At 40.7% G+C, this 436,552-nt stretch overlaps 3 protein-coding genes across 5 annotated transcripts; 1 reads left to right on the forward strand and 2 right to left on the reverse strand.

Annotated features, from left to right (window-relative positions):
- Positions 1 to 31,433: 31,433 nt before the first annotated feature.
- Positions 31,434 to 73,359, reverse strand: LOC127647045 (phosphoinositide 3-kinase regulatory subunit 5-like). Of its 2 annotated transcripts, XM_052131111.1 has the most exons (18): positions 73,139 to 73,359; positions 63,606 to 63,716; positions 54,895 to 54,995; positions 54,534 to 54,602; positions 53,909 to 54,047; positions 53,500 to 53,569; positions 44,685 to 44,859; positions 43,912 to 44,080; positions 43,272 to 43,340; positions 42,193 to 43,058; positions 41,129 to 41,254; positions 40,668 to 40,799; positions 40,128 to 40,221; positions 38,805 to 38,881; positions 38,604 to 38,697; positions 38,333 to 38,415; positions 36,817 to 36,932; positions 31,434 to 33,174 (listed from the first exon to the last, which is right to left on the reverse strand). In XM_052131111.1, exons 2-18 carry the CDS (start codon positions 63,703 to 63,705, stop codon positions 33,027 to 33,029), a joined length of 2,628 nt encoding a protein of 875 aa, XP_051987071.1. In that variant the 5' UTR covers positions 63,706 to 63,716; positions 73,139 to 73,359; the 3' UTR covers positions 31,434 to 33,026. The 2 variants fall into 2 exon arrangements, with proteins under 2 accessions (XP_051987071.1, XP_051987072.1); XM_052131112.1 differs by lacking the exons at positions 54,534 to 54,602; positions 54,895 to 54,995; positions 63,606 to 63,716; positions 73,139 to 73,359 and having other exon boundaries at positions 44,685 to 44,854; positions 53,909 to 53,939.
- A 53,115-nt stretch (positions 73,360 to 126,474) lies between these two features.
- Positions 126,475 to 311,346, forward strand: LOC127646088 (netrin-1-like). Of its 2 annotated transcripts, XM_052129546.1 has the most exons (6): positions 126,475 to 127,918; positions 256,270 to 256,458; positions 284,050 to 284,199; positions 286,553 to 286,606; positions 299,847 to 299,921; positions 307,606 to 311,345. In XM_052129546.1, exons 1-6 carry the CDS (start codon positions 126,898 to 126,900, stop codon positions 307,932 to 307,934), a joined length of 1,818 nt encoding a protein of 605 aa, XP_051985506.1. In that variant the 5' UTR covers positions 126,475 to 126,897; the 3' UTR covers positions 307,935 to 311,345. The 2 variants fall into 2 exon arrangements, with proteins under 2 accessions (XP_051985506.1, XP_051985507.1); XM_052129547.1 differs by lacking the exon at positions 284,050 to 284,199 and having other exon boundaries at positions 307,606 to 311,346.
- Positions 311,347 to 410,394, reverse strand: LOC127646090 (syntaxin-8-like). Its single transcript, XM_052129550.1, has 8 exons — positions 410,241 to 410,394; positions 409,289 to 409,388; positions 409,106 to 409,200; positions 408,413 to 408,523; positions 396,285 to 396,412; positions 394,872 to 394,964; positions 320,198 to 320,299; positions 311,347 to 312,193 (listed from the first exon to the last, which is right to left on the reverse strand). Exons 1-8 carry the CDS (start codon positions 410,255 to 410,257, stop codon positions 312,126 to 312,128), a joined length of 714 nt encoding a protein of 237 aa, XP_051985510.1. The 5' UTR covers positions 410,258 to 410,394; the 3' UTR covers positions 311,347 to 312,125.
- Between the last annotated feature and the right edge of the window lie 26,158 nt (positions 410,395 to 436,552).

Below are 436,552 nucleotides of genomic sequence, written 5' to 3' on the forward strand. Positions count from 1 at the left end.
TATGACTTCAGTGTAACCTATTTAATTTGTTATTGTGTCTAGATATCACTGGAGGCAGAAAGTGCCAACCTGAAAGCGTTCACCTGCAGTTGTGCGGCTGGTAAAGGATTCTGCAATCACATAGTTGCCAAATTTAACTGTGGAAAGAATTTGGCGTGATGACTCATTCATAGCGGAAATGAAAGAGAAATTAGATGTATATTATTATGGCACATACATGAATGCATACCTTGAATTCCAGTAATCTTGTCTTCACCAATCAGTTTTGCCTTCTGTCTTACTGTTGATGAACTGTAATGTTTTTTTTTTTTATTGTAAATGTTTGTGTTATTTATTGAATAAGTTGTTATTAATCAGTTGATGTTACACATACATACCAAAAAATTAAAGGATGCATCATTTTGACCAAAATTGTTTTAATCGTTCATCTAATGTTTTAGTGAAATCAGTCACATTTCAACTGAACAATATTAAACAATATTAATATAACAATTATATTTGTGGGAACACTAAATTATTTACATACTATTTACACATTATACATTATTTACATACAAAACATTACTTCAATCTTCAAAACAAAAAGGTCCTTGATAATTTGCTAAAACACAACAGTTAAGCCAGATCTGATTCACACTGCCAATCAGTGTGAGCGGCACAGGAGAGTCCCAGATGTGAAAGGACTTTACCCTACCGATCACTCTTCTCCACTATAATTCTGAGGCAGGCAATGGCTTGGGTTTGTTCCGTTTCCACTTTGCTGAATTGAGCTGAACGCTTAAAAGGTGGAATGATGAGCTTAGCTCCAATGTCAGCAAGGAGATCTTGAATGAGGAACCCTTTGTCCGCCATGATGTCGTCTCCTGGCTCCAGCAAGGGAAGGACTCCACTGATCCTGGTGATCTCCTTATCTGAGATGCACCCAGTGTACAGGGGTGAGACGAATGTCACCAAACCACTGGGAGCAACTCCAATCAGGCCTTTCAATGTCGTCCTGTTTTTGTAGCTCGAAAATGTTTCTGACTGTAAGGTCAGGGATGAGGCTGTCTCCAGGGCAATTTCTGTGCAGTCCAGTATCACTCTGACATTAGGACAGTACCTCTGGAATTTAAGGGGCATAGTGGACTTAACCTTTTCCCTGCTTATCCAGATGGGAAGTGAGCTCAGCATCATAAAAAGATAATTGGCCCAGGTGATTGTAACCCTGCTGACCCTGGCAATGCTCACATTGAACATGTCAGCAATGAGCTGCTCCTTCATGCCAACAGCAACCCGCATGGAGTACATCAAGAACTCATCTATTAATGGCATGATGCGTGGTGGGCTGGGATCTTGGCAGCCTTCCTCACCTGCCCTCTTTGCTTTGGTCCAGTACACCAGTCTAAGGGCAGATGGTGCAATCGACTAATAAAAAATAGTAAAAACCCTCTCGGATGGAAATTTGGTGTAGAAACGAATTTGGTCATCCGATGAACAGTATCGGCTGAAGAGAGTAGGGGGTGGTAGGTCAGTGTTTTGCAACATGGCTTCTAAGTCATGGATGTAATCCAAAGCCTCATCCAGAGCACCTGTAAAGATAAAGAAATTAAAAACCAGTCTTAACATATTTATGCTACCTTTCAACACAACACAGAACAGTAATCATTTCAACTCTTAAATGACATCACTGCAAAAAGAATGTCATTCAGAGCCCCCTACAGCTAGACAGCATGAGACTATGTTACAGATGTAGGCTAACGTTAGTTAAATAAAAATATGTGTGTGTGTGTGTGCGCATGTGTGTTTGTAATGTTGAGAGAGAAACTCAACAGCAAATAACAAATCCAATCACTGTGTGCACCAGTGGAGTTTTGCTGGCATCCAATGGGGAAAATCTGTTATTTAGATTTATGGCTTTGATTTTCTAGACGTTTTAGAGTTCAACTTGGTTTTATAAAATATATATTTTATATAAAATAATGTTCATAAACTTAAACCTATAAAACTTTTTTTGGATTTACTTATTCATTTTAAGCAATAATCTGCCAAGGGTCTTCTTTAAAATAAGACCAAACTTAAGTCTGTGCTTAAAAAAACCTTATGACTGTTTTTTGATACGGACATTTTTGTCCTCTATGTACCTGTGTAACTTTTTTAATTGATGCACAAGGGTTAAGTTATTCAGTTAGAAATGCATTTATCCATTAACGGTACACATAGTTGACTAGCGTTAACTTACTAAACACATTATGAGCAATCTTACCTGCAGGTGGGTGTGTCACGTAGTCGTGATCCATCCTTACTGCCTTAGCCACCATGGTGCTATCTTCACAGCATAGCTGGATACTAGACTGACGTTTGATGGTTCTGTCATATACTGACTCCCTTCTCAAAGGAGCAGTAAAATTGTTCCAAGGCAATAAGCTCGGAACAACACCACTCTTCAGGCGACGAACGACACAGCCACCAACGTAATCCTCCGGAGCGAAGTGCCGGCTGCAGACATAGGTGCTACCTCTTTTTATCTCAAAACTGTTCCCTTCGTCTCTTCGGATCGCCTGTATCCATTTGGGTTTCAGGTTTGGATCGATAGGAAAAGAATGAAACGAAAGGTAGGGCTGTTTTTGGGTGGAAGACGAACAGCCTGGAACACAACAGAAACTGCGACTCTTCGACTCTGCCATTTTTCGTATCTGCCGCTACGATAACAGGAAGTTCTAATACACTTCATTGACGTATTTCCGGTCGAAAAATGTGGAAGTGCGTAAAAGGTCTATTCGTCATTCAATAAAATTATTATTAATATTAATAACAATAATAAAAAAAAAAATCATGAATCTGTTAGTCTTGACTGGCAAGGCTACGATTCGACTTTACGCCTCAGACAAACGGTTAAACAGAAAATGCGAGCAGCACTCGATGATGGAGAGAAAACGGCCAGGTGGAGCAGAGAGGGAAAGGACAAAAAAAGACGGTAACGGTAGCTGCCAAGAAGAAGCAGCAAAATGTTACAAAATTTCTGACCTGTTCAGGGCTTCAAGTGCAGGTCAGTTTCATCTGTAAATACTGTACTTTTTTCTTCGTTAACTTAGTATTGAACTGCTAGCAAATGTAAGCGGTAGCGCCCGTCTAACATTACATTCGTGGAGAAATCAAAACAAATGAGTGCACACAGAAAACTCACAGAAGAAATGTACTGAGGTAAAAATTCTAATTGTTGTTTTTTTTATTTATAACATATGATTTAGTTTAACATAACACAACTAAGGGAGCTGTTTTGCTGAATATTATCACGATTGAAAATGTTACATTGAATTTATTGTTCAATAAACAAGTAGCGTAGTTAATATTTGTTATTAAGTTACTTACATTTTAGACACAAACCATATTAACTGTTTTTGTTCTATTTCACCGACTAAAATAGTTCCAAAGGAAAGCTACAACAGCTCGGTGTTTTGTTACTGAATGATTCAGCGTTTTGAACGAATCTTTCGTATGGATGACTCACTAATTAAGACGGTCACTTGCCACCACCTATTGGCGGTTTAGTTTAATGTTTAAGTATTGCATTTTTTTTATATTCAAACATTTATTTAAAACATCAATCTCATAACATTATTTATTGCAGTTGTAATTGCAGTGCACAGGACGTTATGTGCAGACCCATTTGATATTAGGACTGCTTTAATTCTAGGTTGGTTATGTTTTTATGTTATGGTCATACTGTGAAATAAATGTAATTTAGGGGGGGGGAAACAAGGTTGTCCGTGTTTCTAAATTTTATTTGGGTGCATAGGATGGCTTGGATGGGTGTAGGCTTTCCCGGCCTGAAATTGTGTCCCAGTCTGGCCCTGGTGCCAACTGTTTGTTCTTTTGCCTAAGTGCAGTGCAACAGTAGGCCAATGTGTTTGATAATATGTATTTGTAAAAAATTTGATTATTTGTAAAACATAGTACTAAATTGGGTTTACAAAATGCATGGCTTTTGGTGTTCAGGAAATTTACATTGACAATATGCATGCAAGAAATTGACGGTGAAACTGTGGCAGAAATTGTTAGTATTGGACAAAATGCCAATAAATAAACTGCACACAAATAATATATTTTCAGTTGGTATTGTAGAATTTAACTAAATCACAATTGCAGCAAATTATGCATGCAATAATCATTACAAATGATTACAATTCAATTTCATAAATCATAAAATATAAATAACAAAATATTTTTAGTTGACTAAAGTCTGACTACTGTACATGTTGTCAAATAAATTGTTATTAATGTTTACCGGTTTGTGATTTTTTTTCTTTTTTCTTTTTTTATCTTGTTGGATTAAGAGAGTGTCCTGATGTTCAAGATCAAAAGTTAAAGGATCAAAGTTGAAGAAATACAAAATAAAGTTCAAGAATTGCTTATAACCTAAATATTTATCTTTATGAACAGACATAACTTCAGGTCATACAGGCGCCTCGTTAAGGGGGCCCTGGACTGAGTGATCCTGTCTACAACATCAGGCCAGTTGCCAGATTTGGAGGTTCCAGAGGTCTGGTCGTGGGTGCCAGATGGTGCCCCGTCCTTGAGAAAGAAGGTCCTTCCTCAGGGGAATTTGCCAGGGAGGGGCTGTTGCGAGGAGCATGAGGTCCGAGAACGAAGTTCAGGTTGGCCAATAAGGGGCCACTAGGATGACCTGCTCCTTGTCCTCCCTGACCTTGCACAAAGTCTGTGCAAGTAGGTTCACTGGGGGGAATGCATATTTGCATAGCCCTAGGGGCGAGATGTGTGCCAACGCATCTATGCTGACGGGAGCATCAGTCAGGGCATACCAGAGCGGGCAGTGGGAGGATTCCTTTGAAACGAACAGGTTTACCTGTGCTTGATTGAATCAACTCCAGATCAGCTGGACCACCTGAGGGTGGATTCTCCACTCTCCAATGAATACCACCTACTGCGAAAGTGCGTCCACTGTGCTGTTGAGGTGGCCCGGGATGTGAGTGGCAGTTGATGTAAGTGATCATCGCTGTGTTGTCCATCCTGACCAACACATGCTTGCCCCGGAACAATGGCAAAAGTCTCTGCAGGGCAAGTAACACTGCCAGCAACTCGAGGCAGATAATGTGCCAACGCAGGCGCGGGCCATTCCATGGACATGGTGCCCTGGCCGCACTTGTATACTGACAAGCCGAAGGGGAGGACCTTGTACTGATACGCCTGACCGTCGAACGCGAACCGTAGGAAGGGTCTGTGTCGATGAAAAATCGAGACGTGAAAGTATGCGTCCTTCAGGTCTACCGGCGCAAACCAATCTTGATGCTGGACACTCGCTAAAATACACAATACAAAGCCCGGTTCAGAACTCGCAGGTCCAAGATTGGCCGCAACCTGCCGCCTTTTTTGGGCAACATGAAATAGGGGCTGTAAAAGCCTTTCTTCATCTTGGCTGGAGGTACAGGCTCTATCGCGTCCAGTCTGTAGAAGGGTGACGATCTCCCCACCCAAGGCAGCAGCGTTCTTGCGCTTCACCGCTGTGAAACGAACGTTGTTGAACCTGGGCAGGTGCCTGGCAAACTGAATCACATTGCCGAGTCAGACAGTCCTGATCAACCATCGGGACGGGTTGGAGAGCGCAAGCTATGCCTCCAAGCTCCACGCCAAGGGAATGATTGTGTCGGACATACTGGCGGGTGGGGCCTCATGGCGGGGCGGAGCCTGAGGGGCCACTTGTGACTGTGCGGAGTACAGGTACATCAAAGCACTTACCTGGCTCCTTGTGAACACTCCCAGAACAGCCTGGGACAGGAAAGGAAGGTTTTCGTCCTCGTACCCCATGGAGGCAACTACATCGCGGATGGATTTGTGCCACAGCTGGGCACGTGGGGACAGTGGACCCGCGCTCAAACGCCAAACCTGCCAAAAATAAATGGTGCCCGGTGGTCGTGAAAACGACGGCAGTGCCTACCAAGTGTGGGGCCCAGAAAGTGCGGAAACTGCTCTTTTGTTGAGAAACAGAAAAGGGAAATAAAGGCCCTGAGGTCGTGAGTGCCACTCTTTAAATATTCTCTTTTAGGAGAATAAGAAGGAAAATCAGCTCTTTTACTGTTGAAGCACCCAGGGGTGATTCTCTACACAACACCAGTGTGAGGAGGGGAGAACCGTTGTAATGTGACGTAGAATCCAACCAGTAGTTTCAGCTCTGTGTAATACAACTGCTAAGCTTCGAAGAAGAAATATGAATGAGTGGCTGCATTTTCCCTCCATTTATACCCGTATGTCCGGGGGAGTGGCATGCAAATTCCACTCGCCAATTTTCATTGGCCTTTTCTCAAAAGATCAGAAATGAATGACGCTCCCAAGAGCGACCCCTAGTGTCACTTCATTGACACAATGTCGAGTGAGTGACAGAAGGGGAACACAACATTCTCTTGAATAGGCTTGAGAATTATGTTGGCATTTGTGGACTTGCATTACCATGGTTTAGATCCTATTTAGCAGACTGCTACCACTTTGTCTGTGTAAACGAGGAATTGTCAAATCAAACAAAAGTTAAGTATGACATACCACAGGGATCAGTTTTAGGGCCTCTGCATTTCTCCTTATATACAGTATGCTTCCCCTGGGAGATATTATCAGGAATCGTGGAATAATTTTACACTATTATGCCGTTGATACCAACTTTATATTTTTTAGAAACCTGATGAAATTTCTACATTTTCCAAATTAACAGTGTATCAATAAAATCAAAGATTGGAATTTCCTTCTACTCAATTCTGACAAAACAGACGTACTAATTTTGGACCAAAAACCTCTAAAAATAAGCCGCTAAAATATCACTTGACTCTTGAATTTAGGTGTTATATTTGATACCAGTATTAATTTTTAAATTAATAAAATTTAATAAATTCTTATCAGGCTAATTAAGCCTCCGAGAGGGATGAAGGCGCGAATGGTGGTGCGATGGAGAGATATATTTTATGGGCAGCTGACCGTCATGTGTGTCTTTTGTTTAAGTTTTTCATTAAACTATTTTTTATATTATCAAGCCGGTTCTCGCCTCCTCCTTGCCCGTCTAATTCACTTTACAGTGTCTCTGAGTGATGATGACTAAAATAAAACCAGTGCTAGGCAGACATCACTTCAGTCTATTACAATGGACTTCAGAGGATGAACTGATGCCAACTCCAACCATAAGACATGGGATACATCATATGCCACTGCCTGAACCTTGGATTTAGGAGAGACCTCGCCGAAATGTTCTGCCATTTGAACTGCGATGCACCTCACTGATCTCTGCCAGCATCACCTTGGTCTAATGATGGACTACACTCTTAAAATCGAATACATAGACTATCAATTAATTGCCAACAAAAAGCTTAATCTGCCAAAAAAAAGGATAGTGCATCTATGTGAACTTCTGCATTTAATCCAGGATGAACTTCAAAGACAGTCATTTATCTTACAGTTCAAACAAAATCTTTGTTTTAAGAGCCCTTAAAACTTACTTAGTTTACTGCAACCATGACTTGCACTGCACATACAATTAAATATATACATAGACTATCAATTAATTGCCAACAAAAAGCTTAATCTGCCAAAAAAAAGGATAGTGCATCTATGTGAACTTCTGCATTTAATCCAGGATGAACTTCAATGACAGTCATTTATCTTACAGTTCAAACTAAATCTTTGTTTTAAGAGCCCTTAAAACTTACTTAGTTTACTGCAACCATGACTTGCACTGCACATACAATTAAATATATATATATATATATATATATATATATATATATATATATATATATATATATATATATAAACTAATATTGGCATTATATTCATGCTGTTTAGCTAGAGGGAAACTGGCCCCCATACTGGTGTCTCCCAAGGCAGGTTTTCTCCATTAACCAACATCTTATGGAGTTTTGTGTTCCTTGCCACAGTGCCTTCTGCTTGCTCACTGAGGTTCTAAATACAGTTATTATTTATTTTTATACACAATTTACAATCATATTTAATCACACTACACAATGATGACTCTAAGACATTATAGATATTACAGTTTCATTTTCTGTTAATGCATAATTTTCTGTAAAGCTCTTTTGAAATGATGTGTGTTGTGAAAAGTGCTAAACAAATAAAATGACTTGACTTGAATGGTGTTAAATCAAAATTAATTGTTTAAATAAACTGAGCAGCCTGCAAAAAACTTTTTATTATTTTAGTGTGTGTGTGTGTGTGTGTGTGTGTGTGTGTGTGTGTGTGTGTGTGTGTGTGTGTGTGTGTGTGTTTGTGTTAGAAAAAGAATGGATGGATGCAAGATTATAAACATTCTCTGCAACTGTTAGTGTTTGCGTCATTGCACACTGGATCAAGCTTTAGTGCAACAGAGTGTAGTGCAGACTTTTCAGTCTCAGTGTCTCAGGGAATGCCAACCCTCAGAATCTTAGATCAGATCATTGCTGTGCCTGAATATCCTTGGCAAGTGGCTACTAACACCCAACTTCAGAAGCTACAGACAGTCCTGTTAGAAGCCCATCTTTTATCAGACAAGATTGACTGAGTTCTAAATAACAGGAACAACAAACTTCCTCTGCATGCAATTTAGACTTGGTGTACCCAGCCATGCATTTCTAGATTAAGCAGTGGATTGCTAATTTATTGACCTATGGGTCATACAAGTTCTACATTTTATATAATGGAAGTGGAAAAAAGTAGAAATGTTGGTAAAACTTTACAATGAGTTTGTATTTGTTAACATTAGTTAATACAATGGTTAACATGAAATATAGTAACAATGAACAATACTTGTACAGCATTTAATAATCTTGGTAAATCAAAATTTAAATTAATTCTACATATACAGTACTAATGCATGTTTTACATTAAAAGTTGAACATTAAAATGTACATAAGTTAATGTATTATGATCTGACATAAATTAACAATAAACAATAGGCATACTATGTTTATAAATTAACATTAACCAAGATTAATAAATGCTGTAAAAATAATTATTCGTTGATAGCGCATTATAGCTAAAATATTAAATACTGTTAATGAATAGAACCTTACTGTAAGGTGTTACCAAAACTTTATATGAAAGCATACTGTATATATAGCAAATAACACATCGTATAGCAAATTTGTTTCAAAATACTGTCTATTATAAAAATTGCAGGATTTGGAGTAAAGATGTAGCTAAAGATAATCAAATTGTATTATTTTATCTGTGAAGGTAAACATTTCAAAGGTATATCCAATTGGGTCTGAGCAAATCAAGATCTGATAGAAGCCAGATGAACTAGTGGTGCACACGCTTAAACTTCCTCTGAGACATGCATTACCTGACTGTACTATCTCAACTGTATATTTAAAGTTTTTTCCATTTAATAGTATATGTGTTACGTATGCAGACGAGGAGTGGGGATCTAACTGCGGGTTCTTTATTGAAAACAAAGTGAAGGCAAACAAACAGGAACAAAAAAACATCCACGAGGGGAAATAATGAAACAAAAACACGAAAAACATCTAAGAAGAACACAGGCTGGGGAAACATCCATGAAAGGCAAAGATAACATACATCAACATTCACATTCAATGAAACATACAATGATCAACAAGGAGTGGAGAAACAGCAGGGTTTAAATACACGGGAGACATGATAATAACAAACGACAATCAGGTGAGAACAATGACACAGGGCTGGCAATGATGAGGGCGATTGTGGGAAGTGTAGTTTTTTTACAAAGACTAGTGAAACACAACAAGGGAATCGTGACAATATGGAATAATATGATCAATTACAGTGAAGTATAAGTGAAGTGTAGACAGCAGTGTAGGTGTAGGACATTTCATAATTAACATAAATTGTAAAGTAATGACATGCACACATATACTTGGAAGAGAGGAGTCCTGTTCTGTTTTATATCCCTTCAACACAAGTGTCTCAGAAAACAGGATATCTCTCCTTAATATATTGTAAGGAAGAAAGCCTGTAGAGCTGTGGAAATCCCCACATTAGGACAGTGGCAGCACCTCCCATAGTACAGTACATAATTCACCATCACAGAGGGGAAGAACACTTCAAATCCACACGCACCCCATTGGAGTAATGATCATTCTATCAGATAAGCAGGAACTGAGCCTAAAGCTTTTTAATATATTACAAATTGAATACATATATTTTTGCAGAATGTATTATTGGGCAGAGAAAAAAGAACAACTGAGGGAAACTTTTTGCAACTACCCACTATAAAAAAACATAATATGATATAGTAACCAAAAGAAGCAATTATTATTATTCCCATTTTAATAGCATAGAATAGAATGCCAAACAAAGTAAAAAAATTAAATACATACAAATTTGTGTTAAAACTAACAGGCCCCCAAACAAAGCTGTTTTATAGATATGGGGTGTTAATGACTTAGATATCCTGTATTTACTGCTAGACAATCTAAGGAAGCAGTGGTCGGTGCAGTGCCTACTCTAAACATCAGTTGTCTAACTGGCTGGAGTTGAGAAATGTGTTTGTTTGTTGATGGTGGTTGGGGTGGGGGTCTTCCCATATCAGTCATATATTTTATGAGATCATCTATGTACACTTCTGAATATTTCTCATTTAATTTTTTCATCAGAAATAAACTAAATACCAATCCATACATATACAAATATGTGATCAAAATTGTGTTCTATCCTACAATAATGATTTTATATTCTGAGATGATGGGTTTGATTTGGTGGGAAATTTCAGGCTTCTGATGTTTGTCCTTGCTTGTTTACGTCATGTCTGGAAAAAAAGGCCCTATTTACACCTAAGATGTTTCTCAGGTGCTCTGATTACATTTGGTAAGGTGAGACACATTGCAGTGTCTCCAGTTGCATGTCCTGTGACCACTTGTGGTCAGATTTCGAGGTGTGTGTGTGTGTGGGGGGGTTCTCTAATTTCATGATGACATTCAGTACATCTATCACCACGTCAGTGTATATTGGATGATAATAAACATCAAAAAAGTAATTAAAGAAAATGTGTGAGGAAAAATGCTGTACTTTTATTCCCAGATACATTTGAAATTTATTCTAAGAAGAAATTAATACATTTTGAGCAGTATTCTATTTTAGTGGAGTACCTATATTAACTGAGCTTCAGATGTGGTTCTAACACTGCATGTTTACACTCACCTAAAGGATTATTAGGAACACCATACTAATACTGTGTTTGACCCCCTTTCGCCTTCAGAACTGTCTTAATTCTACGTGGCATTGATTCAACAAAGTGCTGAAAGCATTCTTTAGAAATGTTGGCCCATATTGATAGGATAGCATCTTGCAGTTGATGGAGATTTGTGGGATGCACATCCAGGGCACGAAGCTCCCGTTCCACCACATCCCAAATATGCTCTATTGGGTTGAGATCTGGTGACTGTGGGGGCCATTTTAGTACAGTGAACTCATTGTCATGTTCAAGAAACCAATTTGAAATGATTCGAGCATTGTGACATGGTGCATTATCCTGCTGGAAGTAGCCATCAGAGGATGGGTACATGGTGGCCATAAAGGGATGGACATGGTCAGAAACAATGCTCAGGTAGGCCGTGGCATTTAAACGATGCCCAATTGGCACTAAGGGGCCTAAAGTGTGCCAAGAAAACATCCCCCACGCCATTACACCACCACCACCAGCTTGCACAGTGGTAACAAGGCATGATGGATCCATGTTCTCATTCTGTTTACGCCAAATTCTGACTCTACCATCTGAATGTCTCAACAGAAATCGAGACTCATCAGACCAGGCAACATTTTTCCAGTCTTCAACTGTCCAAGTTTGGTGAGCTCTTGCAAATTGTAGCCTCTTTTTCCTATTTGTAGTGGAGATGAGTGGTACCCGGTGGGGTCTTCTGCTGTTGTAGCCCATCCGCCTCAAGGTTGTGCGTGTTGTGGCTTCACAAATGCTTTGCTGCATACCTCGGTTGTAACGAGTGGTTATTTCAGGCAAAGTTGCTCTTCTATCAGCTTGAATCAGTCGGCCCATTCTCCTCTGACCTCTAGCATCAACAAGGCATTTCGCCCACAGGACTGCCGCACACTGGATGTTTTTCCCTTTTCACACCATTCTTTGTAAACCCTAAAAATGGTTGTGCGTGAAAATCCCAGTAACTGAGCAGATTTTGAAATACTCAGACCGGCCCGTCTGGCACCAACAACCATGCCACGCTCAAAATTGCTTAAATCACCTTTCTTTCCCATTCTGACATTCAGTTTGGAGTTCAGGAGATTGTCTTGACCAGGACCACACCCCTAAATGCATTGAAGCAACTGCCATGTGATTGGTTGATTAGATAATTGCATTAATGAGAAATTGAACAGGTGTTCCTAATAATCCTTTAGGTGAGTATATATCAGATGCACTGAAAAGGTTTAGTGAAGGTTTTGTGCATGTATACAGTTTGTTCAGAATGCACCTTTTTTTACTGCCAAAGTTTTAGGGCATTTTCACACCTAGCTAGCACTCCAAATGGTCTCAGAGCAATTTAACATGTATATGTGAACAACCCAAAAGATCTCAGATCCCTCTAAAAGGTCCCAAAAACAAACCGGTTCATTTTTGAGTCCTTTTGTGGTTTGATTGATTCGTGTGATGCTTAGGCAAAGAGGTACCAGTCTGCTTTGCATTTCTTTATGACACAAGTAGCTACTTCGGGGCTTGCCATACAAAAATTACATAATCGCCTGCTTGTTATTTATCTAACCACAAACTGAATATTAAGCAAATATAGAAATTACATGACCACGACTGCATTGTGTCTCATTTTCCTTTCATGTATTATCGGAGCACTCCAAATAAACCAAGGATCAGCCGGACTCAAGCAGCATATGAACAGCGCATGAAGAACTGTGGAGGTTCGCGCCAAACTCCCGCGAAAATACAAGCAAATATTTAGATCCATCTGACTTTATTTTAATGTTCATGTAATGGCACATATTTTAGGGTTCATTCATGCACGTAGTGTTAATGACATGCAGAAAGAGACGCCTACTTACTTTATTCATGTGGAGGAACACATTTTCAAATACTCATGAAATCTCAAATGCTCTCCTTTGAAGTGAGAATCACCCTGGCACCAATTGAAATGAAGTGGGCCTCACACAAAATACCAAAGTATTTGGTGATTTTCTTAAGGTGTATGTGTGTGTTATTATTAATATCAGACATGATTTTTATTTACCTATTCATTTAATTAAACATATTAGTTCCATTTTGCAGTTTTTGTTAGTTATTCTTGTTTATCTTTTTATAAATAAAACTCATTTTATTACAGCTGTGTGTTCCTTGTGTTGATGATACAGAAAAGCTCTAAAAGTTTAGGATGAATTTTACGAATCTTTCAGATTAATCAGATGACCAACTCCCTCCAGTTGACATATTTCTAATTTATTGAATGGTCCATTTGGATAATTTATTTTACTGTTAATGTGAAACTCTTTAGCTCCTTACACACAGCTGTAATAAAATGAGTTTTATTTACAAAAATATAAACATAGAATAACTAACAAAATCTATAAAATGGAACTAATATGCTAAAAGCTAAAATAAATTAATAGGTAAATACAAATCAATGGTAAATTGCAATGGATGTAGCAATGGTAAAATATTACTATTATCTTATGGAAAGATAAATTGCTGTTTCTCTGTTTATTAATAAGGTAAAACCCTTATTTCCATTTAAGCAAATAACTCAAAGATTAGTTGCAAGACATCTGATATACAGGTTATGCAATCTAAAGAACATTAGAAGATCATAAACCGATAGTATACACTAATGCCTAGGTCCCTAGAAAGAGCTGAGGAATGCTGATCTCCTGGAAGCACCGAGAGAATTTCTACAACAAATTTCTACAACAATTCCCTGCTTTTTATCATTCAGATTACTCAATCACAATAAGAAACAATAAGACAAATTTTAAGTCATATCATCACACTTACACTCTTCATCTCTGATTTTCGCATAATGATCACTCTCTTAAACATTTGTGAAATAACATTTGGAAAAAGTAAAAAAGCTTAGGCTGTTTTTTTTTTGTTTTGTGGGGATAATCCCTTAAGTATTAGCAAGCAAGTAAAGACTTTATCTGAAGCCGGGCTAAATGAGTAAACACTGTTACTGCACTTCCGACATAAAATCAGACCCTCAGTCACCTCAGTATAAACAAGAAATAGTGTACAGATTAAGTAGGAAACACATATCAATTTAACATTTTGGTTATGTCACATCTCTTGGTTATATCAGAAGGCTATAAAAATACAAAGAATAAAAGTAGTATAAAATCCCTCTTTTCAAACCCTCTCCTTGTACGTCATCTCGTAACAGATGACCGCTGCTTATAACCCTCTTTACATATCAAAACATTCTCAGAAAGAAAGGACATACCTCATTTTAACACATTTCACAGTAGCTCTCGCTACTAGTATCATCATATTTGTGTTCATCATCCTCTGGATAGACTGTCATTTTTTATAAACCAAGTAAACCATGTACTCTCAACATGTTCTGGCTCCTGTATGCCTTTTCTCATGTGTTCAATTACATTCGTGATATTGTCGCTGTAATCTGGAATATTGAAACAACAAGACATTTCCAACATTTTGCAAACTCCCCCTTTCTCTGCAGTTAACATATCAAGAACCAACCTGTTTTGAATGACCGCATCTCTTAACTGTTTCATTTCATCATTTATCATTGTCAAAGCATTTTCTGTGCTATTAGCTATTGCTAATACTGTCCATGCTAGCCCATTTATCTTATTAATTGTTACCGTTGTACCACCCCTAAGAACAATGACCACCCCACATTTGCTGCATAGTGCTTTGGTAAAACCCCAGGCAAAATTTCAACATTTCTTTTTTCCCTTCCCACCCCAGGTGCCTTGTTTGGTAAATACACAGATGTACCCACATTCATCAAAGCTGGATAACAACACCCTGACCATTTCTTTGGCATCCGATGAAATGCCCTGTTGGTGAAGCAGGTGAAGTTTCATGTGGCTTGCTGAATGGGCATGTGAAATTGACTTCTTTGTCGTTGATGACGGCTGTATAGTTGTCCGCTGTTCTGTCCTTCACGTTGATTCTGACCCTGCAGTCAGACCATCCTGCTTTAAACCGTCTCGCATTTTTCTTGAATTCTTTTCAGTTCGTACCTTTTCACGATGATTACTGCTTGTGACCACACGATGGGGTTCACTCTGCACACAGGACGTGTTATTCTCTGTGGTTGGCCTTGCTCTTCCACTGATAGTGGTACTCGGTGTTCAAACTTGACCTCTGCATTTATTGACATTCACTCCTGTTGCTGATTCTCCTGCGATGTGGGCGGAACTTTCCTGCAGTGGTTGGCATGAACCCATGTAGCTCTCTCTGTGACCTTCACCGCCATGTGAGTCGTCAGTAGCACTTGGAATGGTCCCAGCCACCTTTTCGCCTTCCAGCTCTTTCTCCTCCGGTCACGAATCCCAACGATATCGCCAGTCCTGATCTTATGCAGGAAGGTTTCAGCAACCTTTCTCTGAGCAGCTTTCACTTGAACACAAACATTGGACAACAGAGAAGACATTTCTTTGCAATAATTCAACATGTCATTCTCACACAGATCTGATGATGGCAGCCTTTGTTCCCCCCCTCTATTCCCATGAATGGTGGTCTACCAAAGAGTATTTCAAATGGACTTAAATTTGTTTTGACTCTTTTTCTCATTCTGCATACATCAACACAATTGGGAGTGGTTTAACCCATGTGAGCCCAGTTTCCTCACAGCACTTAGCCAATTTGTTCTTGATCGTTTGATTCTCCCTTTCAATAGCGCCTCCACTGGCGGCGTGGTAACTGCAGTGTGTTCTCATGTCAATTCCCAAAAACCGACCCACCTGCTTTATTGCTTCATTGACAAAGTGTGTCCCATTGTCCGAGCTGATTTTCCTTGGAATTCCCCATCTTGGAACAATCTCGGTTAAAAGAGCTTTCGCTACAGTTGCCGAGTCTTGTTTCGAGGTTGGGAAGGCCTCAACCCATTTGGACCACATGTCAACCATCACCAGGCAGTATTTCTGTTTCCCACAAGGGGTTAACTCGATGAAATCCATCATCAGATACTCAAAAGCCCCCCCTGATGGTGGTTGAGATACTATAGGGGTTTTTATCCCTCTTGCCACATTATGTGTATTACAAATGACACATCTTTTGCAAAAATGTTCAGCAAATATCGTGAAACCCTTTGTAAACCACAATTCTTTCATTTGTGCAACCATCCCCGCTTTTGATACATGGTCTAACCGTGTATCAACTTTCCATAATGAGGAAAGAAGTGTTTGGGTAAACAAGGCATGCCATCACAGCTCATCCACACATTCTCCTTAAAACTACAGCCAGCCGCCTTCCACTTGTTTTTATCCTCGCCTGTGGAAAAAGTTTGCATGCTCTGTAAACAAGAAGAAATGTCGAGGTGATTGTCAGATATCAAAGCACACAGTCTCTTTTGTCTCCATCGCTGCCTCTGGGGCACAAGGGGCAAACAGGCAGTCCAAGGGGGCACAGAGGGCAAGCAGGCAGTCCACGGGGGCACAAGGGGCAGACAGGCAGTCCAAGGGGGCACAGAGGGCAAGCAGGCAGTCCACGGGGGCTCAAGGGGCAGACAGGCAGTCCAAGAAGGCCACAAGATGGGGACTGGGTCAGGTGGCCTGGAAGGCGGCCACAGGACAGGGACATGTTCAGGAGGCCTGGGAGCTGGCCACAGGGCAAGGACAGGTTCAGGAGGCCTGGGAGCTGGCCACAGGCCAAGGACAGGTTCAGGAGGCCTGGCAGCCGGCCGCAGGGTAGGGTCTGGAGGCCTGGGAGTTGGCCACAGGACAGGTTCGGGAGGTCTGGGAGTCAGCCTCAGGGCCACAGCCATGGAAGTTTCTGGTGGCGGAGCCATGGAGGGCGGGAGGCGGCGCCGTAGAAGGCTCTGGAGGCGAAGCCGTGGTAGGCGGCGCCGTAGAGGGCTCAGGAGGCTGCGCCGTAGAAGGCTCTGGGGTTGAAGCCGTGGAAGGCTCGAGGGGCGGAGCCGTGGAAGGCTCGAGAGGCGGAGCCCTGGAAGGCTCTGGAGGCGGAGCCCTGGAAGGCTATGGAGGTGGAGCCGTGGAAGACTCGAGAGGTGGAGCCCTGGGTGGTTCGAGAGGCGGAGCCGTAGCAGGCTCTGGAGGCGGAGCCCTGGAAGGCTCTGGATGCGGAGCCCTGTAAGGCTCGTGGGGCGGAGCCCTGGGAGGCTCGAGAGGCGGAGCCCTGGGTGGCTCGAGAGGCGGAGCCGTACAAGGCTCTGGAGGCGGAGCCCTGGAAGGCTCGGGGGGCGGAGCTCTGGGAGGCTCGAGAGGCGGAGCTACAGGTACTGGCTCACAGACGTTCGAGGCTACAGGCACTGGCTCACTGACGTTCGAAGCTACAGGTACTGGCTCACTGGCGGTCTAGGCTACCGGCGCTGGCTCACTGACGGTTGAGGCTGCAGGCACTGGTTCACTGAGCGTGGCAGGCATGGGCTCTGGCTTGCTGACCGTGGCAGGCGTGGACTGGGGAGCGGAAGCCTTTCATCTCCTCCTCCTCCTCCTCCGGGCGGACGAAGCTGGCAGCGCTAGCTCGTTGGCCAAGGCAGGCGTGGGCTTTGGCTCACTGGCCATGGCAGGCGCGGAGAGCCCAGAGGCGGGAGCCGGGATTGAGAGAGGTGGTTCCCCGGCAGTGAGTTCCTTCACGACGAGACTCGCATACTCCTGCTAGGTGTAGTCTCCGGCAAATCCCACCATCGGTGTTTGGGTATACCGAACCAATACGCTTCCTTCAGGGACTTGTCATCCCAGCCGGTGTAACTGGCCACGCTGGAGAAGAAGTGGGTGAACTCACAAACTGATAAGTCCGCCTGAGTTAGCTCCTTGAAGAACACCGCTAGATCCATTTTCGGTCGATCGTTCTGTTACGAAAGCAGGAGGAGGCAGATGAGGGGTGAGGATCTAAGTGCGGGCTTTATTGACAACGGTGAAAACAAACAAGACTGGAACAAATGAAATGTCCACGATGGGAAAACCAAAACTAAAACACGAAACACAACCAAGAGTACACGGGCTGGAGAAACATCCACGGTGGGCAAAGGTAACATAGACAAACTGGGCAAACACATGAAAACATCTACATCCAGACATCCACATTCAACGATCAACATTCACTGGAGAACAAACAGGGTTTAAATACACAAACACAATAACGACTAAATGACATGCAGGTGAGAACGATGAAGTGCATGGGCAGTGATGAGGGCAGGGAATTATGGGAATTGTAGTTTGTGACAATTGACTAGTGAAACACAGGGCAGACAACAAGGGATCGTGACAGTTAGGGATGACTTGTTTTTTATACCTCTTTTCCCCAAGGTCTCCAAAAGCAGATCCTCCCCCTCTGCATTCCTCAGACACAGGGGCATTTCCTTGCAATGACTATTACTGATCAATGAGTATTAAACAACACCTCTCTCTCTCTGTGAAGCGGAGACTTAGCACATTGGATGGTTTGTATTCTGTTACATCTCCTACCACTCAGGCCAGAGATTCAGAATGTTGATTATTATTCTGTTATTGCTCCTGAACTAGAACAGCCGGGAACTCAGAACGTTGGTTATTATTATGTTATTGCCTCTCTCTCATAGAGTGAGACCAGAGCAAAGGTGTTTTAGAAGTGAATCCTGTTAATGACCTTCTGGACAGGGACTCAGGACAAAGGTGTGGTCATCTGGAGGATAGTTTTATACCTTCCTGATGAGGAGGAAAATCAGTCATGAACCAATGAGAAGTCTCTTTCCATGTGTAGGTTCTTACTTCCTTGTGAGGGGTGTCAAAGGGGTAGCAAAACACAAAATGTTTATCTAATCAGAATTTATTCCTCGATGCTTACAAGCAAAGTGTGTCAGCTGTTTCACAAATCGCATGCCCAAAGCCATGCTCCTAAGCTGAAGCAGTGCTTGAGTCTGAGCTCCACCCAGTCAGGCCTTCAGAATTTCCACAGAATTCCTCAACACTGCAGTAAATAGGCATCTAAAGTCAGATTGTCAGATTCATCAGCTAATTAGATTGATTTATTTGCTCTTGGTGGGTGTGGTCTTTAGGATATATCCCAGTCTAGGCCTTCTAGCTGACCTTGAATGATGCAGTCTCTCTTTAAGTGATGTACGTAATTTGAAAGCGCAGAGCGTGAGATCTTGCTGACAAATCGGCTGTCATCACTGCTGTTATTGCCGTTGAGAAAGATCCATGTGGATTTAAAAACCTGAGATGTTCTGCATGATTGTGCGACTGAATAATTAAACAGGAAAGTAGGTCTGATTTTCACTTCAAGCTAATTGGTAAGTGCATTTTACATTGGTATATCAACATCAGGAGTTTTCCAAGAGTAAATTAGGCTGCTTAAGTATTCAGTGTCAGATCAAGTTTTGAAAAGTAACCTTGTACCCTGACGAATTAAAATTTATTGCAAGCAACATTTAAATCGCAAATATTAGAGAGCTTTTTCTTCATTTTAGACATTCTTGGTTCTGGCTTTCATGCATTGATGTGTTATTAAAATGTCAATTGGTATTATTAGTTGACTGCCACATAATGTATGTATGGTGTCTTATGAAAGACACCTTATTGTGAAACTGTTTTCTTAATGGCATGAATTGGACTGAAGGCATAGACTTAAAATGCATGGGTCATCACTGCTTTTAGGATTATGGTGAAACCTACTAGGAGAGAAAGTGAAATTTGTAATTATAATGATGTTATGCGATGGTCTTCATTTTCTTTCCCATCATTCTCTTCCTCATCTTTCTCTGAAGAGCAGTCTTTCTCTGAAGAGCATACTCAAACAGGGCATATTTAAGTCTATCCATAGGGAAAAACAATATAGTCTTCCTTTGTCTAAAGCAGACAACACTATATCCCCTCAATTTGATCCACATGTGTATATGGAAACATTTACCATAAGGTAAAGAACTTATGTAATAACTTATAATAACTTGGCTGTAAGAATGCACATAAGACACATGATTGCAGAATAATGTAATGTAAATGATCAATAATGTTAAAAAATCATTACAAATACCGATGATAATCAATAATACTGATAAACATTAACATTTTAGTCTTCACTCAAAAAAATGTTTAGCTTATTTAGCAGGAAAACAATTTCTTATATGTCTCGACTGACATGATTTGGTATGGCACATTTCAAGCAGTAATCTAAGTGCACTTACTTTGGTTACATGGAACCTCAACTAGCTCATTTGGTACCAAGTATGAAGAGATCAGTCAACTGCCCCACTAGAGAGGTGCCCTATGAGGGAAATTGGATGGCTGAACTTGACAGCAAATTAGACAACCCTAAAAATTATCAGCAATATCTTGCTACATACATGGGTAGTGAACTAGTTAATGGAGGGTCTAAAATGTTGAATTTGACCCCCCTTTCTTTGGATTTCCAAAGGGTTTGTCGAGGGAATGCAAGATCATACCCCCCACTCCCCTCCTGGGGTCCCCAACCTGGTCATGCTGACTAAACCAGATCTCTGTTCTGCCTGGATCACAAAGTTTACTCACAAACAACATGACATCCTCGTCTGCCCTGGGGAAATTTTTGCCAGCAAAATTTTTTCATAAGTACTCATGATACCCTCTGGGAGATTCATGGCGACCCAGTTTAATTTGGATGGCATAAAAACGAGGGCTGAACAAGGGTTTACACAATTTTTCATAATTGTTAGAGATAGCTTTTCTCTGCCTTTCTATAAAACCATGAAAAATTTTATACTGGCCTCTGGGAAGTAAGTCTAAGCATAACTGACATTTTTGAAGTACAACTCTATGTTGTTTTCAGGGTATCAGGATTGAACTCTTCAATGTCCAATGCCAATTCTCTAGAAGGTGATAGGCTTGGAAGCTTAGGGAGAGGGCGATGCATTTTTCCCAATGTTGGGGAAACGTCTGTGTTCCATAAGTGTGATTGGTACCAGCACTCACGATTAGGCCACAAGAGGCTGTGACATCACTGTCCTGGAAACACTGTCCAGCAAGGGGTCTGAGGAGGGGGTCTGCTAAACTATCTTTAGATGCCTATTCATGAGCTCTATCTGTTAAATCATTTTTAAGTTCTCGGAATTGAACATCCCTATCTATGTCCTGCTCTTGGGCAAGGGACATTTTTCTATGGCTTGAGTAAATTGAGCAGGACAATTTAGTGTTAAACTAGAGAGAAGTTTTATTAGTGGTGCAGACTTTAAGGTCAGGCCCAATGCTTCAGCTGTTAGCAGTGTTGTTAGATCAGCCATCTTAATTAATACTTCACCACCCTTATAAACTCAACAATTTTATAGGCGTACAAGGTGAATCAAACCTAAGCTATAAATTCGTTTTATTTAATAACATGTGCTAAAAACAAATTCTGAACAGAGAATTTGCAAGATCTATGCTACATTAAGCATGGTTTATGCTTCTTAAAAATCACAATTCTTTACAACACTGGGCAAACCAATACTATTCATAAATAGTACCAACTTGCTGAGTTAGAAACTAGCAATGAGGCTTGGAGGAAATCACATTTGCTATGCAATTGGTTACCAACTCAAGAAAAATTTTGTTTCCCTCTAAAGGTTAGCTCTTATTGTTGTCAAAAGTACCGGTACTTCAGTACCAAGTCGATACTAAAATAAAAAAAAGATGTAACGATACCAGTGTTTCTGCAGTACCAGTAGTACCAAGCACCAACTCAATCCAGTACCAGCATGCAGTATGACTGCTTTAAAATGCTCATTTTGATCACATGCTCTGATATTCCTTAGACTGAAATGGACAACTAATCAAATTAAAATAGTGACATGTCTTGGAGTGATTTATTAAACTGCTAAAGGCTACAGTCTTAGTGTAGAAGAGCTGAGTACTTGTATAAATGTATAAATCCCACCGCTCATACTCTGGAAACTCCATAGACATTGAGAATCATTCACGACATGCTGTATCAGATGACAGAGCAGAGCACTAAGCTACTTTGAACCATGCAGCACATGTAAACTATATATTAATATGATTAAATCACAGCATTTGCACTTTAATCTCAACTCAACTTTATTTATAAAGCATTTAAAACAACAGAGATGACCAAAGTGCTTCACAGTAATAACATTTAAAACACAAGATTTAAAAATGACCATATACACAAACACAAATTACAAATACTCCAAAACTGTGTCCTACATTTCATTTGTCAGACTCAAAATCAAGTGTAAAGATGAGATTTAAGATGTGTCATAATAAAAGCATGTTTCAAAATATAAGCTAGAGCCCTGAATTTGAAGAAATTGTGACAGAAATGTTGATTATTATTATGTTATTGCTCCCGAACTCGAACAGCCAGGAACTCAGAATGTTGATTATTATTCAGCACAAAGGTGCATTAGAAGTGTATCCTGTCAATGACCCTCTGGACAGGGTGGGTGGGTATGTGGTAAAGAAAAACCAAGATGGGTGTAAAGATTTGTCTTTGTGGCTACACAAAGGGTTTCACCCTTTTCTACCACATGGGACATAAATGCTGCCTCTGGAATCTTTATGACCATTTTAGCTAGGGGGGGGGTTTCAGATTTTGGTGCTTGAAAATCAGTCATGAACTAGTGAGAAGATTCTTTCCATGTGTAAGTTTTTACATATTTGTTAGGGGTGTCTGTCAGTTGTCTGAGCAGTTTATCTGATTGCTGTGCTTGATGTTTGTATTAGTTCTGCCATGATCCAATCAAAATGTAGCCACTCTTCTTTGCCTTAGTGGGCTCTGCCATAAACTGGCTCCTGGAATCTGGTCTGATTGTTCATCACATCTTCATGTGAAATAAGGGGTTGTGGGTTTAATTGGAGAGTCTAAACATAACATATGAAAGTGAAGAATTTAGGACAGATAAATATCACTATTATCACTAATAGAATAGAATTGCATAATAGAATATATATATATATTCAACTTTATAGGAAATCATATTGCCCTATGTTATCAGGATTCCAAGTTCAATTTGATGTATTATATGTTAGCCAAATGTCATAATCCTGTCTGCCATGAGGTCTGAGTTGTTTAGGAGTTGTGGTGTGAACAACAAAGGTTCTGAGATCACATCAACGCAAAGAAGACCAAAAAAGAAACTGAGTCCACTTACATTGTGAACACAAAAAGCACTGAGGTTATATTCAGCTGGTTACCTTTTTGGTCCACTTTAACTTAACTGGGTTTGGTTAATTTAAATTGGATCATATGTGAAACCACTCTTTAACACTTGCTTAAGTTTAGTATTTGACTGACAGGTAAGGGGTGGTGCTTCGCTGCTGTCTGGGCATTAAGACGGATTTACATTTACACCTCAAATAAGATGTTATCATTAAATCTTATCTATTTAACAAGTGTAATAGCAGTTTATTAAAATAAACATGTATGAAACTCTTCTCACAAAATCACCTTAATTAGTAATTCTCAAAGAAGAAAATACAATTTAATCTACACTTTAAGATATCTGATGTATACTAAAATGAAATCTGAATTTGAAACCACAAATATCTTGACCAGAAGTAAGCTGCACTTAAGAGAGGCTCAGGAGGCTGCCTAGGAGAGAACCTGTGCTCCCTGCTTGTTTCATGGAAGACAACCAGTGCAAACCGGCCCACTGCAAGCAGTGGAGAGAACTGCTACTATAGAGTCTATTTGCACTTTAGCCATAGATGCTATTTGCCCTCCTAATTACAGTGCTTTTATTCTGTTTATTTAGAGTCCAACAAACAACCTACACCAGGGCTATTCAACTTGATTGACAAGTGAGCCAGATGGAAAAAAAATTTCAGGGCATGAGAGTCAAGAATAACATGTTATAGTAGGTCTATAATATTTGTTTATAGTATACATAAAACATCTGTGTTTATGAGAGAGAGTAATTAAGACTGATAATAAAAATTGTATTAAACAACAACACTGAAGTTTGTTATATATGGAGAAAATTGTTTGTTGGTGAAGCTGCATCAGATGTACAAATCTAAGTTTGTTATATATGTTATGATTTAAACTTCTGAATTTCCAAATTGAATGATGATAAGGCACCCCTGGAGCAGATAGGTTCAAGGGCCTTGCTCAAGGGCCCAACAGTGGTGTCTTGGTGGTGTTGGGGCTTGAACCCCTGACCTTCTGGTCAGTAACCCAGAGCCTTAACCGCTGAGCCACCACTGCCTAATGTTTGGTGGCAGGTGGGGGTGACCATCACATGGTAATCTCAGGACTCGAGTCTGTAGCCAGTGCTGAAGCGGTCGCATATGCATCAACCCCAGCGCCGCGACCGCCGCGGACCGTTGTGCCTGGTCTGAAGGTGGCGAGGCATTTCAGCACTGACTGCGCACGTTCGTTGGTGAGGCGCGCTGACATTGAGTCTAACTCCATGCCGAGAAAAGAGATGCTCTGAACCAGGGCGAGCTTGCACTTTTCCCAGTTGACCTTAAGCCCTAAACGGCTGAGGTGCCTAAGCACCTGGTCCCTGTGGGCGCATTGTAACTCTCGGGAGTGGGCCAGGATGAGCCAGTCATCGAGGTAGTTGAGTATACGAATGCCGGCTTCTCGGAGCGGGGCAAGGGCTGCCTCTGCGACTTCGTAAAGACGCGAGGGGACAGGGACATGCCGAAGGGGAGGACCTTGTACTGATACGCCTGGCTGTCGAACACGAACCGTAGAAAGGGTCAATGTCGAGGCAGTATTGAAGTACGCGTCCTTCAGGTCTATCGCTGCGAACCAATCTAGATGCCGGACGCAAGTTAAAATATGTTTCTGCATGAGATTTTTGAACGGGAGTTTGTGTAAGGCCCAGTTGAAAACTCGCAAGTCCAAGATCGGTCGTAAGCCACTGCCTTTCTTGGGTACGATGAAGTAAGGGCTGTAGAGACCCTTCTACATCTCGGTTGGAGGGACATGCTCTATCGCATCTTTGAGCAAAAGGGTCGCGATTTGGAGACTTGATTACACAGATGTTTGCTGTGTACTGCGGAAAAGAGGATGCCCGTAATTGCGTAACCGAGTCGGATGGTCCTGGCAAGCCAGCCAGATGGGTTGGGAAGTGAAAGCCACGCATCCAAGCTCCGTGCTAGGGGCACTAAAGGGACGATTATTTTTGACGTACCCGGCAGGGCTTCGCAGCGGTGCGGAGCAGATGGTATGGCGTTGGGAGGCGAAAGTGTGTCTCGAGGCTCTGGTGCTGAGAAAAGACTCAATGCACTTACCTTGCTCCCCACACCCGTCAGGGGGCGGGTTAGTGACTGAGTAGGAGGTCCAGTGACGGCATCCTCTAGACTCGTCAGAACTGGCCGGCCGGGGGACAGTCATGGCTTGGCTGGAGGCAGGGGGTCCGCGTTCAGGGGACTGTTGAGGTCTGGCGGCAGAGTGTCGTGAGAACAGCATTTGCGGGCCAGGTGACCCAGAGACAAAGGAAATAGCTGTTTTATTGAGAATGTGGGTACCGCAGCCCCGCTTTCTGAGTGGTGCGGCAAATTAAATAAACTCAAACAAGGATTCTCCTCCCGGCCCTCCACCGGGGGACAGAGTGGTCTTCATACCAGCTCCGGAGCAAACGTCTCGGTCTCTGGGTCGCTCGTCTCAGGAGGGCTTGGGAGCCTTCCGGGTCCTCGAGGGGGTCCGTGAGACGGGGGGCATGCGCTTCCTGTGGGGTGCTCGATGCGGGGGCTGAGAGCTGGGCCCAGGTTCAGGCGGAGCAGCACGTTTCTTAGCCACAGGAGGACGCCCTCGGCAAGCAGACGCGGCAGGGTTGCGGTGGGGCAGGATATGTGAGATGGCTTCCGTCTGCTTCTTCACCGCAGAGAACTGCTGAGCAAAGTCCTCGACGGTGTCGCCGAAGAGGCCGAACTGGGAGACCGGCGCTCCGAGGAAGCGTGTCTTGTCCGTCTCGCGCATCTCGGCCAAGTTCAGCCACAGATGACATTCCCAAACCACGAGAGTGGCTATCGCCTGCCCGAGTGACTGCAGCACGTTTTAAGCCTGGTGCCTTGGCCTGGTGGACTTGCAGGAGGGCCATGGTATGCAGGGTGGATGCGGCCTGTCCGGTGGCACTGTAGGCTTTGGCGGTCAATGACAATGTTGTCCTACAGGCCTTGGAGGGGAGCACAGGGCAACCCCGCCAGGTGGCGGCGTTCTCGGAGCATAGGTGGAACACAACCGCCCTATCCACCTGGGGAATCGCCGTGTACCCATGGGCTGCTCCGCTGTCGAGGGTAGTGAGAGCAGATGAGCGAGGGGCTTTGTGACGAGAAGAGAGGGGTGCTCTTCATGCAGTTGTCAGCTCATCATGCACCTCCGGGAAAAAAGGGACCAGGGAGTGGGCGTGGCTGTATGCAGTGCGCAGACCCCAGGAACCAATCATCCAACCATGATGGCTATGGGAAGGACAGAGGGTTCCAGACCAGCCCCACGCTGGTGGCGGCCCAGGCAAGCATGTCTGACATCTGGCATATTAACACTTATTAACATTTGACATTTTGACACATTACAAAAAATAGATTTTGTCATAAATAAATTATAAAGACCACATTCCAACATTACTGTAACAATCAAACCCCAAACATACCCCTGAATCAAGCAAACAAAAAAAAAGAAGACAGCGCATGACAGCGCCAACTGGCATCCATCCCTCTAAACTCAAACAGTCCATTTACACCTACGAGAGCCCCCACGACAACTTTGCCATTAGATAGCTCAAGTCTGGTGTTTCTATGAAAATTTTGTGAGACAGAATTCCACAACAGAATGTAATCTATAAAACGAACTCCAGCCAATAGGAGTAATAAACACAAAGAATGTATAGATTCATCCACAAAAAAAGTCGCCCAATTTCCTCGGACGGTCAAGTGAATGTTCATTGAGTCAAGCCTCATATGCCTCCCCGCCCCTCATTGCTCAGGTTTCACTCTATATCGATCTAGCCATTATCACAGCGCTACCAAGCAAAGGCCGATGTCAGCGATGTGGAAATATTTCAAAGCAGTACCGCCGCTCCCTATATGCATACTATGCAGTCTGCGTAGGGCACCAATGCACCAACTCCCTAAGGGGGCACCAGAAAGTCCACAGGCTGCCCTTACTCGCACGTTATATGTTTCCCTCTTGTCAAATTCGCAAAGTCTGGGAACAAGAAAATGCTGTGGTTCTTCCAAGAAAGCCTTCCTTTACCCTTCGCCATGCATAACACGAGATCTTTAACAGATGATCTCAGATATTTGGCCAAAATTGATCGGGGCCTGCCTCCCTCAGTGGATTGCCGAGCCAGAACACTGCGAGCTTGCTCGATTTCCATCTTATGTCAAGCAGACTCAGGAAGAGCCTGTACAGGAATTTCACCATATCCTGACCTTCTTCATCCTTAGGAATTTCAACTATTCATCAACATTAAACATACACTACACTAAACAACATTATTCCGTCAGTTACGGTTCTACAAATCCTCCAGCTTTTTCCAGACATGTTCCAAATCCACCTTTTGGCACTAGCGGGTTAGCAGCTAATTCCCTCTCTGATGACTCCAGATAATCCATCCGTTTCCCAACATCCCCCCACTCTTTTAACCACCTCAGTGAATTTCGTCTCCATGGCAGTGATCGATCAACGTATTTCAGCAAGATCCTCCAAGTAAGCAACGACTTTCGTCAGCACTGACGACATGGCTCCCAGGCTTGCAGCCTGCTGCTCAGGGGTGTCAGCTTGAGTACCTATGTGTCTTTTAATGTCTCCCGAGCCCAAGGATTTTGAATTCTTGGACATATTGTCTTCCTAGAACAGTTAAGAATCATTATGTATCGAATCTCACCGGTTTATGACACAAAAAGTGTTAAAACTAACAAAGTGCACAGAGCTGAGATTCTGCATTGTTCCAATTACTGGTGATCACCGGCAGGTGCATGATGGTTAGAAATCTGGCCGACTTGCTGTGATGTCATGGAACAATGTTTTTGTCAAAAAAAGTCTTGCAGGGCCTGGGTTGCTCAGCAGGTAAAGATGCGGACAACCACCCCTGGAGTCGCGAGTTAGAATCCAGGTTGTGCTGAGTTATCCAGCCAGGTCTCCTAAGCAACTAAATTGACTCGGTTGCTTGGGAGGGTAGAGTCCCATGGGATAACCTCCTTGTGGTCTTTATAATGCGGTTCGGTCATGGTGGGGCGCATGGTGAGTTGTGCGTGGAATAGCATGAAGCCTCCACGTGCGCTATGTCTCCACGGTAACGTGCTCAATAAGCCAATTGATAAGATGCGCGGATTGACGGTCTCAGACACTGAGGCAACTGAGATTTGTCTTCTTCCACCTGGAGTGAGGCAAGTCACTACGCCACCATGAGGACTTAGATACTCTTGCGAGGAGGCGACTGCAGTCTTTGGAGCCAGGCTGCTCAGTGGCTTCCTCCCAGCTGTGCAAACTGCAAGCATGACAGGAAACGGCTTGCTGACAACACCGCTTAATGCTCATTAGCTAAAACAACATAACGTTTGGTTCTCTTTTCAAAAGTTAGATTTTTTTTAACTCTTATATCATGTTTTTATGTGTATAAGCAGAGTTTGAAATTAACACCTGCCAAATGCAAGTAAAACACTGCAGTGGTGGGTTACTCCATCAGTTACTAGCTGGTGGCGGGTGACCTTTTCATGGTTTTTCCTGCATTGAAAATTATATGATTTTTGGGCAACTCAGAGCCACAGAAAAACTTATTTAAATGTATTAATATCACGTTCAGTGCTTTACAATCACTACATATGTCTCTCATATAAACCTGCATATAAACCGCCGTGCTACAGCGTGCTACAGAGATTAGATTGTTTTATCATTACATGTGCCACTGTTAAACAATGAAAGAACAATGGTAAACATTCATTAAGGCAAGTGAAATTTAGAATGAAGGGGTTAAAACCATTAATCATGGACAAATTATTGACAAATGTTCTTTCCTATCCTGCTCCTGTTCTAACTGGCCATGTTTGCCTTCAAATATTTTAAATGTCACTTATATCATTATGCCTGTGTCCTGCTAAACTTATATTATTCTTGTTCAAATAAAATGTCCAAACAAATACATGAAGTTACAGTCATCACTTACCTTTATAATTTTTTTGCGAGGCAGGGGAGCTTGACGAAAGGGTAGGGGACTAGTGAAAATGATGAGTGACTAGTGACCTTGGAACACTACTAGCCACAGTGGACTGTGATTCAAAACAAATTATTTCTAGCAAGTCTGTCCACTGGTGGCCATCGATGGAATGCTCTCCGGGAGCTATTTCCACTCATGGCAGTGCAGCTCGAATCTACATGAATGGGGAATACCAGATCTCCAAAATGGTTGATCAAGACTACAATCAAAAATATTTTTCATTTTTTAATTTTTTTATTGAACATAGCTGCTTATACAAGTAAGAGTCCAATGACATACATATTATATTATATTATATTATATATATATATATATATATATATATATATATATATATATATATATATATATATATATATATATATATATATATATATATATATATATATTACAAATTGTTCTGTAATAATATAAATATCAATACTACCACCACTACTACCTCATCAACAATAACAATAATAGCATTAACTATAACGATTATGTGCAAAATGTAAATATATACATAGAAAATAAATGAAATACAGTATAGCATCTACAAATTATAATATATTTAAATGACATCTATCTATAAATAATTTTAGAACAGTATAATTTTGAAGGTTTCTTGTAGTGAAATGTGGGGGTCCTGTAAACATAGTATTAAGACATCTGCATAGAGACAAAGAGAGAGAAAAGGCTGCGGCTGCCGGGCTTGCTCCCATGTTGGTCATGCAGCACCTGTTCCCCCCTCAGAGGTGCTGGGAACCTAAGGTCTGTATATGACACTTTTTCTGAGGGCAATGGGGAGGGTTTCGTGCAGCTGATACATTTGCTTCTAGCACGCAGACGCTTGCTTGCACCTGCGTCAGCAGTTCACGTAACACGGGCTAGTGCATGGCACTTTTGAACAGGACCCCTTGTGCCACTTCATTCGACACAACGTTGAGTGAATGACAGAAGGGGAACGTCACGGTTACTGTTGTAACCTCTATTCCCTGAGGGAGGGAATGAGATGTTGTGTCCCTTCTGCCACGACACTAGACCTGCCACTGTAAATGGCCGTACCTTACTTTCGGCTCCTCAGTGCAAAAACCTGACTGAGAGACACACGCCCGCTTCCCTTTATACCCTTATGTCCGGGGGTGGGACAATCTGGCAGAAATCTGCAATTTCTCATTGGCCTTTTCTCAAGTTCAGAGGTACGCAAGGCTCTCAAGGAAGACCCCTTGTGTCACTTCATTCAACACAACTTCTCATTCCCTACCTCAGGGAACGGAAGTTACTACAGTAACTGTGACGTTTTGCACTAAAAGCAGTTCCTGTAGGACAGTATCATATTCTAACAACCTGTCTACACTGTCAAAACCATTTAAATCCAATTATAATCAATTAAGCTGTCTACACTGGACATATCCATTGTGTTGCACTAACAGTAAAAGGATGTCCCATTCCATTTTGTGCTGCACGGACTGGAGATTTTCCTGACAACATGATAAATAAATTGTTTAGAACGTTCGCTTTGAAGAATCAGGTGTAGACAAGGCATTGCGGCATCACGTCAACAGACACACTCAGTGTAGACATTGTGTTAGTCTTCTAAAGGCACGCAAAAGGTAAAGGTAAGAAACAACTCAGAATTTAAGTGAACTTTTTCAGTGAAAATCATGATGTCAGTTGATCATTCACACTACAGAATACACTTGTTTTTGTCACAGTGCTATAAAAAGCAGTCCTCGTGTGAATGTGCTTCGAACAAACGCATAACAAACATCAAGATTTTAATTAAAACATTACAAATTCCAGGCTTTTTCTCACTGAAAACCTATTAAATGTCTTCAGAAGACTTGGAATATGATGCAGGAGTCACATGGACTACAGTATGGTCCTTTTTGAAGCTTGAAAGCTGTTGAATTGAAAAGAAGGACTGTATTCTGCAAATATCAACTGTTTGTGTTCAAAGGAAGAAATAAAATAATACGGGTTGAGAACAACATAAGGGTGTTTTTTTTCATGGAGCACACAAAAAGAGATGTTAAGCAAAGTGTTCTTGTGGCTCTTTTCCATAAGAATAAAGAAGATGCTAATCTAGAGCTGCCAATCTCCAAAAAGGCACCATAAAAGAAGTCATTATGACTTGTGGAAGAATTACATTCACAGTTTCTCTTATGATTTTGATGTAGATGCATACTTCAGAAAGAATACACAAAGAATTCAATCAGAAAGTGGTTTTATTTAATATATATTTAATTTGACTTGTTACATTGGACAAATATAAAGCAATTAAGACAAATATAAAGCACCTTAAAGTCACATAGAAAGTACCGCATTACTTCTCTTGGTTTCCAGGATAAAATTTAAGTTCCTTCGGCCATCATTTCAGAACCAAAACACCATTTCCAGCAACATTGTCACAAAAAATTATGTGTACTATGTCTGAAAATTGAATATAACTGCAATGTTACATATACATTAAGACAGAAATGATTAAAACAAAATTATAATTTGGCCATAGATAGAGGGATGAAAATACCTCAATTTACTTTAAATGTTTTTCAATAAAAACACATACAACATTTGTACATTGTACACATCTGCTTGGTAATCTTTCTAAAATATATAAAATGTATAAGTGTTTCTAAAGCAACCTGAGAAGAAACAGACATTATAAAAAATTACTGTTTTGATAATTATGCTAATCATTTTAGGAGGTAAATATAAACATATCACACATTTGACCTATTTTTTCTAAAATGAAAGGTTTTAACTTACAGTGTTTTACAAACTATGCCAGTATTACAATGTACTTTTTGAACTATTTTGTGCTAGGCTCTCATTTCTCTTTTTTTTCACTGCCAGTGATACCCTATGATATTGTGTTTACCCACCACTCGTCAGCGTCCAGAGGCTATAAGTTTGTACTGGTTTACAGCGACCTCTGTTGGCCTAAAGACCAAACTACAATAATATGTATTTAATTAGGGCAGGTTTCTGAAGATTGCCAGTTATCTTCAAATATATGACTTTAAATAGTGGAGAAGCTATACAAATATCTACAAAAATAACTGAGAACAGAAAACTTTGTCAGGACTAAAAACTGAGGCACTGTCTAATTTCTCTGGCAAGACAAACAAAAGTTTAAATAAACAACTTGAGATTAAAAGATTTAAAAGCAATAAACATTTCCTGAGTATTTTGAGTATAGCTACAGTCATATATACAAACATATTATTACATATTCCACAGTGCTTAATTAGGCGCTGTTTAATATGACAGTGCAAGAAAGATGATAGAACGAAAATTGTTTTCATAGTTAGAGCTCCAGTCTGGTTCTGTGAGGGCCAGGACAAGCCCCAGTACCAAACCAATCTACATTATAACATCCAGTTCAAAAGTACCCAACCATGGTTAAGGATGACTGAGGTTTTAGCTGATAACCATATTCAAATGTTGGTCACAGAGAGCAGATCTGTATCATTCCTATGTGCTATGCCAGTTGAGTCCCACTTGTCCACAGAATTATATTCAGTAGGATGCATCTCAGGCAAAAACATCTGAATCTCGGAAGTTTGATACAAACAACTCCAGCATTTGTGGATATATTACCTCTAATGTAATAACAGATAACACTTTTATCCAAACATGTATCTTAGATTATGTCCTGAGTTAAGTGTTATAAGTGTTAGGATGTAGGCCGTAGTATTTTGGGATAAGATGATAAATCCTGAAATATATTTAGGCAGAGTGGATAGCTGGTCTATATGGGTATAGTTTTAGCTAGATGTGAGTCTTCTCTTTGGCTGGAGGTTTGGGCTCAAGCCTGCTCTAAGGCTGAGGTCCACTGAAAGTGGCAACTGGAAGGCAAAGCAGAGAGCAGAAGGTTGGGTGCAGAGGCTGGATTTGAGACGAGAACACCCTTCCTCTTGTCCAGTCATCTGAACCATCCAGCTTATAACAAACTGATACCTCACACCTGCATACAGAGAGATCATTTCAATGGGTAGTTTGACAGAAAGTTGAATCATGTCATTGAATGTGCTAAATGGAGCTGACTTCCCAAATGCTTGCATATTACAGTCTAGGCAATAATTTCTCGTAAAATATAATATGTTCTACCTAGGCATTCATTTACTATTTATGTAACTCTATAACATGCAAATATGTCGTTTTTTTTTAAGTATGCCACCAAGAGTTATGTAACGAGGAATATGAGGCACAATCAAAAACTTTTCTGTTTCTTGTTTGAAAAAAGTATTTCATATAATGGCAATTTCTCAGTGGACAGGACTGTGTTTAACAACTGAATGTTTAAAATAATTTGACATAGTTGTTACTTAATGTTAAAAAATAAATCACTTAAAAAATGAAAATTCTCTCATCGTTTATTCACTTTCATGCTATCCCCGATGTGAATGACTTTCTTCTGCTGAACACAAACAAAGATTTGTAGATTTGTAGATGTACTTTCGTTACATTTTAATACAAATAAATATAATGTATTTCCTTCTTTTAGTTTCTGTCTGACTTGCATTTGAGGAGTAAATATTGATCAGGTGAGGTTTTGTTTATTCAGTTGCCATGACAACTAGGTTTGCGCATACACACCTTCCAAGGACTTTTGAGAACATAGCGCAAAAATGCGATGCTACTGCCTGGATTAATTGAATCAGACAGTTTTGCCTAATCCGGGAAGTAGCATCGCAATTTCGCGCTATGTTCTCAGAAGTCCTTGGAAGGAGTATATGCACAAACCTAGTTGTGTTGCGGGACAAGGGTGGAGGGGAGAACTATTATTGTAAGACTGTGGTTTTGTAGTTCTAACGGAGTGCTTTATGGGTAGTGAAGTCCGGGGGAAAAAGCGTGGTCGTAGTGTTGCTCTGTAAATATATGGGAGAGCCATAGAGTTGTTCTGTTACATTCTCTTGAACCACCCGGGAATTTATGTTCACTGCAATACAGCAGATTTATTGTATGGATATGTGCTGAAGAAATAAATGCGGCATGTTTGGGATAATCCGGTACAACTCATCATTTATATGAACATGAACTAAACAAACTGTTACACACAGCTGCTGAGAGCACCGCTGGGGTAGAAGGTAACACTGGGGGCTCGTCTTGGGATAAGTTTGTCACATTTGGTGAGTCATATGGACATTCTGGATTATATTGTGAAGCAGATGTTATCAGAGAGAGAGAAAGCAAAAATGATGGATGTTCGTGAGAAAACGGGGATGACAAGAAAATATTCCAATGTAAATATGAGCAGTCAGTTGAACTCTGCTATGTCTGTAATGGCAGAGAATGAGGAAAAACGTATGCCCATCTCATTCACGGACTGGTTAAATGAATTGGATGTTCAATTGTCAAGGACTGACAGTAATAATAATCCATTTAAGACAAGTTTTGCCCCGTGCCCTCAATCAGCTCCAGTTTACAGGCCCGCATATTGCTATGAGTCGCATCAGCGAACAATGAGAGAAAACAACCCATTTAAAAGCAGGGTGGGAAATGAGTTTATGCATGACAGTGGAATTGATACACCATGTTTTATACAGAGCACTCCAGCGAATCTGAACTACCCACACGCCACGTGCAAAGAGCTAGAAGCTAAACAAATGTCACAATACATAACACCAATGAACGCCGTTCATGTCAACATGATAATTGTACAGTTGCTGTGAGAATAAGGAAAGGAGTCATTGCCGGGTTTCTCCAGCCTGCGGATGTTGTACGAGTCACCAACTCAGAGCTGCCATCTGCAAGCCCAAACTCCATGGCTGTTCCAAGTCATCTACAGTCCCTGTATGCAGAGAGTACAGTGGGTCTTGGGGAAGCAGACAAACGTGAGCTGGCAGAGCTCCTTAGTGCCTATGGGGATGTTTTCTCAACTGGACCGACAGACCTTGGTCGCACTAACCTGGTGCAACACGACATTCAAACCCGGCCGGGTCCGCCAGTGAAACAGCAGCCAAAGAGAATGGCTTTCGAGAAACAGCAAAATGCTGATAACCAGATCCAGCAAAATCTTGACACTGGCTTAGCTGTCCCTAGCCATAGCAGCTGGGCTTCGCCAATTGATATGGTACAAAAGAAAGACCAGACCTACCGACTGTGTGTGGATTACAGAATTCTGAATGAATGCACTATTAAAGACGCTTACCCACTTCCACGAATCCAGGATACCCTGGATACACAGTCCAATGCGAAATGGTTCAGCACCTTAGATCTAGCCTCAGGCTATTGGCAAGTGGAGTTGACTCCAGAGGCTCGACAGGCAGCCGCGTTCTGCAGTAGGAAGGGGCTTTTTGAGCGGAATGTGATGCCTTTTGGTCTTTGCAATGCCCTGGCAACGTTCCAACGCTTAATGGATCGTGTCTTGGCTGGAATGTAATGGGAAATCTGCCTGGTCTATTTCAACGACATCATCGTGCTGGAAAAGGATGTCAAGGAAATGATTCAGCGCCTAGCGCAGGTGTTCGAGAGGTTACGTCAGGCCAACCTCAAATTGAAGCCCGCCAAGTGTTGTCTCTTTCGCCGACAGGTGATTTACCTGGGACACATTGTTTCGGAGGAGGGCATTGCCACTGACCCTCAGAAAGTGCAGAAGATTCAAGAATGACCACAGCCCACCAATGTTAATGAAATTTGGCAATTCATTGGTTTGGCGTCTTACTACAGACGTTTTGTTAGAGAGTTGCCAAGAACTGCTGAGAGCGCCACTGGGGTAAAAGGTAACAGTTGTCATGGCAACTGAATAAACAAAACCTCGCCTGGTCAATATTTACTTGTCATCAGAATAAGGTAAATGCCCTGGCTATTGTAATCTATTGTGCTGTAGGTGTTTTGGGTTAAGTTTTAAAACTGAATGATATCAACATTGAACATTATTATATATATTTTTATTAATTAGAAGATGAATTCCATGTAGGGATACATGCAGTAGTCACAACAAGCATTTTCTTATTTTAAATGAAACTGTGTTTTTTTAGTTGGTAGATCTTATTGAGTTGGTCATTTAAAAGTAGATCATCACACAAAAAAGTGTGAGCACCCCTGGTCTATACAATACAAGTGAATGGTGATCAGGCCATTGAAGCTCCAAAAAGGAGATCAAGTCAGCATAAATGTAATCCATACGACTCCAGTGGTTTAATCAATGTCTTCTGAAGCTATCCAGTTGCTTTTGGATGAGAACAGACCAAAATATAACTCCTTTTCCACTGTACATCTTGCCATTGAAGTCTCTAGGCATGATCATGATATCAAATTAGCACTTTCTATAGAGTACTAGGAAGTGTAATCAAGCGTGAAATCATGACCGTGCAATGGCAAGATGTACAGCGAAAAATATTATTTAATATTTTCTTCTGTTCACATCCAAAACCAACATTGATTAAACCCCTGGATTCTGTTAATGCTGATTTTATCTGCTTTTTGGAGCTTCAAAGGCCTAATCACCATTTACTTGCATTGTATGGACCAACGAGCCGAGATATTCATCTGAAAATCATTGTTTGTGTTCTGCAGAAGAAAGTCATTCACATCTTAAATGGCATGAGGGTGAATAAATGATGAGATAATTTTTATTTTTGGGTGAACTAATCCTTTAACATACCTGGTCACACTCTGTATAATTTTCTTCTCATCTTGGTCCAGACAAACTGCAAATGTGGTGTCATAAGTTCCACTAACCTGAACCTTATCCACTTTTACTTGTGTGGTGGTGAGTTGCTGAAACATAAACGCCAAACAACAGTGATATCAATATCTGAATGAAATGAGTAGTTCAACCTAAATTGAGAAATCTGTGTGAATTTCATTCTTTAAGGCAGAACACAAAATTAGAAAATTGTATGAAATGTTCCAGTCTGTCATTTCATTTACAAGTCTTCTGAGTCCATACAATAGTTTTGTTGAGAAGCAACACAAACTGGAAGTCATTTTTCAGTAAAAGTCTTGATGTCCATTGGGACATGAGCGATATGAGACATGAACGATAAGCTCGTTCACAGTAGCTTGAGCAAATCAACTTTAGTGTGATGCCATATCAACTGCCATTGTATTGAAAATATGGACTGAGATATTAATTCAGATGTATCCTTTTGTGTTCCACAGAAGAAAGAAAGGTTTGGAGCTGGTTTTGAAATGTCATGAGTGACTAAATTAGGCCCGGGCAGTATGGCGATATAATTAGTGGTGATGTTATAAAGTTTCAACCGGTAGAGATTTTTCTATACAGTCTATATAGAGGTATGTATATATATATGTGTGCCCAATGCTCCACATGAGACTGACAGTGAGAGAGATGAAAAAACAGAGAGAAAGATGGAGAAAGTGGGACGATTTTGAAACAAGACAAATGCAGGAGGAAGAAATATTTTTGCATTAAAAGGTGCCATTTTCTAACATTCTTAGATAAGAAAGCTCTTTCTGATGCAGATACACAGCACACACAGGGAGAGAAAGAGATGGAGAGAGAGATAGAGATATAGAGAGAAAGCCTTATGTTATATTCACTTTACATTCTAAAAGAAAATGAGAAGGTTAATAAAATAATAAAACGCACCATTCTCCCTTCACTATAAGCCCTTCTATTTGGAAAACCAATTCATCTTTAAATACAATTGTAGAGCTCTGTAATTGGAATTCTTCCTAGTATAAAATCTATTGTAGAGCTCTTTAATTAAATGATTTGATTTTTACAAGTGAAAAATACAATTACAAGGAGTAATGCTCAGAGCATTAAAAGCTCAATCGGCTTGCAATATAACACTTTCTAGTAAAAAACTATTTAATAATGCAACAAAATTATCAGAAGTAATGTACAGTTAGTGTGTGGTGTAACTGAACCAAAGGCTAACCACTCATACTGTAAAAATGAAAGTTTGACTTACACCAAAAAACACAAATGTGTGAAAACATGAGCCATATCGTGTAAACTGGTAGAGAAAGGTATAGGCCTTTACAGTAAAACCCAAAATGTTTGCTCTTGGCAAAATATTTTGTTGTTTGTCAACTGCTACAAATTGGTGCAGAAACCACATATGAGAAGTAACTAGGTGTTTGTGCCAAGTTTGTTTTGTGCTGTTTAAAACCACAGCTCAGTTCTCCCATGCTTCCTTCCTGCTTACCTGATTGTAGCCTTTCTTTGATTTAGAGTTCTGTCTCTTTAGCACTTCTGTCATTGTCAAATGAAGGCACTCCATTTTAGAATCTAAACAAACGAAAAATAATTAAGCATTTACACTATTTAATTTACAGAGATTTACACTAATGATCAACAATTTGTTGAGTCAGAAAACAGCTAAATGTTTTGCTGCATTTGAGAACATTTTAAATGTTTTAAATTATATTAGAATTAAAATGTGTTTTAAAATTTTTTTTGTCTTTAATAAGATCTACCTAGTTCCTCAGGATTCCTGCAGGCTTTTAGCAGGTTTATAGAAGTGCAGGACTTCTCTGCCCTCGTTTTCTGACTCCTGCCACTGATATGTACCTGTATTTGGAGAAAGAAAGAGAGAGCAATAATGAGAAATTCTGTTATGGTATCGCATGATTACTCCATAATATATAAAATACAAATACAGGTAAGGTTCATCTTACTCTGTTGTAAGTGACTTCCAGTGACAAAGGAACCGCCTCACGGTCTCCATCAATGCCAAACCTCTTACTTGCAGCACCTGAAAAATAAGAACAGATTTTAACATTTCAAAACAGTAATCGCTAACATTCAGATAAGTGTTTTTCAATGATTGATTCTTAAAGGAATTGTCTGAGTTAAATTAAATTTAAGCTCAACTTACAGCATACAAATGTTGACAATCACAAAAAATTATATTGACTCGTTCCTCATTTATTAAAAAAATAAAAATGTGTGGTTACATTAAGGCACTTACCATGGAAGTTAATGGGACAAGTCTATAAATGTTAAAATTCACACTTTTTTAAAAGTATATCAACAAGACGTAAACATTTACATCATAATATGATTTTAGTGTGATAAAATGTCTATTCTACATGGTTTTAGTGTGATAAAATGTCTATTCTACATGGGTTTAGAGTGATAAAATGTATATTCTACATGTGTTTAGTGTGATAAAATGTCTATTCTACATGGGTTTAGTGTGATAAAATGTCTATTCTACATGGTTTTAGTGTTGTAAAATTTCTATTCTACATGGTTTCAGTGAGATATTGCATAGTGGAATGTGTTATATTATCGTCAATACTGGATATAACTATACACAGATAAGGTCAGTAAGTGATTTTATCACGCCAACACGTATAAAGTTTACATCTTGTGGCTATACTTTTGAAACAGTGTGCTGTTTAATGTTTATGGACATGCACCATTCACTTACATTGTCAGTGCTTTGCTGTCACCACAATTATTATTATTATTTATTTTTACATAAAAAGGAATGGGTCTAAAAATAATTTGTGGTAATCAACATTATGCCACAAATGTTGTTGATTTAGCTTAACTTATATTGAACCCAGAGCATTCCTATAAATCCTTAGATTTGCCACACAAAACCTCAAAATGTTATTAGATTTTTGTTAGACTTTATAAATATATAAGTCAATAGGTCACCTTAACTACAGAAGAACAAGATAAGAGTACAATAACAGGATCTGAAATATTCTTCTTCCTTTTTTATAAATTATGTAAATTCAACTTTTAATTAGTCTGAATTTAAGTCTGCACTTGTTCCTCTTTATTAACTTCTGAATATTTTACAAATACTGCTAAATAAGTTAAACACTCAATTAAACACTTGACCAACTAATGCTATGCAGAAAACAGCAAACTGCACAGGGAGAGTGTGTGAAGAAAAATACTCTTAGCGAGGAAGTGTAAGAAGAGATAACAGATTATGATGTTGTGGCTTTTGAAGATGTTCGCTGGTATGTGTCCCGACTCACCCATGGCTTTGATGGCTCTTGTACCAGCTGTGTGACCCAGCTCAAGAGAGTGAACAAACACTTCAGTACTTCTCTCTCCTCCAGCGAGTGTAAACTAAAGCCGAGAACAAGAATAAATATTTAGCCACAACACAGTAAAAACTATCAGCACTTTAGAAACAAACACCATTGTGAAATTATTGGATTACATAACTGTGGTATAATATAGACAGCAGACATTTTACAAAAGAGAATTTATAAAGTTAGAGCCCTTAAAAGATTAATGAAATTCTGTAGTGTCAATAGTTAACACCAAGTCACATAAGAAAACATATGTAGGTTTTATAGAGCTTAAAACTACTTTTAATTTGCAAGTATCCAGCAAAATTATGTCCTCACTGAACTTAGAATCAAGTGGGCCTCCAGGTTAACTTTATACATAGTAGACTTGGAACTTAAAACTCTTGAATAAAATTATATTGTGTAGTTTTTAAAGAATTTGACTGAAACTGCCACATATTGAGGAAGTGACATTATAATTGTGTATGTTGTTTTATTAACCTCTGCATGGTAGAGTTGAATGAGTGTGGAGTGGGTGGCATGGCGGCAGTAATATAGCACCAGATCAGCAAAGATCGGTAAACGCTCCTCACCAGTGCCTTCACACAAATCTGACTCGATCTTTGATGTTTGCTGTTAAGGCAGAAAACGTTTGACATGAATATTTTAGTGAGCCATTTGATAAAGAGCTTCTTATTGGCTGTGGTGATAATCAAAACTACACAAAACACACTTTCACACACATACTGTATGAGGTTCCTCATTTATATGAGTGCTTCTATGGTATTTGGTTTTGTGTGTGTGTGTGTGTGGTACACAAATATGCACTGCCAAAAGTGTGCTTCCACGAAAATAATGAAAGATGTTTGTTCTTTTTACATTATTTGAATATGTGTGTATTCTGTGTTCATGTGAAAGAGAGAAAGCAATTCTGAGGGGAAAAGTCTATGAGAGAGTCTCACCTGGCACACCACATTAGCGGGCAGCTCTAGCAAGTTCAGAATGTTACGCTCATACCAGGGGTCGAGCATTCCCAGTAGACTTGCGATGTCATTAGTGCTGTCCTCTATGCCGTTCACACTGCAATCCTGTCAACAAATGACAAACAATACTGCTATATTAATATTCATCTAATTATCTGGACTAACAATGAATGAAAACAAAAAAAAAAACATTTTTTGTTGGATTTGCCTTAAGATCTCTGCAAAACTAAGGCTGTGTCAGAAAGTTGAAAACTGCTATATATGGAGGTAGGAAAGCAACAAGACATGTTTTAATTGAATATTTGCATCACATCCTGTGTACTAAAACACCTTAATTTGGCGTTTTATTTATTTAAACATAAATAAAATCTGTCTACAATCATTAGCAGCGCTGGGTAAGTTACTTAAAAATAGTAAACCACTACAAATTAATCATTATTTATCTAAAATTGTAATCGGATTGCTTTACAAATTACTTCATTGATAAAGTCATCACATTACTAATTACTTTACTTTTAACATACTTCCTAAAACACTTTTCTGCACAACGGCCATAGTTTGTGTATTCTACTTAAATAATATATTAAAAATAAGCATAAACCTATAATAAGTATATTATATTTTATTATAATTAATTGAAAGTGAATAACTGTAATCTGAGTACAAGTCTTTTAAAATGTTATATATTACACTACCTTTTTTGACTAAAATGTAATTAGATTACAGTGAAAAATTACTTTGTAATTGGATTACACCCAACACTGATCCTGAGCATGTGGTTTGGCGGTTGTTGAAAAAAAAAAAGTCACCTAATGGAGCAGTCGAATGGAGTAAATTTTCAACTTATGACTTATGAGAAATAAGCATTGCAGTCACTAAATATCTGCATGTTATCTCTGACTTTAATTCTTTGTAGATCATAAGACATTATGGTGCCTTTGACAACTGTTACGGTACCATCATACAAAAATATTGCCTGTGAAGTCACTGAATGACTGGGCAGTGAGGCAGCAGCCTTAGGTCTTGTACTTGATTTCACTCACTGTGCTAGAGATGGCTGTTTTCAATGGACTTGCTGAGAGCTGCAGTGTAGAACCAGGGTTCCTCAAGGTAAAGCTGACTGGAGCTGTATCCCTCCTCACGGGCACAAAAAAAAACCTCATTCTGAAAGCTTTGGTAAGATGCGGACAGTCTCTCTCTTTTTTCCTCAAACTGCTATATGCTCGGGCGACCCTTCCTGCCACGTGATCTGCCCCAAACACCACCACTCTGACCAGAGTGGCCCCCGTTGGGCCTTCCTCATCATCGCTACTCAGAATGGGTCTTCTCCTGTAGCAAACATACTGCAGCTGCGAGAGGGGGCCTGTTGGAAATCCCTCAGAGCTTCGCAGTCGGACCTGCTGTGGTAGAGAATTGGATCTCTTAGAGCGGACGGCTACCACTAACTCTTTAGCCTCAGGGCTGCCCAGGCTCTTGGCTCGACAGAGAGAGTTGCTGCTGCGAGGTTTGAAGAGTCGCGAGAGACGCTGTGAAAAGCGTGCGCTGCTTTTAATCTTAGAGGTAGACACTACGCTCACACTGTCCTCCTCTACATCCTCACAGAAGTCACTGTCTGTGCCTGAAGCTTGAGAAGAAGATGAGAGTGTAGAGAGGGGAGAACATTCGGAGGAAGCGACTGACAGAGTGGAGAACATGGAGTCTTTGGAGGCCGTGGAGAGGGATGACACAGTGGAGAAAGTTGAGGCTCGATAGTCAATGCAACCGTTTGATACAAATCTCTCCATCTCGTCCAAGTCCTCATCTTCATCATCTTCCACATCAACATTGTCATCGTCCTCCTCCCCCATGTCCTCAGGCATCTGACATAAGGTTATGTCACTCTCTATGTCTAAAAGGTGGTTTAGAACATCTATAAAAAAACAAATAAAAAAACATGACTCAGAAGGTCATATTTAGATTGATGTTTCATTTCCAACACTTTATACCCCCTAGTGACTTTTCAAACTAAACCAAAGTTATTGGAAATCAATCTCCCAGTGTTTATAATTCCAAAACAGACAAACTAATGTTTGAATAAGCCCAGGGTAGAAAACGGAGAACTTGTATGGATTCAGGGTCCTACCAAAATTATCCTTGTCCCAATGGAAGGTGTAGCATTTGGCTGCTGAAAGGCTGAGCATCTGAAGAACCCCTGGTGACAAAAACACAATAGAGTCCTTCTCATTAATCAAAAGCCTACTCCAAACTCATCACTCATCCCCAAATGGCGAAATAGTGGCATCAGCTTTTTTGCCAAATAGTGGTCATCCATCTTGGGTAATAAGATTTATAAGCGTGGGTGCCAATGTGTAATATCTACATTAGTCAGCTAGCTCTACAACTGTTGACCAGACAAATAGTCTAGCAAGTTACCAGGCATCAAACGTGGGATGTCCCAGGATGAGAACACCAATTCACATACTGTATGATGTAGCATAAATAAAGTGTGTATGCATGGTACCTTATTATTTATTAATATGATTAATAGCTTATGAATAGTAATTGATGGTGTGATTTTAGATTAAAAATGACTTTTGATAACAACTTTCATCATGCAGTTTATATGAAAGTGTTAATGGAATTAAAACAATAATAGGATCACAGAATACTCATGTTTTATTAGTAATAGGATTGACAGAAGGGCCACAGAGTGTTTACTAGTAACTAGTCAAAACACATTTGGTGGCTGTGAGGTGGGCTGGAAATAGGAAGTGAGACTGTACCATCTGATGTCGTGCCACTGGAGGCTGGAATGCCAAGTTTGTCCCGCAATGCTTCTAGGCCTCCCACAACATGTTCTCGAGCTTTAGTTATGTTCGTCATCATTGCCGCAGACTCTAGAAGGTCACTCACTGAGGAGAGGATCTGTGCCAACTCATCATCACTAACGGACTGAAAAGGAACCGACTTAGTCATGTATGCTCTTTTTATCATGAGTCAATCAGTGTTAGATTTTGATAAATGCATAGCTGTTTAGCAAATTAATTTTCAAATTGATGAATTTCCATCTGTCTATACTTTACCTTATCAGCCACCCACATAGGAGTCATTTACTCACACGCCCACTTATATTTCACTCCACACACTTACCAAATGCTCGCTTAAACACCCACAAACCGATAGGACTACACATACATATGCATCCAATCATAATTTGTAACAATTGTTTTTGTATTCAACTAATTATTATTATTATTATTATTATTATTATTACTACAATTATTAAGATATTTTCCTCATGGGGACTATCAAATGATCTCCACAATGTAGGTGATTTCAGGTTTTACTATCCCTGTGGGGACGTTTGGTCCCCACAATGAAGGCAAAATCTGAACCAAACACACACATAACTACAGTATATATCAACGAAAAATAAAAAAATCTTATGAAGAAAGCCAGCCATTCCACATACACAAGTTGTGCCTTGTGTTTTGTTTGCAATGTCATAAATGGTTAAAATTGTTTGTGTTTGCAGTTGCTCTTTAGTGTGGTGTACCTGTAAAGCATGGCTGATGGTCTGTAGTGGGTATTTATTTCCAAGCACTGACTGGTAGCTGTGTTTAATGAGTGTAATGCTGCTCTCTCTCTCGGAGACCTCTGCTCCACTGAGCTGTTCCGCCACAGACAGGAACTCAGCAGGCACCTCAGCCGGATTCATCAACAACACTGTACTGCAGTAGAGAAGAAAGCAGAAAACATCACCGTAGTGACGCAGAAACAGATAAAACAGCAGCCCTGTGTCCTCAGAAGACCTGCACCCTCAATGTTGCTAGTGTTTATGAACTGAATGGTGGCAAACCATTTTTTATTTGATTTGCATCTAACAACTCAAGCAACAACATGTGCTTTAAATATATTTATATATATATTTATATATTACTCACCCTCATCCCATCCCAGATGTGTGTGACTTTCTGTCTTCTGCTGAACAAAAACAAAGATTTTTAGAAGAATATCTCAACTCTGTAGGTTCATACAATACAAGTGAAAGGTGATCAAGCTTTTGAAGCTCCAAAAAGCAGATATAGTCAGCACATAATCCATACTTCATTAGTTTAATAAATGTCTTCTTAAGCGATCCAGTTGGTTTTGGGTGAGAACAGACCAAAATATACCTCCTTTTTCACTGTATATTTTGCCATTGCTGTATCTAGGCACAATCATGATTTAAAACTCAGTTACACTTCCTAGTGCTTGGAGCATGTGCAGAGTGCTAGATGGCGCTATAGGAAGTGTAATCGAGCTTGAAATCATGATCGCCAAGGAGATTGCTGGATTATGTTTATGCTGACTTTTTCTGCCATTTGGACTTTCAAAGGCCTGAACACCATTCACCTGCACTGTAAGGCTATACAGAGCTGAGATATTCTTCTAAATATATTTGTTTGTGTTCTACAGAAGAAAGAAAGTCATATATATATTTGGAATGAGGGTGAGTAAATGATTAGAGAATTAACATTTTTGGGTAAACTATCCCTTTAAGTCATACTGCTGAGAAATGACATGAGTGTGAGACAATTATGATAGGCAGCTGCATATATGAAAAAAAAAACACCTAACCCTAAAAAAATTCTAACAAAAGGTTTCTCATCTGTTTTTTGTTGTATTAAGTGTCTTAAATAACATACTAAAAGTTTACCAAAGTTTGACCACTAGAAAGGTGTAATTTTCAAGATGGCGTCCAAGATGGGCAGGAATGCCCTTAAAATATCCTAACTCCTTCATTATTTGACCTAGCCAAGTAATATTGGAGTCTAACCCAATGTTTTCTGGGTCTATGAATCCACTGGACTTGTCTAAATTGCACTGACATGATTACAAACTTATGGAATACATGATTTTGTGAGATTACTGTAAGGTTTTATCTTTGTTTGGGGTGAACCAGAGATGTAAAAGATTTAGTCTGTCATGTAACTCCTACTCAGTACGTGTTTTTGGACACATACCCTTTTTTTGCTAAAAAACAGACTTGGCATTCAATGTAAAAGTTATTGCACCCAAAAGTAACTTAAATTGGATTTGTATAACTCTGATCATAAAAAACTCAGAATTAGCCCGAACAGAGGCCTGTGTGTGAACCCCCAAAAATGGTCACTCATTTCAATTTGAATAAGGTAATACATATGTAATGCATCCTCTATAGATGTTTTTGAGTATAAAGGGGGCATTATACTAAACCCAACAGAACAAAATTCACAATTTTCAACAATTGACATTGGAGAAAAAGTACACTCCAAATGCAATTTTGACCATGAGTCATGTTGTTGTAAACCAAGAAACTTGCCCCATTTGCTGTAAAAACTTAAGAGATGGCTCTGATGTGGCTGAGGTTCATCAGAAGGGAGCTGATGGAATCAACAATGCAAGTGTACAAAGAGGTGACGACGTACACATTTCCGCTGGTGAAATAGTACACTCAAAATGTCGACAGAAGTACATAAATAAAAAAGACATTAAAATCCAACAAGAGAATAAAGCTGAGCCACCAAAAAGAAGTGCCAGAGTAGCAACTGGTCCTTTCAACAGCCAAACCGATTGTCTTTTCTGTGGGACTACGATAACACATGGAAGTAAAGACACAAGTAGTGTTAAGACTGATATACTCGCAGAGTCCATTCTTGAGTGTTGTGACAATCGTGCAGATCAATGGGCTTTCACTGTGAAAGGCAGGATTGAGTATTATGGCCGGGATCTACATGCTGCAGACTGTGTTTACCACCACTTATGCAGTAGTAGTTTTCGTAACGGATATAACTTACCGATACAGTTCCAGAAAGACCCAGAGGCACAGCGCAGAAAGTCTGGCCGGCCCAAAAATGAAGATCAGGAGGAGGCATTCATGAAAGTTTGCTCTTACCTCGAGAGTAATGATGAGGAACAGTTGACAATTACATATCTTCGAGACAAAATGAAGGAATCTCTGACAAACCCAGATTCTGAACCATATGGATATCAATACCTCAAGAGGAAATTGAGGGAACAGTACCAAGACAATGTACATTTCACTGAAGGGGAAGGCCTCCATGACATAGTGACAATAAGAGAGAAGACATCACAAATACTACGATCTTATTTCAGCGAACAAGAAAAGGATGAGGAATCCCAGAAACAAGCGATCATTCAAACAGCTGCGCGATTGATCAAAAGTGATATCAAGTCCAATGTCCCATCCGTTACGGATCAGTATCCGAGCACAAAGTCACTTGAGCTTAACTTTGCCCTTTCGTTTGTTCCTGAGACTCTTCGTACACTTTTGAATTGTCTATTTGTGGGTAAGGAGACAAGCCGAAAGGTTGCAGGAATTGGACAGGCAATTGTCCAGGCAGCACGACCACGTGCTGTGGTAGCTCCATTACAACTTGGCCTTGCAGTGCAGGCACATCATATGTATTGGTCAAAATTCCTGGTGGATACCCTTCATGGAATGGGATTTGCTTCATCATACAAGGAAGTTTTGCATTTTGAAAAGAATGCAGCAGATTCAGTTGCCCCAGATATGTTAACGGATGACATAGATGTGCTGGACATGGCACTTCTTTTTGCTGGGGACAATGTTGACCACAACATCCTTACTATTGATGGTAAGGGGACCTTCCACGGAATGGGAATCACAGCAGCAATCACTCCAGGGCGAAAAAAGGATTGTATCATTCCAAAGAGACACATTACCAACCTAGATTTTGCAGTGCAAAGTAAAATCCCAGTCATCGAATATCACTTCGCGAAACATGTGCGCCAAACCATTGTGTTCAACGACCTCCCAGCACTGATCAACTGTGACAGAACAGTTGATGTCCTGTGGGAGCTCTCACTGAACTTCAAACAACAAACCCCAGGGTGGCAGGGAATGATGCATATCATTCATCAAGGACTAGAACATCCAGGCCAATCATCAGTTGTGTTCCTGCCAATGATTGACCTGTACTCTGGAGACAAAACGTGTATTTTGTCCACCTTGGATTTTGTTTGTGGCCTGGCTATCAAACGCAGTGCTCCATCCATTATTACGTTTGATCAGCCACTGTACTGGAAAGCAGCAGAGATGATCATGGATGCACCACAGAGTAGTCCCCTGAAAAGCATAGTCTTAATGCTTGGAGGTTTTCATACTTTTATGAACCTACTTGGTGCAATAGGCACACTGATGGAAGGCACAGGACTCAGGAACATTATGGAAGTCGTCTATGGATCAAATGCCGTCCAGAACATGATGACTGGAAAGTCAGTGCAAAGAGCTTTTCGTGGACATTTGCTGGTGGACAGATGTCTCAATCACCTGGTTGTGTCAGAGCTGCAGGAGGATGACTCACAGTTTGAGTCATTGGTGAACCAAGCTGGAGAGATGTACTCATCCATGGTAATGAAAGAAACAAATTTGGAGAGTGCTGCAGCATCAGATATGCTGAACCATATCAAGGAAAAGGTGGACACGAAGAGGGCAGACCTTAGCACAAGGTCAAAAACCAGCCGGCTGTGGGTAAACTATCATAAGATGCTGCAGACAGCTCGAGCTCTGATTAAACAGATCGTACAGGATCTTCGAAGATGCATTGCACGCAATGTTGGACTGTCTGCCAATATTTGCTGCCGCTGGGCACTGCAACTACCTGAAATCGGCATATTTATACCTCCAAGAAATGTGCCAACTCGAGACCAGACACCCTGATGTACATGAGAAGTTTTCCAGGGGTTTCCATGTGATCCGCCGCAGCAACCAGTACTGGGCAGGCCTTAGCTCTGACCTTGTCATCGAGCAGACATTGATGCGATCCTTGAAAACCAGTGGAGGCTTGACCCATGGAAGTGGAATGACTGAAGAAATGCGAGCATTGTGGACCATGTCTACACCCATCACATCTGAATACAACAACGCCATGCAGGAATTCAATGACCTCACCTACATGACCAGTGAGCAGCATAGAGAATCCTCAGAAGCAAGAATGAAAAGAGATCACTCTGATCTAGAAAAGATCAAGGAAAAGCTTAGCATTTACACACCATTCTCTCCAGACCCATCTCTGAGAAACATTGTAACTGGTGTTGTTGCCAAAGAGAAGGTGAATGTGCATGAGTTTGAGACTGTTGGCAATGAGATCATTGAAAAGATGATTGGAAAACCAGTTTTTGGAATATCCTTCAAACAGAAAGACCGAGCAAAAACCCTTGCAGATGACTCCACCATCAAAGTTGCCCAAGACCGAACCATTGATCCTTCTTTGCTGTTCCAACGGTTCCTGATCATGTCGAAAACTGAACAGTTTTCACTGGAAGATGTAATGAGCTATGAGCTCTGCTCATTTCCTGCAGCCCTGTTCGAAGGAAAGGAAATCTTCCGTAAAGCCAATAAGCCCCTACTAGCGCAGGCAGTCACTGAGTTCTCAAGCAAGAAATCTAACAAAACTGTCCTGGATTCCATCCCACCAACTGAGCATTATGTCCTTGACGGTGGCTCCCTGGTTCACCGCTTGGCATGGAAAAAGGGTGACAGTTACGGTGCCATTGCACAGTCATATGCAGACTTTACCATACGCCATTATGGTAAAGCAACAGTCGTTTTTGTTGGTTATAGCGAAGGTCCTTCCATCAAAGACAATACGCATCAGAGACGTGGTGAAAACACTCACCCCATTGTTAATTTCAATGCAGAGACTGAGTTTGTGGGAAGAAAGGATGATTTCCTTTCCAGATCTGCAACAAACGAGAACTGATCAATCTTATGACTGTGGAGCTGGAGAAGAAGGGCTGCACTGTTATTAATGCATCAGGTGATGCAGACGTGGACATTGTCAAAGCTGCAGTCAAGGCCTCAGAACATCAGCCCACAACCTTGATAGGGGAGGATACAGACTTACTCATTCTTCTACTCTACTATGCTGGGACGAATAATAGAGGCCTCTATTTTCGTTCAGACAAGTCCAAAGCAACTAAAGTGTACAACATCAGTGAGATGAAACAAGTCCTGGGTACTGACTTGTGCTCCCAGTTGCTGTTTATTCACGCCTTCACAGGATGTGATATAACTTCACGCATTTTTAGTGTTGGCAAACAGACAGCATTCCAGAAACTTGTGAATGGTGAATCAACCATCCAGTCCTGTGCAAATGTGTTTCTGCTCCCACATCAAGCAAGGAATGTCATAGAGGACTATGGGACCAAGGCAATGGCAGTGTTGTTTGGCGGAAAGAGTACTGATTCACATGCCTCTTTGCGCTACAACCTTTTTAGCAAGAAAATCGTTACCGCCAAATCATTTGTTACCCCAGAACGTCTGCCTCCAACTGAGTCCTCAACCAAATACCACTGCCAAAGAGTTTACTTCCAGATCATGGTGTGGATTGGAAAGGAAGGTGACATGAACACAGTGGATTGGGGATGGAAACTGCTGGACAACGGGTTCCTGCCAGTTATGACCAGTAAGACTGCTGCCCCAGAATGCCTCCTACAGATGATCCACTGTAATTGCACAACTGCCTGCCGAACACAATGGTGCAGTTCTGCCCTACAAAGGCAAAACGCCGTAACATCATGTTTGGTCAAAAATGAGTTAATGTCATTTTTGGGGTATTCAAGACCTCCTTTATCATGTGAATAAATATCGTGAGTCAATTTGATTGTTTTAACGAGAAATTAAAGGGCTATGACAACCGTAACATCCAAAACCATACGAGAAACCACAGCAGAACGCCGTAACAGTTGTTCCGGCACGCTGAAGTTGAGTTTAAGGTGTTCTGACTTTGTTTCGCCTGGCATCAAGAGAGATGTTACGGTGCCGCTGTGATGTTACTGTACTCTGGCTTTGTCATACTGTCAAAGATTACCGCTCTTTTATTGTCACCAAACCGCGTAACATACACGCGACACATCTTTGAAATAAAGTGTAGACTGCCGACTGCTTGTTTGTATTATTACTCTGTGATAGCAATGTGATAGGGCGATGGTTCAGATCTGTCAATGTCAGTGACAGCCCGGAGCTAGCTAAATTTAATCGGTGTCACGTAAATTAGCGCTAACGTTGACGCTGACGCTCGCCTCACATCAGATGCTGAAAACCAAATATTAAATACAGAGGCATCCTACCTTTTCATGCAATCCGATATAATCCATAGAAGATATAATCCATAGCAATGCACGTCATCTGCTGTATCCACAACAATCCATACGTGTTTGAGCCATATTTCCTTCTTGCAGGTGTTCACGTCAGATTTTACAGATATACGCTAGCGTCCGTACAAAGTAGGCTAACCTAAATAGTAAAAGTAATTCCAACTTTTTTCGGTATACTCTGTCTATATTATCTCAGAATTAAAAAGTAGTAATCCAAGTCAAGTTCGTTGACTGAGCATCTTGAGCAGTTTGGTGGCTCTTAACCCTTTAACTGTCACCCCTCCTCCTTTTTTCGCATAGACATGAAAATCACTATCCAAACTTAAATGGTTGTATTTCAAGAATGCTTTGTCATATATACCTATGGACAAGTTGTGTTCCAAATTTTAGGTTGATATCTCAAAAATTAGCTTTCAGTAAGATTTTATTTGGAGCAGTAAAAAACTTGGAATGAGCAGTCTCTAATCTCTAATGTATTGGTCTAATGTTTAATTAATTATTACTCTATATCTTGCATTTAAATACATATACCTTTGTATTCAATTATAACTAATTATCTTTATTGTGAAAATATGTATTGTATTTATTCATACTGTACGTACTGTACTGCAAAGTAACTTATCTGTTATACTGTTTAACGGTGTTAGTGTTGCCGCACTATCCTGATCATTATAGCACTAAATAGGAACAACCAAAGGTCTTCTATATAATTTAAAACAAATACCATGATGACTAGACCTTGGTTAAGTGTTCTTATAATGGATGTAAGTATGGTGAACAGCAAGTAAATATTGATTATATGTCAGTTACGGCCTTTTGCCTTTGCATGACTCCTGATTTTTGGCACATGATACAAAGGCAGAGTACATTAACTGCCAAACAAGGGTCAAAGGTCAATTTTGAGCTCAAGATTTTTTGCATGCAAACATTTCTTCTGTATAGCAACTAGTTGTGAAATTTTGGGAGTCCTACCTATAATACTTTTGTCTGGACAAAACAGAAACTTTAAAGTCATTTTTCTCAGTTTCACACTCTAGTGAGTTAAGGTCTTTTGCTTTTGCAGGGCAGAGTTGCAGGGCATATGGACTACCATGCATGCCTGCATGTGGACCATGTCAAGTTGGGAATTGTGAGAATCACTATAATCAACCTCTATGGGAGGAAGAGTGTGACGACTAATGGTAAATCTAGTGAAGGTCACAGTACAAAAAAAGTATAAAAAATAAACCAGAAGAGGAAACAACTGAATACAATAGAAAAAGATATGTATAAATAAAAAGTATTAAAAATATATAAAAAACAAAAGGCAAAAAAAAAAAAAAAACGCATTATAAAAAATATTAAAAAAATATAAAAAAAATAAAACACACAAAAATAAAATGGGTTAGCGGTACTGAGCCTTCACGTGGCAGCCCTGTTTTGACTAATTTTACAGTGCCACACAGTTCTAATGAATTTATTCATTATTGGAATCAAAAGAATGGTTATGAACCACAGGAACCACAGAAACCACCAACACTAGGCAAAACGATATGAGAAAGGAGAAATATGCAATTACTTAAGGGAAATTGTACTTATTTTTCACATAAATATGCTTGTAACCAATTGCTTTAATATATAATTGTACTTGAAGTCACTTATCTACCATGCAGATATGCTAATTATAATATTACATGGCCAAAACATGTATCAGGCACCAGTATTCCTGGTCTAGGAGGAATACAAAGGAGTAATGGTCATTTTAAGGACCTGACGGCCGCCATTTTGAAAATGGGGCCTTTCTTGGAGTCAAACTTTGGTAAACTTTTAGTATGTTTTTAAGTACATCTGATATCACTGTAAACCACTGATAAACCATTTGTTAGAATTTTTTTGGGGTCAAGCCATATGAGCTGCTGACTATGACAACATTTTCATTTTTGGGTGAGCTATTCCTTTACATTTCACACAGACGATCTCATGGTCTTAAAATAACTAATCATAACGTTTATGGGGGGTATATTCAGATTTTGCGGCCAGTGTCACAATAACATGCAGGCTTATAAAATCTAAATAAAACACCTGTAAATAAATATAACAAATAAAGTCTCAAGTCTGAATATCCAAGAACTGAAACAGGAAGCAAGACGTGAAGACAGCAACCACAAAGGGCTGAGCAATAACTGACAAAACAGGATTTCCTCCTGCTTCTGTGGAAACACACTCACATGATCTTAGAACGCTGACTGGAGGTGGCCAGGCCTTGTTCCTCTCTCACCAGTCTGTGGTACGAAATTCCTGATACAGGCAAACACACACGTGCATAAACAGACAAGAACACAGTGTTTCATCAGATATCAGCCTTAAGTAACAGATCAGAAACTCAATTCATTGACGTTAGAGTACATGTTAAGTAATATTTTAGGTACTGCCATTAAAACACATAGACAAGTGACAGAAAATAGCTGCAATGCTTCTTGAAACCACTAAGAGGCAGTATGTGACTGAACTATTTCTGATCAGCTGTTTGGGCCGAGATTACGAAACTAGTGGTCAGCTGCTAGATAATGACTGATAAAAGCAACTAAAATGTGTATTTGGTTGTTTAAGTGTATATTGTGCATATCTGTGTGCTACCTGGAGCTCTAAGCTCTTGATTTAAAGTAGAGAGCAGGTTACGACACACGCTACAGTAGGGTTCAGGCCATGCTAGAAAGCCATGGAAGACTTCACAAGCTTCTGTAAGAATCTCTCCAACAGATGGACAGCGTGGAATCTGCAAGAGAAAACAGAGAAATCTGTACATTCACTCACACCAGTCTCTGGGTGACTGAAAAGGGCCAAAAAAGACAGGCTCATTCTCTCATACATTTCAATAGAGGCTATGTTCATGGGTATACATTAAATTATTTGGGAATGTTCACATGTCCCTGTGGCATGATATGCCATACTCCCCTTTAAAATTTTAAAACAGCATGTGGTTATTTTGGTTATTTATTTATTTTGGAAGATTAAGATTATGACCTCAAATTCATTGGCAGATCACACAGAATATTTGTACTTTTAAAAATTAATTTGCCACACTGGATGACCATATAATACGAACTTGAAGGCAAAAGGATGAAATATTTTATGTTAACTACTGTTATATATACAAACATAATTACTTTTTAAGATAATTAAGATAAGTAGGATCCCAATTTCATTAGTTAATTTTCAAACTCATTCTTCAGTTATCAACCCAGTGTTCATTAATCTTTACCTGCAGGAGTGTGGACTCAAACATTAGAGCCAAGGGGGCCACGAGTTCATAATGACACTGCTTCTGAACCTGAAATACCATAAAGAGAGGGGGAAAAATCATCAAACAACAAACCTGCATGGTATCCTTGACCACATGATGCATATAAATTAATGAGTTCATTACTGCTGAATCTATAAATGTTGATTGCTTTAATTATAAATAAATGTTGTAGCAAAGATTAGATGCAAACTGTTCTATCATAAAATGTAAAAACCACAAGGGGGCACTCAATTCTTTAAGGAATTATATAGCAGCACCACAATTTCTGCCGAGTCTATCAACAATAGCATGTTATTCTGTAATGGGTGCATCTACTAACCTCTCTGGCTTTTCTGAGAATTTGCTGTAGAAGGATGAGAAGATTCTCTGGGTCTCTCTTTACGAGCTCCTCTAGAGTCCAACGGTTCATACACCAACCAGCTGTAAAAACATACAAACACGCATAGATATACAGTACATGCATTAGAAACCTAATTGTGAAACTAGGCCAATGGTGCATGGGTTATCCCTCAGATGAAGATGATATCTAGTAAACAAGTCCCCAGTAGTACACATGTAACCACTGCAAGCCACAAAAAAACACCAAATGAATCAAGCAGAGACAGTGTTGGGTAAGTTATCGAAAAATTGTAATCGACTACAAATTACTAATTATTTCTATAAAATTGTAATCAGCTTACTTATTATTTTACTTTTAAGTTACTTTCTAAAACCCTTTTCCGCTTAACAAATTCAAAAAAATGTCTATATTTCTTCCTTGTTCATTGTTACACACAAGTCATACACTCAGCACCTCACATTTCTCCTTCACAATGCGTTGTTACAGGGCCATAGTTCATGTAGTCTACACAAATAATATATTAAAAATAAGCATATCCCTATAATGTACTTAAAAGTAATTAAATAAAATGAAAGTCATTAACTATAATTGGATTTCAAGAATTTAAAATGTAATGCATAACAATTTTTTTTTTACTAAATGTAATTAGATTACAGTGACTAATTATTTTTGTAATTGGATTACACCCAACACAGAATAGATCACATGCATCAGTCAATCAGAACACACACATAAGTCAGGAATGGACTGGTTAATTACATGACAGCTTGAGTGATACTCTTAAGGCCCAAACCATACTCTATGCAAGAATGTGAATGCAGACGCACCTTGCTATGCAAGCTTGATTTCAAACGTCATTGCATAGTGAAATATGTCAGTGCTCAATTCATAACGCAAGTACGCACTGCATTTTCAGCGTTGCCACAAGGGTTGCTGGAGTGGATTTTCTTCTTTCAGTCAACAACTGTCATGGAGGACTCGTGCAGCAATTTGAGTTGAATCTTTTCCAAAAAATATATTTGACTTTGTGTCACCAGTCCATTCAAATAAACTTGTTTTTTCTCCGTGTCTCTCCGCACTCCTCAACAATCAACTCATCTACCACATACGGGCTACTTCTGAAAACATAGGCAGCTGATTTGCTGCCTAATCAGTTCATGGCTTAACTCACAGCTGTTTTAATGAATGGAACTCTTTAGAAAACTGGTCTCCAAACAGTTTGAAAAGCGCTTATTTTCATCCTGCCTCCATATAGAGCCTCTGAATGCAGCATTTTCCTGCTTTAAGACCCAGCATTGGTTTTGTAGTCATGCCTTAATAATCCATTGCCCCCTTGTGGTCTGGGGTTTGTAACTGCCAGAGCAACGCAAGCAGGGACCATGCCTTGGCCAAGTGCTCGAGTCTGCGTTTGCATACTTGCATGAAGTATGTTTTGGCCTTGAGTGGGGTCAAAGGGTTCACTGCTCTAAACTGTGTGAAATGTGCTACAGCTCTGATTGGCAATTTCAGAAAATAGATACTTCGACAGCATTGTGGTGTTAAATTTGAGAGTAGCTGGGTTAACAGATAAAATTGGTTAAGTAACAAAACTTCATAACGTTAAAAACACATTTAGCTCGGCTTGCTCTGCCTAAGACAAAAAACAAAACATAAACTGCAGCCCAGCTTTGCTGCTGAAGATCTGCTTCACACTAATGGGTCACACCAAAGGAAAGAGCAGGACTTAGTTTCCTGTCTAATTGAATAATACAAATAATACAATTCCTTGAACACATCTGAGAATAACATCTCTTCCCCTTCTGTCGCTCTCTCCACGTTGTGTCAGAGAAGCGACACTAGGGGTCTCTCTTGAGCGCCGATATTCACCTCTGGACTATGAAAAAAGGCCAATGAGAGTTGGCAACCAGTATTTGCATGTCCCGCCCCCGGACATACGGGTATTTAAGCGGAGCAAATACGGGAGTTCATTCAGAAAATTTCTTCGGAGCTGATGGTCGTGTCTGCAACTGCTGCGTGTACACACCGAGTTCCTGTTATCCCTCTGCTGCATGCTGTTGGATTCTATGGCGCACAACAGCGGCTTTCTCCTGTTTGCACGGCTGTGCATTCCTGCCCCTGAGGCATCGACAGTGCAGATTTAAAAACTCTCACGAGTTTTTCCCTAAAGAGTGATTTTATTTAAAAGAGTAATTTCCTCTAAAAGAGCAAAACACAGCGGCGTTGAGCGTCCTTTTAAGGACGGCGTCTTTATAAAGATGCCCTTCCGCCCCTGTGTTGTTCCTTGATGCGGTAGAGTGCTCTCCGCTTCCTACGGCAACAGGCGCTGTCTCGTGTGTCTGGGTAGCGATCACACCGAGGCTGCGTTTGTGGATGGTTCATGTTCTCGCTGCGACAACATGACCATGACAACGTTGCGGTCGCGGCTTGCTTACAACCGTGAGCAAGCCACTCCAGCCGCCCCCCCGTGTCGCTCCTTCTTCCCACAGGATTGAGGACGATGCGGCTGGCGATGGAGGCGATTTGGGGATGGCAGCGGGTGCAGCTCCGCTGGGTACGCCCCCTCGGACCACCAGCGCCCGACACGCTCGTTGATTCCCGTCCGTGCTCGAGGTAGCGGTGACTCGCCTCACAGCCAGTCGGCCGACCCTCTTGCGATGGAAGCAGATGAGCTCGCCGCGGCATCGGAGGGCGGGTTATCTGATGCTGAGGACTCCCCTGGGCTGCCGCTTTCGGGCCTGCACGCCCAGGCTGAAGCCGATGCACAGATGACGGACATGCTTTCCTGGGCAGCCGACAGCGTGGGCTTGGACTGGAACCCTCCATCCTCCCCACAACCATCACGGCTCGACGACTGGTTCCTGGGGTCTGAGCGCCGCTCACAACCTCGCCCCCCCGGTACCGTTTTTCCCAGAAGTGCATGACGAGCTGACGTCTTCATGGAGAGCACCCCTCTCCACTCGTCACATCGCCACAGGCTCGTCCGCCCTCGCCACCCTCGATGGCGGAGCGCGCCATGGGTACGAGGCGATTCCCCAGGTGGATAGGGCGGTTGCGATCCATCTATGCCCGGTACCCCTGCCACCTGGCGAGGTCGCCCGTACTCCCTTCCCGGACCTGTAGAATAACCTCCTCGCTGACAGCGAAGGCCTACAGCGCCACCGGACGCGCCACTTCCGCCCTGCATGCCATGGCTCTCCTGCAGGTCCACCAATCCAAGGCACTACGCGACATGCACGGGGTGGCCCTGATCCCGACGCGCTGCAGGAACTGCGCTCAGCGACCGACCTCGCCCTGAGAGCGGCGAAGGTCACAGCGCATAGCGCTTCGGGCAGGCGATGGCCACGCTAGTGGTCCAGGAACGTCAACTGTGGCTGAACATGGTCGAGATGCGTGAAGCTGACAAGACTCGCTTCCTCAACGCCCCTGTCTCCCAGTTCGGCCTCTTCGGCGACACCGTCGAGGACTTTGCCCAGCAGTTCTCCATGGTGAAGAAGCAGGCGGAGGCCATCTCTCACATCATGCCTCGCCGCCAAGCCTGCCGCCACGGCCCATGCCCGTCTGCTCGCCGAGGGCGTCCTCCCGTGACCAGAAGGCAAGCCCCTGCTCAGCCTCAACCGGGCCCAGCTCTCAGCCCCAGCGTCGAGCAAACCGCGGGAAGCGCCGCCCCTGTCTCACGGACCCCTCGAGGACCCGGAAGGCTCCCAGGCTCCTGAGACAACGCACCCAGAGCCCAAGGCGTTAGCTCCGGAGGTGGTAAGACCGCTCCGTCCCACGGTGGAGGGCGGGAGGAGAATCCTTTGTTTTTCATTTGCCCCTAACATGGGCTGCGGTACCCAAATTCTCAATAAAGAGCTATTTCCTTTGTCTCTGGGGCACATGGCCGCAAATGCCGTTCTCACGGCACTCTGCTTTCAGGCCTCAACAGTCCCGGCTCCATGGACGCGGTGTCCCGCCTTCAGCGCCACGACTGTTCCCGGCCAGCCGGTTCAGGCGAGTCCAGAGGGCGCCAACACCAGACCTCCTCCTCAGTCACGAACCCGCCCCCGCCGGGTGCGCGTGAGCAAGGTAAGTGCTTTGAGTTTATTCTCAGCGTCAGAGCCTCGGGGCGCCACGTTGCCTCCGCGCCGCGTTACCTGTTCCGCACCGCTCGCGAAGCCCGCCGGGTACATCCAAAAACCCGTCCCCTTGGTGCCCCTAGCACAGAGTTTAGAGGCGTGGCTTTCACTGCCCAACCCGTCATGCTGGCTGCACCGGACCATTCGACTCGGTTACGCAATTCAGTTTGCCAGGTCTCCGCCCCCCTTTGTGGGCGTACATTTTTCCGCAGTACACGGCCAACATGCCCTCTCCCTGCGCGAAGAAATCGCCTCCCTCTTATTAAAGGACGTGATAGAGCCTGTCCCTCCAACCGAAACGAAGGGTTTCTACAGCCCTTACTTCGTTGTACCCAAGAAAGGCGGCGGCTTACGACCAATCTTGAACCTGCGAGTTCTCAATTGGACCTTGTCCAAACTCCCGTTCAAAATGCTCACCCAGAAACAAATTCTATCTGGCGTCCGGCATCTAGATTGGTTCGCAGCGGTAGACCTGAAGGACGCGTACTTCCACGTCTCAATTCGCCCTTGACACCGCCCCTTCCTAAGGTTCGCGTTTGACGGCCAGGCGTATCAGTACAAAGTCCTCCCCTTCGGCCTGTCTCTGTCCCCTCACGTCTTCACGAAAGTCGCAGAGGCAGCTCTTGCCCCACTCCGAGAAGCCGGCATACGCATACTCAATTACCTCAACGACTGGCTCATACTGGCCCACTCCCGAGAGTTACTATGCGCACACAGAGACCAGGTGCTCAGCCACCTCAGCCGTTTGGGGTTTCAGGTCAACTGGGAAAAGAGCAAGCTCTCCCGGTCCAGAGCATCTCTTTTCTCTGTCTGGAGTTAGACTCAGTCCCAATGACAGCACGTCTCTCCAACGAGCGTGCTCAGTCAGTGCTGAAATGCCTCGCTTCCTTCAAGCCAGGCGCCGTGGTCCCGCTAAAACATTTCCAACAGCTCCTGGGGCATATGGCATCCTCAGCGGCAGCGCGCTGGGGTTGATGCATATGAGACCACTTCAGCACTGGCTCGGGCTCGAGTCCGAGGCGAGTATGGCACCGCGGCACGCACAACATAAAGTTACCTCTGCCTGCCGCCAAACCTTCAAACCCTGGACAGACCTCTGCTTCCTAAGGGCAGGAGTACCCTTGCAGCAGGTGTCCCGACGCGTTCTGGTCACAACCGACGCCTCCAAATTGGGTTGGGGCACCGTATGCAACGGGCGCGCAGCCGCAGGCCGGTGGAACCGAGGCCCGCTGCGCTGGCACATCAACTGCCTAGAGCTGCTGGCTGTTTTTCTGGCCCTGCAGAAGTTTCTTCCGTTAATTCGGAACAAACACGTCCTAGTCAGGACAGACAGCACCACGGTCGTAGCCTACATAAACCGCCAAGGCGGAGTACACTCCCTCCACATGTCACAGCTCGCCCGTCGTCTCCTCCTTTGGAGTCAGCAGCGACTGGAGTCACTGCGTGCCACTCACATCCCTGGCAACCTCAATGTGATAGCGGACACGCTGTCAAGACAAAGCTTGCCTGGCGGAGAGTGGAGGCTCCACCCCCAGTCAGTCCAGCTGATTTTGGACCGGTTTGGCAAGGCTCAGGTAGACCTGTTTGCCTCCCAAGAAACCTCCCACTGCCCGCTCTGGTATGCCCGGACAGAGGCTCCCCTCGGGGCAGACGCGTTGGCACACAGCTGGCCTGCGGGGCTGCGCAAGTACGCATTCCCCCCAGTGAGCCTTCTTGCACAGGTGCTATGCAAGGTCAGGGAGGATGAGGAGCAAGTCATTCTGGTAGTCCCTTACTGGCCTACCCGGACTTGGTTTTCGGACCTCACGCTCCTCACGACAGCCCCTCCCTGGCTGAATTCCCTGAGGAAGGACCTTCTTTCTCAGGGACGGGGCACGCTCTGGCACCCGCACCCAGACCTCTGGAACCTCCACGTCTGGCCCTTGGGCGGGATCACGGAAGATCTAGCCGGCCTACCACCGACCGTCATAGATACAATCAATCAAGCCAGAGCCCCTCTACCAGGCATCTCTACGCTCTAAAGTGGCGTCTGTTCGCGGACTGGTGTTCTTCCCGAGCCGAAGACCCGCAGAAGTGCGCAGTTAGGTCAGTGCTCGTGTTTCTTCAGGAGAGGCTGGAGAGGAGGCTGTCCCCTCCACCCTCAAGGTGTATGTCGCCGCTATCGCTGCCCACCACTGACTCCGATAGACGGCAAGTCTCTTGGTAAGCACGACTTAATCGTCAGGTTCCTAAAAGGTGCCCAGAGGATAACTTCCTCCCGGCCTAACCTGTTCCCCTCCTGGGATCTCTCGGTCGTCCTTACGGGACTCCAGAGACCCCCCTTCGAGCCGCTTGACTCAGCTGGACTCAGGGCCCTCTCTCTCAAGACTGCCCTGCTGATCGCGCTCGCTTCCAGCAAGAGGGTCGGGGACCTGCATGCGTTCTCTGTTAGCGACGCTTGCCTGGAGTTCGGTCCGGCAGATACTTTCGTGACTCTAAGACTGCGACCGGGCTATGTGCCCAAGGTTCCTACCATGCCCTTCAGGGATCAGGTAGTGAACCTGCAAGCGCTGCCCCGGGAGGAGGCAGACCCAGCCCTTTTCACTGCTGTGTCCAGTACGTGCTTTACGTATTTATCTGGACCACACACAGAGCACCAGACGCTCTGAACAGCTCTTCGTCTGCTTTGGGGGACAGCAGAAAGGGAAAGCTGTCTCCAAGCAGAGACTCGCCCACTGGGTTGTCGACGCCATTTCCCTGGCTTATCACACCCAGGCCATGCCCCCCCCCCTTGCGGGTCCGAGCTCACTCCACCAGGAGTGTTGTGTCCTCATGGGCACTGGCTAGGGGCACTGCCCTAGCAGACATTTGTAGAGCAGCGGGCTGGGCAACACCTAACACTTTTGCGAGATTCTACAATCTCCGAGTTGAGTCAGTATCGTCCCATGTTTTCTCAGGTACCGAGCCTGTAGAACTCGGTGGCACGCCCACGATCTGACCGGGTGAATCGCTTGCACCTAGCGCCCTTCCCTCTAACCAGGGGAAACAGTGCGCCTTCATTCCCAGGAGATCTCAGGTTTGGGACACTGGTCGATTCCTCCCTAGCCCTCGTGGGTCGCAGTTCAGTGGAGGAAATCGCTGACCCAAACCACTGCGGGTACCGCAAGCTACCCTGTACTGGTATAGGTGCTCCACAGGTAAGGCCTCCTTCAGACTCCCCCTGTGTGTAACACCACGGTTCGGTCACCTCTGGCGAGCTGACTCCCGTGTTTCCCTTAGGCAGTCATGGCTGTCTCGGCTGCCGTGCTGTATGTTCCCCCCTCTATGAGGCTGGATCCACCACCGCACCAACTTTTCCACATAGGCCCTAAGCAGGCCTCTGATGGTTTTGCCACTTAAACTTGCCTCCCCTCTCGGGTAGGCGTGGCCTCCGCAAGGTCTTCTCCGCCCTGGATAAGGGCTAAGACCCCCTTCCCTCAATGCGTGTAAGGGCCCCGGCCTTAGTTGCTCTATGAGAGAAAAGTGGCCCGGCCAGGCTTGGCCCGTTCCCAGGTTGGCGGCCAGCACCTTGTTCCCCTCCAGGGTAACGATAAGGAATCCTGATGGCTTAAATGGGGCATTGGGGAAGGGTACGTGCAGCCTGATACAGTTGGTCGTCCTGCACGTAAGAATACCTGCTCGCTCCTGTATCAGCAGTTCACGTACACGGTTCAGCGCATGGCACTTTTATAAGTGGACTCCTAGTGTCGCTTCTCTGACACAATGTGGAGAGAGCGACAGAAGGGGAACGTCTAGGTTACGTATGTAACCTCCGTTCCCTGATGGAGGGAACGAGACGTTGTGTCTCCCCAGCCACGTCGCTGAGCCGAGCCACTGTTGTGGCCGGACCATTTCCGGCTCCTCAGAAAAATCCTGAATGAACTCCCGTATTTGTAAATACCCATATGTCCGGGGGCGGGACATGCAAATACTGGTTGCCAACTCTCATTGGCCTTTTTTCATAGTCCAGAGGTGAATATCGGCGCTCAAGAGAGACCCCTAGTGTCGCTTCTCTGACACAACGTCTCGTTCCCTCCATCAGGGCACGGAGGTTACATACGTAACCTAGACGTTTCTCTCTGATTCTATCAAAGGTGTCAAACTCTGCGGATCTCAAAGAAGTTAGAAAAACAACACTTTGGTGCTAACCAGTAAGAGGCAAGATAAGAAAAAAAATTGTCTGAACTTATTAGGTCTTCAGAGCAGCAACTATAAACAAGATTCTTTTTATGTTTTTCACACAGCAAATAAATAAAAAAAAGATTCAGAACACGCCACAGTGTATCACAGATATATTTGATGTCTTATAAGTTCTTCTGTATGAGCCCAGAAAGTACAAAAACAAAAATCATGTTTATTTATGAAAATGTGAGTTGTCCACATTGTAAATTCTGCAACCAAATTGGGGTGGGATAGTGTGGACACAGGCCACAACCCTGTCTGCAACATTAGCTCAACTGAAAAACTACAAATGTCAAAGGAAACATCTGCAATGAAGTCTAGCAAGGAGGCTCCTGTTAGCAAAGAGAAAACAAAAAACAAGTCAAGTGGCCTTACCATTCCAGGACTGTGTCAGATTTTCAGATGGCCGGAGTCCGTCCAGACATCTCTCTAGAGCGTGCTGGATCCGGTCCTCTGTGCACGAGGTGTACTGCATCTTGACTGTACCTATAAAGAAGCATAAACACTAGTCACATCTATGCTGTAAAACTCAACCTGTTTTTTAAATAGGGAAGCAAAAGTTCACAGCACACACTGCATCCTTTATATGACCTGTAATTGTGATACTGAGAAGATATTATGTAAGACAGGGGCAACATCTTCCTTTTCTTTAAATTAAAATGTAAAGAATTTCAATCAGATCAGTCAAAATTATAATATGCTGTATTTTATTACAGAAGATAGGGCCTTTATTTCCAATGCCACAGTTACATATATTGTGCAACCTAAATAATTTATCAATATATATTAATATATTTTATTTATAACATTTTACAGTAAGGTTTTAACAGCATAAACTAATCTTGGTTACTGTTCATTCATAAAAATTCAGTTGTTTATAATTAGTTCTATTTAGTTATTAATATGCATGAATTAATGTTAATGTATACAACTTTTAAACTTAAACATCTATTAGTATTTTTTTTTTTATTAACACTAACCAAGTTTAATAAGCAGTGTTAAGTATTGTTCATTGTAAATTCATGTTAACTATTTTAAATGAATACAGCCTTATTATAGTGTCACCACTATATAATTTCAGATAATGAAATCTGCATAGACAAGCACACGCACACCCTCTGTATGGATAAAGGGCTCTTCTCCATTCAGGGAAATAAACACACAGCATCCTTTGCATATCAGTAAACGTCATTGTCATTTAGGAAAATGTCCTTCCTTGTGTCAAAGAATTTCAAGAGAATTGTAAGGTTTAGGGATTATCAGGGGGATTTCACGACTGCCAACTGTTTGTTTTCCTTCATGATAACTTTTTAAATGCCTGATATATTAGAAGTATGGCACCTGTCATGTAGTAATAAACAACACCATGTTAGTTTGTGGACAGCCAATGAAGAAGTTTGGGAATTAAGTGCAATGGGAAGCTTAAGGAAAATAGAAAAAACCATGCAGATGAACACATATTTGAGGTGCAAAATCTTAATAGTCCTATTCTAAGATAAACTTCTCCAATACAGCTAAGTGAGAGGAGTCATGACATTAAAACAAGAAGAGAAATAGAGAATTCCTCTTCCAATAAACTAATTTCCCTAAATGCAAAAAACAGCATATGGTGGAAGTTTTATCTCAGTGAGTCACACACCAGTGAAAGTTTGAAATGTGCAATAACTTCCACTTGTTCGGCTGAAGGTTTCAATTTTGGCTTACATGAGTTGTTTTAAAAATGCAGCTGTAGCAAATATAGATAGAATCTTAAGAGTAACACCATTATAAATATCAAACTACTTTCACAGTCTTGTAAAAACAAAAAATGTTTCTGCTGGTGATTTGTTAATTTATATTTATTGGGCTGGGAAAATCAACTATTAAGATGTTCAGGGCATTAGCTTATACATGTATCACTAAATCATCCAGAGGGTAATAATTATAAGAGTGGCTTATATTTGGCACCTGATGCATTTGTGCTTAAAAGTGACTCTCAAAACTTCCCCACTGTCAAAACAAAAATCCCCAAACACCACAAACCAAACATTCAGAGATTAACTAACCATGAGTCATTAAATCCAACAACCAAACACCACCGATATTATCCTCCCTGTGCTGATGAAAGACTAAGGTTACAAGCTTTACTTAGTTTGTTGAAAACACTCGTCCAATAAAATGCATCCAAAATAAAACTCACCCTCACTCACCAAACATCATGCAGCATAACAGGCTGAGCGCGTGGCCCATTGTGCGTCACTGGATTTGCATAAATAAAATTGCCCATATAAACAGAAAAGTGCTTCTGAATTTTGTGGAAATGTTCCATAACATATTTAAATAATAAATAATAATGGAAATAATTAATCTTGGTTTTGTATTAAATGTTGATTTAACTTAAAGGATTAGTTCACCCAAAAATGAAAATTCTCTCATCATTTACTCACCCTTATGCCATCCCAGATGTGTATTTTTTTTATATTTTTAAAAGAATATCTCAACTCTTTTGGTGCACACAATACAAATGGATGCCAACATTTTGAAGCTCCAAAAATCACAAAAGTCAACATAAAAGTAAACCACATCACTCCAGTGGTTTAATCAATGTCTTCAGTAGTGATATGATAGGTGTATGCAAGAAACAGATCAATATTTATATACATTTTTACAATAAATTCTCCTCCCTGCTCAATCAATTTCCACTTTATCTTTCACATTCTTCTTATTGTGTTTCACAGTCACATTTCATGATTTACATTCTTCATGCAACCTACTGGGCAGGAAGAAGAATGTTTTGCAAAAATTGACTTAAATGTTGATCTGTTTCTCACCCACACCTATCATATCACTTCTGAAGGTATGGATTTAACCACTGGAGATATGTGGATTACATTTATGCTGCCTTTATATGCTTTTTGGAGCATAAAAATGTTGGCACCCATTCACTTGCATTGTGATGACCTACAGAGCTGAGATATTTTTCTAAAAAGCTTCATCTGTGTTTAGTAAATACAAGAAAGTCATACACATCAGGGAAGGCATGAGGGTGAGTAAATTATGAGATCATTTTCATTTTTGGGTGAAGTATTCCTTTAAGCCCTTAATGTCACAAATTATTATAATCTCAATCAGATGACTGCTTCTATTTTTTTCTTTTTATTCTGACAGCATAAAAAAGCAGAACAGTGTTGAAAATAGATGAAGCAGATTTCCTGTCCAATGCTCAGGGGCTTTTTGTCTGAGCAATTAAAATAGACACGATGATGTCATTGTGTTTGTCCACATAGCCCCAAGAGTAAATTGTTACAGTGTTACATTGTTAATGTAACAACATTCCAAGATACACATTATATATATATATATATATATATATATATATATATATATATATATATATATATATATATATATATATAATATACAGATCAGCCACAACATTAAAACCACCTGCCTAATATTGTGTAGGTCCCCCTCGTGCCACCAAAACAGCACCAACCTGCATTTCAGAAAAGTATTCTGAGATGCTATTCTTCTCACCACAATTCTACAGAATGGCCAGGTCAAATCAGTCTGGCCTTTCTTTGTTGACCTCTCTCATCAAATAGGCATAACTCTGCAGAACTGCCACTCACTGGACGTTATTTTGTTTTTGGCACCATTCTGAGAAACTTCTAGAGACTGTTGTGTGTGAAAATCCCAGTCCGGCAACAACAATCATTCATGTGATTTTCTAATCAGCCAATTGTGTGGCAGCAGTGAATTACATAAAATCACACAGATATGTGTCTTTTCTTTAAAAAAGCACAAATGTGGGTTACAGTGAGGCAGTTACAATGGAACTGAATGGGGCCAATCCGCAAACATTAAAACACTCAAAATTTTTTGCCATGACAATGTAATGTCAACAAACCATAAAACCCTAAAATGATGATTTAAACAATTTTTCTGCTCAAAAAATACATTCATTTTAACAGATGAATTAATGTAAGTGCTATTATAAAATTATTAGCTTCACATTTCTGTCCTTTAACCCTTCCCGAAATTTGGCCCCATTCACTTCTATAGTAAGTGCCTTACTGAAACCTCGGAATGTGCTTTTTTTTGCGAGGTTTCAGTAAGGAATTTGCGAGGGACGAGTCAAATTTTTTTTTGTGGTAATCAACATTATGCCACAAATGCTGTCGATTGAGTTTAACTTGTACTGAACACGGAATACTGCTTTACAGTTACCCTCACACATATTGTCAGTGTGGGTCACATGTTTTTTTTTTAAGATCAACAACAGGCCTGTGAGTGAAAGCAGCCTCATATTAGCCTTATGGAGCTGTATTGCAGCCTTGCCTGATTACCTGGAAGGAACTAATTCATCACAACTTATGACTGCCATTACCATTAGAAGGGTGAACAAAAAATCTAGGAACTCAAGTAGGCCAACAGCATCTATAAAAGTTACAACTTAAAGTGTTAAATTACTCTTTATTCAACCACACTGAATTTATTTGTGATTAAACTAATGAAAGAAATAAAGTTGAAACTATGAAAACTCAAAAATCAAGTACAAATGCTAGAAGATTATTGTAATGAGTCAAATGGATGGAAACAAATATGTTGTTATAATATAATGATTAAATCATTTTGTACAGTGTACAGTGGCTTCTGACCTTACCTTTAAGCCTCTATGTCAATACAAAAGTTTCCTTGTGGACAGTTTTGCATCAATAATCTGATTAGTGGCATAATGAAGGACTCAACTAGTGCAAAACAAGTAATCAATAGCCATCGTCAGTCAGATGCCTGTAGCCTTTTGTTCATTTTGCAACCTCTGAAAATGTGGAAGTGACATTGTTGACACGTAAAAGGATGTGCTCACATCCTCTTATATGAGAGGATGATTTCATCTGGGCAACACAAATACAATCCCAGAGAACTTCCTACATGAAGCAAAGAGGCACTTGAGACACAGACCGTGTACAGAATCAGTAAAAAGCTACTCAAGGCCTTTGCTTGAGGTCAATTATCATGAGCCAGAGATGATGTATTTAGAATTGAGACCCCAATTTTTATTCTAAAAATAAAACAAATAGAGGACAAACCTCCGGTATGATGTTCAAACCGTATTACTCAGCATCACTTGAGCGACCAAAGCAGCAAAATGCCACATATAGCCTTAATCAGACTCCAGAGTCTTACATTATTACAGTCTTACAGCGACATTACAAAGACAGGATGCCAAATTCCACATTTTAAGATCTTCTTCCTTGTTCTAAAGTGCAAGGTCATCTACAAAACCTCAGATCCTAACAACATCTTTGATGAGATACTCCTGAATACTTCAGAATCGTCATCTCAGCTGATTCATGCTCACCGTGACCCAGCGTGAGGGCCATCTCTGCTCTTTCTCCTGATCATAATTCCAACAGCCCTGTACAGGAAGGTTTCTTCTGATCTTTGCCGAGGAAACAGGTGTCGCTCCATTGTTGTGGAGCGATCGGCCACTGTGATAAACTCCCACACTAAGAGGGGGTCGATGCACATTGTGTGGAGTCTCTGATTGATGAGGACCAATATCCCTCATGTGCCTTCTACTGTGAGCCCAAAGTTCTCATACACATCCCTCCTGCCAATAAATATAAAGCCAAACTCCCCCTGCCATGATCGTTTTAGGAAAAAACAGCAGTTGAACAATGGTGACAATATTCAACAGTAAGTGCTTCCTTTTATATGTTGTTGCTGGCAAATTGGCCCAGTTAAGCAGGTACAGTAGGATGCAGGGATCTATAATAGAGCAATACCATGATGCTGATTTTCTCCTGTCTAGGCGATATTCCTTCCTTGTAACTTCCACTGGTACAATACCTGTGGGAACTTAACACTTGCCTCAGTTTCAGTGTAATGTTGTACAAAACAGTGAACTACAGACTTGTGTAAATTCGTTATGCATGCACAAAAATGTAAACGTCAGATTTAATTATTTTACTATTAAAGGTTGGTGAATCTTTTAGAGATGTATATACACCCAATTTGTAAATGTTCATCAATTAAGGATGTACATACCCATATTGTTAAATCCCTAAAGTTCTGTAAAGATGTTCTTTAATGTTCTGAAAATATATAGATACATCACAAATACAACATGCATCTTTAAATCACCAGTACCATGATATGTTCAAAACCCAGATATAGTTTGTTTGAATGGAATGTCTGTGTGTTTTGAGTGTTCTTTTTACCAGGATTGGGATAAGTTTGGTCAGAGACAGTTTAGCAGAGACTGACCACTGTATTAAAATGAATGGGAGAAAGTGGAATGGCCAATGAATGTAACAAAGAAAGTCCTGCCTTACAGGAAAAGAGTCCATCACCTTCAATATACAGACATCGCCTCTCAGTCAACTCGAGAATGCGCATGTGCATTAGCTGAACCAGCCTGAAAAATTGCATTTTATTTGTGTGACCTGAGCTAAAGAAGCACAATTTATACTATTGATACTATTGTTTATAAATTTTACAGCTAATTTTAAATATGCCCTTTGATTGTAATATTGACCGACCGTTTTGGAGATTTCTGTCTTTCCACATTCAAGTAGATAGGAACTGTACTTTTATGCTGCTCATCAACATAGAAAATAGCTGCCCAGCCTACACGGGAGCATTTCAGATATGGCCACTGAGTGGACTAATTTGCCTTGGGACTTTGGTTTGGTTTACAGAAACAACAGTGACAGTTCTAGGTATATGATAATGTGCAGCAGTCTACAGGTGAAAATGTTATTTCTGATGCAGCATGAACACAAAAAAAGTCAAATTAGCTAGAAACTCTTCTCATTAATAGTTGATATCATCCACTCAAAAACATGTTGACCATTTTACACTGGTGGCCAAATATTTTTTAATAATGTACAGATTTTGATGTTTCTGAAGGAAATTGGTACTTTAATTCACCGATGTGGCATTCAACTGATCACAACGTATAGTCGATACATTATTGATGTAAAAAACAGCACCATCACTATTTAAAAAATGTAATTTTTGATCAAATCTTGACAGCCCCCATTTCCAGCTGCCATCACTCCAACACCTTATCTTAATCATGCTAATTAATCATGCTAAATTACTAATTTGGTACTAGAAAATCACTTGCATTATATCAAACACAGTTTAAAGCTATTTGGTTCGTTAAATGAAGCTTAACATTGTCTTTGTGTTTTTTTTTTGTTTTTTTTTTTTTTGTTTTTTAGTTGCCACATTATGCAATAGACTGGCATGCCTTTAGGTCAATATTAGGTAAAACATTTTATAAAATAAGCTTCTTTCTCTAGAAACTTGTCAGGCAATCATTGTTTAGAGGTAGGATGGCTATACAATGCTTGAAATTGCCAAAAAACTGAGGTGTACACTACAATCTTCAAAGACAAAGGACAACTGGCTCTAACAAGGACAGAAAGAGATATGGAATGCTCAGATACAACTAAACAAGAGGATAAGTACATTAGAGTCTCTAGTTTGACAAATAGACACCTCACATGTCCTCAGCAGACAGCTTCATTGAATTCTACCCACTCAACACCAGTTTCATGTACAAGAGTAAAGAGAAGACTCAGGCGTTCAGGCCTTGTGTGAAGAATTGCAAAGAAAAAGCCACTTTTGAAACAGAAAAACAAAAAGAAAAGGTTAGAGTGGGCAAAGAAACACAGACATTGAACAACAGATCATTTGAACAAATTGTTATGGATCTTAACCCCATTGAGCTTATGTGGGATCATCTAGAGTGTAAGGTGCGTGAGAAGTGCCCGACAAGACAGCCACATCTATGGCAAGTGCTTACAGAAAGTGTGGGGTGAAATGTCACCTGAGTATCTGGACAAACTGACAGCTAGAATGCCAAAGTTCTGCAAAGCTGTCATTGCTGTACATGGATTATTTTTTATGAGAACTTTTATTTTTTATGAGAATTTTATCTTTTAAGTAGTTTAAAAAGTTCTGAACATATTTTTCAAATTGTAATAGTAATTTTTCACTTTATTAATGTCCTGACTATACATTGTGATCAGTTGAATGCCACGTTGGTGAATAAAAGTACCAATTTATTTACACAAGTGCAAAATCTGTACATTGTTCCAAACTTTTGGCTGCCAGTATATGTATAGCGTATGTACATAGTGTGTCATTAGAAGATATATATAGCAGAAATAATGGGCATTATATATTTGGAATGTAACACACATGTTTAAAGCTAGGTGTTTAAAGAGGTAAATACAGTGTGGAATATGAAATTGGCTGAAAAGATATGAGCCTGCTGTCATACAGACAGGAAGAGGTATAACGCAACGTTCAAATGAGACACTTTCCTGTCAGACATAACCAACTTATTCCACAAAGAAGCCACTTTCACTGCAAAATGTGACTCAAACCTAACGAATTCTGAACATAGAATAGCTGGCTGACCAACAGCACTAAACATTTTATAAATGCTTAGAAATACACAGCAGAATGTGACACTGGTGTAACATTCCTTCACAAAGTCACTGTGCTTGAATGCAGTTTTCGTGATTGTGTACAGTACAATTTTAGGTTGTATTTACAGTAAATACCAGTGGGTTTTTGTGTGTGTGTGTTTGTTTGTTTGTTAGTTTGTTTGTTTTTTTACTTAAGAGCTATTTGAAATGACAATACATTATTCTAACATTCCTACGGTTTGTGTCCAGTTGCAGTCACATTTTATGACCACAGGCTGTTCAAAAGCAATGTTACTTTTTTTTCCTGAAACACACACACTGATGACCATCATCAATGACCCCCAGCAATATTTAGCCCAGACATTACATTAACTGGAATCTAATCTAGACCGTTGACCTGTCATAAAACTGTCACAAGCTTGCAATTGTGCACACAGTTTGTGTTATTATACTTTTGATTTTGTTTACTGAGATATTTTAAAATATTCAACATTCATGTCACCTTTTATTTAACAATCTACTCTTGGTTTGGACTGAACAATAACGTATTTTTGCATTTCTGCCCGGTGTTTTAATTGCTGATGGACTAGCACATGAATCTAAAAAAACAAAATCTTCCTTGTGTATGTATTATTAGAGTTTCTGTCAAATGTTGTTTTTGCAAAAAAAAAAGGAGAAGTATCTCACTGCTTTAAAGCTGCTCTTCCAAAGTGACTTTGAACTCTTTTTCTTACTGTGTTATGATAGTAATGAAAATGAATATATCATTTGAATATTGTAGATGGTTAGGGAACTCTTCTGCAAGAGAAATACTGTTAGGGAACTCATCTGCAAATGAAATGTCTTTCTGTTTCACTCTGTCTCTTTCTCAGCTTAATCTACAGTACCTCATGTACCTCATATGATTCCATCATTATTTGGGAATATGTGTGCATTGCACAGCATGCACCAAACAATATGAGTGTGTCAGTGTAATGCCAAATTTCAAGCACAGGACTCTACGGAGATGTAACACCAGCAGAGCTGAAATAGTCCTAAAAGCCCTCAAATAAATACAATTTAATTATAACAACATTTGTTAATTAAACTGAGAAACAGTTAATTTAAAGCGATACAATGGAAAGCCTATGCAGTTATACAATATAAATTACATGGTATTACAACAAAAAAAGAGCACTGCATTACTGTATTACACACATATAAATGAATATCATTCAACTACCTTTCTCTGGCAAGGATTCAGAGCATCTGTTCTGCATGCCTCACTACACAAAATTGACTTCTGTAACATTCTTAAAATTCAATTAAAAGGGAGCATTTTGAGTCTTCACTACACTAGCTTATTAAAGTGAGCAGTTCACCTGCACATCATTTCCAATGTATGCCTTAAATTTGTCCTCTTTAGTTCTATTCTTTTCATGCACTAGATGAGCTCTAAAAAAAATGACTGTTATACACCAATTAAGCACCACATACCTGGAGATTTTAGCCCCTTCCCATGATTTTGTTGCCACTTAGCACTGTGCGGGGTGAGACAGAACTAGTGTCCTCGCAGCGTAATCCAGCACCCATTAATTTAAGATGAAAAGATGTGGAAATGTAACCACATCCTTCAGCATTTGATTAAACCAACCCACAAAGATGCCAAAACAACAGCAGCGACAACAGTAGTAGTCTTCAGCACGTCTGCTGCGCTGTTGTGCGACTAAACAGGAACTCAGAGAGAGAAAGAGCAGAACAACTCAAAGAGGAAGACATGCGCTCCTCTGATATGTGGTCATGAGTGGGAGGAGGTTTAACTTACACACATGGGCTTTGTTCTGTGATAGATGCCTTATTTTAGTTAATACTGTATGACCTGTGTTACTACATGCAATGAGTTGGCAATGCATGGTCAACAAGCTGACTTAAGAAAGGGCCAGGCTTTTTATTTGTTTTGATTTATGCCAGCACATGATTGGGATGAAATATTATTACTATTTACTTAAGTCAGCTTTGGTATTAAGTGATATTTACATAAACAGGTTTACTGTATGTAAGTAAGAATATGCATAAGAATGTTTTTGCTCCATTATCACATTTGAATCAATTTAGGGCCCTAAGGCCCTTTTTTTAAGGATTAATTCCTAAACTTGTGAATAATAAAACTGCATGATGTACTACATTTTCATACACTTCTTTCAAGTCAAACTGCAGATTCAGCCACTATACTTAATGCAAGACCAACTCTTCACTTCCCCCAAGCTGAAAATGTGCATTTTGTACCATAAGATTCTGTCCCTCTGTCAGTCTCTCTCTCTCCCTTCCCTTCCCTTCCTTTCCATTCTCAAACAAACATACACTCACACACACTCACACGCACGCACGCACGCACGCACGCACATATTGGTGCAGCTATCCTTATGAGGACTCTCCATAAACATAATGATTTTATACTATACGAACTATAGATTCTATCCCCTAACCCTACCCTTAAACCTAACCATCACAAAAAACTTTTTTGATGAAAAACACTTTTGCATTTTTTACTTTTCAAAAGTTTTTAAGCTATTTGAATAATGGTGACACTAGAAATGTCCTCTTAAACCCATAATACCCTTGTAATTACCAGTTTTTAACCTAAAAAACATTTCCTCATAAACCACCCAAACCCGCCCACAGACACACACACACACACACCCACACACCCACACACACACACACACACACACACACACACACACACACACACACACACACACACACAAATGTCAGCTTTGCTATAATATCTGCGAACACTTAAACTGTGCTAAAAAGATAACTAAGCTGATGGTAGATTCAAAACAGCAAGAGATCTGACAGGTGTTCTATGGACAACACATGGTTCAATATAGATGAGCTTGTTAATTGGAAATGAAATACTGCCATCAAGAGGTGTAACCGATTTCCAAAACATTAAACAAAGCAACAAAGCAAGTAAATGTGTTCAATATTCCAATGGTGTCATGTTTAGATATGTTTTTGTTCATGTTCATGTAATTTTTGTTTCCCTCCATGTTCATGTGTCTTGTTTTCATTGGTTTATTGTCTTGTCAGTTGTAATCTGTCATTGATTTAAGGTTATTAGTCTTGTTATCTTGTTTAGTGTTCTGTTTGATCATTGGTTTTTGTTTCCCCAAGTCATGTATTTAAGCCCTTATGCTTACCATTGTCCTGTGTCTGGTATTGAGTGTAACTTTGTTATTTTGTTCATGCCAAGTAAAGTAAAGTAAACTAAAGTAAAGTAAAGTCTAGTCTAGTCTCGTTCATGTTCAAGTTTAAAGTTTATGTTAAGTTTTATTCATGTTTATAGTTAGGGTTTTTGGTTTCAATGGATTGGTGTTGCATGATTACTAAACATTAAACAGGTAAAATTAAACTGAGTCAGTTTTAAAAGCTGATCGCTAAATTATCAAAACCAGTAACACATTTTGTTGAATTTTATTGCAATCCTTATATGGAAGTCTTCTGAATAAGGTTAATACAGGTAAGTCTGTTTTCGTTAGTCAAGTCCTAAATATTACAGTAAAGACACTGAGGGCCTTTTTGAATAAATGTACAAATCTTAAATAAAAAGCACATTAGTCAATTGTGTATAAACACAACTGACAACCTTTAAAAATTCTGAACAAATCTTTTTGGTGAATGGATTAAAAAGAATAGAATCACAAGTTAATGACAGAAGTTAAATTACTCCACTAAATAACTACCAAGCTAAGTGTGAATTTTATTGTAGTAATAGGTTTTTGTGGTGTTATATATAACGTCTCGGTTACCTACGTAACCTCGGTTCTCTCTAGATGAGGGAACGAGTATTGCGTAAGCTAGCTTACGCTACGGGAAAGATTCATCTTTTCTGAGATATTGAAGCCAAAAAATTATCCTTAATTTTGTATCATTTGTCAACGCAGTGCAGCAACTGCAGACCTTGAGCGGGCTAGCTAGCGAGCTCATTGGTTGCTCTGCGGCAACTGCTGCAGCCTATAGATGAACTTGCGTGAACTCGCGCCCAATGAGAGGCGCCCGCGCGCTCACTGTCCCAAAGCCCGCCAGAATGGGCGTGGCTAGGGTGCATATAAGCGCAGTTCGTAGGCTGGAACCCTGGTTTTCATTGAATGAAGCGAAAATCGCCGTGGGCGCGAAGCACGGCCAGCTACGCAATACTCGTTCCCTCATCTAGAGAGAACCGAGGTTACGTAGGTAACCGAGACGTTCTCTTCACGAGAGGTTCTCTCGTATTGCGTAAGCTATCTTACGCTACGGGAACCCATTGTCAACGCCGTCGCGCCAAGCATCCACTGCATGAGCCCCAGGGGGTGGGGGACCCGGGGGAGCCCTTGTGAGTGGGGAAATAATATTTGGCCGGCAAGAGTGCGGGTCAGTGTGTGTGTGATACATAAGCACATAGTGGGAAGGGAAAAACAGAGCGGCGGTGCCGGTCTGTGTGGAATGTGTCCCATTAGTGCAGCTCACCAGGGGAGCTGTAGCGTATTAAACCGCTAGTAGTTTTGCCTGCAGAGCGGGCACTTCCAGATTGTAAAATCTGACAAAGGTGGAGGGGGAAGCCCAGCCCGCTGCCACACATATGTCCTGAATGGAAATCCCGCTGGACCATGCCCACGAGGAGGCCATGGCAGGTCTTTCGACGCGTACGCGGCAGCAATAGCGTCCACTATCCATCTAGACAGTGTCTGTTTCGAGGTGGCGAGACCCTTGGTGGCCCTCCGAATGAAACGAAAAGCTGCTCAGCGCGTCTGAAAGAGGCGGAGCGCGCAGTATACAATCTCAGTGCTCTGACTGGGCAAAGGAGATTTGTGTCACGTTCGCTATCGGATGCTGGCAGAACCGATAGGGAAATAATCTGTGCTCTGAAAGGAGTACCGATCACCTTGGGGACATAGCCGTGTCTAGGCTTAAAAATGACCTTGGAGTCACTTGGTCCAAACTCTATACACGCAGCGCTGACAGACAGCGTGAAGGTCTCCCACACGTTTAACTGATGACAGGGCAGTCAGAAAAGCGGTTTTGAGTGAAAGGTATTTCAAATCCACGGATTCAAGCGGTTCGAAAGGGGGGGCTTTCATAGCTTCGAGAACTACAGAAAGATCCCAGATAGGAACCGATGGGGGGCGCGGGGGGTTCATCCTTCTAGCTCCCCTGAGGAAGCGGATGACCAGCTCGTTTTTTCCCTGTGACTGGCCGTGCAGGGGTTCGGCGAACGCCGCAACGGCCACCACGTACACTTTGAGCGTGGATGGGGATCTGCCCTTATCCAACAGCTCTTGTAAAAACACAAGCAGTGACGACACCCCACATGTCCGTGGGTCCAGGTCTCTGTCGGTGCACCATTTTGAAAACACCGACCATTTGGACGCATAGAGTCTTCTCGTAGAAGGGGCTCTAGCGTGTATGATAGTGTTCATTACTCCTTCTGGCAAAGCGACGGGTAGTCGTTGATCACCCACGCGTGCAGCGCCCAGCGCTCTGGGTGGGGATGCCAGATCATGCCGCGAGCTTGAGAGAGGAGATCTGCTCTCACTGGGATGGGCCACGGGGCTGTCAGTGACAGCTGCATAAGCTCCGGGAACCATGTCTGATTCTCCCAGCGCAGGGCTATGAGGAGCACCGAGTGATGCGTTTCCCTGATCCTCTGCATTACCTGTGGCAATAGCGAGACGGGAGGGAAGGCGTAAAGCGGGCGGTTGGGCCAGTTCTGGGCCAGCGCGTCCTCGCTTTTCGAGAAAAATACTGGGCAGTGAGAGTTCTCTTCTGACGCGAAGAGGTCTATCTCTGCTCTGCCGAATATTTTCCATAATTTCTGGACTGTTTGAGCGTGCAGGGACCATTCCCCTGGGGGAACATGGTCTCTGGACAGTCTGTCTGGGCCGTCGTTCAGGTGGCCTGGCACGTGCGTCGCCCTGAGCGAGCGCAGGTGGCCCTGGGACCAACTTAGTATGCGTTTTGTCAGATGGAAGAGGTTCCTGGATCTGACACCGCCCTGACGGTTTAGGATACCACAGATCTGTTGTCCGAACGGACCAGGACGTGGTGACCCTGAATGACCGGGAGGAAGCAAACGAGCGCGTACTCGACCGCTATCATTTCCAGACAATTTATGTGAAGGAGCTTTTCCTGAACTGACCATAGGCCGAAAACCGGTGAGCCCTCGCAGACCGCGCCCCAACCCGTGTTGGACGCGTCTGTCGAGATGACTTTTCGGCGAGATACAGCTCCCATCGTCACTCCCGTTGATACCATTCGGCCACCGTCCAAGGCTGCAGAGCTGATATACAGGTCTGAGTCACTCTGATCGGCTGGCGGCCTGTGGCCCACGCCCGGCGAGACGCGCGGGTGTTTAGCCAATGCTGAAGCACGCGCCGTGTAGATAAGCGAGCCGTCATTGCCACAGAGTCTAGTTCTATTCCAAGGAAGGAAATTGCCTGACTGGGCTGTAGTGAGCTCTTGGTCCAATTGACTGCAAGACCCAGACTGTTCAGATGACTGAGAACTGTCCTGTGAGACAGAAGCTCCGTATGTGACTGTGCCAAAATCAGCCAATCGTCCAAATAGTTCAGAATTCGCAAGCCCTGACTCCGCAGGGGTGCGGCGCCGCATCCATGCACTTCGTGAAAGTACGGGTGCTAAGGACAGGCCGAACGGAAGGACGGTGTATTGATAAACCTGACCGTCGAAGGCTGAATCTCAAGAATGGCCTGTGACGGGATTTATCTGAATCTGAAAATAGGCATCTTTCAGATCGAGAGAAATAAACCAGTCCCCCTGGCACACATGCGCGAGGAGTTTCCTGATTGTAAGCATTACGTCTTTTTGCAAGCACCTTGTTCAAAACCCTGAGATCTAATATTGGTCTGAGGCCGCCGTCTTTCTTGGGGACAAGAAAATAACGGCTGTAAAACCCCGACTCGCTCAGTGAAGGCGGCACTCTCTCTATGTCCCTTTTGCACAGAAGGTTTGCTATTTCTGAACGAAGCATGCAGGCTGCTTCCGTGTTCACAGTAGTTTCGAGCCGCCCTGAAGCGGGAGGGCGGCGATCGAACTGTAGCAAATAGCCCTGTTTAATTGTGCTTAACACCCATTTGCATATCCCTGGGATAGCTTCCCACGCTTTGAAGCGTAACGCTAGAGGGTGAATGGCCGAGTCGCCCTGATTGCCGTACACAGCGGGCTGAACAGAATGTGTGAGCGCTTATTGTGCTTATGCATGACTGCTCGCAGACAGCAGGGACATGCTGTTCTGTGAGTGACTTCCGATTGAGATGAATGGGGAAAGAGTCACATCTGTTAAGTGATGCGTGAGCATAGTCACGAGCACGGGACTTACACATAGAGAGGTGTTTGCTGGCCATGTGACAGAGCGGGCAGAGGGGACGCGACACGGGCTCGTGGGCGGCGTTATTGACTCGAGCGGGCTGTACCCGCTTTATGTGAGTGTGCTCTGATAGGAACACGGGAAGTGTAATGCTTGTGTGTAGGGGTGAACACTGGATTGTGGGCACATTTTCTACACATAAGACATGTTTGCTCTCTGATAGGGACACGGGAAGTGTAATGCTTGTGTGTAGGGGTGAACACTGGATTGTGGGCACATTTTCTACACATAAGACATGTTTGCTCTTTACAAGATCTTTTTGTGCCGCCGTGACAACGCCGTTTGAGTGCAGGCAAGCGGGTAGTAACACCGGCTTGTTGGCTGCTGAATTCACCACTGTAGTAGCCTGAGAGAAGGGGACTGACAGGGGGCGAAGCTTTGACGGTGGTCCGGCCGTGGCGGGACTGAGCCGTCATTTTTTCAACAAAGCTAGGAGGACTTCGGTTGTTCAGGTTTCAGCGCAATCTTAGGCCGAGGCCCGCGGGGGGGCGGCGGTCTGCGGCGGCTGTCTGGCGCTGATCTGGGGCGGCCGCCCTGTCGACGCTGGGAAGTCTGGCTTTGTTGAGCTGGGCGCTGTGAAGATGCTCGTGCAGGAGGCTGGTTACGTGGGCGGCCTGCAGAGGAGCTAGCGCGGCGAGGCAGGAAGAGATTCATGGCTTGGGTGGCTTTCTGGACTTCCAAAAGCGGTCAACAATGCCACTTACCGCGGAACCGAAGAGACCGGACGGAGAGAGCGGCGTTGAGGAACGTGGAGCGCTCAGCTTCTCCCATGTCGGCTAGCGTTAGCCACAGGTGTCTCTCGGTTACAGTCAGCGAGGCCATGCACTTCCCTAGGGCTTGAGCTGCAGCTTTGGTGGCGTGAAGGGCGAGGTCCGTCGCGCTCCTTAGATCTGTAACAGCCTCTGGGTGCCTGCCTTTCTCATCCCATTCCCGAAGAAGGTCCGCTTGGAGGATCTGCAAGATGGCCATGGAATGCAGAGCAGATGCGGCTTGGCCGGCGGGTGCGAGGCATCTTTAAAAAGTCGTTTCTAAACCCGGTAGCCTTTGGGAGTGGCGCTTCTTCCGGCGCGGCGAAACAGAAGGCGGCGCGGCGGCTTCGGTCCTGAGCGCTTCGAGTCGAGCCCGCAGGGTCGACATCGGAAGCTCTTCGCAGAGGTCACATCCGCCGTCAGTGAAGGCGAGCTCTGCATGCCCCAGTCCCAGGCAGAGAGCGCAGATGATGTGGCGGTCTCCGGCGCTGAGAGGGGTGCGGCATGAACCGCAGGTGCGAGGCATCTTTAAAAAGACGCTCGTGCTCTTTTGTGAAGTTCACTGAGAAACTAGTTTGATTTAAAAAGGATATGTCGCCGGATGGCGTAGCTCGCAGGATGGCTGAAGGTGGCGGCGGCCGGCTTCTTCGAGCGCTGTCCAAGCTTGCTTGATGCCCCTCGAACGGCGACGCGGCTTCTTGCAGTTTCAGAGAGCTTCGCTGAACAGATGAAAATCAGGGTTCCAGCCTACGAACTGCGCTTATATGCACCCTAGCCACGCCCATTCTGGGCGATAACCTCAGGGCCTAATGGTGATGACGCGTACCAAGTTTCATCCCAATCCCTCAAAGCGTTGCGGAGATACATCCTCAAGTTCAACTTTGCATGTTTTTCGTCAAATTCGTTGAAGCACCATTCGAACCACTTGTGGGAAAGTTATTAAATTTGATAGAGGGACAGTCTGATCTGTCTCCACAGAAAATGTGGCATCTAGAGGGTTTGAAGTAGAGATGCCAAATTTTCTGTGGAGACAGATCAGACTGTCCTCTATCTGTGTGCCAAAATTAATAACTTTCTCACAAGCGGTTCTATGGGCTGCAATACACTAAAGAGAAGAAGAAGAATAATAATGAGAAAATTATCAAAAACAATAGGAGTTTTTCACCCCTTCGGAGCTTGACCCCTAATAATAATAATAGGAAAACTAACGAAAACAATAGGGGTTTCATGGGTGCTAGGGTAACCTTCTATGGTTGCTAGGCAGTTGCCACGGTGATACTAAAAAGATTCCATGCTACCCTGAGTCAAATGAATGAAGCAGGCAGTCTATATGATGTTCTGGTGCAGAGAAAAGTGATTTGTTACTCCATGGTAACCCCATCTAGTTACCCAGGTGATATTCACTTGCTACCTTGAGTCAATGAACAAAACCAGAAGTCTCCACGTTCTGATCCTGAGATACCAATTTAAGCATTTTGAATGGAAGTCAATGGGGTTTGGTTACTAGGGTTCTCTAAATGGTTGCTAGTGCATGGCTAAGTAGTTTCCATGATGATACTTGAAGAATGATTGCTCAACCAAGTAAAACAAGCCGACTGTCATTTCTCTAGGACATTCTGACCCAAAGATATCACTCTCAGCCATTTTGAATGGATGTCAAAGGGGTTTGGTTACTAGGGTGCTTCTAAATTGTTGCTAGGGCATGGCTATACAGTTTCTGTTATGATTTCTGAAATGTGATTGATCAACCAAGTAAAACAAGTAAACTGTCATTTCTCTAGTATTTTCTCATCCAAAGTTATCGCTCTTGGCCATTTTTAATGGAAGTCAATAGGGTTCGCATGATAGCATGGCAAAGTAGTTTCCATAATGATACCTGAAGTCTGATTTCTCACTCAAGTAAAACAAGCCAACTGTCATTTCTCTAGGACATTCTAATCCAAAGATATCATTCTAGGTCAGTTTGAATGGAAGAAAATGTGGTGTGGTTGCTAAGGTGCTCTAAATGGTTGCTAGGGCATGGATAAGTAGTTTCTATTATTATACCTGAAGTCTGATGGCTCACCCAATTAAAACAAGCATACTGTAATTTGTCTAGGATTTTCTGATCCAAAGATATAACTCTCATCCTTTTGGAATGGAAGTCAATGGTGTTTGCTTGTTAGGGTGCTCTAAATGGTTTCTAGGGCATGGATAAATCATTTCTATTATTATACCTGAAGTCTGATGGCTCACCCAAGTAAAACAAGCATACTGTAATTTCTCTAGGATATTCTGATCCAAAGATATCACTCTCAGCATTTTTTTTAGGGAATTCAATGGGATTTACTTGATAGGTTGTTCAAAATGGTTGCTAATGCGTGGTTAAGTAGTTTCTATGATGATACCTGAAGTTTGGATGCTCACCCAAGTAAAACAAGCAAACTCTCACTTCTCTAGGACATTCTGACACAAAGATATCACTCTCAGCCTTTCGAATGGAATTCAATGGGATATCCTTGATATTTTGCTCTAAATGGTTACTAGTGTGTGGCTAAGTAGATTTTCAAGTGGATACATAAAGTCTGATTGCTCACCCAATTAAAATAAGCAAACTGTCATTTCTCTACGACATTCTAATCCAAATATATTATTCAATGCCAGTGTGAATGGAAGTCAATGGGGTTTGGTTGCTAGGGTGCTCTTTATAGTTACTAGGGAGTGGCCAAGTAGTTTTTCAAGTGGATACATAAAGTCTGAATGCTCACCCAAGTAAAACAAGCAAACTGTAATTTGTCTAGGATTTTCTGATCTAAAGATATAACTCTCATCCTTTTGGAATGGAAGTCAATGGTGTTTGCTTGTTAGGGTGCTTTAAATGGTTGCTAGGGCATGGATAAATAGTTTCTATTTTTATACCTGAAGTCTGATGGCTCACCCGATTAAAACAAGCCAACTCTCATTTCCCTAGGACATTCTGATCAAAAGATATCATTCTAAGCCAGTTTGAATGGAAGGCAATGGGGTGTGGTTGGTAGTGTGCTCTAAATGGTTGCTAGGTTGTGACAAAATAGTTTCAATAATGATATCTTAAGTCTGGATGCTCACCCAAGTAAAACAAGCAAACTCTCATTTCTCTAGAACTTTCTTATCCAAAGATATCCCTCTCAGATATTTTGAATGGAAGTCAATGGTGGTTGCTTGTTAGGGTGCCCTAAACTGTTTCTAGGGTGTGGCTAAGTAATTGCAAGATGATACTCGCAGTCTGATTGCTCACCCAAGTTAAAAAAGCAAACTGTCATTTCTCTAGGACATTATGATCCAAAGATATCACTCTCAGCCATTTTGAATGGAAGATAATATAGCTTTTTGCTGGGTTGCTCTAAATTGTTGCTAGGGCCTGGCTAAGTAGTTTCCATGATGATTTCTGAAGTCTGATTGCTCACCCAATTAAAATAAGTCAACTGTAATTTCTCTAGGACTTTCTGATCCAAATATATCACTCTCAGCCTTTTTGAATGGAATTCAATGGTGTTTTCTTGCTAGGTTGCTCTAAATTGTTGCCAGGACATGGCTAAGTAGTTTTTATAATTATACCTGAATTCTGATTGCTCAACCAAGTAAAACAAGCCAGCTGTAATTTCTCTAGGACATTATGAATCAAAGATATCACTCTCAGCCTTTTTTAATGGAAGTCAATGGGGTGTGGTTGCTAGGATGCTCTAAATAGTTACTAGGGCGTGGCTAAGTTGTTTTTAAAGTTGATACATGAAGTCTGATTGCTCACCCAAGTAAAACAAGCAATCTGTAATTTGTCTAGGATTTTCCGATCCAAAGATATAACTCTCATCCTATTGGAATGGAAGTCAATGGTGTTTGCTTGTTAGGGTGCTCTAAATGGTTGCTGGGGTGTGGCACAGTAGTTTCTTTTATTATACCTCAAGTCTGATGGCTCACCCAAGTAAAACAAGAATACTGTCATTTCCCTATGACATTCTGATCAAAAGATATCAGTCTAAGCCAGTTTGAATGGAAGTAAATGGGGTGTTGTTGCTAGGGTGCTCTAAATGGTTGTTAGGGCGTTGCTAAGTAGTTTCTACGATGGCACTTGAAGTCTAATTGCTAACCTAAGTAAAACAAGCCAATTGTCATTACACTAGGACATTCTGATCCAAATATATCACTCTCAGCCATTTTGAATGGAAGACAATATAGCTTTTTGCTAGGTTTCTCTAAATGGTTGTTAGGATATGGCTAAGTAGTTTCTATGATGATAACTGAACTCTGATTTCTCACCGTAGTAAAACAAGCCAATTGCCATTTCTCTGGGATATTCTGACACAAAGATATCACTCTCAGCCTTTTGAATGGAATTAAATGGGATATCCTTGATATTTTGCTCTAAATGGTTACTAGGGTGTGGCTAAGTAGTTTTTCAAGTGGATTCATGAAGTCTGATTGCTCACCCAATTAAAACAGGCAAACTGTATTTTCTCTAGTACGTTCTGATCCAAAGATTTCACTCTCAGACATTTTGAATGGAAGTCAATGGTGGTTGCTTTTTAGGGTGCTCTAAATGGTTGCTAGGGCATGGCTAAGTAATTTTCATGATGATAACTGAAGTCTAATTGCTCACCCAAGTAAAACAAGCTAACTGTAATTTATCTTAGACATTCTGATCCAAAGATATCAATCTCAGTCATTTTTAAAGGAAGTCAAAAGGGCTGGTTGCTAGGTTGCTCTAAATGGTTGCTAGGGCATGGCTAGCCAGTGACCAGAGTGATTCTTATTGGCTGATTGCTAACCTGACTCAAAAGATCCAATTGCCCAGTGTCTAAAAAATTATTTTCTGAAGATACCCTTCTGGACCATTTCCAAAATTACACTTAAAGATAGTTATGATTGGTATCCATTGTGAAATGAGCCTTCCATTATGTCTCTATGACATTCTGATTGGGAGATATGATCCCACAAAATGCATTATTTTGTCATAGTTTGAAACAATTGTTTTCATGGGCAAGAGCCTTGCCATAGTATGCCTATGGGGCACTTTTGGGCTGGTTTTAAGGCAGCATTTTACAGTTCAGATGCAGCCATATAGAAATGATGTGATACCGAAATGGGGATAATGGAACAATAAACACATACTATAATTCCAGACATATGTAAACTTATCCCTAAAATGATGTTACAGTAATAAAATCTGGCAATTTAACAAATATGCTATCAATATTTTTAGGATACGTAAAAATTGAGGTGACATTTGATTATCAATAATCATTTTGGAAATCACAGATTTATTTGCAAAACAAATATTATAAAAGTCAGAAGACATTTTCAGTGTACTGCATTTCTTCAAATAAAGTTATATGCTTTTATACTCTCATGAAAGCATTAGACTTACAATTATTTCTTATCCTGTGGTTCTCTCTGGAGGATGAAAATAGCATTACAGCTTTCATTGGTCAGATAAATGTCTGTTTTGCTGATAAATGGCCGATAAATTTGATGTTCCTGTTCATTATAAATCCATGACATGTATTATGATTCATCAGAATGTCCTGTTTTCTATATTTACTATATGGCATTTGTGCACACAAGGTACAGGAATAGTAGTCATAATGCGGCACAATAGTCAAATATATTGGATTGTATCTTCTAGACGATTTAATGGTAAAAATTATTTTTATGAAATTTTGCCTGCATGGTCTAGCTCTGACCTGGGCCAAGTTTGGTGAAGATCTGATTAACGCCATAGGAGTTGTTTGAAAAAGTAGGGCAGAAACAAATAGAATGGCAGAAACATTTTATAAAATGTAATAAAACTGAAATGGGATTTAGGATTTAGAGGTAAAAAGCATTTTGATTTTAATGTGCTCATACATGAAGTAATTAGCAAAAACATAAATGTCTTTGCTATAGCGCCACCTTGAGGCCGATTCTCCCAAAACTTGCTACACAGCCTCATTTTGACACTGTCTATGAATTTAATATAATGGCCAGCCATTCAGATTTTTATTAGCTGCTGAATTTTGATTGGCTGCTGGTGGCCATGTTTTTAAAGATATGCGACTGTGCTCACAGTCCTTGATGGCACCTTGGACAAAGACAGTGCATGCAAAATTTCTAGTCGATCGGACCAACGGTTAGATAATTCAAAATAATTATTGACCTAGGGAGTCCTAGACATAGTTCACAATAGCAGGTAACATTGGATAATATACAATAATTTACACACCATTTATACAATCATTTTTCTGAAATTTGATTGGAGTCATATTGTAGAATATGTTAGCAATTGGCCCTAAAAAAAGCATACAGTTGCAGAGTTATGAGCATTTTTTAGATGTAGAGCCCCCTATAGGCAAATTGTTTTGCGATTTTGCATGCAGACTCAAAATTTGCTGTTGTATAAGTGTATCAAGTTTCGTAACATTTGTCCTTTTTGTTTGGTCAATACATACAAAATGGACAATGCTGGATGTTGGAATCCACTGCTACGTGTCGCTGAATGATGATGACCAAATGCAGCAGGTGCCAGCCAAACATCACTTCAGACTTCAGAGGATGAATTGATGCCAACTCCAACCATAAGACATGGGATACTTCATATGCCATTGTCTGAACCTTGAATTTAGGATGGACCACAGCGAACCTCACCGAAATTACCGGCCAGTTTGAACTGCGTTTCACATCCCTGATCTCTGCCTGCATCACCTCTGCCTATTGATGGACTACGATCTTGAAATGGAAAGCATAGACTACCAATTGCCAACAAAAGCCTTCATCAGCCTATTTACAAGGACAATTGCATCTATGTGAACTTCTGCAGTTAATCCAGTCTGAACTTCAAAGACATTGGTCAATAATCTTACTGTTCAAACAAAATCAATGTTTAAACACTGACTCTTAACACTTATTTAGTTTAATAATTTTAAACTATGACTTTAACTGTACATAAGTAATACTTATATTATATTCATGATGTTAGCCAGAGGGAAACAGGCCCCCACAATGAATCTGGTTTCTCCCAATGTTATTTTTCTCCATTAATCAACATCTTATGGAGTTTTGTGTTCCTTACCACAGTCGCTTCAGCTTGCTCACTGGGGTTATTAATACAATTATTATTTAATTACTTATATTTAAACACGATTAACATTCGTATTTTATCTAATTACACAATGATGATTCATCGACATTATAGACATTACAGTTTTATCGTCTGTTAATGCCTGATCTTCTGTAAAGCTGCTTTGAAATGATGTGTGTTGTGAAAGGTGCTATACAAATAAAATTGACTTGACTTGACTTGACAATGCCTGACCAATTCATTGGCTTATATCTTCGCAATGCTTAGAATAATAAAAATTACTTTGATACATTTTGTCAGGAGGGTTCATAGTAGATATTATCCAATTTGTTTGAAAATCGGATATACGGCCTATGAGGAGTTCGGAAAAGTTGCTTTTTAGAAAATTAGACTAGTGGAAACATTTTATAAAATGCAATAAAAAGAAGATATACATTTTGTTGGTATTGGTGAAAGGAATTAGAGGAAAAAGGAATTTTGATATTATTAAGATCAGTTGTCTACAAATATCTAAAGTTTCGTAACAGTCAGCCATTCAGATTTGATGTTATTAGCTGCTGAAATTTGATTTGAAACATGCGGCCATGTTTTTTTTTTGTCCGACTGCTTTTGTAGGATATGTTAGCATTTGTCCCCTACAAGATGCATACCAATTTTCAACTTTATTGATCATACGGTTGCAGAGTTATGAGCATTTACTTGTTGTAGCACACCCTATTGCCAAAGTTTTTCAAGACTTTGCGTGCATTCTCAGAATGTCCTTTTGTCTATGTGTATCATGTTTCATACCATTTGGCCTTTTCATTTGGTAGATATGGGTCAATATGTACAATATTGGATGACGAGTGCCCTATTTGTTGGCTTATATCTTTGCAAGGCTTCCACGAATCAAAATTCCTTTGATACTTTTTGTCAGGAGGGTTCATAATAGACACAACCCGATTTTCATACGAATCTGACATACAGCCTAGAAGGAGTTTGAAAAAGTAGGTTTTTCGAATTATGCAAATTAGCATAGAATATCATGACAGATATTAAATCCGAGATATACATTTTGTTCATCTTGACCCAGGAAATCCAATGATGTAAGAAACTTGAGTGTGCGACAAACGGTTTATGAGTTAATTGTAAACATTAATTAACAGGGTTCAAGTAGTTTAAGGCCTTTAAGCAAATGTGTTAAAAGGTATCATGTTTTATTTAGCAAGCATGTAAAAACCTAGATTATAGATGGAATACACCATTTACAGCCAACACAGGCAATTTACTAAGGAGATACATAACTTTTTATAGCTCATACCGCCACCTATGGTCCGATCTCCTTAAAAGTCTGCATGCTTGTTTAGAATAATATGTCATTTGTGCTCAACTTATTTTGTGATGTTCTTGTTTAGGAATGTTATGTTTGTGAGTTTTTGTTTAGGAATTATAGGCTTATATGTACACTTGACCACAGCCATTTTCTAAATAACACTGTTATAGCTACCCAAAGCGTAAAGATAATTTGTTTTATAATTATTGACCAGAGAATTGTACTGCATTGGTTTTATTAAGGTTGAGCAAAAAACCTAGGACTAGTTCATAAAAGTGGTTCTTGAGGCAAAGTTGTTCAGTATGAGGAGATCTAACAAATAATATGAATTATAGCTGCATCCCAATTCAGAGACTGCATCCTTCAAAGGTCACATACAAAGACTGATTGCTTCACTGCTGCATGACAAAGGCTGTCCCAATTCGAAGGCTCCTTCAAATGCGGCCTCCAAATTTGGTCTTCGTTTCCCGTAAAATAAAGGACACAACAGATGGATCCTTCGCGGCCTTGCCTATCCCAGAATTCATTGCGTGACTTTGACGACAGGATTGTTTTGAGAGAAATTGACGAATTACACTTTTAAATATACTGTAAGTATAGGGTTTCAACTTACTTAAATAGCTAATGGTGCTCAAAATTAATTGGCCAATGGCTGCCACGTTTTCTGAGATATGCTAATGTCATCATTGACAGTCATGCCACATTTGACAAAGAAACGCGTAGGATGGCAACTCAATAAGACTAGCGGTTGCGTTGTTAGAGATGTATTCATGAGTTTTTTCACAACACTGCATTTATACAACCATTAACACCTAGAAAAATCATGATAGCACCACCTAGATTCCTTTTTTTTTTTTTTTTTACTTTCCACAACCCTCTCAGACCAAAAGTCAAATAGGTCCACCAAGTTTTGTTCTTAATGGTCATTGTTAACCTTGTGTAATAGCTGCTGAAATTTGATTGGCCGATGGCAGCATAAGTGAATGTCCATATAGACAATGATGGCAATGGAGACAAAGACAATGTATACAAATTTTGAAGTCAATAGGATAAACGATTTCATAGATACAGACAATTTCATGTTTTTTTGTAATATAGCGCAAAACCACGCCAACTTTTTCAAATCCAAGATGGCGGAACATTTTTATAGGCATAAATTAAATTGGAGATATACGTTGTTTTGTTTGAGTCAAGGATTCCAATGGAATAAAGCACTTGAGTCTACGACAAACGGTCTAGAAGTTATGAGCAGTTTTGCATTTTTGATCGTTGTAGCGCCCTCTACTGACCAATTTGGCAGAGTCCGTGTTTCTGATTAGAGAGCATACTACTACCATCTGACCAAGTTTCAAGTCTCTAGGCATTACGGTTTGCTCTGCCCGATCAGTTTTATGGCGGAATAATAATAATAACAATAATAATAATGTGAAAAATCGTAACAATTACAATAGTGTTTCAAGGCTAAGCGCTTGAACCCCTAATAAATATAGCTGCAAACATGCAATTGTCCAGGTTCAAGTATGCAAAAAACATATGTATTTGTATATGTATATGCACTTTGTTATTTGCTGAATTTGCAAACGGTGTTAAATATGATGCTGATGACTTGTGTTCAACGATCCTGAAACAGGATAAAGTCAGACTTCAAATTTGTGGACAATCCGGCCTTTCAATGTCAAGCTCAGCCTATGGTTTCACTGTCTGTGTACAGCACAAGTGTGTATAAGTATGTGTATGTATGAGTGGGTTTGGGCCACACCTACATAATTTTAGCCATTCAAAACAGACTGTATTTTTGTAAGTGTATTTTTTCATGAAATTAATATACTATATTTGTTTTGAATAATGTTAATTTTAAAAATATTAGGAAAACACATTATTTATTATTAAATTATTTATTTATTATAAATTAATGCTGTATTTAAGTTAAAAAATATTTTTAAATACAATGAATGAAGGCAGATTAGTGCCATCTACTGGACAGAAATTAAGAAAATCATATGTAATACTCTGGTGTGGCCAATTGATGCCTGTAAAGCTCTATATAAATATAAACAGATTTGCTGATTAAAGTGTTTTCAGGCATAGTTATTTACTTTCATTAGGTTGGATGTATATTTAGACATTATCAAACTACTTTTTGTTAAAGTATAACTTTTTGGATTATGATTACAATCAAGCATGAACACAGATAATTAATTTTGCTACACATAATCTAACTCAAATATTAATTTTCAATAAAAATGAGAGAAAAAAGAATGCTTCATCAAAGGTAGAACTGCCTGATATTGAGTCAATTGAATTGATGTTCTGTTGCAGGTACATCAGGACTCCTCCCACTGAAACATTCCATGCCCTGTTTCTTGCTCTCTCATTGGCTGTAGGTAAACGCTGTTGTTGTATTCAGTCAAAACATATTTCACACTGCATGATTTGGAGTCGCAGACATGTCCAGATATTTAACATTCTAAATATCTCGCTGCCCACGATTTCAGGCTTTTGTTGGCGATCTCCACAAAACTGTTGGGAAAATCAGGCTTAAAATCGTGTAGTGTAAACTCGGCATAACTGTAAACAGTCTCAAACTCAGCCTTTAATTTCACTGTTTGTATATGTGTGTATAAGTGTGTGTACATGTGAGTGGGTGTGTCTAATGTACACTCCTGATGTTTAAAAGTTTAACCCCTTCATTGATGTGTGCTTTGTTCCTGTATTGTGACTGAATTATTGATTGATCATTACTGATCATATGTGTGTGTGCATAAGTCTTTCTGTGTGAGTCTTGATGTTTTAGAGTTGTTCTTCATTGCTGTGTTCTTTTTATCTGCAGTTTGTATTCCTCCAAAATTATCTATATTTAAAAAAAATATTTCCAATTAATTTGTTATGGTGGTAATCTTTTTACTTTTTAAGAAAAAATTAGCTGCAAGCGGCAATCATCTGTGTAAAAAAAATTTTTTTTTTTGTTGTAGTTCCACTTTGTGGCCGATTCTCACAAAACTTGACACAGTGTATGAGTATCTCAAGTTTCGAAATGGCCAGCCACTCAGATTTGATGTTAATACCTGCTGAAATTTAACTGGCTGCTGGTGGCCATGATTTTAATGATATTTGACTTAGGTTTGGGCCACACATACATACTGTTAGCCATTCAAATCAGACTGAATGCCATAAGTGTATTTTTATTTGTTTTAAGTTTTAAGTTTATTTTAATGAAAAGAATATACTATATTTGTTTTGCATAAAGTTTATTTAAAAAATAGAAAACACATTTGATATTATTTTTCAATTGATGCTGTATTTAAGTTAAAAATAGAGCAAAGGAATTTAAAATCCAAAGAATGAAGGCAAAACAGTGCCATCTAGTGGAAATAAATTAAGAAAACCATATGTAATGCTATGGTGTGGCCAATAGATCCCTGTAAAGCTCTATATAAATATAAACAGATTTGTGCAAACCTTTCTGATTAAAGTGTTCCCTGTCAAAAAGCTACACTTTGATGCTGCGCTGATTTAGCACTTTGGGAACAAATTTAGGTGTGACCTGCTGTGAATATATGTGCAACACATCAATGAAATTGACCAGAATTAATAGCCTTTGCTGGTGACATCATTGGATGCACCTGTAGCAGGGCTATAAATAGATGCGTCACAGGTGCTTCGTCTGATCTTTTGTCTTCAGATAATTTTGTGTGTGTTGTGCTTCATGACTGTCAGAACTTTCTACTTTCCTCTGTTAGGAGTTAGAATTGTTAGGCAGTGAGCAGAAACCTTTCTCTTTCTGTTTTCTTAAAAAAAAAAGAAAAAAAGAAGCAAGCAGTGTTTGTTCCCATGTTTACGCTCTATTGCTGAAACGGTCACACACCAGTTTTGTTTTGTGTGTTTGGGGGAAGAGCATGCTGCTCTTGCGTTGGGGCGGGGCGGATGCAAGCATTGAGATCTGTTTAGTCAAAATGCTTCGCAATCGTCTCGCTTACTTCGAAGAGCCAGCACCCAATCTTTCATCGTGGGGCTCTCTCATGGATCTCTCATCACTCTCTCCCCAGATCCAGCTGATCCTTCTTTTAAGCCTGAAGTGCGCTTCGGCACCTCTTCAGTTCACTCTCTTCGGTGAACCTCTGAACATTCCATGCACAATAATAAAGTGGCTGAGGAATTACAGTTAGACTGGCCACATGAACAATAGACCCCCAAACGCTCCAAACTAGAAGACAGATTTCTGTCTGGTGGCCAAAAAAAAAAAGGAAGGGAAGCTATATCAGTCCCTCGAATATCAGTCCCTATCAGAACAAGCTCTCTCGTTCATGGAGGAAACCTTATACTTCCCGTGTCTTCGTGCCCTCAACCTCGACATATTTGACTATCGTGGGTGCCAAGGCACGGGGGTATTCAGTGATGCCGCCGGTAGAAGAGACACTTGTGGGTTATCTCTCGCCTGGCTCGGCATAATCACTAAAGAGACCCACTCTCCCCACAAAGCTGTGCAGGACCACCTCCACGCTTGTGGGGAAGGCTTATCAGGCCACAGGTCAGGCTGGTGCTCTCCTGCACACTATGGCAGTGTTACAGGCATACTACGCTGATCCGCTGAAGGACCTCAGTGCGGGCACCACGGTCGACGAAGAGGCTTTCTCTGTGCATCGTGGAGCCACGGATCTGTCTCTCCGCGCAACCAAGCAGACGGCTCGCACCATTGGCTGGTCTATGTCTGCTTTAGTCAGCATGGAGAGACACTTATGGCTCAACCGGTTGGGCATCAGAGACAAGGACAAAGTTTTCCTTCTCGATGCCCCGGTTTCACCTTCTGGCTTATTTGGTGATGCTATTAATATAGTTATCACCACGTTCCAGGAGGTAAAGAGTCACGAGGAGCCTTCGGGAAATTCCTTCCTCGCCGCACTCAGGGGGAGGGGCCGTCTGCCACCCAGCCCCGCCCCAGTCCTTCTAGAAGGGAGGCTCAAAAAACAAATTGTGGCGAGTCATGCTCCCCCTCGTAGAGACTGGGGGCCAGCTTGTCGCCCTCAGCAGCCCTCAAAGCAAGACCTCAGGGCAGTCATTTCTAAGAAGAAAAAACCCTGAAGGTCTTGCACCCAAACTTGTGGGGGTAGCCCGCCTCAGGTAGGGGCACGTGAAGCATTCACCTGTACATTCCTGATACCCCCACGAAACCTCTCCATTCCCGCCACCTCTGGTGTTTCGGGAGTTAGAGGTTTCCAGCCAAATTTTGGGTGTTCCGTTGCTTCCTGCCTTAGACCAGGACACAGAATACTCTACTTCCCCTCAACAGTAAGTGTCAAAATTGATACCCATCTCAAAGAACCTGGCAGTGCGGAAGCTACAGCCGGGTGTCTCTATGTGGGTCCTAAGAACAGTAGAAAAAGGTTACAGAATTGCCACCCTCCGCATTTCAATGGCATGGTCTCCACTACCGTGAAACCGGAACAAGCATGTCTACAGTGGAAAGAACTGCGAAATATCTTGGTCAAAGGGGCCATAGAACATGTGAGAGTCAGGTTACTACAGCAGATACTTCCTGGTTCCCAAGAAGGGTGGGGGGTTGCGTCCGATTTTACACCTTCGAGGCTTGAATCGTTCAATCGGTGCATTCAAGTTCAAGATGCTAACTGTCAAGACGGTCGTGTGTCAAATCCAACATCACAATTGGTTGGTCACAATCGATCTTATGGATACATTTTTATATAGAAATCTGCCACAACACAGGAAGTTCCTGTGGTTTGCTTTCGGGGGCGAAGCTTTCCAATATCTGGTTCTTCCATTCATCCTAGCCCTATCAGCCCGCACATTCACGAAATGCATGTATGCAGCACTGGCTCCTTTGCGTGGGTAATCTCGTTCCCAATGCGCTAAATCAGTGCAGCATCAAAGTGTAGCTTTTTGACGGAATGTCTCGGGTTACTTATCTGTAACCCCTGTTCCCTGATAAAAGCGGAACGAGATGTTGCGCTTTATTGCTGCACTGGGATGCCCCAGGTCTGCTCTTCAGACAAAATACCTGACGATGCACCTTTGACGCATCTATTATAGCCCTGCTAAAGGTACATCCAATGATGTCACCAGCAGAGGCTATAAATTCTGGTCAATTTCATTGACGTGTTGCACACATATTCACAGCTGGTCACACCTAAAATTATTCCCAAAGCGCTAAATCTGTGCAGCATCTCATTCCACTTTTATCAGGGAACATGGGTTACAGTTATGTAACCAGAGACGTTTTCAGGCATAGTTATTTACTTTTATTAGGTTGGATGTATATTTAGACATACTACTTTTTAACAAGTTTTGTTAAAGTCGATTTTTCTTTGTTTGTTAAAATGTTGTTCCCCTTCTGTCACTCACTCGACGTTGTGTCGATGTAGTGACACTGGGGGTCTCTCTTGAGAGCCTTGGTTACCTCTTATCTTTTAGAAAAGGCCAATGAGAATTGACGAACAGAATTTGCATGCCCCTCCTCCGGACATACAGGTATACAAGAAGGAAGCGTGGGTCTGTTCAGACAAATTTTTTGTGTATCAGCGAGCTGAGTAAAACCCACTGCTGTTCCTCTCACCTCTAAAGAGCATACGCTGTTGTAAATATGGTACATTTCAGCGGCTTTTCTATTCTTGTGCATGTCAGTGCAGACTACGCCCCTGAACGTAGTCACTTCGACAACCATCTAAAGAGTACATATGTCTCTAAAAGATTAAATACATTGACGTTAAATGTCTTTTTAAATACGCATCTTTTTCAAGATGCCCTTCTGTCTTTTTGTCATTCCTGGATGCGGTCATTAACTCTCCACTTCTGATGGCCATAGGTGCTGCCTCTGGGCATAGATCACACAGAGGCAGCATTTGTGGACGGCTCATGTTCTCACTGCGAGAACATGACCATGGAAACGTTGTGGTTGCGGCTTTCCCTCTTCTGAGGGAAAGCCACTCTAGTCGCCCCCCTACTTCGCGCATTCTACCCACAGGTGTAGGGCTGGCGCGGCTGGTGCGGGGGACGATTTGGGGAATTTAACTGGTCCTGTTTCTCTGGGTAAATCCCGCGGACCACCTGTTCCCCAGCACGCTCGTTTGTCCCCGTCCGGTTCCGAGATGAGACTGGCTCGCCTTTTACTGCCCGAAACCGACTCCCTCGCTCGTTTGCTCTCACTACCCCTGACGGCGGGGCGGTCCACAGGTACAGGGAACTCCCCCAGCTGGATAAGGCAGTTGGGGTGTACCTGTGCATGCAAAATGCTGCCACCTGGCGGGATCGACTATCACTCCCCTCCAAGGCCTATAGGTTGATGTCTTCTCTGGCGAACAAGACCTACAGCGCAGCTGGACAGGCCTCCTCTGTCCTGCATGCTACGGCCCTCCTGCAAGTCCACCAGGCCAAAGCGCTAAGAGATCTGCACTTGTGTAATCCTGGTCCTAATGTGCTGCAGGACCTGCACTCGGCAACTGACCTCGCCCTCCGGGCCACGAAGGTCACAGCGCATGCACTCTGACAGGCGACGGCCACCCAAGTGGTCCAGGAATGCCAGATGTGGCTGAATCTGGTTGAGATGCAGGACCCCAACAAGGTTCGCTTTCTCAACGCCCCCACCTCCCAGATTGGCCTATTCGGCGATACCATAGATGCTTTTGCCCAGCAGTTCTCGATGGTGAAGATGGTGAAACAGGTGGAAGCCATTCAACACAACTTGCCCCGCCACGACTCAAGATTCTGCATTCCGTCTGCTCGCCGAGGGCATCCCCCTGCAGCAGTAAAACCCCAGGCAGCTCTCAGCCCAAGCGTAGGGACGAAGCAAAGCTCCCCGACATGATGTTGCCTGCTCGCCCCCGCTGTGAGGCCCCATCTCCAGATATGGCACACATGATCGTCCCCTTTGTCCGCCTCACCCGGAGCGTGGCTTACGCTTTCCAACTTGTCGTGGTGACTAGCCAGGTCCATCTGACTTGGCTACATGATTCAGTCTGCCAGGCATCTGCGTTACCTTGGTGCAGGGCGAAATCGCCTCCACCCTGCGTGCGAAGATCGCAACCCTTCTGCGCAAGGCCGCAATAGGGCCTGTCCCTCCAGCTGAGATGGAGAAGGGTTTATACCTTTGCTCCATCTTACCCAAGAAAGGCAGTGAGTTGCGGCCAATGAACCGGGCTTTGCACAGACTCCTGTTCAAGATGCTGACACAGAAACTTATTCTGACATGCATCCAGCATCAAGATTGGTTTGACCTGAAGGATCCGTACTTTGCCACGGCACATTACCCTTTCTATGGTTCACTTTCGCATGCCAGGCATATTAGCAAAAGGTCCTCCCCTTCGGTCTGTCCCTGTCCCCTCGCTTCTTCACGAAAGTCTCAGAGGCAGCTCTTGCCCCATTAAGGGAAGTGGGCATTCACATACTCAACTACCTCAATGACTGGCTAAACTTGGCGCACTCTCGACAGTTGCTCTGTGCGCACAGTGAGCTGGTGCTCATGCACCTCAGCCGTTTAGGGCTTCAGATCAACTGGGAAAAGAGCAAGTTCTCACCGGTTTAGAGCACCTCTTTTGTTGGCATAGAGTTACACTAAGTCTCAATGACTGTACACCTCACAAGTGAGCACGTGCAATTGGTGCTGAACTACCTGAGTTTGTTCAGAATGAGCACAACAATTTCAGAGGCTCCAGGGGCATATGGCATCCTCAGCGAAGGTCAAACTGGGTGGAATCTCGGCAGAGCACAGGTAGATCTGTTTGCCTTCTGAGATTCCTCCCACTGTCCACTCTGTTACTTACTCTCTGCCAGGAGCCCCACTTGGCACAGCGCTGGCACACAGCTGGCCCTGGGAGTTGCGCAAATACACTTTTTTCCACAGTGAGCATACTTGCACAAGTCCTGTGCAAGGTCAGGGAGGTTGAGGAACCCCTCATGGCCCACTCAGACTTGGCTTTCGGATCTCATGCTCCTCGCGACAGCACCTCCCTGGAAAATTCCCCTGAAGAAGGTCCTTCCTTCTCAGGGACAGGGCACCCTCTGGCATCTGCACCCAGACCTCTGGAACCTTCAAGTCTGGCCCTTGGATGGGATGCGGAAGATCAAAACGGTCTACCACCAGCCATCGTAGACACGATCACTCAAGCCAGAGCTCCCTCTACCAGGCTTTATGCCCTAAAGTGGCACTTATTCGCAAATTGCTGTTCTTTCCTATCTGAGGACTGCGCAGTCAGGTCAGTGCTCTCATTCCTGCAGGAGAGGCTGGAGGGGCGGCTGTCCCCCTCCACCTTGAAGGTTTATATAGCTGCCATAGCTGCTCACCACAATGCAGTGGACGCTAAGTTGTTAGGGAAGCACGACCTGATCAAAAGGTTCCTTAGAGGCACCCTGAGGCTGAACCCTCCTAGGCCATGGCTGTTCCCCTAATGGGATCTCTCCATTGTCTTCTCGGGCACACTGTTTGAGCCCCTAGACTCAGTCGAACTAAAGGCCCTCTCCTTGAAAATGGCCCTCCTGATCACGCTCACTTCCATCAAGAGGGTTGGGGAACTGAAGGTGCTCTCTGTCAGCGACACTTGCCTGGAGTTTGGTCTGGCAGACTCTCACGTCAGGGATCAGGTATTGAACCTGCAAGCACTGCCCCGGAAGGAGGCAGACCCAGCCTTAGCGTTGCTGTGTCCGGTGCGTGCTTTGCGCAACTATTTGGATTGCATGTTGCACTATTATCCTCGCGGGCACTGGCCAATGGCACCTCTCTAGCAGACATCTGCACAGTGGCAGGCTGGGCATCACCCAATACAATCGCAAGATTTAAAAATCTCCGGGTTGAGCCGGTCTCGTCCAGTGTTTTGACAGGTCTGAACACGTACAATTCAGTAATAAAGTGACAACAGCTGGCCGGGTGTATGAAGATGAAGAGATGAAGATGTGCGCTCTTCTCTCCAAGTCGAGTTCACAAGTCACGGACCCTGGTTGTCCTTCCTCCATAACTCTCTGCCACCGAACTCAGCAGAGGAATTTCACAGCCAGACTTGCCTGCGCTGGAATAGGTGCTCCACAGGTTCTGATTATTCCAATAACCCCTGTGATATATTTTTCATGATACGGTCCCCCTGTCGGCGGACCCATGTCTCCCTTGGGCAGAGCTCCCTCTGCCCCCCCATCGCTGTGTTTGTAGAGCTCCTCCCCGTCGAGGCGGACCTACCAGCGCATGGCTGGTAAGCCCATGTGACGTATTTGCCATATGTTAACCTCCCCTTTTGGGCAGGATTTGGTCTCTGCTGGGTCTTTTCCCCCTGAAAGAATAGGATTGGAAAAGAATGCCTTCCCTGATGCGTGTTACAGCATTAGATTGCCCCAGCCTCATCTAACACTCTATGGAGAGAAAACATAGAGAGAGAAATGGTAACGGCTGGCTTAGCCTGTTCCCAGGCTAGTTACGTCGCTTCCCTCCCTCAGGGATGTGGGGAACTATATGACGTCTCTTGGGGCATTGGAGAAGGTTTTGTGCAGTCTGATGCATCTGCTATTTTCGCATGCAACAGCTTGCTTGCACCTGCATCAGCAGTCCACGTAACATGTTCAGTGTTGTGCCGTTTTTAAATAGGGACCCCTAGTGTCACTACATTGACACAACGTCGAGTGAGTGACAGAAGGGGAACATCTCGGTTACTGTCCTAACCTCTGCTCCCTGATGGAAGGAATGAGACGTTGTGTCCCTCTTGCCACAACACTGTGCTAAGTCGCTGAAATGGCCAGGAACTTACTCTCGGCTCCTCAGCTCAAATCCTGTCTGAACAGATGCACGCTTCCCTCTTTTTATACCCGTATGTCCAGGGGAGGGGCATGCAAATTCTGTTTGCCCATTCTCATTGGCCTTTTCTCAAAGATAAGAAGTAACCGAGGCTCTCAAGAGAGACCCCTAGTGTCACTACATCGACACACCGTCTCGTTCCCTCCATCAGGGAACAGAGGTTACAACAGTAACCAAGATGTTTTTAAGCATCACTTAATGGATTATGATTACAGTCAATCATGAACACTATCATTTTGCTATACATAATCTAACTCAAACATTCATTTTCAATTAAAATTATGCTTCATCAGAGGTAGATCTACCTGATTTCAACCTCTTATTTCAGACTCAACTAACTGGTAAACATTCTCAAACTCAGCCTATGATTTCACTGTTGGTATAGAGTATGTGTGTATACATGTGTGTGAGTGTCTAATATACACTCCTGATGTTTTTGAGTTTAACCCCTTCATTGATGTTTTCTTTGTTCCAGTAATGTGACTGATCATTATTGATAATATATGTGTGCATAAGCGTTTCTGTGTGAGTGTGTGTATTCTGCATTCTTGATGTTTTAGTTGAACCCCTTCATTAAATTTGTATTTGCCGTTTGTATTCACCCAAAATGCTTTTTGTATTTTAACATTTTGTATTTCCAATTACTTTGTTATGATGGTAAATGTATTAACTTTGTAACTGTTATGAAGCCACAAAGCACCCAATCTCCAAAAGGTTTTAGTCTGAATATTTATTTCAGGAATTATAAGCTTTTGGATACACTTGGTCAAACCCACATGATAAATGCAACCCCTAAAAACTAAATAAATATCTAAAGTTCAACTTTTCTTTGATAATTATTGACCTAGGGAGTCCTAGATGTAGTTCACAATTGCAGGTAACATTGGCTAGTGTACAATAATTTACACACCATTTATACAGCCATTTTGCTGAAATCTGATTGGCTGCTGGTGGCCATGTTTTTTTTTTATTTTTTTGAGTCATACTGTAGAGTATTTTAGCATTTGACCCCTACAAGAAGCATACCACTATTCAACTTCATTAATAATACAGTTGCGGAGTTATGATCATTTTTATTTGTAGCACCCCCTATAGGCGAATTGTCTCATGGTTTTGCATGCAGACTCAAAATGTCTGTTGTATATGTGTATCAAGTTTCATCACATTTGTCCTTTTCGTTTGGTACATATTGGTCAATACGTACAAAATGGACGACGCCTGACCAATTCTTTGGCATATATCTTCACAACACTTTGACAAATCTAAATTCTTTTGATCACTTCTTTCAGGAGGGTTCATAGTAGACACATACCAATTTTTGTGAGAATTGTATATACGGCCTAGGAGGAGTTCGAAAAAGTTTCTTTTTTAGAAAATTAGAATAGTGGAAACATTTAAAAAAAAATTGAATAAACCGAAGACATACCGTAATTTCCGGACTATTGAGCGCACCTGAATATAAGCCGCACCCACTGATTTTTACAAAAAATATGATTTTGAACATAAATAAGCCGCACCTGTCTATAAGCCGCAGGTGCCTACCGGTACATTGAAACAAATTAACTTTACACAGGCTTTAACGAAACACGGTGTGGCAGCGGGGGCGTGGTCAAGCGCCCGGGCGCTTACACCTGAGCTAAATTATGTCTTAACACCGGTTTCAGTAAGCATGGGGAGAGCGGCATAAAAAGGCAGCAGCCACAGAGCTGAGAGAGTGACACACGTCAGTCTAGTGTTGGCGCATAGAAGAATTGAGAAACTTTATAAAATTGATTGTAAACATTGCTGTGGCCATTAAAAGCCTTACCTGGAACGTCAAGTGCCCTGCTGAAAACTGTCACACTGGTGCCCGTGTGACAGTTTTCCCAAGAAGGACACGTGAAACAGGGCACTTGAAATTAGACACCGGTGTTAGACATAATTTAGCGCAGGTGTAAGCGCCCTTACAGCTTTTCTCGCCCGGACGGGCGCTTGACCACGCCCCCGCTACCACACACGGCTTGTAATAAAACATTTGCAGTAAACAGTTGCCTACCAAGAAAGTCATTGGTCACTATCTTCCTCGTCCTGTGCACTGAAACCACTGAAGTCATCTCCTTCGGTGTCGGAGTTGAATAGCCTCAGCTTTAGTTTAGAGTCAATTCCTCACGCTGCTGTTTCCAACGTCTTATCATCGACTCATTAAGACCAAGCTCCCATGCAGCAGCTCTATTTCCTTCTCCAACAGCCAGATCAATCGCCTTCAACTTGAAAGCAGCATCATATGCGTTTCTCCATGTCTTTGCCATGGTGAGGGTGTTGTGAGGTAAGTGAGGACCCAAAAGCGATATAACAGAAAGCAGTCTTTAATGAAGTTCAAAATTAGATCACTACAAAACACAAAGTCTTCTCCTTGAGAGGCGAAAAGGTTAACATAAACAATCCACGAGCCTGATCGAAGAATGAAGGGAGCAGTCCTCAGCGCTCCTTAGCGGGCCTCCCTTAGGCGGCTGCCGGGGCTTGCAGTGTGACGCCAACAGGCTGTGGATTCCCCTGGGGTTGGCAGGGATAGAGGGGAGATCGTAGGCACCAGACCTCTAGCAGCGAGGGCCGAACTGAATAGAACACAAATACAGGTGGTTAACGGAGAGAGGGGTGCAGAGGAGCGGGAACAAATACAGGACAGGACAGCGACAATTCTGACGGTAGACAGAAACAGCGTGTAGCGTTCTCTAGTGAGACTCAGACAATGAAGGCAGAGAAAGCAGGGAAAGAAGTAGAGCGCTAATCAGCGGGGAAAACGGAATCAGGTGGGGAAGAATTAGACGAAGAATTAGGGGGAGACGAGAGACAGCTGGGGAGCGAGGGAAAAGGAGAGAAGTAACAAAAGAGGGCCAATAGATGGCATGAGAGTAGAAGGGAAGAACAAGAGCAAAACATACGATATGACAGGACAAGACATGACAGTACCCCCCCCCCCCCCCTCAGCGAGCGTCTCCTGGCGCTCTCGAGGAGGAAACCTGGCGGTTCGAGGAAATCATCAATCAGCGAGCGGTCCAGAACGTCCCGAGAGGGAACCCAACTTCTCTCCTCGGGACCGTATCCTCCCAATCGACCAGAAACTGATGACCACGGCCCCGGGGACGCATGTCTAGAATCTTGCGGACCCTGTAGATGGGAGCGCCCTCAACGTGAACGGGGGGGGGAGAGGGACGAGTGGGAGCGCGGGCAGCGGGCTTGACACAGGAGACGTGGAAAACCGGGTGAACACGGCGAAGATAGCGGGGGAGAAGTCGTACCACAACGGGATTAATGACCTGAGAAATACGGAACGGACCGATGAAGCGTGGGGTCAGTTTACGAGGGGCGGACCTAAGGGGAAGGTTGAGGGTGGAGAGCCACACCCTTTGACCGCGGCAGTATCTGGGACTCTTGGATCTACGCTTATTAGCAGCCTTAACTGTCTGGGTTCTAAAACGGCGCAGGGCCGAACTAACACTCCGCCAAGTGATTTCGCAACGTTGGACGAAAGCTTGAGCGGAGGGAACGCTGGAGTCGGCGAGTTGCGACGTGAACAGCGGAGGTTGATAACCAAGGCAACACTGAAAGGGGGACAGACCGGTAGCGGACGACGGAAGGGAGTTATGGGCGTATTCGGCCCAGGGGAGGTGCTCAGCCCAGGACGCGGGGTTTCGGAAGGAGAGGCTGCGCAGAATGCGACCAACAGTCTGATTGGCCCGTTCGGCTTGACCGTTAGACTGAGGGTGGAAGCCGGACGAGAGACTGACGGACGCCCCAATCAAGCGACAAAACTCTCTCCAAAATAGAGACATGAACTGCGGACCCCTGTCTGAGATGATGTCGGACGGGAGACCGTGAATGCGAAAGACATTCTCGACAACAATTTGTGCCGTCTCCTTGGCGGAGGGGAGTTTAGCGAGGGGAATGAAATGGGCCGCCTTGGAGAAACGATCAATAACTGTGAGAATAACAGTCTTACCAGCCGACGAAGGAAGGCCAGTGATGAAGTCTAGGGTGATATGGGACCATGGTCGCAAGGGGATGGGAAGTGGTCTAAGGAGACCCACCGGGGGGGAGTTACCGGACTTAGTCTGAGCGCAGATGGGGCAAGCTGCAATGAAACGCCGCGTATCACGTTCTCGAGTGGGCCACCAAAAGCGCTGGCGAATGGACGCGAGCGTGCCCCGGACGCCGGGGTGGCCTGCCAACTTGGCCGAGTGGGCCCACTGAAGAACGTCTAGGCGAGTGGAGGTAGGAACAAAAAGGAGATGCTTAGGACAGTTACGCGGAGAAGATGTGTTACCAAGCGCCCGTTTAACCCGTCTTTCGATTCCCCATACCGCCGCCCGATGGCGCTAACCCTTAGGGAGGATCTCCTTAGAGTCCGTAGGGACCGAGGAAGGAAAGAGGCGCGACAGGGCATCAGGCTTGATGTTTTTAGAGCCCGGATGGTAGGAGATGACAAACTCGAATCGAGTGAAAAATAGAGCCCAGCGAGCCTGGCGCGCGTTAAGACGTTTAGCGGAGCGAATGTACTCTAAATTTCTATGGTCCGTCCAAACGATAAAAGGAACAGTCGCCCCTCCAACCATTGTCGCCATTCAGCCTAAAGCGAGGCGGATGGCGAGCAACTCACGGTTCCCCACATCGTAATTACGTTCGGACGGGGACAGGCGATGGGAAAAGAACGCGCAAGGGTGGACCTTGTTGTCAGCAGCGGAACGCTGGGAGAGAATGGCTCCCACGCCTACTCGGACGCGTCTACCTCGACGATGAACTGTCTAGACAAATCCGGGTAAGAAGGATGGGCGCGGACGTAAAACGGCTCTTAAGGAGGTCAAAAGCCCTCTGGGCCGAGACGGACCAATTAAAGCGCGTCTTGACGGACGTGAGGGCGGTCAGGGGAAGCCACCTGACTGAAATTACGGATAAAGCGTCGGTAAAAATTGGCAAAACCGAGAAACGCTGCAGCTCGACGCGTGATTCAGGAGTGGGCCAGTCGAGCACGGCCTGGACCTTGGCGGAATCCATCTCAATACCCGCGGCGGAAATAACAGAGCCAAGAAAAACTACTGAAGGGGCATGGAAGGTGCACTTCTCAGCCTTAACGTAGAGGCGATTCTCCAATAAACGTTGAAGTACGCGGCGAACATGCAGGACATGAATCTGGAGCGACGGTGAAAAAATCAAAATATCGTCGAGATAAACGAAAACAAAAATGTTCAGCATGTCTCTTAGGACGTCGTTGATGAGCGCCTGAAAGACAGCTGGGGCGTTGACAATGCCGAACGGAAGGACCCGATATTCAAAATGCCCTAACGGGGTGTTAAATGCGGTCTTCCACTCATCACCCTCCCTAATGCGCACGAGATGGTAAGCGTTATGCAGATCCAATTTAGTAAAATATCTGGCTCCCTGCAAGATCTCGAAGGCTGAAGACATCAGAGGGAGCGGGTAACGATTCTTAACAGTAATGTCATTCAGCCCTCGATAATCAATGCATGGCCGAAGAGAGCCGTCCTTCTTCTTAACAAAAAAAAACCCCGCCCCGGCGGGAGACGAGGAGGAACTATGGTACCGGCGTCGAGCGAGGCGGATAAATAATCCTCAAGGGCTTGGCTCGGGAACCGATAGAGAGTAAAGTCTACCGCGGGGAGTGGCTCCTGGGAGGAGCTCGATCTTACAATCATATGCTGCGGTGCGGAGGGAGGGAAGCGGCTCGGGAACGACAGAACACCGCTCGCAAATCGTGATAGTCCTCCGGCACACCAGTCAGATCACCAGGCTCCTCCTGAGAGAGAGAGACAGAGGAGATGGGGGGAATAGCATACGTTAAACACTTCACATAACACGAGACATTCCAAGAGAGGATGGTGTTCTTAGACCAATTAATGGAGGGGTTATGTTGAACTAGCCAAGGGTGGCCTAAGACAATAGGAGCAAATGGTGACTGAAAAATAAAAAAGGAAATGGTCTCGCTGTGATTACCAGAGACAGTGAGGGTTAAGGGTAGCGTCTCACGCTGAATCCCGGGGAGGGAACTACTGTCCAGAGCGAACAGGGCCGAGGGCTCCCTTAAATCAGAAAGGGGAATGCTGTGCTCTCGAGCCCAAGTCTCGTCCATAAAACAGCCCTCTGCCCCAGAGTCAATCAGAGCCTTGCAGGAAGCGGAAGAGCCGGTCCAACGGAGATGGACAGGGAATGTGGAACAGGACCTTGAAGGAGAGGCCAGGGTAGTTGCGCTCACCAGTCGCTCTCCGATCACTGGTGAACTCTGGCTTTTACCGGACAGGAAGTGACGAGGTGCGTAGCAGCGCCGCAGTAAAGACAGAGGCGATGGTTAATTCTTCGCTCCTTCTCTGTAGCCGAGATGCGGATACCCCCTAACTGCATGGGCTCAGACAGCGCGGCCAAGGAGGAGTATGGTAGAGCAGTGAAGAAAGGGGCTGAGAGAGAAGCAGCATCAGCCTTACGGGTCCGGCGGTGAAGGTCGATTCTCTTCTCGATGCGGATGGCGAGTTCAATCGCGGAATCCACTCGTGTGGGAACCTCACGGGAGAGGATCTCTTCCTTGACCTCCGCGCAGAGACCCTCCAGAAAGCGGGCGAGCAAGGCAGGCTCGTTCCAGTCGCAAGAGGCGGCGAGAGTCCGGAACTCGATGGAATAATCCGTGACGGACCGCTTACCCTGACGTAGTGACAACAGGACTCGGGAGGCCTCCTCGCCGAACACGGAATGATCAAAAACCCGGATCATCTCCCTCCTGAAGTCCTGATAGTGGTTAATGCAGTCAGCCTCCGCCTCCCAGATGGTCGTGCCCCACTCACGAGCCCGTCCGGAGAGGAGAGAAAGCACATATGCGACGCGGGCCCTGCTCAGGGAGTAGGTGGTGGGCTGGAGAGAGAAGACAACATCGCATTGGGTTAGAAAAGCTGGCACTCCGTGGGCTCACCAGCGTAGCAGGGCGGGTTGTTGATCCTGGGCTCAGGGGGTCCGGAAGACTTGGAAGCGGCCGAAGAGTCGAGGCGAAGAGTCTGGATTTGACCAGTGAGGTCAGCGACCTGAGCAGCCAGGGCCTCAATAGCATGTCGGGCAGCAGATAACTCCCCCTCGTGTCTGCCTAACATCGCCCCTTGGAGCTCGACAGCCGGCAGAAGAGGATTTGGGATCGCTGGGTCCATTTCTGGTCTGAGTCTTCTGTTGTGAGGTAAGTGAGGACCCAAAAGCGATATAACAGAAAGCAGTCTTTAATGAAGTTCAAAATTAGATCACTACAAAACACAAAGTCTTCTCCTTGAGAGGCTAAAAGGTTAACATAAACAATCCACAGCGTGATCGAAGAATGAAGGAGCAGTCCTCAGCGCTCCTTAGCGGGCCTCCCTTAGGCGGCTGCCGGGGCTTGCAGTGTGACGCCAACAGGCTGTGGATTCCCCTGGGGTTGGCAGGGATAGAGGGAGATCGTAGGCACCAGACCTCTAGCAGCGAGGGCTGAACTGAATAGAACACAAATACAGGTGGTTAACGGAGAGAGGGGTGCAGAGGAGCGGGAACAAATACAGGACAGGTCTGGACAGCGACAATTCTGACGGTAGACAGAAAAAGCGTGTAGCGTTCTCTAGTGAGACTCAGACAATGAAGGCAGAGAAAGCAGGGAAAGAAGTAGAGCCTAATCAGCGGGAAAACGGAATCAGGTGGGGAAGAATTAGACGAAGAATTAGGGGAGACGAGAGACAGCTGGGGAGCGAGGGAAAAGGAGAGAAGTAACAAAAGAGGGCCAATAGATGGCATGAGAGTAGAAGGGAAGAACAAGAGCAAAACATACGATATGACAGGACAAGACATGACAGAGGGTGACAAAATTACTACCGTAATCAGAATGATGGGAAGTTTGAGCGCGCTCGATTTAATCTAAACAGTAGGCTAAACAAAAAAAGTTGTTTGACCTTAACCCGTTCGGCAATTTCATTGGTCTAATGAAAGCTTCACGCCAAAAAACTGAGCACGCCACAGAATGTTTTTTTTTTTTTTAATAAAATTTGAAAGCGGGAAAAATCCATATATTAGCCGCGTCATTGTATAAGCCGCGAGGTTCAAAGCGTGGGAAAAAAGTTGCGGCTTATAGTCCGGAAATTACGGTACATTTTGTATGTCTTTGGTGCAAGGAATTAGAGGAAAAAATAATTTTAAGATAAGTCAACTCAGTTAAAATATTATACAATATATATTCAAAAAATATTAACAAGTACAATAGGATTTCAGCGCTAAGCGCTTGAACCCCTAAAAATCTTAACACGTACAATAGGGTTTCAGCGCTAAGTGCTTGAACCCCTAAAAATAAAAATTGTAACAATTCCAATAGTGTCCAATCGCTTAGCGCTGAAACCCTATTGTAATTGTTAACATTCTTATTTTTATGGGTTCAAGCACTTAGCGCTGAAACCCTATTGTAATTGTTAATATTTATAGGGGTTCAAGCCTGAAGGGCTGAAACCCTATTGTAATTGTAAGGATATTTATTAGGGGTTCAAGCGCTTAGCGCTGAAACTCTATTGTACTTGTTAATATTTTAAAACATAGGCTTAAACCTTCCCCAATTCCCCAAGAGACATCATATAGAGTTTGAGATTGAAAGGCTGGAATGTCTGCACATTTAAAGTCTGACTTTATCCTTTTTCAGAATCGTTGAACACAACACATCATTGTCATATTTAACACCAGTTTGCAAATTCAGCAACTTACAAAGTACATATACATATACAAATACATACCTTTTTTGCATACTTTGAAAGTTCTTAAAAGGTTGAACCCTGAACCCTGCTTGCAGCTATATTTATTATTATTATTATACTGCAATAAAACTTATCGGGCAGAGGGAACATTAAGGCCAAGAGACTTGAAACTTGGTCAGATGGTAGTAGAATTCCTCGCTACTCAGAAACACGGACTCTAAATCGGTCAATGGGGGGGCGCTACAACGATCAAAAACTCAAAACTGCTCATAACTCCTAGATCATTTGTCATAGGCTCAGTTGCTTTATACCTTGGCTCAAACCAAACAAAATGTATATCTCCGATTTCATTTCCGTCTACAAAAATGTTCTGCCATCTTGGATTTTTTATAAAACCTACTTTTGCAAACTAGTCCTAGGTTTTTTCGTCTGATCGGGACCAAATCAGAGCCAAATTATTCTATGGAGTCTCAATATCAACATTTATGAAAAAAAGGTTTAACTTTCGACTCGAGCTTGCTACGGTATACGAAAAACATCGGAAGTATTGGCCAATTTTATGTAAATGGTTATAATTCTTGTAGGAAATGAGACACCTTCACCAAACTTGGCATGCTTATGTAAGAGGTCAATCTTAGGTCGCCCAGAGAAGTTAGCATGGTTTTGCCACATGGTGGTGCTATATTACCAAAAAACATGAAATTAGCTGTAACTATTAAAACCATTAATACTATTGACTACAAAACTTGCATAGATTGTCTTTTTCTCAGTCTATATGGACATTCACGTATGTTGAAAAACATGGCCACCATCAGACAATTAAAATTCAGCAGCTATTGCACAAGGTTAACAACGACCAATCGGAACAAAACTTGGTGAACTTATTAGACTCTTGGTCTGAGAGGGTTGTGGAAAGTTTAAAATAAATTGGCCACTAGCTTGTGCAATCAAAATTTTTGTAGGTGTTAATAGTTGTGTATAATGCAGCGTTATGATATATAAACATAAGCAATATCACCTGATAGCTCTTCTCATTCTAAACAACTTTGCCTCAAGAAGCATTGGTGTCCATCAAACCGTTTGGTAAATATTTCAGATACTGTAAAAAACCTACTTTTGCAAACTAGTCCAAGGTTTTTCGGAACCAAACCAGTGCATAAATATACTCTGGAGACTGATTATCAATAATTATCAAAAAAAACGTTTATATTTCCACTCACAGTCGCTAAGAGGTGCCAAAACGGTTGAAAAGGGCATGCCATTTCTACTAAAATTGCTATAATGCCGAAAGAAATTAGATATTTTCACCAATCTCATATGTGTATGAGCTCGATCTGAGGTCACCGTAAAAAACGTGGAGTTTGTCCACTTGGTGGTGCTATTACATGAAGAAAACATTAAAACAGCTCTAACTACGCAACAGTTAGTCTGATTGAGTTGAAAATTGGCAGGCAGTGTCTTTCCCAAGGTGCCATGAATGTCTATGAGGACATTGGCATATCTCAAAAAACATGGCCAGCATCGGCCAATGAAGTTTGAGCACCTATTAGACAAGGTTAACGGAGGCCGATCGGCACAAAACTGGGTGGGCCTGTTTGACTCCTGGCCCTAGAGATCTGTGAGAAATTTGAAAGAATTGGATGGTGTTAACGAGATTTACGCCTCTGTAATCACATGGTGTTTCACACATACGCACAATGGCTGTGTCCCAATTCAAGGGCTGCATCCTTCGAAGGACTCAGACTTCAAAGGCCACTCCTTCAAAGGCAGCGTAGGTCGGATTGAGCCTTATTAATTGGGACAGTTTAGCCTCCGGCGCTCCCAAGTGACTGTAATGTTTGTACTAAACTTTTTTGAAAGTTATATTAAACGGTTTGAAAACAAAACAGGGTTCACAAACTGTCTAAATATTTTCACTATGGTCCATTTCTGTATATAATAAAGAGTATAAACTATATATAACTGCATCTTAGTAAGATATGTCAACATTTGAACCATTGTAAAGGTTTTTATCATGGGAAACGAAGGAAGCATTTGGGGGCTTCAAAATTGGGACAGCCTTTGTCACGAAGCAGTGATGCAATCAGCCTTCAAATGCGACCTTTGAAGGATGCGGCCTCTGAATTGGGACGTAGCTATAATTCATATAATTTGTTAGATCTCCTCATACTGAACAATTATCACTGCTGTCAATCAAATTGTATATTAAATATTCACAATTATGTAAAAAAACTAATTTTATGAACTAGTCCTAGGTTTCAAACAATAACAATATCTATGCAACAGAGTGGAATTTATCAAATATGCCCATCTTATAGACACTGTTTCCACCTGCTATTAAAATGTGTCTGTGATGATCCAATCACATGTGGTCAGGTGAGACATATGGTTGTTTACATCTGGTAGTTTAATTGCATCTCCTGTGACCATTTGTGTTCGGAATTGGAGGGGAGGGTCTCTATTTCATGACAACATCAATCAATCACTATATCGTGTGTTACTGCATGATATTAAAGCACAACAAAGTCACAAAAGACAAATAGAAGGCAAAAAATGGTGCACTGTTTCTCCCAGATACGGCTGGAATTGAATCTAAGCACGAAGGTAACATGTCAAGTTTAATTATCCATTATTTTAGTGGATTATCTATATTAAAGGCACTTCAGGTGTACGTGCTTATATTCTGTGTTTATATCAGACACACCAAAGAAGATCCAAGAAGCTCTCATGATTGTGTATGTATCCACTTTTTTTAATTTTCTGATCAGACGGTTATTTCCTTTCAAAACCGCTCATAACAGGCTAAGTTTAAAGGTTTTAAGTGGTTGATTGACAGGTGAGGGGTGGTGCTTCTTTGCTGCCATGACACAGGGTCATAGTCTCATTGTGGGCTGAGCCCCTAAGATTGAAATCCTAAAATTGCCTAAAAATCCTAAAAATGAAGACAGGGAAACAAATATAATAATATTAGCATAGATGCCATTCAATTTATTTCAGAGTTATAGATTATGAGAAATGTTTCTGGTTCCAGAAGAACCAACTAAAGCAGCCTTTTTGTGAGTTGATGGATAAATTAGGTGTATGCCTGGCTCAATAGGTGAGTCTTTTGTCTAGACTTAAACTGAGTATGTCTGCATCCTGTACAGTGTTAAGGAGACTATTCCATAGTTTTGGAGCCAAATAGGACAAAGGAACTAACTCCTTTAGTGGATTTTTATATTCTAGGATCTATTAAAAGGCCAGAATTTTGTGATCTTAATAACATGATGGAATATAGCGTGGTAGAAGGTCACTAAAGTACTGCTGAGCAAGACCATTCAAAGCTTTGTACGTGATTACCAAAACTGTAAAATGAATACTGGGATGGCATCCTTAGATCATCAGGTTCCTGAGAGGCGCGTGGAGGTTAAACCCACCCAGGCCACGCCTCGTGGGACCTCTCCGTGGTCCTTTGGGAAGCTCCCTTCGAGCCCCTTGAGTCAGCAGAGCTAAAGGCGCTCTCTCTGAAGACCACCCTCCTGACGGCTCTCACCTCCATCAAGAGGGTAGGGGACCTGCAGGAGTTCTCTGTCAGTTAACAGGGCCTAGAATTCGATCCGGCTTACTCTCGAGTCATCCTGAGACCCTGACCGGGCTACGTGCCCAAGGTTCCCACGAGGAACCTTGGGATCAGGTGGTGAACCTGCAAGCGCTGCCCCAGGAGGAGGCAGACCCAGCCTTGGCGTTGCTGTGTCCGTTGCATGCTCTTCGCATCTACTTGGATCACGCGCAGCGCTTTAGAAGCTCTGAGCAAATCTTTGTCTGCTTCGGTGGACAGCAGAAGGGAAGCTCTGTCTCCAAACAGAGGATCGCCCTCTGGGTCGTCGATGCCATCACTATGGCATACCATGCCCAGCACATGCCGCCACCTGCTGGCCTACGAGCCCATTCTACCAGGGGTGTTGCGGCTTCTTGGGCATTGTCCCACGGTGCCTCTCTAGCAGAATCAGAATCAGCTTTATTGCCAAGCATGTTTACACATACAAGGAATTTGTCTTGGTGACAGGAGCTTCCAGTGTACAACAATACAAACAATACCAAAAACAGCAGCAAGACATGGGTAATTAAAAACAAAAAACAATAAAAAATAAATAATTATACATATACGTACATACCCACACCTTCATACATACCCACATACACACACACGTAGTGCAAATCTATTACAATCTGTTATATAAAGAACAAAAATACAGTATATTATGTACAGAGCAATGTAAGTAATGGCAGAAGTGGATATGTTGGATAATATAAATAGACTTAAACTGTGTATTGCACATAATTATTGCTCAATGGGGCAATTTACTTCTTCATTAGATGGATAGCCTGAGGGAAAAAACTGTTCCTGTGTCTGACGGTTCTGGTGTTCAGAGCTCTGAAGTGCCGGCCAGAAGGCAACAGTTCAAAAAGGTAGTGGGCAGGGTGAGTGTGATCCAGAGTGATTTTCCCAGCCTTTTTCTTCACTCTGGAAGTGTATAGTTCTTTAAGGGGGGGCAGGGGGAAACCAATAATCCTCTCGGCAGACCGAACTGTCCTTTGTAGTCTTCTGATATCTGATTTCGTAGCTGCACCAAACCAGACAGTTATTGAAATGCAGAGGACAGACTCAATGACTGCTGAGTAGAACTGTTTCAGCAGCACCTGTAACAGACATATGTAGAGCTGTAGCTGGGCAGACTCGTGCTGCACGCCTCTGAACAAACAGCGAATCAGACATGAGCACTGATGGCTTTTCTTTTGTCTGTTCGTAAAAATATAATAAAGTGTGTTTCTTCAAGTGCGTCTTTTTGACTAACAGCATTTGGCTGTCATGTCTTTAAAGTTTTTATTTAATTTATTGCAACACAAAAAAGGTAAACAAAATACATTTCTAAATTCAAATTGCACTTTAAACGAAACGAAAAAAGCAAGTGATTAAAGAACCTTCTATATAACCACCTCCCGAAATCCAAACATTTACCATCTCCAACGACCCCGGCCATTTGCCATCACACAAGCATCCGTCAACAACACCAGGTGAAAAATTACTTACTGCCTACAAATGAAGAACTAAAGACAATTGTAACTACAAAGATCAATATAATAATAAGCCTAATAAATTCCCTTGTGTTCTTTGAGCAAGGCACTTAACTCCAGGTTGCTATGGGGGGATTGTCCCTGTAATAAGTGCACTGTAAGTCACTTTGGATAAAAGTGTCTGCCAAATGCATAAATGTAAAAAATGCTGCCAAATGTGTGTTCTTATCGAATGTGTTTGTATTGTGTTTTGGTAACAGTTTATGCTGCCTAAAGAAAAGAAAATAGAACTACATTTTAGGTTCAAGGTGAATGTGTCTTGTATTACTTTGTGATTTAATCACTTTCATCTTTGTTTCTTTAATACAAAAATACCTGTATATATTACTCAACCTGCAGATTTGAATTCACAGTGTGTAAGTGTAACGGTTGCAGGAGGAGGCAGACAAGGAGTTTGGATCTACGTGCGGGTTTATTGAACAAGGTGAAAATAAACAGACAGGAACAAATGAAACATCCACGGGGGGGAAACCGAAACTAAAACATGGAGACATCAAAGGAGCACGGACTGGATAAACACGATAGGATAAACATGGCAAGACAGGCAGCAGAGCGAACATCAGAACACGGGAAACATTAACACAGTCAGAACAACGAACGACAAGGGAATGGAGGAACAAACAGTGTTTAAATACACAGACACAGGATGATCACAAACAACAAACAGGTGCGAACAATGACACAATGATGAGGACCGGGAAACATGGTGACGGTGACAAGGAAATCACGGGGCAGACAACCAGGTATCGTAACAGTAAGAGTGAACTGCTTTGTGGAAATAAATTGAAACTCACAGTACCTTACAAGATGATCGGAGATCATTTGCACCATTCTCATAGACAACATTATTCTTGCAAACAGTTTTAAGTTGAATGAAACAAAGAAAAAGGAGTGATAACACTTTACATGTTTACAGGCTTTTCTTTTGTCTGTTCTTAAAAATATAATAAAGTGTGTTTCTTAACAGCATTTGTTGTCATGTCTCACTCGAGATGTCTTACAGGTCACCCACCTGTTGTGGATAGATGAGCAAAATTACATTAAATACATTTGGACGAGGAGCTCGCAACTGGATTGTGCCTCGTCGCATTTTGCGGGTGGCGGTTGCTATATCACACTCTCTGTTCAATAGTTATTGTGAAAAGAGGCCCATAACTCTATGAATGTGTGTGTCTTGGAGAAGCAGAGCTATGTCGTTATTTTTATATTTTTAACCCGAAAACGCTTACTGTCAGTTACCATTGTCTCTGATTGTATTCACGGTGACCAGATATATACTGTGTATATATATATATATATATATATATTCATACATGGTTTAACTCCGGAATTTATGCTGTCAATCATATTGGTTCTGAATTTTTTGTTGCTGTATTATCCAAAGCACATGTTAAGGCACAGCCCTCTTCCGGAAAGGGGGCGGAGCAGCAGTACATTTGCATTTAAAGAGATACACACAAAATCAGTGTGTTTTTGATTCCACCAAAAAAAGAGGCATTTATAACATGGTATAATAAATTATCTATGGGGTATTTTAAGCTTAAACTTCACAGACACATTCTGGGGACACCTGAGACTTATATTACATCTTGTAAAAACGGGCATAATAGGTCACCTTTAATATTATCTTTAGGGATCTCTAACTGGGGAAGCCTGACATCATTAATGCTGACATGAATAACAATTTTAGAAAATCTACCTTTAGCATTAAACAGCACTTGTAAATTTGGTCTGATGTCAGACACCCAAGCCCCTGAATAGTGGCTGGAGTCTATTTTTCCACGTTCCTTACAACAGAATCACCTGTTACTATGGCTCTTTCAACATGATTCTTAATGAGTGTATCACTGAGTAGGGAGAATCGATTGGAAACCCTAACAGGAACAGGAGAGTGATGTTGCTTTGCTGAGCGAGTATGCCGCCGAGATGTCATCCAAACGCCCTGCTGCGGGGGCTCTACAGCCAGAACCAAAGTGCGTGTGTCGCTCGCTGTTCTATCCTCATCCGAAACAGTATCTACCATCTTCTCTTTCTCACTGATCTCCATTAGTGTTCGGATGCGCACGGTAAAATACACACAGTTGAAATACTAGAAAAGGGCTGATAAACTAAGCATGCGGTAAAATGGCAAAGCATAAAATGATGGACATATAAAAATAAGCAACGATAAGCAGGTTAGTGTAACCCGCACCGTGACGCGAGTGCAATCCTCTTTCGCGCACCCTACGACCAATGGAAATGAGCACAAGGAGGATGCACTAATTTCATATATGGACCAGATATCAGAAGACTAAATTTGCACAAGAGACAGGCTCAACAACAAGGGGGGAAGGAAACGACAACAACACTGGCAGTAAACTGTAGTAAAAAAAAAGGTAAGATGTATTAAAAAAACAAAAGTCAAAACATCACAATACACAGACAAAAGACAAAAAAAAAAAAAAACTTCTCCCAATTTAGACTCTTATGTATTAATTAGTTCCCTATTTTAATTACTATTGGCTATTTTTTAATTTCTTTTGACCTATTTATTAATAAATACTAATACATGTATTTATCTTTTATTTTTCTAATTTAGATAATTTAGAAATTAGCTCAGTCCTAATTAGTTTATTCCCTTTTTGATAATTATTCACTATAATTGTTGAATGAATGACCCTTTGGAGTAACGCTTTCAAATATTCTTTGTCCTCTTTTGAAAACAAACAAAGAAAAAATAAACAACAACAAAAAAAAACAAAGAAAACAAAATACAATAAAATTTCTGAAAATGATAAATCACATTAAATCAAATTGGCATTCAATACCAGTCTCAATATAAATTGAGATTACAATTCAGTTCAGAGTTAGTGTAATGACACTGCTTTCCCCGGAATTCCTTTTCACGTACTTCAGTTCTTGAACAAAACAGTTCATGCTAAAATGCACAATCTGTTACGATCCCTGGTTGTCTGCCCCGTGTTTTCCGTGTCACCGTCACCATGTTTCCCGGTCTTCATCACTATGTCATTGTTCGCACCTGTTTGTCATTTGTATCATCATGTGTCTGTGCATTTAAACCCTGCTGTTCCTCCATTACCCTGTTGTTCGTTGTTTCAACTGTTGTGATGTCGCTGATGTTCCCACTGTTTTGATGTTAGCTCCCATGCCTGTCTTCCCGTGTTCATTCCAGCCGTGTATTCCTAGTTCCAGTGTTTTCGTGTTTTAGTTTCGGTTTACCCATCATGGTTGTTTCATTTGTTCCTGTATATTTATTTTCACCTTGTCTAATAAAACCGCACGTAGATCCAAACTCCTTGTCTGCCTCCTACTGCTCTTTATAACACAATCCTACCACTCCGTTGAGTTTCAAATCCTGATCCAAGGTTCAGTCCTTATATGGTTATGGCTCGCCAGTTCCTGCACTGCATTGACACCTTTAAGCGTGAGGCAGGAACAATTTGAGTTCAGAATCCTCTTTAGAAATAATCAAATATGGAGTAAAATGTGATCAGCATCCAACTCCAGTGAAGATAGATTGGAAAAGAGAGAGGAAAGGGGAAAAAATGGAAAAAAGGGGAAGAAAAAAAAAATCCAGCCTTGCAAAAGACAAGGCCAAAATCACAATTAGCTACTCAATGCATTTTATATACATTACAACAATCAACTTGCAAATAAAGTAACATTACACATATTTTTTCCTCTAACATTAACATGTTAAGATCACATTCATATAAAATGACATATATTAAAATTATATATATTGGGCCTTATCACCGGCAGCACGTGTGAACTGCATGTTTAGCATGAATAGCTCGTAACTCAAATACACGTGCAAATACATGTAATAACACATATAAAACACTTCAAAGTAACTTTCAACTTTTAAATATGACTTTTCCTTTTTTTATGAAACATTCACATATTATAACATTCACATACTTTGAACCTAAAGAAAGAACCTAAACCTAAGAACTTGAACCTTAAGGCTTTTATACACCTTTTACATATTGTCGAGTTATCCAGGGAATTTTACACATCAGCATCTGCCTCTAACTCGAAAATGAGCATCAGTCATTCAAAAGGACACACGGAACAACTCCAAATGGACTTTCCACAACTTGTATTCATTTATCAACAGATTCCATAACAGATTGAACAGTGGTCAGATCCAAAGTTCAGATTGTCCAATTAAACTCAGTTTCAATTCAATTCAGTGGTACACAAATCCAGACAATCACATCAGTTTGTTCATTTAGCTTCCTTCATGAATTTGCTTGTTAAGTTGCTTTAACCACTTAGATGAATCTTTCTTACTTGTTAGCTTTTCTTAGCTTTTGTTGGATTTTATTAGCTTTTGTTAGATTTTGTTAAATTTTGATAGATTTTGATAGGTTGATAACCTAAAAGAAACAAAAAATAAACACTAGCATTACTATTAACATTTACTTAAATATAGACAAAATACTATGTGAATAAAATGTTCTTATGCACAACTGTCTCAACATTCACTTATTTCTAAGTCTAAACATAATAAGCATAATATGTTTAAGTATAATATGTTTAAGCATAATAAGCCTAATACACATTAAGTTAACAAACTGAAACAATTTGTGCTCACAATTCACTGTTACTTAGTGTAAGTAACATGAACAATATGTACATTGCCTCCAAACGCTAATGTTTCACAATATGAGTCAATTAATTTCTAAATAGTCCATGATTGTCTTCAAATAGCACAGATTAGAGAGATAATCAACCCTTTCCCGACTAGAGAGTGTTTGATCCTACCATCAGCGTCCCTGGGATGACCGTTCGCTGGTTACGCTTTCCCCTTCTTTCCGTGTTTCACTCACATCAGTCTTTAAGCCCGAATGCTTCTCCACACAGAAGACTATGGAATGATATTCCGGACATTATTCAAAAGGAATTGCAAATTGTATTTGCAATTGCGTTTTCAATTTGTGAACGCATAAAATGTGACATAATCCAAACGCAATTGCAAATCGCGCATTACCGTTTGCATTTTCGTTTAAGCGAACGCACAGTGACTGCCAGATTTCAAATGGAAAAGCAAAGTCCGTTTGCAACTGTGTTTCCCATATCTTAGGAGTTTTGGCCCTGTCATATTTAAATAGCAATTTCAATTACCACGTCTGCTTTTTCACTTTCTCAGCGTCGCGTATGTAGCCAGCCAAAACTCAAATGGAATACTATTTTTTTTTTTTTTTTTTTTATTGCAATATTAACAAACAGAACAAGACCATACATACAAGAAATATAAACAATCTTTCAAAACAAAAGAGAAATTATGGTTCAGAATACATTAAGAGAGGAAATGTGAAAGAAATTTAAATATATTCAACATAGTCTAAAAAGAAAAGAGAGTAAGAGAAGAAAGAAAAAAAAAGAACAAGAGGGCACAAAAGAAAAAAACATTAAGAGAGAATATTAAACATGGCACAAATTCTGGATGTTTTCATTGCTTTCTTGTTAACAGAAGTTGAAATTGTATTTAAATACATCTTCAATTCTTCTTTGAAAAAGCTAAAGTGGGGTTTACTTTTCATATATTTACATTTATGGATATGAAACTTTCCAATATATAAAAGAAGGTTTATACAAAAACATGCATTAATTAGATTCTTGTCTTTAACATAAAATCCAAAAAGAATGTGTCTATATGATAAAGAAAAGTTACATAAAACCTTTTGGACAATCAGAGCATCAATATTGTTCCAGAAAGACCGAGTAAAAGACATTCCCAAAACAAATGATCAACAGTTTCAGAGGAGGCTTCACAAAAAGAGTAGGAAGTATCAATATCATTTCTAAATTTCTTTAAAAAGTATTTAACTGGATAAAATCTATGAATAATTTTATAGGATATTTCTTTAACTTTATTAGTTAGAAAGAATTTCTAAGGAAGTGACCAAACATATGACCATTTAATATCATCAAAAAGGTTATTCCAATAAGAAATGGAGGAAGGAATTGAAGTAACAGGGTCCAACAATAATGACCTAATTTTATAATTGGATTTATGAATTGAAAAACAAATAGAACCAACCACAGTAGATTCAGGGCTAGGGGGAGAAACAGAAGTCACTGTAGCACTATTATTGTTTCTAAACAGCATACAGATTTCCAAAGAGATGGCCTTGAAAACTATATTAAATTCTTTACTAGATACTGGGAATTGGTATCCTGAAACAAAATCGAATAATTAAATAAATTACCTTCACTATCAAATAGCTGGTTTACTAATATCACCCCATTATTGAACCAGTTTTCAAGAAATAAAGATTTCCTCTTATGAAGAATATTACAGTTGTTCCAAATTAAAAAATTGTGTGGCGAGAAATTATGCTTGTAAATAAGTTTCCAAGCCATAAACATCTGCTGATGATAATTGGAAAGTTTGACAGGAAGTTTACTAATTGAATAATTGCACATTAAAAGAAAATGTATACCTCCTAATTGAGAAAAAATATATCTTGGGATTATACTCCAAATAGAAGATTGATTGTGAAGGAAACGTTTAAGCCAATTAATTTTCAAGGTATTGTTAAGAGAATCAAAATCAATGAAATTTAAGCCACCTTTATTATAAGAATTCAAAATAACTGATTTTCTAATACTCAAATGGAATACTAATTCCCTTAGTATTTCCATTTCCGATGCCATACACAGAAACCTGTCAATCAGGGTCAAGGGTGGGATTATGCTATGGGGCGTGTTTGTCTTGGGAAGTGACGTCACTCACAGTCGACGGTCAAGAGGTGATGCCCTGAACAGACGATTGATTTTTATCAAATCAATCAAATCAAATCACTTTATTGTCACACTACCATGTACACAAGTGCAACAGTAGGTGAAATTCTTGTGTGCAGTTCCGAGCAACATAGCAGTCATGACAGTGACGAGACATATACCAATTACAGTAAACAACATACTTGCACAAAACAATTTACAAATCAAATGTACACATACTTACACAACACAATAATTATATACAATGTACAGTAAACAATACACACAATATACAATACAATAAGTAGGAGTATATGAAATATATATATATCTATGAAGTAGTATATTGAGGAGAATATGTTGACAGTCCAGTGTGAGATTATAGATGAATAAAGTGCAGTGCTAATTATTGATCCTGATAGACTGTGAGTGATGTCACTTCCCAAGACAAACACGCCCCATAGCATAATCCCACCCTTGACCCTGATTGACAGGTTTCTGTGTAAGGCATTGGAAATGGAAATACTAAGGGAATTAGTATTCCATTTGAGTTTTGGCTGGCTACATACGTGAGAGAAAGTGAAAAAGCAGACGTGGTAATTGAAATTGCTATTTAAATATGACAGGGCCAAAACTCTTAAGATATGGGAAACACAGTTGCAAACGGACTTTGCTTTTCCATTTGAAATCTGGCAGTCACTGTGCGTTCGCTTAAACGAAAATGCAAACGGTAATGCGCGATTTGCAATTGCGTTTGGATTATGTCACATTTTATGCGTCCACAAATTGAAAACGCAATTATCCTTTTGAATAATGTTCGGAATATCATTCCATAGAAGACACTTGTGCCACTGGATATTGATGTCTTATCCCTCTTTCTGCACTCAGTTTTCTCTGCTCGCATCCACTAAAAGCTTTTACTTCCGTAAATTCTCCGTTGTTTCCGTTGCTTTCCGTCACTTCTCTCTACGTCACATTAAGTGGATTTTTTTTTTTTTTTTTTAAACAGTATTTATTCCTTAAAACTGCGTTTAACTTCACACATATAACTGCATAACACAGCAGCATTTAAGATTTAAACAACAATTAACAAGTATTTAACCACGATCTCAATAGATGATATAGTTTTAGTTTCACTTACCAAGAGAAATAGATTTAATTGAAAGAACGTTTCCTGAAGAGCAAAAGTTCCGGTTTTAAGAAGTTTTTTTTTTTTTTTCTGTTGTTGAATCCGAGTGAGCACTCACTGCTGCTCAATGACGTTAAATCCACACTTCTATTTTCAAATCTCTCTCTATTATTTCTGAAATCCAACTTTTAGTTATGTAATCTTTTTTCTGTTTTAGGGCTTTTTAGGTGGCACAACAAAAGCAGCTTCATCAACCGTACTCTCACCTGAGGAACTTCCTCAAAATCTCCCGCTGTCTGCAATGATGCAGCAGATACAGGGCGGAGCTAAATTATCATTATTCTAAATGAAACTTATTTTTAACTTCTTACATTTTCTTAAACTCTCTTCAGAACAACACTCTCAAACTCACCAGATATTAATAAAATTAAATTAAATTTACATATTTATGCATACTATAACACTTTCTTTTTATAACTTAAAACTTATAACTTTTTTCTAGCTTCGACTTGGACTACTAGTAACCTGGGTTACATTAGCAAGCTACAAACACAGACTTGTGCAGCATGCCGGAAGCAACTGGAAACAGGAAGTCTGTTATGGAAAAAAAATGTAGTCTTATTTTATATTAGCCATTAATCAAATGCGTGAAACAAACTAACTCATTAACTTTACTAACTTTGCTACAAATAAAAACGCATCACCAAAAACATTTATCAAAAAATTACACCCATTATCATCAAGACTAAAATTGATTTCCCAGAACACAATAACAAAGTCTCATCAAGAAGAACTTACGTGGTGTGTCATTTACACTGCCCATCTTGTTGGAAGAGGCTATTTACACTTACCAAACTCAAGAGAGTGATGGGAATATCAGATCATTTTACCCACTTGGATCTTTGAGTCTCGTTCAACAAAATGAACAAATCTTTATTCAAGTCATTTCGATCATTTGAGCGGTATTAAATTAAAATGTAAAATTTTCAATAGCCAAATACCCCCAACATGTCTACTTATGAAAAACTTTGATTATAGTCCCAATAAGGAAGAAATTATAATGCAGCCAAGGACAAATTATTAGAAACAGAAAGATTTGTTCACCTCTGGACTGAATCTTCTTGTCCGAGTCGTTCATTCTTTTGTTAAGTGACAGCTGTATAAACTATGCCTTACTCAGACAGGAAACAGAAATTAATAGTTCACCTCGGACCAGGTGACTCAAGAGGTGAACTAATCATTTCTGTTCCCTCTGTGAGCAATGGAGAGGTGAACTAATCATTTCTGTTTCCTGTGTGAGCAGTGCATGGTGTGTACGGTTGTCAAGTTACAAAAGAACTACTTGGACCAAAAGAGTTGAAAGGTGAAAATTATTTATATGTCCTGTACAGCGCCTATGCAGTTTTCACGTAAAAAAAACGGGGTTGCATAATGCGACAGTACGGCCAACACAAAATGAACTAATCACTCTCTGAGACTACTCGCTCTTCTGAGTCATATAACATATTTGTTTAAAATGAATGAATCGTTCATGAACAACCCATCACTAACTCAAGACAGCCACACAGATTTATTTGGGGTCAACTGCTAATCAAATGAAGGCGGGCATATTGTAATTTTTCACGGTGGGGAAGAGACATTAATCTGGTTAACAGGTTAGACATTTAGGGGATTAAGAGACTGGATAACTAAGTAACTATTTGTTCTCTTACTCCAATAGTAGTAGGGTGTAATGACGGTATATGTATGTGTTGTCATGCTGGAGATTCGGGTTTGAATTCTACCCCTTAACATACTTTTTACCATGTCTCTACTCTTAATATTTCCTATAATACTGGTTATAGTAATAAATAAAAGAGATTCCTCAGAGTGATTTGGTCAGAGTGAAGGTCTGGGAGTTGAGCAAAGGATTTGATACGGATAAAATGAAACATGATTTTACTTTATTATTGTAGTAACTGTATAGTTCTGATACCTTGGTGTTTCTACAGTAACGTGTTGTTAATTGTAGGTAACCATGTTACATTTTGTGGTTACTATGATTATACTAGAAAAATACCATGGTGATCCTATGGTGACTGTGGTAAATTCATGGTTAATATTTGTATGGTAGCGTTAGGGGTTGGTATAGGGTGTCTGTGAGACTCCAAATAAACACTGCTGCAGTGATGCCACTATACTGTATGTTACTATTTAAACAGGGGTGTAAGAGTATCTGCCACTATTTGCACATTTGCACTACAGTTCAAACAGCATCTAATGCTATTTGCACTTAGTGCAAAGCAGATGTGTTTTGTTGCTTTATACACAGAGCAAATAGCTTCTGCCTTTATTACGCTATTTGAGGATCAAATGTCATGGGCTGGATTTCCCGATAACGTTGCAATTTAAGCTTTTCAATCATCTTAACTAACTACGCTCATTATTTTACTATGGAGTAAGGCCTGTTTCCCAAACCAGCATGTAGATTGCTCGTTATATAGTTGAAATTAAGTGCTTAATTATGGGAGCTATCCAGTCCAGATCACCTTGGCCAGTATATGTCTAGGAGATTGTCTTCTCAAATTGAAAATAATATGGAAATACTAACAAAAATAGAAGTTGTTTGTAACCTTGTCGAGGTGCCGAAATGTATGAACTATTACAGAATTTAAATAAAGAAATAATGATGGCTTTAGTAAAATAGTGTGCTGATGTATTGAAGCTCAGTCATAGAGATAAATGAAAGTGACGCAATAAATGCATGTAGGCCTAACCAAGGACGGATTAACCACCGGGCCGATTTGGCCGTTGCCCAGGGGCCTCTAAAACCAAAGGGCCCCGAGCTCTAAATCAATTATTATTAGCCTATTTTATATATTTTTTTTTAATTATTATTTTATTTAGAGATATCTATTTTGAGTCCACGTAAATGTCAGCCTTATGTGAAATAGCCTACCATTTGTTCGGCCGAGTGCGAGCAGCACAAGCAGGCAATCAAGCGCTCAGGGAATCTGCGTCTCACAGGTGCAGCGTGTTTATTTGAAGGACTAGGCTACAGAGAACAGCGTCTGATTTACAAAATGCTCCCAAACACAAAGATAAGGTGCAATTTACCCTGGCTGTGTAAAAAGCTGATGGTTAAAATTTACAATAAGCGACAGAATTCGTTCAACACTTTAGATGACTTTAAAATGTCTTCTAGATGATTTGATTTTTAAATGATTCATAATTTAACTTGTGTAATTATTGTCTGCACAACAGATCAAAAGGGGAAAAACATTGGCTCACTGTTTAACAAGTGCTGAAACTTTGCCAGGTGAAAACCAATCTGGAATTATGTGTAACAGTCACATTATGTCCTCTTTGCAACCTAAACTTCATCAGAATGTTGATTTGTGACGTCCGTCCAGTGCGTGTTTATAGAAAAACAGTTTAAAAACAGCGCAGGCGCACGTGTGCACAACAGCCTATAACTCCCCGTAAAGTTAAAAAAATCCAGCCAAATCTGACAAGGGTCCTGTAGCGCATAAAGGGGGGCCTCCACGGTGTACCGGCCCATGGGCCTCTCAGGTCTTAATCCGTCCTTGCATGTAAGGTGAATGTACGTGATTTGTGAATCATAAGGGGTTCTCACATAACCTTAAAGTTTTGTTCCTTTGGCTGGAAACTGAACAAATTCACACAGATCAGTATTGAACTACTCATAGGTATGTCTAAAAAGGAATCAATCATCTGGTTAGAGTGCCAGGCACTGTGTAGGTTACTTATAGCTGCAATTATTGTCATTTTTTACTGCCTTGTAAAAAGACTAGGCTATAGGCAAGCCAATTTGAAACATCCATTGGAGGAAGGAGGAAGAGGAGGAGGAAAAGAGAGCTGGAATCTCTAAATGTACACTCTCACATCCATTGTTAGCCAAATTTTAATTATTTATTAGGCATATTTATTTAAGTTTTAAACTGCATGTCACATTACTCAAGTATGTCTTCTTAAACAATCTGTTTAATAAGAACATATCCTCTTTCTGTTGCCATTACAATTATGCTTATCAAAGAAGGCTAATATGCTGTAGCCTATTACTTGTCTTGTCATTTAGATCACATCACATGCGCAGACTGCGGATAGCCTACTGCCTATTGATTTCATAGCGATTTTTTCAACACTATTTTATCCTCTGAAATAGTTTGCATTGGCTTTCCACTGATCAGAATATATTAATACAGTTTATTAAATGTCCCATTGTCTTTAATAAACTGTGATAGATGACAGAAAGATAGGCTACGTTTAAGTTGCACTTAATGGACATAAGAGCGGTTCAAAGCTCTCATTAAATTACGAAAGTTTTTAAAAACTACTTAGATAAAGATGCTTTTGGGAAATGCGATTTAGAGATTAATAGGCTACTACTTAAGTGCTACTAATATTCTACTTAGTGCTTCGGGAAAGCCAGCCATGTTCTGTGGATGGATAGTATAGTAATATTTTATAGTGTTGACTATGAGACATAGACCTGTAGCCCACATTTAAATGTCCTAATTATAAATTATATGTTCATTTATATTTCGTGAATTCTTCTTTAAAAATAAATAATATTACTGCAGTTGTCCTAGTGGCGGTTTTTGTTACTTAACTTATGTTACAATATTATAATAATATAATTATATTATTGCAACAAAATTAACATGTTAACACTTTTTCTTTAAAACTCGATTTTGTAAACGGTATCATCAAAAAAAGTCTTCCAGAGTTAACGCATTGAATATTTATTTTGTTTTAATAATAACATTATAAATAACTGATCTATTCTATTCTATTCTATTCTATTCTATTCTATTCCTTAGTCTCCTCTGGTTTTATTGATAATCTACCAGTGGATGTCGTTGTTCTCTCAAGTGTCACTGGTGGAAATGAATGCGTTCAAAGCCTTGCGTAAAGACGCGTCCTGCTCTTACGCCCGTTTCACACATACTCCGTTTGCAGTGCGTATGCGGTGCGTATTTTTTTCCGTCCCCATGTTAACAGGTTAGAGCTTTTACACTGCACGCGGATGCAGTCCGTCGATCCGTTCCATTTGCGGTGCGTATACAGCAGTGCAGCGATCGTTTACGGACCGAGTCTATTTTTGCTGTGCTGCACCGCACTGAATTAAAGTGGCAGCGCATTGTTCACATTAAAATAGACATAGATTGACAATAAACTGTAATAATTTCATCATATACGCATAATTTCAGTTAATGTGTTCTACAGTTACTAAATTACAGGGTCAAGAAAAACAAAAAAGTATGATTATAGTCCCAAAAGTTGCAAAATGGCATCATATATGATTTTTTTTACCATAAAAAAAAAGACAGAGTGAACCCAAATGCGTCTCATTATTCTCCTCCTTAGCAACAGATATAGGGCGATAGCTATTCTTCTGTCAACAACTCGAACTACATGTAAAACAAAGAATCACATATTTTCATACGGTTTCAATGCCTTAAACAATCTCAAAGTTAACGTTTGTATTTAAAATCAAAATTCCTTACACATTTTTGATTTTGTGGCACACAGAAACTGCGGATCAGTAGCGCACCCGCACTGCAAACGCAGCATATGTGAAAGCACTATAGCACGTGCTGCTCCTGTACCGTATACGCACCGCAATACGCACCGCATATGCACTGCACACAGAGTATGTGTGAAACGGGCGTTACTCCACACACCAGATACAAAGAGAGGGAGAGGGGGGGACGCGGGTGTCTCATCTCACTAGAGCTCAAACTAACGGGATCTTCTTGCACCCTCTACATGCTCAGAGATTCAAGAACCAGACGAGAGAAAGCGCGTGTTTAAAACACAAGGAAGAAGAGAGCCCTCCCGAGTTTTATATTAGGCTACTTTTCTTCTTTACTTAACCGTTTAACGGAGGTACATTGCCCAGTGCGGAGATTCTTCAGTCTATGATACGAAATTATTTAATTGTGAAAGCGTAAATATTTTCGGAACTTCCGATGGTTTAGATCGAAAATCGAGCATTTCCCCATTAGGCTATATTTAGGCTAAATTAGATTCAGATTAGTTGGTAATTTGGCACAGGTCTGATCGCGGTGTCATATCGGCTCTGTATTGATCACATTCAGACTGTCAATTGATTCCCCCGCTGTAACATCTGCAAACAGTGAGTGAATCATCTTGAGGACACGACTGTGTGTTTCAGCACAGGGGAGACGGAGGAAAGGCGGATGATGATGTTGAGGTTTGGAGATGCTTTGGTCACTTTAGTGACTCTCTACTGTGTGGTCAAAGGGACTGTTAGCGGATACGGCATGAGCATGTTCGCCGCTCAGACTTCCCCACCGGATCCATGTTACGATGAGAACGGTCATCCCAGAAGATGCATCCCCGATTTCGTGAACGCGGCGTTCGGGAAAGAAGTGCGTGTGTCCAGCACCTGCGGCAAAATACCGAGTCGGTACTGTGTGGTGACTGAGAAAGGAGATGAAAGACACAGAAACTGCCACACGTGCGACGCATCGGACCCAAAGAAGTGTCACCCACCTGCATACCTAACCGACCTGAATAATCCTCATAATCTCACCTGCTGGCACTCGGAAAATTTCCTTCAGTATCCTCAAAACGTCACTTTAACATTATCCCTGAGCAAGAAATTCGAGGTGACCTACGTGAGTTTGCAGTTTTGCTCTCCTCGACCAGAGTCAATGGCTATCTTGAAATCAATGGACTACGGCAAGTCCTGGGTGCCTTTCCAGTACTACTCTACCCAATGTCGAAAGATGTACAACAAACCCAGCAAAGCCACCATCACGAAGCAAAACGAACAAGAGGCCATCTGCACGGATTCTCACACCGACATGCACCCTCTTTCCGGCGGGTTGATCGCGTTCAGCACCCTGGACGGTCGACCCTCCGCGCACGACTTTGATAATTCACCCGTACTTCAGGACTGGGTGACCGCCACTGACATTAAGGTGACTTTCAGCCGGCTGCACACTTTCGGAGATGAAAACGAGGATGACTCGGAGCTGGCCAGAGATTCCTATTTTTACGCAGTGTCAGACCTGCAGGTCGGCGGCAGATGTAAGTGTAATGGACACGCGTCACGGTGCGTGAAAGACCGGGATGGAAACCTCGTGTGCGAGTGCAAGCACAATACAGCCGGTCCAGAGTGTGACAGATGCAAACCGTTTCACTATGACCGACCCTGGCAGCGTGCAACCGCCAGAGAAGCCAACGAATGTGTCGGTAAGTCCATTTTTTTTATTTCATGACCGTCTCTTGAAAACGCGTAGGCTATACGGTGAATGTACGATTTTAGCCATGGGCAAAAATCTCATCTAACCAAAAACACAACTTGTCTTTCTGTGCGAATTGTTGTAGATGCCTTAGAAACCAGTCATGATTGCAAAAGAAAAGTGTTTTCGTTTTAAATGCATTCATTTCGCAGTAGAGGGTACCTTCAGTACCATGACAGTAAAGCTTGAGATTCATGAGTAAAGCGCAGTTATTCGAGGGAATGATTTAAAAAAAAAATCTTATTTAAAGGCTTAAAATGATGGCTTTGTAAGTAAGCAGCCAGTTATCAGCCTTGTTTTGTATTATTATTTATTAGAACATTTATTAAAGTTTTGGAGCCGATTTTCACCAATCTCGGCATCGAACAGCTTGACATTATGATTAATGTCATAAGAAAATAATAATAAATGTCCAACTTAATTTGTTTTACAAGTTTTAGGCTAGCTGTTTTGAAGTCTCTTTTTCTTTTTCTTTTTTTTGCATACCATTTAACATTATTAAATTCGTTTTAATAGCCTATTTTAATTATTTTAATATTAATTTATTTTACACAATTAACTTTACAAACTATGATTTGAATTTTTATTGAATAATTGTAAAATGAGATTTGAGAAAAACATGTTACTGTACAATTTAACTTGTAGCATTGAGGTACTTGGTAATGTTTATTTTCATAAGCAATTACACATGCGAGATATATAAAAAAAATCTATAAAAAATGCATATTTAAGGACATATTAGGTGACAATCCTTTGCATCAAAAACATTTAGATTATAAAAAGTGAACAGGTGTTTTAAGATTAGACTAATGCGAAAAGAGAATAATGTGATAAAAGAACGCAAAAGTGCCGCCCGACTAGTGCAGTCACTCTTTTCAATGGAATTAAAATGCATTATCAGCCATATCCAGTAAAGGCACACTACCTTTTTATCAGGCTACAGTAAAATGTAATTTACATTCGATCTGGAATACAAACAAAATACATATACATTAAAAAAAAATAAAAAATCTTAAACCTTTAAAATCCATTAAAATTCTTAAAATGATCGAATTTATTTATAGTCTTTCAGTTTGTTGCCGATTTGATTACCAGCTATTTATTTACATGTAAGCCATATCTTTAATGTTGTTGTTATAATCATCGTTAGTTTATTAAGCATTTGTAAAAAATAAATCTTGCATACGCATTTCAAAATACACGTTTCAAAATGCATATTACAAGTACAACTGCATTGTAAAATTAGCTGGGGGAAACAAGAAATAAACATGAATATTAAGGCAATTGCTTATGCAAAAATAAAATAAAAATCATAATTATGCCTAATTGAAGGTGTGTTTAAATTCACACATATGTAAACCTCGTTTATAATTCTCATAATTAGCTGTAGGCAAATGATTTCCTCTGAATTGTCTGGCTGCTCTTATGCTGGCTCAAACAAAGTCTCTATATCAGCAGCCTGAAAGATAACAACTTTATCTCTGGATTAAAAGTGGCTACCTCCAGTGCTTATTGATTCAGCAGATGCATAACATACTAGTAATTTAAAACATCCCTTACAACTAAATAGAACTAATATCGAAAATGTTGATAATGTATTTACAATATCTGAAAACATGAAGTTGGCCCTGTTTGTCTGTGTGTAATTATCTTAAACCATGACCAAAAAATTATATTACTTAAATGCATTAAATTTTGAGTTTATATCTTAATAATATCTTAATAACTCTAATTGCTGATTTCCTGTGCATGTGAAGATATAAATATGTATGTGATACATTCAGTGCAATACAAGCATAACTTCAGAAGTCTTCATCTAATGAGGGAACACTGTCATTTGGACATGCAAATAATGTCTCTTCCTGCATAAACAAAACTGAATCTTAACTTACAGTAATCATCCCCCACAGGTCTATTTGTCATTTTTAGCTAATTTTGCACCTGCCCAGTTGCATATATATGACTCTTGTGAGTGATTGTCTCATCTAAAAAAAAGAGTTCTTTCTCTTTTCTTTCTCTTCGCTCTTTGAGCAAATCTTACATGTATCCTTGCACTGGAAATGTCAACAGATCCGTTTAGACATGACTGTTGCACAGGAGAATTGAATTGTTCCGCTGTATTCTTGACACTTTATTTTTAATGGGCCTGCATGTGTGTGTCTTGTGTGGGGCACAAAAGATCATCACTCACAGCATCCATCTTGCTGTCAGCAAGTCAACGCTTTTGCAGAACATTCCTTGGCTGTGTTATCCTGAGTGCCATGCCATCAGATCCAGTGCCGAACTGAAAAGAGAGAGCAAGAGAATGAAAAGGAGGGAAGAAGTGAAAAGAGAGGAGTGAAGGGGTGGGCAATGTTAAAGCAAACAGAGCTTAAACAGGAGAAGAAAGAGCCCTGTGACACCTCTGAGCGAGGGCAGAGCCCAAGGGAAAACCTTGGTGTGTGAGGGATAAATGCAATCAAATACCTACATAGACAAGTCAGTCTCGTGAAAATTCATACATATTATACGAGTTGGCTATTTCGTATGATTTTGTACAAGTTCATTTGTAAGACTTCTTCATGTGCAATTGCCCGGATGTCTAATGTGGAAGTAAGCGCGAGTTTCGCGCACAAGGCATTAAGGACATGATTATTAATACTATGCCCTTACCCAAACCCCTTATCTAAACCTATCTGATCAGTAGAGAGTGCAAACATGATAGGAAGCTGTTGTGTGTGACAGAAGCAAGTAATTGTCGCGTATTAGATGGAAACAGTGTCCAGCAATGTCATTGGCTGTAGTTAAAGTCATACGAATTTATACAAGTGCAGTCGTACGATATCATATGAATTAGCCAAATTGAGAAAAGTCGTATGAATCCCTACAATTTCGCCATGAGAGTGTATAGGTATAGACGCACTAACACGCACTACCTCTCACTCATAATCCAAACGTAAATAGTATTAATTGTATTATTTCAGTTTGTGGTATTGATCAACATATGCTACTTAGAGGCATAAGTAGCTTAGAGCTACAGTCTAAAGATACAGAGAATACAGAGTGAGGAGGGCAAGACCACTTGATAGAAGCCTCTGCTATATATATTTTGTGTATTCACATTTTCTTCTACTGTATTTCTGACAGAGAGAATGCATATTTTTCTCTCAACCTTTGCTGGAGCAGACTAGAGGAGGCAAAAAAGTGAGTGTTTTACTATTTCAGAAAGTGCAGAAGGTATTATGACCAGAAAACCAAAAGCAGGAGGAAATAAATCTGAAGAGAACTGGAGAGAGGACCTGAGAGGAAAGCAAAATGTGATGAAAGAGTTTGTGAGCACAGAGAGTTTTTCAAGGAAGGAATGCTATCTTGATGAAAGAAAAGTTTTTCAGTCCATATTCAGGCTGTGGTACAAATGCAAGATGAATAAGTGATTGTAACGGGAAAGGATGGGTAAGGAGGAGGCGGGAAACGGCATAACAGTCAACATAACTTTAATGACATTTCAGAACTTAACATAACATAAAACACATAGATGCACACACACAGCGGCCACGTGTGTCAATCTCTCTCTAGAACTGGTGCCCCAGGCTTGTCTTTATCCCCTCTCGGCTGATAAGGTGACTCAGAACTGGCCATGTACCCTCACAGCCAAGCCATGCCCTCCTCCTCATCACACTCCTCCACCGCCCCATTCAGGCTGGGGAAACCTCCGGCATGACATACTCCCCTCCATTCCTTGACCTTCCAGCCATCCTACTGCTGGCAGGTCTTCCCCGCTTCTCTGGAGCCCTGGGAGAGGTTAGGGAGAGAGGGAAAGAGAATGGGGGAGATACAGAGAGAGAGAAACTCACTCGCCGGTCCCCGGACACACCGTTGTCTGGTCCTCAGCCACTCCTCCACCCTGGATGACAGCTGCTCCTCCCTCGGCAGACGGCAGCAAGTCCTCTGAACCCTAGTGGATGGAACGGCTCCTCCCCTTCCATGGGGATGGCAGCGGTGCCTCCGAATCCCGGCGGCCAGCAGCGACTCCTCCATCCCCTGGTGGACGGTAGCCGCGAGGACTCCACGACAGCGCATCCCTCGTCCTTCACAGGGTTTCGGCACCAGTCTAACGGGTAAGGATGGGCAAGGAGGAGGCGGGAACCAGCAGAACAGTCAATATAACTTTAATAACATAAAAGAACTTAACATAACATAAAACACATAGATGCACACACACACACACAGCAGCCACGTGTGTCTCTCTCAAACTGGCACCCCTCGTCTTTATCCCCCTCCCAGCTGATTAGGTGACTCAGCGCTGGCCATGCAACACCACGGCCTGGCCACACCCTCCTCCTCATCACAAGGATATTTCTTTCTCCTTGCTCTCTGAATAGTAGCATATGACTGTCAGGATTTTAAATCATTTCTCTAGTAATTCCTGCATGATCTTGTCTCTCTGTCTCAAGGTTAAATTTAACTCCCCTAGCATCATTCTCACATGCCAAACCACAACATGACTCTGCCAGTTTGAACAGATTGTCTCACATAGTTACTGCATGATTTCCTTGAACATTAAATGCACACTTGGAAGTGTTTTAGAGCTCTCTTGGGTGTGATTTTGAAATATTTGACTGGCGATGGAGGTTGAAATGCTGAAGGCATGAATTAAGTGGCCCCATACCAGGCTAATCTACTAGGATATTTTATTCAGGGATAAAATGAAATTAATCACCATCATTTAGCTCTTCCCAAATTTCGCATTGTTAAACTGAAGCAACATAAGTACTTATATTTAATAACTTATACTTTAAATAAGATTTTTGTATATATATCATATATTTATTTATATATTTAGTTCAGCAATACAGCAGTGTGTTAAATTAGTGTGTTAGTTTTCTTAGACAGTCCATCCACCATGATGTATCTCTGTTTTTGTGTGTTTTCCTATGCCAGTAAAACTAGAAGGCTCTAGTTAATGTTTTAGCTGCCACATCTTTAATACTTCGGCTTCTCTAATCTTCAAATCTGCAGATGTATCTATCAAGTGGAAGAGGGTGAGACTGTGAGGTGAGAAAACTGAGATTTTAAACTTTGGTCTGCTGCCTTAGTATTCTACCTCACTGTTCAAATGGGACAAATTGCCATTTTGGATGTGTTGCGGTTCATTTCTTTAATCCAGTGACCACATTTTCTAGAATGGTTATCAGTGTTTATTGGTGACCCACAGACAAACAAGACTTCTCATTTGCATGTGATTTTTGTGGAAGATGTAGATGGAGGGGTTTTCATCCAGTTTTTAACCTGGAGATGTGAATTTGGTTTTATCAAACAAATACAGAAAACACAAACACCTAGAATGTCTGAACCACCTGTTTGTGATTTTACTATGTGAGTGTTTTCCACTACCAAGTGAGCAAGATCATTAGTTCTTTTATGTTAGTCACTCCACATCAACTGGAAGCTTTTTTGACATGCATTTGCTAGAGACAGGAAGAGTGATTTAAAACAATGTTTTTAAAGAATGTGGACTCAGACTGCGATGCACAAGCCCAGTGTCAAGCCCAACCACTGAAGGTAACCAGAGATATAAGGGTGCATTGAGCTGGCTGTTGTAAACCTGTGGGATTGGCTGTGTGTTTTTGAAAAGTCCCAGACCTCCTGGCGAGTTCAGTGCTGGCGGAAGGCCCATGCTGGGGCTCTGCTGCAGGGGGGGTGAGTATATTTCCAAAGGAGAGCTTGGCTCTAGAGCCGAATACTCTGCAGCAAACTCAGCCTGATGCCTGCCAGGTTGCAGTGCACTAGGCCCAAACAGCCATCTGCATCTCGTTTAACTAGACACCACACAAAATACAAAGGCTCAGAAACATGAGCATTAGCACATATAACACTCACACATACACACATAATATGGTATGTGTAAGAATATGATAATGCTTCTTCTCTTTGTGCTCATATTCAGGACAGTTTTAGATTAGATTGAGGGAGTGGATATGCACGTTCAGTATGTGTGTCATACTGTCATGCCCTGTTGTTGGAATGTTCATACTGTATTTGATAGAGAATTGCTTTGGATGGAACTTTTCAGTCCTGATTCATGTATGATTTTGTTTATAAATTATATTACCATAAGTATAGGGATCTGACATTATTTTTCTATGTTTTCATTTTAGATGGTACTTGTCCACATTGGGGTAATTGGATACCAAAGCTTATTGTAAATGTGAGTCAAAGCAATTTATTCATCAGTCTCAGAATGTTCAACGTTGTCCAAAGAACTGTCTCCCCATCATACCATATGTTCCCTTGCCCATTACATCTGTAGTCAGAATGGTTGAAGATTGTTTTGAAATAAAATGATCTGGCGTGTTATGCACGGACACATTGACAGCTGCAGGCCAGTGTATGAACGAATACATTGACAGGATTCAAATATATTAGGGAGAACTATGGCTCATAAAACAGAGAATTCCGAGCCATGCTTCTCGCAAGAGTTGCAGCCTGCTGGGTCTGGCATTTAAAGCATTTTTTTCAGACACTATTCCAACATAAAGGAGAATATGTGTTGAGGGTGCATAAGATCTTAATTTAATCATCACATTATTCAATAAGGATCTGAGTCAGGAACATCCTTGTTGTTGCTGGACATAAAAATATAATATTAACAAATAATTTGGTTTTGGATGTGGTTGAATATGCACTGAACATAGAGAGTCATATGAGAGGAATGTAATATTCAGCTAAATATAAGTAAAAGTACATATTATTGTTGTTTGCCTTGCTATTCTGTAATATTTGTTTTAAATCTTGATTAATTAAATTAAAAGCTCTGCAAAGAGAAACTGTTGTAGGTTGTAGTTTTTTTTTTTACTGTTGCTGGTCTCAGAACAGCCTTAGAATTTTGGTTGCCAGACAAGATATTTATGACACAAAGACGAAGCACAATATGTCAATATTTTGCTGCAATTTATTGGTAAACAAAATGGGCAATAAACCAAATTTGAACCAAACAACTGCAGTCCTTCTGTTTGTTGTGTGTGAATCAATACTGACGTTACTCAATCCCACAATCGTGCACCAGGAAGACACATTTTTGGAAAACGGGCCAACATTTTCAAAACACTTTCAACATTGCAAAGGATATGCTAATAAGCATGACTAAACTGCATGATTGAGACTGTTTCAGTTGACTTTCTCTGCCTCCCCAAGGCAAAACATTTTTGAGGCTTTTGATTGATAGTACAAGTCTGATACATAATGTAACACAGATTTCTTTTACAAACCCATGAAGAGGAAACCTTAAGCTTGGTTCTGAAAGAGATGAGTTCCTTTAGGTAGGCAGTGGATTTTGGGTTGCTTCTCCTACACATTCCACAACTTCATAATTTTAGGCAGGTTCATGTTATCACAGATGCAGAGCTGTTTCTGAGGAACACAGAACATGTCATCCCTCATTGTCTGAATTGTTAGTGTGATAGAGAAAAAACGCAGTCTCCATGCAAACAGTGTCTCCTTGTAACGAACCCCGCTCCTCTAGTTCTCCCCGCTTCATCGAGCTCACAGGCTCGCTCCCCGAGCTCACACGCTCACTCCCAATCACCCCCCTCTGGCTCTCATGCACGCTCCCAATCACCGTATTAGTTTCACCTGTACTCGTCCCAATCACCTGGTTATTCGTTTCACCTGCACCGCTCGTTTTCTCCCCTATATATATCACAACCCTTTCGTTTCACTCTTGTTGGTTATTGTTTAGTTTACCCCTTCATTTTGCCAGCTCTAGTGTTCCCCTAGCTCCCCTGTCTATTCAACTCGCTTGTTTACCCGTTCTGCTATTCTGACTTCCCCGGCTTCGACCTTACGCTTTCCTCGACCACTCTTTTGTAGTTTTGCCCCGTTGCCATATCCTGATTCCCCGGCTTCGACCTTACGCTCCCCTCGACCACTCTCTTCTGGATTTGCCCTATTTGTACTTTTGCTTTGCCTGCAATAAACGCAGTTTGACTATACATTGTGACTGTCTCTTCTTGTGCGGGTTACACTCCTGCCTAGAAGTCTGGACAAATCTGCAGGCGTTCATGCAGAAAAGTGAATTATACTGACTCAGATTTGTAAAAGAATTAAAAAAAATTGTTCATCATTAAAGAAATATATTATAACCACATTTTATATTATGTCTTTTTGCCACCTTTATTGATAATGATAGTAAAAGAGAGGAAATGATGGGGAGAGGAGTGGGGTAATGGGACCCAAAAAATGGCTGGGTAGCATTGCCTGCATGAGCACCACAACATAACATGTCGGAACACATGTGCTAACCACTAAACAACTGCCCGACATAACCTCCTTTATATTCCTTTATATTACATTTGATTCTGGCTCCAGTTCACACAAACTTAGCTTTGCATTTTAGAGCTAAAAGGATTGCTGTTTCATACAGTGAGGTCCAAAAATGTGAGACAACATTTAAAATCTTGGATTTATTTAATTTAAAACTAGAAATAAACAGAACAATTTAAAACAAAGAAATTATTCAAGTGAGTGCCAGTAATCAAATGCAAGCCAATTTGTGACATTCACCATGTTAACTCACATTTACAAGATGCCATTAAAAAATGCTCATATCTTGCTGGGAGTATATGGATCAACAGGTTTGTACAAACGAGTCCATGCCAGCATGAGTGCAACTTTTCAATCAAATTGTTATGCTGATATAATATAATTTGTGATGAAAATAATGTGAAATAGAAACATTTTCACTAGCGGTCTCAGACTTTGGGACCCCACTGTATATCATAGTGTTTATTGGCTTTTTTTGGCTGTTTTTGCATGAGCCCCAGGGGAAGACACAGTTGACTTGGCTGTTGATGGCATTATCACTTCTCTTAAATCATTGCGCTGCAGCACTGTTCAGACTCACCCTTGTTGATACCTGTTTCCTCAGTCAGCACCAGCTGCCATTGTTTATAGTAGGCACAGAAGAGGATTGTCTGCTCGCCTATTGATGTCTGATGTCTGGCCCTCAGGGTGAAAAAACAGCTAACTTAATTAATTTATCCTTTTATTCTGTAGTGAAAGCTTGTGTATGCCTCTCTCAGCTGTGGTGTGGCAAAACAGAAGACTAAATGAGAGATGTTAAGAAGATTCAGTGAGACAGATGATTGTGAGCAATTGAGCAATTTTTCTTTTTGGCATGAATAGTGAGTAGTATTAGTGAGTTTTCCTTTTTACTTACGGGGGCTGAATAATTTAGACAGTGTTTGATCATTGCTTATTTTATTCTGAATTTACTGGCAGTTGTATTGATAGTAATTATATTTTACTTATTTAGGTTGTACATCATTTATATTTCATATCTATCCCTCTAACTCATTATAGACCTCTCACACTGCAGAACAAATCAGTGACAGTTTCTACCAGGTAACATATATGCACAAGAACAGAGTTTCTTAGCTCCATCACCAGTGTCTGCCAGAGTAAACAGCCGGATATTTTCCATTTAGTCTGCCAGGAGAATGTACTGCTGAGTTAAAACCACGGATGAGACAGCTGAATAGATTTAGAGTGAAGAGCTCATCACAAACATCTGTACCTCTATGTCCAAATCTAAATACTTGTAGTCCCAAATATTTTGCAAAGAGAATGGTTTACGGAAAAATAATCTTTAAAGGGACAGTGAACTAAAAAATTTAAAGTTCTTCCGTCATTTACTCTATACATTTACTTTCCTTCTTTTGTGGGAAAGCAGAGAATAATTTTGGCAGAATCTTAGATTCTCATTCTTACAATGTAAACTGGATGGGGACAAGGGGCCTTCAAGCCTCAAAAAGGACAAAAAGCCCCATAAAAGACCCAATAGAAGTAGTTCATATGACTTCTGAATCCATATGTTAGCTTTGTGTAAGGAATAAACTGAATTGTAAGTCAACACAGTCATTTTTTGCTTGGCAGCCATGGCCACCGTTCACTTTAATTGTATACAGAAGAGCATCTTGGACATTCTGCTGTAAAAATGTCCTTTTGTGTTCCACAGAAGAAAACAAGTCAAATGGGGTTTTGAAAGATACGAGGATGATTAAATGATGACAGCAATTTCGTTTTTGGGTGAACTGTTCCTTTAAAGTCACTGTGAAGTGCCTTGAAGGGCACAGTTCTATTTGGTGTTTTGATGTAATTCCTACTCATACAGGAAGTAGGGGTGATACATGTCGAATGGCTCATCTCTTTTTTTGTTTTAAATATAGCCAATAGACTTTAGTTTACAGCCACGCACACACATACACTTTCCACCCTGCTGCTCATGCAAGAGTCAGTTATTAGCAGGGCTGGACTGGGAAGAGAAATTGGCCCGGGCAAAAGTTGTTGAGCCAGGGGGATGGGGAGGGGGGTTCTGCATATCGCGGAGCCGTTTTGTTGTCTGTTCTGCAAAACGCGGTGACTCATTTTATCTTATCACAGCCCATTCGGCCTGTTTCGCGGCAGACCCACCGGCACACTCGGTTCTACCAATGGCCAGTCCGCCACTGACCACTGAACAAAGTGTGTCGGCCCACCGGGAAAATGCCCGGTATGCAAGATTACCAGCCTTGTTTAATAGAGAAACACAGGTCTCAATACAGGTCCGCCTTTCCACTAATTTGAGAACTGAATGATGATGTAACGGACAACTGTGGTGGTGTGAGTACTAGACAGACATAATAGGTTTTTAAAAAATATGAATAAACTCCAGCCACTTTCTCTGCATTTGACTAACATTTAATTCTGGAGTGAACACCTCTGGAAACATTCAGGTGTAAAATACCTCAAACACAACCACAAATTAACTGTTATTCCTCCTTCAACACGTAAAAATTAAAGCCAGCAGGCCCACAACCAAGGAAGTATGAGGTATAGAACTGGGTTTTTGGAGGTACACAGCCGAAAATACACCTCTTCACAATCCCTGTGTTTGCAGCTTCGATGTCAGGTTTGTGTACATAACATAAACTGATTTTATGCATACATCAGCAGAGAAGAGCCAGTCATATCAGCAGAAAAGCAAGATATTGCATTTTTATACAAATTTATGAGGTCACATTTTTTTATATAAAAAAACAAATGTGCATTGATAAATTGTTCACAGTAAGACCATTAACATGCATTAAGAAAATAAATAGTGTCAGGATGTTAGAGGTATGAGAGAACACAATAGAGTCTTTTTATTATATATTGTTTTTATTAGTCAGTTTTGTCATTTTCCATAAACATACAATTACAGCCTTATTGGTATACAAGGGAAAATAAACAACAAACATACAAGCAAAATGAAAAGAGATCATACCAGACCAAAATAATAACATGTACATGAAGAGTGAATTATCAGGAGAGATTTTTAACATAGTCCTAAAGAGGAGCCCATATCTGCCAAAACCCATCAGACTCTTAATGTATATCATAAGTAAGTTTTTTTGAGTTGAAGTAATGTGGATGACTGGGATATCCACATTTTGATAGAAGGTACATACCACAGTAACAATAAACATTTCTTTGCCAGATACACCAGTATTAGAAAAAGATGTTTTGCATGGCAATCAAACACTGTCTCTACCCCCATGTTCAATAGAAACAATTCCAGGGTCATATCAAATTGCAACTTGAAGAGTTCTTCTATAGTGTTATGTACTTTTGTCCAGAATGGCACAATTTTACAGTGGAGAAGGGTACCCTTAAATTTTTTTTTACATTTGAAGCACAAACCAGAAGAATGTATGTGCAACTTCTTTAATTGCAGAGGTGTGAGATAAATTCTGTTCATGAATTTATAATTAAGTTCACGAACCTCCAGCGAGGTACATTTAGTATACATATTCTTGCATGCGCCAGACCAGTCAGCATTGTCAATGCCATTACCTAGATCCTTTTCCCTCTAGAGAAGAAACGCATGTATCAGACAGGACATTAAATGTTTGTCTTTTAAAAAGTTCCTCTTTTAGTTCCAACATGGATGACACAGACCGGAAAGATAGATTCCCTCATCTTTCCTTATGGGGAGAAATGCAGGTCGGCTGCTGCTCTGGATTCATGGCCCTCATTCTGGCGGCAGTTTTGAAGCCAGTTAAAGTGTCAGTACATTGTTAACTCAGATCATAAACAGAGCTGTAAAGAGTGGAGAAACACACGTTCCATGTGCACTGATCGCCGCAAATGTTTCACTCAACATTCATTCGCCTTGATGAACACCCTTGCCCTGGTAAAGTTTCTGATTTGATGATGTCAGCTTAGGGTGTGAGGAGGGCAAGTGTTTGGGCTGGAATTTCAGCCAAGCCAAACATACAGTATAAAGGAAATGAGCACAGAGAGGCAGAGAGAAAAACAGAGATAGAGAGAGAAGGGATTGTTTAATTGTGATACAGTTCTAGTGTGAAGAGATGAAGCATACATTGGAACTGTTAATTTCCAACCACTCTACAGTAACACTTAATCTAAACATGGTTCATTCTTCAATTAGTGGAAGTTTTCTTTCCCCTAGGATGTTGTAAATGAAATGTTTCTTTGAAAGCTTTTGAGAAAAGAAAAAAAATCAAATCATTAAAATTTAAGATTATGGAGAGATCATTTTCTAAATAATTATTATCATGGAAATGAGAAAAAAAGGGGAGTACATCTCAGCCAGGGCAGCAGAGTGAAAGATTTTTACATCATGAACTGAGAGTAGCTTTAATAGGTTTCACTACGGGCCTGGCTATGGGTGGGCTGCAAGATTTTTCTTAAAGTGGGCAAGGTGTGGGAGTGTGTGTGTGTGTGTGTGTGTGTGTGTGTGGGGGTAGCTTGAGGTAGTATACCTTGGTACACATCTATCACTAAAACTAAGTGTAACAAATAATTTCAGCCTTAATGCAAATTACAAAGAGAAATTAGAGCCCAGACGAATACAAGAGTTTTTGTATGGATCAAATGCTGAGTTTCAGAGGAAACAGTGTGAAAATTCAGTAACAACAAAATCCTCATCAAAATACTTCAAGTTGTTTAATATTTACTTCAAAATACTTTTTTCTGTTTAATTGTTGGTGTAGTTACTGAGTCTGGCTTTTGTAGGCTTATATAGGGTATTCTATTTACTTGTGAAACTATACATGCCATATAGGTAACCATGGTAAATATCCTTAAAACAAAGATGGATGGATGGATGGTTCATTTCTTAAACAACCATGTCGGAAGACGTATCCCGTAGTCGTGGAAAAGACAAAAGTCTTTGTTTCAGAAAGGGGCAAATTATTGGCCTGCATCAAGCAAAGAAAAGGAGATTGCTGAAATAACTGGAATTGAGTTAAGAGCTGTCCGACGCATTATTAAATCCTGGAAGGATAGCAGTGAACTGTCAGCTTCGCAGAAGAAATGTGGTTGGAAAAAAAATCTTGAATGATCGTGATCGGAGATCACTTAAATGTTTAGTAAAGTCACATTGTAAAAAATCAACATAAGAACTTACAGCTATGTTTCAACATGCACAATGCAACAAGAGCTTACAGGATTGGGACTAAACAGCTGTGTAGGCACAAGAAAGCCCCTTTTCAGTAAGGCTAATCAGAAAAAACTACTTATATTTTCTAGGGAGCATAAAGATTGGACAGTGGAGCAATGGAAAAAGGCCATGTGGTCTGATGAGTCCAGATTTACCCTATTCCAAAGCGATGGGCACGTCAGTGTAAGAAGGAAAGTGCATGAAGCGATGCACCCATCATACATAGTGCCCACTGTACAAGCCTCAGGAGGCAGTGTTATGATCTGGGGTTGCTTCAATTGGTCAGATCTAGGCTCAGCATCATCATGCAGCAATAAAATGAAATCAGCTGACTTTATGAATGTACTGAATGACAAGGTTATCCCATCAATGGATTTTTTCTTCCCTGAAGGCACAGGTAGATTCCAGGATGAAAATGCCATGATTCATCAGGCTCAAATTGTGAAAGAGTGGTTCAGGGAGCATGAGGAATAATTTTCACACCTGAATTGGCCACCACAGAGTCCTGATCTTAACCCCATTGAAAGTCTATGGGATGTGCTTGAGAAGACTTTACGGGGTGGTTCGACACTCCTGTCAAAAATACAAGATCTCTGCCTAAAGATTATGTAACACTGGATGGAAATAAATGTTGTGACATTGCACAAGGTTATCGAAACAATGCCATGACGAATGCCTGCCGTAATCAAAGCTAAGGAAGGTGGTCCAACAAAATATAAGAAAACATGCATTAACAATCTTTAACTAGATTTTTATTTAATTAAACATTTTGAATATACTTGGCTACAACAGCTGATAGGTAGAATTTAAAATTAAGATTTAAAATCAATTTTGTCAATTTTTTAGCAAAACTTTTCAAAATGGGGCCCTAGGTTGGTTGCTTGCTTGGGGCCCCAGAAATCATAGTCCCACTCCTGATGATGTAAGACAGCATCTCTCTTTAACAAAACCAAACTTACAACAGGTTTAACAGAACCATGCGTCCTGCAAAACTCTAAATTCCAGCCATATTAGCTGGGATGGTGCATTAGAAATCAGGTCCAGTATTTGCATATTTTTTTTTTAAGTGAAAAATATAATTACCATCACACACAATATCAAAAATCCAAAGCATTACACATTATACCAAAATCCACTTGGCCATGATGAGATCTTTATTCCAGGACATATGATAAATGTTGTAAACATAACAAGATAGTTTTATGAAGTTTAATTTTTCAGGGTTTCAAGTAGTCAAAGGTATACCTAAATGTAGAATTACCCACACATATTAGTGTTTATACAGAAAGTATAGGATGCAATGTGACATTTTAGCTTGTCCTATCTTACCTGCATGCAAACTTTTCATGTCTGGTAGGATTTAGTCAAAATAAAGGAGCAGAGCAAAGCTGGCAGCATACAGTTTGCCCACAGAGTTATTTTTCTCAAACCAGAAATGACATAAATGAAAAACAGATCCATTTCTCTCTCCCTCCTTTTCTGGGGTATCACCTGAGGTGTGACTGCTGGCACTTGAGACTTGATGGGTCCAGTATGTCTGTCGAAAGGACCACCAGAAGTGAGCATGAGCGTATCATCCCCGAGGCAACCGTACCCGAGGCAACCGGCTCTCTGTGATTAATGGCTGTATGAAATTACGCATGTTTAGCCATACACTCTGTCCTGGAACCCTAGCCAGACTCTCACACACCCCGACCTAATTCCTGCCCAGCCTCAGAAGAAAGTTATTAAGTACATTCTGAAGGATGTAGTACTGTAAATATACTGCAGGATTTAAGGAGAACACTAGCCAATGACAGGTTTTATAAGGTGCTCTGGCAAATATTGGCATAGTGCAGAAAAGACTGGAAGTTTGATAAATGTGATACCTCTATTTGGATTTGAACTAAAGTAAGATGCCAAAAGCCAGCTGAATCTCTTTTGAAAGATGGTGATTCTTGGTTTGAGGTAAACAGAGTTCTTCTCGCCTCATTTAAAATAAATTGGTCCTTATTTACCTAAATTTGTGGTACTTGAACATGACTATGTTTTGATTTGTAACTATTTGTGGTTTGGAACGTTGGAGGCTTGTTCAAGACACAACTGTATGCAGAGCCAAAGCTTTAGGGTGTTGACTTCCCACTACTTAGTAGGTCCTCGTGGTGGCACAGTTTCTCAACTCAATTCATGTGTCAGATGACAAGTCTCAGTTGCATGTGGACGCTCATGCTACATTCCGCGATCAACACACAATTTAACACATGCCCCATTGAGAGCGAGAACCACTAATCGCGACCATGAGGAGGTTACCCCATGTGACTCAACCCTCCCTAGCAACTGGGCGAATTTGGTTGCTTAGGAGACCTGGCTGGAGTCACTCAGCACACCCTGGATTGAAACTCATGACTCCAGGGGTGGTAGTTAGCATCAATACTCGCTGAGCTACCCTTGCCCCCCTAAAGGCATATTCTTAAATGTTTCAAATTTGTTTTGTAGATAAAAATATAATTGTACCAACAAATTAATTGATTTAATTACAAAACTAATGAAATATAGAGAGGAGGTGCACACTGTGACACTCTGGTGTCAGGAGCACAACCTCTCCCTCAACATCAGTATGAACAAGGAGCTTGTGGTGGACTTTAGGAGAAAAGACAGAGAACACAGCCCCATCACAATCAATATAGCACCATTGGAGATGGTCAGCATCTTCAAGTTCCTTGGTCACTGAGGAACTCACATGGCCTATCCATACAGAGGCCGTTGTGAAGAAGGCTCACCAGCACCTCTTGGAATGAACCACCGCATCCTCACACGGTTCTACACCAGCACTGTAGAGAGCATCCTGTTGGCTGCATCACTGCCTGGTATGGCAACAGCACCGCCCTCAACCTTAATGTCCAGCAAAGTGTGGTGCCAACAGCCAGACACATCAACGGAGGTGTGCTTCCCTCCCTTCAGGACACTATACCAGGCGCTGTGTGAAAAAAGCTCGGAGGATCATCAGAGACTCCAGCCACCCGAGCCATGGGCTGCTCTCACTGCTACAATCAGGCAGGCGGTATCGCAGTTAATGACAGCTTTTTCCCCCAAGCAGTCAGACTTTTGAACACTTGATCTCTCACGATCAACATCTATCAGCACTGCACTTTATTAATTTCACACTGGACTGTCATAAATTATATTTCTCTTAACAACACACTGGCAACTGACTATCAACCGACATCCTGAATGTCAATACAACACTATACAACCTTACTGAATATGAATATATATTATTTTTATTGTATACTGTGTATTCTATATTGTGTGCATTGTATCCTTTACATTTTATGTTATCAATTGTATATTGTGTTGTGTGTAAATATGTGTATATTAGATGTGTAAATCTGATGTCTATTGTAAATTGGTATATGTCTGTAAAGGGGAAAGAGGAGGTGAGAACCAGACAAAGCATCAAAGTAATATTTTATTAAACAGAAACACACAAACATAAACACATACAGGACAGCTGCCTGCAGCTCTCTCTCTCCCGAACTGCCACCTCCGGCTGCCGTTATCCTCGTATCATCGCGGCCCAGCCCGGCCCCCGCCCCACCCTCCTCCTTGCCACACTCCCCCCTCCTTTCCCCGTCTTCTCAGATCTGGGATGCAGACAAGAGAAGGGAAAAACCAAAAAAGAGAGGGAAAGGCCAACGCAGATTGACACTGGGAGAGAGAGAGGAGAGTGAGAAAAAAAATTACTTGTGGGTTCTCTGATATGCCGTAGCCTGGTCTTCGGTTACTCCTCCACCCTCTAGTGCAGCGGTCCCCAACCTTTTTTGCGCCGTGGACCGGTTTAATATCAGACAATTTTTTCACGGACCGGCCTTTAAGGTGTGGTGGATAAATACAACAAAATAAAATGATACGAGGTATTATTTAAATATAATAATAAACGTGAATCCAATGTGTAGATACTCGCAACTTTATTAGCAGCGTCTTCGTAACATCGCGCCAACAACATAACATGAATAACATCCTCTCTGCCCCCTAACGCACTCTGGTCGCTATGGTAACATTTAAACATGCCTTCAAAATAAGATACACCACAAAAACAAATATAAAGGGCATGAAAAATACAACTCACATAACGCTCAATCAGTGGGAGCCCTGAGCCTGTTTCTCTGTAACGAGACGGTCCCATCTAGGGCTAATGGGAGACAAGGACACCCGAAGTGTGTTGCTTATGTCCAGTCTACTCCGTAGTTTTGTTTTGGTTGCTGTCACTGCCGAAAACCCCGCTTCACACAGATAGGATGTCGGAAATGGCAAAAGGGTTTTCAGTGCTGTTGTGGCGATCTCAGGGTATTCTGCCATGACTTTTATCCAGAACTCCGGCAGAGTTGTTGTCTCGAACACACTTTTAAGTCTGCCGTCACTTGCGATCTCCAGCAGTTGATCTTCATCTTGCACAGACATGCTGGATTCACCTGGTTTGTTGACAAATGGGTCGCGAATCCATTCCTTGGCAGTTCATGGGTCTTTTGTGGTTGGGAAGTAGCGCTCAAACTCTTTTAAAAGCAAAGACAGGTGATCGTGCACCAGCTGGGAGAATGAAGGCTCGGGCTCAGTCTCTTTTAAAATCCCCGCCAATGTTGGAAACATGTCAAATATACCTCTGTTCACGCGCCGTCCCCACAAATACAGTTTGGCTTTAAATGCAGCTACTTTATCTGCCAACTTGAAGACTGTTGTCATTTTCCCCTGAAGTGACAGATTGAGTTCATTGAGCAGGTTGAATATGTCGCATAAGTAAACGAGTTTTACGACCCATTCCTCGTCACTGAAACGTGCTGCCAGCGGTGACTTTTTTTCTGAGAGAAATCTCTGCAGCGGCTCTCGTAATTCAAACACTCTGGCCAGCGAGCCAGATCTTATTTCTGTGTATAAGAGAAGGTGCCTATGCTCCGCGTCCATCTCCTCACAAAGCTGCTCGAACAGATGCGAGTTAAGGGCGTGTGCTTTGATGTGGTTAATAACTTTAACAACATCATTCAATACACTGTTAAGTTCTGGTGGGATTTTTCGGCTAGCCAGCATTTCCCTGTGAATGACACAATGCGTAGACTCACATTCAGGTGCAACCTCTTTAATCCGAGCAGTTAAACCAGAAAGCCGTCCAGTCATGGCAGCAGCTCCGTCTGTGCATATGCCAACACAAAAGGACCATTTCAGTTTTCCTAATATATAGTCATCCAGCGACTTGAATAGTTCTGCGGCTGTGGTTTTGGTTGGCAACGATAGTGCACATAACATATCCTCATGCACATCCTCCTGATAAAGATATCGCACATAAACAAGTAGTATTGCCTTGTTGTCAATATCTGTAGACTCGTCAACCTGGAGTGCGTACCACAGTGATGTATTTATCCTCTCCAACAATTGTTTCAATGTCCTCTGCTATTTCGTCAATGCGCCGAGTGATGGTGCTAGCCGAAAGAGGCACCTGTGCTATCTTTTTAACCGCAGCGTCTCCTAGAAGTTCACGGCAAATGTCTTTTGTGGCGGGATGGATCAATTCTTCACCAATAGTGAATGGTTTCTTAGCCTTAGCAATACGGTAAGCCACCAAGTATGATGCTCTCAGTGCACTCGCATTTATTGATGTGGTGGCCCTCAGCAATTGCTTCTGGCCTTCTTGTTCAAACTTTTTTCTTTCAAAATACTCAAAAGGCTTGTCTTTTAATGCGGGGTGCTTGGTCTCCAAGTGGCGAAGCAGTTTCGAAGGCTTCATTGCCTCATTAGAGAGCTGGTTGCCACATATTATGCAGAGTGGGCTTGGTGCGTGTAAATCACCTGTTGCGATAAATCCATATTTCAAGTAGGACTCCTGGTATTGTCTGTTAAATGCAGCTTTCTTTTTCTTGGAAGTCATAGGCTCTTCTTCAGTCTCCTCACTGGGCCGTTTCCCCTTCGCAAAGAAACTTTCCAGAGACGTTTGTTTTTTACTCATTTTGCTAGATTGTGGGGTTATTTTTAGCGGTACCGTATCACGTGATCGAGACAAGCGTTGCTATGTGCCAAGAGTGAGTCATAGACGGATGTAACGGAGAGATTTTATTATTTTAAAATTTATTATTTTTCAAAATAAAACATCGTTCAGACTCAGATAATAAATAAAATAAATTAAAAATAATTAAAAAAAATTTTTGGGGAAATAATGTGAGTTATTTATTCTTTGTGTGCGGCCCGGTACCAAATGACCCACGGACCGGTACCGGTCCGCGGCCCGGGGGTTGGGGACCGTTGCTCTAGTGGATGACAGCCACTCCTCCCCAGGTGGATTGGAGGCAGTCCTCTGGCCCCTGGTGAATGGAACGCCCTGCCGCATTTTGGTGGATAGTCGGGGTCTCCTCCGCCCCTGGCAGCAGTTATCCCACTCCAGGCAGTTGGCAGCGAACCCCTCCCCACTCGCGGACAGCGGTCTTCTCTTTGACCCACCACATTTTAGCGGCTGGCCCTCCTCCTTGCCACAGTGTCTCATCGCTGTCATGAATGCTATGTTGCTTGGAACTGCACCTAATACATGGTTGAGTGACAATAAAGTGATTTTATTTTGTCTTATTTAAAATTGTATTTAAAAAAAAAAGGTTTTGAAATGGATGACTGATCGAATAATAAATAAAAGCAGCCAATAATTGCGAGGCATAGATGGGAACTCCTTCAATACTGTTTAAAAGCATCCCATGGTGATTCCTCAAGAAGTTGGTTGAGAAAATGCCAAGAGTACATTTCTGCAAATTCTAGGCAAAGGGTGGTTACTTTGAAGATGCTAAAATATTACATAGTTCAAGAATCACAAAAGTGTGAGAGCATGCCAGACCTTGAAATATCCAATATCCATTAATTTTTCCGATGTCTGACAAAATTTATGCTTGACTTGTGTGGTGGAGGTCGAATCTTTAGGATATTAATGAGAGCAATTTAATAAAGAAACAACCAGACTGCCAGACTTTTTTAGTTTCGTGAGGAAAGTTCATCAGGTCATCACAATTAACAAGACTTGATCCCACTTAATCCAAGATTCCCAGAGTCTCAGAGAAAATACTGAGCTGTGGTCAGAAAGTGCATCTGCCTCCTGACCTCATTATCATCAGGCTGTGAGAAAGTAAGGGGGAAAATCCAGGGATGTTGTAATGAGTTAGCCATATACACATGCAGTACATGCACAGATGTAGTGGTGGTAGTTTGGTGGTTAAGGATCTGGTCTGGAAGCATACCGATCACAGATTCAAACCCTAAGAGGAGTGATACATGAACTGAAGAGTAAAGAAAAGACCCCTTTGCCACTGTGCCCTTCAACAATGCATTTAACCTAGAATCCTCAAGGGAACTATTTGTGTAATAAAAATTCTGGAATTTGCATGGGGTGAATGTGTAGAGATAACCTCTCAGTGGTGTAAAAACAAATATTATACAACAATACATTCTGATCCTCTAATCTGATTGGACAAGCAGCGTTTCAGGAGTGCTGATAGTATAACTGCACTGCGATGCTCAATTTTTATTAGTGGTGCTAATATTTTGTGTCTAAAATTTTATTTAATATTGTGGACTTTTTCTGAAGCTGAATTACAGACCGAGTTGCAGTCGAATTACAGACGTGCTGGTATTTAGGACAGCAGCACTCTTGCTCAAGTGATATTGCTTAAAAAGATTCAAACAGCTTTTTAGTTCATGCTCAAACACAAAAGCATGACTAGTGAATGAACTAGGATTGAGGTATAACTATTCCTAAATATACACACAATTTTTGATGAAATTAAGAAATATGAGAAGGGACTCATTTTGAAGGGACTCAATTTTGCTCTTGCGCAACAACTTTATTTAAGATATGTTATTGCTCTTTATTAAAATTTGGAAAAGCAAACAAACCAAGACCAATAAATTTGAGGTTTAAACCACTTAAAGCTGTTTGTGTTATGACATGATACTCCAAGGTACTATTTCTGGCTGGAAATGAAATTGTGAGGAGGTTATTCTCAACTGCTGATTATTGTTTTCTTTAAAGACCACCATGTATTGCTTGCAGTAAAAAATAGAACAGTGGCTAGACAAGACCTGATCAGCCATGCTTTTCCAACCAGACTATGAGTCTCCTTTTCTTGGACTGACATAGGCAGCTGCCAATCATAGCATATATCTTTGGGCACTCAGATCTTAGGATGTGTTGGTGCTTCTTTCCAGATATTTTCACTCAGGCTCCATATGTTATTCTGTTCGGTGGACAGGGCTTTGGCTCGGGATAAAAGACATGTTTGGATGATCAATCTGATGGCTCTCTTTATTTATTTGCTCATGTGTGTTAGGACTGGAGGGAATCCAGCAGCATCAGAGAGTGCCTTAACTGTAAGCTGAGCAAGACTGCTTCAAACATTCCTTATTCCTTTATATGTATAATGGTTAAGTTTAAACATACCCAAACATGAAACATTATTATTTTTAACCTGTATATTTGAGGGATGTGGAAATGTCCTTGTAATATCACAAACACCCCCAAAAAACAGAATACAATATGAAAAGCTGAAAATCACATGCCTTTAGTACTATTACTGTATAACTGTTACTACTTTCTATAACAGTTTATACAACAGTTAGTTCCAGTCATTGAATCTGATTGGACGAAGGGCTTTCCAAGAGTGATATCACACATCATCAGCACTGGGATGCTTTACCATTTGTATCACTCCTTTTGTGTTCGTGGCATTCCAAACGAATGTGTAAGAGCAGTGCAGATATGTAATAGCAGCTAAAAGTGTACATTTTCATTCATCCCTGTGATATTAATCTTTTCACACATGAGTTTCTCCTGTACTGTGGACCCCCCAGCATGAGTTCTTTAATGCACGCTGAAATAATAAAAAAAATTATCTTACCTTACACTTCACTGATTTGTGAACGACAGATGCACTGAATGACAGATTATATCATTGCAGATGCATTGAAGGTCAGAATATATCTTATCAGACATATAATGTGGGGTTTTAGATGTTTATAATGATTCATTATGATAGATAAGATGCCATATTGTTTACACGCAATGCAACATGAGATTTTGAGTCACCATAGAAGGTTATAAAAACCTAGTCCTTCCACTTTCCCAGCACCAGAATTGGTTAGAATGAGTGACGGAGGGAATGGGAGAAGGCTCGAGTGGATTGATTACTTTGTATGTTCTTTGTTTGACGTCATACAAATAATATACAAACTAGTATATTATTTAATTTTAAAGCTGTTTAAAAAGTTTAAATGCCTTAAAACTTTTATTTAATGATTGTTTGAATGTTGTAACATATAAAATTATAGATATTGTGATGTTGAAAAGACTATTTGAGCAGCTGGTTTATTTTGACAACTGTCTCCTTTGCTGGTAAACAGCAGCACAAATGCAGATCATACTGGTTTAATCGTATATACCTGAACCCAGCCTTGTGTAATCACACCAGTTTGATCGTACGTGCAAAAGGGTGAAAGATTTGAGTAAGCAGGTAGCGACAAAAGACAATTGAAGAAATGAATTGACTGATGACAGCTCAATCACATTTAGTTATGTTGCTAGTTAGGTTGAAAACCCGCCACAGGGTGTCTGGTAAGAGACTGGTCAGTAGATGTCCGATATTTGGGAATAACCCGTTTATTTGTCACCACATCAACTCAGATAACAAAGTAGTTGTCCTTAATCAAGGTGTATAAGTAGGTGTGGTTTTTCTATGGTAACAGAAAATATAGGCAAGTGTAAACATACATAATAATAACATTATGTTTTAAAACAGGTACATGATGAGTATGAACAAAATATGGAAATGAGATTTTATAAAGAAAGAAAAACAAACTTGCTATGTCATACATTAAATTACACTCTAAACAGTTTGATCTGCGTCTCATAGTTTGTCAGCGGTGCTCTGTCTGGGCTTGTTACACGCACACGCATTAAGTAGTTTACAACTTCAGAATACCTCAAACTTAGTCTTTAACAATTGAAATGCATCAAACACCGATGAAATATACATAGATTACATCAATATGAACAACTAAGTAGATATATAACATCCTATATACAGCACAACATCGTTCCAAAGACGTGACAACTCCTATAATTAACCTCAAAGAGCTAATGCTCGTTATAACGGCAAACTAAATATTGAACAGGTCTAGGATTGCACATATAATTGCTAGAAATCAAGTATAATACACTTACTTTGCATTGACGCACAACACCCATGAAATTAACAACTAAATGTTATTTACAATGGCAAAAATACAGCGTTTGTGCTCCGACAGAATCAACTCTCAACTTCACACAGAGCACTGTGGGCAGGATGTTCGCATGCACGTAGATCAGCGAACGCTGATTGGCTGCTATGCTGTATGCTGTGCGTCGATCAATCTCGGCAAAAGAAAAAGATTTATGTCAGAAGGCATATTACTAGTAATGGCCTTTTTAACAACAGTTTTTTGTGTGCTTTGAGCGAGATGAGCTGACGTTGACAAACTGTGTGTCGTCAGTCAGTGCGCAAATTCCTTTGAAGTCATTCAGAATTGTCTCTCACTCTATCATCGCTCAGAGTACTCTTTTTTATTATCATATTTTAAATTGTATCCCCTTTTCTTACCAATTTAGGAATGCCCAAATCGCACTATTTGCTAGGTTCTCGTGATGGTGCGGTCCCCTGTCAAAAAGCTACACTTTGATGCTGCGCTGATTTAGCGCTTTGGGAACAACTTTAGGTGTGACCAGCTGTGAATATGTGTGCAACACATCAATGAAATTTACCAGAATGTATAGCCTCTGCTGGTGACATCATTGGATGCACCTGTAGCAGGGATATAAATAGATGTGTCACAGGTGCATTGTCAGATCTTTTGTCTTCAGATCATTCTGTGTGTGTTGTGCTTCTTGACTGTCAGAACTTTCTACTTTCTTCTGTTAGGAGTTAGAATTGTTAGGCTGTGCGCAGAAACCTTTCTCTTTCTCTTTTATTTAAAGGGGTCATATAATGGTACATGCACTTTTTCAAGTTGATTGTACTGAAATGTGTGTTGGCTGTGCCTGTACACAACCATCCTATTATGATAAAAATCCATCCAGTGTTTTTGTTTTAATCTCCTTATATATTTTCCCCTGCCTCAAATCGAGCCGTTCGACCGTGTGACGTCACACGGCCGGACGCCCCTCCCAGGATTGTTGATTGACAGCAGTGTTTCAACACAGACACGCCCTTGCTCGTGAGCGAGCTGTCAATCATAGTCTGTCATCATTGTTGATACACTGGAGCAGAATGGCGCCTAAGCAATTGTGGTATTCTGTTCTTCGGTGTAATAACGAACACAGCAGTCATTTTGATGTTCCTAAATCTGAACCGCTGAAGACGCAGTGGCTGAGTTTTGTTTACGATGGGAATATTCCCCACGAGCAACGTCAATGCGTTCATGTTTGCGCGAATCATTTTTCACCAGACTGCTTTATAAACGAGGGTCAGTATAAAGCTGGTTTTGCTAAGAAGGGGCGGGGTGACCAAAGCTCATTATCATTTAAAGTCATATGCACTGAAACGGCGTGCTGAAAACAGAGCTGTTTTTGAGCAGGTAAAATTAGTGTTTTCTTAAAATACTAATGAGAATTTTTAATAAAAGTATATTACAAAGTTTTCATTTAGACCCTAAAGATTCATATTAACTTGTACAAAAATGGCATTATATGACCCCTTTAAAAAAAAAAAGAAGAAAAAGAATGATAAACAAAGCAAGCGGTGTGTGTTCCCATGTTTACGCTTTATGGCTGTAACGGACACACACCAGTTTTGTTTTGTGTGTTTGGCGCTGCTCTTGCGTGTGGGCAGGTCGGGCGCAAGCATTGCGATCTGTTTACAGTCAAAATTCTTTGCACTCGTCTCGCTTACTTCCAAGAGCCAGCGCCCACTCTTTCATCGTGGGGCTCTTGCATAGATCTGGTTGAGGAGCGAGAGACGGGTCCGTCCCTATCGCTCGCTCTCTCCCCAGATCCAGCTGATCCTTCTCATAAGCCTGAAGCATTCTTTGGGGCCTCTTCGGTTCACGAGGGGGATGCTGAACTTCTGAACATTCATTCGAGGTATTACTCGAGGTGGTTACTTGGGCTGTGGCCAGACTACAGTTAGACTGGCCACACGAACAAGAGACCCCCAAATGCTCCAAACTGGAATACAGATTTTTGTCTGGTGGCCAAAAAATAAATAATTATAAATAAAAAAAAGGAAGGGAACGCTATATCAGTCCCTTCATTTCTTTGATGACCTCCATGACGAGCTCTCTCGTTCATGGATGAAACCTTATACTTCCCGTGTCTTCGTGCCCTTGACGTCGACATATTCTACTATTTTGGGTGCCGAGGCATGCCGCCGGTAGAAGAGACACTTGCGGGTTATCTCTCGCTTGGCTCGGCATCATCACTAAAGAGACCCACTCTCCCCACAAAGCCGTGCAGGACCACCTCCACGCTTGTGGGGAAGGCTTATCAGGCAGCAGGTCAGGCTAGTGCTGCCCTGCACACTATGGCAGTGTTGCAGGCATACCAGGCTGATCTGATGAAGGACCTGAATGCGGGCAACATGGTCGACGAAGAGGCTTTCTCTGAGCTTCGTCGAGCCACGGATCTGTCTCTCCGTGCGACCAAGCAGACGGTTCGCGCCATTGGCCGGACTATGTCTGCTTTAGTCAGCACGGAGAGACACTTATGGCTCAACCTGTTGGGCATCGGAGACAAGGACAAATTTTTCCTTCTCGATGACCCGGTTTCGCCTTCTGGCTTATTTGGTGATGCTATGAATGTAGTTATCACCAGGTTCCAGGAGGCAAAGAGTCACGAGGAAGCCTTCGGGCAATTCCTTCCTAGCCACACTCAGGGGGAGGAGCTGTCAGCCACCCAGCCCCGCCCCGGTCCTTCTAGAAGGAAGGCTCAAATTCAAAGTCTGGCGAGTCGTGTTCCCCCTCATAGAGACTGGGGGCCGGCTTGTCACCCTCAGCAGCCCCCAAAGCAAGACCTCAGGGCAGTCATATCTAAGAAGAAAAAACCCTGACGGTCTTGTGCGCAGCCTTGTGGAGGTAGCCCCCTCAGGTCGGGGCACGTGAAGCATTCATCTGTACCTTCCCGATACCCCTACGAAACCTCTCCATTCCCGCCACCTATGGTGTTTCGTAAGTTAGAGGTTTCCAGCAAAATGTTCGGTGTTCCGTTGCTTCCTGCTTTAGTCCAGGTCTACTCGACATCCCCTCAACAGGAAGTGTCAAAATTGATACCCATCTCAGAGATCCTGGCAGCATGGAAGCTACTGCCATGTGTTTCTATGTGGGTTCTAGGAACAGTAGAAAAAGGCTACAGAATTCAATTCAATTGCCGTCCTCTGCGTTTCAATGGCGTTGTCTCCACTACCATGAAACCAGATCAAGCATGTCTCCTGTGGAAAGAACTGCAAAATCTCTTGGTCAAAGCTGCCATAGAACATGTTCCCCTTCCAGAGAAAGAGTTAGGTTATTACAGCAGATACTTCCTCATTCCCAAGAAGGGTGGGGGGGTTGCGTCCGGTCTTAGATCTTCGAGGCTTGAATCACTTAGTCACGGAGTTCAAGTTCAAGATTTCAACTATCAAAACGGTCGTGTCCCAAATCCAACATCACGATTGGTTGGTCACGATCGATCTCATGGACACATACTTTCATTTAGAAATTCTGCCACAACACAGGAAGTTCCTGAGGTTTGCTTTCAGGGGTGAAGCCTTCCAAAATCGGGTTCTTCCATTCAGCCTAGCCCTATCACCCCGCACATTCACGAAATGCATGGATGCAACACTGGCTCCTTTGCGACTCCGGGGAATCCGCATTCTGAATTACATAAATGACTGGCTGAAACTTGCACAATCTCAAGAACTGGCAGTTCGGCACAGGGATATAGTCTTAGCTCATCTGGTTTCTCTGGGTCTGAGACTCAACGTCAAAAAGAGCATTCTCTCTACCACTCAGGAAATTACCTATCTGAGCATTGTATGGAATTCGATCATGATGCGGGCACAATTGTCTCCCGCTCGAATCGTGTACATTCAGAACGCCCTGAGCAAAGGCAGGCGGGGCCAAGGTTGCACTGTTTGTCAGTATCAACGAATACTAGGTCTCATGGCATCTGCGTCCTCAGTGATCCCTTTGGGCCTTCTGCACATGAGACCATTTCAGTTGTGGCTCAAAGCCAGGGGATTTCATCGAAGGGCCAGTCCCCTAAAGCTAAAAAGGGTTATGCGCCCCGCACTTCGTATCCTTTCTATGTGGTTCAGACCCCGGTTCCTTACTTTGGGTCCCACTCTATGTGCATCTTGCCGTCGCAAGTTGATAATGACAGATGCCTCCCTGACGGGCTGGGGAGCGGTCTTAAGTGGTCGTCCAGCTCAAGGGGAATGGGAGTGTCATCAGCTCGATTGGCACTTCAACTGCCTCGAGTTGATGGCTGTATTTCTGGCCCTGAAATACTTCTTCCAGCATTTGAGAGGCTGCCATGTCCTGGTGCGTGTGGACAACACAGCAGCAGTCTCTTACATAAATAATCAAGGGGGTCTACGTTCCCGCCAGCTGAACACTCTGGCACATCAGATTCTCTTTTGGGCCCAGGGCAAGCTCCAGTCAGTCAGGGCAGTTTATATCCCTTGATACCTGAATGTGGGAGCAGATTTACTGTCCAGACAGAAAATACAGATGGGCGAGTGGAAACTCCACCCCGAGGTAGTTGGACAAATTTTACAGGGATGTTTTCACCTATCAACAGTCAGCGCAATGTCCCCTCTACTTCTGTCTGAGTCACCCAGACCCTCCTGGGTCTGGACGCGATGGCACATACATCTCGATTGTACATCTGGTCACTCTCGAAGCATTCTGCTCCCCACCGTTCACAACGCCGGAGCAGGAAAGACTTCACAGACTTTGTCCTGTCCATGCCCTTCAGACTTATGTCCACCGCTCTAGCCAGGGGCATAATTCAGGGCAACTATTGGTTTGCCATGGGGGCCACAACAGGGGGTCGGCCGCCACCAAGCAGACAATGTCGCATTGGGTGAGGGATGCTATTTCCATAGCCTACGAGTTGCGCAGTCAAGCTTCGCCAGTAGGTATCAGGGCTCACTCTACCAGAGGGGTCGCCTCCTCTAAAGCCTTGGCTAGAGGTGTCCCTCTGCTGCATGTTTGTGATGTGGCAGGCTGGTCCTCTCCGCACACATTCATACGATTTTATAATTTGGATGATCATGCCACTCTGGGCTCTTATGTCCTTGAGTCAACATCAAAAGCTCATGTCTAAAACCTCTCACGCTCTTGTGAGCACAACTACACAACCATAAGGTGTCCGGACATCCACAGTGGGTATACTCATTCCCAAAGCGCTAAATCAGCGCAGCATCCAAGTGTAGCTTTTTGACAGGGAACGTCTCGGGTTACTTAACTGTAACCCCTGTTCCCTGATAAAAGCAGAACGAGATGCTGCGCTTCATTGCCGCACTGGGATGCCCCAGGACTGCTCTTCAGACAAAATACTTGACGATGTACCTGTGACGCATCTATTTATAGCCCTGCTACAGGTGCATCCAATGATGTCACCAGCAGAGGCTATAAATTCTGGTCAATTTCATTGACATGTTGCACACATATTTACAGCTGGTCACACCTAAAGTTGTTCCCAAAGCACTAAATCAGCGCAGCATCTCGTTCCACTTTTATCAGGGAACAGGGGTTACAGTTAAGTAACCCGAGACATTACTCACCTCAATCGGGTGTCGGAGGACAAGTCTCAGTTGCCTCCGCTTCTGAGACCGTCAATCCACGCATCTTATCATGTGTGCATGACACCGTGGAGACTCACAGTACGTGGAGGCTCATGCTACTCTCCACGAATCATGCACAACATTCCACATGCCCCATTTATTTTATTTATTTATTAGTTTATTTGTCAGGGACCATGCACAGTTCAAGCCCTGTACCAGAGTTAGCTATACGGCTAATTTACATCTGTGGTCCCTGGGCAAAGAAAAGTAAAAAGACAACATAAACACACAGTACTTACATAAAAACCAGAATACAAATATACAATATATAAAAAAAGTCAATGATCACATATCTGATTCGTCTTCAGCCAAGTCTTTACGGACATTTTAAAACTGCTAAGGCTTGCACAATCTCTAATATAATGCGGGATTAAGTTCCACTTTTCAACCACTGCAAATGAAAAAGCTGATTGTCCAAATGTAGTTTTCCTAAATTGAGTGTAACAGTCACCTCTCACAGAAGCCCTGGTGACCCTTACATTATCTCTGCAAAATGACACACATTGCTTGAGTGGGGGTGGTGCAAGATCATGTATCAATTTATACATCAGGCACATGTCAGCAAAGCTTAAAAACTGTCAAAGTTTAATAAGTTGTATTTTTTATAATGATACAATGGTGGGAGTTTCTCGCTTTTTTATCCAACACTTTCACCGCTTGTTTGTAAAGGGTACATAAGGGTTGTATCGTAATCCCACCCGCCTGTGACCAGCTTGTAGAACAATAAGACAAATGTGAAAAGATCATCGTATGTAAAAACAATTTAGCTGCAGCTACTGGTAACTGATGTCTTATATGTCTAAAATTAGCCAAATTAGCTCTGACACAATTGGATATTTTTTTATGTGTTTTTTAAAACTTAAGTTAGAGTCAATAATTAATCCTAAATACTTAAAATGATCAACAATATGTATTGTCTCTCCCATAATACAGATATCAGGCTGATGTCGTATAACATTCTTGATAGAGAAATACATACCCACTGTTTTGCTTACGTTAAGACTGAGACAGTTGAGAGTTAACCAGTCTGATACTTTAGTTAGAGCTGCAGTAAGTTTTACTGCCGCTTGTTCCCTAGATTTTGCATGGGTATAGATAACTGTATCATCTGCGTACATTTGGATGTGAACTTCCGGGCAAGTCAATGGCAAATCATTAATATATAAACTAAATAAAATTGGTCCTAAAATAGATCCCTGAGGGACTCCAATAGTGCAGTTAACAAAGGAGGAACATCTATCATTAATCCTAGTGCACTGCTTTCTTGAATCTAAATAAGACTCCATCCATGTCAGAGCATTGTGAGAGAAATTAAACTTTGACAGTTTGGATAACAGTACATTATGATTTACACTATCAAACGCCTTTTTAAAATCAAGGAAAACAGCCCCAACAACCCCTCCATTGTCAAGGCTGGATTTTATTTGCTCAACAAAATAACAAGTAGCTGTTTCTGTGGCATGATGTTTCCTGAATCCAAACTGCATAGGGTGCAGTGGAAAATGGCCTTGATTTAAATAGGCTAGTAACTGGTCACAGACAATCCTTTCCATTACTTTAGAGACCACAGGAAGGATACTAATAGGTCTATAGTTAATTATATTAGTTGCATCTCCAGCCTTAAAAATGGGGGTTATTACAGCTGATTTCCAGGCATTGGGAAAAAAACTTTGTTTAATAGATAGATTTACCAGATGAACAATTGGAGTACAAAGGATACTTTTATACTTCTTCAAAAATACACAGTCACAAGCAAAAGCATCTTTAGCCTTTGAGTTCTTAAGCTTGCCTAAGATTTTAATTATTGAAGATTCTGGCACTTTAGAGATGCTAAACAGTGGAAGATCATCATTTGCTGGTGTAATGACCCTCTCTCTTATACCAAATCCTTGTGCCAAATCCTGAACTGAATCTATAAAGTAGCTATTAAACATAGAAGAAATTTGATCTTTATCTTTAGTTAATGTTCCATGTACTTTTAATTCAAATTCTTTATTTCTTTTTCTGGTATTCTTTAAAACTCTATTGATATTTTCCCAAGTTTGCCTACTGTTACCTTTTGAATCATTTATAATATCAATAAAAAACTTTGCTTTTGCCTTTCTCAATTCATTTACAACCTTATTACGTAACTGTTTAAAAGTTCTCCTATGATGAACTAACCCTGACTTAATTACAGTTTTCAATGCATAATCCCTCTGCTTCATTAAATTCCATATTTGTTCATTAAACCAGGGCAGATTTTGCTTTTTTCTAGCATGTGTAACACTTTTACTAAAGTCATTTTTAACGCTATTAACATTAGTCATTAAGCTCCTAGAAGCAACCTCTAAGTCTTCTGTAGATAAGATCTCACTCCAGTTTAGTTGTTTCAACTGGTTTTCGAACTCATTGATAAACCTCTTTGGTATAATGTTTAAAACCTTGTCACTTTCTTGCTGGTATAAGAACCTTTGTTTCGTTAATTTCCTTGATACCATTGTCAAATTATGATCCGATAACCCTGTTAAAAAATTGAATGTTTTAGTTATTCTTTCTGGTTTATTACTAAATATAAGATCAAGCTGTGTCTGAGATGATGGAGTGATTCTGGTGGGACCTTGTATTAATTGTTTTAGGTCATATTGACTTGTTATATCTTTAAGTTTTTTCCTTTTTGACTTCTCAGTCCAATTGATATTTAGGTCTCCAACCAAAATCAACTCTTTGGTCCCATCAAATTCTTTCAAAATATTTCTCAAATGTTCATAAAACATACTATTTGATGACGGTGGTCTATATATACAAATAACAGTAAATGACATATTGGTAGATAAAATCATTCTTACTGCCATACATTCAATATCCATACAGTTTAGTTCAATTTCATTACAATTTATATGGTCTTTGACATACATCAGTAGTCCACCTCCTCTGCCAGTCTTTCGATCTTTTCTAAAGATATTATACCCTGGTACTAGGTATGCTGTGCCCGGTGATGTGACTGTCAGCCATGATTCCGACAAACAAAGGAAATCCAGATTTGAGTCCACAAGTAATTTTTCGAGTTGATTAGTCTTTGAAGCAACGCTTCTAATGTTTAAATGTCCCCCGAATAACCCTTTAGGTTTTGCGTGCGGATCCCATAAAACTTTTGCATGATTTGTTGTTTGAAACAGCAGAGGTTTATGTTGTTTATGAATGGGCAATTTATCGCGCACTTTTGGGATAGTTGGAAGCGCTAGAAGCGCATTTACCGGAACCGGCTGAATAGAGCACGGTGGATGACTTCGTTGGGACATCTCAGTCACAGGATGACGCAGTTTAAAATCGACAGAGGGCCTACCTTGTCCAATAGATGCAGCGGCGAGTTGTGAGCCACCACTACAGCTAAAGTTAGGCCCAGGATTTTGATGGATATCACCTGCGAGTAGAAGAGTGATAGCAAGATAGCCGACTGATCTCCTCAACTGCCGAGATGTTTTTTCTCTCTCCGTGGATCGAAGCCGTTTTGTCGGAGAAGTCCCTTTACCATCTTTCAATAACATGGAGTGTGTAACAAACTGGCTGTATTGATCGAAGGTAATAACTTGCTGTTTACTTCGTCTTATTTGTTGCTGTAGGTTTGTTGCCCAACAGCAACGCAGAGATAAAATCAGAAGGGCAAAAATATAGCTTATGACTACAGCTTTCTGAATCAAAATAGTGATCATTTCCCCTTGTTTGGCGTTGATTTTGTAACAAAAACCAGGTTTGTTATCTGTCAGCTTGAGGATGGTGCGGGTAGCATCTGCCTTGCCACAGGCGCGCGCCGCCATCATTGAGTGCTAGAACCACTTAATCCTGACCACGGAGAGGTCACCCCATGTGACTCCACCCTACTTAGCAACTGGTCCAATTTGGTTGCTTATGAGACCTGGCTGGAGTCACAAAACGTACTCTTTTAATAATCAGATGTGCTCAAAGTGTTTTCAATGAAAACCATCATCACTTTCAGTGCTAAACACTTTCTGACATGGGATTTTTTTTGGCAATAATGATCCTTAAGTCCCTGAGCCTAAATAAAAAGAGCCAATAACCCACATTACATTGATTGAAGGTGAGTTATTTGAGTTTTAGGGAACTAGTGCTGCTAAGCAAATAGGAGGAATTAAATACGAATTAACTAAAAGTAGGCTATAAAACAGTAACTCCTTAGGAAATTACCTCTACAGTAGCTGCTGGTTTCTCTCGCAGTTGGTCTCTTTTCCTAATGGTCAAGATCAGCAGAAAAGCTTATCTTCATGTGTATCACCTGGGCCACAGCTGCATTTTGAAAGTGAGATAAGGATCACTATGCCTGACACTTTTTCTCAGCTCCATGGCACTGCCGCACTCCCTCCTCCCTGATCTCCCTCTCCCAGTTCTCCTCCTGTAGGCCTCACGGTAATCGTTTATTTATCTGAGAAAGTGAGCTCTGTTTCCACAGGATAGCCCTGGCTGAGATACAATATCTGGTTTCCATAGTGATGGGTGGGAAATAGAGAGATCGCAGAGCCTCAAAAACAAACAGAGTAAGGACAAAAAAAGAAGAGTGGGGTTAGATTGAGAAGTACGGGAACAGCAGCGGTTTTTGTAGTGTTCTGAATGGCCTTGTGTAAACTGTTAGTCGGAAATTGCACCTCAACTTTATTCTTTATGGTCAACTTAACGGCACACAAATAGAATAGGACTGTCAATAGATTAAAATGTATAATTTAATTAAAACATATGTATTACATAATTAAGGCAGATGAGTAAATCATTGAATATGCATTACAAAAAGTGACTTTAGAAGTCAATATACTGTATTGTTTTTTTTTTTAATTTCCATATCATTGAACATAAGTCTATCACCGGCCTACAGTCTATCTTGAAATACTATTACTTTCTCAGGAGCAATTTACACATGACATGTTCTTGCGTTCCATCTACATTATATTTACACTGTTGGTCTAGAAGGCATCTTGCATGAATCGGTCTTTGAGCATTCTATGCTATCTGCTCTCAGAAAGTGTGGTTTAGTAAGGCACATTGCCTTTAGTAGCTGCTGGGGTCTGCTGATTTTGGATTTGCTAAAACATGTTTTATGTGGTACTTCAAGCTTGAATTGCTCTGATGGTGGTAAAATGCCTTATTACACTATTAGATTTTTTTTTGTTGAATAAATTGTACTTACTTGCACTTATTAATTAATTTGTACTAAACATGATAAATTGACTGTTAGGAATTCCTTGTCTTGTTTCACTGTTGCCCTCTGTCTGCCATTTTTGTCACCTTTGCATTCCATAGTTTTCACTTTTGTCCCTTGTTTAGCTCCACTGTCTCACTTGTCATTGTTTAGAACTACACTTCCCAGAATCCACCTGCCATCATCGCTGCCATTTTGTTCATTGTTTTCACCTGTGTCTCATTCTGTCATCACTCACTGTGTATTTAAGCCTGATTTTTGTTCACTCCTTGTCGTTCGTTGAATGTTGTTAGCCTGGTGTGTGTTCCCTGCCTGTGTTTTCTATTTTTATGTTTATTTCCCCATTGAGGGTTTTTCTTGCTTGTTTACTTAATAAAGTTGAACTGCGATTGGATCCGCATCTCCTCGTCTGCTTCGCTGCCTCCATTCGTAACAGAACGAACGACCAAACATGGATCCAGCGGTTCGAAAAGCAAGCTGTCAGCTGCTCAGCCTTAGTCAGGGAAATCGTCCGGTGGAGGACCACATCCGCGATTTCCTCGCGATTGCGAGTGCCACTGAATTCCCTGACTCCGACCTGGTGGGGTTTTTCCGGGCGAGCCTGAACAGTGCGCTCAAGGAGCGGTTGCCACAGGCAACGCGCGGCTGGACGCTCCACGCGTTCGTGGAGGAGACTCTGCTGGCCTGCGGTTCACCGTTTACTGTGGGCATCATCGAGGAGAACCCTGCCACTCCTCCCACAGTGGTAACTCTCCCTTCGCCTGTGGTTCGTCCCTTCATGCCTACCACGGCCAACGAGCCAGCGTTGCCAGCTTCGTCCGCCCGGCGGAGGAGGAGAAGAGGAAAACTTCTGCTCCCCAGTCTCCGCCTGCCACGGTCAGCGAGCCAGAGCCCACGCCTGCCCCGGTCTGCGAGCCAGAGCCCTCGTCAGCTACGGTCAGCGAGCCAGAGCCCTCGCCTGCCCCGGTCTGCGAGCCAGAGCCCTCATCAGCTACGGTCAGCGAGCCAGAGCCCTCGCCTGCCCCGGTCTGCGAGCCAGAGCCCTCGTCAGCTACGGTCAGCGAGTCAGAACCCTCGCCTGCCCCGGTCTGCGAGCCAGAGCCCTCGTCAGCCACGGTCAGCGAACCCAAGCCAGCGCGTACAACAGTCACCCAGCCAGTGCCTGTCGCCTCAGAGGTCAGTGGGCCAGTGCCTGTCGCCTCAGAGGTCAGTGAGCCAGTACCTGTCGCCTCAGAGGTCAGTGAGCCAGTACCTGTCGCCTCAGAGGTCAGTGAGCCAGTACCTGTCGCCTCAGAAGTCAGTGAGCCAGCGCATACCACAGTCAGTGAGCCAGTGCCTGTCACCTCAGAGGTCAGTGAGCCAGCGCCTGTAGCCTCGACCGTCCCTGAGCCAGCGCCTGTAGCCTCGACCGTCCCTGAGCCAGCGCCTGTAGCCTCGACCGTCCCTGAGCCAGCGCCTGTAGCCTCGACCGTCCCTGAGCCAGCGCCTGTAGCCTCGACCATTCCCGGGCTAATGCCAATAGCCTGGACTGACCAAAAGCCAGCGCCAATGGTCATGCCCGTCCTAGAGCCTCCCGAGCTTTCCAGAGCTCCGCCTCCCGAGCTTTCCAGAGCTCCGCCTCCCGAGCTTTCCAGAGCTCCGCCTCCCGAGCTTTCCAGAGCTCCGCCTCCCGAGCTTTCCAGAGCTCCGCCTTCTGAGCTTCCTGAGCTTTCCAGAGCTCCGCCTTCTGAGCTTCCTGAGCTTTCCAGAGCTCCGCCTTCTGAGCTTCCCGAGCTTTCCAGAGCTCCGCCTCCGAGCTTTCCAGAGCTCCGCCTCCCGAGCTTCCAGAGCTCCGCCTCCCGAGCTTCCTAGAGCTCCGCCTTCCGAGCCTCCCGAGCTTTCCAGAGCTCCGCCTCCCGAGCTTTCCAGAGCTCCGCCTCCCGAGCTTTCCAGAGCTCCGCCTCTCGAGCCTCCCAGGGCTCCGCCTCTCGAGCCTCCCAGGGCTCCGCCTCTCAAGCCTCCCAGGGCTCCGCCTCTCAAGCCTCTCGAGCCTCCCAGGGCTCTGCCTCTCGAGTCTTCCAGGGCTCCTCTTGAGCCTCCCAGGGCTCCGCCTCTCAAGTCTCCCGAGCCTCCCAGGGCTCCGCCTCTCAAGTCTCCCCAGCCACCCAGGGCTCCTCCTCCCAAGCCTCCTAGGGCTCCGCCTCCCAGGGCTCCATCTCTCAAGTCTCTCGAGTCTGCCAGGGCTCCTCCTCCCGAGATTCCCAGGGCTCTGCCTCTCGAGCCTCCCTCGGCTCTGCCTCCTGAGCCTCCCACGGCTCCGCCCCTGAGGCCTCTGAGCCTCCCTCAGCTCCGCCTCCAGAGCCTCCCTCAGCTGAGCCTCCCGAGCCTCCTACGGCTCCGCCTCCCGAGCCTCCTACGGCTCCGCCTCCCGAGCCTCCTGCGGCTCCGCCCCCTGAGCCTCCCAAGCTTTCCATGATTCCTCCTCCCTCAGCTCTGCCTCCTGAGCCTCCCACGGCTCCGCCCCCTGAGGCCTCTGAGCCTCCCTCAGCTGAGCCTCCCTCGGCTCCGCCTCCCGAGCCTCCTGCGACTCCGCCTCCCGAGCCTCCTGCAGCTCTGCCTCCCGAGCCTCCTACGGCTTCACCGCCAGAGCCTTCCAGGTCACCGCCTTTGTGGCCTCCTCCCAGGCCTCCTGACCCTGTTCCCGTCCTGTGGCCTTCCCCCAGGCCTCCTGACCCGGTCCCTGTCCTGTGGCCTTCCCCCAGGCCTCCTGACCCAGTGCCTGTCCTGTGGCCTCCTCCCAGGCCTCCTGACCCTGTTCCCGTCCTGTGGCCTCCTCCCAGGCCTCCTGACCCAGTCCCTGTCCTGTGGCCTCCTCCCAGGCCTCCTGACCCAGTCCCTGTCCTGTGGCCTCCTCCCAGGCCTCCTGACCCAGTCCCTGTCCTGTGGCCTCCTCCCAGGCCTCCTGACCCAGTCCCTGTCCTGTGGCCTCCTCCCAGGCCTCCTGACCCTGTTCCCGTCCTGTGGCCTCTTCCCAGGCCCCCTGACCCAGTCCCTGTCCTGTGGCCTCCTCCCAGGCCTCCTGACCCTGTTCCCGTCCTGTGGCCTCCTCCCAGGCCCCCTGACCCAGTCCCTGTCCTGTGGCCTCCTCCCAGGCCTCCTGACCCAGTCCCTGTCCAGTGGCCTCCTCCCAGGTTCCCCAAACCTGTCATTGCCCGGTGGCCAGCTCCCAGACCACCTGAACCTGTCCTTGCCCTTTGTGCCCCCTTGGACTTCCTGCCTGCCATCTGTGCCCCCTTGGACTTCCTGCCTGCCCTTTGTGCCCCCTTGGACTTCCTGCCTGCCCTTTGTGCCCCCTTGGACTTCCTGTCTACCCTTCGTTGCCCCCTGGACTGCCTGTCTGCCCGTCGTTGCCCCCCTTGGTCTGTCTGCCCACCACAAGCTCCCCCCCCAGTCAATGGACATTTTTTGTTTTATGTTGATCGTCTGGAATCCGATCCTTGAGGGGGGGCTATGTTAGGAATTCCTTGTCTTGTTTCACTGTTGCCCTCTGTCTGCCATTTTTGTCACCTTTGCATTCCATAGTTTTCACTTTTGTCCCTTGTTTAGCTCCACTGTCTCACTTGTCATTGTTTAGAACTACACTTCCCAGAATCCACCTGCCATCATCACTGCCATTTTGTTCATTGTTTTCACCTGTGTCTCATTCTGTCATCACTCACTGTGTATTTAAGCCTGCTTTTTGTTCACTCCTTGTCGTTCGTTGAATGTTGTTAGCCTGGTGTGTGTTCCCTGCCTGTGTTTTCTATTTTTATGTTTATTTCCCCATTGAGGGTTTTCCTTTGTGTTTTTTCTTGCTTGTTTACTTAATAAAGTTGAACTGCGATTGGATCCGCATCTCCTCGTCTGCTTCACTGCCTCCATTCGTAACATTGACAGCCCTAATATAGACGTATCACTGGAGTATTGCATCTGAAAAATTCTTGTTATACATATCAAGTTTATATTCTTCTCATACTTATTGTATCATTATTGACAGTGTTGGGTGTAATCCAATTACAAAGTAATTAGTTACTGTAATTGAATTATTTTTTGTTCAAAAGTAGTGTAATTACACTTATTATTGACTATCAATTAATTTCATTGCACATTGTAAATTATAGGATAATTATTATGTCTATTAAATAATTTATGTAGAATACATGAATTATGGCCCCATTTTGAGTCATTGTAAAGGAAAAATGTGAGGTGTTGAGTGTATGAATTGTGTTTAACAATGAACAAGGTTGAAATAAAGATATTATGAATTTGTTGAGTGGAAAAGTGCTTTAAAAAATAACTTAAAAAGTAAATTAATTAGTACTGTGATTACATTTCCAATTAAGTAATTAGAAAAGTAATTGATTAAATTTTAGATAAATAATTAGTAATTTGTAGTGGATTACTATTTTAATGTAATTTACCCAACACTTATTACTGAATTGATGATTCTTATCATATTAGTATTTATGGCATTTCAAATCTTATGTAAGTATAAGCTTGAATAATTCCAACATTTTCAACCATTATGTGTTAAGCATTGTACACATAGTCACACACAGTGTGGTGTATTTAAAGTAACGTTATCACAGGAGTCTAGAAGAGCTTACCTGTTGAGATAGCACAGCTTTACTTTGACATCAGTAATTATCATTTAATGACAGTTACAGTGTCACTGACTGTCCCTTCTGCTGTTATCAGCAAGAGGCCTGTGCATTATCCAGATCTTCACCAGACAATAAAACCTGCACCTGCTTTTTTAGTTCATGGTTTGATTTTTCTAATAGCTCCCAGCAGGTGGATGTCTGTACAGAATGTGTCCTGTCCCGTGTTTCCAAGTTTGACAACAGTGAAGAATGTTTTTGTCTCTGCTCTTTATAAGTTATTACGAGGACAGGTGACAGTTTGACCAAGTGGTTTTCCTCTATATTTATCAATGTGCCAGTTGGAACTGGAGCAGTGTGCTGGGCATTTTATTGTGGTAATTGTGGTTATGGAATGTGTACAGTAACAATAACTAAATCCAATCATTGTCTGAAGTGATTAACAGTGAATGGAACAAACCAGCTGATGAAATATGTTTACATTTTGGACTTTCACAACTGTTATTTTTGGATAAACTAATTTTCCCGAAAGCTAGTAATTACTATTACCATGGCATCTGCCATGCTTCCAATTTTCCCATTAAAACCAGAGTTAAATACACTTGGAAACTTTAGACAATAATTTTTAATTGAGGTATGACATTGTATTGCAACACTGATAAGGGTTGAAGCAGGTTACGGGGCACACTGTTTATCATTTAGTGAACATAAACATAGAAAATTACCCTTATTAGAGATTAAAAACGTGATAAAAATGATTTAATAGCTTTGTGATTTCTTCCCATCTGTCTTGTGGGAGATCTTTTGAAGGAAAGTGTGGCTGTACATTTCTGCTTATGATCCTGAAGCCCACAGCAGCATCCAAAATCAGAGGCCAGTGACCACAGAGGTGCTTTCTTCACACGCAATTAGCCACTCAAGGCCCATGCTGAGCTTTTGATAACTTAAACATGGTGAAAAACGCTGATTAAATCACAATGGGCTTTCAAGAATGCCGCTAAGTGATTCTTGAGTTGTATGGAGCGAATGGCGTCATCTAAAAATGGCGGAGAAGTGAGGACAACTGTTAGAAAAAGAACAATAAATATGTCATGGAAGGATGAATCGGTACTAACCTGGGCTTTAGATTTACAGTTTTAGGGGCTTCCTGTCTACTCCCCACTCACACTGGGAGGGAGAGAAGGTGTGCAGAACATGTGGTAGGGAGGAGGAAAAACACAGCCCGCTGTTTGATGAAGGTTTGGACAGCCTCCCATTCCACGGTTTAGTAGCAGGTCGGAGGACAATGGAAATGGCTTTAACACAAGTTAGTCTCTATATATTTATATTCTGGCTATGCTAGGTTTCTACTGTCCTAGGCAATGCACCTAGGGTGTGTATATCGATGTTCATTTGTCATCTTCGGATGGAAATTTAACCTTAATCTAAAGGAATACACTGAATAAATTGGGGCAACCTACAATTGCTATCTCAAGGATCCATTTCAACTTCATACATAAAAAATGACATTTGTTTGTGTAACCTTATTAGCCTGGTTGATTTGCTTAATTTTTTCAGTTTGATTTAATTAAAAAATATTATTTAACATCACTAAATTAACATTTAAAATGTATTAAATATAATGACTTTATTATAAAATATAATGACTATGTTATATAAAACTATAATACTATATATATATATATATATATATATATATATATATATATATATATATATATATATATATATATATATATATATTAGGGCTGTCAATCGATAAAAAAGTTAATCTAATTTATTACACGGTGTCCCTTCATATAAAAAAGAAATAGAAAGCCCTCATATAACAATAATTTTATATATAATGATTCTAAAAATGTATATCAATATATAATTATACATAGTTATCTTTAAATATAAATATATATATATATATGTATATGTGTAATTAATTAGATTAAAAAATGTTACGATTGACAGCCCTAATATATATATATATATATATAATAAAAAATATTCAGATAATTAAAATGCATTACATTCTTGTAGCAGAAGAGTTAATCATTGATAAGACAATACAAAAAGCGGCTTTAGAATACAATGTATTGTTTACTACCATTTTATTAAACAAAAGCCAATCATTGGCATACAGTTCACAGCAATCCATTTCACAAGTGAATTTGTCAATCAGTTTGAGATTTATTATGAGGGCTTGTTTAAGGACCCGTCAATGTACACCTGCGTCAGACATTTGTTAATTTTTTTATTTTTATTAATGCTTACAAAACCTTTAAATCTAGAGCCAAGAGGTATATTAAAACAAACAACAACAAAAAGGAAAATAAATAAATAAACAGTTTAAATAAAAATATAAAATGTATATATTTCTATACACTTTACAGCTTTCTTGTTACTCAAATTGTAAATTGTTCTTAGGTATTTCTGAACCTCTGCATTTAAAATTAAAACTAATGGTTTGTAACCACCATACTTACATTTATGAATACTAAACTTTGTCAACAAAAGCAGAAAATGAATCAAATGTCATATCAAAAACTAACTAGAAAAAAAAGTTTGTCGAGACAAACTTTAAGTTGGCTTGTGAAAGTTTGGACCAGAAAGTTTGAAGAAGTTTAAAGTAGTTTGAATTTTAAATTAGTTTAAATTAGTTTAAAATAGTTTATAGTTTAAAGTAGTTTGAAGTTTAAAGTAGTTTATAGTTTAAATTAGTTTAAAGTTTAAATTAGTTTGTAGTTTAAATTAGTTTAAAGTTTAAAGTAGTTTATAGTTTAAAGTAGTTTAAAGTTTAACTTAGTTGCTAGATAGATAGATAGATGGATAGATAGACACGTTTTTAGCATGTTTTAGCACTTTGCTAGGCGATGCTAGCATGTGTTAGCATGATGCTAGCACGTTTTTAGCATTTTTAGCACTTCGCTAGGTGATGCTAGCATGTGCTAGTATGATGATAGCACGTTTTTAGCATTTTTAGCACTCCGCTAGGCAATGCTAGCATGTGTTATCATGATGCTATCACGTTTTTAGCATCTTTTATCACTTTGCTAGGCGATGCTAGCATGTGTTAGCATGATACTAGCACATTTTTAGCATGTTTTAACACTTCGCTAGGCGATGCTAGCATGTGTTAGCATGATGCTAGCATGTCTTTAGCATCTATTAGCACTTCGCTAGGCGATGCTAGCATGTGTTAGCATGATGCTAACACGTTTTTAGCATGTTTTAGCACTTTGCTAGGCGATGCTAGCATGTGTTAGCATGATGCTAGCACGTTTTTAGCATTTTTTAGCACTTCGCTAGGCGATGCTAGCATGTGTTAGCATGATGCCAGCACGATTTTAGCATTTTTTAGCACTTCGCTAGGCGATGCTAGCATGTGTTAGCATGATGCTAGCACGTTTTTAGCATGTTTTAGCACTTCGCTAGGCGATTCTAGCATGTGTTAACATGATAATAGCACATTTTTAGCATTATTTGCGCTTCGCTAGGCGATGCTAGCACGTTTTTAGCATGTTTTAGCACTTCACTAGGCGATGCTAACATGTGTTAGCATGATGCTAGCACGTTTTTAGCATGTTTTAACACTTCGCTTGGCGATGCTAGCATGTGTTAACATGATGCTAGCACGTTTTTAGCATTTTTTGCACTTCGCTAGGCGATGCTAGCATGTTTTTAGCATGTTTTAGCACTTCACTAGGCGATGCTAACATGTGTTAACATGATGCTAGCACGTTTTAGCACTTCGCTTGGCGATTTTAGCATGATGCTAGCACATTTTTAGCTTGTTTTAGCACTTCACTAGTCAATGCTAGCATGTGTTAGCATGATGCTAGCACGCTTTTAGCATGTTTTAGCGTGTGGCTATGAAGATTTTAGGTCATTACTTTTTTGCTGCTTGATAAAATAAATCCTCTGAGGGAGAGAGAGAGGGAGAGATGCAGGGCTGACAGGCCCTTTTTGTTTCTGTGTGTGAAAATGTCAGTTGGGATTTAAATTTCTGAACATTCCGCAATGTTAAGTCAATGGGAGTTTTTTCCGAGTTTGATCGTCATTTTTAGGAAAACCGTAAGTCCGATCAGTTAGAAAAGATATAGCACACTATTCGGGATTAGTCTGAAGGTCTGTGCCGAGTTTGGTGCCTGTAGCTTAAAAGCTCTAGGAGGAGTTAGATACCGAAATTTCACTGCTAAGAAGAATCGGAATAATAACTAGAAAAAGTTCGTCGAGACAAATTTTAAGTTGGCTTGTGAAAGTTTGGATCAGAAAGTTTGAAGAAGTTTAAAGTAGTTTGAAGTTTAAATTAGTTTAAATTAGTTTAAAGTCGTTTATAGTTTAAAGTAGTTTGAAGTTTAAAGTAGTTTATAGTTTAAACGAGTTTAAAGTTTAAATTAGTTTGTAGTTTAAATTAGTTTAAAGTTTAAAGTAGTTTGTAGTTTAAAGTAGTTTAAAGTTTAACTTAGTTGCTAGATAGATAGATAGATAGACACTCAGATAGATAGTTAGATAGAGAGATAGATAAATATTTACCCTCAGATAGATAGATAGATATAGATAGATAGATATTTACCCTCAGATAGATAGATAAATAGAGAGAGATAGATATTTACCCTCAGATAGACAGATAGATAGATATATATTGACCCTCAGATAGATAGATAGATAGATAGACAGACAGATAGATGCTAGCACATTTTTAGAATTTTTTAGCACTTCGCTAGGCGATGCTAACAGATTTTTTGCATGTTATAGCACTTCGCTAGGCGATGCTAGCATGTGTTAGCATGATGCTAGCACGTTTTTAGCATTTTTTAGCACTTCGCTAGGCAATGCTAGCATGTGTTAGCATGATGCTAACATGTTTTTAGCATGTTTTAGCACTTAGCTGGGCGATGTTAGCATGTGTTAGCATGATGCTAGCATGTTTTTAGCATGATTTAGCACTTCGCTAGGCGATGCTAGCATGTGTTAGCATGATGCTAGCACGTTTTTTGCATTTTTTAGCACTTCGCTAGGTGATGCTAGCATGTGTTAGCATGATGCTAGCACGTTTTTAGCATTTTTTAGCACTTCGCTAGGCAATGCTAACATGTGTTAGCATGAAGCTAGCATGTTTTTAGCATGTTTTAGCACTTCGCTAGGCGATGCTAACATGTGTTAACATGATGCTAGCACGTTTTTAGCATGTTTTAGCACTTCGCTAGGCGATGCTAGCATGTGTTAGCATGATGCAAGCATGTTTTTAGCATGTTTTAGCACTTCTCTAGGCGATGCTAGCATGTGTTACCAGTGTAGACTGATTCCCAAACAAATGACTCTAATGAGCCGGTTCTTTTGAATCTACAGTGTGAAACATACAGTGTGACCAGTGTAATCTGATTATGACAATAATGACTCTAATGAGCCAGTTCTTTTGAATCTAAAATGTGAAACATACAGTGTGACCAGTGTAGTCTGATTCCCAAATTAATGACTCTTATGAGCCGGTTCTTTTGAATCTACAGTGTGAAACATACAGTGTGACCAGTGTAGTCTGATTCCCAAATTAATGACTCTAATGAGCCAGTTCTTTTGAATCTACAGTGTGGAACATACAGTGTGACCAGTGTAGTCTGATTACAACATTAATGACTCTAATAAGCCGGTTCTTTTGAATCTACAGTGTGAAATATACAGTGTGACCAGTGTAGTCTGATTCCCAAATGAATGACTCTAATGAGCCAGTTCTTTTGAATCCACAGTGTGAAACATACAGTGTGACCAGTGTAGTCTGATTCCCAAACAAATTACTCTAATGAGCCGATTCTTTTGAATCTACAGTGTGAAACATACAGTGTGAGCAGTGTAGTCTGATTACAACATTAATGACTCTAATGAGCCAGTTCTTTTGAATCTACAGTGTGAAACATACAGAGTGAGCAGTGTAGTCTGATTACAACATTAATGACTCTAATGAGCCGGTTCTTTTGAATCTACAGTGTGAAACATACAGTGTGACCAGTGTAGTCTGATTACAACATTAATGACTCTAATGAGCCAGTTCTTTTGAATCCACAGTGTGAAACATACAGTGTGACCAGTGTAATCTGATTACAACATTAATGACTCTAATGAGCCGGTTCTTTTGAATCCACAGTGTGAAACATACAGTGTGACCAGTGTAATCTGATTACAACATTAATGACTCTAATGAGCCAGTTCTTTTGAATCTACAGTGTGAAACATACAGTGTGACCAGTGTAATCTGATTACAACATTAATGACTCTAATGAGCCGGTTCTTTTGAATCTACAGTGTGAAACATACAGTGTGACCAGTGTAATCTGATTACAACATTAATGACTCTAATGAGCCGGTTCTTTTGAATCTACAGTGTGAAACATACAGTGTGACCAGTGTAGTCTGATTCCCAAATTAATGACTCTAATGAGCCAGTTCTTTTGAATCTAAAATGTGAAACATACAGTGTGACCAGTGTAGTCTGATTCCCAAAAGAATGACTCTAATGAGCCAGTTCTTTTGAATCTAAAATGTGAAACTTAAAGTGTGACCAGTGTAGTCTGATTCCCAAATTAATGTCTCTTATGAGCTGGTTCTTTTGAATCTACAGTGTGAAACATACAGTGTGACCAGTTTAGTCTGATTCCCAAATGAATGACACTAATGAGCCAGTTCTACAGTGTAGTGTTAAAAAAGTTTAACTTAGTTGCTAGATAGATAGATAGACACTCATATAGATAGAAATTTTCCCTTAGATATATAGAGAGATAGATATAGATAGATAGATATTTACCGTCAGATAGACAGATAGATAGAGAGAGAGAGATATATATATTTTTTATATAATTATGGTCATAAATAAATCAACCAAGAAGTCTGTACGATTTTCTGGTGCAGAAATATTTGATTTGTTACTCGGTTGCTAGGGTAAGCCCATGTGGTTGCTTTGCAGTTACCAAGGTAATACAATACATGGCTCCTTTCCATCCTGAGTTAAATAAGTCAACCCAGAAGTCTCTACTATTTTCTGGTGCAGAGATATGTGATTTGTTACTCGGTTGCTAGGGTAACCCCATCTGGTTGCTAGGCAGTTACCATAGTGATACTAATCAAGTGTCCTTGCCATCCTGAGTGAAATAAGTCAACCCAAATGTCTCAACTATTTTCTGGTGCAGAGTTATGTGATTTGTAACTCGGTTGCTAGGGTAACCCCATCTGGTTGCTAGGCAGTTACCATAGTGATACTAATGAAGTCTCCTTGCCATCCTGATTGAAATAAGTCAACCCAGAAGTCTGTACTATTTTCTGGTGGAGAGATATGTGATTTGTTACTCGGTTGCTAGGGTAACCCCATCTGGTTGCTAGGCAGTTACCATAGTGATACTAATGAAGTCTCCTTGCCATACTGATTGAAATAAGTCAACCCAGAAGTCTGTACTATTTTCTGGTGCAGAGAAATGTGATTTGTTACTCGGTTGCTAGGGTAACCCCATCTGGTTGCTAGGCAGTTACCATAGTGATACTAATCAAGTGTCCTTGCCATCCTGAGTGAAACAAATCAACCCAGAAGTCTGTACTATTTTCTGGTGCAGAGATATGTGATTTGTTACTTGGTTGCTAGGGTAACCCCATCTGGTTGCTAGGCAGTTACAATAGTGATACTAATCAAGTGTCCTTGCCATCCTGAGTGAAATAAGTCAACCCGGAAGTCTCTACTAATTTCTGGTGCAAAGATATGTGATTTGTTACTCGGTTGCTAGGGTAACCCCATCTGGTTGCTAGGCAGTTACCATAGTGATACTAATCAATTGCCCTTGCCATCCTGAGTGAAATAAGTCAACCCAAAAGTCTCTACTATTTTCTGGTGCAGAGTTATGTGATTTGTTACTCGGTTGCTAGGGTAACCCCATCTGGTTGCTAGGCAGTTACCATAGTGATACTAATGAAGTCTCCTTGCCATCCTGATTGAAATAAGTCAACCCTGAAGTCTCTACGTTTTTCTGATGCAGAGATATGTGATTTGTTACTCTGTTGCTAGGGTAACACCATCTGGTTGCTAGGCAGTTACCAATGTGATACTAATCAAATGTCCTTGCCATCCTGATTGAAATAAGTCAACCTGGAAGTCTCTACGTTTTTCTGATGCAGAGATATGTGATTTGTTACTTGGTTGCTAGGGTAATCCCATCTGGTTGCTAGGCAGTTACCATAGTGATACTAATCAAGTCTCCTTGCCATCCTGATTGAAATAAATCAACCCAGAAGTCTCTCTGATTTTCTGATGCAGAGATATGTGATTTGTTACTCGGTTGCTAGGGTAACCCCATCTGGTTGCTAGGCAGTTACCATAGTGATACTAATCAAGTGTCCTTGCCATCATGATTGAAATAAGTCAACCCAGAAGTCTCTACGTTTTTCTGATGCAGAGATATGTGATTTGTTACTCGGTTGCTAGGGTAACCTCATCTGGTTGCTAGGCAGTTACCATAGTGATACTAATGAAGTGTCCTTGCCGTCCTGAGTGAAATAAGTCAACCCGGAAGTCTCGACTATTTTCTGGTGCAGAGATATGTGATTTGTTACTCGGTTGCTAGGGTAACCCCATCTGGTTGCTAGGCAGTTACCATAGTGATACTAATGAAGTCTCCTTGCCATCCTGATTGAAATAAGTCAACCCGGAAGTCTCTACGTTTTTCTGATGCAGAGATATGTGATTTGTTACTCTGTTGCTAGGGTAACACTATCTGGTTGCTAGGCAGTTACCATAGTGATACTAATCAAATGTCCTTGCCATCCTGATTGAAATAAGTCAACCCGGAAGTCTCTACGTTTTTCTGATGCAGAGATATGTGATTTGTTACTTGGTTGCTAGGGTAACCCCATCTGGTTGCTAGGCAGTTACCATAGTGATACTAATCAAGTCTCCTTGCCATCCTAAATGAAATAAGTCAACCCGGAAGTCTCTACTATTTTCTGGTCCAAAGATATGTGATTTGTTACTCAGTTGCTAGGGTAACCCCATCTGGTAGCTAGGCAGTTACCAAGTTAATACAATACATGGCTCCTTTCCATCCTGAGTGAAATAAGTCAACCCGGAAGTCTCTACTATTTTCTGGTGCAGAGATATGTGATTTGTTACTCGGTTGCTAGGGTAACCCCATCTGGTTGCTAGGCAGTTACCATAGTGATACAAATGAAGTCTCCTTGCCATCCTGATTGAAATAAGTCAACCCAGAAGTCTGCACTATTTTCTGGTGCAGAGATATGTGATTTTTTACTCGGTTGATGGGTTAACCCCATCTGGTTGCTAGGAAGTTACCATAGTGATAGTAATGAAGTGTCCTTGCTATCTTGAGTGAAATAAATCAACCCAGAAATCTGTACTATTTTCTGGTGCAGAGATATGTGATTTGTTACTCGGTTGCTAGGGTAACCCCATCTGGTTGCTAGGCAGTTACCATAGTGATACTAATCAAGTCTCCTTGCCATCCTAATTGAAATAAATCACCCAGAAGACTGTACTATTTTCTGGTGCAGATATATGTGATTTGTTACTCGGTTGCTAGGGTAACCCCATCTGGTTGCTAGGCAGTTACCATAGTGATAGTAATGAAGTGTCCTTGCCATCCTGATTGAAATAAGTGAACCCGGAAGTCTCTACTATTTTCTGGGGCAGAGATATGTGATTTGTTACTCGGTTGCTAGGGTAAACCCATCTGGTTGCTAGGCAGTTACCATAGTGATACTAATTAAGTGTCCTTGCCATCCTGATTGAAATAAGTCAACCCAGAAGGTTGTACATTTTTCTGATGCAGAGATATGTGATTTGTTACTCGGTTGCTAGGGTAACCCCATCTGGTTGCTAGGCAGTTACCATAGTGATACTAATCAAGTCTCCTTGCCATCCTGAGTGAAATAAGTCAACCCGGAAGTCTCTACTATTTTCTGGTCCAAAGATATGTGATTTGTTACTCGGTTGCTAGGGTAACCCCATCTGGTAGCTAGGCAGTTACCAAGTTAATACAATACATGGCTCCTTTCCATCGTGAGTGAAATAAGTCAACCCGGAAGTCTCTATTATTTTCTGGTGCAGAGATATGTGATTTGTTATTCGGTTGCTAGGGTAACCCCATCTGGTTGCTAGGCAGTTACCATAGTGATACTAATCAAGTCTCCTTGCCATCCTTGGGGCAAATACCATACCCCCGATCGCTTATAAAAGTCATAGCACACCTCTCCTCAATAGGCCGCATAATTTGACGCCTCACTCAGGGGTGTGTGACAAAAGCTGCGGGACAAGTTACGCGCCGAACTTTTGTGTGGAAGAATAATAATTATTACTAGATGGGTACATTTCCTGAAGAAAATGTGAGTGTTGCTTGCCATGGCGAAACTCGTCAAACAGCATGCTGTAACTCGAAAAGAACAAAAATCACGGTCGTAAATAAATCAACCCGGAATTCTGTACGATTTTCTGGTGCAGAAATATGTGATTTGTTACTCGGTTGCTAGGGTAAGCCCGTGTGGTTGCTATGCAGTTACCAAGGTAATACAATACGCGGCTCCTTTCCATCCCGAGCGAAATAAGTCAACCCGGAAGTCTCTACGTTTTCCGATGCAGAGATATGTGATTTGTTACTCTGTTGCTAGGGTAACCCCATGTGGTTGATAGGCAGTTACCGTAGTGATACTTATGAAGTGTCTTGCCATCCTGATTGGAATAAATCAACCCAGAAGTCTCTCTGATTTTCTGGTGCAGAGATATAGTTGTAGCTAAGCGGTTGCTAGGGTACTCTGTTTAGTTGCTAGGGAGTGGCTTGGCAGCTGCCAATCGTGAAACTTCAAAGGCTGCTTGTCAGTATGAGTGATATAAACCAACTCCCATGCCTCTGTGACATTCAGAATCGAAGATATGCCTCTATGGATTTTGGTTGCTAAGGTGCTCGACAATGGTTGCTAGGGAGGGGCTAGGAAGTGTTGAGGTGATTCATGATTGGCTGTTTGCTGCCCCGAGTCAAACGAGACCACCCTGGTGTTTCTATGATGCTTCTATCCGGAGATATCCCTTTGATGTCTTTCATTAGAAGTCTATGGGACTTGTTGCTAAGGTGCTTTAAATTGTTGTTAGGGCGTGGCTTGATAGCTTCACAATGATCCCGAGAGACTGATTGGTCGTCTGAGTAAAATGAGCCCACCCCCTTGTCTCTACGACACTGTGATCCAGAGCTATGTTCAATACAAAATCCCTATTTCATGGTCCGTCCTACACCATTGTAAGTCAATGGGGTCAACTTTGGGCTGCTCCTGCCCCCAGGGGTGCAACTTTTACCCCATATTGAGGCATGCTCTTACAGAGCCTGCCAGCCTCTTCAAATGTAGCAAATCACACGTTTCTGCGAAATCCTCGCTCGGAGCTGTGATGCGTCAAAATTTCTCGCAATGTTAAGTCTATGGGATTTTGCGGCCGCTTTTTTGCCCCTGGGGCAAATACCGTACTCCGATCAGCTACAAAAGTCATAGCACACGTGTCCTCAATAGGCCGTTCGATTTGATACCTCATTCGGTGGGTCTACGCCAAGCGGTCGTGGGACGAGTTAGGTGCCGAACTTTTGTACGGAGATATAAAAATAAAAATAAAAATAAAAATAATAAGTATGTGAGATTACAATAGTGATGCTTTGCAAGCACCACTAACTAGATAGGTACATTTCCTGAAGAAAATGTGAGTGGTGCTTGCCGTGGCAAAACTCGTCAAACAGCATGTTGTAACTTGAAAAGAACAAAAATTATGGTCGTAAATAAATCAACCCAGAAGTCTGTACGATTTTCTGGTGCAGAAATATGTGATTTGTTACTCGGTTGCTAGGGTAAGCCCATGTGGTTGCTATGCAGTTACCAAGGTAATACAATACATGGCTCCTTTCCATCCTGAGTGAAATAAGTCAACCCGGAAGTCTGTACTGTTTTCTGGTGCAGAGATATGTGATTTGTTGCTCGGTTGCTAGGGTAACCCCATGTGGTTGCTAGGCAGTTACCATAGTGATACTAATGAAGTCTCCTTGCCATCCTGGTTGAAATAAATCAACCCAGAGGTCTGTAAGATTTTCTGGTGCAGAAATATGTGATTTGTTACTCGGTTGCTAGGGTACTCTGTTAAGTTGCTAGGGAGTGGCTTGGCAGCTGCCAATCATGAATCTCCAAAGGCTGCTTGTCAGTATGAATTATATAAACCAACTCCCATGCTTCTGTGACATTCAGAATGGAAGATATCCCTCTATGGATTTTGGTTGCTAAGGTGCTCGACAATGGTTGCTAGGGAGGGGCTAGGAAGTGTTCAGGTGATTCATGATTGGCTGTTTGCTTCCCCGAGTCAAACGAGACCACCCTGGTGTTTCTATGACACTTCTATCCGGAGATATCCCTTTGATGTCTTTCATTAGAAGTCTATGGGACTTGTTGCTAAGGTGCTTTAAATTGTTGCTAGGGCGTGGCTTGATAGCTTCACAATGATCCTGAGAGACTGATTGGTCATCTGAGTGAAATGAGCCTGCCCCCTTGTCTCTATGACACTGTGATCCAGAGCTATGTTCAATATAAAATTCCTATGAAATTTAATTTCATGGTCCGTCCTACACCATTGTAAGTCAATGGGGGCAACTTTGGGCAGCTCCTGCCCCCCAGGGGTGCAACATTTACCCCATATTGAGGTATGCTCTTACAGAGCCTGCCAGACTCTTCAAATGTGGCAAATCACACGTGTCTGCGAAATCCTCGCTCGGAGCTGTGACGCGTCAAAGTTTGACGCAATGTTAAGTCTATGGGATTTTTCGGCCGCTTTTTTGCCCCTGGGGCAAACACCGTACCCCCGATCGCTTATAAAAGTCATAGCACACGTGTCCTCAATAGGCCGTTCGATTTGCCACCTCATTTGTGGGTCTATGCCAAACGGTGTGGGACGAGTTAGGTGCCGAAGTTTTGTACGGATATATAATAATAAGAAGAAAAATAAGTATGTGAGATTACAATAGTGATGCTTTGCAAGCACCACTAATAATAAGAAAAAGAAAAATAAGTACGTGAGATTACAATAGTGATGCTTTGCAAGCACCACTAACTAGAAAAAAAAGTTAGTCGAGACAAACTTTAAGTTGGCTTGTGAAAGTTTGGACCAGAAAGTTTGAAGAAGTTTAAAGTAGTTTATAGTTTAAAGTAGTTTGAAGTTTAAAGTAGTTTGTAGTTTAAAGTAGTTTAAATTTTAACTTAGTTGCTAGATAGATACATAGAGAGATAGACACTCAGATAGATAGATAGATATTTACCCTTAGATAGATAGACAGATAGAGAGAGAGAGAGAGAGATAGTGATTGACCCTCAGATAGATAGATAGACAGACAGATAGATGCTATCATGTTTAGCATGATGCTAGCACGTTTTTAGCATGTTTTAACACTTCGCTAGGCAGTGCTAGCATGTGTTAGCATGATGCTAGCACGTTTTTAGCATTTTTAGCACTTCGCTAGGTGATGCTAACACGTTTTTAGCATGTTTTAGCATTTCGCTAGGCAATGCTAGCACGTTTTTAGCATGTTTTAGCACTTTGCTAGGCAATGCTAGCATGTGTTAGCATGATGCTAGCACGTTTTTAGCATGTTTTAGCGACTCGCTAGGCGATGCTAAGCATGTGTTAGCATGATGCTAAGACATTTTTAGCATTTTTTAGCACTCGCTAGGCGATGCTAAGCATGTGTTAAGCATGATGCTAAGACGCTTTTAGCATGATTTAGCGACTTCGCTAGGCGATTCTAGCATGTGTTAGCATGATGCTAGCCCGCTTTTAGCATTTTTTAGCGCTCGGCTAGGTGATGCTAAGCATGTGTTAAGCATGATGCTAAGACGCTTTTAGCATGTTCTAACGACTTCGCTAGGCGATGCTAAGCATGTGTTAAGCATGATGCTAAGACGCTTTTAGCATTTTTAGCACTTCACTAGGCGATGCTAAGCATGTGTTAGCATGTTTTTGCATTTTTTAACACTTCGCCAGGCGATGCTAAGCATGTGTTAAGCATGATGTTAAGACGTTTTTAGCATTTTTAAGCACTTCGCTAGGCGATGCTAAGCATGTAGTTAGCATGATGCTAAAACGTTTTTAGCATGTTTTAACGACTTCGCTAGGTGATGCTAAGCATGTGTTAAGCATGATGCTAAGACATTTTTAGCATGTTTTAACGACTTCGCTAGGTGATGCTTAAGACGCTTTTAGCATGTTTTAGCGACTTCGCTAGGCAATGCTAAGACGCTTTTAGCATGTTTTAGCTCTTCGCTAGGCAATGCTAAGCATGTGTTAAGTATGATGCTAATGACGCTTTTAGCATGTTTTAAGACTCCGCTAGGCGATGCTAAGCATGTGTTAGCATGATGCTTAGCACATTTTTAGCATTTTTAACACTTCGCTAGGCGATGCTAAGCATGTGTTAACATGATGTTAAGACGCTTTTAGCATGTTTTAGCGACTTCGCTAGGCGATGCTTAAGCATATGTTAGCATGATGCTATAGCACATTTTTAGATTTTTTAGCACTTCGGCTAGGCGATGCTAGCATGTGTTAGCATGATGCTTAGACGCTTTTAGCATGTTTTAAGCACTCGGCTAGGCGATGCTAGCATGTGTTAGCATGATGCTAGCCCGTTTTTAGCATTTTTTAGCGCTCGCTAGGTGATGCTAACATGTGTTAAGCATGATGTTAGCCCGCTTTTAGCATGTTCTAGCGCTCGGCTAGGCGATGCTATGACGCTTTTAGCATGTTTTAGCACTCGCTAGGCGATGCTTAGGCATGTGTTAGCATAATGCTAAGACGTTTTTAGCATGTTTTAAGCACTTCACTAGGTGATTTTAGCATGATGCTATGACGCTTTTAGCATGTTTTAGCGTGTGGCTATGAAGATTTTAGGTCATTACTTTTTGGCTGCTTGATAAAATAAATCCTCTGAGGGAGAGAGAGGGAGAGATGCAGGGCTGACAGGCCCTTTTTGTCTGTGTGTGTGAAAATGTCAGTTTGGATTTAAATTTCTGAACATTCCGCAATGTTAAGTCAATGGGATTTTTCCAGTTCTTGATCATCCGCTGTGGGAAAACCGTAAGTCCGATCAGTTAGAAAAGATATAGCACACTATTCGGGATTAGTCTGAAGGTCTGTGCCGAGTTTGGTGCATGTAGCTTAAAAGCTCTAGGAGGAGTTAGTCTTGGTAATTTTAGTCTCAGAATAATAATAATAATAATAATAATAATAATAAGTTTAAATAGAATTTCAGTAAGTTAGCTCTCACAAGCCAACTTAACTAGATGGGTACATTTCCTGAAGAAAATGTGAGTGGTGCTTGCTGTGGCGAAACTCGTCAAACAGTGTGCTGTAACTCGAAAAGAACAAAAATTGCGGTCGTAAATAAATCAACCCGGAAGTCTGTATGATTTTCTGGTGCAGAAATATGTGATTTGTTACTCGGTTGCTAGGGTAAGCCCGTGTGGTTGCTATGCAGTTACCGAGGTGATACAATACGCGGCTCCTTTCCACCCCGAGCGAAACAAGTCAACCCGGAAGTCTCTACGTTTTTCTGATGCAGAGATATGTGATTTGTTAATCTGTTGCTAGGGTAACCCCATGTGGTTGCTAGGCAGTTACCGTAGTGATACTTATCAAGTGTCCTTGCCATCCTGATTGAAATAAATCAACCCAGACGTCTCTCTGATTTTCTGGTGCAGAGATATATTTGTAGCTAAACGGTTGCCAGGGTACTCTGTTTAGTTGCTAGGGAGTGGCTTGGCAGTGGCCAATCATGAAAGTCCAAAGGCTGCTTGTCAGTATGAATGATATAAACCAACTCCCATGCCTCTGTGACATTCATAATGGAAGATATCCCTCTATGGATTTTGTTGCTAAGGTGCACGACAATGGTTGCTAGGGAGGGGCTAGGAAGTGTTGAGGTGATTCATAATTGGCTGTTTGCTGCCCCGAGTGAAACGAGACTACCCTTGTGTTTCTATGACGCTTATATCCGGAGATATCCCTTTGATGTTTTTCATTAGAAGTCTATGGGAGTTGTTGCTAAGGTGCTCTAAATTGTTGCTAGGGCGTGGCTTGATAGCTTCTCAATGATCCCGAGAGACTGATTGGTCGTCTGAGTAAAATGAGCCCGGCCCCTTGTCTCTACGACACTGTGATCCAGAGCTATGTTCAATACAAAATCCCTATTTCATGGTCTGTCCTACACCATTGTAAGTCAATGGGGGCAACTTTGGGCTGCTCCTGCCCCCCAGGGGTGCAACTTTTACCCCATATTGAGGCATGCTCTTACAGAGCCTGCCAGCCTCTTCAAATGTAGCAAATCACACGTTTCTGCGAAATCCTCGCTCGGAGCTGTGATGCGTCAAAGTTTGTCGCAATGTTAAGTCTATGGGATTTTTCGGCCGCTTTTTGCCCCTGGGGCAAATACCGTACCCGATACGCTTATAAAAGTGATAGCACACGTGTCCTCAATAGGCCGTTCGATTTGATACCTCATTCGGTGGGTCTACGCCAAACGGTGCGGGACGAGTTAGGTGCCGAAGTTTTGTTAAGAGATATAATAATAATAACTAGATGGGTACATTTCCTGAAGAAAATGTGAGTGGTGCTTGCCGTGGCAAAACTCGTCAAACAGCATGTTGTAACTGGAAAAGAAAAAAATTATGGTCATAAATAAATCAGCCCAGAAGTCTGTACGATTTTCTGGTGCAGAAATATGTGATTTGTTACTCGGTTGCTAGGGTAAGCCCATGTGGTTGCTATGCAGTTACCAAGGTAATACAATACATGGCTCCTTTCCATCCTGAGTGAAATAAGTCAACCCGGAAGTCTGTAGTGTTTTCTGGTGCAGAGATATGTGATTTGTTACTCGGTTGCTAGGGTAACCCCATCTGGTTGCTAGGCAGTTACCATATTGATACTAATGAAGTGTCCTTGCCATCCTGGTTGAAATAAATCAACCCAGAAGTCTGTACTGTTTTCTGGTGCCGAGATATGTGATTTGTTTCTCGGTTGCTAGGGTAACCCCATCTGGTTGCTAGGCAGTTACCATAGTGATAGTAATCAAGTGTCCTTGCGATGCTGAGTGAAATAAATCAACCCGGAAGTCTGTACTCTTTTCTGGTGCGAGATATGTGATTTGTTTCTCGGTTGCTAGGGTAACCCCATCTGGTTGCTAGGCAGTTACCATAGTGATAGTAATCAAGTGTCCTTGCGATCCTGAGTGAAATAAATCAACCCGGAAGTCAGTACTATTTTGTGGTGCAGAGATATGTGATTTGTTACTCGGTTGCTAGGGTAACCCCATCTGGTTGCTAGGCAGTTACCATAGTGATAGTAATCAAGTGTCCTTGCGATGCTGAGTGAAATAAATCAACCCGGAAGTCTGTACTCTTTTCTGGTGCCGAGATATGTGATTTGTTTCTCGGTTGCTAGGGTAACCCCATCTGGTTGCTAGGCAGTTACCATAGTGATAGTAATCAAGTGTCCTTGCCATCCTGATTGAAATAAATCAACCCGGAAGTCTGTACTCTTTTCTGGTGCCGAGATATGTGATTTGTTTCTCGGTTGCTAGGGTAACCCCATCTGGTTGCTAGGCAGTTAACATAGTGATAGTAATCAAGTGTCCTTGCCATCCTGATTGAAATAAATCAACCCGGAAGTCTGTACTCTTTTCTGGTGCCGAGATATGTGATTTGTTTCTCGGTTGCTAGGGTAACCCCATCTGGTTGCTAGGCAGTTACCATAGTGATAGTAATCAAGTGTCCTTGCCATCCTGATTGAAATAAATCAACCCGGAAGTCTGTACTCTTTTCTGGTGCCGAGATATGTGATTTGTTTCTCGGTTGCTAGGGTAACCCCATCTGGTTGCTAGGCAGTTAACATAGTGATACTTATCAAGTCTCCTTGCCATCCTGATTGAAATAAGTCAACCCGGAAGTCTCTATGTTTTTGTGATGCAGAGATATGTGATTTGTTACTCGGTTGCTAGGGTAAGCCCATCTGGTTGCTAGGCAGATACCATAGTGATACTAATCAAGTGTCCTTGCCATCCTGATTGAAATAAGTCAACCCGGAAGTCTCTACGTTTTTCTGATGCAGAGATATGTGATTTGTTACTCGGTTGCTAGGGTAAGCCCATCTGGTTGCTAGGCAGTTACCATAGTGATACTAATGAAGTGTCCTTGCCATCCTGATTGAAATAAGTCAACCCGGAAGTCTCTATGTTTTTGTGATGCAGAGATATGTGATTTGTTACTCGGTTGCTAGGGTAAGCCCATCTGGTTGCTAGGCAGTTACCATAGTGATACTAATGAAGTGTCCTTTCCATCCTGATTGAAATAAGTCAACCCGGAAGTCTCTACGTTTTTCTGATGCAGAGATATGTGATTTGTTACTCGGTTGCTAGGGTAACCCCATCTGGTTGCTAGGCAGTTACCATAGTGATACTAATCAAGTCTCCTTGCCATCCTGATTGAAATAAATCAACCCAGAAGTCTCTCTGATTTTCTGGTGCAGAGATATAGTTACTGCTAAGCGGTTGCTAGGGTACTCTGTTTAGTTGCTAGGGAGTGGCTTGGCAGCTGCCAATCATGAATCTCCAAAGGCTGCTTGTCAGTATGAATGATATAAACCAACTCCCATGCCTCTGTGACATTCAGAATGGAAGATATCCCTCTATGGATTTTGGTTGTTAAGGTGCTCGACAATGGTTGCTAGGGAGGGGCTAGGAAGTGTTGATTTGATGCATGATTGGCTGTTTGCTGTCCCGAGTCAAACGAGACCACCCTTGTGTTTCTATGACACTTCTATCCGGAGATATCCCTTTGATCTGTTTCAATAGAAGTCTATGGGACTTGTTGCTAAGGTGCTCTTAATGGTTGCTAGGGCGTGGCTTGATAGCTTCACAATGATCCTGAGAGACTGATTGGTCGTCTGAGTAAAATGAGCCCACCCCTGGTCTCTATGACACTGTGATCCAGAGCTATGTTCAATACAAATCCCTATGCCTTTTCATTTCATGGGCCGTCCTACACCATTATAAGTCAATTGGGGCATTTTTGGGCAGCTCCTGCCCCCAGGGTGCAACTTTTACCCCATATTGAGGTATGCTCTTACAGAGCCTGCCAGCCTCTTCAAATGTGGCAAATCACACGTTTCTGTGAAATCCTCGCTCGGAGCTGTGACGCCTCAAAGTTTGTCACAATGTTAAGTCTATGGGATTTTTCGGCCGCTTTTTTGCCCCTGGGGCAAATACCGTACCCCGATCAGCTTATAAAAGTCATAGCACACGTGTCCTCAATAGGCCGTTCGATTTGACACCTCATTTGTGGGTCTACGCCAAACGGTGCGGGACGAGTTAGGTGCCGAAGTTTTGTACGGAGATAGAATAATAATAAAAAGAAGAAAAATAAAAATAAAAATAAGTATGTGAGATTACAATAGTGATGCTTTGCAAGCACCACTAAAAAGTAGAATGTACATTTCCTGAAGAAAATGTGAGTGGTGCTTGCCGTGGCAAAACTCATGAAATAGCATGTTATAACTTGAAAAGAACAAAAATTATGGTCATAAATAAATCAACCCAGAAGTCTGTATGATTTTCTGGTGCAGAAATATGTTATTTGTTATTCGGTTGCTAGGGTAAGGCCATGTGGCTGCTATGCAGTTACCAAGGTAATACAATACATGGCTCCTTTCCATCCTGAGTGAAATAAGTCAACCCGGAAGTCTACTATTTTCTGGTGCTAAGATATGTGATTTATTACTCGGTTGCTAGGGTAACCCCGTCTAGTTGCTAGGCAGTTACCATAGTGATACTAATGAAGTCTCCTTGCCATTCTGATTGAAATAAATCAACCCAGAACTCTGTACTATTTTCTGGTGCAGAGATATGTGATTTGTTACTCGGTTGCTAGGGTAACCCCATCTGGTTGCTATGCAGTTACCAAGGTAATACAATACATGGCTCCTTTACATCCTGAGTGAAATAAGTCAACCCGGAAGTCTCTACTATTTTCTGGTGCAGAGATATGTGATTTGGTACTCGGTTGCTAGGGTAACCCCATGTGGTTGCTAGGCAGTTACTATAGTGATACTAATGAAGTCTCCTTGCCATCCTGATTGAAATAAGTCAACCCGGAAGTCTGTACTATTTTCTGGGGCAGAGATATGTGATTTGTTACTCGGTTGCTAGGGTAACCCCATCTGGTTGCTAGGCAGTTACCATAGTGATACTATTGAAGTGTCCTTGCTATCCTGATTGAAATAAGTCAGCCCGGAAGTCTCTACGCTTTTCTGATGCAGAGATATGTGATTTGTTAATCGGTTGCTAGGGTAACCCCATCTGGTTGCTAGGCAGTTACCATAGTGATACTAATCAAGTCTCCTTGCCATCCTGATTGAAATAAGTCAACCCGGAAGTCTCTATGTTTTTCTGATGCAGAGATATGTGATTTGTTACTCGGTTGCTAGGGTAACCCCATCTGGTTGCTAGGCAGTTACCATAGTGATACTAATCAAGTCTCCTTGCCATCCTGATTGAAATAAGTCAACCCGGAAGTCTCTATGTTTTTCTGATGCAGAGATATGTGATTTGTTACTCGGTTGCTAGGGTAACCCCATCTGGTTGCTAGGCAGTTACCATAGTGATACTAATCAAGTCTCCTTGCCATCCTGATTGAAATAAGTCAACCCGGAAGTCTCTATGTTTTTCTGATGCAGAGATATGTGATTTGTTACTCAGTTGCTAGGGTAACCCCATCCGGTTGCTAGGCAGTTACCATAGTGATACTTATCAAGTGTCCTTGCCATCCTGTTTGAAATAAACCAAGCCAGAAGTCTCTACGTTTTTCTGATGCAGAGATATGTGATTTGTTACACGGTTGCTAGGGTTACCCCATGTGGTTGCTAGGCAGTTACCATAGTGATACTTATCAAGTGTCCTTGCCATCCTGATTGAAATAAATCAACCCAGAAGTCTCTAGGATTTTCTGGTTTAGAGATATGTGATTTGTTACTCGGTTGCTAGGGTAACCCCATGTGGTTGCTAGGCAGTTACAATAGTGATACTTATCAAGTGTCCTTGCCATCCTGATTGAAATAAATCAACCCAGATGTCTCTCTGATTTTCTGGTGCAGAGATATTTGATTTGTTACTCGGTTGCTAGGGTAACCCCATGTGGTTGCTAGGCAGTTACCATAGTGATACTTATCAAGTCTCCTTGCCATCCTGATTGAAATAAATGAACCCAGAAGTCTCTCTGATTTTCTGGTGCAGAGATATAGTTATTGCTAAACGGTTGCTAGGGTACTCTGTTTAGTTGCTAGGGAGTGGCTTGACCATTGCCAATCATGAAACTCCAAAGGCTGCTTGTCAGTATGAATGATATAAACCAACTCCCATGCCTCTGTGACATTCAGAATGGAAGATATCCCTCTATGGATTTTGGTTGTTAAGGTGCTCGACAATGGTTGCTAGGGAGGGGCTAGGAAGTGTTGAGGTGATTCATGATTGGCTGTTTGCTGCCCCGAGTCAAACGAGACCACCCTTGTGTTTCTAGGACACTTCTATCCGGAGATATCCCTTTGATATCTTTCATTAGAAGTCTATGGGAGTTGTTGCTAAGGTGCTTTAAATTGTTGCTAGGGCGTGGCTTGATAGCTTCACAATGATCCCGAGAGACTGATTGGTCGTCTGAGTAAAATGAGCCCGCCCCCTTGTCTCTATGACACTGTGATCCAGAGCTATGTTCAATACAAAATCCAGGGCTGACAGGCCCTTTTTGTCTGTGTATGTTCCCAAATTAATGACTCTAATGAGCCGGTTCTTTTGACTCTACAGTGTGAAACATACAGTGTGACCAGTGTAGTCTGATTCCCAAATTAATGACTCTAATGATCCAGTTCTTTTGACTCTACAATGTGAAACATACAGTGTGACCAGTGTAGTCTGATTCCCAAATTAATGACTCTAATGATCCAGTTCTTTTGACTCTACAATGTGAAACATACAGTGTGACCAGTGTAGTCTGATTCCCAAATTAATGACTCTAATGAGCCAGTTCTTTTGACTCTACAATGTGAAACATACAGTGTGACCAGTGTAGTCTGATTCCCAAATTAATGACTCTAATGAGCCAGTTCTTTTGAATCTACAATGTGAAACATACAGTGTGACCAGTTTAGTCTGATTCCCAAATGAATGACTCTAATGAGCCAGTTCTTTTGAATCTACAGTGTGAAACATACAGTGTGACCAGTTTAGTCTGATTCCCAAATGAATGACTCTAATGAGCCAGTTCTTTTGAATCTACAATGTGAAACATACAGTGTGACCAGTGTAGTCTGATTCCCAAATGAATGACTCTAATGAGCCAGTTCTTTTGAATCTACAGTGTGAAACATACAGTGTGAGCAGTGTAGTCTGATTCCCAAAAGAATGACTCTAATGAGCCAGTTCTACAGTGTAGTGTTAAATAAGTTTAACTTAGTTGCTAGATAGATAGATAGATAGATAGATAGATAGATAGATAGATAGATAGATAGATAGATAGATAGATAGATAGATAGATAGATATTTACCCTTAGATATATAGAGATATAGATAGAGAGAGAGAGAGAGATAGATATTTACCCTCAGATAGATAGATAGATAGATAGATAGATAGATATTGACCCTCAGATAGATGCTAGCACGTTTTTAGCATGTTTTAGCATGTGGCTAGGAAGATTTTAGGTCATTACTTTTTGGCTGCTTGATAAAAGAAATCCTCTGAGGGAGAGACAGAGGGAGAGATGCAGGGCTGACAGGCCCTTTTTGTCTGTGTGTGTGAAAATGTCAGTTGGAATTTGAATTTCTGAACATTCCGCAATGTTAAGTCAATGGGAGTTTTTTCCGAGTTTGATCATCATTTTTAGGAAAACCGTAAGTCCGATCAGTTAGAAAAGATATAGCACACTATTCGGGATTAGTCTGAAGGTCTGTGCCGAGTTTGGTGCCTGTAGCTTAAAAGCTCTAGGAGGAGTTAGTCTTGGTAATTTTAGTCTCAGAATAATAATAATAATAATAACTAGATGGGTACATTTCCTGAAGAAAATGTGAGTGGTGCTTGCCGTGGCAAAACTCGTCAAACAGCATGTTGTAACTGGAAAAGAAAAAAAATTATGGTCATAAATAAATCAGCCCATAAGTCTGTACGATTTTCTGGTGCAGAAATATGTGATTTTTTACTCGGTTGCTAGGGTAAGCCCATGTGGTTGCTATGCAGTTACCAAGGTAATACAATACATGGCTCCTTTCCATCCTGAGTGAAATAAGTCAACCCGAAGTCTGTAGTGTTTTCTGGTGCAGAGATATGTGATTTGTTACTCGGTTGCTAGGGTAACCCCATCTGGTTGCTAGGCAGTTACCATATTGATACTAATGAAGTGTCCTTGCCATCCTGGTTGAAATAAATCAACCCAGAAGTCTGTACTGTTTTCTGGTGCCGAGATATGTGATTTGTTTCTCGGTTGCTAGGGTAACCCCATCTGGTTGCTAGGCAGTTACCATAGTGATAGTAATCAAGTGTCCTTGCGATGCTGAGTGAAATAAATCAACCCGGAAGTCTGTACTCTTTTCTGGTGCCGAGATATGTGATTTGTTTCTCGGTTGCTAGGGTAACCCCATCTGGTTGCTAGGCAGTTACCATAGTGATAGTAATCAAGTGTCCTTGCGATCCTGAGTGAAATAAATCAACCCGAAGTCAGTACTATTTTGTGGTGCAGAGATATGTGATTTGTTACTCGGTTGCTAGGGTAACCCCATCTGGTTGCTAGGCAGTTACCATAGTGATAGTAATCAAGTGTCCTTGCGATGCTGAGTGAAATAAATCAACCCGAAGTCTGTACTCTTTTCTGGTGCCGAGATATGTGATTTGTTTCTCGGTTGCTAGGGTAACCCCATCTGGTTGCTAGGCAGTTACCATAGTGATAGTAATCAAGTGTCCTTGCCATCCTGATTGAAATAAATCAACCCGAAGTCTGTACTCTTTTCTGGTGCCGAGATATGTGATTTGTTTCTCGGTTGCTAGGGTAACCCCATCTGGTTGCTAGGCAGTTAACATAGTGATAGTAATCAAGTGTCCTTGCCATCCTGATTGAAATAAATCAACCCGAAGTCTGTACTCTTTTCTGGTGCCGAGATATGTGATTTGTTTCTCGGTTGCTAGGGTAACCCCATCTGGTTGCTAGGCAGTTACCATAGTGATAGTAATCAAGTGTCCTTGCCATCCTGATTGAAATAAATCAACCCGGAAGTCTGTACTCTTTTCTGGTGCCGAGATATGTGATTTGTTTCTCGGTTGCTAGGGTAACCCCATCTGGTTGCTAGGCAGTTAACATAGTGATACTTATCAAGTCTCCTTGCCATCCTGATTGAAATAAGTCAACCCGGAAGTCTCTATGTTTTTGTGATGCAGAGATATGTGATTTGTTACTCGGTTGCTAGGGTAAGCCCATCTGGTTGCTAGGCAGATACCATAGTGATACTAATCAAGTGTCCTTGCCATCCTGATTGAAATAAGTCAACCCGGAAGTCTCTACGCTTTTCTGATGCAGAGATATGTGATTTGTTACTCGGTTGCTAGGGTAAGCTCATCTGGTTGCTAGGCAGTTACCATAGTGATACTAATGAAGTGTCCTTGCCATCCTGATTGAAATAAGTCAACCCGGAAGTCTCTATGTTTTTGTGATGCAGAGATATGTGATTTGTTACTCGGTTGCTAGGGTAAGCCCATCTGGTTGCTAGGCAGTTACCATAGTGATACTAATGAAGTGTCCTTTCCATCCTGATTGAAATAAGTCAACCCGGAAGTCTCTACGCTTTTCTGATGCAGAGATATGTGATTTGTTACTCGGTTGCTAGGGTAACCCCATCTGGTTGCTAGGCAGTTACCATAGTGATACTAATCAAGTCTCCTTGCCATCCTGATTGAAATAAATCAACCCAGAAGTCTCTCTGATTTTGTGGTGCAGAGATATAGTTACTGCTAAACGGTTGCTAGGGTACTCTGTTTAGTTGCTAGGAGTAGCTTGGCAGCTGCCAATCATGAATCTCCAAAGGCTGCTTGTCAGTATGAATGATATAAACCAACTCCCATGCCTCTGTGACATTCAGAATGGAAGATATCCCTCTATGGATTTTGGTTGTTAAGGTGCTCGACAATGGTTGCTAGGGAGGGGCTAGGAAGTGTTGATTTGATGCATGATTGGCTGTTTGCTGTCCCGAGTCAAACGAGACCACCCTTGTGTTTCTATGACACTTCTATCCGGAGATATCCCTTTGATCTGTTTCAATAGAAGTCTATGGGACTTGTTGCTAAGGTGCTCTTAATGGTTGCTAGGGCGTGGCTTGATAGCTTCACAATGATCCTGAGAGACTGATTGGTCGTCTGAGTAAAATGAGCCCACCCCCTGGTCTCTATGACACTGTGATCCAGAGCTATGTTCAATACAAATCCCTATGCCTTTTCATTTCATGGGCCGCCCTACACCATTATAAGTCAATTGGGGCATTTTTGGGCAGCTCCTGCCCCCAGGGTGCAACTTTTACCCCATATTGAGGTATGCTCTTACAGAGCCTGCCAGCCTCTTCAAATGTGGCAAATCACACGCTTCTGTGAAATCCTCGCCGGAGCTGTGACGCTCAAAGTTTGTCACAATGTTAAGTCTATGGGATTTTTCGCCGCTTTTTGCCCCTGGGGCAAATACCGCACTCGATCGCTTATAAAAGTCATAGCACACGTGTCCTCAATAGGTCGCTCGATTTGACACCTCATTTGTGGGTCTACGCCAAACGGTGCGGGACGAGTTAGGTGCCAAGTTTTGTACGGAGATAGAATAATAATAAAAAGAAGAAAAATAAAAATAAAAATAAGTATGTGAGATTACAATAGTGATGCTTTGCAAGCACCACTAATAATAATAATAATAATAAGTTTAAATAGAATTTCAGTAAGTTAGCTCTCACAAGCCAACTTAACTAGATGGGTACATTTCCTGAAGAAAATGTGAGTGGTGCTTGCTGTGTGAAACTCGCCAAACAGTGTGCTGTAACTTGAAAAGAACAAAAATTGCGGTCGTAAATAAATCAACCCAGAAGTCTGTATGATTTTCTGGTGCAGAAATATGTGATTTGTTACTCGGTTGCTAGGGTAAGCCCATGTGGTTGCTATGCAGTTACCGAGGTGATACAATACGTGGCTCCTTTCCACCCTGAGTGAAACAAGTCAACCCGGAAGTCTCTACGTTTTTCTGATGCAGAGATATGTGATTTGTTACTCGGTTGCTAGGGTAACCCCATCTGGTTGCTAGGCAGTTACCATAGTGATACTTATCAAGTCTCCTTGCCATCCTGATTGAAATAAATCAACCCAGAAGTCTCTCTGATTTTCTGGTGCAGAGATATAGTTACTGCTAAACGGTTGCTAGGGTACTCTGTTTAGTTGCTAGGGAGTGGCTTGGCAGCTGCCAATCATGAATCTCCAAAGGCTGCTTGTCAGTATGAATGATATAAACCAACTCCCATGCCTCTGTGACATTCAGAATGGAAGATATCCCTCTATGGATTTTGGTTGCTAAGGTGCTCGACAATGGTTGCTAGGGAGGGGCTAGGAAGTGTTGATGTGATGCATGATTGGCTGTTTGCTGTCCCGAGTCAAACGAGACCACCCTTGTGTTTCTATGACACTTCTATCCGGAGATATCCCTTTGATCTGTTTCAATAGAAGTCTATGGGACTTGTTGCTAAGGTGCTCTTAATGGTTGCTAGGGCGTGGCTTGATAGCTTCACAATGATCCTGAGAGACTGATTGGTCGTCTGAGTAAAATGAGCCCGCCCCTTGTCTCTATGACACTGTGATCCAGAGCTATGTTCAATACAAATCCCTATGCCTTTTCATTTCATGGGCCGTCCTACACCATTATAAGTCAATTGGGGCATTTTTGGGCAGCTCCTGCCCCCAGGGGTGCAACTTTTACCCCATATTGAGGTATGCTCTTACAGAGCCTGCCAGCCTCTTCAAATGTGGCAAATCACACGTTTCTGCGAAATCCTCGCTCGGAGCTGTGACGCGTCAAAGTTTGTCGCAATGTTAAGTCTATGGGATTTTTCGGCCGCTTTTTTGCCCCTGGGGCAAATACCGTACTCCGATCGCTTATAAAAGTCATAGCACACGTGTCCTCAATAGGCCGTTCGATTTGACACCTCATTCGTGGGTCTACGCCAAACGGTGCGGGACGAGTTAGGTGCCGAAGTTTTGTTAAGAGATATAATAATAAAAATAAAAATAAAAATAATAGATGGGATTACAATAGTGATGCTTGCAAGCACACTAATAAGTATGAGTATGTGATGCTTGCACGTGGCAAAACTCATGCAAATAGCATGTTATAACTGTGAAAAGAACAAAAATTATGGTCATAAATAAATCAAGCCCAGAAGTCTGTATGATTTTCTGGTGCAGAAATATGTGATTTGTTACTCGGTTGCTAGGGTAAGCGCCATGTGGTTGCTATGCAGTTACCAAGGTAATACAATACATGTGCTCCTTTCCATCACTGAGTGAAATAAGTCAACCCGAAGTCTGTACTATTTTCTGGTGCTAAGATATGTGATTTGTTACTCGGTTGCTAGGGTAACCCCATCTAGTTGCTAGGCAGTTACCATAGTGATACTAATGAAGTCTCCTTGCCATTCTGATTGAAATAAATCAACCCAGAACTCTGTACTATTTTCTGGTGCAGAGATATGTGATTTGTTACTCGGTTGCTAGGGTAACCCCATCTGGTTGCTATGCAGTTACCATAGGTAATACTAATACATGGCTCCTTTACATCCTGAGTGAAATAAGTCAACCCGGAAGTCTCTACTATTTTCTGGTGCAGAGATATGTGATTTGGTACTCGGTTGCTAGGGTAACCCCATGTGGTTGCTAGGCAGTTACTATAGTGATACTAATGAAGTGTCCTTGCCATCCTGATTGAAATAAGTCAACCCGGAAGTCTGTACTATTTTCTGGTGCAGAGATATGTGATTTGTTACTCGGTTGCTAGGGTAACCCCATCTGGTTGCTAGGCAGTTACCATAGTGATACTTATCAAGTGTCCTTGCCATCCTGATTGAAATAAATCAACCCAGAAGTCTCTACTGATTTTCTGGTGCAGAGATATGTGATTTGTTACTCGGTTGCTAGGGTAACCCCATCTGGTTGCTAGGCAGTTACCATAGTGATACTAATCAAGTGTCCTTGCCATCCTGATTGAAATAAGTCAACCCGGAAGTCTCTACGTTTTTCTGATGCAGAGATATGTGATTTGTTACTCGGTTGCTAGGGTAACCCCATCTGGTTGCTAGGCAGTTACCATAGTGATACTAATCAAGTCTCCTTGCCATCCTGATTGAAATAAATCAACCCAGAAGTCTCTACTGATTTTCTGGTGCAGAGATATGTGATTTGTTACTCGGTTGCTAGGGTAACCCCATCTGGTTGCTAGGCAGTTACCATAGTGATACTTATCAAGTCTCCTTGCCATCCTGATTGAAATAAATCAACCCAGAAGTCTCTACGTTTTTCTGGTGCAGAGATATGTGATTTGTTACTCGGTTGCTAGGGTAACCCCATCTGGTTGCTAGGCAGTTACCATAGTGATACTTATCAAGTCTCCTTGCCATCCTGATTGAAATAAATCAACCCAGAAGTCTCTACGATTTTCTGATGCAGAGATATGTGATTTGTTACTCGGTTGCTAGGGTAACCCCATCTGGTTGCTAGGCAGTTACCATAGTGATACTAATGAAGTGTCCTTGCCATCCTGATTGAAATAAGTCAACCCGGAAGTCTCTACGTTTTTCTGATGCAGAGATATGTGATTTGTTACTCGGTTGCTAGGGTAACCCCATGTGGTTGCTAGGCAGTTACCATAGTGATACTTATCAAGTCTCCTTGCCATCCTGATTGAAATAAATCAACCCAGAAGTCTCTCTGATTTTCTGGTGCAGAGATATGTGATTTGTTACTCGGTTGCTAGGGTAACCCCATGTGGTTGCTAGGCAGTTACCATAGTGATACTTATCAAGTCTCCTTGCCATCCTGATTGAAATAAATGAACCCAGAAGTCTCTCTGATTTTCTGGTGCAGAGATATAGTTATTGCTAAACGGTTGCTAGGGTACTCTGTTTAGTTGCTAGGGAGTGGCTTGACAGCTGCCAATCATGAAACTCCAAAGGCTGCTTGTCAGTATGAATGATATAAACCAACTCCCATGCCTCTGTGACATTCAGAATGGAAGATATCCCTCTATGGATTTTGGTTGTTAAGGTGCTCGACAATGGTTGCTAGGGAGGGGCTAGGAAGTGTTGAGGTGATTCATGATTGGCTGTTTGCTGCCCCGAGTCAAACGAGACCACCCTTGTGTTTCTATGACACTTCTATCCGGAGATATCCCTTTGATATCTTTCATTAGAAGTCTATGGGAGTTGTTGCTAAGGTGCTTTAAATTGTTGCTAGGGCGTGGCTTGATAGCTTCACAATGATCCCGAGAGACTGATTGGTCGTCTGAGTAAAATGAGCCCGCCCCTTGTCTCTATGACACTGTGATCCAGAGCTATGTTCAATACAAAATCCCTATGCAATGAGGGAGAGAGAGAGGGAGAGATGCAGGGCTGACAGGCCCTTTTTGTCTGTGTGTGTTCCCAAATTAATGACTCTAATGAGCCGGTTCTTTTGAATCTACAGTGTGAAACATACAGTGTGACCAGTGTAGTCTGATTCCCAAATGAATGACTCTAATGATCCAGTTCTTTTGACTCTACAATGTGAAACATACAGTGTGACCAGTGTAGTCTGATTCCCAAATTAATGACTCTAATGATCCAGTTCTTTTGACTCTACAATGTGAAACATACAGTGTGACCAGTGTAGTCTGATTCCCAAATTAATGACTCTAATGAGCCAGTTCTTTTGACTCTACAATGTGAAACATACAGTGTGACCAGTGTAGTCTGATTCCCAAATTAATGACTCTAATGAGCCAGTTCTTTTGAATCTACAATGTGAAACATACAGTGTGACCAGTTTAGTCTGATTCCCAAATGAATGACTCTAATGAGCCAGTTCTTTTGAATCTACAGTGTGAAACATACAGTGTGACCAGTGTAGTCTGATTCCCAAATTAATGACTCTAATGAGCCAATTCTTTTGAATCTACAATGTGAAACATACATTGTGACCAGTGTAGTCTGATTCCCAAATGAATGACTCTAATGAGCCAGTTCTTTTGAATCTACAGTGTGAAACATACAGTGTGACCAGTGTAGTCTGATTCCCAAATGAATGACTCTAATGAGCCAGTTCTACAGTGTAGTGTTAAATAAGTTTAACTTAGTTGCTAGATAGATAGATAGATAGATAGATAGATAGATAGATAGATAGATAGATAGATAGATAGATAGATAGATAGATAGATATTTACCCTTAGATATATAGAGAGATAGATAGATAGATGAGAGAGAGAGATAGATATTTACCCTCAGATAGATAGATAGATAGATAGATAGATAGATAGATAGATAGATAGATAGATAGATAGATAGATAGTAGATAGATATTGACCCTCAGATAGATGCTAGCACTTTTTAGCATGTTTTAGCATGTGGCTAGGAAGATTTTAGGTCATTACTTTTTGGCTGCTTGATAAAAGAAATCCTCTGAGGGAGAGAGAGAGGGAGAGATGCAGGGCTGACAGGCCCTTTTTGTCTGTGTGTGTGAAAATGTCAGTTGGAATTTGAATTTCTGAACATTCCGCAATGTTAAGTCAATGGGAGTTTTTCCGAGTTTGATCATCATTTTTAGGAAAACCGTAAGTCCGATCAGTTAGAAAAGATATAGCACACTATTCGGGATTAGTCTGAAGGTCTGTGCCGAGTTTGGTGCCTGTAGCTTAAAAGCTCTAGGAGGAGTTAGTCTTGGTAATTTTAGTCTCAGAATAATAATAATAACTAGATTAAAAAGTTTGAGTACAAACTTTAAGTTGGCTTGTGAAAGTTTGGACCAGAAAGTTTGAAGTTTAAAGTAGTTTGAAGTTTAAATTACTTTAAATTAGTTTATAGTTTAAAGTAGTTTATAGTTTAAATTAGTTTATAGTTTAAAGTAGTTTGAAGTTTAAAGTAGTTTAAATGAGTTTAAAGTAGTTTATAGTTTAAAGTAGTTTATAGTTTAAAGTAGTTTGAAGTTTAAAGTAGTTTGAAGTTTAAAGTAGTTTGTAGTTTAAAGTTTAACTTAGTTGCTAGATAGATAGATAGATAGATAGATAGATAGATAGATAGATAGATAGATAGATAGATGGATAGATAGATAAATAGATGGACATACAGACAGATAGACAGATAGATAGATAAATAGATATTGACCCTCAGATAGATAGAGATACAGAGATAGATAGATAGACCCTCAGATAGATAGATAGATAGATAGATAGATAGAGAGAGAGAGAGATAGATCGATAGATAGATCGATAGATAGATAGATAGACATTGACCCTCAAATAGATAGATAGACAACAGACAGACAGAGAGACAGATAGATAGATAGATAGATAGATAGATAGATAGATAGATAGATAGATAGATAGATAGATAGATAGATATTGACCCTCCGATAGATAGATAGATAGATAGATTGATTGATCCTTGCTACCCTGAGTCCCATGAACAAAGCCAGAAGTCTTTATGTTGTTCTGTTGCAGAGATATGTGATTTGTTACTCGGTTGCTAGGGTAACCCCATCTGGTTGTTAGGCAGATACCATAGTGATACTTATCAAGTCTTCTTGCCATCCTGATTGAAATAAACCAACCCAGAAGTCTCTACGATTTTCTGTTGCAGAGATATGTGATTTGTTACTCGGTTGCTAGGGTAACCCCATCTGGTTGTTAGGCAGATACCATAGTGATACTTATCAAGTCTTCTTGCCATCCTGATTGAAATAAACCAACCCAGAAGTCTCTACGATTTCCTGGTGCAGAGATATTTGAATTGTTACTCGGTTGCTAGGGTAACCCAATGTGGTTGCTAGGCAGTTACCATAGTTATACTTATCAACTCTCCTTGCCATCCTGATTGAAATAAATCAACCTAGAAGTCTCTACGACTTTCTGTTGCAGAGATATGTGATTTGTTACTCGGTTGCTAGGGTAACCCCATCTGGTTGCTAGGCAGTTACCATAGTGATACTTATCAAGTCTTCTTGCCATCCTGTTTGAAATAAATCAACCCAGAAGTCTCTACGATTTTCTGTTGCAGAGATATGTGATTTGTTACTCGGTTGCTAGGGTAACCCCATCTGGTTGCTAAGCAGTTACCATAGTGATACTTGTCAAGTCTTCTTGCCATCCTGATTGAAATAAACCAACCCAGAAGTCTCTACGATTTCCTGGTGCAGAGATATGTGATTTGTTACTCGGTTGCTAGGGTAACCCAATGTGGTTGCTAGGCAGTTACCATAGTTATACTTATCAACTCTCCTTGCCATCCTGATTGAAATAAATCAACCTAGAAGTCTCTACGACTTTCTGTTGCAGAGATATGTGAATTGTTACTCGGTTGCTAGGGTAACCCCATCTGGTTGCTAGGCAGTTACCATAGTGATACTTATCAAGTCTTCTTGCCATCCTGTTTGAAATAAATCAACCCAGAAGTCTCTACGATTTTCTGTTGCAGAGATATGTGATTTGTTACTCGGTTGCTAGGGTAACCCCATCTGGTTGTTAGGCAGTCACCATAGTGATACTTATCAAGTCTTCTTGCCATCCTGATTGAAATAAACCAACCCAGAAGTCTCTACGATTTTCTGATGCAGAGATATGTGATTTGTTACTCGGTTGCTAAGGTAACCCCATGTGGTTGCTAGGCAGTTACCATAGTGATACTTATCAAGTCTCCTTGCCATCCTGATTGAAATAAATCAACCCAGAAGTCTCTCTGATTTTCTGGTGCAGAGATATGTGATTTGTTATTCGGTTGCTAGGGTAACCCCATGTGGTTGCTAGGCAGTTACCATAGTGATATTTATCAAGTCTCCTTGCCATCCTGATTGAAATAAATGAACCCAGAAGTCTCTCTGATTTTCTGGTGCAGAGATATAGTTATTGCTAAACGGTTGCTAGGGTACTCTGTTTAGTTGCTAGGGAGTGGCTTGACCATTGCCAATCATGAAACTCCAAAGGCTGCTTGTCAGTATGAATGATATAAACCAACTCCCATGCCTCTGTGACATTCAGAATGGAAGATATCCCTCTATGGATTTTGGTTGTTAAGGTGCTCGACAATGGTTGCTAGGGAGGGGCTAGGAAGTGTTGAGGTGATTCATGATTGGCTGTTTGCTGCCCCGAGTCAAACGAGACCACCCTTGTGTTTCTATGACACTTCTATCCGGAGATATCCCTTTGATATCTTTCATTAGAAGTCTATGGGAGTTGTTGCTAAGGTGCTTTAAATTGTTGCTAGGGCGTGGCTTGATAGCTTCACAATGATCCTGAGAGACTGATTGGTCGTCTGAGTAAAATGAGCCCGCCCCTTGTCTCTATGACACTGTGATCCAGAGCTATGTTCAATACAAAATCCAGGGCTGACAGGCCCTTTTTGTCTGTGTGTGTTCCCAAATTAATGACTCTAATGAGCCGGTTCTTTTGACTCTACAGTGTGAAACATACAGTGTGACCAGTGTAGTCTGATTCCCAAATTAATGACTCTAATGATCCAGTTCTTTTGACTCTACAATGTGAAACATACAGTGTGACCAGTGTAGTCTGATTCCCAAATGAATGACTCTAATGAGCCAGTTCTTTTGACTCTACAATGTGAAACATACAGTGTGACCAGTGTAGTCTGATTCCCAAATTAATGACTCTAATGAGCCAGTTCTTTTGACTCTACAATGTGAAACATACAGTGTGACCAGTGTAGTCTGATTCCCAAATGAATGACTCTAATGAGCCAGTTCTTTTGAATCTACAATGTGAAACATACAGTGTGACCAGTTTAGTCTGATTCCCAAATGAATGACTCTAATGAGCCAGTTCTTTTGAATCTACAATGTGAAACATACAGTGTGACCAGTTTAGTCTGATTCCCAAATGAATGACTCTAATGAGCCAGTTCTTTTGAATCTACAATGTGAAACATACAGTGTGACCAGTTTAGTCTGATTCCCAAATGAATGACTCTAATGAGCCAGTTCTTTTGAATCTACAATGTGAAACATACAGTGTGACCAGTGTAGTCTGATTCCCAAATGAATGACTCTAATGAGCCAGTTCTTTTGAATCTACAGTGTGAAACATACAGTGTGACCAGTGTAGTCTGATTCCCAAATGAATGACTCTAATGAGCCAGTTCTACAGTGTAGTGTTAAAAAGTTTAACTTAGTTGCTAGATAGATAGATAGATAGATAGATAGATAGATAGATAGATAGATAGATAGAGATAGATAGATAGATATTTACCCTTAGATATATAGAGAGATAGATATAGATAGATAGAGAGAGAGAGATAGATATTTACCCTCAGATAGATAGATAGATAGATAGATAGATAGATAGATAGATAGATAGATAGATAGATATTGACCCTCAGATAGATGCTAGCACGTTTTTAGCATGTTTTAGCGTGTGGCTAGGAAGATTTTAGGTCATTACTTTTTGGCTGCTTGATAAAAGAAATCCTCTGAGGGAGAGAGAGAGGGAGAGATGCAGGGCTGACAGGCCCTTTTTGTCTGTGTGTGTGAAAATGTCAGTTGGAATTTGAATTTCTGAACATTCCGCAATGTTAAGTCAATGGGAGTTTTTTCCGAGTTTGATCGTCATTTTTAGGAAAACCGTAAGTCCGATCAGTTAGAAAAGATATAGCAACTCGAGTCAGAACAGTTTGAGTGTCTGAGCCGAGTTTGGAGTATGTGGAGTTAAAGCTCTAGGAGGAGTTAGATATAGAAATTTCACCGCTAAGAAGAATAATAGCAGTAACTAGATAGGTACATTTCCTGAAGAAAATGTGAGTGGTGCTTGCCGTGGCAAAACTCGTCAAACAGCATGTTGTAACTGGAAAAGAAAAAAATTATGGTCATAAATAAATCAGCCCAGAAGTCTGTACGATTTTCTGGTGCAGAAATATGTGATTTGTTACTCGGTTGCTAGGGTAAGCCCATGTGGTTGCTATGCAGTTACCAAGGTAATACAATACATGGCTCCTTTCCATCCTGAGTGAAATAAGTCAACCCGGAAGTCTGTAGTGTTTTCTGGTGCAGAGATATGTGATTTGTTACTCGGTTGCTAGGGTAACCCCATCTGGTTGCTAGGCAGTTACCATATTGATACTAATGAAGTGTCCTTGCCATCCTGGTTGAAATAAATCAACCCAGAAGTCTGTACTGTTTTCTGGTGCCGAGATATGTGATTTGTTTCTCGGTTGCTAGGGTAACCCCATCTGGTTGCTAGGCAGTTACCATAGTGATAGTAATCAAGTGTCCTTGCGATGCTGAGTGAAATAAATCAACCCGAAGTCTGTACTCTTTTCTGGTGCCGAGATATGTGATTTGTTTCTCGGTTGCTAGGGTAACCCCATCTGGTTGCTAGGCAGTTACCATAGTGATAGTAATCAAGTGTCCTTGCGATCCTGAGTGAAATAAATCAACCCGAAGTCAGTACTATTTTGTGGTGCAGAGATATGTGATTTGTTACTCGGTTGCTAGGGTAACCCCATCTGGTTGCTAGGCAGTTACCATAGTGATAGTAATCAAGTGTCCTTGCGATGCTGAGTGAAATAAATCAACCCGAAGTCTGTACTCTTTTCTGGTGCCGAGATATGTGATTTGTTTCTCGGTTGCTAGGGTAACCCCATCTGGTTGCTAGGCAGTTACCATAGTGATAGTAATCAAGTGTCCTTGCCATCCTGATTGAAATAAATCAACCCGGAAGTCTGTACTCTTTTCTGGTGCCGAGATATGTGATTTGTTTCTCGGTTGCTAGGGTAACCCCATCTGGTTGCTAGGCAGTTAACATAGTGATAGTAATCAAGTGTCCTTGCCATCCTGATTGAAATAAATCAACCCGGAAGTCTGTACTCTTTTCTGGTGCCGAGATATGTGATTTGTTTCTCGGTTGCTAGGGTAACCCCATCTGGTTGCTAGGCAGTTACCATAGTGATAGTAATCAAGTGTCCTTGCCATCCTGATTGAAATAAATCAACCCGGAAGTCTGTACTCTTTTCTGGTGCCGAGATATGTGATTTGTTTCTCGGTTGCTAGGGTAACCCCATCTGGTTGCTAGGCAGTTAACATAGTGATACTTATCAAGTCTCCTTGCCATCCTGATTGAAATAAGTCAACCCGAAGTCTCTATGTTTTTGTGATGCAGAGATATGTGATTTGTTACTCGGTTGCTAGGGTAAGCCCATCTGGTTGCTAGGCAGATACCATAGTGATACTAATCAAGTGTCCTTGCCATCCTGATTGAAATAAGTCAACCCGAAGTCTCTACGCTTTTCTGATGCAGAGATATGTGATTTGTTACTCGGTTGCTAGGGTAAGCTCATCTGGTTGCTAGGCAGTTACCATAGTGATACTAATGAAGTGTCCTTGCCATCCTGATTGAAATAAGTCAACCCGGAAGTCTCTATGTTTTTGTGATGCAGAGATATGTGATTTGTTACTCGGTTGCTAGGGTAAGCCCATCTGGTTGCTAGGCAGTTACCATAGTGATACTAATGAAGTGTCCTTGCCATCCTGATTGAAATAAGTCAACCCGGAAGTCTCTACGCTTTTCTGATGCAGAGATATGTGATTTGTTACTCGGTTGCTAGGGTAACCCCATCTGGTTGCTAGGCAGTTACCATAGTGATACTAATCAAGTCTCCTTGCCATCCTGATTGAAATAAATCAACCCAGAAGTCTCTCTGATTTTGTGGTGCAGAGATATAGTTACTGCTAAACGGTTGCTAGGGTACTCTGTTTAGTTGCTAGGGAGTGGCTTGGCAGCTGCCAATCATGAATCTCCAAAGGCTGCTTGTCAGTATGAATGATATAAACCAACTCCCATGCCTCTGTGACATTCAGAATGGAAGATATCCCTCTATGGATTTTGGTTGTTAAGGTGCTCGACAATGGTTGCTAGGGAGGGGCTAGGAAGTGTTGATTTGATGCATGATTGGCTGTTTGCTGTCCCGAGTCAAACGAGACCACCCTTGTGTTTCTATGACACTTCTATCCGGAGATATCCCTTTGATCTGTTTCAATAGAAGTCTATGGGACTTGTTGCTAAGGTGCTCTTAATGGTTGCTAGGGCGTGGCTTGATAGCTTCACAATGATCCTGAGAGACTGATTGGTCGTCTGAGTAAAATGAGCCCACCCCCTGGTCTCTATGACACTGTGATCCAGAGCTATGTTCAATACAAATCCCTATGCCTTTTCATTTCATGGGCCGTCCTACACCATTATAAGTCAATTGGGGCATTTTTGGGCAGCTCCTGCCCCCAGGGGTGCAACTTTTACCCCATATTGAGGTATGCTCTTACAGAGCCTGCCAGCCTCTTCAAATGTGGCAAATCACACGTTTCTGTGAAATCCTCGCTCGGAGCTGTGACGCCTCAAAGTTTGTCACAATGTTAAGTCTATGGGATTTTTCGGCCGCTTTTTTGCCCCTGGGGCAAATACCGCACTCCGATCAGCTTATAAAAGTCATAGCACACGTGTCCTCAATAGGCCGTTCGATTTGACACCTCATTTGTGGGTCTACGCCAAACGGTACAAGGGACGAGTTAGGTGCCGAAGTTTTGTAACGGAGATAGAATAATAATAAAAAGAAGAAAAATAAAAATAAAAATAAGTATGTGAGATTACAATAGTGATGCTTTGCAAGCACCACTAATAACTAGAAAAAGTTCGTCGAGACAAACTTTAAGTTGGCTTGTGAAAGTTTGGACCAGAAAGTTTGAAGAAGTTTAAAGTAGTTTGAAGTTTAAATTAGTTTAAAGTAGTTTATAGTTTAAAGTAGTTTGAAGTTTAAAGTAGTTTATAGTTTAAATGAGTTTAAAGTTTAAATTAGTTTAAAGTAGTTTGTAGTTTAAATTAGTTTAAAGTTTAAAGTAGTTTGTAGTTTAAAGTCGTTTAAAGTTTAACTTAGTTGCTAGATAGATAGATAGATAGATAGATAGATAGATAGATAGATAGATAGATAGATAGATAGATAGATAGATAGACACAGATAGATAGATAGATAGATAGACAGATATTTACCCTCAGATAGATAGATAGATAGAGAGAGAGAGATAGATATTTACCCTCAGATAGATAGATAGATAGATAGATATTGACCGTCAAATAGATAGATAGATATTGACCCTCAGTTAGCATGATGCTAACACGTTTTTAGCATGTTTTAGCACTTCGCTAGGCAATGCTAGCATGTGTTAGCATGATGCTAGCACGTTTTATCATGTTTTAGCACTTCGCTAGATGATGCTAGCATGTGTTAGCATGATGCTAGCACGTTTTTAGCATGTTTTAACACTTCGCTAGGTGATGCTAACACGCTTTTAGCATTTTTAAGCACTTGCTAGTTGATGCTAAGCATGTGTTAAGCATGATGCTAAGCACATTTTTAGCATGTTTTATCACTTCACTAGGCGATGCTAAGCATGTGTTAACATGATGCTAACGACGCTTTTAAGCATTTTTTAAGCACTTCGCTAGGCGATGCTAAGCATGTGTTAGCATGATGCTAAAGACGCTTTTAAGCATTTTTTAGACTTCGCTAGGTGATGCTAACACGCTTTTAGCATGTTTTAAGCACTGCTAGGCAATGCTAAGACATTTTAAGCATGTTTTAAGACTTCGCTAGGCAATGCTAAGCATGTGTTAAGCATGATGCTTAAGACGCTTTTAGCATGTTTTAGCACTTTGCTAGGTGATGCTAAGCATGTGTTAAGCATGATGCTTAAGACGTTTTAAGCATGTTTTAAGCACTTTGCTAGGCGATGCTAAGATGTGTTAAAGATGATGCTATAGACGCTTTTAGCATGTTTTAGGACTTCGCTAGGTGATGCTAGCATGTGTTAAGATGATGCTAGCTCGCTTTTAGCATTTTTTAAAGACTTCGCTAGGTGATGCTAAGCATGTGTTAGCATGATGCTAGACGCTTTTAGCATGTTTTAGCACTTCGCTAGGCGATGCTAGCATGTGTTAGCATGATGCTAAGACGTTTTTAGCATGTTTTAACACTTCGCTAGGCTGATTTTAAGCATGATGCTAACACGTTTTTAACATGTTTTAAGCATGTGGCTATGAAGATTTTAGGTCATTACTTTTTGGCTGCTTGATAAAAGAAATCCTCTGAGGGAGAGAGAGAGGAGAGATGCAGGGCTGACAGGCCCTTTTTGTCTGTGTGTGTGAAAATGTCAGTTTGGATTTAAATTTCTGAACATTCCGCAATGTTAAGTCAATGGGAGTTTTTCCATGTTTTGATCATCCGCTTTGGGAAAACCGTAAGTCCGATCAGTTAGAAAAGATACAGCACACTATTCAGGATTAGTCTGAAGTGTCTGTGCCGAGTTTGGTGCATGTGAGCTTAAAAGCTCTAGGAGGTAGATATAGAAATTTCAGCTAAGAGATGGATAATAATAAGTTTAGTAGGCTTCAGAAGAACTAATAATAACTAGAAAAAAAGTTCGTCGAGACAAACTTTAAGTTGGCTTGTGAAAGTTTGGACCAGAAAGTTTGAAGAAGTTTAAAGTAGTTTGAATTTTAAATTAGTTTGAAGTTTAAATTAGTTTATAGTTTAAAGTAGTTTATAGTTTAAAGTAGTTTGAAGTTTAAACTAGTTTATAGTTTAAAGTAGTTTATAGTTTAAATTAGTTTAAAGTAGTTTAAAGTTTAACTTAGTTGCTAGATAGATAGATAGATAGATAGATAGATAGATAGATAGATAGACAGACAGACACTCAGATAGATAGATAGATAGATAGATAGATAGATAGATAGATAGATAGATAGATAGATAGATAGATAGATATTTACCCTCAGATAGATAGAGAGATAGATAGATAGATAGATAGATAGATAGATAGATAGATATTGACCCTCAGATAGATAGATAGATGGATAGATGGATAGATAGATAGATAGATAGATAGATAGATAGATAGATAGATAGATAGATAGATAGATAGATAGATAGATAGATAGATAGATGGATGGATGGATGGATGGATGGATGATTGATTGATTGATCTTTGCGACCCTGAGTCCCTTGAACAAAGCCAGAAGTCTTTATGTTGTTCTGTTGCAGAGATATGTGATTTGTTACTCGGTTGCTAGGGTAACCCCATATGGTTGCTAGGCAGTTACCATAGTGATACTTATCAAGTCTTCTTGCCATCCTGATTGAAATAAATCAACCCAGACGTCTCTACGATTTTCTGTTGCAGAGATATGTGATTTGTTACTCGGTTGCTAGGGTAACCCCATCTGGTTGTTAGGCAGTCACCATAGTGATACTTATCAAGTGTTCTTGACATCCTGATTGAAATAAACCAACCCAGAAGTCTCTACGATTTTCTGGTCCAGAGATATGTGATTTGATACTCGGTTGCTAGGGTAACCCAATGTGGTTGCTAGGCAGTTACCATAGTGATACTTATCAAGTCTCCTTGACATCCTGATTGAAATAAATCAACCCAGAAGTCTCTATGATTTTCTGGTGCATAGATATGTGATTTGTTACTCGGTTGCTAGGGTAACCCCATCTGGTTGATAGGCAGTTACCATAGTGATACTAATGAAGTGTCCTTGCCATCCTGATTGAAATAAGTCAATCCGGAAGTCTCTACGTTTTTCTGATGCAGAGATATGTGATTTGTTACTCGGTTGCTAAGGTAACCCCATGTGGTTGCTAGGTAGTTACCATAGTGATACTTATCAAGTCTCCTTGCCATCCTGATTGAAATAAATCAACCCAAAAGTCTCTCTGATTTTCTGGTGCAGAGATATGTGATTTGTTACTCGGTTGCTAGGGTAACCCCATCTGGTTGTTAGGCAGTCACCATAGTGATACTTATCAAGTCTTCTTGACATCCTGATTGAAATAAACCAACCCAGAAGTCTCTACGATTTTCTGGTCCAGAGATATGTGATTTGTTACTCGGTTGCTAGGGTAACCCAATGTGGTTGCTAGGCAGTTACCATAGTGATATTTATCAAGTCTCCTTGACATCCTGATTGAAATAAATCAACCCAGAAGTCTCTACGATTATCTGGTGCAGAGATATGTGATTTGTTACTTGGTTGCTAGGGTAACCACATCTGGTTGCTAGGCAGTTACCATAGTGATACTAATGAAGTCTCTTTGCCATCCTGATTGAAATAAGTCAATCCGAAGTCTCTACGCTTTTCTGATGCAGAGATATGTGATTTGTTACTCGGTTGCTAAGGTAACCCCATGTGGTTGCTAGGTAGTTACCATAGTGATACTTATCAAGTCTCCTTGCCATCCTGATTGAAATAAATCAACCCAAAAGTCTCTCTGATTTTCTGGTGCAGAGATATGTGATTTGTTACTCGGTTGCTAGGGTAACCCCATCTGGTTGTTAGGCAGTCACCATAGTGATACTTATCAAGTCTTCTTGACATCCTGATTGAAATAAACCAACCCAGAAGTCTCTACGATTTTCTGGTCCAGAGATATGTGATTTGTTACTCGGTTGCTAGGGTAACCCAATGTGGTTGCTAGGCAGTTACCATAGTGATATTTATCAAGTCTCCTTGACATCCTGATTGAAATAAATCAACCCAGAAGTCTCTACGATTATCTGGTGCAGAGATATGTGATTTGTTACTTGGTTGCTAGGGTAACCACATCTGGTTGCTAGGCAGTTACCATAGTGATACTAATGAAGTCTCTTTGCCATCCTGATTGAAATAAGTCAATCCGGAAGTCTCTACGATTTTCTGATGCAGAGATATGTGATTTGTTACTCGGTTGCTAGGGTAACCCCATGTGGTTGCTAGGCAGTTACCATAGTGATACTTATCAAGTCTCCTTGCCATCCTGATTGAAATAAATGAACCCAGAAGTCTCTCTGATTTTCTGGTGCAGAGATATAGTTATTGCTAAGCGGTTGCTAGGGTACTCTGTTTAGTTGCTAGGGAGTGGCTTGACCATTGCCAATCATGAAACTCCAAAGGCTGCTTGTCAGTATGAATGATATAAACCAACTCCCATGCCTCTGTGACATTCAGAATGGAAGATATCCCTCTATGGATTTTGGTTGTTAAGGTGCTCGACAATGGTTGCTAGGGAGGGGCTAGGAAGTGTTGAGGTGATTCATGATTGGCTGTTTGCTGCCCCGAGTCAAACGAGACCACCCTTGTGTTTCTATGACACTTCTATCCGGAGATATCCCTTTGATATCTTTCATTAGAAGTCTATGGGAGTTGTTGCTAAGGTGCTTTAAATTGTTGCTAGGGCGTGGCTTGATAGCTTCACAATGATCCCGAGAGACTGATTGGTCGTCTGAGTAAAATGAGCCCGCCCCTTGTCTCTATGACACTGTGATCCAGAGCTATGTTCAATACAAAATCCAATGCTGACAGGCCCTTTTTGTCTGTGTGTGTTCCCAAATTAATGACTCTAATGAGCCGGTTCTTTTGACTCTACAGTGTGAAACATACAGTGTGACCAGTGTAGTCTGATTCCCAAATTAATGACTCTAATGATCCAGTTCTTTTGACTCTACAATGTGAAACATACAGTGTGACCAGTGTAGTCTGATTCCCAAATTAATGACTCTAATGATCCAGTTCTTTTGACTCTACAATGTGAAACATACAGTGTGACCAGTGAAGTCTGATTCCCAAATTAATGACTCTAATGAGCCAGTTCTTTTGACTCTACAATGTGAAACATACAGTGTGACCAGTGTAGTCTGATTCCCAAATTAATGACTCTAATGAGCCAGTTCTTTTGAATCTACAATGTGAAACATACAGTGTGACCAGTTTAGTCTGATTCCCAAATGAATGACTCTAATGAGCCAGTTCTTTTGAATCTACAATGTGAAACATAGTGTGACCAGTTTAGTCTGATTCCCAAATGAATGACTCTAATGAGCCAGTTTTTTTGAATCTACAATGTGAAACATACTGTGTGACCAGTGTAGTCTGATTCCCAAATGAATGACTCTAATGAGCCAGTTCTTTTGAATCTACAGTGTGAAACATACAGTGTGACCAGTGTAGTCTGATTCCCAAATGAATGACTCTAATGAGCCAGTTCTACAGTGTAGTGTTAAAAAAGTTTAACTTAGTTGCTAGATAGATAGATAGATAGATAGATAGATAGATAGATAGATAGATAGATAGATAGATAGATAGATAGATAGATAGATAGATAGATATTTACCCTTAGATATATAGAGAGATAGATATAGATAGATAGAGAGAGAGAGATAGATATTTACCCTCAGATAGATAGATAGATAGATAGATAGATAGATAGATAGATAGATAGATATTGACCCTCAGATAGATGCTAGCACGTTTTTAGCATGTTTTAGCGTGTGGCTAGGAAGATTTTAGGTCATTACTTTTTGGCTGCTTGATAAAAGAAATCCTCTGAGGGAGAGAGAGAGGGAGAGATGCAGGGCTGACAGGCCCTTTTTGTCTGTGTGTGTGAAAATGTCAGTTGGAATTTGAATTTCTGAACATTCCGCAATGTTAAGTCAATGGGAGTTTTTTCCGAGTTTGATCGTCATTTTTAGGAAAACCGTAAGTCCGATCAGTTAGAAAAGATATAGCAACTCGAGTCAGAACAGTTTGAGTGTCTGAGCCGAGTTTGGAGTATGTGGAGTTAAAGCTCTAGGAGGAGTTAGATATAGAAATTTCACCGCTAAGAAGAATAAGCGGAATAATAATAAGTTTAAGTAGGATTTCAGTAAGTTGGCTTTCACAAGCCAACTTAATAATAATAACTAGATTAAAAAGTTTGAGTACAAACTTTAAGTTGGCTTGTGAAAGTTTGGACCAGACAGTTTGAAGAAGTTTAAAGTAGTTTGAAGTTTAAATTAGTTTAAATTAGTTTCAAGTAGTTTCTATTTTAAAGTAGTTTATAGTTTAAAGTAGTTTGAAGTTTATATTAGTTTAAATTAGTTTAAAATAGCTTATAGTTTAAAGTAGTTTGAAGTTTAAAGTAGTTTATAGTTTAAATTAGTTTAAAGTTTAAATTAGTTTGTAGTTTAAATTAGTTTAAAGTAGTTTGAAGTTTATATTAGTTTAAATTAGTTTAAAGTAGCTTATAGTTTAAAGTAGTTTATAGTTTAAAGTAGTTTGAAGTTTAAATTAGTTTAAAGTAGTTTATAGTTTAAAGTAGTTTATAGTTTAAAGTAGTTTGAAGTTTAAAGAAGTTTGAATTTTATATTAGTTTAAATTAGTTTAAAGTAGTTTAAACCCAAATGAATGACTCTAATGAGCCAGTTCTACAGTGTAGTGTTAAAAAAGTTTAACTTAGTTGCTAGATAGATAGATAGATAGATAGATAGATAGATAGATAGATAGATAGATAGATAGATAGATAGATAGATAGATAGATAGACACTAAGATAGATAGATATTTACCCTTAGATATATAGAGAGATAGATATAGATAGATAGATATTTACCGTCAGATAGATAGATAGAGAGAGAGAGAGAGAGAGAGAGAGAGATTTTTTATATAATTATGGTCATAAATAAATAAATCCAGAAGTCTGTACGATTTTCTGGTGCAGAAATATTTGATTTGTTACTCGGTTGCTAGGGTAAGCCCATGTGGTTGCTATGCAGTTACCAATGTAATACAATACATGGCTCCTTTCCATCCTGAGTGAAATAAGTCAACCCAGAAGTCTCTACTATTTTCTGGTGCAGAGATATGTGATTTGTTACTCGGTTGCTAGGGTAACCCCATCTGGTTGCTAGGCAGTTACCATAGTGATACTAATCAAGTGTCCTTGCCATCCTGAGTGAAATAAGTCAACCCAAAAGTCTCTACTATTTTCTGGTGCAGAGTTATGTGATTTGTAACTCGGTTGCTAGGGTAACCCCATCTGGTTGCTAGGCAGTTACCATAGTGATACTAATCAAGTCTCCTTGCCATCCTGATTGAAATAAGTCAACCCGGAAGTCTCTACTATTTTCTGGGGCAGAGATATTTGTTTTTTTACTCGGTTGCTAGGGTAACCCCATCTGGTTGCTAGGCAGTTACCATAGTGATACTAATGAAGTCTCCTTGCCATCCTGATTGAAATAAATCAACCCAGAAGTCTCTCTGATTTTCTGGTGCAGAGATATGTGATTTGTTACTCGGTTGCTAGGGTAACCCCATGTTGTTGCTAGGCAGTTACCATAGTGATACTTGTCAAGTCTCCTTGCCATCCTGATTGAAATAAATGAACCCGGAAGTCTCTCTGATTTTCTGGTGCAGAGATATAGTTATTGCTAAACGGTTGCTAGGGTACACTGTTTAGTTGCTAGGGAGTGGCTTGACAGCTGCCAATCATGAAACTCCAAACGCTGCTTGTCAGTATGAATGATATAAACCAACTCCCATGCCTCTGTGACATTCAGAATGGAAGATATCCCTCTATGGATTTTGGTTGTTAAGGTGCTCGACAATGGTTGCTAGGGAGGGGCTAGGAAGTGTTGAGGTGATTCATGATTGGCTGTTTGCTGCCCCGAGTCAAACGAGACCACCCTTGTGTTTCTATGACACTTCTATCCGGAGATATCCCTTTGATGTCTTTCATTAGAAGTCTATGGGAGTTGTTGCTAAGGTGCTTTAAATTGTTGCTAGGGCGTGGCTTGATAGCTTCACAATGATCCCGAGAGACTGATTGGTCGTCTGAGTAAAATGAGCCCGCCCCCTTGTCTCTATGACACTGTGATCCAGAGCTATGTTCAATACAAAATATCTATGCAATGAGGGAGAGAGAGAGGAGAGATGCAGGGCTGACAGGCCCTTTTTGTCTGTGTGTGTGAAAATGTCAGTTGAGATTTAAATTTCTGAACATTCCGCAATGTTAAGTCAATGGGAGTTTTTCCGAGTTTGATCGTCATTTTAGGAAAACCGTAAGTCCGATCAGTTAGAAAAGATATAGCAACTCGAGTCAGAACAGTTTGAGTGTCTGTGCCGAGTTTGGAGTATGTGGAGTTAAAGCTCTAGGAGGAGTTAGATATAGAAATTTCACCGCTAAGAAGAATAAGCGGAACTAGAAAAAGTTCGTCGAGACAAACTTTAAGTTGGCTTGTGAAAGTTTGGACCAGAAAGTTTGAAGTTTAAAGTAGTTTGAAGTTTAAATTAGTTTAAAGTAGTTTATAGTTTAAAGTAGTTTGAAGTTTAAAGTAGTTTGAAGTTTAAAGTAGTTTATAGTTTAAATGAGTTTAAAGTTTAAATTAGTTTGTAGTTTAAATTAGTTTAAAGTTTAAAGTAGTTTGTAGTTTAAAGTAGTTTAAAGTTTAACTTAGTTGCTAGATAGATAGATAGATAGATAGACACTCAGATAGATAGATAGATAGATAGAGAGATAGATAGATATTTACCCTCAGATAGATAGATAGATAGATATAGATAGATAGATATTTACCCTCAGATAGATAGAGAGATAGATAGATAGATATTTACCCTCAGATAGATAGATAGATATAGATAGAGATATTTACCGTCAGATAGATAGATATATATATATATAGAGAGAGAGATAGTGATTTACCCTCAGATAGATAGATAGATATTGACCCTCAGATAGATAGATAGATAGACAGACAGATAGATGCTAGCATGTATAGCATGATGCTAGCATGTTTTTAGCATGTTTTAGCACTTCGCTAGGCAATGCTAGCATGTGTTAGCATGGTGCTAGCACAATTTTAGCATGTTTTAGCACTTCACTAGGTTATGCTAGCACGTTTTTAGCATGTTTTAGCACTTCGCTAGGCGATGCTAGCATGTGTTAGCATGATGCTAGCACGTTTTTAGCATTTTTTAGCACTTCGCTAGGCGATGCTAACATACGTTAGCATGATGCTAGCACGTTTTTAGCATTTTTTAGCACTTCGCTAGGCGATGCAGGCACGTTTTTAACATGTTTTAGCACTTCGCTAGGCAATGCTAGCACGTTTTTAGCATGTTTTAGCACTTCGCTAGGCGATGCTAGCATGTGTTAGCATGATGCTAGCACGTTTTTAGCATGTTTTAGCACTTCGCTAGGCGATGCTAGCATGTGTTAGCATGTGTTATCATGATGCTAGCATGTTTTTAGCATTTTTTAGCACTTCGCTAGGCGATGCTAACATGTGTTAGCATGATGCTAGCACGTTTTTAGTATTTTTTAGCACTTCACTAGGCGATGCTAGCATGTGTTAGCATTATGCTAGCACGTTTTTAGCATGTTTTAGCACTTCGTTAGGCGATGCTAGCATGTGTAGGCATGATGCTAGCACGTTTTTAGCATGTTTTAGCACTTCGCTAGGTGATGCTAGCATGTGTTAGCATGATGCTAGCATGTTTTAGCACTTCGCTAGGTGATGCTAGCATGTGTTAGCATGATGCTAGTACGTTTTTAGCATGTTCTTGCACTTCGCTAGGCGATGCTAGCATGTTATCATGATGTTAACACGTTTTTAGCATTTTTTAGCACTTCGCTAGGCAATGCTAACACGTTTTTAGCATGTTTTAGCACTTCGCTAGGCGATGCTAGCATGTGTTAGCATGATGTTAGCACGTTTTTAGCATGTTTTAGCACTTCGCTAGGCGATTTTAGCATGATGCTAGCACATTTTTAGCTTGTTTTAGCACTTCGCTAGTCAATGCTAGCATTTGTTAGCATGATGCTAGCATGTTTTTAGCATGTTTTAGCGTGTGGCTATGAAGATTTTAGGTCATTACTTTTTGGCTGCTTGATAAAATAAATCCTCTGAGGGAGAGAGAGAGGGAGAGATGCAGGGCTGACAGGCCCTTTTTGTCTGTGTGTGTGAAAATGTCAGTTTGGATTTAAATTTCTGAACATTCCGCAATGTTAAGTCAATGGGATTTTTCCAGTTTTTGATCATCCGCTGTGGGAAAACCGTAAGTCCGATCAGTTAGAAAAGATATAGCACACTATTCGGGATTAGTCTGAAGGTCTGTGCCGAGTTTGGTGCATGTAGCTTAAAAGCTCTAGGAGGAGTTAGTCTTGGTAATTTTAGTCTCAGAATAATAATAATAACTAGAAAAAATTCATCGAGACAAACTTTAAGTTGGCTTGTGAAAGTTTGGACCAGAAAGTTTGAAGTTTAAAGTAGTTTGAAGTTTAAATTAGTTTATAGTTTAAATTAGTTTAAAGTTTAAATTAGTCTAAAGTTTAAATTAGTTTGAATTTTAAAGTAGTTTGAAGTTTAAAGTAGTTTATAGTTTAAATTAGTTTAAAGTTTAAATTAGTCTAAAGTTTAAATTAGTTTGAATTTTAAAGTAGTTTGAAGTTTAAAGTAGTTTATAGTTTAAATTAGTTTAAAGTTTAAATTAGTCTAAAGTTTAAATTAGTTTGAATTTTAAAGTAGTTTTTAGTTTAAATTAGTTTAAAGTTTAAATTAGTCTAAAGTTTAAATTAGTTTGAATTTTAAAGTAGTTTGAAGTTTAAAGTAGTTTATAGTTTAAATTAGTTTAAAGTTTAAATTAGTCTAAAGTTTAAATTAGTTTGAATTTTAAAGTAGTTTGAAGTTTAAAGTAGTTTATAGTTTAAATTAGTTTAAAGTTTAAATTAGTCTAAAGTTTAAATTAGTTTGAATTTTAAAGTAGTTTGAAGTTTAAAGTAGTTTATAGTTTAAATTAGTTTAAAGTTTAAATTAGTCTAAAGTTTAAATGAGTTTAAAGTTTAAATTAGTTTAAAGTTTAAAGTAGTTTGTAGTTTAAATTAGTTAAAAGTTTAACTTAGTTGCTAGATAGATAGATAGATAGATAGATAGATAGATAGATAGATAGATAGATAGATAGATAGATAGATAGATAGATAGACAGACACTCAGATAGATAGATAGAGAGATAGATAGATATTTACCCTCAGATAGATAGATAGATATAGATAGATAGATATTTACCCTCAGATAGATAGATAGATAGATAGATATTGACCCTCAAATAGATAGATAGATAGATAGATAGATAGATAGATAGATAGATAGATAGATAGATAGATAGATATTGACCCTCAAATAGATAGATAGATAGATATTGACCCTCAGATAGATAGATAGATAGATAGATAGACAGACAGATAGATGCTAGCACGTTTTTAGCATTTTTTAGTACTTCACTAGGTGATGCTAGCATGTGTTAGCATGATGCTAGCACGTTTTTAGCATGATTTAACACTTCGCTAGGCGATGCTAACATGTGTTAGCATGATGCTACGTTGTTTTAGCATGTTTTGGCACTCGCTAGGCGATGCTAACATGTGTTAGCATGATGCTAGACGTTTTAGCATGTTTTAACACTCGCTAGGCGATGCTAGCATGTGTTAAGCATGATGCTAACGACGCTTTTAGCATTTTTTAGCACTTCGCTAGGCGATGCTAACATGATGCTAACACGCTTTTAGCATGTTTTAGCGACTTCGCTAGGCGATGCTAGCATGTGTTAGCATGATGCTAGCACGTTTTTAGCATTTTTTAGCACTTCGCTAGGCGATGCTAAGCATGTGTTAGCATGATGCTAAGTACGCTTTTAGCATGTTTTAGCACTTCGCTAGGCGATGCTAGCATGTGTTAGCATGATGCTAGCGACGTTTTTAGCATGTTTTAAGCACTTCGCTAGGCGATGCTAAGCATGTGTTAAGCATGATGTTAAGACGTTTTTAACATGTTTTAAGACTTCGCTAGGCGATGCTAAGCATGTGTTAACATGATACTAAGACGCTTTTAAGCATTTTTTAGCACTTCGCTAGGCGATGCTAAGCATGTGTTAGCATGATGCTAAGACGCTTTTAGCATGTTTTAGCACTTCGCTAGGCGATGCTAAGCATGTGTTAACACAATGCTAAGACGCTTTTAGCATTTTTTAGCACTTCGCTAGGCGATGCTAAGCACGCTTTTAGCATGTTTTAACACTTCGCTAGGCGATGCTAAGCATGTGTTAAGCATGATGCTAACGACGTTTTTAGCATGTTTTAGCGACTTCGCTAGGCGATGCTAGCATGTGTTAACATGATGCTAAGCATGTTTTTAGCATTTTTTAGCACTTCGCTAGGCGATGCTAAGACGTTTTTAGCATGTTTTAGCCCTTCGCTAGGCGATGCTAGCTTGTGTTAGCATGATGCTAGCACGTTTTTAGCATGTTTTAAGCACTTCGCTAGGCGATTTTAGCATGATGCTAGCACATTTTTAGCTTGTTTTAACACTTCGCTAGTCAATGCTAGCATGTGTTAGCATGATGCTAGCATGTTTTTAGCATGTTTTAGCGTGTGGCTATGAAGATTTTAGGTCATTACTTTTTGGCTGCTTGATAAATAAATCCTCTGAGGGAGAGAGAGAGGAGAGATGCAGGGCTGACAGGCCCTTTTTGTCTGTGTGTGTGAAAATGTCAGTTTGGATTTAAATTTCTGAACATTCCGCAATGTTAAGTCAATGGGAGTTTTTTCCGAGTTTGATCGTCATTTTTAGGAAAACCGTAAGTCCGATCAGTTAGAAAAGATATAGCAACTCGAGTCAGAACAGTTTGAGTGTCTGAGCCGAGTTTGGAGTATGTGGAGTTAAAGCTCTAGGAGGAGTTAGATATAGAAATTTCACCGCTAAGAAGAATAAGCGGAATAATAATAAGTTTAAGTAGGATTTCAGTAAGTTGGCTTTCACAAGCCAACTTAATAATAATAAGTTTAAATAGAATTTCAGTAAGTTGGCTCTCACAAGCCAACTTAATAATAAGTTTAAATAGAATTTCAGTAAGTTGGCTCTCACAAGCCAACTTAATAATAATAAGTTTAAATAGAATTTCAGTAAGTTGGCTCTCACAAGCCAACTTAACTAGATAGGTACATTTCCTGAAGAAAATGTGAGTGGTGCTTGCCGTGGCAAAACTCGTCAAACAGCATGTTATAACTTGAAAAGAACAAAAATTATGGTCATAAATAAATAAACCCAGAAGTCTGTACGATATTCAGGTGCAGAAATATGTGATTTGTTACTCGGTTGCTAGGGTAAGCCCATGTGGTTGCTATGCAGTTACAAAGGTAATACAATACATGGCTCCTTTCCATCCTGAGTGAAATAAGTCAACCCGGAAGTCTGTACTATTTTCTGGTGCAGAAATATGTGATTTGTTACTTGGTTGCTAGGGTAATCCCATCTGGTTGCTAGGCAGTTACCATAGTGATACTAATAAAGTGTCCTTGCCATCCTGAGTGAAATAAATCAACCCGGAAGTCTCTACGTTTTTCTGGTGCAGAGATATGTGATTTGTTACTCTGTTGCTAGGGTAACCCCATGTGGTTGCTAGGCAGTTACCATAGTGATACTTATCAAGTGTCCTTGCCATCCTGATTGAAATAAACCAACCTAGAAGTCTCTACGTTTTTCTGATGCAGAGATATGTGATTTGTTACTCGGTTGCTAGGGTAACCCCATCTGGTTGCTAGGCAGTTACCATAGTGATACTTATGAAGTCTCCTTGCCATCCTGATTGAAATAGGTCAACCCGGAAGTCTGTACTATTTTCTGGGGCAGAGATATGTGATTTGTTACTCGGTTGCTTGGGTAACCCCATCTGTTTGCTAGGCAATTTCCATAGTGATACTAATCAAGTCTCCTTGCCATCCTGATTGAAATAAGTCAACCCGGAAGTCTCTACGTTTTTCTGATGCAGAGATATGTGATTTTTTACTCGGTTGCTAGGGTAACCCCATCTGGTTGCTAGGCAGTTACCATAGTGATACTTATCAAGTCTCCTTGCCATCCTGATTGAAATAAATCAACCCAGAAATCTCTAGGATTTTCTGGTCTAGAGATATGTGATTTGTTACTCGGTTGCTAGGGTAACCCCATGTGGTTGCTAGGCAGTTACCATACTGATACTTATCAAGTGTCCTTGCCATCCTGATTGAAATAAATCAACCCAGAAGTCTCTACGATTTTCTGATCCAGAGATATGTGATTTGTTACTTGGTTGCTAGGGTAACCCCTCCTTGTTGCTAGGCAGTTACCATAGTGATTGTAATCAAGTGTCTTTGCCATCCTGATTGAAATAAACCAACCCAGAAGTCTCTACATTTTTCTGATGCAGAGATATGTGATTTGTTACTCGGTTGCTAGGGTAACCCCATCTGGTTGCTAGGCAGTTACCATAGTGATACTTATCAAGTCTCCTTGCCATCCTGATTGAAATAAATCAACCCAGAAGTCTCTAGGATTTTCTGGTTTAGAGATATGTGATTTGTTACTCGGTTGCTAGGGTAACCCCATGTGGTTGCTAGGCAGTTACCATAGTGATACGTATCAAGTCTCCTTGCCATCCTGATTGAAATAAATCAACCCAGAAGTCTCTCTGATTTTCTGATGCAGAGATATAGTTATTGTTATATGGTTGCTAGGGTACTCTGTTTAGTTGCTAGGGAGTGGCTTGACAGCTGCCAATCATGAAACTCCAAAGGCTGCTTGTCAGTATGAATGATATAAACCAACTCCCATGCCTCTGTGACATTCAGAATGGAAGATATCCCTCTATGGATTTTGGTTGCTAAGGTGCTCAACAATGGTTGCTAGGGACGGACTAGGAAGTGTTGAGGTGATTCATGATTGGCTGTTTGCTGCCCCGAGTCAAACGAGACAACACTTGTGTTTCTATGATACTTCTATCCGGAGATATCCCTTTGATGTCTTTCATTAGAAGTCTATGGGAGTTGTTGCTAAGGTGCTCTAAATTGTTGCTAGGGCGTGGCTTGATAGCTTCACAATGATCCCAAGAGTCTGATTGGTCGTCTGAGTCAAATGAGCCCGCCCCCTTGTCTCTATGACACTGTGATCCAGAGCTATGTTCAAAACAAAATCCTTATGCAATTTCATTTCATGGGCTGTCCTACACCATTGTAAGTCAATAGGGGCAACTTTGGGCAGCTCCTGCCCCCCAGGGGTGCAAGTTTTACCCCATATTGAGGTATGTTCTTACAGAGCCTGCCAGCCTCTTCAAATGTGGCAAATCACACGTTTCTGCGAAATCCTCGCTCGGAGCTGTGACGCGTCAAAGTTTGTCGCAATGTTAAGTCAATGGGATTTTTCGGCCGCTTTTTTGCCTCTGGGGCAAATACCGTACCCCCGATCGCTTATAAAAGTCATAGCACACGTGTCCTCAATAGGCCGTTTGATTTGACACCTCATTCGTGGGTTTACGCCAAACGGTGCAGGACGAGTTAGGTGCCGAAGTTTTGTACGGAGATATAATAAAAATAAAAATAAAAATAAAAATAAAAATAAAAATAAAAATAAAAATAAAAATAATAAGTATGTGAGATTACAATAGTGATGCTTTGCAAGCACCACTAATAATAATAATAATAAGTTTAAGTAGGATTTCAGTAAGTTGGCTCTCACAAGCCAACTTAATAAGAATCGGAATAATAATAAGTTTAAGTAGGATTTCAGTAAGTTGGCTCTCACAAGCCAACTTAATAAAACATTTTCAAAACAAAGTTGAAAGCAGGGAATTATATGATCTTTAACAAAATTGCAGAAATCAAACCAAAAACATAATCGAGTAGGGACAACTCCAAAATAAATGAAAAAATGTTTCCGCCTGCAGACCACAAAATGTACAGAATATATCGACATACAAGAAAATAATTAGTGAGGTAGTACTTATAAATAAGTTTGAAGGAAATTTCTTTGATTTTATTCGTGATTAAATATTTATGGAGTAATCTCCAAATTTTGCACCATCTCAATCCAGCCATACCCTGTGTCAGACATGCTTGTTTAGTGTCTCGGGTGTGTTGCGTCATGAACATAAAATGTTTAGGTTACTCTGTCAAGTTAAAGTTTAATACTCAATCATTGAACTCATCTTGAGATCCCTTAGTTCGCATTTGTGCTCCTTCAAGTGTTTTGAATGCAAGAATATGCTTGTGTTGTTCTGCCTACTGAGGTGTTTTCTTCACTCTATAAACTGCGCATTGCTCATACAGCTGAAATTTCACTTACTGCCCTCTGGAGTAAACAGGTGGTACTACAAGCTTGCATTTCTCAGGAATCTTCCTTATTATGGTCCAGAGACATTGCAATTAATTGCGTACATTTTTTTATCGCGTTATTTTTTGTAAAATTAATCGCACTGAATTAACGCGTTAAATCGACAGCCCTATATATATATATATATATATATATATATATATATATATATATATATATATATATAGAGTAAATAATATGATACTATTTTATGACTGTATTATGCAATTTATTTAAAATAACTATGTTAAAAATCACATTACCACTTTTTGTAGTGTAGATTATATATTACCCAATTAACACTGATGAAAGAACCCTTCTCTGTTATGTTTAGAAATTATAGATTTTGATATGTGTGGCTACACAGCTTAACAAGGCTGGTTACATTGCTGCTTACATAGCAATATTTCTATTTTGCCTCCTGATTTGGGATAATATCTCTCATGAGTCTCCTTCTACTAATTAGCAGCCTGTTAAAACACTCACACAGGTAAATGCACTGAGGGAGCAGAGTCTTGAGAAATGTTTGAAGTGCTCCCCCTTTCTCTGGCTGATGGACACTGGGGTCATTTCCAGGCAATCTGTTCTGATCGGCCAACAGCCTTCCCATGGTCTTTCCAGCCCCTAATACCCTTCCTATCCCCTGTTTCATTGCTGTCCCTCCTTGCCCAACTGATGTCATTTTCATGCTCTATAAATTTTATTGAAAAATCCACGGCAGTGATGTTGTGTTCCAATAAAGCAGCATGAACGCTTGTTAAAGGTAAGCGAGGACAGTAAATCACAGCGGTGACACGTGCAATGACATCTGCTCCCCGAGACCTTCCCATTACATTGGTGTGGAGGAACTCTGAAGGTGGGTGTTGGGTTAAAGTCCTTACATCTGGTGTGATTGCCACACATTCTTGGTAATAAGGCTAAGAGAGAAGAAAGAAAGGGGAGATAAGCAGTTAGATGATCATACGTGAATTAATCGCATACACTAAAACAAAGGCGACACTCTGGCTACTAGTACTCAAGTTTTTCTTTCTTTTTTCATACTTTCTGTGGACTTTTTTGATAATTTATTTTTTAAACTGACTTAAAAAAAAAACATTGTTCAATTAAATTAAAATTCTGTCATAATTTACTCACACTCATGAAATTCCAAAGCCATATGTCATTCTTTCTTTTGACTAACACAAAAACAGATATTTTTATGATTTTTTTAATACAATGGCAGTGGATAGTGATTCACTCTCAAGTTAAAAAAGGATGCAAAAGTATCATATTCTCAGTCTTCTGAAGCCATACAATAGGCTTTGGTGAGAAACAAGCTGAAATTTAACTAATTTATCAGTGAAAATCTTGCTCCTGTTGCACGTTCATGTGCGTTACGAGAGAAGCTCATGCACAGTGACTTGTATGTTCACACAATATCTTGCATTGTTTAGCACTAAAAATAAGTTCTCACATGAATGCACATTTTTAAGGTTTTACTTGTTGTGCTAAAAAAAATTCCTTTTGCAATAATCAGACGTACTCTAAACATTAATTATTAAAAACTATCACTTTCTGTGTGAAATACTGTCAGGCATGAGATTTCCTGGCAGTAATGATACCTTCGCCTGAACTAAAAAGTGCCAATACCAAACGTGGTAACCCTGAAGGCAATTCCCGAAAGCCATTTGCAGAAAACGCCAAAGTTATTCAAGTTGTAGGGAACTAGTGCTCCTATGCAAATACCACAGCAGGTGGTAAACTGGATGTAGAACTGTGCAGAGTGGAGTTGCTGCCCAAGACAACAGCCGAGTTCACATAGATGGGCTTTCATTCCACAGACATCATCTGTCTTACAAACTCTGTGAATCATCTTTAAATCCAGAGGGTGTGGAAACATAACCGATCTGATGCCACCTCCACAGCCTTTGGGTTGATTCAACACTGTTTTCAGGGCTGGAATTGAGTGTGAGAGGTTTTGTTGGGAGAAAAAAAATAGTCCGTGAAAATAAAAGACTGTGATCTGACATATTCATAAATTACATTCAAAAGAAAATGAACACTGTCAGAAAAAATAACAATAGTGAAAACAATACAAGATAACTCTAGAGGACTTTCCCTGGCCTGAAGGCAAAAAGTAAAGTTGTGATTTTCAAACATGGTGATTTTCTCATAAACCTGACACATAGTCAACATTGCAACATTACAGATGACTTCAGTACCTAATTTGACAAGATAATATCTTCATAAATAGATTCCCTTTCTCCTTTTCTAAAAGCCAAGTGAACAACATATGGTTAATGTACTTTCTCAGATTTCCAGCATTCAGAACCACTATGATATCTCTGACAAGAAGTTAAGCAATCACTTATTTCCACAGAACAATGCTATGCGCAAAAAGGCTTTTCTTTTTGCCAGTGTGCACTGAGCTTTAACATTGGTTGCGATACCTTTGACGCACTCCATTTTGGCTCAAAGTGTTAGCAGTTTCTCTGTCAGCAGGTTTTACTCAATGGACTCTCTTGCCATTAATGTTACACAAGAACCATTTCAGAGAGAAGCATAAATATATTGTTATTATTGGCAATTTAACAGGCCTGCTGCTAAGCTGACTTTGTTTAATTCCTCAGATATTGAGGTGACTGGGCCTTTAGTCCTTTTGTTCAGGATCGTAACTTTAGTAGAATTTTATGATGTTTAATGTAATGAACTGAGACAGACCCGGTAAGAAAGTACATTTCCTTTTAACATCTGCCTTGGATGATGGAATCATGCTCAATTTTACACTTCAAATTCATTTGTAAGCATCCAAACATTATCTAATGGAATATACAGCAAATTTTTCCATCATTTTAAACCTACTTTCTTGACAAATAGTGGTTCAGATATAGCAAGTCCATTTGGCACATAGATCTTTTGAGGGGCGTCACAGGAAAAAAGCTTAGTTGCCAGATGTGGCAACAATGAAATGTGGCAGTATTGTGGTGTATAAACTCTGCACTCTGTACTGTCATAGCCTGAAAGCTGAATCTTTTCTCATCTTTGTGTGTCTGGCTCTGCACTGTCTGGGGAATCTACATAAATCCCACAGGGCTTTCACTGAACAGGGGTGAATAGAGGTGGCCCGCTTCAGTCTGCTTCTGTAATTCTTATGAGCCGAATCACGCAAAACCGACATCCTTGAAAGTTAATTCAAAGCAAAGAAAAATATTTTCATTAAGCTCATCTCTTTTTGTTATAACTCTTTTCGCCTATTCTTTCCTCACAGAATCTTTAACTCTCTTTGTCATTGTCTTCTTTCTTTCTATTTCTCACCTCAGTTAGTCAGGAAATAGATGCAGTAACATTCACACAAAACCTTTTGACACACAGTTTATTCTTACATCACAGCGTGTGGTTGGCAATGCTCTTCCGATGCAAGTGGTGGCGCACGGCTGGAACAGCTGATTACCCATAACGAGGGGGCAAGCTGGTCATTAAATGGGTGCTAATACTCAAAACTGGAGGTCATTAACTCTTCTTTGTTGTGATTATAAAACCCTTAGGAGCTTCTTGACCTGGAACCCTGATTAGTTTCCAAGCATTCAGGGCCATCCTTCTTATCACATAGGCCCTACTCAACATCTTCATAACAAAAGAACAGACAGAAAGAGAGATAAAATAGAAAGAGAATTTGGTGCTGAAAGAACAGAGTAAAAGTCTGATGTTCTGACACTAATAACAAAAAAGGTTGTTATACATGCTTGAAGTGAATTTCATGAAAGGAGCAGATGACAATTGAATTTACAATAGTTTAGAGTTTAAAGCATCACCAACCTGAATATCAGCTGTATCTTTTCTTCTCACTTCATATCACCTTACTTCATCCTTTTGTCGATTGCATGATTTTGTTGGATGCAAACATAATTGGAAAAAGTGTTAATAAGTTGATAAGAAATCTGTAAGTGTGTTAGTGTATGTTGTAGGTGGTACACTATTATGTCAATGTCTTTGTTGTGATATGACATTATTGCAATTATTTATGTTTAGCAGGCAATATTGCAATTCACCACTGTAAGACAGTATATTGCAACATTCGACACATTTCTCTGTTTCTTATTCATCTTCATTGGATTCTGGAAGCCATTTTGAAAGTCCAACTTTGATTTGAGTGTGTTTTTCATTACACAAAAAACCTTGCAGTCTAGCTATACAGACTATCTGTACAGACATTCTTAGAAATTAAACACATTATAGACAAAAATTCGGATTTTTGGCATTCTTATTATTTTGATTATTGTGAGATGAAATGTTGTGATATTTTGAAATATAAATTTGCCCTCATCACGAATGTGCAGTGGTTTGAAAAATGTAGCCCCTGTGTAACAAAACTTCCAAAATTCACATTTTCTTAAATTCATTGCCAAAACTGAACATGTTTTATTACTATCCAACAGCAGCCATGCACAGCAGTACTCTAGGGCTCCCATGTGTCGATGAATTTATAATTATAAAGAACCGGAGGTACATAAGTCATAATCTGAGCATTCTGTAGCCAGTGATGAATAATGTAATAGGAATCATCCCAGGAGTTGGAAAGAAATTAAATGTTTATGTGGTTTGGATGTCAATGAAAATGTAACTAAACATTTGAAATATATTCATATACAGTAAATGCCAGTATGTTATTAATCTGTCTGTGGACCACAATGTGGGGAATGTTGATAAACATGTAGGCTGGACCCAATTAGGGCTATTTTTAAAGTTTGTTCCATAATTTAACAAGCAGCAGACAGATAAATATGGTTTTACTTGGGAGCCTTTCTCTGTAAAAAGAAATCATTAAACTTGTGTGAATTAATCTAGTAACTTAACAAAACAGAGCCTAAAGCGTTGAGGAAAGATCAGCAGGAGTAACAAAGACAGTGACAGAGAGTGCCCAAGAGAGAAAGGAAAGAGAGTGGGAGTTGGGTGGAAGAGATAAAGATATTAAATGAGGCTGATGGAGTGGTGGAAGTAGAGTTTTTTGTTTGCTTTGTAAAAAGACATTGCATAGAGATCTGTTCAGCATTTTGATTATGTCTAAATAAACGGGCCTTATCTGCTTCCTGAAATAACAAATGACAATGTCTTAAATAAAAAAAGAGAAAATCTAGATAGTTATTGTTACGTTATTGTTATGTATTATTAGGTAACACTCTACAAGTTTCCATTTGTTAACAACATTAGTTAACATGAACTAACAATGAAAAATAATTTTACAGCATTTACTAATCTTGGTTAATTTGAACATACATAGTAATACATTTTTAAAACCAAAAGTTATATACTATATGTCAATAATAGTAAATGCACTTTCAGCTAACAATGAGCAATTGTGTTTTTATTAACAAACATTAAAAAAGATTCATAAATGCTGTGAAATTTCATTGTTATTTCATGATTCCTAATGCCTTAACTAATGTTAACAAATAATACTATTGTAAAGTGTTACCTGTTATTATTATTACTATTATAATAATAATAATTATTATTATTATTATTATGTTAATCTGCCATGTGGTAACATTTAAATCAACTGGTTTTATTCAACTGAAAATATTATATAACATCACCGAATCGACATGAAAACCTAAGCTTACGCTATCAAAGCCAATTTTAAGGGTTAAATAAAGTATAAATACTGTAGCTTCTGAATGTAAAAATGTCAGGTAACTACTCTTTACAGTGCAGTTAATGCAGAACACATCCACAAACACTATTAAGGTTAAAAATGTCATACTTGCAGTCGTGACATAAAACTAGTAATATATAAAGTAAATATTGAAAATACATATTTTTAATAAACATTAAACCCCAAATATGCATAGGAAAAACAGTTGACCTTAAAATTTGAATCAACCTGAATACATTAGTTTAATAATTTTAATTATTACATCAGAAAAAAGTTCCTTAACAATTAAAAGTTCCCATTTTTACAGTTGCACTTTGAAAAGAATAAGAACATCAGTGTTATTCAAAATATAACAGTACTTTAAAATATACCCCTCGTCCACATTTTAATATTAACAGTAATGGCAAATGGATGATGTTGTTGTCCTCTATACAGTCTTTATGCATGGGAACTAGTGGCAGCTGTTACATTCATAAAGATAGAAAAAAATCAGTTTTGCTGCCCAAACAATAACAACAACAACAACAAAAATATAACTTCTTAATGAGGAGTAATGCTTCGATTTATCATAAACAATAAACAATCTTAAACATATTATATACTGTAAGGAAGATCTCTTTTACTATATATATATATATATATATATATATATATATATATATATATATATATATATATATTCTTGTCGAGCATGGCTAAAAATGTCCTTTATTTTTGCAGGAAGTTTAGCAGTGGTACCCAAACTGGGTGCCCTGTTACCTGGGGTGCCACCATAACTTGCTAGTGGTCCTGCGGAATCAGTCGAGCACTGACTCAATTTGGTACCTGCGCTTTGTGTAACTATGCGTGCTGCTATGTCTGCACATGCTCTGGTGTGATCATGTCTCATGGTGAATGCAGCTGCATGAGTGAACATTCAAATGTGCTTGTTAGTCAAAATGACCTTTTTTTTGGCCTGTCTTTAATATGTATCAAATAGCAATTTTGACAAGTAAAATTGAAAAGTACTCACGGTACTTGGCTGGATAACTTTAGTTTAGATGTTCTCTCAATGAGTTTAATGACAGGCCTGCTTCTTAGTCAAACTCTGACTGCATTGAATTGAAGTATTAATGTATGGTTTCACTTTATATTAGGTGTCTTTAACTACTATGTACATAAGCATTGAACATACATGTTGTTGCATTGTACACTGTTAACCTTGCCTCTAACCCTAAACCTAGCCTTTACCCAACTCTTACCCTAAAACCTCTAACTCTAACTCCTAACCCTAACCCCATCCCTAAACATAACCCTAACTCTAAATCCTAAACCTACTTGTACCTCAACCAGTAAAGATTATGCCAATAGTTTAGATATTATCTCGCAATAGTTTTATTTTTAATGTTTTTATATTACAGTTTGTTAATGTTTAATTGCTGCTGTTACTGAAAAACCTAAAACACTATTTACTATTTTATTACTGGCTCTTGCGTAATTACTTTTATGTAAAAGCTTGAAGAAATGTTTACTTAAGAAACACTTCAATGCTACATTGTTTTAATTTTTTTATATTAATATTAAACATTTTCACATATTTGTTCATTTATTTATTTTTCGATGTTTGAGGTGCCGTTTGTGCTTTTTCCTTTTTAACAAGAAGGAAAGGGTGGAAAGAATGAAGGGCACTCGTGCAAAGTTAGAAAGGTTGTTGTGTACGTGTTTTCATACATGTATAAGTGTGTGAGAATTTTTGTTTTGTGGAGTGATTCTCTGTTTAACAGGACTTGCATTTGTCTTGAATTAGGACTCAGAGGGCTTGAGTCAGAGCCGATTGACTCTGGGACCCAGATACAGGTGAAAACAAAAGATTGAGTGCTCTTTAGCTCGCTCAGCATGCTGGCTGAAGAGGCATTGCCTAAAATGTGTGTCCTGTTAAAATTGCACTGTTGACATGTGGGACTTGATTCCCCCCACTGTTATTCTCCACTGTGTCTACACAGTTTGTCTGATCAAAGACTCAGATGGTTATATGTTCTTTTCCTGGCTGATTCAACTCCTCTAATCTTTTATTTGTTTATTTCATGCCAAGGTGATCGTTTGGAAATCTAACACTCATACACTCCGGGGTTGGAGGTGCGGAGAGGTGGTGCCTCTCTCTAACATTTTCTCTCTTTCATTTTTTTTTTTTAAATATGTGATTTGTTGAAATTTTAGATTTTTTTCAGTACTCATTAAAAGCATTCCAGATTTGAGTCATGATTTGGCTAATAGATGTTTATATTTTTAGGAGCTATTTTTAAATGTTTACATTTTCCTTCACAAAGGTGCAGACAGCTGTCTACCAAAAATTTATGTTTTTCTTGTTGACAAAATGTAAAAAAAAATCCAATATTGCCTTTACCAACGTTATTTGTAACGGCTTGTTCAATCTGATTTAAGAATATATCCATATTATTTGTAACCATAATTGTGCCTAAATGTAATAATAATAATAATAAATAAAAAATTATAATTAATTGAATAAAATCAATGAGAAATGTAAAATTTGAATTACTTTATTAATACAGTGTTTTATTAATACAGTGTGTGTGTGTGTGTGTGTGTGTGTGTATGTATATATATATATATATATATATATATATATATATATATATATATATATATATATATATATATATACTAGGAACATCTGTAAACCAACGTTTTTGTGCAATTATCTAATCAGCAAATCTTGTGGCAGCAGTTCAATGCATAAAATCCTACAGATATGGGTCCGGAGCTTTGTCAATTTATCTTATTGATTTAGACCGTGGCATGATTGTTGGTGCCAGACAGGCTGGTTTGAGTATTTCTGTAACTGCTGATCGTCTGTGATTTTTCCACACAACAGTCTCTAGAGTTGACTCAAACAAAAAATCAGTGGCAGTTCTGCGGACGGAAAAGCCTTGTTGACGAAAGAAGTCAAAAGAGAATGGCCAGACTTGTTTGGGCTGACAAAAAGGATGTGGTAACTCAGATAACCACACTGTACAATTGTAGTGATCAGAATGGCATCTCAGAATACGCAACACATTGAGGCGGATGCACTACAACAGCAGAAGACCACAACGGGCACTTTATTAGGACTACAGTGTTCCTAATAAAGTGCTGAGAGAGTGTATATATATATATGTAAATATATAAACTATTTCGGAATATTCCGAATAGATGAATACTCTATGGAGCATTTAAACCTTTATGGAGCATTATAGAAAAATTTCGCAAAATAAGTCTTAACCAAAAAAATTACCTTCACTGATGTGGATATAAACGTGGTCCACGGATAGACGAGCTCTGATGTGAAATCATTACTTCTGTTCAGGCATTTAATATCCTGCTCAGGTTTAGGCTAAACATGAATACATGGGAATCATTACAATCGTGTGATATATTAACATAGACATTTCAAGAAATGGAATGTGTACATGATGTTGTATCTTAATTATTGTTACACTTGATAAGCTCCAGACGTGCACAATTAATGGAGACTGAAAACAGAGTCAAGACCGCAACCATCCGATCTGAAATCACACCGTGTGCATTTTCATATAATAAAGTTTACTCTGAATTATTGGCTGCATAGATTCATAAATGTGTTGTAATTTTGGATATGTTCATTTATAATGTCATTTTATCCTTGTGCTTCTTTGATAATCAGTCAAACTAATATTTTTTCTATTATTTGGATGAATCCGGTATTGGTTTTTAAGTCATTATTTGCGCCTTTCCTAATAAGGTATTCAGCTTTGGGTACATCCATAAGATTCCATAAGAACACAGAGAACACAGTGTTCAAAATCAGTGTTTGTATGGTGTTCCTCCAAAACATTTTATTGTTTTGCGAAAAACAGCAATTTGAAGTGGAGTGATAATTTCCCTGTAAAGGAGCATTCCAGAGCATGTGAATCAGATCATCTGCTCCAGATTTTTCAATAGGAGAGCAGAAAATGAAACTGACAAAAACAAAGCACTTCACCAAACAGTGTCAACATTACATGTGCATGGCAGCCAGCCAAAGAGCCTCAAACAGAGCTACAAAAAGAAGAAGAGTGAAACTGATTAGAAAGAGACACACGTTGCTGTAATTCTGAACCATTATTGGTCTATGTGCCTGTTGCAATAATGGACTGTCTTGTTTAGTGAAAAGATAGTGGGATTCATAAGTCTGAATCCACTTGTGAAAATGATTCTTTATTTATTTTTTCTAATTCAATACTTTTTCCCAATACAACTTGAATTACCAGTGCAACAATTTGAGTGAAAAGTGCCGGCTGCACGTAGCCCTCCCCAACGCCCCCAACTCTGAGGGGGGAAAAATGTGTTACATGCATAGCATGAGAGCAAGCCCAGCAGCCGCGGCCTTCTCTCTCACTATGTCTCTCACATAGGACATAAAGCGGCTGGGGCCTATCTTAAGTCGGGAAAGGTGGTCTTTGGGGGGGAGCAGGAGATAGCATGTTGGGAGCAGGAGGACGTCCCGAGGCTAGAGTGCTGATAGAAGACTCGAAGCCCTTACCCTGCTCTGCGCACCCGGCAGAGACTGAGGAATAGGCCTAAGGGGGTGTCTTCAGAACTCATCAGCACTGGTGTGTAGGCGAGGCCGGAGACAAGGTAGCTGTGCAAATTTCCTATTCTTTCAGGAGGGAAAGACCCTGCGGAGGCCACGCCCTATACAGTTTTAGGGGGAGGTACTGCGTGGTAAATACACCATGAACGCCCTATTAGCCAAATCATGACTCAAATCTGGAATGCTTTTAATGAGTACTGAAAAAAATCTAAAACTTCAACAAATCACATATTTAAAAAAAAAAAATGAAAGAGAGAAAATGTTAGAGAGAGGCACCACCTCTCCGCACCTCCAACCCCGGAGTGTATGAGTGTTAGATTTCCAAACGATCACCTTGGCATGAAATAAACAAATAAAAGATTAGAGGAGTTGAATCAGCCAGGAAAAGAACATATAACCATCTGAGTCTTTGATCAGACAAACTGTGTAGACACAGTGGAGAATAACAGTGGGGGGAATCAAGTCCCACATGTCAACAGTGCAATTTTAACAGGACACACATTTTAGGCAGATTGTAAAAAATGGCAAAGGTATTGGGTGTTACCCAGCCCGCTGCTCTGCAGATGTCTGCTAGGGAGGTGCCAAAAGCAGACAAAGAGCTGCTCAGAACATCTAAAGCTCTGCGTGTGGTCCAAATAGGTACGCAAAGCACGTACTGGACACAGCAACAAAAGGGCTTGGTTTGCCCCCTCCCAAGGCAGCGCTTGCAGGTTCAAGACCTGGTCCCTGAAAGGGGTCGTAGGAACTTTGGGTACGTAGCCCGGTCGGGGTCTCAGGATAACGTGAGAAAGCTTCGGACCAAACTCCAGGCAGGTGTCGCTGACAGAGAAAGCTTGCAGGTCTCCAACCCTCTTGATGGAGGCTAACGCGTCCTAGTCTTCAAGGACAGGGCCTTGAGCTCGACTGAATAAAGCGGCTCGAAGGGGGATCTCTGAAGACCCAAGTGGACCACTGAGAGATCCCAAGAGGGGAACAGGCTAGGCTGGGGAGGATTCAGTCTCCGGGCACCTTTCAGGAACCTGATAATCAAATCGTGCTTACCAAGGAACTTGCCATCTACTGCGTCGTGGTGGGCTGCGATAGCAGCTACATACACCTTCAAGGTGGAGGGGGACAGCCTCCAGCCTCTCCTGCACAAATAGAAGCACTGACCGAACTGCGCATCTCTGCGGGTCTTCGGCTGAGGAAGAACACCAATTCGTGAACAAGCGCCACTGTAGGGTGTAGAGTTGCCTGGTGGAGGGAGCTCTGGCTTGGTTGATCGTGTCTAAGACAGCAGGTGGTAGATACACTAGATCTTCCGCATCCCGTCCAGGGGCCAGTTGTCAAGAGGAGCGTGAGATCTGACAACCAGTTGCGGGTGGGCCAGTAGGGGGCCACCAGGATGATCTGTTCCTCGTTCTCCCTGATCTTGCACAGCACCGATGCAAGAAGGGTCACTGGGGGAAATGCGTACTTGCGCAGCCCCCCAGTGCCAGCTGTGTTCCAGCGCGTCTGTCCCGAGAGGGGCTCCTGTCAGGGAGTACCAGAGCGGGCAGTGTGAGTTATCTTGGGAGGCAAAGAGATCTATCTGTGCCACTCTCCGCTGGGCAAAACCTGTCGTGACAGCGCGTCTGCTGTCGTGTTGCGGTTGCCAGGGATGTGAGTGGTGAGCAGCGACTTGAATCGTGGCTGGCTCCAAAGGAGGAGATGGCGGGCAAGTTGTGACATATGACGAGAGCGCATGCCGCCCTGGTGATTTATGTACGCTACCATTGAGGGGTTGTCTGAACGGATCAAGATGTGCTTGCCTCGGATTAGTGGGAGAAACTTCCATAGGGCAAGAATTACAGACATCAACTCTATTCAGTTGATGTGCCAATACTGCCGGGGTCCTTTCCAGGGGCCAGCGGCAGAGCGCCCATTGCACATAATCCTCTGGAATTGTTCTAGAGGAACCGCTGTGCCGGGCTCAAAGCGAGCGAGGCACCTGAGCACTGACTGAGAGCGCTCGTTAGTGAGCCGCGCTGTCATTGAGACTGAGTCTAACTCCATGCCGAGAAAAGAGATGCTCTGAACCGGGTCAAGCTTGCTCTTTTCCCAGATGACCTGAAGCCCTAGATGGCTGAGGTGCCTGAGCACCTGGTCCCTGTGGGCACATAGTAACTCTTCAGAGTGGGCCAGGATGAGCCAGTCGTCGAGGTAGTTGAGTATGCGGATGCCCATTTCCCTAAGGGGGGGAAGAGCGGCCTCTGCGACCTTCGTGAAGACGCGAGGGGACAGGGACAGGCCAAAGGGGAGGACCTTATACTGATATGCCTGGCCGTCGAACACGAACCGTAAGAAGGGTTGGTGTCGCGGCAGATTGGAGATGTGGAAGTACGCATCCTTCAGGCCTACAACCTCGAACCAATCTAGCTGTCGATCGCAGGTGAGAATCTGTTTCTGCGTGAGCATTTTGAACGGGCACAGATAGATTGCCTCGCACTCACGGCGGCCCGGGAAAGCATAGCGGACATCTACGCGTCAGCCTCAGACTGGGTGAGCAGACCCAAAGGTGACGAGTCATCAACATCAGACGGCGCTGTGACACTCTCCGATGCAGCAGTGATGTCGTCATCCAATTCCTGGGGCTCAAGGGAAGAATGCTGGCTGGCCGCGAGGCGAGCCGCTCTCATCCCAAGCTCGGACGGAAGCAAGCAAGCATGCCGGGGGGCAGGTGGTTCGTGGGAATTTACCCGGCGAAACCGAGCCCGTCGTAATCCCCATGTCACCTTCATCGCCAGCCGGGTCGTCCTCAATCCCGTGGGAAGAAGGAACGACGTGGGGGGCAGCTGAAATGGCTTTCTCTCATGAGAAAAGAAAGCCGCGACCGCAATGTTGCCATGGCTATGTTCTCGCACTGAGAACTTGAACCATTCATAAAACGCTGCCTGCGTGTGATCACAGTCCAGGCACGTGAGGCAGCTTTTATGACCGTCAGAAGTGGAGAGAAATCAACCGCATCCAGGAACTACACAGAGGCGGAAAGGCATCTTGAAAAAGACGCGTCCTGAAAAGGAAGTTCAACGCCGCTGTGTATTGCTCTTTCGTGAGTGGAAAACTCAAACTCTTTTAGAGGAAATACAACTCTTTTAGGAGGAGACACTCTTTTAAACAGAAAGAAAGCGCTGTCGAAGCGCCCAGGGGCGTGAACTGCACAGCGTGCAGAGAGAGAGACGCCAGCTGGAAATGCACCTTGCGGATCCAGCAGCAATGCTTCTCGCTGGTAGAGGTGAGTGGAACAGGAGTGAAATGCTTGCTGCACAACCATTCGGCTCTAAAGAAAAATTCTGACTGGCATTCGCTGCCCCGCTTCCCTTTATACCCATATATCAGGGGCGGGGCATGCAAATTCTTTCTGCCAACTTCACATTGGCCTTTTCTCAGGTTCAGAGGTACGATTCGCCGTCCAAGGAAGACCCATTGTGTCACTTAATTCGACACAACGTTGAGTGAGTGACAGAGGGGGAACTCATTCCCTCGGTTGAATTGATTATTGGCGTCTCCAAAACTGGTATAATGAAGTTAAATTAACTCGGTGATCATATAGATTAAACTTAACTATTTAAGTTAAGGTACCTAGATGCAAGTAGACCTAACTCAGATTTGCTATTTAAGTGTTGTTGTTTCTACTTAATAATTATTAATATTTAGACCATACAATAACACACCTTTAATAAAAAGGTCAATTATTTAATATGATTATTTATCCACAGCATAGTGTTGTGGCAAAAAAATTATTAACCAACCATTATCACTGCATAAGAGACACTCTGACTCGAACAGTCTTTTAAAAAGAATTTATTCTTGCAAGAAGGACCCAGTCATTACACAGGAGTTAATCTGTGCCATGAGTGAGACGAGAAGGGGAGGGCTGACTTTTATCCCAAGGTTTCTGACAGAAACAGATTCTCCCCCTCTGCATTCCTCAGACACAGGGGCATTCCCTTGCAATGACTATCACTGATCAATGAGTATCAAAATTTCTACAACAATTCCCCACTTTTTATCATTCAGATTACTCAATCAAAGTGTTATAGCCTCTGGCCTCGTGGTTAGTTCAATCTCCTCTCACTCTGGAGACCGAGGTTCGAGTCCTATTCGTAGCATAATTTTAGGGGCAGTGGTGGCTCAGCGGTTAAGGCTCTGGGTTACTGATCAGAAGGTCGTGGGTTCAAGCCCCAACACCACCAAGACACCACTGTTGGGCCCTTGAGCAAGGCCCTTGAACCTATCTGCTCCAGGGGCGCCGTATCATGGCTGACCCTGCACTCTGACCCCAGCTTAGCTGGGATATGTGAAAAATAAATAATTTCACCATGTATATGCAGAAATGTATGTATAATGTGTGACAATTGGTCAAATTAAATTAAATTATTAAATTAATTAAATTAAATCACAATAATAAACAATAAGACAAATTTTAAGTCATATCATCACACTTACACTCTTCATCTCTGATTTTCACATAAATGATCACTCTCTTAAACATTTGGAAAAATAAAAAGCTTAGGCTGTTTTTTTTGTGGGGATAGTCCCCTTAAGGATTAGCAAGCAAGTAAAGACTTTATCTGAAGCCAGGCTAAATGAGTAAACACTGTTACTGCACTTCTGACATAAAATCAGACCCTCAGTCACCTCAGTATAAACAAGGAATAGTGTACAGATTAAGTAGGAAAAACACATCAATTTTACATTTTGGTTATGTCAGCAGGCTATAAAAATACAAAGAATAAAAGTAGAATAAAATCCATCATTTCAAACCCTCTCCTTGTACGTCATCACGTAACATGGATGACCGCTGCTTATAACCCTCTTTACATATCAAAACATTCTCAGAAAGAAAAGACATACCTCATTTAAACACATTTCACAGTAGCTCTCGCTACTTCATCATATCATCATATTTGTGTTCATCATCCTCTGGATAGACTGTCATTTTTTTTCAATTGAACAGACATCCCTGCTTTAACCAGTCTCTGTACTGAGCTGGAAACACACGTTATAATGCATGGTAAACATAACAATATCAACAGTCCTATCACCGAAATTGGTAAGACAGTTTGAATCAGCCAATACCCCCATCCTCCCCAGAGATTCATAAACCAAGTAAACCATGTACTCCCAACATGTTCTGGCTCCTGTACGGCTTTTCTCATGTGTTCAATTACATTCGTGATGTTGTCACTGTAATCTGGAATATTGAAACAACAAGACATTCCCAACATTTTGCAAACTCCCCCTTTCTCTGCAGTTAACATATCAAGAACCAACCTGTTTTGAATGACCACTCTTAACTGTTTAATTTCATAATTTATCATTGTCAAAGCATTTTCTGTGCTATTAGCTATTGCTAATACTGTCCATGCTAGCCCATTTATCTTATTAATTGTTACCGTTGTACCCACCCCTAAGAACAATGACCACCCCACATTTGCTGCATAGTGCTTTGGTAAAACCCCAGGCAAAATTTCAACATTTCTTTTTTCCCCTTCTTGTAGTTGTAGTAGTACGCTTTTACGTCGCCCCACTTGTATGGATCTCTGCAGACATAGAAAGGTGCATACCCTTCGCTCCGTCCCTCACAGTTCGGACAGTTCCTTTGAAAGGGGTTGCAGTTGAAAGTCACATTTGTTCCTTCCTGAATCGTGATGATTTCTCCTTCCAGGCCACACGTTGGCTCCATGAACATAAATGCGCTTCTCTTGACACGTTGGATGGTATTGTTTGGCGCAGTTGTCTCAGTCCAGTTGGTGTGGTTTTCTGTTGATAACACTCTCAGGCCCAAAGTCATTATGCACATACTCTTACCCAGACCCCACATTCCCGGCACTCTGAATGGGTGCCACAGTCTCGGACGCTCCATTTCTTCCGTTTGCTAGATCAGTACTGCAGCTGTGTGACCAGAATGTGTGGAGGAATTCAGTCTTTGAAGCACTCAGAGTCGTATCTGTTTGCTGATTAAAGGTTCCCAGCCGGATGCTGTTTCCACAACTAGGGCTGCCTGCCTTTCCCAGTCTCCTCCCTTCTTCTTTTATCTTGCTCCTCTTAAACACACACAGCTAGAATGCAGGGGTCTGTTGTTAATATTCTTGAATTATTTTCAGTTCGTATCTTTTCACGATGATTAATGCTTGTGACCACATGATGGGGTTCACTCTGCACACAGGCCGTGTTATTCTCTGTGGTTGGCCTTGCTCTTCCACTGATAGTGGTGCTTGGTGTTCAAACTTGATCTCAGCGTTTATTGACATTCACTCGGAACAATCTCTTCCTGTTGCTGATTCTCCTGCGATGTGGGTGGAACTTTCCTGCAATGGTTGGCATGAACCCACGTAGCTCTCTCTGCGACCTTCACTGGCATGTGAGTCGTTAGTAGCACTTGGAATGGTCCCAGCCACCTTTTCGCCTTCCAGCTCTTTCTCCTTAGGTCACGAATCACAACAAAATCGCCAGGCCTGATTTTATGCAGGAGGGTTTCAGCAAATTTCCCCTGAGCAGCTTTCACCTGAACACAAACATTGGACAACAGAGAAGACATTTCTTTGCAATAATTCATCATGTCATTCTCACACAGATCTGTTGATGGCAGCCTTTGTTTCCCCTTTCTATTCCAATGAATGGTGGTCTAATAAAGAGTATTTCAAATGGACTTAAATTTGTTTTGACTCTTTTTCTTATTCTGGTGTACATCAACACAATTGGGAGTGCTTTAACCCATGTGAGCCCAGTTTCCTCACAGCACTTAGCCAATTTGTTCTTGATTGTTTGATTCTCCCTCTAAAGAGCGCCTCCACTGGCGGCATGGTAACTGCAATGTGTTCTCATGTCAATTCCCAAAAACTGACCCACCTGCTTTATTGCTTCATTGACAAAGTGTGTCCCATTGTCCGAGCTGATTTTTCTTGGAATTCCCCATCTCGGAACATTCCGGTTAAAAGAGCTTTCGCTACTGCTGCCGAGTCTTGTTTCAAGGTTGGGAAGGCCTCAACACATTTGGACCACATCAACCATCACCAGGCAGTATTTCTGTTTCCCACAAGGGGTTAAATCGATGAAATCCATCATCAGATACTCAAAAGGCCCCCCTGATGGTGGTTGAGATACTATAGGTGTTTTTATCCCTCTTGCCACGTTATGTGTGTTACAAATGACACATCTTTTGCAAAAATTTTCAGCAATCCACAATTCTTTCATTTGCGCAACCATCCCCGCTTTTGATATATGGTCTAACCCATGTATCAACTTTCCATAATGAGGAAAGAAGTGTTTGGGTAAACAAGGCATGCCATCACAGCTCATCCACACATTCTCCTTAAAGCTACAGCCAGCCGCCTTCCACCTGTTTTTCCTCCTCGCCTGTGGAAAAAGTTTGCATGCTCTGTAAACAAGAAGAAATGTTGAGGTTATTGTCAGATATCAAAGCACACGTAGTCTCTTTTGTCTCCATCGCTGCCGCGGCCTTCACTGCCACGTCTGCTCGTGCGTTTCCCGTTGAGACTGAACTGTAATCGTTAGTGTGCGCTGCGCATTTGCAAATCGCGACCTTGTCTTTTAAAAGAATGGCCTCCAAAAGCTCAGACACAAGAGATGCATTTAATATTGGACGACCATCTGACTTCAAAAAGCACCAAAATCGTGTGTTACCCCAAAGGCATAACGCTAATCTGTGTAAATTGTCACAGATTTATCTGCCATAAGTTTACATGCTTCTGTTAAAGCACCCAGTTCAGGTGCCTGAGCTGAATAATTTGATGGCAGTTTGCCAGATGTCACGTCCTCAAATTCAGTGGTTATCGCGTAACCAACCTTATTCTTTCCTGTTTGTGGATCTTTGGAAGCCGACCCATCCACAAAGAGGATATTGTTACAATTGTCTAATGGCGTGTCTAATAGATCTGGTTTGAACAGGTGTGCACACCTGTTCAAGCGCTGACAGACAACAGTGATGTCCCTCGCCATCCTCCTCTGTGGGGAGAAGTGTGGCAGGATTCAAAGTTGTGCATCTTTTAACAGTTATGTTTGGCATGTCCAATAAAATTGTGTAGTACCTCAGCCATCGGGCTGTAGATAAATGTGACTTTCTCTGTTCTTGCAAAATCATGGAGACTGCGTGTGGAACCATCAAAGTTAAATCAGAATACCCCACAAATTCCCTGGATGCCAGTACTGCCAGTTCAGCAGCCGCCACAGCCCTCAGACAGTGTGGTAGACCTGCTGCTACTGCATCAAGTTTGGTTGAAAAATATGCCACAGGTCGCATTCTGTCTCCATAACTCTGCAAAAGAACAGAAGTCATAAACCCATTTTTCTCATCAACCATCTGAACAAACGGTTTGTTCACATCTGGCAGGCCCAAAGTGGGAGCCATTGGTTTTGGCACATCTTTTATGGCTTGTACACGTTTGTCACAGATGGATTTACTGTTTGGTCTGATAACATGTCCCAAAAACTTTATTTCCTGTTTCACAAACTGCAATTTTGAAAGACTGACTTTGTGTCCCTCCCCCTCTAGGTGCTTCAAAAGGGACACAGAGTCAGCCACACATGTGGCTTCATCACATGCACAGATCAACAAATCATCTACATACTGCACTTCAATCTCAAAATCACATTTTGACACAAATGCTCCTACACTTATTTCAGCCCAATTTGTTGCTTTCATGCATTCTCTCACAAAGGGGCCCAAATCTGCTGCTCTTTGGCCTTGATTACTGATAAAGTGTGGCACAGCTTCTCCTGCTATCAAATAGAACTGCATTTGTTTTTCTGTCAGGCAAGCTGAGAGTGCACACACATTTTCTGTCCAGAAAATCTTATCAAATTTCACAGTCTCATTTTCGGCCCCATTAAACCACCCCTCCTCATATTGTGGTTTCCGTTCAATTACGACATGTGACGTGCAATACAATTGGTCAGGCATCATATTTTCTGTGTTAAATTACATTGTTCGATCTTTTGCCAATTTCAAGATCATTTTTTCCCAATCATCATTTTTCACACGCCATTCATATGCCCACTGCGGTTCAAATTTAGAACAACATATTTGTGGTTCTTCCTCAATGCTATTTCCAAAGGACGTAAGGGTCAAATTCAATTCAAACATTAAATATCTGGCCATTAGAGGTGGTGAACACAAAAATGCATGTTTAAATGTCCTCCCCTTCTCCGACTCACTCTCTAAGGGCACTGTAAGAATTTTTTCAGAAACCAAATGGCCCTAGGCCAAAGTGCTCTTTATGCACTGAACCTGTCAATTTTGGGACACATGGCAAGTCACATGGTCGTATCGTAGAATGGCCAGCCCCAGAATCTACCAAAAAATTTACTAATGTCCCCTCAACTAACATTTGATATCTTGGCATTTGTAAAAACCCTGAACTTTTGTACATTCTCAAATATTCATCCGAAACATTATCACATAAAACTTCATCAGTCACACTGAAAGTTTGCAAGCATTGTCTTCATTGCAGAGAGCAGTATGTAAATCAGTGTATGTGTGTGTGTGTTGTATGTGTGTGTGGTTAAAAAAAATTCACTCCCCTTTCCTGTAGCCAGCTGCCGAGCACCCTGTATCCGGCCCCCTCCCTCACTGCTCTCTGCTCTTCCTCAGTCTGCCTTTTTCTTATCCTGACAGTCTGAATCCCAGTGTCCCTCTTGTTTGCACAGCCTGCATTTTGTGTATTCTCTGAACTCATGGTCGTCAGTCTCACACAAGCCACAATTCCACTTCTGCTGGTTTCTGTAGCCTCTCTTCTTTTTGTCGGCCCACATCTGCTGTGGTTTCGATGTACTGATATTAGACTGTAGTTGCACAACTGCCAGCTGAAGATACTTTGTCTTTCTTTGTCAGCAGCTGTTCCTCTGTGTGTACAGCGTGTGCCAGGGAGGGAGGTCAATCGCTCTTCCATTCAATGTAACTTGCTTTCACTGCTTGTGCGATCTCAGAAAAAAGTTAATTCAGGTCTCCTTCCCTGTCTGAGTCGGGAGAAGCTGCTTGTGGTGCTTGTCTTCTGGGGCGGAGAGCAGTCGAGGTCGGGGTTCAGTTTCAGGGCTTTCAGCTCCGCCATGGGATAGTGATGATTATATGCCGGTGGCGCCGGCACAATTGTCGTTGCATGTGGGGAAACACAAACATACTTTTCATTAGTTGGTTCTGGTGGTGCTGACACACAAACAAATCTTTCACACATTTTATTTGAGTTTTTTTCCCTACACTTTTCAATCCTACATGCTAATTCTTTCTGCATTTGCTTTTGTTCTCTTCTATCTGCTTCCTTAAGCCAACAGCCCACTGTCTGTTCACATTTCTTACACACATGTTGAACGCAGCCACAACAACCTCTTTGCACCCCGCTTCTCTGTTCCACTGATTCTCACACCACTCTCAGTCTAGTCGTGCTCAGTGTTCCCTCCCCTGAGGAAATCATGGTATTTGATCAGTTTCTCTATGTCCTGAATACATTTTATCCTATAGTTTTTTCTCATTTGACAGAAAACCGGTGTATCAGATTTGGCAAGCTTAATTTGAGATTTCCCCATACTGGCTGTTTGTGTTTCTCTGTGGATTTTCCGCTCAACACGCGTCTAATAATCTGTCGGACATCTCCAACAGATCTGATTTCTTAACCCAAGATCAGCTAAGGGTGCACTCCCTTGTGCTTTGTTAATTACGGTTTGCTCAAAATCTTTCTCTGGAGTACGTTCCAGCGCTCAGTATTTCAGCTAACCTAATTAAACAATTTTTGCGAGAACTCAGTCTCTGTTTAGAAAACCTCTTGACCTGTTCATAGGTCTCAGTTTCTGCTTGAGAACCTCTTGTACTCGCACCACAGAAAACAGTTTCAGCCACTATGGTTCACTCACTTTTATACCAAAAGAAAGTTATTTTAGTCTTCCTTTACCAGAGATATTTGGGTTGCCACGGGTTCGTTTTCATTTGATTCCAGTGGAGTTTCTCCTGGCCCTGATGCGGTGGGCCCCTCTCTCTTAAACTTACAAGGTAGAGCTGGAACTTCTCAGTCCAGGTGGCCAAACACCATCTGCACTCAGGTCCAGAAGGCACTTCCAAGGAATCCCACTATTCTGACACCACATTGTTGTGGCAAAAAAATTATTAACCAACCATTATCACTGCGTAAGAGACACTCTGACTCAAACAGTCTTTTAAAAAGAATTTATTCTTGCAAGAAGGACCCAGTCATTTCACAGGATTTAATATGTGCCATGAGTGAGACGAGAAGGGGAGGGCTGACTTGTATTTTATACTCTTTTATCCCAAGGTTTCTGACAGAAGCAGATCCTCCCCCTCTGCATTCCTCAGACACAGGGGCATTCTCTTGCAATGACTATCACTGATCAATGAGTATCAAACTTTCTACAACAATAGATACCTGTGCCTTAGTTGCACATGCACAAGGAGAACTGAGATAGGGTTAATAGGGTCCAACTTGACCAAATCACACAAAATAACTATTTGCAATAAAACAACATAAATAACACTACAAAAGAGCTAAATCCTCTATGAAGTCTTAACTATTTAAATGCCCCCATATGTTACCTTTGTCCAAGGAAACATAATTAAATAATTAAAGCGCAAGGCATTATGTGGTTTTCCCATAGCCTTAATTTTGTACTCAATAGTTTAAGTTATTTACACTTGAATTCTTAAGTCTATCTGAAAATGTATTCAAGGAACATTTATATTTGAGTAATGAGCCAAAACTTGACATTTTAAGTAATGTTTGATTAAGACAACTTGATTTCTCCTGTATTGACAACATTTGAGTTAGTATTTGGTGTATCCACCTTTGGTATAACTGTGTGGTATGTATTAAGTCTTACTGTGGATTTTTTCCCCATTTTATTTTCTGACATAAAATAGAGTTCCGAATGAAAGTTGGGGAGGAGCACGTTCATCTAATCTCGCAATTACCACTTGAATATATGAAGGCCAACTTACCTTTCTCTAGCGACAATTCTTCAGGCATCCCTGCTCCTCCCCATCTCCTTCATTATCATTTATTACACATCCTTAGGTACTGGGGGGAAAACTTGGAGTGCAAGTCAAGTCTAGAGCTTGAGACCCTCCTTTGCAGACAGCAAGTCAACCCAGTTTGAACATGTACTGCTATATCAAGATTATATGAACATGTGAACTCATTAAATAAAATCAAATAAAACCAAAAAAATTTAAATATATTTTTGAATAAGAAATGTTTGTAAATAAAATGGAAGCATTGTCAAATGGTCCAAAACTTTTCTCTTTTATCTCATAAAAATTGTCAGTTGTTCCATGAATAAACTGAGTATTGATTTAATTAAATTATATATTTATACACTTGAAACTCCTACAAACTAAAATTGAGTGAATCTTAATCATGTGTTCCTCAAAATTGTTGATTATCAATGTATTTCTATTGGCAATAAAGCCTAACTCATCCTTATTTTGTATACCAGAAGAGCCAACTGTGTACTCTTTTTGCCCTTTCCATAAAACACCAATTTTTTTTTCCAATTTTCTGTAAAAACTATCTATAAAATTGTATAAAATGCTAATCATTTAACAACTTCTAATTAACGTATCAAAGATGCAGCAAAAAATCATGATGTAGAAGCACTATTACAAAATGTTTAATAGAGCAATAGTGGAGAGTTTCAGCAGATATCTCCCCCTTAATTGTAACCGCAGGAAAAATTCCATGTTATTGGTTACTTTTAAGACAGCCATTTTATTTCCAACAGTATATTATGTTTTAGCTTTTTCTGAAAGGTGAGAAAGTGAAAGAATTTAATTGTTGCCATGTGGCTGCTCCATACCAAAGAGGGTGACAGCATTCATTTGAGCTTATGTGGACTCCACAAGTTTATACAAAGCCTGATGATCCATATTATCAAGCATACATAGTTAACATGGTCAATGTCCCAAATTTGCTAAATTGATTAGTAACATAGTGCAGAATCATAATATTTCTTATTCAATATTTCTTAGTTACAACATATCTTTGTTTTAAATTCTTGAAAATCTTAAAACTGTTTATTTCCAGGTTGAAATAACATTTCAAATGCCGATTTCAAGGTGAGCTTTTTAACCCCACTGTAAAAAGATACAATCACTGACACATTAGATCTGGAGTTTGTTTAATAGTTCTGAGTTGATGAGAAAATAATTATTTTGATTTCTTTTTAAGAAATTTTTCTTTCATTTTTTTTAATCTAAATAACTTTACAAATTAAATAAAGTCCTTAACAGATCAGTTGACACTGTAGATTAATAAATACTGTTCACAGCATGATATTTACAAGCTTCAAGCCATTTTATTTAATGTATTTGAGTCTCAGTCTTACATCACCAAAACCAAACCATCAAAATATTTTTGGCTGACCGCATAACCATCATCCAAACCATTATCATTGTCACTAAGCAAATAGATATTTTGCTTAGGAAAACTATTTTTGCCAGTATTGATTTAAGGCCCAGAGCAACACCTTGAACTGATGCAACATCCTAAAAACGCATGTGCATGCACACACACGCACTCCTACATTCCACACACACACACATGCACGCACATTTACACACAGTATATACACACACTGTCATACAACCACCCATGCATGGACCCAATGTTTAACTTTGCTGAAAGACAACCAAACCCAAACAAAGGCTGATGTGAGCACATCCAATATTTTCTCATTAAGTCTTACAGAGCTCAGGGCACACACAGATTAAAACATAACTAGCCATGGATGGGACCTCTTCCATGTTTGGTTTAAAGCCCAGTAAGGATAGCCCCCATCAGCCATTCTCTGATGGACTGGTGTTAGGTGTTGTTATTGAGCCTAGTTTGGGATGGTGGTACCGACCCAGGGTAAAAGAAAGATCTCACGCTCTGCATTTCATGACATATGACTGGTGCTTTTTGACACTGAGGGTCAGGCCTCACACCTAAGATGGTGTTGGAACTTGGAGCAGACAGACATTACATGAGATTACATTACCTGAGATGTTCCTCTTCTGAAGGATGTATGAGCTGTGAGTGGATTCTTTCTCTGCATGTGTTGCTCTCAGTCACGGAATGCGGGTTTGTTTTTTCCCCCATTTGATTTAGTGCAACATTATTCTGGTAATGCTTCACCATGCGTGTTGTTTCATTGATAAAAAATTTACACTAGTGTAATCACCTCCTATTCTGCTAGCTTTATATTTTTTCAAAATGTATGATTAGGTTTTCTATGAAAATTTTACACCGTTGTAAGATAACATTACGGTAATTGCCAAATTATATTAAAGTGTGTAAGTTCTCACTACTCAGAATAATATATAAAAAAGCCTGTCTTCCATTGGTTGTACAAACAGATAGTCCCACCCCAATCTCACACCATTAGTCAAGCTTACAGTATGTTGCTGTTTTGGGCTGGGGTGCATTTCCCAAAAGCATTGTTAGCCAACTACGGTTGCAAGTTAAATAGTTTACAACATAATTCAACGATTTGGTGTTTCCCGAAACTGCAGTTACAGCGCTCCACATGTGGTTAGAAGCATAGTTCATTGTTAGTTTGCTGTGTGGACAGCGTTTGTTTGACTCCACTAAGGCTTCTATATCTTTCATTCCATATATATCTTTCATTCTGCCAAGATTTTGACCACACTTCCAGGGTTTTACAGAAAGTGTCCTTCTGAAACTTCACGTAAATACGGCCGTTTAAGGGATTTAAGGCTGTGAAGAGAAAGTGCTTTAACAATGAAGATAAATCAGTAGCAAAACCTGAGAGCTTGCATATTTGTATTTGAGAACTTGTACAGTAAATTTGTGTACACGTAAGTTGAAATTTACACTCACAGCACCGATGTTAAAACTTGTAAAATAAAATCTGCACTCAGACAATAATTCAAAGCTTGTGTTTCACAAATGCAGACAAGTAGTCTCAAATGTGTAAAAGGACATTCACATAAATACAACTACAGACACAAACTTGTATTACACATTAACTTTTGTACTTTAATTCATTTTCGCAGTACAACCACAAATTGGTACTTACAACCTCTCAAATCTGGCACTGCAACTTGACTTTTGCAACTACTTTTGTGAAAACCTGTAGCAAAACTTGTAAATTCCTAACACGAGAGAGCAAGACCAGTGTTTGGCAGGGGAGGGGGAGGGGTCAATGAAGTCATTTTATTGCTTGATGCCAAGCCAACGAATACCACCGTTATGGATCGTGTTAACTGTGGATGTGCGCGAGCATGTGAATAATTTCACATGCCTTTTCAGCAGATTCCTTCAATGTGAATTACCAAGGAGCAATGAAAAGACATTTTGCACATTATAAAAAAAAATTCTAATAAATTTGACACAGTTTAAGAGTGATTTTAACGGTTTCACAGTGTCAATTTTTTTCCATGTTAACGTGGGACATTGGTTTGAATGGGAACTGGCGAATACACTTGTCACAGTAAATCGCAAGTTTAATTATTTTATTTGCAACATTAAAGCTTCATAGGCTGATGTGTCAATAATATACTTTCAATTGCTTTTATTTCTATATAATGAATAATGACTTGATTGATTATGGGTAGTTATAAACATACAACATTGTCATGCACATAACCTTTGAAAAGTAAAGGATGATGTTATAACAATGTAAATAAAAATACAGATGTTAACAGGGAATTTGAACCCAGGTTGAAATGTATGATTAGCAGACATGCTACCATTAGACCAATGGAGTGATTTAAAGTATATAGGCCAATTATTGAGACATGTCAGCCTATGATGCTTTAATTTTGCAAAACAAAATAATTCCACTTGCCATATACTGTTCCGACAAGTGTAATCACCCGTTCTCATTCAATCCAATGTCCCACGTTAACATAGGTAACCATGTTACCACTAAAATCACTCTTAAACTGTGTCAAATTTATTAGAACAGACATCAATGAAACAATGCGGATTAATAATGTTACCAAAACATTTTTAGAATGTGCAAAATGTCTTTTCTTTGCTCCTTGGCAATTCACATTGAAGGAATCTGCTGTAAAGGCAAGTTAAATTATTTTCATGCACGCACACATTAATCATCTGCAAAAAATTTATTCAAGTACAAAAGTTAATGTGTAATACAAGTTTGTGTCTGTAGTTGTATTTATATGAATGTCATTTTACACATTTATGACTACATGTCTACAACTGTGAATTCAAAACACAAGCTTTGAATTATTGTCGGTGAGTGCAGATTGCAACATTCAACTTCTAATTTTTATTTGACAAGTTTTCACATCGGTGCTGTGTATACATTTTAACTTACAATTAAAAATATTTACTGTACAAGTTCTCAATCCAAATATGCAAGCTCTCGAGTTTTGCTACTGATTTACCTTCATATTTAACATGCACGTCTTCTGTCGGAAAACACGGCTTATATGTCCAAAAGTGCTGTACTTATAGGATTTGAAAGAGTGTGCATGTGTGTGCTCAAGTGTGTCAGGGGGACCCCGAAGTCTGATGTAAAGGGAAAATCCACTATTACAGCACAATGTATCTATCACATTCACATAGTGCACGCAGCTTTCGTATCTTCAGCAGCTTTCGTGCATTAAACACCTTTCTTGTGTTCAATTTTAGCTATTTTAATTTGATCTCTGCAGAAGTTATTACTCCACCCCCTGCGTATTGTCATAAATGACAGCTATACATTGCTATACCAACATGGTTCGAACAATGGATGTGTGACATAGTTACTATGGTTTCAGAAACAGTCATGACTAGCTAGTTAATTTGTCCAAGAATGCATTGTACTATGGTGGTTAAGGAGTGAGTTACATAGCTGTATGTGAAATGCACCTCTGGATTGTCCGTTCAAACAAAAAGACCAATGTTTTAATTGTGCCACAGAGCCACAGTGTTAATTATGTATTTAGGTGAAATCAACCTACAATTGGCTTACTTATAGTTGACTGTGCATATTAAGATGGGATACATAAAATTACACAAATCATCTTTAAAATCTACGTTATCTGCTTAATACTTTTCATCCTTCACTTAGATTGTAGAAACAACAACTGTAATCAATGAATTATGTGAAAGGTGTTGTCTTGTTATTTTCTCACAGTCTGACAGGCTGGGTGAAAAAAGGCCCCGGTAGTGTTGAGTGCTAGACTGATATCCCTGATAACATGAGAAGAATTACCAATGGCCTCTACTTTGAGCCTGTTTATACAGCACGCTTTTACAAAGAGTGTAAGAAGGCATTATTCTCTTCACTTATTGGTAAGTTCTGTGTCATCAGAAAGAGAAGAGAATATATCCTTAACTACTGCTGATAAAATGTGCTAGTTTAGCACATAAACATCTGTTGACATAAGGTCAGTTTAACAAAAATCGAACCCTAAATACACTCACACCTAATAAACAACATGAGATGCCTCTTTTCATAAGGGTCTCCCAAGTGCCTCTGCCTAGAATAGCATTCATTTACCAACTAATTCAAACACTAATATGTTATAATAGGCAAGTATTTGAGGTAATCTTTATGTTTGCGTTGGAAGGAAATGAATGGTCACAAAAAGAGAGAGACTGTAATATTTAATAACTAATTAATGAGAGAAAAATAAAAAGGAAAAACAGAGCTGACCCCATGCAATAACATAGCACACAGGCAGGACTGTAATATGAAAAAAAATATTATTTAAAAGAAAAACAATATATATAATTTGTATTTATTTAAACACTTTTTAGTGTATAAAAACCTACTAGAAGACCTACGGTGCAAATATAGGATCAAACCATTAATTTAATTTCCCATTTTAAATTGCTGTTTTATGTTTGTTAAAATTATTGATATTTTGTTAATATAAAAAATAATAATTAAAAATTATTTGTCTGTGATATCTGGTGAACAACAACTTTATTTTCGTAACCAAGGAGTGCAAAGCAAAATCAAGACTTTCTTCTAAGAACATTCTTAAGGCAGTAACAAAGCCAATAAGCTATGCTGGAGAGCTATCACCTTACACTGTCTCATGGCTGTATGTGTTTATCAGCCTCTCAGTGAGCTAAGCAAAACTAAAGAGGGGAAAGAGACTAAATGCATCTGGTTTGGCTTGCTCCTTAAGCTAGCCAATCAGGAGTCATCTCACCCGCTTATATCTGCATGGAGTTTATCGGCTAAGTGAATGTGTAGCTACAAGTGAGAATAGGTTGTCCTGTCAGGATCACTGATGATGCTTTTTATCCAATACAAGATTTGTATCCAACAGATTGTAAGGACACCTTGTAATCTTTCATTCTGTTAAAGTGCATGCTTATCCATTCTGTGGTTAGGGAGTACCACCATAGGGATGGGCTTTTCCTAACCCTTATAAAAGTTTCTGGAATTTGTTTCTGCCACATAATGCAACATTTAAATTATGCTCATGCTTTCAGGTCAGAGATGACATGACTAGATTAGCAAGTCTGAAAGCACTTTAAAGGTACTGGGACGCATGCAGGTTGACCGATGTGTGAGAGTTTGTGTCAGAGAGGGCAGAGCTAATGAAGGAAGGGCAAAGTAAGCAAATTTGAAACAGAGAGATAAGAAGAAGGGAACATTTTTAAAAAGTGGTAAATGTGTACATGGTCTGACAGTGAGTTGATTGTGTTTGGGGGCAGACATAATGTATGGCCTCTTTGTGTTTACTGCCATTGAGATGCAACCACCCTGAATCCTGCATTCCTATAAAAGAGCAGGTGTGAGGACACCATATGCTTTGTGTCTGTGTTGGAATGTACCTTCATATGGACAGTGGCATATCACACCAATCACAATCTCTATCATGAGAAAACCAGATGAGATATAGCACATTGAAACAGCCCCTTTCCAGCTGATCTATGGGTTCCTGTGTGTTCAGTGTTGTTTTATGTATCACTAAGGGCAAGAGAAAACATCCTCTGCATGAGCCAAATGCTGCCAATAGCCTCACGTTTACAGTGCACATTCCTTTTAAGATGAGCTCTTTTAGGTGCATGGTGATGTTATAACAGTGCTTCCCCTTCTGTCGCTCTCTCCACGTTGTGTCAGAGAAGCGACACTAGGTCTCTCTTGAGCGCCGATATTCACCTCTGATTTATGAAAAAAGGCCAATGAGAAGTTGGCAGCCGGTATTTGCATATCCCGCACCCGGACATACAGGTATTTAAGCAGGGCAAATACGGGAGTTCATTCAGAAAATTTCTTTGGAGCCGATGGTCGTGCATGCAGTCTGCTGCGAGTTACACACAAAGTTCCTGTTTAAATCCTCTGACGCTCTGCATGCTGTTGGACTTTACGGCACACAACAGCGGCTTTCTCCTTCTTGCACGGCTGTGCATTCTTTCCCCTGGGCGCTTCGACAGCGCAGACAACTCGAAAGAGTTATTCTAAAAGAGTAATTTCGCTCTAAAGAGCAAAACACAGCAGCGTTGAACGTCCTTCTCAGGACGCGTCTTTTTAAAGACGATATTTCCGCCCCTGTGTAGTTTCTGGATGTGGTTGATTTCTCCCCGCTACCTTCGGGTCTCCGCCCAGTCTGAGCCTGACGCACGGAGGTCCGCTATGCTTCCCCGGGCTTAACTGGTTCTGCGGGCATGTGCGCTCCCCCCGGTTCCTTCCCGGACATGCATGACGAGCTGTGCAAGCCCAGCTTCCTCGCTCCTCCGCTCTCGCTACCCTTGGTGGTAGAATGGTCCCAGACCGCTCCCCCCTGCACGCCATGGCCCCCTCCTGCAAGTCCACTGGGCCAAGGCACTTAAACAATCTGCACTTGGGTAGTCCTGTTCTTGACGTGCTGCAGGAACTGCACTCAAACAGGCGATGGCCACCCCCATGGTCCATAAACGCAACGATGGACAGGACCTGGTCGACAAAGCACACTTTCTCAAAACGCCCCCGTCTCCCAGCACCGTCCATTCGGCGACACCACTTGAAGACTTCGCCCAGCAGTCCTCAGTGGTGAAGAAACAGACGGAGGCTATTTCACACATCTTGCCCTGCCGCAAACCTGCCGCCAGGGGCCATCCCCTGTCTGCTCACCGAGGGCGCCCTCCTGCGGCTTTCAAGAAAGAAAGAAAGTGGTTCTTGGCACATTAACTGCCTAGAGATGCTGACTGTTTTCTTTGCCCTGAGGAAGTTTCTCCCGTTAATTCAAGACAAACATGCCCTAGTCAGGTCAGACAGCACCACAGTGGGAGCCTACATAAATCGCCAAGGTGGAGTACACTCCCACTACATGTCACAGCTCGCCCGTCGTCTCCTCCTTTGGGGCCAGCAGCGACTCAAGTCACTGCGCGCCACTCACATCCCCGGCAACCTCAATGTGATAGTGGATGCGCTGTCAAGACAAAGCCTGCCCGGCAGAGAGTGGAGGCTCCACCCCCAGTCGGCCCAGCTGATCTGGGACCGGTTCGGCAAGGCCCAGGTAGACCTGTTTGCCTCCCAAGAAACCTCCCACTGCCCGCTCTGGTATGCCCGGACAGAGGCTCCCCTCGGGACAGGTGCTTTGGCACACAGCTGGCCCGCGGGGCTGCGCAAGTACGCAATTTCCCTTCTTTGTTACATATGTAACCTCCGTTCCCCGATGGAGGGAACGAGACGTTGTGTCTTCCCCGCCACGTCGCTGAGCCGAGCCACTGTTGTGGCCGGACCATTTCGGCTCCTCAGAAAAATCCTGAATGAACTCCCGTATTTGCCCCGCTTAAATACCCGTATGTCTGGGGGGCATGATATGCAAATACCGGCTGCCAACTTCTCATTGGCCTTTTTTCATAGATCAGAGGTGAATATCGGCGCTCAAGAGAGACCCCTAGTGTCGCTTCTCTGACACAACGTCTCGTTCCCTCCATCGGGGAACGGAGGTTACATACATAACCTAGACGATTCTGACTGTTATGCTTAAAGATGCATTGAGTTAAATTTTATGTATGCCTTCTTAGATTTACACTGACATTAGGGGCACGGATAAAGCATCATTTAAACGCAAATGTTTTCATTTACCATTGCCATTGTCCCTATCGCCAATGGCACACTTGATGTGGTCTTGCGATCTCTTGGTCTTCATTTGGAAATTCAGCAAAGTCCATGAGACTGTAGGGTGTCACATTTGACAATGAAACGCTCAAAAGGGTGCTCAAGAGTGCCTCCTTTGCACCCTAGGTGCACCCTTCATCTTGAATCCTAATGACCAATCATAACTGACTGGAGTTTCCGGGCTGGAGGAAAAATCATGGTGGATCAGGGGGTCAATTATGGACTAAATATTGATTTCAATATACAATTTTTCCTTTTTCCTGTTTTTCAGATATGTATAATTGGTTCAAAACTAAATTTTATTCAGTTTTCCAGAGATGGAATTACTCCTGTTCAGTTTACATTTGAATGGTTTTTGTTGTTGAAGTTTTAATGTTCAAAAAATTAAGTAACTTAACCCAACATTTGTGGTGGAATGATTCGCCCCTCTGGCTCATCATCATTGCACCGTCCCTTTCGGGCCACCCTTCAGCCAGGCTCACAATGGGAGCGGCCTATCTTCCCAGAGACGCTGCCCCTCATGCAGTGGCCCTTCAAGGGGAGTATAAGTAGCCGATTGACCCAGCTAGTGCTTGGGCCTTCCTATGGACACTACCCTGCCCTTTCACAGAGCCCCGTTCACCGCGAGGATGCCAGATTCCCCCTTTATTATGAACACCATTCCCCCGTAAAAAACTTTATCATTTGGACATTTTCCGTTTATTATTCAATTAATGCCTCTCCGAGGCTTGACGCCACACCCAAAGTGTCTGTCTCTTGCTCTCCCTGTCACAACTTTTTTATCTTTTCAAAGAGGATCTTAGAATTATTGTGAGGCTCTAAAATGTCAAGACAGGAGAGAATACATTTGTGCACATAGCTAAAGCTTGTAAGCTTGCTTATATTTATTTTACTAGCAACGGTTGGTCTACCAGTGATATATATCTGCAGAAGTGTGGCTGTATGTTTAAATGTAATGATTTTTTCGATCTACTGCAGTCTATGAGATGGATATTCTTTCTGTGCATTTGACTATGTTCTAAGTAACTGTCTGCTACCATTCAGGTGTCCGAGTCATGTTTGTTTGTTCTCTAAATATATAAAACAATGGGGTTTTGTTGTTGTTATATGTGTACTTTGTGTTTCAGAGGTTCTTGATTAAATTATCTTATGGTTTATTGTCAGTGTGTTACTTGGAATTATTTAATAAAAACATACATCCAACAGTTAGTTTAAAGTATGTTCCTTATCTATCAATGTCATGACTTTTTAAATAATAATTTGTAAAACTATGTATATTAACTTTTTATGTATAAGTGTGTCATCTGATTGAAGTCTTGAAGTCTGTCCCAGATGCATGCATACAACTCATGCACCCTCATGTATTTCTGACTATATGCCCTGTCAGTCTGCACTCACTTATGCCAACAAAGTCCAGATTCAGAGGAGGACTGCAAGGCCTAGGGTGCCATGGGATATTGTAAGCTACGATTCATTTAAAAGTGTCCAATAACAGAGCGGTTACTGAGATTAGGCATGTCGTATTTGGCTGGTCATATGATCCTAAAATTTTAGCCCCTATGAGGGGACCCTCTCAATATAGATTTAAACAGCTTTTATAAGGTTACTGATATGACTGGAGTCTTTATTTTATGTGAGCACTCATGATTTTATACATATGTTTCAAAATTACACTTAGTTTCTTAAAGAGTAAAATTGTTGTTTAATGAGAAAATTATTCCAGAGTGCACCTTTTGAAATTACAAAAGAAATTGCAAAATACACCTAACGTCTAGGTTACGTATGTAACCTCCGTTCCCCGATGGAGGGAACGAGACGTTGTGTCGCTTCTCTGACACAACGTGGAGAGAGCGACAGAAGGGGAATGAAATGTATACTGACTAAACTATAAGTAAGTAAAATAAATTAAACCAAAGTGTAAGCTGAAACATTTTGGAATCTTGTTGAAGGCTGCATTGACTCTTAAGATTTCATTTTGGCTCTTGATTTTAACCACTGCAACAAATTGCTATCTTATTGCAAGCTGTCCAATCCATGCAATAACCTTTTTTAATGTAGTTATTAATTTGCCACAGATTGTTTCAAATCATATTAATAATTAAGAAAGAATACAGCTGAACAGTTTTGGGGTGATCTCATTGTAATAACAGATTTTTCTTATTACTTTGGTAAAACATGCTATTGTGATTAGTTTGCTCAATTTTATGTCAGAATTCATCATTTTTGTGCCTTTTTAGGATGAAGGTTGGTACAATGTTGCTTTTTCAAGAACAGTAAAACCAACTCTGTATCAGTCTGTTCAAACAGCAAGACTGACTGACAAAAAGAATCCAGAGGCAGCATATTGGATTGCATTTGCCATGTTAGCAAAAGTGAATAATCCATATCTGGAGGGTAGGAAGGATCAGTTTTCACTGGAATCCAAACAAGCATACATAATTAATAACAACAGAATGTCTGTTTGAAAGCAAACAAGTTGTCCCTGAAGTGAGTTTAAAGAAGAGATACTTATAGGACAGGCCAAATTATAATTCATTGTGCTGTGGAGGCATCTTAGAAAACCTATTTATAGTTTTAAAATGATTTGGCAGCAAGTGGAAAATCTGTGGAGATTGTTCTTTCTGAGCCAAGTGGAGTCCAGTCTTTTGGGGGAAATTAAGTGAAGTTTTTCAAGAACTGTTATGTCACTTGTTACTTACTGGAAAACATTGTTCAGAAGTCACAGGGAACTGTGTAAAAGTGTTATTTATTTCTCTGAAGAACTTGATTGCAATTAGATATGTAAGGACTCAAGAGGTACATACGATGGCAGTTACATGGAGACTGAAATATCTAACGGTATTTAAGCCCTCTCATCAAAATGATTGTTCTGATTTCAAGCCTTGCTGTATCCCACCAAGAACACAATTTTCTGAAGTTGCTCAGAGTATGTGTATGAGCTATTTCTTGCCATCAGTTGTCTGCAGTTGAACTTCACAGCCCAAAGCACTTTGGTGGGAGGGTTGGAATTTATTGTTGAATAATACATGAGGAGGAGCCACGCCAATGTCTCACCCAGGATTAATGAAAGAGAACATGTCTGCACACAAATCAGTCATGAATAAACATCAAACTGTAATTAAACTTGGAGGCAGCAACTTTATTAATTAGTAAAAAAGCAGGATCGCAGTTTGCTGTGCATGGTGAGGATTGGGAATGGAATGGTAATTGGAGTTCTTGTCTGATATTGCTTGACATCGATGGAAGAGAGGAGCCCTGGTTAAAGCAAAATCTGAGAAACTGGCCTCATAATTATGAGAAGTTAATTCCCTAACACTTAATTTGCAGAAGTTGGAGCGGTTGGTAGGAACATAGCTGTGAAACTGGTTGTGTCTTTAAACTCAAACTTGAGGCCTGTATCACTACTGAATATTGATTGTAAAATTGTACTTCTTTCCTGTGGTTGACTGTCAAATGACTTTCACATATGACAAGATATGTATTCATGTTTTATAGAATGCACTGTTTTAATATATGTCTTCTTTTCACTTGCTGCAGCCTGCAATTGTAACCTTCATGCAAGGCGCTGTCGTTTCAACATGGAGCTTTACAAACTCTCCGGAAGGAAAAGTGGGGGAGTCTGCCTGAACTGCCGCCACAATACAGCAGGTCGCCACTGCCACTACTGCAAGGAGGGCTACTACAGAGACATGTCTAAGCCCATCTCTCACAGAAAGGCCTGCAAAGGTATGAAGAATACTGAATCTGCATACTATGGACGATTGTGAGGAAGGGGAATTTGGTTTGTTATTAAAGGCCATAATGTAGTCTTGAACTTATCACTTGATGCTTCCTTAAAGGTGCTTTTTTATTTAATTTAAATTTTTGTTTATACTGCACATGCCAATATACCAGTTCTCTTGAACATATACTGACACCTATCACTTGGATGCAGCATCATGCAAAATAATTATTTCAGTAAGCGATGCCATTGTAGAAATATGCTATCTTCAAATGATGGAAAGTGTCTGATAATAGGAAGGTTACTTGGTTATCTCAACATGGTGGCCCACATGAAGTGACCCAACTCCATGTAAAATGTCTTACAGTATGTATCTCACCTCATTTGAGTGTGCATCATTTACATGTATTTTTCAACAGTACCGATTAATGATTATTTTATGTGTAAAATTTTCTTGCCAAGAGAAAAAAACACTAAGTGTATCTTTAAGAAAGCAGAAAATGCAACTTAAGTGACTAGGTAGGCTGTTTTCTATGCAAAGAATCAATTTCACATTAAGTTTGTTTTTCACAAAGGAATCAATCAAATTAATTGGTGATTATTCTTAATGCATTACCTGTCAAATGAGGGAATCAGCAGGTCCAAAGGAAGAATCCTCACATTCCTGTGCTCCTCCACCCCCAAGAGTCTCTTTCAGCATGCAGCCCAAGGACAGGGATGTGGGTGGTGGAGGGGTGGAGGAGGAAGGTTACATCTTTCTGACATAGAGTTATTGGGATTCATTTGGGGGATGGTTTGAAAGGACAAGCCAAACAAACAGATCAGAGGTGTGAACTGATCCTTGTTACAGGTCAGATGAGTGAGAGGAATTGAGGTTAGGGGGAGGATGGTTAGGAAGAGAAGGGAGGGAGCGAGGGAACTTTCCACAGGTGTGCAATTGGCTGGCGACAGCACACTTACCTGGGAACTGTTGATGTGACACAGAAAAGCAGAAGAAAAAAGAAAAAGAACAGGGTATTCTCACCTAATGTTGCCAAGGGGTAAGATGACAGGAGCAAAGACTTTGTGCAAACAAGCCCCCCATCACACCTTATCTTTCTCTTTAGAACAAGGTCCATTCTGCTGCTGTCCACGAGGGCTTAGGATCATTTACTTTCAGCTTTTGTTCTGGGTAAAATATTAGGTCAATGTTAAATGTTAAAGACTCTGTTTTCCCAAACAGATAAATAGGTAAATAAATAAAATCATCCATCAGTCTGACAATGCAGACAGTGGGGAATGTTTTTGCATCAGATGAGAATGTTATATTTGTTGAACAGAAGTTGTTTGTATTGCTGCTATACCATCAGCAAGCAAGTCCTGTTTCACAAACACACACAACAGAGCAATTATTCTTATCCCTGCTGTTATATGGAGGCAGCTGAGGTGATAAAGAAGTTCAGTTTATATTTAGCTCTAAACTGATTTAGGCACACCCTTTTCAAGTAAAAACAACCATATTTCATTAGTGTAAGAGTGAATGTGCATTGTTTTTATTTCTTGGATAGAGGATCACTTGCACAACATTTCCCCCCTATAATTATTAAAAAGATGAATGAGTATACAGTACATAAATATACTCTGCATGGAAAGGCATTACAAAAATGCATATGCTAACCAACATATCCATTCTACCATACTCCATGCTGATATTTACCCCTCTCTGGGCTCTCATTTGATTCTCCTGTCGACTTGGAATGCAAACAGACATTCATCATCCAACTGTGTGTTCCGCTAACCCCCATGCTATGTCTCATTGAGGAAAGAGAACTTCTTTTTGTTTTCACTTCCTTTCTCCTGTGTACAAGACTTGATTCTTTCAGCATCTCATTACTCTCATTGGTAGGGTTTACTCTGTTGGGATTTGTCGGCTAGTCAAATGATGCATTTAATTGTAGCATTATGTACAAAATCTCCTAATGCAGTATGTAGATGGAACAGAAGGAATCTACAATAGCTGGTCATGGATTTTCTTAATGAGCTTGAATATTGTTTGCAGTTCTGTATTTGTATTCATATTTGATGGTTTAAACCTATCACAGCTTCTGTAAATGTGTTTCAGACAAGTTGGTGGTAACTCACTCTTACAGTTTTAGTTTTTTTTTTTTTTTTCTCTACTTTTGCACGGCTGTTGTAATTAATATCAAGGGTGAAAAATACTGCAGGTCTCTGATGACTCTGGGCCCTTTTCTGAAGTTTTATTACAAATATTTGCTTTCCTTGGAAAGTTAATTAACTCTTCTGTTTCTCTGAGATTTGAGACCGAGGCCATGGAGGATTTCCCAGGCATTTGCAATTAGGGTCAACAAGCCAAATGGAATACACTAATGGATTCAATCAAACCTCGAGTAGCTTTCCATAGTAAAGAACATGAGCTGCATACTCTTTACATTTGTACTGGATTATTAAACCAATAGCAACAAAACATTAATTAATTTAATTGTATATTATTGGATGAAACATTGGGGACAATCAGTTCTAAATTAAAAATGCATCATTTTGACCCACAGCCAATGAGAACCTTTCCTTATTTCATTATGGAGAGATTTGCTGAAGATGGCAACTTTTCCAAGCTTTGTGGTGTGATTGGAAAGATGGACCCTGTGCTTTGTTCACCTAAAAGTTTGCAGTCTTTTGCATGCTCATTTCAGCTGTTCCTCCTTGCTTTTCTTGCTTTTTGCATAAGTCATCCACGTTTGGTTATGGTGAAGTAATTTGTCTTAAATTTGCCTCATCAGTCTTTTGTGCTTTTTTAATAGGCAACATTTTCAGCACTGCTACTGTCATCATAATAGGCATAATCTATATCATTATTTTATGACCTGTATTATCATTGGTTTTCTTTCATTTAATTTAATTACCTGTGCATTAATACAGAGCTCTCACCTGCTGTTGTATATTCTATATTTTACTTACTAGACTGGATCATTATGTCAGTTCCTTTTTGGTCTAATAGATTACACAAGCTCTTGAGGTTTTAAAACAGGAAAACAATGGCACTTTTCAAATGAGAGGGAGACCTTCTATTAGTCCGGGCTGACTCCCTCAAATAAAATGTTGCTTCACTTGAAATAGTATTGAAAACACATTTCATGATGATTTACACAATCTGCAGCTTAAACATGCCATTTTGTTTAATATTATTCTGATATTTGCCAGAGTTAGAACCCCTAATGTAATACAAAATCAAACACTGTCCAAGTTTTATGGCTGTATTAACTTACATCATGTACAAAAAAAGCACGTGTGGTAATTAACAAAAGGTGACAAATGATATGAAGCATGATATATAGTTTTGGCCAAAGAAAATATTTTCAAAAACTGAAATTGGGATGGATTGCAAGTTAATGAATGTGTCAGTTGGCTTGTAAATTAAAGCACCTCACTCCCCTCACACTCATTATTTTACTATGTTTTCCACCTAACTTCTCTTTTAACAAGTCATCACACACATATTTAGAGCTGTGTAATGGTGGCAACTATACAACAGTTAGTTCCGGCCATCTAATCTGATTGGACAACCGTGGTCCTGTTGATATTTTGTATAACAGCACTGGGGAGCTTTACTGTTTGTATCACTCCAATTGTCTGTGTTGTGCAAACCCCCAAATCACAGCCATATTCATTACAATATCAAACTTGCTGGTGTGGTATTGCTAAAGTATAGTATACTCTATAGTATAACCACAGTTTTCAAACTGGGGGGGCCAAAGCATGTCAGGGTAGGCACAGAGAATGACAGTTACACACCAGTGGATGACGCATTGCCTGATGAGGATTTAAGGATATTAATTTTGATAATATAACATTACAGGACAATACCTGATAAACAATAAATGGCCAGAATGTTCTGCTGTTTTAGTGGAAGTTTATTTTTTTTTTGGTCTAAGACTTTATAACAATTAACTATAAAAATAGCTTAATAATCACATTTTCATAAGGACAAAATTATTTTTAATAGAGCTGTCAAATTTAACGGGTTAATGCATGAGATTAATGTAAACATTTTAACACGTAAATTATTCTTCATTGAGAAGATGAGAGGGAGACCTTCTGTGAGCAAGGTAAGTGCTTTGTGCAGGGAGCAAGGTAAGTGTTTTGAGTCTTTCTCAGCATCCAAGCCTCGGGACGCACTTTTGCCTCCCGATGTGCTATTACCTGCTCCCCCATGCCACCTCGTTTCAGCGGTATTCGCTCCACCTCGATGCATGAAAACGGCAGCGCCTTACGGGTAGACATTACAAATCTGCTACTTAAGGACGAGATAGAGCACGTCCCTCCAGCCAAGCTGAAGAAGGGTTTCTACAGCCCTTACTTCATCGTACCCAAAAAAGGTGGTGGGTTGAGGCCAATCTTGGACTTGCGAGTTCTCAACCGGGCTTTACACAAACTCCCGTTCAAAATGCTCATGCAGAAACAGATTCTAACCTGCATTCGGCCTCAAGATTGGTCCGCGGCGGTAGACCTGAAGGACGCGTACTTCATTGTCTCCATCTTGCCTCGACACCGACCCATCCTATGGTTCACGTTTGACGGCCAGACGTATCAGTACAAGGTCCTCCCCTTCGGCCTGTCCCTGTCCCCTCGCATCTTCAGGAAGGTCGCAGAGGCAGCCCTTCCCCGCTACGGGAAGTGGGTATCTGCATACTCAACTACCTCGAAGACTGGCTCATTCTAGCTCACTATCAGGAGTTATTATGTGCTCACAGGGACTAGGTGCTCAAGCACCTCAGCCTTCTAGGGCTTGAGGTCAATTGGGAAAAGAGCAAGCTCGCCCCGGTTCAGAGCATCTCTTTTCTCGGCATGGAGCTAGACTCAGTCTCAGTCGAGCTAGACAGCACGCCTTACAAACGAGAGTGCACAGTCAGTGCTCAGGTGCCCTGCTCTCTTCGAGCCCGGCACAACAGTTGCTCTAAAACAGTTCCAGAGGCTCCTGGGGCATATGGCATCCTCGACTGCGGTTGCGCCGCTCGGGTTCATGCATATGAGACCGCCTCAGCACTGGCTTCAGACTCGAGTCCCGAGATGGGCATGGCGCCATGGCACATACCGTGTGTTAATCACCCCTTCCTTTCGTCAGACTTTCAACCCTTGGACAGACCTCTGTTTTCTGTGGACTGGAGTCCCCCTACAGCAGATGTCCAGACGTGTCGTAGTCACCACAGAGGCCTCTCAACGGGGTTGGGGCATCATGTGCAATGGGCATGCAGCCGCTAGCTCCTGGATAGGACCCCGGCTGAGTTGGCACAACAACTGCCTAGTGTTGCTGGCTGTATTTCTTGCCCTGTGGAGGTTTCTCACGCTGATTCGGGGCAAGCACGTCTTGATCCGTTCAGACAACACCACGATGGAAGCATACATAAATCGCCAAGGCGGCGTGTGGTCTCGTCATATGTCACCACTCGCCCGCCATCTCCTCCTTTGGAGTCAGCAGTGCCTCAGGACTCAGCACTCGGCAACCGTAACATGACGGCGGACGTGACAGCACCTCCCTGGCAAATTCCCCTGTGGAAGGACCTTCTTTTCCAGGGACGGGGCACCCTCTGGCTTCCGCGCCCAGACCTACCGCCTGTAGTCATAGACATGATCAACCAAGCTAGAGTTCCCTCTACCAGGCAGCTTTACACCCTAAAGTGGTGCTTGTTCACAAATTGGTGTTCTTCTCGGTCTGAAGACCCACAGAGCTTTAGATGTTCTGAGCAGTTCATTGTCTGCTTCAGCGGATGGCGGAACAGGAATGCCGTCTCCAAACAGAGGTTAGCTCACTGGGTCGTTGAAGCTATCTCTCTGGCCTACCAGGCCGTCCCCACCCCCTTGTGGGTTCGAGCACACTCGACGAGATGTATGGCATCCTCGTGGGCACTGGCCAATGGCACCTCCCTAGCAGACATCTGCAGAGCAGGGCTGGGCAACATGCAACACCTTTGTGAGATTCTACAATGTCAGGGTTGAGTCGGTCTCGTCCTGTGTTTAGTCAGGTCCGAGCTGGTAGAACTTGGTAATACGGAACAGCAGCTGTTCCGCTTACACCTAGTGCCCTTCACCAAGTTGATCCAGTGCGCTTTCTCTCCCAGGTTAGCCACTAAGCTTTCGCTTCCTGGATGTTATTCCTCCCTAGCCTTCTGGCCTGCAAATTCATTGGAGGAATTTGCGACCAGACCCACTACAAGCCGCAAGTGCTCTGTACTGGGGTAGGGCTCCACAGACTTAATCCCCCTTTAGGCAACTCCTCGTGATGTATTTTCTGCTGTACCGTCCCCCTGTCAGCGGACCCGCATCTCCCTTGGGCAGTCTCTCTTCCCCTGGTGGCTGTGTTTGTAGAGCTCCTCCCTCATCAAGTAGGACCTGCCACCATGCCCACGTGTTGCTTGACAACCCATGTGGTGTATTGGCCACATATCACCTCCCCCTAGTCTGGACAGGATGTGGTCTCCACAAGGTCTATTGCCTCTGAAAGAATAGGATCGGGAAAGGTCACCTTCCCCGATGCATTTCATAGCGTTAAGATAGCTCCAGCTGCTTTTCACTCTATGCGAGAAACATAGAGAGAGAAAAGGCTGCGGCTGGCTGGCTTGTTCCCATTATGGTCATGAAGAGCCTGTTCCCCCCTTAGGGGTGCTGGGAACCTAAGGTCTGTATATGACACCTTTTTCTTGGGGCGTTGGGGAGGGTTATGTGCGGCTGTTACAGTTGCTTCTAGCACGTAGCAGAATGCTTGTACCTGTGTCAACAGTTCACGTACTGTAACACGCTCTAGTGCATGGCCCTTTTAATTGGGACCCCTTGTGTCACTACATTCGACACAATGTCGAGTAAGTGACAGACGGGGAACGTCATGGTTACTGTTGTAACCTCCATTCCCTGATGGAGAGAACGAGACGGTGTATCCCCTTTGCCACGACACTAGACCTACCTCTGTAAATGGCCGTACTTTATTCTGTCTGCCAATTTCTCATTGGCCTTTTCTCAAGTTCAGAGGTACGCGAGGCTCTCAAGAAAGACCCCTTGTTTCACAACATTCGACACAACGTCTCATTCCCTCCATCAGGGAATGGAGGTTACAACAGTAACCATGACGATTTCAGCCCTTTCAAAATCTGCCATTAACTTAGAAAAATGATGCGATTAATTGCAATTAAAAACAAATTATCGACTGACAATACTTTTGATTTAAAAATAATGCAAAATATGGTTTCATATTAATATAAATTTTTAGAGCCATTTATGCACTAATGTATTGTCAAATGAGTCTGTAAGAATTACATTTTTATAATTTATTTATTTATTTGACTTTAAAAACCACTGCTAAACTAATGTATGTAGTGCACAATGCTCTCTGATGTTTTGAAAATATATAATGAGTGATCTGCGATGGACTGGCGACCTGTCCAGGGTGTCCCCCGCCTTTCGCCCAATGTTAGCTGGGATAGGCTCCAGCCCCCCGCGACCCTGTACACAGGATAAGCGGTTGACGATGGATGGATGGATGGATAATGAGTGATGCAGAGAAAATCTACTGCACACAGTTAGACTGAAATTGATTTTGTGTGTTAGAGGTTAAAGCTTCTGATGATGCTTCAGGCCTCTGATTTGTGGAGTCACCCTTCATAAAGCACACTGTAAACAGGCAAAGTTAAAGCAGCTATGCTTTTCAAGGTGCATCTCATTGCTCAAGTCTTCTAAGGAAATATTTGGCATGTCATCTCTCCTGGCCACTGGAGTAAGTGACTTTAGAGTGAAATTGATTTGATTTGGTAAATAAGTCAATTAGTTTGAATACAGTAACCTATGCTTTGATCATATAAGTGTGCAGTGCTCTGCAAATTGTCAGCCATTCCAGACCATTGGGTGGGCTGTTAATAGCTCATAAAATAGTGGTTAGAAGGGTAGCTTGGAATCTTGATTCAATATTATATGACATGATTGAATTTATAAGTATTTGTACTGTATCTCTTAGAACTAGCAAGCTATAGAGAATTGCATCACTCTCAGATCCCAAGCACAGAGATGTTAGCCAGTCAAGCTAATTGTTTCTTTAGTTGAGCAGTATTTGGTTGCCATGGGTTTATATACAAAAAGACAAAATAAATGGCTCATTTACTCCCCATCCTCATTAGGGTTGTGGGAAAAACGTAGCTCAGAAGGTCAGCAGGGATTATGTTTGCATCGAGAATAGTGTGGTAATTTAGGGCTCATGTTTACACTATTACTCCTTTTATTTCTACATGTGTCTTGCATTGTCACAAAACAGTGCTATTATTAACCACAAATAACTCTTCTGATAGGGATTTGAAACGTTGTTTTACATTACCTCACTTTTCTAATTTGATTTAGAAAAAAACTAACTCTTTTGTGACTGGCTTCAATTAGATGAGAATGTAGTGTAAAAAGACAACTTTGGGAAAACTTTTGTTGACAAAGAGCCAGTTGTGGTACTTGGAGTGACAGCCTTAATTTCATCACATAATTATGCTAGTGCCTACAGTTAAAAAAAAAAAACAACCCAAAACATAAACTAAAGCAAAAACAGACACTCAAGATGTCTGAAAAACACTAAATAGAGCCTAGAGAGAAGCTGCACTAATTCTTTCTAAACTTTGTTAGCTTCAGAAATTTTTGAGGGCCAGTGCAGTGCAAGTTACTGCATTGTTAACTTGCATCAAGATGTCTTTTTAAAGTCAATGAGTGAATAGTTCAGTACAGCATTTTATGTTGAGTCATATAAGCCTTTATTGTAAAAGGCTGTGTTGAGAAATACAAAAAAGAAGTTAGCTCTCCTCTCACTGTGGCTTCAGGGATGCCCCGGGTGGGCCAATAGGGAGCCACTAGTGTGACATGTTCCTCGTCCTTCCTGACCTTGCACAGCACCTGTGCAAGAAGGCTCACTGGGGGAAATGCGTACTTGAGCAGCCCACGGGCCAGGTGTGTGACAGTGCGTCTGCCCCGAGGGGAGCCTCTGTTCGGGCATACCAGAGCGGCCAGTGGGAGGTCTCTCGGGAGGCAAACAGATCTACCTGGGCCTTGCCGAATCGTTCCCAAATCAGCTGGACCGACCGAGGGTGAAGCCTCCACTCTCCTCTGGGCAAGCGTTGTCACGACAGCGTGTCCGCTATCACATTGAGCTTTCCGGGACCTGAGTTGCTGCAGGCTCCAAAGGAGGAGACGACAGGCGATTCGCGACATGTGGCGGGAGCATACGCCGCCTTTGCAATTTATGTACGCTACCACAGTGGTGCTCTCTGATCTGACTAGGACGTGTTTGTCCCGAACTAACAGAAGGAACTTCAGCAGGGCAAAGAAAACAGTCAGCAACTCTAGGCAATTGATATGCCAGCGCAGTGGGGCCCCTCTCCAACGGCCCGCAGCTGCGTGCCCATTGCACACGGTGCCCCAACCCAGTCTGGAGGCGTCAGTCGTGACCAGGATGCGTCGGGACACCTGCTACAAGGGTACTCCTGTCCGCAGAAAGCAGAGGTCTGTCCAGGGTTTTGAAGTTTGGCGGCAGGCGGGGTGCGTGCCGCGGTGCCATGCTTGTCTCGTGAATCAAGTCTGGGTCCAGTGCTGAAGCGGTCTCATATGCATCAACCCCAGCTGCGTGACTGCCACGGAGGATGTCATATGCCCCAGGAGCTTGGAAAGGTTTTAAAGGGACCGCCGTGCCTGGCCTGAAGGCGGTGAGACATTTCAGCACCGACTGCGCGCACTCATTGACGAGGCGGGCTGACATTGAGACTGAGCCTAACTCCATGCCGAGAAAAGAGATGCAACTGGGCGAGCTTGCTCTTTTCCCAGTTGACCTGAAGCCCCAAACGGCTGAGGTGCCTGAGCAACTGGTCTCTGTGAGTGCATAAGAAGACGCGAGGGGACAGAGACATACCGAATGTGAGGACTTTGTACTGATATGCCTGGCCATCGAACGCGAGCTGTGGGAAGGGTCGGTGTCGAGACAGAATTGAGACGTGGAAGTACGGGTCCTTCAGGTCTACCGATGCGAACCAATCTAGATGCCGAACGCAAGTTTAAATGTGTTCTTGCATGAGCATTTTGAACGGGAGTTTGTGCAAAGTCTGGTTGAAAAACTCAAGTTCAAGATCGGTCGTAAGCTGCCGCGCTTCCTTGGGTACGATGAAGTAAGGGCTGTAGGGACGCTTCTTCATCTCGGTTGGAGGGACAGGCTCTATCGCGTCTTTGAGTAAGAGACGATTTCCACACGCAGGGATTTGGCGTATTTGCCATGTACTGCGGTAAAGCAGACGCCCACGAAGGGGCGGAGGCCTGGCAAACTGAATTGCGTAACCGAGTCGGATGGTCCTGGCCAGCCAGTGTGACGGATTGGGAAGTGAAAGACACGCATCCAAGCTCCGTGCTAGTGGCACTAAGGGGACGATTAATTTTGACGTACCCGGCGGGGCTTCGCAGCGGGGCGGAGCAGGTAGTATTTGGGGACAATGACGGGCTCTGTTCGCCAATCCCATAGGAAGGAGGCGAAGCGGGGGGGCGGCTAAAGTGGCTTTCTCTCATAACAAAAGAAAGCCGCGACCGCAATGCTGTCATGGCTATGTTCTCGCACTGAGAACATAGACCATTCATAAAATGCTGCCTACGTGTAATCGCAGCCCAGGCATGCAAGGCAGCTTTTATGACCATCAGAGGTGGGGAGAAATCAACCGCATCCAGAAACTACACAGAGGCGGAAACACGTCTTTAAAAAGATGCGTCCTGAAAAGGACGTTCAACGCCAGCTGTGTATTTACTCTTTTAGAGAAAATAACTCTTTTAACTGCGCTGTCAAAGTGCCCAGGGGCAAACTGCACTGCTGTGCAGGGAAGGAGAAAGCCGCTGTAATGAGCCGTAGATCCAACAGCAGGCAGCGTCAGAGGAACAGGAACGGGTGTGTAAATTGCAGCTGACTGCATACACGACCATCGGCTCCGAAGAAAATCTTCAGGCCTCTTCAGGTTTGTATATCAACACACTCAAAACTCTCAGCCTGTTTGAGGACCAGTGACACGGGAGTTGATTTTTACCGGTAGTAGGGGACAAGAGAAGAGGAAAACGTATCCATATCAACACCTGACATCTGGTGTAGTACCACCACATCATTGCTAAGTGGATGACCACTTAAACACTCTCCTGACAGGTTGTTTCTAGGCAGCAGATGCTGAAATGTTTGTAAGGCACACCTGCAGCCCATGTGTGGTGCAACTTGATGGCTCAGTCTATCGGATTTGGACAATTATTAGAGAGAATCCTTCTCTCTAATGTTTGCCACCCTCACTAGCTTTAATTGCAATAAAGGATGGAAATGTGACAGATAGTCTGTATAATGGTACAAAAAATATTTAATATTTAAGTCACACATCAAAATATCTAAAGAATTAATGTCTTTGCACTATATAACAAAATATTAGCACAAACACACTTTTTAACAAAACATTTAACATTTCAGTAGATATATTGTTCAAAAAGTATTTGGACATACTGTTTTCTGGTTGTTCAATTTTGTGAAACATTGGGATGAAATAGATCTTACAGTAAGTGGAACTGGCTGCATACATCCACTAAAAAACAACAACACACCAGTTAGTTAAAAGAAATTGAAAACAATGGCTAAAGAATGTGAAGTTAGTTCAAAGAAAAGGTCTAGCATAATAATTTTTTTTGTTTTGTTTTTTTTGTCCAATGAAAGGACCTTTTTTTTAAGTGTGACTTGACTTTGTCCAAAAGGGTCCATCCAGTTTTTGGGGTTATTGTACAGTGATGCTGTCACTTGGTTTAGTTAATTCCATCTTTAAGAAGCTTTTGTCTTAACCACTGAACAACTCACTGCTTGGGTGCTCGAGCACCCAAGGGAATGGTTGAGCACCCACGGAAATCACTAGATATTCCCCATTTATTTTCTCCATAGAAATATTCAATAAATATTTCTCAGATTTGACCCAAACCAGAATGCTCTAATATTAGTTAACGACATACATTTTTTTAATTTGATGCAAAAATTATTTGTTGATTGTTAAGGCACCCCCTGGCAGAAACATAAATCACCACCTATGCACTGTAGAAAAGTTAAAGATTGAAGATATTTATGTTAATTGCAATGTAAGGGTTTAGCACCTTGGTCAGTTTGTAACTCATAAGAATCAAAGAAGAAAGTCATTTCAATTTGTTAACAAGATAATTAGGTAAACCTTAAGTTACAGTCAAATACAGGCTCTCAAAAAAATGTGATACAATTTTATATTTTATTTCTATTTAAATAGATTCTGTATTCTTCAAACTTTCTGTTCATCCATGAATCTTTCACTTGCATCAATGACACCTTCAACGACTCCTCACTGTTGCAGATGGTCATTGAAGCTGCCATTTTAGGAACTTTATGGGGGATGTTTCTCAAACTAGAGACTTTGATGTACTTGTCTTCTTGTTGTTGTGCATCTGGGCCGTCTTCTTCACTCTTAGCCCTTTTCCACAGAAATTGTGATTGTTCTCGTGCCGAGCCCGCTCGGCTGGTTCACGGCCAGGGCAATCTGGAGCCTATCGTAAATCGGCCACACTTTTTCACTGGCTTGAAATTCGAACAGTGATGTCTCTGGTTACATGGCTACATGATAGATTTATGTGACTACCTCAAACTTAAACAAATATGATGTGTCACAGTGTTTGTGTGCAGCTTTTATTTCTGTTTTTGAGGAGATATTTACACAAAGATAAATGCAACCCAACGTTATTACATTGCTCAACAAGATTGCCAGAGACGATACTAAGCCTAAGAAGACAAGAAACGTAATTACATTATTTTATATGAACTTTTTAATTGGGCTTAACTTGCTAAGTACTATATACTGTAACAATAAGTGAAATTGTTATTAAAATTGGTGTAGCATATGGTTATATTTGGATCTTTGCCATTGCATAGAATATTATATTTATGTCTTAATTGAGAATCCCACTTTATAGAAAGCTAACAAAGTTGGCAAATCCAATAACTTACTGAGATCAGCTGCAGAGGACACCAAGCACCGACATGCATCATTTCATGCTGTAACTCCTCGTACTCGACTCTTTTTTCTCTTTGCAATCTCTCTATTTATCTCAGATGTATCTTTGCTAGTAGAGTGCTCATTTTTTCCTTGTTTCCCCAAAGCATTTGATGTCTGACATTTTTTTTATTAAATTTTTTATTGTTGTTATAGAGTATAAAGTGCTCCTTGCAGCAGACGGTAGCTACTCAGGGGTGTAGATTCCAGGTGGGATGAGGGAAAGGTAACCCCCCCAATAATCAAAACAAGCAACAACCCCCCCCATCTAGAAACATGTTAATTCTTCACACTGTATTGCAGCTACTGTTGTTGTTTTGTAAAACTTTCCCTGATGATGAAACTAATAATCATGCCCTTCACCGCTGGTTCCTGCGTAGACACCAGCAAGCATTTGGGGCCAGTGACACTGGCCCAGGAACCCGCACCCAAACCATGTCTGTGGAAAAGGGCTCTCTGTCCTGGTTAGATCCAGTTTGATTATTTCATTCAAGACAGTAGTGCATAAAATAGCCTTCATCTCACAAAAAAACGTTTAAAAAAATAAATACAAATTGTATATAGCCAGGCTATATAATGGGCACCCCGTCATACGAGTTCCTTTAGGTTCAATTGACTGAAGCGAACTGACCAAGCACAAGCACGGCAGCTTACGCAATACTCGTTCCCTCCTCTCAGGGAACCGAGGTTACGTTAGTAACCGAGTCGTTCCCTATCGAGAGGTCTCTCCTATTGCGTAAGTAGCTTACGCTATGGGAACACCATGTAAAACTCCTTTCATGCTGACTTCGCTCTATAAAGCCAGAGGCAGATGCCTGAGCCTTAAAGCAAAGTGATTATTCCACGAGCCGGCCAACGGCGAGCTACATAATGGGATAGTATAGAGCGCCCTTCCAAGGTGGTCCATGGTGGGGCGCTCATAGTACAAACACAAGCACATATCTTATGTAGAGTTTTCTATGTGCTGATATGCATAAAAAAATCCTTTAAGTCAGTCAGAGACGGACCTTGTAAGGGAGGAGATAATGCTCAGCATATACATACTCCAGTCCATTCTACAGTCAGGCTGATAGAATGTTGGAATGCATTTTCTATGTACTGGCATGCATAAAAAATCCTCTGAGTCGGTCAGAGACGGACCTTATAAGGGAGGAGATAATGCTCAGCATATACATACTCCAGTCCATTCTACAGTCAGGCTGATAGAATGTTGGAATGCATTTTTCAATGTACTGATATGCATAAAAAATCCTCTAAGTCGGTCAGAGACGGACCTTATAAGGGAGGAGATAATTCTCAGCATATACATACTCCAGTCCATTCTACAGTCAGGCTGATAGAATGTTGGAATGCAATGAGGGGACCTGTAGGTTATAAAACCTGATAAATGTCGAAGGCGAGGCCCAGCCCGCCGCCGCACAAATATCTTAAATGGGTATCCCACTCGACCAAGCCCACGAGGAGGCCATGCTCCTCGTAGAGTGAGCTCTGACGCCTAAGGGGCATTGAAGGCCCTTGGCTTCATAAGCTAGCGCTATAGCATCCACTATCCAGCACGATATTCTTTGCTTTGAGACTGCAAGACCTTTAGTGCGCCGCCAAAGCATACTGAATAATTGTTCCGTCTGTCTGAACAGGGCAGAACGTTCCAAATATACTCTGAGCGCCCTGACCGGGCAGAGTAAATTAGCGTCGCTTTAGTCTGCTGGGGACGATAAGCTGCCAGAGATATCACCTGTGCTCTGAAGGGTGTGGAGAGCACTTTAGGAATATACCCGTGCTTTGGCCTAAGGACAACTCTGCAGTCGTTAGGTCCAAATTCCAGGCAAGCAGCGCTTGATGACAGTGCGTGCAGGTTGCCCACTCTCTTGACTGAAGCGAGCACCAGCAAGAGCGCAGTTTTGCTGTTTAAGGTGCATGGTTCGGAGAGGTTCTAACGGGGCACTCTTGAGTGCGTCCAGGACCGTGGCCAGGTCCCAGATCGGCACCGAGGGGGGGCGAGGAGGGTTCATCCTCCTAGCGCCTCTTAGGAAACGAATGATTAGATCGTTTTTCCCTAATGAATGTCCTTTATCAGGATTGTGCAACGCCGCTATGGCAGCCACATAGACTTTGAGCGTGGAGGGTGTGCGGCCCGCCTCCAGCAGCTCTTGCAAAAAGGCGAGTACACTTGGTATCTCACACGGTTTGGGGTTCAAGCTCTTGGTATCACACCAGTCACTGAACACTTTTCACTTTTGGGCATTTAAGCGCCTCGTAGAGGGTGCTCGCGCCTGTGATGGTTCTCAAAACTCCACTGGGGAGGTTCTCGGGAACCCGTTGAGGGGCCATGCATGGAGGGCCCTCCATAGAGTGCAGGGAGCGCAACCTAAGTCCACCCTGGCGATTTATATACGAAACTACCGTCATGTTGTCCGTTCGAACCAGGACATGTTCGTTTTTCAGGTATGGAGCAGGGCTCTGAGAGCCAAGGCGACCGCCTTCATTTCCAGACAGTTTATATGTAGGCGCTTTTCCGGGTTTGACCAAAAGCCGGAGACAGGCCTGCCCTCGTAAAGGGCCCCCCATCCTATTTTGGAGGCATCTGTCGTGATCATTTTTCTCTGCATGTTCACGCCCAGACTCACGCCGGGTTGATACCAGTTGATGGCTTTCCAGGGCGTCAGGGCTTTTATACAGCCATGATTCGCTCTGATCAAAAAGTGGCCCGAGCGCCACGCGTGAGTGGGGACACGGCTCTTGAGCCAGCGCTGGAGAGGACGCATGTGCAACAATCCTAGCTGGAGTACAGCTGATGCCGAGGCCATGAGACCGAGCATTCTTTGAAATCGTTTGACAGTGTTTGTAACTGTGGGAATGCGCACTTTAGTGTGGACACGTGACCCCTTAGTAACACAGGCAGAAAATGTGCTAACACTGAGCTTACAGCTCTCAGAGCCCATTATATAGCCTGGCTATGCTAATTTCGGCGGGCTCTGAGCGCGCGAACGCGAGGCGCGCGCCCATTGGTCGCGCGTTCAGAGTCGTCCCGTCATTGGTTCGAGCAGTTGCCGCAGCACAGCCAATGACTGAGCTGCCTCGCTCATTACTGTCTGCTGTGCAGCTGCAATGCGTTTTACATAAAGACTTCAATATTTCTCGAGAAACGGAGTTTTCCCATAGCGTAAGCTACTTACGCAATAGGAGAGACCTCTCGATAGGGAACTAATATTTCCCAAAATGCAGTCTTTATTTCAACATTTTAACAGCAACACACAGAAGCAAACTTGTCAGCATCTGCATAAAACAAGAGAGGACAGAATGTGGACACAGAGAAAAAGTGTGTGTGTGTGTGTGTGTGTGTGTGTGTGTGTTTTATAATGTGTATGCTTGCACACTTCTGTCCTGAACTTTAAAAGTAACTGGCTCTCAACACTGACCTTTTACCAGTGAGCATGAGTCCTGCATTACTAAAAAGTCTCTCACAGGCTGCAGATGCTGTGTTTACTTTGAGAGTAATGTTTTTTTTTTTTTAGAGATAACTTCTTCACTTGTGGAAAGGAATGCAACATGTCCATACCTCCAATTGACAGACATGAAAGGTACCTATCCAGCTCTCCTTCTTGTGAGACTACTGTCTTCAATGATGCAAAGAAGTCATCTTCATCTGATTGGCTGCTGCTGAAAGAGAGGACATCAGTGTCCATGTTGGCATCTTTTATGTAGTCAAGCCCTGTGCAGAGAAAGATTTAAACACTTTAAGCCTGTATGTTCCTATATATCTACTGTATATTCCTACACCAGATTTTAAGAGATTTTGTAACTCTTGTTAAACTGTAACTCACCACTAATAAAACACAAAAAGAGGGAACCAATCTCAACTCAAGGTCAAGTAAATGACTTTTGAATTGACAGACATATATGCAATACCAGCTTAAAAGATGCTTTCATCTGTTGTCCAGGAGGTTCTGAATTTTGAAAGTAGTATAGATGCAGCAATCATCTCCATTATACATTTCATGACCTCTCCAAAACATTTCTGGATGCCATGTTTTAGGGCCTCAAGGAGGGGTTGACAGACTTTACAGCTTGTATCAAGCCTCTGCAGCTTGTCCAGTAGTTGCTAAAGAGTTGGAAGCAGAAAACCCATGTGGACTGACGATTCCCTTTGGAGTTTGCTGAGCGCCATGGCAACAGGCTTCATTACAGCAATGTACTCAGTCAAAAATACAATTTCAGCTGGATACAGCCTGCACCATAAAAATTTTAAATGCTAATAATAATTGACTAAAAACATCTACAGATTTCACACAACATTCTAAAATAACTCAATAACAATATTTAAAAAACCTCCCCAGGTCTTGTAACTTACACTTTTATCTTTAATGCTGAGCAAACGTTTCGGATAGCTTGTTCTCCTTGTTCCCTCTGGATGCGCACCACCCTTTCTACAGCAAGGAACAGTGAGTTCCGGCAGGTCTGATTGGGACGCAGGAAATGGAAGTGCAGCGTAGCAGCTGTACATCATCACTTCATTAGCGGGGTAATTCCTAGCCAATCGCATGTAAGCCATTGCTTTATAAGTCTGCTCACAATCTATCACACTGCTGTTTCAGTGTGCTAAAACACAGGCAACTAGACGCGCTTCAACTTCTCCAGGCCACATATAACCAGTGCACAGCACTTCTCCGGAAGCCCGCCTTCCCTTTCCAACGACGTCGTCACTTCATCTCAACTTCTGCCAACATCAAACCCATGGGGAATAAACAACCAGCAATCCCGGATCTTCACCCATATCTCATTCACTCAGGAGATCTCTCTCAATTGCATTGCACGACCCGGCGCGGAAGGAGCGCGCACAATCTCAAAAAAATAAAATAAATTAAGTTTTGGACTTTGAGATGGGCTCATTCTGTTTAGAAGACTTCATATATAAGATAATATACAGTTTTACAACAGGAATGCTGCTCAGCTTGCATAGTCTGTCGAAGAACGACGAAGTGTAATTCTTCCAGGCGAGATCTCACGTAAACATGGAGAACATATCAAGATTTATAATTACGTACAAAAGTGCTACTGGACGTTATAGAATGAACTCTGTCACGGACAATTGACCCAAGCAGGCTGAACTGGATTCATCTGGCGATCGCTATTTCATAATAAGGTATGAAGTCCCGTTTTTGATATTGCATGTTGTCATCCGCACTTCGGGCACAAATAAACAAATTGCTGTTTCTGGAGGACTGCTGTCATGCAACAGAGATCGGATATCAACGTCGAACACTTAGACCTTCGAAAAGACGTATAATCTGTTATCATTAATCGCATATTCATGCATGCATATATCAGAATGCAAATATATTAAACATAAGCAGAGTGACTTCACTCCCGAGTGCAAACAAATACGTATCAACGGGTTAATATAGCCTTCACCAAGCCTTGTGAAAGAATTTACTTCGTTCAGTACAACATTCGATGAGGTTACCAGAGCGCCTCCAAGGGTGCATTTACGCGACCCATAAAACGCAGCATTTTCTTACTCCAGACGTACTTCCATGTTCTCATCGCTAGTACCACCGTTGCGGCGCGCCTCTGACACCTAGCAGTAGGCTCCGCACCGCTTCCCCTATTCATCAGATTATCTACCATCAGCGTAAGGAATTTCGCTATGATCAGGTCATACAGCGAGTAATTCCCATCTCATGGCATACTTCCATTTTATTATCATTCAGGCATCATCAAAGAGCAGAAATTCATTGGCATGTCTTCACAAAACATTCACTCATCGTGGTCAGACCACTACAGCAACAACTAATCAGAACCAATATGATCGACAGCGTAAATGCCGGAATTCAGCCATACATGTTTAGGTGTGTGTGTATCTGGTCTCCGAAATATGTCAGAGACAATGGTAACTCGGCACATCAGCCGTCGAATCAGCTATCAAGCACATTCGGAAGGAGATTTGCAAATATTCACAAAATATAAAGTGCGATACTGCATCTTCAGGTCGTAAAGGTGGGACATGAAAGCCGGAACTGATCCATGCTCGAGAATCACATTCTTGAAGATCCCGATTCATATCAACACACATTCACAAAGCAGTCTCATGCAAGATGATTTGCACAAACATGCACACATTCTTGTATGTTTTGGGGCACACCACCTTCAAAAACTAAACTGCCCAATGCATCTTCAGGGCTCTATGCCGGGAGTACATGAAGACTCATGTTCCTTTTACAGCCAACAACTAAACTCTCATGAAGCTGAGACATTATTCTTCTCACCGTATTTGCTCCAGCTCGAGGAATAAGAGGGAGGAGAGCGAGTGAGAGAGAGAGAGAGAGAGAAAAAATAAAAAAATCACCCACAACGAGCCACGTCTCTAGAATTCTAGACATCACACACATACTCTAACCATGCAAGCTTCCCCCCTATAGAAACATGACAGGATCAGGTCTATTTTCACATCGTTCCCTGGTCAGTTTGGGTCTCCTAACGCAATCTCCAGCCCCATCAGGCCACCTCAATTTTGCGATGCTTATCAATCCTCAAGGCCACTCCGCCGTTTTTTACGCCTCCTCACACTAGCTCATTCCATAGACAGCCTCTCCTACCCACCAATCGATGATGGCTGGCGAGAATCTCCGGATGACACGCCTCTATTTCTCGGACATGGCTCCCTCCATAGGATTCAGGGGTTGCCGTCTAGGACCATGGTTCACAGGGGAATGGCCAGAATTATACTTTTTTCAATATAGCTTCCTACGCTCCAGACGCTCTTTTCGTAAGTAACCCCATTGCTAGATATTTCATAGTTGAATGTATTTAACAAATGTTCTCGATCTACAATCCCAGTCTCGATGCGGCTCAGCGGAGGGAAGAAATGACACCGAGACCCAAGCTTCAAATCCTTCCTCGCCATTCGTACAGCACTTCATCATACGGTCCAGCAGACAACCTGCCCCTCTACCCTCCATTGAAATTGTTCTTTACCCTATATGGGGTAAAATATTTGTTTGAGTTCAGAAATAGGAAATACATTCACAGAACCACTGCAGCCTCGTTCCGCGATGACACAGCAAGCTACATCTACAAAAGAAGTTTAAAATAGGCCTTTCTTATTCCACACCCATCATCACGGCCAGCGTCATATGGGTTCCCTCCAGAAACTCAAACGCATCGTAGTCATGCGACAATTCCGCAGTCGTAACTACAATCAATAAAGTCTGGCCCTCCTCGAACCATCATGTCCCCTATGAGACGTCTGACATGGCAGAGCATTTTCTGTAACTTCATCATCCCAGCCAGACACATTCCCGGGTTTTTCAACGTAGTCTCTGACCCCCTCCCTCGCTTCGCAGGAGTTCCACAGACCAGCTCGACGGGCACCCTTCAAGGTATACTGGAATCTACTATGAAGATGCTCAGCCGCTGCTCTCCCCAATCGTACCTGAAATAGTCAACTTGACCCAAATCATCAAACAAGCTCAACTCCCCATCAGCCATAAGTTCTCATGCATATCTGGTGGTGGTTGGTGGCTCTTCCCCAGCTCATCCTTACCTACACAATGATTCAATTCAAGCAAGCCCACCGTTCGCAAGGACAGCACATAACTATGTCCCCCCCTCCCCCTCGCCAGACTTCCATAATCTCAAGCACAGTTCCTTCGCATAGGGATTGCTCAAACCAGCCGCCCTCGCCGGAAACTTGCACCATAACGAGATGGCTTTCAACAAGGTATGGCACGACAACATCGCCATTATCGTATGGCATTATGTATGCGTTCACTCTGGCAAAGATAACCATCAAAAAACTTTCCCTCGTCGGAGGGTTTTCATATCAAATGTTTTCTTTCAACAAAGGGATTGCACGCAACGTCGCCATAACTGTATGGCTTTACGCATGTTGCTCACCTTTCGGCAAAGATACCACAAACAACTTTTCCCTCATCGGAGGGTTTTCATATCAATATTGTTTTCTTTCAACGAAGGGACTGCACGCAGCGTTGCCATTATCGTATGGCTTTACACACGATGCACACCTTCGGCAAAGATACCTCAAACAACTCTTCCCTCGTCGGAGGGTTTTCATATCAAATGTCTTTCAACGAAGGGACTGCACGCAACGTTGCCATTATCGTATGGCTTTACACACGTTGCCCACCTTCGGCAAAGATACCCCAAACAACTTTCCCTCGTCGGAGGGTTTTCATATCAGATGTCTTTCAACGAAGGGACTGCACGCAACGTTTCCATTATCTTATGGCTTTATACACGTTGCCCACCTTCGGCAAAGATACCCCAAACAACTTTCCCTCGCCGGAGGGTTTTCATATCAAATGTCGTCCTTCAACAAAGATACTGCACAGCAACGCCGGCCTAACATAGGGCTGCATACCACGCTGCTCGCCTTAGGCAGATTCTGCACAACCAGGGGCCTCAACGGAGAGCCCAAAAACACACCAAAAAAAAAAAAAAACTTCCCATTTCAAAGGCTTCACACAACCATACCAGTGATATCACAAATTTCATGTAAATTCTGATGCTGACATCTCTATTTTTCTTCTCCAGAATGAATGCCCAACACAAGACCCGGTTCCTACCAAACAGGATCATCTTTTTGGGGGTAGTATACTACTTTCTCTCTTTTTGGGGGTAGGCTCCTCGCCCCTGCCTCCTATCTCCGGCAGGATATGACGGTTCCGGGCACAACTTCCTCGGACCGCCGGACGGGGCCTATGCCAAAGAGAGAGACATTACTTTCTGTTTTACATTTATCAAATAAATGGCATCTTAAACTTCACTCAAGCCTGCGTGTCTTCCCGATAGAACTGCAATTTACACTCACATTGCACAGTTTCAAAAGCCATGGTTGACCTGCTAATTTTATTCCACAGCACACTGCATTTTGCAAATGCTGAACGTTACAGTCTCTTGTACGTATCACTTCCAGCTTCTGCTGCAGCGGCATCAACAGTAGAAATACGATTGTTTAGATGGCATTCACACTTTTGATGTCTGGGAAGTTGGCATTCCAGGCCATTGTCCTCCTCAAAAATAGCTGACATGTCTTGGTACTCCACCTTCAAGTCACTTTCGTCAGATTCATCATCAAGGGTAGAGTCTCCCTCCTCCTGTTCATCCAGGAGGTCTTCTTGTTTCTCCTCCCCAAATACCCGAAAGGCTTTCAAAATGATTGAGCCACTATCTGTAGTTGTCCATCTTTTGTCTAATCTGGTACTCTGAATGTATTTCTTCCAATGCTGCAGTGAGGACATCGAATGTCTTTAATATGTCTGCAAGCAAAGGCTGCTGAACATCTTTTTGTCTATTCAGTGGCAGGTGAAACCCCAAGTGCACTGCGGTTGCAAGGTCTCTATAATTTTCTATAAATTACAGAAAATGGCTGGTTGCCTTCACAGACAAAATTGGCAAACTGTTTATCAACTGTTGCCTGCAACACTTTTGGGACAGAGGAGGAAAAGGCTTCCACAATATTTGAATTCTTCATTTGATTAGGAGGGTCTACAAATGAGGTTGATCCTCGCTTCCTGGACTCAATTAGCTCTGTATAAGTCTTCAACTTGATCGGGTGTACTATCTGATGAGTTATACAGTATATTAGGTTGATAATAAATTATCATTCAAATTGAAATGGTGTTTCTGTAGCTGTAGATGCTTTGCATTCTCAACAGTGAGAAAAAAGATTAGAGAAAGGTTTAAGCTACTTGTGTTTTTCTTTGATAGATGGGTAATAGCTGACTGCATTGAGCTAAAAACCTGTCCCTGGGTAAGGGTTGGGAATCGTAAGGAATTTAACGATTCCGGTTCTAATTCCTTCTAATGATTATGGTTCTGATTCCTTCTAACAATTCTTTGAGTAATTTTGTGTGCTAAATAATTTTTTGATATAATTAATGTACTGTCCTCAGCAGCCTTTTGCCAAATGATGAGATTGTTTCAGATTTATACAGAGCAGACACAACCAATCGGATAGGCATAAATAAAATGCAATAATTGTGAATAATTGTGTTTTTTATGCTGTTTATCCAGTAGGTCGCAGTGCCGCTTAAATGCGCTGAAGAAAATACTGTCAGATTATTTTAGTACAGTGGTTCCACCCGATTGGCAGAAAAATGCTCGAATCATACAATTCTTGTATTTATTCATTTTTCAGTGGAACCGGTTCTGCGATTCTCAACCCTACCTCAGGTTTTATGTCACTGACTGAAATCCCTGAGCAATGTGGATTTTCATGACAGAATGATAGCTTTCTAGTTATCTATCCAGCGCTGAAGGCTCCACTGGTTATGCATTTCCCTTATAAATACACTTTATTCTTATTTTATGTAGTAAATTTTTAATGCCTTATCACCATCAAAAACTATTTTTACTTCATATAAAATACCATCATGTTTGATCTCAAAACATTTGAAGCTTGTTTCTGAATAATGGACTATCAACCTTTAATGCATAAAAAGAAAAAGAAATGATTTCAATGTGTTAAATTTATATTAAAATTAGGTCAAAGAGCCTGTAGTTACAAATGACCATGAGGCAACTTAACGCAACGTGTTATCTTAGGTTGGCGCTTTAATTCTTGCTGATAGGTCAACTTGTTTTGGGGCACAGAGCAGACATCACATTGTATAACTGTTTGTTTTCACTCCTTGGAGTGAAAAAAGTGTTTGTATATGAGGCCATGGGTGATGTGCCTCTGTCGACACAGTCACTTTATCTCCCATTTCGGCCATTACCTTCCAGATGTTCTGAGCCCGCTAAAAGAGCTGTTGTTTTCACATTGGATCGCAGCACCTTGTGTTGCCAGATCTTGCAAGAGAAACAAGTGATCTGGTCAGCAATTATGCCCAAATTTGCTTATAATAAGCGAACATGACATCACTGAGTGAAACATAGGTGATAGAAACAAAATTTGAAAACTACACATTCTTTAACATAAAATAAACTTTTACGAGAGGAACGCCATTGCATGTAAAGTTGTAAAAGCAGTTTCCCTTCTGTCACTCACTCGATGTTGTTTCGATTGTAGTGACACAAGGAGTCTCTTCTAAGAGCCTTCTGTACCTCTGAACTTGAGAAAATGCCAATACCAAGTTGGCAAACAGAATGTGCATGCCCCGCTCCTGGACATACGTGTATAAAGGGGAGCGGGGAAACGAATGTCAGCCAGATTTTTTCTTTGGAGCCAAATGGTTGTGTGATCAGCGAGCTGTGTTTCATGACTGCTTCACCCACCTCTGCAAGAGAGCTTTCTGTTGGATCTGACGGCGCATTCCAGCGGCTTTCTCCTCTCTGCACGCTGTGCAGACAGCGATTCTCTCCTAAGTTTTTTCTCAGCACCCAAGCTTCGGGACGCGTTTTTGCCTCCCGACGCACTATTACCTGCTCCCCCCAGCTGCGAGGCCCCAGCCGGTATGTCCAAAATGATCGTCACGTTAGTTCCCCTCGCACAGAGTTTAGACGCATGGCTTGCGCTTCCCAGTCCATCGCGATGGCTAGCCAGGACCATTCAGTTCGCCAGGCTCCCACCTCGTTTCAGTGGTGTCCGCTCCACTCCGATGATGAAAAACGCCACCACTTTACGAGCAGAGATTGGCACTCTGCTACTCAAGGACGTGATACCAAGTCAGTGCTCGCGTGCCTCACTTGCTTCAAGCCAGGCACAGCGGTTCCTCTCAAACGGTTCCAGAGGCTCCTGGGGCATATGGCATCCTCGGCCGCGGTCGCGGTACTCGGGTTGATGCATATGAGACCGTGCCAGCACATGCTTCAGGCTCAAGTCCCGAGATGGGCATGGTGCCTGTGCACATACCGTGTGTTTATCACCCCTTCCTGCCATCAGACTTTCAATCCTTGGACACACCTCTGTTTTCTGCGGACAGGAGTCCCCCTACAGCAGGTGTCCAGACGTGATGTGGTCACAACAGATGCCTCTCAACTGGGTTGAGGCGGCGTGTGCTACGGGCACGCATCTGCTGGCTCCTAGACAGGGCCCCGCCTGCATTGGCACATAAACTGCCTTGAGTTGTTGGCTGTACTCCTTGCCCTGCAGAGGTTTCTCCTGCTGATTCGGGCAAGCACATCTTGATCCGTTCAGACAGCACTGCCACGATAGTGTACATAAATCGCCAAGTCCCGTCACATGTCACAACTCACCCACCATCTCCTCCTTTGGAGTCAGCTGCAACTCAGTTCGCAGCTCGCCACTCATAACACAAAAGCGGACACGCTGTCATGACAGGTCTCGCTCAGCGGAGAGTGGAGGCCAGCTGAGTTGGGGCCGCTTCGGCAGGGCACAGATAGATCTCTTTGTCTTCCAAGACAACTCCCACTGCCTGCTCTGGTACTCAGAGGCCCCTCTCGGCACAGATGCGCTGGCACAGAGCTGGCCCCGGGGGCTGTGCAAGTACCCATTTCCCCCAGTGAGCCTTCTTGAACTGGTGCTGTGCAAGGTCAGGGAGGATGAGGAACAGGTTACTTTGGTGGCTCCTTATTGGCCCACCCGGACCTGGGTCTCAGATCTCACGCTCCTCACGACAGCATCTCCCTGCAAAATCCCCTGAAGAAGGACCTTCTTTCTCTGGGACGGGGCACCCTCTGGCACCTGTGCCCAGACCTCTGGAATCTCCATGTCTGGCCCCTGGATGGGATGTGGAAGACTTAAGCGGTCTACCACCTGCAGTCGTAGGTACGATCAACCATGCCAGAGCTCCCTCTACCAGGCAGCTTTACGCCCTCAAGTGGCGTCTGTTTGCAAATTGGTGTTCTTCCAGATCTGAAGACCCGCAAAGATGCACAGTTCGTCAGTGCTTTCATTCCTGCAGGAGAGGCTGGAGGGGAGGCTGTTCCCCTCCACCTTGAAGGTGTATGTCGCTGCTATCGCAGCCCACCACGACACAGTAGACGGCAAGTACCTTGATAAGCACGACTTGATTATCAGGTTCCTTAGAGGCGCCAGGCGGTTGAACCCTTCCCGGCCAAGCCTGTTCCCCTCCTGGGATCTCTCAGTGGTTCTCTCAGTGGTCCTCTCAGGCCTTCAGAGACCCCCCTTCGAGCCGCTTGATTCAGTCGAGCTCAAAGCCCTCTCCTTGAAGACGGCCCTCCTGATCGTGCCCGCTTCCATCAAGAAGGTTGGGGACCCGACATTCGCTCCCCCGCTCCCCTTTATACCCGTATGTCCGGGGCCGGGGCAAATTCTGTCTGCCAACTTGACATTGGTCTTTTCTTTAGTTCAGAGGTACACGAGGCTTTCAGAAGAGACACCCTGTGTCACTACGATTGACACAACGTCTCGTTCCTTCCATCGGGGAACGGAGGTTACAACAGTAACCATGATCCATCCATCCATCCATCGTCAACCGCTTATCCTGTGTACAGGGTCGCGGGGGGCTGGAGCCTATCCCAGCTAACATTGGGCGAAAGGCGGGGGACACCCTGGACAGGTCGCCAGTCCATCGCAGGGAGTAACCATGATGATTTTTTCAATTAAAAATTAACTTGCGTTAGAGTAAAAAGTACCCACTTTTAAGCCTTCTTTAAAAGTAAATTTTTCCCCAAAAGTTACTCAAGTAAATGTAATGGAGTAAATGTAGCACTTTCTACCCACCTCTGGTGACAAACTACAAGAGACAGACATGCAGGGAGTGGCTGTCTCTCTGCCCAGTTCTGACATTGGGCTGTACCTTGACCTTACTGGTGTTAAACACAGGCTTAAAAGAAATAAAGTTTAAGCTAAAATATCTGGGCTTCATTTATGGTGTAAACCAATTGACTGAGTGTCACTTCTTAATCATTGGTGGGGAAAATATTGAGTAACACATGTAACCACCCACAGTAGGAAATTAAGAGACAAAAACTGACTTGAAAGGAGCTTTGACACAAAGGCAATACAATCTGTTCACATGGTTTAAGAAGTGGAAAGAGACGTTGAGCCATATGTTAGAGTAAGACCTCCCAGGAGGAAAGAAATGTGACAGACATTATTGGCACAAGTGCAAGAATGCATATGTTAAAGAAAGTTTTTTTTTATTGTAAGATTTGTCAAAGACAAATGTATAAAATAATACAATATAAAATGATATAAATAATTATATATATAAAGTTTAAACAATATAAAATATAAATACATTCAAAATGAATATATTGTTAGAAATAGAAGTTTAAAGTGACTTTACATAGTGAGGTGTAATGTGTTCATGACTTGAGTTCACTGCCTTTTGAGGTAAGGTTAGAAATATTCAACATCATATTCAGGCTTGATGTTGAATTTGTGTATTTTGTATATGTGCATGCTCTTGTTGTGTCACCAGACAACACTGTCACCATTACATGAATCGGTCACCACTTTCATGCAGTCACACAACTGCTTGGTCAAACTTCACCCTCCATTTCCCCAAACTTGGGCTCTTAAAGCTATTTTTTGTTGTTTATCTGTGCTTTTTTATGTATGTTTTGTATGTATGTATGTGCTTTTCCCCACACGTGTGTTCTTTACCTCTTTTCTTCTGTTCCTCGCAGCCTGTGATTGCCATCCTGTGGGGGCCGCGGGCAAAACCTGTAACCAAACCACAGGCCAATGCCCCTGTAAAGACGGTGTGACGGGTATCATGTGCAACCGTTGTGCTAAAGGCTACCAGCAGAGCCGATCACCCATTGCCCCCTGCATAAGTATGTGGATCACTCAATGACAAGATCTCTTTTTTACCATTTAAATCCCCAAGGAGCCATTATGCACTTATGTTTCTGACCATAGAATGCAATGAAATAGTGAGCTCAAAGTCTTCAAAAGGACTGTAGGAACCATTTCTTATGGAGAAACATGAAAATATTTGAAACCATGTCTTTGTCATTGCACAGGATTATCACCTGGCATTCGTTACATTCTGTTTTCTTTTCTTCGTGGCCCAAATCGTTGAGACAATTCTTAAGATATCTGCACAAAAACAAAATTATAATAATAATAAATACTTGGAGTAATAATTGGAGAAAACATATTTACCAACACAGGACTTGTTTGCATTTTAAAATCAAACAGATTAGTTGGTGCTTTTGTCAATGAAACAATGCTTTGATATTGAGCAAAGCACTTAGGGAAAGAAGGAATAATGCTGGAGAAATTTTTTGCAAGAATCTCAGTGGAATAAATTATATCTATAAACCTTTTGGATTCCTATATTCCTATTTTCTGGGCAAGTCACAAGTGAGGATGTGTGAAACTTGGAAAGATGGAAATCCTGATAATTTAATTGAAATATTTAGTTTCTCTCATAATTGTGAAATAATCTGTTTTTATTTTAATAGCCCATATTAATTTAAGCAGTATTTAAATCCATGCCAAGCTCAGTTTAACAAGAGGAAGTCTTGGCTATGCATACCATCATGTCTTTTCATTCTAAAGATCATAAATCAATACAATGAAACAATTTGAACAGGCTAGTAATATAATCTAGCATTACACTCATTCCCATGTTACCCAATCAGAAACCAAGATGTTTAGAGCTGACATAGAAAGTAAGACAACTTGGAGAAAATGGAAATCATCGTGTCGTCTTGCCAAAGATCCAAGACAAAAGTTACTTTCTTTAATGAACTATAGTTCAGTTCACTTCTTAAGGACTACAATATCATATCGTTTTTGTCCAAAGCATCGATTAAATTATTGTGGTTTTTTTTTTTAATGATGAATTTAAGATTTGAGATATGAAAGGTTATCCTGAATGAGTTACTTTACAGATCGATATCATTACTTAAGTCTTGTTTACTGGCAAAAGCACCTTGATCCATAAAGCAACAAAAACATATTTTGGCTCTGTGCATTTCTCATGATCACAGTTCAACATGAGTATAAAAGCCTTAACAGATGATGAAGATCATTGGTGGAATTTGTTTTCTTTTCTTTTTTTATCAGAAGACTTGATTCTTTCTTCATTAAAAAATCTCTTTTTGCATGCATGTCCACTAGCTCCACAGAGCTATTCTTTTATCAACTTCTTCATATTTCTCTTAGTATGCTTGAGCTGTTTTAGTCCACTTGTTTAGTCCTCCTGGCATTAACTCCTGTTTCCTCTTTTATATTTATGTTTAGATAAAGCAAAAGGCTACTTTTTTACCACTTTTATGAATTCAATCACTTTGATGAAAAGGTATTTGCTAACACATAACTTTATTAAGTTTAAACTTCCATCTATTAATGAAAGGCCAATGGAAGGAGGAATGAAAGAATCAAGTCTTGGACATGTATCCCTCTGTTTTTAGAACAGCAATAGAGGAATATAACAGGAGCTGTTTTAGGTCCTTGTATGAAGTGATGCATTCTATACCTAAAACTTCAAAACAGACTGCTGGTGTTTTTCTTAAATACAACCTGTTGGCTTGGGGTTTTCTAAAATAAAACATGTTCCTCTTGAATGTTTCAAATATATGACAGCGTTTGATGCAATGCTAAAGTAAAAATATAATCTAACATTTTGCGATGAAAGCCATAACATTAGAAGCTTTTATATATTTTTAGAATAATCTCGTAAAAGGACTTTACAGGAATAAAGTCATAAAGTTTTGATAATAAATTAATTACAAGATTAAACTATTTTGCGAATAAGGTCAAAATTACGAGAATAAAGGCATACATTAGGTGATTAAAGGTGTAATTTTGGCAACCAGTGGTTGACTCAAAGGGATGGTTACATCTCATTATGCTATAGTTTTATTCTCTTAACATTACGAATCTAATCTAACTTTGACTTTGACTGAAAATATTACTAATTTACTTTCACAATGTTATGAATTTATTCTCATAAAAAGCCTATTATGGGGCTATTTTAAAAAGTTTATGACTTAATATAATTTTTTTATTTTAACATGGCACTGAAATGCAGGCACACAAATAAGAATCACAATTGTATATCTGAATTCTGAAGAGAATTGTGAAATTATCTTCTTTAAATTCAGTTTTTGTGCTTTTGATTAAATTGATCCTCATAATTTTTTTTCTTCACTAACTGTGCTCTCTTTTTCTAAACAGAAATTCCCATTGCTCCACCAACCACAACTGCAAGCAGCACAGAGGGGCCTGCAGGTTTGTTAAATTAACTGATCTTAGCCTAAAATGAGTACAGTGGAAGATCTTTTATGTGAAAGCCCTGACACAATTCTAATATTGGCCATAAACCACAGGAGATCCATATTATCCCAAAGTCAGATTGCATCTCACTGTCCAAAACAAGTGGATTTGTAAAAACTATTTTGCTTCCCTTTTGCCATAATTGCCATAGAGATTTGTAAATTTAAAACAAAATGTTAATCTTTAAGTGCCTCATAGTGGGGAGCTGATTCAGTGATGCTTGAGGACTTGTTCTTTTTTATTTGTTGATTTTATAATTTACTCACTTTCGAACCTGAACTGGAATTTGTTTTACAGTAACTCATCACGCAGGAGGACTTTTTTTGGGACATCCCTTTTCACAGTTATGTCCCGTGACATGTTCACTTTGGACACAGATGTTTTATAAATAAGTAAAAAAAGTAAGCAGAACATCAGACAACTTCCATGTCTGCTAAACCATTCCGTTCCTCATTAGACAGTAAAACACATCCTGCAAGTAAACAATCTCTTTTCAAAAATGTCTTGCAATTATAGGTGTATCCTGATCAGATGTTTAATTTCCCAAGTTTTCTTCTCGGAGCCATCAACTTTTTTCTTTTTTCTTTAATTTGACATTTTTGACATTGTAAAATAACATGTTTTGGTTTTGACCGTATGGAAAAGTTTTTGTTGAAGAAATTTTCGTCATTCTCACGGACAGAGGAATTCTTGCGTGCAAAAGATCTTTACAGCTGTTGGTTGATCGTTGCAGACCTCTAATGACAGGCCAGATTGACAGCAGAGCTGCTCTTTCTCTCTCTCTCTCAAGGAGCACATCTTTTCCTCTCTGAGAAATTTTCTCTGTCCCCACATTTTTCCTCTACCATCTTTTTATTCTTATTATTTTTATATTTCTTGCTTCTTTGTCTTAAAATACCCACTCACACTCTTTATACCATCTGAAATATGATGGCTAGGTTTGCCTCTTGCAAAATGTCAGAGCTGCTTTGTGAAACCTGTCATTCCTTAATGGACTATCAATGTTTTAGCATAGAGGGTGTTATGACCCATGCAAAATAAACAAATAGGCAAGACTGGGAGAGAGGAATTACCCATTTACCACAATGTGTTTCCATTTATCATGGCCTGACCCTAAAACACATGGCAACATGTGTGTTAAACTAAAAAATGCTGGATAGCTACATTGTGGGTCTATTTTGGCATTTATGCAGAGAAGAAACATATTTGACTTTTTCTTAACAATTGTTTAAAAAAGAATCGTTATTTTCACTTTCATGGTGAAATGAATTAAATGCAGGGCTGTTAACTCCACCTCCAGATTTTCAGAATTGATGGAATCAAGTTTTAAGAATACAAAGTAAAATCATACAATAAACAATGCAATATAAAGCATGCTTCACACGTTTTATGATTGGTAATATAAATATCAAAATGTCATGTTGCGTCCCTGATTGGAATTGATTCTGAGTTGTCTTTAGATTTCCAACGCCTGGGAATCAGATTGATTTTGGAATTGACTCCCAGCCAAAATTATATGATTAGGGCAGACAACTAAATAAATGTAACGTTTCCAATCTTTTAGAAAATTTGTTGAATTTTTGTTTTTGCCTTCCACTTAAATTACCAATTGAATTTGGATAATTTATGCATATAATATAGGGAGAAAGAGTGTATATTTCAGGGGCTGTGACTGCTCACAATTTCTCTTTTTCAATGTTTTTAATCACCTGTTGCCTTCACTATTTGCACCCCTAATGAAATACTAACATAAAATATAGGAGTATCACTGCAGCATGTTTATTGTGTTTATTTAGAGTCCCACAGACACACTACAACAACCCCTACCCCTAAACCTAACCCAAACCTTCCCTTAAAAAAATCTCCATGGTTTTACTACAGGAACCATAGTTTCACCATGGTATTTTGTAGTAAATTAAACATGGTTACTATATTAACAACACATTACTGTAGTAACACCATGGTGAATTGCATTCAAACTTAAAATATTAAAACAAAAATCATGGTCACTACAATATTACTATAGTAAAGCCATGGTTAATTTTACCTGGATCAAACCTTTCTCTCAACTCTCCTGACCTTCACCATGAGCAAATCACTGCTAGGAAATTTTTTTATTTTTATTTAGTTATTATAAGAACTATTAAAGGAAATATTAAGAGTGGAAATAGGAAGCAGGATGGGAAAAAGTGGGTCAAAAGGCGGATTAGAATCAGGGTCATCCATATGGACAAAAAAGCATTTCCACACTGTCATTACACACCACGCCATTGCAGTGACACTAGGGATGCTGTTTGTCTTCAATTTCTGTTTTTCCACCAGAATATTGGAGTTCAAATAGCCACACGTTGTGGCAGGTGCTATTTACACCCAGTGCAAATAGTCCCTCTAAAAGTTTCTAAAAGTACAAATATTCCATTTAGTTGTTCATGTAATATGGACATAATTAGCTAATTAAAAACAGCAAAACAGTGTTTAAAACAGTAATAGATAGACAGGGTTGGGTAGTAACGGAATACATGTAACGGGATTATGTATTTAAAATGTAAAATATAAGTGTAAGGCTTCTCACAGGAAGGAGGACAGGAAGCAGGTCTTCAGTACAAGGTAAGCCTTTAATTCCCTTTGTTTTTATACCACAATACACACAACATAATACAAGCGCACTGAGTTGGCTTGTCGTCTCCCGGACTGGAGGCTCTGTGTCTGCTTTTATGCCGCTCTCCTCGTGCTCACTGGAATTAGAGACAGGTGTTAGGCATAATTTAGCTCAGGTGTAAGCGCCCTTACCGCTTTCCTCTCCCGGACGGGCGCTTGAACACGCCCCTGCTGCCACATACCCCCACCGCCCGACTCAGGCCGGGGCACCATCCGGCCTGTCTACCACTCCCCCCCCATTTCTGGAGAGAAAGTCAGCGACAGCCATCTGCACCCCCGGTCTGTGGACCACCTTGAATTTAAAGGGCTGGAGAGCCAGGTACCAACGGGTGATCCGGGCGTTAGTATCTTTCATGCGGTGGAGCCACTGGAGTGGGGCGTGATCTGAGCAGAGGGTGAAGGCCCCAGCAGGTAATACCGGAGGGTGAGGACTGCCCACTTGATGGCCAAACACTCCTTCTCCATGGTGCTGTACTTAGTCTCCCTCAAAGAGAGCTTCCGGCTAATGTACAGCACTGGGCGCTCCTCCCCCTCCACCACCTGCGAGAGTACGGCCCCCAGTCCTCTGTCTGAAGCATCCGTCTGCAAATTAAAAGGGAGAGAGAAGTCAGGAGCATGAAGAAGCGGCCCCCCACAAAGTGCGGCTTTAATCTGCATAAATGCCTGTTGACACTGCTCCGACCATTGAACCGGATCTGGAGCCCCCTTTTTAGTGAGGTCAGTCAGCGGGCTGGTGACGTCCGAATAATTAGGCACAAACCTTCTATAATAGCCAGCCAGCCCCAGGAACTGCCTCACCCCCTTTTTGGTCTTAGGTCTAGGGCAAGTCGCAATCGCCGCGGTCTTATCAATTTGGGGACGCACCTGGCCATGACCAAAGTGGAACCCCAGATACCGTACCTCCACACGCCCAATCACACACTTCTTAGGGTTTGCTGTGAGCCCCGCCCGCCGCAGCGATCTCAGGACGGCCCTCAGATGTTGCATGTGCCGCTGCCAATCATTGCTATAAATGATAATATCATCTAAATAGGCAGCGACGTAAGCAGTATGCAGTCTGAGGATCCGATCCATGAGTCGCTGAAACGTGGCCGGAGCCCCAAACAAACCGAAAGGAAGCGTCACAAATTGGTGTAATCCAAACGGCGTCGTGAAGGCTGTTTTCTCACAGGACATTGGTGTCAAGGGGATCTGCCAATAACCCTTTGTTAAATCCAAGGTCGAATAAAATCGAGCAGTACCTAACCGATCGATCAGTTCATCAACACGGGGCATTGGGTTTGCGTCAAATTTAGACACCGCGTTGACTTTTCTGTAATCCACACAGAATCGAACAGACCCGTCGCTCTTCGGAACAAGAACAACCGGGCTGGACCAATCACTGTGGGATTCCTCTATTACGCCCATATCAAGCATCGCATCTAATTCCTCCCGAACTATTCTCTTTTTATGTTCGGGTAAGCGATAGGGGCGGCTACGTACCACCACGCCCGGTTCGGTCTCGATGTGGTGCTGTATGATGTTTGTACGGCCCGGTAGAGGGGAAAACACATCTGCAAATTCCATTTGTAGATCGGAAACCTCTGTGAGTTGACGCGGTGAGAGGTGGTCTCCACAAGTAACTGGGGTGTTGAGATTGCGAGCTTTGTTTACCTCCGGTCCGAGCTCCGCCCTCTCCGGAACTAGCGTGGCCAATGTCACAGAGGCCGCCTCTTCTCTCCACAATTTCAGGAGGTTGAGATGGTATATTTGCCGCGCGCCTCCTCTGTCGGTACGTTTAACTTCATAATCGAGATCCCGAATCGAGGGTCCTTGCCACTTGGCGAGTAATTTAGAGCTCGATGTTGGGAGTAATACGAGTACCTTATCTCCCGGTGCAAATTCCCGTAGCCGAGCACCCCTGTCATACAGCCGGCGTTGGCGTTCTTGAGCCTGGAGCAAATTCTCCTGTGTTAATTGCCCCAGTGTGTGGAGTTTTGCTCTAAGATCAAGAACGTACTGAATTTCATTTTTGCTATTAGAAGGTCCCTCCTCCCAAGCTTCGCGGATGGCGTCGAGGACCCCGCGTCACCTGTACAGCAGCTCAAACGGGGAGAACCCTGTGGAGGCTTGTGGGACCTCTCGTACTGCAAACAACAGGGGGTCCAGCCACTTATCCCAATTTCTAGCGTCATCGTGTACGAATTTACGAATCATGTTCTTGAGCGTCTTATTAAATCGTTCCACTAAGCCATCCGTCTGCGGATGGTACACGCTAGTGCGAATCGACTTAATGCCCAAGAGCTCGTAAAGTTCGCGGAGTGTTCGTGACATAAAAGTCGTGCCTTGATCGGTGAGGATTTCTTTCGGAATCCCCACCCGGGAGATTATCTTGAAGAGTGCCCCTGCAACACTACGTGCGGAGATGTTGCTCAGAGGCACTGCTTCCGGATATCGCGTTGCGTAATCCACTAGCACTAACACGAAGCGATGTCCGCGTGCCGTCCGTTCTAATGGCCCGACGAGGTCCATCCCAATTCTTTCAAAGGGGACCTCGATCAATGGTAGAGGGCGCAATGGCGCTTTTGGGGTGGCCGGTGGGTTTACCAGCTGACATTCACGGCACGCCGCACACCACCTGCGGACGTCACCACCAATGCCCGGCCAATAGAAACGGGCTATTAGACGGAGAAGTTTTTTTCGTTCCCCTAGGTGACCAGCCATAGGATTATAGTGAGCCGCCTGGCAAATCATTTCCCGGCAGCTCCGTGGAATCAACAATTGTGTCACTTCCTCTTTTGTTTGAGCGTCCTGCGTCACTCTATATAGACAATCTTTAATCACGGCAAAATACGGGTATGAAATGGCGATGCCCGGCCGAAGCTGTTGACCATCAATTACTTTCACTTGGTCAAGAGCATGTTTAAGGGTTTCGTCCTGCAACTGCTCTAGAGGGAAGTCCCCTTCAGGGAATTCCCTGAGAGGAGGGGTGGCCACCTCGCCCCTTCCCTCGTCATTCAGAGCAGCCGAGGACGGCCCCGGCTCCACCTCTCCTGCCAAAGCATCGCACACCGCACACCTCTTCATGCAGGACCCATCCGCGCAAATACCCTCTAAAATATCTTTAAAGCTCGGCCAATCAGTACCCAAGATTAGCGGATGAGTGAGGCGGGAACTAACCGCGGCCTCCACACTATGGTTTCTTCCCCTGAATTTAATCGCCAAAGTCACCAGGGGATACTTGTGAACATCCCCATGCACACACCTCACCCTCACCAGTTTAGCTAAACCCAAAGCCCCGGGTTGAACCAAGCGTTGGTGGATGGTGGTCTGATTGCAGCCGGTATCCAGCAAAGCTTGGTAAATACCCCCCTGATCCTTACCGGAATCCGGTATGCTCCAGCCCGATAGGGAGCAGCCTGCGGGACGTCGGAGACCCGCACCACCGTCCCCACCTCCATCAGCGGACACTGATCCCGGAAGTGGTCCGGGTCTCCGCACCTCCAACAGGCCGGCCCAGGCGTTGCGGCTGCACTTGTACTGGCGGGCGCCCCCACCTGAGGAGGAGAGCGGCTGAATGACGGGGAATGGGAGGGTACACTCTCCCAAGGCCGGGAAGAACATAGGGGAGGGGGCGAGGGAAGGGGCAGACACAAGGGAAGGGGAAAGAGAGAGAGACGAAGAAGAAGAAGAGGGCTCGTCCGCCCTCGGGATCGCCGCCAAGTGGTCCTCCGCCAGCCGAACAGCTTCCTCCAGCGACGCCGGGCGATGGCACTGGACCCACCCCGCCGTCTTCCGAGGCAGCCGTTGAACGAACTGTTCCAGTACCACCTGGTTGATTACTCCCTCGACGTCGCGGTCCCCCACGAGCAGCCACCTCCGACAGGCGTCCCGGAGCCGTTGAGCGAACGCGAACGGGCGATCGGACATCCCTAGTTTCATGCCCCGGAAGAGCTGGCGATTCTCTTCTGGGCCCTGACCGACCCGCTGCAGAATAGACCTCTTCAGATCGGTGTAGGCCAGGAGGTTCGACGCCGGCAGCTGCTGTGCCGCAAGTTGAGCTTCCCCGGACAGGAGGGGAATCAGGCGGGCTGCCCACTGTTCGCGGGGCCAGCCCCAGATTTCTGCTGAGCGCTCGAACAAATCGAGGAAGGCCTCAGGATCATCTGCTGTCCCCATCTTCTGTAGCATGGGGGGGGGGCAGCGTAGCGTGGGTGTCCGGGGGCGCGGTTGTGGGCGACGCCTCCTCCTGGCTGAGGAGGCTCCGGATGGCGAGCCGGTCCTCTGCCTGAGCCTGCATGATTTAAAAAAACCGGCGATCCTGGTCCTGCCGGAGCTCAAGCAGGGATTGCTGGTGGCCTTGATGCAGCGTCGCGAGGGACTGGAGGACTTCTGCCAGCTAGGAGGACTCTATGGGGCGACCACTTTCCATGCTTCCTTTAAAGTCCCGGGTTTCGGCACCAGTGTAAGGCTTCTCACAGGAAGGAGGACAGGAAGCAGGTCTTCAGTACAAGGTAAGCCTTTAATTCCCTTTGTTTTTATACCACAATACACACAACATAATACAAGCGCACTGAGTTGGCTTGTTGTCTCCCGGACTGGAGGCTCTGTGTCTGCTTTTATGCCGCTCTCCTCGTGCTCACTGGAATTAGAGACAGGTGTTAGGCATAATTTAGCTCAGGTGTAAGCGCCCTTACCGCTTTCCTCTCCCGGACGGGCGCTTGACCACGCCCCCGCTGCCACAATAAGTAACTGTATAGATAGTACTTTGACTTTTATTATCATTTGTTTCATTTAATATTTAGTCTTTTCAGATGGAAAACATTTTTACATATAAATGATGCGATCCAAAGTGCATTTGAACAGTGATGAAACATTTTCTTATGATGTGTTACATTCATACGAGCAGACATAGAAGTACGTTTGAAGTAAGTTTGGAGCAGAAGAAATAAAAATAAACTGTGTAAAAATTTACAGTTTTACGCCAAGCTAAAATGCTATTTTACATGCACATGTTACCAGGCACAATCATATTTTTTTATGAAGATAATTCACATTGGATCATCGTTTCTTTTTTCTAGTAAGACCTTTGATATTACGGCAAAAATCGTATTCTTGATAATAATTTTTGCATTGACTTCCTGTAAAAATATCTAAAAATCCTTCAAAAAAGATCAATTTGATTTATCTTGTTTTAGAAACAACACTGCAAAAGATATTTAGGTTTTTCTGAGAATGCATTTTTAAATGTGTACTTTGTCTTACTGTACTGGCAGAATTTTTATTGTCAAAACAAGTGAAAAAATCTACCAGTGCTGAAGATGAAATCCAAAATATTTCGAATGCATTACTGACCTTGAGTAATCTAATGGAATACATTACAAGTTACAGCATGTATTCTGTAATCTGTAGTGTTATACATTTCAAAAGTAACCCTCCGAACCCTGTAGATAGCGTATAACATATCACTGCAGGACATGTCAACTTCCCGAAAATATGTCATATCAAGTCCCCATTTACAAAATAAAATGACCTTCCATCCAGTTGAAGTGGGCATCCTTGATTTGAGCCCTTATAATATTCAAGGTGTGCAGGATGCGACCCATCTGGTTTTGAGAGCTGTTCTCCATGGAAACGGCAGCATTCCAAATCAAGCTGATGGAGAGGTGGAGCACAGTACAGACATATTTAAGTGCCCCCATCAAAATGGACGCTCCAGACCACACACACATTCCATTATACCTTCACTTGAGCCGAAGCTCACCTCAGGATAGAGCAATACAGCAGAAAATAATTACCTCATTCGATAGATGATTGCTAACAGATGTGCTTATCAGGGCACCTCCACCCTGCTTTTAAGTAGTTGCCCACTCGAATAGAGAGAGAGAGAGAGAGAGAGAGGGGAGAGAAAGCAAACCTGTACATTCTTGTGCAGAACAGGGTGGGGCCGACAGCTGTATAGAGTTGTTTATATGACAAATAATTTCATAAATAAGGGGAAAGACAAGAGAAGAGAGGGAAAGTTGAGGGAGGAAAGGAAGAGAATAATATTACAGTCTTTTTGATTGCTAAAACACTATAAGTATTCAACAGGACAAAATCCCCGAACCATTGCTAACAATTATATTTCTAAAAACGATAAACACAATTTACCTGTTTTCCCATGTATTCAAGTTTGTTTAATATTTTTTGCAAAAGTCTGCACGAAAATGCCCTAATTTTGCACAGGTTTAACCATGTTCTTATTCAGAAAACACAAGCACTCAAAATAATACACTCAAGGTATCAAAGCCTTACCTCAGTGAACACCATTTCTCATTATGTAAACACAAAGTCACAAAATTGTTTACATACCAGTCAAAATTTCAGGATAAATAAAAATGGCTACAGGTGATTATGTGCTTGTTTGATGAAAGGGCAAAAGAACGGTTGTCCTTGATGACATTTGCTCTAAAGTATTCTTGACTGTTTTTGTTCACAGTGCAACAATGCTGGGCAACAAAAACAGTCGTTTTACGGTTACATCTATCATTTACGTGAACTTTCAGAAAAGAAAACTGGTAGCTACAGTAACTGTGACTTTCTGTAGACAATTAGGTATCCTACAGGGCATCTATATTACATTACTGCAGTTTAAAGGCCATGTACTGTATTGTATAGTGCGAGTACTGTATCACCATCTCTTGCTCTGATAATTTGTGAAAATATATGTCTACTTTGTCAAAGCTGACAGTACTTGTTTTACTGTATTGTACTGTATTTCTGCAGAACAAAGGAGCATCTTACAATGCAGGGTAGTTAGATTTTTTTGTGCCATCTCTGTGCCAATTATATTCCTTAATTTATGCACATTGTTCTGTACTTTGAAACAATGTGTTACAGTAGTGTAAAGTAACAGAATTTTCTTTTTGATAGTGATTTTTACTCAGCATCACTTTACAGTACTCTATTGTACTCTCAAATAAACATTTAGAACATTTCCATATTTTATATAGTATTATGTGGCCTGCCATGTCATCTACAGAAGCATCCACCACACTCCTATGTAAAATAATAGTAAAAATAAAAAATTAAGTGAGACAAAACGTGGAGAATGTATACTGTATAGTGCTGTGCAGTGCAGAGAACACGAGCAACTCGGTGAGAAGTACAACGCAACCCATTTCAGTTCACCATAATCATATCAAACTTTTTATTTGAAACAAAAACACATTTTTTTAACTGTATTTATAACAGGTATATGATGATTATCTTACATGTGAGTTATTTTGCATGTGACAAAATGCAGTTTAATTGGTTGCCAACATCAGAAACTAATGCACATAAAGTTCCATATGGTTTTTTGCAGAGGACTTTAGGTAACTAGGACTAGGTAAATTGAAGCACCACTCAGAGTAGCACCATTCTTTTGATATCAACGTGACTAGGAAAATGACAACATGAGTCAAGAGCAGACAGTAGCAAAATGTAATAATATCTATAATAATCTATTTTGCTACATTGTGAAATAAATCATGAATTAGGGCTTTTTCTTTTGTTTTTGATTAATACGGGTATGAATATGTGTTTATAACATTTATTTAAATGTGAAGCATTTATTTATATGCGAGTTAAACTGGATCACTATTTGGCAAGTATTACATGAAAGTCACCCTTTTATACATGTTGTTACAACCGTACATTAACGGTTTATGATGCATTTGTAAATTACTTAAGTAATTAATTAACCCCTTTAAAACCCCTTAACAAAGGTAACATCATTGTTACTGATATTGATAAATTCTCATGGATTTAGTCATTTTACTATGTTGTATGTGTGGAAAAGACTACTGGATCACCCGGAGCTTGTTTTTTGAAATATCAGCAATATTTTACATAACCACTTAAAACTATCATTCTTGTAAGACCAAATTGTTCCACAGAATTCAGTCAGGCTCAAGTGTAGATGAACAAAATGGGGGTACTTGAAAGAGGGAGGGAGAGGAGTGAGCATTACAGAGAGAGAGAGAGAGAGAGAGAGAGAGAGAAAGAGAGAGAACAGTGTTGAATTAGTGTCTCATCATCAGCTCTCATCTAATTTAAGGCTCGCCTCTCCTCTCTGCAATTTCACATTGAAAGACTGTCAGGTTGACGATCTTCCTCAAACATCTGTGAGCTTCATTTACAGTAATAAAGTTGAGTCTCAGTCTCTGTCTTTTAGAGTGATGGCACCGTGACCAAAACAAACCCTGAATCAAAACTGCACACGCTGTTTGGTCTGTTTCTTTAACCCATTGTAAGAATTCAGAAGACAGCTATTTTCCTCTCAAAGTTCTCAATGGAAAGAATGAAAGAGAAAGATATTTGGAGAGAGTGAGAGAGTTGGAGAAAAAAACATAGTTCCCTTTGGAATAGACCTAGTTTGCCATTTAGTCTCTGCCCCAGTGGGAGCTTGGGGCTCTGGCTATAATCTAATTACATGCTTTATTTGCAGCAATTTGTTTCTCAATCAGTCTCATTCTCCACAGAGTAAGACTTTCCCCTGTGCACTTTTTCACACCTTGTTGTAACAGTTCCCAGATCTGTTATGTATGCATGAATAGCATTGCATCCATTCCATCAGAAGTCCAACGGAAAACAGACCTCGGGTCAGCTTTAAGCTCTTTTTGATAACAGCAGAGTACAGTGTCTGCTTGTTTGTAAGTGCTGAAAGGCCCCGCTGGTTAGATTGTCAGTGTTAGATGTCAGTGCTTTTCAATGAGCACAGAAGTGCTAAGTGAGTCCAATTGTGTGTTGAATAGAATTCAGACTCATTAGGAAAAGAGTTGTTCTTTGCAGAATCTCCAAACCAACAACTTCCCTCGAAGGCTAGTGACAGTGAAGTCGTCCATGAATGATTCCCCACAGGGGTCCCCACAGTCAACATGTAACTGGTGCCCTCCACACATTCTTCAGTGTCAAACAAGCCTTACATTCAAACTTACACGCAGCTTTTTTTAACTCATTGGCACAACTAGCAGCGACACTGGACCCAGTCCCAAAATGCCTCTGCTTTCAGCTTTCACTTGAAAAGACGGCAGGAAAAACTTCCATTAAGATTACACCAGCCTCTGTGGGAGCATCATGACAAGAGGACAAGCTAACCCTACTTCCCCTAACTCAAGAGGGGGCACAATGAGTATATTTGTCCTTGCTGTGGGGGTCTTTAAAGTCTTTAAATTAGAATCTCAGGGTACTCATCACCTCCTTAAAGGAGAGCTAATAAGAAATGATGGCTTTCAAAGGGAAGTATCATGATGGCATTAAATAGGGTTATAGAAAAACAAAGCAGTTTTCTCTGCAGTCTTCATTTAAATGAAAATGAAGCTGCCACAGTATGGACTCTCAATTTCATTTAGCTTACAGTTTCTCTGCCATTTTGAATCTATAGTCTGCATGGTTTGACTCGCCCAACCCCACCCACCCCCAGCTGAAGTCTGCCTTCGAATCCCTCGCGCAAGCTCTTCACTGCAGGCATTTCTTTCTGGTTCCACCGTTGCCCAGGCAACCTCATTCACTCTGAAAGAATAGAGTCCAAAAGAAAGTAAAAGGCAGGACTGGAGTGCGAGTCGGCCGAAACAATGAAGTTTGTTCATATGCAGGCGAGCTAAAAGGTTTTTTCTCCCCCTCCTCCGTCTCCCCATTGCATCCATCCAATAAAAGAAGGCCATGACAATATGTGGGGTGTAAGGGGAATGCCAGGCAATAGAAAGAAATATTCTGCATTTAAGTATTAGCTTGTTTTTAAGAGGTATTATTAAAGACTTAATAGAAATAGTTTTGTTGTACAGCATCAGAGCAGCAAGCCCAGCTCTTAGTTGTTTTTGTGTTTTTTTTCCAAGGAGATCTTAGCGAGAATTGGAATCCAAACCAAACCCTAGCATATTTTTGTGCTTAAATGTCACGTTTCGTCAACAACTCTAAGGCATGAAACACTTTATGCACTGCTAATTCCCCTGACCTTCCTTTGTGCTTGGACAACCCTTGCCCCCCTTCACTGCCACCTCCCTGAGTGCTGAACCAATAAATGCCAAAGGTTGAAATGGTCTTTGGGGTTGAGGTGGGGGAGGAGGGCATTAGGGCAGATGTACAGGGTGAGTTGACAGCACTGGGCGGGAGGAGTCATGATTCTAAAAGCCTTAATAAGACCCATCATGGCACTGACAGTGAAGACAAGGGTGAGAAATTAGCATGGTGCTTGAAAAAACACTGGGTGGCACAATACGCTTGGCCTCAGAGGGCTCCCATCAGAGCAGGGGAGGGTCCCGACATCCAGAGAGCAGAACGAGAGGGACCTATTGTCTACTGCTTTTCTAAAGAGCAAAGGACACCTTGCTGAATGCCTCACAAGCCCTATTACCGCCTCACAATTAAACTGGGCAGATGGGTGTCACAACAGGCCAGGGCTTTAGGATAGATGTGTAGTTTGCCGATGTGTCTCTTTTTCTGACAATGTACTTTCATTTATATCCTTTGTGAGTTTTTTTTTTGTCAATTCACCCCTTCTCTCTTCCTTTCTTCCTTTAACTTCCAAATTTAGATTGCGACTCCTACTGCAAGGCCTCCAAAGGCAAGCTGAAGATCAATATGAAGAAGTATTGCAAGAAAGATTATGGTGAGTGATAAAAGTGCACAGAACACTGATATACAGATACACACAGAATCACACAGCAACATCTATGCAGGTTGCAAAAAATCCTGGCCCTCTAAAACATCTTTATTCCTTATCCAAAGCTGAATTCCCTGTAGCCCTCTCAGTGGTGATTTATTGTAGTGATGGCTTACTCTGGGCTTTCAAGAAGAAAGTCAATGGATCAAACAGGAGGTAAGTCCATCAGTTAGGGGTTTAGGGAAGGCTGCGTTGATGGACAACCCAGCAGGTATTTGAGCCCAAAGCGGATCAAGCCATGGCAGTGTGACGGGCAGAAGGGACAAGAGTGCTCGAAGATATCCTCATTAAGGGAAGCGCCTTATCCTGTCCTGCATTCCTGGGGGCAGCAGGCCCTCTCTTGTCCCTGAAAAGGAGCAGATGTGCAGCCCCTCTCATACAGAGGTGGGGCTGTTTCATCAGTCAAGTGAGACACTGCAAAACTTAAAGAGCTTAACAGATTTAATGACAGCTTGAGCATTTTAACAGGTCTTTTGATACATCACATTTAGTCAACATAGATCACTTATTGATGTTGAAATAACTCAATAAAGATAGTGTGAAGGCTGACTTCGGCTAGAGACCTTCAAGGCTTCATTGTTAGTTTGAACCCCAAAAATATTTAGACACTTATAAATGCCACTGCATAAGATAAAAAGAAAAATCAACAAAGTGGCATTTATTTTAAGTAATATGGCATATTTCATACAAAATATTTCACAAAAAGAAGTGTTCAATTTTAAACGATAAAACAATTGATAGAGTATATTGATCAAAATTAAGACAAAAAGTATTTCAACACTTGGTAGTCAAATGTAAGTGTAGCCTGTCCATAGTTAAAGGGATAGTTTACCCAAAAATGATTTAAGTCCTTTTTTATTATAAATCTTCACTTATTTTTTACTTTCACATTCTGAAAGTGAAAGTGGATATGTCTAGTTAAAAATGACTTACATATTGATCTGCTTCTCACCCACACCTAACCACTGGAGTTTTATGGATTACTATTATATGGCCTTTATGTAATTTTTGGAGGGTGAAAGGTCTGGTCACCATTCATTTGCATTGTATGTACCTACACAGCTTACAAAAATCTTATTTTTTGTTCAGCAGAAAAAAGAAAGTAATACATATCTGGATGGTATGGAGATGAGTAAATGATAAGATCATTTCCATTTTTGGTTGAATTATCCCTTTAATGTGATAAATTACATCTTTGGTTACTCTGCTAGACACTTGTTTGAAATTAAGAGAAACTGACTTTATACATCTACTAAAAAATCACCTTGAATAGCAAAGAAAATGGAAGTTCTGGAGGAAGCCACTTGTTTTCATATTTTTTATCAAGAGAAAGACATTTTCAAGTGTGACTTCAAGGAACAGTTCACCCAAAAATGAAAATTCTGTCATGTTTTACTCACCCTATTATTTACTCTATCACTATACATTTATCACTACATTATTGAACAGACTTCTGTTCTTCCGTGGAACACTAAAGGTTAATATATATTAAAAAAAAATAATTATTAATTATTATTATTAATTATTAGCCATAATGCAATTGAATAGTGACTCCCATCTGTCAAGCTAGGAAAAAAAAAAAAAAAAAACGCCATAAACCACAGTTTAAGTAATTGAAATGCACTATAGTCCAAGTCACATACAATCACTTTGTGTGATGAACAGAATTACATTTTAGTTCTTATTTTCTCTAAACTTAAATCAAATAATTAATAAAGCACTTTTATAAAAATGGGGGCTACGTCAGTCACACCAAATCTCATTGGATATTGTAACCTAACGTGCAAAATTGCACAGTACGTTTTTGTACTTTTTCCAGCTTAACAGATTGGAGTCATTATGGACTTGCATTATGTTAAATCAACCCTGTAAATAATTCACCTAAAAATCACCTCAAGTCATATAAGTTTGAAATTACATTAGGGTAAGTAAATAATTACAGAATATTTGAGTAAACTAACTAGTGTCCACATACTTTTTCTGCAACTGTGCTCTGCATCCGGAAAGATTTCATAGCGCTTCACTTTTTTGACATTTTGTTATGTTACAGCCTTATTCCAAAATTGATTAAATTCATTATTTTCCTCAAAATTCTACAAACAATACCCCATAATGGCAATGTGAAAGAAGTTTGTTTGAAATCTTTGCAAATTTATTCAAAATAAAAAACTAAAAAAAATCACATGTACATAAGTATTCACAGCCTTTGCCATGACACTCAAAATTGAGCTCAGGTGTATCCTGTTTCCACTGATCATCCTTGAGATGTTTCTACAACTTGATTGGAGTCCACCTGTGGTAAATTCAGTTGATTGGACATGATTTGGAAAGGCCACAAATAAGTCTATATAAGGTCCCACAGTTAACAGTGCATGTCAGAGCACAAACCAAGCCATGAAGTCCAAGGAATTGTCTGCAGACCTCCAAGACAGGATTGTATCGAGGTACAGATCTGGGGAAGGGTACATAAACATTTCTGCAGCATTGAAGATCCCAATGAGCACAGTCGCCTCCATCATCCATAAATGGAAGAAGTTTGGAACCACCAGGACTCTTCCTAGAGCTGGCCATCCTGCCAAACTGAGTGACCGGGGGAGAAGGGCCTTAGTCAGGGAGGTGACTAAGAACCCTATGGTCACTCTGACAGAGCTCCAGCATTTCTTTGTGGAGAGAGGAGAACCTACCAGAAGAACAACCATATCTGCAACCACATCTGCAGCACTCCACCAATCAGGCCTGTATGGTAGAGTGTCCAGACAGAAGCCACTCCTCAGTAAAAGGCACATGACAGCCCGCCACAACTCTGTGAATGTTGAGTGGCCCAGCCAGAGCCCAGACTTGAACCCGATTGAACATCTCTGGAGAGATCTGAAAATGGCTGTGCCCTGACACCCACCATCCAAGCTGATGGAGCTTGAGAGGTCCTGCAAAGAAGAATGGGAGAAACTGCCCAAAAAAAGGTGTGCCAAGCTTGTAGCATAATACACAAAAAAGGCTTGAGGCTGTAATTGGTGCCAAATGTGCTTCAACAAAGTATTGAGCAAAGGCTGTGAATACTTATGTATTCATGTATCCATATCATGTTATTTCTTTCTTTTTTTATTTGTAATAAATTTGCAAAGATTCAAACATACTTCTTTCACGTTGAAGAAAATAATGAATTTAATACATTTTGGAATAAGGCTGTAACATAACAAAAAGTGAAGCGCTGTGAATACTTTCCGGATGCACTGTATATGATAAATATTATATGAACTTTAGCCATCAAGAAGACTTTTTTTATGTGAGAGTACTAACCCTATCTTTGCCAACACATCTGCCATGTTACACTCCTTCTGAAAGAATCCGTTACAGTCAGGGTTAAAAACATAGGGAATCCCTGTAGCGTAGAGAGGAAGTGTGGCACACAGTGGTCGTTACATGTTATGTGATGAATACTCAATGCCATCACCTCCTGCAAACCAGCTTTGTACATTCTCCTTTCTACACTGCCATTACTCATTTAAGACTCATTTAAGAATTTATCCAGATAAATCCCCCCTGCCGACTTCACTTTGCAGTGGCCCTCCATTATGGAGAGTTGTCCAGCTCCCCCTTTACCCAAAAATTAACAATCTAGGATAAACTCCCACATTCTGAGCATTAAACCTAATCCACTTTCCTTCTGCCTTCGGGAGCATCAGGGGGGCTTTATACTATAGCAGCATGGGGGGAATGGCTTGGAACTGGTATTGAACTTGAGGATGGAGTTATCTAAAAGACTTTTGGGGAGAATCAGGCCCTTCGTAACAGGATATTTACAGTCTCTCTGGCACATTACCCATGAAGCACCATAGGAGTCCGGGGACAGTTGGGCTTCCACTGCGTGTGACATGTTTCAACCATTGGATAAATGAAATTAATTCCACCTTGCCAAATGGTGAAAGTGACAGGTTTAATTTATATTATTATTAAGCTAAAGGGCTATGCATTCAGGGTGTGTTCACACTTATCAGGTTTGGTTAGATTAAAACGAACTCCGGTGTGATTGCTCTGTTTGTGCGGTTCCTTAGAACAAGTGTGAACACTCCAAAAAATATTTTTGCCTATTTTTAAGCTTTAACCATATAAAATGTATAAATCTTGAAAAATGCAAGTTTTAATAATTACATTTTCTTCAAGACTGTTCAATTCAATTTGATGGGAATTTGTAATTAAATTGAAATGTGTACATCTTAAAAATAGGCTAAAATATTTTATTGAGCGAACGCTGCCATCCCAACCTTGGTGAGCACCAAACAAGCGGACCGAGACCGCCTGAATAGTGGGTCTCGATCTGCTTCCAAACGAACTCTGGTGCAGTTCATTTGATATATGAATGCAACATGGACCAAAGACGTCTAAACGAACCAAAAACAGCAAGTAATTTGCCTAATACTGACCTCAAGCATACCTGGTTCTTGCATAGGAGCTGTGTTGCCCATTATTGTTCAGTACAGGCGTCGGAACGACCGTCAGTCATCCTCGCAGCAAATCTTCATTTGTGTGTACAACAGAGGAATTCCTGGTGCTATTTTAACTCCTTTACACATTTTATTAGCTCTTCGTTTGTTCTCAGCTGGTAAAAATACCACCATATATACATATATAAATCCAACGAGCACATTTATCCCAGCAGCCAGCATTGTTTTGGATGTTCGGCAAGTTCCGTCGAAAAATATACGTCATAAAAGCTGTCTAATCAGGTTGTGAACTTTTCCTGATGCCTTTTGTTTCGTGTCTTTAGGTATGGTGTTAAAAATGTCATTGTGAACGCTAAGCGAACCGGGACTAAATGTATCATTTTCTTTTTTGGTCCGGACCAAGAGGACCAAGAGAACCAAACTACAAGTGTGAACACACCCTCAGTTTCCATGCCCTTAAACATAATCACCATTGATTTCAATTGTCAATTAATGCCAAATCCCATAGAATTAACATTCAAAGTTGTGAGTAAAAAAATACATCCTAAGATTTTTTTCTATTCTTGTTACACCCATTTTTTTTTAGCTATTCCTCACTGTGCATCTAGATCTTTACCCTAAATCTGCAACCATGGGAGTGTCAAGAAAACAACTTCTGCCACCTGATAGTTGAAACTCAGCACGTAGCGCCAGTCTAGCGAGGCAATGTGTGGTGCAAGACACAAATGGATTCCTGTAAATATGAAAAGGGATCCTTGTAATGGTATTAAATGAAACTAATAGAAAATGTGAGTTCTGGTAAGCAGAATGTTTGCTTTGTCATGGGACATGTAGTACATCAGAAAAGAAAACTATTCAATATGGGAGCAGTAACATGGATGACAAGCATCTGTCAGTAGTGTGCAAAGCATACAGAGACAGCGAATAGCCAGATACACAGATCACCAACCATCAGCCTGCATGATACAGCCTCAATCTCTGCCAAGTGCAAAGCATTACACAGACGAAATTAAATATGCCTGTTATGCTGGTCCTTTTTGTCAAAGTCACCTTACAAACCACCTTGAAGGCTATTAATAATGAAAGGGGAACAGCATGAGTCTAGAAGCGGTTTAAGCAGATTGGGAGTAGTCAAACTTCCACTGAGTCTCAAACTGCACCAAGGCTTGAGTTACAAGATACATATATCTGAAAGCACTTGAAACTGAAGGCTGACCTGAATTGCTGCAGCAATTGAGATGACCCAAGCAACTTTATTACAATCTGAGCTTTACATTGCATCTGTGGCAAAATTATCAATTCACTTGTGGCTGCAAATTTAAGCACATTTGGAGCACTGTATCACAGCGGTTTTGTGGCTCAGTATCTCTATTATCCTTCTGGCTCTGTTGAGACTCCCTTTTTATTTTTTTTGGGCTCCTAGATTAGTGTACAACAGGGCTAAAGGCCCCCCCAGGGTAAAAGGCACATTTGATTATATTTTCTCCCAAAACACTAAATAGCAACAAAAACTACCAAAGTACTTTTCTTAACATGTCACTATGCACAACAAAATGTCCTTAATCCATGTGATCATTGCATGCAATATCTAAAGTTTAATTTTGAGGTAATTTGATCTAATAATTAATACATTTCTTAAATGTTGCAAATTTATGTAGCTAATGAGAATCCCTGAAATTATCACATTTATTTTTATACAAAATATACATTTATCATTTTCAGTTTTGTTCAAGGTGATTTAAAACAAAAGTTTTTAATAAATGTCCAATACATCAAAACAACTGGCAGGGGTGTACTACATTGTGTGCACAAATCAGAAAAGCTATGCATGTGAAAATATATAGCATTTTTAATTGTTTATATCTGGGTCTCTGAACCCAAAACATCAGGAATGTAAAGTGAGTCATGGAGAACAGTTGAAGTCTGTTGAAATTTTGTTTATAATAAATTCTTAAGTATCAGCCTGGTATTTAAATAATATCTGGATACACTTTATGATAAGGTTCCATTTATTAACATTAGTAAATGCAATAGGTATTATGAACAAACAATTAACAATACATTTTACTTGGTTAATGTTAGTTTACAAACATATAATTGTTCATTGTTAGTTCATGTTACTTCCTAATGCATTAACTAATGTTACCAATGCATACAACTTTTAATTTAAAAAAATTTATTAGTATATGTTGAAATTAAAATTAACCAGGATTAATAAATGCTGTAAAAGTGTTGATCATTATTAGTTCAAGTTTACCAATATAGTTAACTAATGCTAACAAATGGAACCCTATTATAAAGCATTTATATATATATATATATATATATATATATATATATATATATATATATATAGATAGATATTTCACATTTTAGAATAATAGTAAAGTCATCAAAACGATGGAATAATAGAAATGGAACTATGGGAATTATGTTGTGACAAAAAAATAAATCCCAAATAAATCAAAACTGTGTTATAGTTTAGCAGCTTCAAAGTGGCCACACTTTGCCTAGATGTTGCAGAAATTTATTTTTCTCAACCAACTTCTTGAGGTATCACCCTGGGATGCTTTTTAAACAGTATTGAAGGATTTCCCATCTATATGTTGGGCACTTATTGGCTGCTTTTCTTAATTATTTGGCCCAAGCCATCCATTTAAAAAACTTTTTTTTATTATTTTAGTTTTGTAATTAAATAAATTAATATGGTGGCACGATTATATTTTTTTTCTACAAACTAATTTCAAACATTTAAGCATACTCCTTCAGATCAAAAGGTTTTTAAGATCATGAGAAATATTTCAGGCAAGTGACCCCAAACTCGTTCCAAAGTTTGAGGTAAATTCTGCAAATTCTAGGCAAAGGCTGGCTACTTTGAAGATGCTAAAATATAACATAGTTTTAAATTTATGTTTTATTTTTTAGTCACATCATAATTCCTATAGTTTCATTTCTGTTCTGTTTAATTTCTTCCATAGTTTTGTTGACTTTCCTATTATCCTTAAATGTGAAAAAAAAAACATAATAATAAAGAATGAGTAAGTGACACTAAACTTTTGTATATATTATTTGTATATATAATTTTTTTTTTCAATTCTGTTTTTGAGCAAGTAAAATATCCTTTTCAGAACCCATTCAGAACATTATAGGGCTAATACTGAAACAATTTTCCTATTTCTTTCAACCAGCTGTCCAAGTACATATCCTGAAAGCAGAAAAAGCCAGTGAGTGGTGGAAGTTCACCGTCAACATCATCTCTGTCTACAAACAGGGTGAGAGCCGAATCCGCAGAGGAGACCAGTTTCTGTGGGTCAGAGCCAAGGACGTGGCCTGCAAGTGCCCAAAGATCAAACCTGGCAAGAAGTATCTTTTGCTGGGCAACGATGAGGATTCCCCTGGACAGAGCGGCGTAGTGGCAGACAAGGGCAGTCTGGTCATTCAGTGGAGGGACACTTGGTCTCGAAGACTTCGGAAGTTTCAGCAGAGGGAGAAGAAAGGAAAATGCAAGAAAGCATAGTTAGGGGAAGAGAGAGGAGGTGGCCATCCAGAGCTGGACAGAGAACAGACGAGTGGTGGATGATAAGGGAAAGGAAGAGGAGAACAAGAGAGGGACTAAACATCGCTGCTTTAAATAAAGGCATGAAGAATATATTAGTGTTTTTTTTTTTTTTTTTTAAATAGGAACACTTGTGAAGGAGCTCACAATGCAGTTTTCATTTCTTATTTGTTTCCTTTGAGATTTGTTTGTTGTTTGCCAATTTTGCACCTTTGTCCAGTAAAGAAAGGTATTTTATACCAGCTTCATATTTCAGATCCATTTGGTATGTTTTCAGTCTGGTTGAGAATTAGATCAAGCCATAGTTCAGAATCAAAAAACGGAAATAAAAACATTATAAAATAATTGCGATATATTTAAAGCAATAGTCCTTAAAGGAATATTCTGTGTTCAATACGAGTTAAGCTCAACACATTAGCCCTGTTGTACGCTACTTGTCATGATAAGAGAATGAGGCTCAGGACCCAAAGGCAGAGTGAAAATAAACAGAGAAATTATTAATACAAAATAAATAAAAATCAAACACACAGGACCGACTGAAAAACAAGACGAACTGGCAATGTATAGCACACATGAGGAGACTAAAATAGGGTGAGAAATCAACAGATTAACAACACAGTGCAGGTGTGACTAATAAACTAATAATGGGTAAACAAGGAGGCGGGGTATGACGTAAGACAGAGATATGTGGCGCTACAGAAACAAAACAAAGCCACGTGCTCTCACAAGACAAAAAAACACCCGAATGGCATGAGTACACATCGCCAAGACATTAAGGCAATATACGCCCATGCCATCCGACAAACAAGACGAGAGAATGCGTAGCAACGCCAGACAAAATGATGCCACGCATTCTCACACTAAACAAAACATGAGCGTACATCGCGAGGCAAACGCCACGCGATGCATGCAACAGGCGGCAAAAACAAGACAGGACACCTGTGCGAGAGTTCGGCCACACATAAACCCGAAATCTCAGACCGAAGTGACTGAACCTCAGCACAATGTGAAGACAGCTCGCAACCCAGGCATGCAGCACAAAGCAAGTGCAAAGAGAGTGCAACGCACATCCATGGTCATGAGAGGCAGACAAAGAACATGGAGCATGAGTGTCCGGATCCCAACACAGACCGAAACAGAAGCAGACAGGAAGTCAGGATCAAGACACCATGCTCCGGACATGAATCAAGACAGACCGAAGAGCGCACAGCAGGGAACACTACCGAAACCGTGCGCTCACACAAAGACAGACATGGGATGATGATGTCACAGTCCTGCCAGACAAAAACCCAAACTGACAGAGTGACAGGACCTTGACACTACTCTGGGAGCCCAAACATGAAAACAATAAAGTAAATCCCATCAGAGCCAGAAGGTTAATAGAGATACCAAGCCACAAAACAGCTGCAATACAGTGCTCCAAATGTGCCTACATTTGCAGCCACAAGTGAATTGATAGTTCTGTCGCTGATGCAATTATGCCACAAATACTGTGGTTTGAGCTTAATTTATATTCCACCTGGAATAAGTCTTTCTTGTACAAGAATAAAAACAATTGGCGAGCTTTGGCGCTTAAGAATTCAGATGCTCTAAATTATGCATAACGCACTAATAAGCATCAGATGCCAATGTCTCAGAAAATTCATATCTCATTTTTTAAGACTGCAGTTAGACTCTGAGTCTGACATGGCACAACAATTGCAAATTTTCAAGGTGTTTGTTCAATGTATACATAATATCTGATTGTGTTTTTTAAAAGTGTGCCACATTTTCACTATTTCGACATTTCCTTCTAAAACATCTAACAATTGCTGAAAGTAGCTTTATACATTTTTATAGTAGTGCCCATTGATTGCTCTCCTCAACAGACAGGTATCCACTAATATAGGCTAGGTTTGGTATATTTGAGATTGTTCATGCAGATTGTTCAGAGATAGTTCATGCAGTTCATGTATCAGCCAAGTTCAATTTAAGATTTTTTTAAATGTCTGTTTAAGACATGACACATTTCTTTAAAATAAGAAAATATCTGTACTCCAGAAAAGTGTTTAAAAACAGTGGGCAAACCCAAAATTATAAGCATGCCTTTACAATTATTTTTTAACTTTGAATAAATCCACCATGTATATTTTTGTATAACACATGACTGAGGTAGTTGACTCTAAATACAAACATCATATCTTGTTCCATTTGATACTCTGATTGAATTGTTTATAGTCCAGACTTGAATAACTATATCCTTTTGTTGAAACAGTACCATGGTATAAACAGGCCTTTTTGTGAAAAATGTCCTGAAAAAGTTGGTAGAATGCTGTATAGTTAGTATTTTTCTTTGTGTGTAAAACAGTACTTAGAAGTGTATGAATTAACTTTAACTAGTATTTAGTTTTGTAAAGCAACAGTATCTCTCCTATAACATTAGGCTATCCATGTCTGTTTAGGATCTGTGCATGTAGGTATGCATGTAATGTTTCACTACAACCAATTCTCTTCAATGTGAGAAACGCTGCTCTCTCTCTCTCTCTCTCTCTCTCTCTCTCTCACACACACACACACACACACACACACAAACAACTTTGCTTATTCTGTTACTAAAAAACCCCACAGATCTCTAAAGTAACAGCTACAGTGTTAAACGCTTGTCCACTGATCTTTGAAGAGCCACTTTTGCTTGTGTGGTCAGTCCTTCAAACATTAAGAAAACACAATTCAAAAACTGATAGTAATGTTAATATAAAAAAAAAAAAAGAAAGGAAAAATAAATTGTAAATGTACACAATGTATGACATACAGATATTTATACATAAGCTGTATTTACCAGTTACAAAAAAATCAATATTTGTAATATCACATGTATATGTATTTTGTCTTAGTGCACATTCATTTTTTCATTTTATAAAGTATTCTTATGATGTAAATTTTATGTTCAGTTTTTATTTTTGGCAGCAGTGGAAAGATGGTTCCTGTGTTTGACATTACCAGCAGACCTTACATACATTGCTTCTTGTTCATATATTGAATTGTAAATTTAGCTGTGACAAAAACAAGACATCTGCAATATTGTTTTACAATGCATACTAATATATTATGGTTATTATGTAAGAAAATATTTAATGACACATGACATTGTGATTTTTTTTTATATGATTCTTTGTACCTATTTTTTATTATTTTGTTTTTACAGTTTGTGGTTGTTTAGATGGTTGTGATTAAAATCCATAGGGGAAGATAACTACTGAACACCAATCTGATAGAATTCAGCATTCATTTGGAATAAAATCTCAGAAATCACTAGTGTGCCTTACTTCAATTTCAAATCATCTTCAACATTTTAACTATATATTTTTATTTTTTACAACAAAGGGAACGGCAATCATAAAATGTTATCAAAACATCATAAATATCATCAGCATTTAAATTAAGTAAAAATAATTATAAATTAAATGGCAAGCTTTTATTATAAAACAAACAAGGCAAAACAGCTGAAATCAGGTTGTTAATTGTGCATTTATTAGAATTCACATTATCAAGCCAGAAACAATTCACAGAAAAGAGTTAGTGACACAATCTAGAATTTGTTTTTATTATTACAAAACAAGAACTGTAATGTAGTTCGACAGAAAACCAAAGAGAAGCTATTAATGAATGTATTAATGAGGTGGTACAATAACAGAGATCATATAATAACCCAAGCAGCAGAACTCAGGACACTGTATTGCTTTGTGACTCCAAGAACTTGTTTCCATATTGGATATGGATAATTTTCTTCACTGCCAAATAAAGAATTTAAATATGTTTTCCCCCCTTGAAGCATCTCAAGCTCGTGGTTATATTCATAATAACATTCAAAACCTTTGAAAGCCTTTTTCTATTTTTCTTTCCATTGAAAAACCTACTTTGATCTTTATCTGAGGAACTAAGAATTTATGGCCCAAGTTCTTCATAGTGGTCCATTCCTTGGCTTTATCAACGTCAAGGCTTCTATTACTTTAATACAGTAAATGCAAAAGAGAAAAGAGAGGGGTTTGGAGGTAGATGTTTACATATAAATTCTGCTTGGAAGCTGCATATCCTCAATTCACCACACACATTTTTTTAACAGTCTTTGAAGTCCGTATTTGTGCGGTTTTCTCATCAGAAGCATCCTCTTCATTAGCTCATTGGCCAAACTGCCACAACAATGATGGCAACCAGCAAAAGCACAATCACCACCAGCATCCCTGAATCAAAACACACACACACACACACACACACACACACACACACACACACACACACACACACACACACACACACACCATCTGAATGAACAAACAGCTTTATGCTCAAAGGCATAGGCAGCATGAAAAAAGAACAATCAGAAACAGAGTAACAATCAAATATCTTAAATGTATTAATTTATGCCCATGGCTTTGAACTTTTTTGACTTCATGATATACTTTAAAAATACATGACTAATTTTATTGGTTAATTATATATATTTTTTTATTATATGTGTTTTTCATTAATCACTTGTATTCAAATAAACACAGTAATGACTCCTAGATGGGGCTCTTAACCTTTGTATAAATCAAAGCCCAAGATCACTAGCAGAAGGCGAGAATGACAAACAGAGCATGGTGAACCATTTCAGTGATGCATCTGCCTTTCATTAATCCTTCCGTTAGTAGAATTTCTCATATACTCTGTGTCAATGGAGGAATTGCAGGAAGGTGTCACAGAGGATGTCTCATCTCCTGTGAGTCATCAACATCAACCAGAACTGTCTTACATATGCTGTAGACCTGCTGTTGTGAAATTAATAGTTCTGACTCTGAATTCTTGTTGGATGCCCCGTTCAAAACACACGTGTGAGTGCACATTGCCGCAAAGCAAAAAAAAAAATAATTTCTTACTCATTATTTGTCTTTTTTCCAGTAAAAATAGCTAATTATTCTTTTTTTAATCCCCTTTTCTTGCCCAATTTCCACTACTTAGTAGGTCCTCGTGGTGGTGTGGTTACTCACCTCAATCTGGGTGGCAGAGGATAAGACTCAGTTGCCTCCGCTTCTGAGACCGTCAATCCATGCATTTTATCACGTGGCTCGTTGTGCCTGACACCGCGGAGACGGCCAGCATGTGGAGGCTCATGCTACTCTTTGCGATCCACGCACAAATTACCACATGCCCCATTGAGAGCGAGAACCAAAAATCGCAACCACGAGGATGTTACCACATATGACTCTACCCTCCCTAGCAACTGGGCCAATTTGGTTGCTTAGGAGACCTGGCTGGAGTCACTTAGCTCACCCTAGATTCGAACTCGCGACTCCAGGGGTGGTATGTTATTGACTCAGCGTCAATACTCGCTGAGTTACCCAGGCCCCATAGCTAAACATCCTTAAAACAAGATATATTTACTTGAGAAACAAAATCTAAGATATTAAAACTTGTTTTCAGAGAAATCAAGCTAAATGTATTGAGGTTTATGTTTAAAAAAATATTTTAAACCATTTGTCAATGGGGTAAGAAATACAAAATCAAGGGAAAACAAGTTTATTTTTCTTACCCCACTACCATTTCTTTTCTTTTAGTGCTATTTATTAAAATCAAGATAAAATATCTACTTTTGTCCAAAACTATGAATCTACTTAAGTTCAATTATCCTAAAATCAAGATTCTCACTTTTTCTCACAATTTTATTCAATCACGACAATCACTCTACAGATTTGTAATGAGGTTCCTAAAACTGACCATGTAATTTTAATCCTATATGTTGTGATTGTTAATTGAAAACTAATTGGAATAAGCTGAATTAATAATGGTATTGTACTGCCTGTCCTCAACCTAAGCTCAAACTCCACTCTTTAATTGGACTTGACAGGGAGAGTAAATGCTAAAATTAATTGCAATGTTATGTGCTTTTGTGCAAAATGAATATTCAGGATCACTGTTAGTGTTTAATGTTTTTTTATGTTGAGATTTAGAAAAGTTTCTGTTATGTTGAAGATTTAGGGGTTACCATTATAGTGAAGAGTGGAGTTTGAGCTTTGGTTGAGGACAGGTAGTACATTACAATTATAAATGATGCTTGGTCCAATCAATTTTCACTGAGTATTACAACATAGAGGATTAAAATTGCATGATAATTTTAGGGGCTTCGTTACAAATCTGTAGAGTGATTGTCATGACTGAATAAAATTGTGAGAAAATTGAGAATCTTGATTTTAGGATAATTTAACTTAAGCAGATTAATAGTTTTGGACAAAAGTAGATATTTTAACTTGATTGAACTAAATAACACTGGATTAATGAAATGTAATAAACTTAGGTTTAAAGTTAAAGTTAATTCTATATAACTTAATTCAGTTACGTGGAACCTGCTGACACAAAAAAATTAACTCAGACATACTTTGATTTTTGACATATGCATTGTTCGTCATTGACATTGGCTGGTGCTGTGTTGCAGCCTGATTCAGTGCTTTAGTTTACATTTACAGTTTGGCTTGATGTCTGTGCATTCCCACTAGAGATCACAGTGCCAGCTGGCCTAAGTTGAAGAACAGGGTAAAAGGAAGCCATGCTGCACTAACTGGTGTTGGTATTAAAAAATACTGACCTTCCAAAGCCTGCTGTGGGCAGGATGTGTTTTATGAAATAACTCTACATAGCCTGCAATTGCCCAATTTTTACCATGACTAGAAGCAATGTTACTTTGGGAAATTCTTTAGTGAACAGACCCCATTCCCTTGACAGAAAATTCCAGATTTATTTAACAGACAATTGGAAAGATTTTGAGAAGGAGGTATCAAATATCAAATATAGTCCTTCGGTCTCCAGTGAGCTGGTAAATCTGGTGTAATCCATTTAACTCGATGGAAAAAACAAAACTGTTTTAAAATCTTGGTAAAGTTCCACAGCTGAAAAAACATCTTTCATGCCGTAAATCCCGTGAACATTATCTTTATCTGTATAAAATGCTAGAGGCCAAACTGTCATTGAGATTTATATCAGACCAAAGAAAGTGGTGTAAAACAAATCCTCATTCACACTGTCAGACTTTAATCTATGCTTTAAAGTGAGCTTCACACCAAGGAGCCTCTGCTTGCTCCTCTTTTTCACCTCTGAGAAACTGTCACAGTCCTATAAGTAATCGAATCAGATCTGTAACCCAATCACGCTAGCCCAATGACAACAATAATATTTGCTAGACAAATAGACTAGTGTGGACAGAGGGCAGAAGACCTGTATGACCACCCAGGGAAAAAACATAAGGACACACATTCTTCCCAAGTGTCCTTTATTTATTTTAAATCAAAGCCGAGGGAGAAGGAGACACCCCTGAGGCTCTAAACTTAAACTTGTCATAGTCAGGAGCCCAAATATTTAAAACAAAACAAAAGATGGGCCTGAACTTTATTCTACTAAACCATTTTCTCTGTCTCCAAATGTTGTCAATAATATTCTTCTTTCATACTGTATATTCAAAGAGGATAGTTGTAAATATAGGATGTACAAACAAATGAAATACATATGAATTTCACACACAAAATAATCACTTAACACATTAAAAAACAATACACCTGTGGATGTTAATTAATAATTTCACAGCAGCACTAAAATATTCTAAATCGGAAAATGGGGCCTTTATCCTTTAAAGATCTTCATCCTTTGCTCAAAACAAGCAGCTAAGAAAGGAAGACAACATTTAGACTTTCTGAACAAATGTTGTACCACTGAGACCAAAACCTAACAATTCTGCTGGCTAAATGTCCTCTGCAGAATAAGAAAATCTCTTGATATGTCTTAATTAGATTTAATTAGAACAAAAGTAATTTAACTCTCAGAGACCGAAGTATTGATATTGATCACATTTTCTTTTTTTTCCCCATTCCTTGAAAGTGTTTTATGAAGCCATTGATTTTTAAGCATATTTTGTTTGGGGGTGATTCTCAGATGTTTTTGCAAGCTGTGACATTCAATATGCTTTTTTCCATACAAAACTGTTGTTGTGATACAGTTAAGTGTGTTCTGAAGTAGTGTACTTTTTATACATTTTTAATGAAAAGATGAGTATCATTTAATTGCATTAAACAAACATTGCAACTGTGAGTCTTAGATGGTTAAACTGACCAGCATTACAAATTAACCATAATACAAATTCCAGTAGTACCTATTATCGAAGAGAATCTGTTCAGTAATGTTGTTCAGTTACAATTAGCTGTGTACTACATAGGTGCTTTATAGGACATGAACCCTGCAAAAGCTCATGTTTATCTTCCTTTGTCTTTAAAAAGATAACTCATCAGAAACAAACAATTTCAACCAGCATGAAGAATAATTAAAGATAGCCTGACTGTAAAAAATGAGGAAATTATTAAACACCAAAAAATATATAAATAATATTTTGATTCACAAAGAATTGATATTGTATGAGAAATCATAATTTTTTTCTTCTAAAAATAAGAAAAAATATAAAAAAAACATAAAAAACAATTAAGGTGATCATGCTTATAGTTGTATAATGAGAAAGATACAGATGATAGATACAGAGTGTGAGCCTTGTGTGTCCACAGGAGAGAAAGACAGTTAGAATCTTTGTGGCATGTTATATTTTCAACTATTTCTTTCCACAAGACAAAGACAAGTGTCAAACAAAGTCGGAAGATGTGGGGGTTGAAGTGAGTGAGGGAATAGAAGTTGAAAGAAAATGGGGAAAAAAACAGAAGAGAGGTATGGACGACAAGTCAGTGAGGAATTTTTCCATTCATCAACCCCCCCTCCCACTCAGAATACATGAATATGGTTAGGTGTTAAAAGCAAATGCTGGAAAGAAGAAGAGGGGTAGGGAAATAAAAGAGGGAGCGAGAAATCAATGCAAACATTAGCGACTCAGGCATCAAGCTCTGGGATCTGCAAACAAACTTTGCAGCACCAAGTGCAGCAATTCATTTATTTCCCAGGAAATTCAAGAATTATATTTACAGGGCAAGAAGGGGTGATGCAGTCAACCTGGCAACCACACTGCAAAGCTCTCAATGTAGAAACTTATAAAATGATCAGTTCCCCTCCAAATGTACATGATTTTAATCAAAATGATTTCATTATCAATTCCATTCCATTTACAAGGAGTCTATTTAATAAATAATGTCTTGAAGTAACTTGAGAGAGAGAGAGAGAGAGAGAGAGAGACAGAGAGAAAGAAAGAAAGAAAGAAAGAAAGAAAGAAAGAAAGAAAGAAAGAAAGAAAGAAAGAAAGAAAGAAAGAAAGGCCCTGTAAATAAAAGTGATTATGTGTCAGATGCAGAGCATGATCATTTTCTCTGCTCTATTGAACAGAGAGCTGAAATGAGTGATTGCACTGCTCAGCTCTCCTAAGCAGTAGTTCAGGGTTGGTGCAGAGTTTTTAAATAAAAATATATGGCTTTTTAAACCTTTTTAAGACCTGAACAAATCAAACTAACACCGTATGTGCATAGAGAGCAAACCCACACAATCTCAAAATAAATCTTACTTAAGCAGCTACTTAAGCTGCTCATATCTGTGTCTCTATTGTGCATGTTCATGCATTTGCTTTTTTACATTTTCAGATCGTACGTTTATTTCCCTTTAAATCCGTATGTACCTGGTGAAAAACCATCTGTTACAGCTGCCTTTAGCATTGTCCAATTTTATACAGCTCACCCTAAATCTTACAATTAAGATAACAAAATTAATTAACAAACTTGAGCAGTTTATTCTTGATTACATGTCAACAAAACATGAAAGAACGGCTCTCGCTAGTTTTTGCACTTATTAGCACCATTTTCAATGGAATAAAATAATAAAAACAGAGAGTGGGTGATGTTTTATTTTATTTTCTAATAATTTTTTATCTCCTGCTACCTTCCTCTTCTAGATAGCACGCTGTTTTGAAAGCAGTTGTAGCATCTGGGGTTAGTCTTGGTATGCTGATGTCTATGATCTTCTGTTTATCTAGCACTGATAATATTTTGCAGCATAATTTTTAACTTGTCATATGTTTGTCAACATTATACTTTAATAAAATAATTTAATTATCATCACAATGCGTCTTTTTCATCTCATCTCCGTCTTGTCAGTGATTTCGTTAATGAGATTAAAACTGGTTCAAGTTGACATGTCTTCCAGATACAGTATATACTGTATAAAAACATCACATTAAAATTGGTTTATTTACCAATATTTTAAAACATATGAATTATTGGATACTGGATTGATATTGGATTTTGCTGATACGATAATGATGTGTTGAAATAGAAAAGACAATAACAGATTCATCTGCCTATTACAAATTTCAATTCTTAGTTTCTACCATGTGTGGTCTGTGCAAATGACAATAAATAATTTTGACTTATGACTATAGTTGTAAGATTGATATATTCAATGTGTTCAAATTTTTTATCAGTCTTTCCTTCCTCTGACAGGGCACGCCAGACAGTGGCAACCAGAGTCCACATTTAATTAAATCCCAGAAGTAGATTATTGTGCAACCGAAATACCAGTAATTACCAGATATAAAAAGAAAAGATTTGGTGCATAATGCAGGACTTTAACAATAAACAAGCCCGAAATACACCAGGGACTTTTATTTTGAAATGTCTGTGGCTTCACTGCTTCCAGCTTCTCATTCAAACAGATATGGGAAATAAAATATGCACTTTATTGCTTTCATCTACAACATAAGATATAAACACTTTGAAGTAAACATCATAATTCATCAACAGTAGATCATTAGCGATTGCTTGTCATAAATGTCATTATGCACTGATTGCGCAACAATCTGAAGCAGCTGGAAAGACTGAATCTCAAGTTCCCCACATGCTTTTCACTTTGAAGCCCACAGCACACGCAGACATATTGTCTTTTAAATTATATCATAACCTTTGTTTAAAGTTTAATAATCACATTAGGGCCATATTTCCATTCTGGTCTTTACAAGCCCAAATTTAAGAACTCTTTAAATGATAATGAAAACTTCTGTTATACCATTTAAGATTTTCAAGGCTTTTTATGATCTTAAATTTTATAAAACGGAACTTTTTAAGGACCCACGAGAACCCTGTAGTTCACCCAAAAATGAAAATGATTTCGTCACCCTATTGTCATTTTGAACCTGTTCGATTTTACTTCGGTGGACCATAAAAAGAGATGTTTTGAAGAACGTATTGACTTCTCTTTTTCAAACAATGAAGGCATATTGCTACCTGGGGCTGTCAAGTTCCAAAAAGGACAAAAAAGAAACATAAAACTAGTGGAAATGACTTGTGCTTTATTCCAAGTTATCTGGAGCCATACCATAGCTTTACATAAGGAAGAGGCTGTAATTTTAATTCATCCTCTTTTCACACATTTTGACGTGTGGCACATTTATCAAAAATGACTTAGGTTTGTGTCAGCTCCTCACACAAAGCTTTCGTATGGATTTAGAACACATAAAATATAGCACAACATTTTCCTTTTAAGGTGCTTTTTTGTCCTTTTTGGAGTTTAAAAGTCCTTGGTTACCATACATGTTTGTTGTATGGTAAAGAGCAGCGTGAATATTAAACAGCATTTTTCAATTTGTGTTACACAGAAGAAAGTCATACAGTTTTGGAATAACATGCAGGAGAGTAAATGCTAACAGAATATTCCTTTTTGGACAAACAATTTTTTTCAATGAAGAGCTCAGACAGATGGATGTTTTGTGTCTGGTGCTTGAGTATACTGACATGCTTCAACACTTAACACATTTGAAATGATTTAGGCACTCCAGAAATGATCGCCTTACAAAGCGTGTGATGATGAATTCGAGAGGCTGTAGTCATTGATCATGACACAGGAAATGCAATTAACAAACAGACAAACAAAAAAGCAAAAACAGAACATATAAGAACGTTAGTAAAAAAGAAGTAATGCATGTCTTGCAGAACTTGCTAGAAATCCAACTCTGTGGCTGTGTAAATGACCTTTTTAAATGTCACCTTTACTGCCACTTCAATAACAAACTTACAGATCACATGCAGATGGCCCTGTAAGAGCTCACAGCTCTGGGACGGATCATAACGTACAGACCTGACTTTGCCATTTACATGTAGTGGGGTTAAAGCCCTTCAAGCACTGTGGACTGCTCTAAGCGCAGTAGAGAGAGAAGGTCATAAATCTGAACAAAGGACAAGCTTATTGTTGCAGGGCTCTTGATGCTGAGTACATTAAACTAAGACAAACTGCAGAAAACGACTCACCACAGGAAGCAGACTTGGTATCCACCAGCTTGATTCTGTGAGTCTCGTTTCTGATGCGGCTGTCCGTCTTGTCCACAAGCTGTGTGAGGTCATCAATGATCTCTGAAATATATAAAAAGCACAGTAAGTTATGATGGGTCGACCATCTGATTACTTTCACAACTTGCACATGTAAATATTAAAAAAAGTGGATTCAGGAGGAAATTATCCTACAGAAAGACAGAAATAGTGCAACAGGCACCATGTGAATGTATTCTCCTGCCGTCACTCTGTGGTGTGTGTGTGTGTGTGGGGGGTGTTATAGTGACCAGAAATGTGTGGTTTTGTACTTTTGGTGGCTGGCTGTGGCTTAACCAAACATCATCATAAAACTTTACTGACTTTTACAGCATTAATATATCCCTGTTTGCTGACATCTGTGCAATTACTACTAATACTAAATGTTAAATTATATTACCACTAAAGTAATCAAACTGAAGCTGTTTCAGATTTTCTGTTTTAGAATATGGAATGTTTTGAAATATAGCAGGTAAAGTTTCTAATCCACTTTATCCACTTATTTGGGAGAAAGAAAATGTAGGAGACAAATTGTTCAGACACTTTCCACTTGAAATGTAGGTCATTCTTCTGTGAAAATCTTCCATCCATTATGTGTTCATGACAGTGCATGAAAGAAGCTCATTCACAATGGCTTGCTTGAACTTGCATTGTATAGTGCCGCATGTCCAGTTGTAGAAAAAACAGTCAGTGTGAATAAGCTTCTCTCATGCATTCTAAAGAATTTGCAACAGAAATCAAGAATTTCACTTAATAATGAAAATGTCATGTCCTTTCTCACTAAAATCTAAAAGACTTGGAAGATGACACGAGTCACATGGACAACTTGATATTTTGCAGCTGGTAGAGCTGTTGGATGCTCTACCATGGGAATTCCTTTGTGGAGGAATCTGCTCTTGCAAGCCGAGGCACGATCTAGCATCCCCATCGGAGCTGTGGAGGGTTCGTGTCTGGCCCCTAGATGGGGCTTATCTGACACAGGTTGTCGCAGCCGGTACTCCACAACATATTTCAGGCCAGAGCTCCCTCTGCATGGCTGGTAGATGCCTTAAAATGGCGAGTTTTCGCTGACTGGTGCTCCTCGCGTGGCAAGGACCCAGTGCATTGCCTGTACATACAGTGCTGCACTTCTAACAATAGCAGTTGGATGCAGGACTTACTCCATCCACGCTCATAGTATACTTTGCTGCCATACCGACGGACTACGCCTGTAATGCAGTTTGTCTGTGGACAAACAACAAAAGTTATGACAAAAGTCATAAAACTTTTGTGAGGAGCAAGAAAGATGAGATACTCTTGTCCCGCTAATGTCCCAGTTTGGGACTTTGCACTTGTGCTAAATGCGCTAACGAGTCCCCTGTTCAAGCCACTTGATACAGTAAACTTACACGTACTCTCTCTAAAGACTGTGCTGCTGCTCGCTTTGGCTTCAGTTAAAATAATTTGGTACCTTCAGGCCGCATTGGTCTAAGACTCTTTCTTGGAGATGGTCAAAAACCGGGCTTGTCAAAAAAACATTCTCAAGCCTAGGGAAGGTTATGTATACAGTGGTTTGGCTACTCCTTTCAGGGCTCAGGTTGTTACCTTACAAGCTTTCTCTCTTCCATTTGTGGCAGACAAGGTACAGAAACAGCACATGCTCTGTCCTGTGAGGGCGCTAATCATGTACGTTAACCATACGAGTCAATTTCGTCTGACAGATCAGATTTTAGTCTACTTGAAGACCGTTCGAAGGTTCTGGCAATCTCCAAACAAAATGTTTTGGAAAAAAAGTTGTTGCACACGCTTACAAGTCCCAAGGCATGCAGTGTCACATGGGTGTTAAATCTCACTCTACCAGGAGCATGGCCTCCTCCTGGGTGTGGACTAAGGGTGTGCCCCTTACAGGACATCTGCCTGGCTATGGGTTGGGCTTCCCCTAACACCATAACTAGGTATTACAACTTGGATGTTTCTTCCCAGATTCTTGCTGTGAAGGAGGGCTGATTTCTCAATGTTCACTACCTTGTGAGTTGTTACATTGTATTTTAACTTACTGATCAGTCTCTTACACGTTGTCATACTTTCATTGTAAAGAGTAATGTTTAATGTCCTATTACCCAGTTGGCCAGTGGCTTTATGTAAGACTGTCGGTCAAGGACCATTCCAAAACTCTTCCACACTATGTTGTGGATGACTTCAGTTCTGTGGTGCTTGAATACCTGGATTGGCTAGTGTCACAACCACTCTCTCTACCTTAAATGGTTGGATTTTATTTCTCTAATCCTTTCTATTTGTCGACAGCAGTGGCGGCTGCTGGTCTTTCAAAGAGGGGAAGCTCATTTTCGGCCTACATTATAAACTTATTTACCCTATTTTTTGCACTAAATCAATCTTAGGTGTTGATCTGCCCTGCTGTTTAATTCTAATTTTTTCCTCGTAAGGAAGACTTTCAAATGGCTTCGCCAAAATCAGGTCGACAATATTAGCACCGTCTCCCATCGTGCGCAGTTTCACCCGTACGATGCTAGCCTAGCCTACTGTATGAATGAATGAACGAACGAACGCTCTAAAACAAAATATATTAAACTTGGTAAAACTGAAACAAGGAATGTTGTGTATAATTGTGTGAAATGTATTACGCAAATTGACTAGCAATTTCGCCAAACAAATATAAAGAAATAGGTTGCAGCAGTTTGTCTTTCGACTACACTTGAGAAATCCGCGATGGGACTGAGCGCGAAATAGCTTCAGTGACTTCTTATAGTACAGATTCGCTGTCAATCAAAAGGAGATGCAGTCTTTCGACAGATCCTCCAATCATCACGCGGAAGCCCGGAGTCCGGGCCAGCCCACTCCTCATTCACCCCCAGAGACGCTGAGCGTCCGTGGGCGGGACATAATCGCAGCATTTATCCAATGACCGTCTATTTTCGGAGCACTGAAAAAAACTGTTCAGAGCAGCCCCATTGAAGTCAATGGACGCTCGGCTTCAACAGGGAAATGCACTGACGCTACGGGAATGTATGAGAAGTAAATCGAGTCAGCCGACCTGCTATATGTAATGTAGCTGATTCTGAACTAACTCGTCTTCGAGATGAACGTGTTCTAATGCATTTTTAGTCAATAAATTGTTTACACAATAGTACATATTTGACCATTATTTTTTTGACATTATAGGGGAAGCTGAGCTTCCCTTGCAGTCTTAAAAAAATCCCCACTGGTCGACAGTAGTGCTGGGCACACTACTGATTTCTCACTTACGCGCTCTTTTACTTTCAGTCAAAAATACTGAACAAATAACTCACAATGACGTGCGCATCAGGCCCAGAGCCTCAAGGGCTATCTGCCCAATAATTTGTTGTGATTTTAAAGGGCTTTAGAGATCACCACTCCTGGGCAGAGCTTCCCATAGCATCAGCAACAGACACAGCATCTCATTCCCTCCGTTCAGAGAATCATGGTTATAGTCATAATTGTAACATTATATGTATCTGACGTCACATTTATTTAATCTATTATGTTGCAAAAAACGGTTTTTAATTTAGTTCATTATTTTTATTTATAAACTGTCAATGTTTGAGTAGTAGTTTGCTTTTGGGAGCAGCATTGCAGGTATCAAAAACAATAGCCTGTGCTTCCCACTTTTGAAAAGTATTGACCACCACAGGTAAACAGATGTGAGCACATTAAAAGGAAAATGTGATTCACATAACCACATATTATTTTTATTTATAATTAAAATAACTGTTAAAAAAATATATAATAAATAATAACCTTTGGGCAGGTATTACATTTGTAAATGTAAGTAGTGTGTAATGCAGCCATCCACACAGTATGCAGAGCTTAGAGCTTTGATTGAGTTTGCCGAGAATATCTTCTGAGACTTTCCAGCCCTGTTTTTATGTCTAAATCTATTATGTGAGTGGGTACATTAACTTTGCATCACGCGCTTGAGAAATACTGTTGAACTACCATCTGAACAGCATCTTCTCATTTTAATTTAAGCAGCTGAAATTAGAAGACCATGAACTGCAAAGTGAAAAACTGCAGAATCTGACAAAATTAAAAGCCAAAGAAATAACGTACGTACAAAAATACCATGGATCATTACAAACATGTCCAATACATTAGTATTTATGACTAAATAAAAAGTTAATTGGCCGTATTGCTTTGGTTCAGATCTAGCTGTGTGGCTTCCCTCCTACTAGCTCTAAAAACACTTACTGTGTTGAAAGCTTTTACAGAGTAGACAGAGAGAGAGAGAGAGAAAGAAAGAAAGAAAGAAAGAAAGAAAGAAAGAAAAGAAAGAAAGAAAGAAAGAAAGAATGAGAACAAGAGAGAGGGAAAGAGATAGACTGAAAGATTGAACAGAGAAACAAAAGAGAAAAAATGAGCGAAATAAAAGGAAAGAACAGAAAAAAGGAGAGTAATGTGAAAATAGTTAAAGATAAAAAGAAAGAACTAGAAAGAGAACGAAAATGAAAAAATGAGAGAATGAGTGGAAGAGTAGCAAAAGAAGGAAAAAGGAGAGTGAGATATAAAGGAAATGAAAGAGAAAGGTTATATATAAAAAAAGAGCGGGGAGGCGGGGGGGGTCTCTATATTGGAACTTTGAGGTAGAACAGAACACATGCTCAAACAGAAACCATAACTGTAAAAATGAGCAGCTTACTGACAGAATTTCAATACCTAGCAGAAGCAAGCTGGATGTAATTCAGTAGAAACGGGAAATCGTACGTTTTTTTTTTCCCTGCTTGCCGCCATCAGTTTGCCAACTCAAATAAGCCATGCTCCACTGTGCAACAACCTGTTTTGATCGAGCTCGATGAAGAAGAATCTCCAACATATTTCAGGCTCTGATACAGAAGCCAAAACAGCCATCACTCACTGCATTATTTCACTGTTATTGATGGAAAGAGTGGAAGGACTGAGGATATCTATTTAAGCAATATCACACAAGCAAGAGTGTGATTCAGCCCTACATCAGCACTGCTGATCACAATTGTAAAAAATTAGGAAAAAATTAGCAAGGTCTTAAAAAATGCATTTGTGCATGGAACTACTTTCTTACACCACAGATCAGAATCTGCCATTGCTGGTTCAAAACAAATGATGTGTCCAAGCCTCTCAAAAACTACACTTCAGAACTACTAGTATCAGGGCTTGGGCTGTTCCTAACATGTTATTGGAGAAACAAGTGTGTGTGTGTGTGTGTGCGTGCGTGCGTGCGTGGCGTGTGAGAGAGAGATATGGAGCATGTGTGATCACCTGTCGATAATGCTGCAGTCTGTTAGTCAGCTTTCTGAAGATAATGTCATTTTGGTGAAATTCATAACAAATTCTCTCATTGGAAAAATAGCCATCCAAGCATGGTATTCCTCTCTTTCACGGTAGCTGGCGTGCAAGAGTCACTCACAATAGAAAATGCAATCTCATCCCCCATTTTGAACATTACATCCTCTCCAATGTGGAAACTCGAGTAAGAGGTAAGCGCCTTGAGTTTGTGTAATTAATCAGTCTGTTGAGTCTCTCAGCTGTGATGAGCCTTAATGTTGAAATTTATTAATTTAACCCTCTGGGTTCTGAGGGTATTTTGGGCCCTGCAGAAGTTTTGACATGCCTTGACATTTGTGCTTTTTTCAGTTGCTTAAAAACATATCAATGGCTAAAGTCTGATAACACTGTATTCAGCACAAACTGGGCTACAATAACATGTGAGCAACATGTGTGTAAAGGTTTGTTTTTTTGAGGAAAATAATATTTATGTATGGTTTTTGAAAAAACTTACATTTTAAGTCACTGAAATAAGGTCATATAACACATACTAAACATTTGTCCACAAGACTTTTGAGAACTGGATCTTGTAGCCTACAGCTTTTGCTACAAAATGATGTGAAAAGTCTAGAAACAGTCCCACTAGTAAAATATGTACATGTTTATATAAAATAGCATGTCAGCTAATGAAAACTAAATGACTTACTCGTCCGAAATTGTATCCTCGGCTGGATCAATCTCTCTTCAAAATTCAAACGTTCATCGAAGTCCCGCTCTTCTTCTGAGGAAAATGTTAACTCTTCCATAATATCCTGTAGCTTTCTCGCCTGTGTATCGTTGCAAACATGCAGAAAAAGGAATGAAATGTGTTTACAACCTCACTATCGGGGTCATGGACCATTTGCATTGATCGTCTCATTACATTAGCATATCAATGGCGCGCTCTGCTGGTGGGTGTGATCACATTAGAGATAATGAGCTAAGCCAGTAAAAACTGTACATCGCTTGGTTTCAAACAGATTGCATTGCAGGAGCATATTTGTTTTAAATTTGAATTGTTCTATTAAAAAGTAGACATTTTAAGCTTTCTTTAGACATATGTTTCATGTTTGTGTGATAAGTATTCACGGAGTTTCAGTTCATTTTTGTGACATGTTTCTGAAATATGCTCGTGGAGACAGAGATGTCTGAGAGCTCACCCTTTTCATTTTCTTTATTTTACAAAAGCACAAGATTTTGTTGTTATTGTGAGTGTACACAAATAAAAGTAGACCCTTTATAGTCTCTAATGCTGTCTTACACTTATCTGTATACCCAAAAGTATTTTTTGTTGTTTCTGCTGCAATAGCGAAAATATCCAGCAGGATGCGTCGGCGCATCCGTTGACCCCAGAGGGTTAAAGCCATTTAAAGAAATTTCCTAGCTTTAGTAGTGTAGTAGTAATACGAGTGATCACGGTTGAAAATAAACACTGTGACACTGACTCACTTCACCTCACCAGTCTTTTCCACCACCTGCTGGCTAATATATTTAATGTCACAATACTAAATGTAAAGAGATAGGTAGCTCTTAACACATCTGCACTGCTCGTACACTTTAGTTTAGAACGGCACAAACACAACTTCTGATACAGAAGTTACACAGTGAAGTGTCCGAGTGCTGATGGTGTCTGATGGTCCAATCAGATTCAAGGACCGAAACTAACTGTTGTATATAAATACATATTGTATATATGATGTGTCATTTCAGCTGATCGGTACAAAAAGGTACAAATCGAGAGCAGACAGAAACACAGTACCACTAAGATTCAGTACCACTATACCACTATTGAGTTTTAAGGTAGATACTGAAAAGAATTAGAGAGATTTTCCAGCCGGTAAAGGTGCAGTAACATAGATGATTCAGCACGCACAGTAAATTCATTAATTCTGCATGCTGAATGCCTAGTGTGACAACACATTAAGAGGTGTTGCTATGCATGGTGTGAAGTGGTTTAATTTTAAGCAGCTGCTGAATTATAGCTTGATTTGGGGTCATTCCACAAGGGTGTGGGGGAAAAGCACACTGATGACCACAGTGGCCTGGCCAGAGGTGTGTGGGTGGATGGAGGTAAAGGGGCTGCTAGCCAGGAACAGGTTCAAGGCTCTTAATCTGGCAGCTCTAAGAAGCCAATGGAGAGATCTGAGCAAAAGCGTAACATAAAGCCATAAGGATTTCTTAATGATGAACGCAATTTTGGCAGCAGTATTTTTGGTTGCACTCAAAAATGACGGATACTGTGTGAGGTCAAGAAGAGAGCTCTTTTTAATTTTCCTTTTCAGTGATATGTTGTCAGTTTCCACAGAAAAAATACTTTGACTAGTCCCTTTATTAAGACAAACTAAAATATGTATTTACCATTGTGCACTTATAAAGGAAGTCTATATGCTAAGCCATTGCACCCAAATAAATGGTAAAAGACGATTTACACAATTTTACAGCTTAAAGAACACATTTTGTACAGAATGAGTGTTTACAATTCTGCTTTTAAACCCTTCAAAATGACTAGCCCCATAGACTCCCATTGTCAGTGCATTACTGTACACAAGATATTTGTTTGTTTTGACAAATTAGGGACAAGTCAAAATTATTGCCGTTTTGGTAATCAACAGCATGTCACAGATTAAATGGTATTGGATCTGAAACATTCCTTTAAGGACATTATCTACTTGAGCTGAGAGCATCAAAGCTGCACATTCATAAAGCCTTGGAAGCAAAGAACTGCAGCACATATGGGTAAATATGGCTGCTGAGCCTGCAAAATGTGAAGACATGTTTTCTAGCAGCTCTCCTGGGATGTGTCTTTTTATAAACTCTAATGTTTTAAAATTTGATTTTTGTTTAAACTAAGCTCTTATATAGCGATATCCAGTTCAGATCTCAACTGTTATTTTAGCACCGAGCCACTCAATATGGCCAGCCGAGCACCTGATACATCCAAAGCAGGCTGTGGCTTAGTCCAGACAATCCCTCGAGCCTGAGGTCCACAAACATCCAGACGCCACAAACATCCGGCCACTGGCCAGCATAAAACAGATTCTGGTTAAAATGTGGATCTCTGATATTATTGACAAACGTGACTGTACAATTAAAAATATGGTCAAGGGGGAAATGTTGGCTGCTTTGGAACCTTTCAAGAAGAGTCTTGGTACATTGGACAATACTGCTTTGGACCTTGAACGTACAGCTAATGATCAGTGTCTAGTTAACTGATCAACAAGCGAACATAGAAACTCTGAAATCGCAGGTTGACTCCTTATCTAAGAAGTATGAAGACTTGAAAGGTTGATTGCGGTGGAACAATATTTGTTTGATAGACCTACCAGAGGGTTTAGAGGGGCCCCTCCCAACCACATTTGAAGTACAACAAGGAGTCCTGAAACATATGGTACGGCCCACACAGAGCCTGGATCTCAACATTGACTCAGTCTGGAATTACATGAAGAGACAGAAGCAATTGAGACATACATAGAACTGTGACACGTTAGATCTGGCAACAACATTGAAAAACTTTGTGCAAGTGTACCTAAAGGTGCTATTTAAAGGCATATTGGTGCTGTTTTAAAGGCATAAGGTGGTCACACCAAATATTGTTTTTTTAACCACACTTTTTATTAAATTAATTGATAAATAAAATTAATCACTGCATTATATTTAACAACAAAATTTTTCAAAACTTTCAAAAACATATGCAAAATGTTTGTACAAACAATTAATGTAAGGTAACAACTTCAAAATGGTCAACTGTAAATAGAATTCAGGGGAGCAGGAGATGGGAACACAAATTGAGAGAACATGGGTGTAAAACAGTAAAACAGACAAAGACAGAAGCAAGTGCCCCAAACATATGGACTAGGCTCATAATTCTCTACTGGCAGCAGTGGACTCATGGGAAAACAGGCCTGCCTACTTGTTCCCCTCACACAAGCTTGCCATTCCAGTGACATAATTCTCAATTTCCGAACTCAGTGTTCACACAGATATGTGACAGCTGCCTTCTCTGGCTCAGGCTGCAACTATCGGCCACATTACAAAGCAGAGGCTGTTCCAAGCAATGGCTGTTTATTTCAAACGTTATTATCCAGAATAAACCTCCAAACCCACATTGTGGACAGGCAAAGTGTATTCACCCCCTCCCCTTCACACACACACACAGGATGAAAGTAAATGTCTGTATATAAAAGTTTCAAATGTATTTTATAAGGGTACACTTACAATTATACAGGTTTAATATGAACAGTCAGAGGCATTATTCACATTAATTAACTTTTTTTATTAAACCAAGCAAAATCCCAACTGAACTTCATAGCAACTGATCACCATGCATTTTAGTTGTATTGAAAAGCATTGCCATTTTGCTAATAACTCCTCTTGTGTTCCACAAAAAACGTTTTGTGTGACATAAGTGTGGGTTGATGACAGAAAATCAGTTTAAAGCAAATGATCTGTGGAAGCAGACCAGACATTGAGGAAATGGGCAAATTTTAATTTGGAGCCCCCCCCCCCCCTCCCCTCCCCTCAAAAAACATATTTCTAATTTGGAAATGAAAAGAATGTATAATGTTAGAGCAGTAATGTAAACATCTGTTTCACTTCAGAGTAGTTTACAAAGTTCAATTATGTTAGGTGTGTTCTACTTCGGCCTGCACAGACTGATCTGTGCCTGTCTAGATGTAATGCACATTGGTTAGAAAAAAATGTTGGTGAATCCCCCTCAGTACTTATTTTTATTAATTACTGTGGAATGACATGCAACAAAGTGCTAATTTATTCAAATAATCACTTAATTGTTTTAAAAACTGTTTGATTTACAAGTACATCAACTAAGCTCTGGAGATTTCCCGATAGCAAAGAAGACATCTGGCTCAGTTAACATGTTATTTGTTGCAACGCTGATAATATGTGCCATTTGAATATTTTCCAAGCACTAGAAATTAAATTTTTCTTGCACTGCCCTGGCTAATTAACAAGTTCACATGTCTTTTGGAGGCCCTCGAGTGGACAATATGGAGGCCCTAGGCAATTGCCTAGTCTGCCAATAGCTAGTGCCGGCCATGTGCAGAAGGTGCGACTCGATTTGACTGACCGAATATAGATATGTAAATTGACGATGGGCACAAATCTAAAAATGTTGTATTTACGTGCTTACCAATATGTTGAAAACTACCAAAAAGCAGCTTATAAAAAATGGCAATGCAAGAAACATGAGAAACATGAGATATGTTTATATGAGATTTGAAATTATTTTTATTCCTGTTTTAAAGCTTAATTTGGTGTTTAACCGCTGCATTTTCTTTCTTTAGGAGCCTCTGTCCCATATACAGAGGTAGGCATGTCCTATGCCTAAAACAACTTACACTTTGTGTATTCATGACTATTCATGGGGGACAGAAGTGTGAAATTTGGCCCACTAAAATCAGTAAATACTTTAGGATATCCTAATGTCCACACTGCACGTGACGCTGTAAAAACGTGATCTCTCTGAGAGACACCAATCAGACACAGATGTTCTCTAATATGACCTCATATATGCCTTTTCTTTCTCACCATCCCGCCATCATCTCGCTTTGTGCTGCCCCACCTCCAGATCCATTATTGTACCCGCCTTTCTCTAAACAACCGCTTGTGATTAGCTTTTATTTACGCCAGCTGCCTTTCACAAGGACAACCCAAAGCAGTTCACAGGTCCATTTCCATACCTGCTTGTAATCTGCAATGGGACACTTCCGATTCTGGGAATAATAATGTAGCAGAGTAACTTGTTCTTGGGCCTGAGCCGCCTTTCCAGGTGCTAACTGCCAATCGTTTGGAAAAAGTAATTGCAAATCCCTCAGAGAGGCGGTCTGCAAAGGAAGGGTGGATGTTGACAATTCGTGTCCAGTCCTCTGCATGCTCTCTCCCACTTTGTCTCTATCTCTCGCATCTTACAGCAAGCAATTCCAAATTCCCATTCCATTCCCCAAACAGAGTCTTCCAGCAGTGACTCTTTGGAGAGATTCCTCTGCCTCCAAATCTGTTTCCTATAAATTAGTCTGTGTTATCAGAACATGTCTCATGCTACAGGATGCTATTGTGCAGAAACTATTTCTGAGTCATTAATGAGTTTCCTATTATAAAGGTGAAAAAAAAATACAATAAAGAAAAAAATTGTGGCTGCCATTATGTTTCAGATGTTGTGTAAAGATCACAAGAACGTGAGATGCTTTGTTGCATTTAATAATTCTTAAAAAGAGAGTCACATGACGCCATGCGAGGATCGGACATGTGAATGGTGAGCTCTATGCACTTTGCTAGTTTTAATAACTTTTAATGACATAAACCGGTGAGATTCAATACACTCTGTTCCATAACTGTTCTTGGAGGACAATATGTCAAAGAATTAAATATCCTCAGGCTCTGTAGACATTAAAAGACACTTACATGCTCAGGCTGACACCTTAAAGAAGCAAGAGATGCTGGGCATGTTGGCAATAATGACGAAGGTCGTTGCTGTAATTGATCGATCACTGCCATGGAGGCAAAATTTACTGATATGGTCACAAGAGTGGGGGATGTTGAGAAACAGATCGATTATCTGGAGTCATCGGAGAAGGAATTATCTGCTAATCCTCTGGCGACTGAGGTGGATTTGGAGCGTGTCTGGGAGAAGTTGGAGGTAATGGAAAACCGTAGCCGGAGAAATAACGTGGGAATCCCTGAGGGAGCAGAGGGGCAGAATATGGTAATTCCGAGTCTGCTCAACATAACAGGCCATAAGATGGAAATCAAGTGAGCTCACAGGGTTCCGGCTGTGAGATAGGCCAGGAGACAGGCCTGATCGATTCTGGCCAAATTTCTGAGATCATCCGATAAAGATCTTGTGTTATGCGAGGACTAGAGGAAGGCTTTCTTGGAAGAACCACAGCATTTTTTTTCCCCAGACTTTGCAAACTCGACAAGAGAAAAACATGATTTATTCAAGGAATGCAAGAAACTTTTTTTATTCCCAGCCAAATTGAGAATAGATGCAAAGGATGGCCGTAAAACATTCACATGCCAACAGCAAACGATGACCTTCATAAAGCCAATGGAGTGATTAAGTCATATTGTGGTACTCACGATGCAGAAGAATGGACCGGCTCACTGAACATTCGCTTGTCTGTTTGAAGATTCTGCACGCTCCTTTTGTGCTGGTTCTGCGTAGCGGCTGGAGTTTTAGTAGAATAAGACACCTTCAGGACAGTTTTATAGATGGATCTACACGATCTGTGTGTTTATTCTGCCTATTGGCTGGAGTTTGTATTATAGATTATCTTTTGCTGTGTAATTCTGTTTCACAAAATGTGGGGGCTCTCATAGGTGTACATGGACTGTTTAAGTTTGGAGGGATGAAAGTCGAAAGAAGTTTTTCTTTTTTTTTTGTTCTAAGGGATGTTCAGGGTTTTATTGTTACACTGATGTTGGAATGTGGTCTTTATAATCTTGTCTTTGACGCAATCTATATTTTCTTATATGTCAAAATATAAAATGTTAATATGAGTGGATTGTCTCTCTCTACGTGGAATGTGGGGAACCCCATAAAAGAAGGAAGGTTATTTCTCTTCTTAAGCGTAAGATATATGATATAGTGTTTCTTCAAGAAATGAACCTTTCTCTGCAGGAAGCTGAAAAATTTGGAAAGATATGGGGTGTGCATTTTTTTATATTGCTGCTCGAGTAAGAGCAGGGGAGTCATTACCCTGATAAGTAAACATCTACAATAATTCTTAAAAAATCTTGTCTGACTATCTTATATTGTAGATACTACAGGCCTCAAGTATAAAACTTTGTGTGGATTTTATCCTTAAAGTATATGTATTGACAAACTGTAGAATTTGTGTATCTTGTACAAAAGTGTTCAGATTTATAAAAGCACAAATACGCCAGAACGTGTGCAAATTTCATTTATAAATACCTGTTAGCAGAGATCTCAAGGGCTTTATTTTGCATACAACATTTATACATAAGGTCCTCGGACAGGCTGTTTCTTTTTTTTTTTTTTTTTATCAAATTATCTTGATGATAAAAAAGTGCACTTAAATTAATAAATAGCACACAGTTGTATGGATAAAGATGCTAAATAGAAATGGTAAAATAAAACAGCAGGCTTTGCAGCACAAAAGCAGTAAATCACGGGAGATGAGGCTTTGCAAAAGTGTGAATGCTGTGTTAAGAGAAGCTTGCATGATGGTGCATAGAAGACTCTCTCTGCTTGTGTGTCTGACACACATGATCACTTGTGTAAGATGCTGGGATCCATCACAGCTCACTGGGAGGAATTTACCCCTCTCTCCCAATGCTTGCCCCACAGGAAGTCTGAATGGGCCTGCAGCCATGCAACTCTGCCAGGGGGCCTGTCACGAAAAATACGTCAACCCTGAGAAACCCAAACTCCTCCTCCATACTGCTGCTGCTGTAGAAGAACCGGCTGGGTTGCACGGATCGAGCTATGGTGTCTGCCATAAACTGATCCAGACAGCCCATGCTATAAGCTTTTCTGTGGGAGATGGTGCAAATACTAAACTAACTGTTAGGGGAGAGGAGAGATGAACTGACTATAACTGTGTGCCCCTCTCACTGAAAACCCTAATAAGTTTGATTGAGTAAACTTGTTCCCTTAGTTAATGTAAGTAATGGCATCTTCAAAACCTAAGTTCAATTAATTGGTGTTCATAAAGAATTAACATAACTATTTAGGATATGTTAACTAGATGCAAGTAGACTTAACTGATATTAACATATTTGCTATTAAAATACTGAAACTAAAGTACTGATCATGCATAGATCACAAGTCCAAATCGAACAAGTGCAAGAATTCAAATACTTAGGATCTCTAGTCCAGGAGAGGAAAGTGGCACCTGCCGCCGAAGTCCATAGTAGAATTGGCCAGGCAACAGTCGCATTTGCGTCACTCAAGTAGTGCCTATGGAAAATTAACCATATCTTCGTCAAGCCTAAAATACATCTTTTCCGGACACTGATCCTGCCAATTGTTCTATATAGCTCAGAAACGTGGACCCTGCTCATGTCAGATCTAAAAAACTTGAGATCTTCCAAATGTGATGCCTGCGGCAGATTCAGGGGTGTTCCCTATGGGACTGAAATGAGACCATTCGTACAGGATGTGATAAACAACTGGCGATTGAAGAGGCGATTCAATCGAGGTGGCTGAAGGGGTTTAGGTATGTCTGCCAAATGAACACCAATCAGATACCATATCAGCTTCTCTGGCATCAAAGACCAATGGTGTAAAGATCTGCACAAAAGACCTGGTACAAGCAAATCTAAGAAAATTTGAAACACCAGCGAATCAAACAATTTGACAGCAAGGCCATTGCCATAGATAGACAATCCTGGAAATGGCTTATCTTGATATTGTAGCACAGACTTCTAAACTTCTAAAGTTGAAAATTTTGAGTTTAAAGTACTATTGAGGAAGTCAAACCTCTCAAACAGCTGGACAGCCCCAACATTCTATTCAGCACTGACCAGGAAAAAAGAAAACACTCTGAATGCACCAAAATAATTGTTTGTTTTTTAAATTACACATCATCACCCTTACATTTATCAAATTTTTACAGCGATGACCGTAACCATTGTATTTTGACAGAAATTGTACAGTTTTAAACAATTTATTATTAGTGCTGTCAGAATTAACGTGTTAACGCATGCGATTAATTTAAAAAAGCTTAACACGTTACTTTTGTTTTATGTATATTTCACTGTGGCTCAGGGTTGAAATGTGACTTGGGCATGTTTTCATGAAGACGCGCGTGAAGTACCGAAATGAAAGAGCCAATGCAGATGGGAGGGACTGTGGTTTCTTTCTACTACTGAGTCATCCGTGTGAACCACTGCGTTAAGAACAACTGCTGAAGTACTGGCACCTACAGAAACTGTTTTTCTAAATGAAATGTGTGTCCTCTAATTTTGAGTAGGAGAATTGTGTATATAAGTGCTGTGATGAATGTATGTTTGCATGGTGTTTGTCTGTATTTCTGCATGCATGTGTGTTAGAGATAGAGTGCTTCCCATTGCACAGTTTGAAGTTCTGCTTGTTTTTCCTTGCTGGTTCAGTCACTACAAGAGCAGCGTGTTAATTCTCTGCAACTAACTCGAGTAATTTCTCATCCCAGGGTGTGACAGTGAGCGTTTGCCGACACCATAATTCCTCACAACTCTTACTGCTTTGGCCCTGGAGCAGAACAGAGTTTAGAGGTCCATCTTTGCCAACAACAACAAACAATATTGGCACTTCACTCTTCCCACATGGACCACGCTCTCTATTTGATGATATATTGCAGGCAATTACAATATTTACAAGAAATTGTGCTTCGTTGTGGAATGCCTCACATCCCGTTTCCTCACTGTTTTATCCTTGATGTAAACACCCTCTCAGAGTTAGGATTAGTTGGACTGTACTTCATATTGAGAGTTTACGAGTTTATAAACGGACACTAAGCCGAAAAAGGCTTGCTGAGTTTCTGCCAGTAAGAAAATACAGTAAGAAAATACACACTTGGGTCTTGCCCACAGGTTCAACATGAAGGAACTAAGAAAAGATGTTTGTGTGATTTTGACGCAAGCAATTAAATAATAACAAACAGATTCAGCTCTCCCCTGACGGGGTCATGAAACAATAAAATAAGCTTTTTATCTATGTACAACCTATTGGCTCATTTATTTCCATAATCAAATAAGTCAACATCTAATCTCTGTCTTGGTATGTGGTAATGTAAAAAATGCTTTACACCCACAGGCTTTAATAAACATCACATCGTATGTGTGTGTTTTTAACATGATTAACATGCCAGAAAAGGTTCTTCTATCTGGATGTATTTCCAAATCATCTTATTCATATTCTATTTCTTTTTTTTTTTAAAGGAAAAGTTCACCCAAAAATCTAAATGCTTTCAGAATTTACCCTCATGTCATGTCATGTCATTCCCAACCCAAATTAATTTATTTCTTCTCCGGTACATAAAAGGAGACATTTTTATAAATATTTCAGAATATTTTCAATTCAATGGCAGTTGATAGAGACTCATGTTAAAGCTTAAAAGAACTTAAAATCGAGAGCTTGGGTTGTCTAGTGCTGAAAAGTTCTCGCATGAACATGTGGCCCATTGTGATTGTGCTTGTCTCATATCACACATGAATGTGCAATGGATGTCAAGATTTTCACTGTAAAATTATTTAAATTTTGTATTGTATTGTAAATCCTATGGCATGCCTTCAGAAGACTTGGAATATGATGCACAATTCACATGGCTTACTTTTTTGATGCTTAGGGGACATTTAAAGGGGTCATGACATGAGGAATATATTTTTGCTTGATCTTTTGAAATATAAGATGTCACTGTTCTATAAAACCATACTGTAATTTTCAGAAATCAATAATTACTCCCTAATAGAAAGAGTGTTTATTTAAACCAAGCTACAAAAACTGCTCGTTTGGAATTTTTGGAACTTGGGACAGCAAAAGGACCAAACACATCTGCATATGACTGCCTCTTCAGCAAGACATCAATGCCTATTTTTCATCATTGCACCCTTGGCTGCAATGCACAGTCAGTCAAGTCATTTTTTTAAATTTCTTACTTGTATAGCACTTTTCACAAAACACATCATTTCAAAGCAGCTTTACAGAAGATTATGCATTAACAAAAAAATTTAACTGTAATATCTATAAAGTCTTAAGAGTGATAATTGTGTAGTTTGATTAAATAAGATTGTAAATTGTGTTTAAATTTTAATAATTAAATAATAATTGTATTTAGAACCCCTTGTGAGAAAGCTGAAGGTGACTGTGGCAAGGAACATAACTCCATAAGATGTTGTTTAATGGAGAAAAATAACCTTGGGAGAAACCAGGCTCACAGTGGGGGCCAGTTCCCCTCTGGCTAAACAACATCAATATAATGCCAATATTAGTTATTTGTGTGCAGTGCAAGTCATGGTTTATAATTTGTAAACTAAGTAAGTGTTAAAGTCCAGTGTTTAAAAAAATATTTTTTATGAACTGTAAGATGAATGACTTATGACATTGAAGTTCATCCTGGATTAAGTATCCAGAGTCATATAGGTGAAGAGGAGAGAGAGTTGAGCCTGTCATGGGAGATTCATCCATCTGGAGTTAAAAAATTTTCCACATAAAATATGTAGAAATGCTTTGACCATTATCATGCATCTCACACCACTTTTAAAAGACGCGATGTTAAGTTATAACTCTAAAATGGAGACAGCCCTTTTGTTTCATCTTGCCGTTTGCTTTCTTCCTGTCGTGCTGTTTTGAATGCACCCAACTGTGCTATATAATTGTTGGTCTTTTGTAAACATGCATTAGATGGATGTCTTTGAACATACTGATGAAGCATCAGTGAAGTGCGCAATGTTTTAAGAGCAGTACAAGCACAAATTTTAAAAACGTGTCTCATTCTGCTGCTTTTACTGACTGGGAGAAACAGAGAAGCAGTTCTGTCTGTAAACAAACCGGGAAAATGTCTCTGCTTTGGCCTGTTGAAGCCGGTTGAAGCACTTCAGCATCACTGTGGATTGTATTACATTTGCACATTCAGAACATTTCAGTGTGAATTATACTGTATATGTTTGTCAGTGTGGATTGCTTGTGAACCAGTCACAATATGATTCAAGCTTTGCAAAGGAACTGTTATTGAAAGATGGGACAGTTAAAACTGGACTATTGGATTGCAAAACCGTATAACCAATTCCATACAAGAATGTTTCAAATGTCATGATTGTTTGATAGTTTATGCTGTGTTTGAGTGAACGGTTTCATACATTCAGATGAAATGTGTTGAGTGTACGTTATGTGTCAACCTTTAAATGTAGTTTTATAATGTTGTGTGGAGTTTGTTCACTTTCTTCGGACTTCATTTAAAATATGCTGTATTGGAAGGCCTGCACGATATTAGCCAATCACAACAGTCAGCTTTTAAACGGAAGTCCGACATTGAAGTACGTGCTCTGTAGCACTGGGAATAATACTGTAATTAATTGGTTCATTCTGATATTTAGTTGAAACAAGAAAAAGGATTCACGGGCTTCTCAGCACTATTTGAGTGAGGACATACTGTAGAAGAGAGTGCTTAAAACACTTGCTCAGCTTGCACATGCACGTCTACAAAATAAAATGAAGAGCCATAATTTTGATCAAATTAAAATCGTATTTGTAACCCAAGTAACAACAGAACAGAAGTTATAATTGTATAGCTATTAGGGCTGGGTATCGAGTTCGATACATTTTAGGCACCGACTGAATTGCCTCTAAAAAATCGAGTTTAGCTTTCTTGTTTATTTTTTCCTCTTCACAATAATGTTAGCCTCTGCCCCTGCCGAACCTGGAATGAGGAGACCAGATTGTTCAGGATATGAGTCTTTGAGTCTGTAAAAAAAGTCAACAAACTACAAAAATAAAACCAAAGTTTTTTTGAGGTAATGTGTAATGTTTGTAATCTTGTTAAAACGGATTTCATAAAATTGGTATCGGAAAAAGTATCATTTAGGAATCGGTATCATAGTCAAGGTATCGGTATCGGAATTTTTTTAACGATACCCAGCCCTAATAGCTATAAAGAGTAATTCCTTGAATAATAAAGAGTAATTCATTGCATCACGTCATAAAGTCATAAAATGTAATCCGATTCTGATTATTGTGATGAGTAACACCCAAAGATCTATATGTTCTTTGCAGTGCCACTGAATGGATGTCAAAAAGATAAAAATGTGAATAAAGGAGTATAATATTTTGTATAAGGTGCATCACTGCTCCATTACAAGAGTTCTTTGTGAGTGAAATACCCTATCCTTTATTTACATGTAGGGTCGACACAAGCATTCAATAGAGCACAAATTATGATCAAAACTTGCATAATATTAAGTGTACAAAATAAAGATTATGCATAGTGGCATTCTAGCAGCTTCAGGCCATTTTTTTTATTATTACAGCAATGTGGCCCACGATACCTTATTTTTTGTGCTGTATTTGGCCCCGACTGAAAACGTTTGGACACCCCTGCTTTAAATGTTAACCCATTTAGCCACTGCCTATAGATGATACAGAAACACTGTCAATTCAACTAAATGCAATTGCAGATGTTATCAATAAGTGTCATGAAGACCAGTTTTCATACATTTTACCTTCCAAGTCATAAAGGATCTGTGAACCAAACAAATCAACAAAAACACTACTCAATGAACCAATCATTCTGTTCACTTGCGGAGATGAATGTGGGAAATGATGCCTCACAAACAGGAATTGAACACAACGAAGACACCTTCAGTCTAAACTGAAGGTGTTAAAGGAAGATACGAGAACTGGATAAACAGCCTGTGAAGGGTCCATCTTTCAGCACTGCATCAGGATAAACCTGTTGAAGTCTTTTTGATGGGAACTTTTGTGGATTTTCCGCACTGTTTAAACAACACTAAAGCTGGTCAAAGCACTGTCTAGAGATGGATAGAGGATTTACTCAATGACCTTGACATCAAGGTACTGGAACAGAATTTGGTCTTCAACAGTTCTTTGTGTGTGTGCAGAAATATTGGTGTGCAGTGACAATCTAGGGCATGCTGAGCAAAAAAGAGAGAGTGAGAGACAGACACATCACACATGTGCATGAATTAGTCTCGCCATTGGATGGGGTTTACTCGAGCCCTCTAAATCTGGCAGAGTTTGCGGTCTTGACCATTCCACCTAAAGATTCATTGTTATATAGACAGCAGAGCGGACGGTGAGTCAGTGATTTAATGGTTCTCAAAGGAAAAGCTCTCTTTTAAAGGTGGGACTTCAAAGTCAGATCCCAAATGCAAACCGTACTGTCCTGTGAAAGCAAGGCATTCTAGTTGTCAGAGGAGCACAGGATTGAGTAGAAAAGTGTAGATTTACTGATCCAACAGTCAGAAGTCTTGGAAACAAATACATCAGTCAAATTTGATAAACCAATCAGCAGTCAGTATTAGAGTAAAATAGGTGCTTTATGGTTGTTGATACTAATTAAAGCTCAACAAAACATTGTAAAAGACACAAAAGCATTCCTCAAATGAACTGAAGTTTGATGCCTAAACTTCAAAAGCATATGTTGCAGATTTTCGCTCACCCCAAGGAAAATGGAGGTACTGGCAAGTGGTATTGGACATGATCAGTATTTTGTGATGCAATAAATCCATGACTCACAAACACATAAAACATAGGAAGAAAACAATCGCTCACTCAAAAATCGCTTCAAAAACATTTTCCGGAAAATGAGAGAGGGATTGCTGAACCTAGAGAGGTACCAAAGTTGAAAATACCACAGTTTCCTCAACACACACACTCAAACAAATTTGCAAGCACATTTCAGTTCTTGTTTGTACCACAGCAGGATGTTGAGGTTGCCAGGCTCAGCTCAAACTTCTCAACGGCAGGTAACACCAAACAATGAGAGCATAATTAGAATGAGGGCACAAGCAGTGCAAAACAGGCAAGAGGATGAACATATGCATGCCATAACGGGATCTGGCAACCAACAATTACCCTCATACAACAGCGAGTGTTGACAACCATACTGGGCTAATGCAAAACAGGGATCTTATATTCTGACACATTTTCATATCAACTCTAGCATTAAATTTGCAGGTTAAATGACTAACACTTTAACATACCTCAGTGTTATTTAATGCTTCCCCCACACCTGCTTTTTAAGCAAAACCAATTTATAAAGTTGACCACAGGATTTTAATTAGCACAAACACGAAACCAGGTAAACCACAGTCTCGAGAGTTGGCTCCCCAACAGAAACGCTGACTTCAAGGCTGCTTAAATTGAACAGTTCTTATACGTGCTGCTCTTACAGGGAAAGCGCAGTTTATATATGTAAAAGATTCCTTCTTTCCTTTTTGCTTTTCCAGGTGCATTTTCACACACATTTTTATGCAGCAGCAGACTTCTTCATTGAAAGTGACCAAAGAAATTCACACATGAGTGCGCTTGCATACAGTCTGTATGTAGCAAGATGAAGCAGCTTTACTTGCAAATGTTGAGCAATATAATGTAACTGAAGAACATTAGGAATAGTTCACCCCAAAATAAAAATTCTACACCATCCCAGATGTGTATCACTTTCTTTTTTCTGCAGAACACAAACAAAGATTGTTAGAAGAAAATCTCAGCTCTGTAGGTCCATACAATGCAAGTGAATTGTGACCAAAATTTGAATTTACAAAAAGCAGGCAGCATAAAAGTAATCCATAAGACTTCATTGGTTTAATATGTCTTCTGAAGTGATTCAATCGATTTTTGATGAGAACAGACCAAAATATTAATCTTTTTTCACTATAAATCTTGACATCAGCAGTCTCCTTGGGTTAGTGGTCTACTCTACTGCCCACTGGTGGCTTTGGGCTGTCTTCTGCACACATGCTCTGAGTAGATCCACTCTCTTAAAGGCTGCTCATGTGGTTTATGGTGTTTACAGCGAACTTATAGAATCCATAACTTACTCATTTGCAAATGTAATGAGTCATGCAATAAGGCATTTGAATCTGGGCCAACAGTATTTCTTCATTGCTCTTGTTTTTTTTCCATTAGCCTTGATGAATCAGTGTGATTTGTTCGGATCCAAACTCCAGTGCAGTGTATCTCTGCAAAGTAAGAAAGCATGGCCACGGTAGAGCTCAGTCTGGCACTGGGATGTGGGAATGTGGCAACGTGAACTCTGGTCTCACTGATAAACTGTGGTAAGATTTCACCTGAAAAAAGATCAATGGCTGACAAATGCAGCCAGACACACACTATGATGATTATTGAATTTGACAATTCATCTGTCCACATCTGTTTATAAAACATTTGAAAGCTCCCAATAAATCCAGGTACAGTAAATGGTAAGTTTTTGATTACAACTGAAGTTTTCTCCTATCCCAGCTATAAGTAAGCCATATGTAGGTGAATTTCCAGGAACAATTTAAACACTATGGTGCAATCAAAACATTGCTCTGTTTGTTTGAAATTCCCAACCAGCTCAAAACAGCAAAATTAGTGCAACTAATTGTGTGAGTCTGTTTGTTGACCAATCTGAGACAGGATGAGTATTTAGGAAACAATAATTATTTTTGCAATTCTGTTTGGTGACTCGAAAATCAAATTTTTTATAAATTAGACAAATTCTATTTTCCTTACAATGGCCATATGTGGCCATCTGCGGGGGAAGCAATGGCGGTGAATGGAAAAACACCCATGAAACGCTATCAAGATAAATGTCAATAATTGATTTTGATCCATAACAAGTTTCAGGAAATATTTACACAGTTTTAAAGTCAGCAAAAATATTGCTAAATTTGATTTGACATCTTTTTCCACGATTCATCTCCATATGCCGGCGAGTACATATGCATACCGGTACATCATTGTAAACATCGCTCATTTAGAAGTTACAAATATTTTTGTGTTTTCTGGGCTGATTTGGTCAAAATATTACAAATCGCCCATGATGATCATGTCTGTATGAATGCAAGTGCTGCTTTTAAAAGCCAAAATGATGATCAGTTCATAAAGAATACACAGGAAGCAACCGAAGCAAGCACACCTTTGCAAGTGTACCTGAAGTTTAAATACAATTGTGTTTAACTTGTTAAATGTTTACATTTTAGTCTAGTGGTATGAATAAAGTCTGTGCTTTATAATCTTATGATGTGTTGTTTATTGACTAACATTTGTATATACACATTCAAAATGTATTTGATATTTTAGTGCCGTTTTTATTTATTACAATTTTTTTTACAAATATCGCATACCTACGGAGCCCCCAAAGTGACCTGTGCAAAAAAAAAATCTAAGAGACTTTCACGTCATGACGAGATACCTTCAGCGTCGCTACGCAGTTATTCCGTGTGTGTATAGCTCTTTTCCGATTGCGTCATTGCCATCATTCATTTACTCAAAGATACTGAGAGCATGGATGCGCATGAATTTATAGAGATATATTTTAAACTTGGCCTTCAATACAAAGACATTACTGTCTATGACATTTGTAATACTGTCATGGCTGAGACACGCTTTGATCTTCCAAAGGACACTAATCAAGCAATAGACTTGTACTTGCATTTAACACGAGAACTACCGGAATTCTATAACTACTAGAATGGCCATAGCGGTCATTCTGACCGTTCATACTAGACTGTACTAACTGTCATGTCATATTTACATTCGAAACTTCTATTGAGGTTTTAGAATGAAGCTTCTAATGTCTGTCGTCATATTTTATGGCGTCATCACCCTAAAAATTTATTGAATAAAATAGAATAATATGGATCAATTGGAGCGCCAAGCGAACGCAGATAGTCCTACATAATACGATCTTTTTTTTAAATATATAATAGTGCTAGACTATACAAATACATAGGCCTATATATATTATATATTAGCTGCTAGACTGTTCATATTAAATGCAAGTACAAGTCTATTGCTTGATTAGTGTCCTTTGGAAGATCAAAGCGTGTCTCAGCCATGACAGTATTACAGGGGCGTGCGTGGCTAGGGGGAGGCAGTGCCTCCCCTAGGATAAGCTCTGCCTCCCCTGAGAATTTGAGAAATAATCTGTCCATCTAATGATAAATTACAATTTAAAAGTGGATTGTTTTGAGCATATTTTTCCATCGCTAGCAGACGAGTGAGGTCTGACACAACAAAAATCCAGTTTTGGCGCTGTTTCACAGTGTGCGCGAGCTCGGCGTACGCGCTCAGAAAAAGTGCATTTTGTCAGAACAGAACGCCAATGAAATGTTTACCTGGCAGAGCTTTAAAGCACGAGCAAACAATGAACTTTTGTGATTGCGAATAAGTGCAGTGTCCTGTGAGTGTAACTCTACCGCTGCATTAACATATGATGTGAATGTACGTCGAGTTTTCGGGGACTGATCGAGGCGCCACAACTGCAGCTGATAGAATGTGCGGCGATGAGAAAGCAGTGTGCAGTGCACTGTATGCGGTGCACGAGCAGCGCGAGATGCTTTCACATGCTGCGTTACTTTGTAGGCTAACTGATCCGCGGCTGTACTGTACCAGAAACACATAGGCATACTCACTATTTTTTTTATTTCAAATCCAGAAGTTATCAACAACTTTTATAAAAAAAAAAAAAAGGTTTGTCTGCATTGCGATTCTCATTGTACACATATACACGTATTCACGTTAAAACCCAATTTAATCAACGTATTCAATGCATTACTTCTATACAGATGTATATATTAATTTGCTCGAGCAATTAAGTGGAAAAATATTTAACCATGTATTTATATTAAAATCGCAAACATTTTAAATTAAAACTTAAAATTGACAAAAACAGCAGACTCATTCCTTTTCTTTTGCATTTAAATTTTAATACAATAAATCTTGCATTTCACAAAGAACTTGTTTTTCCACCTCCACGAATGAGACTAGAGTCGTTCATTATCCCCCCTTGTTGAGGTAAAGTTTAGTTTTCCTTGCTTTACCCCGGTCTTAAAGTAAAAATGAGACTGTGAAAAATAGTAGTATTTAATTAAATACATTTATCTAAGTCTATTTTGACTATAGATCTCAAAACTCCTCCAGTAGCCCCTTAAATAAAAAAACGAACAGTCCTAACTAGAACGTTCATTAAAAAAAATGTAGCCTATTTCTTTTCTATTGGCCGTTATTGGGTGTGTCAGTCTGCTGCCGGATCACATTAACAACCAGAGTGCGCAGTAGTCACAGTCGTCAGCACTTACAACCAGAGAATAACATTAAAATACTGTTCTCATACCGTTCAAATGAGCATATCATAATTTTTTACCTGGGTCCGCATTCACAAAGAATCTTATAAGAGGCTACAAGTAGCTTCCTAACTTTAGACTCCTAATGTGTTTTACTAAGAGTAATTCACGAAGCATTTTAGCCCTAAAAGCAGCACCTAAGTTTGGAACAGCTTAGAAGAAGAAACAAATTAATTTACCTCTTGTCTATACAAACGTGACTTCAGATTCATTTAAAAAACTCTCTCGTCTCGGTTGCCTACTCGTGTAGCACGTCTTCTCACAAGCAAACACCTGTCACTCATCACCAGGCAATCACTGTGATCTGATATATGAATCTGTCAATAATAATAATAATAAATAATAATAACATCATCATCATATTATTACTGTTGACCTGGTTTAACTAACTTTTATGTGATAGCCCTATAGTCTAATAGGGGCCCTGTGCCTATCTGTTCCTGGCTTAGAAAAAGATATGCACTAAAACAGATTGTGTGTAGTATAGCTTAATTTTGCGCCGATTTTTTTCAATTGTTTATGTTGCCCCCCAAACAAGCCAAATGCCCCCCCCCAAACATGATATCCTGGTAACCCCTCTGCAGTATTACAAATGTCATAGACAGTAATGTCTTTGTATTGAAGGCCAAGTTTAAAATATATCTCTATAAATTCATACGCATCCATGCTCTCAGTATCTTTGAGTAAATGAACGATGGCAATGACGCAATCGGAAAAGAGCTATACACACACCGGAAACTGTACCGCGTGCGCACGCGAAACGTTTCTCGTGCGCACGCGAACGGTTTCCCATGCTCACGAGAAACTTTCTCGTGCGCACGCGATAGTTTCTTGTGCGCACGGGAAAGTCTCTTAGATTTTTTTTTTGCACAGGTCACTTCGGGGGCTCCGTACATACCTCTATAAAGTTGTACAGTCTGGGTGAATTTAACATCGTCCTATGTACATTTAGAGTTTAACTGCATCCCACTTGATTATGTTATACATTTAATTGACACAAGTAATGGCAACTGACATGTCAAGAATGTTTGAGGTTCAATTTCAAAGTTTTAGGCTAAAAATATTCTGAATGAGCAAAAACCAACAACTTTTTTAACCCTGCTCTCCTCATCACTGCTCTTCTTGGCAAAATTAAGCCATATCACTTAAAAGCAGGGACTAAAAACTAAATCTATTTCATTTTGATTAATTCTGAGCAGAAACTGTATTTTTTAGTTCCTGTTCCAGCGTTCCCGCTGCATTCTTTCAAATCGGTAACCACATAGAATGAAATTAAAGAGCGGTTAATAACATGATTTTTTTTTTTTTTCAATTACAGTACTCTGTGCTCCTCCATGCATGCACACACTGCTTGGGCGTATTTGGACTAAACATCCTAATATGCGGGGTGAATTATTTTAAACGTGATAATTATTTAATTTATTTTAATATTTTTTTCAATTACAGATCTGCTTCTTGGTAATACCCAGCATTATCAAATCTGTATTAATGCATCATATCTAACAATAATTCAGTGAAGACTTGGAAACAGCAGTGAAATTTACTTTTTACCTTATTATATGTAGTTGTCTAAAGATCTACAGCCTGTCACAGAAGGCTATGTCCACAACATGCATTAAGGCAAAGAAATGTGTGATGTGTTTTCTTCAGAATCAAAGTACATTCTTATGTTCAACAAAAAAGAGAGAAGACTAATTTTTTGGGCACCAGGAAGTGGTGTCATTCCGAAAACCATTTAGACTTTGGTTATATGAAGAAAAAACCTGAAGATTAACCGTATAGGTTATCAACATTTAAAAATAAAGGTTTTCAGTCTGGAACAATTGAAAGGGACTTTAATGTAAGTAAACAGCAGTGTAACTTTATCAAGCTTTATAAATAGAAACTAATTTCATCGTCTTTTGCCGCATTCCACAGCACAGCACATTGGGGTTTTGGTCACAAATATGGCAGCAAGTTCATACCGTAACATCACATGAAACAGGTCAATAGGCTATGCCTTCTCAATTTGGGATATGGTGGATTACAGAAGATTTAGAATAATAAAATCTTCTAAGAATAAAATCACAAAGCTAAATGGAATAGAATCACAAAGTAAAGCTTAAAAGCAACAACATAAAGCCTCTTTGGTTTGGGACGCTGATCAAAGGTGTAGCTTTTAAATCTGGAGGGTCTAGATCTGAGGGTTGTCCTTTCTGACTCAGCATTGCTGTGTTTCACATGCTAATGATGCAGAGGCTCATTTGTGAAGCAAAGCTGAGGTCTGAAGCTCTGACTCCTGTTATCGCTGCCACTGAATCTTATCAGCCTGATATGTTTACCTTGCTGATCTCAAAAACTATAGACCGATAGATATACATCAAACAGCTCCTGTACAAAAAAGCTTTCCTTTCTGAATCACTTCAAAAGTGGCCCTCTGGAAGCCTGTGTAAGAGGCGGTTGCGAGCAAACCAGGAGGGAAAGGAGGGCTGTGGTTATGAGGGCTTTCTACGGCTGCCCTCGGCGCTGACAGTGTCAGGCAGGTTACGGTGTTGCCGTTGGCAGGAGAGGCTGGTTTGAACAGCTGTGCTAACAGAATGCAACGTCAGCTGACGATGGAGGTACTATTAAAGAAGGATGAAAGACAACATTGGCTCCTTTGTGCCTTTCTGTATCTGACATCATATAGTGTAAGATTAATTCTTCCACCTGTATAATCAGTAAGGTAGGACTATCACACAAAGAGCCAATGTAGCATCTGTTGCAATCGGTCCACAGGCTAGATTTTATTTTGAAGGGATAAGAACTATGGCATAAACTTAGACATGGACATCTGTCTGACTCTCTGGTGACAGTAGCCAAACTACATCATCTGCACCTTGGACAGGTAGCACATACACCAAGTCTGGTATCTAAATGGACTTATAAGGGAGGCAAGAGCTTGTATAGTATAGTGGAATCATAAGTCAGTGGCAGTCATAAATTGTGATTGGTTTTTGGAAAAGACAGTAAGAATCAGACAAGGAGAAAGGATTGATTTTAAATAGCCCATAATTCAAATCCACCACAGTGTGTTGCAGAGTTGTTACTTATGCTGCTCTCAGACATTCAGAGACAATTAAAATACCCATGCTGTCAAGTACATAAACAGTGGCACACAAGTAGGTTTGCATTAAGAGCAGACCGGTCGAACACCGTTTCTCACATGCAGTGTAGTTACTGAGAAAACCGCCTCAAAGACAGCGGTTATTTCAACCAAAAATATATATTCTGTCATCATTTACTCAGCCTCATGTTGTTCCAAACCATATGACTTTTTCCATGGAACACAAAAAAAATAAAACATTTCCAAGCAATGAAAGTGAATAGGAATAAGAGCTCCAAAAAAATAGCATATAAGAGCTCCAAACAAATAGCACTATATATATATATATATATATATATATATATATATATATATATATATATATATTTTATATATAAAATAGCATTATAAAAGTTATCCATAAGCCTTGTGCACTAAACTTTAGTGAAATTTTTGTTATTTGAATGAAAATCTTCCCATATGCCGTAGCTCTCAACAAAGAATGCAAGTATTCAAATATGCGTGTACAGACACGTTGTGTCAGGTTTGACCACCATACCAGTTATCCTCTTAACCACAGTATTTCATGTGTCTATAGTGATAAAGGATCAGTAATGAGAACCTGCTGCTTCTACAAGCTACTAAATCCATACAGATATTCTCCATATCTTTATATCTACCCCTCCCACCTTCTTCCCTCCTCTTGGACTCCAATATAATTATCTTGCTGTTTTCTGTATGAAATCTGCAGAACAGGATAATCTCCAGACCAGCCCTCAGACCACTAACACCTCACACAAGATGTCTAACAACCTGCCACAAAACCACCTACTCAATCATTTACTAATGAAATAATTCCTTTTAAAGACGATGCTGATACTAGACGGCAGTGTGCTTTGGTAGGGCAGAGACGAGTTTTGACTGAGAGAAAATTGAGACTAGCACTGAGAAATTGGCCTTCCTCTTGAAGTGATTCTGCTTCCTGGTGGTCTACATACATAAAAGATAAAATAGTATTTACTATTTCTCTTACCAGACCTTAGTCATGTTAGACAACACCATATTTTATTTTTCGCAAATAAAAAACATAAAAATAAAATGCTGTGAAAAATAGAAGTACAGTATGTGCAAAGGGTTGTACTATTGTGATGTCGATCATTCAGCAGCCAAAAACTTGTCAACTTGTCTTTCCCCAAAACAAAAAAAAGGATGAAATACTGGAAAAAATGTGTTGTGAAAATTAGACACGACCTAAGACATAAAGACTAAGCAATCTATTGAACGGTCTGTTCTTCTATCCCTCAGAGACTCATTCTTATTTGCGGCAAATTAAATATTACCTCTACTCTGAGAAAGGTCTATAGTATTTCCTAAAAATATTCAGTGTTTCCGATAGGAAAGACATTTATACTGTATATTATGCAATGCTGAACACCTCTGAACAACAGCAAATGCTTTGTACATTTCTGCTCCACCTTGATCTTTGATATACATGGCTAAAGCTATCTGACCCCAAATATGCACACTTAATTTTTGACCAGACCTTTGATCCTTTGTTTTACTTTATCTTGAGGTACAAGATAAAGTAAAGTCTTGAGGTGTGTGTGTGTGTGTTTGTGTATTGACTAAGGATCTTCTTAACCTCTATGCTTCCTCTGGCTGTGAATGGGAACCACATGCAGCGGCAGAGTATGGTTGTTACCAACTCACTTTACGGACTGTCCCAAACTGCCCTGAGGCACAAGTCAGACTTGCCTTCCTCAGTCCAGCACCGTGGATACATGTTGCCAACCCATGTGGTTAACAAGTTACCAATTAGACCTGTGCAAAACAGAGCTCCAATTTGTTCTTGCTGTCACCCATGATGACACCCCTCAAATCAGGCCCAAATGGTATATGCCAAAGTATAACACAATAGCTGGGAATCCTTTCACCCTTAAAAGTTGGGTTGGGGGGTCTTGAAGGGAACTGCCAACTGAAATTGCAGCCTCCCCACCACATGGCAAACTCACTTTCCCCATAATGTGGAGAGAGCTCCAGGGAAATATTACTGCCTGCATGAAGATGTTAAGAGAAGTTTACAGGCAGACCATGCACATTCCTACAGGCTTAGGCAACACCACTTTAAAAGTAATACTGAAGGCTCGAGAATATATGTGTGTGTGTAAGAATGAGAGAGGAGCAAATTATACAATTCTTTTCACCTTTCTATGAGCTCTAACATAAAAAGCTATGCAAACAGGGCAGGTGGGTCAGCTCAACCCTGACAAGTGCGATTAATCTCAACTATTAAAAAATCATCTGAAAGGTTTGCACTAAAACAGATTCCATATATAGTATAGACTAATTTGACTGTATAGATTTTATTCACTCTTTAGGCTCAAGGAGAAGTCTTACCATTGTTTGGTTGTCCACATCTGCACATTCCCTACAGTTTGGTTTGTACACAAAATTTGAAATAAAAAAAATTAAATAAGCAGATGAACTCATGGATCCGCTATGCCTTTCATCCTACATATAATTTTATTTTTTCATTTAATATCTCATTCGTTTGCGTTATACCCTTTGCCAAAATCTACAACCGAGTGTAAGCAAAAAAAAACTGTCGAAGCCAGACAATCTGGATGTCGTTGTTTGAGTATAGACTCTACATCAGAGTGGAATCAGTGTGGACATCTGGATACAATCTGAAGTTACAAAAAGGGAGGGGAGGGGGGACTCCCATAACCTGATAGCATCTAATCCACAAACAAGGAAAGGCAGATGATTAAATGGAGGGAACCTATTTTCTACAGTACTTCCATTTTTACTGTCTAAACTCTAAGCATGCTGCATTGATATTACACAGTGATAGCTTGCTTTAAAGGGATAGTTCACCCAAAAATATAAATCTCTCATTCTTCTCTCACCCCCATGTTGTTCCAAACCTGATGATGCCAGAATGTTATGAACTGAAATCCTCAATCACCATTCACTTTCATTGTATGAACACATAAAACGTGAACGGTGACTAAGACTACCATACAGCCCAACATCTCCTTTTGGTACCATATACCCTATAATCTCCTTTGAGTTCCACAGAAGAATGTAAGTCATACAGGGTTAGAACAACATGAAGGTGAGTAAATGAGGACAAAATGTAAATTATTGAGTGAATTACCGCCTCAAGTAATTTGCTTTATTAGTGCATATTATCAGTCACTCAGTTCACTAGTAGTGTTTTCAAACATAATTTCAAGCAATGAAATTCTGACATACAAAAATGAGATGTCATGCGTTGAGAATATGCAAAATGGACTACAATATGTGCTACTCTCTTAAGGCACTGGATACATAAAAAAATGTAGAGTTGGTATGATGCTTCATTACTTTAAATAACCATAATTATATTGTAGACGTGACCATTGCGGGCATGACTAGTGCGGACGAGTCTGGTTTTGAATGCTTCATATCAAAGCATATAGATATCAATGGGAGAATCACAAAACAATCGTTCTTTTGCATTAAGATTTTAAAAGGTCTGCCTAGCAGTTTGATCTGTGATGTGATGTAAGCAACAAATTGTCTCAGTATCTTTCTCAGTATAAAGTGCAAAGCAGAACACCTAAACAACTCAATTACAGCTTGACTTGTAAGATAAGTGAACATTCTCTTTCAGCTAATGAGACCCAACTGATAGAAAATATGTGCTTTGATTGAATGCACTGGACTACCATTAAAGTTTCATTACATTGCATCTTGATTTTGATGCGCTAAATTCCATGGTGTTGTGAAAACAAATCGGTTACCTTACGTAACCTCGGTTCTCTCTAGAAGAGGGAACGAGTATTGCGTAAGCTAGCTTACGCTACGGGAAAGATTAATCTTTTCTGAGATATTGAAGCCAAAAAATTATCCTTAATTTTGTATCCATTTTCAACGCAGTGCAGCAACTGCTAGCGAGCTCATAGGTTGCTCTGCGGCAACTCCTGCAGCCTATAGACGAACTTGAGTGAACTTGCGTCCAATGACAGGCGCCCGCGCCGTCACTGTATCAAAGCCCGCCAAAATGGGCGTGGCTAGAGTGCATATAAGCGTAAGTTCGTAGGCTGGAACCCTGGTTTTCATTGAATGAAGCAAAAATCGCTCTTGGCGCGAGCACGGCCGGCTACGCAATACTCGTTCCCTCTTCTAGAGAGAACCGAGGTTACGTAAGGTAACCGATTCGTTCTCTTACGAGAGGTTCTCTTGTATTGCGTAAGCTAGCTTACGCTACGGGAACCCATTGTCAACGCCGTGCGCGCCAAGCATCCACTGCATGAGCTCCGGGGGTGGGAGGACCCGGGGGAGCCCTTGTGAGTGGGGAAATAATATTTGGCCGGCAAGAGTGCGGGCCAGTGTGTGTGTAATACATAAGCACATAGTGGGAAGGAAAAGACAGAGCGGCGGTGCCAGTCTGTGTGGAATGTGTCCCATCAGTGCAGCTCACCAGGGGAGCTGTAGCGTATTAAACCGCTAGTAGTTTTGCCTGCAGGGCGGGCACTTCCAGATTGTAAAATCTGACAAAGGTGGTGGGGGAAGCCCAGCCCGCTGCCACACACATGTCGTGAATGGAAATCCCGCTGGACCATGCCCACGAGGAGGCCATGCCTCTAGTGGAGTGAGCCCTAATGCCTAACGGGCATGGTAGGTCTTTTGACGAGTACGCGGCAGCAATAGCGTCCAATATCCACCTAGACAGTGTCTGTTTCGAGGCGGCGAAACCCTTAGTGCGCCCTCCGAACAAAATGAAAAGCGGCGGAGCGCGCAGTATACAATCTCAGTGCTCTGACTGGGCAAAGGAGATTGGCGTCGCGTTCGCTATCGGATGCTGGCAGCGCCGATAGGGAAATGATTTGTGCTCTGAAAGGAGTACCGATCAGCTTGGGGACATAGCTGTGTCTAGGCTTTAAAATGACCTTTGAGTCACTTGGTCCAAACTCAAGACACGCAGCGCTGACAGACAGCGCGTGAAGGTCTCCCACACGTTTAACTGATGACAGGGCAGTCAGAAAAACGGTTTTGAGTGAAAGGTATTTCAAATCCACGGATTGAAGCGGTTCGAAAGGGGGGGCTTTCATAGCTTCGAGAACTACGGAAAGATCCCAGATAGGAACCGATGGGGCGCTGGGGTTCATCCTTCTACCTCCCTGAGGAAGCGGATGACCAGCTCGTTTTTTCCCAGTGACTGGCCGTGCAGGGGTTCAGCGAACGCCGCGATGGCCGCCACGTACACTTTGAGCGTGGATGGGGATCTGCCCTTATCCAGCAGCTCTTGTAAAAACACGAGCAGCGACGACACCCCACATGTCTGTGGGTCCAGGTCTCTGTCGGTGCACCATTTTGAAAACACATAGAGTCGCATAGAGTCTTCTCGTGGAAGGGGCTCTAGCGTGTATGATAGTGTTTATTACTCCTTCTGGCAAAGCGACGGGTAGTCGTTGATCACCCACGCGTGCAGCGCCCAGCGCTCTTGCTGGGGATGCCAGATCATGCCGCGAGCTTGAGAGAGGAGATCTGCTCTCACTGGAATGGGCCACAGGGCTGTCAGTGACAGCTGCGTAAGCTCCGGGAAACATGTCTGATTCTCCCAGCGCAGGGCTATGAGGAGCACCGAGTGACGCGTTTCCCTGATCCTCTGCATTACCTGTGGCAATAGCGAGACGGGAGGGAAGGCGTAAAGCGGGCGGTTGGGCCAGTCCTGGGCCAGCGCGTCCTCGCTTTTCGAGAAAAATACTGGACAGTGAGAGTTCTCTTCTGACGCAAAGAGGTCTATCTCTGCTCTGCCGAATATGCTCCATAACTTCTGGACTGTTTGACCGTGAAGGGACCATTCCCCTGGGGAAATATTGTCTCTGGACAGTCTGTCTGGGCCGTCGTTCAGGTGGCCTGGCACGTGCGTCGCCCTCAGCGAGCGCAGGTGGCACTGGGACCAACTCAGTATGCGTTTTGTCAGATGGAAGAGGTTCCTGGATCTGACACCACCCTGACGGTTTAGATAGGATACCACCGATCTGTTGTCCGAACGGACCAGGACGTGGTGACCCTGAATGACCGGGAGGAAGTGCACGAGCGCGTACTCGACCGCTATCATTTCCAGACAATTTATGTGAAGGAGCTTTTCCTGAACTGACCATAGGCCAAAAACCGGAGAGCCCTCGCAGACCGCGCCCCAACCCGTGTTGGACGCGTCTGTCGAGATGACTTTTCGACGAAATACAGCTCCCATCGTCACTCCCCACTGATACCATTCGGCCACTGCCCAGGGCTGCAGAGCTGAGATACAGGTCTGAGTCACTCTGATCGGCTGGCGGCCCGTGGCCCAAGCCCGCGAGACACGCGGGTGTTCAGCCAATGCTGAAGGGGGCGCATGCACAGTAAACCCAGCTGAAGTACTGCTGCGGCTGAGGCCATGTAACCTAGCATTCTCTGAAATTTTTTCAGAGGCGTGAGGCTGTTCATCTGAAAGGACACGGCTAGTCGCTGAACACGGCGCGCACGCTGTATAGATAAGCGAGCCGTCATCGCCATGGAGTCTAGTTCTATTCCAAGGAAGGAAATTGCCTGACTGGGCTGTAGTGAGCTCTTGGTCCAATTGACTGCAAGACCTAAACTGTTCAGATGACTGAGGAGAACTGTCCTGTGAGACAGAAGCTCTGTATGTAACTGTGCCAAAATCAGCCAATCGTCCAAATAGTTCAGAATTCGCAAGCCCTGACTCCGCAGGGGTGCGAGCGCCGCATCCATGCACTTCGTGAAAGTACGGGGTGCTAAAGACAGGCCGAACGGAAGGACGGTGTATTGATAAACCTGGCCGTCGGGCGAATCTCAAGAATGGCCTGTGACGGGATTTATCTGAATCTGAAAATAGGCATCTTTCAGATCGAGAGAAATAAACCAGTCCCCCTGGCGCACATGCGCGAGGAGTTTCCTGATTGTAAGCATTTTGAACGGTCTTTTTGCGAGCACCTTGTTCAAAACCCTGAGATCTAATATTGGTCTGAGGCCGCCGTCTTTCTTGGGGACAAGAAAATAACGGCTGTAAATCCCCGACTCGCTCAGAGAAGGTGGCACTCTCTCTATGGCCCTTTTGCACAGAAGGTTTGCTATTTCTGAACGAAGCATGCAGGCAGCTTCCGTGTTCACAGTAGTTTCGAGCCGCGCTCTGAAGCGGGGAGGGCGGCGATTGAACTGTAGCAAATAGCCCTGTTTTATTGTGCTTAACACCCATTTGGATATCCCTGGGATAGCTTTCCACGCTTTGAAGCGTAACGCTAGAGGGTGAATGGCCAAGTCGCCCTGATTGCCGCACACAGCGAGCTGAACAGAATGTGTGAGCGCGCTTACTGTGCTTATGCATGACTGCTCGCAGACAGCAGGGACAGGCTGTTCTGTGAGTAACTTCCCGATTGAGGTGAATGGGGAAAGAGTCACATCTGTGAATTGATGCGCGAGCATAGTCACGGGCATGGGACTTACATACAGAGAGGTGTTTGCTGGCCGTGTGACAGAGCGGGCAGAGAAGGGCGCCGCACGGATTCGTGGGCGCGTTTATTGACTCTAACACTCGAGCTGGCTGTGCCTGCTTTATGTGAGTGGGCTCTGATAGGGACACGGGAAGTGTAATGCTTGTGTGTAGGGGTGAACACTGGATTGTGGGCACATTTTCTACACATAAAGCATGTTTGCTTTTTACAAAATTTCTTTTGTTCGCCGTGAAAATGGCATTTGAGTGTAGGCAAGTGGGCAGTATCACCGGCTTGTTGGCTGCTGAATCCACCACTGCAGTAGCCTGAGAGAAGGGGACTGACAGGGGGCGAAGCTTTGACGGTGGTCCGGCCGCGGCGGGACTGAGCCGTCGTTTCCTTAACAAAGCTAGGAGGACTTCGGTTGCTCAGGTTTCAGCGCAATCTTAGGCCGAGGCCCGCGGGGGGGCGGCGGTCTGGGCGGCTGTCTGAGCGCGTTCTAGGGCGGCCGCCCTGTCGACGCTGAGTCTGGCTTTGCTGAGCTGGGTGCTGTGAAGAGGCTCGTGCAGGAGGCTGGTCACGTGGGCAGCCTGCAGAGGAGCTAGCGCGACGAGGCAGGAAGAGATTCATGGCTTGGGTGGCTTTCTGGACTTCCGAGAAACGGTCAACAATGCCACTCACCGCGGAACCGAAGAGACCGGACGGAGAGAGCGGTGCGTTGAGGAACGTGGAGCGCTCAGCTTCTCCCATATCGGCTAGCGTTAGCATAGGTGTCTCTCGGTCACAGTCAGCGCGGCCATGCACTTCCCTAGGGCTTGGGCTGCAGCTTTGGTGGCGCGAAGGGCGAGATCCGTGGCGCTCCTTAGATCTGAAACAGCCTCTGGGTGCCTGCCTTTCTCATCCCATTCTCGGAGAAGGTCCGCTTGGAGGATCTGTAAAATGGCCATGGAATGCAGAGAGCAGATACGACTTGGCCGGCGGCGGCATAGGCGCGGCCAACACAGGCGGAAGTAGTTCTGCAGGCCTTAGACGGGAGCACTGGCTTAGACCGCCATCTCGCGGAGGGCGGGCAAAGGTGTGCTGCTACCGAATCCTTGACCGGGGGGATGGAAGAGTAGCCCCTCTTGGTGGTGCCGTCCACCGAAGCAAGAGAGGTGGGGACATGGGATCGGTTCCTGGCCGAGAGAGGCGCGTTCCACGATTTAGAGAGCTCGGCGTGGAGTTCCGGCAGGAAGGGAGCGGCCCGGGCGCCGCGCGGCGACGGCTCTGAAGAAAGCAGCCGTCGAGTCTGTTGGGAGCCTGCTCAGAGGGCGGTGACCACTCGAGCCCGAGGCGGTCGACGGCCTGTGTGAGGAGGCGCGTTAGTTCTTCCTCGACTCCGGCGCGGGTCCTGCTGGATTCCTGGGCCGAGGAGGAGGCTTGGGAGCCTGACCACTCCTCGCTGTCCGAAGCCATGATGGAACAGCAGCCCTTATCCTCCGCCTCGTCATCCGAGATGGCAACAGTGCGGCCGCTCGGCGGCAACTGCGTGTCCCGGGGGTGCGGGGAGGGTGAAAGCGAGGCTCGAGGGAGAGGCTCCGGCGAGGTAGTCGCTTCTAACACCGGTTCCGGCAGCCTTTGGGAGCGGCGCTTCTTTCTGCGTGGCGAAACGAAAGGCGGCGCGGCGGCTTCGGTTTTGAGTGCTTCGAGTCGAGCCCGCAGGGTCGACATCGGAAGCTTCTCGCAGAGGTCGCATCCGCCGTCAGCGAGGGCGAGCTCTGCATATTCCAGTCCCAGGCAGAGAGCGCATATGAGGTGGCGGTCTCCGGCACTGAGAGGGGCGCGGCATGAGGCGCAGGTGGTGCGAGGCATCTTTAAAAAGACGCTCGTTGCTCTTTTTGTGAAGTTCGCTGAGGAACTAGCTTGCTCTAAAAAGGATACGTCGCCGGATGGCGTAGCTCGCAGGACGGCTGAAGGTGGCGAAGACGGCCGGCTTCTTCGAGCGCTGTCCAAGCTTGCTAGATGCCCCTCGAACGGCGACGCGGCTTCTGCAGTTCAGAGATGCGAAGAGCTTCGCTGAATAGATGAAAATCAGGGTTCCAGCCTACGAACTTACGCTTATATGCACTCTAGCCACGCTTTTGGCGGGCTTTGATACAGTGACGGCGCGGGCACCTGTCATTGGACGCAAGTTCACTCAAGTTCGTCTATAGGCTGCAGCAGTTGCCGCAGAGCAACCTATGAGCTCGCTAGCTAGCCCGCTCAAGGTATGCAGTTGCTGCACTGCGTTGACAATGGATACAAAATTAAGGATAATGTTTTGGCTTCAATATCTCAGAAAAGATGAATCTTTCCCGTAGCGTAAGCTAGCTTACGCAATACGAGAGAACCTCTCGTAAGAGAACACCATGTGCTCAATCTGTCGTCTCCTTCAATATGCTGTAGAAAATTATCGAGTTCTGTGTCTCCCCATCATTCATAACACTTGAATGCACTGACATGGTTTCACTTCTGCAAATGCAACTTCCTTTCCTTTCCAAAACAAAGATGTATTTTTCTCAAAACAAATCTGTCTCATGTCTTGACATGTGAAAAGTATCTAGAATGTAGGGAGAGGTGTAAAACGCTCAGCGCTCATCTTGGTTGCACAGTTTGCAGAGCTCTAGATCACTCATTCCTGCCGTCTGGGAATTCCTGCCACCAATGTTTAATATGGGGCCATGCAGCTAACGACTGTCACAAGCACACATTTATTCCAGATGTATCATGCCATATCAAAGCCAAGATCCACTAAGCAGCACTGTGGCCTGGGCGACGGGAATACCAATTAGATGCTTTATAGCGCCTATAAAAAAACAACAGAAAGAAATCTGAAATCTGAAAACAGCACTCTCACCCTCTTAAATAAGTCTTTCAACCACCACTGCGATCTTGTGGCTTTGACTGTGAAGGTAACTATGAGGGTTTCTCCGCTCAAAGAAAATATTTGCTATGCTTGGTCCATGAAAGTGAGATCAGCTTTCGGCATGCTGCCCAAGATGGAGGTTTTACGGTGTGTAAAGACATGCATAATACTCTCACCTAAAGGATTATTAGGAACACCATACTAATACTGTGTTTGACCCCTTTTGCCATCAGAACTGCCTTAATTCTACGTGGCATTGATTCAACAAGGTGCTGAAAGCATTCTTTAGAAATGTTGGCCCATATTGATAGGATAGCATCTTGCAGTTGATGGAGATTTGTGGGCTGCACATCCAGGGCACGAAGCTCCCGTTCCACCACATCCCAAAGATGCTCTATTGGGTTGAGATCTGGTGACTGTGGGGGCCATTTTAGTACAGTGAACTCATTGTCATGTTCAAGAAACCAATTTGAAATGATTCAAGCTTTGTGACATGGTGCATTATCCTGCTGGAAGTAGCCATCAGAGGATGGGTACATGGTGGCCATAAAAGGATGGACATGGCATTTAAACGATGCCCAATTGGCACTAAGGGGCCTAAAGTGTGCCAAGAAAACATCCCCCACACCATTACACCACCACCACCAGCCTGCACAGTGGTAACAAGGCATGATGGATCCATGTTCTCATTCTGTTTACGCCAAATTCTGACTCTACCATCTGAATGTCTCAACAGAAATCGAGACTCATCAGACCAGGCAACATTTTTCCAGTCTTCAACTGTCCAATTTTGGTGAGCTCTTGCAAATTGTAGCCTCTTTTTCCTATTTGTAGTGGAGATGAGTGGTACCCGGTGGGGTCTTCTGCTGTTGTAGCCCATCCGCCTCAAGGTTGTGCATGTTGTGGCTTCACAAATGCTTTGCTGCATACCTCGGTTGTAACGAGAGGTTATTTCAGGCAAAGTTGCTCTTCTATCAGCTTGAATCAGTCGGCCCATTCTCCTCTGACCTCTAGCATCAACAAGGCATTTTCGCCCACAGGACTGCCGCATACTGGATGTTTTTCCCTTTTCACACCATTCTTTGTAAACCCTAGAAATGGTTGTGTGTGAAAATCCCAGTAACTGAGCAGATTGTGAAATACTCAGACTGGCCCGTCTGGCACCAACAAACATGCCACGCTCAAAATTGCTTAAATCACCTTTCTTTCCCATTCTGACATTCAGTTTGGAGTTCAGGAGATTGTCTTGACCAGGACCACACCCCTAAATGCATTGAAGCAACTGCCATGTGATTGGTTGATTAGATAATTGCATTAATGAGAAACTGAAGAGGTGTTCCTAATAATCCTTTAGGTGAGTGTATGTTAAGAGATGAAGAATGAAGAATTTGTGAAGTTGTGGCAGGGCAGATTCACTTCTTTAATAGAACTAAATAAATGACTGTTTAACATGTTAAAATAAATGCAATTAATTCAGTATCCTTTATCCTATGGCTAAAATTGGCATATATCAATTTCCAGGAGGTACATGCTCAACTCAATTGCACATCCAAGCACAGAAAATGATTGGGGGGAGCAGTGCATGCTTATCACGTGCAATGCTTGTTCCGGGCATCATAAACACAGAAGCTACGGAGAACGGAGACATCACCCCCCAAGTGGTGAGGCAGGTGTGGGAGAGATACAGGCAACCTGAATGATTAAATGATTTCGCATCACGCATAACGCTAACTAGCTGGCATCTGAAACAGTGTCAAAAGCGAAACTGCAGGAGAGAGAGACCAAGTGTGTGCACAATAGAGATAGAATGGCAGAGAAAATAAAAGTTGAGATTTTACACTTCAGCAAATTAAAATTGAGCATTCAATTTATTTATATCTGTATGAATAGTGTATAATAATGCATTTGCAATGTACACTTAAGTTTATATAAATAAAGCCTGATATGAATTGAATCTGTCCATTTGATTAAAAAAAGTCCACGGGAAAACTGCAGAATATTTTGCCCAACTTTTAATTACAGCATGATCATAAGATTTATACTATAAAATATGAACACTATAACATTTACACCTTTAAAGTCTAAATAACTTGATGAAAAACACTGAATATTTTAACATATTTATATCTAAATAATTAAAATAAATGATGACAAACCAGTTTATTGCAAGTTCTTTGAGACAAAGTATAAAGTAAATATATTTATGATTATATTTTAATATTTGTTTTAACATACTATGATTAATCACTATTAATGAAAGAAAACTGTGATTCATTTGTAAAAATAATTTTTACTAGATTTATAGCCCTACAATAAAGAATAAATATATAATTATCGTTCACTGATGGTGCACACTGACAGATCTATAACACCTCTTTAAAATGGTGTCCTAACTAGATACGATGCATAAAGATTCCAGCAATAATCAAATGACCTGTCTATCCTGAACACGAAACCGCTGTGTGACACATCACATTCACAGGCAATCAAAAAGATATTTGATGTTTAATATTTACTGTTTAACTGTTAATTAATTAATGTCTTTAACTTAGAGCAGTATTTTGGATAAATCAAAGTTCACAGTGTGTGGGGCTATATGGCACAATGCTGCTGAAATAGAAACCAAGCGATCGACAGAATGTCCAGTTGCTCGTCACTTGTCATAATCACAACTCTTTAGGACAAAACCCCTGATTAACAAGAAAGATATACCTTTTAGCACTTCTCTTTATCACGTCACATCTGGTTAGGACACGGTGTTAGTGTAACATCCAGTTGGGTCAAACAAGGATAAATTAAGCCAACACAACTTCCACTATCACGAGCATTCAGAATCTACCAAACTACAAGAAACTCATATCAGTCAAATGGCAAACATCTAGTTCATCTGCATACGGAAATGTTTAACAAGTCAGTTTTGGTATAAGGCTTTACCGTGTAACCACAACTGGCAGCATCCATGAGTCCAGACCCTTTTCCATCTTATGAAATGATATATCTTGTGGGCTGAGAGAGAACCACACAAGCATGAAAAATATTTTCAGAACCACAAGTATAATAAAAAAGACATGGCGTAATCAACATTGACGACCACAATAAATCTAGAGCTCCATTACATGAATTCAGGTTGCTGCCAGTTTGTGCTCCCAGCAGTACTGAGTCATTGTTATCTTATTCCGTCTCTCTCATATCTCTGTCAGGACTATTCAAAGACAAATTACTACTCATGTGTTCTTAACTACATGCAATAATTCACATCACAATTTCCTTGATTGTCCAGAGGAAAGTGGGGAATTCACCAAAGAGCACAGTATTACAGCGCAAAAACACAAACAAAAAATGTAAAAGAATACAAATTCACAATCCACCCACAGATCAGTTTAACCAGGCGCTACACGCACTGAAATAGCTCTGTGCCACTGACGTGCGGTCTGGGTAGGCAAACTAGGCACTGCCTACCCTGCCAAAATTCAAAAATAAAATGTTTATTAAATAATAAACTTGTATTTGTATTTTTACTTTTTATTCTTGTGATTTATATATGCAATATGTGTGTTATTCCAATTGTTTAGACGTTATGATGACAAATGTAGCAGTTACGCATAATCAACTAAAAACAAATGATAGAATAAGCAGTGCTTTTACGGTCCATTCATTGTAGACGACACGCGGAAAACCCATGTTGCGCATGCGCACTTCGATCCTGTATTCTTTAACATGTACGGCAAAAAGCACAAATCTGCTGTGCCTTTTGACGTAAATATGTTATGCCCGTAATCATCTCCGTTACGTATCAGACATGGCCCAATTAAAATCGAGATATTCCTGGACATTTGCGTAGCTAACGTCATTACACCACAGCTAGCGTACATGCCTAATCCCCGCCAAATTCAAAATCAAAATGACAGCACCGGCCGTAATCACGGAATTAAGAATTTTTTCCAACTTCCAAGCTCGATTTTAATTCCAAATATGAGTTAATTGCAAGAGGGAGGTCTACGCCAGCCTTAGATGGACTAGTACAGCAAAAGGGCCCAAAAATTATCTGATCATTTCAAACTTATTGGTATGTAAGAATAGATTGGCTATGTGGCTGTGCTAACAATCAGCATCCCTGCCTGCTTTTTTCACCCAGTCAGACTGTTTGGACTTCAGCGGGATATTGTGATTTGAACAACCTGCCTGCAGCTTTAACCAAGCATGAAAAGTCGTCAGCTCACATCCAGTGTCAAATTACACTGAAAATCTTTGGAAAATCTCGGATCGACCTTGCACTTGACGAGCAAAGGAAGCTGTATATAACCTACCACAATGAAAAGGTAAAGGATTGTTGTATTGTATCTTCTGTTATAAAGATGAAGATTGCACATAAAAAAATAAGCACATAATGTTGTAAAAAATAAACAACTTATGTTCTGTTATATGTTCTGTGTTTTGACTACTGAATTTTGTATAATAATATTTAATGAAGATATATTAACAAAATCGTATATATTATATTGTAACACAGTTGAAGGATGGGCAAGGAGGCGGCGAGAACCGGCTTGTCAACATAAATTATATTTTAATGAGAAACTTAAACTCAAAAACACATAAACAAACACACATGACGGACATGTTCGTAATTCTCTCTCTCTCGAAACATCGTCACCGGCCGCCTTTATCCCTCGCGCGCCTCATCAGGCTGATTGGGGACCAGGCGCGCGATATTCCGACCGGCCCCGCCCCCCTCCGCTCCACATATATATAAAACATATATAAAATACATATAAATTTCTTGATATGCTGCGCTTGTGCGTAACGTTCACTGTTTACGCGCTTGTGTGTGTGTGTATGTGTGTCTGTGATAGAGAGAGAGAGAGTACACGATATACATCCTGATTTTTAAATTTCTTGATATGCCGCGCTTGTGCGTAACGTTCACTGTTATTACGTATTATTAGCTTAAACAATAAATCAGGTAATCTGGCTTTCATAACTCAGTGCCTAGCCTCTTTATGACATCACCGCACGTCACTGCTCTGTGCCATATTCAAATTACAGTAAGTCACTGTCCCTCTTTTCAGCATAAAAACACTTCTTTGTAAGTCAACTAGCCTTATTATAGATTGCGCTTTATTCACAAAACTCACTTGCCTGCCGCAATTAACATCCCACCATCTACCACAAGTGGATGAGATGAGATTTCATATTCTGTTGCTCATGGAAGCAGTAATTAATCAAATGAAGTGTGTTTTAATACAATATAAATCCAGATGTGCGGTGTAGTTGTGTGCACTTTCAGCATTTTAAATGGCTGATTCAGATGTATGTACAGTAGTTGTGGAAAAATGCTGTACGGCCCCAGTAAAGTATGCCAGATGAAAGCATTCTGCTGCATCTCCCAAAACAGAGCAGTCAGAACTGGCCCGCAAGATTGGGCAAGATTGCACTGTGCTAACTAAGTGTTTGGGCATGTTTCCACTTTTACCAATTTTCAGTATGTGAATCAGACAACACAGACTGCACATGCAAATAAATAGCAGTGGCCACAATTGATTCTTTGTGAATTCCCCCTTAAATGTAAAAAAAACAACAAAAAAAAAAACATTTTTGCTGTATTGCAAGTGGGATGGCCATGGAAAAAAAGAACCTGATGAATGAATCATGGAGAATAAAAAGAGCCGTGATTGATGATGCTACCGTTACATCAGTCAGCGTCCCAAACACGCTCTATTCATGGGTCTCAGTACAGGCCGACACTAGGGCAAAGCAGATAAGTGAGAAAGTGAGGATGAAGCGACAATGAGATGATACAAGATGGATAGAGGCCTGCCCCAGAAATGCTGATGGAGGAACCTTCCCACTGTCGCGTCTCTGTTTCTTTACCACTCCATCAAGCCAGAGTGGCAACAGAAGCCAGCAAATGAGAACATCTTTCAACTTTTTACAGTTCCCTGATGCACTGCCCTTTGTGCATATGTCTGATCCATCTGGAAAAGTGATATGTCTTTAATATCGATGTTTAAAATAGAGATGTTTAAAAAAGGATTGTACTACAAAAACTGAACATGGGGTGATAAGAAGCCTTAAAATATTTAAATCAGAACTGAAATACAGAAAATCAAGAACTGAATTCAAAAGCCTGAAATCAATTAAATACAGCTGCAAACCATGCAGCTCCTCTATATTAAATTTACCGTCTTTACGTCAAGGATATCGGAGGACTAACATCCTTCTGATGCCAGAAAGATTCCACGTACACAAGCATCACAACTGTGCGAAAAGCGAAACCTTTTTCAAACCAAGACCCCAACAGATATGTTACCTTTTTAAATAAATATTTATCACATTTGCCAAAAGTTCTATTTTGAAACATAACCTCAATTTATACAATACTCGTTGTTAACAGAAGAGCACTAATAACTGGTATAAAATTTTTCTTCATTTATTATAGAGATGTAAAAAAAAAAAAAATCATCAGGTCAAAAGGTCAAATCAACATATAAATATGACATAAACCAATGAGCCAAAACATTATGACCACTCACAGATGAAGCAAATAATCTCCTAACAAGGCCACATGTCAAGGTCTGCATAGATTAGATGGTAAGCAAACAATCAGTTATCAGAGTGTTGCATTCATGAGATATAGGCCGGAGTAAAGACCTGAGCGATTTTGACGAGGGCCAAATTGTTATGGCCAGATGACTGGGTTAGAGCATCTCTGAAACAGCAAGGCGAGTGGGGTGCTCCCGGTCAGCAGTGATTACCTATAGACAGTGGTGCGAGGAGGGACAAACCACAAACCGGCAACAGGATGTTGAATGCCCAAGGCTCATCAATGCGTGAGGGCAATGAAGGCTATCCAGTCTGATAGAACAGAATGTCTACTGTGGCAAAAGTCACAGAAAAGTTTTATGAAGGTTATGGGAGGAATGGGTTACAACACTCAGTGCATTGCACCCTGCTGCGTAAGGGGCTGAGTACCCATGTTGACTCCTTTCCACTGTCGAAAGTGCCTACAATGGGCATGGGAGTATCAGAACTGGACCTTGGAGCAGTGGAAGAAGGTTGCCTTGCCTGATGAGTCCCGTTTTCTTTCACATGGATGGCAGTATATGTGTGCACTGTTTACCTGGGGAAGTGATGGTACCAGGATGTGGAAAAAATGACAAGCCGGTGGAGGGAGTGTGATGCTCTGGGCAATGTTCTGCTGGGAAACCCTGAGTCCGGCCATAAATGTGGACATCAATTTGACACATGCCACCTACCTAAACATAGTTGCAGCCCAGGTACACCCCTTCATGGCAATGGTATTCCCTGATGGCAGTGGCTTCTTTCAGCAGGATAATGCACCCTGCCACACTGCACACATTGTTCGGGAATGGTTTGAGAAACATGATGAAGTGTTCAAGGTGTTGCCCTGGCCTCAAAATTCCCAATATCTCAACTAAATAAAGCATCTGTGTAATGTGCTGGACCATCAAGTCCAATCCACAGTGGCTCCACCTAGCAACTTACAGGACTTGAAGGATCTGCTGCTAATGTCTTAGTGCCAGATACCATAGGAAACCTTCAGGGGTCTAGTAGAGACTATGTCTTGGCAGGTTGGTGCTGTTTGATGGCATGCGGAGGTCCAACTGCATATTAGGAGGGTGGTCATAATGTTTTGGCACATCAGTGTATCTTTAAGTGCAAAGACTGGTTGTTATATATGAAATACACAGGAAAAGCCCTTCATTACCTCAGCTTGTAAATCATGCAGCATTCAGTTCTTCAATACACATATGATTCCACTGTCACTGACTCATTATAGTCAACATCTCAGTTTGAAAGTCTCCATACTTCTCTCTCCAGAAGGTCTAAATCTGCATCTGTTGTTTCTTTCCAATAGAACATGATCCTGATTTAGTAAATATTGGCAAAAGACTGCCCTAATAAATAAATAATAAAACCTCTCAGATGAAATGTTGCCTAGCAATGGTGATGAGATCCACTCTAAGGGTTATTAGCTAAATGAGAAAAAGGCAGAGAGTGTGAGGACCATCTGAGAAATATTCAGCATGAGTTCATTTTCTTCAAACATCAGTTGGGTTTGTTTATAAAATATGAGGAGAGGTTAAGGTGGGTAACAATCCAAACAGCAGTGACTAATTCTTTTAAGGGGCTTATAAGAGGATACACTGAGGCCTTTATAGGGATGGAGACTTCATATAGAGATAATATTCATTAAACAATGTTAAATGGAGAGTGTAGAATTTAAAGAATTAGTTCACCCAAAGTGTAAATTCTGTCATAATTCACTTTCATGTAGTTTGTATGCAGAACACAGCAGATGTTTAAATAGGCAAAATGCATATGTATGCTTTCTCAAAGACAAATGATCATGTAGAACAAACAGAAATAGTAACATTAAGCATGCTTTTAGTGTGCTACCATGACATCTGCCCTTGTAGTGCCAGCAACATGGTGAGGCATCTTCTACTGAACCAGCAAACTTAAACTTAATTTGCCCTCTGAGCTAAACCTATAAAAAAATATAGGTTTCTTTTACAGTGCACAATTATCACGAATAACCGTATTAACTCACCTGCCAATGATATGCACTGATGTCATATTTCCAGACCAAATATCTGAGAAAAATCCACGCCAATAAACACAAACGATGTTGACTTTCAACACAAAAAAGTAACACTCTGTTGATTTAGGAAATTTTTGTTATACACGCAGGAATAATTGCAGCCATGTTGTATTTAGAAACCAAATTAAGTCTGTTTTCTAGGTTTTTATTTATTTATTTTATTACAGGGTATATTACAAAACACACAACACATTTTATATATAATTTTTCTGTGATTTCATGTGAACTTAAGGGGTTGCTGATTGGATCATCTGCGTATAAGCATAGGACATACATTTAGTCTTCATTACCTCATAAGATTTATATTCAAAGTAAAAAAAAAATTGGAAATCTGTCTACACTGTAAAAAAAAAAAAAAAAAGTTTTTTGAGTCACATAAACTCAAAATGTTAATTACTTTGCATATATGTAAAAACACATGTTCCAACAATTTTCCCCCAAATGCTGTCCCATCTAGTCAAACAGTGTTGTCTGAATTAACAATTTCACAATGAACAGTGTTGCTGATGTGTGAGTTCCCACCATGCATTGTAACATGAATATATTATGTGGTTAAGTGTTAATGTTTGTTTGTTTGTTTGTTTTTTGCTGTTTGCTGACTTTATGCCAGGGGTGGGCAACTATTTTGGTAAAGGGGCCACATCGGGCTTTAAGTATTTCTTTTGAGATACAATGTTCTGCATTGATTTGGTTTTTGTATCTTTTAAAGGGCACCTATTATGGAATTTTGAAAATTACCTTTCATGTAGTGTGTAACATAGATTTAAGTGAACAAAAACATCCTGCAAAGTTTTATATATGAAAGTTCACCGTAAAAAAAGTTATTGTCTCTCAAAAGTAGGAGTCGACTCTGAGTCAATTTAATGAATCGTTTTTCCAATGAGTCATTTTCCTTTTCGTTGTGACGTCAAGACGAAAAATGATCAAATTGGCCGCGCCCACTCATTGCGCGTGCAGACACCAGGGAAAACTTGAAAACATCATGTCGACAAAAAGACGCTGTGTTCTGAAGTGCATATCAAAAGCGACCTTATTTTCACTGCCCAGTGACAAGCATGTGAAGAATCAGTGGCTAGAGTTTATATTTACAACTATACCACACATGTATAGCCCGAACCTTGTGCTGTGTTCGCGTCATTTTAATGAGGATTGCTTTACGAACATGAATGCTTTCAAGCGTGGATTCGCGAGCCGGTTGATACTGAAGGAAGGTTCAGTACCAAGTTTATTTGGATCAGCTTCCTCCTCCAAATCACAACCTGTAAGTATTATTAATAATTGTTGCTTTTATGTGTTTTTTAGCATGCTTATATGTATTTGTGTGTGTTGTGTAAGTTATGCTCAGCACAGCTTCTAGGTCTCCAATGTCAATTTTTTTGAAATATGTGAAATGTTTGTCGATGTTATTGGAGTAGTCATAAAGAATAGAGCAATAACTTGTAGTAATGCAGTGCTTTATCAATATGTTTATGCGTTTCCGACAATCTCTGCACAGAGTATACCAATCACAACTGACTGGGTCATCTGACCAATCACCGCAGATTAGCGTCACGCAAGGGAGGGGTTTGGAAAAATGAGTCGTTGAACGAATCATTTGGGAGTCGATGAGCAAATCAGGTAAACATAAATGCATATTATAAGACAACAAAAGTGTTTTTTGTCATTGCATGCATGTAAAACTGTTGTTGGGGACTCCCAAAACAATATTAGGAACATTTTAAATGCCATAATAGGTGCCCTTTAAGCCCAGAAATAGCTGTGTACTCAATTTTCTGAAGTGTATCTGTGATTAATGGGACTATTCTGCAATTGCCTAAAGTATTGTATTGCACTACAAAGGTATAGATACTTTTCTATCAGGCATTAAAAAACTGAATAAAGGCTGAGCTTGTAAATTTATTTTACCATCTCTACTTCCCTGTTAATTTATTATTCAATTTAACAATCTCTACATCAGGGGTCTGTTTTAATAAAAAAAAAAAAAAAAATGTATAGAACTTTTAATGTTTGGGCAAAGTGGGCGAGTTTACTTATTTACTTACTTTTTCTACAACATCACCTGTTTACATGCTAAAAGGGTCATTATGCGGGTCACCTCGACTTTTGTTTGGTTTGACTTACAGCACACAACTGAATAAAACAGGCTGCGTGACTATGATAAAGGATTACTGCAAGAGTTAGATTAGCATACAGTTGTGAAGGGACTTCAACGTTTCTAAGTTGCACAAATAACTCGCTTTTCAATGATGTCGAGATCTACTTTTATATTTAATTTAATCACTGAGAAGGTTTACCTGAAAAGTAGCACCAAACATCACAAGCAGCCTCAAGAATGGACACAGAGTAGCCGTATAACACTTTTCCTTGAGCAGAATATTGCACTACAGATCGCTACATATGTTCAAAGGGGAAAGCGAGATAGAAAAGCGCACTCGCATGCATGGTTGCCAGATTGCACAAAGTAAGTATAACATTAGGCAGACTATTACCAATTTGCACAAGTATAAATCTCAAACTGGGGGTGTTGCTTCTCTTACCTGAGCATGTTTAACGCTTGTGGAGACACGTTAGGTCCCAATGCAAGTTAACTGAAATATCAATGAAAAAAAAAACAATGCTTTTGATAAATGAGCCTCGGGCCACATTAAACCATGTGGAGGGCCTGATCTGGCCCGCGGGCCATATGTAGCCCATGTCTGCTTTATGCTGTTTTTGTTGTCGTTTTTGTTTTGTTTCCACTGTTAGTTAATTGTTTTGTGGTTATGTTAAGAGCTTATTTTTTACCTTAATGATGTTTGTTGACTGCCACCATTATTGAGGTTTATATGTTAAGTGTTGAGGTCTATTGTATGGAGGCCCAAACCTGCAAAAAATTATAAATAAAATAATAAAAAAAATAAAGGAATAAATGTCTTGATAAAACTTATAAATAAATTTTTAATTAAATTTATTCCTGAATTTATTATTGTATGACTTTATTCCTTTAATATTTTCTATATTTATTTTTAACTTTATTTTTATTTATTCATTTATTTAGCATTTTTTTATTTTTTTATTTATGTGTTCATTTATTTTTTATATTTAATTATTCCCACATATATTTATTTCCATATTTATATATTCCCATATATTTATTTATACATGTATTTATTTTTACTTTTCTGTGTGCAATATGGAAATGAGGAAGGCGGTCCTTACGTAGCTCCAGTGCATCATTGGTTGAGAGGTCAATAGTACTTATCGGAAGCAAATAAGATGGACGTCCCACCTTAGCACCCTCTGACTCGCACAGATTTAGAATATGCAGGGAAACATTTTGCAGAGAGTCTAACACTCCAGGATGTGCTTCGACATTCATACCGGCCTACAGCTCTCCTAAACCATCAATAAGCACCTCTACTCTAAATGAAACATAGTAATTTTATGTGTGGTTATCGACTTAATTCACAAAGTTGCACAACTCTCTAGATATATGTGAAGCATCAGCTATAGATTTTTTTTTTATTGCAGAACTTATATATACATACATACATAAACAAACAGGGAAATAAATCATGGTTGTATCTTTTACAATGAACAATCATAACAACAGAAAAAAATATTATGGATTTGCGGACATCAAAATATGAAGTTATATACACAGAAAAAAAAGAAAAGAATAAGGTTAAATCATATAATTTATGAAACTTGCTCTTTTTGTGGTTTTGTTGAAGAAACAGTTCCCCATTTATTTTGTGATTGTAGTATAACCAAAAAATCTTGGATTGACTTAACTTATGGCTATGACCTAACGTCACATCAAAACAAGTCAAAGAGTAATCGAGCACAAGCTTCAATCTACAATAAACCAATGGTAAGCAGGACCAGCCCACATAATTATCATACAAGAGACAGAAATGTACAAATAAATATAAAAATAAATACATGTGCGAATATTTAAATATGGAAATAAATACAGGTGGGTATAAATAAATATAAAAATAAATGAATGCATAAATAAATAATAATAAAAAACAAATTAAAGCATAAAAAACGTTTAAAGAATAAAAATAAAAAAGTCTACCAAAATAAATTCAGGAATAACTTTCATTAAAAATTAATTAGATTTGTTTTATCAAGACATTTATTCCTTAATTTATTTTCTTATTATTACATGTATTTATGTATTTATTTATTATTTTTGCAGGTTTTGTCCTCCATACTATTGTGTGTCTGTCAAACAATTGTATGCACTGCCATGCCTTGCGAGATTGCAGGATATTTCGTATAAAAGTAATTTAGATACTGACAAATGAAAGATTCTCATGTTCCGAATTGTAAGTTAGCTGCACAAGAAATTTTGCATTTAGTGAACAAACAAATTCATATTGACTAAACAAAGCAATGTTACAGAGGACAATTACTGACAATTGAGGGATATTTTACTGCATCATGTTGCGTTGATGTTTCATGTTTATTCTTTTTTTTTTTTTTTTTTTTTTTTTTACAGTGTACCAAAATAAAAAATTTAATATATTGCACTCTGGCTATAGCATGAAACATGGCAGAAAGCAAAACACAAAACTGGAGAATGTAGAGTGAATTAATTAAAATGGTAGGTCCAAAAGCATTTAAAGGGGAAGTGCAATTTCTACGAAACAAGCAGCACCAAACAAAATTTAAAAAAAAATAATGACTGCTTCCCAACAACAGTTTTCACAACTTTGGTTTGGTTTCTCTCAATTCAGCTGTTATCTACTTTTAGCACTAAAACGTTCTCGCAAACATGAACATGTAAGTCACTGTGAACGAGCTTCTCTTATAGCACTCATGAACATGCAACGAATGTCAAGATTTCATATTGTATATGTCTTAAAGGGAGAGTTATACTTCCTTTTCCACATGACATCTCACACACAGTTATTATATTATATCTCCCATACAGATGCATTGTAACGCATTCAACCCATGCACACTACGGGCTCTATTTACATTACCACGCTAGACACAGCTATGCGCAATGACCATGCAATTCAACAATTCTCGTGTGAGGGCTAAGGGAAGTGGGGGAAGGTAGTGTTTGCGGTATCTGTGGGCGTATGTGCACAAATGTGTATATTGTATGTTAGTAATGTGCCAAAAAGAACAATTTGCTATTTTCCTGAAAAAATATGTCATTTGCGCAAAGACGTCTGAGAGTTCACAGCAAGGTTATGCTGTAGTTATTGCACAAAATAACGGAAGACACAAATGGTCCATATTTCTATTCTTCTAATACATTGCATATAAACTATTAACATTACCACATTATTAGTTCACCCAAAAATGTAAATTCAGTCATTGCTCACTCACCCCTGTGTTGTTATAACCCCATATTACTTTCTTTCTTTTTCTTAACACAAAGGGAGAAATTGTGAAAAGCGGTTGTGCTTAGTGATGTGATACAATCGCAGTTTATGGTGACCACCTCTTCAAGTTTCAACAGAACACAAAAGTATAATTTGCAAGTCTAATAAATTATTCCATGAGACTCATGATTGTTTAGAAATCACACAACAATGTTTTATTTACTGAAAATGTCCACTGACCATTGATCTCATGTGCACTATGCATGAGAGCAACAGTAGCTATGCTGCCGCTCACAAAGTGAGGCGTTCAAGCAACAACTTGTTTTGTTTTGCTTCAACAGGACCACCAGCCATATTAACAACAGAAAACACAACACAGCTGCACACAAACAAGAGAACAGAACTTACTAAACATGTCTGAAGAGTTTGTAGTCGAAGAATAGATGCATTTCTATGCCCAGCCTTAGAATAAATCAAACAGTGAGATTGAGTAGGCGGGAATGTCTGACACCTCTTCTTCATTCTGAACCGGTGAGTATTTGTGACAGACCTCACGAGAGTGAGACCTCCGCAAATCCATTCAGTAGGTGTAAAATTCTTGGCCAAAATCAAGTAGTTTTAACTAGCTCATGAGATGCTGGCTTTAATATACAGTTATGAGAAAGTTTTTGGACAGGTGCCAGTTAACTGCAAAATTAGAAAACAAGCGATCCATAGAATGTACCATCGCTCATTGCTAGTTAGGACAAAAACTCAAATTAACATAGAAAAGATACATTTTATCACGTGTCGTTTGCCAATAGATTAGGACATGGTTTGAGGCCTGTAGCCTCCTCTATGTTTCTGTTTGATTTCTGAATACTCGATTTTAAATAAGGCTGGGCATAAAAATGCATCAATTCTTTGACTACAACTCTTCAGACAGATTAGTAAGTTATTTTCTCTGGTTTGTGTACAGCTGTTTTTTGTTCTGTTGTTGCTTTCGCTGTGGAGGTTTATTTTTAGATAAACACATTTTCACAATTTCTTCCTTTGTGTTAAGAAAAAGAAAGTCTTATGAGGTTATAACAAAAAAGGGATTTAAATTTTTCATTTTTGGGTAAACTATCCCTTTAAATTGCACTTGACCCAGCCCATTAGTGCTTTGTATGCACGGTTTCGCAAACTCACTTGCACCTACACTTAGTGTGTGCTTGAACAAAACTATCAAACGTTCATGCCATGCACACTGACTTTGCACGTATGACGTACAACATAGCACTTAGTTTAAGATTTCACGCTCTTAAAAACGGGGCCCTAAAACTGCTTTGTGATACTCTTTGTGATATTATTAACGCTTGTACCATTAGCAGATGATACAAAAAGATGTGGACTGTCCACGTGTCTAGGAAACTGGGCTGATCGCAAAAAGTACACACACTGGGATGATGATGAAATTTGTGTCACATGCACTTTGCACGAGTTTTTTTGTGTGAACTATTCCTTTAATCTTGGATAAGAGGAAGAGTTTCAACATAAATAAAAAAAATCAATATCACACTTTACAATATTTTCCTCTAAATTAATTCAATTTGTCCAATGGGATTTAAGCCCTGGCTCAGAAAAAGTCAAGCAAACAGTGCATCAAAAACCCTGAAGACTTTCTGGCTCTGGTTAAATGGTCAGTGCCAAGATTTCAGGATGTCTGAACCAAAGCAGTGTGGTCCACTTTTGCCTGTATGTTGACAGTACTTAGGAGTCAGCAGGAAGCGCCAGACTCTCATAGCAGTTTCATCTTAACCACGCTTCACAGCCCTGGCCTTTTAAGGAGATCAGTGCTGCCCCTCACTTCCTACTGATCTCTCATAAAGTATTTAATTTATTTACAGTAAAACACTGTCACAGAACTGGAGTGTTTTGGGAGGTGAAAAATTTGTGTAAGTTCAGTCCGGAAAAAAAAAGAACATGATGAGGCTAGAGGACAAGAGGGTAATATGTCAACAGCAAGAAGCTTTTTTTCGTTTCCTTTTTAGTAAAAGCAATCCATTTTCTGTTGTCTCTTTTAGAGCATTAAACTATCTTATTACTTGTTGTATTGTCGATTAGCTAGAGGAAACTGGTCAGGTATAAGCACAACTCAACTTTTTGCAATTCACTTCTCTGATCAATGCCTTGAATTGTTTCTTTCCTCTACCACCTGTAAGCCTGTTTTTAAATTAATCTCCAACAGCACCATCAGTGATCAGATGGCCTTCTGAACTCTCATCTGGAGGTGCTGAGCAACAAGCCATGATCTCTTCACAGGTGCATGTTAAGGTCTTGACTGCAATTCACAGGCAGAAAGCAAGAATGAGTGTGTATGTGTGGCACTGTCCCAAATGCCGCTACGAGTCCACACTGTGGTGACACGCACAAGCAAAGAGCCATTACAAGTTCACAAGATTGCAAGCACCAATTGTGCAATTTGGGACAGGTCTGTGTGCTAGAGAGAAAACTCCAGAACAGAAAATGCAGCTTTGCCTATGGATATCTGCTTCATTTTCTGCTAAGTGCCTCAAATGATACTTAAAAGATTTGATGTCACTAACCTGATAAACTTAGGAAAATTCTGTGATTATTTTATCTACAAATGTGTCTTTGTATCAGTGCAGAACATTGTGAAGACAACTCGGCATCAAGTCGGACTGATAAAACGTCCTGTGTGCGTTTATTCTCGGAAGTTCTATTGAACCAGCCCATTAGATTTGCGCAGAGTTGATCGAGAAAGAGTTTTCCAGTTTTGTGTGAAATAAGCATCAAACGGTTGGAGAATGGACTGTGGGTGTCCGAGGGCATGCTGCCTGAGGCTGAGACTAGGCTGGAGCTAATCTAGATTCCGCTTCAGATAATCTATTCACAGCTTCAAATAAACTTTTATAATAACTAAAAAAAAAAGAAACGGAAATTCCAGAATCATCTGAGAAGCATCTGCTCTAAATTCTGGGGCGTTGACATACTGCAAATCCACAGTAGTAGGTTCTGGAATGCACTGGTGGTGTGTATTAAATGTGAAAGTCAGATTAGATCAATCCTACTGTTCTGAAGACCATGGAGCTGTGTGTAGAACAGGAATAAACTCCCAGAAGAAGGTTATTAAAAGATTGGAAGTTTCAAAGCTTTGCCAATACACACTGCAATATCCATTGTAACAAAATGGAAAAATGCATGGTAGTACCCATTACTAAGACCATGCAGTCTTAACAAACAGAGCAATCAAGCAAGAAGAGGAACTGTCAAAGAAGTGACCAAGAGGCCAGCTAAAACAATGACATAGTTGCAGAGTTTTTTTTTGTGGATAAAATCAAGGAAACTGTGTTGAAATCAGCAATCCCTTCAGCACTTCACTGATTCTGCCTCTTTATGAGAATGGCTACTTTTGAGAAACACCAACATTACATCATGCCTGGAGTTTGCTAGAAGCCATGTGACAAAACATTTAAGCCATTCCAAGAATTTTGGAAGAACTTCTTGTCGCTGATTACCGTACACCAAGGTTGATTTTTTTGCCTGAAAGCAAAGCAGTGTACTTGCCGCAAACAGAATACGGCACAATTCCAGGTATCACCACCCCTACCATCAAGACTTGTGGTTGTGGCCGCATCACGCTCTGGGGTTGCTTTTCAGCAGGAAGAACTGAAACCCTTGTTGGCATCAAGGGCAACATGAACAGAGCCAAATCCAGGCAAATCCTTGAGAAAAGCTTTTTTCAGTAAGCCTGAGATCTGCATTTAAAGCTAAAGTGTGTTATTTTGAAGCCAACAGCACCACCAAATTGAATTACAAAAATAGACCTTGTTTTCAAACAAGTTTCCAGAATACTCGCCCCATCAGCCATTGATTGAACAAACAGATATTCCTGCCACAAACTCACGCCACCGGTTAAGTGAATGTCATTTTTTGTCAGGTGGTTGGACAGCTAAAAAAAGAGCAAAATCTTTGTAATGCCACAGAGACAGTGATTACAGTTTGAAGAAATTAACCTATGATTGGCTTACTTACACAGTTATCTCTGCATATTAAGCAGGGGTTAGTTAAATAATTTTAACAAAAAATATAGTAAACATTTTAGTGCGGTTGCACTGTTTTACAGTATGTTTACTTTAAGTATACTGACAGTATACTTACCCAAGAGTATAGAGTAAAATTAAGTAACTACATGTACTTTATATGGGTTAAGGTTAGGTTTAGGGTTAGTACCTAGTGATTACTATAGATGTTGTAATTATGTAGTACATAAATGTAGTAGAGTACTGTAAAATAATGTGCTACCACTATAGCTTTAAAGGGATAGTTCATAATTTACTCACCCTCTTGCCATCCCAGATGTACAGTATATGACATCAGATATTTGAAGAAAAATTATCCCTTATAATGGATGTGGACAGTAACACGATTTTGATGCACCAAATAGCACAGACAATCACCATTAACATCATCCATGCAACTCCAGTGCAGGGCTCTACAGTGCGAGTATTTCACTAGCATTCGCCCCTAAAAATAGATATGTGTGAACCGGAAAAATTATTTACGAGCACAGTTTGCGATTAAAGATTACAAACGTCAATTCAACTCCCTAGAGGGCACCATCTTACCCTAGGATGGCACCAGAAAGTCCACCAGCTGCCCTTACTCGCTCGCTAAACGAGAGGATCGTTTCACGCTCATATCACGCATAGGGCATCAATTTGGCCAGTGGTGGCCCTGTCTATTATGCTGTTCAGATTGTATTTGTTTTGAATGGTTAGATTTATATGCACTTTGTTTATATACAATAAGTTGTACTTTAAATGCAAATGTTTAATAGCATTATTTTTCATAACAAATCAATGCAATTTTAAATACATTGTGGTTAAGGTAGAGTATAATTTCATTGAATCATTTCATTAGAATTGTTTTAACACCAATTATGAAAAGAGCCAGAATGCCCATCGCTAATCTGAAAAGAGATAATGTAGCAAAACATAACATCTCACGGCGGCATATCCAGTGCTCAGGATGAGACAGGACAAACCATCAAGCTTGGTTTCAGCCTTGAGGAGGCAAGTGCTGCAGTCTGAGGAGGAGAAGAGGAAGCAGCTGAAAATAAAGATAAACATCACATACTTAATTGTGAAAGAAGAAGAACCTTTCGTCAAATTTGGGCCACTTATCAGACTCCACCACAAAGTTTACATTAATCCCGCATACGACAATGTGCGGAGATGATCGGTCAAATTGCTGACATAATGAGAGATCGATGGCTGACCTCCAAGTATGCCAGACGGTTTTTGCACAGCCATATTAATCTGAATCTGAGTACTCTGACCAGTAGGAGGAGGCTGGACCAACAAGCCTCAGAGAAACGGAGAGCTCAGAAGATGTGGTGGTGCAGATGCAGGCAATGCCAGGCAATGCTAACAGAGGTAGAGAACATCTGCTGCAATGAATGGAACGTTAACATGCCATCGCTGGAAAGACCTTGTGACATCAGCCCTCTCATGACTGCTTCTTACCAGACGTGATTATTTATAGTTAAAAAGTACTTAAATATTGATCTTTTTCACAACATAAGTAATAATTTCGACTTGACAAGACATTCATTTAACTACTGGGATCATATGGATGATGTTAATGCTGATTGTCTGTGCTTTTTGGAGCATCACAAATCGTGTTACCATCCACATGCATTATAAGGACCTACTGAGCTGAGATATTTTTCTATTTTTCTTCAAATGAGTTCTGCTGAAGAAAGGAAATCATTTATATCTGGGATGGCATGAGGGTTAGTAAATGATGAGAGAATTTTCATTTTTGGGTGAACTATCACTTTAAGATGAATATTCATTTTCCAACAGAACAATAACTCAAAGCAAAACTATTAAAGAGCTCATATTATGCTAATTTACAGGTTCATGGTTTTATTTTGGGGGGATTACTAGAATGGGTTAACATATTTAAATGTAAAAAAAAAAAAAAACAGTGTACATTCTCATAGTGTACATTTCTGCTAAACCTATTTTCATCCTCTGGCTCAAACGCTCTGATTTAGGTCCTGTCTCTTTAAAGCCCCCCTTTCCGAAAAGCTCAGTCTGCTCTGACTGGTCAGCTGGCCTAGTCTGTTGTGATTTGTCAACCGTGTAGAGCATGTGTCAGAAATGTATCGCCCCTTACCATAACTGAGTTTAAGGCTTCCTTAACAGCTGTAAACATTATGGTAACAGTGGCATTGGTTTTTGCCGTACCAGTTTGAGTCTGATTATGAAAGTTGGGAAGAACAAGTTGATCGACCCGAACCACCTTTGCAAGCACTACTTGAGAAGGAAGTTTTAATTTTCTAGCTTTCTTACAAGTATACTGTTGATTATTGTGAACCTAACAAAGCTTCAAGTAAAAGACACATAGTGTATCTAAGTTAGTCATCTCTTGCTGGAATGGCTGTAGCCAAACCTTTTTCTCCCGAGATATGAACAGAGAACAGAGGCTTACTCCCGGTTAGTGAGCAAGCTTTAGGTAAAAGCCGGCCCACAGCTGAATAGTAAAAACTTTCCAAAATAATAACATTACATAGCATGTCAGCCGAGCAGTACCGTGGATTTCAGACTTAAAATTACCGTTTGTAAAAATAAATCCATCTCCACACTTGATCACTATTCATGATCAGAAGAACGACAAACAATCTGCATAATTCTACACAACTGTAGGTAAAAGTGGGCACGCAGCTGATTAGCAAATCGATTTCAACACAATAACATTAGCTAGCACTGGGTGTACACTGTAGCTACAACACAAAACTCCACATTTGAACACTCGGTAGCAGATAAAACCACAAAAAAATCAAGCATACTTACAGGTTGTGATCCTGAAATGCCAGATTGTCCCAAGCAAGTGGGAACTGCACCATCTTTCAGGAGTAACCAACTTGAAAATCCAGCATTGGTTGTGGTTGTCCCTTTGGTGACAACACTAACCCAACTCATCCTTGCCTCAGCTATAACTACCTTTGCTCGAGAGTGGGCCAATGTAGCCCTTAGGCAGGCATTATGCAAATGTATTACATAGTGACGTAGATACTTAACGGAAGAAATGGCTGAACTACAATCCAGGTTGTCAGTGGGAGAGAAAAATTGCCTTTTGCATGGACTTTGTGCTTTGTAACTTTGCAGACCTTTTTCATGCACAAACATCTATATTACACACTAAAGGGAGGGTAAAATCCCAAAAAGATTCATTTTTTGCTTGAAAAAAGAAGGTAGTACTTCAATCAGACTTCAATCCAATAAAAAAAAAATCTCCATGATTAGAAAATTACACTGTATAAATGCTAGTTTTGTAGAATTTAAAATTCCACGATGTACAAAGCCCATAGATATATACTCAAGACTCAATAAAAGCCAAGACTTGAATGATTTTTTTAAGTCATGAATGCGTTGAATTAATTGTGTAACTGAAGAGGGTTAAAATGTATCAACAAAAATGCATGAATACTTCCTGAAGGAGCTACACATGTGCTGTTTAAACTGTCTGAATATAACGTGCTTCAGGAGCACAATTTTACAGCATTTTGGAAGGAATCCTTTCCGCTGAATTTTGTCTCTCTCTCTCTCTCTCTCTCTCTCTCTCTCTCTCTCTGTGTGCCTTGAGACAAAGGAGCCTGTTTAAGCCATCCTTTTCCGTCTGTGACAGTTCTTCTGTGGGCTGGTTTCCACAGGTGAGCTGAATTCTAATACGCACATGGGAGAGGCATTATATCTGCAAGAGAAAGACTCTTACAGCTAAAATCCAGGAGAGTTTTGTGAGACAGCACAGTAGAACAACAGCACAGTAGAACAGCACCACAGCTCTATCAGCTCTCAAACATAAGCCTTTGAAACAGAGAGACCATGCATCTCAGTTACGGCTCTCTAAATGCCTGATCCAGGGTGCTGTCGTAGGAAACACTAACGCTGCTCACTTTAAAAAGAGAGGGGAGAAAAATTGAGGTCTTATTCAAATTATTCTTTCTCTCTCCTATGTTTAGTTGGGGGGAGGAAAGAAGCAGACTAAATCAATCAACTTGAGCCCCGTATAGGCCAAGACGGGTCAGAGACAGAGAGAAGCAGCCAAGTGCCTGCAATTCCCAGCATTAGTCTACACTAGAAGGTCACTATAATGAAGAACCTGTGATTTGTTTAGGCTTCGAAAAATGAAAAAAAAAAAAGAAAAGCTTATTATATATAATTAAACTCTGGACATGCTTACAAAATAGCTCTATTATTTTTCTAGCCACACTCTTTTGCTAACTGCAGTGCTCATCTCTATACAAGAAAAGTATAAAATTAGACATCTGAAACATTTGAACTGTCCAAAGTTTTCAAGGAGCCAACTGCTGAAGCAGACAGAGGAATAGAGTAGTGACATTGGCAGTGGTCCATAGTCATTATGCTGCCCCCTGAAAAAAGTATTGTTGGCAACCTTCACCATGCCAAGAAAAGCAAGACTGAGGAGGTGAACTTGCATCAGTACTTCTTTTAGACACAAGCTCCGCACGAACAGTGAAATTTGAACTGAAATAATTATCCATTAGGTGCATTGCTTGGTCCGAACAAGAGTTCAACCACCTCCCCCTGCCCCGCTGATCTCTATTCACATCATATTATTTGGGTCTGAACCGCAGTCCAATTGTGTCATCAACACAAGCAGCAGCTGTTTACCACTGTAACTAGTTAACAACTCAAGACGACATCAGCTTCAGTGTGTTATCGAAGTATTAATTTCATTGTATATACCACCTATCTCCCGTGAAAAAAAACGATGCTAGGCCGGATGTACAAGCTTCCGTTTTCTATACAAGAATGATGATGGTGATTTATACATCCAAAGTGCTCCCAAAAAGGACAACAATACACCATAAAAGTTTTTTTTTTTTTTTTTAATGATTCCATAGGACATACCAAGTTTTGATCCAAGATGGTGGCGCGGTAGCACGCAGCGGCCGCTCCAGATCCAAAATGGTGCTATTTTTGTTAGTTAGCCAGACTTTTACGGCACATGGACATCGGAGCAACCGGTGTTCGTGTTTACCATCGCCAAACACTATTAAAATCTAAGATTCATACAACAACCAAGCTGCATGATGATCTGCAGGAGAAGCTCCATCCGACTCCAGCAGACTATGCAGCATGAGTTTAGAGACGCGGCTCAGTGAGAGAGTTCCGGATGCCGGCATTCAACTAGACGGGATCGCCTCGTTTTGTGCCGACAGAAATGCAGCAATGTGCGGCAAGACTCGCGGTGGTGGCTTGTGTATTTACATCAACATGGAATGGTGCAAGAACTCTGAGCAGTAGCTACAGACTTGCACATTGTTGTTGGAGCTTGTGACTGTTAGATGCAGACCTTTATTTACCACAGGAATTCACCACTGTCATAATAACCGGAGTTTACATTCCCCCAGCGCTAAAGCTAAGGAAGTGCTCGTTGAACTGTATGGGGCTATTAGCGAATTGCAGAACGCTCACCCTGACGGATTGTTTATTGTCATGGAGATTTCAACCACGCAAATCTCAAGACAGTGCTCCCTAAATTCCATCAATATGTGGACTTTGCAATGAGAGGGACGAACACGCTTGATCTTGGTTTACACAAACATCCCTGGAGCATACCGGGCTGAGCCCTGCCCCCACCTCGGCTACTCAAACCACATCTCTGTTATGCTAATTCCAGCAAACAGAATGCTCGTCAGGTGCACAAAACCGCTTCAGAAGCAGGTGAAAACCTGGCCTGCAGGAGCCATCTCTGCTCTTCAGGACTGTTTTGAGTGTACTGACTCCATGTTCAGGGAGGTTGCAATATATGGCGACTCTACCAACTTGGAGGAATACACAGCATCAGTGATAAGCTACATCAGCAAGTGCATTGATGATGCCACTTTCTCTAAGACCATCACCACACGCTCAAACCAGAAGCCGTGGATGACTGCGGAGGTGCATGCGCTGCTGAGGACCCGAGACTCCACCTTAAGAGTAGGTGACAAGGCAGCCCTAAGAACATAAAGGGCCAAACTTTCCCGGGCCATCAGAGAGGCAAAGCGCGCACACGCACAGAGAATCCAGTCACTTCCAGGACAGTGGCGACATGCGGAGCATGTGGCAGGGCATCCAGGCCATCACCAACTACAGGACAACATCAGTTGCCTGTGACAATGATGCCTCCCTTCCAGATGCACTGAACAACTTCTACGCTCGGTTTGAGGTGCAGAATGACGTGGTGACAAGGAAGACCACCCCTCCTCCCAACGACCAGGTGCTCTGTCTTACCATGGCCGATGTGAGAGAAGGCTGCTGGACCAGACAACATTCCTGGCAGAGTGCTTAGAGGATGTGTAGACCAGCTGGCAGATGTTCTTACAGACATCTTCAACAACTCTCTGAGCAGCGCCGTCGTTCCAACGTGCTTCAAGGCCACCACCATCGTCCCCATGCCAAAGAAGTCTTCAGTGTCTTGCCTCAATGAATACCGTTCCGTCACACACCCATCATCATGAAGTGCTTCGTGATGCTCATCATGAAGCACATCAAGACCCAGCTGCCCCCTCACTAGAACAACTGCAGTTTGCATATCGTCCTAACCATTCAACAGACAACGCCATCGCCACCACCCTCCATCTGGCCCTCACCCATCTAGATAAAAAGGACTCATACGTTCGAATGCCGTTCATAGACTTCAGCTCAGCATTCAACACAATCATTCCTCAGCACCTGATTGGAAAGCTGAACCTGCTGGGCCTGGACACCTCCCTCTGCAACTGGATCCTCGACTTCCTGACTGGGAGACCTCAGTCAGTCCGGATCAGGAACAGCATCTCCACCACCACCACACTGAGCACTGGGGCCCCCCAGGGATGTGTGCTCAGTCCACTGCTGTTCACTCTGCTGACTCACGACTGTGCAGCTATGCACAGCTCGAACCACATCGCCAAGTTCGCCAATGACACGACTGTGGTGGGTCAAATCAGCAAGCATGACGAGTCAGCATACAGAGAGGAGGTGCAGCGGCTAACGGACAGGTGTAGAGCCAACAGCCTGTCTCTGAATGTGGACAAAACAAAAGAGATGGTTGTTGACTTCAGGAGAGCACATAGTGAACACTCTCCGGTGAAAATTGACTGTGAAGATCGTCAAGAGCACAAAATTCCTTGGTGTTCACCTGGTGGAGAACCTCACCTGGTCCCTCAACACCAGCTCTATCACCAAGAAAGCCCAGCAGCGTCTCTACTTTCTTCGAAGGCTGAGGAAAGCACATCTCCCACCCCTAAATCCTCTATTGCCATCTGGTAAGAGGTACCGAAGCATTAGGGCCCTCACTGCCAGACTGTGTAACGGCTTCTTCCCCCAAGCCATCAGAATCCTCAATACTCAGGGACTGGACTGACACACACACCCACACCTGTACACCATCCAACATTTGCACATGTCCAGAGTTGCACTTTAATTAATTGTCACTTTATACCTGGCTGCTACCTCAATAACTGCTATGTCCATATGTTATGTTTACATTTAGCATTTTAGAAATGATCATCTTTTTGCACTACTCGATTACAAATGTGTACTGGTCGGCGCCGCACTGTCTCTTACTGTGCCAATTGTCCTGTTCCTTTTAGTAACTTATTGTAATGTCCCGTACTTTTTGCACACGTTTGCATGTGCACTTTATGTAGAAATGTTATTTAGTCTGTGTAGTCTCATGTGGTTCTGTGTTTGTCCTATGTTGATTTATGTATCACCATGGTCCTGGAGGAAAGTTGTCTCGTTTCGCTTTGTACTGTACTAACTTTAGATGGTTGAACGACAATAAAAACCACTTGACTTGAAGTCTTCTGAAGCATTAAGATAGCTTTGTGTGAGGAACAGACAACTAAAGAATATTATAGCTGCTAGTCATTGATAATGACACTTTGAGAAGATTATGAAAGTTTCCAAATTGCATTTGCACTTGTGTTCAAATGAAACACAGGCAAATTTAGACAAATGTTTTATGGACTACTCTACTTCAATTGTGTTTTTGTCCTCTCTGGAGCTTGGAAGTACAAATCACCATCTTGGGAATGGAAAACAGGAGCTTGCACAATGTGTTTTTCCATACAATTTTGGACAACTGTGTGATACACTGTCACTCTCAGACATGAGGCAAGTTCTTCTAGAATGCTTTATGTTCATTCTCTAAACCACAAGTATTTTATTAACAAAAGAGTCACAGAGGCTACAATTTCTAAAGAAGAGCCAATTTAGTTTTGAACACATAGGATTGAAACGTGGCACACATTGCTTTTCTGATATTATGGATTTATATTAAATTCACAACTTGGATGGAAACATAGCTAATGTGGCTGATTATTCTGAGAAAGGGTTTTATTTCAGCAAAAATTAGCACAGTGGAAAAAATATTCCAGTTAAAAAATGTATAAATATGTATCTCTATCTGTTTTCCCCCACTCTAGCAAGTCTCACTTTACTGGCTGGGTCAGACAGATTGAACAACACTGTGGGAAAAGGTAAAAGCAGCTGTGACCTTTAGATGAGGTCACAGGCTACTAATTTGAGCTCAGTCTCTTCATGTGTCCTAGACCAGTGTTTCCCAACCTTTTTTATACTCAAGTACCCCCACAGCACAATCAGTAGGCTCAGGTACCACTTTATCGACACAAAACCAAATAAGTAAATCAAAGACTAAATACAATTTAACCTTATCATTAATATTGTACTATCCCTGATAAAGATAAAAGTTGCCAGTTATGACTAGATTATTCATCAATAACAACAAAAACGATACTGGGCCATATGAGCAATTAGAAAATAACTCAATGGCAGTAAATGCGTATTCAAATTAATAATGTAGGCCATACTTACATTTTCTGTTGAAATCAGACATTACATTTGGCTTAATCAGAAGGAAAAACAAATATTCCCCAAATATTTATACATTTTAAGCATTTTTAAGCATTTAGATTAATATATAATTGTCAATAAACCTCTGCAAACTTCAATTTTCTATTACGCAGTGCAGATTCACTTCCGCGGTTTCAAGAGGGTATTGGATCACTGACAAGCTGTGTCTCTCTCCCGGTGCTTCCTGTATTATGCATTTACAAAGGGTAAACCATATAAAATGCTTTAAAACCAAAAAATTTTGATGCGCGAGACATCGGTATGATATCCATGAAGGTTGCACAATTAATTACATTAAAACTAAAATCGTGATCCCGTGTTCACACAACCGCAAAAGGGTGAGCTTATAAGTACTTTCAGTGTTTCTGTCAAAGTGAAGTGTGCCTTGTGTGTGGCTCAAGCCTCGTTCACATTGTCAGAGACTTTGATGTCACTAGTCTCTGTATTCAGTGTTAATAGTAGTGATCCTACTGCCGATGGCTATAACGTTATTTATTGGCTTTACAACTGGCCATTGCTTTAAAAAATCTGATAACAAATTAGATATATTGTCAGTAAAACTAAGATATCATTCTTATTTGACAAGGAATCAGTTGTTTTGCCTCTAAAAATGAAGATTATGTAGGATAGGTTGTTCTTATATAAACTGCAGTAGTGCTCAATAGTATATAATTATAATATAATAAAAAAAATGATGATCAATCAATGTAGGACACAAACTCATTCACAATGCCAAGAATTGCTGGTACTACTTTCACAGTTCCAGTGAGTTTGTCAGTCTGTTCTGTTTGTTTGTTTTGTTATTTCTCTTTCTCACGTGTCTCTGGCACTGCTGTCGGCATATGCGATCAGTGTTTCCATGGGAACAATCAGTGTTCCCATGGGAATGCTGATCACACCTGTCTCACCACTAATTCACTGCCCATTTAAGCCCCTTCATTGTGTCTTTCAACTGTTCTTTGCTAGATTAATGTTTAGTGTTGAAGTAACTCACCTTGCTAACTCTGCCTAGATGGTCCTGTCGAGAATTTGTTTTAGTTGCCCGTCTCTGCCTGCATGTCGGGAGTTTGGTTGCCTTCCAGTTTATTCCAGTACGCCTGTTGTCTTCATCCACATCTCTTCAACAGGGATTCCTCACGAATCTGTTCCTGACTACAACAACGCATACAGTCGCCTATGAACACACTCTTCAGGATGGATTCCTTACGGATCTGCTCACTGCACAGTCGGTGCGCACTCATCGACAATCACACCCATAATCTTCAAATGCAGTTGGTGTGGGGACCTTCACACTTCACCTGGATCTGCTGAAGTTGTAATTTATTGTTAATAAATCCTTTGAATTGCTCCTCAGCTCTTGGGTCTCTTTGTCTCGTCTCTAGCAGGATGGACCCAGCAGAAGAATCTACACTTTTCTCCGCCCTGTCTCAGCAGGAAGCCTTACTGGGAAGTCAGCAGGATCTCCACTTCTAACCAGGCTTTGGAGATGATGGCGTCGCAGCTCGCTGAGCTCACCTCAACAACTCCACCAGCCTCCAGATTTCAGTTTCATCAAGGAAACGCCCTCACTGGCTCCAGCGGTTCACCATGTTTTGAACGCTCAGAGAGCTTGCATCAACCGTCCAGCCCCGTTCTCAGGTGAATGATGTAATTTGAGACATGGTTGACTCTTCTGTGTTTGTCCATTTAGATAATATTCTGATCTTGTCCCAATAAATCAATGACAATGTTCAGAACGTCAGGCAGATGCTTCAGCGACTGCAAGAGAATTAGGTGTTCGTCAAGGTACAGAAGTGCGGCTTTCATGCACAGTTGGTTCCGTTCCTGGGGTTCATTGTTTCGACCAATGAAGTGTGCATGGATCCTGCAAAGATCAGAGCCATCTCCGATTGGCCAACCCCAGATTCTCGAAAGGCTTTTCAGAGGTTTCAGGGGTTTGCCAATTTCTATCGTAGGTTTATTCTTAATTAAACCCTACTCGCCATGCCTCTGACTCCACCCGCACTGACTTTTGTTGATCCTCACGGGCAGAGGCCGCATTTTCTAAATTAAAAAAGCGTTTTTCTACCATGCCAATTTTGATATCTCCCGACCCTGTATATGTCAGTTTGTGGTAGATGTGTCAGAGGTTAGTGTCGGAGGTGTCCTGTCACAACACTCTTCCTCGGACGGAAAGATGCATCCATGTGCCTTTTCTCCACACTGCTTGACACCAGCTGATTAGAACTACGACATTGGTAACAGAGAATTGTACGCTGTCCAGCTGGCATTGGGCGAGTGGCATCATTTGTTAGAGGGTTCGGGGATACCATTCTTGGTCTGGACTGATCATAAGAACCTAGAGTACATTCGCAGCACTAAACGTCTTAACTCTAGACAGGCTCGCTGGGCACAATTATTCACCCGTTTAAACTTCACCTTTTCGTATCACCCGGGATCTAAGAACATCCAGCCCCTTCTGTTCCCCGCTCAAGAGCCTGACGTTCAGGTCCCATTCCTTCATGCCTTAATGCAGAGGTGCTGGCGCACCTGGAAAGCCACCAGAGAAGCCCTCATACGGATTGACGCTCATGTGAAGAGGTAAGCGAACCTGCACCGGTCTAAGCCCTAAGCTTAGACTCAAGATTACCTCTTTACCTCAAACGCATCCATCCGTTTTCATGTTTCCAAAATCAAACTGGTTTTACGATCCAATTTACATCTCACCACACCCGTCCCGCCTCCTTGGTGTCAGGTGGAGGGGGAGAGGTTTCCAGTACCTGGTTGATTGGGAGGGTTATGGACCTGAAGAGAGATTCTGGACTGCGCCCTCATAGACCAGTTCCACCTCTGGCAAGGTAATTCTGCTGGGGACGCCAGGAGACATGCTGTCACGGTTCCAGAGAGTTCATCAGTCTGTTCTGTTTGTTTTGTTATTTTTCTCCCTCAGGTGTCTCTGGCACTGTAAAGAATGTGCGATCAGCGTTTCTGATCACACCATTAATTAGCGTGCTAGCAGCACCTGTCTCTCCAATAATTCACTGCCCATTTAATGCCTTCATTGTGTCCTGTTCTTTGCTAGATTGTTGTTTGGTGTTGAAGTAACTTACCTCACTCTCTCTGCCTAGTTGGTACTGTCTCATGTATTTGTTTTGGTTGGCTGTCTCTGCTCAAGTGTCAAGAGTGTGGTTGCCTTCATGTTTGCAGTACGCCTGTTCTCTTCGTCAACATCTCTTCAATGGAGGATTCCTCACAAATCTGCTCACTGCACGGTCAGCACGCACTCATCGACAAACACACCCATCAACTTCTAATGCAGTCGGTGCCAGGATCTCCACACTTCACCTGGATCTGCTGAAGTTATAAATTATTGTTAATAAATCCTCTGAACTGTTCCTCTGCTCTTGGGTCTCTTTGTCTCGCCTTTGTGAAAACTTCATCCAATTTGATAAGGAATCAGTTTACTTGCGAATAATAAAGAGCGTTGAGGAGTAAGTGGTTTTATATAAACTGCAGCAGTGCTAAATGCATCACAAGATGAATGAACTATCAATGTTTGAATCAAACTTACACAGAATGGTGAAAATTTTTGACACTCTTTTCTATGCATAATTTATTTTTATAATATCCATGTTTGTGGTTCCAGACAAATGTTACAGAACTTAAGTGAAATCTATCACTTCTCAGTCTTGCCTCCACTTGACTTCTGTATCTCGCACAAGCTTCACTGTCTTCACTCATTTCGGTAATCGCTTGGCGATATTGCTCTGCATTTCTTGTACTATTTACAAGTATTAAAGTGCTAATAATTTTTTTTTTTACGAATACCAGCAGTTCAGGTTTTTGTTTGGGTTGAGCTCATATTAACGAGAGTGGGTCACACAGCATCTTTGTTAGAATTAAATGTTTCTTTTTTTGTGAGTAACGTGACAAGAAGCATGTGAGAGATGAGCTCTGTGCAATTTGCTAAATTTTTTATTATTCTCATGTTATAATCTGGTGAAATTTAATACACATTTGCTCTTTGAGGTAAAAAATGGAAAATAAATAAAAATCCTTGGGATAAGGAGACATTAAAAACACCTAAGCATTCAGGATGAAAGCCCCGACAGGCCAACATGTCGGTGATGCTGACGAAGGTACTTGCTGACTTGGAGGATCTCGCTGTAATACATACATTGATTACGGCGATGGAAATAAAATTCATAAAAATAAAATAAAGTTAGTTAAAAGAGTGGCAGATGTTGAGAAACGAATCGATTATCTGGAGTCATTGGAGAGGGAATCAACGACCAAAGTTGATTTGCAACATGTTCTTGAAAATCTTGACAATAGAAGCTGCATGAATAACATCCAAATTGTTAAAATTTCTGAGCATGAGGAGGGCAGAGATATGGTGAAATTCCTAGACGAGTGTAGAGCGGAGGTGGGCGGGGCCAGGCTGGAACAGCGCATGCCTGGTCTCTAATCAGCCTGATGGGGGCGCGCGAGGGATAAAGGTTGCCGGTGATGATGGTTCGAGAGAGAGAATTACAGGCAGCTGCTCTATGTGTTTATGTTTGTGTGTTTTTCGTTAATTTCTTCATTAAACTATCATTTATATTGTCATGCCAGTTCTCGCCTCATCCTTTCCATTAAACTGCTTTAAGGAGGAGGAGTGATGCCCGTAGCAGAATCCTCGACACTGCCGTCCACCCAAGGGAATTCCACTGCCATCTGCCGGGGGACTAATTAGCCCGACCGCGGAGAACGGCCGACATCTGCGAGGCGAGTTGGGACTGGACTCCTCGACCGCCTGGAGCAAATGAGCCGCTGCCAGGGGCAGATGAGTGCCCTGTCATCCCACAGAAATGCAGAGGAGTCGAGAAGACCGGCGTCCGCGAGGGGGTGAGCGAAGTGACTCCCCAACTGCCTGGAGTGGTAGGGCCGCTGCCAGGGGCGGAGGAGAGTCCCCACAGGTCGCCGAGAACATGGAGGGGTGTTCTGTCCACTGGGGGTTAGTCTGACTCCGGTCTGCCCGGGGAGAAGAGGCTGCCGTCTACCTGAGAGGCTAGGTGAGTGAGTTTATTTTTTCCCCTCTCTCTCCTCTGTCTCTCTCTCTGTCGCTCCATGTTGGCCTTTATCCCTCGCCTATTTTGTTTAGTTGTTTTTACCCTCCTGCCTCCTCCCAGGTCAAGCAAGGTGGGGATGACATGCCGGCAGACAGGGCGCAAGGCCCGGAGAGGAGATGGGGGGATGTACGTCATGCCGGGGGCTCCCCGGCCTGAGGCAACGCCGGGAGTGTAGAGCAGAGGAGAGCGGGGCCAGGCTAGAACAACGCAGGCCCGGTCCTCAATCAGCCTGATGAGGGCGTGGGAAGGATAAAGGCGGTTCGAGAGAGAGAGCGAGAGAGAGAATTACACGCAGCTGCTTTCTGTTTACGTTCATGTGTTTTTCGTGTATTTCTTCATTAAACTATTATTTATATTGTCAAGCCAGTTCTCGCCACCTCCTTTCAATTGAACTGCTTTACAACAAGCTTTTCCAAAGTTTGCTCGACATAACAGGCCATAAGCTGGAATCCGAGCGAGCTCACGGAGATCTGCTGAGGGAGAAAGGCCCAGATCAATCCTGGCCACATTTCTGAGATCATCCGATAAAGATTTCATGTTGCGCCAGGCGAGGAGCAAAGGAAAGCTTTCTTGGAAGAATCATAATATTTTCTTGTTCCCGGACTTTGACAAGAGAAAAATGCGATCGGTTCAGGGAATGCAAGAAACTCTTGCATCAACATAAGATCGTTTTTGCATTGATGTTTCCTGCCAAGTTGAGAATAGAAACGAAGGATGGTTACAAAGTATTTACATGTCCCAATCAGACAATTTTATAGAATCAATGGGCGAGTATACCATTGGGTGTTTCTAATGTGAGTGGGTCGACTAGCTGTACTTACTCTGGCTTTTGAGGAAGCTGGGTATCATTTTTGTTTCTTTTTTGCATTGGAGTTTGTTTTGTGAATAAAACTTTTCCTTAAAGAAACTTTTGCACTGATGGAAGATAAATTTTGCACTGTAGTTCCCGGCCAGATTGAGAGTGGACACTACGGATGACCACAAAATACCTACATGCTCACACAAAGGATGTCTTTTATAAAGTTGACGGACTGAATAAGTCATGGTATATACTTTTATGCAGCCTCTGAGTGAATTGACTTGACAATCCGGGGAACCGGGATTCCTGTTTTGTTACTTTTTGTGTTGGTTCCACCTAGCGGCTGGAGCATTTTTGTTGACTAGCACTGCTTCAAAACAGCTGTGGCTGCATCTGTTCATTATTCTTTGTTTTGTGGAGGATTTCTACGGGACATTGGAATGATTACGTCATCTGCTGAACTCATAACAGCTGGCTCACTGAACATTAATTTGTCTATCCGAGAAAACTGGATGGATTTATATCGGCTGGAATCTGTTTTGTGGAGGATCACATCTTTGAGACAGTTCTGAGAATGAATCTACACATTCTTTGTGTTCATTCTACCTATTGGCAGGAATTTCTTTTACAAATAATTTTCTGTTATGTTAGCTTTTGCTAGAAGTTCCTATGGAATCATTAAAGAATGAAAAGATTCCAATAACCATAACACAAGCCAGGAACAGTCTGATTCTTAAAAATGACAAAGATCCAAGCGAGTGTAAAAGTTACCATCAAATTTCCCTGATCCAGTTAGATGTAAAAATGTTGTCAAATTCTGGCTAATCAATTTTATCTTTTCGAAGATATGACATCACTTATTCATATAGATCAGGTGGGGGTATATTCGAGGCCATAGCTCTTCTGATAACATTAGGTGTCTCATCAATATCATGTGGTCAGTAGTGAATAATCAATCTCCGGTCGCTGTCCTCTCACTTGACCGCGAAAATGCATTTGATATGGTAGAATGGGATTATCGTTTTAAGATTTTGGAAATGTATGGGTTCGTGAGTACTTTTATTGGTTGGATAAAGCTACTTTATAGACACCCTGTAGTGGCAGTACAAACAAACTAACTAATTTCAGATTATTTTACTCTGGATAGGGGCAACCGGCAGGGTTGCCCTCTTTCCCCATTATTGTTCTGTCTTGCCCTGGAACCATTAGCAGTGACGACGATTTTCCAGGGGTGATTGCGGGAGGTGTGGTGCATAAGCTTCTGCTTTACGCAGATGATATTTTATTATTCGTCTCTGACCCTACTAGATTTAGGACTTGCCTCCACAGAATTATCAATTAGTCTAAACCTGAAGCTTTGGCTATGACAGCATACTGTCCAGTAACGCCTATTCAGCTGGGAGCCTTCAAGTGGCCCAAACAGGGTATTAAGTATTTGGGAATTTTATTCCCAGTAAATTTGTCTGATTTAGTCAGAGTTAATTTTGATCCCTTAATAAAAAGGTTTTTGAGTGATGTGGACAGGTGGGCTTCATTACATTTATCAGAAAGGTTATCCAAAATTCAACTGCAACAGAGTGTTTAATTCGGATATTTATTTAAACGTAGCCTCGAGCATATGGCTGAACCCTAAACTACGTATTAATAAGTCCCCTTACTGTTGGTCAGATTGGATTGTGAGGAGGGTTATTACACTTGGTGACCTACATGACCTACACCTTTTGAAATTTTGGTTCAACATTTTGGCATTCCCAGATCTCAATTTTATAAGTATTTACAGCTGCGCCACCTAATCTGCACTTTTTTTGGGAGTGGCACGCACCCCCAAAGTAGTAGAAATTTCTAAACTTGACTTTGGAGGAGGGGGTGTGGGCTAGAATCCTAAAAACATCAAGTCTGCCTCATGCAATTTAAGATTTTACATACATTTTATTGGACCACATCTAGATGTATAGGCTTGGTATAAAAGACACACCTGCTGGCAATGTCAATCAGAGGATGGAGACATAACCCATGTCTTTTGGGGGTGTGTTAAGATCCAGGAGTTCTGGTTGAAGGTTCAGAGTTTATGTGTGATGTATTGGGCGCTCAGCTTTCCCTTTCACCCAAACTCTCTTTTGGGCAATGGGGTGGTCATCGACATTGAAAATGGGCACATAAGTAGTTGAGTCCAAACGAGCGTCAGGGGTTAGAGGTTGTTTGGAGTGCCCTCATTTCATGAGTGGTGCTCGGAGATGGGGAGGGTGGTGGCCTTTGAAGAAGGGGTATAGAAGGCTGGGGTTATTTGATATGAAATGCAGCAGATATTTGGCCTTTTTGGAAGGCTTTCGGGGAGGGGTAGTGGAGAGGGATCTCTAGTTTTAAATGTGTGTATGTGCAATTTGATTGTTTTTTGGAAGTATGCTTTTTATTTATTTATTTATTGTGTGTGTGTGTGTGTGTGTGTGTGTGTGTGTGTGTGTGTGTGTGTGTGTGTGTGTGTGTGTGTGTGTGTGTGTGTGTGCATTTTCTGTGATGTTTATTTAATTTGTTGAATAGAATCAATAACAATTAATAACAAAAAAATATTATTTTTCTTTATTAACACCTGAATGTTAAGAACATAAAGGGTATTAAAAGAGACCCTTAAAAAGAGATTTATACGGAACGAGAACGAAACCAAACATTTTACTCTAAACACGCAGTGAAAGGATCTCATTGCTTAACTTTGCATATTAAAAATCTCTCTTGTTCTTAAATGTACCAATATCGAGATCGTTCAAATGAACATTGCGATTAATTGGAAAATCTATATTTTTCACAGCCTTTCTTCCTATTATTTTTATTTTAAGTTATACCTTTTCTTTTATAGGTTAAACAAAGCCAGATACAAATCTTTTCACAAACCCCCTGGAGCCTACTTGCGTACCTCCTGGGGTACGAGTACCACCGGTTGGTAATTACTGACCTAGACAATATCTACCACTGTGGAATTATTCCATGTTCCTCACATTCTGACTCAAAAGGATGTTCTATCTTTTTTTGAGAAAAAAATATCGCTCTCATGTTTCGAAAATATGTTTGACATGTTGCAGCAGGAATGGGTTAAAAACTTTGATAGACCAGGTGAGAGAAGGTTTCCAACTAATCTGTTCCACATTTTCCATTTTTACCCTGGTCTCAAAAGCAGCTCATTTTAGAGCTAATGACATCATATGTAGTGTAGGGAGAGTGGCATGACAAAGTTAAACCAAGCTGACCACAAATTAGACATTATTCACAGAAAAACTCCTGAATGTTCAGCCAGAGCCATCAAATACAGGCTACTGCATTTTTCTCTTACCGTTATGTTCATCTAGCTCATTGTCGATCTCCTGGCCCATGTGTTTTTGTCTGCTAATGACAGTAGCAAGAGCATCTAGGCCAGCATCTTGAGCTAAAGAGAGAGAAAGACATCAGTCAGACAGACAGTCAGTCAGTCAGTGAGACAAAATTACTTCACATATTTATCCAAAGATACTGGTTTAACACAGTGGTTTCAACCAATGGGTTGCAAAGTATAGGTCTGTTATGATATAGTTGTGGACAGCAGAATAAATAAAGCTAAATATTTGACAGATAGCTAAATATATAGGCTTATCAACAAGGGAGGAGAAAACTATTTCCATATCTTTTATTGTCAGAGGCTGTAGGATTAATTAAACCTGGTATTTTGCTGCAATTTCATCTCTGAAATTATGTAGATGCCAAAATAAACAGGTTGCTTGACATCCCCTAATACTCAAAAACCATGATCTAGCCAAGGTTAAAATAAATAATAAAAAATAAATAACGACTTGCTTAAATATGGGTTAACTTGCTACAAGAATACATTTGTGCAGACTACAATGCATTTTGTGTGGTGAATCATTGGCTGCCAAGAGCATGAAACCATTTGTTTTCTGGTGTTAAAAGGATGAAAAATATCATAAATGTTATGTGTTTAAAAGGAGCATGAAATTCCTTTAGAGATCTGTAGAAAATAACATATTAATTTCCCCTTTTTTACCTATATCATGTTAATAATTTTGCATATTGTTGGGTTTATGGAGTTTGTGACAAAATAACATTTCAAATGTTGGATTTCATGGATATTTTTGTTTACTTTTTGGTATTTATCAACCACAGGTTTAACATGATCATATTTACGTTCCTGTGATTTTCATTCTATAAATCATCACACGTTCAAGGACCTGCTACATGCTCATCTCATTAGGGTCAGAAAAAACAAAAAAAGGATGTAAATTCCTTCTAAATGAGTGTTGTGGAGAGAGCAAGTGATTAGTAGTAGGGTGCTGCATGTGTGAAATGTAAATTACATACAGTCTGATTCGATGTCACATATGACAGCACTGAGACAGCTGTCACAGTGAGCCACAATGTACTTTAACTGTAACCTTGAGGCTAAATGTTTTACTTGGGTAGACAGAAGGTCTCCTGCTTTTTCTCAAAACTCCTTTGAGTTGCTAATCTCAAATGTGTAGCAAATCACAAAACGAGGGTGTGAAAAAGGGTTTCTAGAAGTGGATGAGTTGAACAGAAGGGAGATTTTCGGAACAGATTTGTGATTAATTGCAAAGTAAATTCTGTTGGTACGGCAGAAAGAGGTTGCCAGATGATTGCGGGCTGGAAAAAATGTTAGCCAAAAGTACACAAACAACAGCTAATCAGGCTGATGTGGTAACTTCCAAGTAACTATGTGGACTATGCTGTGTACCTTCGATAATCTGCTGCTGTTGTTTTTTAATTTCTCCAAAGCTGAGTCCTCTGGTCTCCTCGGACTCATTAACCAGCCAAGGGTTCACGGCTGGCCCCGCCCCATTTCCACCTGTCATCAGGGTTGACCTGGAGACGATGTCACAAAAAAATACACATTGCTAAATGTCAGTATAAAACAAACAAGCATACACATACGTACATTAGCGTGCACTGCACACATACACAAAGGCATACGGCAGTCATCACTGTAATACGCAAGATACAAAGTCAAATTTGTCATTACATACACACGGTAACAAGATTACTTACACACAGTAATACTACAGTTATTACACATACACTGTCAATCAACAGCTATTCTCACACATCAATTGGACACGCATCATCTACTTTACGAACCTAAATAAACTTTGAGGCATGTCCGTGAGTTGTTCAAAAAGCCACAGGCCCTTTTTTCCAAACTCACATCTGTAGCACTCATGTGCTGTCAAAATAAATAACCTTTCTATTTTCTACTTTTAAAATAGCAAACAACAACTCCTACTTTGGACCTTGTAAGATCAGAGAGCCACTGTTTATTTGTTCATTGGGTTCCACTTTGTTGGGACCGGAGAGTGAGTTTTCATGCCCTACGTTACAAGGACACAAAGCATATGAAAAGCCTCTGGCTTTTATACAAGGTTTCAAAGAGACCTTCAAAGAGCCAAACTGAGAAGTGGCTTGTTATCCTGTGGAGTCACTGCATTGTGCTTTTGCACTTTTCTTTGATTAATGTATGAAAGTTGTTCCCCTTGAGGCTTCTGGACAGCTCACAGAGAGAGAAGTGAAATTTAAAGGCTCTTCTGGAAAAGCTATCAGCATCACGCCGAGAGTTATGAGCTGGTCACTAGCTCACACGGGTGACCTGCTTCCAGCAGGGGCGATTTCTCAGGGCCAGCAAAGCCTTCTATGCTGCCAAATAAATAAATATTTTTTCATCTTTTCATTCTCATTGACTTTTTTGTATTTTCAATCGCCTTCCACTCCTAATTCATCTAAAAACAAATAGCAAAAACCAAAAAGTTTATCTAATCAGAATTGATTCCTCGATGCTTACAAGCAAAGTGTGACAACTGTTTCACAAATCGGAGTCTGAGCACCACCCTGTCAGGTCTTCAGAATTTCCACAGAATCCCACACGTCAGTGCCACATCACCATTGAGAAAGAGATCCTAATAGATTTAAAAACCCGAGATGTTCTGCATGATCGTGCGACTGATTTATTCAACAGGAAAGGAGTACTGATTTTCACTTCAAGTAAATTGGTAAGTGCTTTTTGCATTGTTATAGCAACATCAGGAGTTTTCTAAGTGTAAATTATGCTGCTTGAGCATTCAGTGTCGGATCAAGTTTTGAAAAGTAACCATGTACCCTGACAAAACAAAATTTATTGAAAGCAAAATTTTATAGAGAATTTTTTCTTGGTATTAGACATCCTTGGTTTTGGTTTTGGCTTTCGTGCGTGGACGTGTTTTTAAAATGTCAATTGGTATTATTAGTTGACTGCCACGTAAAGGTGTCTTATTCATTGTGAAACTGTGTTTTCTTAATGGCATGAATCACACTTAAGGCCTAGACTTAAAATGCACGGGCCGCAGCTGGCTTCAAGAGGGTAACCAGTCAAGAAAAACAAGCAGTATCAAAACTCAAAGCTAAAACTGTCTGACACAAATCAGTCATGTTGAGCCAATCTTGCCATGTCTCACTCAATGGGGTGTGTCCTTCATCTTAAATGTAGACTTCCCTAAATGCAACATTGTGGCAGCGGGGGCGTGGTCAAGCGCCCGTCCGGGAGAGAAAAGCGGTAAGGGCGCTCACACCTGAGCTAAATTATGTCTAACACCTGTCTCTAATTGCAGTAGCATGAGGAGAGCGGATAAAAGCCAGCAGCCACAGAGCATCCGGAGGCTGACAACACGGCAGAGATTACGTGTGTGTGTGTGTGTGTGTGTGTGTGTGTGTGTGTGTGTGTGTGTGTGTGTGTGTGTGTGTGTAAGAAAATGAAATTAATTAAAATGAAAAAATAAAGCTTACCCCTTAAGCTGACGTCTGTTCCCGTCCCTTCCTTTGGTCCGCTTTACAAACATAAAAACCATTGAGCATATTTTCTCACTATGTTCCTATACTGGATAGGTCATAATGTCTACTTAAGTATGAGGATGTGCAAAAGTGTAATTTATGAAGTCGAAGACTTATTTTCTCTTTAAAAAGAAACTTTGTAATTATCATTCATCCATGCAAGAAAAGGCAAACAATCCAACATACATTTAAATATTAGAGTCTTTAGAAGATTAAAAATACACTCTTTTGTATTTGTTTATTTACATAATTTTATCATTCATAATAGCACTGAACATTTTATCTTCAACATTAAATATGTTTCCATCCAAGGATTTTTTTTGCGTAAAAAGTTTTAGCGCATCAAAATAAAGCTGATGGAAACGCAAATAATATTTAATCCGTTTAACTCTAGTGCATAAACTCATACTGGATAAATATCGATACTTCAAATGTTGCGAAAAACTGGTATGTAACGTGACTTTGCATCAATCGTTAGCCTGTTTTAATCATGACGACAAGGTATACATCCTTGAAAGCCAATTTATTGTACGTGATTATAGATTGAATTTAATGGCATATAGATCCGATGCTGCAAACATGACATTTACAGGAGTGCCAACACAAATATCTCATTTTATGCACAATACACAATACTAGGAGAAAATCTTAAGTGTGCTTTTTGGAACACTAACAGCCCAATTCTACAAAATTATTGTTTAGCTTACTTTTGAAAAAATGCCGGCAAAATTCCCTGTATTAAATTAAATGTGAAATACGAAAAAACAAATGAAAAAATCAATTAAAAAAAATTTAATGTAAGATGTAAACCCAGATATTAAAAGCATCAATATTTCTTTAATAGCAGAAACATCAGGACCAATATTATAGTCTTATTAGAAGGGAATTTTTTTTTTTTTTTTTTTTGCTTTAAAAAGTGTTTCTTTAAAATAAATTTCACTTGTTGTTTTGATATTTTTCAACATAATGCAAAGCCATTCATACATTTTAAGACGGGTTGAGAGTCTAAATACTACAACTGTAACTAGTGTTTATAACAATTTATTATATTGAGGGTTTCCTTTCAGTCTACAGTGCATTATGCAGTTGTTCATAAAGTTTAATGTGCCAACTGAGGTATTTGGGGAAAAAAACTTGCATATCACCTAAATGACTTCCTCTCATTGTAAAAGCTAGTCTTTGACAATGGCCCTTCTTTTCCAGTTAGTTCAGCATCAGTGGATCTCCATTTGGGTTAAGAACGGTTGCTAACCTCTGGAGGATCTTCAGTTGGCTCTGTTTCTCTCATTCTCTCAGCCAGACTAACACTCTCATAAAAAATAAATAAATAAAAATACCAGTCAATTATTTACTATTAAACAACTTGATCAAATGGCTTTGATTTATTAGAACATTCTAGCTAAACTTATGCATGGGATACCAGTGTGATATGAGCAGGATATAAAATGAAAAAAAAAAAAAACACTTTTGTTAAACAAGTAAATTTTTTACATAAGGAACAACTTTCTTGTTATATAGCACTTACAATTATAAAGGCCCGTCTGACTCGTTGTTCTCTGCTGTTAAATCTTTTAATTATTAAATATATTTCTATACATATACATACATATAAATATATATACTAGGGCTGTCAATCGATAAAAAAATGTAATCGAATGAATTACATGGTGTCCCGATTAATTAATCGCATATACAAATATTTGCTGAGAAAGCCCCTCATATAACAATAATTCAATACATAATGATTAAATAATTATACATAGTTATCTTTAAATATTAAAAAATAGATATATAAATTATTCAGATAAATAAAATGCATTACATTCTTGTAGCAGAAGAGTTAATCATTGATAAAACAATATAAAAGTGGCTTTACAATACAATGTTTTTTTTACTACCATATTATTGATCGTAACTCAGTCATTGGCATACATTTCACAGCAATCCATTTCACAAGTGAATTTGTCAATCAGTTGGAGATTTATTATTAGGGCTTGTTTAAGGACCCGTCAATGTACACCTGCGTCAGACATTTTATTTATTTTTTAGAAACAATCCAGGGGTATACATAGTACACAATAATACAGATATATTTTACAATAATGCCAAGACATGATATTCATTACATAGTGCAATGGTTTTCAATGCTTTGGAGTTGTTGGAGGTACAGAGTATTTAAATAATATATAAAATAAATTCTCCAAAATACTACTGTGTGGGCACATTCCCAAAAAATGTGAGGGGCAGATTTATCTACAGCATTACAGAAGGAGCAAAGTGCATCTATTTCAGGAAGCATGTTTCTTAAATAAAGACTGACTGGGTAAATACGGTGTAACAGTTTAAAGGACACCTCATTAACCAGTAATTAAATATTTAGGTATGAGGTAAAAACCATACGATAGGGTGACCACCTGGCTATTGCTCTGTTGCAGGTCAGCAGACCTGATTTTGCAGGACAATGCGGGACACGAGGGAGAGATAACTTACTATTATTGTACTAGGTGAATAAATATTGATATTATATTAGATGTATTTTTGCAGTGATGTTAAATGTTAATGACGGCGCTGTGAACGTCACTCAGTTTGGCATAAGGTCTACGATGCAAACTAATTTTAACAGTTCAGACCGACTCAATGTAAAAATAATGAAGTGAAAATAATAATCTAATCTTTAAAAAGCACATTTCCAAATAAGCACATCAATTCCATTATTAAAGACTAGAAAATGCGTTAAATGCGTTCTTTAGTGCATCTTCAATTACATTTTTTTGTCTGATCTGGCTGCTTCGAGTAGGGCCTTCTCATTCATTATGACTGTAGAACTCCTGGCAGGTGTAGGTGTTCACTTTCACCAGGAGTTAGATGTTCTTTGTCTCTGTCCAAGCAGCGGTCATCAGTTAAAACACCCTCTCCACGAACGCGTTGGTGACAGGAATGCTCAATGCCAAAGATATCAGAACTGTCATGTTTGGGGCACTGAAATGCTTCAGCAGAGCTGTCTGTGAAACTTCGGTGGCATACCCTGCACTCTCCTTTTTTAGGGTCACCTGTAACTGGTTTTAACCATGTATATATTTTCTCCAATTCTTTATTATACGAACAAATACACTTTTTCTTCTCGGGAGCTCCGGATAGACCCATTTTTCTGTTGCAGTTTTTTTTTTTTTTCAGTGTTTTCCCACTCTGGCAAGAAAAAAAAGGCTGTGCATGTTCAGTGTTTTCTTATTAACTTTTTTGTATTTATTTTTTTTTTTATTTAAAGGACGATTAAATAAAATGATGCCGAAATAATAATAAAGATAAAAAATGATACAGACAAAATTGAAATGCGGGACACTTGCTTATGACTTGTGGGATGCGGGACAAAGCTTCCAATTTCGGGACAGGTGGTCACCCTACCATACGATCTGCGTCAGACGTGTGTAAGACCTGCGTCTCGGGTGTGTTGCGTCATAAAAATAAAATTTTTAGGTCACTGTGACAAGTTAAATATAGTTTAATACTCAATCTTTAAACACATATTGAGATCCCTTAGTTCGCATTTGAACCCTTAGTAACGCATATCTATGTTGTTTTCTTCACTGCTCACACAGCTGAAATTTCACTTATTGCCCTCTGGAGTATACAGGTGGTACTACAATCATGCGATAAAATGTGTAAATTTGTTTAACGCGTCATTTTTTGTATAATTAATTGCGCGTTATTAACGCGTTAACTCAACAGCTCTATACATATATAGATCTCCATGATTGATATTACTAAGACATATATTTGGGTCACAGGACAATGCACTTGTTCTTCACCAAATGGAACAGTATGTAATTTCGGAAGCAACATTGGTTCTTTTTCACATATTTAATACCTCAGTTAGTTTCTCCTCGCTCACTATGAAGTTTGATTTGTTTTTTATTTCTGTAAAGCTGCTTTGGAACAATATGCACTGTAAAAAGCACTATACAAACACAATTGAACTGAACTTAAGTCTCTGTATTACCTTGTATTACGGTTTTATTTTTTTTCAATTGGTTACAGGCGTTTGTCAATATAAGTACCCTTTTTGAAAACACTTCAAACAGCAACATGTATCTTGACACATCAGTTAATTTCTCTTCACAAAAATACTTCATACATGTCAAAATCAGCTCATTCTACCAGCAAACACACTTTGTCATTCATAACAAAATAAACCCTAAAAACACTAAATACTGGTAACGTATGATGTATAATAAATTTTTTGTCAAGAATCTTGGATTTTATCAAACTTTTACAAGAAAGACCAAAAAGAGGTATATTGAAGCGAATAGGTGCACAAATGCACACACAAAAGTTAAATACTCAATTCAAAAGGGTAATTACTAGTAATGCTATTTAATTCAGTCTTCTGCATTTGGCCACAAGTTCTCATCTACATCATATTGAATGTGTTCTCTCTGATGATTCACCTTGGGAAGACCTCTTACCATGAGTCTTCCTCTTAATTGTCTTGTACCTCGCATACACACTCCTCTTTCACTTCCTCGTACTACCTCATCTACCTGCTCTGTCAGCCATGCAGCACAATCATTACAAAGTTGGCCCCTTTTACATATGGTCAGCATTGATAAAGCAAAACAGCTGAATAGGTCATGAGCTAAGAGAAAAATCTGGTTTTATCAGATTTTATTAATTGTTTAACTTTTTTATGTTAAGTATTCTTCAAAATGAAATTATTGCTGTCTCATTCATTTTTTTCAGTTTTTAACATACATTTAACTGGTTTGAAAACTGTATTTAGAAGTGTACAACATTTTTAAGATACTTCAAAAGAAATGTATCTAATTGTTGACTTTGGGAGAGAAAAGATTTCATGAATTTTGAAAGATGTGGTCATAGAATACATTTTATATCAAAACATTGCCAAGATGATCCACAGTTCAGTCTACAGACACTGATGTTGTGTTGATAGAATGAAGAGTTTTGAAAACGTATACTAGATATTGAGAAAAGTATGTAATAATTGTAAGAAAACTATAATCAGAGCAATGTAAAAAAAAAAAAAAAGCCTGACGGATGGAGTATTTCAGTCTCCTAGTACGAAAGAAAGAATTTTCTGTTATTAGGTTTTTCCTTCCCATCCCAGTCTACGTCACCAGGATCGAGCGAGTCAAATCTGAATAATGACCACCTCATTTCTCCAGAAGAGTTTGGCTCCTGAGCTGTCAATTCGATTGAGAGTCATAAGTGCACAGGAGATTGGCGGTGGCATGTTAAGTCTCTGAGTGGTGTGTTTTGGAGAGAGAATGTGAACACAGTGGAGAGAAGGGAAGTGTAAATAGTCCTGATTGTGGTAGCTCAAAGCTCAGCTCTGATCAGCAGACCAGCAAAGCAGAGTGTCTGAACTCAAGTGCACAGTCTTCCGTTTCAGAACAGGTAACACCATTTCTGGCAAAAACAGGGATGCAAATTCATGAGGGGTGAAAAAAGTGAGACAATCAATGGTCCACAGACATGTTTTTCTGGAATATTTTTTAAAGAATAAGCAAAAAGTATAAATTTCAGCGTTTTAATGATTCAAGTATAGCAAATTAACTTCTATATTAGTGACTACTAATTATCCTTATTATCATTAATTCTTTCATTTCCGTTTCGGACACGCACCACTATTGAGATACTAAATGTAGTAGATAGACATGGCTTTGAAGAAACTCATCAGGAGCAGACCAAAGCACCAAAAACATGAAACGAGAGAGCAAGAAGGTATGCACTTTTATCATATTTAAAATTTTTATTTAATCTTTACATTATCATTAGAAAGCTCATACTCCAGGGGACTGATGCATAAATGCTACATATGCACAAAATATGCATTAAAATGTGCGTATGCAATTTCCCAAGCAAACATTGGGATTTATGAAAAATAAAATTGGTGTAAATGTGCTCACAGTTCACACACTCTTGACTGTGCATAAGCACTCTTTTACTGTTGTGTGAAAATTGGACTCCAACTGGACAAGTAATGAACTGAACAGACTGATTATAAACTCCACTTTTCTTTTAATAATAACAGTACTTTATTAGTACTAATAATAGTATCTTTAGAATAAAAACAGTACATAGAGTTCAGCACACAAATCAGAAATAACTTAATTTTACATAAATAATTACAAATGCATTAAAATATAAGCTGTTAAAAGGAAATGTTGGTAATTTGTGTGCTGCTTTTGGAAGACTTTCCTGTGGCATCATAAGGAGGGAACCAGTGCCACGAGGGGGCCCCTACCACTGATAGTTTGACAGTGGATTAGTTGTGCGGATGATCAAGGTTCAAATCCACCTTGTTCCAATTTCACTATTTTCCTCTTATCGATCAATGTAAGCGAAGATAGACAGTAGCTGTACACCATCGTAAAGTCATTTATTTGAAATAAAAATGTCCACAAAAGGTGTAAATAACATATCTAAGGGGAGTGTGACATAACAGAAAGTAAATGCTGTGTTCTAGTCATGATTGGGGGGCTCACTAAAGGTTGGGCAGTGCAGCGAAAGCTTTGGTTTAGGTAGGTAGGGAGCGGGCTGGGGTGCATTGATGGCTTTTTCCAGTGGTTTGGCCTCTCAAAGGGCGGCAGAGAGCGAGGTTCATGGCAGCGATGCAGTTACCCGTTCCCTGGACCTGAAGAGACCACTATCTCTAAAGCCGTGCTTGGCATAAAGGTAGCAGTCACATGCGTTTTATCCTGCTGCCAGTGATGCAATTAAGTTCCATCACAATACTTATACTACAGTGGCAAGAAAAAGTATGTGAAACCTTTGGAATTACCTGTATTTATGTATAAATTTGTCTTAATCTCGTTTGAAACAATAACGAACAAACACAACCTGTTTTATCAAATAACACACAAATTATTTTATTGTTTTTGTACATTGAATACATCATTCAAACATTCACAGAGTAGTTTGGAAAAAGTATGTGAACCCCCTAGGCAAATTACACCAAGCTAATTAGAGTCAGGATTTGGCAAACCTGGCATCCAATTAATGAAATGAGATTGGAGGTGTGGGTTAGAGCTAATTTGATTTATAAAAAGCACTCAGACATTTTGAGTTTGCTATTCACAAAAAGCATCTGCTGTCATTGACCATGCCTCGTAAAAAAAGAGATCTCAGAAGACCTACGATCAAGAATGGTTGGATTAAATGAAGCAGAAGAGGGTTACAAAGTTATCTTGAAGACCTTAGATATTAATCTGTCCACAATTACACAAATTGTCTATAAATTGAGATGATTTATTATGGTGGCTACTTTCCATAGAAGCGGCCATCCAGCTAAGATGACTCAAAGGGCACACTACAGAATGCACAATGAGGTAAAAAAAGAACCCCAAAAGTGACAGCAAAAAACTTGAAGGAATCATTGTAACTGGTTAGCATCTCCATTGATGAGTCTACTATATGGAAAACATCAAACAAGCATGGTGTCCATGGCAAGATGAAGCCACTGCTTTCCAACATAAACATTGCTGCCTGCCTGGAGTTTGCCAAAGACCAACTTGACACTCCACAACGCTACTGGGAAAATGTTTTGTGGACCACATACCAACATAAAAACGTCATCCCAATGGTGAAGTATGGTGGAGGGAGCATCATGATTCTGGGCCTCTTCGGGGCCTTGACCAATTTTATCAAGATATCCTACAGGATAATATCAGGGTGGCTGTGCACCAGCTAAAGCTCAGTAGAAGTTGGGTGATGCAGTAGGATGATGACCCTAAACATAGAAGCAAATCCAGTATGGCTTAAAAAAAGAAAATCCACCTTTTGAAGTGGCCCAGGCAGAGCACAGACCTCAACCAAATAGAGATGCTGTGGAATGACATCAAGATCACACCAGATATTCTAAGAATATGGATGAGCTGAAGCAATTCTGTTAGGAAGAATGATCCAAAATTCCTTCTGAACATTGTGCAGTTCTGTTTGGATAGGTGTACATGCTCCAAAATGCTAGGGCCGGCCCTAGCGGGAAAGCACTTTTAATGTCAGTGAAGATTTCTTGGCTAAAGTCCATCCGTGTGGAAATGTGTTTTAAGCAAAGTTTTATACATGAGGCCCCAGGTCTCAAAACAGTGGTCTAATATTGATCGAAGCTTATGACAGAAATGCCACATCACATAAGTTTTTAATTTTTTTGTGTCAAGAGTACACATAAAAGCATGGTAAATCAAAACAAGACATACGTGTTTAATAAAATAATAAGGAAGAACAAGCATGCAAGCTTTGCTGAATAAGTCATGTGTCAATGTTTCAATAAATAATATCCATCAGACCTTTTAATTTGCACATTTAGAGAAATATTGATGGATTATCGCATCTTTACTTCAATTTTTTTTTTTTTTTTTAATGTCTTTCATGTTTTGTGTAAATTATGCAGTCGTATAAACTTACTGTTATGTGTGTTTTTATTTTGTTTAAAACTAGATGGTGATAGAGCATTATTTTCATGAAGCCCTTAGGGACAATTCTCAATTTCATCAGTAAAACCAGCAGCACCAGCGGAGACCCCGATAATGTAGAGCTAGCTAAAGCAGGAACATGTGCAGACCCCAGTAATGTACAACCAGCAAGTGCCCTGCCAACTAACTCTGCTGACTGGCCTTATATGTTCCTTTTTTATTTATTTGGCACATTATTTCCTGTTAAATAAATACTAAATGTCCCTTGACATTTTCACTGTGTATTGTTTGTTTACTACAAAACTGCTTCACGGAAAATGCTTAAGGGTGGGGGTAATCATTTTGGGGATTACAAACAAAACTAGTGGGGGACCCCACACAAAGTTTTGTCGCTAAAAGGATAGGAACAGCACTGCGTCTTAGCGTGTTCTTAGTGAATTTAAATTTGTTCAATAACTAGGGTCTCTGGATTCTCGGAAACGATTAGGTAACACTTAAAGTAAATCTTGTTGTTGGTGAACAAGGTAGACTCACATGTCTATGCGGAAGTGAAGGAATAACATGCCCCTCTCATTCCACTGGTGAGTGCATGTACCAGGTCATTCAGTTCTTTTACGAATGAGAAGTTTCGTGAGTGCCGCTTTTTCATAGCCCTTCACGCTTCATTCCTGTCAGACGCAGAATCACTGTGCACATGCTGCTGTAGCAAAGCATGTGTTTGGAGAAAGGAGGGTAGGTTGCATCCATGCATTAAGTTACTAAACAAGAGCAAAGAGCACCATACTACTGCAAAGTGGGAATGTAGTAAAGATGTAAAGCCTCCACGGTCTGGTAGACTAACTAGGGCACAAGTTAATGGCTTCTCTAGTGATGTGTGGCACAAACTTGAAATTTAGGAGAATACCAAATGAGAATTGTACTTTCAACAAGCGATCCTTAACAGAATCGCATTCTAAGCATTATAAAGCTCCAGCAGATCAACAGGTACAGAATAAAAGATAGAGTGTGCTACTAGCAACACAAAAGGTTGTGGGTTTGATTCCCACGAAACACACATACTGATAAAATGAATTCCCTGAAAGCACTCAGTCATTTTTTTTTCAACTGTCAAATGAATAAATGTAAAAATGGAAATACAAAACAGAAATTTGTGTAAGATTTGTGTAGGAAAAGTAAAAGACTCTGAAAAACAAAGTTGGTGCATGAATGCTTCAGTATATCAGACACTTTGTCAGCCATTTCAACATCCTTATCCACCAAAATTCAATAGTAAATATTTTAAAATGGCCCAGAGTCAGTGTGAAAGAGTTTTGGGCCAGTTGATAGAGTGGCCACTTGCCCTATTCGGCAAGCAATATATTGTGTTGATTTTTTTATTTTATAACTATTTTTTATTTTTTAAGAAAATGCTTCAATGTGTAAAAATGCATTTTTATTCATGTACATTTTAACTAAAAAGTTTATATTTGTTTTGGAGTAATTTACAATTTTGGCAGGACAAGTACAAATCCAAACCACTGACCCAACTGGGCCAGCAGAGAAAAATAAATATTGTTGAGCCCAGAATTTGTGGATGTACCTTAATGTCTCGCATTCTGTGACATTTCCTTTGAAGGAGCCATTCAGCATCTTTTCTCTGGTAGCGAGATCATCAACAAGGTTTTGTCTTCTGTCTGCTTCAGCTTGCATTCTATCATTATTTATTAAGGACACACATAAATGACATAGCCTATGTTACTGTATAATTATGCTAATCCCACAGTGATATGATACACAGCTTTATATTGAATCAAACATATCTATAACTTACAAACTGAATAAACTTAATTTCACTGATTTTGTTGCAATGTTGGATCAGTTCTTCCAAATAATACACAAAAGCAGCACTACTTTAGATCATGTTAATATTGGTACAGTGCTCTTCAGACAGACTCGTCAGTAAAACTTAAATTACGTGGTGATTTGTAACAATACACTGCCCTCTACAGGATCTAATGAGAAATCACAGATTTGTATCTTCATTTAACCCTCAAGGAATTTGTAGCTTCAATTATGACTGCTAAACATGACCAGCATCAAAACATGACCAAAAGATTTCGAATATGAGCATAAAGATTGTGTATCACATCCTCTCTCTGAAATAATGTAAAATACAAGAATATACAAACATATGCACATCTCTCAAAGCTCTTGAGGTTTCACTCTCAGTATTTCTAGATGATGACATTAGTTGTTATAAATAAGTTCTGCTTCATTCTTCTGAAAAGGATACATATGCCGTTGAGCAGCAGCTCGAATCAAAGTCTCTCTGAGCTGTTCTACATTCTGTTTGAGCTTCTGTAATGATGCTCTCAGGGTCATGTTGAGCTGCAGGGACATAGGGCACGAAAGGAGAGATGTTATATCAAGAAAAAGCCAGCATTCCTCTGAAGAACAATACAATCACGTCAATCACCTTAGCTGGGTTTCCTCCAGTCCTCTGCTGTCTGTTTCGTTCATGGATGTTTTCTGCAATTTCTTGAGCCAGTCGACATGCTGCATCATAATTCTGTAACCTAAGTGTTAGAGAGAGAGAGAGAGAGAGAGAGAGAGAGAGAGAGAAAACTTAGGAAAGTCCTGAGCATGTACAGACTCAGTGAACACACACTGAGCATAGAGACAGGCAGACACAGACAGACCTGGCTGCCGAAGGAAGAGCGACTGTGTCCTCACTGCACAGAGAACCAAGTGGAAACAGAACTACACTTTTTGACATCCTGCCCCAATTATACAAATATTAGAGACACTTTATATCCCCTTTTTACAACCTACCAGAAAGACTTCCACCAAAAATCAAATATGGACAAACTCCCACTCCTGCTAGGAGAAAGCCCAGCAAGCTCAAGCCTGGCTGCCAGGTACGTGAGGTCCTGTCACGAAGAAAGAGCCTCCTGCAGGACAGAGCTACCAACCATACGCCTAGAAACACTATTATAACTATTAGAAAATCAGTTTAGAAAATTAAACTATATGAGAAAAGTGGAATGTTTCTTTCAGTCTGGCCAAACAGTTTGACACCACTGAAATTATACTATCAGCAACAGGTCGTGATATTAACAGGTAAATTAAATGCGTTTCTCCAGTGATTTGTGAATCACAAAACTCTCATCCTTAAACGCATTCACGTGATACACAGACAGCTCTCGTCTAATCGGCCTGACAACATTTACAAGCGTTGTTGCGTTTCAATAAATATAGGATTACTTTGTCCCTTAAAGTATATAATTTGGTCAGGAATAAAGGAAATTACAAGAGAACTATTCAGTCGCATGTCTGTCTACTAAAGACACAATGAATTTGACAACAAACTGAACACACCTGTCAAATTCTATGCTCAAATGTCCATAGTTGATAACAAGATAACTTACCATAAATCCTGTGACATACTGCTGCAGTTTAATTAACTGGTTATTCAGATATAAATGTGTTTTTCTAGAACTCCGAATAAAATCAAACCAACATAAACATCGTTAAACAGATCCTGTTTGGGAATGACGTAAGACGGTGGCTTCCTGGAGACACACCTCATTTCTTCTTCTTCTTCTTCTTCTTCTTGTTTAATGGCGATTAACTCTTTAGGAGCATTATCTCCACCTACTTTCCTGGATGGACAATTACACTTGCATGGGTGATGAGTCTGAAGTTTAAAATATGAATGGATGTTTCATACTCCTTCCCAATCCGTGGACCAATCAGAACGCATGCTCATGCTAGCCCTGCGTGTTCAGCTCCTCTAAAGTTCACAATTAGCTTTTCATGCTCCAGATTAGGTAGAGTATTTCCATCCACACATATTACATTCTAGACCCTAGACCTGAGTCATATATACATTTAATTAGTGCTCTATATGCTTGTCTGTCCATTAAACCTTTTTCTAAAATATCCTGATTCTTCATTCTGTCCTCCCCATTCTTAAAGTTACCAAATAATATCACAATATATATTATATTTACTACACATAAAAAAGGACATGACATACATTTCCAGATACACCACACACATCGCATAATCCATTTTCATGCAAACCCATAAGTGCCAGTGTTGATTTCAAACCTGTGTGTCCCAGTCTTAATCTAGACAGTACTTCTTTTCTATTTCCTCCCTGGCAATGTATCCTCCCTACTGTGTAATACTATAACACCATCTCCCTGTGTTACAACTGACCCATCTAATTTGCCACTTATTCATTAATTTTTTCTTTAAAAAGATTGTGCCTCCTTTTTCCCCATAGGTACTATTAACATCCAACTCCTTCTTGTCTAGTGCTTGTTTTTGCTAGTTTATCGGCAACTTCATTATCAGATATGTGTGCTGGTGTGATATAGTGGATTTTATGTTTATTAATTTTTATTCAAGGGCATTATAGAATTGGTAAATGTTATTTTTCTAATGTTGCAAATATTGTTTCAATGGTTGTTGGGGCTTTGATAAAACAAAGAGTGTTATGTGCATTTACTAAATACATTATTTTCATTTGGCAGACCTGCGTGATGACGTCATCGCATGCTTTATTAGGTGGCGTGCCCGTGATGTGCTTCATTCTGAGTAAATACGACGACAAGGAAGGCATCACTGCAGCGCTCGTTTTATTTCTTCTTTAATCTTTTTATACTTCTTTTCAGGGGTATTACACTGGTACCCAACAAAAATACATCACTATTCCAGCAGTGTACACAGATAACTCATCAGGTAATTTCAAACTATTTTCTGTTTTAAATTTTGGAATATATTCACCTATTCCAACCTTTTGACTGACAGGTTCCTTAGAGCCATCTGTAAATATTTGTCAAATTGAGTAAAATTTGTCATTTAAAATAGCATTAACCTTGTTTCCAATGTATTCTTCTTTGGACTTGTCTAGTAAGCTCAAATCTACAAACGGTTCAGGGACTCTCCAAGGTGGAGTATCAAGCGGTACATTAGGACAGAAGATCTTATTGTCCATGCCGCATTCCTTAGCCCACATTCTACTCTTCCATCCAAAACTATGTCCTCCATCATATGAATATTCCCAGCACTCCTCCAATACTTTGCAAGTAAGATGTCACTGCCAGTTTTTCCCTTCTAAGATTTAGAGGCATCTCTCCCATTTCTACCCCAATTCCATCTACAGGGGATGTTTTAACTGCTCCACAACATATTCTTAATGCTCTGGACCGAATAACATCTAGTTTTTTCAATAAGTACTTGGCTGCTGACCAGTATGCACTGCAACCATAATCAAAGCAAGAGTGAATCAATGCTTGATACATGCACAACAATGTACCATGACTAGCTGCCCAATTGTGACTAGCAACCATATGCAGTGTTGCCAACTATTTTCAATGGAAAGTAGCTAAAGCCTGCTCGAAAAGTAGCTAAATGTCGCCAGATGACGTCATGCGTCATTAGCATATTAATGACGTCATCGCGTCGTATTTGCATTCTGCCTAATTTGTCGGTACTGTAGCCTACTTCAGTTTATAATAACGGTTATCTCCCCTAAACCGTGCTCATACTGTTTTTATATAAGTATATAGCCGAATGTCCAGTAAAACGGTTCTCAATTACATATTTTCTGTTAGACAACGGAACGGAACTTAGCTAACGTTACATGTTTATGAGTTTGAAGAAGGTTTATTGTTGTGTTTGGATAAGTAAAATGTATAGAGTCTGTAAATATACGATCTGAAGTTGGAGAGTTCAGAAACCGAACCGGAATGAATTAAAACTCTGATTAGTAGTGAATATAAGCGCATGCCAAGAAAAAACGGTGAAATTAAATGTTTTGAATTAAAACAAAGGAGAAGGCAGCTGCTATGTGATCACTGATTGGTTCCTGCTAACACAGCGTGCACATGCGCAGCTCATTCATGTCTATGTCCGCTGGCGTGCAGTCAACGGAATGTGCTGCTCCTCTCAGCCGCTCACTGAACAGAGCAGACGCCGCGGGGAAGTAAGACCTCACGCTTGCAGTACTGGCGATATTTGGAATTTGGAAAGTTGCTAAGGTTTGTCCAAAAGTCGCTAGATTTGTCGCTAGTCGCTTTTTTGAAAAAATGTCGTTAAAGGGGTCTGAAAAGTCGCTAAAAATAGCGACAAAGTCGCTAAGTTGGCAACAATGACCATATGATTACACTTTGATTTAATTTTACTTATATGCAATTTCCATGATAATTTTTAATCAAACCATAAACCAACATATTTAAAAACGGTACTCTTTCCAATCATTGATCATACAACTTCAGATCTAATTGTTCAGTCCTCTTGTTCTTTGTGAATACAATGTATTGTGTTTTTGAGGCTGAAAACTTTAGACCCCAATCCAATGACCATTCCTCCACGTTTTTAATGGACTCCTGTATGCCTTTAACTACATATTTAATATTACAGACTCTCTTCCATAATACTCCATCATCTGCATATTCTTTGAGTTATTAATAGCTGTTTTTAACAAAAAATTACTACTATTAAAACTACTATTAAAATCGAGCTTTTTCTTGAAAGTATTTCCGTATATATATTCTTAATTTGTTGTTGTTTGTTAAGAATGTTTCATCTAAATTCTCAATGCTATGAGCTTTAGCAAATGTTTGAGCCAAAATTGTAGCCTTGTCTTTATTTGTAATAGCTATCTTCCCACTTTCCTCCATTACAGGTATCTTTTTGTAACTGTCATTTCCATTCATCTTCTTTATCATACGCCAGACTAGATTTATTTCAGTTTCCCTCCCTATTGTATGGCAGAAGTTTTGCCATGCTATCCTTTTTGTACTTTTAATAACCTTCTTAACATAAGCTCTTTTCCTTTGATAATCTATGACTGCTTCTGGGGTGAGTGTTCTTTTTAAAATCTGAAATGCTTTATTCCTTTCTTTGATTGCTGTCGAGCATTCCTCTGACCACCATGGCACATTTTTCCTTGTATTTGTACCACTTAACAGTGGGATAGACTGGGAGTCTGCAAAATAAATGTTATTCACTATTTTACCATACCTATCATCAACATTATATGGAGCCCTTAAAGGGACATGGTGGTGCAAAAATTATGAGATGGGAGGAAAAATATTTTTTTAATCTTTTGCGTTCTCTCGCAAAAAGTTTGCGTTCTCTCGCAAACATATTTGTTCTCTTGCAAAACCTGTTGTGAATTCAGAAAACTGTACTTCTGGTTTAATTTCACGCTGGCAGCCGAGCAGTGATTCAGAGATCACACGTTCACAATGGAGCGGTCCATAGAGTTTTACTTTGAGCTTGGACTCAAGTATAAAGAAATAAGGTCAGTGCTAAGTTCAAGGCATGGTTTTCACTTAAGTGAAAGACACCTAAAAAGGATATTACGCGATAGAGGATTATGTCAACGGAAAAATTACTTGGATTTTGTTGAGTTCATCCGTAATCGCTTTATGCGTACCCTTGAAAAGGCCATACGTGCTACACATGTGGAAGGCCGCCCATGGAAACAGACTCTATACGCATTCCTAGGCAATTAACATGCCACGCCTCATTGCTCCACTGGAATGGCTCCTGCTGATGTGCTGTTTGGGAGACAACTTCATGGGTACCGATGGATGTATGCCAAATGTAGAGAAAAGGGTCTGCGTGTGAGAAAAGAGGATGTGTGCTTGGTGCTGAAGGAATTGGACCCAAGAGGAGTTTTCGTGAGGAGGACCAGACGTCTCAGACGGCGCAACTACTTTGCTAAAGGACCCTACTTTATTTGGCACTTGGACTCGTACGATAAATTAAAACCATATGGTATTTGTATTAATGGTTGCATTGATGGCTTTTCGAGGAAAATGATCTGGCTTAATGCCTACACAACTAGTAGCGATCCGAAGCTGATAGGAAGTTACTATATTGAGGCGGTGCAGCGTTTGGGAGGTTGCCCTAGAGTTGTTAGGGGGGATCTTGGAACTGAAAATGGTCATTGTAATGTTTACAATTTATAACATGTGACATTATGCTTTATTATTTCCACATGTGATGTGTTTTAGTTTGAAAGCGGACATTGTTTATCCAGTCCACAAGAGGGCGTTTGAGTTTCATAGTTAAGTTAAGACTGCGTAAGCAGCGGGATTTTAGTTAACGAGGAAGCGGGAGAAACTAGAAATGGTTTATAACCGAGGTTAATAAGTTCATTAAAAAGTCTGAAAGCTACTTTGTTGTGTCAGAGTATTATTCAGAAACATTACACTGGCGACGAGGATCTAACTTTTACCCTCCCCTCCTCGAACATGGAAGCTGCACTGCCGTCATTCCCTGTTTTTGATATCGCTGATGATCAAAACTCCTCCAGCCGCTGGAAGAAGTGGTTACAGCGCTTTGAAAACTTCATCGTTGCTCTGGATATAAAAGATAATACAAGAAAACGTGCAATGCTTTTGCATTATGCTGGGGATGGTGTACAGGACATTTTTGGCACACTTTGTGACACCTGATAAGCAAAGGACTATAAATGCGCAAAAGACAAGCTAAGTGAATATTTTTCCCCTAAAATCAACATCGCCTATGAGACTTACAAATTCAGACAAGCTAAACAACTAGCAGGGGAAACACTTGAAAGAGAGATTAAAACTATGATCATTCAAATGTGCACGTGCAATAAATTGCGGCGTAAAGCATTACAGAAACCAGAGATGACGTTGACGGGACTTCTGTCACTTGGCAGAACCATGGCACTCGCTGAGATTCAAGCATCAGGAATAGAAAAACACAACAAGGTGCAGTACAGGAAAATCCAAGAGAAAACGTTATGGCTGTTGAAATGGGAAGAGGGGCGGGAAAGAAAGATGCAACAACTGTTCCGGTATATTTCCACACCTTGAGGGAAGAGAATGCCCAGCAGGGGGGAAAAGATGCAACGCTTGTGGAAAGCAAGGACATTTTGCCAAATGTTGTCGCTCTAAATGGCCACAAAACCGCATCAGAGCAGATGCCGCAAACACAGAGTCCTCTGAGGAATATGTATACACTGTTACCCAACCAAAAAGGAATCTCCCACATAGATAAAGGTTAGTGACTGTAAGATACAAGTGATGCTTGTTTCCGGGGCAACTGTAAATATCATTGATGAAACAACTTATCATAGACTGAGACATAAGCCCTCACTCACTAAATGCACAGTTCCCATCTTTCTGTATGGTTCAAGCACCCCACTGCCTACCCTGGGAAAATTCACCTCACTGGTGGAATCCAAATCACGATTCACAAATGCAACCTTCCAAGTACTGTAAGGCATTAACGGCAGTTTACTTGGCTATGACACTGCCAGTAAATTGGGACTAATCAAAGTTGCTAACACTCTCCACACAGCTCCAGAACAGCCAGTGCAGTCACTACAGCCTATGACAATCTCAAACCAGACAGAGATGAATGCAATAAATGATCTCCTCACTGAGTATGGTGACCTCTTCTGTGGGATGGGAAAATTAAAAGACTTTCAAGTCAAGCTGCATATAAAGAAAGACGTTCCTCCAGTCACACAACCTCACAGAATAGTACCGTTCCATATCAGGAAACGAATTGAAGCTGAATTACAACGTTTAGAGGAACTTGACATCATTGAAAAAGTGGATGGGCCCACTCCATGGGTTTCTCCAATTGTTCCTGTTCCAAAGCCAAAAGACCCAGAAGCAGTGCGCATTTGTGTGGACATGAGGATACCAAATCAAGCCATCGAGCGAGAACGACATCTCACACCTACAGTAGATGACATAATACAAGCGCTCAATGGAGCCAGGTTCTTCTCAAAACTGGATTTAAACTGTGGATATCATCAGCTGGAACTGGAGCCATCATCACGCTATATCACAACATTCTCCACTCATGTAGGACTGTGACGTTATAAAAGACTGAGTTTCGGAGTTTCCTCTGCAGCAGAGGTATTTCAAAATGCCATTCAGCAAGCCCTGGATGGTATCCCCTCATTAATCTGAGTGATGACATTCTGGTGTTTGGCAGAACAAAAGCTAGTCTGATCAAGCTCTAAGGACAACATTTCAACGACTTAAGGAGAAGAACCTGACTCTTAACAAGGCCAAATGCTTTTACGCACAAAACACTTTAGATTTCTTCGGATACATATTCTCGGATGGCGGTTTCTCTCCTGATCCCAAGAAAGTTCAGGCGTTACATGATGCTGCGGCCCCGACCAACGCCAGCGAGGTCCGCAGTCTTCTCGGCATGGCAAACTACAGTGCCCGCTTCATCAAAGATTTTGCCACTATAACTAAACCTATGAGGGAACTTACAAAAAACATGTTCACTGGACTTGGACAGAGAAACATCAGAAGTGCCTTGATAAAATGAAACAAAGTCTAACAAGTGATGCTGTCATGACCTATTTTGACCCTTACAATCTAACTGAACTGGTGGTTGATGCAAGTCCTGTGTGTCTTGGGGCCGTGTTGGCACAGAGAAAGGGCCCACATGAACCAGCCAGAGTGATAAGCTATGCAAGCAGAGCCTTGTCATTCATTGAACAAAAGTATTCACAAACCGAACGTGAGGCTCTTGCCATTTTGTGGGGCTGTGAACATTTTCACATGTATCTTTATGGGGCACCATTCACCCTTGTCAGTGACCACAAACCTTTGGAATGGATTTTCAATAATCCCAAATCCAAGCCGCCTGCTCGTATAGAACGTTGGTGTCTATGTCTCCAGCCTTACAACTACACAGTCCATTACAAGTCTGGCAAGGACAACCCAGCGGATTATAGGTCACGCCACCCCACACATTGGGGTTAGTCAAAACAAAGAAACTGATAAGGGAGAAAGTTTGGTTCCCTGGCATTGACAGACAGGTAGAAATCATGATAGCTGAGTGCATCCCATGTCAGGCCGTTGTGCCCAATCACACAGAACCTCTCTGCATGTCTGAACTGCCTTCATCACCATGGGAAAAAGTTGGTGTAGACTTTTGTGGTCCGTTCCCCTCAGGTGATTACCTTTTGGTGGTCATTGATGAATACTCCAGATATCCAGAGGTGGAGATTCTGCAGTCCACGTCAGCCAGAGCCACAATTCCTAAATTAGACAAAATATTCTCGACACTGGGAATTCCACTGGAGGTCAAAACAGATAATGGTCCACCCTTCCAAAGCTCAGAATTTGCAGATTTTGCAACGTATCTAGGTTTTAGACATCCATCCATCCATCTTCAACCGCTTATCCGAAGTCGGGTCGCGGGGGCAGCTGCTCCAGCAGGGGGCCCCAAACTTCCCTATCCCGAGCCACATTAACCAGCTCTGACTGGGGGACCCCGAGGCGTTCCCAGGCCAGTTTGGAGATGTAATCTCTCCACCGAATCCTGGGTCTTCCCCGAGGCCTCCTCCCAGCTGGACGTGCCTGAAACACCTCCCTAGGGAGGCGGCCAGGGGGCATCCTTACCAGATGCCCAAACCACCTCAACTGACTCCTTTCGACGCAAAGGAGCAGCAGCTCTACTCCGAGCTCCTCACGGATGACTGAGCTCCTCACCCTATCTCTAAGGGAGAAACCCGCCACCCTTCTGAGGAAGCCCATTTCAGCCGCTTGTACTCGCGACCTAGTTCTTTCGGTCATGACCCAGCCTTCATGACCATAGGTGAGGGTAGGAACAAAAATTGACCGGTAGATCGAGAGCTTTGCCTTTCGGCTCAGCTCTCTTTTCGTGACAACGGTGCGATAGAGCGAGTGCAATACCGCCCCCGCTGCCCCGAGGTACTTGAGGTAACTCCTTCACTTGGGGCAAAACCTGCTGAGAACCATGGCCTCAGATTTAGAGGTGCTAATCCTCATCCCAGCTGCTTCACACTCGACTGCCAAGCGATCCAGTGAGCGCTGAAGGTCACGGACCGATGATGACATGAAGACAACATCATCTGCAAAAAGCAGCGATGAGATCCCCAGCCCACCGTACCGCACACCTTCCCCACCCCGACTACGCCTTGATATCCTGTCCATGAATATCACAAACAGGATTGGTGACAAAGCGCAGCCTTGGTGGAGACCAACCCCCACATGGAATGAACTCGACTTTGTGCCGAGGACCCGGACACAGCTCTCGCTTTGGACGTACAGGGATTGGATCAGCCCTAAGAAGGGACCCCCCACCCCGTACTCCCGCAGCACCTCTCACAGTCTCTCCCGGGGGACCCGGTCATACGCCTTCTCCAGATCCACAAAACACATGTAGACCGGATTGGCATACTCCCAGGATCCTTGCGAGAGTAAAGATCTGGTCCGTCGTTCCACGGCCAGGACGAAAACCGCATTGTTCCTCTTCAATCTGAGGTTCGACAATCGGCCGAACCCTCCTCTCCAGCACCTTGGAGTAAACTTTACCAAGGAGGCTGAGAAGTGTGATACCCCTGTAGTTGGCACACACTCTCTGATCCCCCTTTTGAAGAGGGGAACCACCACCCCGTTCTGCCACTCCTTAGGCACTGTCCCAGATTTCCACGCAATGTTGAAGAGGCGTGTCATCCATGACACCCCCTCCACATCCAAAGCTTTCAGCATTTCTGGTCGGATCTCATCAATCCCCGGGGCTTTGCCACTGTGGAGTTGTTTGACTACCTCAGTGACCTCCCCCAGGGAAATAGAATCTGATCCCCCATCAGCCTCCAGCTCTGCCTCTAGCATAGAGGGCATGTTGGGATTTAGGTGTTCTTCAAAGTGTTCCTTCCACCGCCCAATAACCTCCTCGGTTGAGGTCAACAGCGTCCCATCTTTGCTGTATACAGCTTGGATGGTTCCCCGTTTCCCCCTCCTAAGGTGGCAGATGGTTTTCCAGAAGCAATTTGGAAAGTCCTTCTCCATGGCTTCTCTGAACTTTTCCCACACCCACTGCTTTGCCTCCCTCACGGCCGAGGCCGCAGCCCTTCGGGCCTATCGGTACCTTGCAACTGCCTCCGGAGACCTCCGGGACAACAAATCCCGGAAGGCCTCTTTCTTCAGTCGGACGGCTTCCCTGACCACCAGTGTCCACCACGGTGTTCGAGGGTTACCACCCCTTGAGGCACCTAAAACCTTTAGGCCGCAGCTCTCCACCGCGGCTTCGGCAATGGAAGCTTTGAACATTGCCCACTCCGGTTCAATGTCCCCAACCTCCGCAGGGATGCCTGAAAAGCTCCGCCAGAGGTGTGAGTTGAAGATCTCATGGACAGGGACCTCCTCCAAAGGTTCCCAGTTCACCCGCACTACTCGCTTGGGCTTCCCAGGTCTGTCCAGAGTCTTTCCCCACCCCCTGACCCAACTCACCACCAGATGGTGATCGGTTGACAGCTCTGCCCCTCTCTTCACCCGAGTGTCCAAAACATATGGCCTCAGATCCGACGACACGATTACAAAATCGATCATCGACCTTCGGCCTAGGGTGCTCTGGTACCACGTACACTTATGAGCATCCTTATGTTCGAACATGGTATTTGTTATAGATAATCCATGACTAGCACAGAAATCTAATAACAAACATCCACTTGAGTTCAGATCGGGGAGGCCGTTCCTCCCAATCACGCATTTCCAGGTGTCCCTGTCATTTCCCACGTGTGCGTTGAAGTCACCCAGCATCACTATGGAGTCCCCTACTGGGGCCCTATTCAGGACTCCATTCAGGGTCTCCAAGAAGGCCGAATACTCTGAACTGCTGTTTGGTGCATATGCACAGACAACAGTCAGAGTTTTCCCCCCACAACCCGTAGGCATAGGGAGGCGACCCTCTCGTCCACCGGGGTAAACTCCAAAGTAGTGGCGCTCAGCCGGGGGCTCATGAGTATCCCTACACCCGCCTGTTGCCTCACACCCTGGGAAACTCCAGAGAAGAATAGGGGAGTCCATCCCCTATCCAGGAGTACGGATCCAGAGCCAAAACTGTGCATTGATGTAAGCCCCACCAGATCCAACTGGTAACGCTCCACCTCCCTCATCAGTTCCGGCTCCTTCCCCCCAGTGAGGTGACATTCCACATCCCCAGAGCTAGCCTTTGCTGCCCGGGTCTGGTCCGTCGAGGCCCACGGCCTTCACTGCCACCCATATGGCAGCGCACCCGACTCTTGCGGTTTCTCCAATGGGTGGTGGGCCCAAGGGATGTAGAGGAGGGTTTCACGTCGCTTTTTTGGGCTGTGCCCGGCCGTGCTCCGTGACCAGGCGCTCGCCGACGAGCCCTCCATCTGGGCCTGGCTCCAGACGGGGGCCCCGGGCTTCCTCCGGGCAGGATAACTCCTTCTCCTACCGTTTTTGCCATAGAGTCTTTGTGAACCATTCTTAGTCTGGCCCCTCACCTGAGACCACTTTGCCTTGGGAGACCCTACCAGGAGCACATGGCTCCAGACAACACAGCCCTCAGGATCATAAGGGCACACAAACCTCTCCACCACGATAAGGTGCTGGTTCCCGGAGAGGAGGTTTTAGACATGGGAAGATAACTCCACTCTGGCCTCAGGCTAATGCAGAGGCTGTACGCTTTATGCGTACCCTTGAAAAGGCCATACGTGCTACACATGTGGAAGGCCGCCCATGGAAACAGACTCTATATGCATTCCTACGCAATTACCGTGCCACGCCTCATTGCTCCACTGGAATGGCTCCTGCTGATGTGCTGTTTGGGAGGCCCCTTCGAATCAAGCTACCCGGATCTCCTCTTTCCTTTCAGTCTCTGACAGATGCACCTCTATGACAGGCGGATGCCCTGGCAAAGAACAGGATGAAACAAAATGCTGACCGGATGCGATGTGCTGCTCCGGTGGCTCTGAGAGTGGGTGACGTAGTCTTCTGTCGTCAAAAGACTTCTGTCGTCTGCCCTGCCTACAATCCCCAGCCATACAAGGTTATTGCTGTTAAAGGTTCCATGGTGACAGCCAAACGCAATAATCATGTCATCACCAGAAATTCATCTCACTTCAAGACTCTACCAGAAAATGCAAATCACTTCTCTCAGTCGTGTGGTTTGAAGGTCATGAGTGGTGGACGAGATGCCATGAACTGGACTGAAACTCTTCCGGAACAAACCCCAGAGGACTTAGCCCCTGACCCCCCTGGGTCACAGTCACCTGTTCGTAGATACCCAGTCAAGATGAATAGAGGACCCCCATCACACCTCACTGAGGACTTAGCCCCTGATTCCCCTGGGTCACAGTCACCTGTTCGTAGATATCCAGTCAGGATGAATAGAGGACCCCCATTACATCTCACTGACTTTGAATAAAGTGGACAGTTCTCGTTAAAAGAAAAAAAAAGAAAAAATTAAGGAAAGGAGGGTTGTAATGTTTACGATTTATAACATGTGACATTATGCTTTATTATTTCCACATGTGATGTGTTTTAGTTTGAAAGTGGACATTGTTTATCCAGTCCACAAGAGGGCGTTTGAGTTTCATAGTTAAGTGCGTAAGCAGCGGGATTTTAGTTAAAGAGGAAGTAAGCGGGAGAAACTAGAAATTGTTTATAACCGAGATTAATAAGTTCATTAAAAAGTCTGAAAGCTACTTTGTTGTGTCAAGAGTATTATTCAGAAACATTACAGTCATGTTAGAGACTTTAAGCGTTTTCTTCACATACATCACGCAGATGAAAGCCTTGACAGCTATTTGGAAGGTGCAAGTACTGCCAACCAAAGGATAGAATACTGGTGGGGGTTTCTGCGCAAGGAATGCATGGAATTTTGGATTTCCCTGTTTGCTGACCTCAAGGACAACGGATTCTTCGATGGCGGATTCTTGGACAAAAGTCTGCTCCAATTCTGCTGCATGGGACTCATCCAAGTGAGTTCGTCTGAAATGATGTTTTGCTGTTTGCTTGTGGAGAGAGAGAGAGAGGGAGAGAGTGTTCAGGATGTTTGGATCAATGAGGCATTGAGAAATGACGACAGGATTTCATTTTTAAGTAAACATTTTGTTTGAATTTATTAAAAGTTTTGCGTAATTTTATTGTTACGTTTTGCAGGATGAGCTGGATGACACTGCACAGGTTTGGAATGCACACACCATTAGGCCATCAACGAACATCAGCAGCCCCAGTGGACGGCCCAGTGTGATGTATGGACTGCCTGAACTCTACCTCACCAGAGACTTCCTCACCTCAGCTGACACTGAAAGTGTTCAATTGTGCAAGAATGAATGCACGTTCCGACGCCCCATACCATGTGATCCAGATGTAAATGAACTGTGCAACGTTATCATTTCGGAGTCTCAGTTGAATCTTCCAAGAGACCCATATCAAGCTGTGAACGTATACATGATTTAAGAGATGTGATCAGGGCATTACTGTAACAACTGCAAGGTTATTTTTTTATCATCTGAAATGTGCTTACATAGCTAGTAGACAACACTCCTGCAGAAATCCTGCAATATTGTACAATGTTTTAACGAAGAATTAGAATTTACAAACCTCAACATTGATACATGAAGAATTAGAACTTACCACATTACAATATTGATTCATAAAACTCATTAAAGAAGGAAACCATAATTTGCTAAATTGTTTATTGTTCACAAAGTTTTGTATAACTATGACTATTTGTATGACATTTATCTTTTTGTCTGTATAAATAAAAATAAATAAAATGTAAATAACATAAATAAAATCAAATAACAAAAATAAGAATCATATAACAATGTATCAGTATTAATGGCTGCAGCGATGTGTTTTTAATGAAAACAACCTGACCACTTATTGTTTGTGGTTCAATGTTACTTTTTATGGAATTAAAGGGATAGTTCACCCAAAAATGAAAATTCTGTCATCATTTACTCACCCTCAAAATGTTTCAAACCTGTATGAGTTTCATTCTTCTGTGGAAGATAAATGAAGGTATTTTGAAGAATGTTGGTAATCAAAAAGTTGCTGGTCCCCATTTAATTCCATAGTATTTTTTTCCATACTATGGAAGTAAATGGGGACCAACAACTGTTTGGTTACCAACATTCTTCAGTATATCTTCATGTTCCACAGAAGAATTAAGTTTCAATGATGAAATTCTGTCATCGTTGAGTAAATGATGACAGAATTTTCATTTTTGGGTGAACTATCCCTTTAACAAATAGGTTAAAGAGGAGTACTTTCCTTACTAACAATAAAAGTGATATTGCATAAGATTAAAAACAGAATAGCCATCTGTTTCAATACTTTGCATCTGCAGCCTAAATTAAACATACAGAGTATAATTCAAAACATCATACTAAAATGTATTCTTTTCTGTGTAAACAAAACACATGCAACAATAAAACTAAGTTTTATACTCAAATTTGAAGTTATGGTGCTATGCTTTGAGGAGAACAAACCATATTATACCACTTATTAGAAAACTCCAAACCAATTGGAATAAAGTAAATCGAATGTTACAACAATCATTTGTAAACTAATTAATACATTAAAGGAAGAGCTATCCATTAAATGCTCAATACAAATCTTCTCGTGGTTTTTAACCAACAAGTTCATAATGATACAGACTGTCAAGTTCCAAAAAAGTCACTATGACCTATTCCTGAGCAGCATCAAATTTACAGGATGTCCATTTCAATGTAATCACTGGACAGAATGTTTTCAAACTCTGTGCGGAGGTCTGGGTAAGAACTGTAAGTTTATGGTAAATCAAGTGTAGCTCCACAAGTATGAGCAACTGGCCTTCTGTTGAGGCCAGATTCTGCATTGAAGCTTACCTTGATTTGATCAACACATATAACAGAAGAACCAGTGCAGAAGCGTAAAACATTTTCTGCTTTGCTTTGGTCAGCATTTCTGACATAACATTGCAGATGATTGAATACCATCTGTTCTTTCTGAGTGCGAATCACCTGTGATGTTTGAAGTAGCTGTGCCACTTTTTTGCCAGTGGCCTTCTTTGTGTCATACAGAGCCACTAGATTTTCTTTGTCTGGTATTTTCATCAGTGCAAATTGCATGGTTTTGGAGAAGCAATCTATTATATACTTGGGCTCTTGAAGAATGGCTTTATGAGCCATTGTTTGTATGGCAGCCTCCATGGTGTTTTTTGGAGGGATACAATGAGAGCCCATTCTTGTAAAGAGGTCAAGCAAGTCCTCTTCATCACATTCCTCCAGTGTGCCTTGAAGAGCCTTTGCAATGGCAGATCGTTCAGTTGAAGAGAGATAGTTTTGGAAGGACGACATCAGGACATCAACGTTGACTGAGTCAATTCCATGGATGCACGCTAAAATGAATCCACTGGCAGCACACCGAGATCAAGTAATCCTTTTGCCCAGATCCTACCTATTGCTTCCCATTCAGCTTCAGAAAAGTCTGGTCTTAGTCTAGGAACCCGCTCATCTTCCCCTTCACACTGTTCAAGGAACTGATCCCAGAATGCAGTGTAAACCTCTCTGGACACTCCAGCATCATCTACAGCACTCTCGTTTACAAATTCCATTGTCAATGTAGATTGAATTATGCTGCTATCCATGAACACAGCCACAAGATCTTCTACAACCTTTACCCTGTGTATTAAAGTGTGCAAATCGTTTGGATTTGCAGAATTTTCAGATTAAATTGTAGGAGACAGGTGGTTTCCTGAATGTGATGGCACATGTTCTGATGGTGAAGGCATTCCACTATCCATCTAGAAAAAGTAAGGTTAAAAACAATTTAGAACAATTATTCCCACATAGTGCCCAGCATAATAAATGTATGATGTATTGTATATATGACCTATACAATCTTTGTCCCACCTTTATTCCTTTCTGTGCATTCTTTTAAATAAAAATTGTATTTCTCTAAACAAACAAAAGCTGAATCTTACACAAAATATGCAATTGTGTATTGAACTGTCTATTAGGACTGATTATCCAATAAGCAACATCATCTGTTTTCTAAAGGGCTTCAACATGCAAAACATGTTTTTGGCTCTTACCTGCAGTACAGCATTGCTATTACTTGAGGGTGGTGATGGTGCCTCAGGTTCAGCTTCATTCAGCTCTGCATTCTAGAAGATCAATAAACATGCATAAAATCAAAGTGAGACACATTGTCAAAGCAAAGTAAAAAAGTAGTGTCACTGATTATAACAACTGCCTAGTGATAAGTGAGAAGCAAAAATCAGACAAAAAGACAATTCATATCCAGTAATATTATTGATTTGTCTGCACCGACACTATCGGATGAGAACAAAACTTAAACTGAATTAAGCTGAATAATGACATTATTATCTTCTGTAGAGCTGCATTTGAAGTCGCTTCATAACTGTGCAACATCTACACTTACTGAACTGAATTAGCACAGAACTGACTTATGCTAATATTTACACTATTGTCTGATGTAGAGCTGCTTTACAGTTGAAATGTAATTCATAACTGAATAATTTTGACATTATACATATAACATTAACACTGTTATTTTCCTGTTTATTACTGTGAAGCTGCTTTGAAACCATCTGTATTGTATAAAGTGCTTTATAAATAAATGACTTGACAATAACCAAACAAGAAAAACACATTACCAGTATGATGTTCTCGTTCTTCAGATTCCATGTTATCACAGTTGCTCTGTCTTCTTCTGTTTGTCCAAGGTCATCACCCTCATTCCACTCAACTGTGTCTTCCTTATCATCATCTACAAAGGTTTCAACTATGTTGTTCTGAAGCGGAGGAATCTGATTAGTCAAGTCAATGAACTCATGAATTTCCATTGTGGACTCTTTGGATGCAGCACACTATTATTCCACAAGTCATCAGTCTCCTCATTGCTTGAGCTGCTTATGAACCTTTGGACTGTGTGTTCTTTGGGTATCTTTCAATTAAGAGAGTTGTGTGAAGTGCTGGGTGTCTCCATATCCATGGTCTTTGAGGTCAAATCAGTCTGTGGAACATCCTCCATTCTCCTTGTTCTCTGGGTGCTAGTTCTTACTCGTTTCTGAAGAACATCCAACAAAATGTTCAATGATTAACTCAGCCATTTTAAATTAAATTATAATTTACAACTCTTCTATCACTGTATTTAAAAATGATGCCAAAATGCTTTCAAGTAACTAAAAGTTTAAACCTAAAGTCAAAGCCTTTATGATCTTACTAACCTTCCTCCTGGTGTCTCTGATAGATGAATGTCTGACATCTAATAATTGTGTCCTTGAATCCTCAGCATCACTGTCAGATCCATGGCTGGACAATTGTGCAGCAGGTCTTTCAGTATCACTGTCTTCCTGTAGTAATGACTGTTCATTACATTCCTCTATATCTCCATCAGATAAAGATTCTAAGTCTGAGAGACACACTTCTTGTTTAGTGCAAATGTAAAATCTCTGCAATTTCAGTTTGGTTTGTTCATACAGGTTTCCAACAGTATTATCCAAGGGAATTTGTTTTCTTTTAAAATCACAGACATGAAAAGTGAAGTCTGTTTCTGGACCTTTTGGTGACTCCCCATTTGGGAAAAAAAGGTTCTTTTCCATTTCCATGATTTGTAAAACAGTGGTCTTTTTTTTTAACTGTCACGTGTCTTGTGCCACCACCATTACTGGTCCTCACTTGTTGGTATCCATTACTGCAGAAATGAAGCCATCCAATTTCAATTCTTTGGGAGGTTTTTTCTGCAGATACATTTTTGTGTCTTGCCATCGAATACTGTTGCTTAGAGAAGACACAGGCTTTACCATGCAAAGCTTCAGCTGACTTTGATCCCAGCTTCTTTGCTTCAATTTTATCTCTCAAATTCTGTAACAGAGTTTCTTTATTAGAGCAGGATGCTGTTTGTTGACAGAAGGAGAGGACAGCCAGTCGGTCACCATATGAACTGATATACTTTGCTATTTGCTCATCAATCATAACAGAGAGCACAGATTTGTCAATCTGAAAATATAAAGAAGGTTTTATATATTAGTTATTGAAAGAACATAAATGCTCCCATTAATTCATAATACATGAATTAACACAGTCTAGACTTAATGTGAAACTTTTAAATGTGTAACACTTACAATAAAAGTAACAGTCAAATCTCTTCATCTACATGCCATGCTGAAAAATTGCCAATATGCCAATATTCAATATTATAATTCCAAAAAAGTTAATCTTAACTTGTAATTACAGTTAAGTGCATTGTGTGGTCCCCAACCTGAAAACTACATGAGTTCAGGTATCAAAATAATTACTAAAAATTACCAAATTTTATTTAGAACTGCCCTGATAAAGCTATTTCACGCAACATATATTTACATCTATTCCACAAGCATAATAAAAACAAAATTATACAATGGTTCAAAATGTTTGTTATTTTGATATGTTGCTGGATTGATGATGATCAATTACTGTTTTTTTCTTTCTGTTACACACGTCAAACCCCTACTTGTATCTGTCCACTAGTTACCTGTAGTTGCTTACATCTAATTGAAAGCTTTTAAGATGACATTCACGTCTGCCAATGGCACCCTCTTACCTCCTTACACTCCTATAAGTTTATGAAACCTCTGAACATCTATGGTCAGTGAACGAGCAGTTCCTCTAGGACAAGAGACAATATCACTTTCAAGAACCTTTACTCTCACTATTCCTTTATGGTTTCCAAACTGCACCCGATTTGCTGTGATTAACACAACTTTCAAAACAGTTTTTAGACACACCTTTTAAACAATCACTTAACTAGGCAAAATCACTTTAAACCACTATTGTTCATTCTCATTTCTGCATTTTTAATTGTGCTCTAGCCTAGTCTAATTTGCTGCTACACAAACTTGTACTGCAGATATTGTTAATAGCTCTTATGATAAATGTATTCATTGTCCCTTCTGCTGAATTAATAAATGTAAATTTATAGTGGTGCACGAGTCTTTCAAGTAGTGCCTATATGAGGTTGAGATGCAGCTTTCACACTTTAAGGGACACATGCACAACTATTATAAAAGGTGCAAACATTCATTGATGCTCAAGAAGGCAACACATTATATAAAACTATGGTCAAATACAACTTTACAGTATATGATCTGTGTAATTAATATATGAGATAAATTATTATATTTAGTACTGTCCTTCATATTTCCCACAAAATAATAGGCTTACACAGATCATATCCTGATATAAAATGTACCCTTGGTTATTAAAATACTGTGCTGCCTTCTTGAGCATCAATTAATGTTTGTAGTAGTTATGCACAAGTGATAATATTACCCTCTACTGACAGATTATCGAATTGTTCTTCATATAATATTTGACATTTTTCCCAATCTGCTTGTTATATATGCCCATTTTACACCATAATTACATTTGTGTAGTTCAATCTTACTTTGAATTTCACAGGTCACTGGAAAATTATCACTTTCTATATTATCCTTAGATACTGACCCTGCACTTACCAGCTAATGATGCTGAAACTATTGTTATAGCCAAACATGACATTCCAACTCTTGTTATGTCTATTCTTGTTGGATTGCCATCATTTAGACACACTAAAAAGTTCACTTCCATGAATTATTCTATTATTTCTCCATTTTTATCTGTATTCTTGCTACCCCAAATACTATTATGAGCATTAAAATCACCACATATAATCATTTTATTTGACATCTCTCCCATGGCACTTTTCAAGATATCTACTGTTAATTCTGAACATGGATTATAGAAATTGTATAATCTGATTAATCCATGTGTACTCATTACTTCTATACATACGCTCTCTGCATTACTTTCATTATTTACAAATCTGTATATCACATTTTCTTTTATGAATGTCGCACATCCTCCACCTCTATCATTAATACTGTCTTTGCTTATTGCCTCATAACCATTTATCTTAAAATCCAATTACTTGTATAACCATGTTTCTTGTATACAGATGATATCAGGAAATGTATTCATATCTCCAATATATTTTTTAAACTAATGTCCTATAGCGATTAAGCTTCTGGAATTTCAATGAAGCAACAGGAAAGACATGACAATGTTATATATCATTACATTGAGGTGCATCATAGCTTGCTGTTTATACTTCCTTCTATTGCCCTTCTTTAGATTTTAATATCTTATAAACTTGCTCTGCTGATATACCTATGCAATTCAAGAATTTGTTTGCACATTCTACCACAATTTTTATTTTGTCAGATGTTCTTACTACCTGCGCAGTGCCATTCGCCACTGCACAGAGCAACGCCACAAAATCAGTTTTGCTCATGTTAATATTGTCAATTAAGTCACTTTTTAACTAATTCAGCTGTTTCATTAGTTCATTAGTCTGAGAGGTTTGTGCCTGTCCATTTTGTACTCTTGTTTCTTCTACATGTTTCATTCTGTGAGCTGCTTCTGCATATTTTAAATTCTGGGTGGAATTTACCTTCTGGATTTCACGAGCCTGCTGTTGTACTGGACATCCTGCATATGCATCGCTGTGCCTCCCCCACAGTTGCAGCATTTTAACTTAGCACCTTCCTGACACTACCCATTTTCATGCTCTCCTCCACATTTTGCACAATGCATTTTCCCTTTGCAAACAGCAGCAGTATGTTCTATACACTGATATTTATAAATCAAAGGAGGGGGTACATATTCCCGTACCACATAACTAATAAAACCTAGCTTACAGGTAAATTGCTGTCTTCAAAGTGTATCAATACAGAACTATCACACTTTTCATTATCTTTCCATTTCATCAATCTTTTAGCCAAAGCAACTTTGCCTCCAAACAAGATTCCTTTTATTTCTTCCATAGATACATTTAAGGGGAAACCTGAAATCACCCCACGCTTCTTCACATCTACTTCAGCACAGCTTAACTCTTAAAATCCACGATCCCGGTTCCGGGATTTAAAATTACGTCAGCAATAATGTACTTCCAATTTTAAATGTATGCGGAGGAGTTATGAGCTCATATCTGGTACCTTGAAAGCTTAGAATGTCTACTTTCTTGAGATATGCATCACTTTGGCATTTGTTTTACACTAAGTAACTTATTTACAATAAATTACATAGTTCCACCCATCAAAAATCGTGTCATAATTATGTGCGTTTTTGAATACATATGTCTCATATCGCTCAAATATGACGCACATGTACAAACCATGTATCAAATGAAAGCTCTCATTGCCAGTAAGAAGTTCCAATAAGTCTTTTTATTGAGGTATAATCACATATCTAATACACTTCGAATGAATCATTAAGTATACAATCATACAAGTGAAATTATTGAACATTTGCCGTGCTACTCGCACTAGACAGCACAGTTAGCCACAAATGCTACATAATCTTTTACCTTAGGTTATTCTCTGCAAAATGAGCCGTTTTTCAGTGTTTTCTGTGGTTGTGTGCCCAAGTAATCCCTCGATATGTCACACGAGTGCAGAAACACCACAAAGTAATGTTATATGATATTCAACAATCCAGGAAAATATGTAAACATCCGATCCGGATAAAGCATATATTGCCGTAAAGCTTAGACCCTCCGCTTTCCGCAATGTCTCTCAAGATCAAATAGACCAATCAGGGGCTGTGATATTGCATCCAGACTGTGAAGTGATCACTAGGTAGGTTACGTGCGCAAAACACACAGACGCGTCTCACCAGACACCAGAGCGCATATTTACCACTTTCAACAGTGTTTTATGTAATGACAAAGGGTTTTCTGTAAAATTACACTGGGATTTTGCATTTATAGCACTGTATATGGGTATGGGGAGACTTTAGATTTGAGTAGGCGGAAAGTACACCAAAAAAAGGTAATATTCCTCCCTTCAAATAAATTGAAATAGATATTAAATAAAACATGATACAGACAAAATTCCTTTTTCAGGTATTTGCTGACATCTAGTGGAAACAGCCAGAACTGTCTGCTTGCTGCTAGGGTTTACAGGGCTTGAGTTATATATACACTTTCAAAAATGAATTTATATAAAAAAAATCAAAAAGCGCCTCTTTTTTTTAGGAGGGTTATTACTGTTCAGACAACATATATATATTTTTTATTTTTATTTTTAGCAGTGTTTTATGCAACTTCAAAGGGTTTCCTGTAAAATGACACCAAAACTGTGTATTTAGGCCAAAGTATGTGGGAATGGGAAGCTTTTTAATTTGGGTAGGCCAAATCCAGGCGGAAATCCCCAAAAATGGCAAGGATCTTTTGTACCACCAGCCAGTGATTTTAGATTTAGAACCTTTGCTCTCTGATTTTCATCTTTACACTTAATCAAGACTCTTCCATTGCTCAGACATGTTGCTCCTTTCACTGATCCTTTTTCTTTTTCTGTCGCTTTTGATCATTTAACAGGATGCCTGTATTGTTCTGCTTGCTTGACAAATGTGATCATAATATTTAAGTCTTTTCCCTCACTATTTCTCATCACCCTTTGCCCTGTATTCCTGGTTTTACTTGTATACATTTGCTCATATTCAGACTCATCACCCATGTTATTTCCTTTTTTCCTTTTATTATATTGTACTTCTTGGAACGCCATATCTTGATTACCACCATCCGAAGAGTCGTCCATTATGTCCCCTATACTTCAATCCAAGAACTGTACCTGTTTGTCCTTCACAGAATCTGTTGATTTGTTTTGCTGTTTTCTAAATTTCTCCTCGGTTCAGCTTTCTTCCTCGTTCTCTAACTTCCACCAAATGTGCAGCCTTCGACCAACCATCCGACGATTCCACACCTCATTTGGTAACGAGAGACTCATTTACCATTTTTTTCTACCCTTTTTGCAAACACAATTGTCTTTTGCAACATGCATCATATTTAAAAAATTCTTTCAAAATTCACTAACACAGCAAAACCACTTCATACAGTACATACAGTAGTCTCACAATCCGCTTATTCAACTATAACAGAAAGAATTCTCACACATCAAATAGCATTTTTGTGGCAAGTTTGTGGCTAGTTAAAAATTTTTGTAAGGGTTTATTTGGTCTTTTCTGAACATAGTAAACAAATAATGTCAAAACACACATACACACAAGCTAAACATTCAATATGAAAGGGTTTGCTAGTAGTGCTAGTCAATGTGGGCCACTTCTTTTGTCCACAAGTTCTCATTTACAACATCAAATGTGTTCTCTAATGATACACTTTGGGAAGACCTCTAACCTTCTAAATTGTACTTTCAGTTATAGCAAGAAAGTCGGACAATCTTCTCTATTTTCTTGCACCTTGCAAACTCGTTCTTTTTTCTATTCCTTGTCCTACCAGTCTAACTGCTCTGTCATCCATTTGCATAACACAATTATTACAAAGTTGTCCCCTTTTAATGTATACAGATGGCCAACATTGATAAAGTAATACAGCTGAGTAGGTCATGAGCTAAAAGAGAAATCTAGTTTTATCAGGTTTTAATAATTGTTTTACACATATTATATATATGCCTCTGCCTCCGGTCAGTAGCAGTCAGTGTCTTGTAGTAACTCTTCTTCCCTTGGGTAGGATCTACCTCGGGACCCTTCCACATATCGTGCTTCTGACCTGAGAGGTACTCGGTAAGACCAAGCATTGTATTTCCATCTTTCTGGGTGGGGCGTGGTCTCTGCAGTGTTCTCCTCTTTGGAGGGACACCCCCCGACGTGGACCTTTTATGGCCCCCAGCTGAACGATTTCATTCCTTTCTTGGGGAGAACAAAAGAGAGAAGGCCGCGGCTGGGTGAGCCAGTCTTTAATTTTTGAGCAGTCAACTTGTCCCTGAGGTACAGGGAACTGTTTTGAGCCTACCAGTTACATAACGGCCTGGTGCACTGGCTATGAGCAAACAGAGCTCACTTTGAGCACATACTCTATATATATATATATATATATATACACTCTATGCTTGAAAATGCTTTCGACAAGCCCGGTCCAAACTTTAAGCAAGGCTTAAAGGTCCCCGACGCATTTGAATAAAGCCAAAGCAAATAGCATCAAATTTTTAAAAGTGAGTATACATAAGCTTACCGCCTCTACTGTCACAAACAGGGAACCCGTAAGTGAGTTAAGTACCAGCATTAAGTCCTGGACCAGGACAGTAGCGGGGCGAGAAGGCCGTAAGCACCACTCAGAAAATTACTGACCAGAGGGTGTTATCCCACAGAAAAACCACCTTAAGAACACCAGTCAGCAAACAGCCACCACTTTACAGTCACCTCATTGGCCCTGGCCTGTAATATGCAAACATGTCCACCTCGACTTCTCAGAATACTTCCAAATCTTCCGAACTATCTGATGATGCAGTCTCAATTCCCCCGACCTGACTCCCTGAGGCAAGATCAAGTACGCTCCGCAGTTCAGGTGGCTGGGGATATGCGTTGCACATATTGATAGGATATGAGCCTCGCTCAATAGGAGCCAATAGCCAATAGTAAGCGACTGTGTTGCCGCATGTGAACCGTCATGGCAGCAAGGCTACCACCAGCTTGAAGCTTGTCATACACCAGAGGATAAATTGACTTTGTTTATCATTCAGATGCACCAACATGGTCATCCAGTCTAGATTAATTTCCAAGATGGATACTTGGCAACTAGGCATCAACACGCTAAATGCCCAATTGACTTTGAGGCCTGAATGCTCCAAATGTGTAAGCAGCAGATCCCTGTGATTGCATGATTGTTCCTCGGATTCAGCTAAAAGCAAACAATCATCAAGGTATTTCCATACACGGACAGCGCTCAGCTTAAGCAGAGCAAGCACCGCATTGACACATTTTGTAAATAATAATAATAATTCCCTACATTTATATAGAGCTTTTCTAGGCTTTTCTTTTACAGAGTATAGGGGAAATCTCCTCAACCACCACCATTGTGCAGCATCCACCTGGAGGATGTGACGGCAGCCATAGTAACACCCACCACACACAAGCTATTGGTGGAGAGGAGAGTAGAGTGATGTAGCTAATTCAGGGATGGATATTATTAGGAGGCCATGATAGATAAGGGCCAGTGGGGGGGATTTTAGCCAGGACACCAGGATTATACTCCTACTCTTTACGGAAATGCCCTTGGATTTTTAATGACCACAGAGAGTCAGGACCTCAGTTTAACATCTCATCAGAAAGATGGTGCATTTTGCAGTATAGTGTCCCCATCTCTAGGACCCACACAGACCGCAGGTTGAGCAACCCTTTCCAATACCACATCTTTCATGAAACATGGAAGTGTTCAAAGTATATGCTGTTAGTCAGAGCACAACAGGGAGAAGAACAGATACCCACTTGTTGTAAATGGGTGTGAAACCAAATGCAGAGGTGATAAGTCAGATTTCCAGAGCAGAAGAGATGTAATCGTGGTGCTGAAAAGAAAAAATCAGATGAAATGACGCTGTGCTCCAGTTTATATGGCTGAGATGATGCACGAATGAGGACCAGATCGCCAAGTGCTATCGGCCAATCCAGATTGGCGTGATTCTAAAGGGTTTAAAAGATTGTCATTCCTGGGAGGAGCTTCCTATAGTGTCAGCTACTGATGCAGCATTGAAGTGACTGACTCTTAAGGGAACTGTTGTTTTATTTAGTTCTAACCGGTTACCATTTGGAAAAGAAGGAATATCAGAAATTTCAGCTCAGGATGAATCGAAATTAAAAAAAAATTCATTTTTACTTTTAGTCCGTGGTTACTTGGGTACCTGAATTCTGATGTCTTCTAAGATACCACTTTTTGGCCAAATTCTAAGGTATCATCATATGTATCCTTCCCCATGTAGGCGATCCCAGAAGGCACTGTAATGAACTTAATGGGAAAAAATCCAAGATGGTGGACGAAGCAAGAAACATTTTTATCATAAATGCTTTAGAATTATATTCCATTCAATACTGAAATGTACAGATACATAATACTTTGATATAATAGAAAACTGACTATGTTAAGCATAATAGGTGTGTGCTATGTATATTTATGCTCAGAGCTGTTTCTCTCATGAAATCAATTGTGAGCTAAGTCTCCATTGAGCTCCGTATTAGGAGCACCAGATCGATCACTTATGAGGCTCAATTTCAGTTAGGATGCTGAGATAGAATGCAGATATAGGCAGGAGGCATCACGGCAGTTCACTAAGTTTTGGAACAGACCCACTGTAAAAGATACACTGTCTGAATACATTTGCAAGGCATTGTATCTGAAAAAAAGTTCAGTTTGACTGGTGGATTGTTTTTCTTTATATTCATATTATAAATATAGACATTTATTGATTTTATAGTGATACTAATGGCCTACATTTTGATTGACGTAGATTAGTGTTGACTTTCACTGAGTGCAATCACACTTTTATTATGGATATATTAAGTGTGTTAACATTTAACATTCTAGCAAAAAGAACAGGTTTAGCATCTGACTGAATGATATTAGCTCACATTTCAAACCTGACTTTTGTTTCACACCCAAACATATGTGTGTTTGAATAAATAACAGTGTAGTGAAAATAACATTGACTTTTAGAATTTCCTGGAAAATGCACTCCTAAAAATGTGTCTGGTATAAACATTCTGTGTCACATTTGAAGAAGACACACTCTGAGTTGTGGGACCAAACACATAGCCATTTTTATATATCTAAACAATCTGGTGCAATATGTTTGCCATACGTTCCTGTCTTACATCTAAATGCAATTAATCTTTTGTAAAATGATGGACATGAGTAGCTTTTGGCTACTGGAACACAAAAATATATGTCTGGAAAAACACTGTGACAACATTTAAAGGGATGCATATTCAATTTGTATGAACACAATAACCCAACACTGTTTTAGTTAATATAAGTTTGGTTTTCTTTTCTATTTGTATTCATTTATAAACCTAATCATTATAACTTTGAAATCTTTAACTTTAAAATATATATTCCAA

Source organism: Xyrauchen texanus, chromosome 7 (genome assembly GCF_025860055.1).
Source record: "Xyrauchen texanus isolate HMW12.3.18 chromosome 7, RBS_HiC_50CHRs, whole genome shotgun sequence".
Lineage (NCBI taxonomy): Eukaryota > Metazoa > Chordata > Actinopteri > Cypriniformes > Catostomidae > Xyrauchen > Xyrauchen texanus.

Coding starts and splice junctions, on each gene's coding strand:
- LOC127647045 (XM_052131111.1), bottom strand. CDS start 63,705: ATGCAGTACACCTCGTGCACAGAGGACCGGATCCAGCACGCTCTAGAG. Junction 40,800..41,128: donor CCGCTAATGTGGTGTGCCAG/GTGAGACTCTCT, acceptor CTGCCTTAACAG/CAAACATCAAAGATCGAGTC. Junction 38,698..38,804: donor TGGAAGTCACTTACAACAGA/GTAAGATGAACC, acceptor CTCCAAATACAG/GTACATATCAGTGGCAGGAG.
- LOC127646090 (XM_052129550.1), bottom strand. Junction 409,201..409,288: donor CTGGAGGAAACCCAGCTAAG/GTGATTGACGTG, acceptor ATGTCCCTGCAG/CTCAACATGACCCTGAGAGC. Junction 408,524..409,105: donor GCTGCTGCTCAACGGCATAT/GTATCCTTTTCA, acceptor AAATAATGATAG/AATGCAAGCTGAAGCAGACA.
- LOC127646088 (XM_052129546.1), top strand. CDS start 126,898: ATGATGATGTTGAGGTTTGGAGATGCTTTGGTCACTTTAGTGACTCTC. Junction 127,919..256,269: donor AGAAGCCAACGAATGTGTCG/GTAAGTCCATTT, acceptor CACTTGCTGCAG/CCTGCAATTGTAACCTTCAT. Junction 284,200..286,552: donor ACCCATTGCCCCCTGCATAA/GTATGTGGATCA, acceptor TTTTCTAAACAG/AAATTCCCATTGCTCCACCA.